This window comes from Podarcis cretensis (assembly GCF_951804945.1).
Source record: "Podarcis cretensis genome assembly, chromosome: 14".
Lineage (NCBI taxonomy): Eukaryota > Metazoa > Chordata > Lepidosauria > Squamata > Lacertidae > Podarcis > Podarcis cretensis.
This window is the reverse complement of record NC_137183.1, coordinates 4,205,805-4,752,539: the sequence shown is the minus strand read 5'-3', so window position 1 is coordinate 4,752,539 and position 546,735 is coordinate 4,205,805. Positions and strand designations below refer to the sequence as shown.

Sequence of the window (546,735 nt, the reverse complement as noted above, 5' to 3'; positions counted from 1 at the left end):
AGCTCCAACAACAGCAAGCAGAATGAGCTTGTTTTTCTTCTCTGAAAAGTACCCTACATTTGTGTAGATGCAAATAAATTAACAGCTGCAAAATTTATGCAGGTTTGTGTCAACTGTCCGTGGCTTGATCCTTGTAAGCACCCAGAAATGCCCCCCTTGTGAGGAAACAGGTGCCGTGAAAGTAGCAGCGCATCAGGCCTGCCTGGAAGACCTATGGAGCAAATGCTGAAGCAGTGAATGGGAAGCTAATAAAGTTTTAAATAAGATTCAGATGTTCCCTGACTTGTAGAGACAGCCTAATGAGCTGATGCTTCTATTAATAAAGGGATGGAGGGTTTTAAAGGCGGGACGTAGCCATGTTCCTGGCTGCTGCCAAAGGCTGACACTAAAGATCACCAGTTTTCCTAACCATGATAGATGCCTGTGCTGTAGGTGTGTGTCCCAAGGAGGGGTGGAGAAATCTGCCAATTTCTTCCATTTCTCATTTTTCCACTCTTAAGTGCAGTTTGCTGCATTTGCATTTGCATTTGCATTTTTTTTTCTTTGTTTTAAGTCCTCACAAAAAAATGCATTTTTAGTGCTAATGTGCAAATATTGTATGCCAATTTGGGCTATGATGCTCATTTCTGCAAGCAATTTTCCCCAATATAGTAATGTGATTTTGGATGTTGTTCTCAACAATATGCACACTTTTAGGCACGCCCCCCCCCAGCATTTTGGTGCACATTCTTTTGGTTAAAGAACTGCAAATTTTGAAGGGTGGCTGTCTTTTGGTTCATGCATTTTGCTGCCTGAGGTAAAGTCGAGGGCTGCCATGTTTTGAAGAGTAAAAAAGAGGTGCCCTCTGATGACTCTCATTTTAAATACCCTTACAGTGGTACCTCAGGTTAAGTACTTAATTTATTCCGGAGGTCTGTTCTTAACCTGAAACTGTTCTTAACCTGAAGCACCACTTTAGCTAATGGGGACTCCTGCTGCTGCCACACCGCCGCAGCATGATTTCTGTTCTCATCCTGAAGCAAAGTTCTTAACCTGAAGCACTATTTCTGGGTTAGCAGAGTCTGTAACCTGAAGCGTATGTAACCTGAAGCGTATGTAACCTGAGGTATCACTGTACTATATGTGGGCTATAGAAGCTATGATATATTGCTGAGGGGGGTGGGCAGGAGAAGAGAAGAGGAAAGCAAGTCTTCAACCGCCAGTTATATCTATGTGTCATCCAGAAAGTACCATATTTTTCGCCCTATAGGACGCACTTTTCCCCCTCCAAAAATGAAGGGGAAATGTGTGTGCGTCCTATGGGGCGAATGTAGGCTTTCGCTGAAGCCTGGAGAGCGAGAGGGGTCGGTGCGCACTGACCCCTCTCGCTCTCCAGGCTTCAGGAGAGCCCCAGCTCCAGCTCCACAAGGTCGGGGGACAGCGGGGAGGCGGAACGCCGCCATCCTGCTGTCTCCCGATGTGGTTTGGAGGCTGACGGCGGGGAGACGCGTGCTTCTCCCCGCCGCCAGCACTGCAAGCTCCGGGGACAGCAGGGAGGCTGAGCGCGTCTTCCCGCTGTCCCCAGACCTGGTCTGAAGGCTGGCAGCGGGGAGAAGAGCGCTTCTCCCCGCTGCCGGCCCCACAAGCGCCTGGGGGGGAAATAATTTTTTTTTCTTTATCCCCCCCCCCCAAAAAAAAAAAAAAACTTGGTGCGTCCTATGGGCCAGTGCATCCTATGGGGCGAAAAATACAGCATAGCCAGAGATATTTTGGCAAATTAAAAAAAATCCACCCAGACAGAAATTTTACCCCTGAAAAAGAGGACGTGTCCTGGGAATAGAAGACACATGGCAACCCTAACCAGAATATGGCAGACCTTCCTGATTACCGTAGTTTGTTACCGTAGTCTGGGTTAAGAGTATGGATAGGGAATATCAGTCAGCCCTCCAGGCCTCTCTGCCAGGCCCAGTTCCACTCTGCAAGCTCCTAGAGTGCTGTCAACTGACTGAAAGGTGCCAGTGAGCTTGGATGGGAGGGCTTCGGATGTGGCAGCGCCTCTGCTTTGCAGACTTGGGGGGCTGGGAGCTGCAGTCCAAAGCATCCAGGGGGCATCAGGTTGGCGAAGGCTGCTCAGCCAAGATTGCTCTGAATGCTCCTCCCCTCTGAGCATGTTGCACCTGCTGCCACCTCTTTGCTCTCTCGGCTTGATGTGCCAGCCTGTCCTTTTCCCTCTTTGCAATGGAAAATTGTGGGGTGGGGTGGGGGGGAGATGGTGGGAATGGCTTGTGAGACCTGTTGTGTCGCTTGGCATCGTCAGTAAATCTCTCTAGCTGGATACTTTGTGTTGCTGTCAGGGGAGAGAGGAGGGCCCGGTGTAAGCTCCCCAAGCTGAGAAACGCAGCTAAGCTCCTTATGTGAATTTCCCTCGCAGAGGAGAGAGAGGCTGCTTTCTGCGGACTTTATTTTTACATTTTCTCTTCAAACAGTGAATTGCCTGGGAAATGTGATGGCTTGGCAGTTTTGGAGCTGCAAGCCATTGCTTAATCCAGAGAGGAGAGTTTAATAAACGGCATAGCCACTTTGAAATGCCTGGTCTCCTTCAGGCCGAAGGGTTCAAATCAAAACACGGCCATCCCTGCATCCATCCCTGGCTGGCAAATTAACTTCTGTGACCTTTGCTTTAAGAGGGTCAAGACACTTTGCTGGGGTATTAAGTAATCAGTGATGCTTCCCTTGAAGGAAGAAGCTCAGGGAGGTGTGTTGTGGCTTTTTTACCTCCTTTCCTCCGTTTGCTTTACATCTGGGGGTGAGGGATCCCTTAGGGCCAGTGGCGTAGTGTGGGTTGCCATCGCCCAGGGTCATGCAGAGGGAGGGAAATGGAGTACGCATGCACATTCAATGGTGTCTGCATCACCCAGGAGATTGCAGCCACAGAGATAAGAGTTGTTCCATTGTCTGGAGAGGTTGCTTTCTGGTTCGCCTGGAGAAGCCGTTTTCAACGGAGCCCAGCAACGGAGGCACACAGCTGTACTCAGGAACTGAGGCAGCACTAGGTGTTGAAATTTTGCACCCCTAATAAACTTGCGCCCAGGTCAACTGCCCCTGTGCCCCCTCATGCTATGCCACTGGTTAGGGCCAGCCATCATATTAGGTGGAGTGATGCAGCTGCCTCAGGGAGCTAAGGCTGGGAGTGGAAGCAGCTTCCCACAATTCCCTTTGAGGCCCCAAAGCTAGCCAGCTGCTGTCAGGGTGGTGGAGGGTGTTTTTCCCACTGTTGAAGGAAGCTTCAACTGCCAGTCTGGTTGCATTGGGAGGGGTCAAAGGGCACCATCCCCTCCTTTGTCTCGGGCAGCGAAATGGCTTGGGCCAGCCCTGGTATTGGTTAAGCCTGTTGTAGGGCCAAACTACCCATGACAGTTTGAAAGCCTGTGTCTTTAAGTGACGGTCTATCTCCACAATGACCATTGACTCATTGGCTGCCACTTGGAGACAGTGATCTTTTGTGGACCATTAGTTAATTAGCAAATCGTTAAGTACACATTTGGCCTTGGTGGGAGGGAGCAGCTGGGAAACCTCAGAAGAGGAGGGCTCAGAGCCAGAGGATTAGTGGTGGGATGCTGAGGAGCAGTCAGAGGGGCAACAGGGTTCAGTGAGCAGGAAGAGCCAGTGACAGGGAGCAGTTCAGACTCCGAGACTGCTGGAGAATCCCTAGAGTCTCCCTCTCCTGCTGCAACCAATTCCCCTCTCCTCTGGTCTCCAAGAACGCGCAGAATAATTAGCAGAGCAGAGGTCAGAGGTGCACAGACGCAGTTTGAGACTGCTTGGGAAACATCCAGGATGGTTGGGACCTTCAGTCCTGGCAACTGCTCCATAAGGGCAAGATCTACTGGGGAGTGTTGCTGAGACCACTAGGCTGAGTTGTATGTTCAATTCCTTGAATAAAGAATTAACTTCACTGACAATGGAGGTCTGCTTCCTTTACTGCTGACATGCTTCTGACTCCATCCCTGACAGAAGGCTGTGTCTCCCTATTCTGCAAAGGATTTGAAGCTCTGCAGCCACCTCTTCTACCTTCTATGCTAAAGCCTTTATTTCAGTATCAGAGCTCAGTTGGAAGTAATATGGACTCATATTTAGGGTGGGAACAGTTGTTTTTGTTGATGATGAATTTATTCTCTTAACTACTTGACATTTTGCTGCCATAGTTTGTATTCAAAGTGGTTTGGTGTTATCTAAAATCAGAAAACATGTCATTCTTAAATTAATTGATTGATTATACTATATATATCATATACCACCTTTCAACATATAACAAGAGAATGTGAATTTCCTCCAGGATGCCAAACAAGTGATTGTATACATGATGAACATGGAAAGACAATGGATAACTAATTTAAGTGATGTCAGGTGAGTGAACATAACTTAAAATGCAATAAGGCTGGGAAGCATCTGCTGCACATCCTTTCCACCAAGTGTCCCTCTCCAAAGCGGAGAACCGCATGCTTTTCTTTCCCTAGCGCTATCAGCATTTCCAAGTGCCCCTGGCTTTGCCCTTAGCTAAAGACTGTCCACCTAATGACGTTTAGCCTGCGGATGTTTCAGAATCTGTAGCCAGCTAAACTTTGCATCTGAGACTCCTAAACTGAATTTAGCAAGTGAGATCTGGCTTTGTCAAGTTGTTAAAAACGTTGGACTTGGATCGCACCATGGTGGGGCATGCTGAATAAAAGCCCTTCCTTCCCCGTGTTGTGAGTTTAATCCTTGTTAGGGTCATCTACTGATGGTGCCAAGCATTAGGAAGTCCTAGGCTGCAGAATTTGCCCCTTATAGCTGATTCAACAGAACTGCACATTGTTTTGATTGCCATGGGCAAACTTGATTTCATTTTCCTCCCCTTGTCATGACTTGGAGAAGCTTTGCTGGACAGACTCTCTGCTGTACCCAGAAGGTGCAAAGTCCCATGTCAGCAGATGGCCCCGTGCTTTTTCTTTCCAGACAGCCTTACTGACCATCTCGTCCCAGTATGAGCAGCTGCCCTTTTTCTTTTTCTGCCCTTTTCCTGTCTGCAAAACATAAACCTCCCCCCTCTTGCTTTGTTCTGTTTCTGACCTGGCTTGCAGTTCCATCCACCTGTGCCCGCCTTGAGCAATATATAACCTCTAGCCAGCGTTCCTTGCCTTCGCTAGCTGCAATTGTTTCAGGGTTTGTTCATTTCTTCAAAAACATGACAGCTTGTTGATGAACAGGTGTCTCCTGGGACGTGCAGTTGCCTTGTGCAAAGGGAAGGACGAACCACTCCAGGAGGTTTCTCTATACCTTGGTAGTGTAAGATGGTTGCTTAACAGACTTCACTTTTTTACACACACCCTCTCATGATAGAAACTTTTCTCCTTCCAATTAAGGGGAAAAGGGGACTTTGGGGCAGCTTGTGAGGTTGTGTGTGTGTGTGTGTGTGTACGCACGTGTGCGCGTGTGCATATGTGCTTCAGAGAGGTGTCCCTTGTGGCACATACCATATTTTTCGCTCTAAAAGACGTCCTTCCCCCCCCTAAAAAGTAAGGGGAAATGTGTGTGCATCTTATGGAGCGAATGCAGGTGCGCACCGATCCCTCTTGCTCTCCTAGCTTCAGGGATAGCTGCCCGAAGCCTCCTGAATGCAGCAGGAGCGCTCGCGCTGTGCTCAGGAGGCTTCGTGTTGCTTTTGCTGAAGCCAGGAGATCAAGAGGGATCAGAGCCCCTTTCGTTTCTCCTCCCACTTTGCTGGAGAGGTGCTGAGCAGAGAAGGAGAGATTTTTTTCTTGTTCTCCTCCTCTAAAACCAAGTGCATCTTATGGTCGGGTGCGTCTTATAGAGCGAAAAATATGGTATATCAGAAACCCCATCTCTACACATGCAGTGCATAGTAAAACTATGGAACTACTCCCACAGGAGGCAGCGATGACCAACCTGGATGGCTTTAAAAGAGGACTGGACAGATCCATGGAGGAGAAGGCTAGCAGTAGCTACCAGGCATGATGGCTGTTCTCTGCTTCCACATTTGGAGGCAGTAATGCTTCTGAATGCCAGTTCTCGGAAGCCACAGGAGGGGTGAGGGCTGTTGTGCCTGGGTGCTGCTTGAGGGTTTACCCCTGGGCATGCTGGACCAGAATGGCCATTGGCCTGATCCAGCAGCCTCCTTTTATGTTCAGATATCCCCCATATACTTGATGTTCAGTTGGTCGTTCCATAGAGCTGCAAAGAAAGTCTACAAATTGGCTGTTTGGGAATCACCTAGCAACAGCTTTGTCAACTAATAACGAAATCTGATTGGTTACATTACAATGGAGTGTCACCAGTAAGATTTTTTAGAAAATGGCACTGAAGCATCAGCTGTGAGAATCAGAAAACAGATGGGGAGAAATATTAAGCTTTTGAGTGTCTTTTGGGAAACTTTTATGCCCCCTTGAAGCTCCTGTTTATTGCTGAAAGTGGCTGCTGGAGATTAATTTGTCTCCACTGGATTGCTTAGTGGATTTTTAAAGCTGTCCTTTTGTTCTCAAAGGCCAGTCAACCCAACCTGCCACTCAGGGGCTGCACCTATGCTCGGCCTGAGACGGTGTCTGTGTGAATATGGGAGGAAAGGAATCTGAAGCTTTGGGAACTGGCTTACGAGAAGCTGGTTTAAGGAGCTAGAGAAGGCATGTTGCTTGCACCCCCTCCAACATTCCTCAGATGAAAATAGGGACATTTCTCACTCCCAACCAACTGACTCTTCTCAAACTCCCATGTTTGTCCCCCAAGAGCATCACCTATCAGAAGAAGGGCGAATGCCACCACTGCCACACCAGCAGGACACACAACACACACCCTTCACCGTCCGGAGAAAACCCATTAATCCCACTTTTATTTTATTCTTTGGTAGATTTACAAAAAGAAAAGTGCACACACACACACACACACACACACACACACACACAAAAGAAAATAGTAAGATTAGATGTGGGACGTGGGTGGCGCTGTGGTCTAAACCACTGAGCCTAGGGCTTGCCGATCAGAAAGTTGGCAGTTCGAATCCCCACAATGGGGTGAGCTCCCGTTGCTCGGTCCCTGCTCCTGCCAACCTAGCATTTGAAAGCACATCAAAGTGCAAGTAGATAAATACCGTATTTTTCACTCTATAGGACACACTTTTTCCCCTCCAAAAATTAAGGGGAAATGTGTGTGCGTCCTATGGAGCGAATGCAGGCTCCTTGGCTTCAGTGATAGCAACACGAAGCCTTCGAAGTGCAAAGGGAGCGCTCCCTCCGCGCTCTGGAGGCTTCGCATTGCTTTCGCTGAAGCCTGGAGAGCGAGAGGGGATAGCTGCCTGAAGCCTTAGGAGCACAGCGGGAACTCGCGCTGCACTCCAAAGGCTTCGGGTTCCTTTTGCTGAAGCCAGGAGAGCAAGACTCTCCTGGCTTCAGCAGAGAGGGAGAGCTGCACAGTGCCCCTTCAGCGAAGCAGGAGGAGAAATGGAAGGGGCTCCGTTTCTCCTGCCGCTTCACTGAAGGGGTGCTGAGCAGAGAGGGGGAGAATTTTTTTCTCCTGTTCTCCCCCTCCTATGGTCTGGTGCGTCCTATAGAGCAAAAAATACGGTAGGTACCACTCTGGTGGGAAGGTAAATGGTGTTTCCGTGTGCTGCTCTGGTTCGCCAGAAGCGGCTCAGTCATGCTGGTCACATGCTGGCCTAGGACTTGACGATCAGAAGGTCGTGGTTCGAATCCCTGCGACAGGGTGAGCTCCTGTTGCTCAGTCCCTGCTCCTGCTAACCTAGCAGTTCGAAAGCACATCAAAATGAAAGTAGATAAATAGGTACCACTCTGGTGGGAAGGTAAACGGAGTTTCCGTGCGCTGCTCTGGTTTGCCAGGAGTGGCTCAGTCATGCTGGCCACATGACCCAGAAGCTGTCTGAGGACAAACCTCAGCTCCCTCGGCCAGTAAAGCGAGATGAGTGCGCAACCCCAGAGTCATCTGAGACTGGACCTAATGGTCAGGAGTACCTTTACCTTTAAGATTAGATGCACAAAGCATTTTTTTTTAAAAAAAAATCAAGTCTCCTTGCACTTCACTTTGCTCCCCCTTCTTCCTACCCAGGGCAGCCTTGTCCTCTGCACCTCAGAGCTGTCGTGTCATGTGGGCCTTGGTGGCAGCAGCCCCTCTTCATCACCCACCCTCCTCCAGCCGCTATGAGCTGCCCAAGGGAGGAGACCGGCAGAGGCAGCCATGGAGAGGCCACGATGGAGAGGCAATGGGATGCTCCCCTGATGCCACTCGGGACAAGCACTGGCTCAGCCTCCTCCTTGAGCTCGGAGACAGCAGCACTGGCAGGGGAAATGGAGACATGACAGGATCAAATCAGAAGCTGGGATGGCGTTCGTAATTCCAAGACTGTCCCTGGGAAAATGGAACACTTGGAGGGTTTGTGTTTGCTAGTTGTATTTATTTATATCCCACCTTTCCCCCAGGCTGGGACTCAAGGCAGCTGTAATCCTCTTGTTCAGCTTTTTAAAATAGTCTGTTATTGGTGAAAAGGGATGTAGCTCAGCAGTAGAGCATCTGCCTTGCACACAGGCTTGGTCCCCATATAGGAGAGGCTCCCTGGAGAGCCACTGCCAGCCAGTGCAGACATTAGCTGGATGGACCCAATGGTCTGACTCAGAAGGCATCTTCCTCAATCCCTGTCCTATCCTGCCCTGTGCTATCCTATCTTCCCGTTATTGTTTGATGCTGCTTTGACCAAAGGCCAATATCGTAATTTAAAAGGCCACAATGACAATGTTAGGTGTCATGCCAGTCTCTGAGCAGTGAGAGACTCTAGGGGTTCCAGCACTTACCCAGGGCTCAGTTTCCATCAGAAACTGTGGCTTCTTTAGGATATATGGTTTTATTTATACATATGTACAACCTGAGCATAGGATGGAGGGGCCCGCAGCATTAACCCTCCAACTGATCTTGCTTTCCCATTTGGTTGCCAGGGCAGCCCCTAAATCCAGTATAGAGCAAGTATGTCTCTGGGTCTCCAGTTTCCATTCTGTTTCCAGCTTTGCCCACACAACTCTGGCTATTGTTTTCCTACCTAGCAGCTAGCTGGGCAGGGAAATGCCCACCCATTTGCTCTATGGCACAGAGCAACATATTTGGTTAGGCCAGTCATGGTGCTTGACTATCTAGCCAAAGTCATTACCTTAATAAAAGAACGGGTATTCAAAAGCATTTACTGCCATGAGTTCCATAGCTTAACTATGCACTGCATGAAGAAGTGCAGGATCCTAAGAATTTGTGGGGGCTCAGGGCATCATCCAGACTGACCCTCCCAAACTCATAACTTATTTGAATAAAACCATTACAATGATCCATAAAACAGAAAAGCAACAGAACTTCAGCAATTAAAAGCAGTGCTTTCCCCCACAGGGGTTCTGCCCTTCCCGGAGCTTTGCGTCCCTAACCTGTAACTCCGCCTTCCCTTTTAAATTTCAGCTGAGTCAAATTAACTCGATAATTGAAAGTATCAGTGGTCGTAGCCCCAAAGGGGTGAGGATGCATATATCCCGTCCTTCATATTCTCACCCTAACAAATGGAGAGTAAGAAGAGGGGGGCACAGAGAGCAATTGGTGGCCAGGCGGGGGTCCCCTGCCCTGGAGCCCAGCACAAGGGGCACCTGGCCTGGTCTTTTGCTGGCACCGCTGGCACCGTGATTTCTTAGCAGTGCCTTGCTTGCCGGCCCGCTGAGCAAACTTGGCACCAAGACCAATTTCCTGACGCCTGACCTACATGGCCATATCTCTAAATTTGCAAAACCTGTGATTTGATGGCAAGCAGTGAAAAGGTCGCTGGCGGAGCTGGCAAGGCACTTAAATCAAAATGATGGAGCTGGGTAATTTCATTAACAACAGTTGTATTTACTGGGAGCCACAGATGGTGCCGTTTAGCTTATGGCCAATTTGTTAAGACAAAACGAGTATAAAGAAAGACGGGAAAATATTCCAAGTGAGAGGTGGTTAAAAATTTAAATAGGGACCAGATGGTTGAAGATCATCCTTCATCCAAATTTGGTGAGGAGGTGCCTGCGCAGTCTGAGAGCACAGAGCTTCTTGCAATGGGTGAATTCAGAGTGACTGAGTCACCTTCTTTTGTTTGCAGGAAGACAGTCCCAAGGACTGCAGGGTCACACACATGTGGGGGGGGGGGTGGACAAGGGTGTCTTGCTGCTTGATGGCTCAGACATAGGTGGCTGGCAGAAGGCAAAATCTATTTGTGAATATTTTTGTAAACATTTTGTTTGAAAATAGTCTATGCTTTTTTTAAATGAATCACTATGTAAACCCAATTTTATGCAAGCTGTTTTATTTATTTTAAAGGTGTTCTTCCATCCCTTTCTTAGCTAAAAGGGGTTAGCTGGAGCAGTACTATGACAATTGCAGCCCTCAGGTTTGTACTATAAAAGACTTTGCACACAAGGAAAAAGGGATTGGGAGGGAGGAGGAGAGAGGAAAAATGCAAGCTCAGGTACCAGTTCTTAGAGTTATAGTTCTTATAACATCCAGCTGAAATTTGGTTATGACAATCAAGTAGCCTGATGGAGTGTTTGCTGCTAGATGACAGGGGCATATTTATTGTGAGCAAGATACCAAATATGTTTGTATAGCGGCTTAGTGTAGTGAGCTTTACTTACCCTTCCTCTTCCAGGCCCTTTTCCTTTTGTCTTGGCCTTGCAAATGTGCGACTGTGAGCAGGCGGCCAGGGAATGATCTTAAAATCAGACAGTTTTAGCCTCTTTACATGTCAAATCAGTTGTGACAGTAGTAGAAGTTGTTATTACATATTTATCTAAACGGGAGCCATTCACAATTTATTATCAGCTCTCCCATGCCCTGCAATGAATTTCCAACTCAAAAGAGGAGGCTGTGAAGCTCTCATGTGCTTCCCAGAGCACAACTAATCTGGCCAGGATGATGGACTCTCATGCTTAGCTTTAGGTTGCAGCATACGTCAGGCCAAAAATCTGAGTGCTAGTGATCTGAAAAGTGGATTCCTCAGATAATTTCCCTGTGATCCATGCCAGTGCCCAGTGGGTGATGATGACACACTTGGAAGAGCTTGCCACATCTTTAAAAACACACATATATGCCTTTGCAGCATTTAAAAGATATGCAATGAAGCCCTTGGAATGGAGACTGTATGAGGCAAGAGAGTAACAAACACTGAAATGGCCTCTGATTTCTTTGTTTTCAAGGTGGCCTTTGCCAGGTTTCCTTTATGGCCCATTTTAGCCACTCATCTTTTTTGTTTAAGAGAGCACAGGTAAGAGTTTGAGGGCAGAAACAAACATAGCAAGGCTCTGAATTGGGGTGGGGGTAGCTTAGGCTCAGAGCCACATTTCCACATGGGCAACATTTTGAGGGCCGTGTGATGGGGCAGGTGGGTCCATATGCAAAGTGGGTGGGGCTATATTCCCCCCTCCCCCATCTCTCTCTCCTTCCTCACAATGATCTCAAAGACAAACGCCTTCACAGCAGAAGATGCAGGACAGATCCCCATAGCTGAAGTAACTTTCCTGAAAAAGAACAGAGTCTGAGGATGAGCTGAGTCAATAATAGAGACCTTGTCCTATACATTATTGCTAACTTACTAGGAGTCAGATACCACTGGTACATCATTTTCATATAATTTTCTTTCCGAGTACAACATGGCATAAATTTCAAGTCTGTTTTCCATAACCTTTCCCAATCTGCCATCTGAATATTATATCCCAAATCCTTTGCCCAGTGAATTATTACCAACTTGACCTGTTCATCTTTTGTATGCTGTTCTAAGAGCAAACTACATTTTTGACAATAATTTGGTGTTGTTTTCTAACAGATTTTTTGAAATTGTGATATCTCACAACTAAAACCTTTCTTTTTAAAAGAAATGTCATTTAAAAATGTCATTTAGCTGGTAAAACTGTAACTAATCTGTGAATAAATCCCTTCTCATAGTCTTTTAACGTATTTTTCGCCCTATAGGGCGGACCGGCCCATAGGGCGCACCTAGTTTTTTTTGGGGGGGGGAGGAAATAAAGAAAAAAAATTATTTCCCTCCCCCAGGCGCGGGGCTGGGGCGGGGGAAGCCTGAGCTTCCCCCAACCCCAGCCCCCAGAACAGGCTCCTATACGCAAGCCTAGGGAGCCTGGCGGGAACTCCCGCCGGTCTCCCCAGGCTTGTGGATATCTGCCCGAAGCTCCACTGCGCTCCCCAGGTTTTGGGCTGCAGGTTGCTGTTCGCAAGCCTTGGGAGCCCAGCGGGACTTCTGAACCCTCTCGCTCTCCAGGCTTCAGCGAAAGCCTGCATTCGCCCCATAGGACGCACACACATTTCCCCTTCATTTTTGGAGGGGAAAAAGTGCCTCCTATAGGGCAAAAAATACAGTAGTTTCACCTGATGTTCTACTTTGGTTAACAGCTCTGTATATGTCAGCCAATTACTTCTCATATTCAGTTTTTTCAGAGATATTGCTTCTAAAGTGGAGGTCTCCCCAGTCTTTAGGAGACAAGGTGAGGTTGCATTCAGACAATACCCCAAATCATATTTTGGAGTCCTCTTCCCCAACCTGGGGCCCAACTGGGGTCATGGAATACAACTCCCATTACCCTCAACCAGCACAGACAATACTTAAGGATAATGAGACCTGTGGGGGGTGTTATTGGGTGGTTGTTTTTATTTTTATTATATATATATATTGACGTTTTATGTTGATCTTGTTCTGTGAACTGCCCTGAGACCTCGGGTATAGAGCGGTATATAAATTTACTAAATAATGAATAAATAAAATAATAGTCCAATACACCCAGGAGACTCAAGGTTGGGCGTGCACTACCACTTACCTGCTTGTACTAAGCCCTTCTGCATTCAAATGTACTGTAGGTTTTCTATTCTTTTCTTTGGCTTATGAAACTGTGTAAATGACATCACGGAAATACTGAATAATACTAATCACTATTATTGTTAGATTTCTCCACCACCTTAAATGCTTAATTCAAGGGAAAAAAAACTTCTCTCTTTTTTTAAAAATGCATGCATTATCCCATTCAGCTGAGTCAATTCCTCCCCCTCCCAAGGTCTGTGTAGTTCAGATTCAGTATATTCTTCCTGCTTGTGTATCTTGTATGCTAGTATAAAAACGGGAGATTTACTTATATTTTAGTTTTACCAGAGAGAGAGAGAGATTCTTGTATAATTCAGTGGTACACCTAGAAAGGGGTGAGTGGAGAGAGAGAGAGAGAGAGAAGGAAAAAACTCCTTTAGGCCACAATATGTCGTTAATATTCCAAATTAAGTCAGATTATTCTGCATCAACAGGCAGGTCAAGCTCAGCTTTATGTGGTATCATTTATAATACAACATTTTGCCTAAAGCAGCACAAAAACCCTGAAGCGCCATTCTGAATTATCATGACTAAATAATACAGAACACTTCCTGGGGGGGGGGGGGGATGGAGCTGTGTTTGGGGCAGGGCCTTTGGGTTCCATTCTGACAATTGTTGTGAGTTCTGAAAACCAGAGTTGGCCAGGCTAATAGTGGGCAGAAGGCCGGTGCCATGACCCTGGAGTCAGACTCCTTCAGAGGGTGAGGCCTAGGGCCTGGGATTCAATGTGGGAGAGGGGATTGCCCCGAGGGCTGGCCCCATAAGCATCTAACATGGTGGCTGTTCCACCAAGAGCCCAAGGCTGTTGTGTTGCCCCCAAGGTTTCTTAATGCAACAACCATCTTCCTGGCTCCATCAGAGTCAACAAGTATTAAAGCAGGCGGGGCCCCTTTAAATGAAGAAGCTCCTCCCAGCAAAGGTGGAACTCGCAGCTGAGACAGAGCAGCAGCTACTATTTAAGGCTTTGCCTGCTGCTGCTGCTGCTGAAACAACATCTGAGCCCAGTCCAGCCTCAGCTAAGCAAGGAGCTGTCCAAGGTACTCTTGCTGTGCCTCAGTTCTCCTCAGGTGAGTGTGCACAGCGGAGCTGTGTGTATATGAGCTAAAGAGACTCCCCCCCTTCCCCGCTGACACCAAAGGACAGATTAATAGGCCACTGGTGGCAGCCATTTTCTCTCCTCCTTCACCCAGAAAAGCCCCTGGAAACAGCACAATGTCAGTCAAGCCATCACTTGATGTCGTAGCAAGACAGAAAAACCTTCAGCTACCATGCCTGAGAGACAAAAAAATCTTAAAATGTATGCACCCCCTGAAGATTGACAACCTCCCTGCTTCCGTTGTGTGATGGACAAATGGGCTTGTGAAAGTGTGCATCCTCATTGTGCCAGCCAGGGGCAGATTTAGGGCAGCATGTCCGGTTCCACCATCCGGGGTGCTGAGCTGGGGGCGGGGGGGGGGGGGAATGCACAGGGCATTGCAGCTATGACATAGTGAATTGAGCAGAATGGAAGGCAAGTCTAGAAGGGGGTGCGTGCCAAATTTAGCTTTGCACGAGGGCCCAGTGGAATTTGAAAGACCAAAGTCCGCTCCTGGAATGAGCCTTTTCTGCAGTGGCTCTTCATTTGTGAAATGCTCTACCCAGTGAGGCTTACCTGGTGCCTTCATTACATATCTTTAGGCGCCAAGCAAAAACGTTTCTCTTCAACATTCAATGGCTTTTATAATGTGTTTATGGGAAGGGGGTTATTGGTTTAGTTTTGTTTTGTTATATATTTTGTATTCTCTCTTTTTTAATGTTGTGAACTGCTCTGTGATCTTTGAATGAAGGGTGGTATACAAATTTAAATAATAATTATGATTATTATTATTATTACTAATAATAAACCTAGACACACTGACTGCATGGAAAGGGGAGGCCTTCTCTCTGTCTCAGCAGGACCCCCCTGGCAACATTATGGCATTTTGTGATTGTTTTATGGATTACTGTGAAATTATATGTGCCTTCCATTCAAATGCTAATAATCATAGTGATCACAAGGATGAATAACAATTATCTCTCTCTGTGTGTGTATATATAATTACATTTATATCCCATCTTTCCTCCAAGGAGCTCCAAGTGCCATGCGTCGTCTCTCAGGTCCAAGTCTGGCACTCTAACCACTCTAACCACTCAGGAGGAGCACCAACCTCAGGGCTGGCCCAAGTCATTTTCCTGAGGCAAAGAATAAGATGGCAAAAGGTAATCCGACTGGCAGCTTCTGAGTGGGGCCGCATCCTGCACTCCCCCTGAGGGCAGAAGCCCAGATTACAGCCCCCACAGCTTTGCCCTCCCCCAGCTCCTTCCTGCTGCCCCTCCCTCAGCATCTGCCCCTGGAGACTCCTGCTGCCAGTCAAAAGCATCACCCTGAGAGGGTATTTTGTTTTCCTTGAAAAGGCAACCTCTTTGCTCAGTGGCATTATTTGCCATATAATTGGAGGATGGATTCCCTTCTCCCCTGGCTCCCTTTCATGTTGTGAAGCAGGGATATTTTATTGAAGAAATAATTCACTCCAGATTATTCCGTCTGCTACACTAAAGAAACAAACAAATGAACAAAAACCTAGCCCTGCAATGTCAAATAATGCCTAATTTTTAGAAAGAGGGTTTTTTGCGATTGAGGAGTGTGGCGCTGGCAGGCCTCTTGGGCTATTAGATGCATTACATACATTATTAAGAAATAACAGGGGCACCTTCCGAAGACAAGACAGGAGTCATAACAATGGGACATTGATTGTCAGGGAGAAAGAAATTACACCCCCCCTCCCATTTTAGCAGCACAGCGGGATTTCAGACCCGCCAGCCCAGCCTCCCGTTTGGCGTACAAATTTAGATACGTGGGGCCTGACAGTCCCTGACAGATCTTCACATCTGGAAAACTGGATAATAACAACAATTCAATTCAAGTAGAAGGAAGGAAAATTAGGTTTTCAATCTTGATGCCAGCAAGGAAGCTCCTGATATGGAGATACACAGTCAAGTTTGCATGAGTTGACTATATAAAAAGCAGAGCAGTGTGGGAGGGAAAGGGGGGGGGGTGGGAGGAAGAAGAGGAAGGAAGGATAGCAGGGGAGTAGGGAATTAGCGCGCAAAGTTCCTGTGTGCATCTTTCGTTAATGTGAGTGCTAAACAGAAGGCTTCTAACAAAGGGTTTTAAAGGCTGGTGAGGAGGACTGTTGGCGTAGGAATTTCCCTTTGGGGTTCAATACAGAGGCTCATGCCAAGTTTCCAGTTGGTTGGGCTTTACTGAGTAATGCATTACAGGACAGAGTCCAGAGAGCTTTCTATTGACACACACACAACATAATAAACATTACATTAACTTGGCTGCTTCATCCTCTCCCTGATCAGCTTCCTGATTGCTCCACCATCTCTCATCCAACCACCCTCCTTGAAATGATTTAATCCACCCATTTTTCCTACTGTACGTGCAGAGCCCTCTTTGTACCTTATCTGAAGTTGTATTGCAATCTCCTAAACTGGGGACTAATCTACACTGATGAGTAATAACGTTAAAAAGTGTTCTAAAAATGTAACACCAGAGGGCGCTGTAGAGCAGCAATCTTTGCCAAAGGGAAATTGCATTGGGAGCAATTTTTAATAGCATTATAATATATAAAAAATAGTGTTTTCCAGAACAGTGTAGATCCAGCCTAGTTCTTACCAGTTTTGTGGTCGGGCTGTATTCTTGCATATGTGAGACAGAATTTCTACCTCATTGCATGGCATGGAAAGTGTCTAATTACCTGAGTTGGGTTTACCATGTTGTGGCAAACAATGGGCACATGTAAAAGGCGAAAGATTTATACGATCTGAAGAGAAACCAGAGTATGTAGAATGGCTGAAATGGCACATGTAGAATGGCTGAAATTATTGTTATTGCTGCTGATGCTGCTGTCGTTATTGTTACAGGTTCCTGGTTGCAAAAAGAGACTGCTGAAGAGGTCAGACGAGGTGGACAAACTTAGCGTGGCAAGACTTCCTTTTGCTTGCTAGCTTGTTTTATAAAATGTATACACCATTTGACTGTAAAACAACAACTCTCAAAGCAGTTTACAAGGTACTGGGAGACCAGGCCTTAACTAAAGAGATGGCCAAGTAAGTGTGATGTATTGCCAAAGAAGCTGCAATAGTTGGAGAGCCTTCTGATAGGTGGCATTTCCCCCCCTCTTCCTTGACTTGAGATGATGTCATCAAAGCATCTCTGTGTGGAAGAGAACAATAGACTGGCAATCTTGGAACTGAACTTGGAACAACCTTCTTCTGCTTCTCTCCTCCCTCACGGGATGGAGGAGGAAAGCCTTCTCAACAGAGGGCAGGGTATCTGGTGGTTCTGACCTGTTCAGACTTTGCCCACATCAAACAGTCTCTTCTACTGAATGATGATGAATATCTGAGTTGCTAATGCATTGTTGGGTTTTTGTCTTTCAAAATTATACAGAAAAATATGTACATTATGTGTATAAAAGAGCCAAGTCCCATGTAGAACTCTATTTTTGCAGCAGAAGTCTATGGGTGTTAATATGGAAGTACATTAGTGGTGCTGTGGGTAAAATCTCAGTGCCTAGAACTTGCCGATCGTATGGTTGGCGGTTCGAATCCCCGCGGCGGGGTGAGCTCCCGTCGTTCGGTCCCAGCTCCTGCCCACCTAGCAGTTCGAAAGCACCCCTAAGTGCAAGTAGATAAATAGGTACCGCTTTATGGCGGGAAGGTAAACGGCGTTTCCGTGTGCTGCGCTGGTGCTGGCTCGCCAGAGCAGCTTCGTCACGCTGGCCACGTGATCCAGAAGTGTCTTTGGACAGCGCTGGCCCCCGGCCTCTTAAGCGAGATGGGCGTGCAACCCCAGAGTCGGTCACGACTGGCCCGTACGGGCAGGGGTACCTTTACCTTTACCTTTTACGTTAGTACAGTTGTATGTAACCTCTAAACTGCCAATATGATGATGCAATTATAAGACAAATCAACGGTGCAACTGCACTTGGAATAGTGTGCACAGTCCTGGTCACCTCACCTCAAAAAGGATGTTGTCAAGTTGGAAAAAGACAGCCAGAAAATGATCAAGTGGATGGAATAAAATCCCATATAAGTAAAGCTTATGACAACTGGGGCTGCCTAGTTTAGAGAAAATGTAAGAGGCAACAATACATCTTAGGTATAGTGGTTTAATTTGCTGACGTAGGAGCTTGCTGAGGTCCCTTTGCTCCCCCCCCTCCAATAAAATATTAGAGGGGGCTGCCCCCCCCCAAGTTGATGGACATTGGCATTCAAATGGTGTGTGCGCGCCACGTCTTGTGATCAATCATGTTGGGTGGGGCTTACCTCCCTCCCAATATTTTATTCAAGTTGGCACCCCTGTTTGCTGAAATGGGACAGTTTAAATGCATAAATGAATATTGCTAGGATCTTGACCCTGCTGCCTGGCTTTGTCTTTGCACGTGCATCTCCTTTGGCTCCTCCAATCCTTATCCATTGCTTTGGAACTCTGCCCCACTTGCTTGGACCACAGACCCACTCCTCGTCTGCTAGCATAAACACCCAGCTTCCTCCAGCCCAGTTCCAGAACCTGGAGCCCAGTGTTTGCAGAGACCTTTTGAACGAGGAGCATGTGACATAACTTTGGGTATGTGGGCCATGTCATTTCGTGGAAAGGGGAGGTGCAAGGGGTATTTTAAACCTTGGGGCCTTGAAAGATTTCTGTCAGAACCAGAGGCCACATAATAGAGTTGCTAGACAATCGCTGTGAGTACATTTGTGAACCTTTCAAGAAGCAGAAATTAAGTCACTTTCATGTGTATTGTTTTTGGTCCCGCCAGGTGCAACTGTTAACACAAAATGCTGATGCACCCAACATTTCCAAGTGCCACAAGAAAGACACTGACCCACTTCTTTGATGTATGACTTGTTCTCGTTTATCCTCTTTTCTACTGCACATGCTTTATTAAAAAACAAAAAAACAAATTGGAGAAGTAATGGGGCTTTCTGGTCTAATCTTTTCCTACAGCTGTTAAAGGTGTTGGGCCTTACTGCTGGTGGGACAGAGGAGAGAGAAAGGGTGGCCCGGCCAACAGTACTTTAGATGAAATAACATCCAGACCATAAGCTCTTTGGGGCAGAGATCTATCTTTTATGCATGTGTTTCTCTTTATAGTGCTGGGGAAGGTGACCACCTAGATTTTGGGGATTTGCCTGCTGCACATTAGGGACAGCTTGGCAGTGCTCCTGGGCCAGGCTCACTGTGAGGAACCAGGTACATGATTGTGAGCTCATCAAAAGAAGGGCATATCATAAATGTGATAAATTTTCAGTTCTGAGTCACGGGGAACACAATCCAGTGGGAAATTATCCACCGCAAACGCTGTTGAGATGAAGGAGGGCTGCATAAGAGCACAGTAGTAGGTGATGTTACAGGTGCTGGCCAACTGGTGCTTTCCTCTGGTGACTGCTGCCCTCTGCCGTAATGCTCTTGCACAGCTCATGTTCATTTCAATGGGGTTTGTACAAAGGGATTTCTTGTTGGATTGTGACCCAGGCAAGCTAATGGGAGGAGTAGGAAGATTTTCTGCTTTGGGCTCCAGCCCTCCCTCTTGAGAAGCAGTTTCCACAAATGAGAACTGAGCTCCTTTAAACTTCTCGGGAGTTTGAGCACCATCAAAAATTCTAAGGAGATACTCAAGGTAACCTTCATCTTAGCATTTCTCCAGCAAAGCTGTTTGCCAATAATCTGAAGGAGGTAGGGGGAACCAACTTCAAAAACGTCTCCGATCATTAGAACACTGTTTCAAAAGGGAGGGCCTTTGAACTGATGGGTGTTTGGCAAAGCACTCGGCTTGCACAGATGCTCGGTATCTTTTATTTTCTTTTTTTAAAAAAATTCAGAGGGCAAACCAGGCAGCCTGTCTGGGACTCTTCTGGGCATTGTCCTCCTCATCTAAAAGAGAGCTGGTGGCTCATTCTGTGGTATTGTGTGCTTTGCTTGTGTGTTGTTAAAAAGAAAGAAGTTTCAGACAAGGAATGTGAGGATTCAATTGTTATGCACAGTATAAAAATTGGACATGGGGCTTTTTCTCCAGCTCTCTCCTGTTTTCACCTGACTAACCATATTTCCAAGCTTATCTTGTGGTCCAGCCACTTGATTTCACTTTTTTTAAATGCAGGATACTATATTTGGCAGCAGGCACTGGATTTGACACTTGTACTAGAGAGGGACCGAGATGCACCCTGCCTTTTTCAGGGGTACCCACAAGTAGAGAGTGAGGGGCAGATGAAGCACATGGAATATGAGGGGGGGGGGGAAGAACATATAGGAAAATAGGAAACTGCCTTTATCTTGAGTCAGACACTTTGTTCATCTTGCTCAGTATTGTCTACTGCAGGGGTTTTCAACCTGTGTGCTGTGGCACCTTAGGGTGCCTTGAAGTATGGTCAGGGGTGCCGCAGACAATACTGGTGTCTGTCCCTCTTCCCTTCCCTTCTTCCTCGGATGCCCTCTTGCATCTCTGCCTCTGGTGCACAACTCTTTGTTGCAGCAGCCCTGGCTACAAGCTCCCCAGTCAAATGGCGCCTTTGGGGCTGGCCAGGGGGTGCTGGTTGCCAGCTAGCAAATGGGTGAGGGAGCTCAGCAGGCAGGCAGGCAGGCAGGCAGGCAGGCGCGCGCTGTGTTGGCATTTCTTGTGCTTGCTGTGTGCAAGGCCTGCCTGGGAGCTGAGTGCCCAGAGCTGAAGGGGAGCCTTTACGCCATGCCTTTAGGCCTGGCAGCACCTACTGCTGCCTCTGAAGGTAAGGTGCTGGCCTCATGTTCATCTTTGGCCAGTCTCTGTGAAATATACTCAGGGTCGAGTGTGAATTTCATGCTCTTTATTCAGCTCATAGTAGCAATGAATGAAACTTTCCCCAAAACGTCTAGCGCTCTCTCTCTCTCTCTCTCTCTCTCTCTTTTACACAATGGGCCCCGTGTGATTGGCTAATTCCAGGCTGCTCCTGTAGGCCAATCAGGTCGCTGATTCACTTCCACTTGGAGCTGGATTGGGTGGCTCCTGTGGACCAATCAGACTGCTGCATTCTGGATCCTATTGTTCTAGGATTCAGCTCAGTACCTAACACTCTGTCAGGCTGTTAAGACTGGGGGCATCCTCTTCCCAGGCCGCTGTGGGGCAGTGTGAGAGGCCACCTCTCTTTGGGGTGGCGGGGGGGGGGGCAGCTCAGAGACCAGGGGGATGGGCAACTGTGGCTGCCCAGAGGACTCCCAAGGAGAGGCAAGGGGAGAGGAGGCTGAGGGAACACTCTCCAAGGAAGGGTGTTCAAAAAAGGGTGAGGGGCTGCCAGCTCTGCAGGGAAGGGGTGACATAACTGGGCTCCTGAGCCCTGCAGCGGTGCCACAGAAAGGATGCAGTTGGTCAAGGGAGCCACAGACTCAAAAAGAGTCTGGTCTACACACTGGTGGAGGAAGAGGGGTGTGGGGGGAGCGCACCACCACCGGCAGCGTGATTGAGGTGGGGTGCCATCGCGGCTGCCCCCCCATGCTTGGCATCATGCCCCCTGGACGCACACCAGCCACGCCCCCACCTTCTGCCCCCTGTGCTAGAGCATGAAGCTCTGCCACTGGGTCTGCAGTGACTCCCAGGGCTTCAGACAGAGCATCTCTCCCAGAACTACTTGGAGATGCCAGGAATTGAACCTGGGACCTTCTGTGTGCAAAGCAGATGCTGTTTCTTTCCCAGCAAAAGCACCCTCTGTGAACTCCCGTCAGTCCTAGTGAGCATGGTCAGTGATCAGTGATGATGGGAGTTGGAGTCTGACACATCCAGAGGACTCCAGAGTCTACACTGACCAGCAGCATCTATCCAGGGTTTCAGGCAGGGTCATTCTTAGCCCTCCCTGAAAATGTGGGGGGACCTTCTGCATGCACAGCAGGTGCTCTGCCATTGAGCTACAACCCTCCTGCACCAATTGCCATCCATGGCTTCTACCAGCATTGGCTCCCATTTTATCTGAAGCAAAGTCACCTTGCTGAGAATTGTCCAGATCAGGGACTTCAGAGCTATGAGGAATAAAGTTGCATTTTGCTCATCTTGTCATAAATTTCCCATTTGCACCTTGGTTTCATGGAGGATAACTTTATAAACATACACAAGCAGCCATTTGGTTAGTTAGGCAAATATATCAAAGCTGTGTGTGGAGGTATCTGGCTGGGATTTTCAATTCCATTTCTCCAGGCATGAGGCATCTCCAGTGTGGGTGTGCTTCTTTTATTTGTAAACTCTAATTTATAGTTCTTCATCTTGACTTTTTATTGCTCCTGTGCTGCAGTTTTTCAGAATCCTTTGCTGCTGCTGCTGCAGGTGGTGAATGTGCCCCAAGGTTGCATTCACACCTCAGTTTGTTTCATTCCCCTGGCCTTTCCCCTAAGTGTTAATTTCTGCATTATATTTGAGCTTTCCCATAATGTAAAAGCCGCTTCAGGGAAAATAATGGAATATAGTGCACATTTAGGGCTCATTTCCATGCAGGGGTGCCAATTTGAACAAAATATTGGGGGAGGGGGAGATAAACTCTGCCCTGCATAATTGATCACATTTGAATGGCAATGCCCATCAACTTGGGGGGCGGGCGGCCCCCTCAAATATTTTATTGGGGGGACCCCTTGGACCCTAGGTGGTGGCTCCTATGTTTCCATGTTATCTGATTCCAGGGAGGGAAACCCATTCATAGAAGATCATGGGAGTACAGTGATGAAATTTGGGGCACATTTTACCACCATGCAGTTCTTCACTGCCATTTTCATGGGGGAGCAGAAGCAGCCATGTGCAGAAATGGTGCATTGCCCAATGACGTGCATTGTTGTGTCACACCACACCCAGTAGTGTTAATGAAATTTTGCATGACGTGCCAGCCTGTCAGTCAAAAAGCAACAGTACCCTGGCACAACTGGGGCTGCAGTGTGAAAGGAATATTAGAGAATAGGGCAGGAGTGGTGGCATTATCACCAGAAAAAGTAACACAAAATTCCCCGCATCTGAATGCCCCCTTCAAGTGAGAATGGTGGTATTCTGTCAGGGGATAAAGAACCTGGCTCCACTGGGTAGGCCATGAGTTGGGGGTCCTAGCATTTTTTAAAAAGAAAATCCCACCGCAAGCCTAACATCTTCCCTTGTCCTCTCTATTAGCACTCAATCCATGTTAATTACACAGAACAAGTACGGTGTAGTGGTGAGAGTGTTGGACCTGGGAGACCAGGGTGCAAATCCCCAGCTGGCCATGAAGCCTACTGGGTGTGACCTTGGGCCAGTTGCTGCCTCTCAGCCTAACCTGCCTCACAGGGTTGTTGTGGGGTCAAATAAGGATGGGGAGAATCATATAGGCCACCTTAACCCCAAAAAGGTGGAGATATAAGTGCCCTAATAAATAAATGTGTGTGTGCGTGTGTTTGCACACACACGCACGTATATGTTTTGCTGCCACTGCCTCCTCCCTTCCTCCCTTCCTCTCTCCCTCCACCAGCCGCCAGGCAAAATGGCACCCATTTGGCTCCTGTTCTGACACAAGATAAATGAGAGCTGGGCCTTTAGCGCTTTTCTCTGGCTGCCAGGGGTTCCAAAATAGCAAACTATTTTTCACAACCACAATGTGATCTTCTGGAGTGAGTTGCAGCAGGTGTAGGGGCAGGAACAATCGTCGCCTGCAGAGTGCGACGAGGGGGATTCATTAAGTTGCCTTGTTTGTCTACAAAGGAAGAAGTCGCCTTTCACAATTGGCCAGACGTCGCCTTTTACTGGACGAGGATGCAGCATTCCTTTCGTAGATGCAGACCACCCTTTTCAGCTCAGAAGCTTCTGTGCATGTAAATGGGCCACTGAGAACCAGCATTAAAAATCTCCAGACTTGCAAGCATTTCACTGATTAAAAATGGGTGCACTCTTGTAACCTCTCCCTGTTGTTATGGCTGCTGCACTGTTCCCCCTTTTATCTAGAACCTATTTTGGGGGCAGGGCAAAATAAACATGTTCATATTGTTATGGGTTGGGGGGGGGGAGTCAGTCTGGATGATGCCCTGTGTCCATTCCAACTCTTGGGTTCCTGCACCCAGGGAAGGTTAAAATCTCATAGCGGAAGTTGTGACTTACCATAACTGATCTCATTAGCACCCCAAAGGAATGAGCTGGTTTGCAAGAGCTACAACTCAGTGATGGTGCCCTCCAGGCAAATGGGTGGGGCTCCCTGCCCTGACTTTGCGGTCAGTGGGATGAGTGCAAGTTGAGTGGAAGCAGACAGGAAAGCTGCTTGCTCTGTGCTGAACCCAAAGCCCCTCCATCTTATTATGCCCGTGTTGCAGATATGTAAATAAAACCATATATCCCAAAGACCCCACAATCTCTGCTGGCTTTCATTCCAAAAAAACCTGAACCCTGGGCAAGCACAGGCATCCCTATAGTTACTCACCACTCAGTAACACTTTGTTTTGAAATTCCATACTGGTTGTATCTGATTCTTTCACGACTGTGAATATACAGTAAACATGCAGGTACTGTCAACCTACTGCAAAACAGAACCCCACATTTATTAATTAATGTTTAAATGCAATTGAAAAAGAGGCAGGGCAACACAAATATGTTCATAAGGCAAGAGCTCAAACACAACTTAAATGGCTTGAGCATCAGTGCCTTTGCTCATTTGCCTTCAGTTACAATGCTCTAGCAAATAGTTAGTTATATGATAGTGTATTGTAACTGAAGGCATAAATGCCAGCCTTCTGCCTAAGGAATGCACTTTAGTTTATAAACATAGTTTCCCCCCGGGAATGTAGAGTTATGTGATGCATGATTAACTTAAATACCGCAGTTTATTTCTGAGGCTGCAATCATAATGCAATTTGTACAGAGCTCATTTTAGGGGGTGGGGGAAGGGATACACTATGCATGAGGCGGCGGGGGGGGGGGAATATTGCTATTAAATTTCTTAACTGACTTTCAACCAGGCCAGACATTGAGAAGGCTGGCTTGCCAACACACGTACACCCCCCCCCCCAATAATAAAATGTTGGAGTTGGAGAAGAGCTAGGAGGATGTTCACAGAAAGGAGACCTGTCCCTCCATGACAGCCTTGCCCAGCCTGGTGCCCTTCAGAGGCTTAGAGTGGCAACTCTCACAAACTCCAAGAAACAAGACTATATAGAGCTCAGCGGCAGTAATCAGAATCACAGAACTGTAGCTTGGAAGGGACCCAAAGGATCATCTAATCCAGGGGCAGCAAACTTTTTCAGCAGGGGGCTGGTCCACTGTCCCTCAGACCTTCGGGGTGGGGGCTGGACTATTTTTTTTGGGGGGGGGGGCTTGAATGAACGAATTCCTATGCCCCACAAATAACCCAGAGATGCATTTTAAATAAAAGCCCACATTCTACACGCTGATTCCCAGGCCGTCTGTGGGCTGGATTTAGAAGGCGATTGGGTCAGATCTGGCCCCTGGGCCTTTGGTTGCTACCCGTGATCTAATCCAATACAATGCAGGAATCTCTTAAGAGGTTAAGAAAGTGAAACTGCAGAAAGAAAACCTTTTGTAATATAGTTCAAAACTGAGTTGAAGGGAAGTCAATTATTGTTGTGTTGTTTAGTTATTGTATGTTTGATTTGTTGATGTCTTTTGCTATATAATGTGGTTGTTCTTTTTCTTTTTCTTTTTCTGTTCTTTTGTTTTGTTTTTTTCTATTTTTTTCGTTTTGTGGGTGTTTGGTATTGTAAAATAAATTGAAACTAATAAAAAGAAATTAAAAAACACACAATACAATGCAGAAATCACAGCTAAGGAATCTTTGACAGGTAGCCATCCAATCTCTGTTTCGAAACCTCCAACAAGGAGAGTCCACCAGGCAGTCCATTCCACTGTTGAACAGATCAGAAAGTTCTTCCCAATGTTTCTTTGGAATTTCCTTTTCATTAGAATCCATTGCTTCGGATACTGCAGCTCTTGTGCCAAAGTAGTGAGTACTTCTGTACAAGATGCCCAGGCGCAGGTGAAATGCCCCTTCCCCTAATTCAGCTCCTTGTAATTCTTCAAAGGAGGTGAGTCCCTATTGTTGCTTTATTATATTCTCCCAGCCTCTGAAATTGTTTGCTCACAGTATCAATTACTCGTCAAGTGAGCTGCAATCAATGTGTTTGAATTGCCCCCATTTTACTGGGCTTTGTCTCTGTTTTGAAATCAATCTGCTGCCCCTTTTTAATCCATTTCCTTTCCTCTAAGCCCTCGTGTGGGATGTTGCAGCATTGATCACTGCCACAATGCCCTATTGTCTCACTCTGTCTGTGAATAGATATATAATGGAGCACAAGGGAGATTCTTCCTTAATCCTATCCAGTGGGGTTGCCATTCTGCATTTCAAACACCCTGGACAGGCTCTCTGGTAAGAGCAGCCTTTCTGGCTCAGACAAGAGGCCTCTCTGGTCTAGGATCCTGTTCTGCCAGCCAGATGACCCACAGGGAAGCCTGCAGCAGGACCTCAGCACCACAGCAGTCTCCTCGCTCCTGATGCCCAGCAGTTGGCCCTCAGAGAAGCTGGCTGTCTCCAATAAGGAGCAGGTGCATAGCCATCCTTGTAGACACTGATAGACATATCCTCCATAGATTTGTCTGTACTTTGAAAGCTGCCAAGGCTGATGGGGCAATGAGTTTCATAGGCTAACAATGTGGGCAGACATGTTTCCTTCCTTTTGTTTCCTGGGTCTCCTTCCAGGAAGCTGACCTTTCACCTTCACTTCTCTAGGATTCCCTTTTCTTTTCTTAATTCTAAATATTAAAAGATTTTTTGGGGTAACAAAAGTACATACAGCACCTCTGTTTTCAATACATGGAGTCCTTTCTACAGATCAGTAACATCCAGTGTGAGACCCGACTGTCATAGGCAGTGTGAGGTTGCGGGAGAAGAGAGTGGGGAGAGAGGGCAGGGGAGAAAGAAAGGGGGATAGTAAACTTTCTTTCTTTTACACAGTGTGTGGGGTGGGGTGGGGGGTGTTGTGTCAGTGTCATATGGGTAGGTTCTTCATCTATTCATTTGTTGGTTTTTGTTGGCAGTGAGGGAGATTTGGGGAGCCCAGGGCAAGACTGGTGACATTCGGCTGACGGCAGTGAGCTCTTGTTCGCGAGAGTCCTGCCCAGTAACGCCTTTCGTCCTGACCTCCGAACTTTGAAGGCCGAAGGAGCATTCCTCCTCCTAGGTTCTAGTGCCTGCTCGTTCCCCCTGACCATGCTGCACATTTTTCATCTGATTTCTCTTTGGGGAGGGGTGGGGAACCTGAGCTGATATGCAGAGTGTGCACTGCCTCTTAACATGAGCAAGGACCTCAAGCCATTGTTGCGCCAAGTAAATTTATTTCCATCTTCATTGGTGATGCGAGGCTTGGCTCCTTGCCGCTTCCACCCCCCCCCACCCCCTTAACCTTGCAAGCAAAGATACTTTGCAAGAAGCTGGCAGTGTCCGTCTTTCGAAGGCAGATCACACACCGTTCGCTGCACCCAGTTGTGCTGTGAGATTGAAAACAATGTCCCCCACAGCACGGCCCCTACTGCGCCTCTCATTATAACACCATCCTTGGAACCCAGCCATTTGAGGTGTGCTTTCGCAAAGGTGTTATTATCGAGGGGCTGGGGATGCTTAATGCTCTGTCAGCATTTCCATTACCAAACTGTTTTTGTTGGGGGTGACACACAGGCCATGAGCATTGCATTCTGGGTTGGCGAGAGAGACATCAATCTGTGATAAATTTTTATTTGCTTTCTCTCTCCTACCCAAATACTCTGAAATCTAACTGGCAAGCCATTTCCCCCCTCCTCTCCATTAATTGTTGCTGATACAAATGAAATTGGGGATTTGGGAGATTTAAATATTTAAGCAGGTCTCCTGTGGCGCAGGAAATGTAAACAGACCACAACTTGTGCTTGACAATGGGGAAGAAAGCAGCCCCCCTCAGCCCTCAGCAAAAGGCAGACTGATATGTAAGCAGGGACGCATTGCTGTCTGTGGATCAGTGCCAACAGAAACAGAGAGGTTTGTTCTATGCTTAATTACATGAAATTCAAATCAATGCTTGGAGGTGCAGGAAAGGTTGTCGGAATGGCCTGCCCTTCTGTTAGGCAACTTATATAAGGGCTGGGATTCAGATTTCTGAAACGCATCTATCCTTCAAAATTTGCACTGCTCTCCATTTTGCGATGCAGTTCTCCAACCAAATTATGTGTACAAAATGCATTTTGTCATGAGATTTGGCGGGGGGGGGGGACAGTCTGGATGATTCCTGTGCCCTTTCCAAACATGTTTTGCGCTCTCTCTCTGTGTGTGTGTGTTGGCTATAAGAGCTTGCCAAACCAGCTCCTTTGTCTAGGTAATGTCTTTTACTGACTAGTTAAGTACCACAATTTGCCATATCCAAAGAAGTTGCTCTGTACCATAAAACCAATGGGTGGGCCTCCACCCCCCCCCTCAAGCTGTTAATTAGGAGAAGAATAGCCAGTGTGTGGGACCTGAGCTTGGAAGCAGGCTGGAAGTTGGAGACCCAGAGACATGCTGGGTCTGTGCTGAATCCAAAGCTGTGACTAATGGGGAAAGTTTGTATATGTGAATAAAACCATATATCCTAAAGATAGCTCAGCCACCGTGGCACTGACCTTCATTCCAAGGAAACCAAACCCTGCGTAAGTGCAGGCACTCCTGGAGTCTTTTATTTGTCTCCAGCAAAGTGGTCCTTACTTTCATCAGACTTTGCTATAACAGGGATGGAGAACCAGACTGCAACTGTCTTACAGCTAAGCATTTGGCCATGATGGCTGGCATAGGCCCCAACTCCATAGCCCTGCCAAAGTCTATTGGGATGAGGCTGAAGCCCCCCAATCATGAGGGGCTGAGCCTCGTGGTGGCAGGTCTTGCGCCAATGATGTGTCGCAACGTGCCTGATGTCATGCACACATTTCACACACCCCTCCAATGTTGGGCAGAACTTGGCACCTCTGGTGGCTGGAGCTGATGGGAGCTGTAGTCCCAGCAACATTGGGAGGGCCTTGGCTTCCCCATCCCTGCCCCATCTCCTGCAGCCAATAAGAGTTCTGAGGTTCCTTTCAAAATCCAGTCTGCCACCCCCACCCAGTGGAAGTGCCTTGATGTGTTTGAGGTGGCTCAGGAGGTGTTTTGTTTGCAGCCCTGAGCTCTCCTTTCCCTGAAAATGCAGATCCGGCTCTTCCTCTGTGTCTCTTTGCATTTTGGGCAGGAGGAGCGAGCAGACGGTGGCTGCCGAAGACCAGAGGGAAGCGTCTGCTTGATAAATGCCTGTGCCTTTCATTAGTTATGCTTAACAAGAAAAATATTGTGCTTGATAATTCAGGCCACACGGTTGCCTGCCACATCCAGTCACCTTCTCTGCCCTAGTCTCTCTGACTACCTCATCCGCCGAAAGAAGTGATGTTATAATAATATGTGAATGGAATCCATAAATTTGATTCCAGTGCTCTCTCCCTTCCCATCACCCAAGAAATTCCAGGCAGGAGTTCCTTCCTGTGACCTTTATCTGATGTGCAAATTGTATTTGCTCTTTGGGGAAAGTCCATTGTTGTGTTGGGTGAACTGTATGATTTCTGATCCTTCCGTTCTCAGCTTCCACTTTCTTGGGCTGTGGTATTTCACAGCTGATGAGTAAGGTATACCAAGTTGTGGTTGTTTGTCACAGGGCACAGGTGAACTCCACTTCCTCCTGGAACTGTGGACTTGGTTTTTTAAATTTTAATGCAGGGTGGGGGGTAGGGTGGAGTTAGCAGTACTTCTTGTTACTCAGGGATACTGCCTGCTTCCTAAATAAAGAGGCAAAGTAAGAGAAATTGATGTTGGTGACGTTCAAGTGAGCAGCCTCAATGACTGATTTATTGCTCCTTCCTTCCTCTGTCTTCCTGACCAGGGCAGATTCAAGAGAAATGAAATAATAATAAAGATTGTATTATATGTCACCCAGCCTCCCAAAGGAGGCAGGGCCTAGTGCACTTCATAATTTTAAAAAAGGACAGTTTGTATACAATAGTTAATTTAAGACATCTAAAAGCGCAAAACTAAAAACTATGAATACTAGAGCAAATGTATGTCCCCAGAGCCAGGCAAACAAAAACACCTGTAATTGATGTCTAAATACTGAAAGTGATAAGGACAAAATATTGGGGTCCAGTACCTAAACCATCTCCCAACTTTCCTAGGGTCCAGCCCTGCAGGTTCTGAATTAGTCAGGTTCAAGCAAGAGACCGCAGCCAGGCAAACGGAAGCAAAACAGCAGCTAGGAAGCTTTGACTGCTTTTACGGTTGCAACAAGGTTTCAGCTCCCCCCCCCCCCCAAAAAAAAAAAAACCAAGGAAGAAGAAGCCCAGAACAAAGGGCACATGGCTTCTGAAGAGTTCCCAAAATTTCCCACAATACACTTCCCACAGCACCACCAAAACATCCCAGGTATGTCACAGAAAAGGTATGGTGTCAGACAGAAACCTGAGATCCAGACATGTCCCTTTCAATCCTGTATGGTTCAAGTACCCACTTCACACAAGTCCATGAGAATATTTACATATCGCTTTGTCAGGAAGGCATCCCTTGGCACCTTTTTCTGTTCTTCCTGGGTCTCATTTCCATTATTACCTTTCAGAACTAAATAAAACCACCTATTTGACTATTTTTGGTAAATTTCTATGCTTGAGAAAATGGGGTTTCCTTGCCTTATTATGGTGCTGGGAACCCAGTATAACAGAGGGAATTGTATAGAAACCAGTGGTAGTGTGCGCATGTGTTGCAGTTGTCAATACTTACAACGTAGCGTGCAAGCTCAGGAGGCCAATACTTTGTCCATAACAAAAGCATGAGAGGGGCAACTGCCCTTTTCCAGGGAGGAAGTTCCATAATCAGGGAGCCACTACCAAGAGGTCCCTGCCTAAAGTCACTATGTCTTGACAGGATGATGAACAGGGCCTCCACTGCTGACCTCTAGTGCATGGGTCAAAATCCATCCCACATACCATGAAACTGGGCTCCTGAAAGAGAATTTTCCAGTGATTACAGTTCTGATCTGACACCCCCTGCCCTTAGCAGTGCCTGAAATGCTCCCTCCTTGCTCCACATCAGGGCCATTTGCGATCCTGCCTTTGGAACAATCATGCTGCCACAGCAGATCTATTTCTAGGTGTCATCCCAGCTTCTTGCTGCTTAGTCACTTGCCCAATTCTGTTCCTCCCCCCCGCCTTCTTCTTTACATACTTAGCACCCTGAAGTGTGTAGATTGGATTCTGGAGGCTATGCTACTGGCTAAGCAGTTTCTCTGCTCTCTTTGACACACAAACCTCGTTGCTCAGGCTGTGACCTGCTGCACCCCCTGGCCTGGGGGTTGGACTCGCCATCAGGTGGCAAGCAATGGTGGGGCTAAGCAGCCATGAAACCCATCAGGACCTTTTGCTCTAGTGGTGAATATCTGCCCCATTGGGTGAGCCATCAGACTTGCAGTTTGGAGCATCCTCCTGGGCCCTGGGATGCGCTCAGGCTTCGGTTTGGCCATTAGACCTCCTAGAGAGGAAGGGCTATGCAGGGCTCCCTGTCTGTGCTGAGAGTTGGCCCCTCTGCCCCTTTCTTTACCTGCCCCTTTCCTTGGCTCTAGACCCTCTGGACCCTGGCTCTCTTTCTCCTTTGAGAAGGGATACAGCTCAGCCCCTTGACAAGCAAGTACATGGGAATAGGTAGTCCCCAGACAGCTCAGTCCGACTTGCCAGGCCAGAGTTAGCAGCTTAACTGTTGCAAGGAGCAGTTGTGCCACCTGCCATCAGGGGAGACTGTGTCCAGGTTTACCTGCATGTACTTGCTCAGTCTGCTGTCCAGGTGCTGCTCTCTGTGGATGAGGCAACTTCAAGGGGACCCCTGCTCTCTTTTCTTTGGGTTATCTGCCTTTAAATCCATTGACTAGAGGACTCCTTGAAAGATGGGACACTTCCAAACGAAAACCATCCTCTGTAAATTTGAACACATGGCCACCTAGGTCCATCCAGCATTGTCTGCTTTTGCTGGCAGTGACTCCTGAAGGTCTCAGTAGAACTCTTACTCATTGCCTGCTCTCGGATCCTTTTAATGGTTTGAGGCCTTCTACATGCCAGGCAAGTGCACCACCACCAAACTATGGTCCCTCCTGGTACCCACCTGAAAATTGTAGATGTTGGCGTGTTGTTGGCACCCTTTCTTTTAGTGTTGGAAGGGGAACTTGTCTATCTATCTATCATCTATCTATCTATCATCTATCTATCTATCATCTATATCATCTATCATCTATCTATCTATCTATCTATCTATCTATCTATCTATCTATCATCTATCTATCTATCTATCTATCTATCATCTATCTATCATCTATCTATCTATCATCTATCTATCTATCTAATCTATCATCTATCTATCTATCATCTATCTATCTATCTATCTATCTATCTATCTATCTATCTATCATCTATCTATCATCTATCTATCTATCTATCTATCATCTATCTATCTATCTATCATCTATCTATCTATCATCTATCTATCTATATCTATCTACCAACCATCTATCTATCTATCTAACATATTTTTATATTGCTTTTCAGCCAAGACTCCCAGAGTAACTTACAAATACCCTCAGCCTTAAAATATAAAAAGGCACAACATGAAAGGAAAAGGCTTTGGGGAGGGAGGAGGAAAACCAACTCAGGCACTAGTTCTTAGTTCGTATCATGACCAGGTGAAATGGAAAGATTTCAAGGAGAATAGGAGGAGCAGAATGTTACGTGTTTCAGCAGAAGTGGATGGGGAGACCTCCGCAGTCCCATCTCTCTCCATCTCCTGTTGCCTGATGGACCCGCAACTTCCACCTTCCCTTTGGATTCTGCCAAGAGACACCAGGCAGGTGAATGAAAAGTGGCCAGTGCATTCAGTAGCCTTATATACCTAAGAATAGTGTCTGGAGCCACTTTTAACAGTTTCATGTTGAAAGTACTTTAAACATGATTTGGCAAAGTTTTCTCACTGCTTATTATATTTAGCACTAATTCATAGCTCTAACTTGGATCATTGATGTATCCAGTCTCGCACTTTCTCGAATGGTGCATCTGCCTCACCTTTTGCAAGCTTTAAGGAGTGCCAAGATGCTAGCACATTTATGGGCATGAGTCATCAAGATCTATTCTGCCCATATCAGGCTCAGCAAGGCAAAAACCTTTGTGTTGTGTCTCTCTCTCTCCCCGACCTCCCAACAATTGTACCCAAATAACCTGAAAAGCATATTCAAAACTCAGCTATTATTTCTGGAAGTTTATGTTGTTGTTGTTGTTGTTGTTGTTGTTGTTGTTGTTGTTGTTGTTGTATTCCACCCATCTGGCTGGCTTTCCCCAGCCACTCTGGGCAGCTTACAGCATATATAAAAACAAAGTAAAACATCAAGCATTAATAACTTCCCAATACAGGGTTGTCTTCAGATGTCTTCTAAAAGTTATATAGTTCTTTATCTCCTTGGCATCTGAAGGGAGGGTGTGCCACAGGGAGGGTGCCACTCCCGAGAAGGCCCTCTGCCTGATTCCCTGTAACTTCACTCCTTGCAGTGAGGAAACTAGCAGAAGACTCAGTCACTGGCATTTTTAGGCCTCATTCCGTTAGTAATTCAGGTGGGTGCTCTCCTCAGTGTGCTTTCACAAGGTCTCTCTGGGAACCTAGGTCAAGAACTGTAGAGTTGGAGGGGACCCTGAGAGTCATCTAGTCCAACCCTTCACAATGCAGGAATCTTTTGCCCAGTGTGGGGCTCAAACCCACAACCCTGGGATTAAGGGTCTTATGCTCTGCAGTCTGAGCTCTCCCAGTGTCTGCTGAAGCTGTGGACCACTTCTGCAGCATAAGACCAACATTGTTGGACTAGCATAGTAAGATTAACATTGGCTATGCAACCCCATGACACCGGATTCTGGTTTTACCTGGAAAAAACCTGTCCAATCTCAGTGTGGAGCAGCTTGTTTTGGATCAAATTTCCAATTATGCTTCCCAATTTTGGAGTTTTTGGAGCCATGTTTAGTATTTGAACTATATGCTGCATCATTACTTCCTCTCCTTTCCTAATATCTCCTCCCACCCCCCCCACCCCGGTTTTAATTTTATAATTATTGCCTGAAGATTGATATGTTTAGATCAGTACTCTACAAGAAATCTAGAAGCTGTGTGTAGAGTGTTCATTTAATCTAAGCATTTATGCCCTGCTCTTTAGCTGGAAAAGCTCCCAGAGCAGCTTACAAGCCAATAAAAAATAAGTCAGCCCCTCCTCTTGGGCCCACAGTCTAAGAAGACATGGCACAAAAGGAAAACGGGAGGGGGGAGGGGGGAGGAAGAGGAAAACAAACCCAGATACCAAGTATTTAATATTACAAGGTTCTTTTAAAGACCACTTTGAATAGAAATGGGTGTGCTTACAGTTCGGAAACAGCTTGGGGTGGCAATGCAGCCAGAAGCCACTGATCTTCCAGGAGGCCAGGCTGGAATCTGCTGGTTTCTCATCATTCTTACAGAGGTTGACTCACTACTCTTTCTGCTCTTCCTCTCAGGACAGTTGGCTCACTGTGGGGAGGGAGGAGTAGCCCAACGGAGCTGGAGAACAGCAGCTCTCTGCTTCTTCGCAGCCTACCTGAAAGAGGCAAGCTGCCCTCCAAGGGCTACTTCCCCACAACCCATTGTGTCTGGAGTCTCAGCAGCTTGGCTGGGCCATGTGGGGGATAGGGGGCGGAAAGGAGGGCAGGGTCCACCCAGCCATGAGGCAAGGTTAGGTGACTGCCTCAGGTGGCAGGATCCAGAGGGACAGGTAGCTCTTTCATCCTCCCCCTTGCTCTCAATGTAGCTTTTCTCCCACCCTTTCTTCCCTGGTGGGGAGGGAGGCGCCACTTTATGGTTCACCTCAGGTGCCAAAATGTCTTGGGCTGGCCCTGAAGAGGGGTCATATGGATGCAGGTGTGCGTCGAGACCTCCAATAAATAATTTTGCAAACCTGCAAATTCTGAGTCTTCATGCCACACTGAAACCCAGCATCTCAGAGCTTGTTACGTGCTGGCATCCACGGGGGGGGGGGGGGGGGGGGGAGAGAGAGTGCTGGTATTATGATCTGCATACGCTTTCCATACAAGCCCAACATTTTCTCTTTCCCCTTTTGCCTTTTTAAAACAATTGAGTTGACATTTTCAAACTGCTTGCAATAATGTTACCGTGATCTTTCCTTTGGACTGTAGTAGCTGCATTGATAGACAAAGTTGCATAATTGGGATTGGTTCCAAAGTACATCACTTTTTTGCAACTATCGGCCCCACATTCCAGTGCTGCCAGCACCTGATGAACAAAATCCAATCTGTTAATTATTTCCATTTCCGTGTTTCCAGTTGCATCTTTTATTTAATAAGGGGGTGTGTGTCTTTTCTTTTGTTTTAGCTTCTCTCGTGAAACCTTTGAAGCCTCCTCCCGCTGCCTTCCTGGAAGGTTTGTGCTTCTCCATCAACTGGCTGTTCTTTCTGACACAGGTCCCTGAGGATTCCCTGAGCCCCCTGAGCAGAGAGAGAAATTCCTGTTCCTTCTCCTGCACAGGAAGCGGAATCAGGTCTTATTAAATTCCTACAACTGAATTCACTTAAACTCCCTCAGAGTAGAATGTTTTGCCTGACAAGCTGTGTCAAGAAAAAAGGCTCTCGTCTAGCTAATTAAGACATTTCTTTTGACAGGCTGGATAGCATTTAAGCTCGGTGTGTTGTACACAAGCTAATAATTTAATGTCCCCCCACCCCCTGCAACTATATATGCTATAACCAGAAAATGTCAAAAATACAGAAGACTCAGAAGTCCCATTGAAATGAATCTGAGGTAAAAGCACTTAAAAAAAAAACATGGGAGGGATCACTTGCAGAAAACTTTTATCCAAGTGGTTTAAAGGAAAGGCATTAAAAACACCCCAGTTTTCATCAGTTAAGATCATCCTCCGCCCACCTGATAGCCTCCAGTTGTGTGTGTGCTGATGGGAGTTGTAGTCCAAAACAGCAGGAGGGCAGCAACTGGGAGAAGGTTGGTCAAGTTCTGTGATGTTTTGCTTCCTATGCAGAGTCTCTGTGGGGGACACATTGAGTGGATCTAGAGAACCGGTAGAAGTGGACCCCCCTGAGTTTCATGGTCTGCCAGGCCCAGTTGTTCAGGTCACGTGGCTCCTTTATTATTTAATCTACATTGTCTTCCAATCTACATTGGCTTCTGAGCCCAGTTCCAAGCACCACTCATATTGAGAGTGTCTTGTGACCCGGAAAACTTAGAGCTGTGCAATAGGTTGCAATTTCCATGTACAGGGATAGCATGTGCCACAGTAACACACTGGTTTCTTTTTTCTTTTATCCACACTTACTTTCATTGCCTAAAGCCTAAGCAATGTGGGAGAAAATCCACAAAACCAGAAGTGTGTTAGCACTGATGCAGGAGAGAATAAAGTACCTTGAGCATGTGGAGTGTTTTGCTCACTTTTATGTCTAACCCGCCTCTCCCTGCTTCTGGTATCCATACAGATGACTCCAGTGAGTGAGAGATAGCAGACATTCTCTGCCCCACAAATATTTCCCACCACCTCAAATGCTCCCGAAGCTCCTTGTATCAAAATATTAAGGTCCTATCTAGCACTAACAGAGTTTATTGAATGCTTGTGGAATTTTAGAGTGAACTCAGCTCTTCTAAATACAAAGCTGGCAGGAACTCTGAGCCCGAGTGGGAAGCCAAGATGCTTGGAAGGTTTCAAGAACAACAACAGCAAAGAGGTGTGTTGAATAAAGACATTTGTTTTGTTTTCCCCCTTCTTCCTTCCTACTGACCACCAATTCAGAACTGTTAGATTCCCCTTAGACTCATGTAAATCTTAGCACTGCACTTTGGGGAGAAGCCTTGACTGGGAACATTGCACCCCTTTGGTGTTATTGCAGCAGCTTTGCTAGGTAGAAGGAAGAGCACAGCTGCTGCCAGGCTATCCACCTTCCTTGATCTCTCTGGCATAGGCCACTTTCCCCTTCAGCTGCAGGCAAGAGCAGCTGATGGTGACATTGATAACAGTGTGAGGGAGGCTGGCAGGGATAGTTCTATCATTGGGCAAAATGAGGCATCTGCCTCAAGCAGCATCTGCTGGGTGGGAGGGGATCAAGAAGACAGAGGAGAGCTGTGTATGGACTTGCTAGGAGTCCCCCACAGAAAAATACAATTCCCTGACTTCCCTGGGAAGAGAGATTGCTAAACCACTCTGAGAATTTTAAGTCTGTAAGGGGAATAGTGAAGTTTCCTAACAGCTCTCTTCGCCCTTAAAAGACTGCAGCCCCCAGAATTATTTTGGGGCAGCCCTGGGTGTGCCATCATAGTGCTTTCAGTGAACGATGTGAATGGAGCAAGAAATGTTTGCAACCCTCACACTGGAAGGGAGAAGTGGAGGCTGGGAGGGAGGTGCCTTAGAAGATCCAGTCACAGGAGAGAAGTAACCCCCCACCCACTTCCTAAACCTGAAGAAGGAAGTGGGTCCCTGAGACCTGAGAGGCCACAAGATGGAAGGGACAGCACAGTCAGAAAGCGTGAGAATCCAAATCTCAGGGACATGAGTCTGAGCCCCACGTTGGGTTGGCGAGATGACCTGTGAGGTGCCTTCCAGCTCTAGAATTCTATGATTCTAAGCCTGTCCTCTTGTGCCATCATATTTTATCTCTCTATTTTTGCTGCTTATTTAGTTGCACCTTCCTGCAAAGGTGACAGATTTCTTCTCCATCCTTGCTTTCTCTTACCTCCCTCCCTCCCCTCCCAGCTACCATTTTTCATCTTTGCATCATCTGCTCTATCTTCCCTACTTCAATTTTAATTCTACGTTTATGGTTGGCTTACCTAAGTCTAATTCTCTCCCCCCCCCCCCCATAACTCTCTCCCTTTGGGACTTTGTAGCTGCTCTGCTCAAAATTTCATTCTTGCGAGAAAAAACTAAACCTTTAAACATGGTAGTTAAAACATCATGGATAATCAAATGAAATGATGAAATAGTTCCCTAAGGGAGAACATACTGCAATTTGTAAAATATTCCCTCCAGATGTCTCAGAAAACACTCCCTCTCCTCATAAGATCACCCCCCCCCCCGCAACGGGGCTTGATTTGCATTTAGATATGTTGGAGTGATGCTCAAATGGGGTTGGCTTTCATTTATACCTGAAGTGGTACAGCCAGGTGGTGTCAGGTGTGAGGTGCTGTCCATGGGTGGCAAATACAGGGTGCCAGTGAGAATCTGGGCTACCATTTCTGGATTTGTGGTCTGTGCACTGACTGAAGGAGAAGAGGCACCTTTGGAGCAGGCGAGAGTCATCAATGCTTGGAAAGAGACTCTGAGCAGATCCAAACCATATATTTAAAGCACATGACGTCCGCCAAAGAATCCTGGGAACTATAGTTTTCCCCTCGCAGAGCTACAATTCCCAGCACCCTAAACAAATTACAGTTTCCCAGCCAGTTCATTCCACTGTTTGCCTCCCAATTCTGGTATGATAAGAGAGGGAGAAAAATTCTCTCTGCTATGCAAATCTGTATCAGGTGCCCCTATAGTCACCTCTCCCCCTGAACTGAATAAAAATCTCTCTTCGTGTTAGCCTCTCCTCATATGGAAGGTGCTCCAGATTCGTATTTCTTTGCTTGGTTTAGTTATTTATTTAAAATGTTTTCATTAAGATTTTTCTTGGGTAACAACAGTATATACAGCATCTCTGCTTTCAGTCCTTTCTACAGATCAGTTACATTCAGCTTGGTTTATTTATTACAATTATTTATATCCCTCCTTTCAGGAAACATCCTTCTAAGATGGCTTACAAGAAACAGCCACATTTCTGAAAGCTACCCTGAACAATGTCAACCTATTAAAAAGCCATTGGGATCCTTCTCACAGGGCAGTTGGTGGTACAATGGCCCTGTGGGGCAGGGGAGAGAAAAGTTCAGCTGAATATCACTCTGAGGTGATCTTTGCTTGCCTCCTGTGTCCTTTTCTGTACATGTTCTAGCTCTACAGTGTTTGTGATGGGGGCAGCCAGAACTATACACAATCCACTTGGGACTTGGGACCATCCTGGATAACTGGGTTCTCATCAGTGTCCTGGCATCAAGGCAGGCCAGCAGCTGCAGCAGCACCACGGAGAGCTCTGAGTGAACCAGTTTGCTCCAACAAGGGCTGGACTGGTGAGCTGAGACTTTATGAGATTCTTCCTCCAGTCCACAGGTTCTAAGCTCCATCCACTTGGTCTAAAGGTTGTGGATCTTCAAGTTCTTCTGGTGGCTAGCCAGATGCCTATGGGAAGGCCACAAGCAGGACCTGAATGCAACAGCAGCACTGTTCCCACTTGCGAGTCCCAGCAACTGACCAGTCACCATGCTTCTTCACCTTCCTGTGCCATCCTGACTGGCATGCTCCCTATGCCACTGGGCACGTGTGGGAATAACAACAACAACAACAACAGCAACAAAAACAATGTATCTGTACCCCACCCATCTGAACGGGTTGCCCCAGCAGCTCTGGGAAGTGTTTGATTTGCCCTGGCAAGTCACGCTCAAGGCAAGGCATCTGTGATGCTCCCATTTTAAGGTCTGCAGGCTGCAAATCACCATCCTTGGGCTCTGTAGGCTCCAAGCCACCAACCTTAGATTCTGTGGGCTCTGAGCCACAGAATCAGGAGCCTGGTCCCGTACCCCACCTGTTGGGCCAGCAGGAGAGGGCTCAACCAGCTCCTCTTCCTCCAACTCTGAGCTCAAGACCAGAGTCCCAGCACTTAGCCACTTTGCTGTTCACACCCAACTCTAGATTCAGATGCTTGCCTTATCACAGCCAAATCTTTGTGCCCCAGCCTCACTCCTAACTAGCAGATAACAATATAAAGTACTTAAGTGCAGTGTGTCTGTTGATGAGCTCCCTGCACCCACCAGCTGATCCTGAATTCTTCTGTCTCCCTGTTAATTATGTGTCATTGTGTTTTCCGCTGATGAAATCCCTTTGTGGTAGGAGAACAGCCTACCGTTGCGTTTGGCACCTAAGCTGCTCCTCTGCAACGGGGTAATTAAACAACAAAGACCATGTTTGAGTGGCAGGTGTTCAAGCACTCCTTTCTTCTTTGTCTGGGAAGACATAGTTTATTAATTAAAAGCAGAATTTCTAAACTGGGAACAAGAGGAGAAAATGTCAAAGACAGCAATGGCAACGTTCTTTGACTCAGAAAGTGCAGCTTGTTTAGCCAGGGATTGAACTAACCAGCTGCCATCAACTTAGTGACCCCCAGATGTTGTGTCGACTCCTCCTGCCACCAACCCCATCCAGCATGGCCAGTGGCCACGGACTGATGGGAACTGGAGTCTAGCAACTTCCCCAGCCCCACAGGCTCTCCACCCCAGTCTAGTTCAGCAGCCTCTCATACACAGTTATAGGCATTAGTGAGAAATATCTTGCTGATATAATGCTAATAACATTAGTCGATGTGTCAAAAGACAGGCTTCCTGCTTTTTTCACAAGGATATTAAGATACTGAGAAAAGTAGCTGCCTTTTAATGGCACAAGTCCAATCTTACAAGGCAAATGTGAGATTGTACTGGAAAAGCTTGATTGCCACAACTATTTCAATTTTACTTTTGCATGTTTCAATTTGGCCAGTTGTTAGACATGGGTATGATGGGAATTTAAATTTAGGTAAAATAACTGGCTGAGCTTGACTTGCTAATTATGCCATTGAAGAGTTGATGACTTGGTTTTAATTAAGTTGCTATAGACTTATGTTTAATTCTGTTTTCTTTCTTGCACAGTTGTATTCTGTCCATCCCCCATTTGTTGTTGTTGTTGTTGTAAGACGTCTGAGTTTAAGCAATAAATCTGGATGGATTGAAAATAATGTATCCATCAGTAATAAAGCAGTAACAACTGCAAGTAAAAAAATATATCTTCAAATGCGAGGGAAAACTATCACATTTTTGCCTGGTGGAAAAATATGTTTGGGAAGTATATGCCATAAATGGGGAGCCACCACAAATAAGGCCACCACCTCAGAAAATGCCTTGGGCCAGGATTAGTGCCTGCTGGTGATGGACCTGCTGGCTACTTGGAAAATACATTGTTTCTATGGTTTTCCCTAGTGAGAGGTTTATGACTCAGTACATATACCGGTAATTTGTCTGTGCCAGATGAGAGAAAGGGTCTATTTAGTTCTACATCCCATCTCCAACAGTGGCTGATCATGTGATGCCCATGACAAAATCAATCATTGTAATTGCTGGCACTTTTACTTTTTAAATAACGTATTTGCTGCCAGAAGAGCATATTTTAAGGGTCTGTCTTACTTTATGGCTGCCATTCGTCCGGATTTTCCTTTTAAAAGTTCAACAACTTTTGGGGTTTCCTGGTTTTTACTTTTTGAAATATGGCAACCCTACCTTATTTTTCTGATGGTGAGTTGTTTTAAACTGTTTTTGTATAGTGTTTGAATGTTAAGACCCGCCTTGGAAACTGGAAACCACTTGAAACCACTTGAGTGGGAGAGGGCGTGTGTTCTTGGGCTTGAATTCTGCTTGCGGGTTTCCTACAGACATTTAGCTGCCCCCTGGGAGAACAGGACGCTGGACTAGGTGGACCACTGGCCTGATCCAGCAGGCTCTTCTGATGATGCCCTTATGCTCTGGGACCTTAGGGTGAAGGGTGGGTAATAGACAGATAAATCACAAGAGCCCTGCTGAATTAGACCCAAGACCCCTATTGTCTAGCATTCCATTCTTACTGTCTCTTATATCATGATATGTCTTTTGGATGTGCTTCCTTGAAATCCAAACAAGACAAAGAGCAGTGTACCAATGCTTTAGATAAATAAAAGCTGGGCATTCCATGTTCAGGGTCCTGGTTACAGCCCATCGGAACGGGTAATGGGGTGGAGGGGAGGGAATTGCATTTGGCAAGGTGCTTTTGCCTAGGCAGCCTCTGACTTTGCAAATGAGGCAGAGAACCAGGGGTTATGTGGACTTATGTTTGTCAGCACACGTACATGTCAGAACCAATTTGAGTCTCTAAGCCTCCGTTTGTTCAGAAGGCTCATGTTTGCTCCAGGTATCTAAATTTAGCCCCCCCTTTTTGGTCAGCCGGAATAACTTATGTTATGGAAAAGAACGCTTGCAAATCTTTGCCATGTCACACCTTATTAGTCACACAAGCACTTAAAAAGCAAAGCGAAGGAAAGAGACACTCCACGGATTTGTGGAGACAGGACCTTGTTATTAATATTATTAAAAGTACCGTCCTGAGCTGTCTCAGGATTTTCTTTGACTTGAACCGGACCAAGTTTCAGAACATGAAATCTCTGAACAGCACGGCTTGGGGGAGAAGGATCCATCCCTGTTCTAAAAAGGGGAGGGGGTGACTCAGACATCTTCACAATGTGGTGCAGTCTTTCACGTCTCCTCCCTACTAGGATCAAAGGCAAAGTGTGTATTTTGCTGACATGTTGCTCTTTTGGGGAACTATTGAAGACTTGCATACTGATTGGGGGTTACAGGCATAGGCAGTGAGCTTAAACTGGGCCAAAAAGCTCTCAGATACGCCCCCTTTTTAATACAAAGGTTTCTGTGAAATGGGTTTTCTGTCAGGATGTGAACCAGGGGCCTCTCCGTTGGTGCTCTGCTGCCCCCTATTGAGAACCACAAAATTCGAATCATTATTACTATTTTCCAGTTGTAACCAACTAAACCCTGAAATTAATGCTATCTGAAAGACCATCTTCTTTCATACGAACCTGCCCAGGCTCTGAGATCTTCAGGAAGGCCCTTCTCTTGGTCCTGCCCCCTCACAGGCAGGCTTGGCTGGGACACAGGAAAGGGCCTTCTCGGTGGCTGCTCCCGGACTCTGGAGCTCCCTTCCTAGAGAAGTTAGACTGACTCCCTCCTTGTTGTCCTTCTGCTGGCAGGTGAAGACCTTTTTATTCCAGAAGGCCTTTAGGAACTAGCTGGAAAGGGCCAGTGTTGTGATAATTTTTCTTTTCTTTTGTTACTAACTTTTTAATAGAACATTTAAATATAGTTTTAATTCTCATAATGTTCAATTACTTTTTAATGAAAATCTTTTCTATGTTTTTAGTTTTTTTCTGTTTTATCTGTAAGCTGCCTTGAGTCCCAGTCTGCAAAAAAGGTGGGCTTTAAATCATCTTCGTCACCAAAATTTGTTATGTCCATTAACTTAAATTGGCCTAATTTGAGTAGGACTAACATTGGACGCCACCTGCTAGCAAGGTCGGCGGTTCGAATCCCTGCGGCGGGGTGCGCTCCCGCTGCTCGGTCCCAGCGCCTGCCAACCTAGCAGTTCGAAAGCACCTCCGGGTGCAAGTAGATAAATAGGGACCGCTTACCAGCGGGAAGGTAAACGGCGTTTCCGTGTGTGGCTCTGGCTCTGGCTCTGGCTCTGGCCAGAGCAGCGATGTCACGCTGGCCACGTGACCTGGAAGTGTCTCCGGACAGCGCTGGCCCCTGGCCTCTTAAGTGAGATGGGCGCACAACCCCAGAGTCTGTCAAGACTGGCCCGTATGGGCAGGGGTACCTTTACCTTTACCTTTAACATTGGACGCCACCTGCTAGCACCATATTGAAGATGGGTGACTGAGGCTGGAATGCCTTTTCTAAGGCTACCAGAGTCAGTTCAGTGCTATCTTGGGATTTGAACATGGGCTATTTCGCTTCACAACATTTTATTCGTGTGTGTGTGTGTGTGTGTGAGAGAGAGAGAGAGAGAGAGAGAGAGAATTATTTGCCTTTGTTACTGCCTTTGTTACTGCATTCAAATGGATTTCTCTATTTTCCAAACTTCAGTGTTAAACACCTTATTGAGACCTTGACAGAAGTGGAAGATATAAGCAGAAGCCTTCATGCACAACTGAGAAGGAAAACCCAGCTTGCTTGCTTTATTTTAGTAACATCATTAGATCCAAACTAGCCTCAACAATTGTGGACTCACCCAATAAATTAACATTTGATTGATCTATGGATTAAACTGACCAAAACCTGCAGCCCTATTTTTATGTGTGTGGCATTTATTCAGGGCCTATGTGAATGCTATTTGTTTCTAAGCACCCCCAACTACCCACCTCCTGGCCCAATGCTTTTAATAGCTACCTTGCAGGATGAAATCTGACAGGTGCAGCTTCTCCCATTAGAGGATGCCTTGAGGCCATTGCCAGCATTCCAAGATTTCTACCTGGTTACGGAAGCTCATCTCTCTTTGCCAGATCCCGTTAAGCTAGCCCCAAATGACAGATGGCCCAGCCGTACTGCCAGGCAGCACAGATGTGATCTCCGTTTGCAGATAGACAGTTGCCACAGTGCCCAGTAGCCTAAATTGCCCTGGCAAAAAAGGACGACTGACGCCAGGGGGAGGTTGAAAGAGGTTGCTTATACTGTATATGTGTATGTGTGTGTGTGTGTGTGTGTGTGTGTGTGTGTGTGTGAGAGAGAGAGAGAGAGAGAGAGAGAGAGAGAGAAGCTTTTTTTTTTTGAAACAGTATTTCCAAACAAGGTTATAAAATTATTTTATTTTGCCATAAGGATAGGTGTTAGCAGCTAAGCAAACTGACTGAATTCATAATGCGATTGCAGCATTCAGTTTTTCAGAACGATGCTGATGTCACAAGCAGGCCTTTATAAGGGGGCTCTTTTTCAGAACTGTTCATTTTTACGGCAGCTGCCATGGTACAGAAGTAGCTGGTTAATATGGGAAACAGCCCTACTAGAAAAATTAACCAATAAACTGAAACTGACACGGGGACAAACAGAAGAAGACGCCTTCACCCTGGTATGGCTCCCCTTTACCACATACAGTACACAGCCCAACAAAACAATGACAATAATTATAATATAATTATAATCCACCAACAGCATACAAATCAATATGGTTAACCTGATCCAAAACACCCACCCACCCCACTCACACACAAAAACAAAGATCACCACAGCCAACCACAAATGAACAACCACACCCTAGGCCAACCCCAACCTCTCTCACCACCAAAGGAACACAAGTGAACAGCAGAGAACCTGCACGACACCAAACCCTACATACATTAAGCAAAATAGAAACATCGCCACCCAACCCCATCGCCAACCATCTTCCCCCCCTCCACCCCTTTTCTTCCTAATGTCTCAACAAATGAAACTGATTTGTAAAATTGTTACATGGAAAAAATACGAGAGATATTACACATACTTCTGTAAATTAAGAAAATCTTTAATAATACTGTAATAAAAAAGAAGTAGCTGGTTAAAATAAAAATAAAAACAGGCAGGCAGCCTGAGTTTGAAGGGGGAAATGCAACCTTTACATAGGTGCCACAGCTGCCTCTGCTGGCTATATAAGGGGTGGGATGATCCATCAGTTATTCTGCTCCCAGACTGTATAGGCTTTTGTAAGGTAAAGGTAAAGGTAAAGGGCCCCTGGATGGTTAAGTCCAGTCAAAGGCGACGATGGGGTGTGGGGCTCATCTTGCTTCAGGACGAGGGAGCTGGCGTTTGTCCAGAGTCAGCTTTCCGGGTCATGTGGCCAGCAGGACTAAACCGCTTCTGGTGCAACGGGACAAAATGACGGAAGCCAGAGGGCACGGAAACACCGTTTCCCTTCCTGCTGCAGCAGTACCTGTTTATTTACTCACGCTAGTATTCTTTTGAACTGCTAGGTTGGCAGAAGCTGGGACAGAGCAATGAGAGCTCACCCCGTCGCATGGATTCGAACCGCCAACCTTCTGATCAGCAAGCTGAAGAGGCTCAGTGGTTTAGACCACAGCGCCACCCATTTTCCTTTGTAGACCTTTGTACACCAGGCCTTGAATTCAGCCCAGTTAACAGTGGCATCACACGGCCGCAATAGTCTGCCCCAGTGAGCAGATGAGCCGCTGCATTTTATTTATCTGTGCAGTATAAGAAGTTGGACCAGCCTCAGGGGAGCTCCGCATTATTACCAAACATTCATTTTTATCTGTCTGTTCCTTCAGTCAACAACATGTGCTTAGTCCAATGGTCTATAACTTGAATTTCACTTCAGTGTCCTGCATTGTGAGCAGCCAATAGATGGCACTGCTGTGACTCCCTCTGTTATTATCTTGCCCAATAGGCAAATCCTATTTCAGAAGGACCAGCCTCTTCAAGGAGATAAGCCCAAATGAACAGGTGCACCAGAGAGTTGCAGCCTTTTGCTGCATTTTGGCCTGAGAGAAGGCTAAAAGGCAAGGGATTGATGCGGTCTGAGGCCGGCCTACTTGGATGCAAACCACATTATACCCAATGCAACATCCTCCAAGTAAGCTACACGGAGAAGGGGGGGAGGGACAAAGGCTCCAGCCATGAGGAAGCAGGTGAATCTTTGGGGTCTGGCCCAAGGGAAAGACTAGAGCTGATGCAGTGAGTAGTGCCTGAAGGTGACCTACACATAAGTGCTCAAATGAGCACTGAGACATGACTCCAGCACTTCCGTATTGAATTTGTGGCCGCTTCCCCAGTCGAGACTGGATCTCAAAGTGGGCTGCAGTTGAAGCCCACAGAACGATGCCATATAGGAAGGAAGGCCAGTCTCTTTAGGTCAGTATGCAGACGGCCTGGGTGAACAATGGAATTTGCTGCCACTAACTAGGATGGCTTTAAAAGAGGATTCAACAAGATACTAGAGGAGGAGGAGGAGGAGGAGGAGACCCCTGGCGACTAGTCATGATGGCTGTGTGCTGCCTCCTAAGTCAGAGTCAGTATGCTTCTGGTAAGCACCATTGGGAGACAATGAGTGTGTCCGTAGCCTTGCTTGTGGTTACCCCATTGCATAGGAGCCAACTCCTATATTTCAGGGGGCAAGCCCCCCCCCCCCCGTTGATGGGCATTCACATTCAAATGGTGTGTGTGCACCGTGTCATGAGATCAATTATGCAGGGCGGGCCTTACTGGGCCCCCCACAATATTTCATTCAAGTTGGCACCCCTGCCCCATTGGCAACTGGCTGGGCACTGTGAGAATCCCATGGGCCTCTGACCTGATCCAGAAGAGCTCTCTTTTCTCATGAACAGGTGCCACAGTGGCCCAGTTTAAACGTCATAGTAAGGTAAAGGGGTAAAGGGGACCCCTCACCATTAAGTCCAGTCGTGGCCGATTCTGGGGTTGTGGCGCTCATCTTGCTTTATTGGCCGAGGGAGCTGGCGTACAGCTTCCGGGTCATGTGGCCAGCATGACTAAGCCGCTTCTGGCAAACCAGAGCAGCGCACGGATACGCCATTTACCTTCCCACCGGAGCGGTACCTATTTATCTACTTGTACTTTGACGTGCTTTCGAACTGCTAGGTTGGCGGGAGCAGGGACCGAGCAACGGGAGCTCACCCCGTTGCGGGGATTTGAACCGCGGATCTTCTGATCAGCGAGTCCTAGGTTCTGTGGTTTAACCAACAGCGCCACCCGCGTTTCAGTTACACATCATGGTAACCCATAGTTAATTGCTTGCTGTGAAGTCCATGACCTGGGCTGTTTGTCTCCTTCTAGCTCATGCAGAGAGGGACCAAACTGCAATCTTGGCTTAGCTATACATCCAATAACCGGCCAAGGGCAAACCATAGTTCATATTGGGCTGGGGTTGCATGCAGCGAAATGAACCACAACCCCTGGGGCAGATACAATGCTCAGCCAGGCTTTATGGTTTGTTTCCACCCAGCATGAGTGGGCAGAAGTGGGAAGGAGCAAATAAAATGGGAGTCATGGTTTCTAGTTTCCCAGTGATGTGCAAATATGGCCAGTGAGTTTTTTAGCATGTTTGTGTGGGGCACTGCAAAGTGAAGAGGTGGGAGAATGTTAAAAAGCGCACTATGGATCCCATCTGATGCAGGCCAACTTGAAGGCAAACAGCCGTGCCCATAGCATTTATTTATTTACACCCTACCTTTTCCAGTCAAGATTGGTTCCCATAGTGGGTCACTATTAAAATCTACAAAATTGTGTCCTTATTCAGGGAAGTGTTAGCTTATAGTAGGTTTGTTGGGTCCCTGCCGGCCAAAGTGCTGTAAGCGATTGTTGTGGGCCCCTTCTGAGAAGTGTCTGGTGGGTGGCAATGAAGGAACAGACTTTTTCTGTGGTGGCTCCCCAATTATGGATTGCTCTTCCTTGGGAAACAACAACAACAATTTATTGTTTATACCCCACCCATCTGGCTGGGTTTCCCCAGCCACTCTGGGCAGCTTCCAGCAAAATATTAAAATACAATAATTCACAAAATACAGGCTTTGCCATCTTTCTGGCATCAGGTAAGTGTGTTTTTATTTTTCCAGGCATCTGGATGGTGCCAATAGTCTAGCTTTTGGTTGTTTATTTTCTCTGATCATTCTTATATGGGTGTGGTGGTTATATTATGGTGTTGAGTGATTTTTCTAGATGAACAAATTTACCGGTAATATATTTGTTTCAATATAATGAACTTTTATTGTATATTTTGGATGTTATTGTTTCCGTAAATCACTTTGGGACTTCTTATGGCAGTGGGAAGTAATAATGAATGGAATAAATTGAAATGGAATTTAACAACATGTGATACAAATAACGGTTGTTGATGCAGCTCCTTTCTTCCTTGTATGGATGACACCTGACTGAGTACCTTATGTGAAACAATGTCTCTGACCCCAAGGAGCCGGCACTCTTAATTCCAAACCTCATTGTTCTCCAAAGCTTTGCACATGAGCTTTTTCAGACTCTGTTGCTGAGAACAGGGTTGGGAAACATTTTTTTATTTAAAAAAACCTTATTAAATATAGATGAAGAAGCATTTGTGCAGCAGCCTTAATGAGGCTTTTTGTTTATTTCCCACAAAACACAGCCGGATCCATTGTGCTTAGCTAAATTTAGCTGGTGTCATCTTGGGAGGTGTGAACTTGAGCTCCACTGGATTGGGGAGCAAAGGGGCTCTGTAGGTCCGCCACTCTGAGGCATTGCCTACATGATGCTTCTGTGGCACAGTCACCCCCGAAGTGGAAAGGGGTGGCTGGCAGTGATGCAATGCCATGGTGTCTGCACTGACATGTGGCAGCTTCAAACTCAGATTAAAGCTAAGAAGGCGCTAATTGGAGATCTTCTCCACTCTATGAAACTTTCTTGTGTTGTGCCTCACAATTCATCATTTGCCTCTCAAATTCACTGCAGCAAGATGGTGTCACAATGGGGATTAGATGGATTAGTGGAGGCAAGTTTTATCATGTGGCTGAAATCCATTACAGCTCAATGGAACCTCCATATCCAGAGTCAGTAGATATGATCCAAGAGTTGTCTGACTCTTTCCCCACCCTCATTTGGTTGCCAGAGAGGATTCTGGGTCCCAAAGCTTGGACTGCATACAAAGTCCTCTTCTATATCACAAAGGATATTTGCTCGTGTCTTTCAGATTGTGTGTTGCAGTCCCCTGGAGCAGCCAAAATGTGGGCCTGGCTTTAAAGGATGAAGGAGGATCAGTGGGAGAAGAGAGCCATGGATGTGGTAGAGAAGTGGATCTTGTGGTCAGTTTTTGATTACTTTGGTCAAGAAGGGAAAAGGCTTCTTACTTGCTTACCTTCTCTTAGTTGCCCACACCATCTATCCAAGCTCCCAAGTCCTGGAAAACTATGGGGAATATATGGGTTCAGAACACCACTGTCCAGTGCCCCTTATTTATGAATGCATAATCTTTATTGCATCCGTCCACAGACCATAGCAGGTAACCAGCAGGCAGTAATGCTGGAAGCCACAGGAGGAGAGAGTGTTCCTCTTGTGCTCCTCTTGTCCTGCTTACAAATTTCTCAGAGGCATCTGGTTGGCCACCATGAGAACAGGATGTTGGACTAGATTTAATCTCTTTTTATTTTTTTTTAAATAATATTTATTAAAGTTTCCAGAATAAAAAAGGAAAGAAAGAAAAAAGAAAAGGATACATTTTACACTTAATTTCATTGACATCTTTCCAGGACTTCCCCCCTCCCCCTCTTGTATTCCATTTTCATTAAATTAATTCCACAAATTCTTACTCCAAATTTTAAAGCCTTGTTATAATTATAATTAGCCCATTTATTCAAAATTAATTTGTCTTATTTAACCATTTCTCTTTATATTTTTTATACTTCCCTAAGATCGACCCCAGTTCCCTTCCACGAATTCCCCTATTTTTATAAAACAAGAAAAAATGAAAAAAGAAAAGAAAAGAAAAAAATATATAGTTTTACAGCCTTTGGGTTCCAAATCTCCCTCCCCCCTTTCCCGGTTTCGATCCCCAAAGTTCATCCATCTGTCTACTGCCAGCCTGGAGAACCCACATCCATGTCTAAATCTCTCTCAGTTCCACTTTGCCGTCTTTTTGGTAGCTTTTAATTTCAGAAAGTCCAATCTCGGAGAAACTCTCAGAAAAGATCATTCTTCTTCCATCCAGACCTCTGTGTTTAAGAGTATAACTCAAATTCTGTTTCTTGATCCTTTTAAAGTCTGGATGTCCCAAATGTTCTAACTTCGAATTTAGTCCAGCTCTTATTCCTCAGGTTTCTTTTCCTGTTCTGCTGCAAAAACCTTCTAATTCAAAAACTTCTGGTTCCTCTACAGAGGCTTTATTTATTCAGGAACATAAACTTACGTCAAGTCCCTTCCTTTCTTCAATAAATAAATCCATTGTCTCCTTTAGTGTAGAAACCTCTGTAGACAAAATAATGCTTCGTTTTTGCAGCTTTCCTAAGAGATAACAAATCCTGCTCAGTTTCCTAGTATTTTTCCACTTGCTGCCACTGTTGCAATGTCCTGAACTCCCTCTAGAGGGAATATGGTAACTTAGTTTCTTTCCAGATCAGACCCAAAAGTCAAATAACTTGTTGCCTTTATTTCCAATAATTTATGTCCAAATTGTAACAAATCTATTTTTTTTAAAGTAATTTTTATTGGGTTTTCACATTTTAAAAACACACACAGATGAAAACAAAAACAAAACATGTATAATTTCATAACCTTACTTTCTTAACCCCACTCCCTGACTTCCCCCCACCCCCCCTTCATACATCCCAAATCCAATAATTAGCTCAGCAGGTTCTTATCTCTCTTCTTTAACATATTATTGTTATTTTTAAAATTAATTCTTATTACTTGGCCAAATTTTACTTGTCCAATTTTCTTATAAATATTAAGTCCTTTTCTAAGGTCGACCCAAATTCCCTTCCACGAATTTCCCCCTTTTTATATTGAATGTAGGTCATAATAGCCAAACACAAAAGTCATAAAAGTTTTAAAATTCTGTTCTCCCCTCCCTCCCTACCCCGGTTTCTGTCCCTTCCCAAATAGATGTCCACAAAACAGTTCTTAGCCTGGATTCCTCACATCAGAGGCCTTCAAACCTCTGTCAGTCTCTCTCTGCCGGTTTTGTTGGTAGCCCTCTTTGTTGGTCCTCAGTTCTCGAAGGAGCTCTGGCACAGTCTCATCAAATTTTCTTCCATCCAAAATACTTGGTAACAGCTGCTGCAACAAGCCAACTGATCTCCCATACTCAAAGAGGAAGCCCCAATCATATTTCTTGTTTCTTTTAAGTTCCAGTATTCCAAGTGTTCCATGGGCTTCCTCTTTCCACTTTCGCATCTTTCGCAGATTGGTAATCCCAAGATCTTCTTCTTTATGTTCTAGCAGTGTAGGCTTCAGATTGGTACTCTCCTGTAGTTTCTTAACTCCTTCTTCCCTCTCCTCCAGTTCCAAAAAAGTCTCCTCTGGTTCAGCTGCAGATTTTGTTTCAGTCAGATCCTTTATGCATTCAGCAGGGTTGCTTGTTTTAGAGTTCAAGGTTATAAGTTGTTTGTTCATAGCCATGCTTTGCTCTTGCAGTATTCCCACGAGAAGAAACATTCTTTCTATCTCTGCCTGTAATTTTCCATCTGTAGCCATTGTAATGTTTCAAAGTTTCCCCTAGGGGGATTCTAGTTACTTAATAGTCCTTTCCCAACAATCTGTTACTTTGTTATTTGTAACTACTTTGTTCCCAAGCACTTTAATTCAAATATAGCAAATTTAGTCCAGAGAGATGTTAAACAATAAATTTTTTTAACTTTAACTGCCCGTTTGACAGCTCCTTTGACAGCTGTCAAACTCCTTGTTCCTTTTCCTCCAGCTCACACACAGGGGCACTCCCGGGTCGGGGGGGGGGTTAGACAAAAGCTTCTAAAGTTCGACTCTTACTCTCCAGCACAAATCTTCTTCTGTCAAATTCATGGAATTAATGTCTTTTAACTCGTACCGAAAAAAAAAGATCTCTCCACCTTAGTTCTCCGATCCTTGCTTTAAATCTTTTGTAAATAGAGGGGGTGCGGACTTCCCTTTAGCACATCCCCCGGTCGTACTGAATTTAAAGGTAAAAATTTTAAAGTCCAAATTGTAACAAATCTAACCAGCAAAGCCATCGTAACAAAGTTCTCTTTAATTTTCCTGCTTTGACAGCTACTTTGACAGCTGTCAATGTTTCTGTGTCTCTTCACCAGTCTCTCATGACGGATTGCTCCCGGTTCCCGGGGGGTTGCATTTTAGTTCTCACAAACCAATCTTCTCCTCCAGCACAATTGCTTGTAAGTTCCCTTCGTGAAATTAACTTTTTTCAAATAAACAAGTTCATCTCTCGATCTTAGTTGTCAAATCCTTGCATTAAAACAACTACAACAGGGGGGGGGGACTTCCTTTTTGCACCTCCCCCGCTCGCTCCAAATTCGTAAATCAAATTTTTCCTTTTAAGTCCGATAAATTTACTCACGGGTTGTTCTTTTTAATCCAAAATTTTCAAAAGAAGAAGTCGTTGCTCTCCGTCGAATGGCATGCGGCTTCGCTAGGTAGGGGAAGCAGTGGACTCATAGCACCACACCCCCCCGTCACCCGCTCCGCAGCCTTTAAAAAGGCTCCTTCGCGGGTCGGGGGGGCGCAAACGGTGCCCGCCGAGTCACCAAGTCCATGGGCATCACCGCCCATGGTTTTTGAGGGTCCCCGCGTCGCCGGCGCGGCAGGACCCAACCCCTACCCAGCAGGCTCCCTCCGAAGCTCGGAGGGAGTCCGCCATTCGGCGATGGCGCCGACCCGGAAGTCCTTAGATTTAATCTCTTTTTAGTCTATTGTTATAACTTTTCAAGAGTCTTAGATTATAGATGTTGATTTTTCTTATTGTTAATTTTATTGTTTGATCCTTTTTGTAAAATGCATTAAGGGCTTTTAAAGTAACCAAGTGGTGTATAAAATATATGAAATACATAAAATATGTAAAAAGATGGTCCAGCAGGCTCTTCTTATGAACATAACCAGATAAAAAGAAATGGAGGCTCAGATCCTATCTCTGCCATGTGCTCTGCAACTGCTTATTTCCACAGCTGGATTAATTCATCTTTTTAAGCGTTCCATCATTTTCAGGAATGAAATACTGCAAGCAAAACCTAAGTTTCCTCCGCCATGGGCGCCCAGCTCTTAAGAAGCAAGTTGACATGTGTGTTTTTGCTCCAGTGTTATGGTCTGCCCCTTTTCTGATTTTCAAACAGGGTGGGGGGACTGCAAACAGCCGCCACCCGGAAACGTGTGTGTCTCTGAGCGCCTTGGAGCACAATGCATGCCCTTGGCTCTGTGGTTAAGGGAGTGATGAATTAGGCCCCTTTGGAGAGAACTGGGGGCAGGCTGGATGCACACTGCAGAAGAGCCCTTCTCTGCTTCATGCCTGCCGGGGCTTCGGAATGATTGATTAAGCTGGCATCACCTACGAAGGGAACTTGCTGCGGCACTTTTCTGCTGAAACAATACAGCTGAGCTGGAAAGGGACCATTCTTCCTGCCCTCATTTCCTAGGAAGGAATATCTGAATATGCCTTAAAGCAGGTCAGGGTCAGCTGAGCTGTGGGCACCAGTTGGAGGGGAGCCAGGAGCAGCAGGGCAAGCTGCTGGCCAGGACTGGAAATCCTGCAGTCAGGACCAAAGGAGAAATCAGGTGGCAGGATCAAGGAGGCAGGCGCACACTGGCTCTAAGGTGTGTCTCACTACTAGTCTCCTTCACAGGTTTTTAAGCAAAGGTTGGATGGCCGTCTGTCAGGGTTTCTTTAGTTGTGATTTCTGGATCGGGGTTTGACTAGATGACCCTCAGGGACCCTTCCAGCTCTGTGGTTCTATAGTTCCCCAGTGAGCTTCATGGCTGAGAGGGGCTTTGGAACAGGGCCTTCCTAGTCCTAGTTGCATACAACAACACCACTTTGCAACGATGGGAATAAGAAGAGCCCCTCCCTGCTCCAAGATCAATTTGGAGGAAGCAGTGAGGGACTGAGATACCTAAAAGCGATTTGAAATGGCAGCTTAAACAGATGCAGCCATTTGTTTGACAACACAGCCATCAAGTGCTCCTTACGAACGTGGCTTATCTGTATTCTAGATTACATTAATAGATGTAACTCTTTCAGGGATGACAAGCGCAAATCTTCATAAGATGCATGAGAACCCCATGAGGAATGCTGCTGGTTGAAATTTATGAGGTTTGGGGAATGACATTCTTCAAATACGCTTCCACCTTATCTGAAAGTGTATCAAGTTTGTACATGCAGACATTTGCCCAGGGCCAGCTTCAAGGGGTGACTATGCGTATACAAAGCCCCTAACAATGTGGACTCAGTTTACCTGTTGTCTTACTCTACGTACATCTACTTGTCTGCCTCAATCTGCAGAACAGGCGCTGTTGCAAGTGCCACATTGTGCCTATTCCACATTTCTAAGAAGCTGATATTTTAGTGTGGCAGCACCTGCACCTTGGAACTCCCTGCCTATTGATATCAGGCAAGTGCCATCACTGTACCCTTTTTGGTGCCTGCTAAAAACATTTTTGTTTCGACAAGCCTACCCAGATATTTAGAATGTTGATGTGTTTTGTAGTTTTGCATTGATGGTTTTAATTTTCTGAATGTTTTAATTGTTTATACTAATAATTTCATTGTTTTTATTCTTTTTGTAAACTGCTTGGAGGTTTGGGTTTGTTTTTGTTTTGCAATGTAGTGGTACATGTTGTTGTTGTTGTTGTTGTTGTTGTTTAGTCGTGTCCGACTCTTCGTGACCCCCTGGACCAGAGCATGCCAGGCCCTCCTGTCTTCTACTGCCTCCCGCAGTTTAGTCAAACTCATGCTGATAGCTTCAAGAACACTGTCCAACCATCTCTTCCTCTGTCGTCCCCTTCTCCTTGTGCCCTCCATCTTTCCCAACATCAGGGTCTTTTCCAGGGAGTCTTCTCTTCTCATGAGGTGGCCAAAGTACATACATTTCATTAAATAAAATAAATAAATATTTATAAAGCCTGAAATGTGAGGCCTCCTTACACAGGTGCTGATGCCACGAGCTGCTTCCATGAGGCACCCTTTCTCCTGTAGTTCCTCTTCAAAAAGCTACCAGGCCAGCCTAGGACTGCAAACAGAAGATGCCACACTTCCAGTGGAGGTTACACTTGCAACCATTTCACTGCTCTGCTTGCCCTGGGAGCAGGCCCAACATCAGCACAGCTGCTTCAGCTCCTCAGCAGGATCTCATTTAATTTGGGGCTTTTACAGCTTTTACCCCCCGGGGATGGGGCTAGCATTTAGATTTCCCAGAAGCCTGCTGGGCAATGCCATGGAGAGAGTCAGGGACTGGGAGCCAGGAGCTGAGCGTAACCTGGATCTGAAGGCAGCAGGATGCAATGTCAGAGAATAAGGCAGGTGTCAGAACCAAAGAGCAAGCAGGGTCAGCGCTGGATTGACTAATGGTCTGGTTTGATGTAAAGCAGCTTCCAATGGGCTGGAATTTCAGAATCCCAGGATAAATTTTCATGATAATTGCAGAAGCATCCCTGCCTACACAAGGAGTTGCAACATTGGCTGCTATCCACAATTGGCATAAAGCCAATGTATTGGCTGGGGGTGGAATAAAAATCTATTATTGGCCTTGAAGGGACCCCTCTTCTAACCAATGGTGACTTGTGAAACCAAATTTCTCATGCTCAAGGCAGTGCTTTTAGTAGCAATCACATCCCCAAGCCAGGTATTGAAGTTGGAGGTTCTGTCCTCTGATTCACACCTATGCTCATTTCATCAGCACAGGGTAGTTCTCAGACCAGATCCAACCTTTGTCCCCAAGATCAGTTTTTGGTTCCACAGGGCCCAGGAGATGGTTCCTCCCTCCTTTTACCCCAACCTTAAAACACCTGAGGAGGAGGATTGTCACACCTTAGATGTATGCAGGTGTGATGGCCTGGGAGTCTGATTCAGAAGCTGCACCTGAGGAGTCCCAGCCTGCACAGGAGTCCCCGCTTCCAGGGCTGGCTAAGCCGGGGCAGGGGCTTGAATCTGAAGCGCCTGCACCTGTGCCGGATCCTCAGGAGCAGACACCAGATGTATCCACTCTGGCTCCGGAGGTGATTGAGGACCCATTGCCTGCAGGTGCGCCTCTCCCAGCCCTGTCAGGGGAAGGTGAAGCTGTCTCTGGGTCCAATAACCCTCCAACCTCTCCTGAGCTGCAGAGGCTCAGGGCAGAGAGGCGGAGGGAACTGGGTTCTCTCAGGAGAAGTGCTCGCCTTAAGGCCAGGAGAGGCGGGTCACCTGTGGGCCAGGACCGCCCCTGGCCTCAGAGGAGATAAAGGCCAGTCAGTCCAGTCCCAGGTTGCAGGAGCAACGTCGTTGGAAACCTGTTTCTGCCAGCACCCAGACCTGTTCTTCCAGAGTTCCCGACCACGCCCGGTGTGCTGGTCCCGGGGGAAAGGTACCGTGATCGTAGTCAGAGTTCACGAGATGAGAGGCGAGGTCCGAAACAGGGAGCCGGGCGGGGAACAGGAACGCTGGGAGGTCAGAAGCAGAAGGCTGGGCAGGGAACAGGAACGCTGGAAGGTCAGGAACAGGAGGCCGAGCAGGGAACAGGAACGCTGGGAGGTCAGAAGCAGAAGGCTGGGCAGGGAACAGGAACGCTGGAAGGTCAGGAACAGGAGGCCGAGCAGGGAACAGGAACGCTGGGAGGTCAGAAGCAGAAGGCTGGGCAGGGAACAGGAACGCTGGAAGGTCAGGAACAGGAGGCCGAGCAGGGAACAGGAACACTGGAAGGTCTGAAGCCAACAACGACGTTGCTCCCGCAACCTGGGACCGGGCTGACTGACCTTTATCTTCTTCTAAGGCCAGGGGCGGCCCCGGCCCCCAGGAGCCCCGCCTCCTCTGGCCTTAAGGCGAGCACTCCTCCTGGGAGCAACCAGTTCCCTTCGCCTCTCTGCCCTAAGCCTCTGTAGTTCAGGAGAGGCCGAAGGGTTACTGGGCCCCGGAGGAGGCTCACCTGTAGCCACTGAGTCCTCAAGCACCTCTGGGGCCAGAAGGGTTTCACCTGGTGCCTGCTCCTGAGGATCTAACACAGGTGCAGGCTCCTCAGAATCAAGGCCTTGCCCCAGTTCAGCCGGCCCTGGAGGCGGGGACTCCTGTGCAGGCTGGGATTCCTCTGGTTCAGCCTCTGAATCGGAATCCCAGGCCATCACACCATCCCCCCTCCCAGGCCCCCCCCTCAATCGAGGATCCAGACCCGGCTTGCCGGGGTACGCCGCATGGAACTCTCGGAGGCAGGCAGGCGCGTGGACGTTGGCCGCTGGTTCCCAGGAACGGTCCTCCGGTCCATACCCCTTCCAGTCAATAAGATACTGCAGCTTTCCCCTGCGGTATCGGGAGTCCAGAATGCGTTCCACCTCGTACTCAGGCTCTCCCTGAACCAAAACTGGCTGCGGTCTGGGACAGTTCGGATGGAACTCGTCGGGTGGGGCCACCGGACTCAGAAGGGACCTGTGGAAGACCGGGTGAACCTTCAGGGTTGCGGGCAACCGGAGACGGAATGCCACAGGAGAGACTTGGTCCACGATAGGAAACGGGCCGGCGAAACGGGCGTCCAACTTCCGCGAAGGTCGAGAGGGGTGGAGGTGGCGAGTGGAGAGCCATACCAGGTCACCGACGCGAAGTTCCGTCCCCACCTGGCGGTGGCGGTCGGCCTGGGCCTTGTACTCCTCCTTGGCCTGGTGCAGTTGCTGGGACTGGAGCTCTTGAAGCCACTCCGTCACCGCAGGGACCGCGGATGCCGGCAGCACATCTGGAAACAGCCGTGGATGATAACCGTAACTGGCCTGGAACGGGGTCTGCTGGGTGGACGCATTCACCGCGTTGTTGTAGGCGAACTCCGCCAATGCCAGGTGGTCGACCCAGTCATCCTGCTGGTAGCTGCAGTAACACCGGAGATACTGCTCCAGCACCGCGTTTGCCCGTTCCGTCTGGCCATCGGTCTGTGGGTGGTAGGCTGACGAGAGGCAGACCTCTGTCCCGAGGGTCTGGTGCAATGCTCGCCAGAACCGGGATGTGAACTGAACGCCCCGGTCGGACACCACACGCTCAGGTAGGCCATGCAGGCGGAAGACATGCTGAAGGTACAGCTGAGCGGTTTCCTTGGCTGTGGGTACAGATGGGCAGGGGGCACAGTGCACCATCTTAGTGAAATGGTCGGAGAAAACTAGAAGGCAGGTACAGCCACGAGACGGGGGTAAGTCCACTACAAAGTCCAGCGAAACCGTGTGCCAAGGATATGGTGGAACTGGCAATGGCTGAAGTAGGCCGGGGGGTCGCCCGGTAGGGCCCTTGGCGCGCCGGCAGACCTCACAACCAGCAACGTACCGAGCCACGTCAGCCTTCAGGCGGGGCCACCAAAACTCACGGCTTACCAGATGGGTGGTCCGATACGATCCAAAGTGCCCCGCTGCTGGGGCATCATGGGCCATCCGGAGAACCTCCAGCCGCAGTGGCCCTGGCGGGATGTACAGGCGACCATGGTGCAGCAGAAGGCCCTGATGCAGGACCAGCCCCGGATACTGAGGGCTGGACCCTTCAGCCAGCTCCCGGAGTCATTCCTGGGCCCAAGCGTCGACCCGCTGCTGTTCCCGCACCCGAGCCTGCAGTGGCTCCGCCTCCTGGGTGGCCAGGAATGCAGCTGGTGGTAGGATCGTGGTGGGTACTGCTTGCTGTACCGTGTCTGCGTTGTCTTCAGGTTTCCGGGACAGGGCATCCGCCTTCTGGTTTTGGGAGCTAGGGATGTAGCGGATCCGGAACTGGAACCGGGAAAAGAACAACGCCCACCGGATCTGCCTTTGGTTCAGCTTGCGGGTGGTTTGGAGGTACTCCAGGTTCCGGTGGTCGGTTCTCACCTCCACCGGATGTCGTGCCCCCTCAAGATGGTGGTGCCAGACCTCAAAGGCCACCTTGATGGCCAGTAGTTCCCGCTCCCACACGGTATAGTTACGCTCCGCTGGAAGGAGCTGGCGGGAATAGAAGGCACAGGGTAAGAGTGGCGCTTCAGGTCCATACTGCTGAGACAAGACGGCACCGAGAGCCGTACTGGAGGCGTCGGTCTCCACCACAACGGGTCGAGAGGGGTCAGGATGTTGCAAGATCGGCGCTCTCTGGAAACAGGCCTTCAACCCCTGAAATGCCTCTTCTGCCTCCTTGTCCCAGGAAAACGGCGTCTTCGGGCGCAGTAGCCGGGTCAACGGGGTGGTGCGATGAGCATAATCTGCAATGAAGGTCCGGTAATAGTTGGCGAACCCCAGGAAACGCTGTAGGTCCTTGCGGTTCCGAGGTGCCGCCCATTCTCGAACCGCTGCCACCTTCCCAGGATCCATCTGCACCCCATCTGGAGAGAGCCGGTGACCAAGGAAGTCCACAGACCGCTGATGGAACTCGCACTTGCTGAGCTTTGCATACAAACGGTGCTCACGCAAGCGCTGCAGTACGGTCCGGACATGTCCCTCATGGCGAGCCGGGTCACGGGAGTAAACCAGGATGTCATCCAAGTACACCACCACGTACTTGTCTAGCAAGTCCTGGAACACGTGGTTGATGTACCGTTGGAACACAGTGGGCGCGTTGCACAAACCGAAAGGCATAACCAGGTATTCGAACTGCCCGTACCGGGTCCCGAATGCTGTCTTCCACTCATCCCCGGCTCGGATCCGAATCAAGTTGTAGGCCCCCCGGAGGTCTAGCTTGGTGAACACCTGTGCCCCTTGCACCCGCTCCAACAACTCCGAGATAAGGGGCAAGGGGTACCGGTCTGGGATGGTAATTTTGTTCAGGGCCAGGTAATCATGGCAAGGGCGGAGTTCCCCACATTTCTTTTTAACAAAGAGCACTGGCGCAGCGGTGGAAGGCCTAATGAAACCACGCTCCAGGTTCTTGCGCAAGAAGTCCTGCAAAGCCTCGCGCTCCGGCTCTGTTAGAGAATATAAGCGACTCACCGGTAAGGGCGCTCCGGGCTGGAGGTCTATGCCGCAGTCAAAAGACCGATGCGGCGGCAGCTGGTCTGCCCCCCGTTCCTTGAACACGTCTTGGTAGTCCCGATACTCGGCAGGGAGCGTGGATGCAGTCTCCTCAGTGGGTGCGGCTGCTAGCAGCTCAGACTGAGCATGGGGACATGGGTCTGGGAAGTGCACAGTCCGATTGACCCAGTCAATCTGCACATTGTGAGCCTCTAGCCAGTCCATCCCGAGCACCAGGGGGAACCGGGGCATGGAGGCAATGTCAAAAGTTCGCACCTCCCGGTGCTGCTGGAGACACAGGACCAAGGGCTGGGTCTCCCGAGTGACAGCACCCGAACGCAGGAGCCGTCCATCAATTGCCTCCACCTGTACCGGTTCCGGCTTGTTCTGAAGTGGCACCTGATGATGAGTGGCAAAGGCAGCGTCCATATAGGAGCGGGTTGCCCCCGAATCTACCAGAGCGTGGGTAAGAATCCAGGGCCCACCTGGAGGGTAGAGACGCACCGGAACCATGAGATGTCGCAATTCCACTGGTGAGGGCCCCTCTTGCATGGTGTGGGACCCCAGGTTGCTAGGCCCTTCGGCTACCGAGGTTGGCGGTGTTCCTGCGACTGGCATCTTCTCAGGACAGGATCGGGCGTAATGTCCACTCCCACCGCAGTAAAGACATAGGTTCCCCTCCCGACGCCGAGTCTCCTCCGAGGGGGAGAGGCGAGGTCGCACAGCCCCGAGTTGCGTTGGCTCGTCTGGCAACTCAGCTGTGGGCGTGGACCTGCTGGGAAGGACTGGAGCCAGGAGCCGGGGGGTGCTGGTGGTCCCGGGCCTGGCGACGGTCCTCCAACCGATCGTCTATCTGCAGGCTCCGCTGAATAAGGGCGTCCAGCGTGGTGGGACGATCCATCATGGCCAGCTGGTCCAGTATCTCATCCGAAAGCCCCTCAAGATACTGGTCCCGAAGTGCAGAGTCATTCCAAGACAAGTCTTGCGCCAACAACCGAAATTCCATGGTGTAGGCGGCCGCAGTAGACTTGCCCTGTTTCAAACGCCAAACTGCCCGGTTGGCCTGACTCTCCTTCCGGGGGTTGCCGAAGGCGGCCTCTAAATGGTTGCAAAACCCCATATAGTCTGTCAGCAAGGGGGAGTCTTGCCTGAGCAGCGGCAACGCCCACTTGGCCGCCTGGTCCTTTAACAAACTGATCAAAAAGTGCACCTTGGTGCGGTCATCAGGGAAGTTCCGGGCTCTCCCCTGAATATACAACTTGGCCTGGGCAAGGAACATGGGGAAGCTAGCCGGGTCCCCATCAAATTTCTCTGGCAAAGCCACTGGGTACTTGCCAGGAGCCGGGGCGTCGGCCCCACGAGCCGGTAGGGCGTCCAAATGCTGCTGAAGTGCCGTGACCACATCGCTGAGCTGCTGCACGGTGTGGGTCAAGGCCTGGTTCTCCTGGGCCAATGCCACCAGGGCAGCTGCTTGGTCGGCCATGGCTTCTGGCTCTTCCCGAACGCACCCCAACGAAGGGGGAGTGCGGGCGTGGCGGGAGCAAACTGTGCTGGTCCCGGGGGAAAGGTACCGTGATCGTAGTCAGAGTTCACGAGATGAGAGGCGAGGTCCGAAACAGGGAGCCGGGCGGGGAACAGGAACACTGGGAGGTCAGAAGCAGAAGGCTGGGCAGGGAACAGGAACGCTGGAAGGTCAGGAACAGGAGGCCGAGCAGGGAACAGGAACGCTGGGAGGTCAGAAGCAGAAGGCTGGGCAGGGAACAGGAACGCTGGAAGGTCAGGAACAGGAGGCCGAGCAGGGAACAGGAACGCTGGGAGGTCAGAAGCAGAAGGCTGGGCAGGGAACAGGAACGCTGGAAGGTCAGGAACAGGAGGCCGAGCAGGGAACAGGAACACTGGAAGGTCTGAAGCCAACAACGACGTTGCTCCCGCAACCTGGGACCGGGCTGACTGACCTTTATCTTCTTCTAAGGCCAGGGGCGGTCCAGGCCCCCAGGAGCCCCGCCTCCTCTGGCCTTAAGGCGAGCACTCCTCCTGGGAGCAACCAGTTCCCTTCGCCTCTCTGCCCTAAGCCTCTGTAGTTCAGGAGAGGCCGAAGGGTTACTGGGCCCCGGAGGAGGCTCACCTGTAGCCACTGAGTCCTCAAGCACCTCTGGGGCCAGAAGGGTTTCACCTGGTGCCTGCTCCTGAGGATCTGACACAGGTGCAGGCTCCTCAGAATCAAGGCCTTGCCCCAGTTCAGCCGGCCCTGGAGGCGGGGACTCCTGTGCAGGCTGGGATTCCTCTGGTTCAGCCTCTGAATTGGAATCCCAGGCCATCACACCCGGTTTCTTGCTTTGGACCCCGCTTCGCCCTTGGTGGACAGTCTCCAGACCTGTCTCCTGTCTCCAGGACCAGACTCTGACCACGCCTCATGGTAACCTCCCCCCAGGACCAGCACAGCAGGGCTCTCTGTTTCAACCTAGACAGAACAGCAGCATTCTGGAAATCAGAAGCTTTATTTGTTTAATTTGGGGGTGTCACACTGGGGTGGAAGGTATCCACCTCCACCACTTCCAAGGGGCTCGCCCAAGCCTATCAAGCCTTGGGGAAGTTCCCTTCAGGGGGGCTGACTGCTCCCTCCCTCAGGGGAGCAGCCACCTCTGCCATATTTAAGGAAGCTTCCCCATTGTGGAAATTTGCAGAGCAGCCATGTGGGTCTCCATGCACACATTTGCCAAGCACCGTAAGATAGATTCAGGGGCCTTGGCCAACATAAGCTTTGGGAGAAAAGTACTTCAGCAGGTAGTCGGTCCCTGCCCCTTCTCCCCTCCCACCCATACATACTACAGCCTGCCACCTCCCATACCAGGACTGCCCTCCAGGAACCTCTGGGGGGAAACAGAAATTCTTACCGTGAATTTTTATTCCCGGGATTCTTGGAGGGCAGGGCTCACCTCTCATCGGAGGCCGGGTCAAAGGAGATAACTGTAACAATAAGGCCATACATCCATAGCATAAGGCACAGGGTAGGCTGTTTTTCTCCTGCATCTGTTTCTTTATGTTTGCCATGCTCCTGAGCATCACGGACAGAGACTATAAGTAGAGACAACACATGCGCAGAAGGGTTTGAAATCACCACACAACTTTGGCAGAAGTTTGCAGTCAATTGGACAAGGTTGGGTTTGGGGGCGTACCCATGGTCCCTTGTTTGAGTGTCCATTACTCAGTTTCAGGGGTGGCACAGAAAGCAGGGCTTGCAGGACAAAATGGTGCCAAATCAGCACACCACTTTGGCACCAGTTTGGAGCCAATTGGGCAAGGCTGGGTTTTGAGGTTTGAGTGTCAATTACTCGGGGGGGGGGGGGAGCAGCACGAAGTGTGGGGTTTGCAGCACAGAATGCCACAAAAGTAGCACAAAACTTTGGCATCATTGGGGGGGCGGGCGGAGTCAGAATTTCAGGGTCACACATTAATGAAGCCCACACTGGTTTGCAAAATCCATTCTTGAGACTATATTCGACTTCAGAGTTTTCTACTCAGAAGCATGACTGCCTCAGACAGATGCTACTGCAAACAGGACCTGAGTGCAGCAGCACAATCCCCCGCAACTGTCATTTAGAGGCAACTTGCCTCCAACCGTGGAGACCATAGCCATGGTGGCTAAGTAGCCACTGGTAGCCTATTATCTCTGTGAATTTGTCCAAACCTCTTTCAAAGCCATCCAAGTTGGTGTTATGACAGAGGAAGAAAAACTTTCTCTGGAGGACCGGAGCCACCCCCTGCCCAGCAAAAAAACCCCCAATATGGGTTGAGGTGAAAGCTCTCAGAGACACCTTAATTCATGATATATTCTTAGTAAAGAAGAAAGATGGAGGATGGGTCCCCCCCCCCATCATTTTTATATAAATAGCATCAAAATTTACAAACCTCAGCATCTTACTCGCCTTCCAGAGAAGAGACTTAGCCCAAAGCAAATCTTGGAGATGTGTCACATGGCGACAGTATTATTCATGATTTGCTGTTCCTAGAAGGAAGACACACTCATCCAGAGCAAGTCATCTTGGAGGGAGACTAGGCAATTCATATTGCAGCTTTGAATCTAATGAATATTCTTTTAAAATATGCAATGTTATGCTGTAATTGGCTGAATGAGGACGAGTGCTGAAAACAATTATTTAAATTCCATTTCAAGAGGCTTTTTCCAGGCTTAATGCTAAATGGATATGGGAGCTGGGTGGGAGAGGAGATGAGGGTGATTAGGTGCCTGACTTCTTGTATTTGGGCTAGGCAAATCTTTTCGGCTTTCACTGTGCGTGGGTGTGGGGTTGCATGAGAGAGAGTGTGCAGTGGAGGTTATAACATTACCACACCCTGAAACATTTGTGGCCGTGAAATTCATATTTGGCCATTCTAAATTAGGCTTTTAGCTAAACTAGGTTTTGCTGTGTTGCTTTGTGGGTGGGGCTGTGATGCAGTAACACGACTGAACACAATTTGGTGCACATGTTTAGGACGTAATTCTCACAGCCTTCCTTGAAGGAGGATCGAGTGGAGGAAGAAGGAAAATACAAAATTGTTTGTAATGCAATTTGTGCCTTGATATATTTTGCAAACTCAGGATACTAACCCCAACATCTCCTGCCCTCCCAACATTTTAAAGAAAACTTAGGACTCAGCTGCAAATAAAACGTTTTAAATGTGTTGTAAAGTGCAATATACAAATGTGACACGAGATGGCGACAGTGAGCTATGCAAAATTCAATGTATTTTTCCAAATGTTTTAAAAAAAACATTTTCACAGCATTTTTTATATGTGTGTAGATTCCACCTTAGGGTGGTATACTACCAAGTTTTACTGATAGTAATGCTACTGAAATTAATAGACCTAATTTAGTTGTGTTTATTGACTTCAGTGGATCTCCTCTGAGTAAAATTCCACTCAGTACACTCTTAATTAAAAAAAATGAATCAGAGTTGGGTGGTGATGGATGAAGCACAGGTTTAATTCTGTCCAGACACTAGAGCGCCCACCAGTCTAAGACCCTCTGGAGGCTGGGCCAGTTGACACACAGATTTCAAATGGAAACTGGAAATGAATTTAATGAACAATTAGAAAAAAGAGAAAATTTGGAAGGAGGGAGGGAGGAAAGAACATGAGAGCATAGTGTTATGAGTGTGGGGGTGGTCATTCTGGATGATATCCTTGGATCCCCTCCAGGCATGTGATTCTGTATCCAGTGGGTTAGAATCTAGCAGAAGAGGTTGCTGAACCAGTCAGGCAAGTTTCTTTGCAAGTCAATGACATTTGCCAGCCACTTAAGTGCCCGCATCAGCATGTCAGGAATGGGCTAACTTGCAATAGCTACAACTGAGAGATGGGGAACAATAGCTTGAATGCTAGAAGCTGCTGAAAGACAGACAGACACCTAGATCTCAGTCACTGTGAGCTCCCTCCACCCTGTGCTCAGGTTTTATATATATCTCTGTAAATAAACCATGTAGCCTAAAGACACCAAAATCTCTGCTGACCTTCATTCCAAGGTAACCAAACCCCGGGTATGGTGCTTGGAAACCCTGGAGTCTGTATCCGCTCTGAGATTGGGGCGGCATGTAACAATCTCAACATGAAGCCAACTGTCAAGAATGTATTAATAGAAATAATTGTTTCAGCAAACACATATTTTCAAGGAGCCCTCCTGAGCATGTTTGGCAGTGACAAAATTTTTCTTTTTTTACAGTATTCCATTAAAGCAAGGCACTGTGGAAGATCCAGTCAAACACAATTTAAAATATCAATTTAAAGTCAGATTAAATAGATCAGACAGAGGGGTGTCCCTGTGAGTGGGCAGGGCCAACAATTTTATTTATTTCTCTTATATTCCACCTTGAAACCAGAAGTTACCAAGAGGGTGTACAACATAAGACAGTCTGCCAAAACTCATTAAGTGCTGCTAGACAGATGAAAATGTACACCTGCCATATCTAAGGAACAATGAAAATAGATGTATTGTTATCAGTTTGCAGGAGGGGGCCAGTCTGAATGATACCCATGGGTCTCTTCCAAACCTGCAGTCCTGTAACTGTGGGGTTAGACTGTACAAGAATAAACTGGTCAGACAATATTTCTTTGTAAGGCAATGGGCTGAGCTGGCCGGTTAAGTACATTTACATGACCAAAGAGATTGCTTTGTTGCCACAGAGACAAATGGGTAGGCATTTTCCCACCCCCAACTCACAACCAAGGAGGGCTTTGTGTGCATGTGAGTTTGGGGCTGATGCTGGAAGCTGGAAGACACAGAGACATGTCTTGATCTGTGCAGGACCCCACAGCTGTGACTTGGGGCTTCCCTGGAAAATTAATAGGGAAGTGAGATCTGTTGGAGTGTCAATGCTGTGAGCACCACCATCCTATGCTCAGGTTGTGTATATGTGTAAATACAACCATATATCCTAAAGACACCACAATCTCCCCTGACCTTCATTCTGAGGAAACCCAACCTTAGGTAAAGCACTGGGACTCCTGGAGCTTCTCTGCATTCAGACATCAGTTTTTACTCACCAGTGTATTCCCAATGCAGCCAGTGCCTGCTCCTGCCACAGAGAAAGCCTGCCTCTGAGAGGCCTAAATAGGAATATCCACAGGATACAGTACCTTCTTCTTGTTTTTTTTTTTTAAAAAACATTTATACTTTTACTAATAAGATTTGTGATTGACAAAGAAAAAGTTCTGCATTGGGTGTCCAGACTTTTTTCAAAGTGGACCAGATTTGATGAAGTAAAGGGCTGTGAGGGCCGGCCAAAGGGCTGACCAGTTGTTAACCTTTTTTTAGGATTGAAGTTGTTGAGGGTTTTTTTTAGGATTTTACCCCAGGAAATAAACTGCCACAGGGGCTGGATTAAACCGGGCTGGATTAGGCCCCCAAAACAGACTTTGGACATGCCTGGTAGTGCATACCTCCAGAGCAATGAATCTGAAAGGTTTTCCAGCAACAGAGAAGCAAATAAACATTGACAAATAAACACTGACAAAAGGCAAACCTACAGTAACAACTTAGTTATAGTGTTACATCATATTAAGCATGAAACCCACCACAGGTAAGTCATTATTGAACCATTACTTAGGACAGATGAAATACAAAGGTACATTTCAGGATATATAAACAAAAAACCCCAAAATATTGTGTCCTTTCCTTTATGGCTACTTCAGGTGAAGGAAGGGGAGAAATTTACACCAACAAAACCATTCTGTCCGCCAGGAGACTGTCCGTGTTGGAGCCAGACCAGGACATTTTGCTGCCTTAGGCAAACCCAAAAATGCCAAATGTCTGTACACTGCTTGAGGCAGCCCGGGGAGTAAAAGCAGGTGTGCAATTGCCATGGTAGTGGTGTGGTGGTGTGGGCAGCACGTGGGCATGCAGCAATGAAAACGGGCATGGAGATCTGCTGCTGACAGGAGGATCTGCCACCTGAGGCAATCTCCCCACGCTGCCTGATGGGCAGGCCGGCCCTGGCCCTTGTTCTTCCACGTGATGGAGCACTTTCTGAAGACTGCTGGGCACAGGAGGAGGAGTTCTTTCAGGCTTTCTGAAACATCCACATTTTCCAGGCAGCCTTTTAAAAGAGGGAAGAGGCAGTGAACAAGCAAGGAACGTTGCAGATAATCTAACAGGCTGTGGCAGCATTTTATGCAAAATTATTTATTATGAAAATTATTGTCATGAAATATTCATCCCTTCCCCTACTCCTGCAATATGGTCAGGGAAGGAGTCCCTCTCTCTCTCTCTCTCTCTCTCTCTCTCTCTCTCACACACACACGCACACACACACACACGTTCAGCAAGGCAGAGCGTGGCTCCAAGATACTCAGTCATCCTTGGGGGATGTTAGGTGTGTTTTGAAGGTAACCTTTCGTGGCAGAAAAGAGGCTGGTGGAAAGCTGACTTTCCCAACTCGGGAAGGGGAAATAAGCTGCCAAAGCAGAGGAGTTTTCTGCTCTCCTGATTATACATGCTGCAGAATACCATTTGGTCAGCCAAACAGCAAGTGATTGAAAGGAAGGAGGGAAGCAAATGGTTGAGGAGGCAGCTAAGAGAGCAAAAAACAGCTGGCAAAGTCCCTGTTCCATTCCCAGTCAGAGGAAGAGTCATAGCTCGGTGTTGGAGCTTTGGCTTTGCAGGCAGAAGCTTCCAGGTTCAATTCTCAGCATCTCCAAAGATGTCTGAAACCATGGAGAACTGCTGGCAGTCAGTGTAGGCAGTGTTGAGCTTGATGAACCAACCGGTATAGCTTTGCACAAAGCAGCTTTCTGTATTTTTTTTTAAACATCAGAACCATTAGGATTGCAATTTTATTTTGCTTTTAGGGAAAGTGCTGCAGCTCAGTGCTAGAGCCTTTGCTTTGCGTGCAGAAGCTCCCAGGTTCATCCTCTGGCATTTCCAGTTAAGGCTGGAGAGAGACCCCTGCCTGAAATCCAAGAGAGAGGCTGCCAGTCAGAGCAAGCAAGACTGCACTTGATGGATCAATGGTCTGACTCAGTAGAAGGCAACCTTGCATGTTCCTATACCCCATTGTGAAGGCTTAATGAGCCCCCTTGCCTCTCTTTCTCTAACCAACTCTGGTTTTGTAAAGAAACAATATGTTAATTTTTTATATTGTGTGGTCCTTCCTTCCCCATCTCTTTGGCCACCTTGAACCATGGCGTACTCAGCATGCTGAAGAAGCCAAGCTGTTGAAATGTGACAATGGGGCAAAAAGAAGTGGCTGCCTTGTGTCCCAATGGCTTGTTCTTTTGGCTAAAATGGCATTTCATCTTCTGCGACTTGAGGGACCTTTGCGGCTTCAAGGATTGAAATCTGGATGCCAGGAATGTGTTTGGTCCTGCACAGATGCCATTCCTTGGTGAGGGGGTGGGGTGGAGAGACCCCCTGTATCTTCTAGCACATGAGCCATCAGGCAACGATGGTCTTTGGCTCTCATCCAGTGGCTGCTGTTAACTGGACGAGTACCAAACCAGAAGAAAATGAAAGCTAAAGATTAAAAGCTTTGTTGCCTGTTCTTTTCCGAAGTTCCAGCCAGGGATATACATCTGTGGAGGGGAAACTGGCTCCTAGGATGGCGTCCCTTTGCCAAATCGGCACGAGTGTTTGGCATGGCTGGGCGAGACTGAAATAAATGCATGAGTTGGATGACTCTAGGAACTGGACGAGACAAAGACCACAGCACAGAGCGAAAGAGCACTTTCTTGGTGCTGTTTATAACAGAGCTGAAAAAGCCAAATGGTGGTAGTCTTTGGCCAAGATAAGAAGAAATGCACTGAGAATGATTTAGTGGCTCAACACTTTCGGAGTCTTGAGACTCCTCTTCAAAGGCAATTGGTTGAATCCCTTCAGATCCATCCCACTCTGCAACAGGGAATCTGTCCATTTCAATTTTTTCTCACTTTCTCGTTTTCCCAGTCTTAAGGTCAGTGCATCACATTTCCACATCACTTTGTGATGATTATTATTACTTTTTGTAAAGATGTCTTCAGGCTAGCACTAGCACCTGCACTACAGATCTCTTCCACTGCTTCCTTCCCAAAACGTACCTCGCACTCCTGCTCCCCTGCACATCTATTTCTGGAGCTGCATCTGTGAGACACACACATGCCAATTGCACCAGGCATTTCCAGGGAGGATCAGGTTGTTGACCTAATGGTTAATCCAGGCCGGCCTGGAAGCTGTTTGTTCATTCAGCACCAGAGTATGAGCTGCCGGCTTGTTTAACGTTACATGTGTATCCGCTTTCATCTGTCAAATGCTGCATCGTGGGCTTGCATCGGCCTCTAGGTAATAGAAGCACTTGTTTGATACGCTCTCTGATCTTGCCTTAAACATCACTCTCTCAATTTGCTTTCTGAGGAGCACTGCTCTGACCCGGTGGGAAAATGTGTCTTTAATTTGTCCTTTCACCTACTCCTGGAGCACTGAAAGCATTCCGTAGCCACCTTTCCCACTCTGTGTTGTGGAAATGAAGAAATGCTCTGCATGGTTTGTATTTTAGGCTTGGTGGAGTTCTTTAATTTCGTTTTGTGGGCTCCCCTCCTCACCCATCTAGAAATAAATAAGAACCAGTATTTTGTTTTGCATCAATTTACTTTCAAAGTGATGTTCCATTTTCTCTCCACATCCCAGACAGATGGGGGAAAGAGGAGTGCAGCCATTGGAGCTTGGCGAGACAACGTAATGGAGTCCCTCTTGGGTTTAATGACAATGTGCTTCTTTTGACTTCCTGCTTGGATCCTAAGATAAATGAATGGCAGGGAGTTATCAGAAGGAAAGCTATCCACACCCACATAAGAATCATACAAGTGTACAGTTGGAAGGGACCCAAAGGTCCAAACCTCTGCAGAGCAGGAATCTCAGCTAAAGAATCCTTGACAGGAGGGCTTCAAACTTCTGCTTTAAAATCTTCTATGAAGGAGAACCCACCACCTTCTGAGGGAATCCGTTCCACTGTCAAACAGCTCTTATTGTCAGAAAGTTCTTCCTGATATTTACTCAGAATCTCTTTTCATGTAATTTGAATCCATTGGTTTGGGTCCTACAGAAAACAACCTTGCTCCATCTTCCATGTACTTCAACAACACAACAGGGAGAATGGTGATAAAATGCAAAATGCAATGTAACAAAAGGTAGTATCACCAGGGCAACTGTTACAAAGTTAGAAATCTCAACAACCATGAAAATAACAGGAGTAATCTTTTTCTTAATGAACATTAATATATTTGAATCTTGATAGCAGAAGAATCCACTCATAAATTAACAGGTGCTCAACACTTGAACGTAGTTCCGGTATACATCATGTTTCCTCCCCCAGAGGGGCTTAATCATCGAGCTAACAAAATTAAATAAAACAAGATTTCCGTTAACATCTATTTCCATGAGGTAAATAAAATGTGAAGAGAATGTGTTCATGCAACATTACCTGTTGTAGTAAAATGTAGACAGTGCACAATTATTAGTTTAGAACAAGGGTAAATCTATAAGGGTAAAAAATGACAAAATAACTCATCTAATCACAGAAGGATATAAAATTGACAGCCCTTCAGATATTTCAAGATGACTATCTATCATATCTCTTATCAGTCTCTTCTTATCCAACTCCCACAACTGTTCCTCATAAGGCTTGGTTTCCAGACCCTTTATCATCTTGGTTGCCCTCCTCTACACACCTTCCAGCTTCTTAGATTATGGTGCCCAGAACTGGACACAGGACTCCAGGTGTGATCTGACCAAGGCAGAATAAAGTGGTACTATGATTTCCTGGATCTGGACACTATATGTCTGTTGATGCAGCCTAGAATAGCATTAGCTTTTTTTTGATGGTGCAAAGAGATGAGCCTGCTGGGTCAGGCCATGTAGTCCAGCATCTTGCTCTTACCACATGCTTGTGAGAAAATGGCAAACAGGACCTGAGCACAAGAGCATTCTCCCTCTCCTGTGGCTTCCAGCATCTGGCATCCAGAAGCAAAACTTGGCCATTTACATGCGCGTTCAGTTTAATAGTACAGTACTATGGTCACAGCTCCCAATTGGCTCAACAACACATCTCACACTAGTTCCTGGGCGCCACTCTAGACTAAGTCCAGGATTGCTACCTCTCTGGTGAGTTCCAACACCAGCTGTTTTAGGGCATAATCATTTACAGTAAGTTATCTAGAAAATTTACCTCTTCATCATGAGCCTGCCTGCTTCGTGGATTTCATTTTTTTTAACTGCTTGGTTTTGTTGTGGTAGAAGAGAAGTTGCACTGTGCTACTATAACTTTTTTAAAAAATGATTATATACATCCAGTGCTTTTTTTCTAAAAAAATGTTTAGCAGTACTCCCATTCCATCTGAGACTCAGGAAACACCGTGAGTGGAAATGAGGCTGCCATTGGGGGTAGGAACGGAACTAATGATTCACCGTGCTAGAGAAGAAACTTGTTAAAAAAAGTTTAGATTCACAAAATGTTTAGGGGTACGTGTACCCCTGCATCTCCCCAGAAAAAAGCACTGTATACAGCCCTGGAATCTGTTTGGCTGGAAGGTGACTTAGAAAACTTTACAAAGAAATAAATAATCCAGCTGCTCTGGATTCTTCCTGATGCAGTGCTGGCTCCAGGTTTTTAAGGAGCCCCTGAGCAGGATGCCTTCAGTTGTCCTTCTCCCCCCCCCCCACTTCCATCGCTTCTAGTTGCTCCACCCCTCCAGCTTCCTAAGTGCTCCTGCCTTATTGATTGCCAGACAGGCAGCCAATGAGCAAGCAGGCAGTGGCAGTTGTTGCCAAAGTCCTTTGCTTGCTCTCATTTTCTGTGACAGGGAAAGAAGCAGGTGAACACGCAGGTGAACAAGCAGGCTGCAATGGTGTAAAGGAGGAGCAGGTGTAAGGGGCCCTTTCTCAGTGGGCCCCTTTTGGGTGTGTGTTTGTGGACCCTCGGCAGGTGCCCAACCATGCTGACCTTTGGCTGCAGCCCTGTATCAAATACTGTAGCTCAGCAGAAGGGCACCTACTTTGCAGGCAGAACTTCCCAGGTTCTCTCCCCACCATCTCTAGTTAAAAGGAACACAGAGCAGACAATGGGGTGGGTGGGGAGGCCATGGTCTGAAACCCCAGAGAGGTGCTGAGTTCAGATCCTGCTTGTGGGCTTTCCATAATTGGCATCTGGCTGGTCACCGGGAGGACAGGATCCTGGACTAGATGGGTCCTCTTTGGTCTGATTCAGCAGCCAAGCTCTTCTGATGTTCTTACATTACTCAGCGTAGATTGGGGTAAGGAGCTGGTGTGACCCTCTAGATGTTGCTGGACTACAACTACCATCATCCCTCACTGATGGCTGTGCTAGCTGGGGCTTACAGGAACTGGGAGTCCCACTCCATCTGGAGAGCCACAGGTTCCCCACCCCTAGAGCAGATGGTGCCAGGCTAGCTGGACCACAAGTCTGACCTGGGATAAAGCAGCTTCCTATGCAGACATACAGAAGCACCTGCTTTTCACTCTTCATTTCTGCTCACTGAAGTAGATGTTGGTAGCAGTGTGTTTTAACTGTTTTTAGTTCTGAAATTTCAATTGTTGTAACGTGCCCTGGGACCTGCTGGTGAAGGGCTGAGTAATGTAAGAACAGATGATGATTCTGATGAGGCCTTGGCATGCGCCAGAGGATGCCGACTCCGGATGTTGCTGTTCCCCTGAGTAAGACACCCTCAGTGGACCATCCACTGCTTCCATTTGAACCGGGTCTTCATTCTAAAGCAAAGGGAAGAGGGATTTTTGCACATTCCCTTTTGCAGTTGAGAACTGAAAGCTTCTCAGCCCATTCCAGATAGACTAAGAGCTTTAATCGCTTGGCTTCCACCACCAATTACGCCTGAGAAACGGGATAGCTGGGAGGCTCATATCGAATTGTTATCAAAACGTCTCAGTTCAGATTCTGACAGCTTCTAAGGGGAATGCGTTTCCTCAGCCCGGAGTGGAGAACAGAGAATTCCACTCAGTAACTTCCCACTCAAGCTATAGATTTACTGTCAGAAAAAATAAAATCATGCCTGAATTCCTCTTCAATTAAAGCATCTGGCTATTCCTTTAGCATCTGTTAGTTCCTCTGCTTTGAGTGTGCAGAGAGAGAGGTTCACCAAGGTATCTGGATACGGAGACAATTCTACTTGCCAAGAATTCTCTTCTTTAGAATGGTTAATGTTGCCATGACACAGCCTTAGAAATAACATTGTCTGGATGTTGAGGATCAGTTTGAAGACTGCTCTGGGCTGGTTCATATGTGCAGGAATATGCCTTCTATTGAGTTGCACCATCAGTCCATCTAGGCTTGTTTTGCAGCAGCTCTTCAGGATTTCAGGCCAGGAGTCTTTCCTAGTCACACCTGGAGGTTCTGGAAATTGAACCTGGAACCTGTGGCACACAAGCAACAGAATGTGCTCTACCACTGAGCCTACCACCAATGTTCCTGATGAACCAAGGAAGCTGCCTTATATGGAGCCAGATCAATGGTCCCTCTATCTTTGAATCGCCGTATGGAAGCTGGAAGGCAGATGATACTAAATCAGACCATTGGTCCACCTAGCTCAGAATTGTCTACACAGTGTTTCAGACAGGGAATCTAGCCCAGAGCTACCTGGAGATGCCAAGGATTGAAACTGGGACCTTTTGCACGCAAAACAGATGCTGAGCTATGGTCCTTTCCCATCAAAATGACCCTCTGTCATTCCCCAGGTATGGTTGGACTCCAACTCCCATTAGCCCATGGTCAGTTATGATGGGAGTTAGAGTCCAACAACATAGAGAGAGCCACAAATTCCCCACCCCTGGGTCTACACTCAATGGCTCTCCAGGATTTCTGGCAGGTGACATTCTCAGCCCACCCCAGAGCTGCTTGGGGTGTGTGTGAGAGAGACTGGCACCTTTAGCATGCAGGTCTCCCCACTTTTGCTCCAGGGAGCCAGGGAGGGAGGTGCATGGCAAAGGGACCCTGGCAGATGCTTGGCTGCTTGACCAGGGCTTCAAACCAACCCCAAGTCTCCATTTTCAAATAACATTTTATTGTTGAACAGGAAAAAATGTGTACCAGTTTGTGGCCACCAATTAGTGCTATTTAGATGAAAATCTCTCCCTTCCCCCCTCCTTTCTCATTAAGGGTTTTTTTTTTTTTGTCTTAACCCTCAGTGTATAGGTCAAGACAGTTGGCATAGCATGAACATGAATGACAAGGTGAATGCCTGTTGTTCAAATCTCAGCTCACTCCTCTGTGGTCATTATCGTGCACCCTTTGGAAAGCAGTTAACTCTTTCAGCGACACTCTGCAATCCATCACATGATGTTATGAGTTGTGGGGGGCGGGGGCGGGAGCGGGGAGTCATCAGTCTGGATTATACCATGGGTCCCTTCCAGTTCTTGGGATCTTGTATCTGTGCAGATAGGATGCATAAGAGAAAGCTTAGCCAAACCAGTTCATTTGTCAAGATAGTGGCTTTGGATGGCTAGGTAAGTACCACAGTGTAGCATATCCCAATAAGTTGCTCTATGGTATATACACCATATAGCCAGGTCTTTCCCCTCACCTAGCTGCTATGTAGGAGAACAATAGGCAGAGCTGGGAGTGAGCGAGCTGGAAGCAAGCTGGAAGCTGAATACACAGAGACATGTCTTGCTCTGTGCTGGGCTTTGGAAACGTGTGGGGAAGCAAGATCCATGGGTGTGCTAATACTGTGAGCTCCTCCATCCTATGCAGCCCATCTTCATTTTGAGGGAACTGAACCCCGGGTAAGCTCTTGGAACCCCTGGGGTCTCTCACTGCTCAGAGATTGGGGTGCTTCATAACAAGGGAGCAGCAATGCTTGCCTGCTTTATTCATTTTTAGTTTATTTAAAACATAATTATTCTTTACCTTTCCAAACACCAGGATCCAAACTTCCCTTTTATAATAGAGAGAAAACAGTCTAACAATAGAACAGAGATGGGCGCAGCAAATACATTAACTAGAAAACAACAGAGCCTGACACTCCTGGGGAAACAACAATGTTTTATAGTATATATATACTATATAAAAGCTGAAGGTGATGAACAGTCCTTTTGTGACATGAAAGTGCAGGCCTCCAGGTCCTTAAATCAGTTACACTGGGTTATGGCTTTTAATTTCGATGTGCCAAGTGTTTTGAGCCATGGACAGTGAGCATCTTTTTCTTCTTCAGATGCAGATACATGACCATGACTTGGAGTAACTGAATTATCATATCATAAATTCATGGCAATCCATCTTGCCTCAGGCACCTACAGCTTCCCACCATCTGTTGATCTTGATTATTGCCTTTTATTAACTAGAGTGCTCTTCTTCCAGAGATGGGACACAAAGCTTCCTACTTAATTTGTTCATGAACTGGAGTTATCTAGTGGACGAGGATACTCTGGAACAGGGGTCAGCAAACTTTTTCAGCAGGGGGCCGGCCCACTCTCCCTCAGACCTTATGGGGGGCCAGACTATGTTTTGGGGGAAAAATAATGAACAAATTCCTATGCCCCACAAATAACCCAGAGATGCATTTTAAATAAAAGGACACATTCTACTCATGCAAAAACATGCTGATTCCCTGACCGTCCGTGGGCCAGATTTAGAAGGTGATTGGGCCGCATCCGGCCCCCGGGCCTTAGTTTGCCTACCCATGCTCTGGAAGATGATGAGCCTTCCCAGATACTTCCTGCTTTTGGAGGAAAATCCTTCAAGGACAACTTATTCTGTTGCTTTCAGAAGGCATGTAGATGCTGTAGATGGACCCCCATCCTGGGAATCTGGATGAAAGGAGCATAATTGGGAAAAGTCAACAGGAACTTTGCATCAAAACAAACCCAGGGGTGGGGTACCTCAGACCTGGGATTGAAATTATTTTATTTTTATTCATTTATTAAATTTGTATTCTGCCCTTCAGAGAGGTTCACAACATAAGAAAGTTCTGGAGGGCCACTATTTATGTTGTGCCACCGCCAGGCCACACCCCTCTCTAGCTCTGCTCCTCCTTCTTTTTCAGGGCTTCTGCCTGGAAGGTACCCTTGTCCTCTTGCCTTCCAGGGCTGGTGCCTGTGTGCGCTTCCAGGTGACACCAAACTGGGAGTGGTAGCTAATACCTCAGACAATGGAATCAAGATGGAAGATTATTTTAACAGATTAGTGAACCAACAAAATGAATTTCAGCAATGACAAATGTAACTTTCTGTATTCAAGCTTACAAACATGAAAAGAAACTTGCTTGATCAGATCAAGGTCCATCTTGCCCAGCATATTCCTTGCAATAATCCCAGCAACCTGCAAGTACTAGGTTATTAGCTCGTGGTGGTCCGACAGGGGACAGCTTGCCTCCCACTCCACATTCCCTCAGGATCATAATTACTCTCCTTAGAAATCCAAAATCCAGCTCAGCCTGGATTGTTCTTGATGCATTGCCCAGGATTTTGCAGCCAACTCACATCATGAAATTTTGCACAGTAATAAATGGGAATCAGAAATGTGAATTCCACCAAGAAGGCTGTGAAATCACCTAAGCTTCTTTTCCAACTTGGGTCCTTCTGCTGGAGAGCAGAGAAGGATGGGAGGCTTCCCAGTGGACAAAGTAAAAGAGAAAAGTAAAAGAGCTTTCTATATTTGTAGTTTAAATACCTTGGGTAATTAGTGCTTCTCAAGATAATTAGTACTTTCTTTCCTCTGTTTGCTTGAAATGAGCTAATCAGGTGTTTGTGCTGGTGACACCTTAAGCTCTTGGTTGCTTTGCTAAATCTTTCTAAGGTCATGTTACCTTACCTTATCTGAGACCCCTGGAGAATCTGTGTGAGGTTCTAAAAAGTGCAGATAATTCTTTTCTAGATCAGGGATCATTGACACTCCAGATGATGTTGGACTTCAGCTCCCTTCACCCCAGTCACCATGGCCAATGGTCAGGAATGAGGGGTGTTGTAGTCCAGCATTATTAGGCTCCTCATTCCTGTTTTAGACTCAATAAATCTTGGCAGGTCCCAGGACACAATATTCCAGGGACTTTAAGCCTCACATCTCAGCAACCTTCAAGATGCACTCCATAAATGGTGAAAGAATGTTGCCCCAGTGACTGATGGAACTAGGGCAGACACCTAGGGCCTCGGCCAAGCCCTCCTCTCAATGACCACCCTGGAAGTAGCAGATGGGGCATCAGTGGTGGCAAGCGGGTCTGGTATCAGCACCTGGGTAAACATTGTCAGGTTGGACTGCTGGTCACTGCACCATCCTTTCTTTCTTCTTATTTTTAAAACATTTTACAGTCCATCTAGTTCAGCATTGCCCACCCTGACTGGCAGCAGCTCTCAAGGATTTCAGACAGGAGTCTCTTTCTCAGCTTTATCTAGAGATGCCAGGGGTGGAACCTGGGAGCTTCTGCACGCAAAGCAAATACAGAACCACTGAGGTAAGGTTCTTCTTTCTGGATGTGCTCCAGCCTAGGCTGGTTCTGCTATATTAGCAATCTCACTACCCACCACCAGAATCAGCAGAAGAGCTACACTTACTGCTTCTGGTCGCCACCAGTTGGGGTGGAGAGGAGACGTGATGGAAGCAGAACATTGCATCCCCAGTCCTGAATAGGAACTTGGAAGCACCAGGTAAGAGGAAATCATGTACAGTCACCCATGGAGGAACAGTGTGCCTTCAGGGACAGAGGGAGCTGCCTTGAATTCCTGACACAGATCTGTGGTCCATCTAGCTGAATGGCAGCTCTACCAGCCATACCTCACTGGGCCCCCTCCAGAAGCTTTTCTTTCTGACAAGGGCAGCCCCACGAACAAAGCACTGCAGACATCTAGAAGTCTTTTAAGTGGGAGACTGAAAAGCAGAAGGAAAGCAACGAATGGCTTGGGATAATAATTCATAATGATGGTGGTAATAATAATAATAATAATAATAATAATAATAATAATTTATAATAATAATAATAATAATTTATAATAATAATAATAATGTATTGATTTATTATTTATACTCCGCCCATCTGGTTGGGATGCAGGGATTACTGTGGACCAGTGGCTGGCAGATGGTACAGAGAACTTGGGAGGCGGCTGGCAGATGGCGAGGATAGCTGGACCAAGGCAGCAGCAGCAGCAGCAGCAGCTCTTGGCTTGGGAAGAGCACAGTTTGGAAAGCGAGATCAGAGGACACTCATTTTCCTGGGGATTAACACAAGGCTAGCAAAGCATCCTAGGAGGACCAAGTCAAGGATAATGCTCAGTATGGCATTCAGGCCTCAGCGCAGAGCAGCAAAAAGGAGATGTCTTCGGATGTCTGCCAGAGGAATTTTTGTTTCCCATGTGGATTACTATGGGAAATCCATCTGCCATATGAATGTTTGACTAACTCAGTCTGTGTTTGTCATTCCCTCAAGATTGTCAATCACTCACCGCAATTAAACACATCACATTGTTATCCTGCTCTTCATTTGAGGAGAACCTACCCTAGGCTGAAAGATTGTGATTGGCCCAAAGCCAACCCCTCAGTCTGGGCGACGCTTCTGACTGAAAGCCTTTCCTTCCCTCATCCCCCTTGCCTGACTGAGCTGGGACCTGACCCCCAGCCTGTCTCTGACTGCGTTTCCCCTGTCCTTCCCAGAGTGCCCTTCACCCTCCTCTGCAGGGTCAGTTCAAGGCAGTTTGAAGTCTCAGGTGTGGGCAAGATGGTGCCCAATAGAGGCAGGCAATCTGTCTGCTCCGCTTTCTCTCAGTTCCTTATTTTTGTTCTCTTCCATTCAGTCCTCTATATTCCTACATCCCTTTGTGATTATTATTATTATTATTATTATTATTAAGTCCTTGTGCAAATTCACCAGCATCTTAGAGAAAATTTCTCTTGATACACACATTATTGTATGCAATACTGTCTAATGTACACATTTTTGCAAAGCAATCTTACCTAATACAATGCATTTTTGCATGCTATTTTTACAGATATAGGCATTTTAAGGCATTGCACCCCAGGATATACATTTTTGTACATATTACTTGGCAGGAAAACTGCACTTCAAAATTCTGAGAAGTGTGAATTTTGAAGGCCGGGTGTGTTTCAGTTTATGTATAGTGTTGCAAAGTGTAAAGTTGGTAGGCTTGCTTTTCAAAGCAAACAGAATAGAAAATCTTCTCATACCTTGTGAGGCCTCCCACATTTCATGTTCAAAAGCCAACTATATGAACAGTTGAACACTGGCACACAGGCTCTGTCTACTCCTTGTTCCTCAAAACCTGCTCCCTGAGGCAGCTGCCTCACCCAGCCTCATGGTAGGGCCAGCCCTCAATGTCATCATTTTTCACCATTGTATTTTTATGCCACCTTTACATAGTAATAACCATGCTCAAAGCGGCTTACAACATGAAAAAATTTACAAACATAACATAGCAAGAGTAGTCATAAATAAATAAAACCTCAAAAAAATACACAAGCAAATTTATCAATTTTTGCATAAATCATAAGAACTAAAATAAAAAATCAGTAACTGCAACAATTCCTCACTCCAGCGAAAACCCCTAAACAAGACCCCAACCCAAGATTCTGTTCAGCAGCCTCAGCTTTCGTAGCTGGAGTCAGTCCGGGTCCCTCCTTCCCAGGCTAAGTGGAGAAAGGTCTATTAGCCAGGGAGCAGGTCTTCCAGGACTCACAGCCAAGATGGTCTCCTTGGGTGAATCTACACACAGGAAGAAACCTGCTATAAATAAGTCAGGAATCAAATTGATATAACAAAAGAAAAAAAACGCTATGTAAGAATTGCATATAAATTTCTTTTGTTCTCTGGCACTATTTGGTGTTGCATGTTTATAATGTCTACAAAACATTGTTTTTGACTAATGTAGCTGCGTCTGCTTGCTCTGTAACTCAATCTCTGGCAGTTGCAGCCGTTTGGCTCAGGCATGACATGTAGGAAAACCCCTCAGGAATAGAGTTAAGCCTTCCTCTTACACATAGAATAAGCAAATCTTTTGGTGTGCAAGAGTGAAGCAGGCCTCCAAGTTTTATTTCAGAAAGAACTGTGTTCCAGGGGTTGGTCCCTTGCTGTGCAGGCTGAAGGTCCCAGGTGCAATCTCTGGCCTCTCCAGGTAGGGCTAGAAAGGACTCCTGCTGCAATCCTGGAAAGCCACTGTCAGCTGTCATAGACAACACTGAGCTCAATGGAGCAGTACTCTGACTCCATACAAGGTGCCTTCTTGTGCTCCTAAGAGAGTATTCCCCCCCCCTCTCTCTCTCTCTCTCACACACACACTTTAGGCCAGTACAGTGGTACCTTGAGTTCCAAATTCCTTAGGTTACAAACGCTTCAGGTGACAAACTCCACTAACCTGGAAGAGTTACCTCGTGTTGAGAACTTTCCCCCAGAATGAGAACGGAAATCATGTGCCGGTGATGCAGCAGCAGCAAGAGGCCCCATTACCAAAAGCACGCCTCTAGCTAAGAACAGTTTCAGGTTAAGAACAGACCTCTGGAACAAATTAAGTTCGTAACTAGAGGCACCACTGTAGATGGGTGGTGGAGCGTCTGCATTCTGAAGGTCTCAGGTTCAGTCCTTAGGAGCATCTCCTGCTGGGTAGCAGCAGGTGATGGGAGGGAGATAGACCAATGGCCTGATTTGGTCAAAGCAGCTTTCTGTACCTGAAGTTTAGGAAATCCAGTGCTAGAGAATTCAATGGGCTTTCTTGAAACAGGAAAACAAAAACATTTTTCATAAAGGAATAAAATCTGTAGCATTATCAGGAGTAGCCCCCCCCCCCGCCTGCACACCCCAGCCAGCCTCATCATTGGCTGTAAGTTCCCGAAATCACAATGTGAACTAGCACATAATTATTATGTAAGATAACTGCAGACAATTATTCTGCCTCCCTTCCTCTTACAATGTTATAGAACTAATTACTTTCTCCTTGTGTAATGTTACTTAGGTAAATTGAACCATTGCAATAATTTAAATCTCATACTTTTCACTTCCCTGGGTTCCCTTCTCTGCTCTGCAGTCCTGACTTGCGTTTCTGGAGATGTGGTGTGTGTGTGTGTGTGTGTGTGTACACACACTGCACCAATTCCACTTTTATTTCCTCTTAATACTGAACTCAGGAGGCTGACTCCCAATTAGTTTTTTGGTAAAGACATTTTAATTGCATTTTATAATGTGTATAAAACAGAGAGTTATAACAATAGATGAAAATTAAAAGATAAAAAATAAAACTCTAAAATAGGCACGTAGACTGAGTACAGTTTCACGTGGGTTAAAATAACAAAGTCCATGTAATGAATATTGATGTTATCTGATTTTAAAGTGTAGTTCTAGATTTGTTAGCTTGTGACAAAGGTTCTCTTGATGGTCCACTGTATATGTAAAAATGCCAGATCATATAAAAAGTGCCTGGAGGTTCTCGTCCTTGTTGAAATCTCAAATTATGCACAACTTTCTCCATTATCACAGAGTAGCAAGGCCAGCTAGTTTTGAATCGATTCAACATTCCAGGCCCCCTCGTTGCGCAGAACTTTCTTTTCAGTGGCCTGATCCTCTTCCCCAGGAAAACATTTGCACCCAGGCACAAACTTGCTCCAACCTTGAGGACTTAAAGGAAACCACCCCCATCTTTGCGATCGCTTGTCATTGCTATGAATTAGCTTCCCCTGGCGTCATGATAATAGGTGACGGGACGCCTGAGAGCCGTCCTTCTCTGCAGTGTGTAACTCCTGCTTTGCTCCCATTATCCCTGCTGCGAGTGCTGTTACACCAGCAATTGTTTTGATGATGAATTACAGAACACGGTGCAAGCACTGAGCATTCAGAAGGGCATGGCATTTGAAACCATTCTGCGCTTGAAATACAGTAATTGAATACAACCGGCTCAGTTTAATGTAGGCAAAAAAGCAGGGGAGGCAGTCACTTACCACTGTCATAGCGTTGCTTAGCTCTTGTTTCACCCAAATGTTCTGCCTTCCCCTGATCATTTTAAACTAACAGTGTTTGGGGGTTTTGCCTACTTTCAACGTAAGTATACAGACAACAAGGATGCTTCCCTAAGTAGGGACGCCCCATACTGCTGCAATAAAACTCTGATCCTCGACCTCTGCTACTTTGTGGCTCTACTTATCTGAGAGAAAGACTTTAGGAGTAAGCTCAGAGGAAAAATCCATACCTGCCGTCTTGCAGGCAGTGGTGTAGGAAGTGGGGGCAGAGGGGGCAGGTCGCCCTGGGTGCCACTCTGGGAGAGGTGACAAGATAGCCCCTGCCTCCCCCCAGCTGTAGAGCGGCCAAGGGCGCGCAGCGTCCATACGGGCTGCCACACATGTGCAGTCCATACGGAATGCCGCTCACGCAGCAGCCTGTACAGTCACCATGCTGCACATGTGTGGCATTCCGTACGGAGCGCGCACCGCAGGATGCTGTACCTGTGCAGTCCGTACAGGCTACGCCACCCTGGGGGCCGGAGAGGGTTCCTCCGCCACTGCTTGCAGGACATATTTGGGAGAAGAAAAGGCTCAGGAGTAAACCTTACACCATGGGGAGGCAAACTAAGGTCCGCGGGCCAGATCAGGCCCAATTGCCTTCTGGATTCGGCCCGCGGATGGTCCAGGAATCGCCGCATGGGTCACCAGCGCAAACATTCTTTCCCTCTCCCTCCCTCCCTCCCCCTGACACGGCGGTGGCAGCGGTACCTCCTCCCTCGCTCCTCCTGACTTCTCCTGCCCTGCCTAGAGGAGGAAGGGGGCTGGGCTTTGTTGGTGCCAGCAGTAGCAGTGCTCAAGCATCCACCATTTTAAGCATCCACTCTCCGGAGCCCTTTCATATGCCCCTCATCGTCCCTCCGCCACAGCAGCCGCCAGCCCCTGTCGCTCGCAAGGCACAGGTAAGCAGCCACCAGGACTTGTGGTGCTCTTGAATATTCTCCCCCCCAAAAAAAATAGTCTGCCCCCCCACAAGGTCTGAGGGACAGTGGACCAGCCCCCTGCCAAAAAAGTTTGCTGACCCCTGCCCTATACCAATCTGGAGTGAAGTCAGGTTTTGCTGCCAAATATATTGCTTACAGGCACTGACCTTCTTGAGATCCTGGCACCTGCTAAAGACATAGAAGCAGCGGTGCGGTGTATGCTCCCACCACCTAGGTCGGGCATGCAGGTTGTGCTCCCAAGGGTGTGGGTTGTGGAGGGAGCCCGTTGCGCCCAGCCTGGCCAGGTACAAGAATGCAGCCTCACTAGCATCCTAGCCTGATGCTCCCCAGTGTAGGAGAGGGGCAGCAACGCTGCTGTGACTCTCATCCTTCTCTCTGCCCCCCAGGTCAGAGCTGACCTGGCAGCGGAGCTGGGCTGTGCGCAAGGGATCTAGGAGCTCCCTCAGTGCACAGCTCTGTTGAGAGGTGGTCTATGGGGGGGGGCGCCTGGTTGCACCCCCTCCCAAAAATGTGCTCGGTGCCGTGGCCCCCACTGCACCCCCCATGCTACACCCCTGCATATAAGGTTATATTGCTGCAATGCGTTATATGTAGGGTTGACTTTGAAGATGGTTTGGAAATGGCCAGGTTGTTCAATGGGGCAAGATGGTTTGAGCATATTACACCAATCCTGATCAGACTGCACTGGCTACCAACTAGTTTCTGGGCCCAATTCAAGGTGCTAGTTTTGACTTATAATGCCTTAAATGGCTCAGGACCACATTATCTCAAGGACTGCCTCTCCCCATATGAATCTGGACCCTGAGATCATCTTCTGAGGTCTTCCCTCATGTGCCTCCTCCATGAGCGGTCCAGAGGGTGGCAACATGAGAACAGGGCCTTTTCTGCAGTGGCATCTCATTTGTGGAATGTTCTCTCCAGGGAGATTTGGCTGGCCCCTTCATTATACATCTTTAGGCACCAGGCAAAAACGATGATTGACATCGAATGCCCTTTTAAAATGTGTTGGGGAGGGAGGGTTATTGGGCTGTTTTTGTTTTTGTTTTTATTATGTCTTTTGTGCTTTTATATTGTGATTTTATGTTGTAGCAGCCCTGAGACCTGCAGGTATATGGCAATATACAAATTTAATAAATATTAATAATAAAACTGCTGCATGCAACCCAATCTCTGAGCAGCAAAAAACTACAGGTGTGCTTGTCCTTCCCCAGGAATCTTTTCCTTAGAATGAAGGTCAACAGAGACTGTTGCATCTTTAGGATATATGGTTTGATTTACCCCTATATACAACCTGAGCTCACAGCATTAACACTCCAACAGATCTTGCTTCCTCATTAGGTGTCCAGGGAAGCCCCAAGCCACAGCTCTTGGGTCCAGCACAGAGCTGACATGCTTCTCTTTTTCCAGCTTCCTGCACCAGCCAAACTCACTCTCACACAACCCCTGCCTGGCCTATTCCCCCCCCCCCCCAAGGATGATGTGGCATCCAGCCAGGTGAGGGGGGTGAGGTGGAGAAAATTGCCTACCCACTTCCTGGAGAGGACCATTGCTATGGCAACCTAGCTCACTCTTTGAGATGCTGATGAGAGCACGTAATAGGCCAAGTAAGACCATTAGCTTGACAAAGGAACTAGACTGGTCTGTTCACCAGATTTCCTCTTGTAGATACTAAACTCACCGCTACAGGATCACAGTTATCATGCAGACTGACCCCACAAATCCATAACAATATTAGTGTACTCAGACTTTTGGCGGGGCTTAGTTCCAGAAATCAGGGTTATGGTTTCATGCTGCCCAGATCATTGCTGTAGATTTTATTGAGGTGTTAACCTGTTTACAGTTTCTGCATTGGTGTGTACACTGCCTTGTGATACCATATGAAAGGCTGTACAGAAATGTTTAAATAAATGAAAAAGCCTTCCATGTGCATCTAGGATTTCACCAGGGACAAAAGTAGGAATGAGAATATGCCCTCAGCCACATTCTGGAGACAGGGAGAGGCAGGGAACAAAGGATTCCAGAGCACACAGGAAAACAGCAGAAGCTTCTTCATCCCTTTTCCACCCTGCCTTTCGAACCACATGTGGCTCACAGACGGAAACCCACAATTACACTGCCTTGGACGAGAGGACCCTTTGTGTCCCTTCCAGGGCTACAATTCTATAATTCTGTGAACCTTAAGAGTGATGGAAACCAGCATTTTAAACTGTGCCTCTGCTTAATATCCCTATTTATGTAACTCTTACCAAGCTTATTGTTGGCTTGCACCCGAGAAGGAAAAGTTTAGGAGTTCAATGCTTGGCAAGTAAGAGTCGTCAGCAAATGTAACAAGGTATTCTGGGTGTGAACCACACTTCACAGGTACTGCAAAGTTGGGAGCACTTATTATAATAGTGAGCGTGATCCATTATCATCAACACCACCCACATGTGACAAACTAGAATAGTAAGGCATGGTGCTACCCAATTAAAATTGCCAGGCTGTACTTCCATAATGCACAAGGAAAAACTGTATGTATGTATGTATGCATGTATGTGTGTGTGTGTGTGTGTGTGTGTGTGTGTGTAATTAAAAAGGCTACCTTTCCCATATTAAATGTTGCAAATGCCCATTCAAAAGGAGGCAATTTAAAAAGGCCTGTGTCCACAAACTTTCCATTATTTTCAATGGGAGACCCAGATGCACTGCTCTCCTTATAACTTCTGTGTTTCCCATCCAATTGATATTCTATTTTATCACTTTCCCCCCACTCTATAAACATTTAAGAACTTATGGTTTTTAAACAGATTGGAAGGTAGGTACCCATTTTATAAGCAACTAAAAAGTCTACACAGACACAGTCTAACTGCTCTCTCTCTTCCTCTCTCCTTGCAACCCAAGGGACCTCTATGCTCAATTTATTTGGTTGTCATAGATCAGGGATGGAGAACCTACATCCCTGCAGGTGTTTTTGGTCTTGAACACTCAGAAGCCGCAGTCGCATTGGGGAATGAGGGGATGAAGAGGCTTTCATGTTTGTTTGCAACAGATTAGCACAGAAGAAGTCAGAGAGTGAGGGACATAAACATCGGCCAGAGCCTTCTTTGCTTTTTTTGGATGGGGGTTCCTACTTCAAGCTAGCAGTTTAAATAGAAACATTTCTTTGCATGGTGGTTTGCTTCTCTAATTCAAAGCTAAAGTTTGTATTTCAGCTGCCTGAAGATCTTTAGTTAAAGCTTAGTGGGCTGTACTTTGCTAGTTCTACCCCATGCAATTCATGATCCTACAGTAGTCAGGTCTGTTAACTTCAGTGTGTCTGTCTCTGCTCTGAATAAGACAAGCATTCGATACCACACAATGTATTTCAGTTGAACCTATGTAGCTGGTTAAGTAAGCACCTCTGAGTTCAATGAAGAAGAAGAGTTTGGATATGATATCTGGCTTTATCACTACCTGAAGGAGTCTCAAAGCGGCTAACATTCTCCTTTCCCTTCCTCCCCCACAACAAACTCTCTATGAGGTGAGTGGGGCTGAGAGACTTCAGAGAAGTGTGACTGGCCCAAGGTCACCCAGCAGCTGCATGTGGAGGAGCGGGGAAGCGAACCCGGTTCACCAGATTACGAGTCTACCGCTCTTAACCACTACACCACACAATGAAGCTGAGTCCCAGGAAACTTCACACAGGATTGCCGCTATGCTGATCCTAATGCATTGGGTATTGTGTTATGGACTGCAGCTCTTTGGGGGAGGGACGACAGAACAACAAAACTGCCTGCTTCTGGACTCCTCTTGGAGGTACCACGATGACCTCCTTCACTTCAAAAATTTACCACTGCACCACTTTGGGTATCCCACAAAATCTGGAGAATCATAGGTCCCTTGCCTCTGTGCTAATCTTTCTGCGACCTGTACAACCTTTCTGCGACCTGTACAATTTTAATAGTAATAGAAACAAACAATTGTTTTTAAATTGAACTGATTTATTTGAATTGCTTTTTATTTTTGCATATGAAATGAATGCAATGAATGGGGCCTATTAGCTTCCTTTTTCGTTCATTGGAAAAAACGAGCACATTCATCTTTTCCTGACCACTGTTAAGTCCCCAGCTGGAATTGATGGACAGATGCTAATTCTGAGACCTCCTCCAGGCTGTGCAACAAAGTTGCATGACTCTGTGTTCCAGTCTCACCTGAACTGTGAACTCCCTAGTGGTTTCAGCCTCAGTCCCACCTTCTGCTGTTGAGGGATAATAATACTGTTCTACCTAATAGAGTCGTTGTAAGGATTACAGATAATAATTTTGAAGTGCTTTGCATCCTATAACAAATGCTGGTAGAACAAACTTCAGCTGGAAATTGTAGAAGGGAACAATAAAAATGTCAACAATAATAATTATCCTTTTTAAGACACATACAACAAGTCCCAAGGTGAATTACAGTATGAAATTTGGGGAGCTTAATTCTTGGCTAATAAGATTCATCTGCCTACAAGCAGAATTTCAAGCACAAACCACTGTCTTGTGCGGAGTGAAACTTGCCTCTAACCATGGTTTGTTCCGCTTGGTTTGCTTCATTGCAGAACAACAAGATGCCATTTGGGTTGGAATCTGTCTCACGTAATGAGTAGCTGGGATTTTAATCTTTTACCAGACACTGTGTTTGAAATCTGAAGGCCCTTTGTTGTTGCTCAGAAGTCTCCTACAAAAGCAGAGGTGGGTAACTAAGACCACCACGCTTCATCTGGGAAGAGACCTTTTCCTGCCCCTTTCAGCAGCTGTGCAGTTCCCTGATAGAAGGGGGAAGGCTGTAGTTGAGGGATAAAGCACCTGCTTTGCATGCAGAAAGTTGCCAGGTTCAATCCCTGGCATCTCCAACTAGAACTGGGAAAAACCGCTCTGTTTGAGACCCTGGAAAAGGCAGCTGCCAGTTGCTATTGACCATTCTGAGTCAGCTAAATCAGTGGTCGGACTCTTTCTAAAACAGCTTCCTTATGTTCCCAGAGTTATTGCATCAAACTCTGCAGCTGGTTGCCAGTAATAGCCACAGAAGGCCCCAAGAACCAATATCTGTGCCATCCTGGTTTAATTCCATAAGCAAATCTTGCATAAAGTTGTTTTCATGTGAAGGCACACTGGTGTAACAAACAAACTTGTCATGAATATTTTTGCTTGGATGCTTCTGGTCTTTGCAGATTCAAGGTGTGCAACAGTCTTGAGAAAGATGAACATAAGCCCCTGTTTACCATATACAGTCCTGATTGCCCCCCATAAATCAAATGACTATTCTATCCCTATGTTTGTTTGTTTTTCGGACCTTTGGGAATACTTTGTTAAAATGCCAAACTGAGCTGCTGTTAACTGTAGCCATGCTTCAAGGTCCACCCCTGGTTTCTCAGCAGTGTGATCTCTGCCTCGTGAGTGGAGGGATCTCGTCTCTAGTACCCGCCAGTTTGTTCAGAGCAGTGTTGGGATGACAGTGGAGTTCATAAAGTTCTTATAATGTCTACGGTTCTTCCTATGCAGGCTCTGGTCACATTCACACGATACATTAAAAGCACTCAGTACCACTTTAAACAGTCATGGCTTCCCCCAAAGAATTCTGGAAGCTGTAGTTTGTTAAGGGTGCTGAGAGTTAGGAGACCCCTATCCCCCCATCCCCCCATCTCCCCACCCCGAGCTGCAATTCACAGAGTGGTTTAACAATCAATTGCTCTCCACAGGGAATTCTAGAATTGTAGCTCTGGGGGAGGGGGAATGGGGTCTCCTACCAACTCTCACCATCCTTACCAAACTATAGCTCCCAGAATACCTTCGGAGAAACCATGACTGTTTAAATTGGTAACCTAGTGCTTTAAAGGCATGGTGTCAACTTGGCCTAGGAGAGCAGCAACTCACCCCCAATATCAGTGGTGGTTCTGGATGTGTTGCCCTTGATAAAACTTGCATGCCCCACCTGAAACTCACTGCTTTTGCCCCAGAAAGGAAATATATATATATATATATATATATATATATATATATACACACACACACACACACACACACACACACACACACACACTCACTGGTGGCAGATCAATCACCAATCTCTGGCATAATGTGTAATTTGAGAGTGCTCAGCTTTCCCTGGATTGAGCCCAAGATATCTCTTTTCTGGCCTCAAACTGGAATTTGGTCTTATCTTAATGTTCTGCCTGAGATTTATTAATAGAGGATGGAGAAAGGACACGATCATTTCCCCTATCATAACCACCTGGCAAAGAGCCATATAAAAAACCTGACATTTCTCCCATTCTTTATTGCCTAGCAAATGCTGTCAAGGGAAGGTCATCTGATTCCTCACCCATCAATACAGGAAGGTGATAAATGTGTCACATCACATTCTGTGCCGCTGTCTTCACCCTTGGGAAAGTGGCGGCAGGGGAGGGGGGAGATAATGCTTTCTGTCGATGTACATTGATTTTCTTTTATAATTGCTAAAAAAAACTGGAATGTGGAGGACTGCTACTCCTTGATGCCATCAAGGGATGACAGCTTAGACTGCCAGTGCAGTATGGTGGTGAGAGCATAAGACCAGGACCTGGGAGAGATGAGGGTTCAAATCCTCTCACGTGGCCATGAAGCTCACTGGGTGACCTTTAGGCCAGTCACTGCATCTCAGCCTCAACTACCTTACAGAGTTATTGTAGGGATTGATGGAGGAAGAGGGGTTGAACAATGAATGCAACCTTAAGCACATTGGAGAAAAAGATGGGGTATAAATTCAATGTAAGAAAATATATAGAGATCGCCTGATGCTCAAATGACCCAGGCCCAGTTTACAATGCATTTGGACCAGTGTGATTGCAGCCCTCCCTATGTGTTACTGGGTGTCAGGGCTGGAGTCAGATGCAGGTCTGCATGAAGAAGGAGAGTCAGTTGTCAGTGAAGTTACCTCTTTATTCAAGGAAACAGCATACAACTCAGCAACACTTCCCCATAGGGAACAACACTTCCCCTATGGAGCAGTTGCCAGGACTGAAGGTCCCTGTCCTCCACCCTTTCTAAGGCTCTTTCTCTCCCAAATATTTCCCAAGCAGTCTCAAACTGCATCTGTGCACCTCTGGCCTCTGCTCTGCTCTTCTCATTACTCTGCACATTCTTGGAGGGGATCTTGTCACAGCAGGAGAGGGAGACTCCAGGGATTCTCCACCAGTTGCTTGACCCCCCTCCCTCTGCCACAGCATCGGAGTCTGAACTGCTCCCTGTCATAGGTTCCTCCTGCCCATTAAACCCTGTTGTCCCTTCACTATCCAGCACCTCCTTCCAGTCTTCCCATTCTGACCTCTCCTCAGTGTCCCACCAACTTCCTTCCTCTGGAATTTCCCTGGGGGGTTCCCCAGCTGGCACCTCCCACTACTCCTCATTGTCCAGCCAGTTCCTGACATTGGGTTTTCTATATGCAGTGCAGGATGTAATCCACCATAACTGGATGACAAGAAGATTCAAGAGTTACCCAGACCAGACTCGGATGCTCACCTGTGACACATTCACACTGTACATTGAAAGCACATTGTTTTCCTCATGGAGTGCTTTGGTTCACATTGACTGCTGATCCAGAGTTTGCCCTGTTTCCTGTGACAAGCTGCAAGGCATTCCTCTGCCTAAAGCCACAATTAGGACAGGCACATGATGGAGGTGATGGAGTGAGGCCCCTAGGAGAAAAGGCTGCAGAATTTGGGACTTTTTAGTTTAGAGAAAAGGTGAGCAAAAGGCGACATAATAGAAGTTTATAAAACTATGGCATGGGGAAAGTGGATAGAGAGAAGTTTCTCTCTCTTATAACACTAAGACTTACGGATTTCCAATGAAGTTGCATTTTGGAAGATTCAAGGCAGATAAAAGAAAGGACTTGTTCATGCAACACATAGTTAAACTATGGAACTCACTCCTACAAGGTTCAGAATTTCAAACAATGCTCTCACAGCTGAGACCCAAGAACCAAGTTGCCTCAGCAAAGTCCTGGAGCAACTGGCTGAGTTTTACAGCAGGGCTAGTACTCATGGACTGGAGGCTTCACCTCCTGAGCGCTGCCTCCCGGCCAGTGCCATCCTGGCTTCATCAGGGTACTGGGGTTTACTGCTGTGGGGATCTCATCTCAAGGTTTTCTGGATCCCCAGAGGCATCTGTGGACCAGCCACCTGAGGTTCAGGGGAGGAGAGGGAGACTCCAGTGCCCATGGACTCACATGGGGTGAGCCAGGCCATGGCTCCATCTCCTCCTCAGAGCTGCAGTGGCCCAAAGAGTCTGCTTCCAATAAGTCCTGGTCTGAGGCTCTGACAGAAGATGCTTTTCCTCTGAATGTTGGCCAAAATGGACTGCCTCTCTCCATAGGACCCAACCTGGACCCTGCAATCACCATCCAAGGTCCTTCTTCAAGTGTGTCCTCCATGGGAGCTCTGGAGGGTGACAAGATGAGAGGCCTTTTCAGTGGTGGCTCCCCATTTGTGAAATGCTTTCTTTGAGGAGGCTTTGCTGGTGCTGTTGTTATGTATCTTCAGGTGGCAGGCAAAAACATTCCTTTTTAACCAGGCTTTTTAACTATTTATGGCCTTTCTGAGTGGGTGAGATGTTTTAATGTAATTCCCTGCACGTCCTCTGGTCTTAATGTATTTATACTTTTCTGTAAGTCATTCATAAGTTGCTTTGAGTTGCCACTGTTTAAAAAGTGACTAATAAATGTAATAAATAATAAAAATAAATGTGAGTCTATATATGCAAAAGGACGTGGGTGGAGCTGTGGTCTAAACTACAGAGCCTAGGGCTTGCCAATCAGAAGGTTGGTGGTTCGAATCCCTATGACGGGGTGAGCTCCCGTTGCTCGGTCCCTGCTCCTGCCAACCTAGCAGTTTGAAAGCACCCCAAAAAAGTGCAAGTAGATAAATAGGTACTGCTTCTGCGGGAAGGTAAATGGTATTTCCGTGCACTGCTCTAGTTTGCCAAAAGCGGCTTAGTCATGCTGGCCACATGACCTGAAAGCTGTACGCCGGCTCCCTCGGCCAGTAAAGCGAGATGAGCACCGCAACCCCAGAGTTGTCCGTGACTGGACCTAATGGTCAGGGACATATGCAAATGAACATAATATAGTGTGGTGCAAATTGTGCCATTGGCCTGTGCTCTGAGCCTCTTAAGGTCCTAGTAGCTCTCCTTGGAAGTCATAAACCCACAGCTGTAAAACATAACCTAAGCCAATTTACTGACCACGGGTGTCCTTCTTGAGTAGGGGCACTTTGCTCCTTCTCGCTTGGCGACATTTGCATATGGACATTTGTTCCATGAAACTGCAAGACTGAGAAGAGATGGAACATTGCATTTGACTCTCCAAACTCCCTTGCAAGAGCACCACAACTGACGCTCATATTTAATTCATATCTAAAGCCTCCATTCGCTGCATACATTTTAAAAAAGCGCTCGTGGCATTTCCAGTCTGTTGCATCCTTGGTTCAGGAGGTCAGCACTGCGAAAAGCAGCTGTGCCCAGGATGGTAGAGCTTTAGTCAGGGTACAGCTGGCATTTGTTTGGAGTGGCACAGAAACACTATCCTACGGTTGTATGAACAGGGATGACCAGAGATATTTTGGTGCTGTAGCTGTTAAGATCCAAAGGGTTCTCTCTACAGTCAGAGGACAGATAATCAGACATCTTCTTTGTCTCTGCAGCCTTTTCTCTGAAAGCATCCTCAAACAGCTTCACCCATTGCTTTGGGTGAGAAAAACAATTTAATTTGGTAATGTGATGGTCTCATTGATGGCAACTGTGAGTAAGGCTTATGGTCCCTGGGTTTTTTGTGCAGGTGATCTCACCAAGCCAGAGATCACACAGCAAACAGGTTGGTGACACAGTTCTGTGCAACAAATCAGATTGCAATGTTATGTGATGACATCAATGAGGGCAAGTGAAGTCAACTCCAGGTAATTTACATGGAGAGCTGAATCTTTTTGAAAAGGAGAGCTTGAAAAATTATCAAAAAGATTGTAGGTTTTTGACAGTGCTGAAATACGTTTGTGTAATTTCAGCTCCGCTTGAACAAAAAACAATAGGAGTTGTTATGGCTCAGTCTCATTATTGGAGTGGGATTTTGTCATGATGACTAACTTCTGCTTCTTCCTGGGGCAAGCCAGCCTTTCCACTTCTCCCTTTGCTAGATGCTGCTCTCAAGTCTTGGATGTCATCCTGCAGAGTTTCTCCAGCAGCTGCAACAGCAACAACAGCTGCCTCCTTGGCAGGCTCTCCAGGCAGTTGCCTTTGCCATGCTGGAATTGCCTTGGGGTCTGCTGCATGGCTGTCTCACTGAGGGCTTTGCACCGTCTGTCTGCACCCCATTTTCCACTGCTCATCTTTACATCACGCATTTGCAGTCAACCTGAAGGGTGCAGGTCCTCATTTCGAAAACTGCAAAAAAGAACCACGGTTCTAATTCTGTGTTATCAGAACCACCAAATTGGCAAGATCGGAACCATCCTGGTGCAGGGATGGCTCACTTAGGGTTGACGGCTGGTTTTAACAGGACAAGTACAGGGAATGTCTAGATACCCCCATAACAAACAAGTGACCCAGAGAGCTCTGTCATGAAACCTGCAAGCCTGAGGCCCCCCAACTCCTAATTTAGCTATTTGCTGTGTCAAAGGAGAGAAAAAAGTTGGTCTTCTCCCTTGATTTAACAGAACAGCAGTACCATTAACAATGCAATTTGTGAGTGGAACACATTGTTACACCTTGAATTGTTCTTGTTGAGTTATACTGAGTCAGATCATCAATCTATATAGCTCAGTACTGTCTACACTGACTGGCAGATGCTCTCCAGGGTTTCTGGCAGGGAGTTTCTCCTAGCCCTACTCGGAGATGCTGCAGGACACCCTTTCTTAACGTTTGTCCCCAGATGTTTTTGAACCACAGCTCCCATCATCATTGAGCACTGGTACTGCTTGCTAGGGATGATGGGAGTTGTAGTGGAACAACATCTGAAGACCCAAGGTTGAGAAATGATTCTGCAAGGGATTGAACCTGGGATCTCTTCTGCAGGCAGCAAAGATTCTCTAACCACTGACCCACACATCTTTCCCATATAGATGTGCTCTTTAGGAGGGGGCAGCTATATGGAGCATCCATGTTCAGATGCATTTTTGCTGCTGAATATTGGTTGCTGGGGAGGCAAATGGTGTGAGCATGGAGGACTGTTCTTTCAGGCTTTGCCTATGGGCTTCTCAAAGGCATCCAGGTGCCCACGGTGGCACAGAGTGCTAGCCTAGCAGAGCTCTTTGTACATTGCCCATTGGCTTCCCAGGTCAACCATGGTTTTCCTCCGTCAAAGAGGCAGCCATAGAGCCTTGGCATCAATCCATCTGCTCAAAATCCCTGGCTTGTTCAGGCTCCCTCTGTGGGTTCATTATCTATCTGAATAGTTCTCCGCTCCCTTTTCACTACTCCATCCTCTCCACCCAGCCAGGATCACTAAATTAGAACTAGTTTCCTGCTACTGAGTGACAGCGCTAAATAGTTTAGAGGTTAAAAAGCCACTGCAAAATAATTGGAGGTGCTGTAGGCTGAAAGCCAAACTGGGGCCAGTTCAGCCTTGGAGCCCCCACCCCACCCCTACTAACTCCCTGCCTTTCTCTAGACTATCATTGTGGGTTATTCTTAGATAATCCTCTTTTGGTTTGGAGGCTTGCAGACAATGGTCTGGGGGCCATTACTAATCGCAATACATTTAGAGAGTGGAATTAAAAATAGACTAAGAGTGAGGGAAATGGCTTTCTCTTGCCGCCCCCCCTCCATAAGCTACAGTTGTGCCAACATGATCATGTACAGGCCTTTTACAAATTGATCTGCTCTTCATTTCATTTTATTGTTCATTTCCTTGAATTATGAACTGGAAATTACTCCTAAAAGGTTGGAGGGATGATGGATCGCTGAGGGGATGGGTGCCCCCACCAGTAAAGACGCTGTCAGGGTTCAGACCTGGTACCTGGGGTCTCCTTGAAGGAGGAGCAGACACACCCACCCAGAAGATTTATGCTCAACCAGTGACTCTGAGTGAGCTATCAAATCCAGACATCCCTGTCTTACGACCAGAGGTTTCCATACCACTTGCCTGGTTCCTGGCTGGCTGCCATCAACACCATCCCTGCCCTGGGCCACATCCCTGCCCTGGAAAGGAACTTCAGAACTGCTGGTGGTGTGAGGGCCTAGCTGAGAGCCAGGAAAGGGATGGAGCCTCCAACTTACTCCTATAAAGTTGTATGTTCGCCTTCCAAAAATAGTTCGCAAACCGGAACAATCACTTCCTGGTTTGTGGCATTCGGGAGCCAAAATGTTCAACTCGCAATGCGTCCGTAAACCAAGGTATAAGCTTTCAGTCTGAGGTGCCTTGGAGGTCCAAGATCAATGCAAAGCCTTTAGTGAGAACAGCTAATGAGTCATTAGCCCGGCAGAGGGTCCTTTGCTGCTGTTCATGTGGTATAGAGCATGCCTTCCAGAATGGAAAAGCTATCATGTGGAAAGCAGGTTGCTGTTGCTAGCATTACCCAAAAGCTTTTGCCCTCAACCCTCAGCTATGGAGAATTGTCTCCTGGCACCTTCATTAATTTGCTTCACCTTGCTAGCTTTGTTTCTTGGAAGAGGATTAACAGACTCTGGGTATATCTGTGCTGCAGACTTAAACTAATTGAAGCAATGCTCTTTCTTTCCAAGGAAGGCAGGGAATTGTAGTTTTGTGGTGGGGCAGGGGAAAGTGCAAAGCTAGGGGATAACCTTAGTCCTCCATGCAAACTAAAGTCCTCACAATTCTTTAAGGTGAGTCGCAGCAGTGAAAAACTGTATTCCACTACAGCAAGGTGTAGGCACACCCTCTGAATTAGGAATTTGTGTTGTTTTGGGTGGTTCATTTTTACTATCATACTGGATACTGAGTTGTAGCAGTGACCACTTTGTAGTGATGATCAGAATTTAAAATTATCCACCAGCAACACTAGAACTTTCCAAAAGAACTTGCTTATTTTTATTTTCATTTTTAACAAAAGGAAAAAGAAAGGAAAAATAGAGAAAGTGGGGAAGTGAAACAAACCGGGGAAGACTCATCACCTAACATTAAAAACCACAGTAACCATCAATACATCCATCACAACTGAAACGTATAAACAGTTTGTCCATTTCTGGTTGCCATTGCTCAAAAAGGATGTTGTAGAAGTGGAAAAGATTCAGGAAAGGGCAACCAAAATAATCAAGGTGTTGAACTCCCCTGTGAGGAAAGCTTGCAATATTCGTGGGTTTTTAGTTAAGAAAAGGGTGTGTGAGCAGGGAATATGATAGAGGCCTATAAATCTATGCATGGTGTGGAGAATATAACTCAGGGCAAATCCTTGAAGCTGAATGTTGGAAGATTCAAGGCAGACAAAAGGAAGTTCTTCACACAACACAGAGCTAAACTGTGGCGTTCACTCCCCACAAGATGTAGCAATGGCTACAATTTTGATGGCTTTGAGAGGGCTGTTCAACAGTGGAATGGACTCCCTCAGGAGGTGGTGGAGTCTTCTTCATTGCAGGTTTTTAAACAGGCTGGATGGTCATCTGTTATGGATTCTTTAGCTTTGGTTCCTGCATTGCAAGGGACCTTGGGGTCTCTTCCAACTCTACAATTCTATGAAATGAGAATTAAACAAATTCATGTCAATACCTCTGTATACCAGTTCCTGAAACTCACAAGTGGGGAGAGGGTGGTTTCACTGAGGTTCTGCTTTCAGGCTTCTCGGAGGCATCTTGTTGACTACTCTGAGAACAGGATATTGGACTAGATGAGCCACTGGCCTGATCCACTGGCTCTTCTAATATTCCTGCATTCGTAATTATGTGCTTTTGCTAATGTATATTTATTTCAAAGAACAAACACCACCTCAACCTTTAAATCAGTAGAGTGTAAGCTCTTGCAGAACAGTTCTATGTACAGCAGAGGAGGGTCTTCAGCAATTCAGTAATGGTGAGAGGGGCTACTATGAATGGGCTAGAACGAGAGTACATATGTTAAGAGCCTGTTTCTGTTTTCCACAGTGAAGTGCTGGTGAACACCATGCACAGCGCACCCTCGATCTTGTAATAACTGTAAAACCCACAGACTTTCTTAAGTCTCTTCAACTTCAGCTGGGATTATACACTATCAGATTGGACGTGGATAATATTTCCCCAGCATCTTCCTTTGTAAAAGCTGTGACATTTCACTAGGGTGCTTTTGATTTATTTTGCCATCTGTTGAGAACAGTCTGTTATCAATAGAGATGGTTCCTGATTCCTTTCACATCACTGAGGTTTGGCAAGCAGTCAATAACCTTGAAGATGAGGTGGGAACGATATCTTCAGCATATCAATTAACCTTCTGCAAGTTGCTTAGGTGATTGGATCTAAATGAAATCTACCCCAATCCCAGGCCTTTTCCAGCTTTTCCCTGTAAGAAATGGTGGGCAAGAGGCTCAGTTGCAGAACATCTGCGCTGCACTCAGAAGGTCCCAGGCTCAATCTCTAGGTGGGGAAAGGAAAGAACCTGGAGAGCCTCTGTCAGTCAGTGTCAGTCCTGGGCTACTGGATGGACCAATGGTCTGACCCAGGATAAAGAAACTTCCTACATTCTGCACAGCAAAGTTGGGCAAGGGGCTGGATGTATCAGAGTACCACCCTCCCATCAGTACACAAACAGATACACGTTTTATATCTTGAAAGAAAAGCATTTTTGGTACTGTTTGCTGCTCCCCACTCTCCTGAGCAGTGAGAAGTTCCAGAGACAGCATTATGGAGTGTAAGTTCCCTTGGAGGAGAAAGCGCAGGTGACTTAAAGCATATTTTTCATGTGTTATTTAGCTTAAAAATTAACAGGCAGACTCTTACATGTGTGAGGTTACAGCTATGAGTGTGTGTTGTGGGGTGTGTGTGTGTGTACTGTGTTATTTTGCATTGGTCGCACCCACTTTTGTCTTCTCCATGCCCACTCTCAGAATATGGCTCCGGGGGTGCAGGGGGGGGGGGGAGGTCGGCCAAGAAAGGATGTGGCTCTCAAGTCAAAAAAGTTTCCCCACTCCTACCAGGGAGTAGCTCTCCTACCTTACACAAGAACTACTGCAAGAGTCCCCTGCATCTGCAAGGTGCCTTTGGCTTTCCAGCCTTGGGGTAAATGGGATACTGCCCCTCAAAGCTCAGTAAATCTTCAGCCAGCCCCCCCCCCCATCTGCCTGCTTACTTACATGCAGTCCAGGGGATGACAACACCTCTCAGCTCCCGCCTCTTCAGTCTCAGTGCTGCCCTTGTACAATTCAGCAGTGGGTGGGGGCAAAACTGGAAATGAGTTGGCTCTGCCTTTCAGGGGCTTTGGCTTCCTGATACCATCATTTACTCACAGCTCTACTGTTGGTAGCCCATTTTCAGGGGAGAACTGTTAAGCAGAGGAGGATGCTTAACCTTTCAGCCACCCTTGGATTCCCCCTGCTTGCCTTAAGGCTATCCCCTTCCTCCAGTCAAGCTCAGAAAGCAGACTTAATTTACTATATGTACAACCATCCTTTCCGCCTTGGAGCTCAGGGTTCAAGATTCTCTCGCTCCCCATTTCATCCTCAGCACAGCCCTGTGAGGTATTATAGGCTAAAAGAAAGTGACTAGTGCAAGGTCACCTGGTGAGCTTTATAGCTGAGTGGAGACTTGAACCCTGACCCCCCAGCCCTATGGAGCAATTGGTGAGGAGGTCAGTGGATGGGTACGGGAAAGCTGAAAGGCCCATCTGCTCTCCCTGCAAATTTCAGAGTTTATTTGCCAAGGGCACGTGTTGTATCACCCTGTCCCTTACTGGAAAAGCAGAGGGATTGCCTGTTAGCAGTGGTGGTGTAGTGGTTAGAGTGTCATATTAGGATCTGAGACACCAGGCTTCAGATCGCCATGTAGCTCACTGGGTGGCCTTGGGCCAGTCACTGCCTCCCAGCCTAGACTACCTCACAGAGTTGATGTGGGGATTAAATGAGGAGGGGGAAAAAGAACCATGTATGCCACCTTGAGAAAAAAGGAGGGATATAAATGCAATAAATAATAACACAATGACTGGTGGGCTGTGCTTGGCATGGAAGTCACCCTTCATGTGGGTCTGGAGGGCATCAACCCTTGCCTGCAAGGAAATCACGTGCCACTTTGCATGTGCCAATATGTAAAACAACCAAACTTCTTCTTTTTTTAAGATAAAAGGAAAGTAAAAAAGAAAGTAATAAAACACTCTGAGTCAGCCGTCTGCAGCCTGGTGCCCCCCAGATGTCTTTGGACTACAACTCCCACAGCATGGCTGTGCCAACTGGGCTGCTGGGAGCTGTAGTCCAAGACATCTGGAAGGCACCTGGTTGGGGAAGGCAGAGCTCTACTTCCCAAGTGCTGCTGCACAATGTGCCACATTCTGTCTGGATCTGAGGCAGGAGAGGCGGGGGGGGGAGGGGCTTGGTGGATGGCAGAAATGGTCTGAATGGAAGAAGGTTGCTTGAAGAGGTTGAAAATGAGCTACCTGCCAAAGGAAAGGCAAACCTGTTTGGACTGAGTGGGGAACATGACAGACGGTTTGTGGTGTAGTCTGGGAGCTGGAGGTGAAGAAAGTAGGCAAGGTGCAGAAAGGTAAACAGCTTTGGAGGTGATGGGACCAGCAGAGGAGGCCAGAGGCCAGGTGGAGTTCTTGTTGGTTCAGTGTTTCCAACAGAAATGAAATATTCTAGGAATCCACATCTTAGCTCACAGAGGAAATCCAGCCTGACTAGAGTGCTGCCCTATCCTCTCTAGTGCCACCCCACAGCTCCCTCTTCTCAGAGCTGGAGGAGCATTCTCTAAACTTTGATGTCTGGAGCACTGTTCTTTTTTTTCTGGATTAAAATTGGAAATACAGTGCTCTTCTTGCACTACCCTCCCCTCATTCTGTTGAAAAAAAATGCATTTTCTTAATTGGCTCCGCAGGTAAAACCTTGCAACTGTGGGAGGGCCTGGCAAATATTTTGAGCAAGTCATCTCATAGTTGCAATGAGGGAGCTTGGTGGGGGTGGGGGTGTCACAAAAGAGGAATGCTTTCAGTTTTAATTCAGGTGTGTGTGTGTGTGTGTGTTTGTGTGTGTGTGTATTAGTTTGGTAATTTTATCGGCTCATATGTGTTTATTATCTATGTACCTAAATTGCAATGGTGGGTGCCTATCATTCATTTTGGCAATGCTATCTATTAAGGTTAAGCTTGAACTTTTGTATATAAATTGCAATGAATTAGTGGCTGGTGCGAACAAATATCTGTTTGTCCTTCCAGCTGAAAAATGGGAGGTATAGAACTATTTTAAATTAGCATGAGTGAAAAGCATTCTGATTTGCACATTCCATTAGGCAGAGGTAGCCAATGTTGTTGGGCTCCAGTGATCATCAGCCCCCACCTAACATGACCAGTGGGTGGGGTGCTGGGAGCTGTCATCTAACAACATCAGAGGGTGCCACGTTGGATAACCCTGCTATAAGAGCTCAGTTACACTCGTCTTCCCCAACATCTGGAGCCATCTATATGTTTTGGACTATAACTCCCAGCATTCCTGAGAGGGAGATGTGATCCAAAACACCTGAGGGACACAAGGTTTAGGAAGCCTGCTTGAGATTCACTCAGATAAGAATCTGTATTATCAGGGAGCTATCTGTGGTCCTGAAAAGCCTAAGCGTATTGCCTGGATTATGTACCTCTGTTGCTGGACAACCATTCCTGTTGAAGGCCAGCCTGCTTGGTATCCTGTAGGCTTACAGCCTAGCTGGATCAAGGGACTGACATTTGGATTTTTCATTTTATTTCAAAGTGCCCTGAACATTTGCAATAGGATGATATATCTAAATTAAATTAAATTAAAACTCCCTTCCACCAAACATGTCCTGAGTTTTCACAATTCTCTTTGCTGCAGACATGCTAATGAGCTTGAGTGGTAGTCACTGATTTTATTAAATATATTTGGATTCCTGCCCGGATTCCACTTCACCTTCAGATGAGGTGAACTTCTGCCTTTTTAAAATCTTCCATTGATCTTCTCTCTCTTTAAAGCTTCTCCAAAAACTGCATGACAACAGACAGAACATATTTAAAGAAAGCCTGAAGAAAAGCCAGCTCCTCTTTTTTCTCTTCCTCCAAGAGGGTACTGGAGAACTGAGGCAACTGAGGCACTGAGAGTTCAAAGGAATGAGAGTGGTCACTCCCTCTATGGACAGCAGCTTGTTGATCCCCATATTATGTGGCCTTTTGATCTGATCTCAGACCTTGTGTACTGGCTCTTAATTTTGTTCATAGCACTTCTGCAAAGTACTCATAACTGAGCTGGAGGCGGCTGATGAGAGGAAGCCAAGAGCCAGGAAACAGTAGTAGAAAAAGTCAGAACCAGAGACTCAGGAAAGACTGTCATTTTCCATGCAAAGTCTTGACGGCCCTTCCCATCTGGAAAAGCCAGTGCTCAGCCTGGTTGAGTGGAGTCACTCATCCTCAGAAACTGCAGCTGGGACCCTGCAGTGCTCCTGCTGTGGCTGGACTCCAGCTCCCAACATCCCTGACCATTGGCCATGCTGGTCAGGGCTGATGGGAGTTGGAGTCCAATCATATCTAGAGGGCACAGGACCTGCTCCAGGCAGCTCCAGCCACTGAAGAGCTTTTCTATGAATTGTGCCCTGTGGTAATTAATTTATTGACTGCACAAGGGACTAAACTTGTTTTGGGCTTGCCCAGCCTATGGCTGCAATCCTAGCCATTATTTGTTTGAAGTAACTCTCACTGAACACTGTGGACCTTACCTCTAAGTAAGCATGCATAGAATCACAGTGTACACAGTGTACACGCAGTGCCCTCTGCCAGAGACTGATGGACTCCAGCTTCCATCAGCCACAGCCAGCATGGTCAATGGTCAGGGATGAAGAAGGTTGGAATCCAAAAGCATTTGGAGAGCCACAGATTCCTCATCCCTGCTGTATATATATATGTTGATAAACCGCCTAAGATACCAAATTTAATAGCCAATACCAAAGTGTTTTTAAAAGGCTTATATTAAGCAACCTGGAAAGTCTAGGAGCCCGCTAATTAAAAAGATATATTTTCAAAACTGACAGTTTTTTGGGAATAGGGATTGTAACAACCAACACCTCAGGATTTTAACAGCACTCTAGGCAGACACCTGGAGTGAGATGTAATCATAAGCAATCCAGAATAAGGTCCAAATGCAAAAACTGAGAAGGATAAAAAGACTCAGGCAGAAGTTGAAGTTAAGATTGGTGCTGCAGGCCAATATGATCAGCAGCTTAATTTTCTGTTCCTTTCCTAATGATTCCTAGCATGGAATTTGCCTTTTTCATAGCTGCTGCACACTGGGTTGATGCCTTCATTGATCTATCTACTACGACCCAAAGGACTCATTCAGACATCATGAGCATATACATATGTGAAATTAATATTATTTTGTCCCAACATGCATCCCTTTACACTTGTTTAAATTGAATTGTGCTTGCCATTTTACTGCCCAGTTTGGACAAGTCCTTTTGTAACTCTTCACAGTCACTTTTTGTTTTAATGACTTGAACAATTTAGGACCATCAGTAAACTGGGCCACCTCACTGCTCACCCCTCACTCTAGATAATTTACAAACAAGTTAAAATGCACAGTACTGATCCCTACGGGACTCCATCCTTTCTGACATCCCTCCACTGGGAAAGGCTCTCAGGCAGAGAATGTCTTTTTAACTGGAGATGCTTCTGGAGATTGAACTGGGAATCTTCTCTCCAACTGAGCAGCCTGTGGCCTTTCCACAACCCATCCATGACTGTAATGCATTTGTTGGTCAGAGAACTTAAGGAATCAGAGTTATGTCATACTATCATTTTAAGCTAGATTTGTTATTTCACACCTTAACAAATATACATCCCCCCTTTTTTAAAAAGAAGACTCCCCCACAAAGATCTACTCCCTTCAAATTGCAACACTGCAAAAGGGGGCCACCTCCTGAGCTCCGAGAGAGCAATTAAATTCAATGCCCATTTGAAGTGGATGCAATAAAGTCAAACAAAATGGAAAGCAATATGCTAATTACAAAAAACATCCATCAAGCTGCATCTCTTGGAGATGAGAGTCCCACACTTTGTCAGAACTTCTTGACGTGTACGAGAAATTCCAAATTACCCTTGAAAGTCCTCAGCTGGAGAGGCCTTCTAAGTAGAGACATAAAAGGGTGTTGGGACAGATCAGTAGGCATAGAGCTCAGCTCTGCACTTCACTTTGCTCCTCTGAGTGCTTCAATCGCTGCAAACTTGCAAAACAGCAGCCCCGGCCCCTGCCTGACTCATTAGCACCAGTCCCCAAAGTAACATCAGTCAGGCTGGCTGCAGATTTGTGGAGGATTCTTTGCCCCTTGGCAGATTGAACCAAATAAATCAATACCTTGCCCAACACCCTTTTAAAACAGTCATCCCCCACCCACTCCAAATTTGGCATAACCTTTCCCTTGAATGCTTTAAAGGCGGTTGTGGAAATAATATTTCGCCGGGAACTGCTGCAAATAAAGGGAGATGAGGGTCAATTTCCTGTTTTAATGCAGGGTGAAAAAGACAAGGCCCTCCCAAGTGCCCCAAACAGTACCCTGCGTTTTCTGCAGAATAACTGGCTGGTGCTTGAGAACAGGGCCAGCCGGAGACATTTTCTGCTGGAGACAAAGATGGTCCCCACCTCCCCAAAAGGAAAATCCATGGACAGCTGAATTTGGTCATGGGAAAACATACTGCACCATACCTGAGAGCAAGTGCAGAGAAAGCTAGGGATCTCCAGGATGGGGAGAATGGTGGTGGTGGTGGGGAACTGCTGCCTGAAGCATCTGTTCCACTCTACCTAATGATAGGGCTGGCCCTGTTTGAGAACGTGATCTGTGTCCCAACATCATCACTCAGAGCATTTCCTTCTGCCTCAGCCAACCATGGGGAGTGTGGCAATGCATGGTGTCCTAATGTTCTACATGTTATGGATAGGTAGAGGTTACTCAACATGGGGCTGGCATCTTCGGAAGTGGCCTTGTATAATTTTACTCAACAGATTTAGAACCACTGGAAGCTGCTTTACCCCAAGTCACAGCATCAGTCCATCTCACTTAGAATTGTTTGCATTGACTAGTAGTGTCTTTCAAGGGTCTCAGGCAGGAGCCGTGACTAGCATACCCTCCAATATTTCTCCACTGAAAATAGGGACTTCCTAAGGAAAGCGGGATATTCTGGGATCAAATCAGAAACTGGGATGACTTCTCTACATCAGGGACATCCCTGGAAAATAGGGACACTTGGAGGGTCTGGCCTAGCCCTACCTGCAGAGACTAGCTATTGATTCTGAGGCCTTCTGCATGCAAAGCATATGCTCTCCCACTAAGCTAGAAACATTGCAAAAATGTCGCAGCACTCAATTGTGGCACTCCTTAATATAGGACACATCCCACCTTTATGGTTTGACATGGGATTCAGAGTGTGAACTTGCATATCAAGTTGTTGGTGAACTACTGAGTACATCTGTTAAAATGTACCCAGCTTGTCATCTTTTATATAAAAGCAGTCTAGACAAATTGTTCTCGAGGTGTTCTCTAAAAAGAGAGACCCATTTACTGCCTCTTCCTGCACACTTTTTGCTCATATAAGTTATGAATCAGCAAGAGTTAGATCTAGACCCTCATTGTGGAGTTCTTGCATCATAATTGGCAAGTCAATTTGGATAAAAAAATAAGAAAGTAATTGCATTCTTTTAGATATATAAGATATAGCAAGAATTCCTAAGTGGATGTTAATAAGTTGGAACTTATTCCAACCCTTTACACCAACAGGGCACAGCACACATACCCTCCACCATCCTTTAATCCCAATTTTATTTTATTCTTTGGTAGATTACAAAAAACAAAAACAGGAGGCGCTTCTGGATTCAGCTGTGTCACTGGAGACCCAGGTAGCCTCAGTGACTAGAAGCACCTTTTATCATCTGCACCTGGTATGACATAATACCAGCTATGACTGTTCCCAGGTCAGGAGAGCTTGGTCACAGTGGTTCAGGCACTGGTGACTTCAGAACTGGATTACTGGCAAGGAACGCTATGAGGGCCTTCCTTGGCGCTTGACCCAGAAGCTGCTGTTAGTGCAGAATGCTGCAACACAATTGCTGACAGGAGTGAGACCCCATCATAGGAATCAACTCCTAGGGGCCAAGGTCCTTTCGGCCCACCCAAAAAATATATATAGCAACTCGACTCAGGTTGCTTGTTTTCTCTACCTGGCCAAGTTCAAGGTGTTATTTTTCGCAGCTTGGGAGTTTACTTCTGGGATTGGCTTGCCCCATATATGCCCACTTAACCACATCAATCTGTGGAACTGACAGCATTATAGATGTCACAAAATGCTTATTCTGCACTTGTAAGAAGTCAATATTTTAGGGTGGCAGCACCTACACCCTGGAACTCCCTGCCTATTTGCATCAGGCAGGCACCATTGCTGTGCTTTTGGGTGCTTGCTGAAAACTTTGCTTTTTAGGCAAGCCTATGCAGACATGGAGAAGTTGCTGTGTTTTAGTGCCCCCCACGTCATTTTAATCTTGTGAATCTGTTTAACATCTGTTTTTAATTGTCTTTATTGACAATATTTAATGTATTATTATATTATATTATATTATATTATATTATATTATATTATATTATATTATTATTATATATATTATATTATATTTTATATTACTGCCCAGAGGTGATTTTTTTTTTTTACAGTCAAGAGGTGTCGTATTTATCGCTCTATAAGACACACTTTCCCCCTCCTAAAAAGTAAGGGGGGATGTGTGTGCGTCTTATGAAGCGAATGCAGGCTGCACAGCTATCGCTGCGCTCAGGAGCTTTGCGTTGCTTTCGCTGAAGCCAGGAGAGCAAGAGGGATTGCTGCTTTCGCTGTGGGGTGATCCCTCTTGCTGTTCTGACTTTGCTTCACTGGAGAGGTGTTGCGCAGCTTTCCCTCTCTGCGCAGCGCCTCTTCGGCGAAGCGGGAGGAGAAACAGAGCCCCTTCTGTTTCTCCTCCCGCTTTGCTGGAGAGGCACTGCACAGGGAGGGAGAGAATATTTTTTTTTCTTGTTCTCTTCCTCTAAAACTAGGTGCATCTTATGGTCGGGCGCGTCTTATAGAGCGAAAAATACGGTATATACATTTTGTTAAATAGCAAGCAAGTACTCTGCTATACATAGAGTCAGTTTTCTGGTGTACTGTATGTGTGTGGCTATGTTAGTGTGTTATAGCAAATAAAAAACAGAGTCTCATGACACCAAATACAGATTAATTGTGGTGTAGCCTTGGCAGGAATGGAGCCCAGATTATCAGATACATGAAGCCTGATTACGCAGGGTCAAGTCCACTGATGCATCTGCCAGAATATATACAGTGGTACCTCGGGTTACAGACGCTTTGGGTTACAGACGCTTTGGGTTACAAACTCTGCTAACCAAGAAGTGGTTGCTCCAGGTTAAGAACTTTGCCCCAGGATAAGAACGGAAATCGCGGCAGCAGCAGGAGGCCCCATTAGCGAAAGCACGCCTCAGTTAAGAACTGTTTCAGGTTAAAAACAGACCTCTGGAACAAATTACGTTCTTAACCCGAGGTTAGTCCGGCCCTCTCCTCCCTGGTAGAGTCAACATGTTTTGCACTACAGCTTCCATCAACCCCAGTCAGCATAGCCATGGCTGATGGGAATTATAGTCCAAAACATCTGGAGAACTCCAGGTTGGGGAATGCTGTGTTCAAGACTCAGGTATGTATGTTCTCAGAATAAGTCAGAAGGGTACCAATGTTTATTTTATTTATTTTGAAAAATTATGTGCAGCTTAATTACAATCATCTCTAAGTGGTGTACAAAGAGATCACATAGATGAGGGCTGGGAAGCCTGTGAGTTGCAGGACTTCCACTCCTCAGCCAGCATGGCCAATGGTCAGGGATGATGAGAGCTACAGGTTCTCCTGACCCAGATCTACAGGAGCAGAAGCTGTCTGTGCAAGTGTCGGAGAGGCTCCCCAACAGGCAGAAATTCAACTTGTGCAGCTGTTCCCTTCACAGAGATACAGTCCTGGGGAAAGCTTACCTGTTCAAGTTCTGCCTGTTACACTGCTGTTAAAAATGGCGCAGGAGCTCCAAACGCCTCATTGGAGCCTCAGCTCATCAATATTGCGTGGATATATTGGGAAGAAGTTTTGTTTTTGTTTTTGTTTTAAAAAGCAACAAAACACAGGCATCAAACTGAGTTTTGGGAGATGGAGGGAGGGAGGGAGGGAGGTAGGGAGGGGGGCCCATCCCACCCACCACCTACTGCTCCCAGTGACAAGCTTACATATTCTGAAGGGAACTCTGTCTGCATTCTTTGAATCAGAGTAATGAAGACTTTGGGAAAGGGAGAAAAGTGTTATTTTGACTTGCATAATTCAGGATGTAACAAGAGCCTGTGGCAGTTGAGAGACTCAAAATACAGTTGTGCAGTTGCTACTGTTCTTCCAGGTATGTTAAATTAAGGTTGAAATATTCCTTAAAACCAGAAGCAAATAAACAAACAAAAAACACCACCGTGATCTAGAAATGAAGTTTTCATTGGAGGCTTGCTTTATTTATTTATTTATTTATTTATTTATTTATTTACCTACCTACCTACCTACCTACCTACCTTTTTGGGAGGAGTAGAATTAAATGATCTTGCATTCCCAATTTTCTTACTTTTTTCCTTTGAAACGTTGAAGGCTTTGCAGCTACTTTGATCACTCCTCTTTCACAGAGTCTTCATGTCTCTGTGTTTATTTTTATTTTAGTTTTTGGAAGAGGGATGATATAAATCTCAAATACACTCATTTAATAACCACTTTTTAAAATATCCTAGGCAGGGATCCTGCGCCTTTAACATCTGTCTAGCAGCCTGGTGCAATGAAGGCAAAAGCTGCACTAGCTGGATTTCTGGCTGCCATGCAAAGAGGCCCAAGACCTCAGTGGATTACGTCTGTGATTCTTTCTGCACTTAGCTGGGAATAAGCCCCACTGAACTAAGTGGGGCTTACTTCTGATTAAACATGCATCAGATTCCACTTTACACCAGAACTTGTGGCCTTACAGATGATAGGTAAAGGTAAAGGTACCCCTGCCCGTACGGGCCAGTCGTGTCCGACTCTAGGGTTGTGCGCCCATCTCGCTTAAGAGGCCGGGAGCCAGCGCTGTCCGAAGACTTCCGGGTCACGTGGCCAGCGTGATGAAGCTGCTCTGGCGAGCCAGCACCAGCGCAGCGCATGGGAACGCCGTTTACCTTCCCGCTATAAAGCGGTACCTATTTATCTACTTGCACTTAGGGGTGCTTTTGAACTGCTAGGTGGGCAGGAGCTGGGACCAAATGACGGGAGCTCACCCCGCCGCGGGGATTCGAACCGCCGACCATACGATCGGCAAGTCCTAGGCACCGAGGTTTTACCCACAGCGCCACCCGCGTCCCTCTTACAGATGATACTGAACTACAGTACAACTCCCATCATTCCCAGCCATCACTGACTTGGGCTGATGGGAGTTGCAGTCCAGCACTAGAACAGAAGAAGAGCTTGGAACTTGCTTGAGGACTTGGTGCACTAGAGCAAAAGGATACTGTGGAGTCAGAAAAGGTTCAGAGAAGAACATTCACAATGATCAAGGGAGATGGAGCGCTAAGGATTTTTTAAGCTTACAGGAAAGGTGAGTGAGAGGTGACATGCATGGCATAGAGAAAGCAGATACAGAAAAGCTTTTCTCCCTCTCTCATGAGAACTGGACATGCAATGAAGTGGAACGTTGGAAGATTCAGGGCAGATAAAAGAAAGGACTTCTTAATGCAGCGCAGACAAGACTTGGTCCCTCAGGAGGCAGTGACGGTCACAAATCTTATGGCCATCACCAAATTCATGGGGGAGAAAGCTGTCAATGACTACTAGTCATCAGCTAATGATGCTTCTGAATATGAGCCAGGAGGGGAGAGTGGTCTTCTGCACAGAGGTTTCCTAGGCTAGAGGCATCTCACGGGCCCCTTTGAGAACAGGATGCTGGACTGATCCAACAGGCTCTTCTGACATAGCAGGAGAAGTGAATCAGATGAAAGGTCCATTGGGGCTGGGGAAACTTCCTTAGCTCTAGGGCACATTCCCTTGTGACTAACCTTCCAGGTGTAGGCCACACTACCAGGGATTTTTTCCCCAGCTGGAACTCAGCAGAACTCAGTTCTGGCACCTCTTAGGTGGGTGCCGTTGTCATTATAAGAGACCTCCGAGTACAGGGCAGTATATAAATTCAATAAATAAATAAAATAAATAAACAAGGGAGGTGTTCATGGTGAGTTCCAGCATCCCTTTTTCTAGAAAAATACCACTGCACACTACTCTTGGTGGGGTGGGAGGGAGAGGCAAATAGATGTGTCTCTTATCTTCATACTATACTGTACTCCAGAAACACCAGAGGTTTCTGCAGCCCCACGTCACTCCATCCAGAAAGGAAAGGGGAATAATTTTAGGTAAAGGACTTAGATTTCAGCTACTCCAGGAAGATGTGGAGCAAAGGCAGTGAGGGGTGAGCTTGGCATATGTGGCATTAGGGGAGACCCAAGGCCTGAGAGAAAGGACTGGAGGGGGACATTCATCCCTCCCTCTGAGACTCTGGTTCCCAACCCCTGATTCATTACCCACATTAGCCAGTCAGATACCGCTAGAAAGTCCACAAAGAAGCTCCCCACTCACTGTCCAATTCCATAGAATTCAAGCTGCAATACTGTACTGCACCAGAAAACAAAAGTTGGGTGGACACTCCTTCATTGGAGGTTTTTAAATGGAGGTTGGATGGCCATCTACCCAGGATGTATTAGCTGTAATTCCTGTATTGCAGTGGGGAGTGAGGGGTTGGCTTAGATGACCTTTGGGCTCCCTTCCAACTTTACAATTCTATGCACCAAAAGAACCAATGAAAATGCAATCAAAAATCAGTATTTCATGTGGATGTGCCATGGGCCTCCTGAATGAGGTTCACAGTTTGGGATCCCCTGCTACACCCCAGGGCTAGGGCTCCTGTGGTCTTCCAGACTCCCTTGGACTGCACATCCCATCCCCACTGACCAGAAACAGTCCTTGGGCAACCTGGTTACAAAGCTTTGCTGAAGCAGGGCCCATCCAAGGCAGTCAATTCCATTGTCAAAAAAGTTTTATTTTAAATATTATTATTGCACAACATCACAATTTGAATTCTATGTAATTCAGCAACTTGGGGGGGGGGGAAGCCTGTGGACTTTCCAGAGGTATCTGGTTGGCTGCTGGAGGAATTGTGATGTTAAACTGACTCGGTGGCTGGGATCCACAACCTCAGGGACCCCTCAGGGAGAGGGGTCAATACGGCCCTCCATACCTCTCTATCAGGCCCTTGGAACTCCCCTAATGCCACACACACATACACTTGTGCCAGATTGCATTCCTTTCTGCACCCTGGAGTACTTTTGGCTAGCTGAAGTGTGGACTCCTTCTCGAGTTTTGGAGGTTCACTCCCTGACACCTCCAAGACTAAGAAGAAGCAGAGGGCAGGTGATGGGGAGGTGGTGGTGGTGGATTGGGCAGTTGGAGCAGGCAAGCTAGTCCTGGGAGCTGCACGGGGACCAATGACCTGACTGGATCTGAGGAACCCCTCCCCCCAGTCCTTAAAACGTTTTCGCTCAAAGGGCCCATTTCCTCGAAAGCAAAGACCAAACCAGAAGGGGCCAGAGGAGCCCAGATGCGCGACAAAAGCCCATCCAATCCAGAAGCCCAGGATCTCTTGTGGCGCGGGGAGGGGGGGGGGCGTTGGGAGGCGAAGGCAGCCCGGCAGCCCAGCAGCCCAGCGGGTTCGAGCCTTGCCTGGGAAGGGGCTGCGCGCGTCTACACGGGAGTAGAGGGGGTGGGAAGAGCGAGCGAGCGAGCGCAGGGTCCCCGTTAAAGCTCTCGCTAGCGCTGCTTGTGGTCACAGCCAAGCAAGCTCGTCTCCCATCTGGCTCAGCCTCGCTCCGCTCTGCCTCTCCCCGCCGCCCCCCCCCCAGCATCATTCCCGTTTGCAGCCTCCTTCTTCTGCCCCCTCTCCGTCTCCCCCGCCCCGTCCTGCCGGCCCAGGGAGCCACCCTGGCCCAGCCGCCGCGGCCGCCCCCCCGGGCGCGCTCGCCGTCTCCGAAGCCGGGCCGGGAGGGGGCAGAGGCGGCGGCGGCAGCAGCAGCAGCAGCACCAGCGCCAAGGCGAGGCGGCGCGATCGCCCAGCCAGAAACATGGAGTCCGCGCCGGCAGCCGCCGAGCCCGCCGCCGCCGCCGCTGAGCCGGGCTCCGAAGCCGCCGCCGCCGCCGCCGCCACGGCCGGCGCTGCAGCCCGGGATCCCGCGGCCGGCGCGGAGCTGGCCCGGAAAGGAGAGGCGCCGCCGCCGCCGCCGCCGCCGGCTCCCAACCGCAGGCAGAGCTACTCGGGCAGCAGCAGCAGCGGCGGCGGCGGAGGAGGTAGGAAAGCGGAGAAGGGGGAGGGGAGGGGAGGGGGGGGAGAGAGAAGCCACGATTGCGTCTCCTTTCAGTCTCCAGATATGTATATAAGTATGTGTATATATATATGTGTGTGTGCGTGTTTGTATAGGGGTGTGTGTACAGTATGTATATGTGTGCACATATATATATGTATATGTATATGTATATCTGGTTCGACATGCTACCTTGCAAACTTTTAATGGATTTTTGTTTTTTAAAAAAGAAAAAGAAACCACAAGCCTTTGCTTCCATGACAAGCCCGGCCTTTTGGTGGGAGGAGACTCCGAAGGCCCGTTCACACGTTCCCCCTGCTTGGAATGTTTTTGTTTTCGGAACTGGCCTGCCTGAAAAGGCGCGCTTGCCTTTCTCAGCACGTGTCCCGGGCGAGGCGCGGGAGGCGAAGGGCCGGGCTCGTCTTTGCCGACGTGCACGTGTAGAGGCGAGGACGCGGGACTGGCCAGAGCAGCAAAAACATCGCCCCGCCGGAAAATAAAAGTCCCCAAATGCCATTTTGGGTCTGGGCTTTGGGGTGTGGGATTTATCTCCCACAAGGCAAAGAGGGTTTCAGCCCCAAGTCAAGGAATCAAACACTTTGGATTGGCAGGTGCTTCTCCCTCTCCCTCTCTCCCCCACTCCTTTTTAAATATAGGTGTCTGTTTTGTTCCATTATTAAATGGTGGACAGAGTTTTGGAGGGGCGGGGCTGGCTTCTTGCGTGGATTCTTCCTGAAGCGTGTTGATGGAAGCGTTCAGACGAGCTCGAGCAGCTCCGTGTTTGCACACTGGGGTGGTGCAGTTGTTTCCTTTGGAGTTGTTGTTGGCAGGTGGAGGCCGTTGACCTCTCCTTCCTGGATCTGGCAGGAGTCCTCGGCTCGCCTCTCCTTTTTGAACGTCCCGCGTTGCGCGCTTTTCTCACGGTCTGGAGGCGAGCGCAGGTCAGGTCCTCTTGACACGTGCAGGTCACGCGAAGTTCAGCGCCGGGCGGACGGCGGCTTCCCAGTCGGGGAAACAAAAAAGACCTCGCGGTTGCTGATGGATGCGCGGGCGCGCGCGCGTTTAGCAACACGGGTCTACCTGGCTTTTTTAGAGCAGGGAGGCGAGCGTCCCCCTTTTCTGCTTGGCGTGCCAACGCTTAAAGCCCAGAGGACTTCCAGAAACGTGGATTTGTGTGATCTGCTTTCTTTGTAAAACGAGGACGGTGATGATGAAGGATTACCTCTCCTCTGTAAATAAAGTAGGCATGCTTGCTCGAGAGGAGAGACGCGGAACCGATTCACCCGGTTGTGAGAACGTAGCCATGCTTGCCTTGCTGTGCCAAGCTACAAGTTGGATTTAGCAAGCCCGTAGCTCGAAGACTGCTTCTGTCCGGGGGGGTTATTATTTTGGAGGCGGGGGAGCTGTCGGCGCAGCACTGGAGACAGAGGATCTGGGCTTGGAGAGGGAAGGGGGCTTGCAAAGGCAGGCTAGTGCCCCTCTCTCGACGCTGCTCAAAATATGGCTGATCATGTGCGCTCCAATATTATTTGTTGTTGTTGTTTGTTCCTCCCAATTTAGGCCACGCCTTCCATTCCGAGCAGCTTCCTCCTTGGCTGGCGATCCCCGTACAGCGGGCGGGGGGGGGGTGCGGGGCGGAATAAAAGATGATAGACACCCCTTGAAATCAGGAGTGCGTGCGTGCGAGTGTGTGTGGGGGGGCAGTTTCCCGAGATTTTTTTAATGCAACTCTAGGGAGTGGAAGAAATGTGTATAATTATATTTGCAATATGTATATATAGAGAGGCATTTTTTGGCATTTGCATGGGGCCTTGGGATGGTGGCTTCCACCAAAAGGAATGTAAAAGCTGGTTACATAACAACGTTAATCAGAAACACTGGCGAAAATGTGTCTGAGGAGAGCCAGATTTTTTTTTTTTGGGGGGGGAATGTTTACGAAGCGGCAGGACTTTTGCTGTTATACAACCTCCCTTTTTTTTGCTGGCTCCATCCCTCCTTAACTTTCTCTGCTTAATCCCACCTTATTGTTTACCCTGGAATTTTCCTCCCCCTCCCCCTTAAAGAAGAGAGCCGGGAGTGAGAGAGTGAAATCTACAGTGTGCAGAGAATACTCCTGCACTTCTCTCTCTCTCTCTCTCTCTCTCTCTCTCTCTCTCTCTCTGCACATCTCTGTTTCCTTCCCAGCCTGAGCCATGCAAGTCTGTGGGAAATTATGTAACCAGAGTTGAAGTGTGTGTGTGCCTGTTATTATTGCCATAGAAATAAAAAATAGGCCTGGGAGAAGGAGTAGAAGGCGACCTCGACAGTTGATGGCGATGGCGACTTGTGCTCCATCCTTATCACGGTGATCTTAAACGGTTTAGGCTTTTGAAACTGCTAACCTGCTGACCCAAATGTGCAGTGATGCTGCTTTGCTCTCTTTCTCTATCCTCGTTGTCCCCCGCCCACCCCCAATCCAATTGTAGAGAGGATTAAATCAGGAGGGAAAGTGAAAATGTACACAGGCTCTCTGTGTGTGTCTCAGCACGCAAGCACTGCCCTTATGTAACAATCTGAATGGAAGTAACAGGGTGGGGGGGGAATACGTAAGTTAAGGGGACCGGCTGAGTTCAGGGGCGGGAGAGCATCCACCACGGAAAGCCTTAGCTGAGGGTGTGTGTGTGGGGGGGTGCAATGGGCCTCCTTTGTGGATGGCAACACTGAGCAAAGCAGGAGTGTCTCTGCTTTTGCAGGAGTTCTGGCTCCTATGCTCAGGAGAAGGGAGATGTTTGCAATGGCTGTTATGATGATGATGATGTAATAATGGAGTTGGCAGAAAATAATATCTGCTTCCAGTGTGTAAAATGGTTGGAAAAGTGGAACTGGCATTTCCTTCTAGCATAACATCTGCAGCAGAGCTGGAAGCTCATTGACTCTCTGAGCAAAGGCTTTGTGGATGAACGCTGCAGCTGCCTGCCATTTGATATCCTTAGGGGTGTAGTGGAAGGGGAACCTGACTCGGGATTTATTCAGAGTGGGAGTGATGTCATCTGCCAGAGTGCTGGAATCATTGATGAAGTCTCCTTGCTCCAGCAATTGAATGTAGTGATGAGGAAGCTTACAAGTTTGTGACAGGGTTAGCATAGTTTTCTCATGATGAGAAAAATAACCAAGCAGGGGGGCTAGATACTGCTTTTCTTTGATGGAGTTCCTACTTCAGGTGAGCAGTTTAACCAGTAACATTTCTTCACAAGATTGTATGCATTTCTAATCCAAAGTTAAAGTCTGCATTTCAGCATTTGACTCAATGTGTTTTACAGGTTGAACCTATGGAGTTGGATAAGTAAGCAAGACTGAATTCAATGGAGCTTAGCTCTAGGAAGCTACACATAGGGTTACATTCATGCTAAACTTCATGAATTTGGAATATTTATTTATTTGGACACTAAGATCCAACTCCAAGGGCCTTCTGGCTGTTCCTTCACTGCAAGAAGTGAGGTTAGAGGGAAACAGGTAGAGGGCTTTCTCAGTAGCTATGTCTGTCCTTTGGAATGCCCTCCCATCAGATGTAAAGGAAATACGTAAACAACTACCCAGTATTTGACTTTTAGAAGACATCCAAAAGCAGCCCTGTATAGGGAAGTTTTCAATGTTTGATGTCTTACTGTGTTTTTATTTGTAGGAAGCTGCCCATATTGCCTGGGGTAACCCAGTTAGATGGGCAACATATAAATAATAAATAATAAAATTGTAGAATTGTAGACTTGGAAGGGACCCCAAGAGTCATCTAGTCCACCCCCCCTGCAGTGCATGAATCTCAGATAAAGCATCCATGACAGGTGGCCATCCAACCTCTGCTTAAAAACCTCCTGAGGGAGACCATTACACTAACCAAGAGCTCTTACTGTTAGAAAGTTTTTTCGTATGTTTAGTCAGAATCTCCTTTCTTATAACTTGAAGCCATTGCCTTGATTCCTACCCTCCAGGGAAGAGAAAACAAGCTTGTTCCCTTTTCCATGTGACAGCCCTTGAGATATTTGAAGATGGCTACCATATCTCTTCTCAGTCTCCTCTTTTCCAGGCTAAACATGTTCAGCTCCAACCGTTCCTCATAAGGCTTGTTTTAAAAACCCTTGAACATCTTGGTTGCCCTCTTCTGCACACATTCTAGCTTGTCAACATCCTTCTTAAATTGTGGTGCCCAGAATTGGACACAGTATTCCAGGTGTGGTCTGGCCAAGGCAGAGCAGAGTGGTACTATTACTGTACTTCCCTTGATCTGGACGCTATAGTTCTGTTGATGCAGCCTAGAATAGCACTAACTTTTTTTTGCTGCTGTATCACACTATTGACTCATGTTCAGCTTGTGGTCCACTAAGAACCCTAGTTCCTTTTCACATCTACTGCTAGTAAGCCAAGTGTTCCCCATCCTATATGTGTGCAGCTGGTTCTTCCTGCCTAAGTGCAGAACCTTACATTTGTCCCTAATGAAATTCATGTTGTTACCTTGTGCCCAGCTCTCCAATCCACTAAGGTCCTTTTGAATTCTAATTCTGTCTTCTGTGGCATTAGCTATCCCTCTCAGTTTGATGTCATCTGCAAATTGGATGAGCATCCCCTCAGTTCCTTCATCCAAGTCATTTATAAAGACATTGAACAACAATGGGCCCAGGGCAGAACCCTGCGGCACCTCACTTGTCACTTTTCCCCAGGATGCTGAGGAACCCTTAATAGGTACTCTTTGGGTACAGTCTGTCAACCTGCTACAAAGCCATCTAACATTTAACTGACATTTTATCAGCTTCCTCACCAGTTTCCTCACCAGAATATCACTTTGTCAAAAGCCTTACTGAAATCAAGATACACTATGTCCCTGATTCACCAAGTTTGTAATTCCATCAAAAAAGAAATGAGGTTTGTCTGGCATGACTTTTTTTTTTTTTGAGAAACCTATCCTGGGTCTCAGTAATCACATCATCCCTTTCTAAATGCTCAGAGGTCAACTGTTGAATTATCTGTTCTAGGACCTTCCCTAGTACTGTTCTCAAGCTCACCAGTCAGTAGTGAGCTGGATCTTTCCCCCCTTTTTGAAGATGGGGACAACACTTGCCCACTTCCAGTCTGTAGAGACCTCACCTGTTCTCCCAGAATTCTCAAAGATCATAGACAGGATCTAAGATTACATCTGCACGTTCCTTTAGTGCCCTTGGGTGCAGCTCATTAAGCTCTGGAGATTTGAATTCATTGAAAGTAGCCTGGTGTTTCCTTTCTACCTCTTTTCCTATCTTGGGCTGCAGCTCCTTCCTTACACCATTTATTCAGTTATCACCAGGTTGGGCATCAATTACTTTTGGGTGAAGACAAGGGAAAAGTAGGTGTTGAGTAGTTCTGCCTTCTCTCTGTCACCTAATAGCATTTCTCCATGTTCCCCATGCAGAGGACCTACCACTTGCTTGTTCTTCCTCTCACTTTGGACATAGCCAAAGAAACCTGTATTATTATTTTTACCCTCTCTTGCAAGCCTGAGCTCATTCTGAGCTTTAGCCAGCCTGACTTTCCCCCTGCAACTGTTGGCTACTTATATATACCCCACCTTTGTGATTTCTCCTTTCCTCCATTTCTTATACATGCCCTTCTTAATCTCAGCTCATCTGTAAGCTCCTTATGCAGCCACACCGGTTTCCTTAGATGTCTCCCATTTTTCTTTCTTGTTGGTTTTGTCTGCATTTGGGCCTTCAATATTTCTCCTTTTAGGAAATCCCATCCTTCTTGGACTCCCTTCTCATTGAATATTTCTGACCACGGGATCACACCCAGTAGCTCCTTAAGCTTTTTGAAATTGGCCTTCTTAAAGTCCAGAGTGCGTGTCCGACTACACTTAACTTTCCCTTGCCTTTGTATGATCACTTCCTTTCTGAGTTCTTCCACTTATTTGATCAGTTCCTCCCTGTTGCTTCTTCCACCTTCTGGGAAATGAAGTTGTCAGCAAGGCAATGGGGGAATTTGTTTGACCTTACATTCTTGGCAGAATTTGAGTTTCAACAGATATCAGGGAAATTGAAGTCTCCCATGACTACTATTTTTGGAAATCTTCTTTAGGAAGGCATCTTTCAAGTCTTTAGTCTGGCTTGGTGCTCTATAGCAGAGACCCACAGTAAGGTCACTGTTGTTTCCCTCTCCTACATTTTTTACCCATATATTCTCAATCTGCTTTTCATACTCCAGGTCATGGAGTATACAAGTGTACATATACTGGTATATACAATTGTACATATCCTTTACTACTACTACTACTACTACTAATATTGATTTCAGTAAGTCTTTTGAGTATTATGTGGCACCTGTAACAGTGCCAGTTCTGCCAATCAAAGCAGTTGAGTGGGCACATGTAAGGTAAGGTGGGAACAATAATGTGAAAGAACTAGTTTGTATGGGTTAAATTGTGCATAAACACAGTGTACACCAAGTCACACGCATGGGGGTATCAAAGGCATCATGCATCAATAGGATGTTTTGGTTTTCCTTTTGATACATCTGGAAAATTCGTATCCTGCCCTGCCCTGCCCTGCCCCAGCCTCTTTCGCTGTTACTGCTGCTGCCGCCAAGATTGCTTAAGCAGCTTGTGGCTGTTGGCTTTTGAGGAGCAACAGTAAAAGTCTTGCTGAATGGCAGAAATGCATTAGTGCTGTAGTGGCAGCAACCTGCTGCGGTGTCTTTCATTTTGTAATTTGATCTAATAATTTTTGATAGAGTTCTAAAGCAACCCACTAGGACGGTGGCAAGTTTTAAGGAATTGATGTGCTCCAAGAAGCGACACCAGGGCTGGCATTATAGCAGCGTGAAAAGGTGCTGTGGAAAGGAAGCCAGCAGCAGTGTAAGAGCAAGCTGAATGCAAAAGCTGGCTGGAGGTGGCAAAGCAGCACTTGGATCGAGATGACCTCCATTGTCGGACTCAGTTGCATTACAGCTTTCAAGGATGCCAGTTTACTGCTAGGATTGTGCTGTTTCTGCACAAAAGAGACACTGGAAGATGGGGTAGAGAAAGAAATATAAGATAGGAACGTGAGATGTGCTTGCAGGATCAGGCCATAGGGGGCCCATGTCATGCAATATCCTCTTCCCCCAGTGGCCACCCAGGTGCCGTGGAAAACCAGCAAGTAGGACCAGAGCACAAGAGCTCTGCCTCTCTGCCCCCCTCCTGTGGTTTCCAGCCACTGGTATTCAGAAGCATTTACTGCCTCCAAACAGGGAGGCAGACAGAGCATAGCCATTGTGGCTAGGAGCCATCCATAACCTTTTCCATGCCTTTGCCCAATCCTTTTATAAGAATTAAAATCTTTAAATGAGTTTTTGCACACTGCAGGGGTTTGCAGAGCCCTCAACCCCCTGCTCCGTGCTGGTGTCACGTCAAGGAACGGCATTCGAGTTATGGGATGGTGCCTCGGCTCTGTCCCAAGATTGTGTGGCACTGCTGCCATGTTAGATGTGGACATCTCTGCACAGTCTAGTCTCTGTGCCTAGATGAGCCGTGCATTCTGGAACCCTGCACAATGAGGGTTTTTCTGGAACACGTGGAAAGCCTTTGCACAGAGAAGTCTGAGCATGCAGTTGTCCTTTGCAGATGTGCATGCCTAATGCACAGACCATCTGGGGCCTCCCTGTCCTGTTTGATGTCCCTTCGCCTAATGCAGGTGTGCAGAGTGCTGCGGGAGTGTTTGTGGTTCAGTCTGCGGGTGGGCAACTGTGGATCCTTGAGCTCAGCCAAGGCTAAAAGCTTGCAGACTTGTCTTACCCTGTTGACCAGCTGTATAATGTGAATTGCTTTCAGCTTCTCTGAGCTGCTTTCAAAACACCTTAAGGTGGCCTGTGCCACCTTAAAGGCTAACAGATTGATTGCACCATACGCCTTCATGGACTGTATCCCACTCCATCAGGAGCTGGGCTGTAGTCCAAGAAAGCTGATGCCACAATAAATCTGTTAGTCTTTAAGATGCCACAGGACTCTTAAGCTGTTGCAACAGACTAATATGACTGAGAGCTGTTCCAGGTGTCTCTGCCACTCTGTAAATTGGGAAAGATGTGCACGGGTGCTGAGGGTTCAGCTGCTTGAAACTTGGTAGAGGTCTGTTTCTTTTGAGCATATTTCTGGCTATGATTATTAACATGTGTGTACCTTTGTCTCTATCTTGACCCTGTGGCATGTTCAACAATGGAAGCAGGATGCCTGGTTGCTTGAGGAACTAGATTTCATCCTTCAAGATTACTGGCTTATCTCTACATGACAAACTTGTGTCAATTTTATACCACTTTAGCTGAAACAGCTTCCTCACTAAGAATCCAAGGAATTTACACTTGGTTGAGAGCTGAGAATTCTGCTTCGCTCTCCTTCCTATAGAACTACAGTTCCCAGAATTCCTTGGGAGGGAAACATAATAACTACTCTTTTAGGTCCATATGGGGATGGGGAACCTGTGGCCCTTCAGATGCTTTTGGACTACATCTCCAACCATCCTTGACCATTGGTCATGCTGGCTAGGCCTGATGGGAACTGGAGTCCAGCAATATCTGGAGGGTAATTGATCTCCCATCCCTGATCTATAGTGTAGATATCTCCTGCAAATTTCAGGCTGCCATGTCTTCTGTTAAGATGGCTGGCTGACCCCATTGTGCTACCTGAACTGTTGTGAAGAAAAGACAGGAGTTGTAATATTACTGATGTAAGACTTCATGCTCCTTTGCATGAAGTTCCCTTTGGTCTGGGTGTTGTCTTTAGAATACTGAACTGGGTTGTCAGCTCTGCACAAAAACTCAAGGCTTCAGAAAGTAGAATTCATGTTATTTCTATTTAGACTATTATAATTAGGTAGTGATGTTATCTCAAATCAGAAGGAGATGGAGCAGCCTCCCCTGCTTTGGCTATTTAGCTTTCTTGTGTATGTGGAGTTTCAGCCATTTTCCCTGACTGATTTCATAAAATTTACATACACACCACTTGATTGTAAAAAAACCAACCCCTCCACACACCTCTAAATGGTTTACAATAAAGATAAAACAATAAAATTACCAATAAGAAGAATTAACAACAGTCATTTAAAACTTTAAAACTTAAAAGAAAATAGACTAAAAATAGATTCAAGCTTGCAACAGCTTTCGAAGCATCTGGATAGGCTTGCCTAAAGAAAAATGTTCTTAGCACTGAAGGTCAATAAGCAGGGAGTTCCAAGGTGTGGAACGGATATTATGCGGCATCTGTAAGAATGCCAGTCCCACCGATCAAAGTGGTCAGGCATCCATATATGGGGTAGAGTGACCTCTTAGGTAAAGTGGACTTGTTGCCGTGGCTGCACCCAAATCCAGATCTGGAGTGTTGCCACACAGCCCAGACCAGTGGCTAGAAGCTGAACAAGCCAAGATTACTGCCTGATTGATAGGGAAGGTGCCCAGCAACATTTAGGTCACACCTAGATAATCCAGAGCTCTCATACTACTGCCTGCTACTCACAAGGGCTGCTGTTACACACCTATTTCCTCCATAACCCATACCATTCCTAGTCGAGGCCTTTGCTGGGATGTCTGCTCAGCGAGTGGCCAGAAGGGAGAGCATCTTTTTCATTGTGGTCCCCTGACTGTGGAACGCTATTCCCAGCAAGGCCTTCCTGGTGCTGACATGGCTTCTTTTTGATGCCTGGAATATGTGCCAGCTGTTCTTGATGCTAATGTTGCTCTGGATTGCCGATAAGTTTGCATGATGCATGAATGTTCAAAGCAAGAAGGTGTCTGTTTTCACAGTGCTGGGCTGGTTGTGGCTGTTGCTGTGTGTATGTGTGTTGGTTGCACCTCCTGGCAGTTGATGCATCATGGGAGAGGGAATCCTGGAGAATCTGTGTTCGATTTAGTAAGAAAAACGTCTTAGTCCTTGTGTGAAAATGCCTGGCCATTGTATGATGAAATACGGTAACTGAAAGCATCTTGGTGGGCTTCTAGTAGCCATTGGAGGTGCTCAGCGCACTCCCTCGCTCACATCCCCCTGTGTCTACAGCTCACACCTTTAGGCTCCCCACCCACCTGCAGTTTTAAGCATAGTCCAAAATACCCACCCCCCCTTTCACTAATTGATGTCCAGCTGACAACCCCCCCCCTCTGTTCTTCTCACATGGGCACTTTTCTTACTTTTGGAGTCTGCAGTGTTGCCTGGAGCCAGGCAGTCCTGGTATATTTTAAGAATGATGCACCCCGTGATTTAGAGACTTTCCGCTTATGGAGACTTCAGTTCTCCCTTTGGCAATTCGTGGGTAATGATAAATCATCTCCAGAGAGGAGAATATGTGCTTCTCTCTTCCTAGCAAAGAGTCAGCCTGACTGCATCTGTGTTCAGAATTGAAGTCCCACTGAGTTCAGTGGACTTACTCTGAAGTAAGTGTGTGCACCACCACCACAGTTTAAGAGCTTTTTGAGCTCTAGTGGTTGGCCTTTGAGACAGCAAGGGAGATACCCCCCCCCCAATACTTTATGTGTCTTTGTTGTAGGGCATGGGTGTAGCCAAGGGGGGCGGCAGCTGCCCCCCCATCAAGTAAAACAATAGAAATACTTAACTAACTGACCAGTCGGGTCAGTTCTGCCTCCCCAGCAAAAGTCCTGACCCCCTAACAAAAACCCTGGCTATGCCCATGTTGTAGGAATATGGGAGAAGTTTGACTCTGTTTGTACTTCAAGGCAAATCTGCCAAATCCACACTTTCCAAAACAATATGGAGAAGTGAAACACAGACGTCCTTAGAAATCCTCCCTTCTTCAGATTTTGCAGGTCTCTCTCTGGAGTGCAGTTCTCCAGCCCAGTAAAGTATGCAAAAATGCATTGTTTTAGGGGAAATAACATACAAAAATGCATTATATTAGGAAAAACTGCTTTGCATATTGGGCAAAATTGGTGTGTGTGTGTGTGTGCGTGTGTATGAGAGAATGATACAATTTTGGAGATATTCACACTAAAGGACTGATGAATTTTCATAAGGATATTTTGTGTGTGTGTGTGTCTATCACAAATTGATATGGAGAACTGAACTGAAGATTTGGAAAAATGAGGAACTGAGAGACTTGTCCTCCACTAATTGTGTTTTGTCTCCGCCCTTATGAACCAAATGTTGTAGCTACAGAAGCAGCAGAGATGTACTTATTATTATTACTTTTATTAGTCGCTTGTTACCTCAAAGGTATCCAAGCAACTTACATTTTAAAACATATACTTAAATACTTATTTCATAAAATAAATTTATTTTTTCATAAAATTTATAAACCTCTTGACTGTGAACAACCCCTCCCCCAGTGGCTTAGAAAGAAGATAATAGAAATATCAGTTAAAAGAGTTAAAATTAACTATTTAAAAAGTTATTAAAATCAGCAAAATACTAAATACAGATTAAGGTATACAGCAACATTCTACATGTCTGTGTAGGCTTGTCTGATCAAAATTGTTTTTAGCTGTGATGGGATGATGAGCTGCTTGTGCGTAAAGCTTAGTCCCTCAGAGTCTGGCCGGGTTATCAAAGCTCTGTCTATAGCGGAGCCCCCTAAAACATGACTCCCTCAGTCGCTGGCAGAATCTGATAGTGGGCGTTTGCGGAAACGCTTCCAGCATAGAAGCTCCTTAACGGAAACGCGTCTTCGAGATTCTCGGCGCGACAGTTTCCGGCGAGGGGTGGGTGTCCCTATAGGAGGTCCTGAAACTTCCCCACTGTTTTCGCTGGAAGTCTCTCTGAGCCATCCCTCCGATTCACTTTCCCTTGGAGCTCCTTCTCTCCCCCTGCTGGTTCCCTCCTCTGCTGCCGAGTCTCTCCTAACCTCCGTGAGCCCTTCCACCGCCTGCCCTTCCGATGGCAGTTCCCTGACATCCTCCTCCCCTCCAGGGCCCCCTTCACCCCCTCCCGCCCCTTCCTCCACGGGCGGTGAGGGTGCAAAACCCCGGAAAGAACCTCCCTCATCTTCCGAAGACTCGAACACTTCCCTCCACCGGTTGCCGTCCCTTGTCCCCAAGTACTCCTCCTCCTCGGAGTCTACTCCTTCTTCCAGCTCCGATTCTGGGAACCCTTTGAACTCTTCTTCCTCGTCGGTGGTGCCAAAGTGTTCCCTCCGGAACCTCGTTACAGGCTGAGGTTTCCTTGGGAACCGTTGATGAAACGTTTCTATTAAAACCTCGTCATTGACTTCCTCTGCAGTTACCCAGGTGTTTTCTGACTCTGGTTCCCCTTCCCAAGCTACCAAATACTCCACCTGATTACCCTTCCACCTGGAGTCAATTATTTCCGCCACGTGGCTGTTGCGTTCCCTTTCTTCTATGACTGGTCCCTGTGTGACCTCCCCTTCATGTCCCCCCCTGTACGGTGACAGTAATGACCTGTGGAATACTGGGTGTAGTTTCATGTGGTTCGGTAACCTGAGTTTGAACGCCACTGGATTGACCTGTTGTATGACCTCAAATGGTCCCAATCTTTTGGGTCTCAATTTCTTACAACCCCCTTTGAATGGCAACCCTTGGGTCGATAGCCACACCTGGTCCCCCACCCTTATGGTTTCACCTTCCCTTCTGTTCCTGTCTGCCTGCTTCTTGTATTCTTCTTTGGCCCTTTCTAGGTTGAGTTGGAGCTGACGATGGATCGCTTCCATTTCTTCTACAAAATGTTCTGCTGCTGGGACGCTCCATCTTTCCCCTCCTTCCCCTGGAAATGCCCTGGGATGACACCCATAGTTGGCCAAAAAGGGACTCATCCCTATGGACACATTCTCCGCATTATTGTAGGCAAATTCTGCCAGAGCCAACTTTTCTACCCAATCATTTTCTCTGTCATTGACATAACACCTCAAGTATTGTTGGAGGATACTGTTTGCTCTTTCCGCCTGCCCGTTGGTTTCTGGGTGTCAGGCAGTCGAAAAATTGACCTCTACGTGCAGTAAGCTCATGAGCTTCCTCCAGAACCTGGACGTAAATTGTTTCCCTCGGTCTGAGACCACCCTCAATGGGGCGCCATGCAACCTAAAAATGTGCTCTACAAAGAACTTGGCTGTCTCTTCTGCCGTGACCGCATGTGAGCATGCTATAAAGTGGCACATTTTGGTTAACAGGTCTACTACAACCATGATGGCTGTTTTTCCCTTGGATTTTGGCAGATCCGTCATAAAATCTATGGATACTGCCTCCCATGGTCGTTCTGGTGTGGGTAGTGGTTCCAATAACCCCGCCGGTGCCCGCCTCTCCCCTTTTGCTCGCTGGCATCGGTCACACCCTCTCACATACTCCCGTACATCTTCCCGCACCTTGGGCCACCAAAACTCCCTGGTAACCAACCACATGGTTTTGTGTTGCCCGAAGTGCCCCGCTGTGGGGCTGTCGTGCAACTGTTTGAGTACCCTCCCCCTCAATTCTCCTTCGGGTATATACAGTGCCCCTTTGTAATACAATGCCCCGTTCCTTTCCTCAAAACCTCCTGAGTTCTCTCCCTCCCTCCGGAGTCCTCTGAGCTTATCCTGGGCGTATTCATCATTCTCAGTTCCCTCTACCAGTTCTCTTTGCCCCACCAATGCCGCCCCACACACCCAGTGGTCCTCAGGGATGATATGTCTCTCTTCTGGCACTCCCTCCCCCTCCAAATATTCTGGTTTTCGAGAGAGAGCGTCCGCCCTGACGTTTTCCGGGCCTGGCACGTAGCAAATTTCAAAGTGGAATTTGGAGAACTCCTGGGCCCATCTCACTTGTCGTTGGTTAAGTACTCGTGCCGTTCTCCAGTACTCTAGGTTCTTGTGGTCAGTGCACACTTGGACTTTGTGTTGTGCACCAATTAATAAGTGCTGCCATCTTCGGAACGCTTCATGAATGGCGAGTAGTTCTCGGTCATACACGGTGTAGTTCCTCTCGGATTTATTCAACTTTCGCGAGAAGAAGGCACACGGTCTCCACTCCGACTCACTCTTCCCCGGCTGCAGAAGCACCGCCCCTACCGCTCGGTCTGATGCATCAGTTTCTACTCTCATCGGTTTTTGTAGATCCACATGCAGGAGCTGTTCTTCAGACGCGAATGCTTTCTTTAACTCTTCGAACGCTCGCTGCGCCTCTACTGTCCAAACAAATTTCTTCTTGCTGCTGAGACAATCAGTGATGGGAGCGGTCAAGTGGGCAAAGTTCTTGATGAACTTCCGATAGAAGTTTCCAAACCCTAGGAACCTTTGCACGTCCTTCTTCGTTTTCGGGGTCTTCCATTCCAGTACCGCCTGAACCTTGCCGGGATCCATGGCCAATCCCTTGTCTGACAAGCGGTACCCCAGGAATTCCACCTCCTTGGTATGAAACTGACACTTCTCCAGTTTCACCCACAGCTGGTTTGCTTGCAGCTTGCCCAGTACTTCCCGGACGTCCCGTACATGCTGCTCCTCGTTCTCTGAGTATACCAACACGTCATCTAAGAAGGCCACATAATTCTTGTAAAGCAAAGGTCCCAGGACGTGGTTCATGAATGATTGAAAAGAGGCTGAGCCTGCTTGTAGACCGAAGGGCATAACGAGATACTCAAAGGCCCCCAAGGGGGTGAACATGGTGGTCTTCCGTTCATCCCCCTTCCTCATCCGTATCAGGTTATACGCCCCCCTCAGGTCCAGTTTGGTAAAAATCTTTCCCTTCCTCACTTGGGTCAAAATGTCATCAATTCTGGGCATGGGGAAAGCCACGGGTTCTGACACGGCATTCAGGGCCCTGTAATCCACTACAAGCCTGGGCTTATCCGTGTTTTTTTTGTCCACAAAAAACACTGGGCTGCCCCCCACCGCTCTTGACTCTCTGATGAAACCTTGTTTCAGGTTTTTGTCAATGAACTCCCTTAACTCCTGCATCTCCCTATTGGACATGGCATACAGCTTGCCCACTGGCAGCTGGGCCCCAGGGAGTAGGTTGATTTGACAGTCAAAGGGTCTATGCGGGGGCAGTTTATCTGCCTCTCTTTCGCTGAAGACGTTTCCCAGGTCGGCGTATTGTCGGGGCACCTTCCCTTTATCTGTTACTTTCGTCCCTGCTAGAGTGGCCTTGGCTCCTCCCTGAGCCTTCCCTTCCTTGCAGTGTTCTAGGCAATGTGCTGACCCAAAGGAAACTACCCGCTGGTGCCATCCCACTAGCGGATCATGCAGCGCTAGCCAGCTCATCCCCAAAATAATAGGCGCTCCCCCCAGGGTAGCCACATTAAACGCTATCAGTTCCGTGTGTCTTGCTACCTTCATTATCATTGGGATAGTCTGTTGGTTAACTTCTCCCCCCAACAGCTCCCTCCCATCAATCGTGGTCACCTGCAAAGGGTTACTTAAAGGGATAGTCTGTATCTGGTGTTCGGCTGCAAACTCCTTACTCATAAAATTACAGGAGCTGCCTGAGTCCCGTAGCGCCTTTATCTTTAGTGGGTGTCCGTTTGGCAGCTCTAGCAACACCTCTACTACAAGCGCTGGTCTTGGGGGTTCCGGCGTGGGCACATTCACTGCTCTTTGGCCTGGCTGCTGTGCCCCGATGCTGGCAGCCAGGCGTTGGCTTTTACTTGCTCCTTAACCCCCTCCTCCTCACCCCCAACAGCTCCCGCCATCCCTTGCCATTCCTTCCTTTGCGGGCAGACTCTGGCAAAGTGACCTGGCTGTTGGCAGAGGAAACATTTCTTGGCGCTCTTTCCCTCCTTCTTCCGCCCTTCATTGGGATTTGAAACTCCGCGCGCGCGCGCTGTTCCAATTTCCATCGGCTCTACTGGCGGGGAATACTGCGCTGGAATCTCTGGAATGTGGAAATCACTCCAACGTTCCCCTTTCCCTTCCCGCTTCTCCAAAGCTCTCGCCTCCTGGCGTGCACCTATGGCCAGCGCGGATTTGGTCAGCTGGTCCATAGACTCCGCCCTGGGCGCCCGGGAAAGTTCGTCCTTCACCACCGAAGATAGCCCTTCTTCAAACAGCATTTGTATCGGTTCCGCCGACAGGTCCCACCCCAATTTATGGATCAACATGGTGAACTCAGTCCAGTACTCACGGACGGATCGGTTCCCCTGTTTACACGCCATTAACTGTCTGCGCACCACTCCCTGCTCAATCTCGCTGGAAAACATCAGATCCATGGCGCGAAAAAACTTTCTCGAGTCCTTTAGGGCGTCATTATTCACTGCCATCAGGGGCCTCACCCAGTCTTTCGTCCCCCCTTCGAGATGCCCAATCACAAACGCTACCCTCGATTCCTCATCGGGAAAGTCATCAAACTGCAGATTGAGGGCGTATTGCATCTCTGTCCTAAAGGCTTGATAGTTTCTGGGATCACCCCCAAACTTTTGTACCAATCCTGGCACCTTCCTTGCGAGTGGGGTGGTTTTTCCCTTTTCTGCATCCTGAGCCCGCCTCTCCTCGAGCCTCGCTGTTTGCAGCGCTAGCTGGACTTCCAACACCCTGTACCTTTCTTCCAGGCTTGGACCTGCTCCAGCTCCTCCTGCGTCTCCGGCTCCGGTTGGGTTGCTCATGATGCCTCTCCTTGCACAAGCGGCTTTCAGGGACTGTCGGATTGCTGTGATGAGATGATGAGCTGCTTGTGCGTAAAGCTTAGTCCCTCAGAGTCTGGCCTGGTTATCAAAGCTCTGTCTATAGTGGAGCCCCCTAAAACATGACTCCCTCAATCGCTGGCAGAATCCGACAGTGGGCGTTTGCGGAAACGCTTCCAGCATAGAAGCTCCTTAACGGAAACGCGTCTTCGAGATTCTCGGCGCGACAGTTTCCGGCGAGGGGTGGGTGTCCCTATAGGAGGTCCTGAAACTTCCCCACTGTTTTCGCTGGAAGTCTCTCTGAGCCATCCCTCTGATTCACTTTCCCTTGGAGCTCCTTCTCTCCCCCTGCTGGTTCCCTCCTCTGCTGCCGAGTCTCTCCTAACCTCCGTGAGCCCTTCCACCGCCTGCCCTTCCGATGGCAGTTCCCTGACATTAGCAGATGCCAAAAACAGTACAATGAAGGCACCTGCCTAATGTCAATAGGCAAGGAGTTCCAAAGTGTAAGTACCGTCACACTAAAAGATGGATTTTAAACAAGTGCAGAATGAGTTTTGCGGTTATGTGATGCTTGTGGTTGTGCAGGGGAAAGAGAAAAATTAATAGAAAGCATTGGCATTTCATACAATTTATAAAAACGAAACAACCACATTAAATGGTTGGCATCTGTCTGTTTTGGAAGTGCCTTTGCTGGTGAAGTCAAACCTTTGGAGAGTTACAACGCCTGCTGTGACTGTAGAGACCGATACGAGAGAGACATGCTTTAATGCAACTGGGGCACAGATGGAGGTGTCTGGCTTTGCTGCAGCAAGTGTACCACTAAAACGACTATGCTACCACTCAGTGGATTTGTAACTGGCTGACTGACCGAACCCAAAGGGTGCTCATCAATGGTTCCTCTTCATCCTGGAGAAGAGTGACTAGTGGGGTGCCACAGGGTTCTGTCTTGGGCCCGGTCTTATTCAACATCTTTATCAATGACTTGGATGATGGACTCAAGGGCATCCTGATCAAATTTGCAGATGACACCAAACTGGGAGGGGTGGCTAACACCCCAGAGGACAGGATCACACTTCAAAACGACCTTGACAGATTAGAGAACTGGGCCAAAACAAACAAGATGAATTTCAACAGGGAGAAATGTAAAGTATTGCACTTGAGCAAAAAAAATGAGAGGCACAAATACAAGATGGGTGACACCTGGCTTGAGAGCAGTACATGTGAAAAGGATCTAGGAGTCTTGGTTGACCACAAACTTGACATGAGCCAACAGTGTGACGCAGCAGCTAAAAAAGCCAATGCAATTCTGGGCTGCATCAATAGGAGTATTGCATCTAGATCAAGGGAAGTAATAGTGCCACTGTATTCTGCTCTGGTCAGACCTCACCTGGAGTACTGTGTCCAGTTCTGGGCACCACAGTTCAAGAAGGACACTGACAAACTGGAACGTGTCCAGAGGAGGGCAACCAATATGGTCAAAGGCCTGGAAACGATGCCTTATGAGGAACGGCTAAGGGAGCTGGGCATGTTTAGCCTGGAGAAGAGGAGGTTAAGGGGTGATATGATAGCCATGTTCAAATATATAAAAGGATGTCCCATAGAGGAGGGAGAAAGGTTGTTTTCTGCTGCTCCAGAGAAGCGGACACGGAGCAATGGTTCCAAACTACAAGAAAGAAGATTCCACCTAAACATTAGGAAGAACTTCCTGACAGTAAGAGCTGTTTGACAGTGGAATTTGCTGCCAAGGAGTGTGGTGGAGTCTCCTTCTTTGGAGGTCTTTAAGCAGAGGCTTGACAACCATATGTCAGGAGTGCTCTGATGGTGTTTCCTGCTTGGCAGGGGGTTGGACTCGATGGCCCTTGTGGTCTCTTCCAACTCTATGATTCTAAGCACCACAAACTACCTTACATATGAGCCAGTCCAGAACAACCATTCCCACTGCTAAATCAATGGAGACTAATAATGCAAGCTTCCACCCCAACTAGCCCAGACAAAACTTTGGATTTTGGTGGCTGGTGCTTCTGCTGTTTCATAGCCCTGAGCTATAGAGTTGATTTTTCAGCTGCTTTTTCTACCCTTTGAGGATTCATCAGCCATCAGGATCAAACTGAAGCACAAAACTTCCAGGGGCTGCGTACAGACTCTGGAGGGCTGTCCTCGAGCAACTGCAATTGTTCAGTGGCAGTGGGGAGAAATGGTCATTCTGTGCCTTAAGAGCAGGGGTCAGCAAACTTTTTTCAGCAGGGGGCCGGTCTACTGTCCCTCAGACCTTGTCGGGGACCTGACCTTATTTTGAAAAATAAAATAAAATTGAACGAATTCCTATGCCCCACAAATAACCCAGAGATGCATTTTAAATAAAAGCACACATTCTACTAATGTAGAAACACACTGATTCTGGGACCATCCGCAGGCTTGATTTAGAAGGTGATTGGGTCGGATTCTGCCCCCGGGCTTTAGTTTGCCTACCCATGCTTAAGAGTTTTGTGAGCTCTTTGCTTGGCCCCACACCTTCTCCCTGCCCTTTCCTCTCTGTGTAAAACCCACTTCTTGTTTTACCCTTCTCTTTTAAATCCTACTTGTGTGAGAGTCACTCCTGTGAAAGAAAGACACTTCTGTGTCCAACCCCTCAGCTTCAGCCCATTGTGTGGAGGGACGAGAAATTTCCCTGAAAGCCCGCAAATGGTTAGGCATATTCTTGGAGTCATAAGGACTAGAATGTTGCCAGCAGCAGGCATGAGTTGGCTTTCTAGCTCTTTCTCTTTCTCAATGCTCCTGCAAAAATGCAGAATATGCAAGCAGCTCTGAATATATTCAGAATGCCTTTTGAAATAATACATTTTTCTACTTCCCAACATTGAGAGTGAATTTGAGAGTCACTGGAACCTTCTGCTTCTTATCATTCCTGCCCTCGGCCGCCACGTCTCCCCATGGTGGCCCAGTTGTTCCACTTCTGCTCTGCTGATGTGGGCCTTTGCTGGTTACCCTCATTTTTACTGCTTTGAATGTTTTGCTCCCTGATTATGAGCAAAAGGCTGCTCCCGCCCCCTTCTTCTTCCCTAGCACGAGTTGAACTTCTTGATAGCGTAACAAATTTTAGCTTAGCTTGCTACTATTCTAATGAGCTTCCTTCTGGCTAGATAAAAAAAAAAAATTAAGCTGCAGCCTTGCTGGAAAAGATTCCTGCACACGGATTTGACAACTAAGTTTAGCCGATTGTTAAAAAGCAAGCTATGATTATGGGCTGGCAGCCTGTGCTACCAGTTCTGAATTTTAAAGAAGCAGAGATCTAATGCTTATTGGCAAAACAATCCCCGCTCGAAACAATATGTTTCAGAAAGGGGGGGGGGCAGCCTGAGCAGCTTTGGCATTTTTGCCAAGAGGGTTGGGGGGGGGGGGGAGAGAGAGACATGCCTGTTTTTCAAGCTGCTTCGGCTCCCCCTAGAGAAAAGCATCTCTACTTCCATCCTTTAGGGACCAGGTAATAAAGTCCCTCTGGAATGATCTGCCCTTTATTTGGAAATGAAATGCATTGCTCCAAAAATGTCTCTTCAGCAACCCTTTTATGGATTCTGATGTAGATTATTCTCTTAGCTGCTCAAATATTTGTTGAATATTTGATTACTTTCTTGGGCATGCCATGCTTTTTATTTTGTTTTCATAAGACCATGAGATGAGCCTGCTAGATCAGACCAGTGACCCACCCAAGCAGATGCAGGACCCAGAGGCAAGAGCCCTCAGCCCTCCTGTGGGTCCCAGCAACTGGTACTGTAGCCAGGACTCAGGAGCATTGCTGCTGCCTCTTGTGGAGGCCCAGGACGGCCCCCATGGCGAATGGGAATGGATAGACTTATCCTCCATGAATCTGTCCAATCCATCACTGCGTCCTGTGGCAGAGAGTTCCACCGTTTAACTATGCACAGCATGAAGAAGTACTTTCTTATGTCTATCCTAAGTCTTTCAACATTGGATGTTCATGAGTTCTTGTGTAATGAGAAAGGGAGACAAACTTTTCTCTGTCCGTTTCTCCGTGCCATGCTTAATTTTATAAACTTCTGTTATAGTACCTCATCCTTGTCTTTTTTTTAAACTAAGATTTTGGGTCTGTCAAATGAATCTGATCAATCTGAATCAGAGCAAGAAATGCTGTGAAGTCTGGAGCACTCTGATTTTGATTAAAAAAAGAAGTCACATTTGATAAAATTTGACTGGAAAAAACTGCATTTGTGTGTGCGTGTATTTGGCATATATGTTTCAACTCTGCCGTTGTCCAAATGGCTGTTGCATTCACTGTTTTTGGTATGAATGCTTCTGATATCAGATTGAATCTGCAACATGGGGTTTGTAGTATCTCACAATAAAAATATTGTGGCATTTGCAACAACATGTGTGCTTTGAAATATCAGAACACAGCAGAAAAATACAGAAGAAGCATTGCTGCAGCATGAAAGTGTGGAAATCCTTCCAAAGGAGCATGCAATAGATTTGACTTGAGCCTTCTGGATTCTAGCAATGCTGCCAGAATAATATCTGGAACAGACAGAAAAGCACTAGTTGAATCAAATTCCTTGGCACTGCATTTGAAGCAAGCTGCATTTTTCCAGGTTAGATTTCTTGGATGGCACTGTATTTAAATTCTCCTCCCCCATCTATGGAGAACACCATAAACATTAGAGTTCTTAACAGGAAGTTTTAAAATTGCCCCATGAGACAGTGTGGCTTCTATGGTTTGGCAAGCAGCAGAACGTCCCCTGTTACAGTTTTAAACAGCCAAGTAACTTTTTGCTGGATGCCTTTGCAGAGTATTAGTACATATTTAGGAGGATTGAACAGTACAGCCTCTCTTGTGCTCTACCATTACAGGATGAAGGTGGAAAGTTGTAGGTCTGAATACTTCCATATGAAGCAAAAATCCCTGAACACAGACATAACCTGAGGGGAGAGAAGCATAAGCCAGACCCCTTTCCCTGACATGCTAGCTTTCTACAGGCATCTGAAGTTCTACAATATTGAGCCACTCCACTTCCAGTCCTTCAGTGGTCCCAACCATGATGGCTACATACCCTCCAGCACAAAGCAGTCCAAATCCAGGATACCATCTTCCATATCCCACACAAGATTGCAGACATGAAAAATGTTTATTGGGGCATGGTGCGCAAAAACACACATTTTGGGGCACTGCACAAGATCGTAGACTTGGAAAAAAAGCACGTTTTTTGGGGGGGGGGTGAGATGTCTTCTCGAAATGCAGAGAGCAAGGTACCCCAAATGGCTGCTTTACTCTCACAGGAAAAAATTGCATGTCCCGGTTTTGACAGTTGGCAGTTGGCAGATATGTGGCTCTGTTTTACCTCTACTGTCGGAGGCAGTGAACTTCTGAATACTAGTTTCTGGGAATCACATAGGCATTTGGTTGGCCGCTATGAGAACAGGAAGCTGGACTAGATGGGTCATTGGCCTGATCCAGCCGAGCTCTTCTTCTGGAATCATAGAATTGTTGAGTTGGAAGGGACCCCAAGAGTCATCTAGTCCAACCCTCTGTGATGCAGGAATCATACCTTATCTTCTCATAGTTTGGGGAGGGGGGAAGGCTCGACCACGCAATTCTGCTACCAGTGCCCATTCAGGCAAAACCACCAGCAGGGCATGATCACCCTCACAGCATTTGAGTCAGCCAAAGACATTTCTGGGCTGGGACTACCTTCCCGCTCTTCCAGTTCACCTCTTGTCTCCCTGCTTCCCTTCCCTTCCCATAGCATCAGTGACAGGAGGCCCTGTGGAAGCTCAATGACATTGCCTGCTTTTTATCCTTCCACAAGGTTCATGGAAGCAAAGTAGCTGCAGCATTTTCACTTCTGCAGATGGGCAAGCCTGCCAGGAAATGCCATGGAGGAGCCAGAGACATCTGTGATAATGAGTGAATTACCTCACTAGGTACTGCTGCTGTTTGGGAGCAGAAGCTTTCATGTGAATGGTGTTGAGCTTTCTCCTCTTGCTTGGTGTATGTTCTCTTTCTCTGGAACAATGAAAAAGGAAATCAGCCGTAGGGGTGTATTTGAAGATGCAATGCCAAGCAACGGTTTTATGCTACTTCTATGATTTGCAGGGATACAGGGTTGGACAAAAGAATGCTGAGAATTCCAAGCAGATTGTAACTCTTTAGAGGAATAAATTCTGTGCATGTAGCAAAGTCCCGTTTTCAGTGCCCAGCAACGTCATGTAGGGTTGAGGATGTCCCCTTGCATAAAATCAGCAGTTCAAAAAATACATTATTTTTAAAAGAAAAAATGCCCATTAAAATGCATATCAATCTTATTTTTAAAAATCTGTTTTAAAAATTTGTATACAGTGGTACCTTGGTTTACGAACTTAATCTGTTCCGGAAGTCCGTTCTTAAACCTGCTGCCAGTGTCTTTTTACCGTTCAGATTCTGTTCTTAGACCGAGGTAAAGTTCTCAAACCGGGACACTACTTCCGGTTTTGTGGAGTCCGTAAACCGAATCGTTCATAAACAGGACTGTTCTTTAACCAAGGTACTACTGTATTGCTTTATTGTCAAAACCTCTAAGCAGTTCTTATTTTTTTTAGGTCAACTTGCTTTTGTCTTCTGAATTTTATTGAAAATCTTGGTGTGTATTTTATGATTTGTGTAAACTGATTAGCAGTTTCTAATTAATTTTAAAATAGAGAGAGAGAGAGAGAGTCCCTTTGCCTGAAATCCTGGAGGGCTGCTGCCAGTCTGTGTTGCCAGTACTGAGTTTGATGGACTAATAGTCTGACTGGGCGGGGCATGGTCAAGGTATACAGTGTCATGCATGGTGTGCAAAAAGATGACCAAGAGGAGTCTTTCTCCTTCTTTCATAATACTGGAACCTGGTGGAGTCATCCTTCAAAGCTGAATCTTTAGGAAAGACTAATGGAACTCACTGCCACAAACCGTGGTGCTGGCCACCAACCTGGGCAGCTATTAGAGGGTTAGACAAAGCCACGGAGGATAAGGCTATCTGTAGCTACCAGTCATGATGGCCGTGTAGTGTCTTGAGGAGCAACATGCCTCTGAATGTCAGTTGCGAGGGGAGGCAAGCAGGGAGAGTGCTGTTGTGCTCTGGTCATGTTTGCATTTATTTATTTATTTATTTATTTATTTATTTATTTATTTAATTTAAATTTACACAGACATGAATATCCAGAAGAAGGGGTCATCTGAGACATATGTGCCCAATAATAATAATAATAATAATAATAATAATAATAATAATACCGGAAAACTGTAGGAATTATCTAATATTAAAGGTCCAGAGAAAGAGATTTAATTCATCTTTAAGTGTTGCCTTTCTCATGAGAGACTCTGGCAGATGGCTGATTCAAAGTGCGTTTACCTTGAGCTCAGTTGCATTAGACTGACAGCTTTTTATAGTCAATTGGATAAGGCAGCAGCCGTCAGAATGGGAGCAGCAGTGTGGGGACAGATAATGGGGGCCCTGAAATGATGATCCGAAAGTGAGCTCAGTCCATGACGTGCTTCCAGTTTAGCTTGTTGTGAAGGCAAGTAGTTACATGCATGCATGCATGCACGCACACACACACGCACACAAGCACGCACACACCATGGGAGATTTTGGGCATTTTGTGGTATGCTTGTTGGACGCATATGTCAGGTGAGCAGGCAAGCACCTACACCCATTCACCTTTCTTTGGCCTGGGGCCCCATTCACCCTTGTCCAAGCCTGCAGGGCCCCGTATTGCCAGTGGTGGGCGTGGCCGGAGGTGGGCACAGCCAACCTGCCCTCTTGCGTGTGTGCCTGCACACATGCCCAGAGGCACACAGCCCCTCCTCTTTAGATGATGTGTGCAGATCAGCTCAGGCAATTGAGTTATCAACTTGTTGGCCAGATGCACCCACCCCAATGTTGTGTCTGCTTTACCTTTCTCCTCGGTGCCTGATTCTGTGCCATGAAACTTTCTGTCCCAAGGCATCATGCTGTTAAGTGCAGCTAGGTAGCTATTTTGTAAACACTGGGCTCTGTATCCTCTTACTTTGAAATGTGGCAAGCTAGCCGCCCTGCTGTGTTTAGGCCTGCCCCCTTGCCCATTCCAATGAAGGAAGCCCTAGGCTTCTGTCCCAAAGGCATAGGAACACTGAAAGCTGCTTTTCCGAGGCTCCATCCAGCTCAGTATCTAGCTCAGTATTGCCAACATGAAGGGGGTTTCCAGGGTTCCAGGCAGGGAACACTTGCAGAGCTTCCTGGGACTGAGCCTGAGACCTTCTGCAGGCCAAGCAGGTGCTCTGGTACCAAGCTATGGCACCAAAAGGGTTAATACAGAGATTTTTAATTTTTTTAAAGCTCCCAATAGCCAGGCTGAATCTCACCTTAACATGAAGGGATAGAAGCAGGAGCAAGGTGCCTTTAAATCTCACAGATCACTTGACAGAGACACATTTTTGGCAAGAGGCCTCATGTCCTAAACCTGCAGAGTTAAATTTACCCAGCCTGACAACTGTATACTGAGGGTTGAGTTACATAACAGCAGTTGCTGTGTTTCACATTGCACTAATCCTAAAACAGAGATAATGCAGACCCTGCAAAACTGAATCTTTGCTGTGTGCGGAACCTGGTGTGGTGCCAGGACTTACTCTTTCCTATATGTACGTTCACGTTGCCCCTTCTTTATGTTCTGCCATTTGGGCCACCTGCTAGCTTCTGAATATTTGAATTATAGGCCTGCAAGTCAACAGCACGGAGCTGCTGTGATCTAGTGGACAGGGAGCTGGACTAGGAGCAGGGAGTCCTGGGTTCAAGTTCTGTCCTTGGACCAGTTACTCCCTCCTAGCTTTAACTCACCTCACAGGATTGTTGTGAGAGTTACAATCTTGGCGTGGGGAAGAACCATGTTCAACACCTTGAGCCTTGAAGAAGAGTGAGGTTAAAATGCAATTAATAACCCAAGAAATATCTCAGGCCTGACAGGTGGATGTTAGTGCAAGGCAAGAACTGTGATACTGAAACCATTTATCAGCAGTAACTTTGGGGATCCACTGAAAACCCAGAGCTGCTCTCCCTCCCACTGACCCTTAGGTTTTGTGATCAGCTGGACCAGTTGCCAGTAGCAGATTGAGCTTCCACCCAGAGAACTTCCATGATTAAACCATAAAGGTAAAGGTACCCCTGCTCGTACGGGCCAGTCTTGACAGACTCTAGCGTTGTGCGCTCATCTCACTCTAGAGGCTGGGAGCCAGCGCTGTCCGCAGACACTTCCGGGTCACGTGGCCAGCGTGACAAAGCTGCTCTGGCGAACCGGCACCAGAGCAGCACACGGAACGCCGTTTACCTTCCCGCTATAAAGCGGTACCTATTTATCTACTTGCACTTAAGGGTGCTTTCGAACTGCTAGGTGGGCAGGAGCTGGGACCGAACGACGGGAGCTCACCCCGCCACGGGGATTTGAGCCGCCGACCATGCGATCGGCAAGTCCTAGGAGCTGAGGTTTTACCCACAGCGCCACCCGCGTCCCATGATTAAACCATAGATGGCTGTCAACCCAACATTTATGTATCACTGGTCTGTAGGCAATGGCCATGTATATCCTCAAGTGTTTTTATCTTGAAAGGCTATATTTGTAGTGGGTGGGGGGACATTTCTCACTTGCATGAAAACAAAAAAGCCACAATGGCCTGAGATCTCCCGTGTCATCTCCTGATCATGGATCTTTTCATGAGTAACATTATGGCTCAACTTTTTGTAGCCCTGCTGAGAATATGTCCAAGGAGGCAGCCTGGTGCTTTTCCTAAGCAGTTGTGTTTCACTTTTGCACATGTGGAAATTTGGGCATTGTGTTTCCCCCCTTGGAGTGCCCCCCCCCCCATGGTCAGGGAAGATGGGAGTTGGAGCCTGACAACATTTGAGGAACAAGAGCCCCCTGCCCTCATTTTGGCTGCAGGGGGAGAGTGTCAGTGCTCTGTTGACTCAGTGCCAAAAACACCAGGACAAAGGAATGGCTGCCCTAGATCTAATCCAGCCTCCTGCATCTGACAGTTGTTAGCATTGCATGCTTCAGAAGGAAGACCGAGAGGACCAGCAGGAGGCAGATGTCAGAACACCTTCTGCTAATCCTGAATAGTTGCTGTAGCTTCTGAAGACATGGCTTTCTCTGACCTTTCTGTGTAGGCAAGATTAAAGAAATTTTGATACACCCTCCCTACCTCCAAAAAAGGGTTGAATCTGAGAATGGAGAGATTTCCCCAAAATTGCTCTAAAATTTGTTCTGTTCTCTGTGCAGAGACTCTACTTGTTTGTGAATCTTCCTTAAACCTTTGTCTCCTGCCTTTGATTATTGGAGAGTATAAAGCAGAAAATGGATTTTTCTTTTTGCATGTTTATTTTTGTTGGTCTCAACAAGTGGCTCCCACTCTGGGATTTTTTTGGCAGATGTAGTCAATGCTGCTGATATTCCTCTTTGCTACTCCCATTTGCCCTCACTGTCCTCAGCAGCCATTTCGTTTGATTGGTTATAGTGACTCAAACAATTTTTGCCTATGATGTTAAACCTAGCTTCTGATGTGATGTTTTCACAGGTGGATAAAGGGAGTCACATAAGTGGCCACAGCCAACTGGGTTCAGTGGCAGTGGGGGCAACAAAGGCCAAGGTGAGTGAGGGCAAAGGACATAGTAAGGGAATGACATTTTGCAGGAGCCACAGACAAGGGAACACAGAAGTGTTTTGAGTAGCATTTAAACCATTTGGATGCTTGGAGAGAAGGGTATTTCCCCCCAGGATTTCCCAAAATTAGTCAATATTCCTCCCAGTAAAGAGAGCCTAGGTAATCTAGGTAATCTTGCCTACAGATTAACTAAGCAGCACCAACTATCAGTGCTCATAGGCTGTTAACTGTGTGTGCTAAGGAGAAGTTAAAATCTTTTCCTCCTGTTCCCAAAGAAACAGCAGGCAGACAATTGCTTGTTAGCAATGATCAAACCACCAGCAGCAGCATTGTGTCAACCTGCTCAAGATGGTTTATAGGGGAATAAATGGCTAATTGGAGTCTCACTCAAACAAGACATGCAGGACTCAGCCTTAAGAAACTATTAAGCCTATGCTTCTGTACCCAAAGGTACTTGTTCTTGTTGGTACATTTATATATAGAGAGAAAGAGAATTTCCTAGGTACCAATATCCAAGTTTGGGGCAAGTTCTCTTTGATGAGAGAACCTCAGCGGAGATTTAAAATCACAAAGTATCAACAAAGTAAAGCGTAGAAATGTAGGTTTAGACTTTTAAAACATGCCCTTCCAAGTTCCTTAAAAGTTTACCTCTTCCCCCAGCATAGGAAAAGACCGCAGGTTTGGTAAGTTAAAAAATGGTTTACTTACAAATTCTTCAAAGGTCTGGTTCATGTGCTTTTCCATACATCAGTCAGAAAAGTTGCATAGGCAGTAAAATGTAGTTTACTTACAAAGTGGTAGAAGTTCCTAGATTATTGGTATAGGAACTCAACAGTTCCTGATGAGAGCCATGTGGCTGAGCCGCAGCAACCAATTCAAACCACTTCACACGCTGAGCTTCTCAAGTAGGGTACAACAGTAACTTGATGACTCATTTTCTCCCAAGGTAAAGGGAAGTGACATAGCTAAGCCTAGCAGGACACATTACTCTATGGTCCTAACCTCTTCATGCATTTAGACTTAAGCATGCTGGTTATATGAGGCTGGTTATCCCACAGTACTGTCAGTGTTGTTGTTGTTGTTTTAAAGTGTTGGTTCATGTGCCAAGGCATCATTTCAGCATGGGGGGGGGCAGGCCTATCACATGGGCTATTAAATTACTCATAATTGGGTGCAACTTTTACTAATCTGGTTGGACACTGTGAGAACTGGATGCTGGAAAAAAACATTTCCTGATTATTTCCCCTTGGTGTTGGAAGCTGTCACCATGTTTGGGTTTCAGAGGATGACAGCCATGCAGCTGATAAGCCAATAACTCACTCTGTGCGTTTGCTTGAAGAAATGTCTGCTGATGACAGGATTCAAGCTTCTTTCTCCACCCCAGTTCTTAGAGCTGAAAAAGAGGAGAGGAGAGCTGCCTATGAGGAATCTGTTGCTGGGCCATACCTTTAAAGAATATAAGATGAGCCTGCTGGATCAGGCCAAAGAGGACCCATCTCATCCAGGATCCTGCTGTCACATTGGCCAACCAGGTGCTTGTAGGAAACTGACAAGCAGGACCCAAGCAAAGAGCCCTTTCCCCTCCTGCTGTCTCAAGCAACTGGTGTTCAGAAGCATTGCTGTAGCCAGTCATGGAGACAGAGCATAGCCATCATGGTCGCCTTATCCTACATGAATATGTCCAATCCATCCAAGTTGGTGGTCCTCACTGCCTCCTGTGGGAATGGGTTCCACAGCTTAACTATGGGCTGCATGAAGAAGGACTTTGTTCACTGCATGTTGGGTCTGGGAGGGGGGCGTTTATCCTTGGTCTAGGAGGGCACAGCTCAGTGATCAAGACTTTTCCTGCAGAGAACCCAGCTTTAACCCGTGACACTTCCAGTCAAGCAAAGGACCTTTGTCAAGGCAGCCCTCCAGTTCTTATTGGACTACAACTCCCATCAGCCCCTGCCACTATAACCAATGGTAATAGAATAACAGGATCATGGAATTGTTAGAGCTTGAAGGGACACCAAGGGTCATCTAGTCCAACCCCTGCAATGCAGGAATCTCAGCTAAATTATCCATGACAGATGGTCATTCAACCTTGGCTTTAAAACCTCCAAGGAAGGAGAGCCCATAACCTTCTGAGGTAGACCATTCCACTAACCAACAGCTCTTACTGTCCAAAAGTTTTTCCTGATGTTTAGTCAAAATCTCCTTTCTTGTAACTTCAAGCCATTGGTTTGAGTCCCTCGCTCCAGAGCAGGAGAAAACAAGCTTGCTATATACTCCATGTGACATCCCTTAAGATATTTGAAGATGGCTATCATGCCTCCTCTCAATCTCCACTTTTCTAGGCTAAACATACCCAGCTCCTTCAAGCACTCCTTGCATGACTTAGTTTCCAGACCTTTAATCATCTTGGTTGCCCTTCTCTGTACACATTCCAGCTTGCCAACATCCTTCTTAAATTGTGGTGTTCAGAAGTGGACACAGTATTCCATGTGTGATCTTACCAAGACAGAATAGAGTGGTACTCTTACTTCCCTTGATCTGGACACTACTGTTGATGCAGCCTAGAACAGCATTAACTTTTTGTTGTTGCTGCATCACACTATTGACTGGTTCACCTTGTGGTCCACCAAGACCCCTAGATCCTTTTCACATGTGCTGTAAGTAATCAAGGTGACCCCCATCTTATATTTGTGCACCTGGTTCTTCCTGCCTAAGTGCAGAACCTGACATTTGTTGCTATTGAGATTGATTTTGTTAGCTTGCACCCAACTCTCCAATCGGTTAAGGTCATTTTGAATTGTGATTCTGCCTTCTGCAGCCTTACTGTAGCTACCCCTCCTAGTTTGTTGTTATCTGCAAATTTAATGAGAACCCCCTCAATTCCTTCATCCAAATTGTTTATAAAGACATTGAACAACAGTGAGACCAAGACAGGATGATGCGGAACCATTAATGAGTACTCTTTGGGTCCGGTCCATCAACCAGCTACAAATCCACCCAACAGTTACCTTGTTCAACCCATATTTTACCAGCTTCCTCACAAAAATATCATACCCTCCTAGTTGTTGTCATCTGCAAACTAGATTAGCACCCCCTTTAATAGGTACCCTTTGGGTCCAGTCTGTCAACCAGCTACAAAGCCATCTAACAGTTAACTGACATCTTACCAGCTCCTTCATAAGCTTCATCACAGTTTCCTCACAATAATATCATGGGGGACTTTGTGAAAAGCCTTACTGAAATCAAGATACATTATGTCCACAGCATCCCCCTGATCCACCAAATTGGTAATTCCAACAAAAAAAGAAATGTGATGAGTCTGGCATGACTTATTTTTGAGAAACCCTTGCTGGGTCTTAGTAATCACAGTATCCTTTCTAAATGCTTGCAGACTGACTGTTGAATTATCTGTTCTAGGACCTGGGTCTTCTCTCCCACACACCCCACTTTGAAGATGGGGAAAACATTTGCCCGCCTCCAGTCTGTAGAGACCTCACCTATTCTCCAAGAATTCTCAAAGATTGTAGACAAAGGCTCTGAAATTTCATCCGCAAGCTCCTTTAGTACCTTGGATGCAACCCATCAGGCCCTGGAGGCCCTTTAAATTCATTCAAGGTATCTAGGTGTTCCCTTCCTACCTCTTTTCCTATCTTGAGCTGCAGCTCCTCCTTACATCATTTATTCTGTTATCACCAGGTTGGGCATCACTTTTCTTTTGGGTGAAGACAGAGACAAAGTAGGCGTTGAGTAATTCCGCCTTCTCTCTGTCACCCAATAGCATTTCTCCATCTTCTCTTCCATCATGTATAATTGAACACAGCAGCACATGTATAATTGAGCATGTGGAGTAAATATGCTGCTTGATTTGTTCAACTGGAACACTTCAATTTATGAAAGGGGAAGTGCAGTGGGACTGGGGGGAGGAAAGGCAATTCTACTCGATGCAGAAGCGATTAAAAGTATGAAAGTAACATCTGCAACCCAGTGTCTCAGTAGGGGGCTACTGTGCAGCTAGATGGTTCTGCCCCCTTCCAGGACACTCCATTCCATAGTTCTCTCTCTCTCTCTCTCTCTCTCTCTCTCTCTCTCTCTCTCTCTCTCTCCATTCCATATGGATTGGCCCTCTGAGAATCAGGTTCACTACCAATATGTGTGATGCTTTCCTGACCAATAGCTGTGTTGCAGCAGCTGCCTGAGATCTCCTTTCAAGCCACGCTTGAAGTATGCTTTGTGACTTTCACATCTCATCTGCTTGCCCACATCTCTCGGGAAGTGAGGGCCTCATCCCCAGGGAAGGTCTCCTGCCCAAGCCCTTTTGAACTGAATGTTGACTGCTCAAGTGCACAGCATAGGGGGCTCCTCCACTGCAATGGTAGGTGTTGTGCATGAGACATTCCCAATGGATTTTGCCACAATCCCATTTATTCTATATAAACAGATGTTGTCCAAAGTGCTGATGTTTCTTTTTAAACACCCGGGGATAACATCTCCTAAGAAGGTAGGAAGAGGCCTGCAGGATTAGTCCAAAGGTCCATCTGAGGCTATCAGTGGCTACTAGCCAGGCCCTGCCCTGCCACCACGGTGGTTTCCCATTAAGGCATCCAGCTGGCTACTGGGATCATTGGCCTGATCAGCAGGCTCTTACATTCTTAGGTCCCCCCGCTTCCTTCAAGGAGCTCAGGGCAGGGTGTACACATTATTATTCCTCCCCAAGTTTTATCCTTATGTCCAGTCTCAGAGGTAAGTGAGGCTGATATAGATTTAGATGATATTGATATAGATGAGGGTGTGTGTGTATGCCTGCACTCACCCACTGACCTTCGCAACTAGCTTTGAATCCCAGTGAGAGTCTAGCACACTGACTGCTTCACCACACCAGCTTTATGAAGGAGCATCCAGTCATGTTAGACAAATGAAGCTTCCATGTATTGGGGTAGTCTACCTCTGAGGTTCTTATCTAGTCCAGCTTCCTTTTTTCACAGTGAACTCAGGTTCAGTGAGTGACCTTGGGCCAGTCACTGCCTCTCAGCATAACCTTTCTCATAGTGTGAGAATAAAATGGGGGAGAGAAAAAACATGGTGAGATATAAAATCTATTATCTATCTATCTATCTATCTATCTATCTATCTATCTATCATCTATCTATCATCTATCTATCTCTATCTATCTATCTATCTATCTATCTATCTATCTATCTATCTATCTATCTATCTATCATCTATCTATCTATCTATCTATCATCTATCTATCTATCTATCTATCTATCTATCTATCTATCTATCTATCATCTATCTATATCTATCTAATCTATCTAACCTCTATCTATCTATCATCTATCTATCTATCTATCTATCTATCTATCTATCTCTATCATCTATCTATATAATCTATCTATCTATCTATCTATCTATCTATCTAATCTATCATCATCTATCTATCATCTATCTATCTATCTATCTATCTATCTATCATCTATCTATTTATCTATCTATCTATCTATCTATCTATCTATCTATCATCTATCTATCTATCTATTTATCTATCTATCATCTATCATCTATCTATCTATCATCTATCTATCTATCTATCTATCTATCATCATCATCTATTTATCTATCATCATCTATCTATCATCTATCTATCTATCTATCTATCTATCTATCTATCTATCATCTATCTATCTATCATCTATCTATCTATCTATCTATCTATCTATCTATCTATCTATCATCTCTATCATCTATCTATCTAATCTAATCTATCATCTATCTTTCTCATTTTTTGCCAGATCATTTTTATAAACAAGTAACTATTTCACCTAGTGAAGGTATTACACCCAGCTTGAAAAGCACTAGATTGCATGATGATGTTGCATCCAATGATGTCATGCTCAAAGTTTACCCATCAAACTCAATGGTCATGGCTCAACAAGTTCATTGATACAAATAGGTCTACTCTACATTCCTTTCTTTTTTATGACTTCCTAGTAAGGTGAGGGCCAGATATCTTACAACAGTCTTTTCCATTTCATTTCATTTCATTCATTTATTTTTAAGAAAAATATTATCCTTCCTATTTTTCAGAAGATGTTCAAGGCAGCTAATAGTAATAATAATTAAAAAATGGCAGTGATAAAATATAAAACCACCCAGAGTTCAACCAAATAGTAAATCAAAATAATGAATAATGAACTACACAACGAGTACATAGCAGCCATCAGAATTAAGACGTTGAAGTACAAAAAAAGGAAACATTGAAGGCTTACATAAATAGTGGCGTTACAAATGTCTAGTCTTACCTCCAAAGGCAGGAAAGAGATCCATTGCTCATGTTACTTGAAATACACTGGCTTCATGAGAGCCTTAAAGAGGCGAGTGCTCATGTTGGGATCAGACATTTGTTTAACAATTCAGCTGCAAAACTTCCTCTAGCTCAGCGGTATACATGCTCAGATCCCATTCATTTCTATGGAACTTAGGAACATCAGAAACTGCCTTGATCCTGAGTCAGATCACTAGCTCAGTATTGTCTCCCCTGGCTGGCAGTGGCTCTCCAGGTTTCGGGCAGGGAGATGCTGAGGATTGAACCTGGGACCTTCTGCATGCAAAGCAGGCACTCTTAACACTGAGCCAGGATTATTCCCTGGAGTTATTGCATGGAAGATGTTTCCCACTGGGCTGGGCCATTTGCAATGCAACACAGTTTTGTGATGGGGATCTCCCAGATCTGTTTTATAGCTGACAGCAGCCATTGCATGCAGAATCCACATTTTTTTTTTTTTAAGTATTCTGAATACTGATGCCTTGTATCTTTTCTCTCTTGCTTGGTGTCCTTTTAATTATGAGTTGTCATCCTCGCTATCTGCAGATTCTGGTGTGTCCTGCTGGGCATTTATTTCTGTCTTGATTTGAAACTCATTTGTACCTTAGCCTTTCTGTGCAAATAATTTTATATTAAATGCAGGGAAATTGGGTGATTGGGATATGGCCGTTGCCATGATCAGTAGTTTTTCATAGCAGGTGAGCTTGAGGATTTGGGAGGCAAATTAGAAATGGCTTGGCATTTTGAAGGTCTCTCATGCTTAAGATCTAGAACCTGAACAACTGCATTAAAACTTGGGCTGGGGTGTTCCAGCATTCATGTCAAATTGTGATAAACCTGCATGCTTCAGGATGGGCGTCGAGAGTTAGGTGAGAGATGGGTAACCTGCAGCCCTCCAGTGATGATGGGAATTGGAGTCCAACCACATCAGCCCTGCCAAAGGGCTCAGGGCTTATCTACACTTAACTTCCCTTAGCTCTTTCCAGCATGGCCCACAATTTAAAGCTCCATGTCCGAGTCTCCCTCTTCTTTAGCCTGGGCGCTTTCCCTGTGGAAACCCACTCTTTAAAGCTCAGTTGGAGCAAACATCAATCATCAGAAAACCCTCTGAGTCAGTTTTCACAAGCGTGTTTTTGCAGGAAAAGCTCTGGAGAGGGGAGGGGGAATGCTCGGACAGGCCTCCGTCTGGAAAGAGAAGGTAAAAAGCAAGTGTCCTATGCATCATGGTGTGTGTAAAACTGAATCAGAGCAGTATTGGGGAATGAACACGCTATCTGGCTAACGTTAAAAAAGAAAGCCGGCTGTTCTGTAGTTTAGCCAACCCTTCTGGGTGATTCTAGAAACATGCAGACAGTGTCTGCATGATCCACCTGTTGAACTTCTACCCAGTTATGCACCCACAACTCAGAGGAACAATGATCTTCCATGCCAGCAAAAGCTTCCAAGAGCAACTGATGTTAAAGCCTTTATAATCTCTGCTAATTATTAACATTACTACTCTATTCCCTGCTCTTCATATAGGTTGTGTGGGGAATAGCTAGGTAATGATGATACGCAAATGGTGCAGTTTTGCATGCATGCGCTCGCCTGTGTGTCTGGTTTCCTAATTAAGCAAACATCTCTCTCAAGCCTTTCTCAGAGGTTCCTTTTCTAACCCCCCCCCCACGTCTGGTGGCGGGTGCAGCTGTAACCTGGGCTCCATTCAAACCAGGGTTTGAAAGTTTTAAGTGCCTTTAAAAAAAAATCAAAACATTTATATCCTGCCTTTCGCTTCCACAATGGAACCCCAGAACTCATACACTGTAGTATATCCCATATACTAATAGCAAATGGATTTGAGTCCTAGTATACATGCAGTTTTTGTTGTTGTTGTTGTTGTTTTGCTGGGATATGTGTGTAAAATGGATATCTAGGGAGTGGAGATGTAATGGAAGGTGTGGAAACAAGCATGACAAGGCTGGCTGGCTAGAACCCTTGACTGCCAGTTTGGAAAGGCGCATCTGAACAAAGCTGTTTTTAGATGATGTATAGAGGCATAGGCAGAAGGGGCCACTTTGATCTCTTACCGTAGTGAAGCATTCGGTAACCTTGGTGCCACTTCCAAGAAGGCTCTCTGGCACTCACCAACTTCATCCCCAGTTGTGCTGGGGCATACCATCACCCCCTCCAAGAGCCTAAAAAGTACAGGAGTTGGGGGGTCTGTAGTCAACACCTCATCACACAGAACAGATGCAGCTGTAGCAACCACCCCATCCTCTCTGGTGGTGCTGTCCTTGAATGCCAGGTCAGTTCAAAAGAGATCACTCACCCACAACTTGATGATGGATGGGGGCAGGTGTGGTGTAGACAATGGTCCAAAACATTTAGAGGGGCACTGGGTTGAAGAAAGCTTACACAAACCCATGATTAAGCCAAACAAGGATAGGGAGAGGAGCTGGAGAGGAGATAAAGGATGATCATCGTTACCAAATTTGGCTCTTGATTTGCAAAGTACAGCCACCAGGAGCCAGGATTATGCCTGTACAGGCCCTCAGCTACTGCACAGAAGCTCTGCACCCCACTTTTTCCTTTGGAGCCCTAAAACATGCTATTGCAGCTCCTTTTCCGCTAACTCTGAAGCTAACAGTGGCAGAGGGCACTGTTTTTTATTGATCCTTTCCTCTTCAGCACCAACATACAGGAGCTGGATAGCTATTTTTAAAATACCTGTAATAATTTTTTCTTCAAAGTATAGACAAAAGGATGCTGGCTGTTTTCCCTCCTTGTGTTTTTTTTTTTTTGGGGGGGGGGGTCTGTTTTGCAGTATATTGTTATTGCTGCAATTTGGCATCAATTGCTGCAATTTGAGGGGAGGGCGGGCAAGGAGCCCCCTCTTGGGCCGCTCGGCAGTCTTTGCAACCAGCCCGCTCCCGGATCGTTTTTTCGTTGTTTTTACACAGTCCATTTCTGTGCGCGCGCCGACCAATTTTCCGAAAGGAAATTGGCCGTTCTCTCTGTATTATATGTTTTAGCTGAGTTCAAACAGCCAAATGCCTTCTGCTGGAATCCTCTGCTGAGTGCTGATATTCGATTTGAGTCCTGCAATGGTGATATCAGCTATTAGGCTAACTTGGGGTGGATGTGTGGATGTGTGTGTTTGTGTAGACGTGTTTAGATTCCCTTTCCATTCATTTCCAGATGCCTCCAAATGTGCTGGCTATAAATACCATGGTTTATAATAGTAGGTCAGAGAAAGGAGAGCACTTATCAACCCCACTGAACCTGAAAATGTCTCCCCCCCCTGGGTGGGGGGCAGCGGTTCTGGGCGACTGCGCTAGCATCTCTTTCCTTCCACCCCTTAGCTGCTCACTGAAGCTAAAATCCCTCGGCCCGCCGGGATACGCGATGGCAAATTACAGCCCCGACATTGTCCACAGCAGCAGCAGCAGCAGCCTCTATAGCTGTGGAAGCAAACAAAAGATGGTTGTGCCCGTGTGTGGAGCGTACCAGATTGGAAGTGATGTTTCCTGTCTACTGGGCCTTCTCTGAGCCGGCGAGGAATGAAATCAAAGGCGACGGGTTGCTTCCCTACAGCTCCAAAGAAGACTTTGTGGCTGAGATGTCTTCTTCCATCCCATTCCTCGAGACTGAATCCCTCCCCTGCTTGTCTTCTTCTTGTGGTCTTCTGTTCCCTAGGCACCTCCTGTGATGGAACACTTAGCTCACTCTCAGTGTCTCCCTCCCTAGTTTCCAGCTGCATTGGGTGTCTGTTGTCAGATGCTCAAGACTTTCCAGAACACATCACAATTGCGGGGGGGGGGGGGAGCTGTATACATGTTGTTTTGTTTTGCTTTTATTTTTAAAAACACACTAAATGTACAGCAGGGGATAGCAAGTAAGTGATGACAGGGTGACATATTGACTGAAACCTCATGTAATGCCTTGTGAAAGAATATGCCTTTTGGTGCATATTTTCTCTTTAATTATTATTACTATTATTAATTTGTTACACTTCTAGCAGATGGTAGGTAGGGTGTTTTTTTTGGGGGGGGAGTTGTCTGAAATAATTAATATGTTTATTAAATAAGGTAGTGGAGTCCATTATCTAGCAAATCAATTATGTAAATGTGTCAAAAAGCATCAGAAGTTTAGCATTTTAACTGTTGCCAAACTGCATCCACTTTCCTAAATTATAGATGAAAGATGTGGGATTTCTCCTCTCCTTTCCATGTGATGTTGGGGCTTCAGTCTTCTTTCCCCTTCGAGTGTAACAGAAGAACAATTTTTACTAGTGGGTTGTGCGTGTGTCTTTGCACAAATGGGGGTGTTCCTTATCTACCACGAAGAAGCACGCCCCTTTGTATACAGACCTTTATATGGATGGTAAACCGATAGGGTGAAGAGGGGAAAGGAAAGTGACTGAAGTAAAATGCCTGAATGAGAAAATGAATTGCTGGTTAGTAAAGAGATTCATTCTCTTCATGTTTCAGTGTGAACCCACCTCGTTTTCCCTTCCTGAACCAACAGGTGAACTGGGATGCAGCCATGCTTTGAATTAAGTATGTCTCCATATTTTGCAGTGCAGTTAGTCCCCCATTCCCAAGGTTGTGTGCAAAAATGTGTGCACTGGTGAAAATGCACGTACAAAAGTGTGTGGAGAACATTGCATGCAAAACTGTGCATGCAGACAAAAAAGAAAAAAGGTGTGCAAAAATTTGTTTACAAAGAGAAATGGACAAGAAAATGCAGGTGCATTTTGGGGTGCTTTTGTTTCATTAAATCGCAGATGGGGGGTGGGGGTGGGAATGGGGAGAACTAAACTTCAGGCTGGGGGGGGGGGATGAAGAGAAACTAACACTGCCAGATTTGTCCAACAATCCATCAACTCATAGTTCTGCCCCCTCCCAGCAAAGAATTCCCTACAGAAAATCTATTAATGGCTGACCCTTTTGAAAAAGCAATATATTATTCCTGATTATTTCATGTTGCCCAGAATTCTTCACAGTTAAGGCCATGGCCCATTCCAGATCTGCTTCCTCCTTTGCCACCAAGACTCTGCTCTGAACCTGGGTTTTAGGATTTGGCGAGGGACCACAGCTGATTGAGAGATCACTTGCTTGGTATGCAGAAGGCTACTGCCCCAATCCCTGGCTCACCTGCAGTTAGAAAGAGGGTGTGGAGGGACCCTTCCTCTGCCAGAGTCTTGGAAGGCCTGCAGCTAGTCAGAGAAGACAAATTTTAATATTTTCACATCATTTATTTACCGGTGTTTGGAAATTTTATATTTATGTATATTGTTTGTTTATCTCAACAAGAAAAGCAGACCATACACACAAGGAGAAAAAGAAATATGAACAAAATAATAGATCCGTTCATGACAAAACACTTCTGAGAATAAAGTCAAAAAAAAAAATTCTGGAGTGAATGAAATGGATACATTTATAAAATTGTAAGCTTACAAATGGGGTATAAAAGCACAACTTATGTTGTACAATAAAGGAAATGAGGAAAAAAGAAAAAGGTCTTCCCTGTTTATTGTCACCTCCAGCTAAAACCATACTTGGAAATATTTGGAAATTTTCTAGGCCATTTAACATTTTCAAGAAATCTAAGATAACTAAAAACGTAACTTGAAAACATGGTTTAAAACCATCTCTCTCTCACATACACACACTGATATGAAATACTTCCAGGAAACATAAACAGCAAGATGCAACAGCAGAGGTTAAAAAAGAAGAAGAAGATACGACTTCAGGAGGTACTTGAAGCTGATGGCACCATTGTGAATTTCAGAGGGATTAGGGCATCCCAAACTACAGGGGCACCCATGGGAAATGCCCTTAGCTCAGATCTCCCCATCGGTGGCCCCTACACTGCCCTGCTGACTGTGGGGTCACCCAGTTACAACATTTTCCTTTCTCCTGGAATTCTTGCAATTCTGATTTCTTAAAAAATGCCTTACGAATGTGGAGCTTCCTTTCTACCCGAGATTACAAGCATTCATGCAACACAACGCCCAATGTGTTGTGTTTATTAATTTGTCAGTGTTAGATCAATCATAACAGAATGAACAGAGGTGTCTGATAGAGTTGAAAGAAGATGGAGCAGGGCTGGTGCTGCAAAAGGAGAGAGAGAGGGGATGACAGATGTGATGTCTAATTTGAATAGATGCGCTACAGGCAAGGAGCGGGAGGGAAGGGGACGCAGCAGCCTCAACCCTCAGCAATGGCCTCGGGAAGGAGACAATATTAAAGCTTTATAACAATGAAAGAACATTGCCTGATGTGTTTCGCAGAATGGGGTAATGTATTCCGAACACACAGCAGTGGTTATATTTAATCTGACACTGCTAAAGATGGTTGGGAAGGGGACAACGGATCCGCCAGCATTTTATTTCAGCACACACCCTCTGCTTGCTCTGCAGGCTTCTCTCTCACCCCCACCGCCCGTTTGCAATTTCCTCTCTGCAAAACCCAAGGCATCCAGGAGAGCAGCCTTTGGCAAGCTTCTTGTTCTCCAGATGTTTGGGACTACAACTCCCATCAGCTGTGCTGTCTGGGGCTGGTGGGAAGGGTATTCTGAAACATCTAAAGTGCCCCAACACTGGCCTGGAATAACACAATTGGGCTAAAGGGCCAAACACTGGCCTGGAATAACTCAGGTTCCTCTCTTCCTATGCCTGGAGTTATCCAGTGAGAATCAATGATCAGCATCGTCTTGGGCTGAAGGAACTGGTGCTGAGGACTAGGCTTTTAAATATATTAGTAGCAGGAAATCATCTAGGGAAGCAGTTGGACCCTTGGGTGACAAGGGAGTTTAAGGAGTTGTAAAGGAGGGTAAAGAGATTGCAGGGAAGCTAAATGATTTCTTTGCATCTGTCTTCATAATGGAGGATATAGGGCAGATCCCAGTGCCTGAAGTACTGGTAACCTTTGCAGGAGGAAAGTCTGAAAAACTAGGATAGATAGTGGTGATGGCATATGAGGTTCTAGGCCTAATAGACAAAATAAAAACCAACCAACTGCTGCGTCCATCCGAGTGTTCTCAAGGAACTCAAATCTGAAATTGTCTAATGAAAATAATGTCTCTCAGATCAGCCTCCATACTTGAGGACTGGAAAGTAGTCAATATAAATCCAATTTTTAAGAAAGGATCTCAGGGGATCCTGGAAACTACACGTTTGTTAGCTTAATGTCTGTCCTTGGAAAACTGGTGGAAAGTATTGTTAAATATAAAATAACCCAGCACACAGAAGAACAAGCCCCACAGAAGCAGAGCCAGCATGGCTTCTGGAAAGGAAAGTCCTGTCTCACAAACCTATTAGAATTATTTGAGAATGTCAACAAGCATATAGATAGAAGTGATCCAGTTGACGTAGTGTACTTGGACTTTCAAAAAACCTTTGACAAAGTACCTTATCAAAGACTCCTGAGTAAGCTTAGCAGTCAAGAAATAAGAAGAGAAGTCCTCTTGTGAATCAAGAATTGGTTAAGTTGCAGGAAGCAAAGCGTAGGAATAAATGGAGAGGAGTAGAAAGTGGAGTCTCTTCAGGAATCGGTGTTGGGATCTGTGCTTTTTAACTTGTTCACAAATGATCTAGAGTTAGGAGTGATCAGTGAGGTAGCCAGGTTTGCAGACGATACTAAATTGTTCAGGGTTGTTAAAATGAAAAGAGTTTGTGAAGAGTTTCAAAAGTACCTCCAAACTGAGTGAACGGGCAGTAAAATGGCAAATGCAATTCAATGGAAACAAGTGTAAACTGATGCATGTTGGAGCAAAACATTTTTTACTTCACATACATGCTCATGGGGCCTGAACTGGAGGTAAAGGACCAAGAGTAAGACCCTGGGGTCATAGTAGAGCGCTCTGTGAAGATGTTGACCCAGTGTGCTGCAGCCATGAAAAAGGCAAATTCCATGTTAGGGATCGTTAGGAAAGGAATTGAAAATAGAACTGCCAGTATCATAATGCTGTTATATGGTGTGGCTGCATGTGGAGTACTGCGCGCACTTCTGGTCTCCCCACCTCGAAAAGGATATCATAGAGTTGGAGAAGGTTAAGAAAAGGCCACCCAAATGATCAAGTGGATGGAGCGACTCCCCTATGTAGAAAGATTGCAGCGTTTGGGCCTTTTTAGTATAGAGAAAGGGTGAGAAAGGTGACAAGTTTATAAAATTATGCATGGCATGGAGAGAGCAGATACAGAAAAGTTTTTCTCCTCCTCATAACATTGGAACTCATGGGCATCCAATGAAGATGAATGATGGAAGATTTATTACAGATAAAAGAAAGTACTTCTTCATGCAGCGCAGAGACAAATTATGGAACTCACTCCTCCAAGAGACGGTGATGGCCACCAACTTGGATGACTTTAAAAGAGGTTTTGACAGATTCATGAAGGAGAGGGGTATTGATGCCGACTGGTCATGATGTCTGTGCTCTGTCTCAACAGCTGGAGACAGTAATGCTTACCAGTTGCTGGACATCACGGGAGGAGAGAGGGCTCTTGTGCTCAGATCCCACAGGCATTTGGTTTGCCACTGTGAGAGCAGGGGTCATGGGGCCGATCCATCAGGCTCTTCTTATGTTCTTATGTTCTAAACAGTGATCATGCCCACCTCATTCATTGCACTTCCCCCTAAATTGAAAAGGCCCAATTATTTAGCCTTTCCTTGTTGGGAAGCCCAATCCAGTCCCCTAAACATTTTAGTTAAGAACTCTGATGACTTGCCATCCTCGTCAGATGAATGGCTGGTGTCAAGAGTCTCCTGATGGGACTGATGACAAAGAATCTAAGCTGATAAAAAGCCTCTCTGATCTTAATATAGTCTGTCCCTTTGTCTGTTGGCTGTGCTTAACTTAGTGCTACGATCAGCATTGTGGGTTTGTAGAGATGTTAGTGCAGAGAGTCTGTAACTCCCACTCCTTGCTCCCATAAATACATCTCTGTGATAAAGTTTGGAATGATTTTTGCACTTATAACTTTATGATGCATCCTTTTGGCTTGTTAAGATGAAAGGCCTTCATCGAACTTGCTCTCCTCTGATGTGATTTAAAAAATAACAACACAGGAGCATAGTAAATAGATTATACTCTGTGTGCAAAAGAGAGAGAGAGCGCGCACTGGTGCAGATTAGTGTTTTGAGCCAGGAGGTTTTGCCACCATGAAGGGTGGGGAAAACATGGGGGGGGGGAGTTTCTTTCTTTCTTTTTTGACAAGCTGCTTGTCAGAATTTTCAGAAGAACTTTCTTTTATTTATTATTCATTATGCAGAATTCTGTAGCATAAATGGATTTGTTTGCATGCCACCAGGCTGACTGAAAAATAACCAACATCAGGGCAACTTGGGCTGAGTAGGGCTGTGAGCAACTGTGGAGGAGGGAGGAGCAGATGCAAAAGAGCCTGGCTGCTGGATCAGAGCAAATGCCCATCTTCCCCAGCATCCTGTTTCCACCGTTGGATCTAGCCATGGCGGTCAGTGGGTTTCTCTCCTTCTCCCTCTCCCTCTCCCCAGCCTAACTGGAACCTTGCCGGATGGTTACGAGGACAAAGTAATTGTGTGTGCACCCTGACCTGGGTTTCTTGGAGGAAAGTGGGGGCACAGAAGAACGTAACAAGAGCCTGCTAAGGCAGGCCAATGGCCCATCTATTCCAGCGTCCTGTGACTAGTCCAGTGGCAAGGGGGAGCCCACAAAAAGGACCCAAGCACAAGGGCTCCTCCTGTGGCTTCCAGCAGAGGATGACTATCAGGCTATTGATAGTATTCCCCTCCATGAATCTGTTCAATTCTCTTTTAAAACCATCGCTGCCTCCTGTGGGAGTGAGTTCCACAGTTTTAACTCTGCACTTTGTGAAAAAGTACTTCCTTTTACCCGTCCCAAATATTCCAACAGTCAGCTTCATTCGATGTCCATGAATTCTAGTGTTACAAAAAAGGGAGAAAAATTATTCTCTATCCAGTTTCCCCATGCCATGCAAAATGTTATAAGCATCTATCATGTCACCTCTCACTCACCTTTTCTCAAAACTAAAAAGTCCCAAATGCTGCAACCATTCTTCATGAGAAGTCTAGTGTCTAGATCAAGGGAAGTAATAGTAACACTCTTTTCTGCCTTGGTCAGACCACACCTGCAATCCTGTGTTCAGTTCTGGGCACCACAATTTAAGCAGGATGTTGACAAGCTGGAATGTGTGCAGAAGAGGGCAACTAAGATGACCAAGGGCCTGGAAACTTAACCTTATGAGGAGCGCTTGAAGGAGCTGGATATGTTTAGCCTGGAAAAGAGGAGATATGATAGCCATCTTGAAATGTCTTAAGGGCTGCCACATGGAAGATAGAGCAAGCTTTTTTTCTCCTGCTCTGGAGGGTGGGACTCAAGCCCATGGTTTCAAGTTACAAGAAAGGAGATTCTGACTATGCATCAGAAAGGACTTTCTGACAGTAAGAGCTATTCAGCCATGGAACAGACTCCCACGAAAGGTGGTGGACTCTCCTTCCTTGGAGGTTTTTAAGCAGAGGTTGGATGTCCATCTGTCATGGATGCTTTAGCTGAGATTCCTGCATTGCAGGGCTTGGACTAGATGACCCTTGGGATCCTTTCCAACTCTATGATTCTATGAAGAAGTTGCTCCTTCATCTCCTTGACAGTTTTGATTGCCCTTTACTGAACCTTTTCCCATGTGTACGATATCCCTTTAGAGGCGGGGAAACCAGAACTAGACTGGAGGAAGGCCCTTGGTACTCCATGGAATCTATTAAGGTCTACAGATCTACATCAGAGGGGCACCCTAGAGGTGGAGTGCTACTCTAGAGAAGCCTTCATGCACAGCTGTGACCCGCCTGGCCTCAGGAGGCAGGAGTGCATGAAGAAGATCTCATATCATGGGCAGGTGGCCTTTCATGTACCCTTGCCCTCAGCCATGGTTCAATTATGTGAGTTGATGAAGCCCTGGCTTTAGGCAACCCTCTCTGGCTGGGGCAGTTGGGATCTGAAACCCAAATCATCTTGAGGACACCTAGGTAGGGAAGGCTGGTCTTAAGCCACATCAGCCCATGACTGAGGCTTCGTGCTCTGACCACATGGCCTCAGCTCATCATTAACACTTCGCATAGCAGCCACCACCATATTCTCCTAGTCTGTCTGTATGCATGCATCCAGTTGTATTTATAGAAGAATGCCTGTGAAATGTGAAAGAAACAGGCCTTTGAAGTGTCAAGCCATAAATTCTGGAGGGGAAAAAACAGATCTTTCTTCCCTGCAGGAGGAGCCTGCATTTCATGTCGAACTGTCTTAATTTGCCTAAAATATTTCCCCATTGGCTCCAGCCGTGGAAAATAATAAGGCAGAAGAAGGGAGCTGGCGTGCCGCAATCCAGAGATGTTTTCTGCACTTAGGCCCAGTGTTTCTTTCTTCCACTTGCTCTCAGCTTTTCATCCACTTCCATTGCGCTTGAAACCCCTGAAAGGCAGAACATCACTGCCTGAGCTTTGGGGCTGAGGGAGAGAACTCTTCCTGGACATTTTGCTTACAGGTTTCCTCTGCTGATTAATTAATTGTTGATTTATTTCATTAAAATTATACACAAAACAACCAAAACAAAACAACCCTCCAAGAGTCTGTCTGATGTCAATAGGCAGGGAGTTGTAGCTGTTGCCACACTCCTGAACTGATTTCTTACAAATGCCAGTCTCCAGATCAAAGTGGTCAAGTGGGCATATGTGGGATGAAGCGTGGGCTTTTTTCCAGCTGGAACTCTCTAGAACTCAGTTCTGGCACCTCTCAAGTGGGCACCATTGCCATCATAAGATGACAAGTGAGGCGCTCATGGTGAGTTCTGTTTTTTTAAAAATCTTATTTTTATTGCATTTTCCTTTTCCCCCCTATTTAGACATTATCTTAAAATTCACTTTATATATTGCTTGTCTGAGCATCAGCTTCCCTCCCTCCGGCTTCATGGCTTCCCCATTTATATCTTTTCTTCCTAGCATTTGCAAGTCTTTCCTTTTACCGTTTTCCTTCCTAGTCTCTTTCAATAAAGGTAAAAGGGTACCAATCTTAGCATTACAAGTCTTCTCACAACCCTGCTAATGTTGTTAATTGTTTACAATGTTCTTTCAAATATAATATAAATTTACTCCAGTCTTTTTGAAAAGCTTGATCCTGTTGGTATCATTTTCGTCTGCCACTCTTCTAACGTTGGTATCTCTTGCTGTTTCCATTTCTGGGCTAATAAAGTCCTTGCTTCTGTAGCTGCATACATAAATAATTTCTGGTCACACTTTGGTATCTCTCCTGCAACTAACCCTAATAAGCAAGCTTCTGGTTTTTTTAAAAAAGCTATTCTTGAATATTTTCTTTAACTCGTGGTGAGTTCTAGCACCTCTTTTTCAAGAAAAATAGCACTGGATAAGGCTATCTCATGGGCAAACTGGGCCCAGGTTACTAAGGGCTTTATATACTAATAGTAACACCCTGAACGCGGCCCAGTAGCAAATAGATGACCAGTGCAGGTCTCTGAGCACAGTTGTTATATCCTGACAAGCTTTCACTCCTGTCAGTTATCGTTCAGCAGCATTCTGCGCTAACTGTAGCTTTTGGGTCAAGGACAAGGGTTAGCCCCAACGAAGCCCCACATAGCGCACATTGCAGTAGTTCAGTCTTGGCAATGGGAAAGGCAAATGCTGGCTGCAGGGTTTTTAGGGCCTAGGGAGGAACAGAGGGGATAGGGCCACTCAACATCAATGAGCCCAGGGGATGGGGAGATAGGACTTTTGGTTTCTCTTGGCTTCTGATATTTTCTAGTCTTGAGTTCAGTCTTCCATATTTCTGCATCAGCCTGGGGTTTGTTTGTTTGTTTGTTTTTTAAAAAAACTCCTGAAAATTCATCAGCATTTCAAATACCTCTTAATATTTATTTAGTTTATTTATTTCATTAAATGTATATACAACTTGATTGTAAGAAAAAACCTCCCAAAGTGATTTACAAAAAGAATAAAACTATGCAATTATCAATGAATAAAACCAGCAGTTTAAAAATATTTTTTTAAAAATAACTAAAATCCACAACCAGCAAAAAACAGATTAAAGCACATGTTTCTGAGCACATTGATATATGCTACTTTGACTGATATGCACACATTTTTGCAATTGATTCCCCCTAATGCATTTTTTGTTATTTTCACTGATGCACACTTTCTGCCAGCATACGTGTTTGTATACATTGCTTTTGGCTGGAGACTTGTATCACAAAATTCAGTGAAGTCTTGAGTTTCGAAGGATAACTGTGTTTTGGTCCCCATGCTGTGTGAATTAGGTTGGTTTGCATTAAAATCCTATCTGAGCCAAATTTCTCCCTATCCCTAATGGGCCTGTATTCTTCCACGAGCATACCCAATCTCCACCACTGCCACCACTGCCATTGTTGCCAGTTGCTCCACCTCCTCTACATCATCACTTTGCAGAGAGCCAATGAACAAACAGACATGGGCAGCTGTCACTCCTTCTCCTCCTCACTGCCACTGTGGTTTGGTTGTACTTTCCTTCTGTTCCAGAGGGTGGGGTGGGTTGCACAGCTGTAATGGTGGTGGAGGTGTCTCAGGGGCTCTTCAGTGGGCCTCCTTTTGGAGTGTAGGCTCTTGACAGGTGCCCAATTATGCCTCCCTGTGAAGCTAGCCCTGGGAAAGACCTCTGAGAACCTATGCACAGAGACCATGGAGAGCCAGTCATTGCAGATGTGGACAGAATTCTAGTGTTTCAGAAGCCTCTTTCCATCCTCAGGCTTCTGAAACACTAGAATTCAGGACCATCAAATGATGGGGAGAGGATTCAGGACAGAAAAAGGGGGCTTCTTAACACAATGTACAAGGAATTAGCTGCTACAAGCTGTGAAAAGGGCTACTAGACAGCATGATTTTTGCAGGGAAGCAAAGAAACTCATGGAAGAGAAGGAGAGGCCTATCTATTAACCAGGATGGTTAAATGGAACCTCCATAATCAGAGGCAGTGTATCTCTGAATACCATGTCTAGGTGATTACATTTTGGGGTACCATGGGGCATTTTTAAAATTCCCAGTGCTATTTAATATCTATATGAAACAGCTGAGAGCAGTCATTATGAGTTTCGGGACAAGGTGCCATCGATTCACTGATGACACCCAGCTCTGTTTCTGCACAACATTTGAGTCAGGAGAGGCCGTGCAGTTCCTGAAGTGAATGCCCTGATGGGTTGGATGAGGAAAAATGAGTTGAGCTGGAATCCTGACAAGAAGGGGGCACGGTGGATGAGTGGTTCCTATGCATGGGAAACTGGTCAATTGCTTGTCCTGGATGGGCTTGCACCCTCCTCCCCAAGGGAGTGAATTCGGAGTCTGGGGATGCTTTTAATCCAGCAACATCTGGAAGTTTCCCCACCCCCCATTAAACCGTTGTCTACCTTACTTCACAGGCTGTTAAGTGTTTGGAGTGGCTGTGACTAAATGTTTGAACCATGTTAATGTTGTAGCCAGTGCAACACAGACAAGTTTGCCTGGATGATCAAGACCATTTTGGAACTAGAAGTTCCCAACTTGTTACATCCTATTTTATACTGAAGCATATTAAAGATTCTGTTTAATTACAAGACATTAAAGCTTCAAACAGATTCTTCAAAGGTATCAGAGGGTAAAATAACTACTGACTTAGCTGAAATTCTTGTTTCATTAAGACTGTCCATATGGCAGAGAGAGGCCTAATAAGTTTTGTTCAAAGATAAAGATCTTTGGATATTCCCCACCAATGTAACTCTATCAGCTTTGATACTTGCTAATTGGAGACTGACGTCCCTATTTATGTTGGCTGACCAGTGGATTTGCAGTATCTGCCTGTCCTGGAGCTGGCAAAATCACTCAGAGCAAATTGAGGGCAAGATAAAATAATGTATTACAGAAACATTACTATGATATTATTATATTATTATAATGAGGGGTAATGGAGGTGTCTATGTATGGTCTATCAGATTCACTTGGCATGTTACACATGGAAGACCTATGCAAAGCTTTCTACCTATCAGTTTTGATCATTATTAATATTTTATTATTGTCTATGGAGCCGTCAGAGTGGCAAACGTCAAAGGCATTAAACCATAATATCAAACATTAATTTGTCAAAGCCGAATCCGCTGCTGCATTTATGTGGAATAAGTCAAAGCTGATATCAAGGTTACAGATCTGATTTACAGACTGAATCCATCTGTCTAATATATTTACAGAGTCTTGTTACTCTGCCTTTTTATTTCAAAGACAGTGCCCAAGCCTTACCAGCTTAAAAATGAAGCACAGCATTTATTTATTTATTTATTTATTTATTTATTTATTTATTTATACAAACAAACAAACAAACAAACAAACACAAACAAACACTGGTACCCTTTTTTCTGCTGGTGCAAAAGTTCCTCTTAGGGTGACTTTTAAACATACAGCAATGAGGATGGACCAAAACTCACTAGCAAATGCAAAAGTGGGACCTGCAACAAATTGTCACAGTGTAATGTTCTCCAATTCAGGGTGCTAGCCAGTCAGCCATGATCTTTCACAAATGTTCTAAAGAAATAGAATTTAAGCAGCAGCAGGTCATACAGCCTCAGCAGCCAGAAAGGTTTAGTCTTCACTTAACGAAGAAATGAAAACAGGAAAAGGGTCTCTTCCTTTCACAACCACCCTTAAGTCAAGTTTGTTCAGTTGTCTCCAAAGTCTGCTGTCCCATATATTTGCTCCATTCTGACTTGGATGAAGGAATTATGGGGATGCTCATCAAATTTGCAGGTGACACCAAATTAGGAGGGGCAGCTAATGCTGCAGAAGACAGATCAAGGGAAGTAATAGTACCTTGGTCAGACCACACCTGGAATACTGTGTCCAGTTCTAGGCACCACAATTCAAGAAGGATGTTGACAAGCTGGAACGTGTACAGAGGAGGGCAACCAAGATGATCAAGGGTCTGGAAACTAAGCCTTACGAGGAGCGCTTGAAGAAGCTGGGTATGTGTAGCCTGGAAAAGAGGAGAGTGAGAGGAGATATGATAGCCATCTTCAAATCTTGAGGGCTGCCACATGGAAGAGGGAGCATGCTTGTTTTCTCCTGCTCTTAAGGGTAGAACTTGAACCAATGGCTTCAAGTTACAAGAAAGGAGATTCCGACTAAACATTTGGAAAAACTTTCTGACACTAAGAGGTGTTCAGCAGTGGAACAGACCACTATCTTAGTGGTAGACGATCTTTCCTTGGAGGTTGTTAAGCAGAGGTTGGGTGTCCATCTCCTTATAGAATCATAGAATCATAGAATCATAGAGTTGGAAGAGACCACAAGGACCATCGAGTCCAACCCCCTGCCAAGCAGGAAACACCATCAGAGCACTCCTGACATATGGTTGTCAAGCCTCTGCTTAAAGACCTCCAAAGAAGGAGACTCCACCACACTTCTTGGCAGCAAATTCCACTGTCAAACAGCTCTTACTGTCAGGAAGTTCTTCCTAATGTTTAGGTGGAATCTTCTTTCTTGTAGTTTGGAACCATTGCTCCGTGTCCGCTTCTCTGGAGCAGCAGAAAACAACCTTTCTCCCTCCTCTATGTGACATCCTTTTATATATTTGAACATGGCTATCATATCACCCCTTAACCTCCTCTTCTCCAGGCTAAACATGCCCAGCTCCCTTAGCCGTTCCTCATAAGGCATCATTTCCAGGCCTTTGACCATTTTGGTTGCCCTCCTCTGGACACGTTCCAGTTTGTCAGTGTCCTTCTTGAACTGTGGTGCCCAGAACTGGACACAGTACTCCAGGTGAGGTCTGACCAGAGCAGAATACAGTGGCACTATTACTTCCCTTGATCTAGATGCTATACTCCTATTGATGCAGCCCAGAATTGCATTGGCTTTTTTAGCTGCCACGTCACACTGTTGGCTCCATCTGTCATGGATGCTTTAGCTGAGATTCCTGCATTGCGGGGGGTGGGACGAGATGACCCTCAGGATCCCTTCCAACTCTTAAGATTCTATGATTCTATGAAATGCTGGTTGCATTTTCCTTTCCTGTTCCTCTCTTTGTTTCTTCCTCTTTCCCCAAGATGAACAGTCCCCATTTTTGTCCAGGTGAAGTTATTGTTGCTGTTTTTCATGTGGAAGGAACATTCTCAGAGTAGGAGACAAAATGGAGGGGAGGTGGAAGGGGAGTAAATAAGATTCCCATTATTTCTGCATTGGCTTGTGGAAGTGCCAGATGTGCATTTTGATTTTCTGCCCATCTGGAAAGCTGTTTAACATTAACAAGAACTTATGAATTCTCATGTTCATTTTAATTGCCAGTTTATTCTCTTTTAACATTGGGTGATCGTAGAGGAGAGCCATATCTTTGCAGCAATCTTGTTGCCTTCATTTCCTTTCACACAGCCACTCTAAGGGGTAGCAGGCTTGATGAACAAACAAGAATTGCATTGCTGGAGCAGATGCATCACACCTAGCCCACTGTCTCCAACAGGGGACAGACACTGGAAATCTGACAAGCAGGAAAAGACAGTAAACCACATTGACTACCTCTCAGTACCTTGTATCCTCTTCAGCTTCCTGAACTGGCATTCTTCATTCTCTGTTTGCTTTCTGGTGATTTACTCAATATGCAATTCTTTAAAAGTCGAAGTTCTACTTAGATAAGGGAGGATTGTAAAAACTGATCTAGACCGTTGATTCCTTTGCAGCATTTCAACTCATCTCAGGCCTGCAGATAGGAGCTATATTTGCTTTTGATGGGAAGGAATCCACAGCAGGGTGGATGTATTTAAAGCATCCAAGAGGGGAGGAGAGAGGTCCAGCTTAAAGAATGGATTTAGAATGGAGACCCCTAAACATTTTGTGAATCTAGTTTGGCCTTATTGGGGGGCAGTATTTCAATATGAGTAGGAAAATGACAATTAATACACATGCCAGAACACTGAGCAAAACCCTTTATTTGTAGAACAGTTGCTCAGACCTTTCAGGGAGGCTTTTATTGTGCAGAGTGTGTGTCTCCCGGGGAAATAATTGTTTGTGTAAATTGGCTCCAGAAGTTGTAACAATATCAATGGTCTGAGCAGTGGGCTTTTGCAGACCTTAAGTAGCAGTGGGGCCTGGTGGGCTCTGTGGATTATTTCCTTGAGATTATTTCCTGGAGTCAGTCACCAAATGCCTCTCGTGCCTTGCCTTTACAGTTTACTGTTTTATCTTCATTGTTTTTGTTTTTATCAGCCTCCTGCAAACTGTCTTGGAAATCTAGTCTGTTATCTATTGGACTGCTATTTTTAGCAGATATATTCCTTTTATCTTCTTTTTTAAAAAGGAAAGAAAGAAAAGGAAACCTTTATAAAGTTAAATTCAAATCATTCCCTGTCAGATTTTGCTGTTTAAAAAGCAAAATATGTGACAATTGAGTATTTTATTCTTTAAAAAATCCACCTTGAGGGGCAATTCCATTGTGACTGTGAAGACTGAGGCAGTACTTCATCTTCCGAAAGTCATGTGAGCTAGTTGAACTCAGTTCCCATTGAAATAAATGGGACAGTTACTCATGAGTTTGTTAGTTTGATGTATTAAAATTCCCTCTTTCTCCAAAGTTGGGAACCAAGGTGACTTGCAACATTTTATAAACATCACTATAAAATACGAAGCGATAAGAACGAACTGTTAAAAACAATTCCCACCTATTTCAGTGGCAACTATTTTCATCTAACATGGCATTGATCTAAGCCGATGACCCCATGTCTCTTCTTGTGCTCTCGCATGGTATCAAAGAAAAGAGAAGGTGTGGTATCATTGCACCCTCAGTTTCCTCAGTTGGCAAAGGGTATTCCTTTGTCATCATCCTGACCTCAGAGGGGAGAGGAGCAGTAACAACAAACCTGCATGGTTGAAGGAGCCAACAGCTCTCACTTCCCCAGGCCAGGTGGTTGACTCATTAATAGTCACTATTCCTAGTCAAAGGGAGGTAGAGCATGGGAGGGGTGGCCTGGAGACAAAGGCTCAAGAAGCCTCAGTTCACCTCTACCCTCTGCTGGAGCCACAAGGTGTTTTCTTGGAGCTGTCTGTGGTGCTGCAACCAACGGCCTAGGACAGAACATCCTTGAACTGGGATGGAAACAGCAGAGGAAAAAATAATACAATTCTCCCTCTCTTTATAATATTAGAAATTGGGATTATCCAGTGATGTTGATTGGCAGGAAATTCAGAACAGACAAAAAAAGTACTATTTCGTATGATCCATGATTATTTAGATGATAGCATTGAGAGAGGACTAGACATAATCAAGGAGGCTGTCACTCTTGATATCTACACCCTGATGGTATTCCCCCATCCAAATATCAGCTGTTAGGGAGCCACAGCAGCAGAGGAAAAACTGTTGACTTCAAGTTCTGCTTGTGAGTTTCCTCAAGACATCTTATTAGTCCCTAGTGGGAAGCAGAATATTGGACCAGATGGACCATTGATCTAATTCAGTGGGGATCTCATGGAGCAGGGGCTGGGAAAATGGGGTCCCAGCAATGTCATTCTCTTTCATTTCCTGTTCCTGTTCAGCCAGTGCCTGGCCACTAACATGCACTTGTGTCCCTAAAGGCAGGCAGGAAATTTAAAAGAGGCAGGAAGGCTGAATTGCACACATCAATCTGATAGAACCAAACCAAATCTATGACTACTGATTTCCGGTGCTTCCGAATTTCCTTCCAGTACTTTGAGCACGACTTTTATGATGCCTCACTTTTTCTTTTTGTCTTTCCAGGTAATTTTTCCTCATTAGATGTTTACTTTCAATTTGGTGGGAAATATGAGAAAAGCCCTTAGGTTTCAGATGGCCATAAGTGCTTGCAGCTGTTTACATTGTAAAACTCATCAACCACAATTTAGGTACATCTCCAAAGCCATTAACATGAGCAGAAAACAATAAGGAAATCAGCCCACTAATTGAAATGGGGAAAAGGGCAACTTAGAGATGAAACCCAGCAATGAAAAAATGTTTGTTTATCCAACTTGTGCCCCTCAGGTGGGAACTTGTTTTAGTGTTGTACAAAATCTGTCTCTAGAAGGGCCAGCCATTAGACTGAAGACATTGCTGTTATACGAAGATGTAAAGTAAAGGTAAAGGGACCCCTGACCATTAGGTCCAGTCGTGGCCGACTCCGGGGTTGTGGCGCTCATCTCGCTGTATTGGCTGAGGGAGCTGGCGTACAGCTTACGGGTCATGTGGCCAGCATAACTAAGCCGCTTCTGGCGAGCCAGAGCAGTGCACGGAAACACCGTTTACCTTCCCGCCAGAGTGGTACCTATTTATCTACTTGTACTTTGACATGCTTTCGAACTGCTAGGTTGGCAGGAGCAGGGACCGAGCATCAGGAGCTCACCCTGTCGTGGGGATTCGAACCGCCGACCTTCTGATCAGCAAGTCCTAGGCTCTGTGGTTTAACCCACAGTGCCACCCGCGTCCCACATATGAAGATGTAGGGATGGCCATTTTCAAAAGGAGGTGGCCTTTCAAACTAACCGAAGGGCATCGCTGGAAGTGGGAGACATCTAACAAACCCATTTGTAACTAATTTTGGGCTGGTTCAACATAATACTAAGCCAAAGTTTAGCATTACGAGAATGAGCCTTGGTGAGCCTGTGCTTCGTACACACCTGTCCACCGCTGGCCATTACTAGCCCTACCATTAGACAGAGTGAAGCATCCACCTTGGACAGCTAATTGTGGATGTCATGAAAAGGCAGCAAATTGTTTTTTCAGCTGGGATCCTTCATCCAAGCCAGTTATCACTGTTCAAGGACACATCCTAGCCAGGCAAAGGCATTCATGGAGGACGTGGAGCTCGGTTGGTGAGGGGTGTGGCTTCAGAAGTGTCCCAAGGCCAAGACAGAGAGCACTGGAAAGTTGCATTCAACTTGTGAGCTAGAGGCTGCTCACCTCTGATGTACACTGATGGTTAGGGGGCATGAATGAACTGGTCAAAGTATTGCCAGTTACATGTTGACACACACACAAATGGAAACAAAAGTTGAGAAATCCTAATCTATCAGTTCCACTTTGGAAAGTAATAGCAGTTAAATCTGAAACCCCAACATCTAGGGATAAATAGTTAAACTATAGAACTCACCCCCACAGGATACAATGATTGCCACCAACCTAGATGGCTTTAGAAGATAATTAGAGTCCATAGGAGACAAACTAAGGCCCAGGGGCCGGATCCAGCCCAATTGCCTTCTAAATTTGACCCATGGACAGTCCAGGAATCAGTGTGTTTTTACGTGAGTAGAATGTGTCCTTTTATTTAAAATGCATCTCTGGATTATTTGCGGGGCAGAGGAATTTGTTCATTCCCCGCCCCCCAGAATATAGTCCGGCCCAACACAAGGTCTGAGGGACAGTGGACTGGCCCCCTGCTGAAAAGGTTTGCTGACCCCTGGATTAGACAAATTCACAGAGGAGAGACTCCCTTGGTGGCGCAATGGGTCTGTGTGTCTGGCTGCTAACCAGAAGGCTGGTGGTTCAAGCCCACCCAGGGATGGTTGTGGACAGAATTCCTGCATAGCAAGGGGCTGGACTAGATGACCCTTGGGATCCCTTCCAACTCTACAATTCTATGAAAAAGGGGAAATACAGGCCCGTAAGCATCCGGCTCCTCTGGCTATTTAGAGATGAGACAAAAGTTTTTTCTCCCCTCTCTGGAGAGACACTAGACTAACATGAATTGACAAGTGGAAGTGCGAGAGATCAGCTGGTCTCTTACCACAGGAAGCTCTTCTTTTATGAATGAAAAGCAGCCAGGCAAGCACTGGCACAAAGCAGAAAATAAATTTTTCTGACTTGGAGCAGGGAGAAGTAAAAGAGATGCTGTTAGCCTTTGTGTGTGTGTTCAAACAATGATTTATTCTGTATTTGGAAACTAATTAAGAAGGTTGGAGAAGTTCAGTACATGGGGCAATGACACTGGCAGGTCTCGGCTGTTGATTAGTCTCAGAATAATAGGAAATATAACCTGCTGGGAATTGAGAGAGCTTGGAGTGGTGAACAAATTGAGGACTACTTTTTACAATGAACCATTTCAGGTAGCAGGTAGGGGAAAGGCTCTTTTTATGTTCTTATGGGATGTAGTTCAAAGACCATCTAGAGGGCACCAGGTTTGGCAAGTCTGGGATAAATTTGTTTTCCAAGCGAGCCAGCAAGATGGTGGGGTGTGTGTTTATGATAGAGTTTTTTGTTTGTTTGTCCTAGACAGACCTTGTTCTGAATAAAAGGTTGAGGCAAGGGTGGTGGCAACTCATGTGTGGGCTTTCTCCATTGTGGCCCCCTGGAGGTGGACCTTCCTATGTCAAGTGGCTAGAGGCCACCTTCCTCTTCATTTGGATCCAACCAGCAGTTTCAAACATTTCCTTTTTAAGCCTTGGATTATGTTGCTGCTTAAAGCATCACTGGCGAATGCTGCTCTGTGTTCTTATGTTTCACTTCCCATTTTGGTGTGATAATTTGAGCTGGATCAGTCTTGTTTTGATGCTTGTATATTTTATATTTGTAAGCCACTTGAACCAACTCTTTTGTAGGGGTGGAGTTGGAGAGGTATGCATTTTAAGGTAAATAAGTAATGAAATGATAAGTGAGGCAACAGATTGTAGAAGCAGCCAGTTTTAAATGCACAGGATAGCTAGCTTCATCCCTGCTGAGGAGCATGGAATGGAATGTACCTTCTCAAAACTACAAAAGGCACAATAAAACCAAAGTGCTACAAAGGCAGAGTCCAGCTTTAGCTGTATCTGCTTGCAATTCCCCCACTGGAAGAGAAGTGCATGGATGTATTGACAGAACAAACATGAACACATGGATCTGCCTTATAACAAAGTCTTAGCCCTCCCTAGAGATGGCATCTGGGACCTTCTACCACTGAGCTACCACCTTTCCCCAAAGATTCAGACTATTGGTCTACCTTGTTTAGGGTTACATGTAAGTTCTCCTCATCTGTGTTTATTTGCATACATACATACATACATACATACATAAAATGACAGTGATGCAATATCCTCTCCTCTCACCATGTCATTGGCTGGTCTTTCCACCCATTTTTTCAGTGTCCCTCCTTCTCTCCTTGCTGTCTCCCTCTAGTGCACGCTGGAAACCTCTGGAGCTCCACCATGTTTGCATCCATCCCCACCACTGCAATAGATCAGGAAAAAATGGCCCCATTAGAGCATTCTTGCACCCTCATTGTCTTTTGCTCTCCCCACCCCTCTCATACTTCCTTCATTTGAGTTGCTTGCATCAGTTGGTGAGAAATTAATTGGCCTTTGCCAGACAGCTAATTACCATTAGGCTACATTTGATTTTTTTCTTAAGTGCTGTTCAGCTAATTACTGTGATCACTTAGCTTGTATTCTTCTGATCTTTATGACAGTGATGTATTTACTTGTTTGGGATTCTACCCCAACTTGCCCCAAAGGTTCAAGGCCAGTTGCAATGCAAAGTAGTAGATTAGAAACTCTATAGGACAGTCCAGAAATGGCTAAATGCAGCCCTGTGATGCCTGTTGAACTTCTAGTGCATCCAGTTGTTACTGTGCAGGCATGGATAACTACATAGGTGTATTGAACAGGGTTATATGCAGCTCCCTGGCACAGCTTTTAACACAGGTCTGCAGCACGAGGTTTCATAATCCAGAGGGCAAGAGTGGTGGGAGACCCTGGAAGATGTGCTGTCCTTGAGGGAACAGTTCACAGTTGCTTCTCTGTGGCCATCTGTCAGGTATTCTTTAGCTACGATTCCTGCGCTGCAGGGGGTTGGACTAGATGACCACTGGTGTGCCTTCCAACTCTGAAATTATATGATTAAAAGGAAATCAGAATAAAAGTTTGGATGATGGTGCAACAGGGTCAGACTCTTGCATTATGAAGGATATCTGTGGTGGGCACATAGATGTTTTGGGATTTTTTAAAGTAGTGATTTCACACAGCTTTCAGTTTAGCTTCCCTTTCCTTCCACTGGCTTGTCATAGATGTGCCTAGGGAGGAATGCAAAGAAGTCTTATCTTGGCTCTAATAACATTTTCAGCCTGTTTCATTGGGTGTTTGTGAAATTATTGCACAGTGTGGTGGAATTATGATAGAGGTAATGTACACAGACCAGATTAACATGGATTGGATTGCATCAGACAGGTGCATTGGTCATCACAGATCTCATGCTCTGGACTCTGACTTGGTTTCTCCCCTCCACCTCTGATGGCCTGTAGCCTTCTTCAGCCACTGGAAACTCAAATGGCCTGGTGTACTGAGCTCCTGACAATGGCAAGTAAGGTGTCTTCTGCCTTTCAAAATTGCTTCAGGGATAAGCAGGCCATTCTTACACAGAGAATGAGGTGTCCGTAAAGCCACAAAACTGCTTCAAACACTCAACCAAAACAGCAGTGCAACCAGGATTTTCTCTGTTTCCCATCATTCTAACAAGCAGGTTGGAACCTGTGTGTCTTGTGTTGGCTGGTCAGCTGGGAGTCAAATTAATCAATGTGTTTCATCATTTTCCTTATTAGCCTTGATGGTTCTGTCATGGTGGAATTGCAGGTTTCTATAGCTAATACTGAGGGACGCGGGTGGCGCTGTGGGTAAAACCACAGTGCCTAGGACTTGCTGATCGTAAGGTCGGTGGTTCGAATCCCCGTGACGGGGTGAGCTCCTGTCGTTCGGTCCCAGCTCCTGCCCACCTAGCAGTTCGAAAGCACCTCAAAAGTGCAAGTAGATAAATAGGGACCGCTCTCCAGCGGGAAGGTAAATGGCGTTTCCATGCGTCGCGCTGGTGCTGGCTAGCCAGAAGCGGCTTTGTCATGCTGGCCACATGACCTGGAAGCTGTCTGCGGACAAGTGCGATGCTGTCTGCGGACAAGCTCCGGCTCCCGGCCTATAGAGCGAGATGAGCGCGCAACCCTAGAGTCGGTCACAACTGGACCTCACGGTCAGAGGTACCTTTACCTTTACCTATAGCTAATACTGAGTGGGTTATTTCAAGCACACACTGGAGAACCCTTATTGCTTGACAAGGTTTGTTTTCACATGTTATGTTGTTTACGTGTGCCCATGCAGAAGAAAAAGCAATGATGCATTTGCCATGAAAAGAACATGTGGGTCTCATATGGGTCCATGCAGCAGAGAACCAGACAGGCTGCACTCCTTGCTGAGTGTACATTTGGAAAATGTTTGGCACGTATGTTGCTCTGTAATGTGTGAGATGGCCTTAAGAAAAATATTATTTTGAATGCTGACATTATTAGTTTGGGCAGGTAGGAGTAAACCTGTTTATGCTCACAGTGGCAAATTTCTAAGGATGTGACTTCTAAATTTCCTGGTTTGGTCTGGCAAAAGAGCCCAGTAGAGGCCAAGGCAGGCAGGCAGGCAGGCAGGCAGGCAGGTGTGGCACTACCATGGAGAGCTCCAGCTGAGCAACTTGCTCTAGCGAAGTCTAGAGGCGAACCAAGTGGGCGATATTCAACTAAGTTTTACTTAGTAGAGCTACTCAAATTAATGAACATGACTAAGCTAGGTCCATTGATTTCAGCAGGTCTACTTTGAGTAAATCCTAGTAGGGCAACCGGTTTGAGTTCTGAAGGTCCCAGGTTTAATCCCTGGCAGCATTTCCATCTTGCTAGACTCTCAGAATCCATGGCCACTTGCCAGCCTGGCTGGGTGGGATGGAAAGTGGAGTCCAACTATATTCTGGAGAGTCCATCCCTACCCCTGCCCTAAACTTTTTTTGCGGAAGGGTAGTGTCTGGATGAGATAAAATCAGCATCTTTTTTAAAAATTAAATTTCCAGAATTTCACAGATTACCTTCAGTTCAAATAATTACATAACATCTTTGGTTCATAGATTCACTGTCCACTCACACCTCCACAGTGCTTTTATTTGAACCCTTTTATACTTGTATATCAAGCTTCTACACTGTATATCAAACTCTTATCTGTTACAAAAATCCCTGCAATTTTGTCATTTTTCTTCCACTGCTCATATCTTGAATCCTGCCGGCGACTTCATTTGACTATAATACTTTTTCAAATAGTCCACAAAAAGTCTCCAATCCTCGATAAAAAGTTCATTATTTTGGTCTCTTAAATTTGCCATCAGCTTTGCCATTTCTGCATAGTCTATTAGTTTTAAAAGCCATTCCTCCTTCGCTGGAACCTTCTCTTTCCATTTCTGTGTGTATGGTATTCTAGCTGCTGTGGTCACATACATAAATAGTTTGGTCATCTTCTTCAGAGTATCAGTCCCTATTATCCCTTTGGATCTTTTAGGAATAGCCCACTGAAACATCTTAATATCATTATATATCATTTCCCAAAGGCCTTTAGTCTTTTTGTATGTCCACCAGATATGAAAGAATGACCCTTCAGCCTATTTACCTTTCCAACATTTACTTGATACATTTTTATACATTTTGGCCAATTTATTTGGTGTTAAATACCACCTGTGCATCATTTTCAAACAGTTTTCTTTTAAAACATAACAGGCAATGAATTTCATGTCCTTTCCCCATAGCTTCTCCCAAGGAACCATATGAATATTATGATCTAAGTCTTTCAATCATTGTATCATTGTTATGTTGGCTAGCTTATGCAAAGCAACCTGGCTGAGCTACTGCTATCAAAAGAACAATTGAGGGACATTAGCAATACAGGAGAACTGCTGCCCCTTTGCCCAGATGTGAAAAGAGACTGGGGATTTGGAAGGTTGCCAGGGTAACTGCTGGGGGGGGGGAGGGTTGCTGGCAGGGAGAAGGAGGAAGAAGAGCTGAAGAGGAGGAGGAGGAAGAAGAGCCTGCGCTACTTCCTCTGGAAATTACCATGCCATAAGACCGGAACTCCCTCCGTGCAATACAGTGGCACCTCAGGATGCGAACAGGATCTGTTCCGGAGCCCCGTTTGCATCCTGAATGGAACGTAAGATGCAACGGCACGTCTGTGCATGTGTGAGCGGCGAAACCCGAAAGTAATGTGCTCCGTTACTTCTGGGTTGCCGCGGAGCACAACCCAAAAGCGCTCAACCTGAAGCACATTCAATCCGAGGTATGACTGTAGGTGGAAAAAACCATGTTTTTAGAAGTAATGACCATCTCTGCTGTGTCTTCAGTTCTCCAAAGGAGCACAGACCCTGTATGAGTGCCACTGCTCAGCAGAGAGAGGGGCAGGCACACGAATTTTGTAGGAATATGTATCTCTGTAAGTCTCCCAGTTCACCTTCATATTTATTTCAGCTGGGCACAAGCCTCTATGGGGGATAACCACACTGGTGAGATAAAATCAGCATCTTGGGAGAGATCAAAATGACAGCATCTCCAGAAAACTCCTCCTTGAGTGTGGGGCTTTGTAGCTATGATTAGAATGTGTGAATGAGGTATTTTTCTACTGATTAAACTTGATAATGGCAATAGGGGTTAGCCATAGTTAGTCCTACTGAGAGCAGTCCCACTGAAATTAATGGACCTTTGTGTGTGGTATGAGCTGCATCAAAGATATTTCCCTGCGCCACAGAGGACTAGGAGCTTGCTCTCTTCTGAGAGAATAGATATGCAAGGTGGTATCTTTGATAAGATCAGCAAAAAAGGATGTTCACAGGAAGAAGATGCAGAGCTCTTCATTAGAATACAAGGGAGAAGTAGCTAACCCCTCAGCAAACTAAGCAAAGCTGGTTGTTCAAGGCCTTTTTGGAAATAAATGTCATTGCTTCTTGCATGTAAATGACTTGGCATTGCATCCATCCGCCTCAGGCAAAGCTTTTCATAAGCTCTCTAACACTTTCTTGGAGGCTGGTATAGAGATGTTTGGAACTGGGGATTTGTACAAATGGGTTGGGAATTGTAATTTGCCACTTAGGGTTGTCTCTCAAAACATTTTGCCTTGGAAAGGAAGTCGCCACTCGTGGTATTGTTTATAGAGAGCGCAGGGAGGTTTTTGAGAACCTCCACAGGATGAAAACAGGTGGAATTGCAGCTTCTCCAGAAAGTTTGCCACGAAAGATTAAGACAGGATTGAAACATCACCCAAGGCTGTTTTGTTTTTCTGAAAGTGTAACTCTTCATTTCATCCCTATTTTTGCATTAATGAAGTCATGATCTCCTGGATTCTTTTTTCAATATTTTTTTTTAAAAAAGTTGCAACTGTGAGGTGGGTTTGCAAGAGTAGAGTGGGGAGGAAGTGGGAGACATTAAGTGAGAAAATGTGAAGAGGTTTCTAACCAAAAAAGATAGTTTGGTGGGTAGATTTAATTATCCTAAAAGGTTTTTTAAAAAAGGGAATATAAACTCAGCACAGGGAAGGAGAGAAAGTGGAAGGATTTGGGGGCAGAGTGCCAACTTGGATAAAATATTGGAGGTGGGGCAGATAAGCCTTACCCCACATAATCGATCACATACACCATTTGAATGGCAATGCCCATCAATTGGGGGAGGGTAGCCCCCTCAAATATTTTATTGGGGTGGCTGAAGACACCTCGGCCCCTAGGACTTTGCTTCTATGTTTGGGAGGATGCCAATGGGATTAGCAGTGAAACAATGTTGGACGGACAGAGAAGGAAAGAGCAAGTCACCTTGTAGCTGTCTTGGGATGGTGTTGTGGCCTGGGGGGCAACATCTGAGAGTGAACCTTCTCTCATTATGGCACATGGTCCTTCATAAAGATCCACATCATGACATTGCTGATGACTATCATCTCAAGAAGGGACGCGGGTGGTGCTGTGGATTAAATCACAGAGCCTAGGACTTGCCGATCAGAAGGTCGGTGGTTCAAATCCCTGCAACGGGGTGATCTCCCGTTGCTCAGTCCCAGCTCCTGCCAACCTAGCAGTTCGAAAGCACATCAAAGTGCAAGTAGATAAATAGGTACCGCTCCGGCGGGAAGGTAAATGGCATTTCCATGCGCTGCTCTGGTTTGGCCAGAAGTGGCTTAGTCATGCTGGCCACATAACCCGAAAAAACTGTCTGCGGACAAACGTTGGCTCCCTTGGCCAGTAAAGCGAGATGCTACCTTTATCATCTCAAGAACATAGAAGCAGCCTTGCTGGATCCAACAAAGGCCTTAAGCCTTCTCTTCCCATCAGAGTTAATCAGATGTGTCTGGATATAGAACCATCCTTTATGGTCAGTTGTCATTGACAGTCTTATCTTCTATCCAAGCCATGAGAAAACTCATTTTTTTAAAAAGCCACATAAGTTGGTGGTCATTTCCACACCTTGTGGCAGTGAATATCATAGTTTAGATATGTACTTTGTGAAGAAGCTATGTGCTAAATTAGCAAAGAGGTTGTATACACTGAATAATAGAAATGATGTAGACAATTTTGTTTAAATATGGCATCCTTATATACAATTGATAACTGAAGAATGGCAACTACCCAAATCACAGTCTGGACCTTGACAAACTTAAACAGACTTATATACCCTGGAGGTGGGAGAGAAGTAAGTTGGAATTTTGGTTTTGCTGCCACAGCCACCCCCCCCCTATATAATGGCTGTTATATATTGGAAATAAATAAAACTGTATATAAGAAAAGAAGAAGCTATGAGCTCTGCAGGCATCCAATGAAGCTGACTGGTGGAAGATTCAGGGCAGATTAAAAAAAGGGAGGGAGGGAGGTGGGGTTTACCCATGAAATGCAGAGATGGAGGAAGACCAGAGAGAGAAACTGCCCCTCCCCACCCCTTGGACTCAGCCTCAAGGTTTTCTCCAGCTATTTAAAAAGCAATAAACATGCATGTTACTTGCATTCAGTTCATTGATGTGACATTGCTTTGGCCCTCATTTCCACAGTCATTTCTGATCAAGCAGGTTTTTAACTTTTAAGGCAGAGTGAAACTGGTGCAATTCAAATTCAATTCAAATTCGTAAATTAAAAACATTACATTCACAAGAACAGGGTGGATGCTGATAGATAAAAAAGGGTAAAGGACCCCTGGATTTTTTAAGTCCAGTCAAAGGTGACTGGGGTGCGGCGCTCATCTCGCTTCAGGCCAAGGGAGATGGCGTTTGTCCACAGACAGCTTTCCGGTCATGTGGCCACCATGACTAAACCTCTTATGGTGTAGCTGGACACCATGATGGAAGCCAAAGCGCACGGAAACACCATTTACCTTCCTGCTGCAGTGGTACCTATTTAGCAACTTGTACTAGTGTGCTAGGGATGCGGGTGGCACTGTGGGTTAAACCACAGAGCCTAGGACTTGTTGATCAGAAGGTCGGAGGTTCGAATCCCCGCGATGGGGTGAGCTCCTGTTGCTCGGTCCCTGCTCCTGCCAACCTAGCAGTTTCAAAGCACGTCAAAGTGCAAGTAGATAAATAGGTACCGCTGCAGCGGGAAGGTAAATGGTGTTTCCATGCGCTGCTCTGGTTCACCAAAAGCGGCTTAGTCATGCTGGTCACATGACCGGGAAGCTGTATGCCGGCTCCCTCGGCCAGTAAAGCGAGATGAGCGCCGCAACCCCAGAGTCATCCATGACTGGACCTAATGGTCAGGGGTCCTTTTACCTTTACTAGTGTGCTAGGTTGGCAGAAGCTGGGACAGAGTAACAGGTGCTCACTCTGTTGCACAGATTTGAACCACCAACCTTCTGATTGGCAAGCCCAAGAGACCACAGCGCCACCCGTGTCCCCTAATCTCAGGTGTCAAAGGCCTGGCTAAAGAGGTGCATCTTCAAGCATTTGCTGAAAGCTGTAATGAAGTTTCTAGGTGCACCTATGTGTAGAGGGAGTTCCATAACTTGGGCCACCTTCTCAGGGTGGTGGGCTGATCTTAACACCCAGGAGTGTCTGTAGGATATATGGGGTTTGAACACTAACATGAACACCTTCAATTGGGCCTGGAGATTAACTGGCAGCCAATGCAGCTGCTTTAGGACAGGGTCCTAAAAGCATATGAGATCTAAAGGCAACCCTGGCCAGTAATTTAACTGCTGCATTTTGGACCAGCTGAAATTTCTAAGTCTTCATTGCCATAATTCAATCTGTAAACTTCCAGAGCATGGAGTATCATGACTGAGTCACCTCTTTCCAAAAGAGACCATAGCTGGTGAACTACTCCTAGCCGCCAAGGCCACTCAGGCCTCAGGCGACAATGTTGGATCCAGGTGTACCTCCACCAAGCTGTGAACCTGGGTGACCAGAATTCCCATCACTTTCTCTTCTCACATACATCGTGGATTGGGTGGGCAGGGAAACCCAACAATGTTCATCTGTCTCCAGCCAAAGATGAGCTTCTTCTCCCAGCCTCTCTGACACCAGCTTCTTGCCTTCTGCTTTGAGCAAATGTGATTTGCAAATGAAAAATTTCATTAGTAGAGAAGTTGCCTGTGAGGGAATTAGGGGAGGAGGAAGGGGGAAGAGAAAGAGCAAAAAAGCAGCACAGTAACACTCAGAGCTGTTGCACAGAGCAACACAATTGCTTCGTTGGAGGAAGAAAAAGATTTACAATCCCCTGTTTGCAATTAAAAGAACAATTGCTTCTAAAGTGGCGCTTATTATTTTTAAGAAGTGTGTAGACATTCCAACAATGCAGATTGAAGGAAATAAGTCAGCTTGTGAGCAAAACATGCTGGAGATAATTGGCAAGGCTCACTTAATGCGTCTTGTTTGGTATCCAAGAGCTATTCACTGTGTGCCACCGTAACAGTATGTTGTTGGTACAACAGTGCTGACAGTTTGCGGAGATGAAAGGCAAGGCAAGGGGAGGATGTAGCACAGATTTTGCCAGGCAATCTGGAAGAAACTGATTCTGTGCGGGGTCTGAACGTTTCCAGCCGGCTCCTTCGGTTATTAATTAATCCTTTCTTTTCTGATCTCTGCTCTCCCTGCTGCTGCTTTGGGGCAGAAACTGATGGCACCCATTGCCTTTTTGAAGTCCTAAAGATTGTGGAGATGATGGCTTCGGGGGTGTGAGTGGCGACTGAAAGCCCCTTTGCCTTCCAAGTGTACAGTCCCCCATGCCAGGGTGGGGGCCCATCCCTATCCCAGGAAAGCCCTTTGGGGTAGAGGGAAGTTTGAATCTGTAGTGTGTGTAGTGTCGGGGTCATTAGCCATGGGCCACTGAGAGCTGCAGGGCTTCGTGCAGGAGCCCTAGTTTTTCTGTCTGAGGAACAAGAAAAGCAGAAACCTTCCTAGGTCTTCTGACCAGGGCTTGGAATGCGCTAGCTCAAAATCCCGAAATATGCCTGGAAGCCCTTCCCATAATTGCCAGATGAACTAAAGGTGGATTAAGTTCATTTTGGGGTAGAACTTTGCATGATTTCCCCTTCATCTTCATGGTCATTGTCATTCTTCCTCCCCCCCCCAGGCCCCTGTGAGATGGACCAGCCTGGCTGCTGCTAAGATTGTCTTTTCTGATTAGCCTTGTAAGGCTGTCAGAAAATGCTGTTTTGTTCCCGGACTGCTCATGAACGCACACCCTTCAACATGACTGGATGGCAGGATTGGACTGTCTTTTTAAGGCTGCATACTGTGGGTTAAACCACAGAGCCTAGGACTTGCCGATCAGAAGGTCGCCGGTTCGAATCCCCGCAACGGGGTGAGCTCCCGTTGCTCAGCCCCTGCTCCTGCCAACCTAGCAGTTTGAAAGCACATCAAAGTGCAAGTAGATAAACAGGTACCACTCCGGCGGGAGGGTAAACGGCGTTTCTGTGTGCTGCTCTGGTTCGCCAGAAGTGGCTTAGTCATGCTGGCCACATGACCCGGAAGCTGTACGGTGGCTCCCTCGGCAAATAAAGCGAGATGAGCACCGCAACCCCAGAGTCAGTCACGACTGGACCTAATGGTCAGGGCTCCCTTTACCTTTACCTTTACCTTTACCTTATTTCACAGAATCATAGAATTGTATAGATGGAAGGGACTTCAAGGATCATCTAGTCCAATCCGCTGGAATGCAGGAATATTTTGCCCAATGTGGGGCTCAAACTAACGACTAAGGATTAAGAGTCTCATGCTCTACTGACTGAGCCATCTAGATTTAAAGCACATGTACATCACACGGCTTCCCCCAAATAATCCTGGGAACTGTAGTTTGTTAAGCATGCTGGAATCACAGCTAGGGGAAACCATAGTTCCCAGGATTATTTGGGTGAAACCTTGTGTTTTAAAGTCACAGATGCAGCCATGGATCAGAACAAAGCTCCTCTTGAGCAATAATGGTCGAGTACGTGTGTGTGTGTGTGTGTGTGTGTGTGTGTGTGTGTGCCTCCATCTTTTGTGGACTATTGGATGATGTGAGACAGTGGGAGCCGGTGAGTTTCAACTGTTTCCCATTTCCTACCCACCTGCCCACCCAACTCGCGCCTGGTGGCTGCAGCCCAATGTCCCACTCACCTTCGTCTTCTTCAAGTGTCTTCACCCTCAAAGCTTTTTGTGTGGGGGTGTGGGGTGGTCAGTAGGTATTTGCTCACCCATCATCCAACATGTTCTCCTCCTCTGTAAGTCTGTTTGCACATGACAGTGCTTGGAAAGTTGGGAGGGTGTTCATTGCTGCAATCCAGCTTTTGTTCCCTTGCTAAAGTTGCAACCCTAACCCCATTTACCTGGAAGTTAGCCATACTGAATTCAATAGGATTTATTTCTGAGTAGCTACAGTTAGGATAAACTGGTGACTTATCCTTTAAAAAAAGAAAAAAGCTTTGGAACATTGAATCAGGTCTGTTCTTAAAAGTGAACCAAACAGATTCCTGAGTCTTGTTCCTGGCAGTGTTGGCTCCAGCTGGTTTATTTTCATTCTTTATTACATTGATATTCTACCTTTTCTCTAAGGAGCTCCTGCCTCCCACCATGTTATCCTCACAACAACTTTGAGAGGTAAGCTAGGGTGAGGGTCCCTAGGTCACCCAGTGAGCTTTGTGGATGAGTTGAACCCTCATCTCCCAGGTCCTACCCTAACGCTAACCACTCGGCCACACTAGTGTTCTGTTCCTGGATGAGGCCAGACCACATGACAAAGGACCATATTTTCTTATTATGCAGAGTCACATGATAGATTATTCTCTGTGTTCCATAGCAGAGAAGTAGCACGTGGGTTTGTGGGGATGGCTGTATATGCTTCTTTCCTTGGCTCTAAGTGAGGAGGGAGAGAGAGAGAGATCAGCAAGGTCTGCAGAGTTCCAAAGCAGGGGGTCACTTGGGGGGGGGGGAATAGACTCGAGGTAGGATGGAAACAGCAGCTGTCTAGCCAGAAACTGTTAGGTAGGAGTGAGGAATTGAAGGCTTGGTTGGGAAGAGAAAAAAAGGCAAGCTCAATACTTCTTCAGCATCCAAGTGTCATGCCTCCAGGATCCCAGGGGATGCAGGAATGGGATCCCTCAGATCACAGGTGCCAACATGTGAAATGCACAACTATTAGGGATGAAGACATTTCCTGGTTCCATTCCTTTACTCTTCCTCTCAAACACTGTCTCTGTCTGCACCTCTCACCCTTCTCCTGAATTCTGGCGCAACTAGGAGCCTTTATTAACGCTGAGTCCAGGATTGGAGCATGAATGTCTAGCCACAGCCTTCTGTTCCTCCCATTTGTTTGCATCTTACCATCTCTCCATTCCTTCCTTCCATTTATTATTCATTGCTTTTCAGGCCCTCACAAAATGACATAGGACAGCAAAATAAAAGCCACAGCAGAACATACGGGAGAGCAGGAAAACACGGCGAGGATGCAGACAAGTAGACACACGAGGGGAACTTAAGGGAAGGCAAGAGCTAAAAATGTGAACCACCCTGTGATCTTTGGATGAAGGTCGGTATACAAATTTAAAAGATAAGACAAGGTGATAAGATAGATAAGATAAGGGATGGTGAGCTAAGTGGTTATTGATAGCCAGAAGGGGATAAATGAATGTCGCAGAGATTTCCACAAGAGTGGGGCCCCCCTTGAGAAGGCTGCATCTCTCATGTACACCAACCGCTTTCAGAAATGAAAAATGGAACAAGGGAGAATCTTTTGTGAAAGAGAGGGTAACCTGGTGCCCACCAGATATTGCTACACTCCAGCTCCCATCATCCCTGACAATTGACCATTGTGCCTGGGGCTGATGGGACTTTGAGACAGAACCTGTTGGAGGGCTTCAGGTTGCCCAAAGTGATTGCTTTGTTTCACCACTCAGGCCTTTAGAGGAAGCAAGACCCATTTGTAACATGCAAATTTATTTTGTATATGCCGCTTACTGGAGCAAAATACCTCCATGGTTTAATATGGATGAGTCTAAAATATTCATTAAAAATAGCAATTAGAAAAACAAACATTAAAAACAAGTTACATAATAAATGAAATCAAATCAGCAATTTAAAAATGCTTATACTTACTACAACTGCATGTCAAAAGTACATTCTAAATTACATGCTGGCTTGCTGGAACAAAAACATTTTTATCAGGCACCAAAACCTGTACCGTGAAGGTGTGTGCCTAAGATCCATGGACAGGGAGTACCAAAGTGTAGGTCTTGCCACACTAAAGGATTGATCCCTTGCAAATGCAGAACAAACATTACGTGGCACTTGGAAACGTGCCCATTCTGCAGATGTAAGTGGCTGAGGGCACATGTGTTGGGTTAGGTGATCCCTTCCAGTAAAATGACAGCAAGCTGCTGAGCACTTTTATATGCAAGAGTAACTCCCTGAATGTGGCCTAGTAACAAATCAGCAGCCCGAGTGGGCAGGGGGAATTGGCAGGACCTGGGAAGAAATGCAGAATTTCAGAGGCATTCCTAATGGTTACGCAGAGGCGTAGCTGCGGGGCTGGGAGGGCACACTGGGCACCACACCGTGGGGCGCGGCACTTATCGTGGGGCCTGCCGTGTGCCTGAGCCATGCGTCTCTCTTGGGAGTGATGCAGTGTCTCAGGCGCCTGCAGGCTCCGTGCTGCCAAAACAGCTGAAGTGGTGGTGGCAGGCAGACTCCTTGAAGGTTCTGCACAGCACACCCTGCCCTGGTTCGCCCTGCCCCATGGACAGCTTGCCCCAGGTGCCCAAGCAGCTAGCTACGCCACTGTGGTTATGTAGCAATTCTGAGTGTGTAGTGCTTTACTACACACACACACACACACACACACACACACACACACACACACCCAGTACAGGCTTTTAATTGCACAGCCAGCCCTTGAGCTAGACTGTCATTTTCAACCTCCCTGTGTTGGCAAGCTGGAAGTTTATTTCCATCTGGAGTGCAGACTTGTGGTGTTCAGCTGGCAAGTGACTATTTTGGGCCACACAGCAGGATCCAAGGGAATCATTCAAACGTCACTACAACTGTGCTTTTGCCAAGCTATACCTGGTACAGTTTTATAACTACCTATCATCCAAAACTAGGGACTGGCAACCTCTGCAACCCAACCTTATATGCCAGGAACAAATAAGAAGGAACAAAGGAAGCAGCCTTACATCACGTCAGAGCCTCTGCAGCTGCACTTCTGCGTTGCCATTGGTGTCCTAGCAGGCCTGCCAGCAGCCTGGCAATCTTTGCAGTGCCAGTGGTGGCTTGGCCGTCCTTGTGCCAGTAGTCTGGCAGGCCTCGCGGCAGCAGCAACTACCCATCTGGATGCCACACTTTGAAAATTTGGGGCCCCCTCAGCCCCCCTGACCCCCAATGGTGCCCCTGGTCCACACTGACTAGCAGTGGCTCTCTGGGGTTACATGCAATAGATCTCTCCCAGCCCTGCCTGGAGATGTCAGGGGTTGAACCAGGGACCTTCTACATGCCAAGCAGATGTTCTTTCACTGAGCTACAACCTTTCCCTGATAGGAACATGGTAAGTCACCTCATCCTGAGTCAGATTCATTTCCTGGAATAGTATAACAGTCAGTCTCTCTTCCCAGAACTATAGCTCTGTGAGGGGAAGAAGGGTCTGCTAACTGCTCTCGGGGTACTGAACAAACTACAGTTCCCAGGATTCCTGACTTTTTAAAAAGTATAATGCTTCTTTAAATGAATAGTGCAGGTGAGCCTTGAGTCCAGCCTTGAGGTTGCCAACTGCAGCGGTCAGGCTATCTCTGTCCAGGAACAGGCACATCTGGCAAACTAGACAAAGCTGGTGGAAGGACCACCGCTGTTTCTAAGCTGCTTGGAAGAAGGCCGGTGAGGAGAAAATAGATGATAGTGGTGATAAAATAGCTTTAGGGATCTAGTTTGGCCAATGGCCCGTTGCTCCCCCCCGCCCCCCGGATAGAAAACAAGCCATCACCTCAACATGTCCAGGGCTGGCTGGGTGAAATTCCAGTAGCATGGGAGAATATACATTTATCATTGCCATGGCAACCTCTGATGTTGATTCATTAAATGGCACTCTTCACCCTTGAGATGATATACTCTGCTGGCCTGAAGTGTCCCAAGAATTTGTTTCTTGCCTCTGGATTATTACTAAAATGAACGGCAGTATACAACGAAGGCACTTTTTTTTTTAACCACGGAGAAGTCATTGGTTATTAATTGGCTATTATGACATACTTTTGCAAATGAACTTTTTAACAAGTCATTTTAGCTGTACAGAAATTCCTGCAGCTCGCCCTTAGCAATTAGGATTTAGGGAGCTGAATAGGAAGGACACAGTCAAAGAGGGAGTATTTATAGAACAGAAGATATTTCGCGAGCAGGAGGAGACCTCTTGCCCTGCTCAGCTCCTTGATTTTATTGATCTCAGCCCCTCCGTGCTGATATCCAGCTCTCTCTTTCTTCCTCATTATAAGATCCTTGCTTCCATTCTAGTCATTTCGCTGGAAATGTTTGCTGGAAATGATCATGATCATGGCTGACCGTATAAATTTACCTGGGCATTTATTTCCATCCCTTTTGGATTTCATCCAAGGTGCTGGTTTAGCTAGAACCAGCCCCATATATTTGGAGTTATGTCTGCTGGCCCTTCTCACTGTATGTCCATTTCCCAGAATATGCCCCAATATGGGAGAGGCCACTTCATTCTCCTACCCTGCCCCAGGGCAAGCATCAGTTCTGCCATTTTAAATATACCACGGTGTCTCTGATGTAGCACCACCTGGTGGCATTGAGGGCATTAAAATGCTGCCCCCCGCAAAAAAAGCAATGTTGCACTGGGAAAATTTATGAAAATAAAAAGTGGCTGCTTGTAGCTACTCACTGCCAGGTAAGCTTGTGGCTGGAAGCAGAAGAAGAAGAAGAAGAGTTTGGATTTGGTATCCCGCTTTATCACTACCCTAAGGAGTCTCAAAGCGGCTAACAATCTCCTTTCCCTTCCTCCCCCACAACAAACACTCTGTGAGGTGAGTGAGGCTGAGAGACTTCAGAGAAGTGTGACTGGCCCAAGGTCACCCAGCAACTGCATGTGGAGGAGCGGAGACGCGAACCCGGTTCCCCAGATTACGAGTCCACCGCTCTTAACCACTACACCACACTGAGGATTTAAGGCAGTGCCGCACTGGGCGCCAAACCTGGGGGGCACCACATGGTGCTACAACCTTGACACAGTGAATTGAGCAGAATGGAAGGTGAGAGGCAGGGGCTGCCAAATTTTGGTCTTGCACAGGGCTCCACTGAAGTCTGAAAGACCAATGTTTGCGCCTTGCTCACCAATGTAGGGAAGGCTCACAGAGGATGTCTGGCCAACTGTCCAGGAGGGAGCTGTGGCCCAAGATAGGGAAAGAGGTCTTTGTCTATGATCTTTGAGAATTCTTGGAGAACAGGAAAGGTCCCTGCAGACTGGAAGTGAACATGTGTTGTCTCTATCTTCAAAAAGGGGGGGGGGAGATCCAGGTAAGTACTGACCAGTGTGCTTGACATTGATATCAGGAAAGGTTTAGAACAGGTAATTGAACAGTCGGTCTGTGAACATTTAGAAAAGAACGCTGTGATTACTAAGACCCAGGATGTGTTTCTCAAAAATAAGTCATGCCAGACAAACCTCATTTCTTTTTTGATGGAGTAACAAGCTTGGTGGATCAGGGGGATGCTGTGGACATAGTGTATAGGGATTTCAGTAAGGCTTTTGGCCAAGTCCCCCATGATATTCTTGCAAGGAAGCTGGTGAAATGTGGGTTGAACGAGGTAACCAAATACAGGGCACTGTATGGTCACAGCAGTTGCTGAGAAAGTCTGGCAAGCTCCCCTCCATAGCTACTGTGCCTTTCCCATAACAAGGAAATTTTGGTCACATCCTCTTAGTTGACAGTGCCCATTGCACCTTCCTCCATCTCTGGACTCCGTTTCACAGCATCCTGGCATTAGACTGATGAGAATTGGTGACTTGGCTTCATTTCAGTCAGTGGAATAGAAAATAAGCCGGCAGCAGTGGCTGTGGGTGACTTTCCTTTTTCTCAACAACTTTTTGTTCCTTCCTTTTGATACTGGCTCAAGCCTCTTTTTAAAAAACCTTTTAAAAGAAAAAGTCAAATTCTGATTGGACAGCTGTTCTAGTTTTGCTTGGGGACGTTTTCTCAATGTGGATTAATCAATGTTATGAACTGGGTCTGTGGGGGGCTGGGGCTGTAATTGGTTTCAGGTGACACTTCAACTAGTCAATCTGTGAAACAGTCAAGTGTTGACACAGCTCGGCAGTTCCAGCTGTTTCTGCTCACCCTCTTCATCTGCCCCCGCTCTGGATGTGGCACCCCGTCCCTTCTCCCTTCTGGTGCCATGACTTTCCAAACTGGATCTCTTACTCACCTTCCTCACTGTCACCTGCACATCTTTTCCTGGGCTTTGAAACTCTTTTACTCAGCAGGCACTTAGGACACCCTCTTCTTCGGCGAAACTTCCCAGATGTCCCTTTGAATCAGAATTGCATTTTTCATGGTGTTTCCCCAATATCTGCGCCTCCATAACTACCTTGCTGCCCTCAGGGGTGATGGAGGACACGGTGCCATTGCCAGTAAAAGTCATTGCCATTTACTAGGAAAACAGATTCCATTGATACTGAGAGAACATTCGTTTGAGGATGCTTCCGGACAAAGCTTTTTAGCATCTTCTGTGTGGTCCCATTACAGGTTGTTGGCTTTAAAAAGAAACCAACCAGGATCCATATAGCATTTACATCCTTTGGAAATTTTCCAGTACTTATTCCTCCTTCCAACTTTTTGGAAAGATCTGGCACCGCAGGGCAAGAAATTATTTGGCATGGGTGTCCCTTCTGCATTTCTTTGCACGTTTACAGTGGCAGCATTGATGGGTGTGGTTCGACACAGTCAGTGACATTCCTGAGGGGCTGTTCTTTAATGCTCCACCTCTTCTCTCCCACTATTGTCTTTTAGGATTGCAGCCTAAAAGTAGGTGCTGTGAGCTACACCAGGGACTGGCCCTGCCATTAGGCAAAAGGAGGTGACTGCCTCAGGGGGCAGCAGGGGCAGCTCCTTGGTTGTTCCTCCTGAGCCCCTGGGCTATACCCTTTGCTGGAGGACACAGCTGGTGGTGCTGCCCTCAGAGGTGATGAAGGATATTATGCCATTGCCAGCATTGAAAAAAGATTGAACTGCCAGCCCAGTTGGCTTCTGTACATGGGATGGGGAGATGCCATCTCCTGATAGCTCCCTTTGTGAGGGTGGGGCTACTCTCAGCAGCTGGCGGTCACCACTCCTCACTGCCCCTCAAGTTTCCTCAGAATGAAGCTGCATGATGACGTGTCCTGCGGTGGTGTGTGGCCTTAACAGGAGATCATCAAGGTTCATTCTGGAAGGGGCTTGTTAAGTCTCCCAGTGCCTGTTCTTGCATCTGGCTTTGTGATCTGTTCACAAGTGAATGTTTCGTTGCATAATTCTGCCCGTGCGTCTCCAAGGTTTTGCAGTCGGACAAAGTGGCAAGATGAAAGGAATCCTACCGGTTAAATTTTCATGTATTTATGCATTATTATAGCTTGACAGTCAGAAATAATATCCTTCCCCTTTTATCCTGTGTTTCTCTCTTTTGAATCTGATATTTCCTTTAAAAGAAAGGGAGGAAGGAAGAAAGAAGCAGAAACGAAGTGTAAAAGAAGATAGAATTAAACCCTAGTTAGGATGACTTCGCTTCAAATAGTGTGAGATCTTAGATCTGTCTCCCCCCTCCAACCCCCCCCCCCATCTAGTCTGCAGAGACTTGGCAGTCTGAGATGCCCTTGGGTGTTCAAAGGTAGATCAGTCTGCAGCGGGGCTGCCTTTGATGTTTCACCTACAAAAGTGTCACATCACAACTGATGCTGTTATTTCGCATTGCATGTGAAAGATTCACTAAAAGGTTAATTTCAAATCATGTTGAGTTTCATGCCATTAAAGTCAGTGCTCCCCCCCCCCCCCACTGAACATTGCCAGGGAAATGATTAGCCGTGAGGGAGGCTGGGTTTACCTACCTCGCTGTTGCTTGTGAGAGTAAATCGGTGAGCTCGAGAGACACTCACACGGATCCATGAGCCCCACATGCTGCTGCAAGGCCTGACCCTGCGTCATGCAACATACCCTTCCTTTGCAGTTCTGCCCCGATGGATGTACTGGGTCCAATATAAGCTACACCAATCAAAGCCACTTTTACTAAGATCCTCATTATGCACAAGCTTGCTGGATCCCCAGGTGTTATTCTGGCCCCAAATATTTGCGACTGAATTTGGAATTGTAAGCAACTCGGGGTCTCAATCTGGTGGCTCCAGAGGCAAGACCCAGGTGCCACTGACTCCATGCCATTATGCTGGCTTCCTGGAGGAGGGAGCTGTTTGCCCTGATGTCTTCTCTGTGGATATCCTGAAGGGGCAGTGTTGCAATTACCAACTTAGCTGACTTTAAGGAGCCGGTAGGGTTCCACCTGCCATAAAACAAGACTGAGTTGTTCTCAGATGCTTTACCAGATCAGAACTATTTGATTCCCTGTTTGCTTTCTGGCCAGGGATTAGGGAGAATTCAGTTGACATTTAAGGCAACCTAATTCACACTTTCTGAATCAATGCAAACTGAAACACAGCCATCGTTTGAAATTCATGCCTCTTTTAATTTTGCAGCATAGTTCCACAGCCAAGTAATATGTACAAAAATCCACATACTAGGGTAAAGTGTGCATGAAATGCATATATCAGTGGAAGAGCATACTAAAATGCATTATAATAGGGTAAATTAGTTTGCAATACATAAGGCAAAATTGCATAAAAATGTATATCAGGAGAAATCTGCATTAAAACGCTGATGAATTTTTGTGATGACTTTTTAATAATAATAATAATAATAATAGTAATAGTAATAATAGTAATAATAATGGGAAACCAGTGTGGAAATGTGGAGAACTTAAGATCAGAAAAATTAAAAACAGAGAAACTGAAACTGGCAGAATCATCTATGCCAATTTCTGCCTCACTATATCCTTTGTGTGTACCTGATTTCCACTCTTTCAAAGATTGATTTCTGGCAAACCAAGCATTTTAACAAACAACAGCAAGAGTAGTACCAGTAGGTGGGAAATGTCTCAGATTCAATGTACTGGATTAGAACAACATCATCTCATGTGTGGAACACTTGTGAATGGTGGTCTTTTAAGGAAGTAATTTTTTAAAATGATAGCAATTGCTTTTAATTATTCAGTTATGTGGTGGAGTAACCGCAGAGCTTTTAACTGCCTCTTACCATTAATAACAATGCCAATTGTGTTGGCATAAATGCACCTGATTGTTTTGCAAATGCATCAAGAGTTATGTTGATGCTTGTGCTGGGATTGAGTGGGTGGCATCCTGTGGTGTCCTGAGCCATCTCAGTCTTGGAGTGGTGACAGATTCCAGAGGGAAGCCGGCAACAGGCCAGTGGCCAAATGCTGTTGTTGCTTCCGACATGGAGAAAATTAAGTCCTCTTGGTTTCATGCCCAGCCTGTGTAAAGTGTTGCAGGCGAAGAGCGAGTGTGTTTCATCATGTTTGAAACAGCAACCAACTTCCAAGATATTGTCCTTTAGAGGCCCCCGTAAAGTCCTTTGAGTGAAGAATTCTTGCATCCTCTGTGGAAGCTTCTGGCTCAAAGCTTCTGTAAATTCCACCTGTTATGAGCACTCTCTCTCTCCCTCTTACTTCAGAGGGCGCATACAGAATACTACTTAATGAAGATCAAAATCAACAAAGGGTCCTGTGGCACCTTAAATAGGAATGCTCTATTAGTAGGGATGCAAGAGAGGGCCTTCTTCGTGGTTGCTCCCAGAGTGTGGAACTCCCTCCCTAAAGAAATTAGACTGGCTCCCTCACTGTTGTCCTTCCGCCGGCAGGTGAAGACTTTCTTGTGCCAACAGGCTTTTGGGAACTTACTGCTTATAATGAAAGAGCTGGTGCCATGCTGTTTTTGTTGGGATTGTCTGGATAGTTTTAATAGATCAGAGAGAGAGAGAGATTTAAATCTATTAATGTTTATATGTTTTTAATTATCTCTCTCTCCCCCCCCCCCATGTTTTAGCTGTTCTTATTTTATTTGTGAGCCGCCTTGAGTCTCCTGTCAGGGAAAAAGGTGGGGTATAAATAAATATATTATCTTTTGTTGTTGTTGGCATCTTGGGAGACAATAGAGGAGTGCATCTTTGGGGCAGAAGTCAAAGTGTTGGAAGGCTGCAGCGCCTCCTGTGGCTGTAGGGACAGATATGAGAGAAACATGCTTTGTTGCAGCTGTGACAGTTGAAGGCATCCAGATGTGCTGCTGCAGATGCATCATGGTGTTTCTTCTCTGTGGTCATTCCTCCTTTGGTCATGGCTGTGGATACATGATCTGACTGTCTCCAGGCACTGGGGTTGTCTGCACAGGATTCCCACATGACGGGGCTGATACTGCCAACCTTCATGTCACATTTACAGACATCCTTGTAATAAAGTCTGCCAATGGGCCTAGTGCCTGAGGACAGCTGCCCATGGAGCACGTCCTTGGGAATCCTGTCATCTTGGTGGACATGACCAAGTCAGCATAGATGCCACTGAGGCAGAAGTGAAAACATGCTGGGATGCTGCTGCTGCTGCTGCTGATGATGATGATTCCTTTGCCAAACTGGGCCCCTCCAGATGTTTTGGACTATGCTTTCATCAACCTCAGCCTACTGGTGTTGACTGGCAGTATCTCTCCAGGGTTTCACATGTGAGATGTTCCCAGCCCTACCTGGAGAGGCTGGGGATGGACTTGGAGACCTTCTGCACGCAAAGCACATGTCCCATCACTGAGCTATTATTACTATTAATTACTATTACTATTACTATTACTATTACTGTTGATTACCCACCTTGCATCCTAAAATCTCCGGACAGGTTACAACAAGAAAAACACAATATTATTATGCAAATACAATATTACACAAAACTAAAAACAGTTTCAAGCAATTTAAAACAACTAAGAATGGGACTTTTATTCAGCTTTTAAAATTTCTACTAGAAGCTTTTCATTCTAGCACTATAGCATGAGAATGTTGGGGTTTTTTACACAAATAAACAATCCCGAGTACAATTTTTTTAAATCAAAATTTAAAAACCACACTGTTAAAATTTCACCACCAGCCACAAATATAATAATGATCATGCACTGAAGTGAAAAAGCGTGATGATAGGGGGCAACAGCCTAAAATGTCACTGTGCACGTTGAAACCACACTCCATAAAACATGTGGAAAGGTGATCTACATCTGTAGTGATAGTGCTACTGTTCCATTCCCTTTTTTAAAAAAAAGTATTTTGTGAGCTTTCAAAGCTCACAGGGAACTTCAAAGCATAGGGGAAAGGCAGGAAAACCAAATATGATGATGACATCATTCATATGCCCCAAACAAAGTGGGCAAACAAAGGGCAGCTATAGATTGGCTACAACCTACAGCGTTTTCCTCAAGCATGTTCCCCACAACTTCTCATTCTCTGGCCCATTGCTAGGACCAAGCTGGCCTCCCTTGGCTGTGTTGCCTGCTAGCACTGCAGCATGTGCCCATATGAATTCTCCCTAGTTATGTTGACAGTGACTGCAATTACTGAGACCCAACCTTGGGAATAACAGGCTCAGGAGGATGGCAGGTTTGCCACCCTGAACCAACACTAACAGCAGTTGTATATGTACATTTCCATTCCCTGCTATCTGGGTCTTTCTGTTTTTGCTTCCTCACTTCCAGATTGTAAGCTTTTGGGGAGCAGAGGGCTCTCCCCCCTTATTTGCATTACTTTGTAAATACACTATGAGGTGTGTTTATATAAGAGACAATGATAACGCATGAAACCAGCCTAAGAGCAGTCAAAGGATGAGGGGCTTTCAACTTCTTCAGTGAGTCCTTCACATTGTGCTGAGGGTTCCAGTCTTAAATGTATAGCCCACCCACCCATCTTTGGAAAATCTCAGAACACTTAGGAGTTTGTGATGTGATATTTATACCCCGCCCATCTGGCTGGGTTTCCCCAGCCACTCTGGGCAGCTCCCAACAGAATATTAAAAACACAGTAAAACATCAAACATTAAAAACTTCCCTAAACAGAGCTGCCTTCAGATGTCTTCTGAAAGTTAGATACTGTAGTTGTTCATTTCCTTGACGTCTGGTGGGAGAATGTTCCACAGGGCGGGCGCCACTACTGAGAAGGCCCTCTGCCTGGTTCCCTGTAACCTCACTTCTCACAGTGAGGGAACCACCAGAAGGCCCTCGGAGCTGGACCTCAGTGTCCGCACTGAACAAAGGGAGTGGAGACGCTCCTTCAGGTATACTGGTTGTGGGTGTCAAGCATTATGTCTAGAAGAGAGAGAGACCATGTGGTGTAGTGGTTAGAGTATTGGACTAGGATCTGGGAGATCAGGGTTCAAATCCCTGCTCAGCCATGAAGCTTACTTGGTGTGGTCTTGGGCCAGTCAGTCTCCCAGGCTAGCCGACCTCATAAGGTTGTTTTGAGGATAAAATAGGGTGGAAGAGGACGGTGCATGCTATCTTGAGCTCCTAGAAGGAAAGGTGTGATATAAATGCAGTAAATCAAATAACAATAAGTGGAGCTGTATGCTATGTGTGCTGCAAAAGTGTACTGAGGTCAGGGCTGTACATTGGGGTGAGAGGATAGGGGTGCCTGTATGTGAGACACAAAGCATTGTCCACAACGGTCAGAAGTCATCAACAAAGAACTGCAAAACCAGCGGCCTCCCTCTTAGCACAATAACCGTCAAAGGCATAACTTGCCACCGAGAGTCTTATTTTTATTTATGCTGTACTCAGAAAATAACCCCCGTTGCGTGCGAGCCACATCTCGGCAGGGTGTAAAAAGAATAAAGCCAGGATTGTAAATACTTTATGGTGAAGACTCCCATCTACCAAAACAGCCAACAAGCACACACACCCTTCGCCCACCCCCCCGGGTGGCTGGAGTCCCGTCTTGTTCTCACTCCTTTGTGCTGCTGTTGTGTGTTGCCTTCTTGGCCAGCTTTTGCTCTCCCTTTGATTTATTGTGGTACTCAGAGCCTCTTCTCGCTGTGTCCCCCGCAACGTGTTGCTGGTACATGAGCATCCTAGGCCCCATAAGCGCCTATGTTGCTGTACATGCAGAGCTGTTGTTACAGATGGAGATTAGAAAGAAGACTGCATTCTATACCCACTTACCTGGAAGTCCCATTGGGCTCAGTGGAGCTTTCTTCTGAGTAGACATGAATGGGTTTCCACTGTAAGACACAATTCATCTACCAGGAAGGTTTTCTGCACAGTCCAGCTGAAATGAATGGGGAAGGTGCAGGGGCCAGGTAGAACTTAGAGTTACCCCACGTAGTTACACAACTGGCTCTGTGTCATCCTGTTTGTTTTGCAAAAACAGATATTTTTTGGGGGAAGGAAGAAAATAGTACTTCAGGGTGGCCCAAGAGCTGCTACTGGGCACGTTGTGACATTGTACGGGGGGGGGGGGGAGGAGATGGCAGCCCCCATAGGTACATGGAGGCAACCATGTTTTTCTCCATCCAGTTCCCTAGTACAGGGACTGCACATTATTCTGTTCATGCCGCTCCAAGACATTTTGCTGCCTGAAGCAAAGGACAAAATGGTGTGCATACACCACACCCATTCCACATTTAGTAGGAAATCCTGCTTCAATACTAGCAACCCCCTCAACTGTTCTGATTTGAGTGGGACACCCTGGAATTACAGAAGCCATCCTGGCTTGGATCCCTGAATGTCTCGTCTTTTGGTCTGGCGCTCTGCTGCGAATCAGCTGGCTCCTGTGAGAGCTCCGAACCAAAAAATGAGTGTCCCAATTTTGATTGGCAGGATGTTGGAAGGTATGTACTAGCAATTGGGCATTGTACTGCCCTTGTGGAAGGTCTGCAGCAAAGCTGTAAGGGTAGAGAGCAAGGCACATGACCCAAACCCTCTTGTCCAACAGAGGTGTGTGGTTAGGAGGAAGAGCTGAGGGGCACCACTCTTCCCAGCACATCCCACCTTAAACAGTCACCTCACTTTGCCTAGTGGTAGGACTGGCTCTGCTTGCAGAGGAGGCATTAACAGCTTGGAGGAGAGGAAGCTCCTGGACTTTCTTGGAGCTACAGACTTCGGGATTGGTTCACGGATTACGAGGCTTGGACAGTAGGTTTATTTCCCATGCATGGATCTTTGCTTTGCTCCAAAACAGTATCCTCCCCATCCCTTTGTGTTAGGTTTATGTCATTGAGCAAATTCATCCTTTGTGTTTCAGTCTCTTTTGCTCAGAAACTCTCTATTCAGCTGGCCAGGCATCAGTTGTAGCTGAAGGTTTCTCTGTCTTTCTTAAGGCACAGGGCGTCACTGATGTCATAATTGCCCATGGCACTCAAACGCTGAGAAGTGCAGACACAAGCAGAACTTTGCTGTCAAGCACAGTCATCCAGAGCAGGTTGGGTTCCTTGCTTGTGTTGCACAGAGGTTTTGACTCGCACTATCTCTGCTTTGGGACGCAGGTGGCGCTCTGGGTTAAACCACAGAGCCTAGGACTTGCCGATCAGTAGGTCGGCAGTTCGATCCTCGCAATGGGGTGAGCTCCCATTGCTCAGTCCCTGCTCCTGCCCACCTAGCAGTTCGAAAGCACGTCAAAGTGCAAGTAGATAAATAGGTACCACTCTGGCAGGAAGGTAAACGGTGTTTCCGTGTGCTGCTCTGGTTCGCCAGAAGTGGCTTTGTCATGCTGACCACACGACCCAGAAGCTGTCTGCAGACAAACGCCGGCTCCCTCGGCCTATAGAGTGAGATGAGTGCACAACCCCAGAGTCGGTCACGACTGGACCTAATGGTCAGGGGTACCTTTACCTTTACCTTTTTATCTCTGCTTTGAGGCTTTATAGCAGGGGTAGCCAATGTAGTCCCTGCCAGATGTTGTTAGGCTCCAGCTCCCATCATCCCAGACTGTTTGCCATCCTGGTTGGAATTGGTGCAGGGCACCACATTGGCCACCTGTACTTTATAGGGTCTGGTGAAATGGGATTGGCTCTTGGAGTTGGTTGAGGGAATGCCCTGAAGCTGAATTTTGGGGCGACTGAGGCTAAATGATGGGAGATGCAAGATGGACAAAAGGAAGTGCTTTGTCACACAACATACAGTTAAAATAAGGAATTTGCCAAGACAAGATGCAGCAATGGCCTCCAACTAGGACAGCTTTAAAAGGGGATTAGACAAATCAGGCTGGAGGCAGATTAATCAATTGAGAATTTGAGTAAGAGCTGAATCACACCTGTTCGTTTTGTTCTTTGAAGCACTTTTGACTCACTCTGGTCATTTGTTTCTTAAATTGGTACTTACCTTGCCCTGCCTTTGAAAGCTCACAGAGTGAAATTTCGTTAATACGTGAGTGCCTTTCTTTGGTTAAAAAGCAGATGATGAATCAACTTGAAAATTATTTAATCAGTCGATGGTCCCCAAACAAATCACTTTTGAAAACTCCTTGATGCGTCAGCAAATTGAAATGAGTTTTTCGATATTGTCTTACCTGATCTCAGATTTTAATAATGTTTCCTGAGCTGCACAGGAAATGGCCCAGTGTGTGCCATCCCACCACAACCACCCTGCTCCTTCAGGTTGCTATCTCCATGGCAACGACATGATAGAACCAATCTGAATTCAATTTCAGGAGTAATGAGAGGAGATAATTTTGCACTCAATCAATCACTGTCAGTAGCTGCTATCAGCCAATCAGTCATTATGTCAGTCACACTCATAGTAAACCTACCCCCTCCTTTCTAGAAGAAGGTCCGGTCAGGGGAGAATGTTTTCACATCAAGAAACATCACTAAACTCTTGTCTGGCTTCAGAGCTAACAGGTACTACATCCAAGTTCTCATTGACCTCTGATTTTAAACCAGCATTACAAAATAATGGGCAGATCCAGCTAGAAGGGCTCCATCCTCATCTTCATCAAGATGACCTGCCATTGGGGGTTTCCACCTCACCAGCCACTTGCTGGCCATATAGAGTTCCCACAAAGTGAGGGAAAGGGAGCACCCAGATATTTCCTAAGACTTAAATAAGGACAGGATGGGATTATGTGTCTCCTCACATCCAGTCCACCATCTGGAAGGGATCCCACACATGTCTGCTGCATCCCCACACCATTAGGCCTGGATGGAACACCTGGATGCAGCCTACAAGTGTTGGCCAAAGCCATGTGCTTGATTACCTAGCAAGAACTTTGTACTTAAACCCATGATTTTGACCTATGTCCATATGACTTATTCAGACATTTCCTCCCATGCGGACATGAAGAGCGCACCACGTAGGCAGAAAGAATAGTTACATACATTCCAGTTTCCTTCTGAATGATAAGAATATAAGAAGAGGAGCCTGGTAGTTGGATCAGACCCAGAGGCCCACCTAGTCCTGCATTCTGTTCTCACACTGACTGATCAGATGCCCACTATGGGCAAGAGGACAACAACACACTCCCCCACCTCCAGTTCCCAATCACACTGGGAACCAGCAGCACATAGCCACTGTGGTGAAGAGCCATTGATAGCCCAATTCTCCTCGATGAATTAGTCCAGGGGTCAGCAACCTAAGGCCCATGGGCCGGAAGCAGCCCATGGGAGGTCATTTGACCAGCCCATGAGCCGCCCACGAACCAAGTTGCCTGCTCGCATGCTGCGCTAAACCGGCACAGCGTGGTGCAGGGACTCGCTTCTGCAGCGCCGAAAATTGTGTCTGTACAGACGCAGACACTGAAAATCTCTGAAAATTGTGGGTGCGTGCACTCATGCACGTGCGCGATCCGGCCCATGGAGGGATCTCCACGGGACCGATCTGGTCCGGGCAAGATAAACCTTGCTGACCCCTGATATTAGTCTGATCCCCTTTAAAATCCATCGAGTTGTTGGCTATCTTTTAACTTGTAGTAGTGGGTTTCCTGGGTTAAACTGAAGGAGAATTTAAGTGAGTAGTCAGATGACATGGTCATAGAAAGAAATAGTTTTAGCTCTTTAAAACATGTTGGCTTACCTTATTGTACCCTCCTCCCTTCACTTGCTGCTAGAATAGCCTTCCCCAACCTGTTGCTCTCCAGATGTTAGAGTCCCAACTCTCATCAGTCCCAACCAGCACAGCCAATAGCCAGGGGTGATGATAGCAGTCGTAATCCAAAACATTTGGGGGCACCAGGTTGGGGAAAGCTGAACTAGAACATGCAGGGAAGAGAAATGGCTGATTATATGTCTCAAAACATTATAATCTGTAAAATACCAGTAAAACAAACCCCAGGAAGTATTTCCAACATATTTGGAAAGCAATTTAAGGACTGTGGCTGCATTCACATGGCAGTTCAATCCATTTTCAGAATGTTTCTCTAACTGTTAATTGCCACATTATATCTAAGCTCTCACATGATATAAAAGCAACGTCTGAAACTATAATAGAAGGCTGTGCAAAGTTTCCATGTTATTTTCAAGGGGATTATTTGTCAAAGCAAAGCACATGGCAATGAGCACTAAGCTTGTGCTATATTCCACTATAGTTCCAGAAGTGGCTTTTACATCATGTGAACTTAAGTTAGCAAAAACTCACGAAAATTGCCTTGTGAATGCAGGCTCTATCTCATTACTCCAGATCAGGCTGCTCATCCCTCTAGCTTTGTCTCGTCTCTACTTCCTAGCGGTCGTTCCCCAGGGGTGGGGTCTCATTTAGAGAAAGATCTTTCACACCCACTGCTACTTGAGGCCCTTTGAACGGAAAGTGTCAGGGTTTGAATGTGGGGTTTCTGCTTACAAAGCCCTTGCTTGCCCACCAATATATGCCCCCTTCTTTAAAAACATAAACACTTTGTCAGTACTCGTCACTCTCTAGCTGATTCTGACTACCAGGCCCAGGGGCCAGGTGTGGCCCCCGAGGCACCTCTGTCTGGTCCTCAGGCTTCATCTCATGGTCTGGCTCCACCCACTCCTTGAATGTTTTTGCCTGTCCTTGTACTGTGTGCTGTGATGGCACATTTTTGTGGAATGTAACTTAGTGCACAAAGGTAAGAGTGATGTCCATTGATCCAGCCACTTTTGCTTCTGATTCTGCCCACCTATGGCATGTGTGACCCCTTGAAGGAGCCAAGGAGAATGCTGAACAACATCTCCATTTATCCTCATAGAATAAAAATAAGCAAATTTGCCCTGTTTACATAATTTCCACAGAATCCAGTGTGGAATAAGAAGCCATCTAGTGTAAATTTTCCCTTTCCTACCCTTGCAGCTCTGTCTGTTTTCTGTTTATGCTTTTTCAAAGAATCAAATGTGACCTTTCTGGACTTAAGGGAGCCCCATTATTACCACCCTACCATATCAGCTTTCAGCAGAGATTTATGCCTTTTCCAGACGTGCAAGCTAAGAGAGATTTTAAAGAATGTTCCCCCAGGCCTCTAACTTACTTTCAGTTCTAAGCTTAACTCACTTTGCAAAGACACCTTAGGCAAATGACTAGATCTGAACTGATGTACGAGGATTCGGAGGTGAGTGACAGCTTGTTGGCACCCCTCCTGCTAAGCTGGATTTAACCGAACCTCCACAAGCCCCACGGGAAGCTGGGAAGTCAAAGCAAGAACAACTGGACGGTGTTGATTCATCTGTTGCAAAATTTATGTAACTTCTTGTATCTGTCATTGCATTTTTCTGACCAAGGAAGGCCACAGGAGGTGCAGAAAGACCTGGTTCTGACCACCTCCATGGCCTACTGGGCAGTCCCCAGCCAAGTGTGGTAGGACCTGGTCAAGGTTGCCTGTCAATTCCTGTTTCTGTCCAACCAGCATTCCATGTGAGTCTGTGAGGATTCGCTGAGGGCAGAGCTTGATTCAGGATGTAGACAGGTAGCATCCCTAGTTAGTCATGGTTCTCAAGTCACTCTTGGAGCTAGAGGCCTTGAAGGCTGCTGCTGCCAGACAGAAAAAGTAGAGATCAGTTCCTGATTTATCCCTTCCATGTCTCTCCCTGAAAGGTCTGATCAGAAGTAAAACTGAGACCCCTGGTAAATCATTCCCTGGTTGGAAGTCAGACTTCCTGTCCCCCAACTGTCACCTGGGGGCAGCCATTTCATTAGAAACTGGGCTCATTCCATCAGCTTTGCCAAAAGATCAGCATCTTCTTCCCCTGAACTGTGCCAGTTGGCATTATAAGAGCAAATGTCTAAGAACTGGTACCTGAGTTTGATTTCTTTTCTCTTCCCTTCCTGTCCGTTTCCCCTTGTGTGTTGTGCTTTTATAGATTGTACGCTTGCAATTTATTGATTGCATGTAAGCCACTCTGGGAACCTTTTTGGTTGGGGGGGGGAGGGCTAGTAGTAGTAGTAATAACAACACCTCTTCTTCAAAAGTATAGACCAGCCAGATATTTTGGACTACAACTCTCATCCGCCCTGGCCGGCATCCCCATGCTCACATCAGCTCTAGCATGCATGATGGCCAAAAAGTTCATCCAAAAAGGCATAGCTAGAAGGGCTTTGCCATTCTGGAGCATGTGCATTCATGCAAGGCTGAAGCATTTCAGACAAAACCCAAAGAGAAGTATCTGAAATAGGACTGTGCAACCAGTTTGTCCAAATCTAAAAGTGAATTGGGCCAATCTGTGCTATATCCAGAATGGGTCAAGACAACTACAGAGTGGGTTGGGTGGACCCAAATCAATTTGTAGTGATTTCTGCCTTTGCAAAACCTCTTTAAGAAGTCTCTCTAAAGCCAGACGTACCATCTCCAAAGTGTTGCAATTATTCATTGCAGTGCCATACAGTCCTAGTATAAATTACATTGACTCTTCCATATATAGATTTCTTTTGGGGGGGGCTCTTTAGAAGTGAAATATTATGGAAGAAGGAGAAGAAATGTTTATTTCAGCTTGATTACAATTCACTAGAATCTTCAAGGGCCTTGTAAAATTGCTTTGTGGGATGGATCCTGTCCACATGCCTCCAGCTGTCTGCAGAGAAGGGTAATTGTCCAGAAAAGTGTGAATACGTTGGATTGGATTGTGTAAAATATGGTTGGCAATCCCTCCTGAAGGTTCCAGCCCTGTGAACCAACAAGCTTTGTTTTCATATCCACCTGTAATGGTTGTGAGGGGGTTAATTGTGCGTAAATTGCCTTCAGTTCAGTTAGATTGCTTGCTCAACCATGTTTAGGGTTAGAGTTCGCCCTCCGTGACCCGTTAGTAACTTGCAGAATCCGTCAGTGGGCGTTTCTTGAATCTCTTCCAGCATAAAAGCTGTTTGACCCCAAGTCTCCTCCTATGTTCCCTGCGCGGAACGCGTCTGCGCAGGTAAGGGGAAGGCAGGGGCGTGCCAGCGCTCTCTCCGCTAGTTTCGGTTGAAGGGTCTTGGAGCTCTGACACCGCTTCCTCCATCTCCCTCTCCTCTCTATTGGTGTCACGCTGAATTCCTTCCCCCCTGCTGGTTCCCTCTCTGGCATCGCTCTGGAGCCCTGCCTCCGCTTCTCACTCTGATGTCAGTTCCCTGACATCCACCTCCCCCCCAGGACCCCCTCCACGCCCGGCCTGACCCGGTGACATGACCTTGTCCCCATCTTCAGCTGACGATGCAGGGAACCCTCGAAAGGAGCTGCCGTCATCGTCCGAGGACTCCAACTCCGCTTCCCACCCGCTCCGATTTCTGACGGGAGGGGCTTCCCAATCTGATTCCTCCTCTCCTGACGATTCCCCTCCTTCCTCTGGGGACGCTGGAAAACCCACAAAATCCTCCTCCTCCTCATCGGTAGTGGCAAATTGCTCCTCCCAGAATCTCTCCAGGGGTTTGGGCTTCCTCAGATACCTGTTGTGGAACTCTTCCACCAGATACCCATCATCTATTTCCCCTTCTGGAACCCACGTATTTTCTGACTCGGGTTTCCCCTCCCAAGCTACTAGGTACTCCACCTGCCGCCCCCGCCATCGCGAATCCAGGATCTCCATTACCTGGTGGTGGTGTTCCCTCTCTTCCAGTGGTGGGTGTGTGAGCCCTTCTCCTCCTACCTCCCGGACCCTCCGCTCCCCTCTGTACGGTGAGAGCAGTGACCTATGAAATACCGGGTGGATTTTCATGCTGTCTGGCAACTTGAGCCTGAATGCCACTGGGTTCACTTGGTGTGTCACCTCAAATGGTCCCAGCCGCTTCGGCCTGAGTTTATTACACCCACCCTTGAAGGGCAATCCTTGGATGGATAACCACACCCGGTCCCCCACACTAATGGTCTCCCCTTCCCGGCGACGTTTATCTGCTTGCCTCTTGTACTCCTCCTTGGCCCTTTCCAGATTCACCTTAAGCTGCTGGTGCAGTGCTTCCATTTCTTCCACGAACTGCTCTGCGGCGGGCACGCTCCGCCCTTCCTCCCCCCTCCCGGGAAAGGCCCTGGGGTGACACCCATAATTAGCCAAGAATGGGCTTATCCCCGTGGACACATGCTCCGCATTGTTATACGCAAACTCGGCCAGTGCTAGCTTATCTACCCAATCGTTCTGCCTCTCGTTGACGTAACAGCGGAGATATTGCTGCAATATGCTGTTCGCCCTCTCTGCCTGCCCGTTAGTTTCCGGGTGCCTTGCCGTCGAGAATCCCACCTCCACCTGCAATAAGTTCATAAGCCTCCTCCAGAACCTCGAGGTAAATTGTTTCCCCCGATCAGAGATAACCCTCGATGGAGCTTCATGCAACCTGAAGATGTGAGTAACAAACAGTTGTGCGGTTTCCTTTGCTGTCACTGCATGAGAGCATGCTATAAAATGGCACATCTTGGTTAGCAGATCTACTACTACCATGACTGCTGTCTTACCTCTGGATTTGGGCAAATCTGTCATGAAATCTATCGACACCACCGCCCAGGGTCTTCCCGGCGTGGGTAAGGGTTCTAGTAGCCCTGCCGGGGCTGCCCGCTCTCCCTTGGCTCTTTGGCAACGGCCACACCCCCGTACATACTCTCGTACATCTTCCCTTACCTTTGGCCACCAAAATTCCCTAGTGACCAGTAACATAGTCTTGTGTTGCCCAAAGTGCCCCGCTGTAGGGTTGTCGTGAAGCTGTCTGAGCACCCTTTCCCGTAGGGCCCCCCCCCCAGGCACATACATTGCTCCCTTGTAATACAGTAACCCTTCCCTTTCCTCGAAGTCTCCCCGGTCTCTCCCATTTTCCCTTAGTTCCCTGATTCTGGTTTGGGCAAATTCGTCCTGGTGAATCAGCTCGGTTAGTTCTCGTTTCCCAACCAACGCCCCCCCACAAACCCATCGTTCCTCAGGGAACACATGTCGAGCTTCCGGTGGTCCTTCTCCTTCCGTGTACTCCGGTTTCCGGGAAAGCGCGTCTGCTCTCACATTCTCTTCTCCTGGCACGTACTTGATCTCAAAGAAGAACTTGGAGAACTCCTGTGCCCACCAAATCTGTCGCTGGTTGAGAACTCGCGCTGTCCTCCAGTATTCCAGGTTCTTGTGATCAGTGCAAACCTGAATCTTGTGCTGAGCCCCTATCAGGAGATGTCTCCACTGGCGAAATGCTGCATAAATAGCTAACAGTTCGCAATCATACACCGTGTAGTTCTGTTCCGATTTGTTCAGTTTCCTTGAGAAGAAGGCGCATGGCCTCCATGTGTGTTGGGCCCGTCCCGGCTGGAGTAACACCGCTCCTATCGCTCTGTCCGATGCGTCAGTCTCTAGCCTCATCGGTTTCTGCAGATCCACATGCAGGAGCTGTTCCTCCGAGGCGAACGCCTTCTTTAGCCTTTCAAAGGATCGTTGGGCACTTTCCGTCCAGACGAACTTCTTTTTGCTACTGAGACAATCTGTGATGGGTGCGGTCAAGTGGGCGAAGTTCTTGATGAACTTCCGGTAGAAGTTGCTGAACCCGAGGAACCTCTGCACATCCTTCCGGGTTTTGGGGGCCTTCCATTCCAGCACCGCCTGCACCTTGCCGGGGTCCATGGCTAGACCTCTGTCTGACAACCTGTATCCCAGAAATTCCACTTCTTTGGCGTGAAACTGGCACTTTTCCAGCTTGACCCACAGTTGGTCTCTTGTAGCCTCTTCAGCACTTCCCTGACGTCCTGGGCATGCTGTTTTTCATTGTCCGAATAGATCAGGACGTCGTCCAGAAATGCTACGCAGTTCTTGTACAGCAGGGGACCCAGCACATGGTGCATGAAGCTTTGAAAACAGGCCGAGCCCGACTGTAATCCAAATGGCATGACTAAGTACTCAAAGGCCCCTAGGGGGGTGAACATGGTGGTTTTCCATTCATCCCCCTCTCTCATTCTGATCAAATTGTATGCTCCCCTAAGGTCCAGCTTGGTAAAAATCTTACCCTTCCTTACCCTAGTTAGAATATCATCAATTCTGGGCATTGGGAAGGTCACGGGCTCCGATACGACGTTCAATTTTCGATAGTCTACGACTAACCTCGGCTGATCCGTGTTTTTCTTATCCACAAAAAACACAGGGCTGCCCCCCACTGCCTTAGATTCTCTTATAAACCCCCTTTTCAGGTTCTTCTCTATAAAGTCTCGCAACTCCTGCATCTCTCGGTCCGACATGGCATACAGCTTACCCACCGGCAGCTGCGCCCCAGGGAGTAGGTTGATTTGGCAGTCGAAGGGCCTATGTGGCGGCAGCCTGTCCGCTTCCCTCTCGCTGAAGACCTCTTGTAAGTCCGCGTACTGTGGCGGCACCTCCGCTCTCTGCTTCAGTGTAGTTGCTGCCACTCTGGCCAACCTCACCCTGGGCTTCTCCCCCCCTAGACAGTGTTCCAAACAGTGCGCTGACCCGAAGGTGACTGTCCGTTGGTGCCAAGCCACCACTGGATCATGTAGCACTAGCCAGCTCATGCCCAGTATTATCGGGGGTCCCGCCAGTGTGGCCACGTGAAAGGCAATGGTCTCTGTGTGCCTGGACACACTCATTCTCATTGGCGGGGTTTGATGTGTCACCTCCCCTCCCAGCAGCTCCCTGCCATCTATCGTGGTCACTTGGAGTGGGAAATCAAGTGGCAGCAGGTGGATCTGGTGCTCCAGTGCAAACTCCTTACTAAAAAAATTACAGGAGCTGCCTGAGTCCAGCATTGCTTTCACCTTGACTGGGTGTCCATTTGGGAGTTCTAGCACCACCTCTATCGCTATAGAAACCTTGGGTGGGTCCGGTTGGGGCACTTCTGTTAGTTGTTCACTTGGCTGCTGCGCCCCCCTGTGGGCAGTCAAGCGCTGGCGTTTCCCTGCACCTTTTCCTCTGCCCCCCCTCGTTTCCAGCGGCTCCCATCATCCCTTGCCAAGCCTTTCTTTGTGGACAGACCCTGGCAAAGTGTCCTGGCCGTTGGCAGAGGAAACATTTCTTGGTGTTTCTCCCAGCCTTTCCCTCCCTTTTGACTCCTTGGTGGGCGCTCGGAACCTCGTGTGCGCGCGCCCCATCAATTTCCATTGGCACCACGTCATCGGGAGGCTGCTTTGGCATCTCAGGAATGCAGTAGTCAGGGCAACGCTCTCCTCTCCCTTCCCGCCTTTCCAAAGCGCGCGCTTCCTGGTGAGCACCTATCGCCAGCACAGCTTTCGTCAGCTGATCCATAGTCTCCGGGCGGGGTGCGCGGGAGAGCTCATCTTTAACGGTTGGGGACAACCCCTCCTCAAACAGCATCCGTATGGGCGGGCTATCCAGATCCCATTCGAGCCGGTGTACTAGCATCGCAAAGCGGGACCAGTAGTCTCTAACGGAAAGATCCCCCTGCTTGCATCTAATCAGCTCCCTCTGGGTCACACTCTCCCCCAATTGGCTGGAATACATAGCGTCCATTGCCTGAAAAAACTTCCGGACGTCCTTCATGGCGGGGTTCTGCGCGGCCATTAGGGGTCTAACCCATTCCCTCGCGCTGCCCTCAAGGTGCCCCACGATATAAGCCACTTGCGCCGCCTCGTCAGCAAAATCATCATGCTGCAGCTGCAAGGCGTACTCTATTTCTGTTCGGAATCCATTATATTCTTGGGGTTTCCCCCCAAATTTGTGTACCAGCCCGGGCACCTTCTTTGCCACTGGGGTGGGTCTAACCTGCACGTCCTGGGTGCGCCTCTCATCCAGCCGCGCCATCAGCAGTGCTACATGCCGTTCCAGCTCCTGGTTCCTCTTCACCAGGTCCTGCGCCCCCGCAGCTGGCTCCGCTGCCCCGGCGCCTCCAGTCTGGCTCATGTTTCCACTGCTTGGGCACAAGTAACAGCAGTGACTGACGGATTGCTGTAATGGTTGTGAGGGGGTTACTTGTGCGTAAATTGCCTTCAGTTCAGTTAGATTGCTTGCTCAACCATGTTTAGGGTTAGAGCTCGCCCTCCGTGACCCGTTAGTCACTTGCAGAATCCGTCAGTGGGCGTTTCTTGAATCTCTTCCAGCATAAAAGCTGTTTGACCCCAAGTCTCCTCCTATGTTCCCTGCGCGGAACGCGTCTGCACAGGTAAGGGGAAGGCAGGGGTGTGCCAGCGCTCTCTCCGCTAGTTTCGGTTGAAGGGTCTTGGAGCTCTGACACCGCTTCCTCCATCTCCCTCTCCTCTCTATTGGTGTCACGCTGAATTCCTTCCCCCCTGCTGGTTCCCTCTCCGGCATCGCTCTGGAGCCCTGCCTCCGCTTCTCGCTCTGATGTCAGTTCCCTGACACCACCCTATTATCTTGAAGCACTTTACAGAGTGCACTCATTATGACAAGGTACCTCAGCCAGGTAAAAGTCCTGTAAAAATAGTATTTGCTGAGAGTTTAGGCAAAAATTAATCTGCCGATTTCCCCTCTTCAATTGGTTTTGTTTCTCCATTCCACTCCCTCCAAGAGCTATTAAAATCAGACCTGGCTTACCAGAATGAAATATTTATAGTGCTTGAGAAAGATGCAAAAATGTCGTTTTAATTGAAGCAAGAACCGAGGTGCAATGCCAACTTTCATTATGCAAAGAATAATCCATCTCTGCACTCCCACATAACCCCCCTTGCACGCCCTTCTTGTCCTGCGGACAGTGTGCTCTCAATATTTTTGGGTGGCCAGAGTGGGTCTAAGGAGAGAAGAGGTCCATATGACCAGTGGCGGAGCTTCATGCTCCAGCACCGGGGGGCAGAGAGCAGGCGGGGGTGGGGGCGGCGCACATCCTGGGGGTGTGGCACACCACCCACAGAGGTGTGGCGTGTGTTCTGGGGGCATGGCACCCAGCACAGGCGGGGGGGGGGGAGCTGCGATGGCACCCTACTGGGATCGCTCTGCTGGGGGTGGTGCGCTCTTCCCACTCTCCTCTTCCTCCGCCAGTGCATATGAATCGATTCAGAAGAAAACACTTTACTTGAGTATCCTTCATCAACCTGAAATCTTGTGCTGGGGTGGGGGTGGGGGGCTTTTTCAGCCTGAGGGTCACATTCCTTCATATGAAACTTTCTGGGGGCCACATAACTGCAGCAGGCTGGGCCAGAGGAAAAGTGGGTAGGGCAAAAGGATGTGACTCTTCACTTTGTTCATTGGGGTACATTCTGCCCATGCAAGAGACAGAGGTCCAGACACTCACTCACATTTCTCTGCTCTCCATACAGGAAGGGTCGTTGTTGCAGTTCAAGGACACATTCCAGCCAGGCAAAAACACTTGAGCAGGTTGTTGAGTATGGCTGGTGAGGGTTGCAGCTTAGCAGGGGGCACGATCTGGGCAGTGTCCTGAGGGACAATCTGAGGAGCATTTGGGCCTGGGGTTCCCCCACTTCTGGTCTGCACCACTATTATGCTGCCCTTTCCCCTGCCACTTCCAAGCCTGGCTCAGATCTTGAAGATGGCCATTATGTTGACTGCTACTTATGTTCAAAGGGGTGGGGGCCTCTTTAGCTGAGCTTGGAGAGAGCAGCTTCTCAGCTAACCCAGCAGGTCAGAGTGAAAAGCGGTGCCATTTCTTCATGGTGTCCCGGCAGACCAGAGTTACAGCTGGGAGGAAATGCATTTCTTCCTCTGAATCCTCATATCTCCAGCTTTCTCCATCATTTTGCATCACTGTGGCAGGGGGGGGGGATATTCCCCAAGGAAACATTTTCATAGTGGAAAGGGCTGCATTGGCATTATTTTTTTCTGCATCATATTTCCCATGTGAAAATATTTACAGTCATACAGTAAACCAGGGGAACTGTTCTAATGATTCTGGGCATCTCTTTCCCCTCAAAAATGTGTCTCCTTGGAATTGCACAAATATCCCAGATCTTCTCCCAAGTTCTTGCAACCAAGGCAGACACATTGCTAGGGGTAGTCGCTATCTGCACAAGGTATTATTTAGCTCCTGTATTCATTCTTGAACTTTAAAAGGGGAAACCTGTTTGGTGCTTTTTCTTTAGGGGAGGAACATTTAAGGTGCCATAAAAAGGAACCTGTCCCTCTCAATCTCATGCAATTGGCATACCTTTATGGAATTGGCATACGCCACTCATTTCGCCATTTTGGACATCACACTTTAAGAAATCTATAGACAGCTTGGCATGGGTCCAGATGGTCACTGCCATGGAAAGCATGTCCTGTTAAGAAGGGCTGAGCAAACTGTGCATTGTTTAGCCTGGAAAAATGAGGCAGGATAGCCCTCTTCAAGTACCTGAAGGGTTGACATATAGAAGAGGGAAAAGACTTGTTTTCTGCTGCTGATCCAGAGCACAGGACTGTATCCAACAGGACCAAGTGATAGGAGCATAGGTTGTGATGAAACAGTGAGAGAAATGTGTTGACAGTAGGATCAGTTTGACACATAGAGAGTTGAGTGATTTCTCCTTGGCTAGAAGTCATCCCGCAGCAGCAGCTGGGCAGCCCTTCTCTGGGAAGGCACAAGATCTCTGGATTTCCTACACTGAGCCCGGAGTTTGACTCTGTGGCCTAGAAGCCCATTCCCAGATCATTATTTATGGCAGCCCTGTCTGCCATACGCAGGATTTCAGTACATTACAAGGTAGTTGTTTGGGAGGCTGAGAATTATGTACTGCAGAAGCTCTGCAGAGAAACAACTGATTTTTATAAATACCAAACATTTGTTACAAGGGAAAAGCAGCAGGTTGGTCTCTTCTTGTCCTCTAGGAAGCCAGTGTTCCCTTTCATTCCAGGGAGATCATAACTGCTAGGCTCTCCTTTCTAGTATCAGCCACTCCATCAGGCTGGAGCAGAGGGAGAGGTGGGGCCGTCCACAGGATCTCCCCAACATCTCAGCTGACAGACCAGGAACTCTTGGCTCCTCCTTTCCTTGAACTCCTTCCATTCCATAAGCCTGTTGGATCAAGCCAGTCTAGTGCAGCGTCCTGTTTTCACAATGGCCAGATCCAGCCCTTTTGTTTCTTAAAAAAAATGTTTAGGGGTACACTCATTTTCCTAATCATATTGAAATACTGCCCCTCAGTGAGGCCAAACTTAGATTCACAAAATGTTTAGGGGTATGTGTACCCCTGTGTCTCCCCAGAACAAAAGCACTGGCCCTGTAGGAAACCCGCCAGCAGAACCCAAGCACAAGAGCACTGTCTCCTCCTGTGGTTTCATTCAGAAGCAGAGCACAGCCATCATGGCATGTCACCCTTGATAGCCCTCTCTTCCATGAATTTGTCCAATCTCTTTTAAAACCATCCAAGTTGGTGGTCATCAGTGTCTCCTGTGGGCGTAGGTTCCATTGTTTAGCTATCTGCTGCATGACCAACTATCCTGCTGAATTCACTTATAAAGGAATGGGGAAGAAATTAATTTCAGTTCACATTTCAATGTAACTTTCCCTAACTTGCACTTTCAAAACCAGCTGTCCTTTGAAATATGCAATTCTCTGAATTTTGCAGTTCTCTGAATTTTGCAGCGCAGTTCTCCAAACCCACCCCAAAGTGTACAAAAATGCATATACTGGGGGAAAGTGTGCACAAAAATGAGCAAAAGTGAAATGCAAAAGTAAAACCTCCTTTTTGTCTGATTCTGTAAGCGGCGACCTTTCGTTTACTCAGGGCTTGCCTGGGCAACTCTTTGAGGGCTGAGCTGTAGGCTGGATTTGGATTCTGGCAGTTGCTGAAAGAGGGAGACCAGGATTGTGGCCATTACTGAGGAAAGCACTATCGGTGGGGGTAGTGGGTGGGTGGGTGGAAAGGGGAGCCCTGTAAGCATGTGCCTGAAAGGGTATTCCTCTCCCTCGTCCTCCTAAATATCAAAGAGACTAAAGAGCCTAATATACTGTAGATATGAAGGATTACTCATATAAATCAGGCGTAGATTTTAAATAAGGATGGGTGGGCCTTTGGGGAGAGATTTAAGTCCTGCTGGATTAGACCAAAGACACACCTAGTCCAGCATCCTATTCCTATGGTGGCCAACAGTGGTGGACTTTGGGCTTTCAAATTTCAGTGGTGCCCTGTGTGACACCAAAATTTGGCACCCCCTGCCTCATGCCTTCTGTTCCAAGTCATTGTTGTGGCACCCTCTGTGGCACCCTCTTGGCTCAGTGCTCAGTGCGGGCAATCTGATGGTGCTCCCCTAAATCCACCTCTGGTGGCCAACCAGATGCCCATTATGGCAAGTCTGCAGGCAGGTTCTCAGTGCAACATTCCTCCCTCCCTCCCTCCCTCCCTCCTTGTGCTTCCCAGGAACTGGCATTCAACATGGTCATTGTGACTAGCAGCCATTGGTGGTCTTATTATCCAGTTAGGAACATAGGATGCTGCCTTATACTGAGTCAGTCTTGGTCCATTAGTTCATCTTGCTCAGTACTGTCTACACTGACTGGCAGCAGCTATCCAAGGTTTCAGGTAGGGGTCCCACCTCTCTGGAGATGCTGGGGTTGAATCAGGGGCCTTCTCATGCCAAGCAGATGCTCTATCACCTAGCTATGCATCCATCCATAGTCTGTATTTTCACAACCATGCGTTAATTTGCAAATGTTGTTGTTGTTTAGTCGTTTAGTTGTGTCCGACTCTTCGTGACCCCATGGACCAGAGCACGCCAGGCACTCCTGTCTTCCACTGCCTCCAGCAGTTTGGTCAAAATTTGCAAATAGTTCAAAATAAAAAGAAAATCTTATGAAAATTCCTATTCAAATACATATTAAAATTTGCATGCAAATTTTTGAAGCTGAGAATGAAGTCAGATCATCAGAGGTGTGCAAAAGAGGAAGGATAACAAAAGTTTGGCTCTACACATTACTTCTGTTTGCATTGGTATCTGCAAAGAAAAATGCCTCAAGTATTCCTCATTGTAAACATTCTTGTGATAGGAAGAAAAATTCATCTGGAATCTCTTTCCTGACCCATGCAGTCAAACAAATGTGTTTTGTGGACCAGAAAAAAGGTGGGGGTGAGAAAGAGCCCATTCATTGGTGACGGTCTTGACCACTGGCTACTTTTCTCTCCAAAGCTGGAGAAGTGAAACTTGCTCACCTCCCCTGCCCCCCCCCCCATTCCCTACAGGTCCTGTTCAGCCACACAGCAAATTACTTAAAAGGGCAAATGAAATGTTTGCTGTCCTGGCCAGCTCATTCAGTCCAAGGGAGCAGAACAAATAGTTTGAAGAGCACCAGCACAGAAGCAACCGATTCCCTTTTCTTGCAGGGGTTGGAGAACTTGCTGGAGGGATCAACATTTTTCTCAATGTTATCGTTGTAGTGATGTCAAAATCTTTTCAGGCTCTCATTAACCATGGCCTGAAAATAACCTGGACTCAGCTATTTAGCCTGGTAAAGCTTGCATAAAAGCATTTCTCCCCTGTGGTGCTAATACACTCAAAATAATAAGCCAAAGAGGGTAGCTGCTGTGTCCCAGCATAACAGAGGTGGCCTTTTAGGAGAGGAGGTAGAGAAGCTCAGTGATGCTGCTTTGTATGCAAAAGGGATCCCAGGTTCCATCCCTGGCAGCTCTAGTTAGAAAGGACCACAGATGGGGAAGAACTTTGCCACAGACCTTGCCAGTGAGGGTAGACAATGCTGGTCAAGATGGACCAAGAGTCTAACGCAGCGTGAAGCGGAGTATATGTCTGAGATGCAGAAAGTCCCAGGTTCAGGTCCTGGCAATTCCACTTCAAAGAACATCCTGGTCAGTGGTGAAGCACAAGAGGCCACTGTGACATCCTGCCCTAACCAAGATGACAAAGTTCAGACCATACACTTAAAGGACTATCATATCACTTTAAACAGCCAAGGCTTTCCTCAAAACATCTTGGAAAACGCAGTTTTTTTCAGGGTCCTGAGAGTTGTGAGGAGACCTCCATTCCCCTCATTAAACCACTCTATGAATTGTAGCTCTGGGAGGGGAAGAGGGGTCTCCTCACAACTCTCAGCGCCCTTAACAAACCACAGATCTGATAATCTCTGGGGATGCCATGACTATTTAAAATGGTATCATAGTGCTTTAATTGTATGGTGTGAATGTGGCCAATGATAGTACATTGCCATAGCCATAAGGAGGTCCAGAAATGCAGGTATCACCGCCACCAGCACCACCACTGACCATTGGTCATACTGTCTGGTGCTGATGGAAGTTGGAAATCAACCATGTCTGGAACACCAGAGATTAGCCATGCTTGGTAAACAACAACCCATGTCTTCTTAATTCACCATGCTTCCCATATTGTAACAGTTACAGAGTTAGGTGGTAACTATGGAAGGTGCAGGTTGCTTTTTTATTTTTATTATTGCATTTATATCTCACCTTTCCTGCGAGAAGCTCAATGTCATGTACGTGGTTCTCCTTTTCTCCCCACAACAATCCTGTGAGGTGGGTTGCTGTGTATAAACTCAGCACAGCACAAGCCCCGATATACTGTGGCACCGTGCCCAAGAAAGACCCTTTCCTCTACTTCTTGGGCAAGAGTTCAGAGAGCATGTCTAATACATCTTTCTTCTTCCACTCCTGGATCTTTGGATCCAAGTCATTATGCTGGGCAATTTTGGATGGAGCAAAACATGAATGAAGCTAAAGCAGTATCTGACATGAAAAAGAAGCAGTTTTTATTTAGTGGTGCAGTGGTAAAATTTGATGTGCAGGAGGCCAGGAACTCATCATGAGAGCCCCCCGCCATAGGTACACCCCCCAAAAATGCAGGTAGATTTGTTAACCCACAATTATTACACACATGCACAGCCAAAAAGAACATCAGTAAATGGCATAATACCCAGTTTATTAGGATTAGCGTGACTACAATTCTATGTGCAGTTTCCCAGGACTGAGCTCTGTTGAATTCAGCGATGTGCTTACTTCTGCCTTTATGGGTAAAATATATTGTAAAATATGTTGCGCTTTAAGGGAAAATCTTCTGCCAATTAAAATGCAACTTTCAGCCTTTAAATAGAAATGCAAACAACCTCGCAAAGAAGTGTTGTCATTTTAATTGCTACCATAAAGCAGGAAGCCCATGAAATGAAAAAAAATAAGCCTCTGCTTGAGGATTTTCCTCATTTCCTCACTTCTGCTAGGCCAACCTGTCATGAACAAACTTGAAAGCCTTGTTATTACCTGATTACAGGTAGGTAGCCGTGTTGGTCTGACGCAGTCGAAACAAAAAAATAAAAAAAATTGTCCAGCAGCACCTTAGAGACCAACTAAGTTTCTTCTGGGTATAAACTTTTGTGTGCATTCACATGAAGGCTTATACCCAGAAGAAACTTAGTTGGTCTCTAAGGTGCTGCTGGACAATTTATTTATTTTTGTTATTACCTGATATACCTACGAGAGCTGGGAGGGTCCATCAATTACCGTAGCACTTGAGCTGAAAACATCATTGCTCCTGCTCCTAACAAACACCCCAGAGCTGTGCTGCCTTGCATTCTGTTTCCACTGCACCCCTTTCGGTCATTAGCGTTAAATAAATTTGCAGGCCCACACTGTTACACAAAGAGACAGACTGTAAGACATCCCTAATGGCTAATGTTGGTCACTGTGACAGAGCATCCTGGCTGCCTGACCTCATTGGGGTCAGGATGGCTCCAACAATGGAAAGCAGGAACTGTGCCATTTCTAAGACTGCAAGAAACACTGAAGGTTGGTCATGCATAATGTGGGTCAGTGTGACGGCATTGCGCAGACATGGGCAAGCGATTAAATGCCTTCCCTCAAGCGCCCTTCATGTGCAGTCGCTTTGGGGGCACCAACCTGCTTTTGCAGAAGTCCCACCGAAATCGTGATGCAGAGACGGAAGCCGTGCATGGCTGATTGCCTCTCTGCATCTGAGCATCTTCTCTCTAACTTGCGCTGACTCCTTATTGCTAATCAAATCCAAAGCGGCTTTGTGTTTCCCCGCACCTTGCGGCACTGTTTTTAAAATTCACGACCCCTGAAGTGCCTTCGTCTTGGAGAGCTCTCTTTCGAGGTAGAGCGGCTGCTTTAATATTTACAGATAGACACACTAATTCCCTTGATGACGGTAATTAATGTGCTGCTTATATCCTATTATGTGGTGATTTAACGAGCTGGAGGGTAGCTTATGGATCCGCCGCTCCTCTTAAACCACCGAGCGACGCTCAGGCAGGAGAGAAGAATGCGGAAAATAGAGCATAAAAAATTCATGTTTTGCTAACGAGAATCTTTCAGATTAAAAAGAAAAAAAAGAGCCCACTCATAATAAATAGATGTTATGAAAACAACTGAGAGATTGCAACCCCTCTTTAAAAAAAAAAGTGCTGCTTTTAATTGACAATTAAAACTCACTTTCATGTTCCCAGCTTACTCTTGGCTTTTTCTGTTGTATCTTACACAATGTTGACCTTTTTTTTTGCGGAGGAGTAGGTTGTATCATGTGGCAAATGTCAGAAGTCCATTTCAGATGTTAGTAATCAGCAACAGCGCTTGTTATGCATGAAGGAGTCCCCCCCCCCCCCCAATTCAATGGATCTGGTCAGAAGTAAGCCATGCTCTCCACACACACACCCCAAGTTGAAAAATAACTCCATTTTGATTTCCAAGCCAATCCAAACTCCCCTTTGAAATCAAAGGTGATACTGATGTTTCCGTTGATTCAGAGGGGAGATTCAAGGGGGATGCAGCCCCCTAAGTAGCTGAAAGGAGGGCAGACAGGAACCCACCACCCCAGGGGTCCTCAGTGGTGGGTTGCTATTTCTCCTCCACTCAGTATTGAATCCAGATTTTGGGGGGTGCATGGGCTTTCCTCCAATAATGAATTCCTCTCCTCCCTCCTTGGTTGCTTCTTCTCTTCTTTGTCTTCACTGCTCCTACTAACAGCTTGCTTCCCAGTAGGGTTGCCAGGTCAGAAGCCTCCCAGACCCTGAGAGCTCAGGGCCCAAACCTGAGACCTCTGGTGATGTCATGGGAGTTGGGTCCTGGTGAGTCTTCCTCTGTGCTCCCTCCCACCAATGAGCCCTGGAGGCTGAGGTTAATTGGGAGAGGGGAGGAGGGCACAAAGTAGGACAGGACCCCCCCCCCCCAAAAAGAGTATATGCAATAATTTGCAGCCAGCTCCTGCTGGGCTGAAGTTTGCAAGCTGCATGGATAATCTTCCACATATATATATATATATATATATATATATATATATATATATATATATTGCACTCCTGTCCGCATAGAGTTTCAAGCCCTCCTGGAGGTAAACTGGAGACCAGGTCAGCCAGCATAGGCATCTCGTGCTCCTCTTCCTCCCTACCAGATGAATTGTCAGGGCAAGAGTAAATGGCAAGGGGACAAGCAAGAAGGTGGCAATGATGGAGACCATGCTGACCCTTGATGCCCAGCCTCTGCTAACTATATTGGGTGAGTAGGCAGAAGTCAAGCCAGGAAGATTTCTTCTTTGAGTAGGATTTTTATCCATGCCAGATGGGAATTTTGTGGTTGCAATGTGTGCTGCCTTCCTGAAGACATGTTTTACAGGTTAGGAAGAGGGGTGTCCTATTTTAAACAAACAAATAAATGGATGAAATAATATACAAATACTGCATGAAGAGTGCAAATGTTTTTGGACAGCTTGGGCGAAATAGACATTTGCCTACATCTGCCCTCAGTGTTAAAATGCACATTGCGCTGTCTTAATGGTCATGAAACAGAAAAAACCCTTGGATACAGGAAGCCAGACGTTCCAAGAACCCGGTTTAAAAAAGAGATACTGTCTCAAGGACTTAAGAATCTCTAGAGGAAAGTGGAAAGAATGCAACTTGAACTGGGAAGCGGGAGTGTTTTCTCTGAAATGCGTTGCTGTTAAATTCCCACACAATAGCATGTAAAGCTGCTTAAATGTGGAACTGCGCAGCCTGCTTCCACACCTACATCTGAAAGGTCAACACTGCCTTACTGTAAGGCAGTCAAATGTGATTTGAAAGAGAAAAGAAATCCTTTTCTTTTTTAGTGCTGAGTACTCTGGGTTACAGTATCAACAACTTGAGTTGTGCAGTTCTAACATTTATCAGGAAAAAGGAAAATAATTCTTAGAGTGGCAAATGGGGGGGGGGGGAGAGAAAATGGTGCCTAAGGGGTGTCAGACACAGGAGGTCTGTAATGGTGGTAGCATCATGCAAGGCTTTGCTCAGTGGTTGAGTACCTGCATGTCCAAGCAGGTTCGATGTCTGGTACCTCTAGGCAGGGCTGGGGAAGCTTCTGCCCGTCAGAGCAAATGTAGGATCCTCCAGATATGGTTGGAGAATCATCTCTCCAACTGCTATGGCCAATGGCTGGGGGTTTCGGGAAGGTCACAAACATCTCAATTTCTTTATTAACAGCAGGAACAAAATCTAAAGGCATGGAAATGGGAAACAACTCCTGTCTGGTGTCTTCTAATTCCATGCTGCTCCCCTGCCTTTTATTTTATGTCTTTGATTTTTCAGGGCAAATTAATCTTTTCCCCTGTCAAGATGTTCTGTCAATAAGATAAAGCCAGCACAACAAGTAATTTATATAATGGAATAAAAAGTCACAAGAAGGTTGAAATTTTTGGAGCAAAGTTTTTAATTGCCCCACCTGAGCCGAGGGTCCAGGTGTCAGGTGGGAGCCAGGATGCTCCTTTCTTTCCCCTTCTCCCTAAGGGGACATTGTTTAGACCAGGGCTCACCAACATTTTGTGGACCCGTCTCTTTCTCTGCCCTTTCAAATGTGGCAGCCATTTTATGTTATGCCACTCACACCATGGCAACCATTTTGTGACTGGCACTCAGACACATCTTCCAAATTCCAAATGTGCTCACTGATCCAAAAAGGCTGGTGTAAGCCGGAAAGCAGGGCCAGGGTTTATTCCAATTTCTGTACAGTTACTAGCAATTTGAGGTGCTCCATAAAGATGATGATGATACACTAATAATAATCTTCTGTAATAAGCCGGGAAATTCTAGGCATTTAATGCATGGAGATTTGACTGTGTGGAAAGGCCTTTAATTTTACTGGTTTATCTGATAGACAGTTCATTTACCATTAAGAAATGCTAGATTTAAAATGTTAGAAGGCTTTACTTTTAAAACACACACACTCCAACAGACTTAGAGACATCATAGTTCTAGAAATATAATACTTCTTACAAGTATTTTTTTTTCTTGCTAGAGAAAGCCCAAGGCATGTTAAATGTATTTTCTAATTTTCCATCTGTTGAGAGGTTCAGATTGTACAAGACTCAGTCCAGAAGAGGTTGTTATTCCAGCTGGTAAACCACTTGAAATGTAAAAATGCTTTATAGGAACTTTCCTTTTCGGGCTACAAGTGGTTCTAAATGTTGCATGACTAGGTTTTCTTCTTCTTTTTATAGTCCTTTTGTAGTTACCAAATGAATTCCCATCTGCACGTAAGTTGCACCCAAAGTCTCAGCTATCTTGGCTATTTTAGATTTTTATTTTTTATTTTGCTAAGAATATCAAGTGCAGAAGCTGTGAGCAAAATCTTCTCTGACCCAACAATTTACCGCAATACAGAGCTGAAACTAGTTTTTTTCCAAAGATTCCTTTCCATCAATTTTGAAGCTGAGTGTTCATCAAATATTGCCTGGACTTGGTAGTAGTCATCAAATATTTGATATCTGTATTTGACACCACACATGGCAGTTGTGAACAGGCACTATTTGATAGCTGACATGCAATGGCACATCGTATTTGTTCAGTTGACTTAAAATCTTTGTATACTGCCCTTATGCTGAATTGCATTCAAAGCAACTTAACGAAATCAAGTTAAAAATATCATGCAGGGGATTATTAGTCTGCATAAAACACACAATTGTACAAAACCATCATAAAATGATTCCTCAAACATTCAAGATTGAGATCTTTTAGTCACAATGGCTTAGGCACTGCTAACATCAGAAGTGGATTACTTACTTTTGCTCCATGTGGCCCCACCCTAAAAGCTGGTCCAGAAGCTGTGCAGAAAGCAGCAGGCCCAGCTGTTGACCAGAGGTGGTTATCAACAGCATCATGCCCTCCAATGCAACACGGCCCAAATCCGGGACACCATCTTCTCGGTCTGAAATCTTTCACAAGTCACGTGACCTGCACAAGCTTGTAGACCCAGGATAAGTGTTTTTTCAGGCACAGCGCCTAAAAATGTGGGCCTGAAAAAATGCTTTTTCAGGGCAATATCTCCTCCCAAAACCACTCAAGAGGCACCCAAAATGACCACCGTGCTCTTGCAGGGGAAAATGCCATGTCCCATTTTTTGTCTGGGGCAGATGATGGGTATGCAACACATAGGTATGCAGACACAACTTCAGAAAAATCTTCACTGGCTCTCAACATGCTTTCAGGCCAAATTTAAGCCACTACTGCTAGTATATAAAGCCCTAAATGACTTGGGTATGACGTACCTGAAAGGACCATCTTTTGCCATCCATTCCTGCTCACCGTTTGAAATCTGCTGGAGAAGCATGGCTAACATGGCATCTTTAAAAGAGACTTCCACAGGCATGGCACAGCAGCCTCAGAAAAGGCCCGCTCTTCCTCCGACCACCCATTTAACCTCCACAGGTGAAGGTGCCCAGAGGAGAGTCTCCAATGGTGATCTCAGGGGGGATGGTGGCTCATATGGAAGTCTGTGGTTCCTTAGTCTGATCCAGGTCCACTTAGGGTTCAAAAGGTCAACACCAGAAGTTTTGAATTGTTTCCCAAAATGAACTGGGAGCCTGTGAAGCCATGGTTTGGCATGACATCTGAACACCATTTGAACTACTGTGGTTTGCAAGTTGCCATGCAACTAGGATTAGAAACTATGGTTTGAGTTGTTGTTCTGCCCAGCATTTGGGAATTTGCAAGTAAGGCAGCAGAAACCATGACAAACCCAGTTTTCCTGTACAGTCATACCTCAGGTTACAAATGCTTCAGGTTACATGATTTTGGGTTGTGCACCGCACCAAACCTAGAAGTACCAGAACGTGTTGCTTCTGGGTTTTGGTGCTCGCGCATGCGCAGAAGCACTAAATTGCGCTTTGCGCATGTGCAGAAGCACTGAATCGTGAGCTGTGCATGTGCAGACGCGGTGCTGTGGGTTGCGAATGCTGTGGGTTGCGAACGTCCCTCCCGCACAGATCATGTTCACAACCCGAGGTTCCACTGTACATCTATTTCAGTAGCTTCTAGAACTGAAGTTCTTAGGATCTGTGTGCAGTGTATACAGTGACCCATGTGTTCCAGCTGAGCTTTGCTTGAGCAGCAATGCCTCTCTGAGCTCTAGCATGTTCTTGTATCCTTGGTTGGTCTTCACTCCTGGTTTCCTCTGTTAGTCCTGCCTCTTGGTTTATCCTTCAGTCTTGACTTTCTCTCCAGTCCTGACTCCTTGCTATGTTCTTCAATTCTGATCCCCTGCAGGGGTGCCCAAACTTTTTTCAAAGAGGGCCAGATTTGATGAAGTGAACATGTGTGAGGGCCAACCAGAGTTGTTGAGCTTTTTTTTTTTACAATTTTACCCCAAAAGTTGTTGAGCTTTTTGGGTAATTTTACCCCAGAGTTGTTGTACATTTGGGTTAAGACCCCCAGGCTCATCTCAGACAGCTCCCTGTGGATTAGTTATAACAGTGTGGAGTGTTTAGCATATAAATCACCATGCTTTGGTGTTGTAGCTGAGCAACCCAATGTACATTGCAAAGTTGCACCTAGCAACTTAAGTGAGTGAGTAGGAAGGAGGGAGGGGGAGAAAGAAGCCTTTACTTTCTTCAAGGTCACCTTTTCCTGAAGAAGTTGGGGAATGGGAGATCCAAAAGAACTCTGTTACAGCTTTTGAAGGCTGAGGGCAGCTGAGATACTAGTGAGTCTCTCAGGAGCAGCTTGAGGAAGGTCTTCTGCCACACCTGAGGCAGACTCTCATTTATCTGAGCCACTGTGCTCTGACTGCTAACAACCAGCCCAAATTGGCTTGCCTTCTTCGCATTTGTCAAGGAGCCAGCTGCATTGGCTCAGCTGTTGTGGCTGAGGAGGAGGAGGAGGCAGCAGCAGCAGAAAGAGGATCAGAGGAAGCTTGAAGTCATCATCACTCTTACTCAGTTTACCTTTCTGTCCTTCTTAATTTCTTTTTTGCTTCCAAGGTTTCTTTCTTTGTCATAACTATCTCTTCTGGCCTGGACCACTTGTACATTTTCTGGTATTTTAAGAAAGATGAGTCCCCCCCACACCCACCCAGTTTAGGAAGGTGCCATCAACTGGGATAGACAAATCTGACAATTTTGGTTTCTACCCATTTCTCCCTTTCTAGCCTTAAATTCAGTTCACATCTCCGCATCAGTTTGGGATATACATATGTAGATAGACAGACAGACAGACAGACAGACAAACAGACAAACAGACAGATGGATTCCTAACAATAATTCATCAGCATTAAAGTGTGTTTTTCTCCCAATATGCTTTCCCCCCCCCCACAATCCTCTTTAAAAATGCACTTTCGTATGTTATTACTTTTTTATGTATTACTGAAAACTAATACAAGCCTTTTGCTGCACGCCTTCCCCAAACATATTGTTGCACGCCACTTCTGTCTCTGAGTGGTGCAGGATTCTGGGGTCTTGCTTCTCCCATAGCCACAGCCTTGGATTCAAGCAGAAATCAACCATTGCTCTCAAATGTTGCACTGCCTCTTCTGCCTTCTGTTTATTTCTCTGTCCCATTACTCCTACTCCCTTCCCTAAGCTTTTAGCTCTCATTGCCTCTAACTCTCCACTCTAAACTCTCGCTTTATCTGTTGAGGGCACCCACCCATTTAACATCTGGTACCAAGTCCAAGGGATGCGGGTGGCGCTGTGGTCTAAACCACAGAGCCTAGGGCTTGCCGATTCGGAGGTCAGTGGTTCGAATCCCCGTGACGGGGTAAGCTCCCGTTGCTCAGTCCCAACTCCTGCCAATGTAGCAGTTCGAAAGCATGTCAAAGTGCAAGTAGATAAACAGGTACCGCTCTGGCGGGAAGGTAAACAGTGTTTCCATGCGCTGCTCTGGTTCACCAGAAGCGGCTTAGTCATGCTGGCCACATGACCCGGAAGCTGTCTGCGGACAAATGCCTGCTCCCTCGGCCTATAGAGCGAGATGAGCACCGTAACCCCAGAGTCATTCACGACTGGACTTAACTGTCAGGGGTCCTTTACCTTTTTTTCTTTAAACTAGTCCTCCTGTCCTCTGTTTTGTTAAAATGTCTCATCCCCCAGACTATCACCCCGCAAGAAGCTTAGCCTGGCTTAATTAGCTATTGACACTTGCTGATTCCAGTGGATTAGACGTGTCTAGCACAAAATTTAGCACCCAACACCTTTATTAAATACCTACTGGACCTAGGAATTTAGGGGAGACTGGCACCCACAAACTCATAACTTTGTATTTTTCTAGTTTATGTGGTTGGCGAAGTATAATGCCAAGTTCTGAGAAATACAAACTCCCAAGAACTGCTGCATTTCCATTCAAATCATTTTAGGATGGGCAGGTTGGGCGATTTTGTATTGCGGTGCCACTTCAACCAAATCCCCACCACCACCACCAGCTTTTAAAATCGACATCCACTCATGTGTGCCTTTTGTCTTTGGGGACCTTAAATTCTTATATTATGCCACCCCCATGTCAGAGGACAGATACTGGGTGCTGTTCAGGGCAGCACAATGGAAGGCCCATGAGGCACAGCCCATCAGTTTCACTTCAGGGTCAAGATTTCAACTATCCCCCCCCCCCACTCTCAATCCACTGAGAAGTTGCAGCTGGGCCTGTCGGGGGGAACCGCAGAGCTCTAAATCTGTTTCTAGCTTACATTGTTGTTGTTTAGTCATTTAGTTGTGTCCGACTCTTCGTGACCCCCTGGACCAGAGCACGCCAAGCACTCGTGTCTTCCACTGCCTCCCACAGTTTGGTCAGACTCATGTTTGTAGCTTCGAGAACACTGTCCAACCATCTCGTCCTCTGTCGCCCCCTTCTCCTTGTGTCCTCCATCTTTCCCAACATCAGGGTCTTTTCCAGGGAGTCTTCTCTTCTCATGAGGTGGCCAAAGTCTTGGAGCCTCAGCTTCACGATCTGTCCTTCCAGTGAGCACTCAGGGCTGATTTCCTTAAGCTTACATTAGGCAAACATTTAACAAATATTTTACAGCATATATTAACGTTTATTTGTTTTTATGAAGAGTTTTCAGACAGACACAACTGGAATAGATGAAAAATATCTTTTCCCAGTATTTTTGCTGAAATAAACCAACCCTGCAGACAGTTAGTGCTCAGAAGCTAAATTCATGGGCTTCAGATTGTTTGCCAGGCAAGATTTACAAAGCCCATATTCTCTGGCTATAAAGGCATGGGCTCAGATATAGAGTCAAGCCCCAGATTTTAACCACCACCATCGAAAAGAGTGCCGTGGAAAGAAGAGTTGATGGCAAGCATTCCTTCATGGGAAAAGCATTGTAAATATCAGAGGCCGCAGCTGAGAGTCTGGGCTGGTGATAAACAGGGGCTGGGCTATAAAGAAGAGCAGTTGTTGAAAGTTTTTTGCAATACTTTTGTCCCTTCACTGCTATGTCTGTTCCCTTTTGTGATACTTTTGAATTCAGTGTGCCTTGGTGCAAAGCAAAGCTTTTGAATTTACTTCAAAACCAGAAACAGACTCTTATTTTGTAATTTATTCCCCATCCCATATTTTCCTGCAAGGTGCTCAAGGAGGTGTACATGGTTCCCCCCCCATCCTCATTCAATCTTTGCAACACCCCTATGGGGTAGGTTAGGCTGAGAGTCAGTGACTGGCCCAAGATTTGTCCAGTGAGTTCTATGGCCAAGTGGGGATTTGAATCCCAGTCTCCCAGGTCTCAGTCCAACATTCTAACCACTATATGCTATACTGGCTTCCTCGGCACTCTAACCACTGCACCACACTGCTTCTCTCATGCCACCTGAAACCAGGCTGTAGAAGGTCCAGTATGGGACTCAGGGACAGCTATCCAGTCCTTTCCTCCAGCCCACACCCTCATTTGACACACTTTACACCCATCAAGAATGCATTTTTCAAGGTGGCTTTGCATTGTGATATGTGCATATACCACACTGCATCATGATATTGTGATATTTGTTGCTGTAAGTTGCTTTGAGTTGCTTTGGTGAAAAAACAACTGTTAAGTTTAATAAATAATAAATTGAAAACAGTGGCAATCTCCCCTGCTTGCAAGAGAACAGGTTTTGGTGGACTGAGTTATAGTGGATCCAGTGACCAAGAAGGCAGTAGAGGGAAGTGAGGGGCGGATGAGGCTCATCAACCTGGGAAGGAAAACTCTGGTCCAAGCTCAAAGAAAAATCTGTTCCCGCTGCTTTGCAGGACATCTTTGGGAGAAGTAAAGGCCAAGGAGTAAACCTTGTGCAAATCTGGAGTGGAGTTGCTAAGATGGTTGGGTGGCACCTTGTACACCTCCTTCAGGCAGCTCCTGCAGCCAGACTGATGCCAAACATCTTGTTCTGCTTTTCTTTGGAGCATAGCAGCAGCCTAGGACCTCCATGCACACTGCCCAGGTTTGCGCCCTGGAGAGGTCATTTCACGTGCTGCTAATGCAGCAAAGCAACATGGAGGCAGCAGTTACAAGTTACCAGTGTCTGCATCCACAGCAGGTGCTGTGGTTCTCCAGGAGTTTGACTTCACCCCTGGAGATGCACACCATTGCCTCTTGAGACAGATGGACACCAACAATAATAATATCCACTATGAGTTGCCCGGGTGGAGAGATGTGTGTGCTGATCTGTGTCTAGACTCTGTCCACTTTTGCCTCTAGCCCCACCCCTACCTCAGCCCCCTCAATATTTGTTTCAATGGGTTCGGGTCCCCACAATCTTAAGGTGGTTCTGCGCACGTTGCTTGCCTGTGATATCACACGCATGACGCGCATTGCACGTTGGAGGTCCAGTGGCCGACTCCTCCAGAGCACTTGGGCTACACATGACATCACAGGAGTGCGCCACACACTTGGGGCAATGTGGGGCAATGTGACCCTCTGACTGAAAAAGATTCCCAGCCTCTGCATTAATGAGCAAATGTACAATGGTGTAATCCTCTATGAGCAGCAGGAGACTCCTGGGGCATCTCAAAGACTCCACAGTGCAGCACACTGTTGAGTCCTGAATTGGCATGGAGAACCTGGTTGCGTGGTCTGGTACTGAGAGGGTTGGAATGCAGACTGATGGGGGGGGTGTCCTCTTCCTGGTTTGCAAAAATGCTGGTACTAAGTCATTTGCAGACTTCCAGTCAGGCTGAAGGTGAAATCTGGGGCAGACCACAGCTGAGGAGATGCTGTTCTGTTGCAAGCAAAAGAGAAGCCATGGGGTCTGACGCTGCTGGTGCAGCCAAAGTCAGGCTAGTCATAGATGCTGGAGGACAGCTGGGGAAGTAAGACCAGGCCATTTGCATGGCTGCCTGATGAGCTGAGCTGCTTTGTTGTTGTTTAGTCTTTTAGTTGTGTCCAACACTTCGTGACCCCATGGACCAGAGCACGCCAGGCACTCCTGTCTTCCACTGCCTCCCGCAGTTTGGTCAAACTCATGCTGGTAGCTTCAAGAACACTGTCCAACCATCTCGTCCTCTATCGTCCTCTTCTCCTTGGGCCCTCCATCTTTCCCAACATCAGGGTCTTTTCCAGGGAGTCTTCTCTTCTCATGAGGTGGCCAAAGTCTTGGAGCCTCAGCTTCAGGATCTGTCCTTCTTGTGATCACCCCGGGGTGATTTCCTTCAGAATTGATAGGTTTGATCTTCTTGCAGTCCATGGGACTCTCAAGTCTCCTGCAGCACCACAATTCAAAAGCAACAATTCTTCAGCGATCAGCCTTCTTTATGGTCCAGCTCTCACTTCCATAGATCTCTACTGGGAAAATCATAGCTTTAACTATACGGACCTTTGTTTGAGGAGCTAAAGTAAACAAGAGAGCTTTATAACAGCTCCATGGAGTCAGCTGACTGTATCTTGGCCAGAACTGCAGCCCAGAGGGTGCCCTTGTTCCATAGCACCTGGTTTGCAGGGGGACCAGGACACTAATGGAGCAGGAGGTCAGGAAGACTGGCTGCTGGGGGCTGAGTTCAAGAGACGCATTCACACTCCTTACAGCAGGAAACAGTAGGCTGGCTTCTGGGTTGGCGTTTTGAACTAAGCAGAAAAGTTGTCTTGCTGTAATCTATTACAAGTTGCATTGGTTGTTTTGTTGTGACTGTTGCTGCTGCTGTTTTAAAACCTGATAGGAACATAGTAAAATGCAAACCATTGGTCCATCTAGCTAGGTATTGTCTACACTGACTGGCAGCAGCTTTCTGGGGTTTCAGGCCGGCGTCTCTCCCAATCCTACTGGGAGATGTCAGGGGTTGAATCAGGGACCTTCTGCATGCAAGGCAGGTGCAAGGCAGATGCAGAGCTTCCACATGCAAGGCCAAGGCAAGGCGGACCTTCTGCATGCAGGGCAGGTGCTCTACCTCTGAGCTACAGTCCTTCCTGATCCTCACCAGGGATGATCTCCCACCCCTGCTGAGGATCACGAGGGGCACAGCATTTTGGCACTCCTGAGTCCCTGGTGGGCTTCCCAGAGGTATTTGGCTAAACACCGAGAAGCAGATGCTGGACGAGGTGGTCCAGCTGGGTTCTTCTGATGTTTTAATGTCATGTGCAAATCAGAAAATTAAGAGAATGCTCCTCAAGGCACAATGGTTGCCTTCTGACTTCTCTCTTCCCAAATTGTCAAGTGCGCGCACACACACCACTGCCCCTTTGATGCTTGGTTTAATTAAGTGTTTCAATTTCTTGAGAGCGTCCAGTAGCAACACTGGCCATAAATGAGAAGAATTACGACCTGCAAAGAAGCAGCTCAGTCATTGGTGGCTCATCAACATTCTTTCCCATTAAGATTGCTATTAAGTAATAGGATTTTTTGAATGTATTTTGCTTATGTATGGTTAAGTACGGAGAGAGGGGGAATCCTTCATTTGTGTTCCATCTGGAGAGTTGCATAAGCTGCTTTTTGAGATTAGGAGGGTTACCTGGGATGGAAATGGGCAGGGGCAAATGTAAGCGAGCAGGATTTTTGCTGAGCATGGGCAGAGCTATATTTAGCAGATGTAGCCACATCGCTTCAGAATGAGTATGCACACAAACGTCAGGGAACAGCCATGGCTCAGTGGGAGAACAACATGTTTTGGTTAAAGAAACATATGTATTCTGAATAATCATTTTGATTAATTTTGTTGCCTCTAATCATGGGGAAGGGCAAAAAGGTAGAGCAGGGCTGCATGAATCTCAAGCCTGAGGGACCAAATGTGGCCCCCAGACCTCTCTGTGTGGCCCTTGGGACCCTATACTCCCCTGCTCCTGGCACACACCCTCCTCAAATGCTTTTTCCTGGCTTGAATGTGTCCTTGAACTGTGGACTGCTAGCCAGGATGGAGAGACACATCCCTGCATTTGTGCATGTAGAAACCTCTGACTTTCGAAAAGCTTTCCTACCTGAGAGCTACAGCATGGCACTAAAGCGGAAGTGCAGTTGGACTGTAGTGGATCAATACAGGTAATGAAGATCGTTGTCATAGGTTTGTGGGGGTGAGGTTAGAATCTACAAGAGAAAACCTGGTGAACTGCTCAGACTAGTCCCTTTGTTAAGGTAATGGCCTTAGATGTCCAGTTAAATAGTTCCATTTACTCATCTAAAAGGCTCTCCATGGAGATAAAAGGGTGGGTCTTTTCCCACCTCACTTGGCTTATGCCACATCCTCCTGGGATGGAGAACATGAGGCCAAGGGAGGCTGAGAGTTGTGTGTGAGAGAGTTTTGTTGGAGTGTCAATGCTGTGAGTCCCTCTTTCCTATGCTTTTCTTTATATAAATATGTAAAGAAAACCATATATCCTAAAGACACCACAGTGTCCATTCCAAGGTAACCAAACTCTGGGTAAGCGCAGGCATCCCTAAAGTCTTTTGCCACTTGGAGATTGGGGTGCATTCACCAGTATATAGTGGGTAAATGTTCAGTGGACAGAACAGAGCTATTCATGTAACTATCTCCTTTGCCTCCCGTTTTCTGCAAGGCAACACCTGGCCACTGCAGATTCAAATTCATGGCATGTCATGTACCAGACTTTCAGAGGAGGGGACATTATCCAAGGTTAACAGAATGCACTTGCTGCCAGCCTCTCTTTTTCCTACTTTCTTGGATGGGCCTGTGTGCCACTGAAACAGAGGCAGATTTATCACCAAGCATGAAAGTAAAGAGCAATATCGGGAGCCAGTTCCAGTTCCTCCAACTTCTTAATTGGCAAAGTGACCTGCAAGGCCTTGTTTTTTCCTTTGCGGCACTGGCTGCTGTCCCTTTGAGGGTTCAGGATCTGACAGTGTGCTGTTGTGGATGATTCCCCTCACCTAAGCTGATTTTGCAACCACCCATGGAATCGTAATATAAAGACTGAATTGGATCAGGGGTTCACGTTGCATGGTAAAGTGATGGCAGGGGAGGGGTGTGTGTGTGTGTGTACATATACCGTTACCTAACCCTGTACCTTAAGAAGAAGAAGAAGAAGAGTTTGGATTTGATATCCCGCCTTTCACTCCCCTTCAGGAGTCTCAAAGCGGCTAACATTCTCCTTTCCCTTCCTCCCCACAACAAACACTCTGTGAGGTGAGTGGGGCTGAGAGACTTCAAAGAAGTGTGACTGGCCCAAGGTCACCCAGCAGCTGCATGTGGAGGAGCGGAGACGCGAACCCGGTTCCCCAGATTGCGAGACTACCGCTCTTAACCACTACACCTTTTTCCAACTCGGGGCCCCTGAGATTGTCAGTACTTACAGATGGAAAAGACAGTGTGCCACAGGCAGCAGCAAGCAAAAGAATCCTAGCTTACTAGGATTCACATTCACACCATACATGTAACAGCATGGTGTGAATGTGGCCTAGAACAGCAGAAGGACTGGGGAAAATGAGCTAAAACCACCAATGCATGAAGTAGAACAAAACTCCTGAAGCAGCCCCAGACAGCTCTGCAAACCATCCTTTGTTAAGTGTTTACACCTCTCTCTGTTTACTATTTATTAGCAGGGAAGGGTTGGGGCAGTAAGTGAGACTCTAAGATGGTTTTCTTTCAGATGACACCAGGTGAAAGCACGTTGCAATGTGTCCATGAGAGCGGCCTTGAAATAACTTTCACAGCTGTGTGTTTATCAGATCAACCTGCCATTTTCTCCTTCGATCGACTTAATAGCAGCTTTTGTGAGATGGGTTCCATCCACCGTCTGGATTCAAGCTCAGGAGTTGTCTTGGGAAGATGACTAACAGGAGTAAACATATTTGGGTGGAATGTCACAAGGGCGTGCATTTTTCTTATTTGTCTCATCCTTTCCACACACAAAAGGCTGCCAAGGAAGATACATCATGCCCTCTCACCATGTTTGTGGCTTGAATCACAATAAGAAAAAATAGCAGTGAGGAACTCTCAATGGCTTGGCTGGGTTTGCCATGTCATTCAAATTTTAACTGTTTTGCATTCCAGTTAAATTTGACACTGATGATTTACTAAAGCATTTATTGATTGGTTTTACCTCCCATGACCCACTGGAACAATGTAGGATTGCCATATTTTGAAGAGCAAAAAAGAGGTAAATAACCCTACTATATCTAGGCTATAGAAGCTGTGATATATTGCTGGGGGGGGGGCAATGACACGAGAAGAGGAAAGCAAGTCTTCAACCACCAGCTATATCTATGTGTCATCCACAAAGTATAACCAGAGACATTTTTGCAAATTAAAAAAATCCACCCAGACAGGAATTTTACCCCTGAAAAAGAGGACGTGTCCTGGGAATAGAAGACACATGGCAACCCTAGAACAATGTGACATCTGGTGCATTCTGGGAAAAGGACCGTGGCAGTTGACAGACTGGACCATCAGTGTCTCCTCCATTGCAACCAAACCCACAGGCAGTGGAGAAAGACAGTGAGGCATCAGAAATGTTGGAACAAAAACACTCAAAGACATAAATGAGTACCAAGACAAATTACATGCTAATAAATGAAACATGAAATGAACAAGATTGTAATGACTGGGACATGGAAACAAATGGTGCTTTAAGTAGGAGAGACAGATGGAATCTGGAGCTATAGATCTATCTAAGCCCCTCTTCAGGCATGCTAGATGTCAGTTCCTGGACATGGTGTCACTCTGGACATTGAAAATGGCTGGATTAGGAGGGAGACCACTGGAAGGGCCTCTGAAGGGGGCCCTTCAAAATGAAGCCAGCCTCAAAACATTTCTGAATTTGTGGTGCGGGTGAGCCACGTTGTCATGGGTTAAGTTGTAGAAGCAGGGAGATGGCCACAAGGTGAAGCTCAAAGGCTCTCTTGCACCAGTTTTATACCCTTGTAACTGTCATGGCTTCCCTGCTGGTGAAGGACAGGTGTTTGTGTCCCCCACTCACATCTCTGAGTGACATTTTCTTGATCCCTCCATACGAGGGCATTGAGCCAGGATGGTCCCAGATGCAGGTCCTCTGTGGAAGGAGGCAAGTACAGTATCTCATTTGGCATTTCCCTCAGATGCTTTCATATAAGGTCTTCAAGGTAAGATAAATTTAACATCCTTTGTCAGGAGCTGGAGCTGGAACACGATGAAATGCAAGCTTTCTTGAACAAGGTTACGGGCTGAGAATATGGGTTGACCTTCTGTTCCTTTCTTGGTTCCTGTGTGGACTTGCTTTCCCTCTGAAGGGAACAGTTGGGAGGAAAGGACAGAAATGTCACCAGGGCCTGGACCCTTCAGCCAAGCTCCACCAACTGCCTAATTCAACTGTAACACAAAAATCAAATTCACTGTCAAACTAGAGGACTGGTCCAGCTGTCAAACTTTTTCATGCATTAGGGACTCCAATACACATGGGAAATTGTTCAATGCATGCAATGCCCTGGTAGGATCCTGCTTTGGTATCAGTAAGTTTGAGTGTGTGTGTGTGTGTGTGTGTGTGTGTGTGTACACAAATATTTTGCAGGGTGGGTGTGTCCAGGTCAGGTGTGGCTGCTGCCTGTTGGGCTGGTAGGGCAGACAGCAGAGAACCAAACAGTAGGTGGTGCCAGAGGCGATGACAGGGCCAACTAATGATAGTTTGGTCCCTTTCTTTTCCCCTGCTGAGTTCTCCAAAGGGATGGCACTGAGACTGAGGAGGAAGGAGCTGACCAGCACTGCCAACCCTTGGACTGGTTGTGCATAGGAAAGCTGGGGCTGACTGATCCTAATGGACCCATCCCCACTGATCAATGTGGAGGGAGAGCAGAGAAAGTGTATGATCCAACATTTGTGAAACTGGTATGGACTGGAAAGAGACTGATCTGTCCACCCCAGGTATAACCCACCATGACATTCCCCGGAGTGAACTTTGATGGCCTGAATAGGAGTTGTGCCACAGCACTGTCATGCATTTCAATGGGGCTTGTGCAAGAGAACTTCCCAGTGGATGGTTGCTGAATGGGGATTGAACCCTGGCTTCCAAGTCTCCAACACAGCCTTTTTTGACCTCTCTGGAATAAGGGCAATTGGCTTGATCAGGGATTCAAAATTTCTGCTTTGCAACTGATAAGTCAAGAAGATAAAAAGATGAACAATTGTATTAAATATGCATTTAATGTAATTGTGTATCTTTTTATCTTCTTATCAGCTGTGAATCAGCAATTTTGAATCTATAATTTACTATAGATTAGATCTGTAATTTACTATAGATGTTTAGTTGTTGTTTAAGATGAAGGTACTGAGCAGTAAGAGGTTGAGCTATAACCAAAATCAGAAGTTTCTTTGTAGATTTTTTAGAGTGAATGAAGATCTACTATATTTATCAATCAGTCGATTTCTTTACTACAATTTGTAACCAGAACTCAAAAAGAAACTTTCTACAAATACATAAAATAATGCCAAACAAAACAACACAGAAAAACCAAAACAACAACAAAAATACTATTAACTGTGTTGTGCTATAGAGCACCAGGCAAGAAAACAAAATTATAAGTTTGTCAGAATTAGTCCCTAGGGAGTTTTTTATTTAGTAGCACAATATTTAGCCACAATGGAAGAGGTGGATGCAGCCTTTTCTGAAGGCAGCAAAAAAGGGAGCAGCATAAAATGAATCCGATCATGCTGGGAATTTCTGTAAAAAAAGGTATGAAATGAATGAAAAGGTATTCAAGAGAACAGATAGGAGTTGATGAATAATTATTTATTAAATTTACATCTCTCTTTCCTCACAAAGGAGCCCAGGGGTACCAAAGCATTTTTAGTGATAAAACAGTATAATTGCAAATATTTTTTAAAATTTTTTTTTGAAAACATTTGAAACATCAAAAAGCATTTTAAAACGTTTAGTATATCCACTTCCTTCTCCTTCTGTGTGTGTGTCATTTGCACTTGCCTTCAAGAACAGCCTTGCACCAGGACTCCACTACACTGGTTGCTGAAGAACTGTGAAAAGATCTCCTGATGTTTTAGAAGCTGTGGCAGGGAACAAGTTGGACGAAAGATGTAGTTATGGAAGAGTTAAACCCTCCCCACCATTTCCCCAATTTAAAGTACCCCAGGAGGTGCTATTAGCTAAAGGATTTGTCCTCTCTATTCCCACCCATGGGTAATAATATTGCTGGGTGGGTGGAATTTCAATCTGGAAAAGAGCTAACACTCTGTCTTTCCCAGGCTTCATCCAACACACAGCACCATGGAGTTGTGTTTAAGTCTAAAGAGCATGCCGGCAGGTTTCACAGCCTTATAATAGTCTGGCCATTAGCCATCAACTTTTCACTGAGGTGCAATCTTGGACACATTTCCCCCCCAAATATAGTGCCCCTTGGACCTAAACAAGCTATTCTCATGTGGCTGGTTGGAGGTGGGAGGATGTGTGGCTGTGTGCAATGCACAAGCCTGAGAACGTCATAGAGGTCCTTCCATCACCATTGTTGCTGATGTGTGCTGATGTGGTGTGTGTGTGGCTGAGTTTAGCTTTTTCATTTCAGATGTCAAAGAAACCAAAAAATTGGTTTTTCTAAGTTGAAGAAAATTTCTCAGGGAGGAGTCCATGGTCAGGTGAGGGGTTATTTGCACATTGCAGCAGCCTTTTACTATGGGTGAAGGTGGGTTTTTGTGTTGGTTTCTTCAAATTGTATACACAAACAGTTCCCAGTTCCACATAGTAATCATATTTTTTAAAAATTATTTATACCCCACCCATCTTGCTGGGTTTCCCCAGCATTCTCGTCATTCCACATACACACAGCTAAACAATCCCATTCCAAAAGGGTTAGGGGTCTTAGTAGATTACAACCTGAACATGAGTCAACCATGTGATCCAGCAGCAAAAGAAGAAGAAAAAGAAAAAGCTGATGTTATTCTAGGTAAAGGGACCCCTGACCATTAGGTCCAGTCGCGGACAACTCTGGGGTTGCGGTGCTCATCTCACTTTATTGGCTGAGGGAGCCGGCGTACAGCTTCTGGGTCATGTGGCCAGCATGACTGAGCCGCTTCTGGTGAACCAGAGCAGTGCACGGAAACGCCGTTTACCTTCCCTCCAGAGCGGTACCTATTTATCTACTTGCACTTTGATGTGCTTTTGAACTGCTAGGTTGGCAGAAGCAGGGACCAAGCAACGGGAGCTCACCCTGTCGCGGGGATTCGAACTGCCGACCTTCTAATTGGCAAGCCCTAGGCTCTGTGATTTAACCCACAGCTGCATCAATAGAGGAGTCTAGTGTCCCAATTAAGGCAAGTAATAGTACCACCCTATTCTGTCTTGGTCAGACCCCACCTGGAATATTGTGTCCAGTTCTGTGCACCACAATTTAGAAATCGAGAAGCTAGAACATGTACAGAGGAGGGTGACAAGGTGATCAAAGGTCCGGAAACCAAGCCCTATGAACGGTTGAGGGAGCTGAGTATCCAGTCAACCTCTCTGCCTTTTGGAGATCCCATTTCAAAGCCTGGCACCTGATGGCTGCTTTTCTTTTTTGCAAAATCTATAAGTGAAAGTCATTTGGCGAGCTCGGGTTTGGAACTGGAGCCCCTGCTTTTAATTCAGCATGCTTATGCATACTGCAGGGTTCTCTTAGCATAGCTGCCATCCCATCACTAGATGGTAGTATTCCTTATTGTTTCCCAAACCCTTTGTCTCAATGTCATTGCAAAGGTAACTATGCTTAGTTACCTAACTATGCTTGTGGTATTTTTAAACATTTTTTTTAAATGCATTTCAATTCCCAAGGAAGTTGGGAGTTTTTTGTGAAGTCTGTCAAGGCAACAAGTTTTTACTCATCTATCACACTTCTTTGGGAAGGATGCAGGGCCAGCATGGAACGTAGCTAAAACCACTCCAGTAAGAAAGGGGGGGGGTGCTGCAGAGAAAGGGCAGCAACGTAGCATGTCACAACCACCCCAGCTTCCACATGTTGATCCTCCTCTCACTTTCACCTGGGGGAAGCTCTTCTGCTAGGCTGCCTCAGTGGGAGAGGTGGGAAGTAGCTGCGCTTGCTCCATCAACTTTGTTGAAAGTCCAGCTCCATCAGGGACCTCCTGCCTCGCCACCAGCTGTCTGTGCTTGCTCTGGGGCAATCTGTTAAGGGATAGAGGTTAGGAGACACTTAACTGATATAATCAACTCTAAACTGTTACGCAAAAGCGCTTAATGTCTGACTGCACTATTTAAACTGGATGTTGGTGTGTGTGTGGAGGGTAAATGGGGGGATGTTCATTATAGGTATTTTCAGAAACTGAAAAATAAAAGGTTAAAAAGAAGAATGGCTCTGATGGACTGCTGTCACTCAGAAGTTGCCACATGCCTCCACCCATTCCCTGAAGGTACATTCTTTCACCTTTGGTGGACATGCCCAAGGATTAAGACATTCTGGGAGATGATTTATAATGAAATGAAAAAGGTATTTAAATATACCTTTCTGAAGAAACCAGAGGCCTTTCTCCTGGGCATGATCGGCCAATTGGTGCTAAAGAAGGACAGAACTTTCTTTATGTATGCAACAACAGCAGCAAGAATACTCATCGCGAAGTATTGGAAGACACAAGATTTACCCACCCGGGAAGAATGGCAGATGAAGCTGATGGACTATATGGAATTGGCGGAAATGACTGGCAGAATCCGAGACCAGGGAGAAGAGTCGGTGGAAGAAGATTGGAAAAAAATTAAAGATTATTTACAGAAATATTGTAAAATTAATGAGCTTTAGAAAAATGGTGGAATGAAGTTATATGGCTTTGGCAGAAATGTTATAAGGAACTAGGTACAGATAGATTGTTAATGTATTAAAGGGAAATAAAATAAGGTTAGAATATGTTAAGATTAATTACAGGACAGAAAACAGAGGAAGATGGAAAGGAATTGCTGAAACAGTTAATTGAAGTGGAATACAAAAAGGGAGACGTGAGGAAGTCGATGAAACAAGTGAATGAAAGATAAGATTGAAAATATTGGAAGTGTTTTTAATTGTTTTTGTTTTGTTTTGTTAATTAAATGTTTTACGTAGTGTTTTTGTTTTTGTCTTTGTATTGTATTATATTGATTTGTTTTAATTTTCTTTCTTTCTTTTTGTAACCTTTAAATTCTTAATAAATATTATTTTTTTAAAAAAAAACAAAATATACTCTTCCTTACCGCTGCTGTCCAATATCACAGACCTCCAGTTTTCTCCTACCCTCTCAGAAATATTAAATGATCGACTGGGTTTTATTGTGTTTAGTCAGAGGACACAATGAGAAGCTGCAAAAGAACCTTCTGCTCTGCTTGGCTCACTGCCCCATCACTCAGGAGGTTTTTAAGAGGACTCTGAATGGCCACCAGTGGGGGATGCTGTAGCACACTGAGAGGCAGTGCGTTACAGAGGTTAGAGTGTCAGTCTAGGACAGAGTTTCCCAAACTTGGGTCTCCACCTGTTGTTGGACTACAACTCCCATCAACCCTAGCTAGCAGGACCAGTGGTCAGGGGTTATGGAGCTGGAGACCCAAGTTTAGGAAAGCCTGGTCAGGGACCTGGGAGACCAGGGTTCAAGTCCTCACTCAGCTGTGAAACTCACTGGGTAACCCTGGGCCAGTCACTGCCTCTCCACTTAACCTACCTCACAGGGTTGTTATAGTGATTAAATGAGGAGAGGAAGAACCATGTAAGCCACCTTAAACTCCCTGGAGAAAAAAGGGGTATACAAATGCAATGAATAAATAAAATAGCATGGATTTTCCTGCATTGGCAGGGGGGTTGACTAGCTGACCTTTCAACTTGATGATTCCGCCGTATTGAAAAGGCACATTGTTCCCTAAGGGAAATAAGCATTCTGTAGTCTAACCTTGCCCTAACTACAAATTGCACTACACCCCATTCCTGCCAGCTCTGAGCAGTGTGACTTGGGTTCCTCATCTGACACTGAGGCTTAGGACAATGAGCAGGCCTGAGGCATAGTTGCTGAGGCAGAAGGGGAACTATCCAGCTAAACAGCTGGAATGAGGGAGCAAGACTAGGAACTGGACACAATGAGATGTTGACCAGCCGCTGCCAGGAGGCGAGTAAGAGGTTTTATAGCTGGCCTGGCCGTTCCACCACAGTCAGGCCATGCTATTGTGGAGCATCAGCAGGTCCTTGACCTGGAGAATACTTTGGCTGTGACTTCTCCTCCCAAGTATGGCTCTGAGATGTACACTTTAGGCTGCAATTCAGGCTCCGTGTTCCTGGAGTCTCACCGGTTAGTGTGGAGGGTTGGGGTGGGTCAAGGTATTCCTCCAGTTCTACAATGTCCCATAATGGAACATCATTCAGGATTGTAGTCTTGGGGTGCTTGTTAGTGTCCACTGGCTCCCCTTCATGACCATGCTTACTGGGAGGATGGAAGACCTCTTCCAAGAAGTTTAAATTAGAGTCTTTCTTGAGGTAGGTTGTGATACAAATACAACAGGATATGACAACCAGAAATACTGGCTTACCCACAGACTCCGCCTTCCAGAAACCAAACAACAATGAAAGAATTATTTACCAAATATCTTCCTTTATATTAATGGAATTTTTAAACTGTCAGTCAATCTCATGAGAATTTTGCACCCTGCTGAGACATGCAAGACAGCTGCCCCATTAGTGCCCCCTCCCCCTTTCCTGCTACATGCCCAAGAACAAGCGCTGCATCCATAGAGGTCTGGATCCAGATCATTTCTGGCTACTGCTGATCATTTCCTAGTCATGAAATGTTGTCTGCTAATGGCTCTGAACAGAGAACAGAGTGCACAGGCTCTCCTGAGAGGTTTAAAACACTGTGAAGCAATTGTGTTGCATCCAGGTATTAATGGACTGACCTCAAACAGAAGCAGCAGAGAGAGAATTTTCTCCCTGCTCACATGCGGACCGAGCAGAATGAATTATTATCTGGACTATCAGCTGTGGAATGTGACTTGCTAGGGAGAAGTCAGTCGTATAACTCACTTTAGTGGCTGAGGCTTCCCCGACTGAGGGAGAGAGAAAGAAAAAGAATTTATATATCCCCAAAGAATGTCATGTCTGTTTTAGATTTGCACAGGCCAGTGAATGTATGCAGATGTTCTGTTCAGTGGTTTATATTACAGCTTACTTACTGTTTCAGCCTTCACTGTGGAGAGACAAAATTTGCCAAGATAGCCAGGCAGGATGACAGCGGAGGAAGTGAGCAAATGAGTCCCTTAGCAAGAGCTGTAGGTGAGCAATAGCACTGGTCCTTTGGTGGTATGAAAGGCACTGTGTGGGCAGGGAAGCTTGCTGCAGTGGCCAGGTTATGTGCTTGCCAGGGTGAACTCTCTTTTCACATGGTGGTGCATCAGGCATGTCAAGAACAGTGCAGATATCACACAAGTTACAATGCAGGGGAACAGGTCATGCTTCTCCTGGGTCAAACAGGACTCTTCCATTTTCAAGGAATGGATTCTTTTGAAGGTGAAATGTTATTTGAGCCCCTTGTGAGTGGTGGTAGTGGTGGGCTGTATTCAGGGGATAGTGCCCTGTTCCAGTCAGAGTAAGAGCCTTAATTCCAGAACTTAATTCGTTCTGGAGGCCCTTTCTTAACCTGAAACTGTTCTTAACCTGAGGTAGCACTTTAGCTAATGGGGCATCCCGCTGCTGCCGCTGCACAATTTCTGTTCTCATCCTGAAGCAAAGTTCTTAACCCGAGGTACTATTTCTGGGTTAGTGGAGTCTGTAACCTGAAGCGTCTGTAACCTGAAGCGTCTGTAACCTGAGGTACTACTGTAAATGAAAGGGGTAGTCAGAAGTATATTTCAGGACCCAGGACAGCTCCCCAGTTCTCCATTTTTGCCTACTTAACTCACATAGTTCCTTCCAAACTTAAGCCTACATGAGGGTTTCCCCTCATGGAGCAAGATAGGAAAGTTGCAAATGTTCTGACTCACACGACTGAGCTGGTGTAATATAGGAAGCAAAAAACTGAGCTTTGCATCTAGGAAGTGCTCAGTTCAAAACTTCCCTCAGCTAGGAGGTGGTTTTAGACAACTTGCAATTTTCTTATTTATTTATTTAGTTGCTTTCATTTGTATTCCACCTTCTTCCTCCAAGAGGCTCGAGGTGGCATACCTGGTTCTCTTCCTCCTCATTTAATCATCATAGCAACCCTGTGAGGTAGGCTAGGCTGAGAGGCAGTGACTGGCACAAAGGTCAGTGAGTGAGATCCATGGGGATTTGAACCCTGTTTGCATAGATGCTAGGCCAGCATGCAAACCACACTGGCATTAGAACCTGGTGGAGTGATTTCTGAATCTGCCTTCTCTAACCTACCTGGCTGATGAAAGTCTAGGTGCACCTGGATCAAACGTGTGGTGTATGTGTTTTTAAAAAGCTAAAACAAAAGTGCTTATCAATTGGAAATACACTAATTAATGTAAGCAGAAGATTTTCCAGTCTCACTATCTGAATAGAAGAGCTGGTTTCAATGGTGTAGAAAGATGCTTTTGTTGCAAATGTTACTTTTCCCAAACCTGTATGGTGCTGTTTCCCCTACTTGTGTAAGCTACAGGAGGGATTGACCCACGGACTCTGCCAGCAGTGCCCTGGCATTTTTCTCCCTGTGTCACTGGGGTAGCCATCAAGTTGACAAAGCTATCAGTTATCTCTGCTATGCTGCAGCACCACCTATCTGGTGGCTAAAGATGGTACGGCTGTTCTTCAGTCCAGCCAGAGCAGGTGACTTGAGAAAACAATAGGGGCTTTCCTGGCTCTATAGAAGGGCTTAACTCTCCAGCCTAGCAATTAATTTCACTGTCTAGCCCAGCATTTCCCAAAGTAGGCAATACCACCCCCTGGGGACTGCTGGATCAATCCAGGGGGGTGGTAGTAGCCTCTGGTGCAATGGGGGGGGGGTCTTTGAATAAAAATAAGGGGGTGGTGCAAGCCTAAAGAAGAGGAAAAAAATGAAAAAAGGTTCATATATGTTTAATCTGTTGTGTAATGATGCTTACTGCCTCCCCTGGATGTGACTGTTGTGCTGGAGGTAAGGGGTTTTCCAGGGCTTGGTTGAACCCTTTTTGGCTTCACCCAGGCCCAGGAAGTGGATCACAGCTTGCCTGCCCATTTGGCCAATGGTAGGCAGGCTATGGTGCTGGCCCCACCCCTGGGGTGGATTAGACTGAGCCGGCAGGCTTCCTTCCCATTTGCCCCATGGGTTTTATAGATACAGAGGTAAAGGTAAAGGAACCCCTGACCATTAGGGTTTGCGGCGCTCATCTCGCTTTACTGGCCGAGGGAGCCGGTGTACAGCTTCCAGGTCATGTGGTCAGCAGGACTAAGCTGCTTCTGGCAAACCAGAGCAGCGTACGGAAATGCCATTTACCTTCCTACCGGAGCGGTACCTATTTATCTACTTGCACTGTATGCTTTCGAACTTCTAGGTTGGCAGGAGCAGGGACTGAGCAACGGGAGCTCATCCCGTCGCATGGATTCGAGCTGCCAACTTTCTGATTGGCAAGTCCTAGGCTCTGTGGTTTAACCCACAGCGCCACCCTTTATAGATACATAAAAGAACGTAAATTTGTCGCTGCATCTTTCTGTTTGCTTGCTTAAAAAATGTAGATATCCGGGGGGGGGGCACTGAGTAATTCTTTTTCTGAAAAGGGGATGGTAGGCCAAATAAGTCTGGGAACCTCTGGTCTAGCCCTTGCCTTCTCCAGCTTGATAGTGACTTTGCCATCTTGTGTCTAACGATGGTACTGCTGTTTTCAGTCCAGCCAGACCAGGTGACTTGAGAAAATACTAGGGGCTTTCCTGAATCTATACAGGGGCGTAGCATGCAGAGTGCCAGGGGGACAGTAGCCCCAGGTGCATGATTTTGAGGGGGTGCAAGCCAGGTGCTCCCATGCACGGATTCCTGACCTGCCTGCTGCCAGGGGCCCCAGAGCCCAGCCTTGTCACCCTCACTGAATGGCCACCCAGCCAATGTTCAGGGAATGCACCTGCTAAGGGCTGTGTCAGCCAGCTGGGCTCCCCCCTGTGCAGGTGGGCAGACAGACAGGCAGCACAGCCCTGTGAACCCTCTATGCCCCAAGCCTGCCTGGTGGCAGCAAGGGTTTGACCATCACAGTGGGTTTTGTTCACCATCCATGCTCAGCCCCTGGTCCCTCCTGGCATGCACATGTGCCCCAGGCACCAATAAAAGACACAACACCACTGGCTCTATATAATGGTTTCGCCAGACTTGGCTCTTCAGCCTAGCAATTCATCACACTGTATAGCCCTGCAGTCTTCTGCTTGATTTTGACCATGCCATTCGCCTTTGATCCTCATTTCCTTATACTAGAACTAGGAACTGCCACCTCCCACCCCCACTCCCAGCTGCAGCCAGTTTCAGAGCCCGGCAGGCTTGCGTGATCCCAGCCAATCAGCTTTTTCTCTTTTTTGAAAACAATGCCAAGAAAATCCATGAAAGAGAAGGGCTCCCTCCTCTTTCTTCTTTATCTTTTTTGGCATTTCTGAAACTGTTCACAAATAACTGAAAGTCCTTTTAGCTAAGCTCCAAAACAGTCAATGAACAGCCAGGATGCCACCTCCATCACCTCTTAAATCAGGGAAGGAGCTGGCTCTAGTTGACGGACCAGACAATTCCAGTAGGGGGCACCCTTTCTGCATGCAAGGGTCATGGTGATCTCAGGGTTCCGTGGGACATGTTATCACTTCCAGAGCAGGGAGACGCTGCAGAAAAGTGTTCCACCCCACTGTTATAATTCACCTTAATGAGCAGCGAACAAAAGGTTGTGAAGGACAGTTGTGAGCGATTGCCGGCAGATTCCTGTTGCACTGCATCTGGCTATGTTCCTGCTGGCAAGAGACATAATATATTATTGCTGCAGGTCACATAATGGTAAATGAACACTTACTGGCTCTGTGGCAACTGGATTGATTATTGTATCCCCTTCCGAACAGGGTCTTGCTTTGTTTTACAAGTAAATGCATTTGTCCCTGCTGTGTTAAAAGTCAGGTGATCAGTCTGAATTCACTGAGCTCAAAGTGAAGATGACAGAAGCAAACCAAGAGCAGCACCGGGCCTTGCATGAGCTTGGCAATGGTTTGATTCACTTGCAAAGTGTGTTGTGCTCATGAGCATATATATATGCAGTGTCAAAAACCTTCAGTTAAGCTTAAGAGTTAAGGTGTAATTTAAATGCCATCAATCCAGAAGATGTAAATTGCACAATAAAGCATCCCTTGTGATCAGTGTTTTAACTATGTATAGAAATATGGGGTAGTAAGAGGATCAGGGAGATCTGAATGCAAAACATAAGAAGAGCCCAGCTGGATGCAGCCATCTAGTCCAGTATCCTGTTCCCACAGTTGCCAACCGGGTGCCCTGACAGGAAGGTCACAAGCAGGAGGGAATGTAGTCCTTGGAACTGGCAGTCACTGACAGTCTAATCCTCCAGGAATTTGTCTAATGCCCTTTTAAAGCTGTCCACATTTGTGGCCATCACAACACCTTGTGGGAGCAAATTCTATAGTTTAACAATGTGTTAAGTACTTCCTTTCTGCCTGTCACAAATCTCCCAAATTCAGCTTCATTGGTTGACCCTGTTGGGTTCTAGCAATATGGGAGAGAGGGGAGGGCTTCTCCTTATCCACTTTCACCACACCAAGCATATTATTACGCACCTCTGTCATGCCCTTTGCTCACCATTTTTGTTCAAACTAAAAATTCCCCAAATTTTGCAACCTTTCCCCACAGGAGAGTTCCTCCGGCATCTGGATCATTTTGGTTGACCTTTTCAGTTCCACAGTATCCTTTTTTAGGTGTGTTGAACAGAACTGTACACAGTATTCCAAATGTGGCTACACCACAGATTTGTTACAATATTGGGTGTTGTTCAGTTCTTTCCTAATAATCCCTGGCATAGAAACAAGTAGTCCATGTCTTGCTGGGACCCAGTATAGTGCACTTCCATGTGCTGGGTCTGCTCAGATCTCAGAACAGAATAGCCAGGTACAGTCCCTGTCTCAGCCATTGGCTGACATAAGAAGCTTCTGGACTTGCTAGGACTGGTACAAGCAGTAGGAACCAGCTTTCCTCCTTTGCCAGATCAGCAGAGGAGGACCTTCAAGCTGCCCCAGCTTAATCCCAAAGTTCCAACAACACACTTTAGAGGCCCTGAGCTGGAGACCCACACCCTGGACTGGGAACAGGCAGTCCCAGAATAATAGAATTGTAGAGTTGGAAGGGACCCCAGGGGTCATCTAGTCTAATCCCTGCAGTGCAGGAACCACAGCTACAGAATCCCTGACAGATTACCTCTGCTCTAAGAACTTCCAATGAAGGAGAGTCCAGCACCTTCTGAGGGAGTCCATCCCAATGTTGAACAGCTCTTACCGTCAGAAAGCTCTTCCTGATGTTCATTCAAAATTTTCTTTCTTGTCATCTGAATTTGTTGATTGAGGTCCTACCCTCTGGAGCAGCAGAAGGCAAGCTTGCTCCATCTTCCATGTAACAACCCTTCAGATATTTTTACATGGCTATCTTATCACCTTTCAGTCTTCTATCCTCCTGGCTAAACATACCCAAGTCCCTCAACCACTCTTTGTAAGATTTCCAGACCCTTGATCATCTTGGTTGTCCTCCTCTGCACATGTTCCAATTTGTCAATATCTTTCTTAAATGATGGTGCCCAGAACTGGAATTCAAGATCACATCCCTTTGGCAGACTCATCTGCCTTCAAATCATACCCTGGGACCCTCTAGGCCTTGTTTCCACCTTTGGAGGCTGACTTGACCCACCAGCCTCCCCCCCCCCCCCCCGCCGCCCACTGCCCTACCATACAGGCTTCTCCTCTGAAAATGCTGGAAGAAGCAGGACCTTGTAGTTGATGTTGCAAGACAGTGCAAGTTAAAAGCACTGTGTGGGAAGGCCGACTCTTTGCAACAGATCAATGGCACCATCAAAAACAAAAGTGAAAGAAAATCTTTGACTGGATCGCTGCCAGAGAGAGGCACTGTGACCTACCACAGTTAAATTTGTTTAGCGTGCTACTGATGCTATGGTAATGAGGTGTTCCTTTTAACAAGGCAGCTGTCAGTTGCAAATTTAAAATGCAACTCCTCTCAGTTCAGAGGGGAGGCAATGAAGACATCACATGAAAGAGCAAAGCAGTAAATAATACCTATGGCTTATTGGTGTGTGTGTGTTCTCTCACCCCTCCCTGTCCTGATTAGAAAAATTATACAGAGGTAGAAGGGTCAGTGGAGAGGAGAGAATGACTTTCAACAAGCCAGTGTGGTGCAGTGGTTAAGAGCCGTAGTCTCGTAATCTGGTGAACCGGGTTTGATTCCCTGCTCCTCCACATGCAGCTGCTGGGTGACCTTGGGCTAGTCACACTTCTCTGAAGTCTCTCAGCCTCACTCACCTCACAGAGTGTTTGTTGTGGGGAAGGAAGGGAAAGGAGAATGTTAGCCGCTTTGAAGCTCCTTAGGGTAGTGATAAAGTAGGATATCAAATCCAAACTCTTCTTCTTCTTCTTCCAACCCCATTGCACCCCAAAGGCATAATCGGGGTGCCCCAGGGCCTTGAGGGTTTTTACATGTAATGTCCTTCCCAACAAGAATGGGATCATCAAAAGCTGCCTTGTACCTCCACAGACCATTGGTCCATCAATCTCAATATTGAACCTTCTTGGGAAATTAAACTTTGAGATAAGTGCCAGAATGAGCCTTCCCCAACCCAGTGCTCTCCTGATCAGCCTCAGTCTGCATGACAGTAGGATGCTGGGGGTGATGGGAGTTCCAGTCCAAAACATCTTGAGGGCACCAAGATGGGGAAGGGCACCATTTTTGCCCACTGATGTCATGGAGATCCTTGAGAAGGTGATAAGGTGTGAGGAGAGTCTGGCCGAAAGTTACAGGACCACCAATAACTCTGAGTGAGCAACTTGCTCGAAGCAGGGTTGGGAACAGACCAAGGCCCTGTAAGCCTCTGCCTCCAGACCATCGTGTGGGGAACCTCCTGGTCTGCAGATGGGCACCCCCATCCACTCCATAGCCTCCCTCTTGGGGCGCTACCTGGGCCCCTGGGCTGGTGAAATGCGCTGGGAAGCACCTGATTCCTCATGCTCAGGGGAAGGTGCACAGCAGGGTCTAGGCTTCGGCCCTGCTGGTCTGGGACCCTGTCTGTCAGCCTCTGTGGTCCCCTGGCCTCCAACAGCTGGGTCACAATCCTGCACCTGATTCGGCTTCTCAGCTGGCACCTGTGCAGCCTCCAGCCAAGTGTCTGGATATCTGTTGTCCCACCACACTCTCATACCCCCCAACATTTTTGGAGGGCTACCATTGCAGTATTCCTCCTCCTCCGCAGCATCCAGGGAGCATCGGGAGAAGTGGAGGATGCCAGCGCAGCCTTCTGGCAGGCCTCAGCAGGCCACCTGCTTCCCCAGAGACAGCACAAGGCCAAGAGAGGCTCCCAGAAAGCCAGGCAAGGACTCGTTGCTGCCGGAGATGGTGCAAGGCCTACAGCGGCCTCTGGGAAGGTTGCCCAAGGCCACGCAGCATCAGGAGACACGGGGTCAGCCTGGAGAGAAGCTTCTGGGGAAATTGTGGCATCCCGGATTGAGCTCAGAAGCTGGAGCGGCTTCTGTGAATTTGGCACGTTCCAATTAAATCAGGACACTTGAGGGTCTGCTTTGTCGTGCAACCTAAAGGAGAGACCTAGAAAAGTAGGCCTGGAGCAAGCCCCAGGTGGCAACAATTACCTCAGTGGTTGTTTAACCATGCAGTGAAAAATGACGTTCAGGACAGCAAAGTCACATCCAGCTGCATTACCTCATTTTCCCTCCTTCCAAATGCAGGGAGAACTTGAAATAATGGGCCTGTCTCCCCGTCTGCAAACCTGCACTCCTGAATCACGAGCACCTTCTTTCCTCAGAACAAATTTATTTCTTGCTGCCTCCGTCCCCACAAAGGCCGACTCCTGATGAATACCAGGCTCCGTGGCTTATTTGTCAAAACCGGCACACCTGTGAGGGTTCCTGGGCAAGATAAATTTCAGGCGAATCGGAGGGGAGGGGAGGGGAAGGAGATGCCAAGCGAGGAATAAATCTTAACAAGTTACGCCGGGCCGTGAATTCTCCTGGAAAGAAGAAGGGTCCTCTTGACAAGGTATGATAAATTACACTCTTTGTTGACACCTTCATTGAGTTATTTATGGCTCGTTAATTGAACCGAAAAGGGAGACTCGTGGAGGTGGCCAGGAATACAATGCTTTTTCAATGGGCTGCAATGGTGGATGGCATGAGAGGAAGAGGCAGTGGTGCCAACTTGAATAAAATATGGGGGGGGGGAGTGTAAGCCCAGCCCCACATAATTGATCACAAGACGTGCCACACACATACTGTTTGAATGGCAATGCCCATCAACTTGGGGGGGGGGGCTCAAATATTTTATTGTGGAGACCAAAGTGATCTTGGCCCCTAGGCGTAGGCTGCTATGGTGATAACATTCATTGTCTGGATTTTGAAATGGCTGGCATCTCCCCACATTACGGAGAGGTGACCCTCTTTAAAATTGGCACATTTCACCTATTTCTTCTCAGGGTTTGGGGTTCTTGTTAATTTTTGTTTGCTGTGTCAAGGACACCCTCAAACACCCACCTGCAATCCCAGTCTGCTTCAGATCCATCTAGCACTTTATGAAAGTGTTGTGTTTTCATTTCTTTTTCCTGGAGAAGACATCTCACCGCGTCAGGAAATGTTGAGAGTTCTCAGGAACTGACAGCCTTTAAGAAAAGCTATTTAGGGAGCTGAGAAGAATTGTACAATTGCAGCTGTTCCTTGCAACCATATCCCTACCCCCACTCCAGAACCACCTCCAACACCATAATATTTGGATGCACATGCCATCCTGCAGCAAAGCCTTATGAAATCTTCTCCAGCATCTCTCCCCCCCCCCCATGTGGTAGGTCTGCAGTTGTATGGTCAGCTTGTGAGCGAAAGGACTTCAAGAGCACAGGGCAAGTGTGGTTGGGTAGGTCTCGACTCCCTTTCCATCCACCATTAAATCAGGCCATTCTTGCAAAAGTCTTCTGGCTCCCAGCTGGTGACTCGTTGTCAATCCTGGATCAACCTGAAGGCAATACAGTCTCAGTTGGGATGCCTCCAGGCACTTTTTAATGCTAATGTTTGAGATATCATTGACTTTCAGTTATAGGCATCTTCTCCTAGAGCAGGTTTTTAAATTCTCCTTCATGTATTTATTCAGTTATATTTACCTATTTGCTTAGGACGATACCCTACTTTCCAACAGTGCTGAGTTCTTTCTTAGAGCAGTGTTGGAGAATAATTGGCGTATGAGCTGCATTCAGCTCACCAGAGCCCAGACCCAACATCTAGGCTGCGCAAACTCTGCACATTTAAAGCACATGACTCCCCAAATCCTGGGAGCTGTAACTTACAAATCTACAGTTCCCAGGACCCTTAACAAACTACAGTTCTCAGGATTCTCTGGGCAAAATCAAAAACTTTAAATGTGTTTTAAATATATGGTATGTACACAGCCATAGACTCTTGAAAAACTTTTTTATTATACTATTATGTTATATATTTCATTGATAAACCACCTTCCTTAGGAAGGCGTATATGAAAGTTTCCTATATCAGTGAAACTTTGCTTGAGCAACAAGATATACTTGAGGCCTCTTATGTCATGTGTCTCTGGTTTTGCTCTGGACTCCTGCTCTGACCACTGGGTCCTGATTGCTCTTCAGTCTTGATGCTTAAGTCCCAAATTTTGACTCACTGTTGACCCAGGCCCTGCCCTAACAACATCCATTTTTTTAGGTTTATAATTTTTAACTGTAAAGTTTTGTTGTCAATTTTTTTTGGAAAAAATATGTTTAGTTAAGCTTTAGTTTCTTTAGTTTGTTTGAAGAACAAAAATAATAACATTTATGCTTGAGTATGTGTTCAATCTCGTGGCAGCAGGTGGTGCTGTGGTCTAAACCACAGAGCCTAGGGCTTGCCGATTGGAAGGTTGGCGGTTTGAATCCCCGCGGCGGGGTGAGTTCCCATTGTTTGGTCCCTGCTCCTGCCAAGTTCAAAAGCACATCAAAGTGCAAGTAGATGAATAGGTACTGCTCCAGCGGGAAGGTAAACGGCATTTCCGTGCACTGCTCTGGTTCTCCAGAAGCAGCTTAGTCAAGTTGGCCACATGACCCGGAAGCTGTACACTGGCTTCTTTGGCCTATAGAGTGAGATAAGCGCCACAACCCCAGAGTCATCCGCCTTCTGGTGTGTTAATGCTGTGAGTCTCTCCATCGTAGGCTCAGGTTGTATATATGTGCAAATAAACCATATATCCTAAAGACACCACAGTCTCCACTCTCCCTCATTCCAAGAAAACCAAACTCTGGGCAAGCTCAGGGAAACCCTGGAATCTTGCCATGGCTGAAGATTGGGGGGCAGTGGTGGTGGCATGCAACACCATGTTTGCCTTTAAAAAATATATGAGCTGGGTGCACATTCTAATGAAAGGGGGTGTGCATACATCTGGTATCTGTGTGTAGTCAGCAATGACAATGGTGTGGCAGAAAGGGAGAAAGAGAAAAACTCCACCTGCAGATTCACCTGCCTTAGCCTCCGGCTGCACTGACCATTGGCATGCAGCCTCCAAAAGATTGCCCACCTGGGAATGTGGCCCTGGAAGAAAAAGATGACCCTCCACCTCTGCTTCACAGAAAGTCTCCATCACTGAACTTGCATATAAAAGGCTGCAGCATGGACAGGATCCGCTATCATTTACATCATTGGTTCCCAAACCTTTTGGGCCACCCCCCCTTGGTTCCATAAACTCATCCCCAGTGCCCCCTATAAAAACCATTATTCAAAATAGTGGTTTTCATGACCTGCTAAGGAAAATAACAATACAATTCAAAGCAGTAGCAATCAATTGCACATCCAATTAAAACTAGTTTAATTAATTCAACAAAATTGTTGAATTTGATGATACCAGCTTTTGAAAGTCTGACCGTCATTGCCACCTGCAGTGCCTCCTGCCGCCCCCTTGCCTCTTAGCACACACCTCCAAGGTAATTCCCCCGGGGGTGGCACCACCCACTTTGGGAACCACAGATTTGCATTCTAATCACTTGAGAGGAAGCAGTAGTCAGATGTGATCCCAGTTCTTTACCAAAAAAGTGGAACGAGCATGGATAGTTTTATGAGGCTCTGAAATTGATGCCCCACTTTGTTCCCACTGCATAGCCCAAGATTGCCAGCCCCTGCCCCCTGCCTCTCCTCCAAGGCCCCTCTCCCTGCCCCTTGCTTAGCTGGCCAGTGATGGAAGCTGCCGCAGGAATTGTGCATGGGGTGGGATGAGAAAGCACTGTCTCATTTCTCTCCCCTCCCCTTCCACTTTAACACTCTGTAGAGGAACTTGGGACCTTGAAAGTATGTGTCTTCTTAAAAGTGGTTTTGTATGAGCTCCTGCATTCTTTTTTCAGGTCTTGCAAGATCTTTGTTGACATCTCAGATCTAAGCATTTATTTCTCAGAAAACCGGAGTCCATCTACCTAACCCTCTTTTATACCACTAGGTGGCAGTGTGAAAAGCTTCCTGTGCATATTTGCTGAATGCACAGGCTTGTAGTTTGCATTTATTCATTTATTTCATAAATTTTATACACTGCTCGACTGTAAAAAAAATCAAAAAAACCTAAATGTGGTTTACAAAAGATAAAACAGTAGAATCAAGAAGAATTTACAACCCTACTTTAAAATGTGCAAAAGTTAAAATACTAAAGCAGAATAAAATTATTTCATCTTTCTGAGCATCCGGGTGGGCTTGTCTAAACAGGAATGCTTTTAGTTATGCTTTGAGAACTGTGGTAATTTGCCATTCAAGAAACTGTCATTTTCACGGATGGACTGCACATGTCCTAAAGCATCTCACGCAGTGGCGTAGCAAGGTCAGGTGATACCCGGCACGGAAAATTTCTTGTCACCCCCTGCATTGAAATCTAGTTGGACTCCCAAGAGACTGTGATCTACTCACAGTATAAAAAGACTGGCTGTGATATACCCATTGTTATTGCCAGGAGGAAGGATTGACCAGAGTTGTTGAGCTTTTTTTTTGGGGGGGGGGTTGCAGGGTTTGGGTCCTGAGTTGAGGGAGCTTCTGCTTCTCTCCTTCCCTCCCCCCTCCACTTCTTTGCTCGCCTGTCTCCTTCCTGTCCCCTCCCTCCTTGCCTCCCTGCCTGCCTGACTCCTCCAGCAGCCCAGGATCGCATGGCTGTCAAAACGAAGCAGTGATAAGTGGTGAAACTACCCCCCTTCCCCCGACGGCTTGCGGTAGGCGGGAGTTGCAGGCAGGTGGCACGCCAAATGTCACTCCCCCTCAGAGTTGACACCCAGGGCGATCCACAACCACCACACCCACCTTCCTCTGCCCTTGATATCATGCTTCCTAAAGTAGGAATTGGCAACTGGGAACATGTCATGTCAGTGGCGTTCCCATCCAGCCCCCCTGTCTGAAGGGCCCTCCTCCATGAATGTATCTTAACTGCTTCCTTCCACAAGCAGGGGAGACAGTGATCACCTCTATCCAACACAACACAAAGGGGACTTTAGGTTTTGCACCAGGCAGAGGCCACCAGTCATTTTTCTGATGGCAGTTTCAGGGAACTAAGAAGTGCTTCCTGGATCAGGCCAAGGCCCATCTAGTCCAGCATCCTGTTCTCACAGTGGCCACACACAGATGTTTGTGGGAACCGCTCAAGCAGGATCTGAGTGCTCAAATACTCTCCCTCTCCTTCATGGGCGTAGCCAGGATATTGCGGCGGGGGGGGGGGATCTCTGTTAGCTATGTATTTATATTGATTTTTGTTGATGGGGGCAGCTGCCCCTCTCTGGCTACACCCATGCTCTCCTGTGGTCTCCAGAAGTATTACTGTCTTCAGGTGTGCTGGCAGAGCATAACAATCATGCTGAATAGCCAGTGACAGCCTCCTCCTAATTCCAGAATACAGTGGTACCTCAGGTTACATACTTAATTCGTTCCGGAGGTCCGTTCTTAACCTGAAACTGTTCTTAACCTGAAGCACCACTTTAGCTAATGGGGCCTCCTGCTGCTGCTGTGCGATTTCTGTTCTCATCCTGAAGCAAAGTTCTTAACCCGAGGTACTATTTCTTGGTTAGCAGAGTCTGTAACCTGAAGCGTCTGTAACCCGAGGTACCACTGTAGAGAAGCAGAATAGAAACCCTTCCTGGTCGTCCTGGGTTGGTGGAGTCACTCAGGTGCCCAAGAACCCTTTGCAGCCCCAGTTGTGATGCAGCCCTCTAACCCCAATTGCTCACTGCATCAGGCAGTGGCAGCAGCAGGGCTGTGTCCCAAACTGATCCTCTTCCGCTCCTGACAATGGGATCAAAACATTTATTGTTAGCTCTTCACTCCATGCTTACTTAAAGATCTGAATCCTGATGTGGCCATCTTATGGGCAGCCCAACCTGATCAAAGGACTCCATGCTGGCTTCACCCTCCATCTCATGCTGCATAATCAGAATGGCTTCACTTTTTGAAGCGTGCTTTTAAAAGCCAATGGGAACCTCACAACCTCCACCTCTGAAAACTTCTATTGCTTCTATTCATATATTTTTTTTTGTTCCTCCCTCCCTTGCTTGGTAATGCAATTAGAAAACAGAGCAAAAACATACCTGGTGCTTGATTTACTTCAGCAGTCCCAGGAGAATCTCCCAATGATCTAAATATTTCAAAACTCTCAGCTAAGAACATGGTAACATGCATTACAGTGAGTGAGAGTGTAGCAATCACCTGGGGTGTGTGCCTGGCCCAGTGGCTTTTGATTTGAACCGCACTGAAGGTCAGAGTTTAAATTATACATCAGCAATTTACTTAAAAGCCCAGCCAGTCTTCAGAACAGTTGTCTAACAACCTCCCTCTGCTTCTGCCTCTTTAGGGCTGCAGTTTTTTGCAGTGTCAGTAATACTTTGCTTGATACCATGTTGCAGAAGCTGGCTGATTTAGTGAAGCCCTGCTGAGATTCCGGCTTTAGATATTGTTCTGGGTATATCATTGGTAACTTCTAGGGTGCCATTGGATCTGTTTGTGCAAATGCAAAAGTTGCAGGTTCGATTCCCACATGGGACAGCTTCATTGCAGGTGGGTTGGGTGATTCTATGATATCCATGAGATATTCTTTCAGTCAAACCTTTAGGGTATCTTAGGGGCCACCTGAACCCTTATATCCCAGCTCAATCACTGAAATAATCTGCAGAAACATATTTGGTTGTTTTTGAGTTGGCTAGGCTCATTTGACAAGAAAGTGAGCTTTTTGTGCCAATGACCCAGTCTGGTGGAATGCTCTGCCACTAGAGATTCAGCAGACACCACCTGTGCCAACTTCTAAAGGCCTGCTGAAAACCTCTTCTCTTTTATTCTGCAAGAAATTAAGAACACATCTTTCCTCAGTAGTCATCTGAGTTTCTGAATTTAACATTTTATATGGTTTAAAATTGTGTGGTTTTATGTGTAATTGTAAGCCTGATTTTTTTATTTAAAAAATCAATATCTGTTGTGAGGAGGGACTGAATGCTTGCCTGCCTATTTATGAATATTCTAATATTCTATCTAATATTCTAATATTCTTCTGTGTGGTGATGAATGCCTGCCCTTGGGCAATGCCTGCTATGAAAAACTTCTGAACTGGCCCTTGTAAGGATGGATGAATTGTCAATTTGGGTTTCTCTTCGTTTTCCTTTTTTCCAATCTTAAATTTGGTTGGCCACATTTCCATATCAGTTTGCGATTTTTTTTAAATAAAGAAATCCTTGTGAAAATTAATGAGCTTTTCACCTAATTTTTGCATGCATGTAAAACATGCATGTTTTGTTGGAGAACTACGGCACATTGCGAAATTCAGAAAGGTGCTAATTTCAAAGAATAGTCACGAAAAATGGTCTATTGGCTACGGACTACCTTGTCTCCTTACTATCATTTCCTTGCCTCACTCTGAACACTTAGAGAACTTTGCTAAATTTAAGTATGCAAGGGTAATAAATAAGTAACATGATGGAAGTTGCATCTGCACAGCTGGTGACCTCTTTGCTTCATTCCTTCATTTACAAATAAAAGCTGTAGACACTTTAGTTCTGCCACTCACCATTCAAGTGCAACCTTGACCTATTTCTCCTTATTTTAAAAAAGGACAGTATTATCTCCAGGAATCCCCTTACTGTCCGGTCAAGCCTGCGTAGAGCCGACTCTGTGATGTATGAGGAGGCCTGTCTAGTAGCATTATAGATTGCTCTCCAGCAATATGTTAATCTTCCAATATCATACATCTCAAGGGAGATCTTTTGTTGCAGTGATTTGCCAATGTTTTATATACAGTGACTTAAAGTGGGAAGAGGAAGGAGGCTTGTTTAGTGAATTAGATTGCTGCTGCTTGGAGGAAGCTGGTTTGCCATCATGTGTGTATCTGCATTGAGGTGCAAAGAGGTGAAGTCAATGTACATCTGACACCATGTTGCACATCCACTGTGGAGTTTTGTTTCTTTCTCTAGGCATGACTTTATTCATGCAATCAGCAATTGTGTGAATGGGTCATTCCCCCACCCAAAGCAAAAAGTCACAGTTTCAAAGCTGTGGCAGGGAAGGTTTAACCCCTCTGCCCCCAGCACAGTCCCATTCTGCATTCTCTCTCACTCACACCTTCTCTTTGTATTGGAAAAAAGGTCCCATTGATGGGAACTTTCCTTCCAGTGTGAATAACTGATGGGGGTTCCCCACTCTGGACTGGGACAGCTGAAGGGGCAATGGGGCTGAATCACTTTTCACCACAGATATAGCCCACCCTGCTTGCTATTGTTTTTTTAGAGACACATTTGCTAACTGTGTGAATAAAGTCACACACACCCTTCCTTACCTCTGCATATGCCAACTTTAAGCAGAACCTGGCGGGGGGGCTGGCTGCAGCTGTTGAAATGTATTAATGCAGAATGAGGCCACTGAAAAGAATGTCATGTGATCTAAGTAAAGGCTGCTATGTGTGTTCCATTTGCAAATGGGGTTACTGTGTACACTGAGTCTTATTGAAGAGCTATGCCCATAAGTCTTGGAACCTTAACCCACTGGCAGAGGAAGAGCAGTGCGGGGGGGGGGGCGCACCACCCCCGGCAGCGCAATCCCAGTGGGGTGCCATTGCAGCTGCTCCCCTGCCCGTGCTGGGCACCACGCCCCTGCAGATGGTGTGCTATGCCTCCAGGACATGCACCACACCCCTGCGGGCAGCGCGTCATGCCCCCGGGACGTGTGCCAACCCCGGTGATGGAGCATGGAGCTCCACCACTGCCTTAACCCTATCCAGGTTCCCAGACCCACCAGCACACACACACCGCTGCTCATGTTTGCTGCTCATGCGTAGAGCTTCCTTAATCCAAAGTCAAAAGGTTCTCTCTCACACTCTGTACCATGAAATAGCACGAGTACTATGGAATTGACATGACAGAGATGTATAAAATATGTATGGTGTGGATAAATTGGACAGGGGTAGGATTTTCTTCCCTCATAATACTGGAACTTCTGGTCATCCAATGAAGCTAAATATTTTTGAAGATTCAGGGCAGATAAAAGAAGACTTCTTCATGCAGAACATAGTTAAACGTGGCCTCTCTCAGGAGGCAGTGATGGCCACCAACTTGGATGGATTTAGAAGCAGATTGGACAGATTCATGCAGGAGAAAGCTGTCAATGGCTTCTAGCTATGATGGCAATGCTTTGCCACAATGGCTGGAGGCAGTAAAGCTTTTGGTTGACCGCTGTGAAGACAGGCTGCTGGGCTAGATGGGCAATTGGCCTGATCCAGCAGGTTCTTCCTGTGTTCTTATGTGGCCCCCCCTCCCTGCTCCAGTCCCTTCAAGGCAAAATGCTTATGTGAAGACCCAATGGGAAACCCCAGTGCAAAATCTTGTGCAATGTGCTTTGATGCTTGTATAATAAAAAGGCACTAGCAAAGAGTGCATTAGAAGAAATGAAACTCTTCTCACATTTGCATCTGTATTTGTGCCGCGTTCCTAAAATATTTATCAACTCCTTACCCTGACATGTTCCAGGAAACACTTTATAATTCAAAGGGGGATTTTTATTTTCATTTTTAAAGGAGAAGAGGAGAGGCTAATAATCCTCTCTCTCTCTCTCTCTCTCTCTCTCTCTCTCTCTCTCTCTCTCTCTCTCCATCCCCCTCCCCCAGCCTGTGAGATCCTGACAAGGGTGTTCCATCTGGGTGATAATTTGTATGTTTACTTTCTACAATCAGGTAGAAGTGGCAGGATAAAGCAGGATGCGTGCATAAATAAGGCTAACCAGGCTGATCTACCCTACTGAGCTTGAGCAGATTTGCAAAAAAGCTTTGACAAGTGCTGACTGAAATCCTTTCTTTTGCTGACAGTAGAAGTGTGGGAAGAGAGTGTGGCATTCTTGATAAACTAATAATGCAGAGAGCATCAACCCCACACTCTCTTGCTATCCTGCTTTAGGAAGGGCACAGCTGTAGTGCTCTCCGCGCTTGCTCTCTTGCAAAGACCCAAGGCAGGTTGCAGCAGATGCCATGTCCTGTTATAAGGGTGTGGGACACACCTATATTCCAACAGGTGCTATCTGGAGTATTTCTGCTTTGGAGTCCCTCTGATATCTTGTTCTTTCTTTTTAAAAAAATATCCAATCTACTTTCCCAGTTCAATTATGTTTTCACAATAGTCCAACTGGTCTCCACTGGCTAGCTGTTTTGCCTACATCAAACCACATTAGGAATACTGTCTCCAGTTCTGGGCACCACAGTTTAAGAAGGATATTGATGAGCTGGAATGTGTGCAGAGGAGAGTGACCAAGATGATGAAGGGGCAAGAAACCAAGCTTTATGAGGAACAGCTCAGGGAGTTGGGGATGTTTAGTCTGGAGAGGTGATATGATAGCGATCTTCAAATATCTAAAGGGCTGTCACATGGAAGATGGAGCAAGCTTGTTTTCTGCTGCTCCACTGTGTAGCACCCGAATCAATGGATTCAAATTACAAGGAAGGATATTCTGACTAAACCATGGGAAGGACGTTCTGGTGGTAAGATCTGTTTGACAGTAGATCAGGTTCCTCAGAAGGTGATGGACTCTCTTTTGCTGGAGGTTTTTGAGCAGAGGTCAGATGGCCATCTGTCAGGATTCATTTAACTGTGCTGGACTAGATGCTCCTTGGGTTCTCTTCAAACTCTAAAATTCTATGATTCTCTGTGTTGTATTTCCTGCCAGAATGTATGAGACTTATATTTTCCTATGGCTCCCAATTACGTAAATTAACAGGGCTGGAAGTAATAGAAAACCACAACTTCCATGAACCCTGGCAGGAAATCATGCTGAAGCAGCGCACAATAAAGAATACAGTGGTACCTCGGGTTAAGAACTTAATTCGTTCCGGAGGTCCATTCTTAACCTGAAACTGTTCTTAACCTGAAGCACCACTTTAGTTAATGGGGCCTCCTGCTGCTGCCGCGCCGCTGCTGCGTGATTTCTGTTTTCATCCTGAAGCAAAGTTCTTAATCCGAGGTACTATTTCTGGGTTAGCGGAGTCTGGAACCTGAAGCGTATGTAACCTGAGTACCACTGTTTTTGGAATTGAGAACCAGATTGAGCATGCTAGAAGAGAGTGTTGCTCACAAGCACATTTACACATGGATTTGGGATCGAGCCCTACCCTGGATACGCAGGATGATTTGCACAACTCTGTAAAATAACTTGCATCTCATGAATGGATTCGGATATAGTAGGTGCAGAATGTCAACATATCCTGTGCTGTTGGGAAAGTGACTGCTATTTTTTAATGTGTTTCCTCAGCATGAAGGAAACGGTTCCAGTGTTGTGCTGTGCTAAGTCTCTTTTTAATGTATTTCGTTAGTGTAGCCATTCCCCTTCTGAATTGCTTCTAGAGGTGCAGACATTTTGATTAGGACTTGGTGAGGCCATGCATATTTTTGAAAAAGCTGCAAAGTGTGTAGACTGGATTCTGCAGCAGCAAGCAGATGAAATTAAACTGAACAGGAAAAGAACTGTTCTGTTTTTAGTAAGAAATATTCTCTCTTTCTGTGACACAGATACAGAGCTGGCTAGCCCAGTTACGCATCCCCAGGGCTGCATGTTTGCCATAGTTTTGTAGGAGTATAAAACAAGCACAAAATGTACATTTCAGCTCCCTAAGAATCTGAGCTTCAAGGTTTTGTTTAAGTTGCTAGTCCTTACGTTTACAGGCAATACAGTGGTACCTCGGGTTAAGAACTTAATTCGTTCTGGAGGTCCGTTCTTAACCTGAAACTGTTCTTAACCTGAGGTACCACTTTAGCTAATGGGGCCTCCCGCTGCTGCTGCCACACAATTTCTGTTCTCATCCTAAAGCAAAGTTCTTAACCCGAGGTACTATTTCTGGGTTAGCGGAGTCTGTAACCTGAAGCGTCTGTAACCTGAAGCGTCTGTAACCTGAGGTACCATTGTACTCGGTAGTGATTATTGTTAAATTTCAGCTCAGCCCTAGTGACTTTTGTTTAGTTACTCTCTCTGCCCTAGATGCCTGTCTAGAAAAGAAAAATAATTTCATCTACCTCACAGGGTCGTTGTGTGGATCAGTGGCACGGGAAAATGTTCCCTTCCTTTAATCTTGGCTTCAGGTGGACCAACATAAGCCTTCTTCCACTGTTGCTCCCCTACAACTGGCATTTAAAAATAGACTATCTCTGAATATGGAACTTCCACATAACTGTTGGGGCTGATATCCATAAGAACATAGCAGCACACATAAGAATATAAGAAGAGTGTGCTGGGTCAGGCCAAAAGTGGCCCATCTAGTCCAGCATCCTATTCTCACAGTGGACACCCAGATGCCTGTGGAAAGTCTGCAAACTGGATGTGAGGACAAGAGCACTCTGCTCCCCTGTGAGTCCCAGCAACTGGTATTCAGAGCACAATGGCAGAACAGAGCCATTGTGGCTAGTAGCTGTTGAGAGCCTTGTCCTTCAAGAATTTGGGGGTGTGTAAGAAGGTGGCGCTGTGGGTTAAAGCCTCAGCGCCTAGGGCTTGCCGATCGAAAGGTCGGCGGTTCGAATCCCTGCGGCGGGGTGCGCTCCCGCTGCTCGGTCCCAGCGCCTGCCAACCTAGCAGTTCGAAAGCACCTCCGGGTGCAAGTAGATAAATAGGGACCGCTTACCAGCGGGAAGGTAAACGGCGTTTCCATGTGCGGCTCTGGCTCACCAGAGCAGCGATGTCACGCTGGCCACGTGACCCGGAAGTGTCTCCGGACAGCGCTGGCCCCTGGCCTCTTGAGTGAGATGGGCGCACAACCCCAGAGTCTGTCAAGACTGGCCCGTACGGGCAGGGGTACCTTTACCTTTACCTTAAGAAGTCATACTGTGTATCCAGTTCAGGCCATTTTCTGGCTGGTCTTCTTGCCTCAATAGCAATTGGCAGCTCTTGGTCAATGAAAGGGGCTTGCTTCTGCTGTCCCAAGGCAAGTGTCAGAGCAAGTATTTTTCCCCCAGACAGGACCCAGGAAATGGAGAAATGAACTGGCTTCTCTGCAGTTGCTCCTTCACTGAGCCAAGTTCAGTTGGCCTATCCTCCATGAATCCCCTTTCAAAGCCATCTAGCTAGTGGCCATAATCACATCAGGTGGCAATGAGTTCCACAAGTTCACTATACATTCTGCGATGTCCTTTATTTTGCTTGCCCTGAATTTAATGCCATGTAGTTCTTTGGATGACCCCTTGCCCCCACAGCCACCCACGTTCAAGGATTACGAGTTGGACAACAAATTGCTCTCCAGATTTTCCACACCAGAAATCTCTCTCCCTCTCTCCCTCTCTGCCTGTCTTTCTGTCTAACTGATAAGTTGCAATGCAGCTGGTACACCTCAATGGGCTGTTGTGTGCATCTATGTGTGCAGTGTTCTGGGGTGTGTTCTAAGGGCACCTTGTTTTGTGAAGCGGCTTCTCTCAATAAATCCATGGTATGAAAACAGACAGCTACAGCTTTGTCTTTGTGATATAAATCCAAGTGACAGGTTCAACTGAAAAGCTTGTCCAAATGATTTAAAGACAATAAGCTTAATGGCTCCTCATTGACAACGTATTAAATACAAAGCCTTGGAACTCCCGATGGGAAAGGCTTTGACATCTGCCAGGGTCTGGGCTCACTTTAAAACATACACATCAACGCATGTCCCCAGAGCCTGAATGAAGCAGCTTTTGGGCTACTGTCCAGACCAAAAGCTGTGTGGCTTTATCCACGAAGATGCCTTTGCATGTTTCCCCACTTCTTCCAAGCAGCGGAAGTGTTTCAGGGGCCAATTTCCTTCTGAAGTGCTAGTATCGGAGGCAGACAGCATGCCTGCAAGATGGCTTGTTTAGAAATTCACAAGTCGTGAATGAGTGAGGCCATGAGCCGCCCAGACATGGGCTCATCATTAGAGCAGCACTGGTTTCCCCCCAAAGGCCTTGGAGTTTCCTTAAGCCTCCTCCTTTACAAGAGGAATGCAGGAAGGTGGCATATACTGACTGCTTGGCAGCAGCTCTCCAGGATCATAGAATCATAGACTCATAGAAGGGTAGAGTTGGAGGGAACCCCAAGGATCATCTAGTCCAACCCCTTGCAATGCAGGAATCAACACTGAGATGAAATAGGATTTACCTGATTGGCAGTGCCACCTCCTGGGTGGCACAAGTGGGGCTGGCTGAGAGGAAACCGAGGTTGTGCAAGGGCAAGTGTGCTGAAATGCTGGCTGCTTCTCTCTAGCCAAACACAGAACAAAAACCTTGGCTGGGTGTATCTCTCAGCTCGCAGCTACAACAGGCCATAATGGTTGTTGACAAAACATCTTCCATCTATCAGTTTTATTCAGGCAACACGGTTGCTATAAAACGGAAAAGGTTGAGATGGGAGTGCCAACTTGAATAAAATTGGGGGGGGGGGAGTAGGCCTCGCCCCACATAATCTATCACATGATGTGGTGAATGCACACCATTTGAATGGCAATGCCCATCAACTTCGGGGGGCAGCCCCCTCATATATTTTCTTGGGGGCCCCAAAGACCCCTTGACCCTTAGAAGCTGGCTCCCATGGGTTGAGAAAAGGGGAAAGCAAAGGCTGAAGCATTTGGGACTTTTTTGTTTAGAGAAAAGGCAAATGAGAGGCACCAGGATAGAAGTTTGTAAAATTATGCATGGCTTGGAGAAAGTGGGTAGAGAAAGGTTCCCCCCTCTGTAATAATGCTGGAACTTGTGGAAATCAAATGAAGGTGAATGCTGGGAGGTTCAGGACAGACCCAAGAAAGGACTTCTTCACACAGTGCATAGTTAAACTATGGAACTCGCTTCCACAGGAGGAAGTGAGGGCCACCAAAGTGGGCGGCTTCAAAAGAGGATTCGACAAATTTATGGAGGAGAGGACCATCAAGGGCTACTAGCCATGATGTCTCTGCTCTGACTCCACAGCGGAAGGCAGCAATGCTTCTGAATACCAGTCGCTGGAAACCACAGAAGGGGAGAGTTGCTCTTCTGCTTGAATCCTGCTTGCTGGTTTCCTACAGACATCTGGTTGGTCACTGTGGGAACAAAATGTTGGACTAGATAGGTCATTGGCCTGATCCAGCAGGCTCTTCTTATTTTCTTGAAAACAACTCTATGCTTCTCTTCATCTGCTTCTTCCTATGTTACAAAATTGTTGACATGTCGGGATCTGTTTTTTTTTTTTTTAAAAATACTGCTTCTTTTACATAGGTAAATAAGGTAAGGCAAATGATCCCTGGACGGTTAAGTCCAGTCAAAGGTGACTATGGGGTTGCACCGCTCATCTCACTTTTCAGGCCGAGAGAGCCAGCTTTTGTCCACAGACAGCATTCCGGGTCATGTGGCCAGCAGGACTAAACCGCTTCTGGCGCAACGGAACAAACACCCTGGAACACCTATGCTGGTTCCAGCTACTCCCCGGTGCCTTTATTTATTTATTTATTTATTTATTTATTTATTTTATTTAACAAAACTTTTATACTACAGTGGTACCTCAGGTTAAGAAGTTAATTCGTTCTGGAGGTCAGTTCTTAACCTGAAACTGTTATTAACCTGAGGTACCACTTTAGCTAATGGGGCCTCCCGCTGCCACCATTGTGCGATTTCTGTTCTCATCCTGAAGCAAAGTTCTTAACCTGAGGTACTATTTCTGGGTTAGCGGGTCTGTAACCTGAAACGTCTGGAACCTGTAGCATCTGTAACCCGAGGTACCACTGTCCTAGCTCATGCACACCCACACACCCAATGATGGTGCAAATGGTAATAATCTGTGTGATGAGAACAGACTGTTTTTAAAACCTTACTATTACATGAGCTGTGAAAGACCAGACTTCCTAAGGAATAGAGACAGGAGAGCTTTTGTATTTCCAACATTTAAAAAAGCAACATTTTCCAGCCGGCTCTTCTGAGAGGAAGAACAGGGCATTTTCCTCAGATTTTTCTAATACTAAAACTCATTTACTGCTATGGAGGGGGAAAATATATCTGGCAGAGGATTTAGCTCCTGCTAATCCTTAAGCAACTTGTTTTGACAGAGCCTTTATGGAAGATTTCTCACCCTCCCCTCCCCGGTGAAAGTTCTGATTTGCTGCAAAAGAGCAATTACTGATTTGTCCTCAGGCATCTTTTTAATGCCTGTTTGTTAATGAACTTCATATATGTTCAAGAATAGCAAGGAGAATCCAGCCACAGCAATTTACTGGGAAAATCTAAGGATGCTTGCTTGTTCCTTCCCCATCTCCTGGATCTTTCGTTTTCTCTCTCTCTCCCTCTCCACATCACTACCACACCACCCAGTGCCTCTCTTCCCCACCCTGCCGCCTCTGGGCATCTGGAGTCTGGATTTCATTGAGTTTGTCATGTGGTCTTCTCAGCAGATTCTCTGACGTGCAATTGAAAACTGAGCCTGCTTGCTATTTACAGCACACTTTCAAAACATAAAGACATTTCCCCCAATGAGCCTGGGAATAAAGGCATATTTTGTAGACATCACACCATTTCAGACTGTCCATGACTGGGTCTGGCATCTGCAAAAGTTTCTGCACACTGTACAATGCCCCGTTTGCAGATCAAAAACCTGGGTGCTGTTAGCGGGTGCTCCAGGCTCCTGAGCTAAGGCTACCAGCCATCCCCGTTTCCCAGGGACAGTCCCTGGATAGTCCCCATACAAAATCCATTGAAGTTGCAAAGTGTCCCCGGATTCATTGAAAAAATCCGGTAACCTTATCCTGAGCTCCAAAGCCTAATGTGCCCAGCTCTGCATTGTCTGCTTCCTGCCCCTTTAAAAAAATAAAATTGTGTCTCTTACAACAACCCCCTTGCCAACTGGAGAAGGGCTGTAGCTTAGTGGCAGAACATCTGCAGAAGGTCCCAGGTTGCTTTGGTCCTTGGTATCTTCAGGTAGGGCTGGTCATGTCTTCATACCAGAAACCATGGAAAGCTGCTGACAGTCAGTGTTGGCAATACTAGGCTAGATGGACCAATGATCCAGCTCAGTATAAAGCAGTTGCACTGTACTGCCAGCGGGACCCCACCCACCACCTGAATTTCTCCAAAGGCAGTTATTTTTATTTTAAAATGTGCATACACAAGGAGGTCTTTCTTACCTGTGGATTGTGGGTGAGATCAAGGGCCCCATTTATTTAAAATATCCTAGGCCCAGAAAATATCGTTGGCACCTCCTGGTCCAGATTCATCCCTGACAGCCACAATCCCTAACCCCCACCCATGGTCTGAAAGTCAACCTGGATTTGTACAGGCGCATATAAATTAGCACACACAATTTCATGCAAATACGTGTCATGAACCTGTGCTCCTGGCCATTTGTATACAGTGGACGCTCGGGTTGTGAACGTGATCCGTGCGGGATGCACATTCGCAACCCACAGCGTTCGCAACCCACATCTGCACAGCGCTGGGTTGCGATTTGGCACTTCTGTGCTTCCGCAAAGCACGATTTAGCACTTCTGAGCATGTGCGACCACCGAAACCCGGAAGTAACCCATTCCGGTACTTCCGGGTTTCAGCGGTCTGCAATCCAAAAAAACGCAACGTGAAGTGGCTGTAACCTGAGGTACTCAGCAAATGCCGCTTCTAGTGCTTGCACAGTAACTCCCAAACAGCGGTGCTATGGCAACCCGGCATGCCGCAAAAGCCCTGAGAATTTGCTACCAGAAATAAAATAATTAAGCAAGCGTCTCTGTAATGCCAAAGCACCCATAGGGGATGTTGCCCATTGCACCTCTGCCCGATTCAGGTTCAGTCTCCTCCAAGGGCAGGCCACTTGTGTTGTCTCTCTGTTGGGTGTGATTCAGGGAGGGAATGTTTGTGAAGGAGGCTGAGGCTTGTCAGAAGGGGGACGAATTGGAATTGGCCTACATTTTATTTAAAATCCCCATGTCTTCTGCCTTGCCGCAGTTTTCTTGTTGAGAGAGACCACTGGCCTTTGTCCTCAAGTGCCCCTGGGCCTCCATCCTCTGCAGGAACCAAGTTCTGGGTCAGGAGAATTTATTGCTCTCCTGGCTTTGATGGTGCGTCTTATAGAGCGAAAAATACGGTAGTTTAAACCAGAAAGCAGCTTCAAACTAATGAGCTGTCAGGACTTCAAGGCCAAGGCTGCGCTGAATTCCTTACATTTCCAATACAGGACAATGGCACAGATACATTGTGGTTGCCACTGTGATGACGTGTTTATGAAGACTCAGCACTTAGCAGGCTGAGGTCAGTTGTGTATCAGAAATGTGTTCTGTGACAGAAGTTGTGAGCATTGGTGTGTTTGCTTTGGGTTCCGGCATACTTCCTAGGTCACAACAACCACCTGGGTCATGATACCCATGTATCACCACCATGCAATCTCAGTGCTGGAAAGTTAAAATTGTCACTTATAAAATACCTCTGAGGCTTATTTGGATGCCCATGGTGAGGCTGCTTCTAGTAATCCATCTTGGGCCTCCTTGTCCTTCATGACGACCATGTCAAGTTGTCACCTCAATTAGTCTTTGGTGCAGATGGTGGCCCAAGGAGGCATCTTGAGCTCCAGGCAGAGGCACCCCCAAGCACCCTCTCCAGCACTATGGAGCCATCCTGCACCTTGGTATTCCTGAGATCAGAGGGCAATGAAACAGGCTGGGTGGCAGCTAGAGCACCAATGGCAAAAGCCAGCCAAACACTGTTGAGAGTGCAGAAGTATGCCTCCTGCATGGTGCAGAGGGTGGTGAGGAAAGCCAATTTCTGGCCCCCACTTCATACATAGAGACAGAGAGAGACAGTACAGTGGTACCTCGGGTTAAGTACTTAATTCGTTCCAGAGGTCCGTTCTTAACCTGAAACTGTTCTTAACCTGAAGCACCACTTTAGCTAATGGGGCCTCCTGCTGCCGCCGTGCCGCCGGAGCACAATTTCTGTTCTCATCCTGAAGCAAAGTTCTTAACCTGAAGCACTATTTCTGGGTTAGCGGAGTCTGTAACCTGAAGCATATGTAACCTGAAGTGTATGTAACCTGAGGTACCACTGTATAGATATAGATACATGTGGTGGTCTGTATATTAATTACCCCTCAAAATGAAGCAGACTATCTCCCTGTCTATCATTAGTAGCAGTATTAAAATTCAGTTAAAAAAACCAAATTACAGTCACAGAAATAGGGTGGGCCTTGAAAACACACAAGTCTGGTGTCAAAAGAAGGGGTAAAGCTGTATATGTGAAGGTGCCAGACATAGCTCTGTAAGAGTTCCACAACCAAGGGGCTGCCACAGAGAAGGCCCTCTCACAGGCTGCTGTTCTCACCCCACAAACTTATGAAGGTGGTGGAATTACCAAGAGAGACCACTCTTCTGATAACACCCAAGGGGGTCTTTCATATATTTGGGGCCTGAGTCATTTAGGGCTTTAAAGACTAATGTGAGCCCTTGGATTGGGCCTGGAAGTGAACTGGCAACCACTGCAGCTGTTTAACCCTGGTCAGCAACCTGGTTGCTGCTGCATTTTAGACCACTTGAAGTTCCCAAGTACTCTTCAAGGGCAGCACCATAAAGTGTGCCATTTATTTCAGAAAAGGAATAGGAAGGAAGGAAGGAAGGAAGGAAGGAAGGAAGGAAGGAAGGAAGGAAATTTACTTTAGCTAGCTTAGGATGCTAATACAGCTAGCAGGAATGTCTTTCTATGGGTTCTAGGCCCACCCCCACCTTTTGATGGTTCTCCATATGAGCCTCTTGGAACTTTGCATCACCAACATGTACCAGGGGGTGGGGAGGACAAAATAAAAACTGTCAGAATTTATTAGAGAATCCAGGAAGATTTCAGATGAAGTGGTTGCAGTCTTAGATGACAACAGCCTTCAGCAACATCATCTAGAGCAGTGGTTTCCAACCAGTGTGCCATGGTCATGAATGATGGTCAGGGGTGCTATAGGCAACACTGGCCTCTGTCCTTCTTTCCTTCCTTCCCTCCCTCCCTACCTCTGATGCCCTCTCACGTCTCTGCCTCCCAAAGGCTTGTGTGGCTGGTTGTTGCAGCAGCTCTGGCTACAAGCTCCCCAGGCGAATGGTCCCTCTGGGACTGGCCAGGGGGTGCTGGTTGCCAGGAGCTGAGGTGGCTTCAGAGTAAGCAAGCAAACGGGCAAGGGAGTCCAGCCAACCTGTCCACCAGTGCTTGCTGTTGGGAACAGACAATGGAGGGTGATTGAGAAAGGTGAGAAGCTGCCAGCTCTGCAAGTAAGGGGTGACATAACTGGGCTCCTGAGCCCCACAGGGGTGCCTCAGAAAAATGTTGTTGGTCAAGGGAGCTGTGGACTCAAAAAGGTTGAAAATATCTTATCTAGCAACAGACAAAACACCTACCAATTTCTCCAACCAACTATCGCAAATGAATATAGTTGGTCAAGGGAGCTGTGGACTCAAAAAGGTTGAAAATCTCTGATCTAGCAACAGAGAAAACACCTACCAATTTCTCCAACCAACTAATAGAACCTGGCCGAAATACTTCCACTTGGGGTGGAAGCAGAGTTGCTGGTGAAGAAGAGGCAAGGCCTCCTCAGTGGCTGCATCCAGGTCATGGATCTCCTGGGCCCATGAAGTGCCATTGACCCCCTCCCTCCCTATTTGTTCCTCGTGAATAAACAACTCTCCTGGCAGGCTTTTATTTTACGAGTCAGGCCATGGTTTTTAAAACTCCTGATCCTGTCTCTTATTTATAGTTGTTTGATACCATTTTATGTGTTTATTTCTTTAAGATACATCTTTCCTGCTCTTCACCGTAAAAGGTGATTCCAGAGTAGATTACAATTGATTGCCAGTAAAAAAATATATAGCCAACAATGAAACACTAAGTAACATACAGGGACTCTAAAGAAGACAAGAGTGCAAAGATAAAATAAAGATTATAGCAATTGACAGAGAAGCCAATGAATTCTTCAAAGACCTGGGCAAATACTGAAGTCTTAAAGGGGTGGCACCAACCAGGTGTGCCGGGTTCTGCCCAACATTGTGGGTGCCCAGCATGTGTGACATGGCAGGAGGAGCTGATGGAGCCCATAGCAGCCACAGCAGGCCCCATTGGGCTTCCTCCTGCCGTGTGGGCTGTGGAATATTGAGGGGGCCCAGCCCCTTCACCAAAAATTGAGGGGGTCCTCAGCCCCCATGGCTCTGCAGAGATGGTGCCCCTCACACCAATGGGATTTGGGATAGGAAGGACATCCAAAGTGCAAGTGCAATGTCACAAGAAGGATGGGATATAAATGTTTCAGTAATAAATACCACCAAAAGGCAGGGGACAACCTCATTTTGCAATTTGGAGATTGGGTGGTGAAATTAGGGAGGACATAACTCATCCTCTGGGCAGCACTCAGTGCTGTCTGTAGCTTCTAGGGGTGGTGGGTCACTTAAGAAGCTGCTTTTGTACTGCATCAGGCCACTTGTTCAGTCTAGCTCACTGTTTTCCATGCTGACCTGCAGTCGCTCTCCAGAGTTTGAAGCAGGGGTGTCTTCTAGCTCCACCTGGAGATGCTGTCAGGGATTGAACCTGGGACCTTCTGCCTGCAAAGCAGATGCTCTGCTCCTGAACTACAGCCCTTTCCTGGTGAGCTATGGGCCTTCCACCACTTATGCTTCATAGCTCTGGGGAATTCTGAACCCAGATCTCCCTAGTTCCTGTCTAACTAAATGCCATAGGAATACCCAGTCCAAGGATGCACTCAGATGGTCTGCTTCATTGTCTTCTCTAAAAGAAACTGATCTTCGAACTGTTTTCAGGTAGGAGAGCAGCATCATTCTGTGCTTCTGGCACTGGATTTTCAAGGATGGCTGTCCTTCACACAAGGTCCAAGATGCACATGAAGCTATGGCACTTTTAATTTGTCTTGCCTGGTCATGAGGCAATTTTCCTCTGAAGGTGTGTGGTGCTAGGAAGGTGGAGTGCTCCAACCCATCTCCCCAAATGCTTCTAAATGCATTTGTCGCCTTCATGTTATATAAAGTTCTCTTGCTAGAAATCCTTGAGACAACATTGTTCAAGGCCACTCAGTTGTGGAAACCAACGACTTCAAAGTTCTGCTCTCAAGTGCAACATGGCTGTTCTCAATACACGCTCTGCACTGAACCATTGCCCCAGGAAGCTGCTGCTATTATTCACTTCACAATGCAAGTCCAAAGCACCAGAAGGCTTGATCTACAAGATATATTAACTGCTTTACAAACACCACTTGCATTGGAGACGGTGGACATCCCAAAGAGGCACGGGGGCCATTTATCATGCAACCCTCCCCCTCACAAAGTTGGATATTCCTTCCCCCCACTATCCTTGCCACCTTCCTCTCACCCAGATACCTTCCTTTGGAAAGCGAATAAACTAAACTTTGGTTATGCTGCATGATGATAATTGCACGAAGAAACATCTTCTTGTAACAGCTATTTCGCCCCTCCTCGTATCCAATTACTATGCTTACCCGAAAGCTGTCATCTCCTATACATCCAGCGTAATTAATAGCTTATGGACCAACTCAATGCCATGGAAAATAATTACTGGTAAAGTGAGAAAGTAGTCTTTTAAACAAATGCAACAGTCAGGCACTCCTAACACTACACGTACAGTTTTGCCTTGATCCCAAGCAGCCCTCTAACGGCAATGTGGACTAATTTGTCTGCCCCTTTAGAGATTAAGAAGGGATTGAGTGCTTTCTTAATAGAGACTGTGAGGGGCAGATGCTATAATTAGCCAGATCACATTTCTTTATTCTATTCATTAAAAACAAAAAAAGCTTGCAAGACAATATAACATGTATTAATTTTAAATTGTAACTATGCAGGTCATTTTATAATGTAGTGGTAATTACATATATCCAGTCTAAGCAGGCAAAAGAAATGTCCTTGATGTTGTTTCTGATTCCAGCAGAGGTTAAGGATATGCCTTTTCTACAAATATGCATTAGTTTTATGCTAGTTCTACCGTCCTCACTCTTCCACTGGGGGCAGGTAGAGGGGTGAGTCCGCTACAGATGCCAACTAAGCAAACCAAAACACACATATCTACTTTATAGGTATTTTCGGAAATGGTTTCTCTTGTTTCGCTATTTATTCTATATATTGTGGGTTCAGCTGCCTCTTGACATATCATTGCCAAACTCAGCATGAGGTTTCCCAAGGTGGGGGAGGCAGTCCTCATCTACTTTTGGACACCAACAGTCATTTTGAATCAAGAGGACAGACTGAAATGTGACCTTGGCGTGACTTCTCCTGTTTTTGACATAGGTTCCAGCCATTTGGCAACATGATTACTGTGCTGGGGGCAGTGGTTTTTGTTGACTTTTGGATGCCAACCCCTAGGTACAAGTCTTACCCCTCACCAGACAGCCCTCGTTCATTAGTTATTTGGACTGTGTTAGTGTATACAGGTTCAAACCATGTTATTTTGAGAAGAGGGTGAAACCAGCCATACATCAGCAACCATACATTTAGGAATGAAACTAGCATGCCACACAAAAAGGTCCACACAATTTAATTACTAAATTTTGGATACAACTGCTTTAAAAAGACACACAGCCAGGTCTGGAGAATAGCCAAAATTTAATGATGGAAGGATCAGAACCCCCAAACAGGAAAAAACAACACCCTAGGATTTGTGGCACAAAATATAGCTTCATAGCAAGGCTGGATCTTCTCCCAAACTTTGAAAGTTTGTGCTTCACTTGAGGTTAAATCTGAAGCAAGATAATGGTGTGTCTTCCTTGTGGGGATTGGTTTTCACTGCCCTTCCCTATATGGTCACAGGGCAGTGTTATGCACATTAAAACTCATTATTATTACATTATTGTTGTAATTTCTTAGCCGTCCTTCACCCTAAGGTTCTAGGGCGGGTTACAACATTAAAATACAACATTAAAAGCAGTTTAAAACAACTTGCAATCACAAAAATAAGGTGGGTCCTAAAAATATCTCATCAAAGGTAAAGAGCTGTGTCTTCAGCATCCTCTGGAAGTTGTATAAGGAAGGGACTTCTATGTGGAGGGACTTCTACAGCTTTGGGACTGGCACAGAGAATGTCCTCTTCCAGACTGCTGTCACCTCCTGAGCCTCTGCCAAAGTCAGTATCTGAGGGGGAAGGAGGTGACTTTTCAGATATTTGGGACCTGAGTCGTTTTTGTGGTGTCCAAATGTCAGTTGGATTTCAGTGTGTGTGTCTCTGCCCAAGACAGTTGGGGATACTGGGGAATGATTCCAAATCTGGAGTAGTAAGGAAATAGATTCTTTTGCAGAGTTAATGTGACAGGGAAGTAAGTGGCTTGCCCTGTACTGAACAAGAACTTCCAAGGTTGCAACGAGTGCTTACATACTTATCATTTCCCTTGTCTAATCGCTTAATTACCTTGGTCTCATTTGATCTCATTTTGAAGGTGACTAAGTATAGCAGCAGCAGCAAGGCAGGAACTTTCACTGCCTCATTTGAAGGCGGAGAATGAGGGCTTTGGGGGCTAATTATGGGGACCTGCTTCTGCATCTGCATAAGAAGGGAGGACATCGCTGGTACCACCTGAATGGGAACTGAGGTCTCCAGCCCCTTCTGAATCCTGTGGCTTTTCTGGGCTTTTGTGAAATTGCAGACTGTACCCACCTCAACCCCTGACGATTGCCAAGGTGCTTCCATTACATATTTTGAGGGGCTGAATATCACTCTCTATTCCTTTCCCCACTTTTCTCCTGCATACATGTGTATGGTGGATTCATTTCCCATTTTGTCTCTGCTTCCTGAGCATCCCTTTTCACAACCCCCCACCAGAAATCTTCCAGAGGGCTGAGGTGGGTGGGAGGGAAATAAATCACGTCCCGTATATTCCCAGGGCAATTTCAACTTTAAAAAAGGATATCAACATGAAGGACAATTGCAGTGTTGAGCTGTCATCTCGTCCCCACAGGTACCATGAAAAATTACTGCCAATAAAATAACATTTTTCAAAATGTGACACTACCCTTAAATTTATCTTCCACAATAAATGGGTTCTGGGAGAAAATTTCAGTCCTTTTGAGCATAAACTATTCTTCAAGCACTCAATAATAGATTACAAATGAATTGCATTATTAATTTATAATAGAATAATTGTTTTGCTTCAACAGTCACTTTCAAGAATTCGGGCAGTAATTTTCTTTGCTTCTTTATCATCTTAAAGATATTTTCCCCACAGGAAAGAAAAAAGAAATGAAAGAGAATGAGAAGGGGGGTGGGAAAGTTGTAGACGGGTTCAAGTCAACAAAAGACCGAGACTTTCATTCCAAAGGCCAATTGGAACGAAAGCCTTAACTTGGATTATTGTCTCCAAAGGTTGCTTGCCATGTTCATTACAGCTGCCGTTTGGCCCTTTCTGTGATGTGATCACTGAGCTGCTCATTCAGAATACAAGGAAGAATGAGAAGCAATTCTCAGTGGTGAATTAAAAGCATGAGGAGAGCCCTGCTGGATCAGACCAGAGGCCTGTCAAGTTCAGCATCCTGTTCTAGCCAGATGCTTATAGGAAGCCTGCAATCAGGACCTTCTCCCCCACGCCCCACGCTTGTGAGCCCCAGTGACTGGCATTCAGAGGCTTACTGCCTTAGACAATGGAGGCTGAACATAGCCATCATGGCTAGTAGCTATTGATAGCCATCTCCTTCATGAATTTAGCTGTGGGTTAAAGCCTCAGCGCCTAGGGCTTGCTGATCGAAAGGTCGGCGGTTCAAATCCCTGCGGCGGGGTGCGCTCCCGCTGCTCGGTCCCAGCGCCTGCCAACCTAGCAGTTCGAAAGCACCTCCAGGTGCAAGTAGATAAATAGGGACCGCTTACCAGCGGGAAGGTAAACGGCATTTCCCGCTCTGGCTCTGGCTCTGGCCAGAGCAGTGATGTCACGCTGGCCACGTGACCCGGAAGTGTCTCCGGACAGCGCTGGCCCCTGGCCTCTTAAGTGAGATGGGCGCACAACCCCAGAGTCTGTCAAGACTGGCCCGTACGGGCAGGGGTACCTTTACCTTTTTATATCTTAGAGTATCAAATTCCATGCTTTATCTATGTTTTGTGTGTGTGTTTTATTTGGTCTGTCCTGAACCTTTCAACATTCCACTTCATGGGATGTTCTAATATTATGAGACAACAATGATATGAGAGCACTGGGCTGAACATTTTCACTTCTGGGTTTTTTATTTCTCCTCCTATTTTTTCTCTAGATTTTGTCATTCCAAATCACTCTATCTTGTTTCTGAAGCTGAACTGATTGTGCATTAGGAACTATCCACTGGTTGGTTTAATTATTATTAATACTGTTATTACCATTATTACTATTCTTGTTAATATTATTAATATCATCATCATAATTGTTGTTGTTGTTGTTTATTTGCACCTTGCCCATCTGACTGGGTTGCCCCAGCCACTCTGGGTGGCTTCCAGCATATATAAAAACATAATAAAACATTAAACTTTAAAAAGCTTCCCTATACAGCAGTCATTACATTTCTGCTTGCTGAAGTTCCTGAGTTTTCAATCCCAGGCTGGGTTGGGCAGGAAAGACTCTTGCCTGATACACTACAGAGCTGCTCGCAGTCTCTAGATGTTTAAATGGACCAATGGTCTGACTTATAAGACTTATAAGACAGTTTCTTGGCTCCTAATGTGCTGCACTTTTCAGCCCTCTTATTTCTCTCTCACACTCCATTCTGTATGTGCATGTGTTTCACCAGTTGAGGTCTCCTTTGGTTATAGCCTTTTCTACCTCTCTGCCTTTGTTGTCATTTTCTGGGCAAATGGTTTGTTGCACCAGAGTCATTGTCACATCAGGTTTTTTAAAGAACTGTACTCAGATGCAGGCTTTGTTTTCTTCCTGTCTTCCTGCTGAACCAATCCTGTTGTTTCTGCTGGAAGTCAACGAGGCACAGAAATTGCTACAAAGGAGTTGGCTGAAGAAACCCTGTAAACATTATGGCAGCATGAGAAAGACTTGTTTAGTTTATTTCCGCAGGCTTTGAAGATGCTGCAAAGCCCAAGTTTAAGGTGATATAAATACAGATGTGAAGAGAGAGAAAAGTATTTGGGGGCAGGGCTTTGGGATGGTTATGGCCGTTTTAGCTAGATTCTGTAGATACGTTATTCTGTGTTGGATTTTGAAGGACTGTAGATCTTTATTGCAGTCAGTGGAGATTGAGCTTTTCTGAGAGAAAATTGGACAAAACCTAAGGAGACATGAGGATGCCTTGCTAAGGGCTGATCCATGTGTAGATTTCACAATCATTTTGTTTTGTTGTGCTCCAGATGCTGTGGGCAGAGCTGGATTAAGACCTTTGGAGTCCCTAAGCACTTAAAAGATTTTGGTGCTCCCATATATCTAATAAAAATATAAACAATAATAAAGTGTAAAATAAAATCAAAAAATCAAAATAGAATGGCATATATAGTAAGATGGAAAATGTTTATTTTTGTATATCACTTTATTTATATCTGATAAATTTTCTCCTACTTTTTCTAATTGCAGTCTTTGATAAGATCTTCAAAACTAATCTTATGTAACACATCTGTTTCTTTACTTATTAGAGATAAGGCATTCAGCCTGCCTTGTTTCATAGCTGTTCTGCTGGGATTCTCTCTTTTTTGGCAACAAAACATATTTTTTATTAATTTTTCAATTTTACAGTTCCAAATAAATATTTTACAAACTTTAAAATATCCAATGACTTTCCTTCTTCTTTTTCAATGGTTCATTTTACATATCATACATCCCTGCATATTTTACAATAACCATTCAAATCAGTTTTCCACTTTTACATCCATCAAATATAATTTACTCTGTTGAATTTATCTTAGTGCTGCCAGCATTTTCAGCTGTATACAGTTATTTTCCATATATTCAATAAATGTTTTCCACTCTTCTTTAAATGTATGTTCTTCATGCTCTCTTATTCTATGTATTAAATCTGCAAGTTCTGCATATTCTGTCAACGTAAGTTGCCAATCCACTTTAGTTGGGACCTCGCTCACTTTCCAATTTTGGGGCTAACAAAACATGGGCCACAGTTGTTGCATACATAACTAACCTTTTCTGACACCTAGGAATTTCAGTCTGGGGTTTTCTTTTTGAAAAGCAGTTTTGAACATTTTATAAAAAATCATTATAAATCATTTCCCAATAACTTTTACCTTTTTGCATGCCCACCACATGTGGAAAAAAGTTCCCTCCATTTCGTTACACTTTTAACACATATCTGATTCTGTTTTATAAATCTTAACCAACCTACTCGGAGTTAAGTACCATCTATGAATCATTTTCAAATAATTCTCTTTCAAAGAATAACATGCAGTAAATTTTAGGTCGCTTTCCCAGAGTTTCTCCCAGAGGTTGAGATCTATATTGTGTCCTATATCTATTGCCCAGTGTGTCATTGAAGCTTTAACAAACTCATCTTTTGTTTCCTATTCTAGTATAAAATTTTATATTTTAAGTTTATCCTTATTTTGTAAGAGTTATTTTTCAAATTGTGAACTTTGGTCCAGAAATCCATTCTTTCTATTTAATTTAAACTTCTCATGTAACTGGTGATATTGCAACCAGTTCATAACTTGCTCTTTAAGTTTTCCATTGATTTCAGTTTGGGTCCCGTCCCCCCCCCATAAAATCCAGCAGTTCCCTGTAAGTCGCCCATTGTGTGACCATATTAACTCTCTTAATTGTAATTGTTTCAATGGGAGATAGCCATAAAGGTGTTTTTCTTTCCAGCAGATTTTTATATTTCTCCCAAACTCCATACAGATTCTTCCTAAGAATGTGGTTCATAACATTCTTGGAGATTTTAGCCTTCCCATACCAGAGACATGCATGCCAGCCAAATTTTAAGTCATGACCCTCTAAATCTAAGATGTCTGCATTGTCCAATACAATCAATTATTTTAACCAACACAAACAGGCTACCTCATAATACATTTGCAAATCTGGCAGAGCAAAGCCTCCTCTTTCTTTTGTATCTATCATAGTTTTAGGTTTAGTTCTTGACTCTTCCCCCCGCCAGATAAATTTAGAGATATATTTTTTCTATTATTTGAAGCAGCTTAAATTATTTACAATTAGGATTGACTGGAATAAAAACAGCATCCTAGGCAGTATATTCATTTTAATGGCTGAAATTCTACCTAACTGGGGGAGTTTCTCCCCCATATTTCCAACTCTTTATTAACCTCTTTCCACAATTTTATATACTTATTTTCAAATAGGTTGAGATTTCTTACTGTCAGTCAAATTCCCAAATACCTAACTTTTTTTGCCTATTTTTAGTCTAGACGCCCTTTCTAAAAAACAATTCATCTGCTTATCCATGCTTTTAACCAACATTTTGGTTTTATCTGAATTTATTTTGAAACCCGCCATTTCTCCAAACCTTTTCATTTCTTCTAATGCTTTGGGAATGCTCTCCAAAGGTTGTTCTAGTGTCAACATCACATCATCAGGAAATGCCCTTAATTTATAAACTCTATGTCCCACCTTAATACCTTTAATTTGCCTGTTTTGCCTTATATTCCAAAGCAGTATTTCTAATGTCAATATAAACAGCAGTGGAGACAGGGTAACCTTGTCCTGTTCCTTTTTCTTTTTGCCATTTGTCTGAAAGAATATTATTTATTAATACATTTGCAGATTGATCAGTATAGCTTTAATTCCTGCTAGGAAAGAATTACCTATTTCCATTTTCTCTAAAACCTTGATCATAAATGACCGTGAAATATTGTCAAAAGCTTTCTCCACATCTAAAAAGATTAACACAGCCTTTTTTCATTTATTACTTCCAAATACTCTATTAAATTAATTACATTTCTTATATTGTCTTTTATTTGTCGGCCTGGTAAAAATCCGGCCTGGTCTCTGTGGACTGACTCAGTCAATGTCCTTTTCAATCTATTAGCCAAGATTGTAGCAAATAGTTTGTAGTCACAATTCAATAATGAAATAGGTCTATAATTTTTGGTCTTTGTTAAGTCACTGTCTTGTTTTGGAATCAGAGTAATGAATGCATATTTGCATGAAGGTGGAATTACTCTTGTCACCAAAATTCTATTCATGGTGTCCATTCTGTTGGAATTTTTAATATACTTCAACTGAGAAAAGGAACACTCATCTGAAAATTCGTGACCATTAATGTTAAAAATCTGGCAATGGAAAATATCTATGGTACCCCCTTTCCTTGATGTGCTTATTTTGTTTAATAGTTAATCCATTCCTGGTTGTTTATTGCATGGCCAGTGGTCAGTGATTATGGACAACAGTGTCCAACAACATGTGGCAGGCACCAAGTCCCCCATCTTGACTCAAAGTGGGATGTCAAAGGCAAATTGGGATGTTCCTGGCTTTGGTGAATCATCTTGGGCCTTTAATAAGACATTTGCAAAATCTCAGGAGAGGTTGCAAGCCTCTTTCCACTTGGGGAACCCACAAAAAAATCAATGCAGTGCAATGACACTGTGAATTCTCTTGTGCAAAAAGAAGGGAGTTGAGAGCGCAGTGTGGTTGCTAACGCTTTGCATGCAGCATAATCTCCAAGATTTCTCCAATGAAAATAGGGACGTCACATTCCATAACAATAATTTTACTATTTATACCCCACACATCGTACTGGGTTGACCCAGCCACACTGGGCAGCTTCCAACATATATAACATAATAAAACATTAAAAACCTTCCCTATGCAGGATTGCCTTCAGAGGGCTTGGGAGATAACTCCATATCCTCCAACATTTCTCCCATAAAAATAGGGACATCCTAAGGGAAAGTGAGACATTCTAGGATCAAATCAGAAACTGGGATGACTTCTCTAAATCAAGGACATCCATGGAAAATAGAGACACTTGGAGGGTCTGCATGCAGTCTATGCTCCCTTTCTCTCAGCCTATAGGCTTCTGTTCCTTACCTGTAGGTGAGGGCTAGGGTTCGGAAACCCATGACTCCCCAGTTGCTGTTGGATGACTGCTCCCATCATCTCTGGCTGAAGGCCAGTCTGGCTGGAGCTGAAGGGAGTTGTAGTCCAGCAACATCTGGAGGGCTCCAGGTTTCTGACCCTGATCAAGAGGGAGGAAACAGAAGCCTTCAGAATGCAAGAACCGGATAGTGCTGCCTAAGCATAACTCCCCCACTTCTCTTCCCTTCCTCCCCATGCCCTTCCTAGTAGGAAAACAAGTCCCTGGGAGTTACCATTTGCGGGGGGGGGGGGCACTTCTGCAGCACAAGCCTTCACTCCTCACTTGTTCATTTCAAGTTACAGATAGGTAGCCGTGTTGGTCTGCCATAGTCAAAACAAAATAAAAAATTCCTTCCAGTAGCACCTGTATCTGAAGAAGTGTGCATGCACACGAAAGCTCATACCAAGAACTAACTTAGTTGGTCTTTAAGGTGTTACTGGAAGGAATTTTTTATTTTGTTTTGTTCATTTAAAGTCGTTCTTCATTTGCTGGTTTAGAGAAGAAGCATAGTGCTGGCAATAGGATCACCAATGTGACCAGTAAGGAAGTATCTTCCTCACTTTCCCTTGGTTACATTTGTCCTCTGTGATCCTTGTCTGGTTAGGATCACTTTAGGAGAGGGAGGGGGTGGAATGATGGTGAAGCACCAGAAAAAAACCCCAAGTTTGAATAGCGTGTGTGTGTGTGTGCGTGTGTCTGTGTGTATGCTTTAAAATACTCATAGGAAAGCACTTGCACAGCCCCACAGAGCACCCACCAGGAGTGTGAGATCCCACAAAGTCTCATAACTCACGCCTTGGTGGTGATTCATCTGTGTTGGAAGCCATGTCACCGTTTGTAACTTTTCCAATTAAGGCAGAGCAGTTGTACTCCCTCTGTAGTATCTGGGAGGTTCTCGCTATTCATGGCAAGGTTATGTAAGGCAGAGCTGCAAAGGTCAAGGTAGCTCCATGTATTTAAAATCTTGCTCTTAAATCATGAGTTCCTCAACTCCTTGGAAGGTCTCAACCCACAGTCGTTTCACAGTTTATCAGTCAGTGAGGCTGTGGCGAGGCAAAAGCGATGAGCCCCTGATCTTTTAGAAACTGGAGATAATGACCAAGGTTGTGGGCACAATGACCTTTCCATCCAAAGAGGCCATGAGATCACTGAGGTCCACATGCCACAACTTTAGCCCTTTTTATTCTCTGTCATGACTGTACGGTAAAAATCGTTGCCAAAGGTTGAACTCTGCTGTCCCTGACCAGCATTCAAGAACTTCAATGAAAAATTATCTTGTCTGCAGAAGAGCCATCATGGCAGAATGGTTAGAGCAGAGCTGGCCTGCAGGTGAAGCAGCCACCACAATTGGCAGAAACGCAAGTGGCGGCTCTCCACCCATGCCACCACTGCCACGGCTGCCGGAGAAGCTCCGCTTTGCAGAACGTCTCCCCTCTCACCAAGAGCTTTTGTTGCCAAGTGAAAAGGGAGATTTGGCAAGGGCTTCTCCTTAAGCAGGGTGGCAAGACTTTACAATGGCTTTTCCTTGAGAAGAAGCCCTTGCAAAGCCTCACTTCCCCATCCCCCCATCATGGGGGTGGCAGTAGGGTGTTTAGCCTCCAGCTAACTTGGGCGTTGTCAACCTTTTCAGACTCAGGACCCACTTTTAGCCCAAACATGCATTTGGGGACCCATTTCTCCATCTTTTACCATATATTAGCTTGGTAGCTGTGCTTCTGTTGCAACCCGCGTTGGGTCAGGTTGCAACCCACTAGCAGGTCCTGAGCTGAAGATCAGTGGGTTAACTAATCAACTGAAATGGATGATATTAACCAGCTATGATTCCTTGAAATAAGTGGCAGATTTGTCTTTTTATTTGGAGAATCTGGGGTGTCTGCGACTGGGGAATTGGATGCTAGCATCTTCTTTCAAATCTGATGTGTGAAATTGTCATGTAATCATGTCAAGAGCTGTCTGCCTTTGTTCCCAATGATTTCAAAGAACTGGTCATGCAGAGAAGCTCCACCCCCATCATAAAGTTTAGTTAACCACTAAAGTGATAATAGTAAAGGTTGCCTGTTTTCTGAGTATCGTCTCACCTCTTTGCTCCCTTGGTCTGGTGTTGACAGGATGAAAATTTGTCCACCATTCGAGGAAAATGAAGCTGGAGGGGGGGGAGCAGCAGCTACTTTGCTTTGTGTCTCTGTGGGGGGTTCTTTTCTTTTATCTTTAAAGACACAGCGTGGCTTGCAACCTATTTTGAGATGACATAATGCAGGATCAAAGCAGAGGGTCAAGTTGGGACAGGGCAATTACATCGCACTGGCTAGTGCCTGGTTTGGATTAAGCAAATAATGAAACCAGAGCTGTTATCTTGTTTCTTTTGTTTTATTTTTTGAGACAGGAGTGGAACATTCCAAGTTTCCAACGAGTATTGCTTCTTGTCTGGGACTTCAAGATTCACACCATGAGCTCTGGGAGCCAGAGAGGCCGTGGCAGCCAATGACCTGGTGAGACTGCAGCACCTCCTCACCTCCCAAAAGCTGAGCCACTGATGCTTACCGGGAGGGGGAGCAGCAAGACAGTGGGGAGGTCAGTGTGATGGGAGCACAGCAGCAGTGACCTCTCCACTGCCTTACACCTTCACCTCTACTTCCCGGTAGAACTTAACTCAGCTGTCAGGAGGTGAGCACCAACGCCCCACCATGCTGCCTGCTATTGCAGAGAAGGGTTCTACTCGCCCTGCACCAATTGATGGAGGTGGAAATCACAGGCAGTTCAAGCTGGGAACCACCACAGGGCTTGAACCAGGAAATCGGGCAGCAGAGTCCATGGACCTTGCTCTTGGTACTATTGAGGGCAGCTTACAACCAGAGAGAAGCAGCAGCCAAACCCTTCTGCTCCACAGCACACCTCTGATGGTGGCAGGAAGGATTACTGCAGTTTGTCATCCTGGTCAGGCCAAGTGATCCAGGTGATAGGGGCCCTCACTAAGCTTATAGAGCGTCTGTCTTGGGCTTGGCTTCCCAGTCTGAGCAACTTGTCCCCCAGCATGCTTTCTCTGTGAACTCATGGAGCTGGGCTCTTGCTGTCCTAGAAATCATACAGTCATAGAGAGCCAGTGTGATGTAGTGGTTAAAGTATTGGAGTAGGACCTAGGAGACCAGGGTTCAAATCCCCACTTGACTATGCAACTCACTGGCTGACGTTGGGCCAGTCACTGCCTTTCAGCCTAACCTACCCCACAGGGTTGTTGTGAGGATGAAACAGAGAGGGGGCAAACCACATAAACCACACTGAGCTCCTTGGAGAGAAAGGTGGGGTAGAAATGCAATAAATAAATGAAATACAGTGGTGCCTCGCAAGACGAAATTAATTCGTTCCGCGAGTTTTTTCGTCTTTCGATTTTTTCGTCTTGTGAAGCACAGACTTTGGAAAAGCTTCAAAAATCACCAAAGTCTTCAAAAACCTCAAAAAAGGCTACCACACCGCGTGCTATGAGTTGCTCCTCAAAGTGAATGCACGGTTTCAAGAAAAAGGAAACAAACTTGCAAGACAAAGGAAACAAACTTACAAGACATTTTCGTCTTGCGAAGCAAGCCCATAGGGAAATCCGTCTTGTGAAGCAATTCAAAAAACGAAAATCTCTTTCGTTTTGCGAGTTTTTCGTCTGACGAGGCATTTGTCTTGCGAGGTACCACTGTAAATGATAGAGATCCAGCCCCTTGACAACGTGTGCTATATAGCTCTGCATTTCAAGGGCAGCACCCCCTTGGGCTTCTCCCAGTTGGTAGGTGAGTTTCAGCAGAATGCCTTGGATCAAGATGGAAGGAAACACTGATGGGTTTGTGTCCTCCACCCTCAAAATTTGCTCCTCAAAATAACCGAACCTTCCACATGTACACACACACGTGTGAACGCGCGCACACACACACACACACACAGAGAGAGAGAGAGAGAGAGAGAGAGAGAGAGAGAGAGTTATGTGTCTCTATAAATGTGGCCATGGATGTTTTTTTGGGGGGGAGGGCGTTTTGGCCCAGAAAGAATTTTTAAGTATTCTTTTGTAATCCCTGCAACAACCCAGTGCTGACACAGCATTGCAGGGTAAGAAAACACCACCACACATACACACATCCCTGCTTGTCTTCACTGAAATAAATCATGAAGAATTGAAAACCACAAATCAGTTAGAAACAGTTTGGAACATCCTCCCAAGAGTATTTGTAATTGGGTCCTTGTAATTGCATGTTTGGGTGGGGGAACACTATGCCATTTGAAAAGGCATGGCTATTTAGCATGGTCATTGTGGATGCTACACACCCATCAGCAACATCGACTGGCCAGTGTCCCCAACCCCAGAAACATTTTGTTTGGTTTTGCTGTGTCTGGGAGTCGCCATCTAAATGTCCCACAATGCCCTGATGCAGCATTGCCCTGAGGCATTGTGGGAAATTTATAAGGTGGTTCCATCAGAGCAGGACGTGGGTGGTGCTGTGGGTTAAACCACAGAGCCTAGGACTTGCCGATCAGAAGGTCTGCGGTTCGAATCACTGCAACGGGGTGAGTTCCTGTTGCTCAGTCCCTGCTCCTGCCAACCTAGCAGTTCGAAAGCACGTCAAAGTGCAAGTAGATAAATAGGTACCGCTCCAGCGGAAAGGTAAACGGTGTTTCCGTGCCCTGCTCTGGTTCACCAGAAGCGGCTTAGTCCTGCTGGCCACATGATCCAGAAGCTGTACACCGGCTCCCTCGGCCAATAAAGTGAGATGAGCGCTGCAACCCCAGAGTTGGTCATACAGGGGTCCCTTTACCTTTTACTCCATCAGAGCACTGCTTTTGCCACCACTAGGTGGTGCCATAACTGAGGATCCACAAGAAAGCCTTTTGCAGAGACACCCCTCAAACCTAGAACCAGCCCTGAGCTGCTTAAGAAAAAAAGCTGCCAGCCATAGCTGACGTTTGTTTAATCTTGGGGCAGGGGACAAAGGCTTCTGATTGTGTTTGAAATTTACTGCATTGTTTTGAGTCTGTGGGTTTTTGTTATTTTCTTGCTGTGGGAGAGATATGAGTCTTGGAACAGAGCCTGGATAAGCCAGCTATGCTTTAACCATTGTGCATTAGAGCAACAGCGAGGTCCTCTTGCTAGCTTGCAGAAGAGGGGAAAACTGCACTGAATTAGCACACAGCCTTTCAGACTTCACTGGGACAAAAGTTAACTAGACTCCCTTTGCATTTTTCTTTCATCTTAATGCAGTTTGATTACCAGAAAAGTTATCCTTCTAGTAGGATAATTAATTGAAGTGTGTGTGTGTGTGTGTGTGTGTGTGTGTGTGTCCATCATAATTGCATTTCTTAATTCAGTATTTGCAGTGGAAGGGGGGGAATGCCCATTATTTGGGTTTTCAACCCCCCACCCCTTTCAAATTGATTTAACTCACTTCAGTGATGTGGTTCTATTTTGAGCTCAAACAGGGTAAGTTCTAGTGTCCCAGTATTCAATTTTCCTCTCTGACTTGAAAAGTGAACTTTTTAAAAGGACAGACACATATGTGCCTAAGTACAACGTATGGGATTCTCTCTCCTATCCCCCCCATCATACCCCCCCCCCCGCAACCTGCTAAATTGGTGTATTTGACTCTTATCGTTTCAGACAGCTGTAGTTTAATCTCATATTACCTTCAGCAATAAAGTACACCACTTCTGCACTCTGTGTGCAGCCAATTCAGTAGCAGAGATTAAATTACTTCCAATCCCCCCTCTGCTTGGTCATTCCACCTGCTTGTGGGGTCCCCCTGAGCATCCACTTTGGCCACAGTGGAAAACAGGAGGCTGGTCTAGTGTCTCCAAGAGTCCAGCACTGACCAGGATGCCAAGTTGAGCAGGACAGCACAGTTACTGGCAAAGAAGCCATGCCAGGTTCCTGGCTCTGATCAGGGGACCACTCAGCCTGAGGCTTGCACCTTCCCCCTGGCTTGACATACAATAAGCTGAATACTGAAGGATTCTGGACACAGAAAAGAAAGTCTTCACGGAGCGTAAAGCTAAACTATGGAACTCACTGCCACAGGAAGCACCAATAGCCACCAGCAGAAGTGGCTTTAAAAGAAGGTTCAACAGATATTTAGAGGAGAGCACTGTCGAAGGCTGCTAGCCATGATGGCTATGCTCTGCCTCCCCAGCTGGAGGCAGCAGTATGCTTCTGCATATAAAAACCAGTGTTGGAAGCCATGGGAGGGGAGAGGGCACTTGTGCCTGAATTCTGCTTGCTGGTTCCCACAGGCACCTGGTTGAACATTGTGAGAACAGGCTGCTGGGCAAGATGAGCCACTGGCAGGACCCAGCAGGCTCTTCTTGGGTCCCGTCACAGTGCCTCACCAGCTGAACAGAGTGAGGAGCACCTGCAGAACCACATTCAGGGGCACCAAGTGGGGGGCCAGGGGCCCCAATATTTCTGATGAAAGGACTGCCCCCCAAGTTCAGTGGCGCGTGCTAGTGATGCCAGCATGGTGCATGGCATGAGCGCATGGCATGCTGACATCACACAGCCCCAGTTCCCCTGAATTGTGGGGGCAAGGTGGTGCACGTGGCCACATTTGACCCCAGGCCTGCAGTAAACACTGAACTAGATGAATCAGTCAGTGGTGGAGTGTGCCTCGCTGGTGCCCAGAGCAGGTGCACACACGCCGTGCCATAAGGGTGGGGCGCGCCACTGAAGACTGCATCCTTCTTGCGTGCCCTCCAGTTGGTCAGGCCTGACCCAGACGTGGAGTGGCTGCTGCTGCTGCTGCTGCCCACCCCCCAGCCCCGAGGGCCAAACCGGGCATGGCTTCCCTTGATGAGGGAACTATAATGGGGGTTTCTGGTAGCGCCCTCTGAAAAATTTCACCTGGGGCAACGGCTCCTCTCGCCCTCCCCACACTAGGCCACTGGAACCACTGCATAAGACGAGGAAACCTTTCCTCCAGCTACAGTGGGCTGGACCAACAATACCACCACAATTTATTTTGCCTTGTTGCATTTGAAGAGGGAGAGAAGAGGAAAAACTTGTGGGGGAATATGTTTGAAAAGCAAAAGCTGGAGTTTCTGAAATCTGAATAGGGAAAGACTGGAGACTAAAGTGGTAGCAGAACAACACCTGTGCTTTGCAGCAGAAAAGGTTAAGCAAAACATGCCGGCATCCCTTTAAACAGGCACCAAGTAAGATTAAGCCCACCGGCCAGGAAAGTACCAGTCATTTCCAGACAAATTAGGCCCCATTCTTCCTGCAGAGGGGATTAAAAAAAAAATCATATTCCACATTAACAGTCCCTTTGGTATTTTCGTCAAATGAGTTTTAGTGGTGGAAGGCTGCTAAAAATATCTGCCAATTTCTTTCCTAATTTAAATGCAGTGCTGAGCAGAAACCCCCATGAATGCACGGAGCTCGCGGTTCAACAGCTTGAATATCATCATCACGCCGTTCCATTTCACGCAGAGACTTTCGAGAGCTAAGTGTGCAGCGCCCTTGTTAAGGCTAGAACATCGATTGTAGCAAGAGAGACTTCTGCTTGCTGCAGCACAGTATCAGCTCTGGGAAACTTCCTTCTTTGAGATGTTAAGGCAGAATAAACATTAGAATATAGGTTTGGGGGGAGTCAGTCTGGAGGATTCTTGGGGGCCTGTGCCCAGTGACTCTGACAAAAGGAATTTGTTGAACAAGTCACTTATGTGTCCTCATCAGCATTGAAAAAGAATGGGTTAGGTTGCCAGAGCTGCAACCAAGTGATGTTGCCCTCCAGGCAAATGGGTGGGCCTCCCTCCTCACCTGGCTTGATAGATAGAAGACCTGCCCTGAGATTTACAGGTGAATGGTGATTTAACAATTTAAAAACAACAAGAAGAAGAAATGGGGCGCTTATGGGGTTGCTAGACTACAACTCTGGTTGTCCCTGAGCATTGGACAGGCTGGCCAGGCCCAGTGGGGGCCAGGAGTCCAGCAAGTTCCACAGTTTATCTATGCAGTGCATTTAGATTCTTTTGTCCTGAATCTAAACATCCAGCTTACTTGGACATCTACAACTTCTAGAGTTATGAGGGAGGGAGAAGAACTTTTCTATCCACTTTCTCCATCCCATGCATAATTTTATAAACTTCTGCCATAAACTTTTTCTCTACACTAAAATGGAGTCCGTCCGTCCCCTTGTTCGTTTGATTTTCCCTTTTCTCAGCCTTTTCCAACACTTCTTGAAAACAGGTAGCCAAGATCCCGAGTTCGAGTGAGGCCTGCCATACTCTCTGCACCCGGAAGTTCAGAGATGACTCCACTGTAACAAAACTCCAATGCTAGAATGTATGCAGGACAGCAGCTAATTTGGCCCTGTCCACATTTGACTCCTGCACAGGGTGCACATCTAACATCAGACTTTCTTCACCTCCAGCCTGGTTTTTAATGAAAGCTTCCAGAGCAGAATCCTTAAGGATTTTTTGTTGTTGTTGTTAGCTAAGCAGCCTGCTGCCTGCTGCTGGGATGATATTTCAAGGACCCATTTGAGCCATGTCATAAATCACTGGCATCGGACAGTGGGGACACCCTGTCCTAGAGAGCTGTTCTGACTTGTCTCTTGGCCTCCCATGGTAGCGGAAATTGTGAGTTAGAAAAATGCAGTGTGAAGCCTCCCGTACATTTAAGCAAGGGAATAATGATGATCTTCTTCACTTGCAGAACTTGGCCACAGGGAAGGCTGTGCAGCACTCAGCTCATTAATTGGTGTCACGCAGAGCTTGAATAAAGAGACAGGAAGGTGTCTCTCTGCAACTGTATGAGACACCCAGGGGCATCTTACTGGTAAGGAGCAGACTGTGGCCCTCACAAAGGTTGTCCGGCTTGTAGCAAGGTCTGGAGGGATGATCTTCACCAGTCCTTTTTTTTTTTTTTTAGCAAAATGGTGCTGGTACCTGAAGACCATTGTAGGCATGGCTAGAAAGAGTTGGACACAGGGAGGGTGGCTGGCAGTATAAACAGAGGCTGTGATTGATGTGCAGAGAGCAAAAAAAAACCCCAAGAGGGAATCGGTGATAGTCATGCTGGAGCCTGAGACTGGTGACTGGACATAGCAACCCTGGTTTTTTTGGCAGGCAAGTGAGGTGGCGCTGAAAATCGGCTGGGGAGCCCCTGCTTTCCTTCCTCTCCTCAGCTGTGCTGTGTCCAGGAGGTGGGTGAGTCAAGGAGTGAAAGGGACGCAAAGTGAGCCTGAGGGAGGAGTTGGCAAAGAGCAGCCGCCGCCCTCTGACAGAGCTGGATTTCTCCTCCCCTTCCCGTGTTTTCTGTGGTGGGTGCCTGGTTTGTTCTGTCCTCGCCTTTTGCTTCTCAGTTCTGGCAGAGCTGCTCCCCAGGGGACTGGAAGGGAGACAATGATGTGGATTATTATTATTATTCATTCATTAAATTTGTATGCCGCCCCCTATACCCACAGGTCTCAGGACGGTTCCTCCTCTTCCCACTCGGTTGTATCCTTGCAGCCCCTCATAACATAGTTTGAGCTGGAGTTGCGTGTGTCTCACAGTTTGAGTGGGTTGGAGGGGATGGGGGGGTGTCAAGCCGCCCTCTGCAGCCCCTGTAGGGAGGAGAAGCAGTCGTGGGGATGGGGGAGCAGCTCTGAGGCAAAGATCCGCTGCCCTCCCTCAGTGTGAAGGGAAGGGAAGGGACTGTAGCTCTGGAGAGGGAGGCAAGCGAGTGAGCAAGTGAGCAGAGTAGGGAGACACCCATCTTCCCACAGGGTGAATGAGGTTGCAGGCTCAGACCTGCCTGGGGAGACAGGAGGGATGGACCTAACCAGGGAAGACTCAGAGCAGCTCAGTGGCAGAGAGCAAGCTCTGCATGCAAAGGATGCTGATGCTGGGTTTAGTTGCTAGGCTCTCCGGTTAAAACAAAGATGGCGCTGGCAGAGGGAAGCCCAGGAGAGGTGGCGCCACGCCATACCCACCTCGTTGTCTTTGCACAGCAAAAAAGGGGAAGGGGCAGCAAGGTGTGTGTGTGCCATTTTCTGTTTTGCCTCAAGGGGCAAGATGTCTTGCCCCCCCCCCAGTGTGTTTTCTCCTGGCGTTGTTGTTGTTGACATTTTATTGCTCTATTGTCTAGCTCTGAGCTCATAACACTACTCACTCATGTAACCAGAAGCCTGTAGGGCTCAACTTGAACTCAAAGTGCAAAAAGCTTTGTGCCCCAGCACCTCCCATGTCCTCCTCTTTCTCTATTAACATATAAACATCCAGCGTATATTTTGCATCTGGAATATGCAAGTTTCCGCTTGTGTGATTTTTTTTTTTTTTAAGAGCAGAAGATACAGACTCCTGACAGTTTTGACTTTTCCCTGAAAAGAAATGTTCAAAACAGCATTGGGCTGACTGAACTGTTTATTAGAGATGCACTGGAGCTTACTGTCACCTCTTTGGAGATGTGAGCTAAAGGTAGATAAGGTATTCAAATTTTGTGGGCTGGGAGTGTGGGAAAAGCAGGGCTGAGGATACCAGCACACCATTTTTACTAAGGGGGTAAAGTGACAGAGAGCTCCCATCCTCCACAATAATGTTCCCACACACATCATCCCAGAGTGAATTTGTGGGTTCCTGCTTGGGAGAAAACAGATGCCCCAACTATAATTAATTTCTGGTCCTTATTATTCTATTCTGGCCTCTTCATCTCTCACTTGTCCATTCAGAAGTCCATCCCATCCTGATTCCACATTAGTTTCCAATTTTATCTTATTTTTGTAGGGGGGAGGGGAATCTATACTAAAAATTACAAAATACTTATTTGGCTGTGAAATTTAAATATGTAACTTATTCCAGTGGAGGCATTTCTAAATGTATTTAAGTTAAAATACATGTTTGTAATTGGTTTTTTGGGGAGAGGGGATTGAGCTGAGAATTGTATTACAAAATATGGAGACGTGTGAAATATGAAGGATAACATTTACTAGCCCAGAAAGTGCAAATTATGCCAAATGAAAATTAGGCCTAACAGAAGTCTGCTTCAAGCCTCCCTTCTACTCCTTCCCTTTGCTCTTCCTGTCTTAGAGGCATCTGCAGGAACTGATGGTCATAGCACCAACCTTGCATTGCTAAGTTAGCCCAATTGCTCTTGGTGCTAAAGAGACTCTTTGCACTGATGTTTTGAAAGTGGTACGTGTCAGGTGTGCCTTTGGGCCTGGAGGCTGACTAGGACTGGGACTCTGGTGTGGTGCAGTCGTGTTGAAAATCACAGAAGTGCTATTGACGCATCTAGCTCAGTATTGTCTGCAAGGACAGGCGACATCTCTCTGGGGAATCAGGCAAGAGTCCTTCTGAACCATATCTGGAGATGCCACAAACTGAACCTGGGACCTTTTGCATTCAAAGCAGATGGTCTGTCACTGGGCTATAGCCTCTCACCCCTCCAGAAAAGCTGCTGTTACTACCAGGAGAGGAGCTTTCCAGGGTAAATACCGGCAGATTTTTTTGGTACTTTTTACATTCTGTTACCATTTGAGCCCACTGTTTTCCATTTCCCATGTGTGAGCAGAAATAAGTAGTATTTATTGTTAGCCACCAGGATGGTTATTATAAGAAAAATGGAAATATTTAGAGGGATTAAATAAGGATTTGTGGTAGAGTCAAATCTATACCAGAAGACAAACAAACAAACATAAAGATTCGTTTCCAACTATGTGGCGAACATTTGTTTAATATATTAATGATGATAGCAACCTGGAATTCTTAATAACTATTTGGAATCATTGGTAAGGTTTTAGCTTTAAATGAAAATATCATAAGACATCAAAGACAATATCTTATAAATAAGACAAATCTTTTAAAAAATGTGACTACCCTGAAACACCAATAATATTTTTTTTCCAGGGAATGTGAATGAAACAACCAACATTTGCAGTTTGTGTGTTTAATTTTAGTTTACATTCAGTTTTGCTGTTTTTCTTAGTTTTTGTTTTTTGTGTATTCATGAAGCGTATGTTCTTATTCAAGCAATTAATAATGTTGGGTTTTTTGTTTGTTTTTAAAAAGTGGCTTGGATGGTGGAGCTCCCTATCTTGACCCCCCTCTCCCCATAGAGGCTTTCTTGACCAAGGCAATGACGCCCCACAGGTGCTGTGGCTGGAACGGACTTTGATGCTCCTTTGGGGCCAGGCATGTAAAGATGTCTTTATGCACCCACAGTAGTGTGAGTTAGTTTTAAGAATGGCTTTATCTGAACTGCTTGGTTTTTTAAAAACAAAAACCACACACCCTGCAGCCTTGATTAGGATCTGCAGATTATTTCACTCTGCCTTTAACTGTTATTGGCTTCTGATCATGTTTCTCGTACACTGCCCTGATAGGGCTAGCCTAGAGATTTCTTAAATAAATCCACATTGGTCAGAGCAAGCAAGGAAGGAAATCCACTCCTGCCTGTCAAAGGCTGTGCAATCTCTCCCTTGGATGCAGTTGCTAGGTGAGGTCGAGAAGGCAATGGGCCAGTTGTGCGCGGAATCACTGTTACTCATTCGGATGGAGCGTCTGTATTTGGGTTGTTGTCAAAGTTACTGTGTACGGTGAAGTAATCGCTGGACCCACTGGGTGTTCCTCCTTTGCCTGTCAGGAGCAGGGGGAGTTTAATGTCTTTGTGCCCAGGGAAATTTGTAGGGTTACGTCCTATGAGTTAGGCAGGCAGGCAGGCAGGCTGTTTGTGAGCTGGCCCTGGAGGGTGTGGTCAAAGCCGTGATTCACACGCCGGGCTGAAGTCATGCCTTGGAATGATTCTGTGTCCATTTTCATTCTCTCTGCTTATTCAGCACAACTTGGCCAAATGCAGCTGGTTGGCTACAAGCCCCGTTCTCATCCATCTCCAGGAAGAGGCGCAGACTCAGAGAAGCCTGATTTTGCACTCAGATACCCAAAGTGTGTTTCTCTACTAAATCTAATATAAAGAGAGCTAATGGGCCTAAAATGGGCTCAGAGGCCCTGCCCCCTTGACCTGGAAACAGTGCCCCCTGACATTCACAGGGTGTTTAAAAAGCTAACTTGATAGAAAAGCTGTGGACACACCATACATTTAAAGCCCCTTCCCAATCCTGGCAACTGTATAGTTTGTTAATGGTGCTGGGAATTATAGCTCTGTGTGGTAAACTACAGTTTCCAGGATTCTTTTTTTGGAGGGTTCGTTAAATGTATGATGCTTTAGCTGAGATTCCTGTATTGCAGGGAGTTGGAGTAGATGACTCTCAGTGTTCCTGCCGACTCTACAGTTCTATAATAAGGCACCCAGGGATCATCTAGTCCGCCTCCTGCAATGAGGGAATCTCAACTAAACATCCATGACAGATGGCCAGCCAACCTCTCCTTAAAAACCTCCAAGGAAGCAGAGTCTGTTTGACTGTTCAATAGCTCTTACTGCCAGAAAGTCCTTACTGATGATGAGTTGGAATCTCCTTTCTTGTAACTTGAAGCCATTGGTTTGAGTCTACCCTCTTGGGTTGTCCAAGATCAAGGAAGGTGTTTGTGGCAGAAGCACCAACTCTCTCCTAAGCACAAGGACACCATTTTCTTCTAAGAGGATGAAGGAAATCTTAACATCTCCCATCGATAAGCCTCCGTCTGAACTTAAGAGACATTGTAGGCTCTTCATCTGAACTGTATCTCATGAGCCCAATGTTAATAAAAATGATAAATTGCCGGCGCTGCAAATCCTCGTATTATTCATGAGGAAGATTTATTGGCCTCCAGTGGGACAGATGGAGTGGGGTGATATTAAAGAGATATAACTGTACAGATTGTGCCAGAGTTTGGCAGTTGTTAAAAACACAGAGGCCCAATTGCCTGCATTGTCAGATAACCCTTGTGATAACCCTGCCATTAATCAATGTAGGAAACCGGTGTTTATCCAAGAAAAGGGGTGGGAGGGAGGGAGGGAGGGAGGGTGGAATAAAGCAAACAAGCCCAGCTCAGTGGGAAGGCAACGCAGGCCTGCAATTAGAATACAATGTCTGTGGCACTTCATTAGGGTTGCGAGACCCCCCAGGACTGACCCCAACTCTCCAGGTTTGCCTGCTGCCTCCCCTGCATCCTGCAGTGGCAGGGGAGACCTTGAATATTTAGGTGGGCAAAAGAGCCTTTTAAAAGATTAGCAAGACTTTGCATGCAGCTTGCAAGCTTCAGCCTTGCAGGAACCATCCGCAGCTTATTGCGCAGGATCTCCTAATTAAGCTCAGTTTTTGCAAATTATTACATAGACTCTGGGGGGCAATATAACCTTCTCCCCTCCCTCTTCCCTTCTCCCAGTTCATCCATGTCTCTGCAAATTATTGCAGACTCTATGGGGCCCTCCTACTGTGATATCACTGGGGCCCATGCCATAGCATCGCTGAGGCTGTCCCATCGCATAGCAATCACCAGAGTCTCAGGTTTGAGCTCTGAAATCTCAGGGTCTGGGATGCTCCTGACCTGGCAACCCTTTACTTGGTTGCTCTCCACCAGCAGCCATGTCCTGTTTCCACGCAGACAGAAGCACCGTTGTCAGAGGGTTGGAACAGCACAAGACTCTTCTCTCCACTTTTCCTGCCAAGTCCACGTGTGGTTATGGATTAGGTGCCTGAGGATGCCGATGGTGTAGCTGTGCACAGTCCAAGAGAAGACAAAGGCAGGAGGGAGAGGGCCTTCCAGACCCATTGGCAGAGAGCGTGTGAAAAGCCTGGAGCCACCACAGAAGAGGCACTGCTCCCTGTTTCAGAACCAAGGGCAGTGGAGGCTGGTTCATTAGGATAAGCAGAACACTTCCCCACTAACCTCAGTCTCCCCTCAGCCTGCTCTCACTTGCCTGCTTTCTTCCTTACAACCTGCCTGGTGGCGCTTCCTGCCAGCTGCCTCATTACATTTCCCTCCCCCAATTATTTTTATTCATTTTCCTATATAAACCCAGTTACACAAATTAGTTCCAAATTAATACAGTTTTGTTAAGAGGCTTCCTGCACACTGTTCTTGATGGATCTTTATTACTGTGTTTCATATTCTTATTTATTTCCATTGCATTCAATTTTTCAAAAGTATCACATAATTAACAGCTGCACTCTTAATAATTTCTATTTGTGTTATTATATTATTTAACTTTTTTTAAAAAAAGGCTTCAAGTGAGGAACCATAGCTTTTTCCTTTTCATCCTGCATGCGCCACATCCAAAAATCACTTTAGTCTCTTGGCCTTATATGTCTCTCTGATGTTTTCCTTTTCCTGCGGCATTTGGGGCTTTCTCCTTACTCCCACTGTTATATTCCAGCCTGGTTGGGGTGGAGCTGCAACTTCAAGGTTAAACCCTCTCCTTTCTCTGGCTTAGCTCCTTCCCATAATACTCAAGCAATTCCAAATCGACAACAGCAGATCCCTCCCTTCCACTGGCACCAAAAATCAACAAGTTCCAGAGATTCGCCATTTCATCCTCTGGCTGGGAAGGGAGGGAAAAGGCAGAGCCATTCCTCTTCCAACATCCAAAAGGCCCTCATGCCACTTTCCTTTTTCCGCCACCATAGCATTTTGATTTTTATAAAAGAATAGGTTAAAGCTTAATATCTCCACGATCTCTTTCAGTCTTTTTTAGGGGGGGGGTAAGCTCTAACGCCTGCCAACCTAGCAGTTCGAAAGCACCTCCGGGTGCAAGTAGATAAATAGGGACCGCTTACCGGCGGGAAGGTAAACGGCGTTTCCGTGTGCGGCTCTGGCTCGCCACAGCAGCGATGTCACGCTGGCCACGTGACCCGGAAGTGTCTCCGGACAGTGCTGGCCCCCGGCCTCTTGAGTGAGATGGGCGCACAACCCCAGAGTCTGTCAAGACTGGCCCGTACGGGCAGGGGTACCTTTACCTTTACCTTTAAGCTCTAACTCCCAGCTACATCCTTCCAAAAAAAAAACACACAAAAAAAACAGGCCCCCCTTTACTCCTTTCAAGCCACAAACAGCTTTACATTTTCTTTTAAATCTCAATGTTACATCGTACATCAAACCATCCTCACTTGTGTATCTTAAAATTCAATTATTAGGAGAGGGTTGCCGAATCATAAATGTAAAAACTTCCGTAAAATACACCAAAGAGACCCCCTCTCCTCTATACACCTCCAGAACAAGATAGAATCTTCTCCCAATTTCAAACCTCGTTTCCATGCACCTGATTGTTCTCCGTTAGAATGTCCTTCTCCTCTGGTGCGCACTTATTCTTAATGAGAATCAGGACCCAATTATAAGGAAAACCTCTGCATCCAATGGTGATTTGGGGGGGGAGGTGTTCCGCATCAAGGGAAGTGCATCCAGAGCCTCTGCCCGTTCCCGAGCCATTGAGGCAACGACAGGTCACCAGTAACTCCAGTACCCCAAGAGGTTTATTGGGGATGGTTTAACCCCTTCCATCTCCATTTTTTCAGCCTGTGCCTCTCTCTGATGTTGAGCCATCGCCATACCGCAAGAGAGGAACTGGAAGCGCCAGCTTCCTCCTTTTCAGTCTCAGTGTTGCCCTTATAGAACTCAGCAGAGAGAAGGATGGGGACAGAACCAGGAATGAACTGGCTCCACCTGCCATTCATTGGCTCTGGCTCCAGCTTCCTCTTGACCTCCGTGCCTGCTGCCCTACCTACCAGTCCCAAAGGGCACCAAACCCCACTGGCGTGTGGGGCATGCTGAATTACATCTTGGAAGGACACAGACCCTCCAATGTCCCTATTTTCAAGGCACAGTCCCAGATTTACAGAAGCCACCTCAGTTTTTTATTTGATCCCAGATTGTCCTGCTTTTTCTTAGGACATCCCTATTTTTAATGGAACAGTGTTGGAGGGTATGGAGTTCTGCGAAGATAAGTAACTATAAAATCTTTAGAAGACATCTGAAGGCAACCCTGTATAGGGAAGGTTCTTTTTACTGTTTAATATTTTATTATGTCTTTATATACGTTAAAAGCCACCCAGAGTGGGTGGGGCAACCCAGTCAGATGTGTGGGGTATAACATAATAATAATAAGGAATAGAATGTCCCTATTTTCATTGGAGAAATGTTGGAGGGGATGAGGACATGGATGCCAACACACTACAGGAGACTGGATGCAGGGCCAGAAGAGGCTGGTGTTGGGTGTGGAGGAGAAGGCCAGTGTGAGGTATCTCAAGATGTTTTGTTTCTGGATGGAGTGAGATCCCAATAAGGAGAAGGACTGTGGTTCAGTGGCCAAGCCGCTGCTCTTCATACAGAAGGTCTCAAGATCAATCCCTAACATTTCACACAGGCAGGTCTGTGTGAAATCCTGGAAAGCTGCTGGTTGCCAGTGTGGACAATCTGGGGCTAGATGGACCCAAGTGTCTGGCCCAGTCTAAGGCAGCTTCCTAGGTTGCCATGTTCAACTGGTAGCCCCTCTTCAATCCACAATCCAGATCCCACTGAAATGAAAAGGAGCTGAAAATTTCATTTCTGAGGTGAGGCTTGCGCAAGATAACCTTAATCTGCCCCTATTAGTGGCATCCCACATCTACCCCACTCCCAGGCATCAGGGCCATAGTCATGCCTCAGGTGGAGACAAAGCTTTTCTTTTTCTCCCCTGAGCAAAAAAAGGGGGAGGGGGCTATGTTTATAGCATCAAAGAGAAGCAGCCCTATGTTGCAGCTTTCTTGCGAGCCGTCAGGCATGAGAGTCACTGGTTGGCTGTAGCAAGTTGATCTCATGTCACCAGGGCTGTTTGTTACATGCACAGAGAAGGAAAGATTTGTGGGATTTGTCAGCCCTTGTGGAGTGCTAAGCAACACACCTGAGATTAGAGAGAGGGAGAGGGGAGAGAGATGCTTCTTCTGCTGACTTCTTTAAGGAAGGGCGTTTGAGGTCAGCTTGTGTGAACATCTTTATGCTATTAGGCCTTTGAAGCATCTGCAAAGCAGACGCAAGCCCAAATGTTGTGCTTTGTGTGTGTTTCATTTTTACATCTTGGCATGGATGGTCTCCCAGGTTGCTCCGTTAAGGAGGGGTGGAGATTTTGGAGCCTGTACTGCAGCTATCGCAAAGCCCCGTCATTCCAGCTGGGTTCAGAAATACTTTAAACTGTGAAGAGTTTTGCAATGGCTTCTTGTAACTTTCTCTGCAGTGATCTTACCAGTTTACTTCAGAATTCTCTAGAGTCGGATCTTGAAGATCAGTCTTTTTGTTTGGTTGGTTGGGTGAAAACAAAACACTGCAATGCATTTTCAGGACTTATGTAACACTACAGGGCGTTTCCTTCTGCAAAGGTATATTTTATTGCCTATAACTCAGCCAGCAGAAAGAAAGAACAGTCAGTCCTAAGCAGAAAATGCCTTTTGAATCATCAGAATTTTCACAGAATTGTCACTGATTAGGTGAGGTCTTTTTCCATCTAGTGCAGCTGAGAGTTTAGAAATCCAATGAAACGCTTTAGAAAAGAGACTGAAATAAATACTGGGCAGACAAACTCCACTTAGTTGTGGCCCTCTCATCTGGACTCTAGAAGAAATATGAAGACAACCTCAGTGCTAGAATTATGGGGATACAGGTCAATGAAATTCACATGCTCCACACCAGACACTGTCCAGTTTTATCCAAATCATGGGTCCCCTCTGTAGGCTTCTAAAAACAGTAGTCCAGGAGGTGGGAAGGTCATCATAAATGGTAATGCCTTTCTGCTCCCTGCAATACAAATAAAGGATTTCAAATGTGGCAGCTTCCAAACTGAACACACAGTAAATGAGATGGATTTTGTTTTATATGCTAGTGTTGGGTGTAACTGTTTTGAGTAAAGGTTTTAATATGGCTTTACCTTGGGGGTACTTTGGTGCAAATAAGGTGTTCCTAGTTAATCATTCATGCTCTTGTCATAAATGTGCCGCTCTCCCAAGCTTGCATAAATAGAAGACTTGTATAAACTAGAGATAGAACAGATGACCCTATTTCCATTCAGTTTGTGTGTGCATTAAACTCATTTCATTTCCTTTTTCACTAGTATACCGCCTTTTTACATTACAATACTCCAAGTGGTTTGCAACTCATACAGATGAAGACTATTCAAGAAAAACCACACGGCCATCCTTTAACAATTAACATGGCCAACAACAACTTGACAAAATCCAAGAATCCGTTTTGCATGTAATATTACAAGACAATTACAAAATACCAGCATGCAATAAAACAAAATCACCCACAAAAATTGCAACAACTTAATCATGGTAATCAACCAAGACAACATCTGCAAGATACAATACACAAATATAACTCTTTTGTCCCCTTTTCTGCTCTTGCTATCAAAACTGGAAGACAGGGGGAAAAAACATATTAAAATGGGACATGTTTTCATACGCACTTTCCTCTAAATAATAACAACAACAATCAGTGCTATTTTTCTAGAAAAAGAGGTTCTGGAATTCACCATGAATGTCTCTCTTGTTCTCTTATGATGGCAATGGCACCCACTTAAGAGGTGCCAGAACTAACTCCCAGTTGAAATAAAGCCCTGATAATAAAATCAATCAATCAATCTAAGGATCACAGGCCATTGATTGTTTAACCAGCCAAAGCCTGGGAGAAGAGGAAAGTTTTTGCCTGGAGCATAAGAATATGCAATGAAGGTGTCAGGTAAGCCTCCCTGGGGAAATAATTCCACAGATGTGGAGGCACTTGGATGAGGGAGGTTTTCTTCAGAGCTGACCTTGGATTCAGCAAAAGCAGCCTTAGACCCGAGGGCTGGCTGATGGCACAGCTGCAATCGTCCAGGTTGGAGCTGGAGCTGGCGCATGACATAGTCACTGTCTGTACCATGTGGCCCTTACCTGGCTCGGCCCCCCTTCGATTCATGCCTCCCTATACCCTAAAACCACTGTGATTGGGGCCCCTGCTCTTCTCAGATCCTCTTCTCCCGGGCACATCTCCCCTCCCTCAATAAAAACATAACAAACAAGCCAGACTTCCATTCAGCTGAACACAACCAACCAAGATCTAGTTCTAATCTCTCACAATGCCAATAAAAATAAATAACTATATAAACAAAAGACCTACCCATGTGATGCTGACACAAATCCCTACACTAACACTATGCAACAGAACAAAAGAACAATACAGCCATCTCCCTCCTTCTCCCCAACCACAATATGTCTATGACAAATGTGTCTTTCACTAAATGTAAACAAACTGTGAAAAAGACTTCATGAATTCATAGAATCATAGAATTGGAAGGGACCCCCAGGAGCATCCATGACAGGTGGCCATCCAAATTGTGAAGCCCAAAACTGGACACAGTATTCCAGGTGTGGTCTGACCAAGGCAATACTATTCCTTCCCTTGATCTGGACACTCGACTTCTGTTGATGCAGCCTAGAATAGCATTAGCTTTTTTGGCTGCTGCATCACACTGTTGACTTCATTTTGTTAGCTTGCACCCAGTTCTCCAATCTGTTAAGGTTCTAATTATGTCTTCTACGGCATTAGCTACCCATCTCAGTTTGGTGTCATCTGCAAATTTGATGAGCATCCTCTCAATGCCTTCATCTAATACCCACAGTATTTTCTTATCTTCTTGGGCCACAACCTTCAACAGAAAGTCTCTTCAACTTCCTGCCCAGGGTCTCATAGTCCTTGCTATAGGTTGAAGGCTTTGAATGGCAGTATTATTTGTACCTACATGAATCAGAAGGAGGGGGTAGTGGTCAGTGGGATTTATAAGATCTTTATAAGATCTTTCACATCTTGTATCTTTGCACTTGGAAGACAGTACCTGGAAGACAATTGAAAGTGGAGACAATAGATGTACTTTTCCCTGTTTATTTGTTTGTTTTGTAGCACAAGAAAATCTTTAATAAAAACTATTTTTTTTAAAAAAAAAGGAACAATAAACCCACACAGATTAAAAATAGGCAATTTGTACATGTTTTTCTTCTAAAACAAGCAGTTTTGTCTGCTTTTCCCCAGGCATTTCCCCTTAAAATATGCATTGAAGGAAAGTAACACCACACAATTTGGATAGGTGTGCAATCTGATTGTTGACTGCATTTCTGTCACTGTATAAGTCTGGCAACTGTAACCCTGATGATTTCGCTTTAAAGGTGTGGACTGCACAGAATTCTCCTCTATCCCTGGTATAAACAGAAAATTTTAAAAGACGTTCCCCTGAAAGTTGCAAAGGCTCTGCCTTTTGCTTCTGTTTCTAAGGTGCCAATGCAGGCAGGGCTGTAGCGTCTCTTATTGCCACCCGGGGCATTGAGTGTGTGCACCAGGGGTGAGCAGGGTGCGTGGGGGGGCACACTCATGTGCCAGATCCCAACAAAGGAGAGGGGCACCTTCTCCTCCCCGCCACTTCCATCCCCGGGTCAGGCCTGACCCAGCAGAGGAGCTGTGGCCAGTTGGGATCTGCGCCCTCCCCCTACCTCTTGGCCGGCCCAAGGGTGGCCCTAAGGAGAAGGAGCTGCTTCTGCCACTACCACCCCAAAGCCTGGGCCCAGGCACAGATTCCCTTAATGAAGGGGATGCCTGGTTGCACCCCTCAAAAACGTGCCCGGGGCTACGGTGCCCCCACGCTATGTCAACGAGTGAAGGAGCATTCAATCTGAGACATGCTCCCCAAGATTTCTCTCAGCATCTTGAAGGATGCCAGTACTCATGGTTCTGTGATCCAGACCAAATGCTTAACTCTTATGCGTATGCTTTAGAAATTAAATGCCCTTTCCCTTCCCCCATCAACAGAAACTTTCTTTCCAGACCGGCTAAAGAGTTTGTTTCAGTTAAGTATTGTTATAGATGGGCGGGGTGGGGGGGCATGGCAAAAACCTAGAAATTAATAAATGCTAGGGTTTTGATGATTGAGGATGTAAAGGAAGAAATACAAGCTGCTGAGAAATTCCTGGGGTAACCTATGCAAAAACGTTCCTGGCCAAGCTGGGGCCATTAAGAAACAATACAGAACCATCAAGGGCCGTTGGCAATGCAAGATAACATCCCCCTTACACTGAGATGCAAACAGAGACTGGGGGTTTGGGAGGTTGCCAGGGTAACTGGGTGTGAGGCATAGGAGAGTTTTGAGCAAGGGTTGCTGGGAAGAAGAAGGTCTGGGATCCATGTTGGGCAGGCTGGCTGCAGGGCTGACAGGAAGAGATGCCGTGGACTCCAGGGTTGCACTGTTGCAGGATACAAGGCCCTCTTCAAATGGCCATGCTGCCAGATCTGGACTCCCTCTTTGTAGACTGAAGGTGTAAATAGGCCATGTTTCAATTCTCCAAAGGACCACAGACCCTGAGTGAGTGCCTGCAACCCTGTGGGCTCTTGCCACCGCTCAGCAGAGAGAGGAGGAGGCATTCAACTCTCGTAACAGTATTTAACATTATTTGGGAAGATGGTGCATCATTATTCCCAGGCCCATGGCACACCCATGGAACAGATTATCCCATTGGGTTGGGCTAACCCTCTGTGTGTGAATCACTTTCAAACTTAGGGCGGGGGCAGCGGGCAGCGCACCCAACAGCAAAGGCCTCTTCCACAGAACCAGTCGCATCTGTGCATTGCTTTAGCTGATGCCAGATGCTGCATCATGGCTGTGATTGAAAAGGGGAAATGGGGAGACAGAAGGGGTCACATTTGGGAAAGTGATTTGAGGATTTCCAGCATTTGGCATAAGTAGAAAGTAGACAGCAGGACCATAGCTAAGTGGGGAACATCTGCTTTGCATGGAGACGGTCTCAGGTTTTATCCAGCCAGAAGATTCAAACAGCAGGTGAGGATAAGGCATCCCTCTTTGTCTGAGACCCTGGAGAACTGTTGCCGGTCAGAGCAAAGTGGACCATGTGGTGCACAAATAGGCTGTCCCAGTATAAGGCAGCTGTTTCTTTTCCAGATTTCCAGTACCTCAGTGATGGGGAACCTGTTTTCCCCAAAAAGCTATTGGACTCCAGCTTCCATGATCCCTCATTGGGGTTGATGGCAGTTAGAATTCTGAAACATTTCAGTGGGGCATAGATTGCCCCATTCCTGCCACTGATCAACTAGAGGGAAAGAACCACAGGGGAAAGAACCATATGAGGATGCACATTGTCTCTGACTCCAGATTGTTATCAAGAGTCTAGAACATAGAAAACAGCCTCACAACGAGTCAGACCATTGGTCCATCTAGCCCAGTATTCCCTACACAGACTGGGAGCAGTTGTCTGGGATTTTAGGCAGGGGACATTCCAGCCTTACCTCAAACTGCCAGGAATTAAACATTTCCGATGCAAGGTAGATGTTTTGCCACTGAGCTGGGACAAAGATCAGGGGGAAAGGCCCCGTGGACGATGAAGATCAGATAATAAACAACTATGACTTTGGCTGTCACCTGATACAACAAATCTTAGTTGGTTAATGAGTATTAGTTGATTCATCATTTGCTTAGTTATTTAAATTTGATCACTGGTCAGTGCAATTCTTTTTAGACAAGACGTAGCCTTTCTGCTCACCTCACCTCAAAAATGATGAGTTGGAAAAGGTTCCGTAAAGGGCAACCAAGTGATTTTAGGGGACGGAGTTACTCGCCTATGAGGAAAGGTTGCAGCATTTGAGATTTTATAGAAAAGGCCAGTAAGAGGTAACCTGATGAAACTTTATGAAATTATGCCTAGCATGGAGAAAATGGATAGGGAAAGGGTTTTCTCCATCTCATATTGCACTATAACTTGTGGACATCCAGCCCAGATGAATGTTGGAAGACTGAAGACGTATAAAAGAAAGGACTTCTTCATGCAGCACATAGCTGAACTGTGGAACTCACTCCCGCAGGCGGCCATATTCACCATTAGCTTAAGATATTTAAAAAGATCCTAAAGAAGGATTGGACAAAGTCACTGAGGGCAATGTTATAAATGACTATGCTCTGCCTCCAAGGTCAGAGCCAGCAATGCTTCTGAATGCCAGTTTCTGGAAGCCCTAGGAGGGGAGTGCCCTTGTGCCTGAGTCCTGCTTGAGGTTTCCCACAGGCATCTGGTCAGCCACTGTGAGAACAGGATGCTGGACTAGATAAGCCCTGACCCAGCAGGGGTCTCCTTCGGTTCTTATGTAACATGTTAAGCCAGTTGGGAAGGCCCAGAGTTCAAGCTCAGAGCACCTGCTTTTCCTGCAGAAGACCCTGGGTTCAATCCCTGGAAGTGTCTCCAGTGAAGAAGGTGCTGGGAAATATGGTTTTCTGCCTGAGACCCTGGAGAGCTGTGGCCAATCAGAGTAGGCAATACTGGGCCAGGTGGGCCACTTCAGATGGACGGCACCCTGGTGTTTCCTGTAGCAACTATAACATGTGGATCTGCCTGTTCTGCCCCACCCCCGAATATTTGCATATTTATTCTCCAACTTAAGCTCATGAAGAGTTAACAATTAAATGTGGGATGTGTGGAAACCTTACATAACTCATTCAGTCTCATCTCTGGGGTGTTTCTTTGCACACTCTGCCAGAACTAATTTCACGGTTTTAAAACAAGTTGTGATACAAAAGGAATCTGTAATGAGCTGTTGGGGTGGGGGTGGGGACGATGGCTTCCTTCTCTGCCCTAGAGGAAGGCTGGCTGGTGGTTCCACGGGAACTTTTGAGTCCCACATGCTCCAAGCTGCCCCTCCCTCCCCCCACATGTACCCCAGGACAGCTCCTCTTGTGTTACGGTATAGTTTGTGCTGTGCTTTTGGATGCATTTTTCAAGATGTCCTTTTTGAATTTGTTTTTCCCCACATGAGTTACACGAGTTATCATGCTTTAATATTGAACCTCCTTACCTTCCGACTTCCAATACCTACCTACCTTCCTTCCTTCCTTCCTTCCTTCCTTCCTTCCTTCTCTCTCTCTCGCTCTCTCTCTCTCTCTCTCCTTCCTTCCTTCCTTCCTTCCTTCCTTCCTTCCTTCCTTCCTTCCCTTTCTCTCTCTCTCTTTTGCTAGAGCCCCAAGGCCCACCAATTGGATCCAGGTACAAAATGGCAGCTCAAGGGGAGGAGCCACTGGCCAAATGCATCCCATGAGCAACCCTGATTTAGGAGTGGGGTGGGGCGGGGCGGGGAGAGAGACCTTCTGTTGCTGCTGCTGTTAAACAAGTGGAAGTCAGAAATCATTGTTGAGAACCATCCAGGGATCTACCACAATCCCGTGCATTGTGACTCAGAAGTAAGTCCCACTGTCTACAGTGGAGCTTAGTCACAAATAAATATACATAGGATTGCAACCTAAATTTTAGAATGGGGAGTAGATACAGGATTTGTGTACATCCGTATATGTGTGTATACAGCTGAAGAAAGTAAAAGCAGAAATGTTTGGCTAAGATTTGTTAATATTTAATATTTAAATATTATTTGTCTTGGATTTGTCCATTTTTGAGCATTCTGACCTGTTTCTGAGTCATTCTGTGCTCTCGCTCGTTCAGTCTGTGCTCCAGGTTCCCAGCTACTGTGTATAAAATGAAGCTCTGATGCTCTCTATTCACTATAATGGGAAATATAAAAATGGACACAAATCTTTCTACCCTTCAGCCAAAGTCGATGAAATTTATAGGCACAAGAGCCCTTCAGAATGGATTAAGCTGCCCAAATTACAGACAAATAGGTCCTAGGACCTTTTGTGAGGGGAGTAAAATTAAGTCACTTTTCTCCGTAATATGTAACGGGGGGGGGGGGGGATGTCTCACCATCTTATTCTAATCTGCCACACAGGGTTGTTGTGAGGGGAGCCTCATATCCTTCCTTAAGCTCCTTGAACAATGGTGAAATAAAAGTATAATAAACAAATATTTTGCATTTGTTATATTAAGATTTGACATATGAATTAATGATGTTGAAGTCTGCTTGAACAACCCCCGCCCCCGATACTCTTTCACAAAGTGAATTCTTGTTTTGAGGCACGGCTTCTCTTAGGCCAACAGTACAGTTTCAAGTAAATTCAAAATTAGACACATTTTGCAATTCAGATTTTGAAGTCAAACATTTGATGCCAGTGCTGAGGTTAGGAAATCCAAAATAGAAATTGGTTGGTTTCCTGACTGCTTAAATGAATGGATGGAATAATATAAAATCAATTTAATCATGTATTGCATGTCAGCCGTCATATAAGGTCAAATTCCAGCCACGTCTGCAAGCACATCAGATGTCAATGTGAATGCTAAATATCACATATCCAACAAATATTTGCCTCATCAGAGAATTTTGGGGAATAATAATAATCCTTGCAGAGGAGAATTTTGAGAGGCACATCAGTTTCAGTTCTGCTTTCAGTGACCTGTTATTATGAGCTATCTAGGTTTTCAGAAACCAGGATCAAAATTAGCAAAATAATTGAAATTTTGAGGGAAAAAAGGGCACCCCAAATATATGTGAATATGGGGCTAGCTAATAGTTACTGATTGCAAAAGCCCAAGTCAGGCCTTATCATTTGGCAGAATGAGGCAACCCTTCTATTGGAGGACAAAGCTGTGTGAGCCATGCAGCCTGTTCTGTACCCACATAGCCAGCCTGCTGCCAACGGGCTTTGAAGGACTCTACGTTGTTGCCAGTATTGACCTAACTTTTACCTGCCAGCCCTGCAAATGCCTGCAAGGACATATACTACCCCCTTCCTCGAAGCTTCAGCCAGTTTAAGATTTGAAGCCTGTGGTAAAGCAAAGCAGAGAGGGTGGGGGGAGAGGAGCTTAGCCTGTCATATTGCTGGAGATGGAGAGCAGGGAAACCATTTTGCTGCTGTCAAAAAGGCATCTAGAAGAAGAACAGGAGCAGCATCCCACCTGTCAAGCCTGATCGTTGCTCTCTTGCAACCATGTGATGTTTTCTTCCCGACGGCCGCCTGGCAGTCAACTCTCCATCTTGGTCATCAAAAGTCAGAAGTCAAGCGACACGACTGGCGGAAAAACCCAGCGCTCAGAAAAAGGCTGGGAATGCGGCAGAGGGGAAATTGCCTGTGAATCTCTAGCAGAGGAATTTACTGAGCTCAAAGTTGGTGGGTTTCACCCTGGAACACAAGCAAGAGCAATATTTAAGGGTGGCGAGGGAAAAGGCAGGCTCCAACCAGACTGTAACCATAATGATGGGAGAGTATCTTCCACCATAGCTGAGGGCAGTGTGGTAGCTTAGGGGACCCAAGGAGAATGGTGGGGGACTGCCCTGCCCCATGGCACCTGCCTTACTCTGCCTAAAGAACATAAAAACATTAGAAGAGTCCGCTGGATCAGGCCAGTTGCCCATCTAGTCCAGCAGCCTGCTCTCACAATGGCCAACCAGATGCTTGTGGAAAACCAGCAAGCTGGACATGTGCTCAAGAGTCTCTCTCCCCTCCTGTGGTCTCCAGTGTCAGGCAGCCAGAAGCCTCTGCCTCTGACTGTGGAGCCAGAGCATAGTCGTCAAGGCTAGTAGCCATCAACAGCCTTTCCAGGAATTTGTCCAATACTCTTTTAAAGCCATCCATGTTGGTGGCCATCGCTACCTCCTGTGGAAACAAGTTCCATAGTTTAACAATGTGCTGCGTGAAGAAGTCCTTTCTTTTGTCTGTCCTGAATCTTCCAACATTCAACTTCCTTTGATGTTCATGAATTCTAGTGTTATGGTAGAGACCAGTGTTAGAAACTGAGATATGAAAGCTAGGAGCTAAGTGGCACTTAAACCTAGGTTATGGGTGCGACAACAGAATGTCTAGGTGCACTTTTTTATAACAGGAATACAAAGCTGAAAATGAATGAACTGCAGCTAAAATATTATGTTCATTTTTTGCATGGTCTAGTCCTTCCCCTGACCACCCCCTTAATATTCTTAAGATGGTCTTTTTTCCAGTCTTCAGAGAGAAGCTGGAAGTGGGGAGGCAGAAAAAGTTCCTCCTTTCCTTCCACTTGGCAGTTTTAATCTGAAATCTTAGGCGCAGTACTGCTCCCAGAGCTTAGAAGCTGCTCACACTAATGAAATTCCCTGTCGCAAAATGTGCCTAGAACAATGGGAGTTTTGAACGCTTGGTAGGGACAGCTCTGGGACTTGACAGCAATAAGCAGGGAGTAAAGGTTCCCCACGCCTGAACATACTAAATAAGGGTAAATGTAGGTTGCCAAAAGATGTTTGGGAGCCCTTGGTGATGTCTAGGAGCAAAAAGAGGAGAAAGAACTTGACTCATGGAATGAGCCAATAATTGCACCTGGCCATTGCCTTGCCACATTCATTAGGGAGGCGCCGATGGGCAGTGCACAGCCGCATTTTTTAGTTGAATCCTCGCTGATGTCGGCATTCATAAATAATTAATATGACATTTTAAATTGATTTGTTTCCAAATAGAGTTACGCTCAGTGACTGCTCAGCCTCTATAATGAACTCTCTGCACTGTTCGGAGGATGCATTGAAAGCTGGAAGTGTCTCACCTCTCTTCCTCCTCTCCTAACACACACACACACACACACACACACACACACCATCCCCACCTGCATTTCAAGGTGCACAGAAAGGAAGGCATGGAAGAGCAGGCCTGTCCGGCTCTTCAGAAGCAAACAAAAGCCCAATCATTGTCCTCCTTAATCTCTGGGGGAAGTGATAGCATCCTGCAGGGCCTGGGGAGGATTTGACCAAGATGCCCTGTGAGGGTCTTGATTTAAGTGAATTTAGAGCGAGTGAGCGAGGGAGTGCGAGAACCAATGGGGTGGGCAAAGGGGGCTGGTTGTGTGATTTCCAAATGTCACCGATCATGTTAACTATGAGAGCACCAGGAGCTATTTTAGTGGGAAGGAAGAGGCAGTGAGCAAAAGGCATTTTTGGCTGCGGTGGAAGTCCATCTCTTTCTCAGCCCTCTTGGAGGGAAGAAAATCTAAAACATTCCAGGATCCACTTTGGATGTCATTATGCGCTGCATATTAACAATGCAGCTGTGCTCTTTCCTCCAACCTCCCCTGAAGGCTTTCCTTGTGCTTTCTTGCTTACAAGGGAGTTGCAGTGCTGGTGACCTCTTGCACTTTGCGGAGCAAAACACTCATGCCGGAGAGGAAGAGCTGAATGTTCAGCAGTGGCCAGGGAACTGGAAGCAAAAGCAAATCCTCGAAAAGGAGGAGGAGAGTGTTTAGCAATACAGGCAAAGGCCAGGTTCTTCCAAACTAATCCAAGTTTAGTTGCGCAATAAATACACAGCTGTGACTTGGTTGTCATGGCAGAAGTGGTGGGGTCAGAACATCAGGCAGTGCTTTTTAAAATTGGGACATTGTATTTTCCCAGTCTTCAGTACTGCTGAAACCAAGGAGACTTAAGGCAGACATATTTCGCTAGAACTGTGGCTTGGAGGTCCCAGCCAGTCTGGGAGTTGCAATCCAATATATATTGAGGGCACCAGGTTGATGACTGCTGCTTTGGAGCAGTGGTTCCCATAGTCGGTGGTCCCAAACCCCGGAGGGGGTGGGATTACCTAGGAGGGTGCTAAGAGGCAAGGCAGGCAGTGGGCACTGAAGGTGTAAATGACCATCAGACTTTGAAAAACTGGTATCACTGGATCAAGTTCATCCATTCTGTTGACTTAATTAAATTAAATAGTTTTTTAACTGGATTTCGAACAAATTAATTGTTTGTTGCATTTAATTATTACTGTTCTAAATTTCATTATGTTGTTACCTTCCTTAGTGGATTGTGCAGACTGCTATTCTGAATAACGCTTTTTATAGGGTAGGGGCACTATATAAGTTTGGAACCAAAGTGTCAGGAGCCTGAAGGAAAGATGGGGAGCCACTGCTCTAGAGCATAACCAATGTATAGTCTGAGCACACCGGCTGCAGCCCCCTTGCTGAACCAAAAAGGGTCTGCCCAGTGCCTGGAAAGAGAACAGCCCAGGAATATATGCTGCCTGGAGTTCCATGATGGTGGAAAAGTGCAATAGACAAGAGGGAAATGGTGTACCTGGTGCCCTCTAGATATTTCAGACTACAATTCCTATCAGCCCCATGGCTGTCCAAAAACATATGGAGGGAAATAGGTTGGCAGAGCCTGCCCTAGTGCCCAGGGAGATTTCCATCAGGTTCTGCTGACAGTCCAGCACCACCAGGCTCCTCCCTGCGTCAGTGATCATCTAACCACAACCCTCTGAAGCAAAGAACTTGAATCCAAAATGAAGGGCTGGACCTGGAGGATGGAGCAAGCTTATTTTCTGCTGCTGTGGAGGGGAGAACTTGAACCAGTGGATACAAATGATGAGAAAGGAGATTCCAACTAAACTTCCTGATGGTAATAAAGTTCAACAGTGTTCAACAGTGGAACAGACTACCTCAGAAGGTGGTGCACCGACTGTCATTGGTGATTTTAAAACAGAGCTTGGGTGGCCACTTGTCAGGGATTCTTTAGCAGTGATTTCTGCATTGCAGGGGGTTGGAATAGATGACCTTTGGGATTCCTTCCTATGAAAATCTTCCTAAATTGTCAGAAATCTCGAGTTGAAAGATCAAGCCTTAAGATTGGGGAGACACAGAAGTTTTAAGTAAGCTGGAGCTGGTATGATAGAGGACTCACTCCTGTATTTATTCTTTCTCTGCCATCTCTAGCTAAACAGGTGCTGTAGGTTTCCCAACGTCTGACATAGGCTGTGCTGCAGCCGTCAACATCTGTTGATTCCTTACTCCTTGTTTTTCTTCCTTTCTTTTATCCTTCCTTCCTTCCTTCCTTTGCCATATTTGGTGCCATTTCGACTGATTTGCTTTGCAGTCAGTTGCCGTAATGCTTTGTAGCTTCCGTCAGTATGTAAATTAAACCAAGCATAGATAGCTTTGTGCTGCTTAATGTTCAGCTGATAAAAATTAATGTGGTGTGAAATGAGCATTTTATCTGACTGCAGATACAGTGACGGAGTTAATTAGACCAGCAGAGCAAAATGTTATTAAAACATTGGAGGGGCCCTGGTCTCTGAGGGCTGGCCAAGCCTCAGGATCCGGGTGGGGAGGGAGTTGTCGGTGGACAGCAGAGCATCGTGCTAAATCAGCTGAAGCAGTCTCACAGCAAAGCATCCCGACTACGAAGCGGTGCTGGTTAAGCAATTGGACATGACAGAAGAAGCCAGAGAGTGCTGATGATCCTACGCCTTGGGTGCATGGGGGAAGGTTTGAGGCGAGCGAAAGGCTCCTGGCGCACCAAGGAAGTGCATCCATCAGCATTAACACATGGTTGGTGGTGCCGTCTTGCCAGTAAGCATTGCCAGTTCTAAAGTTCAGCGTTTGAGCCTAGTTGGGCAATCAAGAGGCCTGAAAGCAGCAGAACATTTAATTTTGAGGAGCTTCTTTTAAAAAGCAAAGTTTCTTCCACGCCTCTAGCACACCCTCCAAGGTGTTCATAGAGGCAGCCAGGTGTTTATAATCTGAGCCCGACATTCCAAGCTAGCGAATGATATCTTCAAAACCAGGAAAAGGCAACCATAAATGTTGGTCTCTGGGCGAGCATGGAGGCATGGGGAATGATTAGGGCAGGGGTAGGCAACCTAAGGCCCAGGGGCCGGATCCGGCCCAATCGCCTTCTAAATCTGGCCCGTGGATGGTCCAGGAATCAGCATGTTTTTACATGAGTAGAATGTGTCCTTTTATTTAAAATGCATCTCTGGGTTATTTGTGGGGCATAGGAATTTGTTCATTTTTTTTTCAAAATATAGTCTGGCCCACCACATGGTCTGAGGGACAGTGGACTGGTCCAGGCTGAAAAAGGTTGCTGACCCCTGGGTTAGAGATTGGGGAAACAGAATTTGTTTGGTTTGATGTTTATTGCAAGCTTACCTAATTCACAGTCCTCATAATGATTTGGAAGCTGAAGGACGGCTGAACTTCCAAGTTCACCCTTCTCTGAATTTTGCAGTACAGTTCTCCAGCCAAGCAACATGTACACTGGTGAGAATATCTGAGGTGATCATGTATAAAAATGCATAGATTAGTGAAAGTGACATTTTTTTAAAAAAGCATTAGATTGGGGAAAATTGCATGCAAAAATGTGTGCATTCAGAAAAATGTGCCCTAAAATGCTGGTGGATTTTCGTGAGCATTTTTAAATAGTAGTAGCACCACCAGCAGCAGCAGTAATTCAAATTGATGTGCAAATGTGTAGATCAGAACTTAATACTGGGGAAAAATGAGAAAATTAAATCACACAGTCTACCAGGATGGGGTTCTTCACCACCCCACTACATCTAGACACTTCCTTTGTATTTAAAGCTATGAGCTTTTAGGGATAGTTGCCTTTGACATGTATCAGGTTGAGAATAAAATTGAAACCCTGAACTAAGAAACACTAAAAATGGCTTCATCATTCTCTGACTCCATACCATAATTCGCAGCATAATCATTGCAGGTTTTATGCCAAATTTGTGATGCGAAAAAAGGGGGTGCAACCAATATTTGAAGTCCCCATCCGTGCCATGTTCCACGCCAGAGCTCCGACTGCCACCACTGCTGTCCCAGAGGGCTGCCTGGCTGTTCGGATTATTGCCCCTCTGCCCTTGCCGTCTTCATCATGGCTTCTGGTCCCTGAGTCCACACCCGCCTCTCTCGCTTGCCTCCACCACCTGTGGCAGCTTATTTGGAGACGGTGATGGGGTCCTTGTTTCCCACACCCACCCAGCCTCTGGGAGATGGTTCTGCTGGGGATGGAGGCAGAGGAAGGGGTCGCAGACGGGCAGTGGAGGTGGTTGCTCACCCACTGCCTCTCCTCCTTGGGTGGCATATCACGGGGCACAAGCGCAGGCTTCTTATCACCCTTGTCTTGCTCTTTGGGCAAGGTGGAACCAGGGGCATAGGAAGGTCAGGTGGTACCCAGTGCGGAATATTTCTTGTCACCCACCCACATTGATAATTTCTTTTTGCCTGCAAAAATAGTTACATTATTTCATATTTTCTTACAAAGGAATGTGGATTATGGGCCTCTGATAACAAGGAGGCGACTGTGGACAGATACTTAAATCTACAGGATGGGTTGTGTTTTGGCTCCACTGAATTGAAATTTCAGCCTTCACAACATATGAAAACGGCCAAGTAAACAGTTATTTTTGTGGAGGAGGGTCAATATATTAACTGATATGCATGAAATTTCAGATATAGCTATATAATCCCTAGTGTAGTAAGATAAGACCTTTGGAGCAGGCATTTTTTTTTTTTTAAAAAAAAGTTTTTAATGAACCACCCTAGTAGGGCAGTAATTGCTCCTTTTTGACACACACCCCTCCATGATGGAACCCGGGGCGGACCGCCCCCCGCCCGCCCCCTTCCTACACCCCTGGGTGGAACAGCTCCACAGTAGTTCCTGGCCATTTGCTGTGAGTCAGCCAAGCCCAGGGAAGCAGCCAAAGCGGCCTGGGAGCTCATGGCCGACACAGTGGGGTACAAGGGGTGCAGGGGCAGCGGTGGCTAGAGGAGGAAAGCAAGGGCCCTGAGGCCTAGCAGAGCCTCAGAAGTTACCCTGCGACGATTGTGCAGTGAAAGCTTTGAAACCAATTTTTGGGCCAGAAAAATGGGGTGTGGCAATTCTGCGGTGGTGACGATTATACCGTGAATTACAGTGTCCTTCCTCCCACCCACAGCTCCTTCACACCTGAGGGGCATCAGGCAGCTCCCACACACCAAACTTGCTTAGTGTCCCACTTACCCAGTTTCCAATAACATTTTTATTGTTATTGTATGACCTTTCAAGTCATATTTTTAATAATAAAGTGGAGTAGGAATGTGAGAAATAAATAATAATGTTCAATGTAACCCTATACACACTAACTTAAAAAATAAGTCCACGTGAACTTCAGCAGCCTTTACTTCTGAGTAGGCATGCATAGTATTGCACTTTAACACTTCCAGGTCAAACAGACGATGGGGTTAAGCCACAGCAACTTGAAAATACCATCATCATAATCCTCAACAAATGGTATCCAACATTTTCATGAAAATATTATTCAGATTTAAGGATGGACTAGTAAGGAACTGCTGAAGCTGTGTAGTTTTACCTTGTGGAAAATATCTCTTGTAGCTCCAAATTTACTAAATTATATTGCATGTCAGCTCTTAGAATCCGTGGCCCCCACAGCATTTCTGTTACTGTTAAATATCAGTTGTCAGTACTGATCTTGAGGGTCACCACCATACTGTTGGGAGTGAAACCCTAATGTTGTTATCAGAGTTGATGACTATTTGCACCTGGTGTCAACAGGAAGCATTTGCCTTCAAAATTCACAGAGGACAAATTGGGATGGGTGAATTATTTCCAGCTGATGGGTGCTGGTTCTGTCCTGGTGTTGCTCTTTCACTAGAGAGCTAAGCTACTTTATAGGCAGAGCAGCCTTGAGAGGCCAGTCTGTACTCTGAGTTGCTCTCTGGAACAGGCCTACCCCACCATGGTTGGATATGGCAAGAGCTGCCTCTAAGCCTTGAGTGTGTTTATGGTTCAGGTAGGTAGCTGTGTTGATCTGAAGCAGTCAAAATAAAAAGAAATAAAAAATTGTCCAGTAGCACCTTGTAGACCAACTAAGTTTGTTCCAGTATAAGCTATACCAGAACAAACTTAGTTGGTCTATAAGGTGCTACTGGACCATTTTTTATTGTGTTTATGGTGTTATTGTTTCATCATGACCCAGGAAGAGCAGCTGATGCTATGTAAAAGTTTGCAGGCTTTATTGCCCATAAAGATCCTTCATAGGGTAAGCCACTAAGGAGCTGCATCGAATACAGCCAGCAATTTTGAAAAGGATGGTTCTTCATAAAGCTTTGATTCATGAACTCATGGTGGGAAGATCTAATTTTGTTTAAAGGCCAGGAGACCAGCAATACGTTCATCTTGGTGTTTTGCCGGACTAGCATATCCTGCTATTGTTTTCCATTCCTATAAGGCTTTAGGCTCGAGCCCCAGACCACCCCCACCTGCCACTAGGCATATCCAAGAGTCTGCTTTCCAGCAGAGTCAAATGGTTAGACTTTCCTGGGTTGTACCATTTTAGATGGTGGGGGGCTGCATCTATTAATATCCCCTTCCTCATGGGGGGGGAGCCCTTATGCCTAGAAAAATGTCATCCCCAGTGTTTTCTTCAGCCGTTTTCTAAATGCATGATGTTTCTTAGATAGAATAAGATTCATACATGCATTTTAAGTGGAGCCAGGGCAGAGAGAGAGACTGCCTGAGGAATGCAATTTTTGCAAATTCCAGGATGAACTGACCTCGTCTGCGCCTCGTAGGCTAATGTGCAGATCAGGTCATCTACTGGCTCTCGCACTTCCCAAATGTTCAGCTCAAAAATCATATCAAAGTTCCTGTTAGGACTCCTGCTTTGAGAGGAAACATACATTAAGAAACACATCTTTGGAGAGAGAAATACATTTAAGAATACATATAAATGCAAAATTACATTTTTAAAAAATGCAGATTAATACCTGCAGTACCCTGCTGCATGAAAGCTATAACTGCTCTTCTAACAAAGGAATGATGGCAACCTGTGGTCGGTGAGTAAATTGCCATTGGTCTGATATTGTTCCACTTTTCCCATCAGCCCTTAAGAGGGTGAGGACTTTTGTGTAAGCAGGCATTTGTGTATGTGAAGCTAAGTAAATAAGTTCATAAAGGGAGGTACTAGGCTTTAAAAGATGCACTTCTATGTCCATATTATGGCTTTGGTTGTGGTTTGTTGGTTAACATCACAACGCTACATATTGTCACTTGCATCAATAGTGGCTTCTGGATAAGAGAACATTATAATGAGGATGAGACTGTCTTTTAAATTCTGGTATTTGCAGATGGAACAGGTTTGTGAAAATGGGTTCCAATTCTATCACCACCACCTACCCATAGTAACTTGGGGTAGACCCATCCATAATCAGAAACACAGGGTTTCCAATGGAAATTGCAGCTCTGTGTTGAGATTCCTCTCTCCCTCCCAAACCCCTGACATCATTAAGCAAAGAATTTCCCCACCACTGTTCACCAATGATTCACCAGTTTTACAGCATCCGGGATGAAAAAAGTCAAAGCAGCCACGGGAGACGCAACACGAGGTTGCCCTTTCTCATGGTGATGTCATGATGGGTTTCTGCTTCTCCCTGTCCACCCACTGCCACAGATACCCAAAGATTCCTAGGGCAGGGGACAGAAAAGTGGAACATCTGTGATACGAGATCAGAGGTTCTACTAGGTGTTACTGAGGTGGGGACCAGATCCAAAGGAGCCAGATGTCTAATGGCCTTTGGCCCAGAGGCTTCCAGGAGAATGGCGATCACAAAGGTTCCCATCAAGGCAGGGGCAATGCATGTGTGTTGGTGGGGTTGCCTTTGGGGTTCCAAGCAGGCATGTTCAGCCCAGAAAACAAGAACATGCTGACTCGGCATGCTGCTCACCAAGCCAACTTGAGAAGTATCTTCCTCTCTTCCAGCCGCTTTCCCCTGCATAAAATCCCAGGGGAAGCAGAGCAGAGGGAGGGCTTTGCCTTCCTGCGGCACTTGCAGAGGGCTAGCAGTTTGTGTCTGAAAAAGTGAAGCATACTTAGCGTGATTTAATTTCTATCTCTGCTAATTTATCTTGTTGTCAGTCCCACTCCTTTTCTGAAATAAGGCAATCACCGGCCGTCCTGACCTAGGCTGAAAAGGACATTTGGCTCCTTTCTCGCTGCTCGTCCCTCCGCTGCCGCCACCCGCCTCGAGTATAAGCCATGGGGGATTTTTCAGCATAAAAATTGTGCTGAAAAAGCTGGTTTATACTCAAGTATATACGGTAGTTGGTAGTTAGAGCGTCAGAACAGGACCTGGGAGTCAAGGGTTCAACTCTCTACTCATCCATGAAGCTCACCCAGGGCCAGTGACTACTTCTCAGCCTAACCTCTGAAAAGCAGATTGTCCTCACAGGGTTGTTTTGAGGAGAAAATGGGGAGGGGGCACATGCGCCCTCCCCCTTTGAGCTCCTTGGAGGAAAGGCAGGATTTAAATATAACTGTAAAATAAAAATATGTCCGTGGTATTGCCTGACAACCACCCTAAGAAAATGAAAAAATCAAACACTGTGAGAGCTTTTGCTTCCACTGTGAATTTGAAAAGAAACAACACACTCTTTGTTTTAAAAAAACAATAGCCCTCTCTCACACACATAAATGTAGGAGCATAATCCCAAATTAACAAGAGCAGGTGAGTCAGGCTCAAAAATCATTGGAAAGCCAGTTTGGCACACATCCATGCCATTGATCTCTGGATTATCCTCTTTCTCACTAAATGTGTTTCTTGATAATTGTTTCTTACTGAAGGAACAACTCCTGCGATATCAGTCAATACAGCTTTGCGGCTTGCGGGGCACACACCTTGTTTGAGGTGCTCTTGGCCGGAGGCAAAACCTGAGTGGTTACGTCAATGGAATCCACACAGCAGCACCGTTGCATCGATGGCTGGATTAAGCCCCGGTCAATTTATATATTTATATATTATTTTTGCCTGGCAAGAGACGGCACACTTTGGGGAGTGTGGGTTTGCTTTTGTTAGGAGGTGTTAAACCGTTTGCAGTGCTGAGATACTTTTAAGCCTTGTGAGTGAAGCATACACATGTCCAGCAGCGCAGCTCAATAAACTGAGGAGGTGGGGGTCTGCTTGGGCCTTTTTTGAACCCCTGTTGTGTCCACAAGATTATCAGGTAGGCTCCTTCTCCTTCTCTGAGGTGTTTGGAAGGAGCAATCATCCGTCATCTGTATCCAGAATTGAACAGGGGAAGCAGGCATTGCGGACAGGATTATCACACAATCAAAGGGTTCTACACACACACACACACACACACACACACACACCATCACAGTTCCAGCATAAGTTGAAACTGGGTGATAAGTGTCAAAGCTAGTTAAGATGGCAAATTGCAAATGAAAGGTTATTGATGGGTGTGTGTGTGTAATAAACTGTCTCTTTACCAAAACCCATTCCCATTCCCTTTGTGTTCACGTCCTCTACTTCAGTACTTGGTTTATTGAGAAGCAATGTGGTGTAGTGGCTAGAATGCTGGACTAGGATCTGGAAGATGAGGTTTGTAATCCCCACCCAGTTGGGCCAGTTGCCGTCTCTCAGCATAGCCTACCTCCTATGGCAGTTGTGAGGATAAAATGGAGAGAGAGAGAGAAGCATATGCCACCTTGAGCTCATTGTTATACTTCTATTACCCTTCCAAGAAGGGAGGGTGGTTTTCATATTTCTCTAACAACAACTCTGCATGGTAGACCTAGGCTGAGAGATGGTGACTGGCTGTGCTGGCTCCAGCTTGGGCGGTGTGTGTGTGTTGGTAGGGGTGGGGGTGGGGTGGGACATAGAGAAGGTGTCTTTAGGGGGCCGCCATCTCCAAGATGCAGTAGCCTCTTGCCTTTTCTCTTTCTGGGCCTCATCTGCACAACTCTCCCAAGGGAGAGGCTAGAGCATGAGTAGGCAAACTAAGGCCCGGGGGCCGGATCCAGCCAAATTGCCTTCTAAATCCAGCCCGTGGACAGTCTGGGAATCAGTGTGTTTTTACATGAGTAGAATGTGTCTTTTTATTTAAAATGCATCTCTGGGTTATTTGTGGGGCATAGGAATTTGTTCTCCCCCCCCCCCCAAATATAGTCTGGCCCCCCACAAGGTATGAGAGAAAGTAGACCGGCCCCCAGTTGAAAAAGTTTGCTGACCCCTGGGCTTAGAGATGATCAGAAACTCCTGTTCTGCACTGGCTGGCTGCATTTTTCACATCTGTTTTCCGGCCATTCCTTGAGCATCTTTTGCAACTGCAGAGGTGCCCATTTGTGCCTTTCGTCTCCTCCTTTCATCCCTCCCTGCCTTTTGCTGCTTTGGGGGTGGGGTGGGGAGCTGTCTCTCCTTCCATCTCTCCATGTATTCCCTGCCAACCCCCCACCCTGAGTCTGCTGACTCCCGCATTCCTCTTATACCAAATTATGCCCTAATTTCCACCGCCTAAAGATCTCACAGCTGAAGCATTCTTTCTAACCGTATTTTGTATTCCCGCTGCATGCTCTAATCTGGTTTGAGTTTTTATTTTCGGCAGAGCTGCTGATGCCGTGGCAGCTTCTCTTTTTGTGTTTTGATTGGGTCACAAAGAGCACTCCCTCCACAAACACACACCACTTCTTCCCCTAATTCTTTTTCTTTTTTACTGCAGGCCTTGGAGCCTTTGCTCTCCAACTGAAGCTTTATTTTTAGGCAGACCTTTTCTCCATCTCCCACCGTCCTTTTTTGTAATAAACCTTTCAGCAATAAACTAATAAACCCCAATGGTGAATAATTGGACAATTATTTATTTTATTTTTTTAAATGAAAGATCAAGTGAAAACATGTAGTAGGCCAGCCTTACACAACCTCTAGGCCAGTTGCGACACATACATATCCTTAAGTCAGTTGCAGGAAACCGCTCTTGGGAGGCCGGGGGCCAGTGGTGGGCGGGGCAAGAGGCCAAAGGGGGAGGGGCAATGGGTGTGACTCGGATAGTATATAATTTATATTATTATATAAATGATAATAAAGTCTGCTGTGTGTGAGGGAATCCCCCTGTTGTTTGTTTGCTTAAGCCCTGAGCATTAATTATATTTGTTTGGCAGGTCACAAGTCTGTCCCAGGGTGGCAGTTGTAAATTAAAGCCCTAAATGAGAGAATCCCACAACAGGGGTGAATGATGGCCAGCAGCTCGTGGCTCATTCCAAAAGTTGCATAATGAGCCCTTATGAATGTGAATTCTCCTTTTGAATGTTCAGTTGTGGTGGTTGAACATTCAGAAGGCCCACCCCAAAGGGTCCAGTCAGTGCTGTCTGTTCCTTGCTACCTTTCTGATCCAAATCACCACCCCACAGCTTTTCTTCTTTCTTTCATTGGATACAACTCACCCCTCAACCACCTCAAAAACATGGTAATCCTGACAACGACCATACATCCCACCCACAAGTATAATTTTTGAAAGCCATTTCTTTTCTCAGATGGGGAGTGGAGGAAAAAAGTGGGAGAAAAATCAGCATTTCACTAATGTGTGCGCGTGCAGTTGGTTGTAATCAATGCCAGTTCCTACTCAGAGTAGACCCACTGAAGCTACTGAGAAATTGGAATGCTGATTTCAGCAGGGGTCTGCCAAACTCTTACTGTTCTGCTTCTATGTATTCCACGGTCTTTGCAGCACAAGACAGACAGCCTCAGATCTGTATGTGTCTCTCATTATTTACTTTTCCATGTCATTTAAGCTAACAACTTGTTCCAAAATTAGTTAGCTTTGGTCTGACCAAATGAGCACAGTGTATTACTTTTTTAAAAGGGGAAACTGGAGATTGAAACTTTGACTGCTTAGTGCCATTGAAACATCTTACTGTTGTTTTCAAAAGGCCTCCTGCTGTCATTGTGAAATGCCCAGATAGGGAGACTGCTGTGAGATATGTAGGTGATGCTGGCTGACAGATATGTGTGTGTCTTTTGGAAGCATTTGAATGCATCAAAGTCTCCTCTGAGGATGCTCATATGCTAATCTCTGCCTATGTGATATTGAAACTTGAGGATTCTAGCACAGAGCTAGAATCCACCTCTTTGTGGGCTGAACTCCATTCAGTGAGGTTGCACCACTGCTGAGATTGCACACTTTGAAAGTTAAATATATATATTCTCCTTCTGCCTCTTTCCCATCTTACAAATATCTCTGCATCTATATTTACTATTGTTTTGGTGGGAAGGGGAGAGCAAAAGATTCCTCTGTGTCAAATTCCAGGGTGATAAAAAATGGAGGATGGGAAAAATACCACCTGATTCTTAACAGCGGGGTGGAGAAGGGCTTGCTCCCACACAGAAGAGGAAAAAATTCATGACTAGACAAATTGTATAAGCTTTTCCACTTCACATTGCATGCGACTGTTTTTGAGTTCAATGTGTGTGTCGCAGTGAGTTCAATCATCTTTTAAAGAGAGAAGAATGCCTGCGTTGATCTGGTGGTGTGCAGTAGATGGAAGTGCAATAAAATTGTGCACTGCAAAGAGAAAGAGGGTAAGGAAAAGTTTCTCTCCCGCTCTCCTGCCACTAGAACTTGTAGACATCCAGTAAAGCTTAGTGTTGGGAGATGCAGAACAGAGAAAAGAAACAGATGTTGGGAGATGCAGAACAGAGTTAAACTATGGCACTCACTCCCGCAGGAGGCAATGATGGTTACCGACTTGGTCAGTCCTTCAATGTTGTTATTGTTGTTGTTTAGTCGTTTTGTCGTGTCCGACTCTTCGTTACCCCATGGACCAGAGCACGCCAGGCATTCCTGTCCTCCACCGCCTCCTGCAGTTTGGTCAGGCTCATGTTTGTCCTTCAATAGAGGATTGGAAAAATTCGTGGAGGAGAAAGTTATCAGTGGCTCCCAGCCACAATGGCTATTCTGTGCCTCCACAGTTGGATACCAGTCTCTGGAAATCACAGGAGGGGAGAGGGTGGTCTGATGCAGCAGGCTTTTCTTACATTCTCACAATGCTTCTGCAGGAGCACAGCTTTCTTTTCCTCTCCCATGCTCTCACTCTTCCCTACTCTGACTCTCACGGAGGATTCTTCCACCTGCCACCTTCATGTGGGTGCAGCCCTTGGCCCTCCCCAGAAGGGGAGACACCAGAGGAGTAATTCTCGCCCCATCCTGAAGCACACCTTCTAGGGGGGTCGAGTCCAGGTTGCCTTCTTCCATGCAGCACCCCCAAGTAACAGTCTCTTAAAAACCCAACTGCTCTCTTTTGTTTCCTTAATAAGCCAGCTGTGGGCACCTCTGTCAAGGTTGCCCAAATCCTCCTGCTGCATGTCTCTATCACAGCCCACTTACAATGCTTTTAATAAAATAATACCTATAATATGTATAATACAGTCAGTATATCAAACATATTTATTAATTCGTTCAATTTAAACAGACTACAGAATTCAGCTTTTTGTGGTTAATGCCCAAAGCAAATAAAAAATGTGTTGTACAGCTAAACTGGCCTGCTGGGCTAAGCAGTTGCTGACCACAGCAGTACAATTCTGCCTGCAGGATGAGTAAACTGATAAGCAAACCCTTACTTTTTTTTCCTTTTTAAAAAGACTCATTATTTCAAAATAGGTCTACACACAAATCTGAATATGGTACCTAGAGCTCATAGCAAGACTCCAAAAGAGGGAAACAAAAGGCCCAGAGGTGGTAATAATCAGCTTTCCTGATAATGCTCCTTGCTATAAAGATTCCATCACTGCATTAGATGGAGGGTACTTTACCTGGAAATCAGGTAATCATTATAATGCTGCTTTCTTTCTCTGACTCAAATTAAATTTGTTATTTTAGCCAATTTAGCCGCATGCTACATTTTCAGCACTCAGTCTCCAGCTGTTGAAAGTTTGGGCAATTTTCCTCAGGTCCCTAATTCTATCCGAGCTGCCGTCAACAGATTTCCTATTAATTCCATCTCTGACTTCCCCACCTAGGCCTTCAACCAGCAGAACAAAATTACAAGAGGATCGAAAGATAATTGGTATCTTGACTTGTCACAAATGATATTTAAACGAGCTTTCCAATATTCTAATAGTCCTTTATCCTCTGTCACCAACAGTGGATAAAATCTGTGAAGGCAGCAAAACTCCATCTCCAACAGTTCTCTGAAGGTGTATGTGGTAGATCTTCTCTCCCACCCCCTGCCCACCCCCCATACAGCCCAGACCTGATTTTGATCTCTATTGGCCAATGAAGTACAGCCTTTAATTAGGTGTCTGTTCTTATGAGAAGAAATTTAAATGCCTTTGACCTTTTCAGTCTGAGAAGCAATCCTATCAAACAAAACTTGAACATTTCTTAAAACTGGGAAGCCATTTCCTTTTTTTTTTTTTTTGTCCAAGCATCTTCCATGGAGTCCTTTCTTTGTGTCAGAGTAGATCCAGACACATCTGTGTATTGTTCCGCATCTGCCTCCCCAATGGCTGGCTTGCACAGAGGATCAAACACAGAGAGATGGGTAGAGATGGTTTAGTCACCTCCAGACAAAACGCATTTAGGCGGCAATCCTCTAGTTCCTAGAAGGACATTCCAGAGGGTTCCTCAGATGCTCCTCAAGGGCAAAGAGACAGGTCTAGCCTTGGAGGGTGAGATTCAGCCTCCTCTGGCAGACTGTGGAAAGGTTTGGAGGTCTTTTAAAAAATGAAACTAGTGGATTGGGGTGGCCCACCAAGGGCTCATCTAAAGTACAGGCACGTCCAAACTGAGCATCATTCCCTACAACCAGCAAGGTTTGCAAATGGTGTCCCATTTCACAGATACAGTTGAGCATTATCTGGTGAGCAAAATATCAGCATCATTAAAAAGTCATTTGTATCCCCCCCCCCCTTTTACAAAAAGTACACACCATGGCTTACACACAATCCATATAATTCAACTCCTTTAAAAAAATCACTACCTCCAAAGAACAAATAAGTTTTTGAGGAAATGGCTGGTGCTGTGATGATTTTATTGTAGTTTTCTATGGTTTTAATCATATTATTTTAATTTTATTGGTGTTTAATTACATTTTAATGATCGCTTTTTCTATATTATTAGCTCTTTCTGTTTTATCTGTGAACACCGCTGTGAGTCCCAGACTGGGGGAAAGGCGGGATATAAGTAAATATAATATTCACTAAAACAAACTAAAAGGATAATCAACGGTACTTTGAACAAACAGCAGTTTAAAATGGCAGCAGAATGTGTAACAGAAACGAATGATGCCATGAAAGAGTAGGCAGCAAGGCAGGGAGCCAGGCATCCAGCTTTTGGGAGGCTGATCAACACCTCTGGGTACAATCCAGAAGAGCCTCTCCTGGGTCTTATTCACCCACTTCGTCACGGATAGCAGAAGGGTTCACCAGGAGAGCCTCTGAACTGGAATGAAGAGCGCTGGCTCCAGCTTCGGGAGCCATGTGGGCCAGACACCATCTACAGGCCTCCCTCCCTCCCTGCTTCAGGAGGTCCAGGGGGCTCTTGTCCATGGCTTGGGGTGGTCCTCTGCAGCTGCCCCATCACACCAGTCCTGGGAAGGAAAGGCACAAACAGGCTCTCATAGGTTGCAGTTATTCCCCAAGTATTCTGGCCCCATCCCATTTGGGCCTCTGAAGGCCAAGGCTTTGAGGTGAGCATGGAAGCAGACTGGGAACCAGGGAAGCTGATGAAGGGATAGCGCAATGTGTAGGGTCAGCTCTCATCCGAACCCTTGCAGCTGCATTCTAGACTAATTTGAGCTTCCAGGCTTTCTTCAATGGCAGTTCCATATAAAGCCCATTACAGTTATCTGTTCAATGATGTTGCATGCAAGTGCAAATCAGTCTCTTCCTCTTGAGTTTTGTTCCCTGGGCATCTTTATGGTGACTCTTTAATTAGGATGCTCTACTTGTTTACAGGTTGCTCCCTCATAGCTACTCCCTTCATGCCTCCATTTCTGTTGAAATCTCTTTTTTCTTCCTGTTAATATGTGTGTGTGTGAGAGAGAGAGAGAGAGAGAGAGAGAGAGAGAGAGAGAGATCTACATATAAGAAAAGTTTCAAGGAAATTGCTAGAGGCAAGGAAGGAAAAGTGAACTTGGTAGTGGCACAAGCTCATCTTTCCCAGGGAGACAAAGCTAAATTAGTTTCGAGATGCTTCCCTTCACTGGTGGCATAATAAGAGACGCTCTTAGCAATTCAGCATTTGCAACAGGGAGAGCAAAAATCTGATGGGGTGGCAGGATGGGGGGCGGGATGGGGACAGAGATACTATGTAACAACTAAGCACTGCGTTGTTTCCTGTATAGAAGGGAAAACTGCCTCTATTCAGGTGTCCTGAAGTGAAGTGCTTGCTCTGGGCATGCAGGTTCCCCACACAATTCAGATCCCTGCCCACAGGGAGACAAAATGGCTGAAACATGCTCCTGGCTACTTCAGACCTCCCCCCCCCCCCCGCAATGGATTTAGGGCAGTATGGGCAGTTCCCCCGCCCAGGGTGCTGAGCCAGGGGGGTGCAAAACTGAGACAATCCATTTGGGGATGCCAAATTTGGCTTTGCACAGGGCGCCATATGACAAAAGATCACCAAAGTCCACCCCTTTTCCCTCTCCAATGCATAGAAGGTGCCAATGGGTGCTCAACAGGGAGGGTGGCCCTGCCTCTCACCTCCACCTCAACACGATGGGACATTTGCTTTCACGTCATTACAGCAGGGCTTATCAGGCTTATACTGCCTTAGGAAATGTAGGGAGCATTAGTATGACATAGTGAACATAATTACTATTATACTATTATTTATACCCCGCCCATCTGGTTGGGTTTCCCCAGCCACAAATGCTGGTATATGACTCACCTGAAAGATCTGTGGTTCAAATCACAGACCCATTGGATGTATTCTCCATCCCCGTCTAGTGGCAGTTCTATGCCTGAAAAATGGTTTTAGTGGTTTAATTGTTTGCTTTGGTTGATGGATATCTCCTTTAGTGTTCAACCCCAAAGGATCCCCAAGATGGCTTACATTAAAACAGCAGAGTTCAGTCTCACAGTCTGTCTGTCTGTCTCTCTCTCTCTCTCTCACACACACACACAAATACCAAATTAAAGCAGAAAACTAAAACTACTGATTAATATCCAGGAGAGAGAGTACAGAAATGCCAAGCTAACTATATCAGCAATTGGCTAGCTCCTCTTAGGCATTTTGTAAAAAGCATTTTCCCAAAGTCAGGACAAAGGCTTCTTTCAGCAGAGAGTTCCATAGAATCATAGAATTGTGGAGATGGAAGGGATCCCAAGGACCATCTAGTTCACCTCCCTGCTTTGCAGGAATCTCAACATGTGCTCTATAAAGACTGTGCTGCCACCCAAAGAACCCTCAGAGCAGAAGCTGCACTTCTCCTTAAGTCCTCCCAGATAGCCCTAGAAAACAGTCCTAAAATATATATTTCAGGTGTCAAAAACCATGGTAAAGAGGTGCATCTTCAGCAAACAGTGGTACCTCTAGTAATAATAATAATAATAATAATAATAATAATAATAATAATAATAATAATTTATTATTTATACCCTGCCCATCTGGCTGGGTTTCCCCAGCCACTCTGGGCGGCTTCCAACAAAATATTAAAATACAATAGTCTGTTAAACATCAAAAGCTTCCCTAAACAGGCCTGCCTTCAAATGTCTTCTAAAAGTCTGGTAGTTGTTGTTCTCTTTGACATCTGGTGGGAGGGCGTTCCACAGGGCAAGTGCCACTACCGAGAAGGCCCTCTGCCTGGTTCCCTGTAACTTGGCTTCTCGCAGTGAGGGAACCGCCAGAAGGCCCTCGGTGCTGGACCTGGCAGAACGATGGGGGCGGAGACACTTAATTAATTCCGGAGGTCCGTTCTTAACCTGAAACTGTTCTTAACTAGAGGAGTGCTTTTGCTAATGGGGCCTCTTGCTGCTGCTGCACCACCGGCACACGATTTCCGTTCTCATCCTGGGGCAAAGTTCTCAACTTGAGGTAACTCTTCCAGGTTAGTGGAGTTTGTAACCTGAAGCATTTGTAACCTGAGGCGTTTGTAACTCGAGGTACCACTGTACAATGAAAACTACATAACACCTCTGTGGGGAAGGAATTCCACAACTTAGAGGCTGCCACAGAGAATCCCCTCCTTTGGGCCATCATTGCTTGTACTTCTGAGGGTGTCATCTTAATACCTAAGATGATCTGTAGGAAAGTAGGCACACTTTCAGATCTTTTGGCCCAAATAGTTTAGGGCTTGAAACACCAATGTCAGCCCCTTGAATTGACCATGGAAATGAACTGGCACAGCTGTTTTAAAAAAGAAACTATATGAGATCCTTATGGCACCCCAGCCAGTAATCTGGCTGCTGAGTTTTGGACCAGTTGAAGTTTCCAAGTTGTCTTCAAGGGCAGCCTCATGCAGAGCTCACTGCCGTAATCCAGTCTGGACATGCCGGCAGTATGGACTACAGTGGCCAAGTCCAAATGGGGCCATGGTGGCAATCCAGCCAGAGTTGGAAATAGACACTCCTAGCCATCGAGGCCCCCTTAGTCTCCAGTGGTTCCAGAAGTACCCCCAAGCTATGGGCCTGCTTCTTCCAGTGGCGTGCAGGCTGTCTCCCCACCTCCTCAATTGGTAAAGGGACCCCTGACCATTAGGTCCAGTTGTGACTGACTCTGGGGTTGCAGCACTCATCTCGCTTTATTGGCCAAGGGAGCCGGCATACAGCTTCCAGGTCATGTGGCCAGCATGACTAAGTGAACCAGAGAAGCGCACGGAAACGCCGTTTACCTTCCCGCCAGAGCAGTACCTATTTATCCACTTGCACTTTGACGTGCTTTCGAGCTGCTAGGTTGGCAGGAGCAGGGACCGAGCAACGGGAGCTCACCCCGTTATGGGGATTCGAACCGCCGACCTTCTGATCGGCAAGTCCTAGGCTCTGTGGTTTAACCCACAGTGCCACCCATGTCCTCGATTGGAGAACTTGGGAAATGCAGTACATTTGTTTTTTCAGAATTCAATTTATTGGTCCACCCCATCGCTTTCTCCAAGCACCCATCTAGTACTTCAGTCACTTCTCCCGATTCAGATGGAAGAGAGGTAGAGCTGAGTGTCATCTGCATTTTGGTGACACCTCACTTCAAAGCTTGCTTCAATCCTGGCAATGGGACACCACACTGAGGCTCGATTGGGAGGCACAGGGCAGGCAAAACAGCTGTCTTCTAACACCTTGGTGCCAATTCCCACCCTCCAGCCTTTGCCACCTGAGACAGTTCTCTCACTCTACCTAATGGCAGGGCCGGTTATGGGGAGTCCAAAACAAGCCAAAGCTGAATGCAAAGACAAGCAAGAGAAGTTCTGAACAAAGGCAGGCAGAGGTCAAGATCCAAGGCTGCCACTAGAGGAAGGGAGTGGAAGCTTAGGTGTGCTAGAGGTAAATTGTAGCAAACCCTGACAGTGAGACTCAGGGCTGATAGGTAGGGACTGGCCTGTTTGGGGGGCGGGCATGTGCCAGGTTAGTATTGCAGCCTAGAGGGCACCCTTGAAGCAGAACTCACCCTGGCCAGGCAGATTCCTGGAAGCACCAGAAGGAAACCCAGTTGTGGTGTGTGCGCGCGCACACACACACACACCAGTGTCCTATATGGGGGGGGGGCATTTATGCTTTCAACTTGCAAAAAAGAAAATCCTGCTGCCCCCTTCCTCCTGCCTAGAAGCGCATAATAAATATGTTCCCTGACCTAGAAGAGCAGTGTTTAATGCTATTGGAAACAGAGGTTGCTCATTATATACTTGTGAGAAAAGCAGCTGCTATTGATTTGGATTTTTTTATTTTTTTGACCCAGTCTTTTAGCAAGTCTATTAATTGCTATGGAGCCCAAATCCACGCTTGACCTCAGAGCCGCTTTGAGTCAAGAGGGCCTTGCACTCACGTTAATGAGGACGAGGATGAAAAGGCAGCGGCATAATCTCCGCTTAAACTTTAGGGAACAAAATGCTGCGCTGTGGAAAACATAAAACACATGAGCAAACCTCCCAGGAAAGATGGAGGTGCTGGAGTCTATGTAGAAGAGGCAGCTTTTAAATTGGAGGCAAAACAAAACAACAAAACAAAAAAGACTTGTGAATATTGGCCATTTCCAGAGTGTGCCTTCATAAGACAGAATGAACAAGTGGGAAAAGGAAGAGGGAAGACAAGGGTTTCGACAAAGAATCATGGAATTGTAGAGTTGGAAGGGACCCCTGGGGTCATCTGGTCTAACCTCCTGCAATGCAGAAATCACAAATGAAGAATCCCTGACAGATGACTATCTAACTTCTACAGTGGTACCTCGCAAGACGAATGCCTCGTAAGACAAAAAACTCGCAAGATGAAAGAGTTTTTCGTTTTTTGAGTTGCTTCGCAAGAGGGATTTCCCTATGGGCTTGCTTCACAAGACGAAAACGTCTTGCAAGTTTGTTTCCTTTGTCTTGCAAGTTTGTTTCCTTTTTCTTAAAACCGTGCATTCAGGGGATGCACTTGCGACTTGACTTCGAGGAGCAACTCATAGCACGAGGTGTGGCAACCTTTTTTGAGGTTTTTGAAGACTTTGGTGATTTTTGAAACTTTTCCAAAATCCGTGCTTTGCAAGACGAAAAAATCGCAAGACGAAAAAACTCGCAGAACAAATTAATTTCATCTTGGGAGGTACCACTGTATTTAGAAACCGCCAATCAAGGAGAGTCCACCACCCTCTGACGTAGCCCTTTCCACTGCCCAATGCTCCTACCTTCAAAATTTTCTTCCTAATCTCCTTTCTTGTACAGTAGGCATGCAACTTAGAGTACATGCATTTAACTTGTAATGCCCTCATTCATCTTTATGGGCTTGGCACACACACACACACACACACACACACACACGGGATGGGGATCTGGGAAAAATGACTTTGGCAATCCCACCTGCCATTGAACCTGATGGGTTTTGACTATGCACGATTTTGGCTATAGGAATGATCCCTATGGAGGTTGCAGGCTTACTGTAATTTGAATCCATTTGTTTGGATCCTACCCTCTGCAACAACAGAAAACAAGCTTGCTTCATCTTCCATGTGGCAGCCCTTCAGATATTTTAAGATGGCTATCCTATCATCTCTTGGTCCTCTCCAGTCTAAACATACTCAACTCCCCCAATCGCTGCTCAGGCGGCTTGGTTTCCAGATAGGGTTGCGATATGTCCACTTCTCCCAGGCCACATTCTCTTTTTCATGGGTAGAGTTGTCATAGTGATCCATAGTTAAAAGTAGAAGTCGGCAAATGTGTCTTCTTTTTTCCTCTTCAAAATATGGCAACCCTCTTTGGTCACCCTCCTCTGCATCCTGTGGTTATTGTCTTCCTTCCAATTGCAAACAGGTGGTGAGTGACGAGTATCAACAGCACTGCAGCTAAAACCACTGAGACCCAAGAGAGAGGTATTGGCTTGCTTGGGAAAACCCCAAAACTTGCAGAAGTACAAAAGCATTGAAAACACACCCAAGGTGGCAACAGTATCTGAAAGCATCCCAAAGAGCTGTGGAATGTAGAGTGACTTGGGATGGGGACGGAATTCAACCCAGTTCGCATTTCAAGGTGACCCTACATATTTTCTGAAACAATACAAGAACCAAAATGCAACCATCCTTTGAAATCTGCACTTCTCCAAATTTCACAGTGCAGTCTTCCAGCCAAGTAACGTGTACAAAAATGTATTAACTAGTGTAAAGTATGCACAGAAATTTATTTATTTATTATCAAAGTTTTCAGTCACTTTATCTTGCCCAGGGTAACCTAAAGAAAGTTACAAATGCACATAATAAAAATAACACACCAGAATGTATTACAATGAGGGAAATTGCTTTGCAACAATTGCATACTTTTTAAATAAGTGGGTAAGCAAAACAGCATATATTAGGAGAAATTTGCAATAAAGTCCTCATTAATTAATTAATTTCATATAACATATCCACTGCTTGACTATTTAAAAAAAGCCTCAAAGCTGTTTACTTTCTGTTACTTCATATGTTACTTCATATGCACAAGAATGGCTTCAGATTCTACACCTCATGACTCATCCTGGTGCAAGAAGAAGGAGACAGAGTGTGTGTGATGAAGGGGTGGAGCTTAGGTGTTTAGTGGGAAACCATAAGGTGAATTTTCCTTATCAGTTAGTCTCAACCCTGCCCTCTACTGACTGGAGGAATGCAGTGTTGCTTGTACCCAACAGGATCTTGCCCCAAAGGCAGCCTATATATTTAATTTTTACCTTGTGAACTGCCCTGAGATCTTTGGATGAAGGGTGCTATAACAACAACAACAACAACAACAACAACAACAACAACAACAACAATAACAACAACAACAACAACGGTAAATGTGTGTAAAATTACATAGAAATCTTTAAAAATGATTGCCAAATAATTGCAGTTGTTGTTGTTATTTAGCATTACCTGGCATTTTCAGAAGGCAAAATTAAAAGTTCTTTGGTTTTCCCAAAGTGTTTTATGTGCTTCTTCCTCAAACATAGACTTACCAAGCTAAATGTTGTCCAATCACAAAATAATATCAGATTTGAATTCCACACATTTTAAAGACTCTCAAAGATTTGCAAAAAGTAAGTTTCATCTAAAATGACACATCCTACTGCTTGGGGCTCTGCTTCTTCCAGCCTTCCCCCTACTGAGCACCTCCCCCCCCCACACACACCAGTTGAACTCCTATATTAGTTGTGAGTTCAGCTGGGAGAAAAGCCCCCGTGGGGAGGTAAGAAGGAAGTGCAGGGAGGGTTCAGCCATTGAAGAACGAAATGGATTTTCTGCCTTCACCTCCTCATTTGGCCCTTCCAAGGTGGCCCCAGTGAACATCCCCATAACCCCTTAACAAATGCAGTAATTTGGTGATTGCATATTACATCAATGTCACGGCACTAATGCGCGCCGCATCATTTATCTGAAAGCTCTCGTTAAAGCCAACAAATTGCCGTGGTTGCACAGGTAATTGCCAGTGTGGGAACAGGTGAGGCATGCAGGAAATTATAGCATACCATTTCTGTGTACACAGACATTTCATCAAAAGGGATATGAAAGCGAGACGAGAAAGGCGAGCCTAAGGCGAGGGGGAGGCAGGAGGGCAAGCAGCAGTCTCAACATCAATGCCAAGCACCAGGTCTTGCGTTTTAGCACTCGGGGCCAGCCTGCCCATGGGCACATCGCTCGCCACCTCCTGCGTTTGTTGCCTGCCACCGTCTCCTCCCCTCCCATGGCTGCTGCCGCTTCTGCCTCTACCTCCACCAATGCCATCTCTACCCCCCTTTTTCTCCCTTCCCACATACAGTGCATTGGGGCTTCCTCAGGCTACCTCCAATTTCCTGAGGCAGCGGCAGAGAACAAGGCAGTAGGGGGCAGAGGAAGCAGGGGGACATTGTTTTCTCTTTTGCCTCAAGCGGCAAAATGTCCTAGGTCGTCCTTGTTATCCCAGAGACATCCTCCTGCCCCCAAATAGTGTTGGGTGACCTGGAAATGTCATAAGCAGAACTCAGGAGCAGGGTGGGTGTCTAGTGATGGGGCTTGAGTAGGAATGCCAGCTCCCTGAAGGCCTTCAGCCCAGCCCAGAAATCTCCAGGTTGGTGTGCCTTGCCCACTTAGAGCAGTGGTTCCCAAAGGGTGTGGCAGGAGAGGATAGCAAGTGTGGCAGGAAGATTCAAGGACAATCAAAGAAACATTTAACCATGTCAGTGTAGTGTGCCACTGGAATCTTTTTGGACATACAACTAGGAACAGTATCCACGCCTCCCTTCAAGAGCATTGGCTATTCTTCTCTAGCTCATATTGTTATGAACAGAGATTTGCAACTCTGACAAATATGAAAGATCAGAAAGAGAAAGAGAAAGGCTTCTTTCTGCTGATGAGGGGATGAGAGTTAGTTTGTGTCAAATTAGACCTAATATAAATGAGATTACCCGGCAAAAGCAAGCTCACACCTCCCATTGAGTTTGTATACATACTTAAGGTACATATGTAAGAGGCCCATTTATAATTATATTTTGGGAATGATTCATGTTCTTATGTAGCTGCCTTGTTTTATACTTTCTGGATGGATGTCCCATGATCATATTATAAAGTAGTTGCATTCTACTGTATATGAAACTCTTGCTTATTTCAAAATATTCTAACACCCATACCTGCAGCCTACTTCAAGATCCAGCAACCATGTCTTGTGAAAGAGGGCACGCATCCATAGCACAGAGATTGCACCCTATTGGCAATTGCCTGGCTTTTACTTCTTCAGTGTGGGATTGCTCCCATAATAAGCCAAAAAATAAAAACAAGTTTTTAGATTATGCACTGGGTTGTGCAGACATGGACAACCTTCATTAAAGGTTTTTAAGCAGAGATTGAAAGGCCATTTGTCAAGGCTTTTTAGTTGTGGTTCCTACATTGTAGGGGATTGAACTAGATGACCCTTCTAATTCTAGGATTCTGCTCTGGGAACACAGAGGGGATGACTGTGCTTGCCTTGCACTTATTCCTCACAATTTGGCCTTTAGAGGTAAATTATTTAGAGGTAAATTGTTTATATACACGATGCTGGCTAATAGACCTATACTCCTCTACTGATTCTACAAATCAGTCCAGTTGGTATTTCTGAAAGCCCTATTCAGCTAGTAGCCACCACTACATCTTATGGCAGGAAGTTCCATAGGCTAATTTGTGCATTTCTATCAGTGCTGAACCAACTGTCAGCCAAAGAGCTCCCCAATAAATCTTGCTGACATACTCAGTGGGCCGAGATGAATGATTCAAAAGTGAAAACAAGCCTTCTCCTGCCTCTGTTTCCTTTTGTATTTGCCCAGAGTCTTCAGGTGGTTTATCCAAGACCAGGGAAAAGAGTCGGTGGAAGAAGATTGGAAGAAATTTAAAGACTATTTGCAGAAATATTGTAAAATTAATGAATGTTAGATTGATGTTGGACAGAAACTAAGTGGTTACCAGCTGTAATGTAAAGGTTGAGTAATAAGTTAAAATAAGTTATAACAAGTTACAATAAGGATTTGCTGAATTAAGAATTCGAACTGGAATACAAAAGGGGGAGGTGAGAGGAGGTCCGGGAAATAAGTTAATGGAAATAAGTAATGGAAACTACATTTGTTTTGGTTTTTTTTTTTTTTTGTATTTTTGTTACTTTTTGTTACTTTTTGTTTTTTGTTTGTTTTTTGTATTAATTTGGAAAAATCTAATAAATATTTATAAAAAACAAACAAAAAAAACAGAGTCTTCGGGTGGTTTAGTGAGGGGCACAAAAGGAAGGGGAAAGGTGGTTGTGTTGGGGCAGGGGTGGCACAGCTTGCACAGCCCTGCTTTTTTCCTGCTGTCCTCTCTTGGATTTCAAATGGAAATGCAGACTAAAGGAGGCTGATTCATCCCACGGCTCTTTTAACAGAACCTGGTGCAAACCCTTCTCTTGATTTTCCTGCCTTTTCTCCCCACTCCCCTCCTCCACCATACAAAGTTAAAGCTGATGCTCCGTTGTTTTCCCAGTAGTGATCTACTGACCCACTTTGCCTTAATCCCTTGATGTCACTTGAATAAACTAACGGATGGAGAGTGGGGAGGAGGCAGAGAGTTGACATGGCTAAACAATTTCCCTTTTGCTGAGCTGCAAATTAATTTGATGCTGTTATGTAAGTGCAATTGCCCTCCAATCACAACTCTGGATGGCCAAGACTATAGAAAATAACAGGGGAAAGGGAGTCCATGGAGTGTGGACATGGAAAGGGCAGTCTTGCGTCTTGCTGTTGCAGGTGGAAAGAGAATCGCAGCCATCCATCTTGCCCTGAGCAGAGATAAAAGGTCCCTGCCCCACTGAGCCAACATTTCCTCCCCCCTGAGGAAAGGTTAGGTTAGGGAAAAGGTGAGTAAGAGGTGACATGATAAAAGCTTATAAAAGAATGCATGCCATGGAGGAAATGGATAGAGAATTTTTGTTCTTCTTCTCTCATAAAACCAGAACTTGTTGAATGTTGGAAAATTCAGGACAGATAAAAGAAAGTCCTCCTTAATGTAGCACAGAGGTAAACTATAGAACAAACTCCCACAGGAGGGAGTAATGGTCACCAACTTGGAGGACTTTGAAAGAGGATTGTGCAGATTCGAGGAGAAGACTATTGATTGCTACTAGCCAGGATGGAGGCAACGCTCTGCCTCCATAGTCAGAGGCACTAATGCTTCGGAATGCCAGTTGCTGGAATAATAATAATAATAATAATAATAATAATAATAATAATATTTATTTATTTATTTATTTATTTATTTATTTATTTATTTATTATTTGTACCCCACCCACCTGACTGGGTTGCCACTCTGGGCAGCTTCCGACATATATAAAAACATAATAAAACATTAAACATTAAAAGGTTTCCCTGTACAGTACAGTGAACATTCGGGTTGCGAACGTGATCTGTGTGGGAGGCACGTTTGCAACCCACAATGTTCGCAACCCGCAGCACTACGTCTGCACACATGCAGGTTGTGATTCGGCGCTTCTGTACATGCACAAAGTGCGATTTAGCACTTCTGCACATGCACGACGACCGAAACCCAGAAGTAACCCATTCTGGTACTTCCAGGTTTCCGTGCATCCGTAACCTGAAAAAACACAACCTGAAGCATCTGTAACCGTTCGGATGTCTTCTAAAGGTTGTCTAGTTACTCATCTTTTTGACATCTGATGGGCGTTCCACAGGAAGCCATCGGAGGAGAGGCTGCTATTGTGCTTGGGTCCTGTCTGTGGGCTGCTCATGGGCATCTGTTGGGACCCTGTGAGAACAGGATAATGGACTAGATGGGCCTTTGGCGCGATACACCCAGCTCTTATGTTCTTATCAGTGTTTGTTTTCCTGGTGGAACACACCAGACTGCAGTTCTGGCATCTTTTCTTGGCCCCTGCCTTGTGCCGCCGCCATACTGCACCACCCTCCCTGCCTTGAGTGTATGCACCCCAGAGCATGGGGTGGAGCGATGATGGCGCCAACTCTGTAAAGCATGGTGGGAGAGCCGATGTTGCTTGGCTGCCTGCACAGGTCAGAAAAAGCAACAGTACCTCTGCCAGATTGGCTGCATGAGCCCTGCAGAGTACTGACAGGCCTTCTGAGCCAACCCCAAAAGGCAGTGGGCCACAGCTGCAGAATAATCAATGAGGAAAGGGTGAACACTTTATCAGTCTGAAACAGCAAGAGGTGGGCATTGGGGGGGGGGGAGGCTTCTTCCAAAAGGGGATCAGGAGCCAATCAAGAAAGGAAGCTGTTGGCCAATAGGCTGAAATAAGACAAGTGTGGGCAACACCATCTCTGGAAGCAAGCTAGGAAGGAGTGTGCTTACTGTGTTACTCAACCTTTTGTGACACACCCATTTGAGCACTTTGCAGCATCAGTATCATTTTATTTGTATACTGCCTTTCCATAGTTAAAACAATGCTCAAGGTGGCTTACAACATGACAAGATTTATATAATTACCAACATAACAAAAGTAACAAAATGACTGAAGTAGGTGGAGAGGGGGCCAAAGTAGAGAAGAGGGCATGCACGCCTTGCTCCCTGTTAATGAGGGAATTGCTGAGGCCAGGAAGCAATCTGAATCTCCCTATAATATGCTGTAGCCCGGAATCTTGGCACATGGTTTTGGTTTCAAGATGGCGTCAGTGTCTGGGTTGGCAACTGAGGCGGTGAGTTCCAGCACTTTGGTTTCTAGAAGAACAGCACTGCTGAGACTTGAGGAGAGGAGAGCTAGAGGAGGAAGTGGGTGTGTCCTGAATGAATGCCATCAGATGTGTGTTAGGCATCATTTCAGCTGCAGTGGAGGAGGACCAAGAGTTGAAGCCAGGGATGGGGAACCCATGCGCCTCCTGATGTTGTTGGAATGGACTCCAGCTTCCAACATTCCTGACAATGGCCATGCTGTCTGGGGGCTGATGGGAGTTGGAGTCCAGCAGCAGCTGGAGGGCCACAGGATCTGCACCTCTGCACTACAGTGTATCTGCTACCATTGTTCAGTAACATGATGAATGCATTCATTTTTATCACATGTCAAAAGCCCCAAGTCCAGCAATACCTCTGGAGTGCCTGACTTTGGGACTGCTCCATTAGGCTTGTTACCTTGAACCCTGGGCCAAAGGCTCATGGAGCCCATAGGCCACTCAGATCCTTGATTTCACCATTTGTGGTGCCTCTGGGCCAACTCTGACCACAATTCTAAAGGCTTACAGGGCCAGACCCAAACAATCCTGCCCCCTTCATCTGCAGTGATGCTCCTGTGTTTTGATACTCATCCTGAAACATGCTGGGTGCTGCCCCAAGGGAAATTGATGAGAAAGGAACATTGCTCAGCACCTTTCAAGTCTCTACTTTTTCATCTCCCCTTGCATGTGAACAGCCCATCTCAAGGTAGACATCAAAGGATCCTAAATTCTGCTGTGTTTCAGCCTGTTTCATCCCTGGGGAGCTGATAAACAAACACAAAGGTGCCAATAAACACACAGAGGCCTTTGTTGTACTTTCCTTTTGAGATCCCAGTGGAATTCTTGGTGTTATAAAACTCTCATTAAGAGATTTCATTCCCCTCGCTGTCAATTTCCAAACCTCTTTCTGCCCACAATTTTCTGAGCAACTGGGATCAGATCTGTGATGGAAGGGAGCCAGCACCTGTTCACATTTCAGATTCCCACACGAGGTTCTAGTGGCTGCATGTAATATCATTGTAAGTGAGAATGAGAGGTGTGCCTGAACTCCTAACTATATTTACCTGGGACTAAACTCCATTGAACATAGTGGAACTTAACTTCTGGGTAAATATGTCAGATTGCAAAACAGCAATTCTATTGGAGTCCAGAAAAAACACAGAATGTGGCATTGGCTGCACAATTTTACTTTCGAAAAATCTCAGTCTATTTTTGTTTGTTTGTTTGTTTAAATAGCAAGTTTCTAGTCCTTATGATGGGAAGATATACTTGAAATTGTACATGCAATTCTGGGAAAATCTCAGAAAACCAGGGAAGTAGCTGGTTTTAATGAGCCAATGGAGTTTCATGAGCCAATGGAGAAATTAATGGCACCAAAGAAGGTAAATCATACAAAATGATTTCTTGATTTCCGTAATATATAGAAATTCCACTCTGCACTCCAAACAAGACCCTTGACCTCTCCTAGATGGAATCCATGCTTCTTATTTCTAAGTACAGTTGTGTAGCTTCTCTTTATTATCACCATGAAAGGGCCCATACTTCCCTGAACTGCATGTGCTTCCCACAAGAATGTCAATGTGCCACTTGATTTCATTTCAGGGCAGCTGCTGCTGAAACAAATTACTCCTTGTGGTTTGTGCTTGAGAGCAGCTCTGCAAAAACACATCTGTCGAGTCATCTGAAAGTAATTGCAAAGGGGCTGGTTTATTGAAGGGTTGATTGGGCCTGTCCTGGAGAGTCAACCATATTTAAGACTACACCGGTTTCCTTGTCCTCAGAGAAAAGCTAGAGGCTTTATTATATAAGGTCTTCTCCATTCCTCTTTGCTCAGTCCTTCGCTTAGCCAGCCCTATTCCAGCAACACCACCAACAAAATCCACACAGAGAGCCCAAATGCTTCTCTCTGACCACCATCATGAAACGAAGCAATGAAATTGTCCTCCTGGGTTCTGTGCAACATAATGAAAACTTTCTTCAAAAGGCTCTTCCAGTTGCAGTTCTTATTATTTCCCTTCCGGTCTGGCTCTAATCTCTTTGGCAGGATTGCTGATCTGTGTAACTTCTCTGCAAGCATGCTGCCCTCTCTGAGACCAGCTATAAAGGGAATTTTCTGGCATGAAGTCTACCTCTGTACCCTCCAGCATATATTATGAATGGTCACATGACTGATATCAAGAGTTACCAGGGTGAGATCCGGGAACAAGTGCCCTCTTCTACAGACAGCTGCTTTGCGTGGTGAATCACCAGAGCAACAGGTTGGAACATCTCTTCCTGTGCTGCAAAGGCTTCCCAAGTACTGGACTGGCTGCATCCACCAAGCTAGTGATTGGTTCAACTCAACAGGAAAGGCTATGGTATTATTATGAGTTTGGGGGGGGGGCAATCAGTCTGGATACCTCGTAATTCTTGGGACCTGTATCTGTGGGGGTAGAATATCTAAGAGCAAGCTTTGCCAAACCAGTTCCTTTGTCAGGTTCATGGCTTTGGTTCTCTAGTTAAGGACAGGATAGATCAGACAAATCAGTTTTTCCTTTGTTTCTCTTTTTCTGGTTGGCTACAGCCATTTTAAGAAGAAACCGTGGCAGGAGCTGGGAGAGAGATCACAAATTAGAAATGTTTCCATAGAGAAAAATGGAATTTCTCAGCTTGTTATGTGAATGCTCATCTAACAAACGATTTCCTGGGAATGTTTGTCCTTGGAAAGTGGAACCCTTCTGTACGGAAAGCTCAGTGTGGCCCAGCTGAAGAGTGCCACCACAAGCAGTCCAGTCTGTGTTGCCTGATAACACCTGATTTGCACAGGGATCTCCCACGCTGGATTGCAATGGATGTTGGGGCATCATTGTTACATCTGTGGCTGCTTTTAAGATGGAAAATGCATAAATCAGAAAGGAAGAAGTTGTGGATGGGTAACATTTTGCTGATGTTATTTCAAAGCCTCTGAGGTTTTACCCCCATGAACCAGAAAATGCTTGTCATGCGAATCTGAAGACAAGGTATGCATTTTTCTCATGCTCTGCATTGCTTCACTCCGAACGTGGATGGCACACAGGAAATTTGTGGCTTTGAATGGCTCAGAAGGCAAGATGGTAAAACCTTGTGGGGATTTGAAGATGCAGAAATCGGCCCAGCCCAACACAGCTGAATCTTGCAAAAAGGAAAAGGAAAAAAGAAAAGATCCATTAAAGCCAGGGGCAGCTCATCCTGTTTCACTGCCTGAGGCGAAATGGGAAGGTGCTGCCCACCACCACCGCTGCCCCCCTGCCCCCTCCAAAGCCCCACTTACCAGGATCACACAGTGGCAGCTTCCGGCAAGCTCTTGAGAGAGTTCAGCAAGATCTCATGAGAGTTCTGCAAGGTCTTCTTAGAGCTTTGTGAGATCTCTCCGAAAGCTGCTGCCACATGACCCAAATGGCAGTAGGATTCCACTGTCAAAAGTGCCTGCTTCAGTCTGCCTCATGGGTGCGCCAGCCCTGATTCAAGCCGTGTGTGCGTGCGTGTTTAGTGCTCCTTAAGAGCTACTGTAAGTTCAGGCTTTGTCAGTAAGAATTAAACTACCAGCTGGTGGTCCTCTTTGGACTGGGTGCGCTCAGGACACTTGGCTCTCATCGTCCCTTAATCCTGCCATGGAATCTCCTCCCTGGACAACCATGGTCACCTGCAAGACTGCAGGGCTTTGTATTCCCCTTCAGCAAAGCCCAAAAGCTAATAGGCAATGAGAATGCAGACCATATCACTTATGGGAGGCATATAGTCCAGTCATCCCATTCCAGATAACAACCTGGCTTATGTTTCCAGATACTTTTGAAGGACAGCCCCTTCTAGGTAACTGTGTACGGTGGAGACTCCCTGTGTCTTTAAAATGTATTGTTTGAGAACAGACACTCCTGTTGTGGAGTCCTTGGGGCTCTCTGGGTAAACTCAGTGCCTTCCTTATCGAATCAGCATTAGATAGATTTGTGTTCTTCACTGCAATTTACTGCTTTTGAGGTTTTTAAGGACCCACTCTGGCCAGAATGAAACTCCCTTTCATGTTGGAGGAAAAAAAGGCAAGTTTTCTAAATTCAGCTGTTATTACAGGAGAAAAAACTGTGTCCTTTTTTCTTCCCCCTTTCTTTCTTTTCCACATTTCACTGCAGGAGATTTGGTCTTGCTGGAGCTGGTAGAAAGGGAAGTTTTGTGTTTTAAAAGATCTGATCACAGTCTGTTCCTGTCCATATTCTCCAATTAGGCCTTGCCAGTTCCAAACTCAGCAGGGGCTCCAGTGCCTTTAATGGCTATCTGGCAGAAGGGAGAGGAAGGCTAATGCAACTTCCTCCATCACTGTGCTTCAGTGACAGGAGAAGGTGCACCCTGACTTTTCCCAGCCAGGCAGCTGCTAAACTATGCCAGCATTGTACTGTTTTCTGGAGTGGTGACCCCCACATTGAGAGCCAGAGTTGTGTAGTGGTGGTGTGAGTGCTGGACTAGGACCTGGGAGACCAGGGTTCCATTCCCCACTTGGCCGTGAAGCTCCGTGGGTGACCTTGGCCCAGTCAGTGCCTTCCAGCCTAACTTACCTCGCAGGGTTGTTGTGAGGATTCAGTGGGGGGTGGAATTGTGTGTGCCACCTTGAGCTCACTGGAGGAAAAGGTAGTATGCAAATACAAATTATTACTATTATCACTTTTCTGGGAGGTGAGGAACACATAACTCTGTACCTGATAGTGGGGCAGACTCCTGCCTGTCAGAATAAGGAGAGGCCGTAATTCATTAGCAGAGTACAAACTTTTCACACAGAAGATCCCGAATTCAATTTTTGACATCTCCCAGTAGGGCTGCAAAAAAAGAGCTGCCTCATAGCTGCTTCCAGTCAGTGTAGTAAACAGTGCTGGGAAATGTGGACAAATCACAGTTTGGGACATTGCCTCATCCTTGGAGGTTGACTGCTTGAAACACCAGTCATGGATTTTCAGAGGTGGTCAGGGAAGAAGAAAACTACTTAGGTCTGTCCCTACCATTAGATGGTGTGAAGCAGCCACTGATGGTGGCAGATGTTGGAGGGAAGAGGTGAGCTGCTGGAAGACATAGTTGTGTGTGCTACGGCATCTGCTCTCCTGCAGTTAGGGGGAGAATGATGCCCCATCACTGGTGTTGAGGTCAGGCAGCGACCGATCTGCATGGGGGTTGGGTTCTGGACCCCCCCACACACACACACGTTAGCGGGGCCTACGTAAGGCCACCCCACCCCATTCCATTCACACCCCATCCCTTTTTGTGATGTTTTTGTGACATTTTTGGGTCACTTCCAGGATCGATGTGATACACACGTGCTCAGTTGCACACATATCAGACGTGCCGAAAACTGGCACTGCCTGTGTCATGCCATTGGTTTTTGTATGTGGAACTTGGGGAGGGGGGTACCATTTTGCCCTTCTCCTCAAAGAGCAAAATATCTTGGGCTGCCTCTGCTTGTCTGTACATTTGGAACACAAAGCACAGCTTGGAAGTATAAAGTGTGGTTAGCATAACCCTGGCTGTTATATATGAGCCAACCCTGAAATTGACCAGATCTTTAATGACCAGCAGAACCATGTGCATTTTTTAAAAAAACGATTATGCCTAGCCAGTCTTCTCTCCCTTTTCTACTTTCCTTACAAATAATAAAATGCCTTTTTTCCTGGTGGGCCATTGAACAAAGCTGGGGCTGTTATTTTCCCCTCTTCAGTCAAGAAGGGAAAAGAGCCTCAACGCACCGTGGTCAAGTGCTTCTTTGCTCCTGACAAAGCACACCTGCATTGTATTCCAGAGCCTTTAATGAATTATTGGACTCCGGTTCACATCATTGCCGGATTCCCTGAATGGTTTTCTCCCGCCAAATTGCATCCCTCGAGTGAGCATGCTGGTTTTCCTTGCTCTGCCCTCCCCTCCCCTCCCCTTTTCTCTCTTTCCCTCTCGCTCTCCTCCTTTTCAAATGGACAGTCAGAGAAGTTCGTGTACAGCATCTGAGTTTCCTTTTACATGTCCCCAGGGGGCTTTGCGCTTTATGAGTCGTTGTTCCTCTGTGTGGCAATTACTTTCTCTCTTTTTTCCCTTCCCCCTCTTCCGCATTGATAGCCTGTGTGATGTGCCGGTTTTGAAGCCTCCTCTGGGAATCGGACATTTAGTGCTACAACAAGGGGCTATTCCCATGCTGTGTTTTGAAGGCGCAGTTGGGGCTGTGGCTCCAAAGTACAGAAGCGGCTTGACAAGGCAGGGGTTTTCTATGGAAATAGCTGCATGTCTCAGTCTGGAATGAGATGTTCAGTAGCAAATGCAGGTTTCCCAGACAGGGCTGGAAGAAGCCGGAGGTTAGTGAGGAGGAGCTGCTTAATATCTCTCATGGCTGAGTCCAGCTATTGTTGGACTCCAACTCCCAGCAGCCCCACAGTGAGCATTACCAATGGTCAGGGAAGAGATGGCTATGAGAGTATTAATCTCACGATAGTGGGTTTGAGCCCCACATTGGGCAAAGGATTCCTGCATTGCAAGAGGGTTGTTGTTGTTGTTGTTGTTGTTGTTGTTGTTGTTGTTGTTGTTCTTCTTCTTCTTCTTCTTCTTCTTCTTCTTCTTCTTCTTCTTCTTCTTCCTCCTCTTCTTCTTCTTCTTCTTCTTCTTCTTCTTCTTCTTCTTCTTCTTCTTCCTCCTCTTCTTCTTCTTCTTCTTCTTCTTCTTCATTCAATTTATACACTGCCCTATACCCGGAGGTCTTGATTCTATGATTCTACAAAGATAGGCACTGCGGTCCACCTCGCCTACCCTGCACCTCCTAAGCCTGGTGCCCTTGTGTGCCTTCGAGAGCTCTGTCCCACTGCCAGGGCAGAAGTAGGATTCAGTGGCCAGCCTGATTGGCTGTTGCATTTTGTTTGCTTGTTCGTTTTTTAAAAAGTAACTCAAAGCGGCTTACCTTAAAACAACACAAAGAAAAATCTAAAACACCTTCATATTTTGCAAAGGCGGGATTAAAATGCCCCACCCACTGGAGGAGGCCACAGATAATGAAAAGAAAAAGGCCTGGTGCCCAGGGGGAGCGCTCCACAAGTGGTGAGCCACCATGGAAAAGGCCCTTTCTTGTCTTGCCACTCTCTGGATCGCCTGTTCAGCTAGGGCCCTTCTGTGGCCTTGGGTCAGCCCTCAGCCCTCTAGTTGCACTGCTGACTTTCCACAGGGCTACTCCAGGGCAACTGGGAGCTGCTCCCCCCTCCATTATTTCCTGTCCTCTCAGTTCTGCCTTCACTGGCATCCCAGTGACTGCTGGAGGTTGTGGCAGTCCACATGAGTCTTAAGGAAGGAGGCTCACAGTGTTCTAGGAGTGCTAAATGCTGAGCCCCACAGCTTGCAGAAATGTGTTTCTGGGGGAAAGTGCATGTGCCATTTGGAAGACTCAGCAACCGTTCTGCCTGTGTGTGACTGGGAAAACGGGCAAAATCCTGTGAGATAAATGGCCTTCTTGGAATTGTTCACTCAGCTCAAATTTGCATACGTTTCTCTCGGTTTTGCATTTCCAGAGGCTGAATTTTTGTTTTGCTTCTGAAAGATTTAGGCGACTCTCTCCCCCACCCCTCTCCTTTTTTACAAAAAAGCTCTGTTCTGACGTGCTGCTCTAAAGTAACAGGCTAACAAGCGCACACCTGGTGGCTTCAAAGGCCACCTCTTTTTCTTCTGCCTCTCCCTGGCATTTATTGCGGTCGAAAATCAGCCCTGCTCACATCTACCCTGCCAATAATGAAACAACTACGGGAGAATTTGAAGCAAATCAGAGGAAAATGGGAATGCATGGAAACAATGTGGAGAGTCTATCCTGGAAAAATGTGCTACGGGTGGGTCAGCAGTAGCTGGGCAGGGGGAGAGGGAGATTCACTGTGGAGCTTCCGTGCCCTTGTGGAGAATGCCAGGGCAGCATTCATGGGCAAGGGAAGGGCAGGATCCCTGGCAAAAAGGCAAAGACTTCACAAGACCCTTTTCCAAGCGGTGGGACACAGGTGATGAGTGGTTGGTGGGCTAAGGTGGAGGCTAAGGCCACATTCACGCGATACATTTAAAGCACTCGTACTCAATGCTGTTTTTCTAGGAAAAAACGGTGCAGGAATGCTTCCCTGCCCCTCCTGCTTCTGCGCCAGCGAAAGAGAGAGGGCTTCTCTGTGGATGGGCAGAGCTAATGCCCAGGGGAAAAGCCTCCCTGCGGGTCCACGGAGCAGCCCTGTCCCTCCTGCTTGTGCACACAAGCTCAGTTTTGCAAAGTCCTCATCAGTTTTTCCTGATATAAAACTTTTTTGTTTTGTTTTATTTGCTGTTTTGAATTTGTAGGCACCCATGTACCCCAGGCATTCTGGATTGCATTACTTGGCTGGAGATCTGCATTGCAAAATTCAGAGAATGTCAGATTTCAAAGGGCAGTTCTGTTTTGGTTCTCATATTGTTTAGGTAGTTTCACTTTCACAAGCAAACTAAATCGAATCCCCTCCTCCCTAATCAGTAGCTGTGTTACTTGTTCCTAATTGTTTGCTCTCATCCTGACAAGAGGCAGGTATTGAAAAGGCTGCACTTGCAGACAAACTAACATAACATTGCAGAGTAGTCAGTAGCGACTTAAACAGAGATAAATTTTGTAATAACTGGTCTCCCTTCATTTCTGACAACTCACCAGAAGAACCTAGAACATCTTCCATTGATTTTTCTTTCTGGAGAGCAGTGCTTTATTTTAGAAAAAAAGGTACTGGCACTCACCATGAAGTTGCTACAGTAATTGCCACACTTTTAACATATGAAGAAGAAAAAGGTGCCAGTACAGTGGACTCTTGGGTTGCAAACATGATCCGTGCGGGATGCACGTTTGCAGCCTGCAGCATTCGCAACTCACAGCGGCATGTCTGCACACAGGCTGGTTGCGATTCGGCGATTCGGTACATGCTCAACCCCCTAAACCCGGAGTAACCCATTCCGGTACTTCTGGGTTTCAGTAGTCCAGCAACCCAAAAAAAACGCAGCCTGAAGAATCTGTAACCTGAGGTATGACTGTATTGCGCACCCTTGAGCACCCCCAGAAAAAAGCACTGCTGGAGAGGTATGTTATCCTGAACTTTATATCCACATTCCAACTTTTCTATCTATCCTATATGTTTGGCATTTCTAGATTTCTTATGTTTTGTCTGACATACAGAGAGAGGGGGGGGGCGGCTGCTGGAGCTGCTGCCTAAGAAAACATGAGGGAACCTGACAAGGGCAAATGTTTCCTATGACGAAATTGCCTCTGCAGTTGTAAATGGGTTCTCCCCACTCTCCAACCTTCCTTTTTGAATGGGGTAAGAGGAGAGAGAAACCTGAAATAGCAATTACTTGGAGAATGTACTTGAACTCAGCTGCATGGTAGCTCACTTCGTGAGGAGCGGCTGATCTGTCATTAGCAGGGAGAGATGTAGTAATATTAGCCATTACACTGCCTCATTAAATAGGTTGGGCTTAACTTTTTCCTTCAGAAGAGACAAAGTTTGCAAGCCTTGAAGCACTTAATCAGGAGTAGCGCCACAGAAGTCAGTGGGGGACTCTCTGAGACCACTTAAATCTAAGTGGTTTATGGAGTGCGTGAAGGCAAGAGGCCTGAATGTCATTTTGTAGGAGGCCGGGAAGCTCCCGCTTGAGCAAACCAGAGAGAGGGACCAGTCTCCTGTGCCTGTGAAAGCAGATCAGAAGGGCTTTGGCAGGGGCAGAGGGGAGCAGGCAGCTGCTGAGCTGAACGATTCTGATGGGCATCTCACGTTCAAAAAGGCTGCTATCAAGAAAACCACCCTGAGTCCCAGACTAGATTTTGCCAGCTCTCCCCAAGGATCCAGATGGTCATATTCTGCCTCTGCAGGAGAAAGGGGATGAAGCAACTCCTCTGTGAGGAAGGCTTACCATGTTTAGGGCTTTTCAGTTTAGAAAAAAGGCAAGTGTGGGGAATATGATAGAGGTGTGTGTAAAATTTATGCATGGTGTAGAGAAGTTTTTCTTCCTCTCTCATCACCCAATGGAGTCACCCAATAAAGGTGAATGGTGTGAGATTCAGGACAGACAAAAGGAAGAACTTCTTCCCACAGCACATTGTTAAACTATGGAACTCATTCCCACAGGAGGCCACTAACATTTTATTATTATATTTCTTTCTTTATCAAAATTGTATACCACCCTATACCTGTAGATCTCAGGGTTGTGACCACATAAAATTACAATATAAAAAACACAAAAGACATTATAAAAAGAAGAACAGAAACAACCCAGTAATCCCCCCTTCCACAGGACATCTAAAGGGGCATTGCATGTCAATCAGCGCAAGGCCTGGTTAAAGAGGAACGTTTTCGCCTGGTGCCTAAAGGTGAACAATGAAGGCACCAGGTGAACCTCCCTGGGGAGAGCATCCCACAAACAGGCAGACACTGCAGAAAATGCCTGTTCTGGTGTTGCCTTGTGGAGGAGGCACACAAAGAAGAACCTCAGGTGATGGCTCATGTGGAGGGAGGCATGATCAATCCATGGAAGATCAATCCATGGAAGATAAGGCTATCTATTGCTGCTAATGGTCATGAGTGTATGCTGTGTCCAGGATCAGAAAATATTTTATGAGGGGTCACAAAGGGACCTCAGCTCCTAGGAGTTGGCTGGTTGCTTTGGTTGGGATCTCTCCTTTGTTAGATGTGTACGAAATAACTTTGTGATGAAGGCTTGGTAGTTGCTGTTCTTAAGGAAATGAATGAATAAAGAAAGAAAGAAATATTGCAGTGTCCAGAATGCCAGCCTGCCATGCTCTCTCTCAGGGTACACCATTCCATTTTCCACCCCTGTGCTTTTCCTTCCCTGCCTACAGCCAGCATGCTCACTCCTCATTGGACTGTTTGGATAGATCTCCTCCCCCACCCTTGGGGTGCTCCCTGTCTGCAACCCTGGTAGTGCCCCTCCCTCCATCTTGTGTGCAGATGCTGCTCTTTGGGTTCCATAATGGTTCACACGGGAGGAACTGAGCTCAGCATTACGGAGGAAGGGTGATGCATTCAGAATTCAGTGCGCTCGCCAGGATAATCTTCCACACAGCTTAAAGCTGAAATCTGAGGTTGAGAATGGGAATTATTTGAACAATGTCCATTATATTACAAGCGCCGTCCCCTCTTGCTCAACTTCTCTGCTCCTCTAAAGATTAATCATGTTTCTAAATTATCTGATCTATGGGAGGAAGGGAGAAGCAGTTATGTTACGTTCCTTGCTGAATAAGTACTGGCTCCTTCGTCTTTAACCTCTATGATTTGGCAATTAGCACAGACCAAATATTTTGACGTGTTTCATAAGCTGGCAAGAATTATCTGAAATTGGGAAAGGAAGACCCATGAACGGAAAAGGCAGGGAAGATTCATAAGTTTAAGAATGAGTTTGTGTGTGAAAGTTATTACTGCTTTTTATTTTATAGGGATTTTTTTTTTAGATTGGGGTTAATTATAAGAGGATGCGGAAGTATAATTAGTGTTCTTTCTATGGAGGATTATAGGCTCTCCTGAATGCCCTCTCATTGCATTCTTACTTCCTTTAATTTTCTCTCTGGGCTTTTTTGATTATCTGTGCCATGACCTTGGGGTTCTAAATGCTGTCACGTAATGCTGCTGACATTTTTCTATAACAGGTGGGATTTCTTCTTCCTTAACCACTAGTTTACCAGGTGACAGTCAACTTCTAGTGACTTCTGGTGGTGGAGAGTGGTGAAGAACCAGTGTGGTGCAATGGTTAGAGCAGAGCTTTCCAAACTTTTCATGTTGGTGACACATTTTTTAGACATGCGTCATTTCGTGACACAGTAATTCAGCTTTACTAGCAAACTGGAGGATAAACTAACCACTTTCCGGGAAAAGATCAGGGAGCATTCACATGAAATACGTACACCCTGCAGCCAGCACACTAACATGTCTTGACACACAGTTTGGAAAGCTCAGAGTTAGAGTGTCAAACTAGGACTTAGGAGAGACCAGGGTTCAAATCCCCACTCGGCCAGAAAGCTCCCTGGGCCAGTCACTGCCTCACAGCCTAATCTACCTCACAGGGTTATTGTGGGGATTAAATGAAGAAGGAACCATGCATGCCATGGGGGGAAAGGTGGGATATAAACGCAATCAATCAATCAATCAATCAATCAGTAATGTCTTAACAGGATCAATCTCTCTCTTGGAGATAAAGGAGATAAAGAACTATGCAAACTTTAGAAGACAAGGGAAGTTTTTAACGTTTGATGTTTTACTATGTTTTATATATGTTGTAAACTGCCCAGAGTGGCTGGGGAAACCCAGTCAGATGGCTGAGGAATAAATAAAATTATTATTATTAGTGATGATGATAGGCTTTAAAGGAGAAAATATATCATCAAGGTTTCTTCATCTCTCTCCTTCATTTCATGATCCCGGCCAATCAGGGATCTCGTGCAAACATAATGATGTCATGGAGTCAGTAAGATTTGCCTAAATGGTGACACAGGGAGGGGTGGCTGAAAGTACTTTACATTCACTTCAAAGCCCTCATCCAGCTCCAGTTGTGCTGCAATGCACTTCTGGATGTGCACTGAAGCCCTCCTTCACCCAGTTGTCTAATGTGACAACTAAGCTCCCTGTACCTTCTTTAATTCTCTGTTGCCCAAATGACGTTCTCCTCCAGGCCATTGCATTCCCCTCCCTCAATCCAGATTTTCCCATATGAGGGATGCTCTGAAAGGGATCCCCTCTTGCAAAGGGATCCTCAGGACTGTGGACACTGGAGCGGACACATGATCCAGTCTGGGTCATCCACCTGGATTGAATCAGGGCCACATTCATGCCATACATTTGGCCATGGCTTCCTCCAAAGAATTCTGGGAGCTATAGTTTGTTAAGGGTCCTGAGAATCCTTAGAAGACACCATAAACTCCTCACAGAGCTCCCTGTGAGGGAGTGATTGATCGTTAAGCCACTGGGAGTTTAGCTCTGTGAGGGGAATGGAGGTTTCCTAAGAACTCTCAGAATCTTATAACAAACTACAGCTCCCATGATTATTTGGGAGAAGCCACGACTCTTTAAAGTGGCATCATAGTGCTTTAAATGTATGGTGTGAATGTGGCCCTGGTTAGTCTACCCTAATATCCAGAGCAGTTATTCTACACTTTGGGCTGTGGTCCTTCTCCAACTGATCTGCCTGGGAAACAGTTCAGCACCGACATTTGGCTCTTGGGGTTGCCTCCTGTGGAGACCACCATGCTTTCTGACTGGCCATGATAACTCTCTTCTGTCTTGGCAGCTGGAGGCAGCAATGTTTCTGAACAGCAGTTGCTGGAAACCATGGGGGGGGGTGTGCTCTTGTGCTTGAATCCTGTTTGCTGGTTTCCCTTTGGGATATCTGGCTGGCCACTGTGGGAACTGGACGCTGGACAAGATGGGCCATTGGCCTGATCCAGCAGGCTCTTCTTACGTTCTTAGGTGCCCTCTTTACAATAAGTTCCTTGTCTGGCTTTGCTAACCCATGCTGCTGCTCTCCCACTCCCGGTGCCTCCCCACATTCCCTCCATTGCATAAAAGCCGCCCATGTTTACGTCTCCCGCTTTTAAAATTCTCTTTTGGAGATGTTCACAATGAGTGCCAATAGTATTTAATACCATCAAGCTTCCCCTCAGGTTGATTAGCATTTGGATACTTAAATTGAAAGGTCAGTTGATTTCTTGCCTCAGTTGTCAATCCATGCAAGCTGCTGGTGATGCTCCTTCTGTGGGCACCTCCCGAATGCCACCATCCATGCGCATGCTTGGCAATCTTTTTGCATTCTGTGTCTCTCTCTTCCTTAGGGGAGGTGGACGTACCCACCTGGCATGCACAACCTCCATTGTTTTGGATGTGCTGTGTGGTACCCGCCACTGCTCATTGAAACATGGTAAAATGAATTCTTTTCTCAGACCCTGGTTCACCTTGTTCAGGATTGACTGACAGCAATTTTTCAGGGCTTTGGACAGGAGTTATTTCTCAGCCTTGCCAGGACATGCCAGTGACTGCATCTGATACCTTCAGCAACCTGCCCTTTAGGCTGCAGAAACAACCTGCCTGAACATTCCACCAGCTGATCCTGAAGAGCCAATCCATGTCCACCAGGCTTGAGAAAGCCCAGGCCTCAGTGCCCACCCCTCACTCTGAGCAGCTTGTCTCTGGTGTGAAGACTGTGCCGTGTGCCTGCTCTTTTCCCCAAATGGACATCTCGGATCTTGACCTCTAGGTTTGGAACCACACACCTCTCTCTGTCAGGGTTGGGCAAGCAGTGGACATGCACTGGATGCTGAGCCAAGGGAGTGCTGTCTCAAAGACCAGTAAGCGAGGCACAGAGTCCTACAGAGTCCTTCAGCATCCTTCCCAAAGCCTAGTTAGCACTTTCCCAGCTTTGGGAAGGAGATAGGAAGCTCTAGGACTCCACCAGAGCCCTCATGCCTCCTTCCCAAAGCCCAGCACCCTCTTCCCCACTTTTGGGAAGGCAGTGCAAGAGCTGGGGGGATGCACCAAATTTTGGCCTCCTACACGGTGCCATGATGTTGGTTTCTGCTCTCTTCACTGTGCAGCGAAAGGCTTGTCACAAGACAATGTTTACATTCCACAGAGTTACTGCTGGAGGTTTCCCACGGGAAAGGGAAGCTGGATGTGACGTACACTGGTTTCCTGTTTTTCACTGTTCTTTGCAGTTCAGTGTGATTCTCTCTGAGCTTCAGAGGAGAGAGGATGCAGTTTTCTGCTCCGGCAGAGACAAGATGGTTTTCTGTAATCTACCAGCTTTGAAATGTAAATAAAGCGATATAGAGCATGTTGGCACGTATTCCTCATCATTCCGCTGTGCACTTGGATGCTACAAATCAACATTCTGGTTATCGGGCCCAGAAGACGCAGTCATTGGAATTCCGGAAAAAGGATCGGAATGCAGAGGGACGGATCGGACGCTATCTGTTCTGCGCGTCAAGATGATTGATGAGGTATGTGCTACTGCTCCGGGCAGCCTGCCAGCTTCTATTTAATGGCTTTATGGCTGGACTTTGAACTTTTATGTCCGTTTGCCGGGAACAGGCAGCGGCTATGGCTATGTTGGCGAAATCGAAAGTAACTTTTACAAGGGCTGTAGCAGCTGTAGAAGTGACGCAGCATGATTAAGGCAGCAGAGAGAAAGCACTTTTGAACTTGCCTTTGGAATGAGGCTTGAAGCAGCAGAGATGCAGCTTGCATAAAGCAGCTTGTTTAAAGCAGCAGAGATGACGCAGAAGGCTAATGCCAGAGTCATGATGGCCCTTCAGGATGCTTGTGGGATTCCCAAGCTCAATAAGAAAAATTATACGGACTGGGTTACCTATGCAGAGGCTATTCTGCGGAAAGAGGGTCTGTTTGAAGTTATTACAGACACCCCCCCAGCTCCAGTTACAGATGCATGGAAAGCTAAAGATTCCAAAGCAAGGGGAACTCTTACATTGATAGTATCCCCAGAAGAGCTCTGTCTATTGCGTGATAAGACCTCAGCCAGAGAAATTTGGGACGCTTTGAGGGAGGCACACTTGATGACAGAAGCTGGATCTTCTATGTTTTATTTTAACAAGCTGCATAAGATGGCTAGCTGCAGAAGGCTGGCTGATGCAAGTGGGGAATCTGAAGCCAATCAGCCACATGCTCAGCTCAGAGTAGCCTGTGATACTGCCATGATTCAGAATGAAGCAGATTGCCAGGGTGATAGCTGCATGGGAAAGGGGGAGTCTTCACAGACGTCATCCCAGAGTGCAGTGGAACCACCAGATGGCGCCAAAGCTTTGAAGGCAGTGAAATGCTACTCCTGTGGACGTCTAGGCCACATGAAGAGGGAATGCAAATATCCCAGGGCCAAGACAGAGCAGCGCAGCGGAAGCTCATCGCGTGGAAAAGGCCAGAGCAAAGGCAAAGGTCCGGTGTCCAGGACAACGCAGCACAAAGCAATGGTCTCACGCTTCACTCCAAAAGTTGCAGAGGTCCAGAAGACGTCTAGATCTTTCTTCGTTGTTGATTCAGCGGCAACCCACCACATGTGCAACGATAAGCGACTGTTCGTGTCTTTTACACCGCAGGAGGGTGCGATTCACCAGGCGGATGACCACACAATTCCCAGTAAAGGCTACGGAACTGTTGTTCTTCACAGTTTGGACTTATCGATACAGAATGTACTTTATGTCCCAGATGCCAAACATAATCTGCTCAGCGTTGGACAGCTGAATGAGCGGAACATTGACGTTTCCTTTAAGAACAAAAGGTGCATCATCACAAAGAAAAATGATTATGTATTGTATGCTGAATATGTTGATCGTTTGTATGTTTTGTATTATGATGATGTTGTGCAGGATGACACTTGTTGCATTGCAGGTTCTAACAAATGTTTGCATGCAGAATGCATTCATGATTTTCATCGAAAATTTGGACATTTGGGTTTTGAGGCAGTATCTAAAATGCCTGCCTTGGTTGAAGGTATGACTATTAAACCCTGCAGGTACCACATGAAGTGCAAGGCGTGCGCAGCAAACAAGGTGAAAATGGCTGCGAAAGGTAAGGTGTCTAGTAGGCAAGCTACAGAACCATACCAAATTGTTCATGCTGATTTGGTTGGACCACTAGCGCCCTCTTTGGGTGGTAATAGGTACTTCATGGTTCTCATTGATGCGTTTTCCAGGTATATTCATGTGTACAATCTCAAGCAGAAATCAGAGGCTTTTCCTAGGTTCAAGGAATTCTGTGCTTGGTTGGGAAATGTGCATGGTAAGAAGGTAAAAATTCTTTTCACAGATCGCGGGGGAGAATTCACTTCTCAGCAGTTTGAAGCTTTTCTGACTGAGAAAGGAATTCAACACGATTTGTCTAGTCCTCGCTCGCCATGGCAGAATGGACTTGCAGAACGAGCAAATCAGACATTGCTTCAAGGGTTAAAAACCTTGCTGCATGATGCAAATCTTCCAGAGAGTTATTGGGCCGAAGCTCTCTCATGTTTCACTTACAGTTATAATCGCAGGTTATCTTCAGCGATTGGTTGTACCCCCTATGAGAAGATGTTTGGCAAGAAGCCATACATCAAACACATGAGAATTTTTGGTTCTGACATGTGGGTTCACTCACCACAAAACTCCAAGTTAGACAAGCGTGGTTTGCATGGTATCTTTCTAGGTTATGAGAAAGGTTCTTACAGAATAAGGATGACTGACTCTAAGACCATTAAGCTCACAAGAAGTGTTGAGTACAATGCCAAGTGGGGGGAGAATGTGGGAATTTTCCAATGTTACCCTGATGACAGTGATGAGACTGAGGATAGTCAAAAGCAATCACAACCACCCACACCCACTGATGAAAGTTCTGATTCTGAGACTGAAAGTTCTGATTCTGAGTCTGAAACTGAATCGGGTGATTCAGAGGATTTCAAGAGTGCGAAAGCCTCTATGCGACCCTCTGAAAGCTCTGATCAAGAATTGGAGGAACCATTGTTCACAATAGGTCGCTTTTCTCCTAAGAAGGAAGAGGAGAGTGTTGAAGACCTAAGGCTAATTCGCAGGTCACAAAGAGCCACAAAAGGCAGACCTCCAAAGAGATTTGCTGATGAGTTTGCTAAGATAGCAGTAACAGCTGTTAAAAGCTCCAAGAAGGTATTTGAACCTTCAAGTTTCCAAGAAATCCAGGATTTGGATTCAAAGGAAGCTGAACCATGGTTAAATGCCATGAAGGCTGAGCTTGATTCCTTGGAAAGGAACAAAACATGGGAACTTGTTCCAGTAGTTCCAGGAATGAAACTGCTTGGAAGCAAATGGGTCTTCAAAGCGAAGACTGATCAAAATGGCAAGATAGTCAGACACAAAGCCAGATTGGTAGCCAGAGGTTTTGCACAGGTACCAGGTGAAGACTATCACGAGACCTACTCACCCACAGTGAGGTATGAGAGCATTAGGCTTATGCTCAAGCTAGCTGCAGAGGAGAATCTACACATTAGTCACCATGATGTGAATACAGCTTTTCTGTACGGATCTCTAGATGAATCACTTTATATGCTTCCACCTGATGGCGTACAGGTAAAACAGGGATTTGTTTGTGCTCTGAAAAAGTCCCTTTATGGTCTCAAACAAAGTGCACGGTGTTGGCACACAAAACTCACTGAAGTATTGATTTCTCTAGGTTTTAAGCAAGGGAAAGCTGATCCATGTGTATTTGTCAAAGAGGAGGGGCAAAAGAAACTGTATTGTTTGTTTTATGTTGATGATCTTTTATTCTTTTGGGATGATGTCACAATGTACAATAACGCCCTAGCTCAACTGAAAGAACACTTTGACATGAAAGATCTTGGTGAGGTAAACAACTACCTATCTCTGGAAATAGAGAGAGATCAAGATGGTAACATTCTAGTACACCAGTCACGGAAAATTGCTGATGTATTAGGCAAACTAAACCTGATGGATGCTAACCCTGTAGACACACCGATGACAACAGGTTATCAGGTAGATGACACTGAAGAAGCATTTTCTGACACTACACTGTACAGAAGTGTGCTAGGCAAGCTAAACTTCATTGCCAGATGTTCAAGACCAGACATTGCTGTTAGCTGTAATTTGCTAAGCAGACAAGTCAACAATCCTACTGTTAAGGATTGGAAAGCTCTGAAACGCATAGCGCGGTATTTGAAAGGCACTATGCATTACAGACTGAGATTTAACAATCAGAAGTCTGGTGGTCTTGAGATATTTGCAGATGCAAGTTTTGGAAGTGACACTACAGACAGGAAAAGTACGTCTGGAGTTTGCTATAGGTACAATCAGGCTCTATTTGATTGGTCATGCAAGAAGCAAACAACAGTTAGCTTAAGTACTTGTGAAGCTGAACTGAATGCACTGTCTTATTCACTTAAGGATTGTGAATGGTTGTTACAATTGTGCAAAGACATGAAAATTCCTGTCAAATGTCCAATCCAGGTTTACCAGGACAACAAAGCATGTTTGGCTTTGCTGAATTCTGAAGGTTGTAAGCAAAGCACGAAGCACTTGCAATTGAAGTTGCAACATGCTAGGGAACGTATTCAAAAGGGACTCGTAACGGTGTCCTATATGCCAGGTAATGAAATTCCTGCTGATGTATTGTCCAAGATTGTATCAAGGGATCAACACTGTACCTATGTGCAGAAGTTGGGTTTGTACTGATATTGTATGAACACGCTGCCCAGTGGTGTTCACAGAAAGGGGGAGGATGTTGGTTTCTGCTCTCTTCACTGTGCAGCGAAAGGCTTGTCACAAGACAATGTTTACATTCCACAGAGTTACTGCTGGAGGTTTCCCACGGGAAAGGGAAGCTGGATGTGACGTACACTGGTTTCCTGTTTTTCACTGTTCTTTGCAGTTCAGTGTGATTCTCTCTGAGCTTCAGAGGAGAGAGGATGCAGTTTTCTGCTCCGGCAGAGACAAGATGGTTTTCTGTAATCTACCAGCTTTGAAATGTAAATAAAGCGATATAGAGCATGTTGGCACGTATTCCTCATCATTCCGCTGTGCACTTGGATGCTACAAATCAACACATAGTACCCAAGTCCACCACTGTCTCTGTCCCAGAATATGACTACCTGGATCTCATTTTCTGCTGGCCCCTGACAGCCTCACAAAAGCTGTTAGAGCACTGCCCTTTTGGAATAGGGGATTGTTTACACGAGCCTGCCAACAAACCACCCTCCTATCAGGGGTGGACTTGGTCTTTCAGATTCTATCATGTGTCCCCCTGCCTCTCACCTTCCGTTCTGCTCAGTTCATGACATCATAGTTGTGACACCCTGCAGCATCCCTAAGCTTGGCACACAGTGCAGCGGAATCGCTCACACTGCCCTAAATCTGCCTCTGCTTCTGTGCTGGTGCATTTTCTCCTTGAAATCCCAAAGATGGGTTTTGGCAAACCTGCAGAGATTCTGTTAGCACAGACCAAGCTCTGATAGGCAAAGGTGTTTTTTTTTGGGGGGGGGGGGAGCTATCTGGTGGCTTTAAGATTTCTGAGTTGTTTAGTTTCGCTGATGGATCTCTAAAGCTGTTAGTGTCTCTAGGGTGCAGCAAGCTTTGCTTATTTTTTGTTAGATTTTTAAAGCTCTGAAGAGGACGGAGAAGGCATTATGTTGTTCTTGTAATACCTTGGCAAGTTATTCTGGAGTTGAAAGATTCTGGATGCAGGCTCTTGCAGCTGTGTGGCTGTAGAAAGGTAAAAGGTGAAGGACCCCGGGGCAGTTAAGTCCAGTCAAAGGCGACTTTGGGGTTGCGGCACTCATCTTGCTTTCAGGCTGAGGGAGCCAACGTTTGTCCACAGACAGCTTTCCGGGTCATGTGAGCAGCATGACTAAACCACTTCTGGGACAATGGAACACCGTGATGGAAGCCAGAGCTCACAGAAACACTGCTTACCTTCCTGCCACAGCGGTACCTATTTATCTATTTGCACTGGCATGCTTTCGAACTGCTAGGTTGGCAGAGGCTGGGACGGAGCAACAGGAGCTCACCATGTCATGGGGATTCGAACCGCCGACCTTCTGATTAGCAAGCCCAAGAAGCTCAGTGGTTTAGACTCCAGCGCCAGCCACGTGTGACTCCCTTGTCACGGGACAATCTAATCTTGGGTATAGATACACTTTCCTTTAGTATGACTTGATTCCCTTTGGAATTGTTTCTACTTATAAGGGAACAACTGCAGTGAAGGTGAAGAGACTTAATAGAATTCTGCATTTTGGTTAGAACATAGTGGGGAACTATGTGGAATGATAGTCAGCTCCTCCCAATAAGGCAGCCTTCACCAACCCGTAGTACAGAACATACTGTGTGGAGGGCACCAGACTGAGGAAGGCTGTGGTCAGGCATTACTTTTTGTTTTTTCCTTGGTGTTTTAAGTCTTTAGTTGCCTTGGCATCAGGAGCAGGTGTGCAGCTTGTGGGGGGACTTCTGGAGGCTTTGCTGTCAATTGAGGCTCAAGCAGCCTCAGTGGCATGGAGTGTCTTTCATCAGCTCCGGCAGGTGGCCCAGTTGTATCCCTTTCTGGGCAGGGATAACTTCTGTTGTATATGCTCTGGTAACCTCTAAACTAGATTACTGCAATGCTTTATAGATAGGCCTGCCTTTGACAATGGCTCAGAAACTGCAGCTGACCCAGAATTCAGTGGCCAGGTTGCTCACTGGGGCAAGATGGTCTGAACACATAGCACCAGTCCTGACCTGACTGCACTGGCTACCAGTTAGCCAGGCCCAGCCAAGTGCTGGTTTTGACCAGAAGGCCTTACATGGCTCAGGACTCAGGTGGCAGCACAAGACCACATTTTTAAATACTCTGCTTGAAAAACAAAAGCAGGTTCCCTTAAATGGGAAAACTAGCATTGGAAGGAGCAGGCTGGGCTTGAACCATTCTTCCTGCAGTGCTAGTTTTTTCACTTGCAAGGAGTCTAGCAGCCGTTGCTTACCTAGAAGCAATGCCTCCTGCAGCCTCAAGGAGCTCAGCTCCCTCTTTCTTTCTCAAGGTCCTTCACTCTAGCAAACATGACAGGAGCATAAAAAAATCAAAGATCTATATTTTCCAGCTCCATATAACATGACTGAGCTTCTTTTAACAGTGGTATAACTCCCCAGCTGGTGGCTCTTTAAAAAGAGATGCTCTTGACAGCAGCTCTTGCTTAATGTAATGGGCACACTTCCATTACATTAGTTAATTATTACCCTTTTGGGTACACATGTGTGCGAACACAGACACACCATATTGGAAGATCTCAAGTGTGTGTGGTTGCCACTCTAGAGGAATGGCATGTTCTGTTAAAAGAACCTGCAGGATCAGGCCAATGGCTCATCTAGTCCAGCAACCAGATGACTGTGGGAAACCAGCAAGCAGGAATCTCCCCTCCTGTTGTTTCCAGCAATTCAGAAGGAGTGCTGCCTCCAGCTATTGAGACAGAGCATAGACAATGTGGCTAGCAGCCATCAAAGCTGCCTCTTTTTTGTCTAATCCTCTTTTAGAGCCACCCACATTGGCGGCCATCACTACCTCCTGTGGGAATGAGTTCCATAGTCTAACTATGTGTTGCACGAACAAGTTCTTCTTCCAGCATTCGTGTTCATTTGAGCTCACAAGTCCTAGTGGGAGGAGAGAGAGAGAATTTTTCCTCTGTCCACTTTTCCCATGCATAGTTGTGTAATTTTTTATCATGCCACCTCTTGCTCACCCTTACTCTGAAGTCCCAAATGTGTTTTACGTAGTTGCAGGAGAATACCCAATGAGCCACAGGGGTCCCCCCCCCAGTCTCCCTCCTCCCCCCAGTCTCTCCCCTCCCCCCAGCCCCCTGCCCCCCCCCCCCCGTGATGCAGTCACTGACTTAGGAGCTGAAACTTGGCAGGCATCCTGTCCACCTTAATGCTTTCTGCAGTTTGTAAGCAATGAGCCGAGAGCAGAGGAGAGCAGGCAGCAGAGCAGGCTCTGCTCTTTGAACTTCAGTTTCTTTATTGTTTTCCCTTCCTGCTTCCAGAGCTGGTCTTTAAGTGTGAAAGAAACACCATGCAGCGTTTGGCTCTGCTAATTAGGCAGCTTCTTTCACTGACTCTGGAAAAAATATTTGGCCAACACTTGCAGTCTCATGGTCCTTTGGCCCAGCAAATATTGATTCAATTCCTCTGTGATTTTTCCAGAATGAAAAGGCTTTGTTTTCAAAGCGTTGAAGAGAACCTTTTCCAGCTTTGTTCGGTTGCGTGGAGGCCAACAAAACTCGAGGTAGTTAGCTCAATCTGTGATTGGCTCTGGCTCTGCCTGTCATTAGTTATTTCTCTGTCATTAGATATTTCTCAGTGTAGATAATACTAAGCTAGGTGGACTCTGACTCTTTATAAGGCTGCTTCCTATGTTCCTAAGCTCTTTAGACAGCAATTATCCTGTGTCTGGGCACCTGTTTTAATTGCCTATCAAGGGGGAACCTTTGTCCAATCTTCCTGACAGATCTGCTGCCGTGTGGGAGTTGTAGGCTATCAAGTCAGCCACATTTTTGCCGCTGTTGTTGGATGGAAAACACCAAAGTCACAGGCAGCGGAAGACCAAATGAGTGTCCTTTAAAACGAAGGGAAAGAGGAAATGAAACAGATGCATCTTTGAAAATGAACACACAAAAATCAGATGAAAAGTTTTCTATTGCATGTCACTGTCAAGGAGTGAGAAAAATGAGGTATGTCTAGATCTACTGGGAGACCTTAAAGTGTTTTACAGTAGATCAGCAAGGATTTCTGACTTCCAGGGTTTTTTTTTTTTCAGAATACTAGCAACAAGATAACTCCACAGTAAATTATACTGCTAAAACAAAGTTTTACCTATGTCTGCCTGGCTTTGATTGTGCACAAAATCCCCAGACCCTTTGCTAAGGGAGGTGAGTCAATCTAAATGCAGGGATCTATTCTTCTGTCACCTTAATTTCCCCCTTGCTCCCACCCCTTTTATATAAAAAAATTAGGATGACAGAAGCAGGGATCCCTGCATTCGACCCACTCACCTCCTTCAATTAAGACTGTTACACTATTATGGAGCATTTGAACAGTGGCATATAATTATACAATGATTTTATAATTTTAATTTGTAGTTACACATAATTGTGAATTCAAACTGCATAGTAGTAAGAGCAGAGTATAATTTCACATTATTCATTTTCCCCTTTCTTGCTCGTTTGCTTCATAATCACTAATTACCCCTTTGCAGCAACTCTGGTGCAATTCAGCAGGCATGTTCTGAGAAGCTTCTCTTTGGAGAGATTCTAAAGCAAGCAGCTCCTAAAAGCTTTGAATCTCCCAAGAACATGGAGTTCTGAGCCTGTCCTGTGCCTGCAGACTTCTGCTTTTTGAGAGCACAAAAAAAAAGTCTGTCCAGTGCTTCCAGAGGAAACAAAGTCCTCAAAAGGAATTAAAACCCTCCAACCTCAACAAACAGCAATAGATTGTGGTTGTTGGCAATCGTGCACTGCTGTGGAAGATTTGCAAAAGATAATTGTAAGCAGAGCTGCATGAGCTTTCAGTTAGTTATTTAGTCCACTGATATCCTGACTTTCTATCAATAGTACCCAAGGTGATTTACAAACTAACAGCTACACTATTCACAGTATGAACAATAAAAGCAATAAACTATGGATGCTCACAGAGTTCTCTGCAGATTTATTCCCAGATTTCACAGTTCAGAATTTCTTGGATGTGAAACTGATGTACTGGGCATTCCCCCACCCCACTCTGATTTCATTTCTTAATTTTGTCTAGGGTGGTTTGTGGGCTTTTTTTCATTCATTGTAGCTTTCCATTCTTCCCATTTGTTCACGCCTCTTATCCTGGTACATTGTGGATCCACTGTATGGATCTGTGTTCAGCTAGGGAAGAAGAAACCTGACAGTTTGTGTTTACCTCAGTTTCTCGTTTACAAAAAGAATAACACAATAAAACAATCAATAAAAAATTTAAAACAGCTATCAAAAAGTAAAAGATAATTAAAATCAACAATAAGCTAAAACCAGATAAAAACACACATCAGCATACTACATATCTCAGCAGGCTTGTCTAAACAAAAAAGTTTTTCAGCAGCTACCAAAAAGAACACAGTGAAGGTAACTGCCTGGTGTCAATAGGGCGGGAGTTCGCTCTCCTACAAACATGAAACCACTATTATGTGGCACTATGGTTCACAGATTTTAGATGTTCCTCTGGTTCAGTGGGAATGCAGGAGTGGAATGCAGGTCAGAGTGAATCCACAATGAAGAGTCAAAAAAGAGGAATGGGTTTAATCAGCTCAACTTTGAAACAAACACGCAAACACAAACAGCTGTGAAGGACACTGCAATAAACAAAGATTTCTTGCAGAAGACAAAAGCCTTCACAGCTTTCCTGAGCACTTAAATGGCGTTGACCATTGTTTCCCCAGCGGAAGGGGTCCAAGGGTGTACCAGGCGTAGAAAGTACTACGAAAGGGGGTAATGGGGGGAACAGCTTCTTTTAAAGAGGCCCCTGATGCCCCCCTCTTCACTGTTAAATACCATGGGGTCTGCATTGGGGGCCCTTTGCACCAAACTGGGAGTTCACCAGCAATGTCACTGGCTGGCTTTCAGTGCAGCCCATAGGCGCCGACTCCATGGGGCCTGAGGGGGCCCGAGCCCCCTCAAAAATTCGTTTGGGGGGGCTCTGCCCCCCCAATAATTTAAGAAAAACAAAGCCACTCCCAATCTAAAGAGGGGGTGGGGTTGCGGGCTCTTGACCCATCAACAATCTCGCGGGGCTGGCGTCAGCCCCGCGAGAAGCGGGGATTCCCCCTAGCTCATTAATATTCACCGCCCACGGCGGCAGCCAATCGGCTGCCGCAAAGGGCGGGCCCTCACAGGTTCACTTAAGGTCGGGGCAGCCCGGGGCTCGCCCCTTTCGTTCCCCCAGCAGCAGCGGTTTGGAGGTCTTGGGCCCCCCCAATATTTTTTATAAGTCGGTATGGGCCCCCGCCCCCTCAATATTTTTTATAAGTCGGCGCCCCTGGTGCAGCCACGTTTCTCTACATGTTACAAAGGGTGTTGTGTCTGACTGCAGTTCTGATCACAGAACATTTTCAAGGTGAAATCCAGACATTGCTTTCTGTGGTCAAGTGCAGAGCCCTTAACCTCTGCTGCTTAATGAGTACAGCGCTAATTTTCTTATCACATCAGCGGAAATGACAGGCTCCTCTGAATCTGCCTGTTTCCTAATTTAATGCACTAGCTTTTGCAGGCCATTGGAGCAGGGGGGAAGGTGAATATGGGGCAGAAGGATGGCCTTGCTTTTTCTCCAGTGCATTTGAGCAGATGAGTAACACCAGGCTGGGCTCCTGGATCTCCCCACAAACCCACCACAGACTTTACACTCACCCAGTAGTTCACTTCTAGCAAATGAGATGCCTGGAAATACCTGATATGTTTGGACTCTTGCAGTTACTCAGTGAGGAGGGACAGTAGCACTCTGTACCAACTCAGGGGCACTGTAGTCCATTCTCACTTTGCATGTCTTGAGGCAAGTCTTAGCGTTGAAAGCAGATGCCACTGCTAAAGCCTCTGGCACAAACAGGAGGCTAAAGAAATGGTCTTGGTACTCTCCTTACTTCCCGCATGATGGGGTGAGGAACAGATGCATCTATCAATTTCGGTTCTCTCAGTTTCACACTTTTTAAATCTTAAATTCAGTTCTCCACATTTCTACAGCAATTTGCTTTTAAAAGAAAAAGAAAAAAGATCCTCATGAAAATTCTTCAGTGATCAGGTGCTAATTTCTCCAGATAAACACATTTTTGTATGAAGTTTTGACTATGAGACACATGTTTTGCAAGCAGTTATTCCTAAAAGGAATCATTCTGGTGTGCTATTTTGACTAATACATAATTTTCTGTACCCACTTTCCCTTAACTTATGCATTTTTGTAAATATCGATTGGCTGAAGAATGGTATAGTAAATTTCAGAGAAGTGCAAATTTCGGAGGATGACTGTGCTTCGGTTTTCATTTTGTTTCAGAAAATGCAAATTGGATAAATGTGTCTTTAAACGAGAATTGAATCAGGTTCCTCCCCCATCCCTGCTGGTGGCTGCCCAGCTTCATTATCTTCCCATGGCACTAAAAAGATAATGTAACAGACACAATGTCATTATAAGTTATACATCAGGGATGAGGAACCTGCAGCCCTCTAGTCCAGGCTTCCTCAACCTTGGCCCTCCAGATGTTTTGAGACTACAATTCCCATCATCCCTGACCACTGGTCCTGCTAGCTAGGGATCATGGGAGTTGTAGGCCAAAAACATCTGGAGAGCTGAGGTTGAGGAAGCCTGCTCTAGTCAGTGCTGGACTACAACTCCCACCATCCTCAGCCAATTGGCCCTTGCTGGGTGGGGCTGATAGGAACTGGAATCTCATAGCATTATGAGAGAAGGACCACACCAATTTTATTGATAATACATTGGAAACAAAAAGAAAGAATTCCTAGCAGTGCTTGATTTATAACATAGAACAAAACTACTGCATAATATTGTTACAAAAGTTGAGTGCCTCTTCGTCTCTCTGTTGAGAGCCCATGGGGTTCCTAGAACTCACCCAGGGTCTGTGGTCTCCTTTGGAGAATTGAGAAATGGCAGGGACTGTCATAGCTTTAAGAAATATGGTTTATTCACCCATTTATACCTTCAGTCTGCGTGGAGGGACTTCTGATCTTGCAGCATGGTCATCTCAAGAGGGGCTTGTATCCTACAGCAGTGCAGCCCTGGAATCCAAGGCATCTCTCCCAGTCAGCCTGCAGCCTGCCTGCCCAAGATGGATCCCCCAACCTTCTTCCTGCTTCTTCTTCTCAGCAACCAATGCTCAAAACACTCTTTTCCAGTTACCTCACACCCAGTTACCCTGCCAATGTCCCAAACCCAGCCTCTCTTCACACCTCAGGGTAAGGGGGGGAGACAGGTCTCTTTCCTTGCCAATGGCACTTGCTTGGCCAGGTCGTTTTGCATAGGCTAGCCCAGGAATTTCTCTGCAGCTTGTCTTCTGCCTTCATATCCCAAATAATAAAAATCCTACCAATTATTAATTTCTAGAGTTGGGGGGGGGGTTGGGGGGGTCTCCCTTCCCAAAACTATACCAATATGACCATAGGATTCCAGAAAGTATAAAACATTGCAGCTACAGAAGAACATGAATCATTCCCAAATTATAATTATAAACAAGCTTCTTACATATGTACCTTAAGTATTCAAACTCCATGAGAAGTGTGAGCTTGCAGTATAACTTGATGGTCTTGCTCTCATTTTGAAAAGGTATCTATACATATTCTGCAATTATTATTTTTATTTGATACTATACCGTACTGCACTGAAATGTTTAAATATTGATTTGATTGTCCTTGACTCTTCTCACTCCGCTTGCCATCCTCTCCTGCCACACCCTTTGAGAATGGGAATGGAGCCGTGGTTCCCTTTTCTGAACCTTTTCCAATTGCACAATATCCTTTCCAAGGTGAGGTGACCCAAACTGTACACAGTACTCCAAATGCGGTCGCACCATAGATTTGCACACCGACATTATGATGTCGGCATTTGCTTTCCCACTGTTCAATTTCTTTCCTAAAGACAGGATAGAGGATAGAGCAGAGCGGGGGGGGGGGCTACACTACTGGGACCCCCTGTCTTGATCTGACCAACCCCTCCATTATGTCTTTTGGGGCTCATGACAATATGGGGCTGGATTCTGCTTAAAAAGGACCAGGGATGCAAGACTGTTTCCTGCCCCCCTTTTTTTCTTTTCATTTTTTCTTTTCATTTTCCTTTTGTCTAAAGTCGTTCAAAGTAAAAGAGAAAGTGTTGCGCCAGATACAATGAATCAAATTGCAGGCAAGGCCGGCTGGGTGGGTTGATTCCCCTCAGGAAGTTGCACATTTTACAGCCAGGTAGCTCTGTGCAGAATCTAGCACAGGCTAAATGAATTGTTCCCATTAGGGAGCTGTGTCCGTTGAAGGAGCTTCTGTTCTTTGAATGTCACTGGGAAGAAAACGTCCACAGCTTGTACAGAGGGCGTTCACCACGCGTGGCAATATTTTACTGTCACTGGTGCTGCTGCCTCCATAAAATGATGGCTACCAGGAGGATTAAGAATTTAGACGTGCACGCACACACACAAATGTCCTGGAAGAAGGAGGCTGATGGTTTTGGTAGGGTAAAGTACAACCACCCAGCGGGGAATCTCAATGTCAGAGTCTCTTTGGTGGTTTAAATGTTGCGACTTTCAATAGGGCACCTTTAAGCCATACCTGGTACCCTCAAGATCCTTTTGGATCAGCTGGGGTTGATGGGAGTTGTGTTGATGACTCATCCAGTGTGATGCATCAGCAGAGGACACAGAGGCCCAGCAGAGTCTTCAGAGATTTCCTGCCCCCAGCAGTTCTTCCAGAGCCCCCGGTTAAGGAGGGGGAACTCCTCTCCTGCACAGTTCAAAGTAAGAAAGTATTGTCTCCAGACACAAGACAAAGCTAAGCACTACTATTTACTATATACAGTTCTTCTGGTCTTTGAAAATATGTAAGTACAGAGAGATCCACTAACACTATCACCATGCTAACTAACGCTGCTGCAAAAACCCGCAGCATCTTCCCCTGACTGTCAAAGATTCAGAAGTAAACCCTGACATGCAAACAGTACAGCATCAGAACATGCAACAGGACTTATTATACATGAAAGCATATCTCCTGAACAAATGGGAGAGTAAATGACTCAGCATACACTTGGCCTTACTGGTGTTGCTATAGTAACCCAGTGCACCTGACACCCTTATCTCAGAACGTCCTCAAGTCATGAGACCACACACTGTAACATTTAACCCATTGTTCACATTACACAAACAAGTTGTAGTCCAAAACACCCAGAGGATACCAGAGTGGGGAAGGCCAGCTTCATCAGTCCCCTCAGAAAGCCAGGTGAGCAGGTGAACATCTCATGACCCAAGCGCCAGAATTCATGATGTGTTGTGGGAAGGTGGCATCTTGGTCACAGCTGCACTTTTACCACTGAGCACTAGAAAACAGTTAAAGGGACATGGGGCATGGTAAAATGTAAAATAAAATAAATACAAAATTAAGGATCTTTTAAAGAGTTCTTTGATGCCTGGAATCTGTTGTCATCTGTCCTTGCAACCTTCTGCATAATTTATCCCCCTTTGGCATGAACTACAAGCATTAGTGTCCATTAACACCTCCCCTCCAAATATATATGTATATATAAAGGACTAAAATGACTTGGAGCACTTTGAGTAATATAGGCTGATGATGATTAATAATAGTCTTTTTGTCCTGAGCAAGGGCATGTTTTCATTGTGCCCTCAGTTTGGGTTTCAGCCCACCAAGGAGGGCTCCTTGAGTTTTCGCTTTTGTGATCCACAGAACTGCTCTTGTAAATCAGCCCTTTGCAAACCTTGGAAAGAACACCTGAGCCTGGCTACTGTAGACCCCTTTTCGTTTGTTGCTTGGCAGGGGTGAGGAACCTGTTGCTGCACTTCAGCTCCCAGTGGCCCCAGAAATCAACAAGATCCAGGGGTGGGGGGCACAGGATTTCCCATCCTCTTTGAATCAACTGGTTCTCCAACGTATTGTTTCCTACACCCCAATCTCAGAGTGGCAAGAGATTTCAGGGGTTCCTGTGTTTACCCAGGGTTGGGTTTCCTTGGAATGGCCAATAGAGACTGTGATTTCTTTAGGCTATATAGTTTTATTTACACAGATATACAACCTTACCATAGGTTGGAAGGCTCACAACATTGATGCTCCATGAAATCTTGCTTCCCCATTAGGTTTCCAGGGAAACCCCAAACTCAGCTTTGGGTTCAGCACAGAGCAATACATGCCTTTGTGTCTCTAGCTTCCAGCATCAGCCAAAACTTTCACAAACAGCTCTCCCACGTGCAACACGTTTCTTGGCCTACTGTTCTCCTTCCTAGCATGATATGGCATCCAGCCAAGTATAGAGGTGGAAAGCTCACCCATTTATCTCTATGGAAACCCATTAGACATGTAAATGGTAGTACTTAAATGGCCAGCCAAGTTAACAAAGAAGCTGGTCTCACTGTTTAGCAAATTTCCTCTCATAGGTTCTTACTCACATACACAGGATCACAGATTTGGAAGGGACCCACCAGTGTCATCCAGACTGCCCCCCCCCGGTGTATAACACTATGGCTTTTCTAAACTCCTCTCTTAGTGGTCTAAGTCCAACCCTGCAGAGATCCAGATATTTGAGTGCAACCCCAGCATGTTGATTCAGAAGTAAATCCTATTGAATTGCTAGGGTTGCAGCCTCAGTCTCTTAACCTGAGAAGGCCTGATCCTGTAACCCCTACTGTGTGTGGCTCTAGTTTCTCTCCTCTTCTCCCCTATATTTTTTTCTATGGTGGGGTGATTAAAAAGGACACAATGATCCTGTGCTCTGTTTCCAGTTCTGGATCCCTTTGGATTTTTCTGTTGAGCATCTCCCCATCTGTGTACATGCCAGTCTATTCTTCCTCTTTGCCAGGCTCCCTGTGAGCTCTGGAGTGCCACCCACCATCTTAATTGCAGGCTTCCAATGCTGCTAAAAGTGAAACAGAAGGTGTGAGTTAGCAGGAAACACAGTGGAGTCTGGGAGGCAGTTGTTATTCAGACTCTTGTATACCATGTCAGGCAAAAGATGGAGAGTAGATATTTGAAGGAGCAATCCCCCTTCAGTCAGAAAACATATTTTAATACCCAGAAAGCTCAGGTGTCTGCACATATGTTGGTGATTTAAAAAAAACCATGAGAACTGACTGGCTCATTCTTACTCAAAAGCCCATCTAGACCACCATACTGTCTCCAACAAGCCAGTGTGCTCCACCAGGACACTTACTAGTGGGTCCCATTTCCAATAAATGTCCCAGAACTGCACTGTGTCAGAGGCATTTTGGAAGGGGGGGGGGAATAGCAGCTGGTGGCAAACACTGCTGGTGGCATAAGGGTTGATTTGGTGGCAGCAGCAGAAGAATCATAGACTTGTTGGGTTGGTAGGTACCCCCCCCACACACACAAAGGGTTATCCTGCAATCCAGGAATCACAACTACAGAATCCAACCTCTGTTTAGAAACCTCCAAAGAAGGAGAACCCACCAACTTCCGAGCCAGTCGGTTCCACTGTTGAGCAGCTCTTGCCATCAGAATGTTTAGCTGGGACCTCCTTTATTGTAATTTGAATCCATCAGTTTGGGTCCTGCCCTTTGGAGCAGCAGAAAGCAAGCTTGCTCCCTGTGATAGCCCTTCCAATATTTGAAGATAGCCATCCTGTCACCAAGGAGAGATGGAAAGCTATGTGGCAACCATTCCACACGGAGACTATTTGGTGACTTCTCCCTGTTACACACCCGTTTCAGCACCTGAAAATGTGTGGCCATTTTTGATCAGTCCTAAGCGCTAGCTGTGGGGGGCAGTGGAGGACAGGAGTGCCTGGCGTTCTCTGGTCCATGGGGTCACGAAGAGTCGGACACGACTAAACGACTAAACAACAACAACAAAACGCTAGCTAGCTGTGTCATAAGTAATTTTAGACTATGTGATGCTTAGGCCAGAATATGACCCCAATTTTATACCTTTTATACAGCATATATGATGGAAATGTTGAACTCAGTGGGACTTACTTTTGAGTAGAAGTGCATAAGACTGAACTTAGGCATTTTTGTGTGTGCATGTCTTTATTTTAAAGTGAAAAATTGAATAGCATGGCTAGCGCTTTTTGAAGTTGCTTAGCAAAGGTCAAGAAATGACGTCTTTAAATGAAACTGTGACTTTTCTGGGGAGTGGAATGTCCTGTTGTTGTTGTTGTTGTTGTTGTTGTTGTTGTTGTTGTTGTTGAAGTGGTAGTAAATGTCACCATATGTATATTGTATGGGGAAGAACCCTGATAGATTTTCTGTGCAAAACAAAATAGTTGCTCACAACAGATTATTCTGTGCTCTAAGAAGTTAATCAGCCTCAGATATATACACATATATATTTGCATTGATCAGTAATGTCAGATGCAAATGCCCAAAAGATTGATTGTGCGATATTGAAACATTTGCTCAGTGATAGACGTGGCCGTGTTATGTTCTGGTATTTTCATGACATTTCCTTTTGCTTTGCTCTGAACACTTGCTCGCTGATGTCAGGGAGTTGGTCTGAATTAGCAAGACGACATGGATCCTTTTGCTGATAACAGTGTGATGAGAACTGTGTGCTTTGAGCAGCACAGATTGCATGGAAGTGATTGCAGGAGCTTAGTCTTGAATGCAAACACTGAAATGTCATTTATATATAATCAGGGCCTATTGGTTTAAAGCAACTTTCCCATTTTTGCAGCTTACATTTTTGAACAAGTATGCATGCTAACAGGTTACTATAACAAATCTAATTTGTCTGTTTGCAACAAAATAGAGTTTTGTTCACTTTAGAAGTATATTCAAAGATTGAAAAAAAATGCATGAAAACATGGATATTGCATGCTATCTGCATGCCATTATATATGCTTAGAGATGAGAGACAGATTTCTGCTTGAGTCTCTTTGAACACATGCAAGGAGATTAAAAAAGATGATTTCTTAAAATTATGTATGGCATAGAAAAAAGTAGACAGAGAAAAGTATCTCCTTCTCTCCTAATGGTAGAACTGATGGACATCCAACAAAGCTGAACTTTGGAAGATTTTGGACAGATAAAAGGAAGTACTTCTTCACACAGTGTAGAGTTAAACAAAGGAACTTGCTTCCACAGGAGGCAGTAATGGCCACCAACTTGAAGAGCTTTAAAACAGGATTAGATGAAGGAGGAAGCTAGCAGTGGCTACTAGCCACAATGGCTATGCTTTGCCTCCATGGCCAGAGGCAGTAATACTTCTGAATGCCAGTTCACACAGGAACAGACCCTCCCAGTGTCCCTATTTTCCAGGGACACTCCTGGATTTACAGAAGTCATGGGCTAGTGTTACATACAAGCCATACTATTCTGAGCACTATGAAGAGAACTATCAGATGTGGCCTCTGGCAGGAAGACATATAGTTTTTGGTGTCATCCTATTCTCCCCAGCTTCTGGGTGTTTTTGTTTTTCTAAAAACTTTATTTTAAACTAGTGGTTCTCAAAAGAATACCGTCAGACCTTCCAAGTACCTCTACTTTCCAAGGACAGTCCCGGATTTACAGAAGCCATCCCAGTTTCTGATTTGATCCTGGAATGTCCCACTTTTCCTTAGGATGTCCCTATTTTCATCAGAGAAATGTTGGAGGGTATGTGACCCCCTGAGCCACCTGAAGGCAGTCCTGTATAGGGAAGTTTTTAGATGTTTAATGTTATATTATGTTTATATATATATCGGAAGCTGCTCAGAGTGGCTGGAGCAACCCAGTCAGATGGGCAGGGTATTAGAGAATAAAATTGTTGTTGTTGTTGTTGAATAGGACGTCCCTATTTTCATCGGAGAAATGTTGGAGGGTATGCAGGAGGGGAGAGAGCTGTTGTGCTTGAATCCTGCTTGCCAGTTTCCCACAGACACCTGGCTGAGCTTGAGTTCTGCTTGTGGGTTTCCACTATGAGATCAGGATGCTGCACAAGATGAGTCCTTGGCCTGATCCAGTTGGCTCTCCTTATGTTCTTATTTGCTTGCTTGCTTGTTTCATGAATGGCTTCCTGTGAAACACCTCAAAGCAATATAACAATAAAAGCATCAACAATAAAAAAATTATATAAAACCATGTCGTCTAGAAAAACAAAAGAATTTCCAAACTACAGAGATAGAGTTGGATGAAAATCCCCACTTCTATAAGTTGCTTGTGGAAAGAGAAAGATGGCATGAAAGTTAAACCTGCAATCCTAGGTGAACTTATTTGGAAGGAAGATCTGAATTTGTGTGCTTAGGATTGGGCTAAAACTGGCAAGAGGTGGCAGTATCTGGGCAAAATAGCTTTTCTACCAGAGATGGAAAGTTGCAGTCCAGGCTGTCTGATTGTTCCATACAGGCAATTTCCCCACTCACAAGCATTCAAGTCGTGCACAACGACACAGGCACAGTTTTCATCACTGGCAGGGGTGGGGCAGGGGTTTAACGGGGACTGAATGGGGCAGGGGCAGAATGGGGGAATCCCTGCTCATGTATGTCCCGCTGACATACGCAGCAGCCGAGAACAAAACCCCAACATAAGTGATGATTCCCTGCACATTGCCAAGGAGTTGAAGGGCCTAAAACAAGAACTCCCAGAAAAGCTTGGTGGACAACGCTTCTGTGTTTCTAATCATCTTTTGGTCCCTGTGTTCAAGAAAATAGAAAAGTTGCATCCCTTGTTGCCTAACTTAAAGTTTAACTTCAGAAGTCAGATTCGTTGGCTCCTAGTTCTGTCTCTTACACAGGAAGGTAGCCTTGAAAAATGGTCCTGACTGAGTTTCAGGAAATTAAGTATTGGGTTTCCATAGGTTAAGCCCTGTTAGTCTGTTGCAGCAAAGGGTTCTAGGAGCCTTGGGGCACCTGAAAGAGTAACATTTATTATGGCATAAGTTTTCATCAATTGCAGAACATCAGAGTCAGTGGAGTAAGTGAAACCTTATAAACTGCTTAGTCTTTAAGATGTCACAAAGGTCTGTTGTATAGGGTTTGCTTGAGTCAAGTCTTTTTAAACAGTTTTTTAAAAGGCATATTAAAATGGGATTTTTTAATATATAAAAAATACTTAAAGAAATATCACCTGAAATGCTGTTGGGAAGTGGCTACATCCATGGTCATTTTGTTCAGATGTGGCTTTCTCTGTCCTGTGTTCCTTACTGAAGTGCATGGAATATTTTTAGTGGTCTGAACTCGTTATACAAACATCTCAGCTCGGAATACAAATGAACTGATTCCTGATGCTGAGTGCTTACAAAAAGGATAACCTTACGTTCAGTTCTTCATTGTGGTGTGCTGGGTATGGACCTGACCTGTAATCCTTGTTGAACTGTTAAGTTCCCTAGTGATCTTGGATCCAGTTGACCCACCTCATAAGGCCATTTGAGGTCAAAGTGGGATATAAACCCTTAGTATGTCATCTTATGCTGCTTGGATGAGGGCATGGGATACTGATGTGTTGGCTCCTTTTTTATTATTATTGAGAGACAGGGGCAGAGGAAGGGGGGTACAGTGGGGGGTTCCGCCCCAGGTGTCACCACTAAGGGGAGTGACAAAATGCTGGGCGGCACTCACCGCAGGGCTTGCAGCGTGCCTGAGCCACGCGTCTCTCCTGGGAGTGACTCAGTGGCTTTGGCGCCTGCAGGCTCCATGCTGTGTCAAACAGTCCACCTGCCGCCTCCCCCTCAGCTGTAGGGCGGATGTGGCAGGAGGCAGGCAGACTCCTTGGAGGCCCCGCAGAGCATTCTGCCCCGGCTGCCCCCGCGGGTGGTTGGCCTCGCCCCTGGGTGCCAGGCTTGCGTGCTGTCCCAGGCACCTGATCAGCTTGCTCTGCTGCTGCTCCCTGTGTGACTTCAGGCCAATCACTGCCTCCCAGACTAATCTGCCTCACAGGGTTATTGTGGGGAGTAAATGAGGACAGAGGAGACCCTTCATGGCACCTCAAGCTCATGGGTGTGGGGGAGATGGGATATAAACCCAACAAAATATGATAATAAATGAATAAAAACTTTCTCCTTTGGCTTGCTGCCAGAGTTTCCATTCTTGGTGTGTGAAGAAATAGACAACGTAAGAAGCAAAAGCTTTAATTAGTCTCAAAGGTGCTATTGGGTTTAGTTTTTTAATGACTGCCCTCTATGGCTAGTGGGATGGTCCCAATCAGTTTGCTAACAGTGACTCTCCTCTCTTTCCCTCTAGGTATTTCTGTAACAAAGAAGACCCACACATGTAAGTAAGGCTTTCTGATTTGGTCACTTTCTCTTATGCACAGGACAATTGCATTGGTGTGATGATGAGTGTTGCCTTTTTGCAGGGTCCTCCATTAACCAATAGGCTTGGAGGGCAGGGGAGCTGGAAAGGTGGCGGAGCTCTTGCTTGCTCCATAGGGGACCAAAGAGCTTATAAAAGGCAGAGGATATGCAGGAATTCTGGTAGACCCAGGACTTGGGGAGAAATTCCTACAAGAGCTTCTTATCTCCAAGGCAGTTCCATCTTTGAGAAACAGAGAGTGATATGGACATAACTGTGGGATTTAGGCAAGGCATTTGAGGAGTCTCAGCAACTGCTTAGGATTAGGAATTGGAAGTGTCATAATTTCATTTCTATGCTTGACAAATGCAACCTGAAGTAAGAGGAAATAATTGCTATTTTTCTGGTGTGAGGCAGAACAATGCCCACGTTAATCTTTGCTGTGCTAAGTCTCTGCCCTCTCTGCTAGCCCGGTGACTTTTTTTACCGCAAGTTCTTGTGGGCTTCTGTCAGTTGGGAGGCTTCGGTTGGAAATAATGAAGTGACATTTGCTGTTCACCATGCACATGCTGCACAATAAGCTTAATAACTTTAAATTACCTTCCAGTCTTCATTATTTCAGAGATAAGTCTGAAAGAGGGATGGCAAAATCCTAAGGTTCAAATTACAAAAGTCCCAAATCAAGTTAAAATAAGCCCAAGTGGATTTGCACCACCAGTCACTTCCAAGGACATTATCGTTGGAAACTTCCCAAAATTGGAAATGAAATGATGGTGGATCTGCTCTTGTTTCATGACTCTCTTAGCTGTTATTGCCTTTTCAACAGAGTAAAACAGCTGTAAAGACATTGCAGAAATGGGTTATCACTCAGACTGTGCCTCCATCCCAGAAAAGCTTATCAACAGACTTGTCAGGATACTAAAACTCGCTTGGTGCAATGCCATCAGAGATGTGCCATCTGATTCTAGACTCTCCATCAGTGTAAATGGGCAATCTCATTTCCTCAGCATTCATGAAACTGTTTAAATGATGTCTCAATCAAAGGAGTGTCACATTGCTTGTTAAAGTCGCTTTTTGTGGCCATAGTCTGCATTTTAAAGCTCTGTGTCCGAGCATCCTTTTATTTTACTTTTTTTGCTCCACAGCTTTCCTTGTGAAAACTCACTCTTTAAAGCTCATTTTGAGCAAACATCAATCCACAGGAAACCCATTTGCTCTGATTCAAATTTAAAGAGCAGGTTTTCATGGGGAAAACTCAGGGCAAAACAAAAAGCGATTGGACATGGAGCATTAAAGGGTGGACCTCTGCCTGGAAAGAATGAGGCAAAAGGAAAGTGTGGATAAGCCCTAAGCAGCTGAGACTCTTGCAAGCTCCTCACAAACCCACCACTACCACTTGCCTTTCAACTTTTGTACGTTCTGCTCTGTTCTACTTCCTGCTGTGGAGCAAACATGAAATCCAGCTGCCGTTTCCCCAGATGAGGAAGGCTGGAGTTTGGAGCAGACTGGTCAGGTGTTGCTCAGCAATGAATTAGCTCAGACTGGAAGCTTTAGTACAGGCATTGGAGGACGTCACCCCTTCCAGACTCTGCATCACGCCTCAACCCAAGCAAGTGCTTCCATGCGCTTCCTCCTCCTCCTCCTCCCAAATAGCCTCACAGATACTTTCCCAGCAGCTTCAACATTCCTGCCTGACTCACCAGCTCCTCTGCTCTGGAGAGGAGAGACTGGTGACTGGAGCTTAAAGCCAGCCAGAAACCCAAGGAGTTGGTGTGGTGATCTCCAGTCCTGGGGCAGAACTGTCCAGATTTGATGATTCCTCACTGGCTGTATGGAGATCTGCTGGAGGGTCCTGCTCCCCTTGTTCCTCCTCTGAGGTGAACTCAAATTTGAAGCAGGGTTGATCTCAGGCATCTGCTTATTATTGTAGGGCAAGGAAAAGGGCAGAAGAGAAGACCAGCAGGAGCACTGAGAGCAGAATCCATGACCATTTTAGCTCCCTGTGTTTCCTTGGAAGGAAGCACCATCAATTCAGTGGAAGTTGCTTTCACATAAGTTGCTAAGAACTGAAGCTATTGGAGGTGGAGGAACTCAAAGTGCTCAGTGCAGTCGGTAAAAAATTGCAGCGCCAAACCAAGTTACCACTTACCTTAATGTCATCATGCTGCATGTGCCCCTAACAGTGACGGCCAGTAGTGCAGAGTTCCTTGCATGATGATGTCACAGTATGGGCTGAGTCTCCTTCCCCTCAGCAGCTGCACTGAGCATGACCTGCATTTTTTATTTGAGCAGATTCACCTCAAAGCAAAGCAGCCTTGACTTGAGTGTTGCATTGAACTATTGTCAGTAAACTCCTGTGTCTTGAGCCACTGAAGCCCCATCCAAATATATAGAACAGTATAAAGAATAATATTAGGAGGTATTGAGAATGGAGGAGGTGAGTTCACGAGTGGGAGGAAGGGGTAAGTAATTTGGTTGGTGGGAAGAATCAGATATATCAATAGCTTAATGATGAGCATAATGACTACCAACTGAACCTGCACACTAAGGAGCAGTCCATCTCTGAATGCCAGTCGCTGGGGTGCAACAGTAGGAAAGGGCTCTTGCATTCCTGTCCTGCTTGTGCGCTTCCCAGAGGCTTCTTCTGTTGGGGATCACAGTGGCAAGCAGGATGGTGGGCTAGACAGACCGTTGGCCTTTTCTTTCATTAACATTCAAATAAACCTGCAGAGTTGATTCCAGGCTCGTATTTCCAGGTGGCTCAGAATAAATCTGAGAGCCTCTCCTGTTTTGACTTTGGGGTGTGAAGTCAAGGGAGGCTTTTTAGTTTTTTGTTTTAAAGCGTGCACATCCCACTTTCCTCCAAAAGTCAGAACTTTGCTGGAGTGATAGTTAACGGTGTGTGGCTGTTAGCCCCACTGCCTCTGGAGAACTGGAGAAAACTGAATCCTGTCCCCCGAGGCCAATGAAATAGCTGTTTGGTCCCTCGTGTGTTTCTGCCTAATAACTTAACCGGGCAGCCTGGAGGTCCCTTGGGGGCTTCTCTGCAAGACTGCTCCCTCTCTTTGCTAAGATTGCTTATTAAAAATGATTTTATAATGAAGTTGCCTCAAATAGCAGCAAGTTTCTTGCTTGTCCTTGAAGCACTGTTTGCCCTGGTAAAATAATCCTCGAGACAACCATGCTCTCTCTCTCTCCTTTGCTTGGTTCAAACTTTTTTATAAACTACTATATTACAATTGATTTTTTTTCCCCTTGGCGGGAGGGAAGGAACACCTGTTCCTCGCCAGCTGTTTAGAAGAGTTGAAATTCCTCCAGTAGCCATTAAAGTGAAACGTGTCTTATTTGTCTTTCATCCATAAGCCAGCCATCTATCACCCTTTGTTCCTTCCTCTGACATGCCAGCTGAGTTCTAGCTTTAATGGCTGGCTGGCTGGCATGTACTGCCTCTCCGTCTTGAGTCAGGCATAGGCAACAGGGTGCCCTCCAGATGCAACTGGACCAGCACGCCCCTCAATCCTGACCATGGGCTGTGCTGGCTGCAGCTGATTAGAGGCGGAGTCCCACAAAATCCAGTGGGCACTGAATTGGCTGCCTCTGCCTCAAGTGGTGGATCACTTGAAGTAACATGGCTGCTTCTGCATGGCCACAGACAGGTCAAGCTCACGGTGCACTAGATTCACCCAACCATTACCTTGCCCCTTGAATGGTGGCCAGCAACCAGTATCTTCATGGTGTGAATTTTCAACAGACTCCAAATGCTCCCCAACTCTGCTTAAAATAACTTCTCCTGTATTTGCAAACACATGAAGTGAGTTAATTTGCCCACGGCCATAACATCCAAGACCTAATTCAGAATGTCCACAAATGCCTCACAATTTGTAACTTCTTTGCCACATAACTGAGGTATCTCCAACTTGAGTTGTAATAAGCGGAAGGACCTGGGCAGTCAAGGGCACACAGGAGCCCATAGATCTCAGCTTGTTAGAGGTGTCACATAATACCTGTTCCGCATTTGTACGAACTCAGTCTTTTAGTGTGGCAGCACCCACACTTTGGAACTCCCTGCCTATTGAGATCAAGCAGGCATCTTCACTCTCCTGTCTTCGGCACCGGCTACAAACGTTTAGCAAGTTGATGAGAGTTTTAGTTTGTTTTTAGTTTACTGTTGTATAAACTTTTTGAAAGTCTTAAATAATTGTTATTCATTCTTCTTAGTGATAATTTTATTCTTTTATCTTTTTGCAAACCGCTTGGAAGTTGTTGTTTTTACAATCAAGAGGTGTATAAATTTTATGAAATAAATATATAAATAAACTTAATCCTCTGAGAAACAAGTTAAAAGCCTTCCTTTTTCTGGCATGCTTTGGAAGTTGAGTCAGCTCACACACCTATTTTTGTCCTCTGAATTTGGTTTAGTACATTTATCTATTAATGGTTCTGTGTGATATTATTTGAGCTTGTATTCCTTGATGGTTGCCGTCTTATGTTGAATGGCCATTTGCTTTCATGCTAATTTCATAGCAAATTGTGGGTGGGAACTTTGGTTGTTTGTGATCACAAATGCCTTTTCACACTCCAGGTTCGGGAAACTCTTTGGGCAGCACAAACACACAGACACCCCACAGTGAGCCGACCCTCTTGCTGATCAGGTGTGGGCCCTCAGCAGATGCCCTTGGCGCTGATCTGGTTCACAAATTATGCCCAGCAAAACTGGGTTGGCCTCATTGATCAGGCTATGGAAACCAATCCCAGCTTTCTGACGAGCGTACCAGATGGATGGGGTATAAATAATATATTATTATTATTATTATTATTATTATTATTATTATTATTACCTGTAGGAAACTCACCATTTTGTTTTTTGACACCTTCAGACATTAAACCTACATAGCTTGACAGGTGAAGAGACTCTAATATGGTCGAGGAAAGGACTGGTGTTTCCCTTCCTCCCTCCCTCCCTCCCTCCTCGCACCTGGCCTTTAACTAGCATCCACTAAGCTGGGCCATTTTATCCTGCAGGGTCAGCGTCTGCATTTGCCTCCCATGGGATACGCCGGCATCTAATCCACCTGTGAGTTGAGAATGCTCAGTGCCGTAATCCAGAGCTTGTAAAGCTCGCTCTTCTTAATCTGTGAGGGAATCGCCACATTGAGAACGGCAGCGGCCAGCCAGTACATGGAGACGTGCTCAGATTCCCTTTGAGATAGAGTTGTCTTGCTCCCCGTGACCAGCGCCTCTCTTTCAAGGCCCTCTCCATAAGCGGATTCCTTATCTCTTATCGTTACCATTATTAAACCAGATACGTAGCTGGAAGGGTAGCCAGAGGATTCACATAGATAGAGGAAATGGATTTTCTGTCCCAGTTGGAATAGCCGCTTCTTCCTTCATGGGAGTGAGCAGCAAACGTTGAGAGCAAATATTTCAAATTACAGTATCCCAGAGGAAGGGGGAATAAATAAATTTGAAGACTAAGGGTGTTCTCTTTCTTTTTAAGGACTCTCTTCTTTTCTTTCTTTTTTAAATCTCATCTATTGGCTTTTTGCAACTTGTTACGGCAAAGCAGTATAAGAACAAAGATATTCTTCTCTCTCTCTTTGCTGCTACATTAAATACCATCCTAGCTTTTCCTTCTTCCTCAGTGCTAATGACAACTGCTTCTTCAGGACAGGTGACGGAATGGAGGAATCCATCTATTTCTGTTCCGTGTACTTTCCCTTGTAATCACTCATACAACTGTTCTGTTCCATATCTGCATTAATCTGCATTATCACTGTTTTTCAAAAACCTTTCAACAAATGTATCCTAAAACACACCACAAGCTTGCAAGCACGTGTCTGTCACATTCCCATATTACACTTTCACTGTAAGGGTGCAAGAGGCGATTATGGCAGCTCTCATAAGTTTTCCATTTGATATCACCATCTACCAAAGCACGTTGTTTTGTTTGAACGTCTGTCTTAATACTTCACTCCCAGCTGTGTGAACCATAGTTAATGACAGCCGTCCACCAGCAGACAAGTTTAATGGTCCATAAAAATCCCAGCCCTTGGGGTGTCACTGGATATTTATTGTTACACAAAGCAAAGGAGTAAATTTGTCACTTTCAGATTTAGGTGACTCAAATCGGCGCTTTAAAGCTGCAGGAAGGGCTGGCTTCAAATCACTTTCTTCTTTTTTTAAAAAAATAATATTTATTACTTTTAAAGCTTACAAAAAAGAAAAGGAAGGAAAAAAGACAAAAGAACAAAAAAGAACAAAAAAGAGAAAAAAAACAATACAATACATAAACAATACAAAACACAACCTTAGCAAATTAAACTAACACAATAAACTAAACCAAACCAAACAAAAACAATTTAAAAACATACATCATACCTTTTCCATATTCTATCTTTCATTCCCTTATATCATTGACCTCCTCTCACCTCCCTCTTTTTATTCCACTTCCATTAATTGTTTCAGCAATTCCTTTCCAACTTTCTCTATTTTCTATCATATAAATGTCTTAACATATTTTTAATCTTATTTCCATTAAAATTAGTATACTTATTTAAGCTTAACTCCTTATAGCATTTCAGCTAAAGCCATAAAATTTCCTTCCAACATTTTTCTATCACTCATTAATTTTACAATATTTCTATATATAGACTTTAAATTTCCAATCTTCTTCCACCATCTCCTCTCCCCAGTCTCGGACTCTACCAGCCACTTCCGTCAACTCCATACAGTCCATCAACCTGGAGATCTTATGTCCGAGGCTCTTAACTCTTTTCCACGTCCCTTCTGCCAGTCTTCTTCATATTCTTTGATGCTAAAGAGCAGATCTCGGGGAAACTCCAATCCAAACTTCCTTCTCGACAGGTCAGCCAGATTTCCATAATTAAAACTAGGATCCATAAAGTATTTCCGGGCATGTTTCAAAATTCCTCCAAATCCAAAGGCCCCCAGAACTCCAATCTCCTCCTGACCCAAGTCCATATTCCAAAAGTCAGTTAATCCTTGCATAGAGGGATCTTTCCAACTTTCCTTTTCTAGTCCAGGCCAGGCTCCGATCTTCAAAATCTGACTTTTTCTAGTCTCAATCATAAAGGGCCTCAACTTGTAGTCCTCAATTTGCCTCCGTAAGGCTAAGGCTCCCCCTTGTATTACTTTAGGTTCGACAACAGCAACTTCTCCTTCTCCTTTTCAGCAATTTGTCCTGTTGAAATAGATTCCTGTGCCAAATCCTGAATAATTTCTGTATTGGTGCTCACTTTTGGTTCCAAAATGTCAATTTTAGTAGTCATAGCATCCATCTTTTTATGAAGCTGTTCCAACAAGTGGCTTATCTTAGAAAATGCAGTCCATAAGGCTTCTCCTGTCAACATTCTTGAATATCCAAGGTCAATCTCTAGTTCTCACAGTTCTTATCAAGCAGCTGGAGATTTCCCAGCTCCACTCTTGTAACAGTTTCAAAAGCTCCCTCTAGAGGGGAACAGTCTCCACTTGTATCAATCTTTTCCAACACAGATCAAAAAGTAAAGATAGTTTCAATTTTCAAATACTTTTCCTTCCTTTTAAACGCAGAAGCTGACGATGGAAACAATATATTTCTCTTATTTAACTGACTGTCAACATCCGTTCTCTTCGCTGTCAATGAACTCTCCCAAAACGTCAATCACTGGGAGCCCGTTCCCAGGTTCAGAGCAGTGGTGATTTAATTTTAATCACTCTCTCCTGCAGGATACACAGTCCAAAATTTCCCCCCCTCTTCTCCTGCTTCCAAGGGGGGGTCTAATAATTTCAATCAATGGAAGTTTAATCCTTTACATAAGGCTTTCCGAGACCTTAACTTGTAAGCTCTTGGCTTCAGTCTATTTACAAAAGGGGAAGGCAGACTTCCTGTTTTGAACCTTCACCGTTTGATGCCAAATTAAGATATTTAAAGATCCAATTTTCCGTTTTACTCACGGGTTGTTGTTTAAAATCCAATTGTCCACAAGAAAAAGTCAGTGCTCTCCGGCAACAGCAACGTGGCTTCACTCCGTGAAAGAAGCGGTTGATTCAAAGCACCGCGCCGCTCACCCCACGTCACTCCGGATCCCCAAAACAGGGTTTCCCTGTGAGTAGGGGAGGCGCAAAAGGTGCCAGCCGAATCCCAGGTTCACAAGCTTCTTCTGCCTGTGATTTCAATGGGTCTCCACCTTCACCGTGGCGGTATAGACCCAACTTTCCACGGAGCAAATTCCTCCTGATCAGAGGAGCTCCGCTATTGCCGGGGGCGCCAACCCTCTGCCAAATCACTTTCATTGCATCTCATTATTGTTGGTCGCAGATGTGATTATTTTGTTGTGGGAGGAGGGTTTATTTGCTTCTATCTTTCCACCGTGTCCCCTTCCCCTGTCCTGCTTTCACATGCCCTCAACTGGGGGAGGGCCTACAAACATTTTGCCAGTGATGCAAGATATATTGATTGTGGTTGCCCCAGGTAGAGTTACCAGCTCAGGAGCATCCCAGACCATGAGATTTCAGGGCCCAAACCCCAAGTCCACATGGTTTTGGAGCGTCTTTTACTTTGTGCTTCATTTAAGAACTTGCTGGCTGTTTATGGGGGGGGGGACAGCAGACAGATGCTTTAGCAAATAATTCAGTCAATAAATCTTACCTAGCAGCAGACAGGTGCTTTATTTTGGGGTGAAGGTCCCCTCCCCACCTCCAAAAAGAGGTAAGCGAGGTGCAATGGACTTTCCTCCAACTTCTATTCTCATTGATAATGAAAGTTGTGATTATTTCATCTGAAAGAGCTTCACTTGTCAGTATGTAAGCTGTTCTGCTTTCTCTCTCAACTTTCTGTCTAGTCGTTTTCCACCTCCTCCCACACCCTGACAAGTATTTCAGTTGCATATTCAGTCCCTGGTTGATTCCTTCCAATGTTGAAACAGGCTTTCCTCTCAGCCTTCCCTAACCCAGTGCTGTGCAAATGTTTTGGACTACAGGTCTCATCAGTCCCAGCAAAAAATCCACAGAAGCATCCCAAAAAAAACCCCATTAGAAGGAAAGAGCATGCTCAGTGGTCCCAGAATTCTGGCTGGACAAGACCATTCCCAGCTGGAAGTGGGGAAATGGTTTTGGGAGCAAAAATAGAGTGGAGTATCCTGAGTACATCAGCAGAGGACAGGAGCACTTTGGAGGGGAGGTTGTAGCCTCTGCCTGCTCCTCCTTGGGAAAGGGTGTGCTGTTAAAAGGATCTGGGAGGAATGGCTCCAGGCAGGGGCTAGAGCCATACTACTCCAAGATGTGAGGAGAAGGGGTCCCCCTATTTGATGTAGGACATAGGGCACCCCCCTCCAAGATGTGGTTTACCCTTAGATGCACTTCCAGCAGATAGGTTGGAGTGGAATAGCAATGGCTTTACCCAATATCTATGCCAAACCGTTCATGACTATAACCAATAAAGTTGTGGCCTTATTTGAAGCCAAAGCCCAATAGGCTGTTGTCCAGTGTGGTTATTTTGTCTCCAGGGAACTGTGGGGTTAGGGGGCCTTGGCACACAACACTCTGTGCTGCAACGCTTTGGTGCAAGCCCTTATTGTAGAAGTCATGGTTTAATTCCTCCTCTGGTGAAGCCATGTCTTAAACAGGGTGGAGGAAATTGTATGTTTTTGACTCCTTGACACAATGAGGCAAAGATAGGGGAGTCACATGCTCATGTTGTTGTTTTTTCATTGTGGGTGGGAAGAATAAGAAAATGTTGCTTGTCACCTTCAAGGCGCTGACCCTTCGTCTCCTGCAAGGAATAATTACTCATTTTCAGTTGCTTTCCCTAGAACTGCTTAATGAATGTTGCATAAGGTTTAGAAGTAGGGCAAGCTGATGGGATTGTTGCTCAGGTGTCTGAGAGAAGCCAAAGGGACAGCAAGAGCTGGAGGACCGGAGGGGCCAGAGGTGACCTTACAAACTTCCCCTTTCCAGCTGTGGCAGACTGACCTAAATGGCGCCTTGTTCTCCCAGAGGTGGTCAAGTGGCTGGGGTTGTGGCTGGAATGACAGGAATGCTCTTCTGCTTTACGTAAAATGAAAAAAGAAATGAAATAAAATCCCTGCATATGGAAAAACAGCAGATCAGGGAACACAATCCCAGCTCTCACTGAAGCAAGGAGGAGGGGCCTCTTTTGCCTGTTCGCTTTCTGAGGCCACGCCCCACTGGTGGGTGGGACCAGAGAGAGAAGTGGGCAGGGGCCGAGGTAAGAGGAGTCAGAGTAATGGATGTGACGCTCACCTCTGTACAGACAGCTACATTCCAGCCACACAAAGGCAGTGCAGGAGAGGCAAGACAAGTCAGTGAGGAGCTGGTCTGTGGTGAGGGGTGCAGTCTGGGTCCCCATGCTCCCCACCTCTATCTTAAATGGCAAGTGCAAAACCATGAGTCTGTGGAGTGGAGCTCAAAGTCATCGCCCTCTCCTCAGCTGCACAAGTGGGAGGAAGCCGCAGAAGTTCATCAAAATGAGTGGCATTGTAACCTGTGCAGGAAAGTGCAGAACTCTCAGCCCCATGGCAGCATGTGAGCAGGAGTTTAATTATTTACCACCATCACCCTGGCAGGGGGTTAGGAGGCAGCAATGTGTCAGAAAGCAAAGAGGTGCCCTTAGAGATACTACTGGGGGGAGACATCCTTGCCGAATTGAGCTGACACTTATCTGCAGAAGCCCTCCCTGGTTTCTCTTTCTTGGTCATGTTGGCGTGTGACCAGATACTGAGGACTGGGTTATAGAAAGAGAAACACTAGCTGGACCTGCAGCAGAATGTTGTACTGCCTCCTGATACCCCCATGCCTCGTGATACCTCCCCTGGTGCTGTTTTGGCTACGGAATGATCCACACTTGGCAAATGAGTTTCCTATTAGTATTTAATATAAGTTATGGCAAGGCAATGATGTACATTCAAGTTCTTCTGTGGACTCGCTAACCAAAGTGTCAGTTACCTAGAAACGCCAAGTGGTTAAACAGGGAGATGGTTATCGAGTCCCCAGGGTAAAAGGGGGTGTGGAGCACAAGATTTTGTGCTACATCCTTGAGGCAGAAACCTAGTCACAACGAGAGGCTGTGAACCACCACTTGGCAGCTGAAACTTAATTTACATTCTGACGTCACTGAGTACCATCCCTCCCTCCCTTCCCTAAGAGACTTTCTGGTCTGTCATTATTCCATGCCAGCTTAATAGATGAAAGGGGCCAATTTGCATTAAGAAGTAAACACTTATACAGGAATCTGCCTCCCCTACAATGAAAGCTTGCAACATTTGAAACTTTTTAGTCTAGAAAAAAGGCAAGTGAGATGTGACATGAGAGACATGTATAAAATGTCATGGAGAACAAGGGTAGAGAAAAGTTGTTGTCCTTCTCTCATAGTACTACTACTACTAGTAATATTTTTATTATTTATACACTGTCCATCTGGCTGGGTGTAATTCATGGGCATTCACTGAAGCGGAGAGGTGGAAGATTCACCACATAGTTAAACTCTGAAGCTCCCTTTGGCAGGAGGCCGTGATGGCAGCCAACATTAAAAGAGGATTAGACAAATTCATGGAGGAGGAGAGGGCTATGGGTGGCTACTAGCTTTGATGACTACACTGTGCCTCCAAGGTCAGAGGCAGTAATGCTTCTGAATACCAGTTACTGGAAACTGCAGGGGGAGGGGGAGGGGGAGGGAGTGCTTTGTGCTCTGGCCCTACATACAGTCACAGAAATAAGATGGGTCCTCAAAATACACACCTCAAGTGTCAAAAGCTGGGGTAAAGAGGTGCCTCTTCAGCATTCTTCAGGAACTACCGTATTTTTTGCTCTATAAGACTTACTTTCTCCCTCCTATAAAGTAAGGGAAAATGCGTGTGCGTCTTATGGAGCGAATGCAGGCTGCGCAGCTATCCCAGAAGCCAGAACAGCAAGAGGGATTGCTGCTTTCACTGCGCAGTGATCCCTCTTCCTGTTCTGGCTTCTGAGATTCAGAATATTTTTTTTCTTGTTTTCCTCCTCCAAAAACTAGGTGTGTCTTGTGGTCTGGTGCGTCTTGTGGAGCAAAAAATACGGTATATAATGAGGATGCTGGCTCTAAGGGGAGGGAGTTCCCCAATTTAGGTAGGGACCACCTCTCACAGGTCCCCTCTGAGGATGGAGGAACTACCCAGAGGGGCCCCTTCTGCCCATCTCAGCACCTGAGACGCAATGCAGAGAAGGAGACAGTCTTTTAGATATTTGGGACCTGAGTTGTTTAGGGCTTTAAACACTAACGTGATGTCAGGCTGCCAGAAAAGCCCTTCCGTCTGTGCCTGCAATAATGAACCTTATTGCTCAGTAACCAAGGAGTCAGTACAAGGTACATCCATCAGATAAGCAGGTCAGTTGCAGAAGCTAAAGTTCTGGCCCCTCTTCCCCCCTTATTTAGACCTCCCTTCTTGCATTTTTTCACCATGACTCAGCTTTTCTTAATTGTTCTAGGCTTTTCTCGACCCTCCTTTCCTGTGCTGAGAGTGGGGGAGGAGAAGGAGCGGAATCAGGACTCTGTTACAGAGCAGGAGATGCTACCCTGCTCCTTCTCTTACCAGCGTCTGTAGCTACCTCAAACTTCTCCCCTTCACTCTCACTCTCTGCTGATGATTCCTCCCTGGTTCAAAATCCCCTTCCCCCTCAGGTTCCTCCTGGACCACTGGCTGACACCAGTTTTCCTTGTCCAGCCAGTCCCTGACACGGGAGGAACTTCAATTGGGCCCAGGAATGGACTGGCAACCAGCGCAGCTGTATTAAAATTGGTGTTCAGTGAACTCTAAATGGAACTCCAGCCAGTAATCTGGCTGCTGCATTTTGGACCATCTGAAGTTTCTGAGATCTTCAGGGGCGACCCTACACAGAGCACATTGCAATACAGTGGTACCTCGGGTTAAGTACTTAATTCGTTCCGGAGGTCCATACTTAACCTGAAACTGTTCTTAACCTGAAGCACCACTTTAGCTAATGGGGCCTCCTACTGCCGCCGCGCCACCGGAGCACAATTTCTGTTCTCATCCTGAAGCAAAGTTCTTAACCTGAAGCAATATTTCTGGGTTAGCGGAGCCTGTAACCTGAAGTGTATGTAACCCGAGGTACCACTGTAATCCTAATATGTTGTGACTAGCTGGCAACAGGAACAAACCAATAAGTTGTCTGAAATGTTTTATATTGTCTCCCAATAAAAGGGTTGAGCAGAGGACACCCTCCCCCAGGAGTGAATGATGTTTTATCCTGTTATGGGACAAATTTCCCCAAATACTGACTCCCAGAATGTGGCCACTCTTTTCACAGGGCCACCCCATGTGCTGGTATGATATTATTGATGCACAGACTGCATCCAACCAGCCACTTCCATTTCCTGCCCAATTCTGCTGGAATCTGCTCTCTTTCTGGAAGGCCCCATGGCAGGAGAGAGAGGCCTCGGGGCCTCACCCTCACAAGCACGTCACAGTCTGAAAGTCCACAAGCACTTGTGATGTTCAGAAACCACCCACAGAAGGAACTTGGGGAGCCCTCTGCCACTCTCCTTGACATACATGGCCTCATCTGCCCTGACCTTTCACTGAGAATGCCAGAAAATTATATGGGAGGATGGGGCAGTGAGGTGCCTTGTTATTTTGCAGAGTGCCTGGAATGCTTTGGTTCATGGAACACTTAAGTAACTAATTGTTTTCCAACAAAATACAGTTTTTGCAGGCCAAGCTTTCGTATTGGCATGTGGATCTACTCACTAAAATCAGGCTGGCCAGCCCCCAGCAGGGGGAACAAATCAGCCCCTGCCTAAGCACATTGTTCTGCTCCTCCCAGACATCACCAGTTTTGGTGGCTGCAGCACAAAGAAGAACATTTAAAGTAGACATAGCACAGCAGTGGGTTGTAGGTGTCAACCTCTCTGCCCAGCACAAGACCCTCATGAGGGTACAAATTGCCCCCTCCCCAGTCAGCAATTAAACAACTGATGAGCAGGGAGGGGAAAGTAACATAGACAATACTCTGCTGATCTGCCTGGGTCTGTGTGTCTATGCACGGGTGAGAGTCTAAGTGCAAAAGTGTGGGGTGGTCACACAACCTACTCCTGGCACGCAACCTCCAGATAGTTTGGCCAAAAAGGGTTATCCACTCCAGCAGTGAAACCTTGGCATGCTTTACTGACACTGCATGCCTAGGCATCTTTATTCAGATGAAAGTCCTACACTTTCAATGGGGCTCCTGCTCAGGTAAGTTTGCATGGGACTATAAACTTAGTTCTAATTTACATGTCACAGAACCAGTGTTGACACTGCTGGCTGCTCTGTTCTCGCTCCCATAGTGGTGCAGGCAGAGGCCCACATGGCTAGGGCAGATGGCGCACCAACACTTGCTTCAGAGAATGCGCTTGCAGTATTTTCCTAACTTGAATTAAACACAGATGCACACTTGTTTTAACCTTGGTTTGTTTAATGGGTAATCTCACAGACAAGCAACCAAGCTGCGGCTGGTTTCTCTGAAACTTGGTTTGTTTCCCACATGGTCTTGCTTTGGCAAAACATCAGGGGTGGCCAAACAAACCATGGTGAAGCACAGCTGGCAGGTTTTGGAAATTGTGCCAAACCATAGTTGAAACAAGACACACATTTGCAAACCAACAACAAACAATGGCTCTGCTATGTGGCTGGTTGCCAGAAAACAAACCATGGTTGGTGGTTAGATTCAAATATTCAAACTATTCAACTCTATTTTGGCTAAAGAAGCCATAGGTTAGTGTTACATACAAGTCAGGCTATTCTGAGCACTATGAAGAGAACTATCAGATGTGGGCTATCAGATAGTTTTTGGTGTCATCCTATTCTCCCCAGCTTCTGGGGACAAACCTTTATTTTAAACCAGTGGTTCTCAAAGGTTTACTATCAGCGTCCCTACTTTCTAAGGACAGTCCCAGATAGATAGGAGCTATCCTGGTTTCTCATTTAATCCTGTAATATCCTGCTTTTCCTTAAGACTTCCCTATTTTCATTGGAGAAATGTTGGAAGGTATGGAGTTAAACGATCCTGAGCCACCTGAAGGCAGCCCTGCATAGAGAAGCTTTTTAGTTTTTAATGTTTTTTTATATGTTGGAAGCCACCCAGAGTGGCTCGGGCAACCCAATCAGATGGGTGGGGTATAAATACTACTACTACTACTACTACTACTACTACTAGGGACGCGGGTGACGCTGTGGGTAAAACCTCAGTGCCTAGGACTTGCCGATCGCATGGTCGGCGGTTCGAATCACTGCGGCGGGGTGAGCTCCCGTCGTTTGGTCCCAGCGCCTGCCCACCTAGCAGTTCGAAAGTGCAAGTAGATAAATAGGTACCACTTTCTAGCGGGAAAGTAAACAGCGTTCCGTGTGCTGCTCTGGTGCCGGTTCGCCAGAGCAGCTTTGTCACACTGGCCACGTGACCCAGAAGTGTCTCCGGACATCACTGGCCCCCGGCCTCTTAAGTGAGATGGGCGCACAACCCTAGAGTCAGACACGACTGGCCTGTACGGGCAGGGGTACCCTTACCTTTACTACTACTACTACTACTACTACTATTAATGTCCATAATTTCATCAGAGAAATGTTGGAGGGTCTGTACTGTGTGCTGTTCTGGTTGCCTCATCTTAAAAATGATATTGTGGAGTTAGAAAAAGGTCAGAAAAAGGCAAAGAAAATGATTGAGGGGATGGAGCGACTCCCCCACGAATAAACGTTGTTGCATTTGAGGCTTTTCAGCTTAAAGGGTGTGGCAGGAGAGGATAGCAAGTGTGGCAGGAAGATTCAAGGAGAATCAAAGAAACATTTAAACATTTCAGTGTAGTATAGCATCAAAATATGTATTTTTGCAGAATATGGATATAAATATTTTCAAAATAAGAGCAAGACACTAAAAATAAGACACTAAGGAAAATCCTAGTTGTGTTTTACAATGTATTTCTTATCAATAAAAAAAAATTGATGTGGTGTGAGCAAATTTTTATCCTGATAGTGTAGCCCAGAGAAAAAAGGTTGGGAACCACTGTTTTAAACATTCGAGAAATTAAAAGACGCAGCCTAGATGTATACATCAGCAGAAGCTTGATTAAACAAATAAGTTTTAAGGAGGCACTGTAATACCATCAGACATGTTGTCTGCCTAAATGCAGGCTTCTAATGTTTTATTTTAGAGGAATGAGAGCCACAGATGTTAGAACTAAAACTTGCTTGATCAACTGCCAGGTATTGAATTGAAGGTCAGTTCTATCGTTAGAACTCTATCCTTGGTTCTCTTAACTGGATTTTACCTGATTGGCTCCTGCACTGCCCCCTCCCCCCATTTTCATCCTCTTTCTTTTTCTAAAACACACAGGTCAGCTCATGCAGCTAATTCTGCACAAAATATGGATTCACAAAATGCATGGTATGCCTTGAATATGAATTGTCTGCTTCATTTTCCTCTCCTGTGTTATTTGATCTACAGCTAGAGGAGTCATTCCCAAAAGGAATCGGAGCAGATTTTTATCTCCCTGTTTTGTAATTTAATTGATGTTTGTTTACACAAGTGACCTTGCCGGAGATCGCTAATTTGGCATTCCAATGTAAAAGCTTAAACAATAATTTAATTCTTTCCCACCAGGGAATGGTGATTCTGCTACGATCCCTGTATCATTTGTTCTTGCAGCATTCAGGGTTTCCTGTCAGGTGGCCTGAGCTGATGCTCTTCTGTGGCTCTGAGGTGGAGTCCCAAGTTTGATCCCTGGCAGCTCCAGGAAGAGCTGCTCAATACCTCTGCTTGAGACGCTACCCCGACAAAGATAAAAGGTTGTCAGACCCCGCCCCAGGTTGCGGGAGCAACATTGCTGTATGCTAGATCCTGCCTGAGATCCTGTACCTGTCCTTGCCTGGTTCCCTGTCTCGTGTCCTGCCTTGGCCCTGTCGGGCTGACTCCCAGGGGAACCTTCGGATACTGGACCAGTCCTGGACTGCGTTTCACGGGTTACCCCCAGGCCCAGCACAGGAGGGCAACCAAGATGATCAAAGGTGTGGAAACTAAGACTTATGAGGAGGGCTGGAAGGAGCTGGATATGTTTAGCCTGGAAAAGAGGAGACTATGGTGGCTATTTTCAAATATCTCAAAGGCAAGCTTGTTTTCTCCTGCTCTTGAGGGTAGGACTCGAGGCAATGGCTTCAAGTTACAAGAAAGGAGATTCTGACTAAACATTTGGAAAAAACTTTCTGACAGTAAGAGCTGTTTGACAATGGAACGGTCTCCCCCGGGAGGTTGTGAACTCTCCTTCCTTGGAGGTTTTTAAGCAGAGACTGGATGGCCATCTGTCATTGATGCTTTGGCTGAGATTCCTGCATTGGAGGGGGTTGGACTAGATGACCCTTGGGATCATTTCCAACTGTAGGATCCTGATTCTGTAATTCTAGGAATCTGCTGTTGGTGCAATCTATTGGACAGACCTGGGTTCTACTTTCTCTACTCTGTGCATGATTTTGCAATTTTTTCATTGTCCTGAAACTTCTCCCTCCTTGCCCATGTTGCTTCAGGCACATTTATTCCAGTCTGCCTCACTTTTAGTATTATGCTTCCTTTGATGCAAAAAGTTGATGCCTCTTACACCATTTGAACTGTGAATGGCACAGTTGGGTCAATAAACAAATATGGCTCCTCCCACTTGGAGCTGCAGTGCTTCGCATGTTTAACTGGGGAGTAAGGCCCCATTGAAGAGAATAGGTTTACACTCTTGGGGAGTAATTGGCTGTTCATGAACCATGAGGGCTAGGATCCTGTTTTTTAAAAAACAAACAAAAGGAAAACAAACCGAGGTTTTCTGTGTTCTGTCAAGAGCATGTTAGCTGAGCTGTGCTTGGGCCCCGCAGTACAACAGAAGGACAAAATGTTTTTGAATGCAGAATTGGGCTTCCTTTTTTTTGTTAAGTTGCTAGTCCTTATGAATGCACAGTTGTGCTGCAGAGTGTGTGGGCAACTGCTTCTTCTCAGAAGACAGAAGAGTTGCTAAACAGGTTTCCCAGTGGCTTGGGGTGGGGCTTCTGCAGCGCCCTGTTCTTTGCAGCTAGCAAAACAAATAACATGCAAAATTATAAAAACGGTGCATCGTGTGAGTTGCAAGGACCTCGGAATTTACCTTTTGATCTTTTTACCATACATGCATGGAGTTTTCAGAAGCATTGTTTGCATTGTTTGTTCTCTCCACAAGGGAACCATCTAAGGGGGCTGGGGGGGCTGATTCCCTCAAAAAAAAATTCAAGGTGGGGGGCTGAGCCCCTTCATTATTCCACAGCTGCGGCAGGCACCTCAGACCTTCTCCTGCCACATGATGTCATGTGCATTTGCCACCCCCCCCCCAAGCTGGGCAGAACCCAGCATGGGTTTCTCCCTCTTGGGCAAAGCAAAACTGTGGCAGAGCAGCCTGCCATATCCAAAGCCTCTTGGGCTCATTCTGGCCAGGGCAGGAGCTGGGGAAGGGGTGGAGATTTCCCTTACAGTTTTCTTCCTGGGCTTGCACAGCTGAGGGCCCTTTGGCAGAAGGCGAGAAGAAGAGACCTAAAGTCCTGCAAATCCTTAGCCGCCCCCTAGAACGCCCTGATGGTGTGTTTTTTTTTGGGGGGGGAGGTTGCAACATCACTGGGAGGACATCTACCCAGGCAGAGACTTCCATGAGCATACTGGGCAGTGGGGGGGGGGGAATCCAGAAGGGCAACTACCCCCCCCCCAGACCTCTCAATTTGTCAGTGAAACAGTTTTTTGCTGAATGCCAGCTGCAGAATCTGCATCCTTTTGCCCCGTGCATGGAACTGTTTCTGAACCTTCTGATTCCCTTGGTCTTTTCCCTCCACCTAAAGAATGCCACAACAGCCATGTGGGGTCTGATTGGGCTGCCACAGGTCTTGCCAGTCTATGACAAATTGCTGGGGGGAGCACATCAGATCAATAGCCCTTCGTCACCAAAGTTTTCTACACTGGTTAGCGCCTGTTGTCATCTGCAGATAGCAGTCATATCTGAATCCAGTGGTTGCCAGCCACACAGGGAAATGTGCTCGAGTCTACAGTCATAGAGGATGAACAAAAGCAACACTTGGTGACTGAAACACTTCATACAGCACTCGAGTTTCAGTAGAATCCTGAGAAACGGCACTTGCGTCCCCCCCCCCAAAAAAAATATTCCTTTGTGCACAGCCCAATGTCTGTTTTTAAAGTTTTTCCCCCTTTTTTCCTTTTAGTTTGTCTGCAAGTTGGCTGGAGTTTAGTATCATCTGAAAGGCTGGGGGTTGAATGTTTAAAATAAAAATAAATGCAGGTGTTGTTCCCCACTACGTACGGACATTATAAGAGGCTGCCTTATGCTGAGTCATGCACTTTGCCCAGTTGCTCCACCTGGCAGCAGCTCTTCAGATCTCCAGGTAGAGGATCTTCCCTGTAACTCCTCTTTCCAAGTGTGGTGGCAGGAGTTGAACCTGAGGGCCTTCTTCACGCCATGCAGGTGCTCTACCAATGAGCTGCTGCCTGTTTCTCCATGGCCTGCTCCTCCCCGCCGGACTCCCCCAGCTTGGCACACACAAAAGATTCACTGAGAAGCTTAAAAAGCCGGCCCTCCTAGCACTGGCTCCTAAGCCAGCCAAGCTGGGAGACAGGTCCTTTGGTGGCTTTCTCCCCACTGCCCTCAAAGTTCTTTAAACCCTCATCCCTGAAACATCTTGTGATGCAGAGCTCGCCCGTGGCGTGTGCTTCTGACTGTCAAGGACCTACAGGACCAAGTGGCCGCAGGAATTGCCTGCCTCCTGGAAAATTTCACAGGCTCTCTTCTTGCGGCAATGCCCATTGACGTCTGCTGGCATCCCCAGATAACCAGGAAGGGGAGAGGAAAGAGGGGGAGCCTTTCAGGAACCAGCCTGAAAACCCAGACATAAGACTTTCCATCAATTACGGGCAGCGAAGCCTCAGGCAAACAGTTTTGAAAGTGAAATCGGACACCTCGGGGAAACTTGCTCCAGAAGGAAACCTAATATGCCAGGATTTGACTCTGGCACTCGGGCACACCCTTCTGCTGTGTCGCCCTCCCCAAAATAGGCACATTAGCTTATGTTAACTTGGTAATATGTATTCAGTAAAACACGTAGAGGCCGACTTATGCCAGCCACATGAAGTGTAACCGCAAGCTCAGCTGGAACCCCTGGGGTTGGGACTTTTAAAAAAGAAAAACCCTGATTAAATATATACTGCGTATTTATCTTCCATCGTTGTACACCACTGCCGCAATGTGCTGATGTTTGGAGGGATAATTTCAGCAAGTTGTGTACCATATGAGCAATGCCACAAATTTGTGGCTGTCAAAGGCAGACTGGATACCTGGAACAACTGGAGTCACTAACCTAGGATTTCTGGCATCAATTTCTAGGGCTTAAGACAGGTTGTGCTTTGTTAATGATGCAAGGCCAGGAAGCCAGGCTCTTAGCATCTATATTAATCCTGCCCAACGCACAGTCTTCATACTGCCAGCCGGACGTGATGGCCCAACATTTCAGGCGACCCTGGCCTATTCCCAGGCAATGAGGCATGAGTAGCAAAGCATTATGAAAAGACTAGAGTGTAGGGTTGCCAGGTCAGGAGCATCGTAGACCCTGAGATTGCAGGGCTTAAGCTTGAGGCCTAGGGGTGGGCCTCAATGATGTCACAGGTGTAGCCTGATGATTCTTCATCTGTGCCCCCTCCCACTATTCAACCCTGGAGACAGAGGTTAATTGGGAGAGGGGAGAAAGGAGCAGAGGAGAGTAGGCTGCCCCAGAGAGTTGATGATATAATTGCTGCTAGCCTCTGCCAAGCTGAAACTTGCAAGCTGCATGCGATGCAATAATAATAATAATAATAATAATAATAATAATAATAATAGCTTTAAAAAAGGCACACTTGCTCACCTGGAGATTCAGGTTCTCTCCCTGCTATCAGGAGGGGTCCAGGCAAACTTGGAGACTATCATAAAATCCCATACAAAGGTTCCCCTTTTCAACTAGATATCCTTCAGGTGTTCTTTAGGATCACCACTCAGTTGAACACCTGCCTCTGGAAGTGAGTGTGTTTGCCTTAGCCTTCCCCAACTAGGTTCCCTCTTGATGTTTTGGAGCACAACTCCCATCACCTCCAGCCAAAATGGAACTTACAGTGCAAAACATATGGAGAGCACCAGTTTGGGAAACGCCAGTTTGACTAAAGGGGCAACGAGTGTAAGTCAGGTCTTGAGTCCCTGCCGTTTCCTGAAAAAGACCCCAATGGACAACTGCCATAGAAATCTCAGAACCAGTTTTAAATTTATAGGTAGCTGGGGTCTCAAAATGTAACCCAAATGGAAATTCTCCAACCAAGTAGTTACTTATATAATCCTAACATCTGGGAGGTCTCTAGGTTGCCAATTTTTTTCCATTTCTTCACCATCATTGAGATTTTCCACACATTCCGCGGAATTTGGAACTACACACAGTTTCCAGTGTCTCATTAGCTCCATTTTTGTAGCACCTAGTAAGTTCAGAATCATTCCTATTATAAGGAAAATACTGTAACAAGACAGCAAGCTCCATCTGCAGCTTATTTCTTTTATTCTGAAATTAATAAATTAACAAACTCTAATACCCTTGTAGTATGCTATCTGTAGTGTGGTCCTTAAGGCGATTGGGAAGTTGTAGACCACTTTGGGAAGGAGGGCTCAATTTTGTGGGAGGTGACTTGGGTGACTGCTTGCAGCAATAAGACTGGGAGTAGTCGATCTGTTTATTCAACTCTTCACTCAAGCGCTAAACAAATAGTACAAGCAGTTAATCTTCGTTCAGAAAGCTGGCAGACATGGCCTACACAGCAGTGTGGCATTAATGCCCATTCATTTAAACATCAATGCCTGTTCAAAGGGAAATGGGCACGTGAGTAATTGTGGTCAGGTAAACACATGCAGATGTATCATCTTATACAACAAGGGAAAATCATGCACACAAACTGTGTAGCAAAACTGTGAAATAGGCTACAGGCAGAGGCGGAGCTATCTGCTCTGGCACCCGGAATGGCGCACATGCTGTGCACCTGGGGGCAGGGCTAGTGTCCCAGGGGAGTGTCGTCTGCGGCGAGCGTCCCGGGGGTGTGTGGCAGCGATGTTACCCCCCCCCCCAGGGATGACACCCGGGGCAGACCGCCCCCAATGCCCCCCCTTCCTCCACCAGTGGCTACAGGCACAATTAAGAAGAAAATACCCAAGAGCTTAACAAGTGGGGGGGGGGCTGTCATTTGGTCTTGGACTGGTGGGAAGGTGGTTACACCTGCCGGCAGGGAGGTTCCTCCTGGCCATTTCTATTCAATGCAAAACTACTCCATGCATGGAATAACAAGTTATCAAAGCTGCAATTTTCAAAGCTTACACAGTCAAATTTCTACTGAGCCTTATATTTCCACACTGCCCATTCCAATAGTCTGTGAAGCATGCCCATTTCTTTTCTGGTGGGTTTTGGGCCAAATCCAAGATGTCTTTCTTTCTTTCTTTCCTTCTTTCTTTCTTTCTTTCTTTCTTGTTACTTTTAAAGCCCTCAGTGGCCGGGGAACTGCATACTTCAGAGAGCACCTAACCCTGTGGCGCTGGTTGCCAGTTAAAACACAGTCACAAGGGCGGGGCGGACTTTTGCCAGGGAATGTCACTTTACTTCCCCACATTCACATTCATTATTGGGGGGTGTTGAGGTATAATTACATTGATTTTAAAATTTGTTTGTAATCCTCCCTGAGCCGTGGAAGCATTTTTTATTTAAATAATATATAATCCCTCTTTTCTGCTGTCGGCAGAGTCACAGCTTCTTTCTAGCGCCAAAAGGAAACCACATTTTTCAAAAATGTGTGCGTCAAAAAGGGTGTGTGTGCATTTGTGTATGTTCTAAAGTATGTTGCAGAGCTTCCTGCTTCGTTTTGTTCTCTCTTGGGCTGTAAACAAACTGTTTTGACAGCATCCACCTCTTCTCTCTGTGTGTCACTGATTTGTAAATGTATTTCAGCAGCTTAAAAAAATCTCTTCCCAGTGCTGTGTTGGTGGGCAGCAGCAGCTCTGGCACTGGGCAACATTCATTTTAAACTGGCATTTGAGAGAGGGTCTCCTTGCCCCCACCTCACCCTGACCCGGCAACTGTCATGGTGCATTGTGGTTTGCAGACAGCACACTCTGAAAGGGCTGCTGCTTCGTGGTATTTGGTGACAGCCTCTGCAAAATCCAATAATAAAAGGAAGTGGTTTTTATACAGAAAAGAGAAATTTGAGACTGTCGCTTGCAGTAATGATAATGGTACACGGTGGCATTGTATGCATTACTTTTTCCTGCAAGAGCTGCCCCCAAGCGATTCAACAGCTGAAAGTATCCATGACAGTCTATATTTTTCATTGGTTTGGGGTTTGTTAGAGGAGCAAATTCCCCACTGAATGCATTTCTGCCTCATTTTCTCCCTGCCTATGAAACAGGTGACAGTTGCAGGTGGCCTTGATTTTCCTGGAGTTATGTATGGGCACGCTCCAATCAAAGCCAAGCACATTGGAGCCCCATTGATTTCAATGGGACAAAGGTGAGCAAGTGCTTCCTTTTGTTTTGTTTGCCTGTCATGGATTCTTTAGCTGAGACTCCTGCTTGGCAGTGGGTTGGACTAGATGACCCTTGGGGTCCCTTCCAACTATGATTCCCTTGCAGCATGGCTCGCTTGCTTGAGCCAATTTGACTTGCGAGGACCTAGTGTGGTGTAAGGCAGATCTCTTGAGCAAGCAGGCAGAGGGATGCTGCAGCCTCTCCCCCCCCCCCCCCATCACTGTGTGGTGCTATAATTCTTCTTATGGCTAGTGATAAAAACAATAAAACTGCAATGAACTGATCAAAACAAGGCAATCTTAAACTATCATCTGAGTGCAGCTGGTGCCCCAGTTGCCCATGAAAATGCTGACGATCCAAAGGCTTCCTTAACGTTCCCCTTATGGGCCAAAGAGCCAAGTCACTTCTCAGTGCACATTTTAAAACTTGAGCTGAAGTGCTGCCTGCCTCTTCAGTGCTGTGAATGGCTGCCATGGCAACATCAAATAAAAGAGATGTAATGGGTGGAGCCATGCAAAGATAATCAGCTCTCAGGGTGGGAGGAAGCTGGGGAGTGGGCAAGGAAATTTCCCAGGACAGCCTTCGCAGAAGCCACAAGGTTATACAACACATGGAAGTGGACCACAAATAGGAAGCAAATGAAAGCAATAGATTTCAGTATAGCAAATTAAGTCTGCCTGTCATGGAGTGGGGATGGGTGGGGTGGGGTGGGGGAGGCTCACACATCCTTCTCTACCCAAGGAGCGTGCAAAACAGAGCTGGAGAGATGTGTGACTCAGGCTGGTGTGTGACCTGGTCTCAAGGGCCCCATTGGACCCTGGGACTGAGGTTACCCATCCCTGAGCTAGAAGAACTCTTCCTGGCCAGATACCATCTCTGCCTCCTCCCCTTACCCCGCCCTGTAAGGTAAAGTCCCATCGGCCATCACTCTGAGCTCCTTGGGAGACCGGTGCAAAAAGGTACCGAAATTGAATGGAGGTTCTTTGTTACCCTTCTGCTAATGGTGTGGGTGTGTGAAAGCAAACCAGGCCTATGGATATGGATTTAAAGGGAGGTGATGCACCAATAAAAGTTTGCATAGATGGTGTATGTATGACTCTTTGAAATGTTCCTCCTAAGACCTGACATAATGGGCGTTTTCTTGAACTAGATGGGACAACCTGTTTTCTCCAGCTCTGCTCCTCTTGAAACTGGGCATCACTTAGGTGTGGGCATGAGAGCTACAGGGACGTCTATCTTTGTGAAGTTTAGCATGAATAAGCAGACGGCAATGAGTTCTGGGGGAATTCATCAGGGTTCTGTTCCGGGTTTTCCAGTTCCTCTCTGCCTCAGTCCAGCCTCCTTCACAGGGTTGTTTTGAGGGTAAAATGGGCAGGAGGAGAAGAATTTTTGCCACCTCAAGCTTCTTTAGAGGAAAATCAGGGTATAAATCAGAGTTTAAAGCAGGTGGTACCCTGGGGTGCCGTAGGATTACCTAGAGGGGGTGCTAAGAGGCAAAGGGGTGGCTGGGGATGCTGGACATAAATGATTTTCAGACTTTGAAAAGCTGGTATCACTGGATCAAGTCAATCAGTTCTGATGAATTGATTTAACTAAATAGTTTTAATTGGATTTTGAATCCATGTTACTATTGTCACTGTTTCCAATTTTATTGTGCTCTTATCTTCCTTAGTGTATCATGCAAACCCCTATTCTGAATAATGGATTTAATAGAGGAGGATGGGGGCACTGAGCATGAGTTTATGGAACCAAGGGAGAAGTTGCCCCCCCCCCAAATTGAGAACCACTGATGGTAAACAAAGGAAGTAATAGTAGTTAAGCACAAACCACATACTGAGTCGCTACCCCCCCCCCTTTTTGAGGGCCTTGCAGGCTGGGGAAGGGAATGTTACCTGCAAATCATGGTACTAGTCCTCCAGCATATTAGCATTTTCAATGGGAATGGAAGTTCTTCATTGACAAAGAGAATGCCTGGAGGGTTTACAGAAATCTCAGATGGACAGGTTCTGTCTCAGGGAGCAGCACAAGAGCTGTTCGATGTGCAGGTGGGTTCCCAGAGGAGGTGCCAAGGAGAACTAGGGACCTTCTTCCTGTCCCCTTCCTTGTAGCTTATGATATCATGATTTGCAAATGCATCATTCCTCCTGAAGGTAGTGTTTAGCCTTTGGCCACCCTAATCATCAATCCTAAACAGCATGAGGCAGGCATATTTATTGTTTGGATGGTGGACGTCAATCTTAATAACACAGCCCCACCCACTTAATTGGAGAGTGACTTTGGAGGGCAGACACACGCCCTTCAGGGAGGCTCATCAGCCACCTCATTTGGTTATGTAACACATCCAGATTCCCAGGAATTATTCAATGTCATGAACTCTGTCCACAAATGTCTTCCCCAACCCTTTGTCTTTTCTGCTGCTCAGACTATAACTATGCATATCAAAAACCAAAAGCAAACAAAGGAGCTTTTTGCACCATAGGTGACTGAAGCTGCACAGATTCTCTGCCTGCAGAGTTAACTGTGTGAGGATAGAATCTAATGTGGGTTGCAGGTCCATCTGCTTTCTGGGGAGCAGTTCTGGAAGGGAGGTGACAGGAAGCGCCTCTGAGAGGGTGGGTCTTCTTCAGAGGGTGAATCACCATCCCCTAAGCCGCTAAGACACTCCCTGGGATCAAACACTTCTTGGGGTTCAGAATCTGCAACTCTCACCTTGCTGGAAACGCTACCCAGGGTCCTCCATATCTCTTTATCCAAGCTCCTCCCACTCCTCCTCAGGGTCCCTCCCCCTCCTTAGGCCTCATGGCAACCAGGAAGTAAGACTGGGAGGAGGTGGGGGCTAGGCTGGCGCATTCCTTCACACCCACTCATGTACAGGAAGGGAACAGGGTGGGAGGTCCAGAAAGTTGCCAATGGCACAATTCTAACCATGTCTGCTCAGAAGTAGTTCATGTTGATTTTAATTAGGTATACTCCTAACTAAAGAGTTGCAGCCTTTGTGTTACTTACTATACATTCAAGAAAATATCAATTAACCATTTATTTATTTCCCTCTCATCATATAGAGGGCCTCAGAGCAAGTCACAATAAGAAGAATTAAAATATTAGAGGGGGACAGAAAACCACAAGAACAGATAAAACAATAAAAAAACAAATAAAAACTTTCATTGTTCGGCAAAGGATTTTGCTGCATAGTGATGATTTTATTGGTTTTGCAAAGGTCTCATCTTCCCAGCTGTATTTCAGTTGTATTGGTAGCGTAAGGAGGGAGGATAACCACTCCACCACCCAAAATAAGCTATGAAAAGGTCAAGAAAGCAGGATGGACTTCAGCAGATACCGAATAGATAATAAATTTAATGCACAATGGAATACGACACTTATTTTCCTTTCTTACATGAGGCGTCCACTCATCTACCATCCCAGTTTACCCATCCAGTCTTTGCACGCTTAGCTTCAGCATCTATGCAGTGGTAGTAGATCCTGGACCAGTTCACCTGAGCTATGATCAGGTGACCATGAGCAGCTGATTGGTCTCCAAGCCCATAAAAACCAAAGTGTTCCCCTTTCCAGATGCTCTCAGTTCCTTTGATGCCAGTTGCCAGCACGGCTTCTGAATTGTGAATCCAAGTTCATGCTTTGCTAATTCACCTCCCTTGCCCAGTGGTGCTGGTGAAGGGGTTTGGGGGCAAGAGAGAGAGGTGGGCAGCCTTCGGCCTAATCCCCGCAGAGCACATCTGCTCAAGATAACCTCTTTGTTATACGGGAGCATCTCCCATGGCTCCTTATCCATTGTGACCTGACCCTTATATTTCATGGCATGGAAGGTGATGTGGAGAAAGAATGTCATAATGTTTCTCTATTCCCTGACAAGCCTTTGAGTAGCCCTGTCAACAGTGATTTGGGGCTGAGCTGAAATAATCAAGAACGAAGTGTCTGCATGACACATCCTTGAAGGATTCTTGCCAGTAATAGAATGGAGATGCTAATGAGTTTCCAGCCACATATTTTTTAAAAAAATAATATTCTAATCAAGCAAGAAGTGATTAAGGTCTCTTTCACATCCACACTCCTTAATCTTACCTAGTTTATGTGCTGTGCTGAAGCAACTTCTATGGCATAGGGCCACCTTCCCCAACCTGGAGCTGCTCCAGGTGTCTTGGGCTACCATGTGCATCATCTCTGACCCTTGGTCATGTTAGCTGGGCCTAATGGGAGCTGAAGGTCAACACAGCTGGAGGGCACTGGATTAGGGGTGGTTTCCGTAGGGTGTGCCGGCATCAAGAAATTTTAATCCAAATTTTAAGGCAGTTGTTTTCTTGAGGAAGCCAGGATGCCCCCTCTGCGCACTGAGCAGCTCACATGATGATATCAGTCCCTTTGACCAGCTTTTATTGCAGGCTGCCTATCCGTTCATTCATTCCATCTCTAAATTGCCCATTGGCCCAAGTCCTCTGGGAGATTTGCAACAGTAAAACACAAAGGCAATTCAGTTGGCAAAAAATACGCAAGAGCTCAGCGTCAAAAAAACAGTGTCAGAAAAATACAGCACAAAACTTTCTTGGAAGTTGTATCCACTTGTCATGATGGTATCACTATGCTGTATGCTTTGGGGTGGAACACCCCAGCTCAGTGGCGCCTCCTCAGCACACTGAAAACCCCAGGTTTGATTCCTGGCATGTCTGGTTGGAAGGATCAGGAAGCAGGTCCTAGAGAGGTTCTTAGTTGATAGGTAGATGGTCAGTCATAGCTGGGATGTGTGTGAGCACCAAGGAATCAGGAAAGCTCCTTCCTCCCTAACTTTTGTCAAACCCAATGGGCCTTTAAACCATTATTAATATTATTAGCAGTATTAATTGGGAAAGGGTCGTAGCTCAGCAGAGCATCTTCCTTGCATGCAAAAGGTCCCAGGTTCAGTCCCCAGTGACACCTCCAGGTAGTGCTGGCAAAGACTGCATCTCTGGGGAGCTGCTGCCAATCAGTGTGGACAATCTTTAGCTAGATGGATCAATGCTCTGCTTCAGTATAAGGCAGTTTCTTGTGTTCCTAGGAATCCCTACTTGGATAAAGCTCACTGCATATGACCTTGGACCAGTCCTGCCTCCCTGCCTAACTTTCCTCACAGGTTTATTGTGGGGATCAAATGAGAAGAACAACCTATGACACCTTGAGCTCCATGGAGAAAAGGGGGGGGGGACTACAAATGCAATAAATAAATAAATTATCTGGGTGTTAAAAGTGAGCTTGGAGAAATGCCAAATATTAGAAACTATTTTCAGCCTTTTCTGAATATTTATTTTCAGTAAAGCATATTTATGTTCAGCAGGAGTGAGGAATCTGCTGCTGGTCAGACAATGTCCACTTGGGCAAATGCTGCCCCGTAAAAGCTGCCACTTTGCGTGTGAGAGGGAAATCCATTATTGATGTGTGGCATGACCGGATAGAAATGTCAATAGTTATTTTTTTTTAAAAAAAAGTATTTCATAACACATGCACACACACAAAAATTGATTATTTTGCTTGTCCACATTCCTACAGAGGAAAGAACCGTTTCGGTATTTCCTCTGTATTTCTCAGAACCAATACAGCTGAACTCCTCCAATTGTACTTTAGAAGAGCTTTAAAGGTAAAGGGGACCCCTGACCATTAGGTCCAGCCATGACCGACTCTGGGGTTGTGGTGCTCATCTCACTTTATTGACCGAGAGAGCTTGTGTACAGCTTCCGGGTCATGTGGCCAGCATGACTGAGCCGCTTCTGACGAACCAGAGCAGCGCACGGAAACGCCGTTTACCTTCCCACCGGAGTGGTACCTGTTTATCTGCTTGCACTTTGACGTGCTTTCGAACTGCTAGGTTGGCAGGAGCAGGGACCGAGCTCACCCCGTCACGGGGATTTGAACCGCCGACCTTCTGATCGGCAAGTCCTAGGGTCTGTGGTTTAACCCACAGCGCCACCCGGGTCCCTAAATTACAATTACAACATTATAAATTATTGCATTGGAAATTATAGCATCGGAAATTATAGAATTGTAGAGCTGGAAGGTACCCCATAGAGTCATCTAGTCTGGTCCCTGTATTGCATTGCAAATTGTTGTAACCCACCCTGAGACCTGCTGCTGAAGGGCAGACAATAAATAATAATACACAGGTAGCATTCTTCAGTACATTTCAGGGCTTGCTAAATACGTACATTTTTGTGTTCATCTGGCAACTGCTTTCCCCAGAACTAGTGAACATCCTCAAGACCCTGATATCACTGTACTCCTGCCCCTAATTTTAGCACCACCAGTCTTTTCAGCTAGCTGAATCCAGGAGAACTGCCTCCTGCGTTTCCCTGAACTGAATGCTGTTGGCCCCTGAGGCCTCTTTGTGCTCCTCTTTGGGGACGCCTGCAGCTCTAGCTGGTGGCCAGCTGGAGAATCTTTGCTACACTGGAAGCTTGCTCCAGCTGCTGCTAACAATTGATATAATTGGTGCTTTTTTTCTATAACGCTGCCCTGCCCCTCCTGCTTCCTCACCAGTGGAAGAGGGAGGGCTGCTCTGTGGACACGCAGAGCTAATGTGTGGAGAAGCTTCTTCCCTGTGTGTCTGCTCTGCAAGCTGCCCTGTCCCTCCTGCTTGCATGCATGAGTTGGAGAGGCAGGGCAGATTCCAGAGTTGAGGCACAGGAAGGTTTCTGTTAGCCTGGGTGGCTGAAGAGCCTCTTTAAAGCCCTGCTGTGCCTTTGGGTCATGAGAAGACCCTCTCCAGAGCCCATAGAGGATGTCCTCTTTCCACTCCGGGTAGAGTCTTCTCGTGAGCCAGAGGCATGGTGTGGGGAAAGGTGCCGGAACTGTGTTCCGATGTATTCTGGCTTTAAAAAAAAAGCCCTGGATACAATACTGTGGCAGAAAGGATAATCTGCCATCTGCACAGTGGTGACCTAGGCACCATGGAATGTTCAACAATGGATGGCTAATCAGTTGACCCTAGCAGGAACTCAAACCCAAGGCAACATTGCATTCTTCCCTAAGGGACCTACCTCCGTTTGTTTGTTTGTTTGTTTGTTTGTTTGTTTTCTTGCTTGCTTGTTTAAAGAGGAGGCAAAAAAACTCTGGGTCCTGCTCTAATGGTCAAGAGCAGGCACCATATTGTCCACTTAAAATGCTGGTGGCAGTATCTTCTTTAGATATACTGTACGTCTGGGGTGTGTATGCATTTGCATCTATTGGAGACCGACTGCCACAAACAGCCCACTGCATCAGATGTCATCCCTGATTACCATTTTCTCTTCATCCGGGCTGGAAACAAACACTGATCAATAATAATTCAAGGCTATGTACCTTAAGGTTAAACATCTGACAATCAGAGAAGACTTAATGGGCTGTGACACCACTCAAACCAATGGCCTGACATGCCTTGCCATGTCATAAGGATATGCAGAGGGTGAGCTAACCCTGCATTAAAATACATGAAGCCAGTCTCTCTCTCCCCCCCTCCCATACACCTCTTCTGAAACTCAAGTTCGTTGTCTTGGTGCATCTAAATGTCAGGGCACTGCGTTGCTGAGCTATTGCAAAGCAACCATAGTTTCATAGTGGTGGAGACGTTAGGCATCGTGTCCACATACACCATGCCCCCCCCCCAACCCTTTTAACTGCAAATTGACTCTTCATATTATTTCTGCAGTCCTGGACAGATGATAATCTAATCCATTTTCCAGGGTGGAATTTTATAACCCACTAAAGCAAACACAGACCACTCACTGCCCCTGTTGGGCTTCCTTGTACACTGCATGGTATCTTACAGATGCTTAGATCAGCTTTCTACTGGGGTTCTCTGGATGTTCTTGGGCTACAACTCTGAACAGACCCAGGCAGCACAACCAATGGTCAGGGACAGTGAGAGTTATAGCCCAACATTGGGAGGGTCACCAGGTTCCCCATCCCTGATTTAGGGCTCACCCACACTTACCTTTCACCCTGCAATCTTTAAAGCTGAATCGGAACAAATGACAATTTGTGCTTTCCATGGGTTGCCATTTGCTCTGATTCAGCAGCAAAGAGCAGGTTTTCGTGGGGGGATCTCTGGGGCAAAAAAAGAAAAGAAAAAATTATTGGACACGGTGCTTTTATTATTTTTTAATTTTTTTAAAAATAATATTTATTACTTTTAAACCTTACAAACAAGAAGAAAAAGAAAAGAAGAAAAAAGAAGAAAAAACAAAAGAAAGAAAAAACAATACAATACAATATATAAACAATACACCACACAACATTAACGCATTAAACTAAACAAAACAGAACAAAAACAATTTAAAAACATACATCATACCATTTCAATGCCTTATCTTTCATTCCCTTGTTTCATCGACTTCCTCTCACCTCCCTTTTTGTATTCCACTTCTATTAATTGTTTCAGCAACTCCTTTCCATCTTTCACTATTTTCTGTCATATAAATATCTTAACTTATTTTAACCTTATTTCCATTAATACTATAATACTTATTTATGCTTAACTCCTTATAACACTTCTACTAAGGCCATATAATTTCATTCCAACATTTTTCTAACACTCATTAATTTTACCCTATTTCTATAAATAAACTTTAAACTTTTTCCAATCTTCTTCCACCGTCTCTTCTCCCTGGTCTCGGATTCTGCCAGTCATTTCCATCAATTCCATATAGTCCATCAAGCTGGTGATCTTCTGTCCGAGGCTCTTAACTCTTTTCCAGGTCCCTTCTGCAAATCTTCTTCGTATTTATACATACACTTTACTTTGTCTTCTGCTGATCTTGTTCTTAATTTCCTTTCTTTGATGCTGAAGAGTAGGTCTCGTGGGAGCTCCAACCTAGCAATGTTTTTATTCCTTCTCGACATGTCATCCACATCTCTGTGGTTTAAACTAAAATCCAAAAGATATTTCAGGACGTGTTTCAAAGTCCCTCCAAATCTGCAGGTCCCCACAACTCCAATTTCCTCCTGACCCAGGTCCAGATCCCAAAGGTCAGTAAATCCCTGCATGAGGTGATCTATCCAACTTTCCTTCTCCAGTCCAAGCAGGGTTCCAATCTGACTTTCTCTGAATTCAATCATAGAGGGCAACAACTTGTAATCATCAAATTGCCTCTGTAAGGCTGGGGCTCTCTCCTTCTCCACTTGTATTACTTTAGGTTCAACAACCACAACTTTCTCCCTCGCTTTCTCCACCATTTGGCATATCAAAGTAGATTCCTGTATCGGTTCCTGAATAGTTTCTGTGTAGATGTTCACTTTTTGTCCCAAAATATCAATTTTAATATTCATCACATCCGTCTTCTTGTGGAGCTGTTCCAATGACTCACTTATCTTGCATAGTGCAATCACTAAGGCTTCTTCTGTTGACATTATCAAGCAATCCAAGGTCAATCTCACGGTTTTCTCTTGCAGCTGGAGACTCCACCAGCCCAACTCTTGTAACAATTTCAAAGGCTCCCTCTAGAGGGAAACAATTTCTGTTTGTATCAATCCTTTTAAGCACAGTTCAAGCAGTAAAATTAGTTTCAATTTTCAGCTACTTTTACTCCTTTTTAAACGCAAAAGGAGACAATGAAAACAACGTATTTCTCTTATTTAACTAACTGTCACAGTCAATGAACTTTCCCAAAAAGTCAGTCTTACTAGCAGTCCATTTCCAGGTTCAGAGCGGTGGTGATCCAACTTTCTTCACTCTCTCCTGCAGGCTTGCGTGATCCAAAATTTCCCCCCTCTTCTCCTGCCTCCAAGGGGGGTTTAATGATTTTAGCCGATGGAAGTTTAATCCTTTACATAGGACTTCCAAGACTTTAGCTTGCAAATTCTTTGCTTCAATCTATTTACAAAAGGGGAAGGCGGACTTCCTGTTTGAAACCTCCCCATTTCGGTGCCAAATTAAGACGTTTAAAAATCCAATTTTCCGTTCTACTCACGGGTAGTTGTTTAGAATCAAACTGTCCACAGGAAAAAGTCAGCGCTCTCCGGCAACAGCAATGCGGCTTCACTCCGTGAAACTAGCAGTCAATTCGAAGCACCGCGCCGCTCACCCCACATCGCTCCGGATCCCCGAAACCGGATCTCCCCGCGAGTAGGGGAGGCACAAAAGGTGCCAGCCGAATCCCATGTTCACAGGCTTCTCCTGCCTGCGATTTTTAGTGGGTCTCCGCCTTCGCCGTGGCGGCCAGACCCTGAATTCCACGGAGCAAGTTCCTCCCAATCAGAGGAATTCCGCCATTGCCGGAGGCGCTAACCCGGAAGTCCTTGGACACGGTGCTTTTAAGCACAGACATGTGCCTGGAAATGTGCCACAAAGGGAGGTCCTTAAAGGAATAAAAGCAGGCCTGGAAAACAAAAGAGACCATTGGAATGATGTGGGGTGAGCTGGAGGTTAGCTACATATCAGAATATAGAACTTATGGAAATATGTAACAATCATTACTTAGCGCCAGGGCTTTTTTTCATCTGGAACGCACTGGAGCTCAGTTCTGGCACCTCTCGGGTAAAAGTGGCATTGTCATTGAAAGAAAACAAGGGAGGCAATCATGGGAGCTGGTAGTGCAACATCTGGGGGGCATTTCATACATTTTATGAAATAAAGAAAATAATGAAATGCTCTCAAGATACAGGGCAGAAGTCCCTTCCTGAACACTTCTGCTGCCTGATATCCTTTAATCCTAAGATGATACTAGGGATGCTGCTTGGGACCTTCTGCATAGAAAACATTAATTGAATTATAGTCTTTGCCAAGGTGTTTATTTTTCTTCTGCTGTAACTCACTCAGGTGGGCGCCAGTGCCATTCTAAGAAAAGAAGAGAGGCGTTCATGGTGAGTTTCAGTAACCTCTCCTTCTAGAAAAATAGCACTGCTTGGCACTGCAGAAAAAGCATTATCTATAAGCAGTGTGTTTTCACATACAGATCTTTGTCTTTGACATGCAGCCCTTCCTTTCTTATGGCTGCCTCTTCATGATTTTGCTTTAATAAATATATCGGTTTTTCGTGGGCTGATAGTGTTACTGAGCCACATAAAAGCCTTGGCAGTTGATCATTCCGGTGCTCTGCTGGTTCATCTTGTGAGAGTCTCTCACTTCCCATTACCAGAGCAAGGTTAAGCAGAAGATAAAGGTCTTCCTAATACATTCCCCTCACCCTCAGGCAAATATTAATAGCTTTTTGATTTGGATGCATCTCTAAAGAATTAAAATAGGAGGAAAGCCACGTCCGCAGAGAGTGGGATCCCCCCAGATTTGACCTGCTCACCTCAGTCTCTCACCTCTTAACCACACAACACTTCAAACCAATTAAAGAGAAGGAAAAGGAAACATCGCAGAAGAGATAAAACACAGCTAGATTCCTACTAGGCAAACTTCTAAGAGTCCTGCCCAATATGCTTCAGTCAGAGCTTCAGATTATACACTTTCTTGTTTTTCAGTTGGTCATCTTTTCTTTTTTAATGGTGCACTTAGACCTTACAATAAATAATGCAAAGAACACTAATATCTTAAACTCATTTTAATATTATTTTGCTATATATATTTGGATACCATTGGATGCCATTGAATCAAGCTAGCAGACCAAACCGGTCAAAACAACACTGACTGGGAAATTCTTAAGATGTTGTCATCGAATTTGGCATAGTGGCTCCTGCGATCAAGAAGCAAGTTTTCATCTATGTTTAGCTACAGTTGGATGACACTTTGAATCAAGATGGCATACTAAACCTATCCAAATGTCACTGATTTTGACTTATTTGAATTGCATACCATTTGCATATCATAATCTCCTCCTCACTGTCAGGAACCATCATGACAGATTTGGTAGCGATATCTTAAGAGGTGTCCAAATGTATCAATAACAAACAGAAAGACAGTCAAACAACTTTCCAAAATATATAGATATCTATAATCCAAGAGATGGCACTCCCCTTCACAGAACTGGTAAACTCCTGCGCATATCTGTCGCCCCAAGAAAGGCCTTTAAACCTTTGCTCTGTTGTCTCCTTCATATTTAAGAGAAGAAAAATGTGGATTTTCCTGGGGGGGGGGGCAGCTCACAAGGTAACCAGACAGGGAGCTTTTTGCTCCTTTTCTTTTCCCCTCCTGCTTTTCATTCTTTCTCCATTATGTAAGCACTTGCCAAAAGTAAAATACAGTTTCCGAGACCAGAACATCTGCAGTACATTCAGTTTAAATGTAATAATTATTGCTTTCGTCTCCCACAAGGCCAGCAAAATGCAACTAAACACAATAACCAAATACAAAAAAAAAAAAAAAAATGGATTCTGCAAAAGGCTTGCTGTTCCTTTGTGGAAGACATGCCCTTCAGCATGGAGGCCCTGCTTCCTGTTCCCAGATGCAAGAGCTGTGCTTGCAGGAGTGCCATTCTCAGAGACACTCTTCTTCTTAAACAGCTTGCAAGTGCAAGTAGGGCTGGTTCCAGATGCTGTGGGCCCTTCATATGCAGCCACGGGAAACAGACGGGCCTGCGCTTATCCGCTCTTAGATATACATGCCACAAACATAATGACACATCCATGTACTCTTTCCCACTCAACATATAATAGACAAACACCATGTAGCAACACAGGGACATGGGTGGTGCTGTGGGTTAAACCACAGAGCCTAGGACTTGCCAATCAGAAGGCCGGCGGTTCAAATCCCCGCCACGGGGTGAGCTCCGTCCTGCTCCTGCCAACCTAGCAGTTCGAAAGCACGTCAAAGTACAAGTAGATAAATAGGTACCGCTCTGGTGGGAAGGTAAACAGTGTTTCCGTGCGCTGCTCTGGCTCGCCAGAAGCGGCTTAGTCATGCTGGCCACATGACCTGGAAGCTGGACGCCGGCTCCCTCGGCCTATAGAGCAAGATGAGTGCCACAACCCCAGAGTCGGCCCCGACTGGACCTAATGGTCTGGGGTCCCTTTACCTTTACGTAACAACACAGCAGAGACACAATATTCAGTTTTGTAAGTGCAGAGGACAAGAGACAGGCACCCTCTGCACACACCCTCACCCGGCAACACTGCGCTCTGTCCAAACTCTGTGTGGCAAGACCACATGTTGGCCTATTCACATGCCAACAGCATAGCGGCAGAATCAGAAGTGGAAGGTCCCTTCATCGTAGTCACAGCCTTGTAAGATTAATCAATAATCTTGCAGTTATACAATAATAATAATTAGGAATGCATTATATCCATCAATGCAGATCTTCATGTGTTGCCTTTCAAGTAACAACTTGAGGAACATTCTCTTGAAACAGAAGCACCTCTTGCATTTTCAGTGTTCTTGAATGCTTAGCTTTGGCACATGTAGAGCAACTCCTCCTTGGTGTTTTTCTCATGTGCCATCTGCAGAATGACCCCAGGAGCCGATCCTCTGTGACTGATGGACTGACTGGCTCCAATCAGCACAAAGGGTGAGAAGACTTCTTTGCAGCAGCTAAAAAGCTGATTGGATGGCTCTAGGACACTGGCAATAATGACTCTGGCCCACTACACAGCATCTGCATGTGGGACCAGGAAGCAGGGTGTATGTGTTGAAGGGCGTATGTGTTGAAGGGTGTGTCTTCCATGAAGCCATTTGCAAAGAGACATACCTACGCTCCCTGTGCCCTTGGCAAGGTGATGTTGGCCGCCCAGAGCAGTGGAGGAGCAGCCTGGGGAGTGCATGGCGGGCAGGCAGGTTCCTAGCCACTGCAAGTCAGAGGGGGGAGGTGCAATTTTTGCCCCCAGCCCAGGCCTGCACCCTTGGTGAAAGCCAGCCACCCCAGCCCTATGGCAAACCCCTGGATATTGGTACATAGGGCTGTCCACTGTTTTGTTTATCGCAGACTTGAGCTGGGCCTGTGGGTTGGCGCAGTGTTTCAAAACACCTGAAAGCACTGAATAGGTAAAGGAGATGGCTGAGAAGCAGGTGGCCTCCAAAGGCTGTAGTGGGTGCTGGGAAGTCCCACCTTTTCTCACCAAGTGTTGTTCCTTCTCACCCATTTTGGAGCTGAGCCTTGATGCTGAAAACAAGGCCTGAGTGGCCTAAGCTGACCACTTGCTGTTGACATCTTTTCACAGTATCATCCATGAGCTTTGCCCAAGTCCCTGTCCAGAGTCTAAAAGTCTCCACAGGGGAGATGATACAAGAAGCTGAAGGAAAGGGGGTAATGGGGGGGGGGGAGAAAACCCCGGTTCACTCTTCCTATGCCCCAACTGCCTCCCTCTGCTGGAGGAAAGAGCTGTGTATGCCGCATGGCCCCCCTTGCACCCCCTAGACTAGGCACCTACCCTCACAGAATTGTAGGGTTGCAGGACACCTCAGGGGCACCTAGCCCAAGCCCTGCAATGCTGGAATCTCAAGTACTGTAGATCATATATGACACAGAAATCCAGCCTGGAGGACCGTCACCAGTGCTGAAGCAAGTTTCAAGGGCCAACCCACTTGGCTTCCTTATTCCTGCAGAAGAAGTCATGAAGCTGAACTGGGGCCCGTGGCAGCGCCCAGGACTGTGGGAGGGGGGCGGGGGTCATACACATTCAGTGCAAACGTGCATTGAATGTCAGGGAAATATCAGGGCTCTTTCTCGCCCCCCCCCCCGATTTTGTGTGTATGTTAAATAGCTTTGGTTGTCACCCTGTGTGACACACGAGTAAGCCAAAACGCTGATGACGACCCTAAGCCCATTTCCCCGAAAGTAACCTCCGTTGACTGGCCTTCCAGCTGGGGTTCTGCGCAGCTCAATCAGAAGAAGGTTAACGTTTAAAAAAATGTTTTAGGAATTTTTTTTAAAGCGTCTAAAACAATCATGATAAAGAACTGCTGCGAGAAATCGCCTTCCCTTCCATTGCAAGGAGTCTGGAAACACGCGCAGACGCCCCCTCGCAGGCGGCCCCAAACTGCCAACTCTTCCCCGGGGGGAGTCTCGTCCGGATCCCCGGGAGAAAGTGGCCCCGAAGTCCGCGGCGCTTGGTGCCGAGGAGCCCGCCGGGGAGCCGGCTCAGGGGCGCCTTCCCTCCCCCGCGGATCGGGCCCCAGCAGGAGCAGGAGGCGGCGGCGGGCGGGCGGGCGGGCGGGCGGGCAGGCTGGAGCAGCGTCCGCCCCGCCGGTCCCCCTGCCCCACCTCCAGCGGCAGCCGGGGCGGCGCGCGTGGGCGGGGGGGCCGGGCCGGTCACATGGCGCCTCAGCTGGGCCGAGGCGCGCCGGAGGAGGCGGAGGCTGCTGCTGCTGCTGCTGCTGCTGCGAAGAGGGCCGGTCGGTCGGGGCTGCTGGCAGGCGCTGCTGACGAGGCGGACGCTGCCCCGCGAGCGCGCAGGAGGCGCCCGGCGAGCCCCGAGAGCGCCGCCGCCGCCGCCGCCGCCGCCAAATGCTGTGCTTGGTGATCGCCGCGATGAAAGGTGAGCCGCGCGGCGGCGCCCGATCCGCCCGGGCTGCGGCGCTGCTTTCTCGGGCTCCGCGGGACCCGCTCTCGGCAGCCCAGCCGCTTTCCGAGCGCGATCCGGGGGCGGGGGGGGGGGCGTGAGGGGGGCGATCCGGGGCGCCAGGACGGGGCGGGCGAGAGGCAACTCCGGCTCCGCCAATCCGAAAGGGCTCGTTTGCGTTACGTAAAGTAACCGCTCGGCATCTACCTCCCGAAGTTGCCCCCCTCGTCCCGTGTCGCCCCTTGGCTCGGGGTGCAAGCCTCTTGGCGGAAACGTCGGAAGGGGCCTCTGGCCCTCCTGAGCTGACCTCGGGGCAGGTGCCCCGTCCTGGAGAGGGCCGGTCTGCCCTTGGCAGTGAGTCGGCTTGATTTTTTGTGTCTTCGTGGGCCACTAGCCCAGTTGTGGTCTGAAGTCTGCAGAGTGCTGGACTTTACATGCCACATGCCCCCCCCCCCAACTTTCCAGACATAGACTCTGCAGGATAAGGTAGAAGGACCTGTAACTTATTTATCCTACAAAGTTTGAAGTCTTTAAAACGTGTTTGTTCTTTTAGATGTGATCATTGCCTATTGTTAAATATTGAGGGGAATGCATAGCTTCAAAAACATTCTCCTCGCCCAGAACAGACAGAATATTGAATTGAGGGGAAACTTTGGAGCACATATTATTTCTGTGGGGCGGTGATGGAGAGGGACACCAGAGGCATGTGCCCAACTGCAGAGTAACAAGTTCTCCTTGCAGCCCTACATGTTTGCGGTTACCTTCCATTTCCCTCATATTTTACTTTCTCACAATGAGGTTGGGTTTGGATTTGAAAATGACTGATAGGACCCAGAACTGGCCAAATGATCCATTTTGCGGTGCAGCAATCCTGTGGATGTTTACTTGGATATAAATCTCACTGTTTTCAGTGGGGCTTATTCCCAGGAAACAGGGCATAGGACTACAGCCCTCAGTGGACCAGCGGATGTTGCAGAAAGTGGGTAAGCTTTGGGGTTGCAAGGAGGAACTCTTTGTCGCCTGAAAATGATAGCAGGAAACTGAACTGGGTCTGAACAAAAGTGTTTGAGGATAACTACCCTAAGCCGGGGAAAGGAGATGTTAGGCTAAGGAGAATTGTCACCGACAGCTGTGAGCAAAACCCTTTGCATGCCGGTCAAAAAGACCATTAATCCAAAATGCCGTCTTCTGTGCTGTTTGGTAATAGTCAGGCATAATCCGCACAAACCCCGTGTTCTCCACAGTGTCCCTTCCCCAGCTATAAAGCTTATCAGTTGTTGTCAATTGCTGTGTTGATTTTGTTTCCAGTGTGAGAGAGTCTTTACACTTATTATATTTTATTGTTCTGAATTCAGCTCAGCCAAGACATCTGTCAAAGGTCAGCCTTTGTGGCTCTGCAGGATCTCTTGTTATTCAAAGGCAAGAAGGCAATTTATGCTCTCCCCACAAACTTAAATGGGAAGAGATTACTTTCAACCCCTCCTCTGTAGCACAGGTTCAGCATAACATTGACTAAAGTTGCACAGGGGACATGGATCAGGCTGTGTTACTCATGTCTGGTCTCTAAAATGTGATTTATCCCATTTGGCAGGACTTCTACAAAGTCTCTGGAATTCTGCTATGAAAAGCCAGCACAGGCAAAAATAGTCGGTTTTTAGAATCATATCCATTTTTAAAAGAGAAGCTAAAAGGAAGAACTGGATTGACCTTCCTTGATTGGATCATGGAAAATCAGAGGTTTTTAAAATCCCAGTCAGTGTCTGTCCTCAGTTGCCTTGGTTTCAAGAAAACCAGCGGAAGGCTTGCATTTTTGTCTGTGTGAGAAAGAAATGCAAAACTTTTTGTGGAATGTTTTCAATTAGCTCTTCTGCAGTATAACAAAGTGATTTTGCAATTTCGCATAGTTAAAAAATAACTAAATTGAAATAATGTGACCATCTTGATAGTGAATTCTGTAGAAACACCATATACCTTATTATCAAGTAACACAATTTTCATGGTGTTGTTTCTCTGAAAAGAATACACAGTCTGGATTTCTCTTTCTGACTAGGGCACTTAATGATGGGGCTGTGGTGTGTTTTTTCATGATGATTCTTCTGAAAACAGATTGGTATATTTGTTGCTTTTTTATGAAGCAAAGTACTAAATGAACACTGTTAACGTTCCATTAAAGTCTAGTTTGGCCTATACATTTTTTGTCTTTGGGTGTAGGAGAAGTTTGATCAGCCGAAAGAGAGGCACTGCAGACATTATTAGAACCTTGGATCTGGTTTCCTGGAAAGGGTGGAATCAAGATGCAAACCAGTATAAATATGGCACAGAGTAGTTATTTTAAGTCTTATTTTGTTGCATAAGTTTAAGAAGTGTATCTCAATGTGTATCCTGCTTGTATCCCAGAGCAAATGCAACAAGAAATTACAAAACAAATTGATAGTCTCTTTTTAGCAGTGCAGCCCAAACTTCTGCATGTCTACCTGGGTGTAAAACCTATTGAGTTCAGTAGGACTTACTCCTAGGCAAGTCCATCTGGTAGCAAGCCCCACTAAACACAACATGCCTAGGATTTGTCATTAGACAAGCTCTTACACAATTCTAATTTATAAATTAAGGTCAATAATGTTTTTTTAAAGATCTCCTGGTATTAAGTGCTGGTTATTAAGTCACTTAACATACATTGGATTGAAGCTTCTTGTGCTAACCTATTTTATTTATTTATTTATTTATAACTGGAAACACTTCCTAAAATACGTCCCAATCCCAAGCAGGCAGACTTGGAATCAGACCCTACTGAATTAGTAGGGAATGACTTCCTCGGAAGCTGCATTTAGGACTGCAGCCTTAGTGCAGCCAGGGTGGCTCAGTAATGGAATCTTGCAGAAAACTCTGAGCTTTGAGCTATTTAAGCAACATGGAGTGCAAAGCTGAGCCCATCGTGCACCCTGCCACAGTGAGGTTGCAGATTTCGGGTGCCCTTTAGGGAGACAGAAAGAGAGTAACATAAGTCTGAGCAATGATCCATGATCCGATGGGAAGTAACTTTGAATGGGAATGAAATGAATGGGAAATGCACTAGGGCGGTGATTTTCAACCAGTGTGCCAGGGCACTCTGGAGTGCCTTGAATGCTGGTCCAGGATGCCGTGGGCAATGCTGGCCTCTGTCACACTTTCCTTCCTTCCTTCCCTCTGATGCCCTCTTGGATCCCTGCCTCCCAAAGACTTCCACAGCTGTTTGCTGCAGCAGCCCTGGCTACAAGTTCCCCAGGTTAATGGTGGCTCTGGGGCTGGCCAGGGAGTGCTGATTGCCAGGAGGCGTCTCAGAGACCAGGGGTGGCTGCTGCAGCTACCTGGAGGACTCTCGAGAGGAGGCTGAGGGAATACTCCACAAGGGAAGGTGTTTGAAAAAGGGTGAGAGGCTGCCAGCTTGGCAGGCAAGGGGTGACATAACTGGGCTCCTGAGATCCACAGGGGTGCCGCAGAAAGAATGCAGTTGGTTAAGGAAGCCGTGAAAACCTCTGCACTAGGGCATCACTTGTGCATGTATCCCCTATGTTTCAATTGGCTTGTTCACCTCCATCAGCTCCTGTATTAATGCATGGGAAATATATTGGGCCAGGCTTGCTTGATAAAATGGAAACAATGAGAGAGGACTGGGTTTTAATGGAGTGCCTATGGATGGGGTGAGGAGAAAGATGCTGGTGCCAGTGGCATGACTTGTCAAGGTCCCTGCAAAAGCTTTTTGCGGGATGTAGTCTTTGATACGCTACTTTTGCCTGGGCTCGCTAAGTGCATTTAGGTGCAGATCTTTCCGCCTGCCATGCCATGATCGGGGACAACTGATCTCTTGCAATTACTGTGAATGTCAGTGTTGAGTTATCTTCAGTTTTGACTTGTGACACTTTTACTATCTGGCATTTCATTTCATTTCATTTCATTTCATTTCAAATGCTGTAGTTGAAATGTATGCTAGAGTGAAGCTTGGCTACATTTGCTTTTGCCTTCTTAGGTCTCCCTGGCAAATGGGTTTGTGAAAATTATGATCCCCCCACCTTTCCTGCTCTTCCTAAAACCCCATACCTCTTGTGTTGCACTGACCTCTGGCTGCCGGGAAAGAATGGATTCTCTGTGGTTTGCTCCAACAGAATCAGACCAGAAGCAATGGGGAAAGCCACTTTAAAAATGGTAAACTGAAATACATCGGCGGGAGATGCAGAAATATGTTTAGGTGGTTATGATGTTTTATTTATTCTTGATGCCGAGTTTTGAGGAGATGTAATTATTTATGACTGCTCTGAAGATGAAGGAGAACAAAAGTGAAATATACAAATTTCTGTGTCTTAAAATAATAGGGAGGCAGAAACCCGTTAACTCTCTTCCTTCAAACAAATGAGCTTCCTAACCAAAGATGGTTTGTGAGCTGGTAGCCTTATAAAAGGTACCCCTGCCCGTACGGGCCAGTCTTGACAGACTCTGGGGTTGTGCGCCCATCTCACTTAAGAGGCCAGGGGCCAGCGCTGTCCGGAGACACTTCTGGGTCACGTGGCCAGCGTGACATCGCTGCTCTGGCGAGCCAGAGTCGCACACGGAAACGCCGCTTACCTTCCCGCTGGTAAGCGGTCCCTATTTATCTACTTGCACCCGGAGGTGCTTTCGAACTGCTAGGTTGGCAGGCGCTGGGACCGAGCAGCAGGAGCGCACCCCGCCGCAGGGATTCGAACCGCCGACCTTTCGATCAGCAAGTCCTAGGCGCTGAGGCTTTAACCCACAGCGCCACCTGCGTGCCTTATATCAGATACCTTTTTCTTGCTTCATAAAGCACGAACAGGACCATTGTGTACAAGGGAAGGAAGTCCTTCTTCATGCATGTGGAACTTGCTCCCCCAGGAGGCAGTGTGGCCACCAGCTTGGATGGCTTTAAAAGAGGATTAGATAAATTCACAGAGACAAAGGCTATCTATCGATGGCCAGTAGCTAGGATGGCTCTGACATTCAGAATACCAGTGGCAGGAAGTCGCAGAAGGAGGGAATGCGCTCGTGCTCAAATCCTGCTTATGGGCTTCCCATGGGGGCATCTGATCCAGCAACCTCTTCTTTTATGTTCTTATGTGGGGAATAGTGGCAGCAATAAAAGGGCCCATTGATGGGTTCAGGGCCTGCTCAGATGCTAGACTCAAGGTGATCACGGCCAATTTCTGAGGAAGCACTCCTGGGCAACCAGCTACCTTAGTTTGTCCCCCAGCTCTCCTCAGTCAACTCCCCTGAAGACCTGTTGAGGTTTTATAATTATTCAGTCAGAGATCGTGTGAGGATTATGTGAAACTAGGTGTTGTTAATAATAGAACCACCCCAAGATCTACAGATGAAGGGCGGTACACAAATAATACTAATACTAATAATAGACCCTGGTGATGATAGCAATAATATAAAATGTTTGCATAGCCCTTTAGCAGGTTCTAAGTCCTTCAAGCTACATTAATAATCCTTAACTGCAGAGGATTTGCCAGAGAGAGGCTTACCTAAGGCCACCTGGAGACAATGTATATGAAGCACTATGACATAATGCTTATGCAAATACTGAGTGGTGGTGTCACTGAGCAGCAAGACAAGATGTTGTCATGGAGGTGTGCCCAAAAGTAACAACAGGCTGCTCTGCTATCCAGGTTCCTTGTAGTTTTATTTCATTCAGCACATATCTGTACTGATTTCAGAGGATTAGTCAAAGAGGGTTGTGTTGTTGTTGTTGTTTTACTTTTGGTTGGGGGCCTGTTAGTGTTTTGGGTACCAAAATTGCAGGGATACCCATGCAGTTATCCATCCTGTGATAACAGCATGCAATCTTTTTCGTTTCCATCTTCTCCTCCTCAGAGGTCTTTGGCAGCAATCGTAAGCATACAAGCATCCCCCGACTTACTCGTTTTCTACTCATGCGCAACTATGTATATGCACGGCACCAGGAAATAAATAAATAAATCGATTCATCTCTGTGCAATTCCACATGTATAGCTGAAGCTGCCTTGTGCTTTGTTAGATCATTGGTCCATCTAATCCAGAAGGCCTGGAGTCTCACTGAGGAATTCTTTTCCCAGCCGTGCTATTAAAGATTTACCGTATTTTTCGCCCTATAGGACGCACTTTTTCCCCTCCAGAAATGAAGGGGAAATGTGTGTGCGTCCTATGGGGCAAATGCAGGCTTTCGCTGAGGCCTGGAGAGTGAGAGAGGCCCCTCTTGCTCTCCAGGCTTCAGGAAGCTATCCGCAAGCCTTGGAAGCCCCCGTGCCTGGGGGGGAAATAATTTTTTTTCCTTTATTTACCCCCCCCCAAAAAAAAACTAGGTGCACCCTATGGGCCGGTGTGCCCTATAGGGCGAAAAATACGGTAAGTGTGGACCTTTACTGTGTGGACTGCTCTCACGCTTATCATGAGGCCTCTGGAGTTCAGCTTCTCAAAGGTTACAAATGTAAGAAGAGCCAAGCTGGGTCAAACTACAGATCTATGTAGTCTAGTCCAGAGCTTCCTGTTTTTATTGTTATTATTATTTATTAAATTTGTATACCACCCTATACTCACAGGTCTCAGGGTAGTTTCAACATAAAATCACAATATAAAAACACAAAATACATAATTAAAACAAAACAACCCAATACCCCCAATAAATGCCCACAAGGAGTTAGCAAACAGGACATGAGAGATGTAGCCCTCCCCTGCTGTTGTTATCCAGCAACTGGTATTAAGAGCTGCATTTTCCCGATCCTGAAGGTAGCAAACAGGCATCATAGCTAGTAGCCAGTACTAGCCTTATCCTCATGCATTTGCCCAATTTTCTTTTAAAGCTATTTAAATTGGTGAGCATCACAACAGCTTGTGATAAGGGTCTTTGCTTTCTGTCTGAGAAACTTTTGGCAGGACAGAGCCAGTGATTTTGATGCCTTCAACACCTTCAGGCAGAGGCTAGAAAGTCATGTATCAGACGCTGTCTGTCTCTGGATTTCCTGCATTGAGCAGGGGATCAAGGCCCAATCTGACTTTATGATTCTGTGCCTTGGACCAAAACTCAGTGCAAATGCACCCTGATGTGGGGCACAGACCCCTGGGAACTCCTGTGCCATAAGTTCCCTTGCAGTGAAATGTGAAACTGTATAAGACTATGCCAGTGTTGTCTTGGCAGTTCTAGCTATGCATGTGGAACCACAAAGGAATCTGCTGGTGGGCTTTCAAATCCATTTTGGATTCACCACAGTTTAGTGTTACATCTGAACTATAAACCGTGGCTAATCTGAACTGTGTTGAAGCAAGCCACCTTCATAATGCATGGATAGAAGTGGTCATGTTTCAAACAAAGCATTGGTTAATATCAACCACAGTTTACCAAATTCACCAACATGAAAAAGTGTGGCTGAAAAGAAGTGGAAGATCACATTTCAGTAGGGGTTTTGTGCCAGAGGTCTTCCCAGTGGTCTGATCTACCCCTCATTCTGACCCAGCCCTTGGTGATCTCCAAGGAGTTTCAGCTCTTGAGTGATCTCCATGTCTGTGGACACTGATCCGTTGCCTGTGAAGAACTCGCAGCAAAAGAGAGCATGTTCTGCTGTGTGAGTTCACTGCTGTGCTTGGCAGTTTCATGACTTGAAAATGTTAAGCCTGTTTTAACTTGTGCAACACTGAGAGAGGGGGGAAATATCCCCAAAACACGTTGGTGTAGGCACTCCACCCACAGAGGCTTGACTGACGTCAATGAAAACTCTTGAGTGTGCGTAATGTGGCAGGATCAGGCCCTTGGCTGAGGGGTGTGTGTATGTTGTTTTTCATGGCACATTAATGAACACACCTGTCTGGAAATACCTGCAGTTCAGAGGCATGTTAGGTAATGGCAGCACCCAGGCTGTTCTTGTGGTTTTTTGGGAAGCAGGTGGGATTACCTCGTGAAATGGGAGATGTAAGGAATGTTCTCTGACGCTGTGCACGTTCTGTCCTGCACCTTCCAAGGCGTCATACTTTTCTGCTACTGAGGATAACCCCACCCACTGGACAAATCAAACAGTCAATCTGGGAGACAGCCCTGCAAGGAACACTGAACCAACAGGGCACAGTTTCGTCCTTGCTCCTGGGTGTAGGATCAGGATACGAGTCAATGGACTGTGTGCTATTTTTCCATTAAGAAATATTTAGAACGTAAGGCATGCTTGCTGGATCAGACCAATGCCCATCTAGTCCAGCATCCTGTTCTCACAGTGGCAAACCAGATGCCTGGGAGAAGCCCACAGGCAGCGCCCAAGAGCCCTCTCCTCTCTTGTCACTTCCAGCAACTGGTGTTCAGAAGCTTTACTGCCTCCAACTGTGGAGGCCAAACACAGTCTTTGTGGCTAATAGCCATTGATAGCCTTATCCTTCATGAAGTTGTCTAGCCATCTTTTAAAGCCATCCAAGTTGGTAGTCATCACTGCGTCCTGTTTAACTGTGTGCTCTGTGAAGAAGTCCTTTCTTTTATCTGTCCTGCAGTTTCCAACATTCAGCTTCATTGGAGGCCCACAAATTCAGGATGTACGCAAGAGAGCAGGGGAAATGGAGAGTGCCCTTGTGTAACTTGCAGACCGCCTTTTGATTTGCACCAGGGTCTTGGCACTCAAGCAGTGGCCAGAGAGGTGACATCTTGAAAGGACAGGTCTTGAGATGGTATGATTTGGGGCACATAGCTGTGTACACTGCAATTCCTTGTTCAAACTATAAATCCAGTTCTGAGTTGAGTAAGGAAGTGGGATCAGCTGCATCCTTGTGGTACTTCACTGTCAAGACCAGTCTGGGTCACACTAAGGCATGGCACCTTCAGGAGTCCCTCCCTGCCAACTCTTCAAAGCCTCATTCAACCCCACCTTTCCCAGTCTCCGTATCAACAATTTGTTAGAACAATATATGGTAAATATAGCATTATCTTTCTGGTAAAAAAAGAAAAATTGGATTCTGACTGTTCCTTTCCTGGCAGAGCCTGGAGAGAAACGCACATTATTTTTTTGTGCCCAGCTATAATTGTCCAAGAGACTTCTAGAAATGGTTGGCTAAATTATGATAAAATCTGCCAATCTGGATGATTTAAAAGGTTCTCTTCATTTCCTCCTTTTGCTCTACTTTGGCAGTCAGAGCATAACTTTAAAGCATTCACCTTTTTGGTACGGTATTTATCTCCCAACTACAATTAGCAATTGCAGCTCAGTGGCGTAGCGTGGGTTGTCAGCACCCGGGGCAAGGCAAGTAATTTGCGCCCCCTAACCCGTGGATTTGCGCCCCCTAACCCGTGGATTTGCCCTAACCCCAGATGTTGCGCCCGGTGCGGCCGGCCCCCCCTGCACCCCCACGCTACGCCACTGTTGCAGCTGATAACTCGAAATGATCAAGTGAGCAGCCCACTCTCTCCTTTCAGGATGTGCCTTTTTGCTTGAAGATTTATAGCTGAGGAATGTGTTGTGCAAATGGTTCTGCAGCTGTCTCAGAGACCTCCTCTGCTGCCGCCTTGAAGCTCTTCTCGCCTCTCAGGCCTGTTGTGGTCGATGAAAGATTCTTGATTCTCAAAAGTCTTTCGTTGTTCTCAGTCTGAGCCTTACGAACTAGAAACCAAGACTTTTGAGTTCACACTTTCTCTTCTAATGCTTTGGAGTGCCTGCCCATGGTGTGTGGCTTTAACCTAAACTAAGAGCCCCTACATGCGAGGCTTAACTTGCCAATCTAAGCCCTGCCCCTGGAAGGTGTGCACCAGTTTGCAACATGGAGACCAACTCATTCCCACGCCAGTAGAGGCTGGCAAGATGGGGCAGTTTTTTTGGCCATGGCTTATGGGTGCAAATGTACACTTAATCATGGTTAATGGAAGCCATGCTTTGTGAAACCCAGAAACCATGGATTTGTGTTGTGATTTGTGACCAGTGTTTGCCTTTAGTCTATGTGAACATAGCTATGAAAACAAAGCATAGCTGAATCATATACCTGCACAGGGCTGGTGCATAAAGGCTTGTCAGTACTGTAGTGATCAGAACTGCCTTGCACCACCGCCCTTCCTGTCCTCTGCCTATGCAGGTCTTCTTCCTGCAGGTAAGGCAGGTAGTGTGACTGAAAATGCACAGGACATGGGGATTTTATAGTATTGAGCATATCAAGCGAGGCAGACCTCTCGTGAGCAGGCGGCTTCCCGCTGATCAGTCTTCCCACCAGGCTGGAAGATGCTTAGATGTTCTTCTGAACAGAGATTTCCCGAAGGTGGCCCAATTCTTGATTTTCCATCTCCAGGAATATCTTGGAGCTCCAGGCAACTGCAAACCACATGGTCCAGACGGAGGTCTGCATTCTAGCCAGGCAAAATCATCTCTTAGCAGAGCAGGGACTCCCTTGTCTCACTCTAGGACAGCCTTCTGCAACCTGGTGCCCTCCAGTCCTCTTCTAAGGTGAGGCTGATGAGAGCTGTTCTCCAAAACCACAGGACAGTTCAGGGAAGGCTGGCCCAGTATAAATTCAGTTTATGCTGCGGTATGGAAGGGAACAAACAGCTGCTTGAGTTGTTTCTGCTCTGTGTTGCCACTGGACTGGGAACTTCTGTAACCTTTCCTATGTTTAGTATGTATTTATGGGGTCTGTTACCTGGTGTTTATTGTCCAAAAATAAGTTTTATGTTTATTTATTTAAAACATTTTTTACCATGCTCTTAGGCTGAAAAGACTCCCAGAGCAGCTTGCAAAGATCAGTAGCAAAGCAGCAAGTTGTTCCTGTACTTTGTTGTGTGCAACAGTTGCCTTTTGCTGCTCTGCAAATCTGTAAGCTCATTTTCTATTTGGAAAAAAAACCTTCTGTATTATTTTCCCTGAGTTTTTGAAAGCAGCTACCTGAGCATGCAGACATGCACACAAACAGATTGTTTACTTAGGAAAAAGTGTGAGTGTTTGTGTTAGAAGCTTCATGAAAGCCAGTACTTGGGAAATCTGAATGAAAAGTACATCGTCCTTTTACATTCAGAAATGTCTATCTGAATCATTTTAGGACTTGACTGCAAGTCATGCTGCTTAAGTGGAGCTTAGCAGTGGAGCAGTCAGTGGGAATTCCAGCTCTCCTCTGTCCTCATCCTGGACATTGATCCTGCCAACTATTTTTATTTTAGTCATTTCAGGATATATCTTCAGTCAGCTCACCCACACTGTCTAAGCACCAGAGCTGCAGCAGCAAACAAGGAGTGAAGATTGCTTGGAAACTCATCACTTTTGTACCCAAATTTTATGCCTGTGCTGCTTTTGTTTTATGGCTGAAAGTTATTGCACTTGGGACTAGTTTATATAATCAAGGCGGATGAAGTGAATTTCTCCAAAGGCCACCTGCGAAGGGTTGACTTCAGGTTCCATTATATTCCGACTGGTCTCCCTGAGAATAGGGTCTGGGTCTTTACTGTGGAGCTGTGTGGAATGTCCTTCATGGACTCTGCCCTTGGATGTGTCCCTCCTTAGGTCCCAGGTGCCTGTCTATTAAAACTTCTCTTTTGCAGTTTTTGTGGGGGAGCTAATTCTTACACCTGGTTTGCTCCTTCTTGATGCTGTTCCTGTAGATCTTTTTTTTTTTTTTGCTTGTTATTTGGAATGTGTTTCATTGAAAGCTGCCTTGAAATCCTTCTCTTCTTTAAATCCAATGTAAATCCAATAAAAGAAGTATCTAAGCTTTTCCTTGATTTTACCACTTGAACCTGCTAGTGGCTGTTGCTTGTTTGCATACTTCCCTTAAAGGCCAGGGTGGGGGCACTCCATGCACATAGAAAAGTGGCATACTAAGGGAGACACGTATGCTGAACTTTCTTCCTAATACAGTACTTTTCTATCTGCACAGAGTTCCCTATTCAAGAAAGAGTCATTCAAACATAGCTTTAGGTGCATAGCCCACGACTAGCTTTGCTGCTTGAGTTTGGGGATGGTGTAAACTGGCCCTCAGAGCCATTTGGGCCCCCTTTTAAAGTTCATGTCTGCTTGGCTGTCACAACAGAGTGCTCTTAAGCAAATCTGCATGGACACAGCTGGGGTCTGCAAAGAATCTGCTGTATTAGACAGGAGGGGACTTGGAAGACTGGCTGCATTGTCATCTTGCTAGTAGTAATCAAGCCACATAAAGTTTGACATCAAAGAGAGCAAAGCACACTTCTTGGCAGGCAAATACATCAAAGCATCAGCACAGGACAAAGAATTGTGGAGGAAGGCAGCTGAGTTTCACCAGCTGGGTCTCTGCGGGTGAGAACAGAAACCTTAAAAAAAAAAAGTTGGAAAATGGGCCCCTTTTTCTCAGCTTATGACAAAAGGGAAAGACGCATTTAAAGAAAGGGATTCTGAAGCTATTCTCGAGGCTTTGTGTGAAAGCCAACAACAAACCTGAGCACAGAGAGAGAGAAATTGAGTCATTTTTGGTACCCTTCGTAAAGTCTCTAAACTACATCCTTCTGCCTTGGCTCTGCAGCTTTCAGAGTCTGGCTGTCCTTATTTCCCTGTCCTAAGTTCCCTTGGTGTCCAGGGCTTAAGTTTTAGCTGGGGCTTCACTCTGGAGCTGAAACATCTGTGGAATCATTCATGTCCAGAGCAATAAGAGAGCAATACTCTCTTGTTGTGTATTCATAACCTGCCCACCTCTGATGGAGGGTCAGTGACTTCCAGGCCAGGTAGGTTTCTGCTCCAGCATCCTTTCTTTAAGAAGTGAAGGTCTGTTGGGAATTTGCTTACATTTTCCAACATTCTCTCAAGTGCTGGCACAAATGTCCCCTGCTTGGCCTTTCCACCTGTAGCATGTTTGGACAGGAACTCCCAGTTCAAAAGGCAAGAGAGCGGAGACCTTGAATCCGGCACAGCTGTTGCTGTGGCGTGAAGGGCGAGGGATTACATGTGTGGAAGGGGCCCATCCTTCGAAGAATGACATCCACCAGGAATACATTCACTAATGAAACACGGGGCCTTCTCTGCGGTGGCCCTCAGATTGTGGAATTCTCTCTACACAGAGGTGTGCGTGGCTACAGTGCTACAGGTTTTTTTTTTAAATTCAGTACCTTTTTCTAACAGATTTGGCCCAATAAAGGAGAGCCCTGATCCTGATGCTATATTTTATAGTGGCTTTGGTTTTTTTTTGGTTTTTTTATAGTGGCTTTGATGTGCTTCTGGGGGGCCGTGGTTTAAATCCTTAATTATAGTGCCGTTCTTAGTTTTGTTGCTGTTGATATTGGATGTTGTATTGTGAGCTGCCTTGGGTGTGGCATGCTGCAAAAGGTGGCATATAGGGGAATAACGGCAGTTTGATTCACTCGTTAGGAGTGCCAGACGAGGACCTGGGAGACCACCAGGGTTTGAATCCCACTCAGCTGTGAATTTCACTAGGTGACTTTGGGCCAGTCACTTGCACTCAGCCCAACCTCCCTCGCAGCATTGTTCTGAGAATAAAATGAAGTGAGGAGAACCATGTTGGAGGAAAGGTGGGATATTAATTTTGTAGTAGTAGCAGCAGTAGTAAACATGACTGTGAGAGCCAGCTCTGCCACAACTGCTGGAGAGTCCCTAGGTTAGCTGGGGCTGGGAGGCAGCAGCCAGGGAGCCCCAGAGAATTAGTCCAGCACCAACAAGTTGATCATATGGAGGGAATCCAGTAGATATTGGCAGCTGTAGCATGGAATGTCATCTGGGGCCACCTGATTTCCAGGACCACATGGGAGATCATCTTAGCATCCTGGCTTGAAGTTCTCTCCTCCAGCCAGTGGTATGAAGAGCAGGGTAAATTTGTCTGACTTTCAGGGCTTCTTGGGTGAAACAATTCAGACTTGACAGATTCCAAATGCCCTTTGCGAGATGCAGCCCCAGTTGTCTGCCCTTGGTGCAGCTGGCGAGGAGGCTATCCCAGAATAAGTCTACACGTTAGACTTGGTTTGTTGGCCCAATTCCGGGTTAGAGAATTTTTTTTAAAAATGTTAAAAATCTCTCTGGAGATCTCAGACGGCTGCTGAATGTCCATGTGGAAGTTTTGTAAAAAAAATAAAAATGCATGCACAAAAATCCCTGAGGCCTTTCCCCCCCCCCAAAAAAAGCTGCTGTTTGCATGCTTTCTTAGTTACTGTTCCAGCCAATATTATGCGAGACTCAGCCCAAATATGTCTGGCTCCTAAACTACCAAAGCCCACACTGGCTGCCTTTTTTTTGCAGAATGGAAACTCAGGCATCTGTGTTTCTTTTTCTTTTTTTGCTGATTCAGTCTTCCTAATGCATGGTGTGGGTGTGGAAAGAGAGAGAAAAATATAGATTTCCTGTTCTGATATTTAAATTAATAGACAAGTGTCTGAACTTTAAAGAACCAGCCTCTGCAACTTGTGAATGGAACCTGCCAGCAGCTTAAGAGCAACCCTGCTCCCATTTATGTATTGTTGTTTCCCAGGAAGGTAGCAAAACCACAACCCGGCTGCTGGGGGCTGCACCCAGCTTGGCATCCCACCAAGTTGCACAGGCCTCCTCAGTTCCGTACCTGTCAGCAAACTTCCTGCTCACGCACCTGAGCCATGGGCAAATCTTCCCCCTCAGATGAGGGACTGACAGTAATGGGAGCTGTCTTCTCAGTGCAAATCACAGTGTTGGAGGAGTGGCTTTCATCAAAATTGCAACAAGTGATTGCACTCCCCACTCCTAGCACTGGCTGCAACCCAGCTAAGTATCACATGCACACATGCCAGCAGATGCCATTTCTTTCTTTCTTTACTTTTTAAAGTATGAAGGCACATTTAACATCAGGTCTTGTTTGGACCATGGCTGAGAGGGTGTGGGTTGGCCAAAGTGTCAAAAGTGAGATGGTTTCTGAATCCCAGCCCAGCCTCTTAGCCGTGGTGCTGCAGTGGTTTTGGGTTTTGGGGATTTATGCAACAGTGACTTTCTGTAACCGCCTTGTACTTGAGACCCAGGTGGAGGAACACATGCCATGGGCGGGGCTATTGTGCCACCCATCTACTAAGCAAAGCTCAAGAGCACGGAGCTGCCTGGCCTTGTGGGCAGATGTTGATTGCATGTTTATGCCTTCCAGAGTTGAGTCTCACGTGCAGCTGCATGTGGTGGTGGTTGCATCAGCACACTCCGTGGTGGACAGTGGAGTTGTGTGAAGTGTCTTTTGTGCAGACACTGATGTGCTAATTTCCACTGTGGGGTGATATCTTGAAACTGTTGTCAGGCATGATCCATGGGGAAAGTGAGCATGTGACAAGGGGAGGACCTACTGCCAGGTTCCTGGCCCACCTAAGAATTCTGGTTTGCCAAGCATGTTGCTCGCTGCCCTTTGAAGCAAAGCAGTTGTTGTTCCACAAGGCCCCCACGTGCTCCCTGGGCCTGGGTAGGGGGAGCTTTTCTTCTGTATCCAGACCCACCTGATATTCACAAGGACAGTATTTATGTTCTGAAGTATTTGATCCATTTCTTCCTAGTTCCTTCCATTCCCAGATTTTCAAAAAGATTGAAACTGGAGCTGAGTTGAAACAATTTGTCTAGCTTTGTGACTGTTTTACTGAGTGTTGAGATTTTCATCTCTTCCTCCTCTTACAGTTCTTGCAAACGTACCTGTGCTCGCTGCCACTTTGGCTATGTGGCTTCTCTATGACCTTTTTCTTGGTTGCCATCACTGTCCTTTTGTTCCCTCTCCCATTTTCCCTCGCTGCTGTTCCATCAGGTCACCGCAAGTCACATCATTTGGGTGGGTGCCATCTTACGTTTTATGTGATGACCTCATGGACGCTTGCAAACAAAGCAGGTCACCAAGGCCAGTGAAGGCAAAGGAGGCTGAGGGTGTTGAGGGCGGCCAAGAAGAAAAGGGATGCTGATAGGAAGCGGGAGGGTGCACAGAGTCATCAAAAGAGCACAAGTGTCCTGCAAGTTTTTTTCCAATAATTCAGTGCATCAATTATGCTAATTTCTTAAGGATTTGAAACGAGTGAATGGTAGTCGCTGCTTCATTTGCAAGAACAATGTTTCCCCTTTTGAAGATCTACTTTGTGTCATGCTAGCTAAGGTGCTTTGGGATTTGGGTCAAGCCTTTCCTTTTTAAGATACACTGATGGGGAAAACAAAAGTTTTAGCAAAATTGTTTACTCCATCTCCCTGGCAAGAATCTGGCAACTCTGTTGACTTAAATCTTGGAAAGACAAACTCTTGGAAAGGATAGCACTGGATTCTTCAAATCCCCTTTCCAAAGTCCCTTCTGTTTAGCATGCAAATTGAATTCACTTGATTAGTAAAAAATTTAAAGCTTCCCATCTCAACCAAATTCCGTTCTAGCAAGCAGGCCAAGACTTAAGGCGTTTTTTGGGGGGAAACCTGCTCTTCTATTTTTTGAGACGTCATCTCAAAGCAGAACAATTTTGTTTTAATTTTAAGGTTGATGTAACCAATCCTTTTTCTTAGGGTGGTGCTTTGCCAAGTGTTGCCGCTGTGTGTTCTCCATTCATTACAGCATGGCTTGGGAGTTGCTCCCTCGAAGGCTTTCTTGAAATGAATGGAAGTTTTACTGCCTCATTCCTTGGCCAGCAGCAGCTAAAACTAGCTATAAATGCCCCTGAATGCCACTAGAAGCCTATGGCAACAGGGCCATCTGCCCTGTGGCTAAAAGATGGCAATTAAAATGACCAGCCAAACTAGGCTTGAGGGAGAGGCCCAGAATTTGGGTGCCACCAGAGAAAAGGCCCGTTCTTGGCTACCACCCACTTGACATTTCATGGTGGGGTTCGTGTGGGGAGGGCTTCTGAAGATAACCTTACCTGCACTTTTTACTGGTACAGCAATCTGAAATTCTCTTTTCTATTAAAGGTGCAGAAGCGCTGTCCCCCCTCCCCCGCCCCAACCTGGCCACAGCAATTAGCAGGCAGGCTCATATTGGAAAAGGAGGTGCAACACACATAGCCCATCATCCAAGTAGAGTGGCCCACAAGGGGCTGAGTAAACCCCTTGCTGCCTTCCTGGGACTATACAAAAGGTGGGCGGAGGGAGAGGTTAAGCAAGCATCTGACAAACTAAGATACAGGGCTTGGGTTGTATTCAGCTTGTTGCATTGAAAGGGGCAGGCCTTCTCAGTAGTGGCACCCACCCTGTGTAACACCCTCCCTGCAGATGTCAAGGAAATAAAGAACTACACAACTTTTAGAAGATGTCTGAAGACAGCCCTGTATTGGGAAGTTTTTAATATTTGATGTTTTACTGTGTTTTTATACATGCTGTAAGCCACCCAGAGTGGCTGGGGAAACAACAATAACAACAACCATCATCATCATCTTATCTATCTATAATCCCTACAAAATCCTCTGGACCTGCCATGCTTTATGACAGGAATTTAAAAGCATGAAATAAGGTATACAAATATATATGGTGCGCAGAACCACAGAACCAGTGTTAGAAACTGTAATACGAAAGCTAGGAACTAAATGGCACCTTAAACCGAGGTTATGGGCACAACAACGGAATGTCTAGGTGCACTTTTTTATAACAAGAATACAAAGCTAAAAATGAATGAATTGCAACTAAAGTATTATGTTCATTTTTCAAATAGTCAGTCCTTCCCCTGCCCACCCCCCTAATATTATAAGAGGGTCTCTTCTCCAGTCTTCAGACAGTAGCTGTAAGTGGGGAGGCAGAAAAAGTTCTTCCTTTTCTTCCACTCTGCAGTTCTAATCTGAAATCTTAGGCCCAGTACTGTGCTCAAAGCTTAGAAACTGCTCATGCTAATGAAATTCCCTGTCACAAAATGCACCTAGAATGATGGCAGTTTTGAACACTGCACAGAACACAGCTTAATTTTGTCTTTGGCCTAGGTTGCAATGCCCAATGCTGTTTTCTTGCACTGCGTCCTTCCACACCAATAGGGCTTGTGCAGGACAATTTTGCAGTTGATTGTGGGTAGAGTCCACCTGCCGCCCATTATGGATCCTTAATGGGATCCCAGACCCACTGTCTGTGGTACAGGAAAGCCACCTCTGCAGTTGGGACCCAACATTTCCCCACTAAAAGGTGGCAGCTTAGTGTAAGTAAAATGTAGTGACATCCGTAGCCGACCTGGAGACCATAAACTGTTTCCAGACAGTCTTCTGTTCTCCATAACCAACTTTCTGGTTTTTTCCCCTTGAAGAAAGTGATCAAACCACTTCTACTGGCATATAGAAGGACTACCTCTAATAATTGTCTTAGCTGCAAATTATTTAAGGGGAAGAATTATTTAAGGGGAAGAAAGTGTTGATGTGTATATCTGGCACAATAGCAGCCAAGTCTTGAGAATGATTTCCCTTTTTGTGATGAATAAGCTCTTTCAAATGTCTGCAAAATATTATGGTCCAAATAAATAATTTGAGATCCAAAGCACTTTTTTAGAAATAAGAACTAAGATAGCTTCTGGCAGACGGTCCGTCAAAATTCTGCTCTGTTCAGAGATCACCAAATCATTTGATAATGAGCAGAATTGGAAGTTGCTAGGTCAATCTTCTACATATATTTAAAATATTTATTTTAGGCATAGCAATGCTTTTCCACAGCCCAGCACACAGAAGTGAAGCAGGCAACGCTTCTGGGCATGGACACAAATGATGGGGGAAGTTTCACCTGGTTAATTGATGTGCTTGCCTGCTCTCTGAGCATGTGCAAAAACAAACAAACAAACAAACCCTGAACATTTTTCAACCCTATGTATATGTCATGGCTTTGGGCTGAGGGGTGCAGGTAATGTGGCCTATTGGAATCAGCTTTCTCCAAGCTGATTGGGGAAGGCCAAAAAGCCAATATAGTATTTAATGCTTCAATGCTTGGGAAAAAATGCATGGGTGATGACTGATGTGATTTCAGGAGTCAGAAGGAAGCGTTAGGGTTAGGGTAGGTTTCCAGTGGCCAGGGTGCACTTTGAGTGCATTGCATCTTCTATCTTCGTCTTGGCTAGTAGAAGCAGAGTGAATTCTGCAGAAGAAGGGAACTGCAATCATGTATATTGGCAACAGAATGCAACTTGGTGCTGAATTTGGATCTTCCCCTCTGCCTGCAGCACCCTGCAAATCTGTACATCCACACAGACGTTCCCAGATATTAAGATCAGCGAGGGTTGGTGAGGGGGGATGTTTCCACCTCCCTCAGTTAACATGTGGAGAGTGGGGTAGGGCCTTCTCTGAGGCAGCCCCTAAATTGTGAAATTCCCTCCCCACAGAGGCGCACCTGGCACCTTCTTTGTACAGCTTTCAGTGAATGCTAAAGTCACACCTCTTTACCCTGACCTTTGACAGCCGAGATAATGTGTTTTCAGGGCTCACACTTTTCATAGAATCATAGGATTTTAGAGCTGGAAGGGACCCCGAGGGTTATCTAGTCCACCTCCTGCAATGCTAAAGCATCCATGACAGATGGCCATCCAACCTCTGCTTAGCAACCTCCAAGGAAGGAGAGTCCACAACATCTTGAGGGAGATTGTTCCACTGTCAAACAGCCCTTACTGTCAGAAAGTTCTTCCTGATGTTTAGTCAGAATCTCCTTCCTTGTAATTTGAAGCCCTGGGTTTGAGTCCTACCCGTCAGAGTAAACAAGCTTGCTTCATCTTCCATGTGGCAGCTCTTCAGGTATTTGAAGATGGCGATCATATTTCCCCTCTATCGTCTCTTCTGCAGCATAAACATATCCAACTCCTCTGACTATAATCTGTTTTCCCTGTTTTTAATATAATAATAATAAATACTCTGTAATTTCATGGATAAGAAAATAAGAATGGAACCTGCTGCATCAGAGCAGTGGCCCATCCAGTCCAGCACCCTGTTTTCACAGTGGCCACCCAGATGCGGGTGGGAAACCAGAAAGCAGGATTTGAACCCAAGAGCCCTCATTCCTCCTGTGGTTTCCAGCAATTGATATTCAGAAGCACGACTGCCTCCACTGTGGGGGAAGAGCAGAGCCATCAGGGCCAGGAGCCATTGATAGCCCTCTCCTCCTCGAATTTCTCTAATCCTCTTCTAAAGCCATTTAGGTTGGTTGTCTATTTTTCTTTAGTTCTTCTGAACTGTTGCTCCTGAGGAACATGGTGCACTCATTTTGCTTCCTGGTGCCTCTTGAGGTCCTTTCCTCTCTGTAATCTATTGCTTTTTCTTTTTGGTGCTGCCCTCCATGTTCCTCTTTAACTGCACATCCCCCCCACCCTTTGAAATAGTTCTATACTGCCCTTCAAAATGCAAAATTTCCAGGGCAGTTTGGCCTTGAAGTGCAAAGCCCACAGGCTGGAATGGTGTTTTAGATTGTATTCAAGGATGTACTCCTAATCTCAGTGTTTTGTTTAGGGGTGGGTGGGTCCAGCCTGTTCTAGATGGGGCCACATTTCCTCTAAAGGAGTACAGTGGTACCTCGGGTTACAGACACTTCAGGTTACAGACACTTCAGGTTACAGACTCCGCTAATCCAGAAATAGAACCTCAGGTTAAGAACTTTGCTTCAGGATGAGAACAGAGATCCTGCTCTGACGGCATGGTGGCAGCAGGAGGCCCCATTAGTTAAAGTGGTACCTCAGGTTAAGAACAGTTTCAGGTTAAGAACAGACCTCCAGAACGAATTAAGTTCTTAACCCGAGGTACCACTGTAGTCTCATAGTATGGGGTCTCTTCTGGATCCACTGTTGTCATTTGAGAAAGAAGGTGGCTTCAGTGGCTCAGGGATCCTTTCACTAGATTAGAATGGTGACTCAACTATGAACCTGTCTGGATGGAGAGAACCCAGGTGCAGGAATCTGGGCTCTGGTCAGGTCAATATCTGATTACTACAAGTGCAGGATGAAGTTGCCTGGTTTGCTGGTAGGCTTGAGGCTAGCCAGTCATAGGACAGCAATCCTGGCACAGCTGTACTAACTTACTGTACATTTCTGAGCCCAGTTCCAAGTGCTGGTCCTGTACCCCAATATCTTTCAGAGTGCTCCTCCTGATATGAACCTACCCAGACACTTTGATCTCTACCTAAGACCCTCAGGCTTTCATCTCCCCACATATGGTGTACTCTCCCCAGTGAGATCTGCCTGGCATCATTATTAACATCCTTCTGGTGTCAGGTAAAAACTTCCTTCTCCCAGGCATTTGAAGGATTATGATGTTCGTTAGTGTGGTTTTTTTTATATTGTTGCTAAAGCTTTTGCTTCTGTTTTATTCTTGTGTCTGTTTATACAAGAATTTGTGGGAAATTCCCTGAATAAAAGCAAACTGAAGTGTCAGTTCAAAACCTCCTCCTGGCCATCTTGTCGTGCATCTTCCATTAGCTGTTGCTGTGGACATCTTGGTTTGGACCTTGATCCCTCCAGATCTTTGTTTCTCATGTATGAAGACTTGAACAAACAAAATCTCCAAGTGTAATGAAATAAAAGTTATGAAGCTTAGTATATCTTTGCCTATAATTTCACCATCTAAAATTAGTTGTTGTCTTTTCAAAAGAGAACTCTTATTTTTTTAAATGATTCAGAACAGATGTTTTATAAATTTAATTGTTTCATTTAACATTTCCCCAGTGTCAGGCATCTGATGATTGTGGTGATATAAATTAGAGGTTCTGTGCCAGATGTCTTTCTCAAAAAACACCGTGAATTCTCTTGAAGAGGAAGGAGCATCAGCACAGTAAATTTGGTCTGGCCCAGCACCTTTTTCTGAACCCAAAGAATCGAGGCAATGAGTTCTTTGCACCCAGGCTTCGAGAGAGCTGCGTAGCCTCTGGCCTCTTGTAAGACATGTCCTCATTTGCCCTCCATGCCTAGATATTTGCAGAACAGAGAAAGGATTATTTTCCTACCAGGATACTTGATACAGGGCAGGCAAGTTCATTCTCTCTTTATGGCTGTTTGCCAGCACAGTATTGTCCTTCGGAGTTTGGCTACTATATTTGCTGGAGGAGGCTGTGTTCATATGGAAATGTTGCTGCTAGCCGAATGAAATCAGGCGTCGCAGAAGCTGCAGCCGTGCAAAGGCATCTAAATAACATGTCAAGATCTTTCCATTTTCTTATTTGTTTGCTTTTTTCTGTCTCATATGCCTTTGGAATACCATCATTATGCTTGGTATTACCTATTCTGACTGATGTTGTATTTGTGCAGGAGGTGATGCTTTTGAAAATGTTGTCATGTCAACTGAAGCTATCTTTAAAAAAAGAAAGAAAACCCTGTACTAAGTCTTCAATAGAAACAAATTCATCTTGCATTATATAAATAACACCTTGATAAATTAGCCCAGCAATTGATAGTTCTGCACACTATCCTGCTTCCCTTTAAGGATGCTGGATTCTAAAGGCCATTGGGTCCCTGCTAACCCTCACAGGTGTTTGGGACACAAACGGGACCGTTCCTCCCTTCCAACAGTATCAAATTTGCTTGCTGTTTGGGGCAAGCTGCAGAGAGGTGGTTCCATCCATCTGGGGTTAACGACTGATCAGAAAAACACCTGTTTGCTCTTAGGCCTTTAATTGACTGGGGAAGTTTTTCATAGCATGATTGCCTTGAAATGTTTGCATGTAACAAGGAGAACTATACTGGTTGGCTGGAAAACCGAGAAGCCTCTCTTTGTTACTTTATCTCTATTAGAATGCCTTTCTGCAGGTCACTGTTGATACAAAAGAATAATTGGACACAAATCTGACCTCAGAAATTGCAGTATCCAAACACCCAGTGGAGGAACGTTTCTATCTCCCAGGGCGTTGAACCATTGACCAAGTTGTCATACTGGAACATACAAATTTCAAAGGAAGACTGCCTTGTCAAACCCGCTGGACATAGGAGCCAATTCCTGGGGGCTGAGGTCCCTTTGATCTCCCCAGTAAAATGTTTGAGGGGGCTTTCCCCCAAGTTGATGGGCTTTGCCATTCAAATGGGGTGTATGCACCACATCATGTGATTATGTGGGGCGGGGTTTACCTGGGCCTCCCCAATATTTTATTCAAGTTGGCACCCCTGCTGCTGGAATACAGTTCATCAAGAGGTATAGTGCTATCTCTTGAGGACTAAATCAAGACAAAAGTATGGGTATTTTTTTAATCACGCAACATTTGTTAATTGCCCCCCTCCCCTGTGCCTAGTGTTAACAACTGTTCTTTGTGTGAAAGATAACTATTTAATCAGATGGTTATCACTGCTTGTACTTTCTGCATTTTATTTTCATCTGACCTCACTTTTTACAGTTCTCCTCCCCTCAACCCAAGGACCCCATGCCATATACTCGGGATAACACCTTGTGCATCTGATCAAGCGGACTGTAAATGCAAAAGTTTATGTTGTAAAAAACTTGCTGCTTTTTAAGGTGCCGCAAGACTATTTCTTTCGTTCTCCAGTAATTCTGCTTCCGAGCTTCGCAGAGGCATTTGGTTGGCCACAAAGTGGGGGGAGAATAGCAGTCCAATCCAGGAGGCTGGTGATTATTATTGTTTTCTTTCTGGGAGCAGTGTTATGTGCTACAGTTCTGACAGAAGTGCAAAAAACCTGCTCTTTCTTTTGAGCTCTGCCTGTTGGTCTAACCCAAGTGCAAACTTCAGCCAAAGTCACAGTTTTGAGGTTTGTCTAAACTCTCCTACAGCAGAACCCATTTTGAACATCACTGAAGTGAGGAAGCAGTATTTCAGGGAGCCAGGACAAAAAAAGACTCCGGAAAAAATGATGGATGGTTACTCCATTAAGCCTCAGCGCTGATTAAGATGCATTATGGGAAAGGCCTGTTGGAGTGTGGGCCTTCTGTAGCATCTGTTTGTGGGTCCCAGGGAAAGCCCACTATGTACTATGTACACTATGTGGCCTGGATTAAATTTACATCATCCTAGCAGGGCAGAGAGCAATTAGCCCTCTCCTAATCCAGGCTAAATTGCATATGGTTGGAGACTTTGTAGGGATGTTAGCATAAGTGTTACCTCTCTAGCATACAATGTGTGTAAGCAGCTCTAAATGGCCTTGTCCCATTTGCCAGGCATCCCTGGCAGGTCTATGGATGGAGTCTCTGTGGTGCAATTAGTTTTTGCATAGTTGGAAGGACTAGCCCATCATATCTCATGAGCTTGACTAGAGTTGGGCAACAGCTGTTCAACTGCTGATGGGTGTCAACCCACAAATTATCTGTGGCACCCTATAATTGCTTGCAACCAGGTGACATACACTGACCTCTTATAGAACAGGCCAAAGCTATCCACTGTGAACAATGGGGTCTTCTTAAACTTTCTCAACATTCACCCAACTCATTTCTTTTTATAGTGGCTTAAACAGAAGCAATTGATAATGAGGAAATCATTATTTTATCCCCTTTTTTTAATCCCTTATTACCCTTCCACCATTTTAAAGCGGGCAGATATTGTGCTCCACTTTGACAGAATGTGCATACTTCATGCTTTTATGCTTAAAGACTTATTAGAAATAGGAAAGAGATGGGGGCGGGCCTTAGTTACATCACCAGTGCAATAAGAGTTATGTTTGATATTTTGCTAAATTTAATTTAAATGCCAGGATTCTTAACCGGCCTTTACGATTGGCCTCTGAGTCATTGCCATCTGAGCTACCTGTAAGATGGTGTGTGTGTGCAGGACTTGAGAGGACCTTCTCAGTGGTGGCACCATTTTTGTTGTTTTTTGTTTAAATTTTAGCTATATCGTATTGATTTCAGTTATCTTTCTGTGAGCTGAATCCAACTAATTTGGAGTTCCACAAGTTGATTATCTGTTGAATGACAAAGTGCTTCCTCTTTTCAGTTCTGAGCCTGCTGCTGATTGGGTAATCTTTAGTATCTTTAGCAAGCATGGAAGATGGAGCGAGCTTGTTTTCTTTTACTCCAGAGGGCAGGATCAGAACCAATGGCTTCAGTTTACAAGAAAAGAGATTCTGCCTAAACATCAGGAAGAACTTTTTGACAGTAAGAGCTGTTTGACTGTGGAAGAGACTCCCAGGAGAGGTGCTAGACTCTCTTTCTCTCTTTCCTTGGAGGCTTTTAAGCAGAAGTTGGATGGCCACCTGTCATTTATTACCAACATTGCAGGGGGTTGGACTAGATGACCCTCACAGTCCCTTTCAATTCTACAATTCTGTGATTAGGAGGTTTGAGAACCTTTAGTCTTCTGCAGTCTTTGTAGCATTAGAAACTCCTGAATTGATTATTCTTTGGTTTTACCACCCAGAGCAGTTGTGGGCTATTTTGAATCAGGTTGCATTGAAACCTGTGAACCCCCCTGAGATTGTATGATGAAGGGAAATATATAATATATACAAATAAATAAATAACCTTGTTGTTATTTTCTGAAGTGTGACAGAATTGTCCAGAGAAACTGACAATCCCACTAGAGGGGGTCTTAACCTGAAGGAGTTCCCTCCTCTTCCATCTTGGAGATGTGTACTTTTGTTCCAACAGAAGCTAATGCAGAACAGATTTTAACACTGTGGCTAATTCATTTCAATTGAGCCTGTGTTGGCAATTATGAAATAGGCTAGACATTGGCAAGAACTTAAGAAGTAATTATAGACTTTCCAAATCTGCAGAGTATAAATAATTACAGGTTTAAAAGTGTTATTGCGAGCTTCAGTTAATACAATTTTTTTTAAAAAAATCTTTGTTCTTTTGAAGATGTAAAATGCAAATTCTTACTGGGCCACTGGAGATGCTTGGGATTTAGAAGATGCTGCCTCTTCTGGACCCTGTTGATATAGGGCAGGGATGTCCAACAGGTCGATCGCGATCTACTGGTAGATCCCCACAAGGTTTTGGTAGATCGTGGTCGATCTTTGGCTCCCTTTCCTTAGCATCGCTAAAACTGACTCCTGCCCCGCCCCCTTGCCCCACCCTCCATTGTTGTATGATCTCTGGAAGGGAAGACAGAGCTTTCTCTGTGCTGCTGTTTTGATCCATAGCGGTATTTTTTGTGAATGACTTTCCCCCTTTCCCCCTTCCTTTTAACCCCTCCATGGAACTTCCCCCCCCCAAAGCATTTTTTAACCCCCCCCCCCCCAAAAAAAACCGGGGCTTTCCCCCTCCCTAAAAAAAACTCAACAACTTTGAGCTGAACCCCAAAAAAGAGGGGAGATCACTTCCAGTTTTTAATTCTGAAAGTAGATCACAGTCTCTTGAGAACTGGCCACCCCTGCTATCCTGGAGAGCCACGGCCAGTTAGCACAGAGCATGGAGTCACCAGATGTTGTTGGACTACAACTCCCATCATCCCCAACCATTGGCTAGGCTGGCTGGATCTGATGGAAGTTGTCGTCTCAACAGTTCCTGGGCACTCAAGGTTGACAGTACTGAGCCAAATGCAGCTTCCTATGTTGCTATGGATGCAGAGTTCTCATGCACAAACACAACTGAATAGCATTCCATTCACTACACATTGTTGTCTCCACTCTTGGCCCAACTATATGCATTATCATTCCAGGCACACTTGAGGCCCAGCTTGGTAGACCCCAAAGATACTGGCCTAGTGGTTGGCCTTCTCAGGTTTCAGAGATGAAATGCAAGTTCCTCAGTGATGAGCAATAATGGGAGATTGCGCTGGTTGTTGTTTTCTGTGTTTTACATGAGAATCCAATTAAACCTCTTGTGGTTTTATCAAGGACAGTGAAACAAAGTGTGCTTAGGCCAGATTTATGAATAATCCCTCACTTCGTTGCCTTGGTAAATAAGACAATTCACCAAGGAAACTTTTGTAAATTGGAGCAGAATTTGTGTGTGTCATCTTTCGGGTCATCAGTGTGTCACAAATTACCCATGTGACTTACATAGGTATATGACAAATTAGAAACTTTGTGGATTTATTTGCAAGCCTGACTTGATGGCCTTACACAATGGTATTCAGCACAATTTTTAAAAATAATAATAATTATTATAATATTCAGCATGAAACTATTTTAGATTTTTTTAAAGTTCAAATCCAGTAGTATGAAAACAGAAGAAATCATGCTTTGATGAGATCTGTGGACTTCCAGATTATCTACAATCCCCATCATCCCTCAGAATTGGTCATGCTAACTGGGGTTGACAGGAGTTGGGGACCCTTAGATTGTCATGTATTTTCTGTCTCTACCCCAATGAAATGACAAAATATTTTTGTGTTCTCTGCAGATGCTGTTCTGCTACTTTTATTTTAGTTGCCCAATCAGCCTTATGTAAGCCATGCCGTTCCTTAACGAACCACATTTTATTTCCCTCCTTTCATGTAAGGAGATTTTGTTCTAAGGTAATGTTTTAGCCATAAGTTTGGCATCCAGATTCATTTGATAAATAGTTTTCTAACGTGAGGGGATGCACTTGTGATCTGCCTGGTTTGAATACTGGAATACTACGGTAATTCCTTCAGTTGAAGTGGCTGGAAGACTACCTTAGTACTGAGCAATTCAAATGCAGTTTGGAGTTTGGTTTTTTTTAACGAATTCCATGTTGCTGACAGGAGAGTGATTATGACTGATTCTACGTGTCTGTGTGTGTCTGTCTCTGTGTGTAGCTGTGATGAGGGGAGAAGGGCAAAATCTCAAATTTTCATTTTCATTTTATTATTTATTAAATTTGCATACCACCCCTTCATGCAAAGACAGTTCACAGCATAAAATACGGAATAAAAAAAGTACATAATAAGAACAAGAACAAAACAAAACAATCACCACCCCCACCCCATCACATTTAGGACATAGACTGTTAATCAGTCAAAGGCCTGGTTGAAGAGGAACATAGTTCAGTAGCCAATAACCTGATGACAAAGTTCATGTTGCCATTAGGTCTGAGTGATGTATCAAAACATTGTCCAGGACCAGCTTGAGGGCCAGAAAGCCATGGTGTTTAGCTGATTTTTGACCCGGCTGTATAACGTGGGTGGGGTTTGTCAGCCAGCCAGTGCCTTAACTTCCTTCAGCAGGTGAGCTGCCTTCTCCACCACCAGCTGGATGCTGCTGCTGGTGGAACTGGTGGTGGCTTCACCCTAGTGTCTCATGGCCCAGGGCTGGTGCTCCTTCCTCCTCCCTCCACGCGCTGGGTGCCAGGCAGGAACGGCCGCCGCTTCAGCCCAGTGCCTCACACAGGTGTGGGGCAGTCTTTGATGTGAGCTGGAACTCCTCATTTGTGTGTGGGTTGCCATGTGGCATCCTGGCTGATGCGCTCTGCCTAGGGCACTGTTGCCTGCCCAGCGTTGTGATCTCCTCTCCCTCGATGCTCCCCAGGTGTGGGGCCCCTACTAGGGTTGGCCAATGTATCTTGGTTCCTTCTCCCCACCTTATTTCATTCTCCATATTTCATACATTGCGGTGTATCACTATATCGCATTGTTCGAAACCTGATATCACCCAGCCCTAGTTGCCATCTCCTCCTGTGCTCTTTTTACTTCAACATCTCTTGACTTCAGGATGTGAAAGTGCCATTTGAGTCTTGAATCTGGGATGGATAGCATCTCTTTGTAGGTTGGAGGAACTAGACCTGGAATTCTTGATTTATTGGCTCAGGCGCTTCAATAAGCTCTCTGACAAACATTAGCAGTTTTTACCTGTCTCTGTTCACAGCCAAATACATGCCTGCTCCAAGAGGAACTGATTGAAACCACTAGCCATTGGCCCTAAGCCCTTGACCAGATATAAAGTGTAATAGGGAATTTCCCTGTTAGCTGTAAAATATGACAGGTGGGTGGGGAGCAATCATTCTTCCTTTGTTGCATAAGACAGACAAAACTATTTCTTACCTCTGATGTGTTAGCTAATGTAAAGACATATTTGTTCCCACAGAAAAATTCAAATTGGGATTTCCCATTTGTTTGACCGCGGTGCCATACTGGCAAAAGATGTTGATTGTCAATGTGAAATGTTGATGCATCTTTAACTGGGGTGTGCCTTAAGTTGTGTAACTGGCAGTTTGTGACGTGTGTGCGCACACATATAATTACTTATGCATGTACCTGGCACATTTTTCATTTTTCTGAATGTCTTGGAGAGGGTGAATGCAAAATAGGCAGGAAGAAACTGCACTGATAACTTAATGGCATGTTTGGCCCAGCGCAATTAAATCTGGGGTTTGAGCTCTATAAGGCAAATACTGCATTCAGGACTCAAGACGCTGGGTGCCAGTTCTTTCTTTGGGGGATTCATGCCGGTCCTATCCAGTGTGAGGGGGTTTAAACCTGCAGAGTTGGGCACATGACTGTGCTTAGTACATGTACCCATGGGTGTAGCCAAGACTTTTGTAAAAACAAAAAAGAAATATAAGAACAATTAAAAGGTTTCGTATATACAATATTTTTTTTTAAAAAAACTTCCTTATATAAAAACAGTTAAAATAGTTCCAATGCAGATCAGAGTGGGATTGAGATCTTTTTTTAAAAGAATTGTTGAATGATGAAGGCCTGGAGCAGGCGTCAAATAGGCAAGAGAGATGGTGTCTGTGTAATATGTAACTGAAGGGGATTCCATAGGATAGCTGTCACCAGACTAACGACCCATTTCCTATTTCGGACACAGCTGACCTCTCTGGTTAGATGGTGACTGCAAGAGGCCATCACCCACAGAGTGCACTGATCCATTGCATATATTCTTCCTAATGATGTCTGTAAAAAGTTGATTCTTCGAGAGCTAACTCTTTGCTAAAGGCAATATAAAGGCAATATAATGTTTGTGACAGTGATTTTACCATTGATCTCTGCAACCAGTTGTAAGAGAAAAATCATGCAAATCACTAAAATGAGTTTTAATAATAGGGGAAAGCATTGATTGGGGAAATGAAGAAAAGACCGGGGGAAGAGGAAAGAGCCAGGAATACAGAATGTGAGAGGGGCTTTATTCTGAGCTAGCGTGTCAGGGGAGTTGTGGTTGTTTTGAGAAGTATTGGGGGGGGCCCCAGAACTTTCCTATTTAAGAGGCAAGACAACCAAAATCGAGGAAGGAGATTTAAATTTGTTAGGTTGTGGGTGAACCTATCAGACAACAGCGATTCTTCGAACAGCTCTTGTTTATTCACAGGCCAGGACAGAACTGAACTGAAGGGTTCAGTCAGCCTGCTTATATAGAGCTCCATTACAACGTTACTGTAACAACTTTCTAAAACTATCCAATCACTGAACGTCACTTTCGATCCCTTATTTGCATAACTATCTACAGTATCCCCCTGCTGGCCCGGGGTGAGAACTTCAGTCCATAACAAAATTGTTTTATCGCTTTGGGTTTGAATGTTAGAGGTTGGAGAAGAGGCCAAGGGAAAGGACCCTGAGCCCTGGGAATAGGTGGGATTTAGACACTGCGTGTCCCTCTTCAGTTGAGAGGCTATAGATGGGAAATTATTCTTCTGTAAAGGAAACAAGACTTTTCCTGTCGAGCTCTTGCACATCCAATTCTATCTTGTCCAAAGAACCAGGGATAGTGTGATTTATAAATGCTAAATTTTTCTCTTTTAATGAGGATTTCGATAGTTGTCCTTAAGTGCAGTCTTATATGTCCTTAAATGCAAATCTTCTTGCACCCTGAAGAGGAAGAGCTTATTTTGCCACACAGATTGATCCTTTTAAACTGTGTCTTTGTGGGTTATTGTTTTTGTTTGTTACTATTTTTTTATTGTAAACCATTCTGTAATCCTTTGGTGAAGGGTGCTATAAAAATTAATAAATGATGATGATGATGATGATAAAAAAATGCTTTCTGCCTGTGGTGTTGGTAGGCCATGGACCAAACCCTAGGTACCCTGACCACTGACATGATGACATAGCAAGCCACAGTGCCACAAATATTGACTCAGTGAAAGCATGTGAAGTATCACAAATCAAAAATAATTTTGGCTAGAACATTTCCCCCACCCATGCCAGTTGCAATGATTTCTTTCTGCCTTTAGGCGACTATAAAATGACTCTGCTTTCTTTCTAAGCCTCTACTCAATGAATATTTACAAGTTACTTGTTGTGTTACTGCTTTTACATGAGCAGATTGTGGTTGCATTATTCCTTCAGCAATAAATATTCAGCTTCTTGTTTTAAGTATTATCCCCCCTCCAGATTTTATTAAATGATGGCTAGAGGCAATACAGTTGAGGAAACAAAAGCAATTCTCGTTGCAAATGTCTAGTTTGTCCCATCTCAAATGGGTTCTACGTAAAGGGTTTTTTAGCAACGTTAAATTGGATTTCGAGGAGTCAGCTGATTCTAATAGCCTTTGCGGACAAATAAAAAAAGTTGATCTGATTATTCTTTCTCTGCTTGGTGATGGGTTTATGTAATCACTAATCTTGGCACTTCTTTATCTAAAGCAGATTACAAGACCACTGTCAGTTTGGAGACAGACTTTAAACAGATTTAGTTAGTGTTAAATAAGTTAAAGTTAACTTTAACTTACTTGGAAAAAGAAAAGTTTATCGAACATCTGAAACTCTTGTTGCGGTTAGAGTGGCATTTGTCAAAAATTTCACATATTTATTTACTTGTTTAAAATATTTATACCTTGCCTCTCAACCCAATGATTCTCAAGGCAGTTTACAAACAAGAGATAATAATACAAAGAATGGCAAAATTGCCATAAACACACACACACACACACACACACACAGAGAGAGAGAGAGAGAGAGAGAGAGAGAGCACTCCTTATTCCTCTGGCTGGTGGCTGGGACCAAAGCATGCTTGTCTTCAGTTCTACAGTCCTAGCTGCACATTTTTGCTGAAAGTTTAGAAAGAAAAACAAAAAATGGCTGTCAGCCAACAAACCCCCCCCCCCTTCCAGAATTAAGAAAGAGAACTAATTCTAATGATGGTATACTACTGATGTAAGCAGGTCTGTTAATCATGGACATGCTTCTTGTCACCAGCCTGATTTCTTCCTAGCTGAGGTAGGGGATCTTTTTCACCCTGGGGGATTTGGATTCCCTTGTGATCACCTTCTGGGGGCCAGTGGTGGGGGTCATCAGAGGAACAATGGATATGACTCTTCCCTTCTCAACTGCCAGCCCATTCTAGCCATGCCAGAGGCAGAGGTTTCCAAACACACACCCAGTTCTCCTCTCCCCTCAGGCAAGGAAGAGAGGCAGGACACCTTTGGCCCAGGCAAGAGGAAGGTGTGGAGTAGAGCTGGGGGGGGGGCGTGGCCTGGGGGGGGGGCTCCTAGGGGCAGGCAGAGGAGCCTTGAGGGCTCCCCACTCCCAGCTGGTATTGTTACCATTCCCTCAAGTGAGGCTGGATCTTTCTCTGGCAGGATCTGCCTTCCCGCCCTGCTTGTGGGCTTGCCAGGGGATGCTGGGCAAGGTGGGCCTTCCATCTGGCCCAGCAGTGCTCTGTTTATGTTCTCATAACACACAAGAGCTGCCCAAAATTAGTTCCAATATTTTACAACACCTAGCAACTGTTCTGGACAGGGCAGTTTCATTTGGCCATCATGGCTAAGAGACACAGATGGGCCTAGGCTCCCAGAATGTGTTTGGCAATGGCTTTCTGTCCGTTGATCACTTCATAGAAGGAAATTCTTTTTTCTTTTCATTTTTATATCTTATTTTATTTTTTCACATTGTACATAAAACTACATAACTCACAACGCATCAACCATTTTGCTTTGAAATATCAAATATTCTTAGAATTCAGTCCAAAAAATCTTTCCACATATTGCAATGAGATTTTGGGAGGTTATAAACACAATCCTCTCGACGCCTACAGTCCAAAAACAGGTGCCGTGCTTTGTAAAAAAAGAAGAAGGTTGGGGTTGGGGTTCCCTTGAGTTTTTCGAATCTGGCACATCAGCTTTTCAGCCAGGTCTCTTGTCCATATTCTGGAATACCAGGCTTCCGCGTTCAATCCCAAGGCAGTATGCCATTGTGGGGCTATTTCTACAGAAGGAAATTCAATTGTTTGTAGGACGCAAGCCTAGGATTTAGGTCAGAGGTGGCAAACTTGCAGCCCTGATCCAGCCTGCCAACGCGCTGCAGATGACCCCTCTTCTTTTACAGTGCTGAGCTGAGAGGCTTAAATCCCTCTTGCAGTCCAGAACTGTGATCAAGAAGTGTGGTGTGTATCCCTGAATGTGTGTGTGATCGTAAATGGGGGTTTATGTGTGCTCGATTTTGGGTGTGTGATCACATGCGAATGGCATGCAGCCGGGGGCGGGGCTAGGATGGACCACACTTGAATGTGGTTCTTGAACTAAAAAAATGTTATTCTTCCCCGATTTAAGCTGTGTTCTGGGTTGAACATTTCCCTGCTATGACTTCCATCTAACTTCTATTAGAGCACTTCATTTTCTCATATTATAATGATAATAATTTATTATTTATAATAATAAATTCCCCAGCCACTCTGGGCAGCTTCCAACAAAATATTAAAATACAATAGACCATCAAACATTAAAAGCTTCCCTAATACCCAAAGCTTTCTAATTTGGGGCGCTGATATTTGTCTGTTTTGTTTGTTTGTGCTAGAGATCAACCATTTATTACAAGTTCAAGATTTTACAACTTGATTCCCCACCCCCACGTACAGTTTGGCACTTATAGCTTGTCCAAGTAAAAACATCTTCTTGGCTTCTTTTAGTTAGATGTTTCCAACAGTTTTAATGGTACAAGCTTAACTTTACAAGCTATAAATTGCAACTAATTCAGAACTGAAGAGAAAAAATCCTCTTTAATAGTTTTGCTGTTGTAGGAAAAGTGGCATTGCAGGCAGTTGAGGGTACAGAAGAGTTACTTTTGCATTTGAAAGAAGTAGAGATTGAAAAATGATGGGCACTTTCACTTAGTCAAACCTTTATGACATTACCAGCCCCAGGCTTTAAAACATTATGGGAAATCAATGTTAAAAATAATTATTTTGGTTTTGTTTTAACTGCATTCATATTTTAGAGTTCATATTTTCAGGAATTCTCCAAAGCCTTAAGGCACTTCTTTCTTTTCAACTGTAATATGAAATTCTTGCTCGAAGAGTTTTGTAATTCATAGCTTTAAGTAATTGAGGAATGATTCACTGGAATGTTTTAGAACAGTGTGTGGCAGAGTTATTGGGCAGAGACGCTGGTGATGCTCTGTCAAAACTGGCTCTTGGGGAAGTGAGGAGAGTGGGGTGAAGTGAGGCAGGGGGAGGAGAAAAGCTAAAGAAAATGGGGTCTTAGCCAGAATTGGATGGTGGATGCACATCATAAATCCCTCCTGACATCCACGTGGTTGTCATTGAAGACCAGGCATAGGCAAACGTAGCCCTCCAGATGTTTTGGGACTACCATCATTCCTGACCACTGGTCCTGTTAGCTAGGGATGTGGGAGTTGTAGTCCCAAAACATCTGGAGGTCCGAGTTTGCCTATGCCTGTTGAACACCCACAACAGACAGAAGTTCCTACACTTGTGGTGTGGGCCTTTGGTGCAGCCAGGGCCAAGTCAACTGCACAAGTATCAGGCTCAACGGATTTGAATCAGGAGCCTCTTCTGTGCCATGGTTCCTCTTGTGGTGGGCTAATAATAATAATAATAATAATAATAATAATATCTTTAATACGGCCAATGACCAGAAAGCAGTTTGTGGTGGGCTATTCAAGACTGGAGAGTGGGGTAAAGAGCCAGTATGGACTGCCCTGGTTCCAGCCTGGCTCTAGAAGCACACCTGGCCTGCCTGAGAATGCTTCCAAGCTAGGGTTAGGTGTTTGCCAGACTCCCATCATGTCTGAATGGCACTCTAGTTTTGTCTTCAGTAGCTGCTTACCTACCTGCTGTACTTCCAGTCTGACACACGATCTGGTTTTTTTCCGCCTGCCCTCTTGCTTGGATCAGTCTCTTTAGCCTTAAACCCTTGACTGCCATCAATGCTCCTAAGGCCTTCAGGGCAGTGCTCCCCCCCTCACTTCTGCCTGGACTAGAACCTTCTGTCTTTATTTGCTCTTTACTTACAGTCCAGCTCTGACAATAGGAAACCCAAGTGGTTGCCTTTGGGGCAACATTTGATTTTGGAAGTGTGTATTCCAGAATCTCTTGCCAAGTCACAGGTGTTGAGGTGCAGCTTTTGAGTTACGTAATGAGTCAATATGAAGCAGTAAAATGTTGAGCAAGACCTATGAATTACCCTTGCTCTTAAATGAATGATGCCCAGGACCTGAAGTGTTGCTGCCCAAAGCTTTATCTCTGCTAGGCTTTGGCACTTTGGAAACAAGGCTAAAAAGGCCCTTTTTGCAAAAAAAAAAAAAGGGGGGGGGGTGATGACTGATGAGTGGTGTGAAAATCTAGAAATTGCTGTGGTCTTACTGTTATTAGGCAGTGAGGGTCCATAAGGACCAAGCACCACTTAAAACCTAAGCACTGGACATTGATTTAAGTTTTTCTTTTTCTTAGCCAACTCTGTTGACTGCAGTGACACCTAATGGTCATGGACAGAATTTCCTCCGATCTTTCCTGTCATTCTGATTCAACGGGTATTTCTCTAGCTTTTTCAATTGATTTTCTTGATAATGTAAGATTGTTATCACTGAGTTAGTACATACCTAGTTCATCCTCTGAATAAGCTGCCTGACACTTGCATTAGTTCTAGAAAGATTGGATCTAGTCTCCAGTAATATCAGAGATGGGATGTGGTGTGGTGGTTAAGAGCGGTAGACTTGTAATCTGGGGAACCGGGTTCGCTTCCCTGCTCCTCCACATGCAGCTGCTGGGTGACCTTGGACTAGTCACACTTCTCTGAAGTCTCTCAGCCCCACTCACCTCACAGAGTGTTTGTTGTGGGAAAGGAGAATGTTAGCCGCTTTGAGAATCCTTCGGATAGTGATAAAGCGGGATATCAAATCCAAACTCCTCTTCTTCTTCTTCTATGTGTTGCGGTTCTTACAGCACTGGGCACCAAAAAGCTACTTGTGGACAGAAGGCTGCTTTTGAGCTTCTGCCAGTAAAAATTTGAGGTGGGGGTGTGTGTTTTGAGGGCAGTGATTTCCTGACTTTTGATACAGGAACTAGGAGTTGACTGAACCTCCCCCAGAGGAAAGTGGCATTACTTAAGTTCAGTACCACTACAGATAAAAGTTTGGTTGAACAGGAGGGCCCAGCCTGGTTGTCTATAACCAGGTGCTGCCTTTGCAAATAGGAGCAAACCCACCAGCACCAACAGTGTGTGCCAGCAAACGTGACATTCCCAGAAGGGAAGAGAGTCTTGCAAGTCTGTGCTCCACCTCATCTTTCCAACTTGGTGGGCAGGGGAACTTTCTGGGACATCCTTGTCACTTCTGTGTGGTTCTGAACTTCTTGCCCTGTTCCTGAATGGCAACTCCTGAGCACCATGTCTGCTGCCCAGCCTGTACCATTACGTGTCTGAATAAAGATCTCTTTCTTGGTTACAAGTAAGAGCTTTTGTCTGTGTGTTTTGGATAGGAGGCAGGACTGCGGTTTGGGAATTACTATCCTATGGGGAGAAACACAGGGCAGACTCGATACAACTATAGTGGCATCTGTATCATAGCAGCCTTAATGGCAGCTCCACACAATGGATTGTGCAATAGGATAGAATTTTGTGTGTATAGCTGTGATGACACCTGATCACAAGTCACTTTCCTCACAAAGGCCACTCTAGACTGCCTGTTCGTTGAGCATTTGAATGTTGCTTGAATGGCTGTTCCCCTAGGTGTTCATACGCTCTGGGATCCTTGTCCTGCTGACTTAGCAAAACCCCTGCAGTATGACTGGTTGTTTACATGGGCCATGCCATCCTTTGTTAAGAAATGCTGTGAAAAAGCGTATGTATGGCACTCCATGCACTACACCCAGAGGCTTAAATAAGAGTAGAGCTGCCCTTGTAAAAGTGGAAGCAAATGTTTTTAAAAGCAGCAAATAAACAACTAATCACTGCTCCTTTTTAACCCATTCTGGTATCATTGACAGTGTTAAAGAATTATCATAACCAGCTATCATGAGCGGCAGGGGGAGATCTTAATGGTGCTGTGATGAGTGTTGATCTAACTCTCTCAATACATATTACATTGAAATACATTTATTCACATTTGCAACATTCCTCTCTGCATGTGTGAATGGGAAATGAACAAAAAACACAGCTGTTCTTGTCTATGTTTGCGATTGGTACCTTACCATTTCAAGAGCTGCATGAATGTGCTGTTTTCCCTGCACAATTCTTCACACACTTATTTTGTGAAAGTTTTTTGAGCACAAAATGCATATGCTACCAGTTTCTGTGCTACCTGCAATGTTGATCTCCTCTTGGGAACCCTGCTGCGACACATGGAGGAAAGAGCGCCCTCACTTTGGCGCATGTGTGCCACCACTACCAAGGCTTATTATTGATCAAGTACCTCCTATTGCACCTTCATGCTGTACAAACAAGTCCCTGCTCATGGTTTGCAAACTAATCCCGTCAAAATATGACTGTATACATGAGGCCTGAGGTTTGAGATAACTGAACCTGTACAGACTGGCAGGAGGCCATTTATCTGAGAGTCTGGTTCACAGGGCCAGTCTTCCTTCTTAGGCAGAGCAAGGCAGCTGCCTCAGGCAGCCAATTTGGGGGGCCATTAAAGTGTGTCAAGTTGCCCATTATTCATTTTTTAATGTATATAATTTCTACTTTAATCTCTTCCGGGCAAGGATGTGCTTTTGGGTGGGTGGGGTCTTTATTCTCCTGCAGTGAGCCATGTAGACTGCCTGCTCATATATCAGCTTGCTTGTTCATGACTATCTTTGCAAAGGCTGTTCTCTGGGTCTGTTCATCCCCCACATCTAGCAGGTGAAAATAGTGCCTTTTCTGTAGTGGCACCTCAGTTCTGGAAAACTCTCCCAAAAGCAGTGGTTTTTGTTTTCTCCGCTTAACTTCTACTCTGCTGAAGCTTCTACCGTTTGGTTTGGTTATTTATTTGATTGTATGCTGCTGTATATGTTTATAAAAACTGTTCTAGTGTAGTTTTTTTATTATTGTTTTTAATACTTATTGTAACCTGTCCTGGAAATCTTTAAAGGCAGGATGTGTATTTTAAAACAAATTATAGTAATAGTAGATTGAAGCTGTGGCACATGAATAATAACATTCTAACTAAAGGAAGAAGGGATGTATGTGAACATTTTGCCCTGGGTACCAAAATGTCTTGGAGTAGCCCTGATTGTGCACGTCTAGGATGTGCCTAACAATGCTTCCTCTTTGCTTCACATAGCAATGAAGCCTGGCAGATAAGGGCTGCTCCCTCCTATATGATGCTGTGTGTATAGTGCTGGAGTTTAAATTAGATCTGTCACCCAGTGAGGGACATCTGACAGTGCAATCCTATAGGTGTTTCCTCAAAAGTAAATCTCACTGAACCAGATGGGGCTTCCTTCTGAGTTAGACATGCATAGGAGTGTGCTGTTAGCTGATTAAACATTGGATTCTAATTTATTAATTGATGCACTAAATCTGCACCAATGTGTGTATGGGTAGCAAGGGGGGGGGACAAAATATTTCTAATAAAAAAAGCACAAGTGTAATTATACATAAAGAGGTGCTTTCTTTTTTCTCTTGCAGTAGAGAATTCTTTAGATACTGCTTGCCATCTGCATTTTTTTAAAAGTACTTATTATTGTGGCTGTTAGGCACCTTGGGTGTTTAGAGGCAGAGAGGTGGGGCATCAGTTGAAATAATAAATAAATCATAACTACTTGCCTGAAAATTAATTTACATTTTTTGCTGCTTTATCAATCAGGGCATTTTCTAGTCATTTGATTTTTGAAAACATTGGTTAACCCAAACAATTAACTGATTAAACATTGCAGCCCTCCTAGATATCCATAAATCTGTGTTTGACTAGGAGGCTGTTTGTGTTATGAACTGCTTGTGCATTTGTAGCTAGACACCACCACCCCTAACACCCCAACACTTTGTGAACCTGGCATTTAGGAACTTGTCAAAATGATAATATTGTTGTAAGCTTCAAATGACTTAGGTGAATAATACTTAATCATCATGAATTACTTTAGGGTGCACAGGAGAGCAAATTATTTAGGTAATGGAGCTGAAAATGCGCTGGGATTAGAATGTTATGCAGTCAAATAATTCCTTGGTTAATTCTGCTTCAATGCAAATTCTTGTTTGTGCTACTAAATATGTATGAGTGTCATTGACTATGTATAGCTTCATGTTTAATCAATAGAATTAGAAGGAGCAACAGCAATGTTTCTGTCACAAATGGTAGTTTCTGTCACAAATGGCTATTTTTCTCACCATAAATGTCTCCCTTATATTAGCAATGGCGCTCACCTGAGAGGTGCTGGAATTGTAGCATTTACCAATTTATATACAGAATGTGTTTATGTTAGTGACCATCCCAGATTTGAAGAAACATTCCTTATGAATATATCCCTTCTTATTTTGAAAGTTTCTTGTGCTACCAGACAAACTGCTTTCCAAATGACTGTCAGATTTTTCTCCCATCTTCTTTATTTGTGTCACCATCAGTATCGCTTCCTTGTGTGACAACATCTCATGGTGCTTTCTGGGTCTGGCGGATGTTCATGGCGAGTGCTGCTTTTCTTTTGGAGGCAAATCTTCAAACGAGAGCTGTTAAAATACGACAGATTCTCAAGTTGGTGATGCATCTGTATTGAAGGCTGTCCCATCTACCATACACATGAGATATTTTGTACCAGCTGTTAGGACAACAGCTTTTGTTGGCTTATCTGTTCTGCTCCTACCTTCAGTGAAGGTATCAGTGAAATAGAGAAGGAAGAGATGGAGGAAGATTATGGTGATGTGGCTGGTTCTAGGACAGGGGTTGGCAAGGCTTACCTTGTCTGGGCCGGTTCCAGTGGGGATCCCTCTGTGGGCCAGATCGCAATTTCCGGCATCTGTGTCTGTGCAGACGCGATTTCCAGTGCCGCAAAAGCAAGTCCCCACGCCACACTGTGCTGGTTTAGCGCAGTGCGTGGGGACATGCCAAGCGGGCGGCTCAGTTTGGGGACAGTTCAGGGGCTGCTTAAATGACCCTGTGGGCCGCTTGTGGCCCATCGGCCTTAGGTTGCCGACCGCTGTTCTAGGACAACGTGAGTAATGAAGAGAAAGTTTAAAGTATTCTTAACAGTCCTGTTCAGGTTGTCCTCAAGACGAGGTTTGTGTCACCTGAGCTGCATAGTCTTCGCTGCCTGCTGTTGTAGCTGTAGCTATCCATTTGTACATCTTTGAGGGTGGGTGGGTGGGTCCTGACCCAGTCCTGAGACTGAATTTGTGCAGAGAATAGCATGATGGCTTTGTATGTCGATCTAGTTGTGGCCTGATATTTGCAAGGCCATTCCACCCCTGAAGCAAGGTGACCACCCTAGGTGGCAGGATCCACAGGATCTGTCCTTCAAGCATCAGCTGCTGCTCCTGCCACCACTGCCACAGCGATGGCTGCAACACACTCCTTGGAGGCCAGAACTGCCACCTCCTTGGCAGCAGCACCCCTCCGCCTCCAATGCTGCCTCTACTGCAGCCTCTTGGTGGTTGGTCTCCTCTTACACCTAGGGAGGAGATGGCGGGGCTTGCCCTTTGAAGTCTGCACCCGCTCAGCATGAAGCAGAGTGGACGCCTTCCCTATCGCTCCCATGACAGCCTTTGGTTTCCACTTCAGCCATCAGGTAATGTTCATTTGATTTCCTCCACCATGTTCCTGTCTCGTCTTCCCTGGCTGGGGTGGGGGGGAACCACACCATTTTGTGGTTCTCCTCAGGTGTCAAAATATCTTGGTCTGGCCCTGGATATTTGATTCCTCATTCCAGCATAGCGATCTTGTGTGGCCAGTGGATGTTACATAACAATCTGCTTAATGCTTCAATCTAACCATATGATTAGCTCAAACCGTAAATAAAATTCGGTGCATGCCTGGAGTGTATGATTAAGTGCTTTCCAGGACAGGAGCCAAGTCTTGCAGCACTTTATGAGACTCTCTCCTGTTCTAGACTGACTGACTGAGCAAACTTCTGGAGCACCTGCTCAGGGATATCTAAGCTCACTTAGCTTGTTGTACACAGAGCTAAAGGGAAAATAAAAATTACAATGCCGTGGAAAGATAACCCAAATTCTTCACTGAAAAGAGCTGAATCCCACAACATGCATGAGTGAATTTATCTCTCCTTTCTTCTCTTTAAAGTAGTCATGGGGGGCGAGAGGCAGAGGACTAGGGCTGGTCATCAATGTAGCACACCAGGAAATTCCCTTCAACAGCTATTTGGGCAATGCAGATTGCTGCCCATGCACTTTCACACTATCTTCACCTTCATAAGCTAAGATTTTGAGCCCAGTACCACATCCTGTGCTTTTCTGCACTTGTGTGGATTCCCCCAAACCCTACCACAGTTTAACCACTAACTTAAATGTTTCTGTTGGTGGGTAGTTCTTTTGAAGACTGTTGCTTCTTCAGTCCCCTGGTGCCTTGCTTTTTTTGTCCAGCAGAGAGGCAGAACGAAGTCGGGCACATGGGAACTGGTTTTGCTTTCTTCTGTCTTTTATATCTGGCCACTTCCCCCCTGTATTTAAGAGAGCATCTCTATTGTCTAGTGTCTTCTTTCTCTGTTGAAGAAAAAGTAAGGGTTTGCTTGGAGGGTGAGTGGCTGGTGGCATCTCTCTCCTTGTCAGGAGTAAGCAGTATACTCCAAGTGGGTCCTTTAGAATCTGATGGTTTCCCTCGCCCCCATTGCATAAAGACTAAGAATTCTAGTGTGAGAGTGCCTCTGTAAATATATGTTTGGGTGGGGGGGAATCTGTGAATTGAAATAAGCCTATACTCCAACTAGGTATATTGGAACTATGATTCAGGCTGATTTTCATCTAACATTATATTATCATTATTATTTTACCTAGAATGAAGTTATATTTCTTTCCAAATAACTTATTGGTTTTCATGTAAATACGAGAACAACATAGAACTACAGTAACTTGTCGACCGGTACATTAAATTTCATATGCAGTACACAGTACACAAGCAATATGTTTATTTATGCCTTATCAATTCAAGTATCCTCAGTGTAGCTTGGAAAATGTTACTGTTTCAATAATAACAAGCCAATTTGATTGAGGTGTGATTGACTAAGCAGTGGTGTGTTGCAATCTGTGCTCATTTCTGGAGGAGCCTGGGTGGGTGGACTTGGGACCATTAGCTCTAACTCAGTAATAGCGAAACAAAGCTGGAAATTTCTGTCATTATCTATGCCATGTCCTGTTTTGAACAGACACTGCATTTCTCACTGTGTCTTGTTTGCATGCAAAAAAGATTTGAGCAAGCACTTATTTGCATGCAAAAGATGAAACTGATAAGTGGGAAAACACCCTAATTACCCCTTCCTGATTTTTTTTAAAAGGAAAAGTAGCAAGCACTTTTACATTCATCAGACCAGAAACATGTATTTGCATTCACAAGGCAAATAGTAGGGGCAGGAACATCTGGCATGGGGTTAATTAGATGACTTGTGACCCCAGGCTGTTGTGGAGCTGGCCAGGGAATAGGACACCAGACACCCTTTGGAAGAAAAGCAGAACACAATACAACTTTAGCAGTAGCATAGCAGGGCATACAGGAAAGGATTATTTACTTATTGTTCCACATCACCCAAATCTCCAAATTAACCCCTCGCCGGTCACTTTTTGCAGCTCAGGGCTGCCACCTAGTGCCCAAGTCAAGATTTGCAGTTGCTTGCTTTGTAACTGGCTGGGCAGGAGAGCTTGGCGATACATTGCGATGTTGAAAACCTGACATCGCCCTAGTGTGTTGTCTGCTTTCTGAACCCAAGTCTAGCCTTTCTGGGAGATGAGTTAGCAAAGTCTGCTGATGACACCAAGTTGTCTGTGGTAGTTTTTAACTAAAAGTGGCTGTGGGGTGCTCCAAACTGGGTGAATGAGTATTAAAATGGAGGAACGTGTAGCTATGCTCCAAAGAATTAGAGAGCTGCAGCTCTTCTTGGAAGCAACAGAGCACACCGTCTCCACCAAGGAGGAGACAGGGGACTCCCCTGAGAAGGAGGCTAGTTCACCAACACAGGAGCCAGACATATGGAGAAACGTGACTCAAAGAAGTAGGAGGCCCAGGGTTCGCTCTGATTGTTTAGAAATACACAATCGCTTTGAGGTCCTCTCCCCTAGAATGGAAGACGAAGAGCAGACTCCATTTGAGGATCTCTCCCTCGTTACAGTCGATCAGGTATATGAAGACGAGCAGCAAATTCAGTCCTCAGGGAATGTGCAGGCGACCTTGGAACGGACAGCTCACGGAAGAACCCCGACCAAACCTAAGAGGAGGCGTGTAGTGGTGATAGGGGATTCCCTACTGAGGGGAACAGAAGCAGTGATCTGTGGGCCTGACAAGATGTCTCGGGAAGTGTGCTGTCTCCCCGGGGCTAAGATCCAAGATGTAACTGAATGACTGCAAGGAATCATAAAACCCACTGACAAATACCCCTTCCTCTTGGTTCATGTGGGAACCAATGACACTGCAAGCAATAGCCTCCAGAAGATCAAAAGAGACTACGAGGCTCTGGGCAGGAAATTGAAGCAATTAAATGCACAAATTGTCATCTCATCTGTCCTCCCGGTTGAATGACGTGGCCCAGGGAGAGAGGGAAAAATAGTGGAAGTGAACAGCTGGCTTCGCAAGTGGTGTAAACAGGAACGGTTTGGATTCTTAGATCACGGACTGCAGTTTCTTGAAGATGGACTTCTGGCAAGCGATGGGCTGCACCTCACAACGGTTGGGAGGAATGTTTTTGCCAAAAATCTCAGAAACCTCATCAGGAGGGCTTTAAACTGACTAATGTGGGGGAGGGAGACAGTGCTCCTGAAGGTAGGAGTCTATCAATTGATGAAGATGATCATCCAAATGTCAGGGACCAAATGGAGCAAACAGCGCGCAGACCTAGTGGTGGGAGGAAAAAATCCTTAAATAAGAGACACGGGGGAATGATTAATGGACTTCAGTGTCTGTACACTAATGCGCAAAGCATGGGAAATAAACAAGATGAGCTTGAGCTCTTGGTACAGCAAACTAAATATGACATAATAGGCATCACTGAAACCTGGTGGGATAAGTCCCATGACTGGAATGTAATAATGGAGGGATACAATCTATTTCAGAGAAACAGACCAGACAAGAAAGGAGGAGCAGTGGCGTTATATGTCAGGGATGTGTATACCTGTGAAGAGATCCAAGATTTAGAACCTCAAAGCCAAAGTGAGAGCATTTGGGTCAAAATTAAGGGAGAGAAGAATAACAGTGACCTCATTGTGGGAGTTTACTATAGATCCCCAAGCCAAACGGAGGACATAGATGATGCCTTCCTGGAACAGATGGCCAAACATACAAAAGGAAGGGAGATAGTAGTAATGGGGGACTTCAATTACCCGGATATTTGTTGGATGTCAAACTCAGCCAAGAGCATAAGGTCAAACAGATTCCTCACTGGCCTTGCAGACAACTTCGTTGTCCAAAAAGTGGGAGAAGCAACAAGAGGAACAGCCATTTTAGATCTGGTCCTAACCAATGTTGATGACCTGGTTAGTGGGGTAGAAGTGGAAGGATCATTAGGCGCGAGTGATCATGCTCTTCTGAAGTTTACTATACAGCGGAAAGGAGCAGCCAAGCATACTAGGACTCAATTTCTTGACTTTAAGAAAGCCGACTTCATAAAACTTAGGGAAATGCTGGGTGAGATCCCATGGACAGTAATACTAAAAGGAAAGGGAGTTCATGATGGCTGGGAGTTTATTAAGAGGGAGATAGTAAAAGCACAACTTCAGGCAATACCAATGAGACGGAAATATGGAAGGTGCCTAAAGAAGCCAGGGTGGCTATCTAAAGAACTTTTAACTGAGTTAAGATTAAAAAAGGATGTGTACAAAAAAATGGAAAAGGGGGGAAACCACCAAAGAGGAATTCAAACAAATAGCCAGCACGTGTAGACACAAAGTCAGAAAAGCTAAAGCACAGAATGAACTCAGGCTTGCTAGAGAGGTTAAAAGCAACAAAAAAGGCTTTTATGGGTATGTTCGTAGCAAAAGGAAGAACAAAGAAACAGTGGGGTCACTCAGAGGAGAAGATGGTGAAATGCGAACAGGGGACACAGAAAGGTCTGAACTCCTCAATGCTTTCTTTGCCTCAATCTTCTCCGATAAAGAAAACAATGCCCGACCTGAAGAATTTGGAGCAAATGATTCAGCAAAGGAAACACAGCTCAGAATAACTAAGGAGATAGTACAAGAATACTTGGCTAGTTTAGATGTAGTCAAGTCTCCAGGGCCAGATGAACTGCATCCAAGAGTATTAAAAGAACTGGCAGATGTGATCTCAGAACCACTGGCAGTCATCTTTGAGAATTCCTGGAGAACAGGCGAAGTCCCGGCAGACTGGAGGAGGGCAAATGTTGTCCCCATTTTCAAAAAGGGGAAAAGAGAGGACCCAAATAATTACCGCCCAGTCAGTCTGACATCAATACCAGGGAAGATTCTGGAGCAGATCATTAAGCAAACAGTCTGTGAGCACCTAGAAAGGAATACTGTGATCACCAATAGTCAGCATGGATTTCTGAAAAATAAGTCGTGTCAGACTAACCTGATCTCGTTTTTTGACTGAATTACAAGCCTGGTAGATGAAGGGAACGCAATGGATGTAGCCTACCTTGATTTCAGCAAGGCATTTGACAAGGTGCCCCATGATATTCTTGTAAAGAAGCTGGTAAAATGCGGACTTGACTATGCTACCACTCAGTGGATTTGTAACTGGCTGACTGACCGAACCCAAAGGGTGCTCATCAATGGTTCCTCTTCATCCTGGAGAAGAGTGACTAGTGGGGTGTGACAGGGTTCTGTCTTGGGCCCGGTCTTATTCAACATCTTTATCAACGACTTGGATGATGGACTCAAGGGCATCCTGATCAAATCTGCAGATGACACCAAACTGGGAGGGGTGGCTAACACCCCAGAGGACAGGATCACACTTCAAAACGACCTTGACAGATTAGAGTACTGGGCCAAAACAAACAAGTTGAATTTTAACAGGGAAAAATGTAAAGTATTGCACTTGGGCAAAAAAAAATGAGAGGCACAAATACAAGATGGGTGACACCTGGCTTGAGAGCAGTACATGTGAAAAGGATCTAGGAGTCTTGGTTGACCACAAACTTGACATGAGCCAACAGTGTGACGCGGCAGCTAAAAAAGCCAATGCAATTCTGGGCTGCATCCATAGGAGTATAGCATCTAGATCAAGGGAAGTAATAGTGCCACTGTATTCTGCTCTGGTCAGACCTCACCTGGAGTACTGTGTCCAGTTCTGGGCACCACAGTTCAAGAAGGACACTTACAAACTGAAACGTGTCCAGAGGAGGGCAACCAAAATGGTCAAAGGCCTGGAAACGATGCCTTATGAGGAACGGCTAAGGGAGCTGGGCATGTTTAGCCTGGAGAAGAGGAGGTTAAGGGGTGATATGATAGCCATGTTCAAATATATAAAAGGATGTCACATAGAGGAGGGAGAAAGGTTGTTTTCTGCTGCTCCAGAGAAGCGGACACGGAGCAATGGATCCAAACTACAAGAAAGAAGATTCCACCTAAACGTTAGGAAGAACTTCCTGACAGTAAGAGCTGTTTGACAGTGGAATTTGCTGCCAAGGAGTGTGGTGGAGTCTCCTTCTTTGGAGGTCTTTAAGCAGAGGCTTGACAACCATATGTCAGGAGTGCTCTGATGGTGTTTCCTGCTTGGCAGGGGGTTGGACTCAATGGCCCTTGTGGTCTCTTCCAACTCTATGATTCTATGATTCTAAAATGATAAATCTGATTTGGTGTTAACAAGTGTAAAGTGATGCATGCTGGGGCAAAATATCCTAACGTTACATATATGATAATGTGGTCTGAGCTGGTGGTGGCTGACCAAGCTTAGGGTCCCAGTGGATAGCTCAATTAAGAAGTTGACCCAGGTTGTGGGAAATGACTGAAAATAGAACTGGAAATATCATAAAGGCCTTATACAAGTCTATGGTGCAGCTGCACTTGGAATACTGTGTCCAATTCTTGTCACCACATCTCTTAAAAGCAGACATGTCCAACGCGTCAGTCCCAATCGACGAGTAGAATTCTAGTCGATCACCACCCACCCTCCACTGGAGACGTTGGGAGGAGCTATTTTGACGCTGCACATGCACCCACCCCTGCCCTGTCAGTGTGCGTCTGCCCACCCTGCCCCCATCCCTGCCCCCTCGGGAGAAGCAGCCAGTGCCTGCCTGCCCACCCTGCCCCCATCCCTGCCCCCTTGGGAGAAACAGCCAGTGCCTGCCTGCCCACCCTGCGCCCATCCCTGCCCCCTCGGGAGAAGCAGCCAGTGCCTGCCTGCCATCCCTGCCCCCATCCCTGCCCCCTCGGGAGAAGCAGCCAGTGCCTGCCTGCCCACCCTGCCCCCATCCCTGCCCCCTCGGGAGAAGCAGCCAGTGCCTGCCTGCCCACTCTGCCCCCATCCCTGGGTGGTAGGTCACTGCCAGTTTTTATACTGGATCGTAGATCACAGCCGACTTCAAGTTGGACCTGCCTGTCTTAAAGGATATTATAATGCTGGATTTTTTAAAAGAAACGATAGAGCATCACCCTAGTTTTTTAAAAGATTTGTGTGTGCTCCTGCACCATTTACAGGGATGTGCTTTCCTTTGCAGAAATAAAAACATTAGAACTTAAAATAATCATGTTATGTGGGTATGATGGACAGAATGAAACAATGTCCTTCACTGGCAGCTCCACCTCTCACAGAAGCTGTGATTTTGCAAACTGAAAGGAAAAGGTTCACCCTAGTGAGAGCCAGTGTGGTGTTGTGGTTAGAGTGCCAGTAGGACTAGAATGTGGGAGACCCGGGTTCAAAGCCTCACTCAGCCATGAAGTTCACTGGATGTTACTGTCCTATACATGCCTAAATTTAAGTCCCACTGTGCCCTCTGTATGACCTGTTTTGATATGGCTGGTTTCAACCCTTCAAATACCACAAATTGCAAAAAGAACCAAATAAATTATCTACACAAAGTTGTTCAGAAATTTATAAAGATACAGGTTTTGGCAAATTACCCCCTGTAATTTTGTAAAAGAGGATTTGTTTTCACGTTTGCTAGAATGAAACTGCAGTCACATCTCTTCTAAACTGCTTTCCCATTTGATTGCTTCTTTGTTTTAAAGAATTTGTCTTTTGTGCACAGCGTTTATTCTATCTTCAGCTAGCTCCCTCATCTTGTCATCATTTGATTTGTAATCTTGTAGGGGGAAAACATGCCTAGACATATTGTTGTGGTGACCATAACTAGGCAATTACTTTTGCATCTTAATTTTTCGCCAAAGAATGAACATGCATGTTTTAAATGTGTCAGGAATTGCCTTGCAATAGATTACTTTATACATCCATACAAGGAGAGATGGTGTTCTGTTCAACCTGCACATCTCCATGCCAAGGCAAAAGTGTGGTGGATCTTTATCCGAGAGATGTTGTTTGCAGATGACACTGCCTTGACAGCATACTCTGAAGAAGCTCTACAGAGACCCATCAACTGTTTTGCCCAAGCCTGCAGGGAGTTCGGACTTACCTGCAGTCTGATGAAGACCAGAATGTCACCAGCACCCCACACATCAGCTTTGATGAGCACACACTTGAAGTGGTAGACAATTTTGACTGTCTGGGTTCCACCATAACCAGCAATCTCGTCATCAACACTGAGTTTGACAAGTGTGTTGGCAAGGCAGCTATGGCAATGGCTTGCCTCACCAAAAGGGTATGGGAGAATGTGATGCTCATGTCCAATACCGAGATGAAGGTCTACCAGACTTGCGTGTTAAGCATGCTGCTTTATGGAAATGAGTTGTGGGCAACTTACAACCAACACCTTCCACATTCACTGCATCAGGAGGATTTGGGGTGGATCACATGGCAGGACAGAATTCTAGGCAAAGATGTGCTCTCCCAAGCCCACATCCCTAGCAGGTTTGCACTCCTGTCTCAGTGACGTCTACGCTGGCTTGGTCATGTCCACAGAATGGAAGATGACAGGCTCCCCAAGGATGTGCTCTACGGGGAGCTGGCTACTGGCAGCAGGCCAACTCTGTGTTACAAAGATGTCTGCAAATGTGACATGAAGGCTGGCAACGTCAGTCCTGCCATGTGGGAATCCCTTGCAGATGATCTCAGTGCCTGGAGACAGGTAGCCAAGTCCATGGCAATGAATAGAGAAGAAATGACCGCTGGGAGGAACACAGACAGAGAGAAAGGCATGGTGCATCTGCAGCAACAAAACTGGATGCCTTAATCTGCTTCCGCTGCAGCATAGCATGTCTCTCTCATGTCAGCCTCTACAGCCACAGCAGACGCTGCAACCTACCAACAGCTTGACTTCACCTTTGAAGACGCACCTCCTCTACTATCTCCCAAAACAGGCGGGTGCCAGCTGACAACTGGTTTATGCTGTATGCATAATCTTGCCATGTGATGAAATGCATTTTTTTAATTTGGCCAAAGCAGAAACTCTTGGGTCCAATGCCTCTTGGTTTTAAAACGCTAAATCTGACGTTGTGAGTATTTAAGTACTTTCTCAAATGACCCATTTTAATAACCTGAAAGCTATTATATAACAAGTAACCATAAATTAGTACAAGGCCCTAGGGGGACCCTCACAGTTCAGCAATGAATAGTTAATGTGGTAGAATGTTGAGCAGGTTATTAGTTTTCATTGTACAAATGCTGATCAGGGAATGCTTTTCTAAGGTGTTTAAAAGAAAATATAATTAACTGGTTGTGTGCTTTTGTTGCAGCTCAAATTGAAATTATTCCATGCAAGATCTGTGGAGACAAATCATCAGGAATCCATTATGGTGTCATTACCTGTGAGGGCTGTAAGGTAAGCTTTATATATATTTAAAAAGTTATATATGAGAGTCAAAAAGTGTGTTCAATCTTTGACTTGGAAACGTGTCTTTTTGCAAGATTACATGTTTGCTAGTTGACACTAATTATCAATAAACCACCATAGACAAATTTTTAAGCATTGTTGTGTTTTTCTCCACTAAAGAACACTTGTCTAAATTCACATTGCTCTTATAGCTTTAAAGACCCAAATAGGTACCTGTTTAGGAACTTAGGGTCGCTCTAGATTGATGCTTTCTTGTGGGTATATTCTGTAGCATATTCTTGTCACAATAATAGTCCATTAGTGGCAGATTTGTTCTCTTTGTTCTGTGAGGCTTTCCCATTGCTACCACAGCATTGCTGTCTGGAGGGCCTAAATTACAACAAAACCAGGAAAAATAAATAAATTGGATTTCAGCAGGAAGTTATCGGATAGTCACTGATTGGAAATTAGGCGTTGTGACTGCCCCAAAACTTATGCAGGCACAAACAGTATTGAAAAGGAAAGTTTTGGTGTCTTAGATCATGGCCTCTTGTTTCCTTGAGGAAGGACTTCTGGCAAAAGATGGGCTGCACCTCACAGCAGTTGGCAAGAATGTGTTTGCTAAGAGTCTTGAGAATCTGATCAGGAGAGCTTTAAACTAGATCTTGAGGGGGAGGGAGACAACATTACAGATGACAAAAGAGCACCTGGTATGGAGGATAATTTCATTGATACACAGGAAACTGAGGTGGTGCTCCAGAAACCTACTAAAGGGCAGGAAACTACAACAGGGAAGCAACTGGAGGGAACAACTCATGGTTTCAGTTGTCTCTGCACAAATGCACAGGATATGGGAAACAAAGAAGATGAGTTGGAGCTTTTAATACAGGATGGCAAATATGACCTGGCAGGCATTACTGAAACCTGGTGGGAAGAGACTCATGACTGAAATGTAGAAATTGACGGGTATAACTGTTTCAAAAGGAATAGACCAAATAGAAAGGGAGAAGTAGCATTATATGTAAAGGATGTGTACACTTGTGAAGAAATCAGTGATCTGGAGCATAGAAAGCAGATTGACCGTCAAGCCAGACTGAGGTCTTGGATGATACCTTCTTAGAGCAGATTACCAAATATTCAAAAATGAGAGAGGGAGTCTTCAATTTCCCCAATATCTGCTGGAATACAAACTCTGCCTAGAATGTAGGTTCTGACAAAGTCCTCCATTCCTTCATTGACAATTTCATTTCCCAGATGGTGGAAGACAAGGGGGTCATCTATCCTGGACCTGGTCCTCACAAACAGGGAACAACTGACTGATGAAGTGGAAGTACTCGGAAACTTGGGAGGAAGTAATCATGTCCTCCTGGGTTTCATAATACAAAGGCAAGGGAAAGCTGAGTGTAGTCGGACACACACTCTGGACTTTAAGAAGGCCAATTTTTAAAAAGCTGAAGGAGCTACTGGGTGTGATCCTGTGGTCAGAAATACTCAAGGATAAAGGAGTCCAGAATGGATGGGCATTTCTAAAAGGAGAAATATTGAAGGCCCAAATGCAGACAATTCCAACAGGAAAGAAAAGTGGGAGGCATCTAAGGAAACTGGTGTGGGTGCATAAGGAGCTTACAGATCTCTCTCCCCTCCCAGTTCTTCCTCTGGAACAACTCTCTTATGAAGGCTTCCAGGGCTGGAGGGTGGGCCAAGGCAGATGGAAAAAGCCATTGCCTGATGGCTTCTCCCCTCGCAGTTCCATAAGGACAAAGGTAAGGTTCTGCATTTAGGCAGGAAGAACCAGATGCACACATATAGGATGGGGGATACTTGGCTTACTAGCTGTATATGTGAAAAGGATCTAGGGGTCTTGGTGGCCCATAAACTGAACATGTCCACAGTGTGATGCAGCAGCAAAAAATCTAACACTATTCAAGGCTGCATCAACAGAAGTATAGTGTCCAGATCAAGGGAAGTAATAGTACCACTGTCTTCTGCCCTGGTGAGACCACTCCTGGAATACCATGTCCAATTCTAGGCCCCACAATATAGCAACCATGTTGACAAGCTGGAACGTCTGCAGGAGAAGGCAACCAAGATGATCAAGGGTCTGGAAATTAACCTTATGAGGAGTGCTGGAAGGGGGTGGGTATGTTTAGCCTGGAAAAGAGGAGATATGATAGCCTTCTTCAAATTTCTCAAGGGCTGCCACGTGGAAGATGGAGCAGGCTTGTTTTCTCCTACTCTGGAGGAAAGGACCTGAACCCATTGCTTCAAGTTACAAGAAAGGAGATTCTGACTGAACATCAGAAAAAACTTTCTGACAGTAAGAGCTGTTTGGCAGTGGAGCGCTCTCCCTTGTGAGGTGGTGGATTCTCCTTCCTTGGAGGTTTTTAAGCAGAGGTTGAATAGCCATCTCCTGCATTGCAAGGGGCTGGACTAATGACCCTGGGTGTCCCTTCCTGTTCTATGAGTCTATTATTCTATGAAATCAGAATTATATATGGCTGCCTCAACAGCATCACAATGAGCACAGACGATTATGAATATGCAATAAAAAGGATGTATAGAGAGGCTCTTATATAGCCTCTCTTTTAACCTAAACTGGGTCTCAAAATTCTAACTTCTTTTGGGGGCATCACTGGCTCATGTTCTCCTACAGTGTTGTGATTTTTCCATCTTGTGCTCTCTCCAGGAAGAGATTTCAGTAACATTTGGTCCTGTGAGTTTCGCTTCTTAAAAACTATGCAAACAGTACTGACCCTTACTGTATTTCTTCCTTTATAAAAAGGATATGGAGAGCACAGAGCCAAATACAAATTCAGGAGCTTTCCTATGAAGATTCTTCCCCCCCTCTCCTGCTTTTACTACTATTAAGCCTTTGCACAGAAGCAAAACTCTCAGTTGAAGACTATGCAGGACTATTGTACATATCTACAGTTTATATCTTAGGGAGAAAAAATGCACGCACATAAGGGGGCTTTAAGATTTGGGGGCACCCACTCCCCTTTGCTCCAGACAGGTTTCTGGTAATCTAGATCTGGAACTGCTTTCAAGAAGGCATGCAATCCTGCAGTTGTGGTCTGTCTGGTAAAAAACATGGGTACAATATTTACTAGTACCTCCTCAGACAATGCTCTCTAAAACAAAAGAGGATCCTACATGTGTTTGAGCCCTGGGTACTTGAAAGTCTGTGAAACTTGTTTTCTCCCACTGTGGAGGGCCGGAATGGAACCACTGGATTCGAGTTACAGGAAAGAAGAACTTTCTGACAGTAAGAGGTGTTTGACAGTGAAACGGCCTCCTTCGGAAGGCTGTGAGCTCTCCTTCGTTGGAGGTTTTTAAGCAGAGGCATTGCAGGGAGTTTGACTAGATGACCCTTGGGGTCCCTTCCAACTCTACAATTCTATGATTATATTCTATGAATACGCCCCAAAAGCAAGATCTAGGGTGGAGATCCTTCTCAGGGCACCTCCTCATTCCCAGGGACCTTCAGTGGTGGTCTTGGTTATGGAATATCTTCTTCAGGCTTGTTTGGCTGACACTTTCATGACCAGTGGAGAGCAGTTCAATCATATTCCTAAGTCCACATAGCCTTCACTTTCCACAATCCATCTCATATTCCTGCAATAACTAAAGATTTATTGAAGCCATTCTGCTTCCCAAAGTGATACGAGTTAATTGCTATTCTAACAGAAATAACCATGGGAAAATAATTTTTGAATTTTTTTTTATAAATAATTTTTATTAACAGGCCAATCAAATCACATTAAATCCAAATCACATTAGTTCCAAATTATATAAAAAAATTTGGGGGGTACCCATACTTCGCAATCCAAAAGGGAACCAAACATCGCTCTTGCTGCTGCTTTAATTTCACAGTTCTATCCAGTTCTGTCCAGATAGTCTCCTTATTATTTTCCTCATCTTCTTGTTGTAATCATATATTCCTTTCTTTGAGATCTCTGATAATCTTCACAAGGGTTGAAAACAAACATGTCCTGTGTGGATTTTACACTCTCCAGGAACCATATCACGTAAAGGACAGCCGCCATTTCCACACCTCCGTAAACAACATTCTTACAGTCTGTCTGTGATTTCTCTCCGTGATTTCTGCCTGCGAAACTGTATCTCAGGGGGGCCCTGCCGGGTCAAATTCACATTCCATAGGGAAAATAATTTTTGAATTGGCAGGTTTCTTCATTGACAAATTTGCTCAAAATGTGTAAAGACCTTCAGTGCTTTTGTTGCTCCTTGTAGTACCTTTTTTAAAAAAACCCTCAATCAATCAAGATCCTTTATTAGGCATAGCAAACCACACATTATCAAACAGACACCATATACAAATTGTGCAAAATGCGAACTCAACATAACAAGGTTTGTCCCAGTCATATCTTTGACTTAAAAAAATAAAATAAAATACTTTATTACTACTTGTACGGCCATCCTTCAACACACATTCCTTGGACAGCTTACAAAATGAGATGAAATACAATATTAAAATGCATGATTACAATTAAAAACACAAAAAATACACATTAAATATATATTTTCCAGCAGAGGCGAATAAAACAAATTTGCAGCTTAATTTACAAGATTAACTGCAGCTTACACAATGAGAACCCAGATTCTGTTTGTTTAAAATGTTGTACATCCTCCTGTCTGATTCTGTTCTGCTGCTTTTGGTGTGTTCCTGTGCAAATTTTTAGGCATTATGGCAGGGAAAGGACGGTAAGCTTCACGGTTTCCGCCACTTCCAGACTGCCGCTGCCTTTATCTGATCAGTGGAAGGCTTGTTTTAATGCTAATTGCTGCTGGATGGGGGGATTTTCACTGAGAGGGAAGGCTTCTAATTCCCTGTTGTGCTGCGATTGCTCTACCACCTCCACACCTGGTATTTAATTGTTTTAAACCATAACATGGTTGCTAATCATATTTAGAACTGTAGCATAGAGAAGACTGCGCATGTTGTAGCAGTTTGATATTGAGTTATGCAGTTCCCCCTGTAAGGTCATCCTAGGACATCAATGACTTGAAGATCAGTAATGCAATTTTTGCTGAAGATGCTGAAATGGACTTTAAAAGTCTGCATATATTTGAAGTCAAACTGGCATATTAAAATTAAATCCAGCTATAAAAGGGCTGCTTATCTGCTGGAAATAACTTTTCTTCCTGTTAGACATGTGTTTTACTCAGCTTAGAATTTAAATATCTGACTAGTAAATTCTTTAACAGACCAGAAGATGACCAGAAGATACGTATGCTGATCAAGCCACATCAAATAAATTGCATATCCTGTACTGCCTTTTATACAGTTCACCTAGGGACAGATTTCACTATTCATTTCAAAGTTACAAAGTTTTCTAAGTCAGTCAGATGATTTCAAAATGAGATGATTTGGGACTGATGTAGATCTAGCTACCTATAGGGCAGCTTTATGTGCATGAGCAGCAAGAAGATTATGTGCTACTTATCTTGACCTCATAAGACTAAAAATGTTCATTGCCAAGGGTTTATTTAAAGGTCCAAATGATTTTGGGAGCTTTGCCATTTTAAATGCAATTTGGAGCTCTAAAAATTTATGTTTAATATACTCTTGGACTGCCTTTCTGTTTGTGATTTATATTGTGATGGCCAATGGTAACAAATAAAAAAAACCTGACTAATCCCATCATTAATGTGCTGTGGAGTAAGGCCCTCTGCCTCTTCCTTGATTCCTGTTTTCCCAGGAGCCTCTCCACCTGGGCTAGTCTGTTCCCTTACTGCTCTCCTGAAGCTTATTTCTGAACCGGAGTCCCCTGTTATCACAGAGCTGTTGCTTCCCTGCTCCAGCCTTCCCCTGGCAAGACTTCCACAGACTAATGCTTCCCGTGGTCTAGTGCATTATAGATGTGCAGGACTGTGTGGGGGGCGTGGGGGTGTGCTTGTTATTCACCATGTCAATCTCAGCCTATCACCAAGTCTATCAGGTCCTGGCTACATAGGTTAGATCAGTGTTTCCCAATTAGCGAATTACTGAGGACCCTCTATTTTTCAAAAGCCAAGCTATGGACCCCCTACTTTTGAAAATTTTGATAACTCTATGCCCTAGCATAGCTAGGGGGCGGGGCACCCTGGGCGGCACTTATCCTGGGGGCAGCACACTGGAGCCCAAAGTGAAGCACAAGTCCAAGCACCCCAGAGCCCGGCACACCGCCCCCTAAAGCAGCACGGCCCAGGGCTGACTCTTAGTGCGCTGAGCTCCTGTGTCCCTCCACCAGCTGCTAGAGGGTGGCTGAGAAGGATACAACTGTCATGTGCTGGCCCTGCAAGCAGCGCTGGACCTGCAGCACACCTGAGCCCCGGCATCTCTCCTGGGGGTGATGTGGTGGCTGCGGCCTCTGCAGGCACCACGCTGCCCAAAAAAGCAGTGTGGGGCTTGCGTTCACCTGCCACCTCCCTCTCAGCCGAGTGATTGCAGGGGCCAGAGCTGCCACACCGTGGCACTCGCCGCAGGCACCCTCCTGCTGGAGGGAGGCTACATGCACACTGCCGCTCAGCAGCGCTGCCCCAGCTTGCCCTGCCCCAAGTGCCCCAGCAGCTTACTACGCTGCTGACTCTATGGTAGTTACCTCTGCAAAACAATTTTTTGAACAAAATGTGGGGTAGCCCCTAATAAGCAAATGATTTTAGGTATACTAAAAACAGACCTGGGCTGAGAAATACCTCATTTTCAACATTGTGATATACCAGCAGCTAAACATCGCAATATTCTGTTATATCACAGTGTCTGAAATTGGAGATCAGGTGTGGGGATGAGGGAAGGAGCAGTCACAGAGATTTTTTTGGGGTGGGGGGGGAGCGGAGTCACCTCCACAACATGGGTTTTTTTTGGGGGGGATAGGCAGCTGGGCAGCCAGTGGTGGCAGCCAGTGAAGATACACATCCATTGTGGCTGCTGCTTTCCAGGAGAAGGTAGTGCTACAGTGCCTTAAAGTGATGTCAGCTCAGATCTGGCTGAGATCATTGTGTGATATTGGCAGTGCCTTGAAATCGGCTGCCCTGTTCCCCTCGAGTGAGGAGCAATATATTCCTGTGTATTGCCGGGTCAAAATTGTTACTGAGGTGTGATTTCAAAACTGATTTTTGCCAATATTGAAAAATTGCACAGTGATAAAACAGACCATAAAATTTGTGATATTACCATGCAAAAATGACAAAAAATAGTTGGGGGGAGGCAAGGGATGGGGCTGCACCCCTAATTGGGAACCATTGAATTAGTTTCTAGAAGTTTGGTGTATTACATATTCACTGTTTTTTTTTCTTCTTCTTTTATTTGGTATTTGAAAACATGCTCCATTTCTTCTGGCAAGAAGGACTGCCCTTATTAGACTTCTGTGGCAGTATAATAGTTTTTTGCTGCATTTCACTTGGGAGGTCTGTTGTTTGCATGGTTTGCAAACATGCCTGGAATTTGGTCTATGGCAACAATCATGCCAGGGAAAAGATGCTCTTCCAGTTGGGCGTTTCAATCCCACGGATATTGATTTGATGGATAGTGCTCCACGGGATAAAGGGGATTAAGAATAAGAGATGCATAGGCAACCTACCTGGCCCATCTGCTGCATGAAACTTTCAGCCGGGCTATTGCCTACAGAGATTCCAGCCACTCAGCTGGGTGAGAAGGTGAGAAGAAGATGGAACAGTTACTGCCTCTGGTCTGATCCAGGAAGGCACTTCTTATTCTCTTAAGTAAGAGTGCATACTTGGTTTGTTTGTTTGTTTGTTTGGCTATCTTAACTATCGAAACATTAAGATATTACTTAAATATGCAGTCTTGTTTTGTAAAGGTTAAACTCACAATAGTGAACCACAGGAGTCCTCTTCAGGCGTTCTTGCATGTGTGAAGGGGCTCTGACAGACAGCCTAGTCCTAACCCCTAGATCTCTGTATGCATACAACCCTTCACAGCCCTTTCACATATACATATTGAATCCCTGACAAAAGCTAGGATACTCGTAAAAATAGTAAGACCATTCAAAACTGAAGCAGACTGCTCCAGAATCACAGCAATAAACAGTCACTGGTGTTCCACCCACCTGGAATCAAGGATTCTGAGTAAAATACTTAAAAACTATTTGCTATATAATCCCAAATTTATGATCGCAAAAACCCAGATTTCTACAGTCAGAATGTGTGTGTTTTTTATTTTTGTTTGTTTTAAAAATAAATTCAGTGAGTTCAGTTTACAAAATGCAAAAGAATGAGAGGGTATGGGGGTGGGGGGTGGCCAGGGGAGACCAGTTCTCTGATTCCTAATTGGCAATTACTAGAATATTGCATAGTGTAATGATACGTGGAAATGTGTAAGTGTTAGCAATAAATCATGGTATTATGAATAAATCTTTGCTGTCACAGACTGGTGTGTATCCCTTCCAGAGTGTCTGTCATTAGGATGCAACAAGGCAGCTGTCAGCTGTTTTCTTGTAATTAAACAGCCAATGAGCAGCTAATTAAGACATATGTGTATACAGAAGTGGGCATGTTAATGAACTGTAGGAATCAATTCATTAAATGAAAATTGTCAAAAGACAAAATATGAGCTTAGTAGTTCAAGTTTCTGGCAGGCTCAGAAACCAGTGGTGAGAGGAGCATTAACTGCCACTCACAAGACATGGATGAACATTTATTTATTTCTTCTTTGAGGAAGGAAACTAAACAGAACACTTCACTGATGCTATTAATAGGTTTTATGAAAACTCCCATTAATGCCATTAAATTTAGCTTTTTGTAGAAATTGTTCATTCAGATTGACTAGGAAATGAAAGGAACACTTTGTAAGATTTAATCTGTTGGGGGCATTATTGGTGTGTATTTTTTCCAACCTAAACCACTGCTGATTTGTGTGTCATTCATACCATGTTTTCAGTATTTATAGTTGCATAAACGAAAACACAATACCCTTAAATTGGTCAGATATTTGTCAGTCCCAATCAAATTTGGTTTTGCTCTCAGCTCTGGTAGTGAAAACAGTGTTGTGGCTGTCGCTGGATTTGACCTTTCACAAGTCAGTTCATTTCTCCCCTGATCCTCAGCAGGCCACCACCCCTAAGGCTGGATACGCTTAGGAGCCTGTCCTTTGGGTTGAGCGAGCCGTGTCTGAAGGAGGTGTGTGGCCCTCAGGAAAATGATCCAGAAGGCCAGCTGTTTTGTGGTAGCTGTGGGCAAGGAGAGAGAAAGCAACTGCTGGAAATGCAACAGCAGAGATCATTCAGTGTGCAACCTAAGGGTTACTTACAGGCAACTAGCCATGAGTGGGACAGGGAGAGATGTCAATTAGCAACCAGTCAGTGACATGATCCTGACTGCAGTAACGAGATGCGTAGTTCTGAGGCAGCTGATCCTCAGTATGTTGAGTTGAATATTTCTTCCTGCTATGTAGGCGGCCTGAGGGAAGAGAGACCAAACCTCTGTGTTTCTCCTCAAATTATACAGCATTTTGTTAAGTTTCTTCCATAAGGACTTCTCTCTGGACTCCATCTGCATTATTTTAAGTGACTTTGCTAACAGCAGCATGACAGGGAAGAGGAAGAAGCAGTGTTGTGTGTTGTGTGTAAGCTTAGCTCTGCTTTGCCTCTCTTACATTGTTGCTGTTTGTATAGTTTCAAAGTCCTACAGAGTCATTTTGGGGCAATTGTGTGTATACAATGGGAAGCAATGCCTCTTTAAATCACTTTCATCTCTTAAAAACTGTGATTTCTCATCAAGTACTTGGAGACATTCAGTTGAGAAAATATACGGGTTCTCCAGTCCTCATTTGGATACAGCTGAAATGCCCTAAAATTTTCTAATATTATTCCTACATATTTATATATAAAATGCATTTGAAATAATTTTTATTACTGAACCTATTCAAATATATAATCATACATTGTGAAGTATTTTATATTTTGTAACAAAATGGAATAAAAAATATACTCTTGATTATGGTAGTTTTTTCTCTGACGATAAGAATTTAGCTGAAGCAAGGTGTCCTTTCAGTGCAATTGTCATGTGCGACCACTTTGGATTCAGCCATCGATAAATCTTCCCCTTGCCTTTTGTCATTGTGCTACAGGGCTTTTTCAGGAGGAGTCAGCAAAGTAACGCCACCTATTCCTGTCCCCGACAGAAGAACTGTTTAATTGATCGAACCAGTAGAAACCGTTGCCAACACTGTCGTTTACAGAAATGCCTTGCTGTGGGGATGTCTCGAGATGGTGAGCTTTACTAGTTCAGGTCAGCTGTCTTGTATGTGCGACACTCCTTAGCTTTCTGCTTGCTCATCCCATTCTTAAAATATTTGTCTTGAAATATACTGTGCCTCATAAGTCACTGAATTTACTTTGGACTGATGCAGCTGGTGGCTTCCAGGGTTTGGTTTTGCTGCTGCTTACACAGTCACACGACACACAGAGTAAATGCCTGCCTTTCTTACTGGTGTCACTAGGCCAGCTCTACTTTAATTTTCTTTCACATTCCTTATTCCATTCATACAACATTATGGGTGTCCTGTATTTTTCTTCCTCCAACCAATCTTTATATTCCCTCCACCTCCTTCCTCTCCCATTACTGGTACAGAGACTATGAAATCCTGCTGCTAAGAGATGTCAGTGTCGCCACAGGAAGGGTTAAATACTCTTCTCTTGGATGACAGGCCAACATCAAAGTTATAACTTCTCATAAGTAAAAGAAACTCTGCATTTTGCACCAAGGAAGCCCAAATATGGAACAGACTATTATGCAAATTAAATATATTTCCCCCTATGACTGAAATCTAATCATGTTCATTATTTTTCTTATTAAAATTGCCCTTCTGATGACTGTTTGCCTAAAAGCCATCTCCTTAAATTCTTCTATTGCTCATACATGCCCTAAGTATATTACACATGACTTATTTATTCAAGAGGCTGACCCAATAGGATAATACCTAACTTCTCACCTTCTAATATTTGACTTCACCTGTAGGATCAAGCAAAAGTGTATTGTAGTGATGTTGTGAACTGCTTAGTAGCTGCCCTAGACTTACATATGATGTGTCCTAACATAGCATTTTACTGCTGCAGCTGGTGGTGATAAAATATATTGCTTATGGATATATTTCAGCTGTAAAGTTTGGTCGAATGTCAAAAAAGCAGAGGGACAGCTTGTATGCAGAAGTGCAGAAACACCGGATGCAGCAACAACAGCGAGATCACCAACAGCAACCCGGCGAGGCAGAGCCATTGACGCCAACATACAGTATCACTACCAATGGGCTCACAGAACTGCATGATGACCTCAGTAATTACATTGGTGGGCATACCCCTGAAGGTAGCAAAGCAGACTCTGCCGTTAGCAGCTTCTACTTAGACATACAGCCTTCTCCAGATCAGTCGGGGCTTGATATTAATGGAATCAAACCAGAACCGATATGTGACTACACACCTGCATCGGGCTTCTTTCCTTATTGCTCTTTTACAAATGGAGAGACTTCTCCTACTGTGTCCATGGCAGAATTAGGTAATAACAAAAGAGGGGGAAATTTCCATGTAGTTGCTGTAGTAACTATCCTTTGGATTAAGAACAATGACTTTGTGGCTCTTCATCACTGAAACAACATGTCACCTTTTGTGTTTTGTGTATGGCTGTAACTATGAGGGCTGCTCTTTCTGGGAGTGCATTGCCCCCTTGACTAAGGCAGCACTGATGGGGCTCATCAAGTCCATAATCTTGGTCTAAGTCTGAATTCCAATAAACCAGACTTGCTGTTAGTCAGTCACCTAAGATGATTAACAGGTTTTTTAATTGTATTTATTATTTCCATTCCTATTCTGCCTTTCCTTCAAGGACTGTCTCATTTATCCTTGGCAACAACCCTGTGAGGTAGGCTAGACTGTGAGAGAGTGACTGGCCCAAGTATATCCAGTGAACCTAATGGCTGGAGTGGGGATTTTAATCCTGGTCTCTCTTATCCTTGTTCAGCAGTCTAACTGCTATTCTAGCCTTTTTCAACCTGGGGTCCCTAGATGTTGTTGGACTGCAACTCCCATCATTCCTAACCAGCATGGACAGTGATCAGGGATGCTAGGTGTTGTAATTCAGGAACCTCTCAGGATCCACGGTTGAGAAAGACTGTTCTATACTATGCTAGATCTGGGTCTGGATCACAGACACCCATTACAAAGTTTGTGTAAGTTAGCAAGGCTGGTATATTGTTTATCTGCAAGACTGTACTAAACAATGGTAAGTTACATGAATATTGCACTTGATTACAGTATAATGATTTTCCCCACATAGGTGACCAGAGCATACAGTATTTATTCATTAATTTAGTTAATAAATAGCCAGCCTCAGTATATAGCTGAACAATGATGTAAAGCACATGTTTAATTGGGAAGTAATAATTTTATAAAGAGGGCTACCTTACTAAGTAACAAAAAGTGTTTTGACACATTAAAGAATAAGAAATTCTTTGCAGCACATGCTTTCATGGACTGAAGTCCATTTTATCAGATGCATGAACTGTGATATTCAGGTGGCATATACCTGCCAAGAGTGTAAAGCAGAAAAAAATAAGTTAAATGGCAATGAAATGTAAAACACTGGTAACAGAAACAAGCATCAGCCCAAGACTATTTGGGATCTCATGTGAAAAATCTAAATATTTCTCCTACTAAAATGAGACGTAACTTACTGTTGTACTCCTGCACAGCTCCTATTCATTTACTTGGGCTTGCACATAAAAACTTTGGAAAGAATTGCACTCCAGAAGTTTAGATCTGTCTGTCTGCTACCCTTAAGAGCTCCAGAACTGGCAACTCACCAGGGTAAATCTGGGTAACTCAAAACTGTGTTTTCTCCATTTGTGGTGTCAGTTATCTAGTACGTGCTGAGGATGAGTTAGATGTGGTTCTCTCTCAAAGTAACAGCTAAAGGAAGTCTACTTTGTCGGGAGTTGTGAAAAGGATCTGTCATGTGTGAAAAGAACCTTAATAACAACTTGTGCATGACAAGCAGTGGAGAGTTTACCAATCCATCCCTCTTTTGTGCTTTTCTTTTTCTTTTTTGCTATCAAGGTAGCAGTAGCACTCTCCTATTCCACACTAAAATGAAATCTTATTTCACATATTCTGGGATGAAAATAAAAGAAACAGTTAGTAGGCACGAGAGATCTTATATGGAAGTACCATATTTACATGAATCTAATGCCCCGGCAAATCTAATATGCACCTCAATTTTCAAAACCTTGAAACCAAAAAGTATTTGCTGGCAAATGTAAATACGCCATCAAATCTAATGGGCACCCTAATTTTCGCAACCCTAATTTTCACAACGTAATTTGGCCCAAAAAAGGTGTGCATTACATTCAAGGAAATATAGTACATGTTCTTCATTAGCCTATACCTCCATGTCATTTTTGAAATATAGAAAAAAAACTTTTGAAAATCACTAAAAGCCCAGTCTATAAAAACTGAAAGCACTGTGAATTCCTATCCATCCATATTATATTATCTTCAAGAAATGATAGATCACTGTATGTTCACAGATCTTTATTAATGAGTGCTTTCCTCAAAAGTGCACTTGTTCATGTCTAGCATGTGTAGAAAACTGTGAGGACTTTCTTCAGTAAACAAACATTGATTTGTTGCAATGATAATTATAGAGGTTTGTGCCCTCGTTTCATTAAATATTTAGTAATGTGTCAAAAAGCTTTTTTATTTACCCAGAAACAGTTGATATAAAAGTGCCTTTCCCAGCTCCATGTTATGAACAACTCTCATCATTCCTGACCAGGCTGGCTAATTGGCCCAGACACCTGGATGCTGTATATATATATATATAGGCAAAAAAATAGCTGACTCCAGTTAGAAATCAGAATTCAAACCTATGTTTTACATTTCATATCATACATGAACCCACCTCTTCCAGGTGCCACAAGACTCTTTGGTGTTTCGGCTGCATAGAATGACTTCCAAAGAAAAATTGAATGAGATAATAGCAGATAGGTGTGAAAATATTTAAAGTATCACAATAACCCTTTGAGTGAAGTGCTGTTAATACCACATACCTTTTGAATTGAGCAGGGACCATTACTCAAAACTTATAGAACACATAGTTTCTAAAACTGGAAATTTTGCCTTGGAATTTCAAGTTAAAATAGTTTCTAGTAGTTGGTGCTGGGGGGGGGGGGATACTGAGACCTTGGAGAGGCTGCTTTAGACAAGTGGCCCAAAGTGCTACCCATTCATTGTTCTTCCATTGCAAGCTATGAGCAGAATCGCAGCTGACTTTCCACACTATTTGGAATATTGTGCATCACATTATGTTCTGGCCACTCAAGTGGAGAGAATATTGCGGCTGTGAAAAGGGTCACCTGCAGCTCAGCATACATTCACTATAACCTGTGTGGTGGGTGCCATTTTATGAGCCTTAAAAAAAAATTCTAAACAATTTCCCAGCTTTTTTATGAAAGAGAAGGTGCTAAAGCACTACACATTTCTTTCATTTTCAGAAAATAGAGATGGAGAAGCTTTTGAGTGGTAACCAAAATATTTTTTTAAAAAACAAAACTTTAAAAAAATGTCATCCACCGCAAATGTTATGATTAATTTGTTCATTTCCCCATAAACTCATTGCCCATATAAATGCCCATATAAAAAAGTTGGGAGTGTGGTGCTAGAAAGTATCTTTACCTGTGGAGCTTCTGCTTCTTCCAGTTCACTTTTTAAAAAGGCAGACTTTCTGCAGTTTGAGAAAAAACAGAAAAAAATAGGGAAAATACAGGATGATGATTGAATGATAGCATCATCTGTACGCCCTTAAAACATCAAGTAAACAAAGCATGGAAATTCCATTCTGAACACTTAGTTGGAACCACCCCAAGGCAGAACTGCCAGTGCTGGGTTAGATAAACCAATCATCTGACTCTTGAATAAGGCGGCTTTCTATGTTCATTTGTTGAGGCTGAAAGACTGACTTAGCCAATATAATCTCCTGAGAATCCAGATCAAACCTAGTGAGCCAGTGTGGTGTAGTGGTTCAGAGCGGTGGACTCGTAATCTGGGGAACTGGGTTCGATTCCCCGCTCCTCCACATGCAGCTGCTGGGTGACCTTCGGCCAGTCACACTTCTCTGAAGTCTCTCAGCCCCACTCACCCCACAGAGTGTTTGTTGTGGGGGAGGAAGGGAAAGAAGAATGTTAGCCGCTTTGAGACTCCTTAGGGTAGTGATAAAGTGGGATATCAAATCCAAACTCTTCTTCTCTAGTAACCATTCCCCTACAGGGGTGAGAATCAGTGATAATTTAAAAAAATGGAAATAAAAGGAAATGGAAATGGGTGTTAGAATCCCATTTCAACACTGTACAAATTTAGTGTTGAAAACATCTATAACTTAATGATTGGCTAGACAGAACATGTACAATGAAAGTTGAGGATGGCCTTTTTTTAAAATGGATGCCACTTCTTGCTCATTCTGTTTTAGAACATCTCGCACAGAACATTTCCAAATCACACATGGAAACTTGCCAGTACTTGAGGGAGGAGTTGCAGCAAATAACATGGCAAACTTTTCTACAGGAAGAAATTGAGAACTACCAGAGCAAGGTATTTATCTTGGTAAACATGCTAAAATAGCACACAGCGGTTTTTTAATTGCCGATTCTGAAACACTTCTTGGACTACAGCATTTTGTGCAATCTGCGAATCAGTTTTAAATGATTGTCGTGTGTGTGTGTGTGTGTGTGTGTGTGTGTAGTGAGTTGTACTGCCTATTTCCAACATACCCCCCCTAGTGGTTACTGTTTAGTTTTTTGGGTTCTTAAAAGATTCATGCAACACACATGTTGTTTGAGCCTCAGGATAACCAGCGTCCTGTTTAGGCTTCCTTGAAAGAAAGGGCCTATTTTTACACTTCCTCTACCCACCGCAGCAAGAGATCAATAACAGGCATTGTGTTTGTTTCTTCATCACTGGGAGAAACAAACTACGAAACCATTAGTATATCCAGATTCAGTACAGGCAGCCTCCTGTTTATGTGGGATTATGATGTGCGTCAGTGAAATCGATTATAATTGAATCCCATTGAAAAAGCCTGCAAACACCGTGTTCCGCCCCACCCTGCCCTTTTAGTGACATTTCAGACATTTATGACATTTCTGGATCACTTCCGGATTCGGCGCGATGTACATATATACGATCGCACACATATTGAACGTGTGTAAACGGGGAGCTGCCTCTACTTCAGTTCTCCCTGTGATGGTGGGAAGCAGTGGGGAGGGCAGGCAAGTAATTTGTTACTCCCAACTGTTTCCCAGGAAGAATTTTTGGTGGATGGAGATAGTATCTCTAGTCCACAAAAGTATTACCTGAGCTGGTGTAAAGCTGTAAGAGTTTATTCAGGTGCCAGAGTTTGGTATCACGTGAATAAGTGTGGAGAAGCCTCTGGCTCGCATGCAGCTAGCTCCTCTTTCATGCAGCCATTAGCAATTTCCAATCCTTATTTCATCTGAACAGGCAGACAAGGATCAGAAGTTACTAATTGCTATACATGAGCCTCCTCCACACTCATTTACATAATGCCCAAACATGATTCGACATTACATGTAAATGTACCCCTTCTGGTCACAAACATCAACTCCCCAAATATCTCCACAATGTTGCTGTCCTTTAACCTCAACTCTGCATGGATTTTGAAGTTGTTCCACCTCCCAAAGTATCTGAAGGTGGGCAAAAAGTTCTCACAGAATGCTTATGCTGGTTTGAAGCTATATGTTCACCTTTGTCCTTAATAAAGGGTCTGGTGAGGGACCCAGGTGGTGCTGTGGGTTAAACCACAGAGCGTAAGGCTTGCCGATCAGAAGGTTGGTGGTTCGAATACCCGTGATGGGGTGAGCTCCCGTTGCTCGGTCCCTGCTCCTGCCAACCTAGCAGTTCGAAAGCACCTCAAAGTGCAAGTAGATAAATAGGTACCGCTCCAGCGGGAAGGTAAACGGCATTTCTGTGCGCTGCTCTGGTTCGCCAGAAGCTGCTTAGTCATGCTGGCCACATGACCCGGAAGCTGTACACCGGCTCCCTCGGCCAATAAAGCGAGATGAGTGCCGCACCCCCAGAGTCGGTCATGACTGGACCTAATGGTCAGGGGTCCCTTTACTTTTTATACCTTCAAGGTACTTTTCAATTCTGCGTTTATTTCATCTCTTTCATCGGCATATGAAAGCACTTCAGAAATTAGCATTATTTTTATAACTATTTCTGGCTAAATCATGGATAAGTGAAGGTGTGTTTTATTTTCAAAGTGTATACACCTCCTTTCAGCAACAACATGGGGAGATTCAGGACAGAAGGAAGTACTTATTTGCATAATGCATAGTTAAACTGTGGAGTTTGCTACCACAGGATATAGTGATGGCCTGGACAGTTTCAAAAGGGGTTTAAAGAAATTCATGGAGGGTGTGGCTATTAACAGATACTAATCACTATGTCTGTGAGCTGCTTCCGGGATCAGAGTCAGTAAATCTCTGAGTACCAAATGCTGGGTGGCACCAGTGGAAAAGAGCTATTGGTCCCACGTCATCTTTGTGGTCTTCCCATGGGTATCTGCTTGGTCCCTGCAAACACAGAATGACAGACTAGCTAGCTTTGACCTGGCAGGGTTTCTCTTATATTCTTAACCCTCCCCACCCCCAGAAAGGTGACTTAAAAACAATTTTTGAAAGACAATACACAAAAAATATTAGAATAATTAAAATAAGTCAAATGCCTGATGAAACAAAATTGTCTTCACTACTCACCTGAAGGACATTTTTAAAAATGTCCCCTAGTTACGTATTCGCCTGAAAAATACTCAAGGGTTGTATAAAGGGGTTGTTTTTAATCATTTAGAGCCCAAATGCAAAACTGTAGTGGAAATTAATTATTACTTTTCTGTATCTTTAAATAAATTAAGATTAATTCACTATAATTGTTATACTAAACCCTAAGGTTTCATTCCAGAGGTAGATGTTTTCTATTAAAAAAAAAACCTCATTACTTGTCCAGTCATGAATGCAGTAAGCCCACAACTTATGGGCATTTAACTTGTGTGCGTTCAGCTTTACATGTTTGGGAAGTAAGTAAGAACAGAAAGTGGGAGGCATTTGGGAGAGAAGACTGGCAATGCGACCCTGCATTGCACCCAATGTGTTTTGACTATATGCAGTTTTGGCTTTTAGGTGTGACCACCAGAACATAACCCCTGAGTAAGTTGAAAACTTACTGTAGTAATAATTTGCTTACAAAGTATTGATTTGCTGCCCTAGAGAAAATGCTATCAGTCTGATATGTATATTTATGTTTCCTCATGCTCGCCTCTAGGGGTTGTGATTCTTCTTGTGGATGGAATACATTTTCTTGGGCCATGTCAGATGTAAACGTGTTTGCCAACCTCTCGCTGCCGGCTTGACTGTAAAGTGGGGCTGGGGGGTGTCTAAGTTTATCACTAAATGGACTTTCCTTCTTCTTACCACCCCACATTCCATTTAGTGATCAAAGCAAACTCCCCCGTTCTACTTTATGGCCAACATGGTGAGTGCATGTTTAGGAAATATGCACCTGTGTGGTTTGGTCCCTTGCCTTCATTTACTGTGTTGTTATAGCTATACTTTGGAGCACTGGGCAAATGGTTCGGAAGCCTATATAATAATGTTATATGATTATGATAGAAGAAGAGAATACGCTGACAAATTTGAAAGGAGAAAAGCAGTAAAACGTCATATGGTTAGCATTGCTATTTAAGTTCTGTTGAAGGTTCAAACCCATATAGAGTTTATTTCTAATTTTGAATGCTTTGTATATTTGCATAAATAATGCAATGTCACAAGATCCGTCATGCCTTAGATCTATTACACCTCAAATGGGGGAGTAAAAAATATTTTGCATCAGATATCACCAGAGCACATTCCCAAAATGTAATTTTAGAGACAACAGATAGTTATTGGTAAAAGAAACATTGTTCAATGGGATTAAGGAATATTTTATCTCAAAACACAAAGCACACATTAGATATGTTAATGATTCATGAGCTGTAATAAATATGCAGGCATCCCCCCACTTATGTGGTGGTTACACTCTGGGGCCCCGTGTGCATAAGTGAAATTGTGTGAAGTGGGGAGCACCCTCTAAACACTCTAAATGCCCTCTCTGCAATCCATACCAAACATACTGATTCCAAAAATATTCACAACTAGAATTGAAGCACTAGGGCCAGCAGGAGGCAGGAGGGTGTGTGGGAATGTGGCTGCTGCTGCACTACCCTGCACATCAGCTCTTAGGCGGGGAGGCTGAGCAGCATAACAAAGCCCTGCTGTGCCTCCAGTGTATTCAGGCTTCAGGGAGGGTCTCTTCGCAAGCCATGAAGACTCTCCAATTATCTCCTGCCATTTCCAGGTTTGAATTGAATTATTTACCGGTAATTAGTTCCTAGTGCTGAGCAAATACTCAGTTGCACATGAGTTGATTGCACGTAAGTGGAGGGATGCTTGTAAAACATATTCCACTTACAACTTCTGATGTTTAAATAAGAAGCTGAGCAGAGTGTGGATTTTGCTTTTATGTTCTACATTTTGTAGAATTCTACACAGAACTCTCACTGAAATGAACAAGAGTCCAATATAAGTTTTACTATTAAAATGTCATTCTTAGAGCCTATTTGTAAACTAAAACATAAATTGTAAATTTTATGTAAACTAGTCATTGTTATTATTTCTCTGTAGCACTCACCTTTAATATCTATAGTATAGCATAGCATTAGAAAAACTGTAGGCAGGCATAAAACGGCCATAAGCCCCTTGAATTGCCATACCGCACGTATCACAAATTGAAATACAAAATGGGAACACAGCCTGACATGCAAATCCCAAGGCAATCACAAGGCAAATCACAAGGCAATCAGTTGCACAGATTAATGATTAATGCTTTGCTTTAAAAAAACCAAACTTATTCCCTTAAGAAGGTTTAGCAAGTCTGGAAATAGCACTCTTTTTTGTCTTTAACAGCAAAGGGAGGGAATGTGGCAATTGTGTGCCGTGAAAATAACAGAAGCAATACAGTACGTGGTGGAGTTTGCCAAGCGCATTGATGGCTTTATGGAACTGTGTCAAAATGATCAAATTGTGCTTTTAAAAGCAGGTATGTGGGTTGGGGGGCAAAATTGAACCCTTTACAATAAATGTCAAGTGCACATTTTATTAACATTGTAATTCCATTATAAAAAGTGTATTTCACAAAACTGTGGCTCACCTAAACATGTTTAATGCTTCGTTCATTACATAATCATACTGCCAACAAGTTGTACAGTTCAGTCCTGGGCAATCATGGGCCAATTTTGGGCAATGTAGAAGACGTCAGAGGAATAGCCTGTTGCTTGAACGTAAGCCATGTGCCTTCACATTTCCTTTATTAATAAAGTTAATTCCAGAATCACTCTAAGAGAACTAATACCAATAAAGTGTTGTTGGTGTTGTTGTTGTTGACATTAGACAGGCACTTTTGATGTACTCTTTTTGGCACATGTTTAAAAACATTTTTAAGACCAAACTATTCAGACACATATATGTTATTTTGTTTTAATCTCTTTTACTGTTAATTTTAATTATTTGCAAATGTTCTAAATTGTTTTAACAGTTTTTATAGTTAATTGTGATATTTCTTGTAAATCGCTTAACAGTATAAATTTTTTGTTAAATAAATAAATCTTTTTTAAGATAACACAGGCATTAAACAGAAACAAGAACCCAGTTTTCTAGAGGGACACAACTAAAAGAAACCTGGTTGGTGCAGAAAATTGAAGCAAAAAAAGCGGGGGGTGGGGGGAGAGACCTTAAAATGTGACTTCTCTGAACAAACTGCATAATAAGTGGAACTTTTTTTTTGTCTTGAAGACAATATGTTGAAATGGGTTGGAAATTTCATATTTTCCAACATATTTTGTACTTAGAAGAAACATCATTTTGAGGCTTTGACTCTTATTTTGGGGTTTCCAGTGCCCCTCCTGTTTTTCTGTTTCTGACATATTTTCTTTTTAAAATAAAGATTCCAGGTTCAAACATGTGCTTGAATGAATGAATGAATGTTTATTTGCGTCAGCCACTCAAATATTTCTGCCAGGACAAGGGCTTTCTCAAAGCTTTCATTACCTAATCCTGGCCCTGTAATGTTTTACACTCATGAGGTCACACACGCCCCGCTCCTTGTCTAGTGCAGCCGCGAGAGTGGAAGCCTCTGCTTCCCTTTTAGATTTGCCACAGTTTAGCATTACACCAAAGCCCAGAGCTGTCATTAAACTTAATGATGGTTTGTTGAAACAAGACATCTTCTAAAACCATGCTTTGAAGCTGGCTTGTGTCAACAAAACACAGTAAAAATTAGCCGCAATTTATTGTTTGGATGACATGACAAGCTGTGGTAAATCTATAATGGAAGCAAAAGGCTTCCAAACTCTTCCTTGGAAGAGTGTATCTTTTGAAGATACACAAGCATAAGACTCACTGCAATTTATCCTTATAATGCTAAATTATGGTTTATTGTTATTTTTGAATTGGCTCAGTATGTGAGCCATATTCCTCTATTACCACCTTTGTATATTCAAAGTCATAAAATTGGCTTAACAGATATAATTTATTTTCTGTTTTCTGAGGGCACATAAACCTCATTTGTGAGCTAGAAATATATTTTAAGGAGATGTACAATCTATTGTTTATTTATGAAAGACATGGGATAAGAACAGTTGTTTGTGAACTACTGTGTTTCTTAGTCTCAATTGTAAAATTGTTTCTTCTTTGGTTACAGGGTCTTTAGAGGTTGTATTTATCAGAATGTGCCGTGCCTTTGACTCCCAGAACAACACAGTGTACTTTGATGGCAAATATGCTAGCCCCGATGTATTCAAGTCATTAGGTAAGGAAATGAAGTAATTAATTAGAAAACATACTTTTTAAAATAACTGTTTGGTTAAATTAATTTCCTATAATAAATGGATTGTGTGCAAATCACTTAATAGATTTTTCATTAAGGATATTTTGGTGATTTAAATAAGTTACACCTTCTGTCTTTTTTAATAATGTACTTTTTGTCCTTTCAAAAGATTAAAAACTAAGGGTAGCCTAGACCCATTTATACTTTTTGATTACAGCTTGTTAATTATTACTCAACACTTTGGAGTTCAAAGTGGGAAGCTCACTAGGCATTCTAGAAAACATGTCATCTGAACTCTGTTGTGCAAGCTGCAAAATAAGAGCACAATAAATGTTTGCTGCATTATTATTATACCAAGAGCTATGTCCTCCAAAGAGATAATTCCAATTATTTTTCTACCATTAATCAAAAATTATATATAGTTTCCTTAATAGAAAAAAATATCAGATTTGATTGCAACTGAGTTCCTATAATAAGTTCCTTGTTGTGAAGTTCTCACATGCCTGTATGGGGCTTTCACTTCAGACACAAGCCCTACCTTTGTATTTAAAAGATTCCCAAAGTGAAGCCCTGTTATTGTTGTAATCTAATAATTACTCAGTTTTGTGTTCATGCTGGGAAGCATTTGGAAATTTATATAATGAGCTTAAATATATCTGGAAGTAACAGCAAGTGGATGTTGACAGTACAGCAGTGAAGAACTGCCAGGAATTATTAACTAATTAACACTGAGATTCAATGACACTTGGATATAACAGTGTAGAACATGGGGAAGGGAGCTGAAGGCACTGCTTACGTTAATTCTCTTTAGTGCCATAAGGTACTTTTTCTTTTTCTTTTTCATTAATGAATTCTGGAAGTTTCATATTGGGCTGATTAACCAAGATTTCAGTCCTGCTTGTGACACCAAATGTTGTGGTTTTTTATGGAGAATAATGGAGACTATGAGGAGCCCTTCTGTGAGTTTTAAGGCCAAGAAATACACAAAGTAGTTTCTGTGCTCTTTTGGTGCAAAACTATGCTGGCCTTTGAAATATTGGAACTGCTTATTAGACACAATTGGAAAATGGCTAATTTTCATATAATTAAGACATCTCATTGATTCAGATACTTTAGTCAATTTGAACACACAAGCCTTGTACTCACTTTAAAATGCATGTACTCCATGTGCAAAGAAGTACAGTGGTGCCCCGCAAGACAAATGCCTTGCAAGACGAAAAACTCGCTAGACGAAAGAGTTTTCCGTTTTTTGAGGTGCTTCGCAAGACGAATTTCCCTATGGGCTTGCTTTGCAAGACGAAACGTCTTGTGAGTTCTTGCGAGTTTGTTTCCTTTTTCTTAAAGCCACTAAGCTGTTAATAGCCGCTAAGCCGCTAATAGCCGCTAATAGCCGCTAATAGCCGTGCTTCGCAAGACAAAAAAACTGCAAGACGAAGAGACTCGCGGAACGGATTAATTTTGTCTTGCGAGGCACCACTGTAACAGGATTATCATCTGTCCTGCTCAACTGTTTTAATATTACTCCATGCCTAGAGGCAGCAATCCCACCGTCTGAGGCAGTAATGCCTCTGAATACCTGTTGCTGGAAACTGCAGTGGGGGAGAGGGAGAGGGCTCATGTGTTCTAGTCCTGCTTGAGGCATCTGTGTGGCCACTGTGAGAACAGGATGCTGCCCATTGACATCATACACCAGGCTCTTCTTATGTTCTTATTTGTATGTTCAGAGGGCCCAGGGCTGTGTAATGACTGTGGGGCTACTTAAATCAGACTGCACATCCAACACATGTAGATGACATGAGATTTAGCGTGGACATGCTGTTGCTGCCTCATTGTATGAATTACGGTGATGGAAAGCAGACCCATAGATATTGTCATGGTAAAACTAACAGTCCATTCTAATGTGAATAAATTCTCCATATAATCGCTGTTCTTTAAAAAAATATATATTTATTTTTTTGAAAGAGGCCCTGTGTAATTTTCTGCTTGTTTTTCCCCCCCTTTGGCAGGGTGTGAAGATTTCATTAGTTTTGTTTTTGAATTTGGAAAGAGCTTATGTTCTATGCACCTTACTGAAGATGAGATTGCATTATTTTCAGCTTTTGTTTTACTCTCTGCAGGTAAGGCATTAAGTATCTAAAAGCATTCTCTAGTCCTGTGTGACGGACAGCAGAGCCAGACCAGAGTCTGGGGATGCAATCCCTCTGAATCCCCCCCCCCCGGGCTGGAGCCTCTCTCTGATTGGCTACAGACATCTATCCACAGGGGTGGGTGGAGCCAGCACCTTGGGAGATAAAATAAAAGGAGCCGTTTCTGAGGGACATAGTTAGATATGGATAGAGATAGGGTTTCGTTTGAGGGGGTGGGATGGTTTAAGGAAGAGAGTTGGAGTGAGGAGAGGGAGTTGGTTCTGAGTAGAAACATCCACTCTGATGAAAATATCTACAGCTAGAGAAAGGAGTCTCTGAGTTTAGTGTGAACAACAGAATTTAGCGTCTTATGAGGCCAGGAGTTAACTTGGGGGCTGAACTTGAACAGGAGAAGTAGAAGCTGTGAGGTCTACTTAGGTCTCATTCCAGGCAGGAGGGGAGATGTCTAGAAAGAGAAGACTCCCAAACCCCTGAAGAGCGGTGTGGTTGACCCCGGGGGTCTGTTATATTATTTGAAGTACCTCGGGAGTGTGATTGTTAAAAGGTTGGGTAGCTGACACCATCTTATTTAAGAAGCAAAGTATTCAGCTGTAACACCTATGCCGGAACAAAATTAAGCAAATGAAGTGAAATAACTCAAAATAAGCTAAGCATTTACCAACTAGTCTAGAAACCTGTAACATCTAACTGAAGCGTAATAACTGAACATAAGCAACTGAGGTTTAAAAGACATTGTGCTTGATTAGAAGCCTGTAGCATCCATTAGATTCAGTATCATTATTAATAGGTTGACTGTTTCCTGAAAGAACATTATCTTCTGATACATCCTTTGTTTTATCCACTTTGTTCTATATAATAAATCTTTCTTATATGTTCAACTTTTGCCTGAGTCACCAAGTGCATTGGTACCCTGGTTTACGAACTTAATCCTTTCTGGAAGTCCGTTCTTAAACCAAGGCGTTCTTAAACCAAAGCATGCTTTCCCATAGCAGCGGGGGACTCCATTTACAAATGAAACACACTCAACAGGAAGCAAAACATGTTGTTATTCTAAGGCAAAGTTCACAAACCAAAACACCTACTTCCGGGTTTGCAGCATTCTTAATCCAAGTTGTTCATAAACTAAGCTGTATCTAAGATTTCCTTCACACTAAATTTAAAACATAACTTGTAGTGGTGACTATAGAGGGTACACATAGTTTTGATCCACTGTATTTGGTAGGCAGCAGCGGGATCCACTACTTTTTGCATTAAAAAGTTTAATTTGATTTTATTAGATTTGTTTAAGAATCACTTTATACTCCACAAGAAAGAAATGTCATCTTCTGCATCAAGCTGCACTTGTTTATCATCAAATCCAATACTCAGATAACTGTTGGAAGGAGCAGAATAGAAATATAATTGGCTGCTTCCAGCAGTCAGTTCTGTAAGGTCTGGTACTGAAAACCTTTTAATTACTGATTAGAAACAATCGCTGTGATAGTGAAAGTGACTTCCATGTTACAGGAAAGTGACAACAGTGCAGAGGCAATGATTTTACCATGGAAGGAACAATTTTACTCCTCATGGTGCTTTGAGGAAGGGTTGGTTCTGCTAGTGGGGCCTACTTGGGAAATGCTGGACGTTCGAGTATTTCTGCCTACATCCACTTATATCAAATTAGCTTTGCACTTCATTTTTGTAACTTTCAGCCTCTCATTTCCGCAATTTTTAGACCAATGCCCCCCAGAACACTTAAGATCCTTTTCTTTTATCCACTACACTCCAAACTGGAAAGGTTTTTCCTTAATTTGGCAGGTTTTGTCGCCACATAATGGCCTACCATGCTTGCAGATGCCATACAGTGCTGATTAAAAAGTTATAGAATGTTCCTTAAAATAAAATAAAAAACCAAACTTTAAATGTGCTTAGCACAAAAACACCTGGACTTGTTTGCCTGTAATTTGGCAAGCTTTATAAACTCTGGAGGGGCTACTATGCTTGAAATGCCAACCACTTCTATTTAAAGGAAAAAGTTATTTGCCATTTTTTTATTCTCCGTAATAGTGAAGGTGGTGAAGTGGAACAGAGCTTTGTTTTTTCCAAGGCAGATTTGCTTTGGAAAGGACAAAGTTTCCTCACTGCCACTCTCCAGGAAGCCTCTGAAGCACTTCAAACCAAAGTGGTTGCTTTCGAAAGAGCCAAATTAGAATCCAACCCAAATCTTATAATTGATTCACCATCCTACTGATTATGCACATAGCCAAGAGTGACTATTTAAGAATGGTGTGTGAACACTAGGACAACTATAGGATTCACTGTGCTAAAGAACAAATGCTTAGTATGGAAGTGTATAGCTAGTTGCTTTGGAGAAGCACCAGAAAACATGACTTTATGGGCTGATTCACACATGCATATATGTCACTTGACAACTCTCTACTTGGCAATACATCACTTTTTCATTTCACCATGACTTGATTTTACTGTATTGAAGGAAACCCCACTGTACACAAGAGTATGCTCTGGTATGGTAGAGTCCCATTCATTTTGTACACATGGAGCACATGGGACTGAAGTAAAGAGAAAGGAAATATGCCTACCAATGTGCAGAATTGCAGGTGTATCCCTTTTGGGTGTTGTTAAACATTGCACAATTTTATGTAGTCGTGCATTAAGAAATAATTGTAGAAAGTAGTTTGTGGAAGGTAGTTTCAAAAACATTTTGAATACTAGATTTAATCATATTGTATGTTTTTATTTGTAAGATTTCAACACGGGTAATTTTCATTTTAGACCGATCATGGCTTCAGGAGAAAGTAAAAATAGAAAAGCTCCAACAGAAGATTCAGTTAGCACTTCAACATGTATTACAGAAGAACCACCGAGAAGATGGAATCTTAACAAAGGTAAGAGCTAAAGAGTCTGACGGTGGCCTGGTTTGCACGACAGAGTAAGTGTCCTCCCTGGTCTTTTTTTACTGCAACTTAAGAGTGTCATCTGAATTGGGACTCGTGATTAAGCTCTGTCTTCACTGACTGTAAGCTGTAACCAAGGAGTAGCCAGCCAGCTGCAAGTTCCTCTTCAGGACCCCATGCATTTACACAGTTCCGGTAAGCAAGGGTTTGGCTTACTGTGTTGTGTGCAACAGGCCTTTTTCTGGTGAATATTAGTCACCTTAATTAGAGCAGCAAAAATGATGAAATTGGCAGGAGAGACCCTGCTGATGGTGCCTGCACCCTGTGAAGCTCAAGAGGTGGTGGCATGTGAGAGCAAGGCTTTCTCTGTGGTGTGACATGGAACACATTCCCCTCCAATGTGTGCTTGGTCCCACCATTATGTCCTTTCCAGGAGAAGATCAAGGCACAACTCCCCCCCCCCCAGGCCTTTGGTGTTCAGGATGAACACCAAATGATCTTCCCTTCTCTGCAGTGCTTTGTTACTTGGGTGGTTGTTTTAAATTATAACTTTAGAAGATTGTTTTATTTGGAATAAATTGTTATTTTGACCTGTTGTAATCTGCCCTGAGATACTGTGAAGGGCTGATTATAAATGGAAATACATACATACATACAATGTAATTAGCAGTTTAGTTTATGACGTGTTTTGTGAGGTCTGCTTAAAATTTGTACCATTTTCCAAGACTGACATAACAGGCTGAGCAAGTAAAATTGATTTTGTTTTTGAAGAATGGAAAATTAGCCGCTTACCTTCACAAAAATAGATTATGTTTGCCTCTGCTTGATGTATTCATTCCACATAAAGTACTGAATCAGCGCTCAAGGATTAATTTAAGCTAGGGCTACCTGATTTCATTTTAGGAACCAGTTTGCAATGCAAGAGCTTTGCTGTGGAACAAAGGAACAGGAGTAAGGTACTTTTGAGCATGTACATTCCTTTTCCTACTAAATACTACAGCCTGCCAGCCACCAACCCTCACACATGCACACATGTGGGATTAGGGCAAAGGGCTTTCAGATTTGAGTGTATGCCATTCAAGCAGGATCTAAAGTCCAACAGCTCACCTTTTAGAAATTAAGTACTAGTTAGGCTGCAAGTATGATGCTTTGATTGTGGAAATGTTATGGAAGATATTGTTGATACATATTTAAATTATACAAATTATATTAAGTCATACAAAAAAATACAGACTTAAGGTACGTATTATTTGTTACTGATGTTAATGGAACAATTTAAAATGGATAATTGTTGCTACTTTAGTTTTACAGGCTTCACAAGTCACCCTAAACAAATAGCCATATGGAACACTTTGAAAGGCAGAATTTAGTTGCAACGAGGTCTCTCCTTATTTTCCCTGTGGCTTTTCTAAGTTATGAAAGAGAAGTTGTTATGGTTAATGGTGATGATGATGATGATGGATGCTGTTAGACAGGCATTCTCTAGCCCCATTCTTACAAGGAAACTAGGATTTGTTACCTTAAAGAACAAAATTAAAAGACCCCAAAGCATTTTCATACCTGTACATCTAATTCATTTTGCTTTTCTCTCCCTACAGCTAATATGCAAAGTGTCTACTTTAAGAGCACTGTGCGGGCGACATACAGAAAAGCTTATGGCGTTTAGAGCAATATACCCAGACATTGTGCGACTTCATTTTCCTCCATTGTACAAGGAGTTGTTCACTTCAGAATTTGAGCCAGCAATGCAAATGGATGGGTAAACGTATCACCTAAGCACTTCTAGAATGTCTGAAGTACAAACTTTAAAAGAGAAAAGGAAGAAAAGATAATAGAAACCAAGACACTTTATATGGTCCTGCATAGACCTAGGGAGCCAACACACTGCACATCTTCTGGCGAATGGGGTCAGGCAGAAAAAATGGGGGAAATGACACAAAAGTTGAACTTGTTTTTCTCACACAAATGATTTCCATGATCCCTACCGATATGGACCCTTTTTTTGTCTTGACTTCTGTCTTTGACTTCTGTTTATGCAGAATGAGGGTACTAAAAAATCAGGAGGTTTCCTTTTCCTCGAAACCCACTGCCCACAGACTTTCACAGAACGACGTTTTGTTAGTAAGAACAGAATCTCCAGCTAGAAACCAGCGACTGGTGTGCATTGCAGAGGCTTCAGCATCAGTTTGCACAACTTGCTCATTGTTTCATGAAGGACGATTGATTGCCAGTAGGCGGAATGGCATGAAAAGGGTCCATAGCAATAGTGACAATAGCATTATAATCTATTACAGGGTAAATGGGCACGAAGTCTATATATAGCAAAAGAGATATTGTTTATAATATTGTTTTAATTAATATAAAATGTAGTTACTGGTATAGCTTTTATTGTTGAATTGATAAGGCACTTTCATTTTGCACCTTTTTCTTTTAAATTATATGCTAGCGTGTTCATTGTTGTGCTGCATGTGCACCAGAACTTCAAGTTTAACTGTGGGAGGTTTGGAAGGTATAGGGACACTGCAAGGTGTTTATGCTGCTGTTTTCCACATTTACTTTTAAAGAGAGGCCGGTCATATCATGAAATACCTTCAGTGATTTTGTGTAATGGGACGAGGGGGGGAGGGGGGAAGACAAGTTTCTAAACTGCTAGTTTTAGCTTGTGTTTTTAAAAGACAATTTAATATATAAACAAAACAATCCCTGTTCTTAAAGAGATTGCTGACATAGGGATAGAGAAAATCTATATTTAATCACTTTAAAGGTGCTACTGAAAAATTAGCTCATTTTAAAGTCAGCCGATTCCTTAGGTGACTAAATATGGATTCAGAAAACCAAATTTAAATACATATCTTTTGGAAATATTGGTCCTAATACTTTTGTTTACATTTAGAGTGTGTGTGAGAGTGAGTTGAGTGTGTGTGTCCAGCAAGTGCACGTGCACCATTAGTCATCTGTTGAGACAGATAGGGTACAATCCATCACAAAGTTCTTTTGTGTAGTCCTGATTGAAATGAATGGGAGATTTCCAAATTGTAATAGTGTTTCCTGGTGAATTGTCTCCCTTGACTTAAATCCAGCGTACAGTTAAGAGTGCCCAAATCTCTTTAATATTTAAGACTGAATAACTGTTTGCTGGATTGTGGCACTGTTGTTTATTTTATTTAGTAAAAGTGGGTTTACATGTGACTACTTACTCCATAAACTAAACAGTGTAATTTAAGCGGGTCCCCACACCTAGAGAAAAAGGCCTAAAGCTTGATTTCAACTGAGTGCTGCACTTTTTAGCCACAGAGGAATGCTCAATAAGCTGTCCAGGAGGGCCAATTATGTGAATAGTGGATTATGAAATGAAGTATCTGACTCTAAAGAAATTAATTTAGGAATAGCCCTTTCAATCTTCTCTTATTTTCCCACCTTCCAAGGAATAAAACAGGCCCACATACATTAAACTGGCAATAAAATTGCCACCAATAAGGCACACCATATTGATTGGGCCCAGTTTAACTACAAATAGCAAAAGCCCTCATTTCACTGGCGTAGTTAAAATGGATGCCAACCACGTGGCTGCTATGTTACACAGATGGCTTTTCACACAGAAAAATCTCAGCACAGTTTGCTTTCCTGGTAGCAAATGGATCATAAACCATAACTTTGAATTAGGCCACATCCTACCACAATGCATACATGTGATACTGAATTTTCCAAGTGTTGTTTCAAATGTGGTTTCCAGTATAAGTGAATCACACACTTTTTGAGAAATCTTGTTTTGTTACTGAAGAGAAAATAAAAAAGACATACATAGGGCTAGGGAGTGCTTCTCTCCACCCGATTTCTCTGGAGCATACTGGGGCTTCATTCAAAATGTAGCAGTTACATACAAACCTAAACATTTTAGAACCTGAGTTCTAATTTGAGTCATTATTTTAGGAATTATTTACATACCATCTGGAGTATTTTATTCAACCTTAAACAGTCTTAGGTCATTGTGTTTTTGTGACGAATCCTAAATCCTATTCAGCTAGAGGTGGCAACTGTGCTATTTTTTATCTGTTGACAAGTCAAGAACTCGGTTATTCCAAAGTACACTTCTAACCCTGATTCCACCAACACCCTTGATTGAGAAAATGTATCAGAGTAAAAGATTCTTCTCAGGATAACTTGTAAAGCAAGGGAGTTGTTCAAACTACACCTAACTTATTCAAATGACTCTTTGTAAAATAAATTTTATAATATAGCAGTTTTTAGCATCCTGATGATTTAAATTTAAAGCATACAGACTGATGTAATCTTCTTGTCTCAGTGCCTGAAAGTTTTCATCAAAAGACCAACCATCCAGCTGTCTAGACATGGATTTTTCAGGCTCTAAAGAAAATCTCAAAAAATATTTTTTTGCCGTATATTGGATATTATGATTATTTAAGTATTTTTTTTATTTCAAAATGACCTCCTGCAAGGTATGAAAAATTTTATTTACTTGTTGGAGTATACGTGCATTCTAGCATACAGTGTAGTAGTAATTCACATGTAAAAGGTAATACAAAATTCCTATTAAGGAAGGTGCATGAGGGGCTATGCAGCTGGACCTGTTTGTTTTGAGCCCCAAAGTCTTCATTCAGTGTAGTATAAAGAGCTGAAAATTCTCATCTTTGAGGGTTCCTACATGCCCAGTGCAAACTGTAAGATTAAATTTTCTATAGGCATTAGAACTGTAAAGCCAGTTCAGTCAGACAGGAAACAAACTTATAGCTGCAGAATCTTTCATCTCTATCACTCCCAGGGCAGCTGGCAGTTTGTTAGCATCTAGGGAAATCAAGGCCTAATTAGTTCTGAAAGGATCTAATGTGCAAACAAAAGTGAACATGCAAACATTTTAGGACCATGTTGGGCTTGCAGACAGGGGCTACTCATGCAAACATGTTAGTAATATATACCAGCAGTTCTATGTAAGAAGTTACACACATGGCTGCCTTCATGTATGTACCTCCCATCTGTGAGCAGAGCAGCAGATCTCTATGCTCCTGAGCCACTTAGGTTGGGAATGTAGAAATGGGAAATTCAAATGCAGTCCTCTTGCCATTTACCCTTTCTAGTGACCACAGATACAGTAGTACCTCGGTTTAAGAACAGTCCGGTTTAAGAACAATTTGGTTTACAAACTCCGCAAAACCAGAATAGTGTCTTGGTTTGAGAACTTTACCTCGGTCTACAAATGGAATCTGAACAGTGGAAGGGCACCAGCAACGGGAGGCCTCATTAGGGAAAGCGCGCCTTGGTTTAAGAACGGACTTCCGGAATGGATTAAGTTCTTAACCGAGGTACCACTGTACTTTGTAAGAAGGCATCTATGATACAGTTTCATCAAACACAGGAATAGCTATGACGGGCTCAGATATGTTCTTGGCGCTCTGCACATATAGAAGCTCACCCATTCCTTTCTATAAGCAACCCTCTAATGCATGCCAAGAGATAGCAAATAGATTCCCAGAAAAGCCTGAGAAACCCCTGATCACAATAAACTTTAATTGCATCCAGTGAATGGAATTTTGAAAGCATCCCAATATTCAGTTTTCCTCTACCCCAGTACAGGGGACCTGTTTCTAAAGAATGAAAATCCTGCTACATGGACAGAATTTTGCCATCCTCATAAGTTTTGTTTATTTTATTGGAGTAACTGGTAGTAAATATTAATTCTGGTCTTTTTATAGATGCAGTCCAAGCTTAAATCCAGGCTGTTTAGCAAATGAGGGTTTTTTAAATGTGACCTCCCTCAAATGCTAATTTAGTTTTAAAGTTCAGCTAAATTAAAACTCCAGTATCTACCAGCCAACACCTGTTTAAGGCCAGCCATTTACTAGAGACAAAATGTATAAAGTTGATTCAAATGAAAAATGAACAGTATTCACTTCTGGCAGTAAAAGGGTTAGTTATATTTTGGTATTTCGTATTGACTCTCAGTCATGGCCTCTGTTATTCTTAGTAAATATTTTACATTTATCTGCTCACACAAAATATATTCAGATATTGAATTGGTCCTTACTTGTAGGCAATGCCATATCATTCCCAATCTTATCCCTAAAAGCAGACACCAGGTTCACTCCTGTCTTGAAAGCCAAGCACTTTAGGTCTACACATTAGACACACCGTTATCACTTATAGCTTTTTCCAAAATCCATTAATTGGTGCATAAACTAGCCCATGTTTTCTTCATCTCAGTTAACAGCAAATTATGCTTTGAAAAAAGGGAAAATGGTGGGAACTGTTGCTGATGCCTTTTTAAGAGAGGACATGCCGAAGAACTCAAGCTGTAGCTGAAAGTATGTAGATGCCAGCATCAGAGCAGGGGCAAAACCTATCTGGAAAAAAAGAAGCTGAGAATAAGGACTAAAATCAGAATATGACGGGGTAGTTTATTCCATTAGAAAACTTGCAGGCTGTGGACTAAATTCAAATGTATAAAGTGTGGGAATCTTTTGGGACTGTACTATATAATTTGATGAAGTTATATAAAATGGCTACAGGTATTAGAATCAATCACTCCAGAAAGCGGTTAAGTTAAAAATTGTCTTGGATTTTCATCTTCTATGCCATTTTGCTGGACATCTGGTACAGTTGGAATATTTCAAGATAGAATTTATTTCTAAAATAAGATATGTAGTCTTAGACCACCGTTATATACTTTTGCGTCTCTAGGATTTTCATACTGTTTTGAAATGACACGATGCGAGATACTGTTTTAAGTTTAGTTGTTCTTTTCTGGAGCTTTTAGACCATCACCATCATCATATGGCTATCAAGGTATGAATGTGTGTACCACTGTATGTGTGTGGTTGCTTCTGGCCATTAAGTGTCCATAGAATAAAGAAAATGTGTTGAAGATATTTAAGTCAAAAATAGAAGGTGGAAAAAATATTCTATATAAAGCCTTGTCTGGACCACTTAGAGAGACTTCTATTTTTTTAACCCTTCTATAAATATTTGATGGCACTTGAAATATTCCTGCAATAAAATGTGATTTGTGTAAAGATTAACAAACAAAAAGATTTTGTAATGTGAAACAATGAAAGAAAGCAATGTAATTTTTCAGAAAAAGAAAAAACAAACAAACCAACTTTGTATTATTTTTGTTGATGGAATTTGTCTACTTGTCTTTGGAAAAGATTTTATTTCATTGAATGTGCCATAGTAGAGATGTGGGTTGTGGTTTTTTGTTTTTAAGTTTTAGATGACAGGAAAGCTATTTGTGTTACCGACATTCCATAATGTGTGAGGACATAGCATAATAATTTTTTTCTTAATATATATATATATATATTAGTAAGCTTCAGTCATCGTTGCTTTTTTGCACATGTACTTCACTCCTCTATAGTGCAATATGTACATAGAGCACTTGCGGGTTTAAACCTTGACCCCTCAGGGAAAAAATACATATTTGTTGTACATATTTTTTTTTTTGCCTTCTTCTTTTTTTTGCTAAGGAATGTCGATTGAATCACTTGTTGTTGTCAAGGGGCAGCCAGATAATAATCCTAACGCCACTGCCAAAAAACATTGATCATGTAATCATTCATGCCCTGCCATTCACAATGAAAAATTCTGACAGTTCTTTGTGCAAATTGGGGAACAAAAGGGGTATATAAGCACCTTATGATTGACTTAACTGTGAATGACAATCCATCTTGTTATCAATAATAGATGCCCTACCGTTTAGAAGTTGGGGTGAAAAAGTCTGAAACAAATGTGCTCAGGGATCTTGTAGAACTCTTCAACAGGGTGGCCAGTACTTCTGGGACAAATTGCTTTTCGAAAGTTTCATACTATCCCTCCATTGCACAACTGAACTGGGCAGAGACATTTTTTATCCAAGTGAATTTCAGTTGTTTGGGTTTCCAGACCCTATACTGCTCAACTCTTTTAAGGATTGGCACAAGATAATAATAATTCCAGTGCTCCGAGTATTTTGTTTAATGTATTAGAGAAGTGAGCTTGTTTTGGCCCGTGAAACAAAATACTTTAATTTTATTTCAGATAGCCACTGTTCATAATGTTTTAATCATAGACTCTTCAATACTTCTATATGTCATCTTGGGACCAACTACATGTTATGCTTACTGTGAAAAACCTTTGATTTTTGTTAATTAAATTACAGGCACGATGAAGTGCATAAATTCAAACATAAATGTACCGCATGGTGACAGGAGGCTTATGGGAATTGCTCCTCCTGCATGGCAAGGGGCTGGTGCCAAAGGGATTCTCCACCCATTGAAACTCATAGCCATATGGGAGGGGCAGTTTCTATTCTGATCAAAGCTGGGGAAGAGAAGAAGTAAACCTCCTTTCACTCTGTGTTATGATAGGAATCCTGCATTCCTCTGCATCTGTAATTTAAGTAAAAAAAACACATTGCTGCATATTACACAATAAGCATAGCATGTATCTTGGCCTGTATCTTGGCCCTTGTGGTTCTGGCCAACACAGAGGCTTCTGGGGCAGAATTTTAGGCAATGCTGAAGAAGCTGGCAATACACTAGCTTATTTTCCAAAGCAAATGTGCTGTATATTTTCTAAATTTCTATAATGAAAAGACATTGGGTGCCAATACACTTTTAGACACAATGAAGCTCAATTTGTATTTTTATGTAAAGTTCATTGTCAGTATTTTGCAATACAGAATTAATCCTCGGTGTTAAACTCCTGTTTAATTTAAGTTTATGTTATCCTAAAAACTATTGTTATAAGCTGCTGTTTTAATGAGAGCCATGCAATTCAAAATAAACTGAATAATATTCTGCCCAGAACAGGTTATTAAACTCCCCCGCTGTTGGTGAATGTGCTTTACTTTAATAAAATAAAACCAAAATTGGAAGGGAGGGTAAGCTGCATGATAACAATCCGCATATAATTCAGTAATTAATATAAATATGTAGAAGGTAGTGCTGCCACTGTGCCAAACCATAGAGCCGAGTATTTAAAATGTTCTAAAAGGCCCTAATAGGAGTGTGGAAGGAAGGCTGCAGTTCTAAACCCAGGTCTTTGCTTCTGGGGGGATATAGGATCTACTGGTCTCCACTGGTCACTACTGCCAACATCAGCCAATGGAGGGCTCCAAAATGGAACATTTAGTGGGTGGAGCAGAGCTGGGCTGGCCAAAGTTTTGTTCACTCCTAAGCTGGTCCAACGAAGAGCCCAATTAAGGCCACTGCTGTGCCAGTCTGGTCCTGCTGCAGCAGAAAAGGTAGCCATTACTAGTCCCGCCCACATTCTGTTCCGGCTGGCATGAACTCTGCCACTCCATTTTGCCATGCTGCTCCCCAACCAGAGTTGGAATTGCTCTGCTAAGCTTTCCTTGATGTGTGAAGTTTGTGCCTCTTTCCATGTTTATTAAAAGTAGAAGAAGCAGTAAAGGAAACAGAAGTTAAATAAGAATTTAAGACTCACTCTCTTTAACAGTCAGGCCAAAGAGAAATTGATTTCATCATCTCAGCTAAGTGGTTGAATGCCCTTCTCCAACTGCAACACCCCCACTTTGTTTAATTTATGTATCATGTGTTCTACGCATGCTTTCTTTCCTAACTGCCACAACATTGCAATCCATTTTTATTTTTTTACAGAAGTAACCACCGTTAAGTATATATAAAGCATCCATTGCATGTTCTGTTGTGCTTACATCCTGGTTCTCTTCTAAGACTAAAAAGTGGTTGTTTGTTGAAAGTGTTTTTTTCCCTTTCTGATCTATTAGCAGCTTAATCCTTCAAAATGAGACAGCTTTGTAAGAGGTACTCAGATATTTTCAAAGGAGTGAGCCTGTTTGTTAAGTGTAAAGGATGATCAGAAAATTACAGGGTGAAATATGTACATCTAGAAGAGATTATAATCCTATAAAGCTGAACTAATTAGAAAGCATATCTAATTTTTATTTTTATATTTGTTCCTAAGTGTCTGTTCTGTGTGCGCAATTTATGTAGCTTGGGAAATATTAATGGACCAGTGCCAATACAAAATTGTATGTTTTTCTGGTTATGTGATTATCCAGATTTTGAGTGTCCAGTAAGGGACACATGATTGCCATGTGATCATTCTGGGTAAAGCTGAGTGCAAAGTATTCTTGATGCAGTTTTAAGGCAATAATTTTGGAAAGATTTCAATTCAACCATGAGCTCTAATAAAAGATTCCCAAATATATGTAAATATGGATAAGTATTGACATCATAATTGTTTCCTGCCACCTCTTTCCTTGGAGATAAAACTACAGAGTTAACGCCAAAGCTGGCTCCTTGTAAGTGGGTGTCCAAGGCAACCATTTGTGGATGGTTTTCAATTCCCAGATGATTGCCTTAGACACTATAAACTTGAAGAATTGATGTAAAATATTTGGATGATCTGTTAATTTGTTTGACTAATCATTTACACAATCATTTTTATCAAGTCAAACAAAATTAATAATCAAACTCTATCTGTGCATATACAGTGCCACACTATTTAGAAGTCAGATGTCTTATGACTTAAAAGTATTTTAAAAAATAATCCAAATGTTAATACAATGTGAATAAATTTAAATTTTGTGGCATTTACATTTTTTCAATTTAATATTTCTGGTAAAGTGGTGATTAGGAATCAAACCAAAGCCTTATACAATCAACCAATTAACTACTAATGGATTAATGATATTACAAATAAAGATTTGAGAACATATTTTCACATGCCAATTCTGGTTCAATTGTATTGTGATAATTCACTACTATACTGCGAATTCTTAGAGGAATGTGCAGGTGTCACATTTAAAATTTGTCATGTTGAAACTAGTTTGTCTACTTTTCTAACTATTTGGATATATAGAGATCTAGGAATAAAGGAAGATGTTGTTTTACATTGCTTTATGTATATAAATGTGTTAATTAGATTTTCACATTTATTGGTAGCAGGGCATAACAGTTCCTCTTCAGAGCAATAAATAAACTTAATCCAAATATAAAATTTTAGCTCCTGTGCATTGAAGCATTGTGAATCTGAAAGCCAAGAATCATTATGTCATTCAATTTTTATTTTTTTACTGCTGTGGCATTCACTTTATCTTTACTGTTCATCCCGTTGCCGCTTAAGAATACTTCTTTTAAAAGGGGGGAAAGAATTGAGCACATAGAATGCTTTATGCTACATCATTATTTTGTGCATGTGTTTACTTTGCACACTTGAACTTTCCCATACTCCTTAGAAAGTTTTACTGAAGATGCATAAATGTACAGGACCCTGCAATCTGTTTGCTGTTCTCGTATTGAAATGCAGAAAATTCATAAGCAATATAGTGAATTTTATTTCACAAACCACAGAGGTACTGTATATATATTTTCCTAACTCCAAAATTTTCTATTTTGACTCAACAAATTTGTAAAAAAAAAAGCCCCAGTGGTAACTCTTTTGACTATTAGGACATTAACTGGCTGCTTCTTTATATGTAATTGTATTGTCTGCCTGCTCCTTTTTCGGAGATGTGTTTTTGTATGGATGTTTGAGCCAAATGGGAGGCTTCAAGCTATGATGTATTTTCCCAGTTTAAATATATTTAACATATGACAAACCCCAGACAAGGCTTTTAATAATGTAAGAAGAACTGCAGTGTTAGGTGGTTTATTTGCAAACTTTTCTCAGTGCTATCCATTTTATGGCACCTTTAACAATATACTTGTTTCCAAAGTACAAAATAAAGGTTAAAAAAAAAAACTTCTAGCCATAACTGAATGTTGAGCAATAAAAACAATGACTTTTTGTGCATAGATTTAAAAGAAATACAAATTTTAGACATCTGCATGTAAATGCAAATATCTTGTTTACTGCTTTCTTAAACTTGATCAACCAACTCCTTGTTTTACTACTAATTTAAGGACTTGTAATGGCCTGTACACATTTTCTCTTGCTCTAATTCTTATGTCATCTTTGTCTCAGCTTCTGAGTCATACTCTTCAATGTTGTTCTGCTCACCTTTTGTATGGTTATAACTATTTTGCTTTCATTCTCTATAGATAAAATATACTACTTTAAAAGCCTATGCGGTGCAAATATTTATCTGTTTATCAAATACCACATTACGCTGTATAATATCTGTTTTACTATATACTCTATTTTAGAAATAGCTGTTTAGAACTAGAGTGTGCTATTTTTGTGTTTTTCTGATGTGTGGTGCTAGATAAGTTAATTTTATGAACAAATAAATCTCCCTTTCCCGTTTTACTCCTAGGCAATACCACATTTGGTCTTGTACTATTTCACTGAATATCTATGTGTGCATGTGTATATACCTTATATACATTTACACACATGCCCAATCAAGTACCTGTATCAGAGGACCTAGACTGGGGACATGTTCTCTCTGAATATATAGTATCATTCTATAAAGTTCTCTCTAGCATATTTAATCAGGAAAAAATTAACTCCTCAGTAATGATATTTGATATCCTACACTGATTCTTCTTTCTCTCATCTACTTCGCAACCACAACAGACTTTGGTTATCCTATGGCACTGTAGTTCTGAAACCAAGTATGCCAAGGAGAGCCCAGTGGTTTCAGTTTTGTGTATCAAACTACTTTTCTCTTTAATGTGTAAAGTACTAAAAAGTAGTCCTCCCCCCCCCCCAGAACATTCTAAATTCTTCAGTGGTGCAATTCAGCATCCCTGCAATTATATGGGGAGGGCTACCATAGGGGTACAGTTATATTCTATTGGGAGGGGGAGAAGTGGAGCCCCCAGGAGAATTCCTGTGAAAAGATGGTTCTGTCTTGATTCAAGGACTTGGGAGAGAAAAGTACAAATTAGAGTAACACTAGGTGCAATCCACAACAATGAACCCTATGTTTGGGTTCAGACACTTGATGGGCCCAATAATATTACACCTGGGACTGCCAGAAGGCATTGATTGCATGAACTGGTGCATATAAATGGGTCATATATATTGCCACAGCTGTGTATATATGCCTCTATATCAATGATGGATTTAATACAATTACTGACTCCATGTTAGTCCACTGGTGACCCCCTACACTCCCACAAGCAGTTGTGCAGGGATTGACAACTGCCTGAACAAGAATCAATAATACCAAGGAGTATACAAAAAACTCTAACTACTACTGTGTATCAGTAGTTATTATCAAAGAAGGTAAAATAAAACTTGTCATTTCACTGAAAAAAGTAAAATAAGCTTGACATTTCAATAAGGTTAGAATGTCTATAATTCCAATTCTGTCTTGCCCTCGATTGCGCCAGTACAACAGTTAGCATGGCTACACTGTGTTCTGTTCTCTTGGCTGCCCCAGCTTTTGTGGATTATTTTAACCTCACAACACTACAAGCATGGGCCAATGGATTGCCAATGGAAATGTGGCCTATGATGCCGCAGGCTGGTTCTGCAATCCTGGGCTTCCACTGCACACTTGGATGCCAACACATCTAAGGGCTGGCCCATCCTTGCCTATAATTATCAGTATATGCAATAAAGAATTTCCACAATGTGCAGTAATACCATTAATACAACAAAACAAACACACAGCCAAAAGAGGTTTGGTCTCAGTTTTTAAAGCTTGAGAAACTTAAGCAATGGTCATACTAATGGTGCAATCATATGCACATTTGCTTGGGAATGTGTATTTCCCTGTTGACTAGAAATTTGCTGTAAATTAAGAAAATTATAGCCAAAGAGTAAACTGGAATATGCACGTGTGGTTCCCAATGGCACCACAAATTGCACAGCCTAATTCTGAGCAGAATTTGGCACCATAAAGTACTGCAACAGTAGAATAGTAACTTTTAAAAAAAGTGCTTAATAATCAGACTATTTCAGCTAGAATTCAAGTCCTGTTATTCATTACCAGTATCATCTTTTGCAAAAACCTAATGGATATCAAATATCTAAAATGGGGAACAACTGACCTTTAAAGTATTTATTACAACTCTTTTCTGTACTATTACTGAAGCTATAAGATCTTTAGTAAAAAAAATAATTGAGAAATCTAAGAAGCTGTTTGTTTACCGCACTTTTTAATAATAGAGGATAGTTAATATTAAAGCCACACGTCCTGGTTCCATGCACTGCTTCTGTATTTTGATTTAGCAAACAAACCATTATTCTGGAAATAAATACAAATGTATTTATCAGCACCCTGGCTATATTTTAATGAATAGAAATTTTAAATACAAACATTTTCAGGATAATTGATTTGATTTTCTTAAAAGAAAAGCTACAATCTTCTTTAAAAATGCAAGTCCATGATTATTTTCTAGTCCCTTATTGATACAATTCACCTCTTAAACAGAGAATCTCCTGATTTGTCTAATATAAGTGTCACATACTTTATACCAGTAATGTTTTCCCTAATTGTTTGGGCTTCATTGTTTTATAAATTATGCAAGTTTGTGTGAGTAATGTTTCTTGTGTAATTAAATGTCTGAAGAATAAAAATAAATGCTGATTATAAATATGTATTGGTTTGAGGATTAAGCACATAAACATCACCAACCTCACTGAGTAACACACTCAGTCTTCTGTAAATAACTACAAATTATCATGAATCTGTACTGTACATGCAAAAATGTGTTGTCTTATGTGTACAGTATGTACAAATTCATTTTCTAGCTATGATAAAAGCATAAGCCATTGAGAGGAATATTAAAAGTAATACTGTAATAAAACTTCACTAATTATATCTTCCCCGTTATCACCAACTTTTTCACTTCTATCAGATCTTCTTTAGAGCTCACTCTTACACTTGTCAGCTTAGACTCAAGTTTATTTTATTCTGATATTGAACAAAGTATTTTGACTCATTTTGTAAATACAAATGTAAAAATAAGAGATTTAATGTTGTCTTTTAAATACTCTTGATTTTCATTCTAATATGAATGTTGTTATATTGTACTTAGAACCTGTACCTTTAATATTACATTACCTTTATTAAGTGCATTGAACACATCAATTTTAGATGTGCTTTATGTACTGTTCTCCTGTAATAAAACTTCAGCTTCTAATGGAATACTTGGTCACATTCATTTTTCACTTCAAGTGCATTAAGTGTTACTGGTCTGTGGTGAGTGGACCCTGCCCTCAGGGTTAGGATCTAAAAGACAGGAGCAGTAATCCCTAAACAGTGTGCAGGCCAGGGTGCCCCAAGAAAACTGCTTAGATTAGAAAACAGGCACCTACCAACCAGAGGCTGCCTGCTTTGTCTTTGCTTCACTGATTTGGCCTTGCCTTCCTTGCAGTCAGTCTGTCTACCGTTTTTGTTGTTGTTTAGTCGTGTCTGACTCGTCGTGACCCCCTGGACCAGAGCACGCCAGGCATTCCTGTCTTCCACTGCCTCCCGCAGTTTGGTCAAATTCATGTTGGTAGCTTTGAGAACACTGTCCAACCATCTCGTCCTCTGTCGTCCCCTTTTTTAAACTATATATTAACTATGTATTTAAAAAACTACAGACAATTACAAGAAAAACAGCATGGCACCAGCCCCTTTCATTGAAAGCTGTCAGTTCTCAAAAGCCTGCTGAAAAAAAACTGGACTGTACAGTCATACCTCGGGTTAAAGACACTTCAGGTTGCGTGTTTTCAGGTTGCGCACCACCCTGAACCCAGAAGTACCGGAATGCGTTACATCCAGGTTTCAGCGCTCGTGCATGTGCAGAAGCACTAAACTGCACTTTGCACATGTGCAGAAGCGCCAAATTGCAACCCGCGCATGTGCAGACACGGCGCTGTGGGTTGCAAACACTACGGGTTGCGAACATGCCTCCTGCACAGATCACGTTCGCAACCTGAGCATCCACTGTACAAAGGACTCTATGATCTGAAAGTAGAGACAATGTATGTACTTTTGTAATCCAAGAAAATTTTTAATAAAAACCTTTTTTTAAAAAAAGGTTTTCACCTGCTGGTGGAAGGACAAGGTGGGACACAGTTTAGCTTCTCTAGGGAGGGAGTTCCAAAGAAAGATACAATGGTCAGTAGTATCGAAAGCCGCTGAGAAGTCCAGCAGAACCAACAGGGACACACTCCCCTTGTCAGTTCCCAGTGAAAGTCATCCACCTCGTTCACAGATCCCAAAGATGAGTAGGTCCATCTTTGAGCCCTATAAAAGAAATAACATACAATGATGTGATTTGATCCAGCTGTGCTGAACTTTCCTGAGGATTCTTTAGGGATCCTTCTACTCCCTTTCTCCTGCCATCCCCTCCCCTTCTTTGTATTGCCTCTTACTAAAGGAACATTTTCATAAGGCTTAGTGGCATTCACTTAATACAGTACCATTCCAAATCCTTTGTGTTCTGTACAAAATTAGTTATAGATCACCTGTATTAATAGAATATGAATTCAGATATAAAGGGAAACATATTTATGTCATACTTTACTACAGTGGTACCTCGGGCTAAGTACTTAATTCGTTCCGGAGGTCCGTTCTTAACCTGAAACTGTTCTTAACCTGAAGCACCACTTTAGCTAATGGGGCCTCGCACCACTGGAGCACCATTTCTGTTCTCATCCTGAAGCAAAGTTCTTAACCCGAGGTACTATTTCTCGGTTAGCGGAGTCTGTAACCTGAAGCGTATGTAACCCGAGGTACCACTGTACATACACTTCACTTTCAAAATATTAAGGGTTGTAGTCAATGTTAGTCCCACTCAACATTAATTTCAATGGGTCTGCTCTGAGCCAGACTATATACCTTCCAACATTTCTCCAATTAAAACAGGGATGTTGTGTTCATTTTTTTTAAAAAAATCATTCGAGAAATGTTGGTTATGGAATTATTATTATTATTATTACACCCCACACATTTGACTGGGTTGCCTCAGCCCCTCCGGGCAGATTCAAACATATATAAAACATTAAACATTAAAAAAAACTTCCCTATAGAGTGTTGCCTTCAGGTGGCTCAGGGATTGGATAATTTCACTTCTACAATGAAAATAGGGACGTTCTAAGGAAAAGCAGGACATTCCAGGATCAAAACTGAAACTTGGATGGCTTCTGTAAATCCAGGACTATCCCTGAAAAATAGGGACACTTGGTGGGTCCGGGACTAACACTGACTAAAACCCAATGAAAGTTCTTTGCTCTTTAGCTGAGTTTTGCTCTTCTGAAGAGACTACAACGGTACAGCCCACAAGTGTAGCAGTTTATCAATATTTATATTAAACATGAATAGTTAGCTATCAGATTAATAATATTTTTAAGGAGAACTTTGTAAACTGACAGATTAACCAGCTTTTTGCACTTAGGTCATAGAACTGTAGAGTTGGAAGGGACCCCGAGGGTCATCTAGTCCAACCCCCTGCAATCTTTCGCCCCACATGGGGTTCAAGCCCACAACCCTGAGATTCAGAGTCTCCCGCTCGACTGACTGAGCTGTCACTTGTATACAGCCTCTTCGTTCCCCTTTGTGTAAAGAAACAGAGCAGAAAGACAATTAATTATAGTTTCCTGTTATGACATCCAAATTTGGAAATCGTGGTTAACTATTTCCAAACAGCCATGCTATTTCACCAAATGTATGGGTCGTATAATGTGATGTTCTTATTATATTAGTGCTTTGTTATTAGTGCCCCATGGTGCAGTATATAGAAATTTAAGAAATAAACATAAATTTAAGAAGAGGAATAAATGAAACAAATGATATTTTTATAATCACTTCACCTATTCAGACACCAAGCCCTAGTCTTTTCATTTTTTTTAATTTTCTACGACTTTGGATGTACTTTGCCAACTTTTTGCCACATAATTTACATTAGTGGCCATTTTCAAATGTTTATTATTGTACAGTGTGTGCCCAGGATAAAGGGCAATCTATTATCATTATTGCATAAAGATAAAGTGTTTTTAAATTAATACAGTTTCCACAAATATTTAGTAAACGTTCCAAAATATTAAAATTCTTACAGTAACATACAATATTTACTTTAGTTTTTCACCTGTTTCGCTAGCACTGGCGTTATTCCACAGCGTGGGTTTTTATTTTTAATACGTATTGGAGTTTCCAGCATAAAAGCTGGGGGAGGGCAGTAAAGCCTACCAGGAAAAGGTTGAAGATAAAGAGATACTGTACTAAGGAAGCCGTTTCCCTCAGCCGAGCTCCTCTTGAAGCGTTTATTTCCCCTCCCTCTTTATGTGAAGTATAAAAATGACGAAAAGGCTGAGAGAAACTCGCTTGCCCACACCCAAAATGGATCCTAAGCTCCTTCTACGTCTCGCACTCCGGTTGGCTGATTCGCTACCACGTGAATGGCTCGCGAGGAGATCGGCCGCGCTGGTTGGGTAATACCGCGAAGCAGGGGCGGTTCCTAGCGATGCTCACCGAGGCTCTACTGTGGGAATGCGGTCGCCTCTTTCAGGCCTTGCTGCCCTCTCCAACTGCAGGCCGGGCGAAGCGGCCGCCGAAGGCGCGAGATGGCGGCGAGCGGGAACCTCCTCGCCTGGTGAGTGCGCGGCTGGGGTCCAACTCCCTCCTTTTCCCTCCTCGGTCAGGTGCCGCCGTCCACATTCGGAGCCGAAGGGAAGAGGGCGAGGGACCCTCGTTTCCTGCAGTCGTTCGCCACGCTGTGGGACGCAGTCAGGGAAGAGCATCTCTGAGCGTGTGCAGAGTGCTTTTCTCCTCTCAGCGTTGAGGAAGCAGAGCCCGCTCCTCCAAGCGGGTGGGATATTTAGCCTGAAAGTCTCTCTGTCTGTGTTCCCTTTAAAACATTTTAACAACAGCCTTCCTTTGCAGGTTTACCTGGAAGTCAGTCCTGTTGCCTTCATGGAGGGCTTAACTCCCAGATAGGTTTGTAGGTAGCCATACCCTCACAGGCACTATCCTACCTGCAGTGAATAAGACATCCAGGTATGCACCCTCAGGGTGTTCTTCTGTGCCCCATATTTAAGTAAATACATTAGTGTAGCTATTTACAGCGACGATGGGGGGCGCTTTTCAGTGGTGGCCCCGCTTGGGCCACCTGCAGCAGGTATCGCCAACCTTTTAAGACCCAGCACTCGCTTGGGACACAAACATGCCTCTGGGGACCCGTTTCTTAATCTTCTACCATATATTTGCACATATATTTGCTCCTGCTGCAGCCCACCTTGGATCAGCCGGTGACTCACGGTGTATGGATCTCCCCATTGAAGCTTTCCCGATGCTGACCATTAACAGCTTCCGGCTGCCTAATTTTGGCCTCTTTCTGCCCCCAGGCATTTGGTTGCATTTTAGAAGTGTAATGGTTACAGTGTTGGACTAGGACCTGGGAGACCAGGGTTCAAATCCCCACTCAGCCATGAAGCTCTCTGGGTGCCCTGGAGTCAGTCGCTGCCTCTTAGCCTAACCTACCTCACAGGATTGCTGTGGGGACTAAACGAGGGGGGGGGGACCAGCTATGCCACCCTGAGCTGCTTGTTGGAAAAGTGGGATATAAATGTGAGAAATAGTAATAATAACACAAAGAACTACATTTAAATATAGCATGGTTATTACAGAGTCACAGTATAGGAACGTAAGAAGCACCTGCCTGGCGGCTGGGTGACCAAAGGCCCATCTAGGCTACATTCGAGCCATGCCTTTAAAGCACCATAAAGGTAAAGGTAAAGGTACCCCTGCCCGTACGGGCCAGTCTTGACAGACTCTGGGGTTGTGCGCCCATCTCACTTAAGAGGCCAGGGGCCAGTGCTGTCCGGAGACACTTCCGGGTCACGTGGCCAGCGTGACATCGCTGCTCTGGCCAGAGCCAGAGCCGCACACGGAAACGCCCTTTACCTTCCCGCTGGTAAGCGGTCCCTATTTATCTACTTGCACCCGGAGGTGCTTTCGAACTGCTAGGTTGGCAGGCGCTGGGACCGAGCAGCGGGAGCGCACCCCGCCGCAGGGATTCGAACCGCCGACCTTTCGATCGGCAAGTCCTAGGCGCTGAGGCTTTAACCCACAGCGCCACCTGCGTCCCCTTTTAAGCACCATGGGACCTCTTTAAACAGTCATTGCTTCCCCCAAAGAATTCTGGGAGCTGTAGTTTGTTAAGGGTTCTGAGAGTTGTTTGGAAGCCCCTATTTCCCTTATAGAGTTAAAATTCTCTGAGTTGTAATGGGACAGTAATAAGGTGTCTCTTAAAAGCTCTCATTCCCCTTAACAAGCTACAGCTCCCAGAATTCTTTGGGGGAAACTATGACCCTTGTTCTTTAAACATACAGTGGTACCTCGGGTTACAGACGCTTCAGCTTACAGACTCCGCTAACCCAGAAATAGTACCTCGAGTTAAGAACTTTGCTTCAGGATGAGAACAGAAATAGTGCAGCGGCAGAAGCAGGAGGCCCCATTAACTAAAGTGGTGCTTCAGGTTAAGAACAGTTTCAGGTTAAGAACGGACCTCCAGAACGAATTAAGTACGTAACCAGAGGTACCACTGTATAATGCATGTCACCCTGGTCTAGCAATCTAGGATCACAGTGGCCGGCCTGTTGCTTATTAAGGGACATTCTCAAGGAGGAGAGGTGAGAACGACGGCCCCCACCTTCCCTGCTTGTGCTCCCCATGAACTTTTATACCTCCTCCAATAGTGGTTGTAGAACAGAACCATCATAGGCACTGTGGTGTTCTGTCTATTTCTATGCATAGCCTCCCCATTTCCATGTAGTTATAATTACAGTGGACCCTCCGGACACAAACGTAATTTGTTCTGGGGGTCCGTACGTCTGCATCTAGAGGTGCTGCTTCTGCGCACAGCGCGATAGAGCACCCATGCGCACAGAGCGCTTACGCGCATGCACGCACGGCGAAACCTGGAAGTATACACTTCCGGGTTGGCCGCGTTCACAACCCAAAAGTTACATTACCCAAAGGTAACATAACCCGAGGGTCCACTGTCTCAATTAGGAAATTATATGTGCTGTTCTCCCATAATTATGATCAAGATCACAGTGTGATACGTTAAAAAATACCTCTCAATAATATCATAAAATATACTCAGCATATAGAATTGCTGCCTTCCAATGCAGTTCTGTGTAAGCTCACGTTACTCAGAAGTAAATTGCATTGTCAATGGGGGCTACTTCAAGATAAGTATGCGTAGGATTACTGTGACAGGCTGCAACCCAAAACAATGGAATGTCAAGACAATTTCTTTTGGTGCACCAGAGGGAGAATTGTGGGTTTTCTTCAATGATAAACTGTGGCTCCTTGCTGTATGATAAACCATGGTTTATCTTTCTGTACTGGTGCAGTATTTAACCCATTAGGAGTCTTTTAAAAAAAACATCATTTACCATCTTAGTGCATATGTTAGAGGATAATTTATCAGATCCTTAAAATACAGAGGAAAGATTATTTTGCACTCTCCCATTTTTCTTCTGCAAATATTCTTTGCATAATTTGGAATAAATTATACAGAATTTTATTTGTATGCTGCCTTTCCATTGTTTTTAAAACCATGTTTAAGGTGGCCTACAACATGAAAAAAAACCATAGTTACAAACAAATAACAAAAGTAGTCATAAACAATAAAGCATTGCAAAGTACATAACTAAATTAAACAATTAACATAGAAATCATAATAAGATCTAAAATAAAGATGCAAAAAATATCAAAAACAGCAACAACCCTGCCCCCCACAAAACCCTCTAAGCCAGGGGTAGTCAACCTTTTTATACCTACTGCCCACTAATGCATCTTTCTTGATGGTAAAATTTCCTTACCGCCCACCTGTGCTCGATGGAAGGAGGATTCAGCTTGTGCCGTAGAACCCCCCTGCCGCCCACCTAGAATCCTGAAATGCACCCACTAGTGGGTGGTAGGGACCAGGTTGACAACCCCTGCTCTAAGCAATACCCCAATCCAAGAATCTGTTCAGCAGCCTCAGCTGTTGTAGCTGGAGTCAGTCAGAGACCTGACTTCACAGGCCAGGTGGAAAAAGTGTTCAAGATAGTCTCTCAGTGATTCTCATTTGTTGTGATAGAAATATTTTTGAATGCATTTTAAACCATTTATATTGTGCAAGCTGTAAAACAAACCATCCCCAGTTTAAAATAAATAATGAACACAAATAGTTTTGTTATTGGTTGGCAAATCAGTAGAGTCAAGAGAGGAACTAAGATGAAAAAATTAATGTTTGGGAAAGTATTCATTCATTCATATTAGCAGGTACAGTTATTATGCAAGTTTTCCCTCTTTCATGAGATACACTTAGAATTATGCCATTGCCTTTTATACCACTGGATTTCAGTTTCTAAGCAATTTCCATGGTTAGTCTGTTGCAGCAAATTTGCCACAATACTGTTAAAATTTGCAGAATATTTAGCGAAATTTCCATCACCGTTGTCCTCAATTAGAATACTTAATCCAAAGAAATTAGGAATAGACACAATAACATCATGGGACCTGGTTATGACTTAATAGCTGATGGATAGTGATTTGTGCTTAAACTATGATTTCCCAGCATTTATAAACCATGTTTCTAGTACCCAAGCAGTGTGCAAGATAAAAGTTAACTGATCTCCATCTAGTCAGTGTTAACTTCATTTTATTGTTGTTATTAATTCATTATTCTGCCTTTCTTACACAAAACCAGGGATATTCCACCTAAAAATGGTCACGATGTGTATTTCTCGCGAGATATTTATGAAAAATACTCATTGACTCCAACTCTCTCTGAGCTACTGTTACTACCAAAAAGGTACCAGTATACCTTTTCTTTCTAACTTTGGTTTGGAAGGCAGCAAGCATTCTAGGAAAGAACACATAGGTTTATTTTATATTATTTTTTATATTGTGCAATAATTTGAATAATAAAATTGTATGTGTGTGTGTGTGTTTGAAAAAACAGTTAAATTATACATCATCTAGCTCCTCACATTGCACTTGCTACAACAGGCTGAAAAATATTTAAGTGATCTGCCAAGACTCTCAGCCATTTTCAAGTGTCCAGGTGTGCAGAGGGGTGGTGAGCTTGGGAACCACTGCATTAGGACTTATTTTCAAATAAGCATATGTGATTGCAGCTTTACATTACATTCAGTGCATATTAACTCAGAAGTTCATTCCACTGTGTCCCCATGTTATTAAATAGTTGCTTTTCAGGGAAAAGCCTGTACAAAGCAGCAGGGAGAGAGAGGATTCCCTTTGGAAAGGGAATGATAGCAAGAATCCTGAACCTGGGACCTAACTTGTGAAGAGAAAATGGGACCAGTATCTCCCCCTTCGTCTCAGGAGTTAACTTGGGGAGCGGGAAAAGAGAGAGAGAGCGCTTTCCTTAACTGCATCTAAGGGAGGCTGTGGTTGTGGCTTCAACAGTTTAGGACAGAACTTGGGGGGGAGGAGGAGTAAGTGAGGAGTATGTAGTTGCTAGAACATATACACAGATAGTCACCCCCATGAATACAGGAATGTGGCTCTTATCTGTATTCCATGATGCCACTATTAAGGACATGGAGAGACAAAGGCTACTAGTGGAAGAACAGTGCTCCCAAGAATGTGTGGATTCGCACCTGAGATGCATCCCTTCTCTCCTCATAGAAGCTGTGATCTGAGGAAGAAGGGAGTCTGCTGACAAAAGGGTCAGTCTAAATAAAGAACAGGCTGGCGATGTAGGTGAAAGGGGGCTGTCGAAGTGGTTTAGGCTTGCATTCTGCTGAAGGCTTTGACAGCAGCACGCCGTGAAATAATCCTGATGGGCTGCCGTCCCACTCCTCGTCAAATGTAGCTAATTTAAGCTGCTAGAATCACTTGACATTCCTACATCAGGCACATCTGAGTCAGCATCTTGTTGGTGTAGCAGCTTAATTAAATTTGCCAGTTCGTGCCACAGGAATGGACATGTTCTCTCATTCTGAGAGACAGCTGTGTAGTATTATTAAGAGCTGTAGACATGATACTGTTGAGACATTTTCCTGGTGTGTAAATCAAGTATTTCTTTTTCACTAGATCAGCAGTTAACACTCAGTTTAGTTAATCCAAAATGTGCTTATTACTGAGCATGCTTATATGTTAAATAATTAAGAGGTAAGCCAGCCATCACCCATTAGAGTGTTTTGAGTATCATCCGTATAATTGATAGTACCGTTTGAGGACCTATGTGCTGTGGGGTAGCATTTATATAACATAAACTGGCCTGGATCCAAAGTGCCATAAATCAAATTTCATGAGCCCAAGGGGCCTTAATGTTTGTTTTTCTCATAGAACCACTCCGTATGCCGTCTGACATATTACTTATACAGCTGAGAAGGCGGGAGGGGGAATACTTGAAAAATAGTCAAAAAATGAGCTCACATGAGCCTCTTACTTACAATGAAAGAACACAGTGGGACTTGTTTCTGAGTAAACATATGCAGGATTTCACTTAAGTCATTTCTTGGATCTTGGCCATTGACCAAGCTGGTGGTGTTTCTTCAAAGTAGTCATTCGGGTTTCATTTGTTTTTAATATTTTTTTGGGGAAAGAGATAAACGTGATGGTTTGACCAAACTAGTTATGAATTTTTGTTAGAAAGTTAGGTATTAAAAATGTTGCAGTAGCAATATGAATTATGCTCCCTGTTGAATGAGAATTAAGGCTGTTGGTCTTGTAGGCTTTTGCCTACATTTTTAAAAAATTGTCTGTATTTGTTTCAGGCACACAGAAGGCAATGCAGGCATATCAAAAGATGTATCAAAAGAAAACAAGTCTTCTAGTGGGCAACCCGCGGTAAAACCAGCTGAAGTGGCATTCCAATCTGGAGCAGAAATTGCATCTTTTCAAGAGCCTAGAGTCCCCTATCCTTACTTTTCTAGTTTGACAGAGAAACAACAGAGGAGATACTTATTTCTATTGTCTGCATACTTAAATGCTGATCCCAGCCTGATCGATCCATCTGAGCAGAAAGATCATTTACAATATCTGGTAAGGGTTCCGTCTCTATTTCCCATAATAGTGACATGATTTGCTAATAAGATGAACAAGTGTTCCTAGGTAGCCTTTCATGGAAACAGTAGTGTTGTGTCTGATTGAAGTACAGGCACATGAAGCCTACTGTGTGTAGTTCTATAAACTTAGGAAGCTGCCTTGTTCTTATAGTGCAATACTCTCCCTGGCAGTAGCTCTCTCCAAGTTCTCCACACATCCTTTTTCACTGGAGCTGCTAGGGATATACCTCTACCTACTAGATGCAAAAGGGACGCGGGTGGCGCTGTGTTTTAAACCACAGAGCCTAGGCCTTGCTGATCGAAAGCTTGGTGGTTCGAATCCCCGCGACGGAGTGATCTCCTGTTGCTCGGTCCCTGCCCCTGCCAACCTAGCAGTTTGAAAGCACGTCCAAGTGCAAGTAGATAAATAGGTACCGCTCCGGCGGGAAGGTAAACGGCGTTTCCGTGCACTGCTCTGGTTTCACCAGAAGCGGCTTAGTTATGCTGGCCACATGACCTGGAAGCTGTACGCCGGCTCCCTCAGCTAATAAAGCAAGATGAGCGTGCAGCCACGACTGGGCCTAATGGTCAGGGGTCCCTTTATCTTTACCTTACTAGGTGCAAAATGTTTGTTCTCCAGCCAAGCTATGGCTGCTTCATGAAAAGTTTTGTGTAAAGTAGTTTGCCTTGTAGATCTGTCCCCTTTTCCCCACCCCACTGAGAATTGCAAAGGAAGAAGAGGTTGCAGTAGCTTGACGACTCATGAATCCTGATAGATGATGAAAATCACCAAATCCACATTTGTGGAGCAGCAGGTGCATTTCAGGCGGCCTTGGGGAAGGGCTATAGCTCAGTGGCAGAGTGTGTGTATTGCATGCAAAAGATCCCACATTCAGTCCCTGGCATCTCCACTTCACCTCTGTCAGAGACAGTATGCTTCTGAGTACCAGTTCTCTGGGGAGAGCGTTGTTGCCCTGGGGTCCTGCTTCGGAGCTTCCTCTGTTCCACTTTTGATTTTTTTGCCCCTTAGAATCAGGTGGCATACAAATTTTATTAAATATGCAAAACTCTGAACTATGCCTGTGTATGTGGCTGCCATGGAGCTGGCAGGAGAAGTGCACATGCAGTCCACTGTTGACTCTTTTTGCCATCTGAATTTGTGCAAGGCACTTTCAAAACAAGGCAGAGGATGGGAGCTGGAAAGAAAGCTGGATGGGAGGAAGAGAAATTAAGGAAGCAGCAGCCAAGTTTGATTGGAGGTTGGTGTGGAATGCTGTGCTGAGTGACAGCAGAGCAGTAAAGGAAAGAGGAGGGAAAGGGATAGGGGATAGAAAAAACTACCAGGAATGAGGAAGAGAGAGCCAGAAAGAGAATGAAAGGTGAGGAAAGATAACAGATAAGGGGAAGCAAGGGGCTGTGTGGAGCAAACAAAGGATTTAGTGCAACATTTTGGTTGTATCCAGTGCTTTTCTTTTAGAAAAAATGGTGCCAGTACTTCATACGCTTGAGTACCCCCAGAAAAAAGCATTGGTTGTATCTCTGTTGTGTGTATTCTTTTTGTAAACTCAGTCTAGACTACAACACAGCCATGTCTCTTGGTCTTGTTATCCTATTAAAGCCCAAGTAAATGTGTCTCTTTCAACACATTAGGATTGTGAATAATAGCTACTGTCTATATATATCTACATCTATCTATAAATGTAAAAAATAAAGATGCTATATTATGTAGGTTCTGTTTGTTTTTTAGCAAATGAAAGAATTTGTAAGCAAAGAAGTTGGCGAGTTCTTGAAGTTTGCTCAAAATGCTGCCAGAAGTTGCTCTAAAGATTATAATAACATCTCAGAGGAGGCCTTGCTTTACACCAAGGTAATAGCTGTAAAAGGTTGCTTTGCTGTTTTCTGACCTTTAAAAACATAGTTTGAAAACTACATAGGAAACGAGGTTTTATTAGCTGAGAGACGCTATGTGTAAGATGTTTAAATATATATATTCTGAGGGAACACATACTCAAATTTCAAAACAGCAACAAATATTTAAGTTGTATATATCTGCCAGTAATAAATGCAATAGAAGCAACTTGCATCTTACGCAGAGGTTATGTTTCAGGGATAGCATGTATATGCAAAAATATATTTACCATACTTTTCCGTGTATAATACTAGGGGTTTTTTTACTCTAAAATAATGTTCAAAAGTGTGTCTCGTCTTATATATGGATAGTGGATTGGGCGGGAGGGGGCGTGATTGGCTGCAGCCGCGAGCAAGAGATTTAGTGTCTGATTGTTGGCTGCTAGAAGGGCTGCTTTGGATTGGCTGCTTCTCCTCTAATTGGGTTGGTGATTGGTTTCTGCAGCAAGGACTGCTGTGGATTGGCTGTCACTGCCTCAATTGGCGGCAGCTGTTCTGGGATATGTGCAATTGTTAGCTGACACCATTTCTCAGTCGAGTTAGTGATTTTCTGCTCGGGAAGGGTCTGTTGGTGATCGACTGTCGGTGCGGCAAGTGGGCGATGGATTAGCGGATGCCGGCATTTCCTCCCCCCGCCCCCAAAAGCTCAACAACTCTGAGCCATCTCCCCTCATTTTCTTAAAATTGAGTCCCCAATTATACATGGGGGAGTCTTATACATGGAAAAGTACTCAAATGCCACACACAAACACACACCGGATGGGTCTTCCCCGCACCCCCAGAAGAGAGCTTTTAAGCTCTCAGGCTTTCCTACTGGTCTCTGGGAGGCTCTTGTGTAAGTTATAAGTTGCTTGTATTTCAGAACTGAAGCTCCATTGTAATTTAGCTGTACATTATTTCTGAGACACCGTTGCAGAAAGCACACTTTTACAACCGTATTTTCTTTTACCTTCCAAGAAATTTTTAGCATCTCGTATTGGTTATGTGACGAAGTATCCTGAATGCTATAACCTACAAGAGGTTACCAGCATCATGGGAGGAAAGTTCTGCACAGAACTGACATTTAAATTGGAAAAATGCCTTCTTGCTTTGGTAAGTTGTACTTTCTGGAGGAAAATGCTTTATACCAAGGCTACCTCTAACTCAGCATCATCTACACTGGCTGTTGCTGGTGCTCTAGAGTTTCAGGCAGGGATCTTTTCTGGCCCTTCCTGGTGATGCCAGGGACTAAACCTGAGACTTTCACAGGTTCTCTGCCACTGAGTGAAGACTGGCAGGGCACTTCTCATGACAGTTCTGGCACTGAACTCAAGTGTCAGGGACTGGTTGGACGCAGAGGAACAGTGGGAGGAATAAGTTGGGGAACCCCTAAGGGAAGAAGTCTCAGAGCCTGGGGATTGGTGGTGGCGCAACAATGAATGGTCAGAGGGAGAAGACTGGGAGGAGGAGATGTCAGAAACTGAAGAGGTAACAGAGCTTGGTGAGGGGGGGGGGAGTCTGGCAGGGAGCAGTCCAGAATCAGAGACAGGAGAGGAGGGAGAGCAAGCACAGAGATGAGTCAGGCTTGTGAAGAGGTATGAGGTGTCTTCCCCCTCTTGCTGTGACAAGCTTTCCTGCCTCCCCAGAACCAGGGGAGTCATGAAGTGGGAGGAGCAAAGATGGGCATGCAGGCACAGTCTCTGATTGGGTTATATATATATATATATATAATAAAGAGTTAACTCCAGCTTGCTCAGTGTGATTTAGTGATTGCTTGCTGCTGTCACTCGGGCACCATTTTTCATCATTGGACAGTTTGAGTGTTATTATTTACAGTTAAAGTGAATACAGCCAGAACAAACTAAAAAAGGGAAGGGAGTTTGTTAGGGAAGGGAAAAGAGATGGGGGGAGGAATAGATTCCAGCAGAGCCCTCTGGACATGTACTTCATGCAAATTGTTCCAAGTATGGATCTCAAATGTCTGAGACCTTAATTCTCTTATGCCATTTGTTGAAGGTAGCTTTTCATGCTTCACAGGAGTAAATAAGTCTTCTGACCACTGAGCAGTCTGAGTGTAACATTAGTCATTTGACTAAGAGTGTGATCTTTAAAGAAACACATACAGAAGTCAAATGGAATCCATTCCGGATGTCCGTTTGACTTCCAAAACATTCGGAAACCAAAGTGCAGCTTTTCATTGGCTGCATGAAGTTACTGCAGCCAACTGGAAGCCCCGTAGGATGTTCAGCTTTCAAAAATGGTTTGCAAACCAGAACAGTTACTTCCGGGTTTGCGGCATTCAGGAGCGAAAACGTTTGAGAACTAAGCTCTTTCAAAAACCAAGTGTCAGGTGGTGGTGGGTTGCTTGAGAGCAAACAGGCAAACCTGTCTTTTCCAGGCTTTATTCTGGAAACTATTTACAGTGAAGAGTGTCGTAAGTTCATGTCTGGCTCAATCGCTAGCAGAATCTGGGAGTGGTCGGTCCTTGTACCTCCCCCAGCATAACAGTCATGTGACCCCCAGCGTTCTCCTCCCCTCCCTGCGCCAGAACCTACTGTGCAGAATCGGTGCTGGCAAAGGGGTACTTTCTTCCTCTCCGGTTTGCTCAGGCTTGGTGTTGACCATCTCCTGGTCCCTGCACCTCCTCTCCACTGGAGGTGGGGCTTTCCTGCTCACCAGAGGAGGAACTGCTTTGCAAGATTTTCAGAGGTTCCCTATAACACAGCTGCCCTTCCACCTCTCGCCTCTGAGCTGAGGGCAGGCCCCTGACACCAAGGGTACGACTGTACTGAAGTTTTCTGTTCATTTGGAAGCCGAGCCAAAAGTGTTGGTTCTCCTTTTTCATTCTTTTTTCATTCTAGGGAAAGGTGAGCCTTGTTAAGCGATACTTTCCAAAACTGCCTGCACCAATACAGTTACCTGATAACCATAAAAATAAGGTGGACATTGCAACTCCAGAGCAGAGGGCTTCAATGCTTCACAATGTAAGTAAATGGGATGCTATCAGCAAGAACTATGACCACACAAACCCCTCAGTTGTGAACCAGCTGTTCTTAACAAACTATTCCTAGTGATTATTTTCTGTCAAAATGTACATCACATCACCTAATCAGAAATGACTTTTGTAGTGGCTGATACAGTTTAATAGAAGGTAGAATGGAGACATATACAAGTTTTAATTTGGTCTTGGATCCAAAGAACTGAAGGAGCAGAGAAAGAAAATGTGTTTGTGCAGTTGTGTGAATGGTTGTACAAGTGCTAGTTGAAGGCTTCTTGCAGTGGAGCAACCACAACATGTTGGGGGTCGCATTACACTATGAGAAACTCAGTTAATAAACAAGATGTGGTGTGGTGTGTAACATGTAAAATCCAATGCACTGCAAGCAGTTTTTTTTACAAGAGGCTTACCTAAGTGCTTACACTCTTGAGTTTGAGAATCAATTTTCTTGTGTAGCGATCTTCCACTAAGCTGGAAGTGATCCTTCCACTAAGCTGGAAGTGGGCACACAAGGCTTTTTGCTAGAGGAACAGTACATTCAGAACCAGGTGTCCATTAATCAGTGTTCTTCAACCTAGGTTCCCCTGATGTTGTTGGACTACAACTCTCAGCATCCCTAGCCACCTCATCCAATAGTCCAGCAACATATGGGGACCTGAAGTTGAACACTGAGTGAGCTTTTGTTCTGAAAAAGCCTTCAGCATTTTGCTCTATTTTCATTGTGGTTTTATGCACCACCTAAAAGTGCACTACAGCTGAAGAATTCTTCCAAGAGTTATTAGGGCATCTAATCATGCACGCAAGGAAGTTGCTTCCATCTTTAAAATCGTTAGTGTTTGAATCCATGAAAATATATCTGCAGTATTAATAAATATATTGACCCTGCTTTAGAAATTTGGCTCCTCTTTCTCCCCTGCCCCCAAATCAAATGATTTCCCCCCATAATATTTTCCCCTGCTGGATCAAGTACTTTCAGTACATGTCTAATAGTGGAATGTCATATTGCTCTCACTCTGATTTACACTTTGTTTTCTCATTTTGTTTTCAAAAAGGATGTTAGTACAGATCCAAATGCTGAAAAACTTGTATTGAAATATGGTCCTCAGGTAGTGCTGACGAGTGAGTCATTATTTACATTGTTGAACAATAATGGTATGAGTTACAGTGAACAGTGGGAACTTCCGGTTTCTGTGAAAATCATCTCTAATGAAGGTATATGCATGTTACTCATATATATATATACACACACACACACACACACACACAGAAATATATTTTGAGCCAAAGGGCTGGTGCTTATTTTCTGGTGCATATAATATAAATTGTGTGTTTTCATACATATAGCAGATATCAAATTAGAATATTATTGCCCTGACAACATTTCCTGCCACCCCTTTGAAGATGCTGGTGAATTTTGAACTGTACCCACATACCTAGGGGGGTGCCTAGTTGATCTAATTGAGACTTCCTTCTAAGTAGACATGTCTAGGATTGCATTGGACATGCTTAAGGGTTTTGCTGTTAATCTCTTGGAATTATTCTGGAAATGAAGGGGGAGGGGGAAATTTCTTTGTAGTGGGGAAAAGGTCAGTAATATCCAGAGGTGTTTTACTATGTTGCAGCAAAAACAAGACTTAGCAAATTTGTTAACAAACATCAGGAAATAACGAAGAATAGGAAAAATAGGTAAAGCAAAATCGCAAAGTTTATAGAGAGAGATGCACAGATATATTGCATCCCTTCTGACTACTTAGAACAGTAACAGTGTCCAGAGAAATGGAGCACAACTAATAATGATTTCTGGTGATATTTTCCTGCTACTTTTCCCCACTCCCACTAAATTGTTCTCCCAAGTTGATTATGACCATTGATTCTATTGCTACATAATTATTTGCAGTTATGCAGGAGAGGAGTCAAGGAACTGATTTGGTATACTGGTTCTCCTCCAACCTCTCAGCTAGTTTTTGTGGTTTTTTACTGTAAGGACAGTTGAAATGCAGTGGTTTGTGAAAGGAAAAGGTTTGTGAAAAGCAGAATAAGAAACCCGGAATTATCATTATCATCATCATTATTATTATTATTATCGTCATCATCATCATCATTATTATTCCCTGTCCATCTTGCTGGGTTGCCCCATTAAAGTTACTGGGAGGAAGTCACTTTTATTTCTCTGCTGATTAGTGCATCTTCTCACATCTTCCTTTAATTAAAAGGAAAACAGGAAGTTAATTTGTAGGTAGGTGCCCAAATAAAGATTGTGCTACTGGAAAGTGAACATACACTTTTTTTTTTCTTTAAAGGTTTCAGACCAGTCAAAGTTGCCTATATTGATCCCCCTCTCCCAAAAAAAGAGATGGCCATGAGAGAAAAGAACCATTTGTATCATGAATTTCTGGCAGATTTCCACATGACTAAAAAATCAAGCATTTTGGCACATGCTGCAATACTAGACAACCCACCTGAAGGACTTGTGAGTTCCATTTTTAAGCTTATTTAGTTTTATTGAGCACGAGGGAGAATTTAACTTTCCTGCAACTTATGAAATGGTACTGGATATCTTGTGTTCCCTGATCCTGCATAGAAATCTGCTACAGAATATCTGTCCTTGCTAACCTCCCTTTATATTTTGGGGTGGGGAAGTTTTAAGTCATCAAGGGTTGCATGGATACATTTCTTAAAAGTGCAAGCGCTCATCTTCATCCAGCTCTTCTTGATCCAGCTTTACCAGAGTCTTTTCCAGAGTGCTTTACCTTTCGTTTACATCGGTACAGAGCATTTCACCATGCAGAATGAAGGTGCCACTTGTCATGCTGAGTACCTGGGTGGGCTGGGTCTCTGCAGATCTTTAACTTTTTCAACCTGCCTCAGTTTTCTATCTTTGTTCTGCATGGCTGCCAGATAAACACACAGGAAGCTGACTTATTCTGAGTCAGACCGTTATTCCATCTAAGCCAGCAGAGACTGGCAGATGCACTCCAGGGTTTTAGACAGAAATCTTTCCAAGATTTACCTGGAGAAATTCCCTTCTTGGTAAAAATAAATAAATGAAACTTTCCCATTTTATTTTTACAACTACTCCCTGTGAGGTAGTTTAGGCTGAGAGATAGTAACTGGTCCATGGTCAACTAGTGAGCTCCATCCAGCGTCTCCTTGTTCCCAGCCCAACATTCTCAGCCATTACATCACACTCTGTACTATGCAGTGGATACAGGTTTCCCTAAACCTGTATTCTGACAATAAAATGTGGCTTTTCTTGATGAAAAATGTTGGCATTTAGGGTGGGCGTGTACGTACTTGTGACATTAGTCCCCCCTTCTCTCCAGGGAGCACAGGGCAATGTACTATTTATCCAGTTTTATCTGCACAACAAGCCTGTGAGGTAGATTAGGCTGAGTGTGGGTTATCCAGTGGGCTTCATGACTTTATGAACACAGCTCTTCACAATCCAAGTACACCACAGTGTTGAGTACAGCACTGGCTCTTAAATGTCACTATTTCCATTAATGTGCCTTAATAACAGAAAATGAGGCAAAATTCGAACAGGTAGCTAATTTGCAAATCCTTCTACAAGAACATGTTTTCCTCACTGATGAACTGGGTTTGAAAATCTTTGAAATGTTTTCCCCTTTCCAGTGTATACCTTCTAAACACTTCCATTTCCCTTGTTTTGCTTGTATCAGATGTAACAATCGCAATCTAATAAACCACAATTTGTCAGAACATGTGCTCACTTCCTTCTCTTACTGTGCTTTAATTCAACTACAGTTTCCATTATGTCCAAACAAGGAAATTGTGATTTATTATATTGAGTGCAAGCCCGGATCCAATCCTGGTTTGTCGTCTGAGATTAAGCCACAGTTTCCCAGTTCGGACCTGTTGTTAACAATTTCTGAATGTTTTCCATTATGACAAGAGAGAGTAATAGGAGGAAAAAGATGAGCACAGTAAAAAATAATTGGTCTAATAAACCATGGTTTGTTAGATTGAAATTGTTGTGTCTGAGCCTGACGCCTGAAACATTTTGATGCAGAAATACTGAATAGGCTTCATATATTAACTGTTAAGCAGATCATTTTGTTCACTGTTAAGAGTGGCTCTCTATGTATTTTTTTGTTTGTTTTCCTTCTTTAGCTGGGAGCACCACTTGAAGCATGCCAAGGTAGACGGCTTCAAGTACCTGACTCTGTGGATCTAGACTTTGGCACTGATGTGACAGAACTAGAGACGTTTGGTTCTGTATCTAAGCATTCAAATGCTTCTAAACTGGATAACATTCCTGCAAAACCTGCCAGTATATTATCAGAGCATGTGAAAATGGAGAAAGCACCAGTGTTGAACATGAACAGTGGCCCAAGCTTGCAGACATCCGACTCCATCAGCCTACCAATTCATACCAATGTCACATTGACAACAAAGCCTTCTACACCAGAGAGCAGTCCTGTGAAACATGAATATATGTCAAAAATCTTATCAAAGCACCTGAAAATGGAGAAAGAGTCAGTGTGGGAGGTAAACAGTGATGTTGGAGAAGGAAGGAGCAAAGGCCCTGAACAGAGGCTAGAATTAAGCACAGAACAGGATTTTAATAGGACTCCAGCATCAAGTGGTGGTGTCTTGGGTTTGGACTGTGAAACAATTTCATCAGTTAAAGGGTTCAATTTGATGGAAATTGAACTGGATGGCAAAAGAGTTGTTTACGTCAAAGATGAAACTCTGGACAAGAATACCTTATTAACTTCAGATAAAAAAGATAACTTCAAGGAAGGAGGTTTGGCTTATGCAGCCAAAGATGATAACTCATCCATTCTCTCCTGCTGCAGTGACACAGATGAGGAATCTTTGATAATTGACACAGGACATAAAAATGGCATTGACTGTGAATCGAGTGTGGTTGCTTCTGGCCGAGGCCCTGAAGCAGTTACTCCTGAGTCGCCTTGCTCGAAACAAGCCTTCTTAGGAAAACTGACAGATCCTTCAAGGATTCCAGTTCAAGAAATGGCTGTGTCCAAAAAAGATTGTGAACAGATGTCTAAAGAATTTGATCCTGTTGGGCAGATTTTGAAAATGCAAGCTGAACTTCTCAAGCCACCTTCTCCACACCGACAAGAGCAGCCACAGATGAATTCTGAAAGAAGCCCTGCACCAAACCAGGGGTATCCACCATCAAAAGTACCTTCTGCTATGGAGCCCAAGCAAAGTACCACTGTGGATACCAGTAACTTACCCAAGGTTACCTGGACATCATATTTTCAGGGATCTCAAAAAGGTGAGTTTTTTGGTGGCTCTGCTAAGAATGCGATCCCTGATTGGGCAAAGCACTACCAGAATCCAGGTGGTGTGCAACAACATCTGGGACATCCTGGCCAACCGTCAGCACTTTCCTCTTTGAGGTTGAATCCAATGTACCCATTAGTCAGACAGCATCCTTAAATGTTACAGGGCAAAAAATACACCTTTTAAATGGGCGAAGCCTAGTGAATGTGATGAGATATTGACCAACTGCCTTTTTACTCTCTCTTTTGGGAAGAGGTGGTTTGGGATGCAGCTGAAGATTGTTTGGAATATGAACCTCCTCAACAGGGCAATCTTATCTACAAGCTGTTCAGCCTTGGCGACCTGCAGCTACTGGTGCGCTGCCCTGTGCAGAAAGTAGAACAGAGGCCATCCAACAAGAAAGCAAAAGTCAAAAGGGTAAGCTTTTGTGTTAAGTGGGGCTCGTGTTTTTCCAGATATGTAAAAGAATGCAGTTTTCTCTTTGAGCCAATTCACTTGCCACCTCCTTGGTCAGCAGCCAGAGCTTGGTCCACTATGAGAAGGTGGAATCATAGAATTGAGTTTGAAGAGACCATGAGGGTCATCCAGTCCAGCCCCCTGAAATGCAGGACTCTTTTGCCCAACTTGGGGCTTGAACTCACAACCCTGAGATTACGAGTCTTCTCCTTAATCAACTGAGTTAGTGGCTTAGCTCCAGCTCCCACCCAACAGCATCCTCTTGCTTTAGCTGCAGCTCCCTCTGAGCCTCTCCACACTCTGGGTGGCTGACCTGCATGCTGTGCTGGAGTGCTGGCAGCAGCTGCAAGTCCCACTTTCTTCACCAAAGCAGAGAATGGGGAAATGAGGACTCCCTGTGCTGCTGCTGCTTTCCCCACTACCCCTTTCCACCAGCTCCTTGTGTGCGGCATCTGTGTAGTTCATTGTCTTCCAAGACTCCTTTCATTAAAAGAGTCCTATAGTTCTATGACGGAAGGAAGTTAGGGGAAAAACTACTTATGATGCTTTTCCTGACACTTTGTTTGATCATGTAAGCTAAGCACACAAATTTGTTGCTGCTTCTGTTGTTGTGCCAGCTATGCAGAAAGATGAGGAGCCTCCCAGGATGATTGGAGGCCCCTCCATTGCAGCTTGGGATGTGTGAACAACATGGTTGGGGCTCCATTTCTCCATAAAAAAACAGCTTTGTTGCTTGAGGGTGCTGTTAGATAAGTGTTTCTCAAGCTTGGGTCTCCAGCTATTGTTGGACTACAGCTCCCAGCATCCCTGACCACTGGTCCTGCCAGCTATGGATGATGGGAGTTGTAGTCCAACAACAGCTGGAGACCCAAGCTTGAGAAGCACTGTGTTAAATCCATGCCTTGCTGCAGATGCCTCAGTGGCATCTGTAGTACGAAGCACCATTCACCAGCTAAGGCTGCTCCTCGACAGAAAGGGCCTGGCCACTGTTATCCACATCCTGGAAAGTTGTTTGTTGTTTGGATGATTGCAACCCAGTATAGGTGAGGCCACCTTTGAAGTTTCCACACACTTCAGTTCATTCAAAGTACAGGTGCTAGACTACCAGCCAGAATAGGAATTTTCCAGCCCTGCTGCCTGAGTTCCTTTTAACTGGAGATGCCAGGGATTGAACCAGGAGCACTGTGCTTTGCTTCTGATCTATGGACCTGTTGCCTCCACAGTACAAACCAGAATCCAATCTAGGGTTGATGGCTCAAGCTAGTATTATGGTTATAATACTATATCCATACAAAGAACTTGCACTGACAGAATTTATGTACTGCAGAGAGAAATAAAAGTTCTCCATTTCAAAAGTCCCTTCTGTTTTGTTCCTTTCTGCTATGCAGTCATAGCATATGAACCATTCTACTGCCAATGCCATACAGTGAAATGTAAGGGGCAGGGTTTATCCTCTAAAGAATTGGAGAGGCATACATTTGGGGAAATGTTATTGCTATTCTGCAGAAGATAAGTAACACAAATGCTTATAAAATTACGTTTGTGGGGAGTTGCCTCAGAATATCTTAGTCCTCTTTTTGTCCTTGAACTTCCTAAAGGTGGCAGCATTGCACTTCTGGATTTTCAGAATACCCCGTGCATTCCATTCACATAGGTGCAAATGTTGTTAAGTACAATGAAGTCAGGTCATATAATCAGTATCTTTAGATTGTGGCTATCCATAACAAACTTTCCCAATGTGAGTAGAATGCACTGTATCGATGATGACATATAGAGCCATTACAAATATGCATCTATGCAAAATTGAAACCACGGTGTGGTTGTGACCTCAAGACTGTTTATTCCAGCAGTGGCAATTACTGCTGTGGTGCTCTTAAGAGAATACAAAAGGGTGAGAACCACTGTGTAATTTTTTTATTTACAGTGGTGCCTCGCAAGACAAAAAGAATCCGTTCCGCGAGTCTCTTCGTCTTGCGGTTTTTTCGTCTTGCAAAGCAAGCCCATTAGCGGATTAGCGCTATTAGCGGCTTAGGGGCTTAGCGGATCAGCTGATAAGCGGCTTAGCGGATCAGCTGATTAGCGGATAAGCGGCTTAGCGGATAAGCGGCTTAGCGGATCAGCCGATAAGCGGCTTAGCGGATCAGCCGATAAGCGGCTTAGCGGATCAGCCGATAAGCGGCTTAGCGGATCAGCCGATAAGCGGCTTAGCGGATCAGCCGATAAGCGGCTTAGCGGATCAGCCGATAAGCGGCTTAGCGGATCAGCCGATAAGCGGCTTAGCGGATCAGCCGATAAGCGGCTAAGCGGATCAGCCGATAAGCGGCTTAGCGGATCAGCCGTTAAGCGGCTTAGCGGATCAGCCGATAAGCGGCTTAGCGGATCAGCCGATAAGCGGCTTAGAGGTTAGAAAAAGGGGGGGAGGGAAAAAAAACGCAGGAACTCGCAAGACATTTTTGTCTTGCAAAGCAAGCCCATAGGAAATTCGTTTTGCGAAGCACCTCCAAAACTGAAAACCCTTTCGTCTAGCGGGTTTTCCGTCTTGCGAGGCGTTCGTCTTGTGGGGCATCACTGTACCCTGATGCTACAGAGCTGAAGGGAGGCAGACTCTCAGCTCTCTTAAGTTTTCCACATTTATATCCTTACAATACATGTATCGAAAAGTTGCATAGCAGAGGAAGTGGGGCAGGGTGTCATGGGCTGCAGGGTACCCTCCAGCGGGTGGGCCCAGCGCTGCTGGAAAACTCAGGGCGGGGTGGGAAGTGGGTGCTGCACAGCCTGCAGGGCGCCCCAGCTGCTGCATCCCTCCTGGTCACAAGCGGGCGCAGTGCTGCCGGAAAAAGCAGCATGGGGCGCACTGCTGGAAGGGAAAGGCACCTGGAATGGACACCCAGGAGAGGCGTGTAAGTGCCGGCCTGCAGGTGTCGCTCCCAAGTCCTGGGCGCCCTCCAGCTGCTTCCCTCCCAGGAGGGATGCATTCGCCCATGGTGTGTGTGTGGGGGGGTGCGCGCATACCCCCTTGTGCCAGCAGGAGTTGCTACGCTGGTGTGCATATTGTAGAACCTTCACAAAAAAGATAATCACCCAGAAGTTACTTCCTTTGCTACTTTGCATCTCAAAATAGTTTTCAGCTTAAGGGAAGACTTCATGAACCCCAGGCCTGGTCCCACGTAAGTCCAGTCTGGCAGTGGCAGTGAATCAGATTCTGGTTATTTATGAAGTATATAGACTAAAAATGTGTTAACCAAGTGAAAACACCCCCTCTCCTCTGGTTTTGCAGTACTTTCCAGTTTACATATTGTCAAAACTAGAATATCAAGCCTTCTATGGAGTGGAAGCATTAACTGAAGGTGAAGTATGTCGTCTGTGGACAGAGAGTTTGTTACATTCAAGAAGTTCATTTACAGTTGGTAAGTTCAGTCCTTCTGAACATAAGTTGATTTGTTCTGGGTTAATATTTTCTGATCCTGCACTAAGGGGATCGTAACTTCCTGTCATTTCCTTTCTGCAAAATTCTTCACATAACCTTTTTTTTTAAAAAAATGGCCAACTGGGAATAATTTCTCAATGGAAAAACTATGCTGAATGTTCCAATATGTAATTAAGTCCTGTGGCATGCATATGGAATTCATGGCCGCAAAGATGTGGCAATTGAACTTTTGATGGACAGCAGAGCCAGGCCAGAGTTTGGAGATGCAGTCCCTCAGAATTCCACCAGGGGGCTGGAGCCTCCCTGATTGGCTACCAAGACAGCCAGTCGGTGGGGGGTGGAGCCAGCACTTTGGGAGGGAGAATAAAAGGAGCTGTTTCTGAGGGATAGAGTTGGACAGGGATAGAGAAGGGAAAGAGATTGGAGAGAGGGACAGAGATAGGGTATAGTTTGGGAGATGGGGATTAGGATAGGATTTGACTGAGGGAGAGCTGGTTCTGATTTGAGTTGAACATCCACACTGAGGAGACTAACTCTAGCGAGAGGAAAGAGCCTCGTAGTTTAAGATAGGAAGACCATGTGGAGTGTCTTGGGAGGAGGGTATACAGACAGGAGTTATCTGGAGGGCTGAGTTTGAGCAGGGAGAGGGAGAAGCTGTGGGAATACAGACTACAGTGGTGCCTCGCAAGACGAAAAGAATCCGTTCCGCGATTCTCTTCGTCTAGCGGTTTTTTCGTCTTGCGAAGCAAGCCCATTGACGGCTTAGCGGATTAGCACTATTAGCTGCTTTTAGTGGCTTATCGGCTTAGCGGATCAGCTGATAAGCGGCTTAGCGGCTTAGAAAAAGGGGGGGAAGGGGGGGAAAGTCGGAAAAACTCGCAAGACATTTCGTCTTGCGAAGCAAGCCCATAGGGAAATTCGTTTTGCGAAGCGCCTCCAAAACGGAAAACCCTTTCGTCTAGCGGGTTTTCCGTCTTGCGAGGCATTCGTCTTGCGGGGCGCCACTGTACCTGGGTCTCATTCCAGCCAGGAGGGGAGAGTTCTTCTAGGAAAAGAAGAATCCCAAGCCAGTAACAAGGGGTGAAGTGATGCCCTGGGTCTGTTATACTAATCCGAATACCTCAAGAGTGGGATTACTAGTTAACTGACAAAAAGGACCCCTTTGCTCTTGAACCAAATTAATAAACTGTGTTAAAAACATTGACCTGAAGCATCTGCTGGACCTAAGCATAAGGACCTAGAAAGGAGAAACAGAAACTGAAATGTAACATCTGATTTTGAGGAGAGGGAGTTTAAGAGAAGATGTGCCTGTACTACTGTGTTTAAGCCTGTAACATAATCATATTTAGCTTAAGTAATAAGTTAACTTCTACCTGAAAGAACGCATCTCCTGACCCAACTTTGTTTCACCAACTTCTTCTTCTTCTTCTTTGTAAATAAAAGTTCTCTTGTTTGGTTAACTCCTGTCTGAGACTCCTTGAATCGCAGTTTCTCTCACACAAGATAGCCTGTGGTAAATTGAAGACGTTCATTTAATTGGCATACTGTGAGGTGGGTCTGCTATATTTAATTGGGAGCAGGATGAAACTGCTACATATTAATTGGTGGTTAGCAGTGGGATCCGCTACAGCCCCATGCATACAAGGCCTTTTAAAGGGATTAGAAAAACCCCAGGGACCATCAGTCTATTAGCTATGATTGCTAAAAGGAGCATCCCTTTTGAGAAGCAGCCTGTCTCTTGAAGATGGAGCTAAACAGAACAAAGTCATTGCCTTCATGTGCTGCTTGTGAATGTTCAGAGATATCTGGCTGCTTGCTGTTGGAAACAACTGATCCCAGAAGGCTATTCTCAAGTAAAGTATTGCACAACTTGTAAGAAGAAAAATAAAATCAGGCCTGTACTTAGCAGAAGTATGCCTAGAGAACAGGAATCTGAGTGTGTTGGATTATTGGTCCTTTCATAGAATCAAAGAATTGTAACCTTTTGGAAATATATCCCTTTGGAAATATCCAAAATATTCCAAATATCCCTTTGGAAATATCCAAAGAGTCATTATGACCATAAGCAACATTATTTGGAGTGTTGAAGGCAGATTCTTGATAGTCAGTGCCCTTCCTAAATAGACTTATTCACTGCTATCTGTCCATGACCCTTCATTGCACTGCTAACAACAATGCAGGGCTGGGTGAGAGACTTTTTGTTACTCCATTACTGGCTAGTGGAGATTAGCGCCGCACCCCATAGTTGAATTCGACTGGATTTAACTATCCAGGACTTACCTTTAGTTGTGCAGAGCAGTTGCTACTATGATATCATTTGCCTTGGAATAAAGAAATATGTTCAAAACTGAGCACCCTGAGTTAGCAAGTTTCCCAACTCTGGAAATTAGCAAAATGGAAACATATCCCAGGTCCCCATTCCAGCAGCACAGCATAGTTTTAATTTGTCTACCCTTGTGATTTTTAAGAGCTGGACTAAATCAGTTTCACAAGTATGAACAGATGGCTTTTTCTACTTTTTAAAGATATTGCATTTCATCATTTTATAAACCGCTTTGTGGGTTTTTTGAGTGTAGGGCAAGGCAAGAAAAAAAACCACACATACCTGGAAATAATAAATAAATAAATGCTTCTTTGAAGGTAGTTGAGTTACTGATAAAATATGCAGACTGAGGATGCCCAACCCAACCTCTCTCTCCCTCTGGCTCATAAGGATTTCTTGGTTAGAGGGATAAAGTTTAAAAGCAAGCCAACCAAAAAACAAACAAACCCCCACCTCTTAATAATCTTCCTTTCTTGTGTAACCAGCCATGAAGTATGACTGATAACCTTGCTGTCAGGAAATTGACATTTGCTTGGAGTTGATAGCAGTATGTCGAATACAATGTCTATGTAAAGTTTACCTAACTTCAGAGCGCTTTTGGCAAAGCACATGCAGTGGCTGGAAAGGTGCTCCACATTTAATGGCTGAACTGAAATTCAAACAAAGCACAATACAGATTCAAGACTGCGTTAGTTAGTAAGTGACAGAACATTCAAACAAGTGTTTAAATACTCTCCCCATCTCTGTGTACAGAGATGAATCAAAGAAATTAGTTGCAGAAAGAAACTTTCAGTTCAAGTTTATTAATTGTTCACAGACTTCTGCACTTCAAAAAGCAAATGTTTGATTCTTTACACAAATTCTTTACTAACAATGCATTTTTCCTTGTTAAAGATTTAAACGGGTTTAGAGCAAGCAATACACATTGATAGCTGAACAATTTAGAGGGTGGTCAGTGGATGTTTTTGTTTGTTAGTTTTTAAAAAAGAAACCAGTACATTACCAGCCACCAGCTCCTATGTGTGGCCCAGTGGTGACCAATAGCATTTAAGGCTGCTGTTTGGAGTAGCCTGAGACTAGAAAGATGGTTGTTTTAGGGGGTTCAGTAGAACTCACTCCTGGGTAAGTACAATAGGATGGTAGCCATCAGGATTTTGGGGTTTGTTTTACCTGGTCTCTCTTTATAGTTCTTAGTTTTCTTTTATTGAAGTTGTGATTGTGTCATGATCTTTTAATCTAAATGCTGGTCTGTCCTCCATTACTTGAGAATTTCCTTCATCTTTCTTGTGCAGTTCCTCATTTTTCATTGCGAAACCGCTTGGTATTTTTTCTTTTCTTCAGGTCATGTTGATGCCTTAACTTCAAAGTTGTTTCTGCTTGAGCAACTGCCTGCAGAAGGGTTGAAAAAAAGATTTGGCACATTTAAGTGAGTGAGCTTCCTATAATGTAAAAAATTTGCAAGGTACTTGTTAATGACAGCTTCAGAATATGAAGCATGTCTGAGCAAGCCAGCTCCTTTTAAATGTCATTCCTCAAGTTGCTACACTGTTAACAGTGCACTTTTATTTTATAACATTGTTGTGACCACCCTGGTTGAGGTATATTCTCTATTCCAACTCTACATGTTAATGATACAAATAAAATACAGTACAGGGCTACCGCTTCACCAGGTGCTACCTGTTGGTTTGTTGTTATGGTTTGGGTAGATGATATACTTAGGCAGAAAGCTGATGGATCATTTAGTAAAACCAAATAGACAAATTGGATGACATTAAGTTGAGGGAGGGGGCCTTTATTGTCAGGTGAATTTCCCCCATCAAACCATAGGTAGCACTTTCAGTTCACGCTGAATCCTTGCCAAAGCAGGCATCTTTCGTCATTGTGTGTGTTCTGAACAGTCAGGTGGTACAGGCCACACACTTCCAGTGTTCACTTTGCTGTCATGATTTTGAAACTTTTGTGAAAAAATGTAATATGAGATCCTCTTGCCAGATTTCCCACATGTCTGGTGCTGTGGTGGGTGAATGGGGCAGTACAGTGTTACTTCGGTTTTTGAACATCTCCATTGACAAACGTTTCGGTTTTCGATTGCTGTAAGCCTGGAAGTACCATAATTGGCCGGAATATAAGCTGCACCTTTAAAATTGGAGGGGGGGGGAGAGAAAAAAAGAAAAATACCTGGCTGCATATTGGGGGGGGGGGGGAGCCGCGCTGCATTGCCAATGGCCTTTCCCCTTCCTTGCTTTCTCCCTCCCTGGCCTTGGAGAGGACGGGGGACTACACACAAGGCGGGTGTTGCTTTGCCGCACTCCTGCCACTGTTTGCCCCGTGCTCTTGGCTGCACACCATACGTTTGTGAATATAAGCCACACTTTAACTTTTTACAGTTGGAATTTGGGGGGAAAGTTAGGCTTATATTCAGGCCAATACGATAAATGCTTCAGTTTTCGAACACACCTCAGAAGTCGAACATGAAACACAGCTTCCGTATTGAGTTTTCCGTTTTGAGGCTTCCATACTGAGGTTTTGGTTTTCGAACATTTTGGAACTCGAACAGTCTTCTGGAATGGATTATGTTCGAAAACTGAGGTACCACTGTATAGAGCTGAGTAGCCTGGTCAACTGATCAGGGAAGTTTGTCAGAATTCACAAACTATGTAACTGTATGTGTGTATGTTTTTGAGAGACCAATGATTTATAATGCACTAATTTTTAGTGTTCATGAAACACTTCCCTCAAATTATTTGTTCCTTATGAATGTTAATCTTTCTGTAAGTGCGGAACTGACACTTTTACAAGCACCACATAGGTACAAATAGTGTTAGTTAGTTCCATGCTTGCAAGAAACCTGTTGGTTTTAGGCAGGGGCCTTTGTTGTGTTGTTTTCAGCACCTGCTAAAAGCCTTTTGGTTTAGGCAAGCCTACCCAGACATATAATGTTAGCATGCAATTTTATTATGTACATTTTTAGCAACTGCCTGTTTATATTTTGATAAGATCAGACACTAAAATCAAGTTAACATAGTTTTTATCAGCATTTTAAGATGAATGTTTTATATTCTAGGTAAACTGCTTAGAAGTTAAGAATGATTAAGTGGTATATAACCATCCTGTTACATTAATAAATTTACACATGCAGGCCAGCAAATTCACTGAATATTCTCCAACATATACTGAAGAAAGTGAGTGGGTATGTATTTCCTTTGACTTTATTTCTAAATGGTCCATGGTCCTATGCTAATTTTGTCATAAGTACCAGAAAAGCCCTTGCAAACTTAGAGCTTCAGGTGCATAAGGAAGCCTCACAAGCTGGAAGGTCCTAGGGAGCCGTGCAGTGGAAGGCAACAAGAAGAGAAAAGGGGCGTGGGTAGCGGGATCCAGGATCAGGAACCGTGAAAGCTGCTGAGCCAAGGTTGTTGAGAATGAAAGGAAGTCAGGGCTGAAGTCATGTGCTAGGCAGACCCAATGCAAAAAAAGAACCCGGGCTGAGAGAAGCCACATTCACAGACCAGTAAGCTATCCAGCAGAGGAACAAAATAAGGAGAATTCTGCGCTTGTTTAGCCAGCGTCCTGACCTGAAAGATTTTCATTCATTCTTTTGTTAATCTTTTTATATGGCACTTTTCCATGGGGTTGTGGTTGTAGTAACTTGCAACATGTCGGACAATCAGCAATAATTAGCACAATTCAAAGCTGGTATGAACAATTGCAAATAACCATAGTGAATAGTCAGCAAGTACAAGGTAAGATTGTCAACAGTAGGAATAAACTGACCTAATCCAGCATCTTGAAACCAAACAGGAGAGGAGAATAGAGCTGAACACAGCAACAAAAATGCACTGTGCTTATTGCCAAACAGCATAGAGTTCTCCATAGGCATGTTTTTTGCCAGCCACACACTTCGCTTGTGGCAGCCTTTCTCCCAGCTCTCACCTGGGTCTCCTTGCTGAATCTCTTCTCTCCATATGGGAAGATAAAGATTGCCAGTCCTCCTTCAGACCCTGCATGCACTCACAGTGCTGCTATTTCTCAGGCTCTCCCCCCTAAGCTCCCCTTCATGCACTGTCTTCCACACCCAGGCCTTAGCATGCTTCAGAGCAGTGGAGCAGGGTGTGATACATAGAAAGGCTCAGGCTCTTGATGTTAGTGTGCCTCCACCAAGCTCCCCTTTCCAGTAGTTCTGTGCCCAGGAAGGAACCATTTTGGGGGGCCACATACAGGCCAGGCAGGGGAGAACAGGCTTCCTATGGATTGAGCACCTTGGAAGAACTGGTGACTCCAACTGCTAAGCAGCCTATTTTCTATGTCAGAGATGCAAGTTCTGGGCATGAGAACAAGGTTGCTTGCCTCTCTCCTCGCTCCATCACTCCCGAGTGCTGAGTGCTACTTCATCTGTAGAATATACCCTCATGTGATGTAAGCATGTGAAGGAGGTGTGCATCACCTGTGTACATGTGTTTCCCCCTACACTTTCTTCACAAACACATTTATTTATTTAACCAATATATTATTTATTTAACACATATGTGTTTGTGAAGAAAGTGACACGTGCTAAGCAGTCCTTGGAGTTGACTGGATCTAAAAGTCCCAAGTGAAATCTACAAGGTAGTAGAGTAATAGAGGGAGCATAGGAAACAGTTGGCCCTCCTGGCTACCTGCTTGAACTTAACTGTGACAAAGCCTTCTCCATTCCTCCTCCCAGAACCAGTGGTTGAGGAAAACAGCGTGGTGGTGAGGATTCTATGTGCAAGTTGTGTTTGCTTTCAAAGGACTTTGCATAGTGCAGGAGGTAGAACATTTAGTCTTGTACAAGTCACAGCTCTTAATGTTGTGGTGATCACACTAGAGTGCCTACTCCAATGCAGTACATCTGGCAAATGGGAGCAGAATACCCTTGTGCTGTTCCCTTTCTGTACTATTCATTTGCTTCAAAGCCACAAAGCCAACTATTTTAGCCTCCATTTGTACTTTTAGTTTGCAGGAGGGCTCTTACCTATTGGCTCATGCAGCAGGAGACTCTTCTGTTACCATCTATAAGAGCTGCGACGGAAAAGCCACCCGAGCAACGTACAACTTGCATTCAGCTCACTCTGCCCTGCCCAGCATACCTTCTGCCCTCTCAGTTCCGTGGGTGCCACTAGATCCCAACATCCCTCTGCCCTATCATTTTGCTCAAGGGCGAGTTCCATGCACTTTCCCACCAAAGCCAGCAAACCCTGTGAAGAACCAGAAGGTGAGATTTTAATATTACATTTTACATAACATTGTCATTTAAAAAAAAATAAAATTGTATTTCATGGCCATTTGATCTCACCATTTTACATATATTTTTCCAGTATATAGGTGTGCTTGTGTATATCTGCCAAGTGAAGATTTTATGTATTCATTCCTTTTCTGTTCCGTACCTTTGACATATGAAAGATACCAGGGTGGCTAGTAATATGTAGCGTAAACACTTCATATATCTGATGAAGTGGACCCTAGTCCACAAACACATGTGCCTTTTAAGGAACCACAAAGACTCTTGGTAGTTTTAGAAAATGGTATGTGGTTCCATTAAAAAAAAAGGAGCCTCGTGTTTTTCTTGATTGTGGCTGTGTGATTACTTCTAATGTAGGAAAACATGATTTTGTTGTTCCAGTTAGAAACATATAATTTTATGTGGGTGGTTGTTTCTTCTTTTTTCTTTGTAAATAAAACTAAACAGCTCCACTGAATGTATACATTTTCAGTCTCTTCCAACTATATAGTTGAAGCAGTGAGAAAATGTTCAATCTCTTGCAGCTCATAAGGAAGTCAGACAGGCCACACTGCTGTATCTATCCCACTATTATCTCTGCTAAGAGGCAACAGCTCTGGGGTTCCTTGCAGAGATCCTTCTGCCCTGAAATTATTTTCTAGTGATCTCAGGAGTTGAACCTGTGGCCTTCTCTCAACAGAGCCACAGTTCGTTGTGGGTTTTATTTGAAATATTTATGAGAATAGGGAAAAGAAATATATTCTGTAAAATCAAATATCTGCTCAAAAGATAAGGAAGAGCTTAACAAAGCTGCAACCTGTGATGTTATACTTAGAGACAAATGACCGTAAGCATAAGAAACTTAAGAACTTCTCCATCTATTCCAATATTCTGTCTCTAACTGGTCAGCCAGGTACCTCTGGTAAGCTTGCAAGAAGAGTATGAAAGTAGCTGCATGACCCTGTTTGCCCCCAGCACCTGGTAGGGTTGCCATATTTCAAAAAGTAAAAACCAGGACACCCCATTTTACAAAAACGCCCCAAAAACATGTTATTTTTGGTTGACTTGCCTAAGATCCAGTACAAAGCACTGCCTTTCAGAAATTCCCCCCAGACATCAATTCCACCTTTGAAATCCCAGTAATGTCTGGATGTATGACAGCCCTCGCACCTAGTATTTGGAGGTCTACTGCTCTCTACATCGTGGCTCCATTTTAACTGCCATGACTGATTGATCTAATGACATCAATGAATTTGTCCAATGCTTTTTGAAGCGATCCTAAGCCCAGACCACATCCCATAGTACCAAATTCCCTAATTACGTCCTGTATGACAAAGTACTTTCCTTTCTATCAGTGCTGGATCTACTGCTTATTTACTTCATTGAAAGACTTTAAATTCTAACATTTTGTGTGTGGAAGAGAAATGCCCTCCTCTAAACACCACGTTTCCCAAGGGTAGCTGGTGAATGGTTTATAGAGTAAGCTTGAATTCTAGTACTTCTTGAACTTGCTGGTTAGTGTAAAACATTGAAGCTGCAATCCTGTGCATGTTTATCTGGGAGTAAGCCATATTGAACTTGGTGTGGCTTAGTGCTGAGTAAAGTTGCATAGTATCACACAGTGTGTCTTAACACTGGGAATGTGGCCCAGTGTATAAGGGAAACAGCTGCTTCTGCTGCTATATAATCATTATTTAGTGCCAGCAAAGCGAAGGGTATTATCCAGTATCCAAAAGTGACTTGTTGCTTCTCTTATAATATTAGCCAGAACAAGCTCAGAGGTGTGGGTGGGACAGGGAGCAAACAGGTACTGTTTAATGAACAGCTAAAGAGAGATGAGTGTAAATCTGCAATGGCTTTTCTAAAAAGGTGAATTCGGGAGATTGTGAGGAAAGAGGAGTGTTTAAAAACACGGAGAGGCTGTTTGAACCACAAAGAATATTGTGGTAGAAAACGCAGAGATAGAAATGGAGAAGGAGGCGAAAGGTGTAGGCAGCTTGCCCAGCTCGAAAGCAAAAAGAGACAGCAAGGAAAGTTAAATAAAATACCTGCAATGTTATGCAAATCTATGCTGCAACTGCATTTGGAATACTGTGGGCAGTTCTGATAACCTCACATCAAAAAGAATACTGTAGAGTTGAAAAAGGTTCAGAAAAGGGCAACCAAAATTATCAAGGGTTTAGAACGACTCTTCTGCAAGGAGAAGTTGCAGACTTTTTAGTTTAGAGAAAAAATGTTTAAGAGATGACATGAGATTATAAAATTATGCATGGCATTGTAACTGATGGTGAAGAGAGGCAGTGTGACCAGTGTGGAGATTGGGGCATCATGGATCTGTTTTGGCTTGTTGTCATTTTGGATGTAGAGTGCCCTAGACCTTTGAGATGATACGTAGGTGTTTTCAGAAGCTGCATGTGATGTGAGTTCTGTGACTGAAACTCCCCAAGTCTTTTTTTATTTTGCATGGAGCAGGCAGGAGTGTGCAGTTTGGATTGGTGGTGAGCCCTTTGCCCCTGTGCTACAGCCTCCAGTGGAATTATGCATCTCAAAAGTGCTATTAGCTTAAGCTATTAACCCAGAAGTTTTTCCCCACCTATCGTATAGATGTAGCTACACCAAATCAGGGCAGCTGCCTTTGATTAAATGCAAAAACATCAGAAGGCTTCCACATCACTTGTAGGTTTTCGGGAAACCTAAGATATAAACGCTTGTTCCTGAAAGCTCTACTTGTGTCTTTTTTCATAGTAACTCAGGAAGTAGCTAGCCAGGAGCAAGATCACAGATCATTGGAATTTTCACAGATGCAGCTGAAGGGGTAATACTGTACAAAAATGCTGAGTATCCAATGAAGGCAGGGGTGTGTATCTGCAGAAGCTCACAGGTTCAATCCCTGACATATCCAGGCAGGGCTGGGAATGTTCCCTGTCTGAAACCCTGGAGAGCTGCTGTCAGTCAGTGTAGACACTGCTAAGCTAGATGGACAAATGGCCTGACAAGGCAGATTTCCACATTCCTTCCTATAAAGCAGACCCTTCACAGCAATATATCATGTAATGACATTTGCTCCACCCTTAACTGTTTTAGGACTGAGTTAAGAGAGAGGAAGAAGGTGTTTCACTGTTTTTCATTTCTGAGCAAATGTTAGCAAAGTTAGGTAGACTCTGCAAGAAACTTCACACCCTGATTTGAAGTAGTTTCCTCTTTTTCTCTCTCTTTTTCTTCCCTGTTCTTTTCACTCCTAGATGAGTGGGACAAAAGCACACACAGGCACACCCAACCGCAAAGAGCAAGTTCCCATGGAAACAAACAACGATCACCCGCCAGCTAATCCTTTTCGAAAGAGACGTGGGGCTGCCCAGAACAAGTCAATGATGAGAAATATCTACAGGCAGGCAAATCGAGGGTCAAATTGGAAGTGCTGGAAAAAACCAAAGATGAGCAAAGATGAGCCAACTTAGTCATTTGGAGGAAATGTAGAGCAGAAAATAACTTTTTTTGTATGCAAATGACTGTACAGCCATGGAGAGAATGCCAGGATGGGCGAACTTATCTGTTAAGAAATGCTGCTGTGTAAAACCTTTTGACTTATTTTCTGTATCCAGTCAAATTGGATGAGAGCTGTTTCTATCAAGGCAAGTGCAGACCTGAAGCAACCATCTAATAGCTTGCTGTTACTGGGCCAAGTTGCAGGGAATAAATGTGGGGAACTTTCTGAACATCATATTTTATTATTAATAAAATTAAACCAGCCACAGCATGCCTTTTGAAACCAGCCGTTGCACTTAATTGATCTGGGCCAAAGCAGATCCATAACTGACTCTCAAGCAACCCCCACTCCAGCTTCTTTTGGTTTTTCTTGGAAGTTGGTTGACTCCCACATCGCATCTCTTGGATCCTCACTTAAACAGCATGCTTGAAACAAGTACCACAGATACATGCAATGAGTTTGTGTTGCAAACAATTACAGCCCAATGCTGCATTTAAAAAAAATACTATTTTATACTTGTTTGAAATTGAAGTGGGCTACTCGCACAAAGTTACTTTAATCCAGTTAAAAATAATAATATGATTAATTTTTAATGTTCCAGTTGCACACTCTAAAAGTTTGAATTTGACTTTTCTCATCTGTTTGGTTGCTGATAGTGGTGTTTTTTTCTGTGCGTAGGTTGTAAAAAACACTTGTATTTTTATATCCTGAAATGATTCCAAGTTTGAGTCTTGTCAGCCTGGCTGCCTTAGTGTAATTTTAAGTTGTACATTGATAAACTACTTTTTTAAAGAAAACATTATTGCCCTCTTCAGATACACAGGCAGGCCCTATCATGAAGTGGTGGTGGTGGTTGGGTACAGCAGCAGATATTGCATCAGACTGATGCCACAGGACAGTTCTCCTGCTGAGCCTCCTTGAAATAAACAGCTGTACAAGAGCACCATAGGGTGGTTCTTCTGCTGCTGATGAGTTTACTGAGGTTTGCACAGGATAACTGATTTGTAGCCCATATTAGTAAATTTATAGCAGGCACCAAACTAACTTTTCATTTCAGGTATCTTTGGCCCTCTGAATGCAGACACACTCTGAACCTGGCTGGAATGTGTCAGTGAACTCTGTTAATGCCTTTTGCTTTCCTGGATGGAGAGGTGTTGTGAGAGGAGGAGCTGATTTCTGCATGGTTGGAATTTGGCTGCTGTACAAACATAAGAATGATATTTGTTTCTCTGTCCACTTCTCCTGACCCTCTGCTCACTTCTGCCTCTCACCCTGCCACATCTGCCATGTTTCCCACAAGGAAATGCAACCCTCAGTCTAAAAGAAGTTCCCTACCACTGTTCTAAACTGTTCTACATTTTCATTAGGAGCAATTTCCTTGTCTGGGGCTCCACTTAAAGAACTACTCTTGGTGAGAGAGAATGTTTTTAAACAAGTTCTGTCTTCAACAGTACAAACCCGTACAAAGAGACAACTACTTCATGACACAGAAAAGAGGTTTAATACACTAACACCTTTTCATTCATTTGTCGCCTTGTTTACCTTCTGTTGCCATAGCAGACACCCTCTTCTCTGTTCCTCTGAACTTGTTTCAGTTCCTTAATGAAAAGGAGCCAAGTTTGCTTTGCACTGTTGCTAAATAGTAGGTTCTGTTTCAAAACCATAAATCCAGTCTTTGACCTCCCACAGAAGAAATATTTTGGCGGTGAGTCATGTATGTGCTCGATAACAAGAGGGTGGGGTTCAGCAGCTCAGTTTTTCAGCTCGCTTTAAAGTGGGGGAAATCAATGAACTTTCTCAACCTGTCTTTTAAAAAGGTTTACCTTTTACTTCTTGCTGCTCAACCCTCTGTTTAGAGGCCATTTGGTTGAGAGGCCTCTGACAGTTAGCTGTACATGATTGCATACCCTCCCCCTTTTCTCTTGGGATGGCATTTCTTTGCTGCTAGCTGATATATGCAGATTGGCTGCTGCAAGGTTTAGGCTTTAGGGTGTTCTTGGTGTGGCACCTATTGCTTATGTTCCCATGGGAGATGCCAGGCCTGCTTCACTGAAGTCTTTTTTCTAGACAGGCAAAACTTGTCAGTCAGACTTTTGAGTGCCTAGAGCTTAAAGCTGTATGCTGAGCATCTGGGTGTGGCTTTCAAATGGTGCAGCATTTTGTATTCCTGTTTCTAAGGCAGCCTTTGCTACCCAAGTGTCCTCCAGATGTTTTGGACTACAACTTCCAACAGCCCCAGCCAGCATGACTGTATTACCATGGGGCTCGTGAAAAACTTCCATTCATGGCAATGGAAGCAGTCTGTAGGCGCTCCAGGTTACAGGAGTGGGGGCAAAGAGTTTTTCAAAAATCTAAAAACCCTGCCAGACGAAGTTTCAAACCATATCAGGGCCCTCGTCCTACCTGTTTGTTTTTTTATTCCATTTTCACTAATCCTAATTGCACAAATGGTGTATTGTCTGGTTTGTCTAGGGACTGCACTCAACATGGAGCTCTAAGGGAAAAGTTAAAAGTGGTGGGCAAGCTTTCCTTTTCATGGCATATATTCAACTGTCACTTCTCTTTAAGGAACCCTAGTTGGATGCAGCTGATTATCTAGAGGTGGTCCAGAGTTTCAGGGTTCGGTGTCATTAGTATGCTGATGAAACCCAACTCTGTTTTTCCTTTCCACCTAAATCCATGGAAGCTTCCTTAATACTAACCCAGTGTGTGTCATCCGTAGTGGACTGGATGAGGATGAACCAATTGAAACAGAGGTGCCCTTGGTCAGTTGGAAGGCAAAAGAGGAAATAGCCAGAGAAGACACAGTTTTGCAGTTTGGGTCTGTTACTGGACTCAGCCCTGAGTGTGGATGCCCAGATCTCTGGTGTGGCCAGGAGTGCATTTGCATAGTCAGAGCTTGTGTGCCAGCTGTGCCCATTCCTTGAGATGTCTGATTTGGCCTTAGTTACATCCCATTTGGATTCCTGTAACATACTCTACATGAAATACCTTTGAAAAGTGCTCAGAAACTTCAAGTGGCTCAAAGAGCTGCAGCCAGATTGTTGACCAATCCTTGTTACAGCAGCTTCACTGGCTACCGGTCTGTTTCCAAGCACAATTCAAAGTGCTGGTTATAACCTATAAAGCTTAGATCCAAAACCATAGTTCCTCAAAAGAGCCTGCCCAAGTTATGAGATCTTTAGGGGAGCCCTTCCCTCATTCCCACCACCTTGACATGCATGTTTGGTAGGGATGTGAGAGAGGGCCTTCTCGGTGGCTGCTCCCAGTCTTTGGAACTCCCTCCCTGGAAAAGCTAGACAGGTTCCTTCCTTGTCCTTTTGCCAGCAATTCAAGACTGTTTTATTCCAGCAGGCTTTGGAGAACTGTTTTTGAAGGAAAGGGCTTTTAATAGTGCTGTGCTATTTTTTTCACTTTTCAAGTATTGTCTTTTATATTTTTGCTTTATCTGTTCTGTTTTAATTTGTGTAAGTTGCTGTGAATCCCGGTCTGGGGAAAAGGTGGTTTAATAATAATAATAATAATAATAATAATAATAATAATAATAAATGAATAATAACTGAGAGGCTTCTGAGGATCATCCCAAGTTTTAAAAATACCTGTCTAAACTAAAGGGAATTGAAAGTTGCAATGGAACATCAGGCAAGCAGTGACACCATAAGCCTTGCAACAGACGTGGAGTTGCTCTCACTAAGCTGAAAACTGGAAAATGTTTTAAGGAATCGGTGAACATCCTTTGCTCCTTTTATTCAGGGCGGGAGTGGCATATCCCAAACTCATTGGTAAGGAACATAGGAAATCTTGTACTGGCTCAGCTTCTGGTCTCTTTCCCCTTCTCAAACATGACCTTGCAACTATAGCCCCTTCCCCCATCCCCAACAAAAATCCTGTGTCATCATTGCCTTGGCCATGTGAAAAAATGAAAAAATATTGGGACATGATATATAACAAAATGAAAAAACTATTTAAATACATTTTCCCAAAGAAACCAGAAGCATTTTTGCTCGGGAAAACAGGGGATGAATTAAAAAAGGAAGATTGCAAACTATTCATGTACGCAACAACCGCCGCTAGAATCTTAGTGGCTCAGAAATGGAAATCCCAAGAAATCCCAACTTTAATGGAGTGGCAGACAAAAATGTTTGATTCCATAGATTTGGTGAAATTGACTTATAAGATTCGGAACCAAAAAGAAGCAAAGTTCGAAAAGGATTGGAGTAAATTTGTTGAATATATACAGAGTAATTATAAGAATTTAAAAACTCTAGCAGGATTAATGTAAATCTTGTGATGTGGATGGAGTGTAAATAAGAAACTGTAAGAAAAGATTTGAGACATGAAAACCGTTGAAGGGATGGAAGGAAGTCCGGGCGCAATAAGGTGCAGGGTAAATAAGAAGACATACAAATTTTTGAACGTAAGAGTATTTATTTTATTTGTTGTTGTTACAAAAAAGCAATAAAAAGTATTTTTAAAAAATCCTGTGTCATCATTGCCTTGGATGGGGCTGGCCTGCCCACTTTGTGCAGGCTCGGCCACGTGACAGTGGCATCACATGTTGAAGTGGGTTGGACTGAAGTTGCCACGTGGCTACAGCAACAGTTGCCAGGATAGCAAGATCAGGCATTATCTGTGGCACATGGGCAGCATATTCTTACTCCATTCTTGTGTGGTTGTGCTTTCAAATCCCCACCATAGTGCTGCTGCCGGACAGAAGAAGCAGTCGGTATCCTTAAAGCGGTGGTTTTCAACCAGTGTGCCATGGCTTTGAATTATGGTCAGGGGTGCCGTGGGCAACAGTGGCCTCTATCCCTCTTTCCTTCCCTCCTCTGATGCCCTCTTGTATCTGCCTTCCAAATGCTTGTGCAGCTGTTTGTTGCAGCAGCCTTGGCTACATGCTCTGCATGGTGGCTCTGGGGCTGGCCAGAGGATGCTGATTGCTAGGAGCTGAGACAGCCTTGGAGTAAGCAAGCAAGTGGGTGAGGGAGCCCAGCCAGCTAGTCCACAAGCCCTTGCTATTGGGAATGGACAGACAAGTCACATGTCCCTCTCTGTGGGGCAGGGGGGCAACTCGGAGACCAGGGACAGCAGCAGCAGCTGCCCAGAGGTCTCCCAAGGAGAGAGGAGAGGAGACAGAGGAGAGGGTGTTCAAAAAGGGGTGAGAGGCTGCCAGCTCTGCAGGGAAGTGGTGACATAACATGTCTCCTGAACCCCACAAGGATTCCACAGGAATAATGTAGTTGGTTAAGGGAGCTGTGGACTAAAATAAAAAATGAAAACCTCTGCCTTAAAGGAATGAACCCTAGTTCTCAATGGCATGGCACAAGCTTTGCATGCAGAAAGTGCCTCCAGCTAGGGCTGGGATGGGTCTTCTGTCTGAGACCCTGTGTGGACAACCCTGGGCTAGATGGACCAATAGTCCTACTCAGGAGAAGACAGCTTCTTTTGTTCCTAAGTTCCTTCTCTAGCTAGAATTCAGCATAATAGATGCAGGGTTGCCACTGAAAACAGCATGTGGAAGTTGGTCTGTTAGAGCAAATTGAGGGCCAGACTGACTCAAGTGAACAGTGAACAGCACAATTGATACTTAAAAAAAAAAAATAATGCCACCAAGGCAACATGAGAACAGGCCTTTTCAGTGGTGGCTCCACATTTGTGGAATTCTCTCTGCAGGGAGACTTGCCTGGTGTCATCATTAAATATATTCAGGGACCAGGCAAAAACCTTACTTTTTTACAAGACCTTTGGCTTTTAAATATGACATTTTAGAGTGGGTGGGATGTTTTAATGTGATGATGATGATGATGATATGCCAACCAAAAATACAGGAAAGACAACAACAAATATTAAAAGACTTCTGAAACAGGGCTGCCTTTATATGTCTATGAAAAATTATATAGTTGTTTAACTCTGACATCTGCCAGGAGGGCATTCCACAGGGTTGGCACAACTACCAAGGAAGCGCTCCGCCTGGTTCCCTGTAGTGTAGTTTCACTTCTCACAATGAGCAAACTGCCAGAAGGCCCTCGGAGCTGGACCTCAGTGTCTGGGCTGAACAATGCGGCTAGAAATGCTCCTTCAGGTATACAGGGCCAAGGCTATTTAGGGCTTTAAAGGTCAGCACCAAAACACTGTACTTTCCTGCCCCTTGGATTTAATGGGCTTTTTTTGTAAGTCGTTTTGAATTGCTATGGCAAAAAAACCAATGTCGTTGTTGTTTGCAAGTCCAAGTTTTGCAGGGGGAATGTGTCATATAATTCTAAAACATGTGCTTCCTTTCACCGATAATGCAGGTAACATGACATCATCGGGGTGCATATCTTTCCCTCATCAGCCACCAGTAATGCCGCTAACATGATGTCATCAGACCTCTTGTTTCCTGGCCCCCAACCCCTTGGCTGTTAAAATACATCACATTCTGTCCTTGCTTCACACATGCTTCCTTCTCTCTTGCATGCTACTTTTTCAGATTATTTGGGAAGTCCCCACTTCAGATTGGGGTGCTTTGGAGGGACCCTGCTTCAGTTCAGACAAGCCCCAAAGCTGTCTGAAATGGGCCCGTTTTGGTTCTTGAGTCGGGATTCATCTGAATCTTTTGCACACCCGTAATGAAGTTCTGCTGGCCGCAGAACTAGCTGCAGCAAATGAAGAAACTCTCAGAGTCAGTAACTCTGGTCAGACCATAATTCTTTCAGTGTGTTTAGTTTAGCTCCCCACTTTAGAGGAAGGGGTGGTGGTTATCTGATCTATGCAGAAGGTGCACCCTTGATCCATAAACCACGTAGGCATAAATCCAGCTGGTCTTTTGCAGGACCAGAACAGGACTTCACAATGTCATGTTCCAATTGCCTATCTGTCTACCTCTGTTGAAACAAATGGGCATTGATTCTTTTTCTGCATGATTTTGCTTGATTGCAAGGGGTTGGGGAGGTTGGCTCAAAAAGTGTTTTGTTCCTTAAGCCTCTTTCATTAAATCATATTGGTTTCTCATGGCCAAACTGAATCTTTGGAAGCAGCACATATTGCTGCTGCAGTAAAGAGATATTTCTTATGCTGTTTTTGGAACTTATCCTGAGCAGGTCTGAGCTGACCGATGGCTCTGAAGAGTGCTCAGGAGCTCCCCAAGTAAAGTGGAGGCTATGACATTGCAGGCAACTTATCACATAGTGGAGATGATTTCCAGGTATGTTTGAAGAGATTTTCTTGGTCATTCAAATTTGTGATTTGTCCACAGTGCCAGTTGCTCAGAGATCTACTGCCCCTGTACACGTAGGCTCTGTTAGCTACAATGGCTGCTTGCCATCAGTAGACCAGATCATGGACGGTATGCCTAATCCTCTTCGCCGCCATGTAGGTAGTGGCAACTCACCACTTTTTGTGGCAGTGAGTTCCACAAGTTTAAATATGTGTTGTGCAAAGGACTTTGTGGCAGTCAACTGAACTGAATGATTCAGATTGTCAAAGCATGTTCACTGCCTAGGTAAGGCTTTAGAGAGCCCTGGTCAGCAACCAGTTTCAACAGAGGGTTGATATAAATTAACCTGACCATTTCGGTTTCTTTCAGTGTCTCGTTTCTCCAATCTTAAATTCAGTTCACAACATCAGTTTGCAAAATAATAATAAAAAGTAAGCCCTCACAAAAATTCATTAGTACTTTTGCGCTCATGTGTCCAAATATATACTTATTTTCGCAATCAGTTTTTCCCCAGTATAATTCCTGAATGTTGTTATCACTAATATATGTATCTTTATGCTCTAACCTGTTTTGTTTGGAGAACTGCATTGCAAAATGGGTTGATTTTTATTGGTAGCTGCAGATGAAGTACAGATTGTTAGGTAGATTGAATTTGATTGTTTAATATCTCTCTCTCTCTCTCTATATATATATATATCTATATCTATACACACACACAGCCCCGTTCGCATCCTGAATGAAACGTAAGACATGATGGCGCGCGAGCGTGGGTCGCGTTTTGCCGCTTCCGCACATGCGTGTGATGTCATTTTGAGCGTCTGCGCCTGCGCGAGCGGCAAAACCCAGAAGTAACACGCTCCGTTACTTCCGGATTGCCGCGGAGCGCAACCTGAAAGTGCTCAACCTGAAGCACATTCAACTCGAGGTATGACTGTATACAGTGGTACCTCAATTTTCAAACATCTCTGCTGATGAACATTTCAGTTTTCAAATGCCGTAAACCCAGAAGTAAATACTTTGGTTTTCGAACACGCCTCGAAAGTTGAACATGCCACACAGCTTCCGTATTGAGTTTTCCATATTGAGGCTTCCGTATTGAGTTTTCAGTTCTTGAACATTTCAGAACTCGAACTGTCTTCCGGAATGGATTATGTTTGAAAACCGAGGTACCACTGTGTGTGTGTGTGTGTGTGTGTGTTATACAGAAAACAAGCAACAACAGGCCAACAAATTATTACAAAAATACACAGTTGCATATAAAAATGTTACATTAATACTAAGTTGCTAATTTAAAAAAGCAATATAAATTCATTTTCCTTCTGATACACGCTCTCAGCCTTCGGTTTCTCAGTCAGGGTCCAAACAAATTCTCAACTCGCTCGCAAAAATCTCACAATGAGAAGAGTTCCTGGAAACAGCGGACATCACCCTAGTCTCTCAATCTAGACTTGCTTTTTATGGACAGGCCCAAGGTGGATGGCACTTCCTCAGGCTGCCCACAGCTGTGTCCCATTCAGCTGCATTCTCCACACCCAGTTCCAGGGGCAGCAGGTTTGCTGAGCTTCCCAGGGGCTCCAAAGCATGGGGAAAGGGGATCCCTCCACTCACTGCTCTTTCTTCACCCTCTGCCCTTTCCACCTCCTCCATCTTCTTAGATACTGATGCTGTGACACAGGCATGCATTTCTCCCCATCCCTGCCAAATAGTCTTCTCCCTGCCCTCAGTGTTTCTCAGTTGGCAACTGGATGGCCAGCTTCTTGCCCCACAGGGAGTTAGGTGAGTTCTGGAAGACCTGCTCCCTGCCTTGCAGGCCTTTCCCCCACCTGGCCTGGCAAAGCCAAGGCCCTGACTGACTCCAGCTACAAACCTGGTCTGGGGTATTGTTTAAGGAATGTTGATGCTATTGATTTATTTTTATTTTTATTTTAGATGTCATGATTTATGTAAAAATGGTTTCAGTTTGGTTGTGCATTTTTTGATGTTTTATTTATTGTTTATGACTACTTTTGTTATGATTGTAACTATGTTTTTTCTCATGTTGTAAGCTGCCTTGAGCATGGTTTTAACTATGGGAAGGTGACGTACAAATAAAATTATGTATGTATGCATGCATGTATGTATGGCAGTAACTAAAACTTCCAGTTGCTAAACTCTTCTAGGAGCAGAGCATGCACCAAGCAGCTGGTGCCCAAACCCTTTGACTGTTCTCCTACTTCGCCCAAGGGAAAATGCTATCAAAACAGCCAAAAGAACACAGCATGGGGCAGGTGTTCTGATGAGGTTAAAAGGGTCATCTCCAAGAACACAAGAATAAATAGCCTTGCGGGATCAGGCCAAAAAGCATCTATTTCTGCTCTCCAGGTACCCCTCCCTCAGCAAACTCAGAAAGAGCCAGTGTCAGATTTTGGAGAATAAGAGATCATCATGACAGCTCCCAGAGCCACACCCCCCAAGAAGAGTCCAAAAAATGCAGCTGTGTTGATCCACTAATACACACGCACACACCCAAAGAACAGAGATCCATGACATAATACTCATTTTATCCAAATCACGTGACTGCAGTGTTACACATAGAGACTCAGTGGTGATTATTCCTGTGACCACACACTTTTAATTTGTAAAAAAACAAACAACAAAAACCACCCTGAGGTTTAATGAAAGATCTTTAGCCAGCTAAAATGCAAGCTTTTGCTTTGAATTAGAGTTGACTTCCTAGTCTATGTTTATCTGTTCATGAACAAATCTAAGCATCTCATCACCTTACTCCAGAGCTTTTCAAACTTAGTATTGTAACACGTTAGTTGGTCGGCTGCAGTATGTAGATGTGTCATGTAAATGCTCCCTGTGCTCCTCTCACGGCTGGAAAGGGGTTAGTTGACATCTGGTTTGCTCGTAAAAGTGAATTACTGTACAGTGGTGCCCCGCAAGACGAATGCCTCGCAAGACGGAAAACCCGCTAGACGAAAGGGTTTTCTGTTTTGGAGGTGCTTCGCAAAACGAATTTCCTATGGGCTTGCTTTGCAAGACGAAAATGTCTTGTGAGTTCCTGCGGGTTTTTTTTCCTCCCCCCCCTTTTTCTAAGCCGCTAAGCCGCTTATCTGCTTATCCGCTAAGCCGATAAGCCGCTAAAAGCCGCTAATAGCGCTAATCCGCTAAGACGTCAATGGGCTTGCTTTGCAAGACGAAAAAACCGCTAGACGAAGAGACTCGCGGAGCGGATTAATTTCGTCTTGTGAGGCACCACTGTATTGTGAAATGATGCGTGTCTAAAAACTGTGTCACCAACATGAAAAGTTTGGAAAGTTCTGCCTTCCTCACTTGCCACAGCAAGGATGCTCTGTCAGGTACCCTGCACTTCAGCTTTTTGACATCATCACTCTTGCACTGAAAAGCCCTGGAGCTGTGTTCTCCCTTGCATCCCTGCTCCGCTACACCATTCCAGGCACCACCTAACTTGGGGCCATTGTCATTTGGTTTGTCTCCAGCTCCTGCTAGCCAAGAGGGAGACAGCAACTGTTTGTGTAGTTTCCATTTCATCATTATGCTGGAAAGCTGTTGATGGACAAATCCATAGCACCAAGTTACTTTGGATATAGTTTTCTATAGAAAAACATGTCCCAGGTTCATTTCCCAACATTTCCTCAGGTAGGAGGCCCTTCTCTGAAACCCTAGAGAGCTGCTGCGCATCAGTGTCAACAGCGCTGAGCTAGTTGAACCAATGGCCTGACCCAGTAAAAAGGAGATTCCTGTGGCCACCACTGCATGCTTCTGGTGGGCAATTTGGTAAGCTGCTATGTAGAGAAAGCCCTTTCCTTAGCCCATTCCCGAACCTTATAGTAAGTGATTTGAACTGGGTGGCCAGTGTTGAACTAATGAATAAGTGAAAGTCGGGTGTGGGGTGTACATGCTTAGGAGGCCCTGCTGCATTTGATTGTGCAGGAGAAGTTTCTAAGCATGGGGCAGGTGTTCTGATGAGGTTAAAAGGGTCATCTCCAAGAACACAAGAATAAATAGCCTTGCGGGATCAGGCCAAAAAGCATCTATTTCTGCTCTCCAGGTACTCCTCCCTTGGCAAACTCACAAAGAGCCAGTGTCAGATTTTGGAGAATAAGAGATCATCATGACAGCTCCCAGAGCCACACCCCCCAAGAAGAGTCCAAAAAATGCACCTCCAGTGTTTTCTCAACCACTTCCTCCATGCATTGCAAAAATAATAACCCTGGCCTACCTTATAAGGCTACTGAAAGGAAGTTCACATGTGTTTTAACCTGACTTTATCTTATTGCTGACTTTTATTATTTTTAAAATGTTTTGAATCATTGTTTTTATTGATAGTTTTAATGTTTTATTCTTTTTGTGGTTTGAAGGATGGGGCTTTTTTCCAATCAAGTGATATGTAAATTATATTAAGGATGACTGCAAGACAGGCATGTTTTACGTGTGTGCAGCCGCATAGATGTGTGGCACCGGGAAATAAACAATTCAATTCAAACCTGGAAATGGCAGGAGATGGTTTGAAAGTCCTTGTGGCTTGTGAGAAGACTCTCCCCAAAGGCTGAAGTTGACGACGCTGAGCCAAAAGTTTAGAAATAAAGGTTTTAAAAGTCTTTTTTTAAAAAAAATGGTGCTCAGGATCTATCGCTGCTGCCATGCTACCCTGCTCAACCGCTGTTGGGCAAGAAGCTGTATTGCAGCAGGCTCGGAGGCAATGTTCCCTGCCCTTTCTGGAGATCTGGAACTAAAGGTCCAGTATGGGTTGCTTTTTGTTATGTCGGGTTTGGAAGAGCTCTGACTTTTTTGTTGTAAAAGAAGCAGAAACCACCCTCATTCCCCACTCTGATGAGGCTCTCCACTTACACACATTTTGCTTACACGCACAGGGGCCTGGAGCATAACCCCCATGTAAGTGGGGAGTCGCCTATAATGTGTACAAAAGAACGTAGGGAGAGCCTGCTGGATCAGGCCAATGGCCATCTAGTCTGGCATCTTGTTCTCACAGCAACTGCTTGTGGGAAACCAACATGGAGGGATCAAGCTCAAGAGCCCTTGCTCCTCCTGTGGTTTCTGGAGCTGGTATTCAGAAGCATTACTGCCTCTGTCCATGGGGGCAGAGCCATCTAGTAACCATCAATATATGTCTCTTCCACAAATGTATACAATCCTCTTTGGCAGCCATCACTGCCTCCTATGGGATCGAGTTTCATAGTTTAACTATGTGTTGCATGGAGATTTCCTTTCTTTTATCTGTGTTCTAGTTCTAGTGCAACATTCTAAAAAGTCTTATTTACTCCTTTCCATCATCCAATGCCATCAACCATGTGTATGTATATAAGTGTGTGTGTGTGTGTGTGTGTGTGAGAGAGAGAGAGAGAGAGAGAGAGAGAGAGAGAGAGAGAGAGATGCAGATGCCGTTTTAGAATTACACTTCATGCATCTGATGAAGTCAACTCTAACCCACAAAAGCTCATGCAAGACTCCTTGTTGATTTTGCTGCAGCAAACATGTGGTTAAATCTCTGGAAGCAAAAGAAATTATTTTTACCAATGACAAGATACACCATCTTACTAAGGGTTTTCACATACCATTTTTTCTCTCTTTGGGACTGCTACTGTTTCCTCCCCCACTCCTCCCCCCCCCCACTATAAGAAGAGAATGCAACCTTCTGCTCTCAGTGCAACCACATCAGTGGAAGCATGGTTGCTTAAAAGCATTGCTTCTTGCTGATCAATATGGCTAATGAGTTTCGTCTGGTGCCATTTAAAGCCTCCTGCTCTAGCCTGGAAATCACCCCACCAGCAGCAGACTGTTCCAGCAGGCATGGGTTGTGTCTGTACATGAACCCAGCTCTCCACAAAAGGCTTGTTTGCTCCCTTATTTGGATGAATGGTGGGCATGTCGTCCTTGCCAATGAGCATGCCAGTACCTGCAAAGACTCACCTATAAAGTGTTTTGAGCTTGCAACTCAGCAACAGTTGAAGAAATTATGATGACGTGGGTGTAGTTTTGATCAGAAATATCCCTGAGCTGAGATGAGTGGGAGGCTCAGCCCTGCTGAAGAAAGCACCCCAGCCAACCAGTGCTTCGTTTTTCTACTGGTATTTGAAGAACTTGGATTGGGAGTGTAGGTCTGGTAAGGAAGAATGGAAGCTTCCTTTCCTTGTGGTTAGCAGCTGCAGTGATAAATGAAATCATTGTCTCAGCAATAAAAGCCAACTGTATCTGTAACATTCACACAGTTATGCTCTCCCCTCCTGTCTGAGAAGATCCAAGGACTCAGTGGTTATCTGACTTTTGTTTCCTTTGGAAGGAGGTCACTGGATATTTACTGGCATTTTGTAATGTCTGTGTTTTATTTACAAATATAGATGTTGAAAAGGCACAAAACTTACATCCCCCAACATCCAACATCCAACCTCCACTGCTTCTGCATCAAACCTCCAGTATGGGTTGCTTTTTGTTATGTTGGGTTTGGAAGAGCTCTGACTTTTTTGTTGTAAAAGAAGAAGAAACCACCCTAGTTACCCACTCTGATGAGGCTCTCCACTTACACACATTTTGCTTACGTGCACAGGGGCCTGGAACATAACCCCCATGTAAGTGGGGAGTCGCCTATAATGTGTACAAAAGAACGTAGGGAGAGCCTGCTGGATCAGGCCAATGCCCATCTAGTTCAGCGTCTTGTTCTCACAGCAACTGCCTGTGAGAAAGCAACAACGAGGAATCAAGCACAAGAGCCCTCACTCCTCCTTGAAGCACAGAAAAGGACTTACATCCTGCACCATATTAAGGTGTGTCTGGCACCTTCATTGTACTGCTGGTGAATGATGAAGACACACCTCTTTGCCCTGGCTTTTGACACTTGAGGGAGATATTTTTAGGACCCACCTTATTTCTGTGCTTGTAAGTTGTTTTAAACTTCTCTTTTACTGTTGTAACCTGCCTTTGGACCTTAGAGTAAAGGGCAGGTTAATAAAAATAAGTAAATTCAGAGCCTTGCTGCTTTATTGCTGGGGTGGAGAAGGCAGCACTTTTGGCCATATTCGGATTCTGAGTTTTGTCAGTCTGCAAAGGATGGAAACAGTGGTGGGAGGAGGACACGACTGGCCAAGGCAGAAAAAAGTGGAGAATAAAAACCAACACCACATTCACTTAGGGCTGGCAAGGTCCCTTATGAGCAGAGTTGTGGCAGAGCACCTGCTTGGCATGCAGAAGGCCCCATGTTCAATTCCCAGTGGCATCTCCAGTTAGAAGAATCAAGTAGCAAGTGATAAAAGAGAGCCTTTTACCCAGGCTGACAAATATTCTGACCTATAAGGCAGCTGCTTATGTCCCTATGCAGGCTTTTCTCCAGGATATAAGGACATAAGGAGGGTCCTGCAGGATCAGGCCAGTGGTCCATATCATCTACATCCTGTTCTCACAGTGGCCAAACAGATGTCTGTAGCAAACCTGCACGCAGGACCCAAGCGCAAGAGCCCTCTTCCCTCCTGTAGCTTCCAGCAACTGGTATTCAGAAGTGTTACTGCTTCTGAACATGGAGGCAGAGCAGAGTCATCTGGGCTTGTAGCCTTCTCCTCCATTTATTTGTCCAATATTCTTTCAAAGCCATCCAGGTTGGTAGTCATCACTCCTATGGGCCTGAGTTCCATAGTTTAACTATGGCCAATATATCTAGCAGTGGATACAGGAGCGGTTTACAAGGGAATAGGTGTGGCTCTCCTTGATTAACACAAGACACCTACGATTGGTGAGGGAGCCAAAGTTGGCT

The 546,735-nt window shown here is 45.1% G+C and overlaps 2 protein-coding genes and 4 long non-coding RNA genes across 13 annotated transcripts; 2 read left to right on the top strand and 4 right to left on the bottom strand.

Annotated features, from left to right (window-relative positions):
• Positions 1-4,044: 4,044 nt before the first annotated feature.
• Positions 4,045-6,219, bottom strand: LOC307202713. The gene is made up of 2 exons (XR_013832974.1): positions 5,926-6,219; positions 4,045-4,211 (listed from the first exon to the last, which is right to left on the bottom strand). It is a non-coding gene; the product is annotated as an uncharacterized lncRNA (long non-coding RNA).
• A 105,664-nt stretch (positions 6,220-111,883) lies between these two features.
• On the top strand, positions 111,884-496,830 carry RORA (RAR related orphan receptor A). Of its 6 annotated transcripts, none has more exons than XM_079953332.1 (11): positions 111,884-112,302; positions 366,009-366,038; positions 454,753-454,838; positions 464,917-465,058; positions 465,945-466,151; positions 470,304-470,425; positions 474,853-474,985; positions 476,645-476,752; positions 478,777-478,887; positions 481,690-481,802; positions 483,410-496,830. In XM_079953332.1, the coding sequence occupies exons 1-11, from the start codon at positions 112,080-112,082 to the stop codon at positions 483,572-483,574; spliced, it is 1,440 nt and encodes a 479-aa protein (XP_079809458.1). In that variant the 5' UTR covers positions 111,884-112,079; the 3' UTR covers positions 483,575-496,830. The 6 variants fall into 6 exon arrangements, with proteins under 6 accessions (XP_079809458.1, XP_079809457.1, XP_079809460.1 ...); XM_079953331.1 differs by having other exon boundaries at positions 112,065-112,302; positions 465,945-466,340; XM_079953334.1 differs by lacking the exon at positions 111,884-112,302 and adding an exon at positions 112,358-112,392 and having other exon boundaries at positions 465,945-466,340.
• LOC307203034 lies at positions 144,444-149,434 on the bottom strand. Its single transcript, XR_013833088.1, has 3 exons — positions 149,295-149,434; positions 147,875-147,982; positions 144,444-144,521 (listed from the first exon to the last, which is right to left on the bottom strand). It is a non-coding gene; the product is annotated as an uncharacterized lncRNA (long non-coding RNA).
• On the bottom strand, positions 291,769-298,434 carry LOC307203049. Its single transcript, XR_013833106.1, has 3 exons — positions 298,252-298,434; positions 294,135-294,227; positions 291,769-292,150 (listed from the first exon to the last, which is right to left on the bottom strand). It is a non-coding gene; the product is annotated as an uncharacterized lncRNA (long non-coding RNA).
• LOC307203051 lies at positions 466,352-483,403 on the bottom strand. The gene is made up of 3 exons (XR_013833108.1): positions 482,919-483,403; positions 469,514-469,562; positions 466,352-467,366 (listed from the first exon to the last, which is right to left on the bottom strand). It is a non-coding gene; the product is annotated as an uncharacterized lncRNA (long non-coding RNA).
• A 3,295-nt stretch (positions 496,831-500,125) lies between the features above and the next one.
• Positions 500,126-532,054, top strand: ICE2 (interactor of little elongation complex ELL subunit 2). Of its 3 annotated transcripts, none has more exons than XM_079953206.1 (15): positions 500,126-500,263; positions 504,374-504,478; positions 506,412-506,679; positions 508,429-508,548; positions 509,547-509,681; positions 511,430-511,552; positions 512,619-512,685; positions 513,867-514,036; positions 515,698-516,832; positions 517,094-517,257; positions 520,574-520,703; positions 524,388-524,472; positions 526,186-526,236; positions 528,021-528,279; positions 531,528-532,054. In XM_079953206.1, exons 1-15 carry the CDS (start codon positions 500,235-500,237, stop codon positions 531,741-531,743), a joined length of 3,057 nt encoding a protein of 1,018 aa, XP_079809332.1. In that variant the 5' UTR covers positions 500,126-500,234; the 3' UTR covers positions 531,744-532,054. The 3 variants fall into 3 exon arrangements, 2 of the variants coding, with proteins under 2 accessions (XP_079809332.1, XP_079809331.1); XM_079953205.1 differs by having other exon boundaries at positions 512,619-512,778; XR_013833040.1 differs by lacking the exon at positions 531,528-532,054 and having other exon boundaries at positions 512,619-512,778; positions 526,111-526,236; positions 528,021-528,119.
• Positions 532,055-546,735: the final 14,681 nt, after the last annotated feature.

Bases quoted from the DNA above. Each gene is read 5' to 3' on its own strand.
- RORA (XM_079953331.1), top strand. From the start codon at position 112,080: ATGGAGTCCGCGCCGGCAGCCGCCGAGCCCGCCGCCGCCGCCGCTGAG. The intron at 466,341-470,303 runs GTAATAACAAAA...ATTCTGTTTTAG, and splicing joins TGTGTCCATGGCAGAATTAG to AACATCTCGCACAGAACATT. The intron at 481,803-483,409 runs GTAAGAGCTAAA...CTCTCCCTACAG, and splicing joins AAGATGGAATCTTAACAAAG to CTAATATGCAAAGTGTCTAC.
- ICE2 (XM_079953205.1), top strand. From the start codon at position 500,235: ATGGCGGCGAGCGGGAACCTCCTCGCCTG. The intron at 506,680-508,428 runs GTAAGGGTTCCG...TTTGTTTTTTAG, and splicing joins AAGATCATTTACAATATCTG to CAAATGAAAGAATTTGTAAG. The intron at 514,037-515,697 runs GTGAGTTCCATT...TTCCTTCTTTAG, and splicing joins ACAACCCACCTGAAGGACTT to CTGGGAGCACCACTTGAAGC.